This window comes from Homo sapiens, chromosome 5 (assembly GCF_000001405.40).
Source record: "Homo sapiens chromosome 5, GRCh38.p14 Primary Assembly".
Lineage (NCBI taxonomy): Eukaryota > Metazoa > Chordata > Mammalia > Primates > Hominidae > Homo > Homo sapiens.
The window spans coordinates 148234140-148801097 of NC_000005.10; the positions used below are offsets into that span (position 1 = coordinate 148234140).

The following is a 566958-nucleotide window of genomic DNA, read 5'->3' on the forward strand; positions in this document are numbered from 1 at the left end:
ACCAAAACCTGACAGAGACACAACCAAAAAAGAGAATTTTAGACCAATATCCTTGATGAACATTGATGCAAAAATCCTCAATAAAATACTGGCAAACCGAATCCAGCAGCACATCACAAAGCTTATCCACCATGATCAAGTGGGCTTCATCCCTGGGATGCAAGGCTGGTTCAATATACGCAAATCAATACGTGTAATTCAGCATATAAACAGAACCAAAGACAAAAACTACATGATTATCTCAATAGATGCAGAAAAGGCCTTTGACAAAATTAAACAATGCTTCATGCTAAAAACTCTCAATAAATTAGGTATTGATGGGACATATTTCAAAATAATAAGAGCTATCTATGACAAACCCACAGCCAATATCATTCTGAATGGGCAAAAACTGGAAGCATTCCCTTTGAAAACTGGCACAAGAGAGGGATGCCCTCTCTCACCACTCCTATTCAACATAGTGTTGGAAGTTCTGGCCAGGGCAATTAGGCAGGAGAAGGAAATAAAGGGTATTCAATTAGGAAAAGAGGAAGTCAAATTGTCCCTGTTTGCAGACGACATGATTGTATATTTAGAAAACCCCATTGTCTCAGCCCAAAATCTCCTTAAGCTGATCAGCAACTTCAGCAAAGTCTCAGGATACAAAATCAATGTACAAAAATCACAAGCATTCTTATACACCAATAACAGACAAACAGAGAGCCAAATCATGAGTGAACTCCCATTCACAATTGCTTCAAAGAGAATAAAATACCTAGGAATCCAACTTACAAGGGATAGGAAGGACCTCTTCAAGGAGAACTACAAACCACTGCTCAAGGAAATAAAAGAGGATACAAACAAATGGAAGAACATTCCATGTTCATGGGTAGAAAAAATCAATATCGTGAAAATGGCCATACTGCCCAAGGTAATTTACAGATTCAATGCCATCCCCATCAAGCTACCAATGACTTTCTTCACAGAATTGGAAAAAACTACTTTAAAGTTCATCTGGAACCAAAAAAGAGCCCGCATCACCAAGTCAATCCTAAGCCAAAAGAACAAAGCTGGAGGCATCACACTACCTGACTTCAAGCTATACTACAAGGCTACAGTAACCGAAACAGCATGCAGAGCCCTCAGAATTAATGCTGCATATCTACAACTATCTGATCTTTGACAAACCTGAGAAAAACAAGCAATGGGGAAAGGATTCCCTATTTAATAAATGGTGCTGGGAAAACTGGCTAGCCTTATGTAGAAAGCTGAAACTGGATCCCTTCCTTACACCTTATACAAAAATTAATTCAAGATGGATTAAAGACTTACATGTTAGACGTAAAACCATAAAAACCCTAGAAGAAAACCTAGGCATTACCATTCAGGACATAGGCATGGGCAAGGACTTTATGTCTAAAACACCAAAAGCAATGGCAACAAAAGCCAAAATTGACAAATGGGATCTAATTAAACTAAAGAGCTTCTGCACAGCAAAAGAAACTACCATCAGAGTGAACAGGCAACCTACAAAATGGGGGAAAATTTTCCCAACCTACTCATCTGACAAAGGGCTAATATCCAGAATCTACAATGAACTCAAACAAATTTACAAGAAAAAAACAACCCCATCAAAAAGTGGGCAAAGGACATGAACAGACACTTCTCAAAAGAAGACATTTATGCAGCCAAAAAACACATGAAAAAATGCTCACCATCACTGGCCATCAGAGAAATGCAAATCAAAACCACAATGAGATAACATCTCGCACCAGTTAGAATGGCAATCATTAAAAAGTCAGGAAACAACAGGTGCTGGAGAGGATGTGGAGAAATAGGAACACTTTTACACTGTTGGTAGGACTGTAAACTAGTTCAACCATTGTGGATGTCAGTGTGGTGATTCCTCCGGGATCTAGAACTAGAAATACCATTTGATGCAGCCATCCCATTACTGTGTATATACCCAAAGGGCTATAAATCATGCTGCTATAAAGACACATGCACACATATGTTTATTGCGGCATTATTCACAATAGCAAACACTTGGAACCAACCCAAATGTCCAACAATGATAGACTGGATTAAGAAAATATGGCACATATACACCATGGAATACTATGCAGTCATAAAAAATGATGCGTTCATGTCCTTTGTAGGGACATGGATGAAATTGGAAATCATCATTCTCAGTAAACTATCTCAAGGACAAAAAACCAAACACTGCATATTCTCACTCATAGGTGGGAATTGAACAATGAGAACACATGGACGCGGGAAGGGGAACATCACACTCTGGGGACTGTTGTGGAGTGGGGGGAAGGGGGAGGGAGAGCACTGGGAGATATACGTAATGCTAGATGACGAGTTAGTGGGTGCAGCGCACCAGCATGGCACATGTATACATATGTAACTAACCTGCACATTGTACACATGTCCCCTAAAACTTAAAGTATAATAATAATAAATAAATAAATAAGAAAATGAAAACATATTAATAAAGCAAGCATGAATAAACTTTTATAAAATAAAAATAAAATAAAATTTACCTATTTTGATAGAGATATAGTAGAACAAATATAGCAAAATGTTAGTTGATTAATCTTGTTGGTGTGTGTATTGGTGTATTAGTTCATTTTCACGCTGCTTATAAAGATATACCTGAGACTGGGTAATTTATCAAGAAAGAGGATTAATGGCCTCACAGTTTCATGTGACTGGGGAGGGCTCACAATCATGGCAGAAGGCAAAAGGAATGTCTTACATGGAGGCAGATAAGAGAGAATCAAGCAAAAGGGATTTCCCCTTATAAACCCACCAGATCTTGTGAGAATTATTCACTAAACAAGAACAGTATGAGAGAAACTGCCCTCATGATTTAATTGTCTCCCACTGGGTCCCTCCCACAACATGTGGGAATTATGAGGTTCAATATGAGATTTGGGTAGGGACACAGCCAAACCATATCAGTGGGTTTTCACTGCAGAATTCTTTAATTTTGTCTCTATATTGCAGCAGTTCATAATAAAATTTTTGAAAAATTAACCTGAGCTGTGTGTATATATATATGTGTGTGTATGTGTATATATATATGTAAACCATCCATATATGTGTGAGTATATATATGTGTGTGTGTGTGTATGTATGTGTGTTTGTGTGTTATATAAACAATCCAACTCTGTCTGGTTCCATAAGCTTCCTTTGATACTCATGTGAATTCCAGTCAGTTTAGAAGATAATTACGCAGGGAGAAAAAGTTGCTTTCTTACTATAGGAAACTTAAAGTTGGTCTCTTTTGATGCCATAAAATTGCTTGTTTGATTAAAAGAAATCATCTATTATTTTCAAACTTCTCCTTCTTCTAAGTAAGTTGAAGAGAAAATCAAACAATCCAGAACCACTAAATCTGAAAGTCTTAGAATCGGAAGTAATTGGAAAAATTATCTAGTTCATCTCTCCTCCCAAAGTTGAAATTTTCTTTAGAACTCTAAGATATTTATCCTGAACTTCCTTATATTATTTCTGCTCTCTGTAACTAAACAGTTCAAATAATATCTTTCTTCTCCATAGTGATGTCCTTGAGAAGATGAAGCCAATGACAGTAACACTCCCAAGTTCGTGCTTTTCTGAGCTTACATTTCCTACTGCCATAAATCTACTTCATGCTTTATGGTATCCAGACCTCACATTATCAAAGTTATCTTTTGGACATGCTCCAACTGATTCAAGTTTCTCTTATTTAGAGAAACCAGTCGTGAAGAAAATATTCCAATGTCTAATAACATTGAGCTTATGACCAACTAAAAATCCCAAGGTAATTTTCCCATGAGCTGCTGTTTGACGTAATAACTTGAAGCAACAATGCCAATTGTGTAATGTTATTTCTTAAACATGAGCTCTACTGTCTCCTGTTACCTCATAAAAATGCATTTCTTGTCATCATTCATCTTGATGAATACTGTATGCATTCATTACTACTAATGACGAATATTCAATGCATTTTTACTTGCTTTTAAAAGATAATTTGAAGTAAATAATTGACACATAAATCACTTGAAAGTTTCTCTTGTGGCCATAAAAACTTGGCGAACAAATAATAATATTAACTGAAGATAAGCCATCCCTTAGCAATAAAAAAGTGAAAACTGAATTTACCACTTTCCCAGATGGGTTTCATCATTTTAATTTTCTTCTGGGAGGAAGATATCTAATAGGCACATATTAAAGTTTGAATATTTATGGGAGTTGGGGCATGGAGCTAATTTTGAAAATGACAGTTTATTCAAGAAGCAATACCTTCCAGTTTGTGAAAATTACTCTGTAATTTATTAAAGACAGTGACAGTGTTTGGCAGTTAGGGTGAAGAATTTTTCCAATATATAACACGGTGGTAGTGAGCATGGTTTATTTGAAGAGCACCTACTGCAGAGTTAGGCTTAACTCCACCCAACAGCCAAGTCTGAAACCACTGACGGTACCATGAGGGCTTTCATTTTCTTTCTCTTCATGCTCCTGGCCATGTTCTCAGGTAAGAAAGTCACAGTCAATAGCTTTCCTTCCAAATCTCAAAGGAAAGAATGAGAAATGTTAAGTGATTTAGCAATACTTTATCAAAAGATTTAAAAATAGGCAATCCATCAGACAGAGAAATGGAAGAAGGTAAATTTCTGACAAAATAAATGTAGATCTGGAGTCATAAAAATAGTGACTGAATGAAATCAGAGTGAATAGTTTGGTGTGACTGAAGAGAAACAGATACAAGGGAGTAGGAAAGGCAAAACATTAGACTGGAAAGATGAATTTAGACTAAGAGGCTTATGAGTTTGTGAATATGCAAGTTCATAATTTATAAGAAAATGGTTTTGTGATATGATCCTGGACTACATGGTCAAATAATAATGTGTTCAAATCTTGATGTTTTTTTCCCATTCATGTGATTTGAGGAAACTTGTTTAACTTACTTGAATCTCAATTTTCTCATTTGCAAAACGGAAATTATTATTCTTTCCTATAGAGTTATTTCGGGAACTATACAGATAATAGCTTTAGTTACCATTACCTGTGTTTTTTTAGGTACTTGACTCTCAACTTACTTTTCTCTATTCCTTACCTCAGTACAGTTAGGTGATTTTCAGATATGTAAATTTCTAGCTTTGAGATGTAAATTTCTCAAGATAATAAATGATAGTTAATACATTTCTCAAGATAAAAATTATAATAATGAAACTGATTCTAATTTATCCCCAAATCATAAGCTCCCACTTGACCATCTTTCTTATACCTAGTGAAATGAAATAATAAAAGTAAAGTGCCTCAGACCCCCCACTTCTTATATTTGTAACATCAAAATAGTGTTTCTCTTTTCATTGGAAACACTGCAAAGCTGTTTCAGAGTTTTGAGTACAAGAGTGATAATATTCATCTTGTTAAGAAATATCAGTCTTGTGGTAATACTAAAAATGAATTAGATGTAAGAAAAGTTGTACAGTAATGCCACTGAGGAGCTGCTGAAGTAACAGAGTTAAGAAAAAAAAAGGGTGAGTTAAGAGATAGAATTAGAGAAAGGAGAACAATACGTGTATGTGTGTGTGTTTTAAAGGGGGAAAACAGATATTCAGATAAAATTCCTTTATAGAACATATATTTCGTATTTCATGATGGCAGGTACTGTAACTGTTGTGACCTTCAGTGCCTTGCTAAGTGCTAGAAGGTATTTTGTGATGGAAGAAAGTGTATTATATATGCAATGATTATATATATTGGAAGATGAAGAAGAGAGATGAATCAGAAAAGCAATACTAAGCGCATCCTAGAGTTTGTAAAATCAGAAGGGAAAAAATACAAAACAAAGCTGAAGATACTTATTTTCCAAGTTTTTAGCTTAAAAAATAGATGGTGAAACCACATTATAATATCTTAATTGTCTCTTATTACTCCAAAATTCACCCTTAGTTTTTATTTAATAAATTTACTTATCCATGTAAGAAATGATGTATTATTAGGATTTTCATTGATTCATTACTTACTTTAGCAAAAGAGGGAAATAAACTACCTGTTTATTACTAGAACACTGGCTAAATAAATTATGATAAACCCATAAAATGGGATACTATGCAACCAACGAGGGGAAACAAATAAATATGCTCTATATGTATTGAGGTAGTGAAATCTTCATTATATTGATTGTCCTTGGAGAAAACAAAGAGTAGAACTCTGTGTAGAGTGTGCCACCAATTGTGTGAATAATTATATTCATATATGTTTGTAAATACATAGGGTATCCATCAAATAATTCACAAAAACCTGTAAATGTGATGGTGTCTTAGGCACTTTACTTTTACCATTTCATAGGTAATAGGAAATAATTATGTCGTAGTTAGGAAATTATTTTTGTGGGGGGTTTGGAGTGGGGGTACAGACAGGAAAGAAAAGGAAAGTAATTTTAAACTGTTTACTCTTTGCACCTTTAGGATTTGGCCCCATTTACTCGTGTCACCTGTTAAAAAAACTGAAAGTCATTAATAAAAATATGTTACCAACTCTTTTTTCCTATTTCTTCCACATATCTACTTTAATTGATTTCTACTTGGTGTTAGCAACTGTTAATGAGCAATGTTTTATTCCTAGAACTGAAAGAATCCATACATGTACTCATCTCTCAGCTAAAAAAAAATATTTTTTCTCATTAATTTCTCTGGTTGAATCTTATGTTTCTTATGTACCTCCTCCTCCAGGAAGAAAAAAGGATTCCACACTCTCTGCTACCTTGATTAGGAGACTATTGTCTAGTTTACTCCTCACGTGATAGCATTGATCATTCTACTATAATATAAAGTCCTACTTATTTGCCCCACTACTAGACTTCTCAGCTTCATGTGAACAGGGCCGTGAATGTCTTGTTCATTCCTAGCTCTTTCTAAGCTTCTTTTATAATAACAAATTATTTAAATTTATATTTTTTTGTTAAATTGAATGAATGGCTAAGTTATACTCACAATCCATATCCACACTATACCACAGTTTAGTTAAGCAGGTTGCTAAGCTTCTGTGTCTTGACTAGGACCTTAATCACCTGCAGGAGTATACCATAGCATGCTCAGTGCATACCAATTGACTATCATTTGACTTTGCTTAAATTGACTTGAAGGTATAAATGTGTATATTTATGGAAATATAAAGCAGAGCAATTGAAAATTCAAGTGAGACCCTAAGTATACATCTGAAATAATCAACATTGGAATGATTTAAAATTGCGTATATTGAAAAAAATACCAAAAAAACCTATGCAGAAAACAAAATGTAAGCCTAATTAAAATCTTTAAGAGAACCCCACATTAGGAAAGTGAATAAAGAAAGAGGAATTATCAAGCAAGAAGGAAAGGATGAGAAAAATATACACTTCTACCAAAAAAAAAAAAAAAAAAGGAAAAGAAGCATAGCCCAATGCAATACTCTTATACTTAGCTCTACAGTGATTCCATTTGCTTATTTATTGTTTTTTAGATCCTGCTCATTATGGAATATAATCTGAAAAAACATAAAACATATACACATACACACAATTACATATATTTCATTAGGGCATAGGTGGGCTTCCAAAATAAGTTGGAGAAGCTATAAAACACAGGGTTTAAGAAATAATCGTGATATTTACCATTCTCTTGAGCAATTTGACCAAAATAGAAAGAAGAAATATAACCACCAGAGAGAGCATGATTGATCCTAAGGCCTTTTGTTGGAAATGGTGAACATAAAGCTGATTGAAAGACACATGTTCTGAAGGAGAAAGGAAACATCTGTTTTAGGGATGGAAATGGAAAGAAAGTTGGCTACAGATAATATGTATAGAGATGGAAGTGAGAAGAATAAAGTGGGGCTCACGTCTGCCAGCCTTTTCCTGTCTGGAAAGTTGATGGCGTTATCCGTAAAGTGAAGCTGGAAAATTAGGACTAAAGTACTTGGTGTGAAAAAATAAGTTTATAATGAGCATTGAGCAGAGCCAGTTTGATTCATCAGAAAACCATTTAAAGGAATTGGGGGTAGAATGAAGTCTCAATTCAAATAATTCAGACTTTATGATTTAGAAATGGGGCAAGTTGGATTGATCCTCTAATTTTTGAAAACCATGTAGTACAGTAAAGAAAACAAAGGAGGAACCCAAATATTCAGGATATGAGGAAGAATGAGAAGATTCTATCTTGGGGCTTGGTTAAAAAATCAAGAAAGCATTAAAAACATACTATATCTTGGACAAATGTTGTTGATTTAAAATTATTTAATGTATATAACTTTATTTTCATTTTTTTCTGGTTGTGTTATTATTCCAGCATCTTCAACCCAGATTTCAAATACCAGTGTTTTCAAACTAGAAGAGAATCCAAAACCTGCACTTATTCTGGAGGAAAAAAATGAAGCTAACCATCTAGGAGGACAAAGAGATTCTAATAAGCAAGGAGGTAGTTATACACAAGGAAATCCAGGAACGTTTAGGCTTCAAGGACAACCAGGCTATTTTAACAAGCTAGAGAAACCAAGACATTTTAAGCAAGGGAGAGCAGGAGTTTTAAACCAGCCTGGGATTTTAAAGAATTCAGGAAAATCTAACCAAAAAGGGAATCCAGAATCTTCTAATAAGCAGGAAAACTCAGGATCTTCTAGCCAACTAGGGAGACCAGGGATTTCTACCCAACAGGGAAATCCAGGGTCATCTGACCAACAAGAGAAACCAGGGTCATTTAGCCAGAAAGTGATGGTGGGGTCATCTAGCCAACAGGGGAAGCCAGGATCATCTAGCCAACACGGGAATCTAGGGTCATCAACCCAGAAAGGGAATTTAGGATCTTCTAGCCTACAAGGGCATCTGGGTTTATCTAGCCATCAAGGGAAGCCAGAGTCATCTGGCCAACAGGGGAAGCCAGGGTCATCTAGCCAACAAGGAAATCTAGGAACTTCTGGCCAACAGGAGAAGCCAGGATCTTCTAGCCAACAGGGGAAGCCAGGGTTGTCTAGCCATCAAGGGAAGCCAGGGTCATCTAGCCAACAAGGAAATCTACATTTATCTAGCCAGCAAGGGAATCAAGGACCTTCTAGCAAACAGAGGAAGCCAGGTTCATCCAGCCGTCAAGGAAATCTATGATTATCTAGCCAGCAAGGGAATATAGGATCTCCTAGCCAACAGGAGAAGCCAGAGTCTTCTAGCCAACAAGGGAATCTAGGGTCATCTAGCTATCAAGGGAAGCCAGTGTCATCTAGCCAACAAGGGAAGCCAGTGTCATCTAGCCAACAAGGGAAGCCAGGGGCATCTAACCAGCAAGGAGATCTAGGATCTTCTAAGCAGCAGGGGAAGCCAGGATCATCTAGCCAGCAAGGAAATATAGGGTCATCTGGCCAGGAATGGAAGCCAGAGCCATCTAGCCATCAGAGAAAATTAAGGTCATTTTACAACCAACGACAAAGAAAAAATATTGACAGCACTTTTGATGGCAATATAATGGACTTTGAGGTTAGTGCTAATAACTTCTTTTTCTCAGTCAACTTGACCCAGCAATTCTCTTTTCCAAGACTTAAAATGCTTTAAAAACCACAGTGTGTTAATGAAAAGTCACTTGCAATGACACTGATCAAACAAAATGAGAAGAACTTTGGAGCTGATTATTTTCATGCATAACACTTATGATTATTAATGAATGTACTGCCCTTCTATTCTTTCATTTCCCTCTATTATTTTCCACTCAAACCTCCCTACCTATACTAGAATAACTCAGATCCTCATCAACTGAGCCCACATCTTTGCCAGGTTTAACTTTCATGTCCATTTTTATCCCATCCGTAATCTATAAATCACTGAAGTAATATTCCTAAATCAAAAATCCTCTCTGATATTTTAGACCCCTGCTTGAAATTCCCCAGTGGCTTCATACTACCTAGAAGATGTAACTTAAACTCCTAAACATAGAATTTACAGATTTTCATGATTATACTGCATACTGTTTAGCCTCATTTCATGTCACTGTTGCTCACACACCACCCATGTCATACAGAGCCCTTTGATTTTCCACTCATGTATTCCTAATACTAATGATTTCCTCTATTATTAAACTCACCTTAACACTTTGTAATTGTCTATTATCAGCTAGATAATGAACTTCTTGAAGAAAGTACCATGTATCCCCAGAACCTAGAATAAGTGTGGCATGTAGTAAGTTCTCCTGAACTGCATGTTAGATGGATAGATTAATGCCTGCTACTTGGAAGCTACCATTTCAAATAGGTGAACATATCTGATCCACATGTCTCCTGTATTCCCTTTTGAATCCTGCTGCACTTTTACTTTCACTTGCCTGCCTCTCTTCCAACAATCGGCCTCCTGATTTATTTAACAATTGCTTTGAATACTCCGTTTGATACTCACATTCAAAACAGTTTTCTAGAACACTATCTTATCATCTTAATGGAAACCATTTTTTTACCTCATAAATTTTCATTCCTCACAAGCCTTCCAGATGAAAGTCATTTGTTCTCTTAGTCATTATCAGTTGGCTGGCATGAAGTAGTAATCTCTCAGAGAGACTCCCTACCATTCAGATCTTAATGCCATCACCAGCAGGTCTCTGAGTTTTTAGGATGTCACTTAAATTTTTGCAATTTTATATTTATTCTAGAATAGGAGAAATAACCATGTCCAATTAACACAGTATGTGTGAAATAAATTGATCGTTATGAAAGGGTTGTATGATTTGGAAAATATGAAGGTATTTTTTTTTTATCTCCCTACAACATCTCAGCTCTGAGAATTCCACATCCTCTATTAAAAATGTCTCATCATTCTCATTAATGACTCTGTTCTCACCTGCTAGTCAAAGGGTACTTATATTCACAGGCTTCTGCCATTTAGCTCACATCCAAAGAAAATGCATCAGGTATTATTTAAATAAATCCTGCATGATCCTACTTCCTGTATAATTTTTTTCATGGGCATACCAAAAAAAGGGAATCAACAAATTATGACTGTATGCGTTTTGCATTTGCTTGTATGACTTTTCCCTGACTATTGTTTGTCCAGGTAGAGGAAGAATTGCCTCCAGAAAATTAAAATGGAGGCAGTCTGACATATAGTAAGTGAGTAGTTTGCAAATATTTTCCTTGATTCTGTGGGTATCTTTTCACTTCATTGATTGCTTCCTTTCCTGCGCAGAAGTTTTTCAACCTGATGTGGTCCATTTTTGCTATGAATTTTCTGTGTTAGTTAGGTATTTCAACCTGATGTGGTCCATTTTTGCTATGGTTGTCTGTGTTAGTTAGGTATTACTCAAGAAATCTTTGCCAGTCCAATGTTCAAGAGAGTTTCAACACAGTTTTCTTGTAGTAGTTTCATTGTTTGAGGTCTTAGATTTAAGTCTTCAATCCATTTTGAGTTGATTTTTATGTATGGTGAGAGATAGGATTGTGGTTTCATTTTTCTGTATATGGATATCCAGTTTTCCCAGCATCATTTATTGAAGACTGTCCTTTTCCCAGTGTATGTTCTTGGCACCTTCACCAAAAATGGGTTCACTGTGGACATATGGATTTATTTCTGGGTTCTCTATTCTGTTCCACTGATTCATGTATCTGTTTTTATACCAGTACCATGCCATTTTGGTTACTATAGCTCTATAGCATAATTTGAACTCAGGTAATGCGATTCCTCAAGTTCTCTTTTTTGTTTTGTTTTCTTTTGCTTATGATAGCTTTGGTTATTCTGGGTATCTTTTGTCTCCATATAAATTTTAGCATTGTTTTTTCTATCTCTGTGAAGAATGTCATTGGCATTTTGATAGGGATTGCATTGAATCTGTAGATTGTTTTGGGTAGTATAGACATTTTCACATTGATTCTTCCAATCCATGAACATAAAATGCCTTTCCATTTTTTAGTGTCCTATTTAATTTCTTGCACCAATGTTTTATAGTTTTTATTGTAGAGATCTTTCACTTCTTTGGCTAAGTTAATACCTAGGTATTTAATTTGTAACTAAGGTAAATTGAATTACTTTCTTGATTTGTTTTTCAGATTGTTCACTATGGGTATACAAAATGCTACTGATTTTTCTGTGTTGATTTCCTTTCCTGCAACTTTACTGAATTTGTTTATCAGTTCAAATAGCTTTTTGGTGGAGTCTTTAGGTTTTTCCAAATATAAGATCAGATTATGTGCAAACAAGGATAATTTGGCCTCTTGTTTTCCAACTTGGATGCCCTTTATGTCTCTCTTGTTTAATTGCTTCAGGAGGACTTACATTACTGTGTTGAATAAAACTTGTGAAAGTGGGCATCCTTGTTGTGTTCCCAATCTTGGAGGAAAGGGTTTTGGTTTTCCCTCATTTAGTTTAATACTAGCTGTGAGTCTGTTGTACACTGCCTTTATTTTGTTGAGGTATAATCTTTCTATATCCAGATTTCTAAGGCTTTTTATCATAAAGGGATGTTGAATTTTATCAAATGCTTTTTCAGCATTAGTTGAAATGATCATATAGTTTTTGTTCTTTATTTTGTTGACATGACATATCACATTAATTAATTTGTGTATGTTGAAGCATCCTTGCACCCTAGGATAAACCCCAGTTGGTCATGATGAATGATCTTTCTAATGTGTTGTTGAATGTGGTTTGCTAGTATTTTGTTGAGAATTTTTGCATCAACATTTATCAGAGCCATTGGGCTATAGTTTTCTTTTTCTGATGTCTCTTTGTCTGGTTTTGGTATCAGGATAATACTGGCCTCATAGAATAGGATTGGAAGTATTCCCTTCTCTATTTTTCAGAATAGTTTGAGTAGAAATGGTATTAGATCATCATTAATTGTTTGGTAGAAATAAGCAGTGAAGCCATCAGATCCTGAGCTTTTCTTTACTGAGTGACTTTCTACTATGGCTTAATCTCGTTAGTTGTTATTTATCTGTTCAGGTTTTGGATATTGTCATGGTTCAAGTTTAGGTTGTTTATGTCTAGGAGTTTTGTCCATTTCTTCTAGATTTTCCAATTTATTTGCATATTGTTGCTTATAGTAGTCGCTAATGATCCTTTGAGTTTCTGCAGTATTGTTGTAATGTCTCCTTGTTCATCTCTGATTTTATTTATTTTTGAGCTTCTCTCTTTTTTTCTTAGTCTGGCTAACAGTTGGTCTATTTTGTTTAACTTTTCAAAAAACAACTTTATGTTTTATTCATCTTTTATGTTATTTTCTTCATTTCTAATTCATTTATTTCTGCTTTGATCTTTACTATTTCTTTTCTTCTACTAATTTTGGATTTGGTTTGCACTTGCTTTTCCAGTTCTTCAAGATGCATCATTTGGTTATTTACTTGAAGGCTTTCTTCTTTTTTGATGTAGGTCCTTATAGCTACAAACTTACCTCTTAGTAATGCTTTTACTGTATCCCATAGGTTTTGGTATGTTGTGTTTCCATTATCACTTGTTTCAAGAAAATTTTTAATTTTATTTTTAATTTTTTCATGGACTCACTCGTTACTCAGGTATATTTTGTTTAATTTCCATGTGTTTGAATAGTTTTCAAAATTCATCTTATTAATGATTTCTAGTTTTATTACACTGTGGTCAGAGAAGATGCTTAATATTGTTGCAATATTTTTTGAATATTTTAAGACTTTCTTTGTGAGCTAACATATGGTTTATCCTTGAGAATAATTTATCTGCTGAGGAGAACAGTGTGTATTCTGCAGCCATTGAATGAAATGTGTAAATATTTATTAGTTTTATCGGTTCTATAGTGTAGATTAAATACAATATTTCTTCTTGTGTCTTCTGTATGGAAGATCTGTCTAATGCTGAAAGCGTGGTGTTAAGTCTCCAGCTATTATTGTATTGGGATCTCTCTCTCTTTAGCTCTAATAATATTTTCTTTATATATCTGGGTTTTCCAGTGTTGAGTAAATATATACTTATAATTGTTATATGCCCTTACTGAATTGACACCTTTGTCATTATAGAGTGACCTTTTCTCTTTTTATAGTTTTTATCTGGAAATTTATTCTGTCTAGCTACTCCTGCTCTTTTGTGGTTTCCATTGGCATGGCATGGGGTATTATTTTTCATCCCTTTATTTTCTGTCTATGTGTATCTTTATAGGTGAAGTGTACTTTTCTTTTCTTCTTTTCTCCTTTCTTTTTTTGGGGGGGCGAGGGGACAAACTCTCGCTGTGTAGCACAGGCTGGAGTGCAGTGGCGAAATCTCAGATCACTGAAACCTCTGCCTTCCAGGTTCAAGTGATTCTCCTCTCTCAGCCTCCCGAGTAGTTGGGATTACAGGCGTGTGCCACCACGCCCAGCTAATTCTTGCAGTTTTAGTAGAGATGGGTTTCACCATGTTGGTCAGGCTGGTCTTGAACTCCTGACCTCAAGCGATCTGCCTGGCTTAGCCTCCCAAAGTCCTGGGATTACAGTCTTGAGTCACCATGCCCAGCCTGTGTATATCATGAAAAGTCATTGTAGTTATTATTTTTGATTGGTTCATCATTTAGTCTCTCTTCTTAAGAGTAGTCTATACACCACAATTATGATGTTATAATATTCTATGTTTTCCTGTGCATTTACTATTACCAGTGAGTTTTGTAACATGTGGCCTCTTGTGTCCAACTTCTTTCACTTAGAAAGATGTTTCTGAGGTTTATCCATGATGTAGCATGTGTCAGTAGTCCCATTCCGTCCCTGGACCCACTCTCTCTCACACTCCTCTCTGTAGTTCTAACCAACCAGGAATCTAATGTCTGTCTCTATAATTTTGCCACAAACTCTTGTATTCTTATCAAGATTTAGTAGAGTTTTAGGAATAAATATTTCTCCATTTGCTGTATGCCCTCAGGACTGTTTTCAGAAACAAAAATATTTAAACAGAATTTTCATCAATTAAATGCTTGTTTCACTGGGAAGAGAGTCCTCTGAATTGTTCACATTGCCATTCCACCCATTGTGGTTTTTATTTGCTCCTTCCAAATGACTAATGCTTCTGATTGTTGTCTCATGTGCACACAACCATTTCTAAATCTTCATAGTAAAATGCCTGTTCCTATCTTTTGCCAATTTTTTTTCATTTGTCTTCTTATTACCGAGTTATATGGGCTGTATTTCATTGTACTCTATTTTTGTTTACCAGATATGCTACTTGTTTTTATCACATCGAAAATAGAAATAGGAGTTTTTTTCCTAACTATTAATCTCTTTAATGAGATTAAGGTCTTAAAAGAAAAATACTTTTCTTGAAAGATTTACTTCTTTATTCCTCATCTTTTGATATTTTGCATAAATTTTTCACTAGAATCAGCTCTTCTTTTCTAATGCTTTTCTTGTGTTTGAATTTTTTTCAATTGAGGGTCAACCTTATAAAATTTTCCTAGCATGGGTGGTCTCTTTATTGATTCTGGCACCATTTTAAGCTAGAAATAGAGGCACTGGCAACTAATGGACAATTTGGGCTTATTTCTCATTATTGTCTCTTTTACAACTTTTTTTCTCTATACCGGAAAAAACATACAGGTATTCAATTTATATTATCAAGCTCAGTGATCATCTACCCCTCACCACCTGGGGTTCAATAAAGGTACTCATACGTGAGAAGAAGGAAAATGCCAAGATGGGCGTCACCAGGAAAGCTCTGGTCATTTCTGGGATTCAACTATTTGGCCACCATCCAGGGACCTGCTCCTTAAGGCCTGTAAGGTTGTTGGCAGTTATCACCTCACAACTCTATATTCAGACCATCTTTCCAAACACAATATTTCTGGGATTTCTTTCAGTCTTATCAGTCACTTGACCAAGGCAAAGAGGTGATATATGGAATGATATCAGAGGGAACTCAGCAGTCAGAGATGGAGAACAATATCTAGAGAACAATAGGGAATATTACACTGCCAATACTTTTGTTTTTCAATATCAAAAGAAAGTTGACCATATAACCACTACTCCATTAATCACAACAGAATTTAATAGCAAACAAGCAATCAAGATGTGTTTATCATGCAAATCTTGGAAGTGAAAAGACTTTTCATCTTTATTGTATAGACACGGAAAGAATTCTCTTAAAGCCTTTTGCTTTAAGGTATTTAATTTTTTCCAAAAAAAATGAATTAACCTATCAAGTTTAATAATTTAAATTAGTTTATGTAAATACATCAGGACAAATAAAAAGTACTATTAAATTCAAACAATTCAATATTCAAGATAAAACAGTAAACAGAAAAAGTATGTTTCAAAAAAATTTAGGAACTATCTCCTAGCTATGTAAGTTTAATCAATTAAAAAGGCAAAAACTTATCTAATGAGAACTATAAACAATATTATATATAATATATATACATGTGTATATATATGAAGTTATATATACATATATATTCATATACATGCATGCATAAGTATATATACATGTGAGTGTTACAAAACTCTTTACTTACAGCATTTTTTAAGTAAAAATTAAGTATAATAATTTTATGACCAATGTTTTAAAAATAAACCACTGAAATATCTAGCATATATTAAGCTATTAATATATGCTTTGATTTTTTTTAAGTTTAAATCTTTCAGTTAAATGCTAGTATTTTCAATTGTAATATATAATCCCTCTTTGAGCAATTAATTTACTATTTGTTCTAACTAAGGTTTCATAACTCCTAGATATATCTTACTCTTGCCCAGCTCATATAAAGGCTATAAGAAAGTTTCCTACTGGACATCAGATGAGATCAAACTGTCAACTTCACCAGAATGAACCAGAATATTTCTATTAAATCAATGTATGTCAATTTTATTTGATTATCCAAATAATTTCTGTCCTTAAACTTTTAAATTTTATTTGTTCTTATGATTATAGTCATTAAAATATTTGTCTTCTAGTGATACCATGAGTTCTTATTATTTAGCTTCAACCTGTAAGTGAGAAAATGTGGTATTTACTTTTCTGTTCCTGCATTAGTTGTCTAAGGATAATGCCCTCCAGCTCCATCCATGTTCTTGCAAAAGACATAATCTCATTCTTTTTTATGGCTGCATAGTATTCCATGGTGTATATGTACCACATTTTCTTTAATCTGTCATTGACAGGCATTTAGATTGATTCCATGTCTTTGTTATTGTAAATAGTGCTACAATGAATATACGCATGGCTGTGTCTTCATGATAGAATGATTCATATTTCTTTGGGTACATACCCAGTAATAGGATTATTGGGTTGAATGATAGTTCTGTTTTTGGCTCTTTGAGAAATCACCCACTGCTTTCCACAATGATTAAACTAATTTACACTCCCACCAATGGTGTATAAGTATTCCTTTTTCTCTGCAACCTCACCATCGTCTGTTATTTTTTGACTTTTACATAATAGCCATTCTGATTGGTGTGAGATGGTATCTCATTGTGGCTTTCATTAGCATTTCTCTAATGATAGGTGAGATTGAGTTCTTATGCTTGTTGGCTGCGTGTATAGGTCTTCTTTTGAAAAATGTCTATTCATATCCTTTGCCTACTTTTAATGGGGTTTTGGTTTGTTTGTTGTAAATTTGTTTAAATTCCGTATAGATACTGGCTATTAGTCCTTTGTCAGATGCATAGTTTGCAAATATTTTCTCCTATTCTGTAGGTTATGTTTACTCTGTTGATAGTTTTCTTTGCTCTGCAGAAGCTCTTAAGTTTAATTAGATCCCACTTGTCAATTTTTGCTTTTGTTGTGATTGCTTTTCTATTTGATGTTTTATTTTCAATAATGAATTGTTTGAATTTAATTGTACTTTTTATTTGTCCTGATATATTTGCATACTAATTAAAATTATTAAACTGGACAGGTTAATTCATTTCTCTGGAGAAAATTAAATACCTTAAAGCAAAAGACTTGTGATTGCTTTTGACGTCTTTGCCATGAAATCTTCGCCTGTACCTACGTCCAGAATAGTAGTGCCTAAACCCCAAGTCCTCTAGGGTTTTTATAGTTTGGGGTTTTACATTTTTTTTTTTATTATACTTTAAGTTTTAGGGTACATGTGCACATTGTGCAGGTTAGTTACATATGTATACATGTGCCATGCTGGTGCGCTGCACCCACTAACTCGTCATCTAGCATTAGGTATATCTCCCAATGCTATCCCTCCCCCCTCCCCCGACCCCACCACAGTCCCCAGAGTGTGATATTCCCCTTCCTGTGTCCATGTGATCTCATTGTTCAATTCCCACCTATGAGTGAGAATATGCCATGTTTGGTTTTTTGTTCTTGTGATAGTTTACTGAGAATGATGATTTCCAATTTCATCCATGTCCCTACAAAGGACACGAGCTCATCATTTTTTATGGCTGCATAGTATTCCATGGTGTATATGTGCCACATTTTCTTAATCCAGTCTATCATTGTTGGACATTTGGGTTGGTTCCAAGTCTTTGCTATTGTGAATAATGCCGCAATAAACATACGTGTGCATGTGTCTTTATAGCAGCATGATTTATAGTCCTTTGGGTATATACCCAGTAATGGGATGGCTGGGTCAAATGGTATTTCTAGTTCTAGATCCCTGAGGAATCGCCACACTGACTTCCACAATGGTTGAACTAGTTTACAGTCCCACCAACAGTGTAAAAGTGTTCCTATTTCTCCACATCCTCTCCAGCACCTGTTGTTTCCTGACTTTTAATGATTGCCATTTTAACTGGTGTGAGATGGTATCTCATTGTGGTTTTGATTTGCATTTCTCTGATGGCCAGTGATGGTGAGCATTTTTTCATGTGTTTCTTGGCTGCATAAATGTATTCTTTTGAGAAGTGTCTGTTCATGTCCTTCGCCCACTTTTTGATGGGGTTGTTTGTTTTTTTCTTGTAAATTTGTTTGAGTTCATTGTAGATTCTGGATATTAGCCCTTTGTCAGATGAGTAGGTTGCGAAAATTTTCTCCCATTTTGTAGGTTGCCTGTTCACTCTGATGGTAGTTTCTTTTGCTGTGCAGAAGCTCTTTAGTTTAATTAGATCCCATTTGTCAATTTTGGCTTTTGTTGCCATTGCTTTTGGTGTTTTGAACATGAAGTCCTTGCCCATGCCTATGTCCTGGATGGTAATGCCTAGGTTTTCTTCTAGGGTTTTTAAGGTTTTAGGTCTAACGTTTAAATCTTTAATCCATCTTGAATTGATTTTTGTATAAGGTGTAAGGAAGGGATCCAGTTTCAGCTTTCTACATATGGCTAGCCAGTTTTCCCAGCACCATTTATTAAATAGGGAATCCTTTCCCCATTGCTTGTTTTTCTCAGGTTTGTGAAAGATCAGATAGTTGTAGATATGCGGCGTTATTTCTGAGGGCTCTGTTCTGTTCCATTGATCTATATCTCTGTTTTGGTACCAGTACCATGCTGTTTTGGTTACTGTAGCCTTGTAGTATAGTTTGAAGTCAGGTAGTGTGATGCCTCCAGCTTTGTTCTTTTGGCTTAGGATTCACTTGGTGATGCGGGCTCTTTTTTGGTTCCAGATGAACTTTAAAGTAGTTTTTTCCAATTCTGTGAGGAAAGTCATTGGTAGCTTGATGGGGATGGCATTGAATCTGTAAATTACCTTGGGCAGTATGGCCATTTTCACGATATTGATTCTTCCTACCCATGAGCATGGAATGTTCTTCCATTTGTTTGTATCCTCTTTTATTTCCTTGAGCAGTGGTTTGTAGTTCTCCTTGAAGAGGTCCTTCCTATCCCTTGTAAGTTGGATTCCTAGGTATTTTATTCTCTTTGAAGCAATTGTGAATGGGAGTTCACTCATGATTTGGCTCTCTGTTTGTCTGTTGTTGGTGTATAAGAATGCTTGTGATTTTTGTACATTGATTTTGTATCCTGAGACTTTGCTGAAGTTGCTGATCAGCTTAAGGAGATTTTGGGCTGAAACAATGGGGTTTTCTAGATATACAATCATGTCGTCTGCAAACAGGGACAATTTGACTTCCTCTTTTCCTAATTGAATACCCTTTATTTCCTTCTCCTGTCTAATTGCCCTGGCCAGAACTTCCAACACTATGTTGAATAGGAGTGGTGAGAGAGGGCATCCCTGTCTTGTACCAGTTTTCAAAGGGAATGCTTCCAGTTTTTGCCCATTCAAATAGACACAATAAAAAATGATAAAGGGGATATCACCACTGATCCCACAGAAATACAAACTACCATCAGAGAATACTACAAACAGCTCTATGCAAATAAACTAGAAAATCTAGAAGAAATGGATAAATTCCTCAACACATACACTCTCCCAAGACTAAACCAGGAAGAAGTTGAATCTCTGAATAGACCAATAACAGGAGCTGAAATTGTGGCAATAATCAAAACTTACCAACCAAAAAGAGTCCAGGACCAGATGGATTCACAGCTGAATTCTACCAGAGGTACAAGGAGGAACTGGTACCATTCCTTCTGAAACTATTCCAATCAATAGAAAAAGAGGGAATCCTCCCTAACTCATTTTATGAGGCCAGCATCATTCTGATACCAAAGCCGGGCAGAGACACAACCAAAAAAGAGAATTTTAGACCAATATCCTTGATGAACATTGATGCAAAAATCCTCAATAAAATACTGGCAAAACGAATCCAGCATCACATCAAAAAGCTTATCCACCATGATCAAGTGGGCTTCATCCCTGGGATGCAAGGCTGGTTCAATATACACAAATCAATAAATGTAATCCAGCATATAAACAGAGCCAATGACAAAAACCACATGATTATCTCAATAGATGCAGAAAAAGCCTTTGACAAAATTCAACAACCCTTCATGCTAAAAACTCTCAATAAATTAGGTATTGATGGGACGTATTTCAAAATAATAAGAGCTATCTATGACAAACCCACAGCCAATATCATACTGAATGGGTTTTACATTTAAATCTTTACTCCATCTTGAGTTGATTTCTGTCTATAGTATAAAGAAGAGGTTCAGTTTCAATCTTCTCCATGTGGCCAACTAGTTATTCTAGCACTATTTATTGAATAGAGAGTCCTTTCCCCATTGCTCGTTTTCATTAGCTTTGTTGAAGATCAAATGGTTGTACATGTGTGGCCTTATTTTGGGGCTCTCTATTCTGTTCCATTGGTCTATGTGTCTGTTTTTGTACCAGAATCATCCTGGTTTGGTTACTGTAGCCCTGTCATACAGTTTGAAGTCAGGTAACATAATGCCTTCAGCTTTGTTTTTTTTTTTGCATGGGTTGCCTTGGCTATTTGGGCTCATTTATGGTTCCATGTGAATTTTAAAATCGTTTTTTCTAGTTTTGTGAAGAATGTCATTGGTAGTTTGATAGGAATAACTTTGAATCTATAAATTGCTTTAGATAGGACAGCCATTTTAACAATATTCACTCTTTTTATAAGTGATCATGGCATGTTTTTCCTTTTTTATGTGTGTATCATCTCTAATTTCTTTGAGAAGTGTTTTGTAATTCTCATTGTAGAGATCTTTCACTTCCATGGTTAGCTGTAGTCCTTGGTATTTTATTCTTTTTGTGGCAGTTGTGAATGGAATTGCATTCCTGATTTGTCACTCAGCATGACTGTTTTTCATTTATAGGAATGCTAGTGATTTTTTATGTTGATTTTGTATCCTGAAACTTGGCTGAAGTTGTTTATCAGCTGAAGGAACTTTTAGGCCAAGACTATGAGATTTTCTAGGTACAGAATCATGTCATCTGAAAACAGGGAGAGTTTGACTTTTTCTCTCTTCCCATTTGGATGCCCTTTATTTTTTTCTCTTGCCTGATTGCTCTGGCCAGGACTTCCAATACTGTGTTGGATATGAGTGGTGAGAAAGGGCATCCTTGTCTTGTGCCAGTCTTCAAGGGAAATACTTCCAGCTTTTGTTCATTCAGTATGAGTTTGGCTATGGGTTTGTCATACATCCTTCTTATTATTTTAAGGTATGCTCCTTCAAACTTAGCTTTTTGAGAGTTTTTAACATGAAGTGATGTTGAATTTTATCAAAAGCTTTTTTGCATCTATTGAGATAATTTGTGGGTTTTGTCTTTAGTTCTGTTTATGTGATAAATTATCTTTATTGATTTATGTACGTTGAATCAACCTTGCATCCCAGGATTAAGCCTACTTGATCATGGTGGACTTGCTTTTTGATATACTGCTGGGTTTTGTTTACAAGTATTTTGTTGAGGATTTTTACATCAATTTTCATCAAGGATATTGGCCTGAAGTTTTCTTTTTTTGTTGCCTTTCTGCCAGGTTTTGGTATTAGGATGATGCTGTCCTCATCGAATGAGTTGGGGAGAAGTCCCTTCTCCACAATTTTCTAGAATAGTTTCAGCAAGAGTGGTACCAGCTCTTTGTTGTACAACAGGTAAAATTCACCTGTGAATCCATCTAGTCCTGGGATTTTTTTGGTTTGTAGGCTATTTATTACTGATTCAATTTTGGAGCTCATTATTGGTCCTGGTTCAGTCTTGGGAGGGTGTATGTGTCCATTTCTTCTAGATGTTTAGTTTGTGTTTATAGAGTGAACACAGTACTATTATATTGACATTTTTCTTTCTGTGCGATCAGAGGTAACATGCCCTTCATCATTTTTAATTGTGTTTATTTTGATGTTCTCTCTTTCTTTCTTTATTAGTCTAGCTAACAGCCTATCTATCTTAGTGTTTAAAAAGAAACCCAACTCTCATATTTGTTGATCTTTTGAATGTTGTTTTGTATGTCAATTTCCTTCAGCACAGCTCTGATTTTGGTTATTTCTTGTCATCTGCTAGCTTCAGAACTGATTTGTTCTTGCTTCTCTAATTCTTTCAGCTGTGATATTAGGTTGCTAGTCTGAGCTCTTTCTAACTTTTCAATGTGAGCATTTAGTGCTAAGAATTTTCCTCTTATCACTGCCTTAGCTGTACCCCAGAGTTTCTGATACGTTGTATCTTTCTTCTCATTAGTTTCAAAGAGCTTCTTTATTTCTGCCTTAATTTTATTATTTACCCAAAAGTCATTTTGGGAGTATGTTGCTTAATTTCCATGTAATTGCATTGTTTTGAGTGATCTTCTTAGTCTTGACTTGTATTTTTATTGTGCAGTGGCCCTAGAGTGTGTTTGTTATGATTTTGGTTCTTTTGTATTTGCTGAAGATTCTTTTATGTCCAATTATGTGGTTGATTTTAGAGAATGTGCCATGTGGCAATGAGAAGAATGTATATTCTGTTGTTTTCAGGTGGAGAGTTCTGTAGAAGTATATCATATCCATTTGGTCCAAAGTGGAGTTCCAGTCCTGAATATCTTTGTTAATTTTCTGCCTTGATGATCTGCCTAAAAACTGTCAGCAGAGTGTTGAAGTCCCCACTATTATTGTGTGAGATTCTCTGTCTCTTTGTAGGCCTCTAAGAATTTGCTCTATGAATCTTTGTGTTCCTGTGTTGGGTGCATATATAGTTAGGCTAGTTAGGTCTTCTTGCTGAATTGAACCCTTTACCATTATGTAATCCCCTTTTTTTGTCTTAGTTAATCTTTATTGGTTTAAAGTCTGTTTTCTTTGAAATTAGGGTTAAAACCATTGCTTTTTTCTGGTTTCTTTCATTCCTTTATTTGGAGTCTGTGGGTGTCATTGCATGTGACATTGGTCTCTTGAAGACAGCATACCATTGGGTCTTGCTTTTTTATCCATCCTGGCCCTCTGTGCCTTTTAAATGAAGTATTTAGCACATTTACATTAAAGGTTAGTATCGATATGTGTGGATTTTATCCTGTCATTGTGTTGCTAGCTGGTTATTATGCTGACTTGTTTGTGTGGTTGGTTTGTAGTGGCAGTGGTCTGTGTGCTTAAAGGGTGTTTTTGTATAGACTGGTAACAGTCTTTTCTTTCCATATTCAGTGCTCCTTTCAAGATCTCCCGTAAGGCAGGTTTGATGGTTAAAACAAAACAAAAACAAAAACAAAGAACCTCCCTCAGCATTTGCTTATCTAAAAACAATCTCATTGCTCTTTGGCTAAGGAAGCTTAGTTTGCGTAGATATTAAATTCTTGGCTTAAGAATTTTTCTTTAAGAATGTTGAATATAAACTCCCAAACTCTTCTGGCTTATAGGGTTTCTGCTGAGCAGTTCACTGTTAGCCTAATGGGCTTCCCTTTGTAGGGAAATGGCGGCTTTTTCTTGCTAGCTGCCTTTAACATTCCTTTTTTCATTTCAACATTAGAAAATCTGGTGGTGATGTGTCTTGAGGATGACCTTTTTGTGTAGAATCTCACAGGGTTTTTCTCTGTTTCCTGAATTTGACTATTAGCTTCTCTAGTGGGGCTGGAGAAGTTTTCGTGATGATATCATGAAATATGTTTTCCAAGTTGTTTGCTTTCTTCCTGTCCCTTTCAGGGATGCAAATGATTCACAGACTTGTCTTCCTTACATAATCCCATATTTCTCAGAGTTTTTGTTTCTTATTTTTTATTCTTTTATCTTTATTTTTGTCTGACTGTCTTATTTCAGAAAACCACTCTTTAAGTTCTGATGTTCTTTCCTCAGTGTGGTCTATTCTGCTGTTAATATTTGTGATTGCCTTGTGAAATTCTCATCCTGTAGTGTGTTTTTTGCTCTATCACATGAGTTAGATTATTTTTTAAATCGGCTGTTTCATCTGTCAGCTCCTGTACACTTTTGTTGTGATTCTTAGTTTCCTTGGATTGAATTTTGGTCTTCTGCTGAATCTTGATGACCTTTTCTGTCCAGATTCTGAATTATATTTCTGTCATTTCTCCAGATTCTGGAGAGTTCACAAGGACCAGGGGCCTGGAGACAGCAAGGACAAGTGTTGTGAAACAGCAAAGACCACAACCCACCCCTCCTACTTGAAGCTCCAACCCAGGGAACTGCAAAGCTACTACTGGTTTGATACCCCTGGTTGGGGGAGTGGCTGGAGACTCAGCCCAGGAAGGATCCACCCAGTGAGAAGATATGGGATAGGGGACCCACATAACAAATAGTCTGGCTACCTTTGTGTAGGGCTGCTGCAGTATGCTGGGAGTCCACCACACTCCCTAGTCACCTCAGATTTTCCAGTATCTGAAGGTATCAACAGTGAAGGCTGTCAAACAGCAAAGATAGTGGCCTGCCCCTCCCTCTGAAAGCTCTGTCCCAGGGAGGTATGGACATGTTGTCAGCCCAAACACACCTGCAGGATGTGGCTGGAGACCCCAGTCAAGAGAGGCCACCCAGTGAGGAGAAACAGGATTGGGAAACTGCATAAACAGGATTGGGAATCTGGCTGCATTTTTTGTAGTGCATCTGTGCTGCACTGGAGGCCTACTCCAGCCTCCAGTCACCTCAGACTTTCCAAAGCCCAAAGGCAAGAACAACTAAGGCTGTCAAACATCACAGATGGTTATCTGTCCCTCCCTCTGGGAGCTTCATCCTAGGGAGGTATGCAATCACTGTCGGCTGGAGTTTGGATGACTGGAGACACCAGGTGGCGATTTTGGCCAGTGAAGACAAATGGGATCTGGGTTCCATGTGAATAAGCAGTCTAGCTGCCTCTCCATAGAGTTCCTGGGCTATGCCCTGGGACCACTCCAGTTCCTAATTGCCTTGGACTACCACTTCTTTGGGTTGGGGAAGCTCCCTTGGCTCTGGGTCACTCCTGGGAGGATTGTCATCCTGCCTTGCTTTTCTCCCTTCCCCATGGGTTATTTCTTTGATGAGTCCCAATGTGTGTACCTGGATCTTTCAACTGAAGGTGCTATATTTATTATTACTTGTCCCTTCCTTTTCCCTTCATGAGAGTGGCACACATTAGCTCCTTCTAGTTGGCCATCTTGGCCAACCTCCTTATAATTGTTTATAGTTTCATATTTTCTTTTTCTCTCTCAAACTCTACAAGTACTTGACCAAAGGATGAAATTTTTAATTTGGTTTTAACTTTATTAATTTGAATTTTAAATCAGCAGCAGAAAAAGCTGAGCCCTGGGGCAGAGTGCATGACATTTTTATGTGTGAGGATTATCTGGAAAGAGGGGGCTTATAGTGAAGAGAGAGTCAGAAGCTAAAGGTTCCTGTCTTGCCTCCCTATATGTTTAACATGTAATAGGTGAAATTTCCCTCCCTACTTTGAGCCTTCTGCTCCCCCCATGTCCAATGAAATTAACCTCGATTAGGGCTCTCAAATTTTTATTCAGCAAAACAATCCTTTCCTCAAATAAATCATCCTCAAAACACCTGTATATATAACAGATTAATATGCCTGAGAGATGAGGGTCAGGCTGACTTTGGATGAGATTGGAATCTTACAACTGGATACTTTTTTCACACCTAACACACACTCTACTCCACCCACAATGCTTTCACAGATTTTTTTGTAGTCATTTTTGTATTACTGTTTTAGATTTGGCAGACTAGCTCTAACCTTTTATATTTCCCCTCTTTCCTTTTTCCTTCCATTTGAAACATGGTATGTCTAAGAAACTTAACACTTTTTTTTAAATTGTATTAATTTAAATCTAAATTTAAATTGTCACAGGTCCTTTGACTAGTGACTACTGTGTTGGATGTGCAGGTCCTCAGTTCATCACATGAAACTGAGAAAGGGCACAAGCTTTATTTCTGAAAGCTTTTTTTCTGAAAGCTCTTTCCTGAGACACTCCTGCTCTACTGTGCCTCCTGTAGTCCTGGTAGGCTAACTCTCTTCTGCTTTTCCTCCTTTTACAACTGCTGCTCTCAGTTCCCAGAACCTGAGTTTATTCTACTCCATTATTTTATTTTATTTTATCTTATTTTATAATTTTTTGAGACGGAGTTCCGTTCTTGTTGCCCAGGCTGGAGTGCAATGGCGCTATCTTGGCTCACTGTAACCTCCACCTCCTGGGTTCAAGCGATTCTCATGCTTCAGCCTCCTGAGTAACTGAACCCCATCATTTTTCTGCTGTTTTTCAATCATAGGTTGCTTCCAGGTCCCATCTGCTCTTGCATATGGAGCCACTTCTAATTCTTGAATTTCTCAAATACCTCACCTGTTACAATTTCTTGTGTTTTCCTATCATTTCAATTCTCATTTCTTCATCTTCTCTTGTCTCCCATTGTATTCTTCTTCAAAAATGTTCTCACAGCTTTACTCTTTATACACCCTCAAAATCTTAAAATGGGGTCTTAAAATAGAAATCATAAGGCTAAAATAACAGATTCTTATGACAATAAGATCCAAATTCTAAACATGACCTAAGGCCATGCCAGACAAGGGTCAAATCATACACCCCTACAGGTCACTCTGACCCAGTGTATTGGTTAACAGACTTCCTGATTTTAACTTAAACATTCATTTCTGCTGACTCCATATATTTAGACTAAGCTTTATTCCTTTAGCCAATAGCAAATTAAATAATTTCTGAAACCACATATGACCTGTAAGCCATTTCAAGATATCCAATCTTTTAGGCCAAACCAATATATACAGTTCATGTATTAATTTATGACTTTGCCTGTAACTTCTACTTTCCTAAACTGTAAAAAACAGAGTTGTGACCTAACTGCCTCAAGACATCACACTCAAGGCTTCTTAGGTTTGTGTTGCCCTCTGGCTGTGGTCACTCATGTTGGCTCACAATAAACCTCTCTAAAATATTTTACATCGTTTGGGTTTTCCCTGAACAAGTCAAGTAATAAGAGTGCTCCCTACTGAATTAATAAATATATAAGTATTTTGCATCACTCAATTTATTTGAGAAAAGAAGATATTTTACACTGAATATTGCCTTAATCACTCTTCCATTCAGGAGTCCTAGTGACTTCTTCATTGTCTAAATTTCAATCTAGGGAACATGAGGATGGTAGCCTAAATTTATTGAACACTGATTATTCACCAGGCCTTGCAAAAAGTGTTTTAAATCTGTTATTACACTTACTTTTCTCAAAACTAGTTTGAAAAAATACAGTTCTCTTCTCTTCTTTCTATATGAGAAAACTGAGGTTTGAAGAGGCTAAAAATGTTTCTTAATTCCAGAAAATTGGTTAATGATGGTGCTGTTCCTGACCTCATTCTTCTGACTTTAGAGTCCATGTAATTACTTGCTGCAGTCTACAATATGGGTATGTGAAAACTCCTTTTCTCCTTGCAGCTGGATTGTGAGAAATATAATTCAAGGCACAGGAACATCTTGACATTCTGAGCTAATCCTCATCTCTGTGTGTGGTACAGATAGAACAAATCAGGATAATCCTAGCCAACTGTCCATGGAAATCAAGTGAGGATATTAATAGGAGTATGATGTACAGTATAGGCTAATTATGCATGTGTACTTAGAATTCTTGCTTTTTAGAGCAGGAAGAGAGCAAGTCAACCACCCCATTTTACAGATGGACACACTGAGCTCCAGAGAGGGAAATGATTCCTTACTCATATTCCTTACTCATAATGATTCCTTACTCATGTACATTAGAACTAGATCCCAGGTCTGCTGACTCCCAATCGAGGGCCCAAGTAGTATTGAGGTCTGCATCATGAGACAGTCAACTGTCAGGTTGTGGACCTGAGACACAAGGTGCATTATATTTCTACTGAATGTAATCTTAATCTCATCAGATTGTCTAAATATAAATTCTTTCCTTTTTCAGTGATTTTGTCATCTGTGGCAACTTAGTTTCCTTCTTTTTAGCTAACCTTGGGAGTGACTTTGGCTTATGATGACTGTATTTTCTAAGCCTTTGACAGAGACAGTTCGTGTGTCCATGATTAAGCCATAAAAAGGCTTATTGGTGTCAGTCACATTCAGCATGAGTATACTCTCTGACCTTCTTTGTTTGAGGAGTATTTTGGACTAGAAGTTCTTTCTGGTGTTTTCTTTTGAGGCCTCCCAGTTTCTCTGACCTATCCTGCTCCTACCTCGGAAATTTCTCAGTTGACTGGATCCTTTCTCTTCCTCTTCTCCAACCCCTGCTGACTGTATGCTCCACTACTATGACACCAATTCTGTCCACTTTCTTCCTTATTGATATGAATATACTAACTTTAAGCCCTCTGCCTCCAATGGGTTCAGTTTTTGAGAAATTCAGAAACCCCAAAAGCAACCACGTGTGGCCAAAGCCATTTTCTCCATCAAATTATATGTTAGAACAAAATATTATATTAAGAGTCCTCCATAATATTAGAGGAAAGTTTTCACCCTCATTTAAGCAGATAACCTTAATATGTCCAATCTTCCAGAGAAAGAATTCTAATAAAAATGTAAAGTGGGAATAGATGAGAACCAACTTTTATACAAATTAGTAAGTTTTATGCTTTTGTATTTGTACCTAACTCATTACTAAAATTTTTAAGTGAAATCTGTAAGGTTTCTATTTGTGTCAGTCTATATGTTTATACATGTTTGCTATGTATATCTGACATTTTTCTACCCCCAGATGGTATTGTCTTTTTTGTTTGTTTGAGACAGAGTCTTACTCTGTCGCCAGGCTGGAGTGCAGTGGTGTGATCTCGGCTCACTGCCAACCTCTGCCTCCTGGGTTCAAGCTATCCTCCTGCCTCAGCCTCCTGAGTAGCCGGGACTACAGGCACACACCACCATGCCCAGCTAATTTTCTGTATTTTTAGTAGAGATGGGGTTTCACCATGTTGGCCAGGATGGTCTCGATCTCTTGACCTCATGATCCACCTGCCTCGGCCTCCCAAACTTTTGGGATTACAGGTGTGAGCCACTATGCCCGGCCTGGTATTGTCATATTAATTTATAAAATATCTGTATTAGTCCATTTTCATACTGCTGATAAAGACTTACTCAAGACTGGGCAATTTACAAAAGAAAGGTTTAATGGACTCACAGTTCCACGTGGCTGGGGAGGCCTCACAATCATGGTGGAAGGTGAAAGGCATGTCTCACATGGATGGCAGCAGGCAAAGAGAAAGAGTGAGAGCCAAGTGAAAGGGATTTCCCCTTATAAAACCGTCAGATATCATGAGACTTATTCACTACCACGAAAACAGTTTTGGGGAAACCAACCCCACGATTCAATTATCTCCCACTGGTCCCTCCCACAACATGAGGAAATTATGGGAGCTACAATTCGAGATGAGATTTGGGTGGGAACACAGCCAAACTATATCAATCTCTTAAAAAGAATTCTATTCTAATAGGCTTAGAAAAAAATAAGCACTTCCTTAAAACTCCCAGAAATTTAGTAACTAATCCAAATGTTTTTCAAGGGTATGTAATTTGTATAAATCTTTGATAAGTAAGACATTTGATAGTATTGGCTAAATAAAATCAGATATGTGACTGAGTTGTCAGCATGAAGTATAATGGAGACATACATTTTATTCTACTTGGGTTTACTATCCAAATAAGCTAATATTATATTTGATAGGTGTTGAATATTATAAAACTTATAAATCTGATTTTAATCAAAGTGAGTAATTATGCTAACAACTTTTTTTAGTGATGATTATGTTTTCAGCTAACATTTACTCAATGGTGAAAACTGAAAGCTTTTCTTCTGAGATCAGGAACAAGACATGATACTCACTTTAACCATTTATTTTCAATGTAGTACTGGAAGTCCTAACTGGAAAATTAAGCAAGAAAAATAAATAAAAGTCACCCAAATAGGAGAGAAAAAAGTAATCCCTAAAGACTTCATCAAAAAAAAAATGTTAAAACTGATAAACAAATTTAGTAAAGTTGGGTGCAGGATAGAAAGTCAACATATAAAATCAGTAGTGTTTCTGTATACTAACAACAAACTGTTTAAAAAGTAAATCAAGAAAATAATCACTGCCATGGTCTGAATGTGTCCTCCAAACTGTGTGTAGAAAACTTAATCCCCAATGTAACCATGTTGAGAAGTGTGGCCTTTTGGGAGGTATTTAGGTTATGAGGGTTTTGTCCTCATGAATGGATTAATGCCATGATAAAATGGGCTTCAGGGAATAGGTTCATTCACTTTTATACATACATCTTCTGCCATGTGAGGATGTAGAAAGAGTAAGAAGGCCCACATTAGATGCTAGTACCTTGATCTTAGACTTCCCAGCCTCTAGTACCATTAGAGAATAAATTATTTTCTTTATAATTTATTTATAGCAGCACAAAATAAACTAAGATAATCTCACTTACAATAGCATAAAACAAATAATAAAATACCTAGGAGTAAGTTTAAACAAAGAAGTGTAAGATAAGTATACTGAAAACTATAAAACACTGATGAACGGAATTAAACACAAGTAAATGAAATATGTCCCATGCTCATAGATTCAAAGAATTAGTATTGTTGCAACATCCTTATTACCCAAATCAATCTACAGATGCAAAGCAATCCCTATCAACATTCCAATGTCATTCTTCACAGAAGTAGAAAAAAATTTCTGAAATTCATATAGAGTAACAGAAACCTCAAAGAGCCAAAGCAATCTTGATCAAAGAGAACAAAGCTAGAGGACCCATGCTATTAAATTTCAAAATATACTACAAAGCTATAGTAATCAAAACAGCATGGAACGACCATAAAAGTAGACACACTAAACAATGGATAGGATAGACAGCCCAGAAATAAACCCACACATATATGATTTTCAACAAAGGTGCCAAGAATCTACAATGGGGAAAGAACAGTATCTTCAATAAATGGTGCTGGGAAAACTGGATATTCACATGCACAGAAATGAAAGTGGATCCTTAGCTCATCCCCTATACAAGAGTCAACTCAAAATTCATTAAATACTTTAATGTAATACCCAAAACTAAAACTACTAGAAGAAAACAGAGGGGGAAGAAAGAGCTCCATAACATTGATCTGGACAATAATTTCTTGGGTATAACCCCAAAATCACAAGCAGCCAAAGCAAAAATAGACAAATGGGACAATACCAAACTAAAAAGCTTTGCACAGAAAAACAAAACAAAACAAAACAAACAAAAAAAACCAGAGTGAAGTGACATGGAAAGAGAGAAAATATTTGCAAATCATATATCTGATAAGGGACTAAAACTTGAAATATGCTAGGAACTCAAACACATCAATAGCAAGGAAACAATAAACCAACTAAACAGTGGGCAAAGGACTTGAATAAAGATTTCTTAAAAGAAGACACACAAATGGCCAATACATACATGAAAAAATGTTGAAAGTTATGTTAAGCAGTGGATATTTATTAAATACGTAGATCATTTCTAGCTAAGAAACTACTGAAACATTCATTGCTAAACCTAAATTTGAGCTCATATAATTTTGGCTTCTAATTTTTATAGAAATATTAATATTATTAATTACTAAACGTGGAATTTTTCAATTCCACATTGAAAAATTGCACTATTACAGCATATTTATAAAATTTGCTAATCTTCTATAAAATTCTTATATATGACAGATAAATCACAACAATCTACTTTCTCATTTTCTCTGTAAAAGAAAGGTTACTAATGATTGAACATTATAATCAATATATGTGCATAAAAACACTAGAAATAATGAGGGTGAAGGGAAGCAACATTGCATACATGAAAAGTATGCAAGGAATATTGTGTGTGTTTCTATTCAGGGGGAAAATAAAGGGTAACTTTATCCTTAAGTAAAATGAACAAGTTGATTTCAGTTACACAAAGTAAAATGTTACTTTTGTCATACCCGAGTATTATTACCATAAATAATAGTACCATAATATAAGCAATGAAGAGCCAATGGAGGACTTGAGTAGGGCAACAAGATCAGATTTGTATTTGGATTTGTGTCCACCATTCAGGTAATATCTGTACATAAATAAAATGGATAAACTACCCTGCAAGTCAAAAAGAAGGCCCATCATATTCATGTATAAAGGAACTATATTATAAAAATATTACTTTTCCAAAATTTATGTGACTCCTTCATCAAAATTAGGTGTTTTTTTTTTGGTGGACTAGATACAATGTCTCTAAATTACATCTGTGAAGACACATTTTTAAAAATATCCAAGAACACAGTAAACAACCGAATAAAAAAGGGATGGGTGGACTACTTTATTTCACCTTATATCTATTTATTTACTGAATACTTACCATGTGGCAAATTCAATGCTCTTCACTGTGATTACAAGGTAAAAATTATTAACAGATATAGGCAAGGCCTTTTCCTTAACAGAGCCTATATTCTAATAAATTAGAAGGCAGTATTTTGAAGAGATTAAAATCACTGGCTTTGGGAAAAGCAAGATTTAATGAAAGGAAGAGGGGTACTTTTTTTTTTTTTTTTTTTTTTTTTTTTTTACCAGAAAGGTGAAATGTGTTATACAAGGCATCCATGGTAAGGTTCTAAGAAGACTGTTGGAGGATAAATTGAAGGGATTTTTTTTTTCTAAACTTAGAGCAAATGTAGAGATAGCAAGTCAACATGGTCTTTGGCATGAATGTCATCTCTGTCCATTCTAGCATGGTTAGTAGCTAGTTGGTAGCTCCAGCAAATGAATTATCCCTTTGAGTTATCCCTATCTCAGTTTCTTTTTCTCTTATACAAGACTCAGAGTGGTATATACCTCACAGGATTATTATGAGGAGTAAATATGATGAGAAATGTAAACTCCATAGCCAGGTGCCGACAGAATGAAAAGAATGAATGAAGGTGTAGATCCCCAAGTAAGTTGATATGGAGTGAAGAATAAAAACAGAGGAAAAAAACGTAGATCATAAAAATTCCAGAATTTTAAAGTAAAAGGGAAAATAGTGGACAGGGCTTGTTCATCCTGAAGTTTGTTTACTCAGCAATGAAGAGATGAAGTTTTCCACTCAAAGTCATGTGGGTGGAATGGGATCAGATAGTGGAAATAAATTGCATAAAACAAAGAAAATGGTATGGGACATGTGGCATAAAGTAGGGACATGACATTAAATCAGAAGCTTTCACTGGAGTCTAAAGAGCTTAGGTAAATAATGATGTTAGCAGGATCACAGAGTCCCCTGTATGGAACTTTTTCTATCTTTCTCCACAACCAAGGTCTGGAGCAGGAAAATAAGAAGCTGAATTTATCCCAACTTGGAAGAAAGAAGGAAAAATAGAGAGCAGGACATCAAGAGAGGATGGACGTGTTAAGGAGCTAATTATTAACGTCAGACTGTGGAATTCAAGCTAGTACAGGAACACAAAGCCACAAAAGAGTGCTAACTACTCTAGGAGAGATTAAAGCCTGTGAAATAGAACTTTTCCAGATAATGGCGAGTTTTTAGGCTTGCTCATGCTGAAGCTTAATATAAGCTAATAAGTAGAGAAATTAGGAGGCTTGGATATTGCAAACTTTATTGGTTGGGGTGTTACCCAGGCTAATAGAAAAAAAATTATATCCTAGAAAGACAGAACAGGTGCGACTTCTGAGAAGAAAGGTTAGAGAAGACTAGAAAGGCTGGGACCACCTTGAATTTGGCACACACACACACACACCCACACGCACACACAAAATCACCAAATGATCTGGAATGTGGTAGGTCATTAATCTGCTTTGCAAATGTCAGAACTTTAGGATCCCAGTACTTCTTGTTCTCAGGATCCACAACCAGAAATCACAAGTACAGAACCTCCAGGTCTGTCTCTTCCTGCTGGAACAGGACACATCAGAGGGGTTGGTTCCGGAGAGGGATCAAACTCAGAAACAGCCATTAAAGTAAACTCATGCCAAGCAATTGGTCACTCAGCTATGCGATGAGTCAGCCTCCACTGCTGTACGTCCTTGGCTACAGACTCCTGGAACAGCAGCTCTTCTCAAGGCTAGTTGTGACAGACTCCTGGAACAGCAGCTCTTCTCAAGGCTAGTTGTGACATCCAAAGTGACAAGAGCAGGCCCATATTCAGCCACCTCATCCAGGTAACCACTCTTTGACTTCTCTCTCCTTAGTCCAAGTCAGCGGTGGGATCTCTTCAGCCTTCCTCTCTGTCAGTGGGTTTCCCTCTTTTTCCTCTAACACCCTCCTTTTGTTTCCTCTGCATATTAAAGTAGAGAAAATGTCACACTTATTTATGGTTCTCCTTCATTTCTCTTTATGCCCCTGCTACAATTTTGAAAGGAGACAGAATGGATAGAGTAGGGCGTGAGCAAGTTAAGGAAATGGACGGGGAAGGTATCTTCTCCCTGGGCCTAAATATTTCACTCCTAGCAAAGAAAAGTTGGGCTAAACAAATTGTCAATTTAATATGTTTAAACTCTACTTATATTAATATCAGTTGATTCTTTCAATATCCTATGAAGTTCATACTTTCTGAGGCCTACACTTCTCAGAGACATTAAACCAAGAATTTGAACTGCCATCTCTCTAACTCCAAACTCTGATTTCTAGCATCTCACTCAATTCAAGGTCATATGTCATATGTTTTTTGTTTTTTTTTCTGATTCTTGCATCAGGGAAGGTATACACAATTTTTATTAAGCATGACCAACAATTCTATGTTTAACCCATTCTTTATATTTGAGCCCATGTGACTGACCTGGCAAAGAGAAATTTAGCTGGGAAATAAAGGGCTTAAGTGTGGGAGAAACTGGTCCATCTCAGGGAATCACATGTTATAGGGTTATATGTCCAAGATTGTACAGGACAGCTCTCAGTTTACACCTGTTACCTCAGAATTCTTATGAATTCTTTACATGTCTGTATTCACTAACAAGAAGGCAGCAGCTTAGGTAATTAACAGCGAGATAATTAGATAATTGTAGGGTGAACCTATGTATAGGTAATAGACTTTGAGTCAGCCCTGATGAATATTGGGCCTAATTTTTCTTCCAGGCCAGAACTGTGATTGTCAGCTAGTTTTTGGCAGAAAAAAAAAAGTCATTTTTTTATGTTTTTCATCTTCCTCTTGAAAGCAAAAGGGCTCTCTCAGGCCTGAGTTCCTGGAGACCAGGTCAGTATAAATCACCAGGGCAAGTGTACAGGAATGGTATCACCTTAGGGTATTGTGTTCTCTCACATTGGAAAAGCTAGCTGTGGGGGAAACTAAAAACAATCTTGGGCATGTTCACAGGCCTTATCAAAGAAGAGTCTTATATGAGATCAAATGGCTGCCTTTCCCCACAAGATTATATTTTTCCTGGTATGCTCTACTTTGACACATGTGGCTTTCTCAGGTGAGTAACCTAAGAGGTTTTGGGAGATAAACTCTGATTTTCTTAAAGTTATAGGAAAGAAAACGAGTAATTTTTTACTTTTATGGGAAATATTTTGCTGAAATGTAAGCCAGTGCAGTCCAAACTGGGTATAATTAAAATGTATATTCTTAAATAGAAAAACCAGACTTGTTTTCTACATGGTGGAGTCACAACCTCGTGTCTATTCTGTCAATTCAAAAGAAATCCTCTAGAGCAGAGAAAATTGTGATTTTTTTATTGTAAGCAATATACAGTATAATTATTATTTTTCCTAGAAAAAATGATGCATTTTCTTATGGATTTCAAATATGATAAATGATATGATAAATATGATAATGAAAAATAAGCCAATGAAAAAAGCTATTTCTGTGATTGATGTTGGGTTGATATGTGTCTTTAGAGTTCAGTAGTAAAAATCATGAATGTATAAAAACAAAACCTATGTTACCTGCTAATTATAGATGGAATAATGCCTCCCCAAAATATCCAAGTCCTAATCACTGGAACCTGTGAATATGTTGACTTGCATGGCACAGGGGACTTTGCAGATGTAATTTAGTTAAGGATCCTAAGATTGAAAAATTATACTGGACTATTCAGGTGGAACAATATAATCACAAGGATTCTTATCAGAGGGAGGCAGGAGGGCCCAAGTCAGAGAAGATGTGACAATGGAAGCAGAAGTTAGAATGGTGCAGTAAAAGGGCCATGGGCCGAGGAACTCAGACAGCCTGTAGAAGCTGGAAAAGGTAAGGAAATTAATTCTTCCTTAGAAACTCCAGGAGGAATGCATCACTGCTGACATCTTGACTTTAGGACTTCTCACCTCCAGAATTGTAAGATAATAAATTTGTGTTTTGTTAAGTCACTAAGTTTGTGACAATTCATTACAACAGCAATAAGAAAATAGTACACCTGCAAATAAATTACAGATTAGTAAAGCAGACACTATAACCTCATGTTTGCATTTCCAGATCATCCTTAAATACATGGTACAAAGTAAATGCTCAGTAAATGAATGTTTAAAAATGTAGCTATTATCAATTGATTGCCTGCTATGTGTAGGTTCTCTGTGATATACTTTATTATTTTAAATATGCCTCAGTTGGATAGAATTGGATTAATCACAATACTTGGTTCAATAAATTTCATTGGGTTCAATCAAAAAGCACCATGAATATATCATTCTTGCAAAAATCTAGACTACTGACAAAAGTTCAAATCCAGTAATGTAGTATTCAATCAACCAATTCTCTTGTCTATCTTCATCCAAGAAAAACACAATTCTACATCTTTTTTTAAATTTATTTTTTCCCAAAATTCTTACTTCAGTTTCAGTCATTCTAAATCTTGTGTCCATTCTTCTCATGCTCTTATTTTTAATATAGTCTTTTATTTATACACATCATGGAAAATATATTTTTATAATTATTTTAACATTTATGTAACATTTATATAACTTGTCATAAAGGACTTTTTGTTTTGTTTTGTTCTGTTGGAGACGGAGTCTCACTCTGTCGCCCAGGCTGGAGTGCACTGCAAGCTCCGCCTCCCGGATTCACGCCGTTCTCCTGCCTCAGCCTCCCGAGTAGCTGGCACTACAGGCGCCCGCCACCACGCCTGGCTAATTTTTTGTATTTTTAGTAGAGACGAGGTTTCACCATGTTAGCCAGGATGGTCTCCATCTCCTGACCTCGTGATCCGCCCGCCTGGCCTCCCAAAGTGCTGGGATTACAGGCGTGAGCCACCACGCCTGGCCTATTATTAGGACTTTGTAGTTCAATACTATATGAAGAGAATATTTTCATCTTTTGAAATTTGCTTTTTCCTACATATTGTTTAAATTTATAAATATTCATGTGTGCAGTTGTTCATTTAGTTTCATTGATGAATAATATCACATCAATGAATAATATCCCAATGTGCGACCATACCCTAATTTCATTACTCTTTTGTTGATGGACATTTGGTTTGCTTACAAATTTATGATGTTAAGAGCAGAGCTGGTAGAAATATTCTTATACATGTTTTTTGATGCACGTGAACGAGAGTTTCTCTTAGGTATATATCTGGAGTATATAGCAAGAGTAGAGTTGCTATGCTACAATGTGTGTGAATTTTCTATAATAGAAGATAATGCCAGATGGTTCTCCAAAGTTACTGCATGAACTAATAACTTTTCATTAGAAAATTAAAATTTAAAAAATATTAGATAATAAAAAAGTTTCAGATGATGGTGCAATATATAAATTGAGATTCTTTTTTTGTTTTCCTTCCAGAAGCCCAATTGTTTTAGTATGGTTTGTGGAAAGGATGATTCTTTTTCCCCTAAATTGTTCTTTCCCCTTTGCCAAAGAGAACTTGTCCATAGAAGTGTATATTTTTGAACTTCTTAGATGCCTATATTTCTGGACTCTATCCTTTTCACTGATCTATTTGTTTATCTTTATGCCAATCTGTTATGAAAATGTCAGACCTTTAGGATGTCAATACTTCCTGTTCTCAGGATCCACACCAGAAATCACAAGTACAGAACCTTCAGGTCTGTCTTTAACAAATTAACTAAACCATATTTTAAAAGAAAAATATGTTTACACCAAAATGGGAGGAATGGAACTAACCCAACTTATCTTTGAATCTATTAGTTGAACTATATATTCTTATTCTAAAGACAAAAAAGTCATTTATACATTGAACTCTAATTTGTAGGCTTACATTTTGCAAAAGCATGGAATAAGAATTCTGTAAATGCAAATATAGTTTTGTTCAATATTGCCAAATTTTACTTCATAAACATTCTTCCAATTTGGATTCCCACCAGGAACCTCTTTCTCAACAGCTAATCTGATACGTGATAAATGGTATTTCCATATAGTTTTAATTAGCATTTTTCTTAGCATGAGTAAGGCTGAATTTCCTTTAGAGATTTAAGGGTCATTTCTGTATCTTTTTGAGTATGTATGCTTGCATAAATTATATTTGCATGCATATTGTCTGCTCTTCAGTTAGGTTTCTTATTTTTTTCTTCCCTCAATTTTAATGAGTTCTTTATAAATTATGCCCTTTATCAAAAATCTTTTTAGATTGTATATGTTTATTTTTTGCCAGGAAGTTGTTTTCATTTTTAAGTAAAAAAAAATGCATCTGTGTTTTCTGTTATTGTATTTAGATTAATGAATCTTTATGATGAAAAAGGAATTATGTCATTTTAATTATTGTATAGTTTTATTTTTTTATGTTTAAATCCTGATTCATTTGGAGTTAATTCTTATGTATGATGTGCAGTATATACATGTAATTTTGTTTCATTTTTACTAGATGAAGACCTTTATTTTTCTTTTCTTATAACTATATCCAGCTACTTTTGTCATAAAAATATTCTGACCTTTCAGAAGTAGATAAAAGCATTCTATCTTTTTTGTTCTCTGAAAGAGTGTACATGTAATCAGCAAGACCTATTCCTCGAAAGGTTAGTAGTCTTTTCTTTGTGGGAAGATTTCTAAATATCGTGCAGAATTTTTCTTTTACCTTCTGAAAATTCTAACTTTTGGAAAGTCAGAATATTCTATGATATTTTAAATATCACTTAACAGTGACAGATAAGTAAGAGCATAATACAATAAGTACTTTCTTATTTCATTTTCCCACAGGCAGCTAGTCACCCTCTGTCCCAGGCAACACCAGCACCCCTCATACAACCAACCCATAAAGTCAGTATCCTGAAAGCCAGGGAACTCCCTCAGTTTTCTTATCATAACTGTGCCCACTTTAATTCAGCATCTTGGTAGGAACTGGCCTGATACATTACTTACTATATCATATTTACTTTTTTAAATTTTAAAAATGCATGTAATTACCCCAATTGCAGTGAAGAGGAAGCTAAAGCCAATAAAAGTGAAAATAAATAAATACAATTATTTTAAGTTATATATACAACCTCAGTTTTTACTCTTTCCTCACTGATACAGCAAATTTATAAATAAAATCAATACTGTGAAAAAGAAAAAGTGGATAAAGTAATTTAAAAAGGAATGTTACTGCAAATTCTATTGCTATTAAAATTCTTTTGTATATATTTTCATTATTCAATTTTACATTATTCAATCAGTGACTTCAGTAGGTGATGTTATATCCCATGGAGAACTATTTCCTTTAACTTACTGTGTTTATTCTTTATTAGCAGGAATTTTCAATAAACGTGACTTCACTAGGTGGCCTAAGGTAAATTTAAATTTCTCAGTTCTAGGTTGTAATTCTAGTCTAATCACTCTCCAGACATGAGAGATCTAAAACTTCATGGAAAGTCAGGCACAGTGGCTCATGCCTGTAATTCCAGAACTTAGGGAAGCTGAGGCAGGAGGATCACCTGAGCCCAGGAGTTCAAGGTCGGCCTGAGCAACATAGGAAGATCCTGTGTCTAAAAAAATACAAAAATTAGCCAGGTGTGGTGGGGCAAGGCTGTAGCCAGCTACATGGGAGGTTGAGTTGGGAGGGTCACTTGAGGCCAGGAGTTGGAAACTGCAGTGAGCCATAATGGCACTACTGCACTCCAGCCTGGGCAACAGAGTGAAACCCTGTCTATAAATAAATAAATAAATCTTCATGGAGGTAAAGCAGAATAGAAGGATTCTATGTGACCTTGCACATAGACCTCTCCATACTTAGATTGTCTCCCATGTAGCACAAGCTTTAAAATATAATATTTTAGTAAAATAAATATCTTTATAGTCAAATAAGATATTGAGTAAATATATCTCTGATCATTAAGTAAAATAATACCTGCCATGTGTTCAAAGTCACAAAGCTAAACCGTGGTAAATCCAGGGTTTATTCTCAGTTTTAATAAGTTTTGGGATACATGTGCAGAACATACAGGCTTGCTACATAGGTATACATGTGCCATGGTGGTTTGCTGCACCCATCAACCTGTCATCTACATTAGGTATTTCTCCTAATGCTATTCCTCCCCTTGTCCCCGCTCCCCCAACAGGCTCCAGTGTGTAATGTTCCCTTCCCTGTGTTCATGTGTTCTCATTGTTCAACTCCCACTTATGAGTGAGAACATATGGTGTTTGGTTTTCTGTTCCTGTGTTAATTTGCTGAGAATGATGGTTTCCAGCTTCATACATGTCCCTGCAAAGGACATGAACTCATTCTTTTTCATGGCTGCATAGTATTCCATGGTATATATGTGCCACATTTTTTTATCCAGTCTATCATCGATGGGCATTTGGGTTGGTTCCAAGTCTTTGCTATTGTGAATAGTGCTACAATAAACATATGTGTGCATGTGTTTTTTATAATAGAATGATTTATAATCCTTTGGGTATATACCCAGTAAAGAGATTGCTGTGTCAAATGGTATTTCTAGTTCTAGATCCTTGCGGACTCACCACATTGTCCTCCACAATGGTTGAACTAATTTACACTCCCACCAACAGTGAAAAAGCATTCCTATTTCTCCACATCCTCTCCAGCATCTGTTGTTTCCTGACTTTTTTTCTTTTTTTTTTTTTTGACGGAGTCTCACTCTGTCACCCAGGCTGGAGTGCAATGGCGTGATCTTGGCTCACTGCAAGCTCCACCTCCTGGGTTCACACCATTCTCCTGCCTCAGCCTCCCGAGTAGCTGGGACTACAGGCACCCGCCACCAAGCCTGGCTAATTTTTTGTATTTTTTAGTAGAGACGGGGTTTCACCATGTTAGCCAGGATGGTCTCAATCTCCTGACCTCGTGGTCTGCCCGCCTCCGCCTCCCAAAGTGCTGGGATTACAGACGTGAGCCACTGCGCCCGACCTGTTTCCTGCCTTTTTAATGATCGCCATTCTAACTGGTGTGAGATGGTATCTCATTGTGGTTTTGATTTGCATTTCTCTGATGACCAGTGATGATGAGCGTTTTTTCATATGTTTGTTGGCTGCATAAATATCTTCTTTTGAAAAATGTCTGTTCATATCCTTCACCCACTTTTTGATGAGGTTGTTTTTTTCTTATAAATTTGTTTAAACTTCCTGTAGATTCTAGATATTAGCCGTTTGTCAGATGGGTAGATTGCAAAAATTCTCTCCCATTCTGTAGGTTGCCTGTTCACTCTGATGATAGTTTATTTTGCTGTGCAGAAGCTCTTTAGTTTAATCAGATCCCATTTGTCAATTTTGGCTTCTGTTGCCAATTGCTTTTGGTGTTTTTTAGTCATGAAGTATTTGCCCATGCCTGTGTCCTAAATAGTATTGCCTAGGTTTTCTTCTAGGGATTTTATGGTTTTAGGTCTTGCATTTAAATCTTTAATCCATCTTGAGTTAATTTTTGTGTGAATTGTAAGGAAGGGGTCCAGTTTCAGTTTTTGGCATGTGGCTAGCCAGTTTTCCCAACACCATTTATTAAATAGGGAATCCTTTCCCCATTGCTTATTTTTGTCAGGTTTGTCAAAGATCAGGTGGTTGTGGATGTGTGGTGTTATTTCTGAGGCCTCTGTTCTGTTCCATTGGTCTATACAGCTGTTTTGGTTACTGTTGCCTTGTAGTATAATTTGAAGTCAGGTAGCGTGATGCCTCTAGATTTGTTCTTTTTGCTTAAAATTGTCTTGGCTGTATGGGCTCTTTTTTGGTTCCATATGAAATTCAAAGTAGTTTTTTCTAATTATGTGAAGAAAGTCAATGATAGCTTGATGGGAATAGCATTGAATCTATAAATTACTTTGGGCAGTATCGCCATTTTCACAATATTGATTCTTCCTATCCATGAGTATGGGATGTTTTTCGATTTGTTTGTATCCTCTCTTATTTCCTTGAACAGTGGTTTGTAGTTCTCCTTGAAGAGGTCCTTCACATCCCTTGTAAGTTGTATTCCTAGGTATTTTATTCTCTTTTTAGCAATTGTGAATGGGAGTTCACTCATGATTTGGCTCTCTGTTTGCCTATTATTGGTGTATAGGAATGCTTGTGATTTTTGCACATTGATTTTGTATCCTGAGACTTTGCTGAAGTTGCTTATCAGCTTAAGGAATTTTTGGGCTGAGATGATGGAGTTTTCTAAATATATGATCACGTCATCTGCAAACAGAGATAATTTGACTTCCTCTTTTCCTATTTGAATACACTTTATTTCTTTCTCTTGCCTGAATACCCTGGTCAGAACTTCTAATACTATGTTGAATAGGAGTGGTGAGAGAGGACATCCTTGCCTTGTGCTGGCTTTCAAAGGGAATGCTTCCAGCTTTTGCCCATTCAGTATGATATTGGCTGTGGGTTTGTCATAAATAGCTCTTATTATTTTGAGATACATTCAATCAATACCTAGTTCATTGAGTGTTTTTAGCATGAAGGGGTGTTGAATTTTATTGAAGGTCTTTTCTGCACCTATTGAGATAATCAAGTGCTTTTTGTCATGGTTCTGTTTACGTGATGGATTGTGTTTATTGATTTGCATATGTTAAACGAACGTTGCATCGCAAGGATGAAGCCGACTTGATCATGGTGGATAAGCTTTTGTATGTGCTGCTGGATTCAGTTTGCCAGTATTTTATTGAGGATTTTCCCATCAATGTTCACCAGGGATCTTGGTGTGAAATTTTCTTTTCTTGTGTCTCTGCCAGGTTTTGGTATCAGGATGATGCTGGCCTCATAAAATGAGTTAGGGAGGAGTCCCTCTTTTTCTATTGCTTGGAATAGTTTCAGAAGGAATGGTACCAGCTCCTCTTTGTACCTCTGGTAGAATTCAGCTGTGAATCCATCTGGTCCTGGGCTTTTTTTGGTTGGTAGGCTATTAATTACTGCCTGTATTTCACAACTTGTTATTGGTCTATTTAGGGATTCGACTTCTTCCTGGTTTAGTCTTGGGAGGACGTATGTGTCCAGGAATTTATCCATTTCTTCTAGATTTTCTAGTTTATTTGCATAGAGATGTTTATAGTATTCTCTGATGGTAGTTTGTATTCTGGAGGGATTGCTCGTGATATCCCCTTTATCATTTTTTATTGTGTCTATTTGATTCTTCCCTCTTTTCTTCTTAGTCTGGCTAGCAGTCTATCTGTTCTGTTAATCTTTTCAAAAAACCAGCTCCTAGATTCATTGATTTTTTGAAGGGGTTTTTGAGTCTCTATCGCCTTCAGTTCTGCTCTGATCTTAGTTATTTCTTGCCTTCTGCCAGCTTTTGAATGTGTTTGCTCTTGCTTCTCTAGTTCTTTTAGTTTTGATGTTAAGGTGTCGATTTTAGATCTTTCCCACTTTCTCCTGTGGGCATTTAGTGCTATAAATTTCCCTCTGAACACTGCTTTAGCTGTGTCCCAGAGATTCTGTTATGTTGTGTCTTTGTTCTCATCAGTTTCAAAGAATATCTTTATTTTTGCCTTAATTTTGTTATTTACCCAGTAGCCATTCAGGAGCAGGTTGTTCTGTTTCCATGTAGTTGTGCAGTTTTGAGTGAGTTTCTTAATCCTGAGTTGTACTTTGATTGCACTGTGGTCTGAGAGACTGTTTGTTATGATTCCCGTTCTTTTGCATTTGCTGAGGAGTGTTTTACTTCCAATAATGTGTTCAATTTTAGAATAAGTGCGATGTGGTGCTGAGAAGAATGTATATTTTGTTGATTGGGGTGGAAAGTTCTGTAGATGTCTATTAGGTCCACTTGGTCCAGAGCTGACTTCAAGTCCTAAATATCCTTGTTAACTTTCTGTCTCATCAATCTATCTGACAGTGGGGTGTTAAAGTCTTCCACTATTATTGTGTGGGAGTGTAAGTCTCCTTGTAGGTCTCTAAGAACTTGCTTTATGAATCTGGGTGCTCCTGTATTGGGTGCATATATATTTAGGATAGTTAGCTCTTCTTGTTGTATTGATCCCTTTACCATTATGTAATGGCCTTCTTTGTCTCTTGTGATCTTTGTTGGTTTAAAGTCTGTTTTATCAGAGACTAGAATTGCAACCCCTGCTTTTTTTTTTTTTTTTTTTTTTTTTGCTTTCCATTTGCTTGGTAAATCTTCCTCCATCCCTTTATTTTGAGTCTATGTGTGTCTTTGCACATGAGATGGGTCTCCTGGATACAGCACACTGATGGGTCTTGACTCTATCCAATTTGCCAGTCTGTGTCTTTTAATTGGGGCATTTAGCCCATTTACATTTAAGGTTAATATTGTTATATGTAAATTTGATCCTGTCATTATTATGCTAGCTGGCTATTTTGCCCATTAGTTGATGCAGTTTCTTCATAGTGTTGATGGTCTTTACATTTTGGTATGTTTTTGCAGTGGCTGATACCGGTTTTTCCTTCCCATGTTTAGTGCTTCCCTCAGGAGCTCTTGTAAGGCAGGCCTGGTGGTGACAAAAATCCCTCAGCATTTGCTTGTCTGTGAAAGATTTTATTTCTCCTTCCCTTATGAAGCTTAGTTTGGTTGGATATGAAATTCTGGGTTGAAAATTCTTTTCTTTAAGAATGTTGAACATTGGCCCCCACTCTCTTCTGGCTTGTAGAGTTTCTGCAGAGAGATCCACTGTTAGTTTGATGGGCTTCTTTCCATGGGTAAACCGACCTTTCTCTCTGGTTGCCCTTAACATTTTTTCCTTCATTTCAACCTTGGTGAAGCTGACATTTATGTCTCTTGGGATTGCCCTCCTTCAGGAGTATCTTTGTGGTGTTCTCTGTTTATCCCAAATTTGAATGTTGGCCTGTCTTGCTAGGTTGGGGAAGTTCTCCTGGATAATATATCCTGAAGGGTGTTTTCCAACTTGGTTCCATTCTCCCCATCACTTTCAAGTATACCAGTAAAATGTAGGTTTGGTCTTTTCACATAGTCCCATATTTCTTGGAGGCTTTGTTCATTCCTTTTCATCCTTTTTTCTCTAATCTTGTCTTCACACTTTATTTCATTAAGTTGATCTTCAATCTCTGATATCCTTTCTTTTGCTTGATTGATTTGGCTATTGATACTCGTGTATGCTTCATGAAGTTCTCATGCTGTGTTTTTCATCTTCATCAAGTCATTTATGTTCTTCTCTCAACTGGTTATTCTAGTTAGCAGTTCCTGTAACCTTTTATCAAGGTTCTTAGCTTTCTTGCTTTGGGTTAGAACATGCTCCTTTGGCTCAGAGAAGCTTGTTATTACCCACCTTCTGAAGCCTACTTCTGTCAATTTGTCAAACTCATTCTCCATCTAGTTTTGTTTCCTTGCTGCCAAGGAGTTGTGATCCTTTGGAGGAGAAGAGGCTTTCTGAGCTTTGAAATTTTAAGCCTTTTTGGGCTGATTTTTCCTCATCTTTGTGGATTTATCTACCTTTGGTCTTTGATGTTGGAGACCTTCAGATCGAGTTTTTGCGTGGTCATCCTTTCTGTTGATGTTGATACTATTGCTTTCGTTTGTTAGTTTGCCTTCTAACAGTCAGGCCCCTCTTCTGCAGGTTGGCTGGAGTTTGCTGGAGGTCCACTCCAGCCCCTGTCTGGTTATCACCAGTAGAGGCTGCAGAACAGCAAAGATTGCTGCCTGCTCCTTCCTCTGGAAACTTTGTCCCAGAGCGGCACCTGCCAGATGCCAGCCAGAGCTCTCCTCTTTGAGGTGTCCGTAGACCCCTGCTGGGAGGCATCTCCCCCTCAGGAGGCACGGGGGTCAGGGACCCACTTGAGGAGGCAGTCTATCCCTTAGCTGAGCTCAAGCACTGTGCTGGAAGATCCACTGCTCTTTTTAGAGCCAGCAGGCAGGAACGTTTAAGTCTGCTGAAGACGCACCCACAGCTGCCCCTTCCCCCAGGTGCTCTGTCCTAGGGAGATGGAAGTTTTATCTATAAGCCCCTGACTGGGGCTGCTGCCTTTTTGTCAGTGATGCCCTGCCCAGAGAGGAGAAATCTAGAGAGGCAGTCTGGCTACAGCAGCTTTGCTGAGCTGCAGTGGGCTCCACCCAGTCGGAACTTCCCAGTGGCTTTGTTTACACTGTGAGGGGAAAACCACCTACTCAAGCCTCAGTAATGGCGGACGCCCCTCCCCCCACCAAGCTTGAGTGTCCCAGGTCGACCTCCGACTGCTGTGCTGGCAGCAAGAATTTCAAGCCAGTGGATCTTAGCTTGCTGGGCTCTGTGGGGATGGGACCTGCTGAGCAAGACCACTTGGCTCCCTGGCTTCAGCCCCCTTTCCAGGTGAGTGAACAGTTCTGTCTCCCTGGCATTCCAAGCACCCCTGGGGTATGAAAAAAAAAACTCCTGCAATTAGCTCAGTGTCTGCCCAAATGGGCACCCAGTTTTGTGCTTGAAACCCAGGGCCCTGGTGGTGTAGGGACCTGAGGGAATCTCCTGGTCTGCAGGTTGCGAAGACTGTGGGAAAAGCATAGTATCTGGGCTGGATAGCTCTGTCCTTCACAGCACAGTCTCTCATGGCTTCCCTTGGCTGGGGAGGGAGTTCCCTGACCCATTGCACTTCCCGGGTGAGGTGGCGCCCCACTCTGCTTCTGTTTACCCTCCGTGGGCTGTACCCACTGTCTAACCAGTTCCAGTGAGATAAGTCAGGTACCTCAGTTGGAAATGCAGAAATCACCCACCTTCTGCATTGGTCTCACTGGGAGCTGCAGACCAGAGCTGTTCCTATTCAGCTATCTTGCCTGCAGTTTTAATAAGTTTTAATACAAAATCCTTATTCTGACCAATGACACTTGAGGTCTGTCCTCTAGAAGTTCACAAACACATAAGTATCTCCACTCATAAACATCCTACTGGAACTGAAACATGAAGGTTAAACAGGGATATTAAAATGGTTATGACTTGAAGAGATGATAGGATGGGTGGGGACACTACAATCAGAAAAAGAAACTGGCCTGACAGAAGGCCACAGAACAGTGAATCCTTGATAAGATCAATTGACTGGTATGATTTAATATTATTTTTTAAGTGGGGCAGAAGTGACAGGAAGAAATAGATGGGAGAGAGTGTATTATTTGTCACTTTATGGTGTCATGTATTTGCAGCCCCGATGTAAAATGTATATCCCACTGGACCCTGATTACAATGCAGACTGCCCCAATGTGACAGCACCTGTTTGTGCCTCAAATGGCCACACTTTCCAGAATGAGTGTTTCTTTTGTGTTGAACAGAGGTAAGTTCAGAATAAAATGCCATTATTTTTTCCCTCTACTTCTTCACAGAAATTTCAAAGAAACATAGTCAAGGAATTGGGTTTTACTGATGCATACTTTTTTTAAAAAAATAGCCTCATTATTTACAAAAACTGGGGACAGACTACAGAGAGAGTGAAGAAAGTCTCCTAGAATTTAGTTAGTATTCAAAGTTGAATCATTTAAAAAAGAAAAAAGGCTTACATAATGTTCTGGGAGAACTGTACAGAGATTATATTTGTAGGTAATCTGTAGATTATATTCAAGCAATAAATGGAAATCTAGTTATTTAAAAAAAACACTGAACTTTTTTTATATGTCACATTGACAAACCTATGAATAGCACCTATCAGTGTTTGGTAGCTATTAAGAGATGTAGAAAAAGATGCAGATGCAGCTATAGCCATAGACAAACGTATAAACATAGATGCAGGTATAGATACACACACGAGTAGCAAAGGGTGGTCTTACATGCATAAAAATTGACAGTCAACTTTTCATATTGTTTTTGCCTTTCAAATAAATTCAGTAGGAAATTTAGACTAAAGAATTAATAATATTCCTTACAATGTATATTTAGCTCCATTCAAAATTGTTTTCACAAATCAGCCCTGTGTCTTGTCAGTTAACTTCTTCATGACCTGTGAGATCTTCTCTGTTGAGGTTCCCCAAGACTATCTTCAGGCTTGAGGATTCAGGAGGACTCATAAAACTCAGAAAAGCTGTTATATTCATGGTAACAGTTTATTATAATGAAAGGATACAAATTAAAATCAGCAAAGACCAAAGATGCATGAGGTGGAGTCCCCGAGAGAGCAGGCACAAGTTTCCAGCTGTCTTCTCCCAGTGGACTCACAGAAGCGATACTTAATTCTCCCTGCTACCATGACAACACACATGAAGTATTGCTTACCAGGGAAGCTCACCCAAGACTTGGTGTTCAGACTCTTTAATGGGGGTCAGTCAGGTAGGCACAGAATACCTACATGGCTGATCTTAAATACTTAATCTCCAGCTCCTCCCCAGCCAGAGATCAAACTGATATGGAGTGCTCCAGGACCCTAGGTAAACAACAACAGGTGTTCATTATAAATTTCATGGCTAGCATAAACTCTTTGGCAGACCCAGGTCCTGGATATACAAACATACCCTATTGCACAGACTATTCCAAGGGCTCGTAGGTTATCTCCCAGGAGCTGGTTTGAGCATGCCAAGCCTGCTGAGCCAACTCTTCTGCACAGCTTTCTTTGAAAATAATCCTCATGAGCTTCTAGTATCATGCTTTCAATGAGGATTATTCCATTTCAGAGGATAATTGAAATGTCCTTTAAAGAAAAAGAATGTAAATGTAAAAATGTAAGTTAACCAGGTCTCTACTGTTGGCTCTACTGTTCTCATTAAAAGATGAACGAGATACCAGACTATATAGAATAATTAAGTTACATTATCCTTCCTTCCTAATGCGGTTACTGTTGATTTCTTAGAAATGAGATAGTCAGAAAAGAGACTTGGAAATGTCTTTGTAGCTCTTCCATGTAATATTTCTGTTATACTCTGTGGTGTTTGTACACACACTACTAAAAAGAGCAGTGTAAGAGGGTCTTGCTGATAATGCCCTGGCCTCTGGAAAATCACATAGATTCAAACAGACACACAATGTGGGCCGTGATCTGCCGGACTATTACTTCACAACTTCCCACAAAGATCATTCTAAGATTCCTTTCAGGCTCATCTAGGAAATGTGAGGAGGCTGTAACCTCACGGAATGGTGTTAGCAGCTCAAAGATCAGGCCTCAGATCTCCTTGGCAAAAATGGGGATGAGGTTAAAGAAACAATCCCTTCTTTCCTTCCTTCCTCCCTCCCTCCCTTTCCTTCCTCTCTTCCTTCATCAATTCCTTCCTTCTTTCCTTCCTTCCTTCTTTCCTCCCTCCCTCCTTCCCTTCCTTTCCTTCCTTCCTTCCATTTTTCCTTCCTACCTTCTTTCTTCCTTCCTTGGGCTTCTAGGTCATCCTCCAGAAGCTGGTAATAATTCCTGGTGTAGTAATTCCTTCCTTCCTTCCTTCCTTCCTCCCTCTCTCCCTCTTTCCTTCTTTCCTTCCTTTCTACCTTGTAACTCTGAGAGATGTACTGTGACCACTCTAGTTTTTATTTCTCAGTCTAAGAATAAATGAAGAGCCCTGCTGGTTAAAATAGTTAAAAACCGTTCAGTAACATTGTAGCCAATAGGAGCACAGTTCATATCAAACATATCTTATTCTGGAACACAGAAAATTAATTCCAATGGCAGGAATGGTGCAGTGACATGCATATTTGCTTAATTCTCCATATGACCTGAATGTATAAACTTAATTTTCATGCCATTTCTATATCTCGGGGCAAGAAGAATAGTCCTAATGCTCTTTTGAACAATAGGAGGAGAAGGGTAATTCCTTGGTCTCTGCTCTTGGCAGTGTTTTGAGGAAAAAGCCCTGGCAAATTGGACTCACTGCTCTCAGAGATATCTGCCACTTGTGAACAACGTAAAATCTTTGAAAAACAATGATGAATCCAAGACTTGGCTAGAATTTATAGAGTCATATTCTCTGTCCTTAATGAATCCCTCAAGCCTACTCAGCCTAGCACTCTGGTAATATATGCTAGGAAAAGAGAACATTACATGAAACAGTCCATACTCTTAAAAAGCTTGTGGTCTTATTTGACAAAAAGAACATATGCATGCAAAGTTGATGAGAATAGAAAGCAACCTTGGTTTTGTTGGACAAAAATGATGTTTTAATACGTTTTGAAATCATTGATAGAATTTACCCACAAATGCAGATTTCAAACTTGCTTAGTGATACTAAGCAAGGATTTCTCAGGCAATAAATAAGCAACAGCTGCCTCCTAGTAGCTCCCTGTTCAAATGGAGATCATGTGTTCCAAACAACCATAGTTCTTCCTCTCTCTTTTGTGATGGAAGTGGCTCACATCACTTACTTATATTACCCACTAGGCTCCAAGCATTTATGTTTGCAATTCCTGAACCAAATAAGTGCATTAGATATATATCAAAGGTGAACCTGATTATAGGGGTTGGTGTGGGAAGTCTCTTGAAGAACGAGAGGGCTAAAGGAGTTTTAAAGAAATGGAACACAAAAAAGAAAATGGATTGTTCAATCTACACAGTGCCAACTGTTTGGGAAAACACTTGGAATCAAATAAGTGTGCAGTGTCTTTAGAGATGTAATACAAATATGATGCTGAAAGGAACATTATGTATTTAGAGAATAGTAATATGTAAAGATGGAAAATAATGCAGAGGCTAGTCTTTTGTGAAACATAAATACCCAAGTAAGGGGAATAGACTACAATCAATGGACAGTGTGAAAACAGTGAAAAATTTGAGCACAGAGCAAATTGCGTGAATTATGCATAGCATTATTGCTGTGGTTATCTTTTACCTCTTGGTAAAAAAAAATCTGGTATTTCTATGTTGAATGGAAAGGTATTGAGATGGGAATGGGTTAGGGGATGAAAAACTCTACATAAAAAATGTCATAGGACACCTTTTGAATAATCAAGACATGGAGAAAGAATGTACAAATTATAGTGGTAACAAACAAAAATGAAAAAAAAAAAGAAGGATGTAAAGGGAATTTAAAAGCAGCTCCCTTTTCAGGACCTCTTTTAGAAGATAAGGAAAAGTACATTCAATACCAATGTTCACTTTCCTTATGATACTAATCTTCTTTTTTTCTCTTCTCTTTAGGGAATTTCATTATCGTATAAAATTTGAAAAATATGGAAAATGTGATTAATGGGTACCAGAGTAACTACACTTGCTTATTCTTTTTCTACTTAATTCAGAATAGTATTTCTTTTAGAGTGTGAGAATGTAAATTAAATAACATCCCTATGCTGTACTTAAATGTCGAACAAAATGAGAGACAAAAATGAAGGAATCAAACTGACAAGAACCAAATATCACATTTGTTACAAATAAACAACAAAAGAGCTGATATTCATTTCTGTGTATTGATTGTTTTAAGTCATCTTACTCCCATTTTGGGTAGTTTAAATTCTCTTCACCAGTTGGGCTTAACACTACCTAAAATTATACTTACCACCAATTGCAGGCCTATCTGCAGAATTAAACCCTACCCCACTAATATAATTAAAAGACATGGAGCAAAAGAGAAAATATCCTTCCTACAAAAGACAGAGTCCAAAGGAAGGAATCACTGAGTTACTCAGGTCTAGTGCTACTTTTCACCGTTCACAAATGGATGTTATACTTTCTGTGGTTGGAGAAGTAAAATACCATGGAGAGAGGAAGAGTATTAGGCTACTGGATGATTCCTACTCAAAGAAAGAAAGGACACTGGTATGGAAATAAGGAGACATGAATTTTGCCCTCAATTTTGCCACTGATTAACTATAATTTTGGGTCACATTCACTATCAGTGTCTCTGGCCATAGTGGCTTTAAATTTTTCTTGGTTCCACTTACTGTTTTGTTTATACAAAATAGTAAGTCATCCACTTTACTGGTATCTAGCCTTATATATATTGAATATCCTGATGAAATACACTATGGCTCCTCCATTTGTTAGCAAGATTGGGATTTGAAAATCCACTATAGGTTTACATCAGATAGTAGAAATATTCTGGCAATAACAATGAGTGTTGTTAGTAGCTAGTATGGGAACTAATGATTAAAAAAGTCAAATAGAGTAGGCATGTTTTGCTGATGTCTCTATATCCAGTCATCTATATTCTAGAAACTAAAATTCAATTATCTTTTTGTGATTACCCCAACCCTCAAGGTTGTGTCTTCATTTGTGTTAACTTCATCATGATCTGGGGTGGAACACATAATCTGGGCCTATGCACATCTACCAATGGAAGTCCCTTGGTCACAGACATTAGTGCAGGCAACAGCACATGACGTAAAACAGATCCATTGATATTCTGGTCCTTACTTAGAAATCCTAAGAGAAAGATTATCAGTCTTTTTTCCTGTAATGTGTTTCCTCAGAGCCACAGGCAGCAATCTTGTAAGAACAAATGGGAGCCCGTTTAAGAATGAAGTTAAAGAGCAGAGCAAACAGAAACAAGAGATACAGGGAAAATATATTCTGATGGCATCGATTTTCTGTCTCCAGCCATGCCATGCCTAAATTAGATCTACTCTTTGACTTTTCTTTTATAGGTAATAATACATTTCCTCTTCTCTTACACGGTTGGCATCATGTTTTCTGTTCTCTGAGATAAGCCAAATGATAAATTAAAGAACAATGTATCAAAGGAAAACAGACTCCCTAGATTTTTCACTTTTGCAAAGATCCTTTCCTAAAGCCTATTTGTATTGGAAACCAGAGCCTTTTCCCTGGTTACAAAGGCAGTATAGGCATCCAAGCCCAGACATTTTTTAATATACATAAAATGTTAACATCTAACTTCAACATAATAAAAGTCATATATGAGAGACCCACCACTAGTATCATACTGAACAGGGAAAAACTAAAAGCCTTTCCTCTAAGTCTGGAACAAGACAAGGATGCCCACTTTCACCACTGTTATTGGACATAGTGCTGAAAGTCCTAGCTAGAGCAATCAGACAAGATAAAGAAATAAAGAACATCCAAATTTTTTAAAAAGTTAACTACTTACAAGTTGAATATATATTGCATGGTTACAGAAAGTCATCTTCTGCAAAAAGAAAGGTTCAAAATCTGTATACTCTATTAGAGAGCTCATAATCAGGACAACAGAGCCTTTTTTGTCCAAGGAGAATAGAAGACCAGCTCGACCGCTGCCTGTGTGGAGTTTTGGCAAGCAGCCTTGTCTTAATCATATCACATTCTCTTACAATTTTGTGCTTCTTCTCCCCAGTCCTTCTTTCCATGGCTGTCTTCCCTCATGAATATTTCCACTGCGTTCTACAGATATTTTGTGTTGTTTACCAAATGCTACTTGCACCTCCTTGCCCCTGCTGACTCGGGTGTTTCCCCCAAGGACACTCTTGACTTTGGAATAGTGAGAATAGGGGATGCCCATTCTCCTCCAGGGTTGTGGAGAAGACTGGAATCATCTTGATTTTCTGAGGCAGCTTTCAGGCCATCATTTATCTGCCCTGCTGGAAAAGCAATGTTAAGGCACATGCCAGGTGAATCGCTAACGATGCCTCATCTCTGCTGTCTAGACACTGGTCATACCCCCATAAGTAATTCAGGCCTTTTGGCCTCTAACAGACACAGCCTTTCTTGACAACATTCATGTCATTGTCCTAGGAAGCTTCTATGTCCACGTAGTTTATTCATCCAAACCTCTGGCCTCACATTTTCTTAGTCCAGACATTTTAAATGTCAGCCATGGTATGCTTGAGTATGTTTATATGTTTGTGATACACATTTGTGCCATTCTAATTTAAGATTCATTTCTAGTCTAAGAGTTCATGACACAGAGAGCTTTCAAGGCACTCAACACCTCTAGGATCAGTACTGGTGGATAAATTTTACTTATGAAGGAAATGCTCTCCCCCTAACAGAAAATAATGTCTGTTCTTGAAAACTGTAAAGGATGCTACCCCAGTGAGTGTCCGTGGGCAGAGGAGGTTTTCTCAGGGCTAAGTGTGGCACTGAGGTGCAGTGAGCTGAGGGATGGACATGGAGCACTGAGGCTTAGGTTCACTTCCTCCTGCCACATATGTGACTTCCATTCCTTGAGTAGCCCCTTCTCTAACTTTAATGCCACTTTTTACACCTAATGTATGGGATTCCTGCAAACACTAAAGAGAATGTTTGGGAAAATGCCTTTTATAGAGATGGGTGTGTAATATCACTCACTACATTTTACATTATTAATAATTGGTTTATTGCCATACATATAACCATATATATAACTATATATAAATATATATATATATGTACATGGCCATTCTTTTCATACACTCAACTCATTTCAAATGGATTCCAGGCTAAAGTAAAATATGTATCTAACAATGCCCTGAGATGCAGTAGAGACAGCTGCATTTACGGGCTTACCTGAGGTGGGAGAAGTTTTCTTCTCTTCTCTCATTTATATTAACAAATGCAAACAAACACTTCAAGGCACAACCTGAAGTGTACTAAAGGATGTTTTGGTGGTAAGGTGACTTTCCCTGGGTGTTAAAAATATCATATTCTTCCTTGTTATGAATTCACTTAAGAAACTATAGGATAAAAGACACAAGTTTAAAAATATCTTTTGTATCCTCTTCATTCATTGGTTGTGAAATTATGCATGTCAAGCATTTTACTGAATGTTTTTCATGTTATTTCATTTAATCCTCACAACAAAATTATGTTACACATGATGCATCTCCACTTTGCATGTTCAACATATATTTAATGAATATGTATCAATCAACTTATAAATTCTGATCTCTGATGAAGATCCAAGGGGAATTTAAAGATAGTATCATCATCAACATGGAAGAGAAACACAAATAACTAAGGATAAAACATAAGAAGAATAGCAACTTCTATTTTGACTGCTTTGTAGTTGAATGACTTATTAGACATCTAGGCCAAATTGCCCTCTAAATATCTAGATCTGGGAATCAGAATTAGGATGGTGCTGACAAAAAGTTTAGAAGTCATCAGTGGATAGGTATTGGAGCAGAAAAGGTAAACTAAGACCTCCAACCCCTCCCCCCTCCCCCAACACACATACACATATACACATAGCTGTGGCCTTTTAACTCATTTCCTGGGTAAAGCCCATATTCATTAGGATAGAATAGTGGCCACATGTTAATAAAAGGAAGAAGAAGAGCCAAGCATTTTTGGGGATTACGTATGTTTTTGAGCAGAAGAGAGTGAGTTGATATCATTTGATCCCCTAGTTCCAGCATACCTAATGCTCACTCCATCTCATCCTATTCCAATTATATCATTGTATTACTCCGTTCTTTCACTGCTATAAAAAAAATACCTGAGACTGCATAATTTATAAAGAAAAGAAGTTTAATTGGCTCACGGTTCTGCAGGCTGTGCAGGAAGCATAGGGGCTTCTGCTTCTGGGGAGGCCTCAGGAAGTTTCCAATCATGGCAAAAGGCAAAGGGGGAGAGAGGTGCCTCACGTGGTGGGAGCAGGAGAAGAGAGAGAGAGAGGTGAGGTGCCACACACCTTGAAACAACCAGATCTCATGAGGACTCACCATCGTGACGACAGCACCAAGGTGGATTGCGTTACACCATGAGAAACCACCCACATGATCCCATCACCTCCCACCAGGACCCACCTCCAACTGGCACTGGGGATTACAATTCTACATGAGATTTGGGCGGGGACACAAATCCAAACCATATCAATCAGTCAATAAATTATTTTACTTTTTGGTTTAATCTGGTTATAATTCGTCACTTATAATGGGAAGATCTTGACTAATATAGAGGAATGAGATCATTATTATGTATGAAGACTGCAGAGAATAAAAAGTGAAGAAACTCTCTTCCTTTGGCTCCCTTGTGCCCTGGAACATTACCTGTTACTACATCTAGATGGCAGCCTCATTCTTCTGTCTTGCCTTATTTAACTAGTTCTTTATTTCACTAGAAGGGTCCAGAGAGCTGTGCCTAACTACATTCTCCATCAGCTTTCCAGTTAAACACACAGTCCAGTTCTGCTGGCAATAGAGACCCTCACCTTCTTTCATCTCCTCCCTCTTTTCTTTTGTGTCCCCCTGGTCAGTAGGTTCCATCAGGATGGCTCTCTCTGGAGCTGGAAAGAAAGAGTTTCAGGTTTTTCCAGTTTCAAAAAGTAAAGCAGCTTCTAAAATACAGACATTTGTGTTAATATTGGCTGTCTATTATAGCCTAACACTATTTCATTATTTAGTCTATGTCTCTGCTTTACACAAAATAACAAAAACAAAAATGAAATCTTCTCCAAAGAGAGATGGAGAGGAACAATCCTGTATTACCACAGAACACAAAGAAAAATATCAAAGAAAATTGTATCCTTTCTTTTTCTCTCTTCAAAATATAGAGCTCACAATTATTCTATTGTAGTAGGAAAACAAACATGCAAAGTCTAGAAATCCCTGATTTATAAATGTCTTCACTATTGTGTGAAAATCCTGTGCTGGTTGAAAGACAAACATGAACACAAACGTAAAAGCAAGGACATTTAGAGGGGGCTCTGGGTGTGAGCTGATAATGGAAATAATCATGCGAGGTTCCAGATGAGAACACAAGTGTTCCATTACAGGAACGGGCAGTGTGACACTAAGGCACAGCACATGGGCAGAGATAGAGCTGTAACAATAATTAGCCCAGGTTCAGGGAACACATGTACCATGCCAAGTGCCATAGCATGTTTTATGTGCCTTGTTTCAATTGATCCTCTCCACAGTCTTATAAGCCTAATACCATTATCACCCCCATACTACAAATGAGGGAACTAAACTCACACAAGGTAAGTAAACTATGTAATCTTGTAGTTCATGAAGAAGGACTGAGATTCAAACCCAAATTATCCTGCTTCTAACCACAACCTTGTGTTGTCAAACCCAAATGGAACCAGAAAAAAAGAGGACAGGGAGCGGTGATTATAAGAGATTTTCAAAAAAGTACAGATGCATATCTTCTTAAAAATATTAGTCTCTTCTTTAAGAAAGTATTCTGCCTAGATGTAATAATGAATTAATAGTAGTTTCAACAATTTAAGGACATTGAGCAAGAGCCTGACTCCTCTAGATAAAAGTGCAGAACATAGTTTATCTCTAACCACTAGGACAGCTTCCTCATATCCTCATCTGCCCCCTGATTTTGCAGACCCTTGCTCTTCAGAGTGTGGGTAAGGGCCAGCATTGGGAGCTGTTACCAATGCAGAATTACAGATCTCACCTCAGACCTACTGGGTCGGATTCTGCATTGTAGCAAGATCTGCAGGGCACTTGATCTGCAGGGCGCATTGCAGTTTGAGAAGAATCGGTTTAGACCCCTTAGAGCAATTTTTCAGAAAAATGAGTGGATTATTAAAAAATGGCTTTGTTTTTTCCCTGAAAGACGCAGATACTTCCAAGATATTGTGTAGCTTGTTGTTAATGACTCTGAGAAAGATTTACTTCAGCATCTTTAATGGTTAGCAGTCAATGGTTAAAAAAACAAGCTCTAAATCCAAACAGTCTGAATTCAAACCTCAACTCCACCACATATTATTTAAGTGACCTCCAGCAAGTCATTAAACTTAACTCCTCTGTGCCTTAACTTTCTCGTGTGAAATAAACTGCCCTTGGTACATAGGGACTACATAAGGACTTGTTTTTATTATTACTATTGCTTTACAATGATATCATTATTATTTTATTATCCTTATTGTTATCATCACCATCATCATAATTATCATTGCTCTGTTACTTTCTCTTGCTACAGATAGGAAAATTTACATTACCTGGGAGAAAAACAACCTTGATAGGAGGTGTAAATCAATTTTATTTGAAGCCACTGAATGAAAAAATATAGCTGCTCAGATCTCATAAGACATCATTCTCTTCTTTGAATCTTACAATTACTATGATTCAACTATGACTTCAGGCAAATGATCCTGATCTTATCTTTTCTATGACCTCAGCTCCAGTTCTAGAGCTCCAGTCTCCTGCTAGACCCTGTATCTGAATTTTCTACCATCATCTTACAATATAGAGATCTAAAACTCAAACAAGCATCTCTCACCACAGGCCAGCTCCTCTTCCCTATTTCAGGCCATGGAGCTTCATTTTCCCAGTCATGAGGCTGAACAATTTTGCTCTTTCTTTGTCCCTCCATGGCTCCACCTATGACCATATAATCGTCAAACTCTCTATTGAAGTTCTTAAACCATTTGTGTTTGAGGATCATTTTTTCAAAAACTTTCAAGCCATCAAAGGCCAATATTTGTATAAAAGACAATAAAATGGATCACTAGAAAATGAAATAATAAAAAGTCAAAGAAAATATAAGACCAAAATTTTTTATCACATTCAGATATTAAAATCAATTTCAATAAATTCAGTAAGTACAAATACAGGGAAAGAAAAAAATGAGAAAACTGAACTCATTTATAGAAAGTATGCATACAGGTGATCAATATATCTAGTTATTACATTCATAATTTTTGCTTTTCTGCAATTATAAATAGAGTAAAATAGCAATTTTACATATGAAACACCTATATGAGTACTTTGAAAGAACATGCTCTTGTAACTGTTAAAAGATTTAGTGTACTTCTTAATTATTAACTCATCTAATTTATTGGTATCAATGCTGCCTCCAGAAGAGTCTATATATTTAAACTCTTTCTGTGTTGTTTTGCTTAAATAATGCTCATGTTTGAAAAGCAAATCTCACAGGAAATATGTATGTTAAATTTAGAAAATACATGTTAAAGCAATTTCAGCAAGCTCAGGATATTCTATTTTAACTGTTAGATGATATTAAGAAAGTGATACTGTATTTGCAAAATTAATCTTCAATCTCATTAGTATTCAGTTCTAAAAAAAGTGGTATAAAATTACAGTTAATAAATTACAACTGATGAAAGAAATAGATTCTGGTTCTGTAAAGTTTTTATTTATAAGTATTCTTTTGAGAGAAAATAAAATTTGAATTGGAAACAAATGTGTAAGGTTTTGCTGCTAACTTTTCACAGATGTTTAATATCAAAATTACCACTACCACTTATTGCTAATTGTTGAATCATTTACATATGTCATAAGAACTTGTAGAAACTGTTCATCCAAGCATCTAACTTTTATTTTTGTTGTTAGTTCATGAAAAACGTTCTACATTCTTTCCTTGAATGGAAGTATTAAAATCATTAAAAATACTGAAGATATCAGACAAGTAAATAAGCATGGCTCATTCATATCCTTAAAAGTCTGAGATCAAACTGGTTTCAAAACTTGCCATAACAGGACATTTGTGTGGTAGTTGAAATATTTAACAGAGCATTTCTACTTAAAAGCTATAAAAGACAGTAACTATTGTTCAGATCAGCATCCATAATATTACATAATAAAGATAATAGTATTCAAGAAGTAATGCTGTAACCTTATGTAATTCAGTTTTTAATGTCATTAAGAACACTTTAGTTCAACTGCTTTTCTTTTCCATAGTGAGACTTTCTCCATGAAGGTAATAGTGATTTATATTCTAGTACGAGTTCTTTCATCTAGGCAACCACTTTAGCATGTTTTCTTGTCATCATAGGTTCAGTATCAAAGTATATAACTATGCAAAACTTCAGTTTAAGACCATATTTGCTTACAATGTAATCTTTCAGAATTTTAGGTAGCTCAGAGTTAATCACATTTGTTGCCAAAGAGGAAAAAAATAAATCTTCCTTCATATTTACATCACCATGTGTAAATTACACAAGTGCTAGTCAAGTTACAGTGGAAGATGTTTCAGCAGCTTCACTTATTCTATGAATTAATATTTTATACCACATGTCAGCACGCTATGGTGTTACTAGAAACTGATAGTTGAGCAACCATCTTTGCCAAAAATTCACCCAATATTTCCAAGTAAACATCTTTGATCCAGTCTCTCACTGATGTCTCAGCAAATGTATATGCTTATACTGATCTGAGCAACCTGTAGTGACATTTAATAAGAAGCCCACAAAGCACTAATACACTTATGTGAAACTTTAAACTTTTTTTTTTTTTTTTTTTTGAGAGGGAGTCTCGCTGTCTCTCAGGCTGGAGTGCAGTGGCGCGACCTCGGCTCACTGCAAGCTCCGCCTCCTGGGTTCACGCCATTCTCCTGCCTCAGCCTCCCGAGTAGCTGGGACTACAGGTGCCCGCCACCACGCCCGGCTAATTTTTTTTTTTTTTTTTTTTTTGTATTTTTAGTAGAGACGGGGTTTCACCGTGTTAGCCAGGATGGTCTCGATCTCCTGACCTCGTGATCTGCTCGCCTCGGCCTCCCAAAGTGCTGGCATTACAGGAGTGAGCCACCGCGCCCGGCCAAACGCTAGTGTTTTCATTGCTTAATTTGCCAAAACATTTCCATAAGTGATGAAACACTATGGTTTAGCTGTTCATAATGGCTATGAAATTAAATTCAATTTTATAAGGTAACATACATTGGAGTAAAACCAATACAAACTCATTTCATCTTTATTTCTTCTGAGTCAATTTTATCATCATTTGTTTTACTACTTGTACTGTACTCAGAGTAGGTGTGTCTATTTCTTGTTAAAAAAAATCCAGTTAGGCTTATTTTTCTATATATAAATTATGGGTAAAATGAATACAAATTTGAGTTTCCTAATTTATCTAATAAGGTTAAATAAATAAATTTTTAAAACAGGTTTATCTAAAATTAAGATAATTCTAAAAATTAAAAAGATATAATATAAATTATTCTATTTTTTTGGACTGTTATACATTTTGAGGACAAGTAGTGCTGGAAGAAGGATGAGCAAAAGCCCTAATTTGTACCATTTGTTCATTTTCGCAGGGTAAATACTCTCAAGTGGTCAAATTCAAGCTGCCCTTAGCAATCAGTTTGCAAAATCCCTGAATACTTACTTGAAAACCAATTCTCAAGGGCTGATGTAAGGTGACTCCAGCACACTACCTTAAGTAAAAAAACTAAGCTTAAAATACTACATATTGTATCTTATCGAAATTTAAAGCTATTTAATTCTTTCGCTTTGTTAAATAGCCTATTAAAAAGATGGAAAGACAAACTCTAGACTGCAAGAAAACATTTGTAAACCACATATCCACTAATAACTAGTGTTTAGGATATATAAACTCAACAGTAAAGAACAAACAACCCAATAAAAAATGGACCAAAGTCTCTCTCAGGGTGTACTGTCTATTCTGCACCTAACTTCCAAATATTATTTTTCCTTTGTAATAAATTGCCCTATGCTGCACCTCATTTGCTGTGTGTCTCTTGTTTCAATTCATTTAAACTATGAAGACAAGAACCAGGGTCTCACAACAGCCATCAACATTGTTGGTGATAGGTTATGTTATTTAAACTTTTATATACTTAGCGACATTTTATCCCCTTTGACAAGCGAATGTCTAATACTAAGAGTGATGTGTTAAAGTTTTCTATTATTATTTTGTTTCTGAACACTTCTCCTTGATAGTTCTGCATCATAAAATTGGCTGTATTTATTGTAATTGGAGGCTTTAGCATTGTAAAGTGTTCATATTTGTCTTAATTTGATGACTTTTGGCCTAAATTCTACTTTGTCTGTTATTGACTAAGGATCAAGGGGCTAAGAATAGCAGAAATAAGCATCACTGGAGGATGGAGTTCATACATACATAATTTATCTTCCCATGTTTCTTCCCTTGCTGTATTACTACAGTTGCCAACAACAACAACAACAACAAAATCTGCCACCTACTACTATGTTGCTTAGGACAGATCCCTGATCCTCTCTGAGATCTACCTTCCACATGTGTAAAATGCAGGTATCACTTCTTAGTGTTGTTGTAAAGACTAACAGCACTGACAGCATTGGCAAGTTGTGAACTTTTTTTATGGTTATATTTGAAAATGAGAGTGATACAGGCTTCATTATCAATGATAAGGTAGAAATTTCTTCTAGAAAGGGTACTGTGTTGTCACAATATCCTGGATCAGCCTCCACTGGTAGAGGAACTCACAGGAAATCATCCACCCAGATTGGGCCTAGATTTACTTCCATGGCACTTTGATGTTCCCTTCATGTGCTCCAGAATTAAACAAAGATATCCCAGACAACCTGCAGGGAATTCATTGAACGTACAAAAGACACATGGATATATCAGTCACACTCACAGGAGAGTGAGGGAACACTTAGTTGTATTGACTATTTCTTTCCTGTCTCAGAGAAGAGACATGGGTAAGAAAAAGACTCAAATAATTGAACCAACCCTTTATTACATACTTTGCTACCAATAAGTCTATACATATCCCATGGATACAGATTCTATCTCTGTGACTTACCATGACACATGACACACAGAATTATTAAGTAGGTTGATAAAGTGTGTTATGGAAGCATGAATGTCACAAACCAAAAAGAATACAGAAAAGGACTGAACAACGTTTCTAACAAGCACAGTCATGGTTAAGAGAATGAAGACAAGACAGATTCCAGCCCTTTCCTCTTAATCCAGGAAGGCTTCTTAGAGTAGGCAGGGTTTCACAAGCCAATTGACTATATAAACAGTTGAGCTAGGTTGGTTCTTGCATTGCTATAAAGAAGTGCCTGAGGACGGGGTAATTTATAGAGAAAAGAGGTTTAATTGGCTCACGGGTCTGCAGACAGTGCATGAAGCCTTGTGCCAACACCTTCTCTTCATACCTTCTGAGCTCTGTTGCGCTCTCAGATGCAGCCCTTCATGCTCTCTGGTTCCAGTAGCCTTGACTGCCACTGTCTCTTTCACTTGCCCCTCTTGCTGTCATTTCTAAGTTTTTATTTCTGGAAGGCAGATATTCTTCTTTTACTGACTTGTATCTCCTAAGATCATTTGGTTTATTTTCCTTCTTGGCCTTCAGGGGCCAAACTGCCTAATTCTCACAGCTATACCATTTCCTGTAAGTCTCTTGCCTTAGGCTTTACCCCATTTTTCAATGACTCAAGCGTCTTCTAATTGGGCCAGTCCTGCCTCTTGGGCTCCTTTGATCATCTGGTTTTCCCTTCTGTAATACTAAATGTTCCCAGCTCCTCGGCTCCCTCTATCTTCTGTGGCCTCACCATTTGTTCTTTCGTCATTGCTCTGGCTTTATGTGTCACTTCCATCATTCTGTCTCTTGCACAGCTCTTATTCATTTAGCTACTCCCTCACTTCAACTGCTTTCATTTCCTCACTGCCCGAGTTGTCACCTCATGGAGAACTAGAGTAGAGATTCATAAGCACATTAGAATTCCTAGGAATTTTATAGACCATATCTGTCTCCAAGCTCCTCCATTCACTTTGTTTTTCTACTCTGTTTTCATATCAGTGAATGTCTGTTCTCTCTACTGTCCTTATGTCAACTTTCCCTCTTTCTAAATGCTATTCATCTTCCGTGAGCTGATTTGAAAAGTGCTACGCTCCCCCAGTGCCATTTCTTGCTTTGGTGATTTAGCTCTTCTCAGCTACACAGCTTGTCAGCTAATCTCACTGACCAGATCTCCATCCCTTCCTCAACACACACTTATTTTGCCCTTAGCTACTTTTTACTCCTCAGTTGCTCACCTATCCCAGATGCTCTGATAGTATGGAATCACATCCATTTCCTGAACTTTTCTCATCTTCTCCACTATATAATCCACCATTGTGCTGTCCACCATTTCCACTCTGCTCATTTCTTCAACTTTTCATATATCCTACTAAAATGTTCCTGCAGCTATAATCTCTTGCCCTTGCCAAGCCACTTGAGTTGTCCTGATGTTCCTGATCAATTGTCAGAAACTGTCCTCAAGGGCTTTTAAGAAATTTATTTCTTCATTGCTCATTATACTAATTGTCTCCTTGTTCCTTTAATTCTTTCAAATTTCTAGTTGATGCTAAACTTCAGCCTTTCTCAGACTCCTAAAACTGTTCCCAGCTGTTCCTGCTAACCTCAGTCACAAAGCATATTTACTATCTTGCTCTATGCCCTAAAAAGTGCACTTTCCTATTGTTTGCCTTTTATTGTATTTGTTTTGCTTCTAATTGATATTTAAATTATGCACATGTTCATTTCCTAAATTGTTCCCATATCCCACATTACTCCCGAATTCAGTAATTATCCCTATCTGGAGTTAGCCAAACTATGGAGATCAAGGGCATAGTCCTTCACAACAAGACTGCTCTCACTTCTGACACAAATTGCAAGTTCAGAAGTTCCTATAACCACTCACGGGTTCAACAATTTGCTTGAAGGACTCACAGAACTCCCTGAAAGCTATTATACTCATGCTTATATTTTATTATAGCAAGAAGATACAGATTAAAATTAGTCAAAGGAAGAGACACAGGGCAGGGGAAGGCAAAGCTTGCTTTGTCCTCTTTCTGTGGAGTCAGCACACATTACTTTCTGTGCAGCATCAATGCGTGACAATACATGTGGAGTAATACCAACCAGGGAGTTTCCATAAGCCTTGGTGTCCAGAGTTTTTATTAGGGCTTTATAGCAAAAGCATGATTGGTTGATTGCTTGATTGCCCACATGGTCGAACTCAGTCTCCAGGTCAATTGGAGCCCTCACCCTAAATTACATTGTTGGTCTTTCTGGTATGAACAGCCCTACCCTAAATTGTCAGGTGTGGCCAGCCACATCCTAAGATCTGTTGTGGCCAGATGCTGCTCTAAACAAGGACACTCTAACTTAAATTACATCTCAGAAGTCAAGAATAAAGGCCAAATCCTTTTTTGGAAAAGACCAATTTCTTCATGACACAATTCCGTATTCTCTTTACTACACAATTCCATATTCTCTGATGCTACCATGTCCTATACAGTTTTGGGGTTAATTTAGTACTCATTTCTTCAGCTCTTTCTTCTCTGTATTTGTGCTATTATTACTCTTTAGCTTTTTTCACTTTTCCTATTTCTCAGACATTGCCCAAATAATCTCACTTCTTTTTCATGGTTCCCATTTCATCATATATTTTAGTTTTTTTCATCTCCTACATAAAACTGGAATTGGAGTTTGTAAGGAGGTCCCATTTTTTAAATTGAAAAGCTACCACTACCTGGCTGGTCACGGTGGCTCACACCTGTAATCCCAGCACTTTGGGAGGCCGAGGTAGGTGGATCACGAGGTCAGGAGTTTTGAGACCTGCCTGGCCAATATGGTGCAACCCCGTCTCTACTAAAAACACAAAAATTAGCTGGGAGTGGTGGTGTGCGCCTGTAGTCCCAGCTACTCAGGAGGCTGAGGCAGAAGAATCGCTTGAACCCGGGAGGCGGAGCTTGCAGTGAGCCAAGATTGTGCCACTGCACTCCAGCCTGGGCAACAGAGCAAAACTCCATCTCAGAAAAAAAAAAAAAAAAAAAGAAAGAAAGAAAACTACCACTACCTTTACCTATATGTTTCTAATCCTCTTGCCATCATCAGGAATGCATTTTCTGTTGCAGTGCTTTTCCTTCAGTACTGTCCCAGGGTTCATAGAGCCTGATTCCTTTCTTTCATGCTTTCTTTTTCTCCCCTCAATCCATCTCCTGCATCAAGGCTTTTATCTCAGGGTCTGTCTCATTTCCCATTATCATTGTTTAAAAAAAATGTTTTCCAATGTGGAAAAAAAGCTTAAGGATGTTTTTCATAGTTTAAAATTTGGGTCAAATTATAACAAACCCATTAAACAACAATGTCATTAGTAACAAAGAACCAGCTGAGATGGGTGGTATAATAACACCCATCTCTGAAAGTTAACAAGACATTTCATTTTTATTGCATCAATGCATCATGGATTTTTCCAGCAAAGCATTTTGATTTATAATATTTATTTGTATTCAAAATGGAAGCATTACCTTGTCCTGTTTAATAATTTAAAATATCATGCATTATGTTAAGGCAAGTTAAAAAGTACTACTAAATTTTAGTAATTCTATTTGCCATTCTATTTGCCATTAAGAACATTTGTGATTCATGGGAGGAGCTCAAAAGAACATTAGCAAGGGTTTAGAAGGTGAATACAACTGTCATGGACAACTCTGAGGGGTTCAAGACCAGTAGAGGAAGTTGCTGCAGTGTGGTGGAAATAGCAAGAAAACTAGAATTAGATTGGAGTCTGAAGATGTGCCTGAATTGTTGTAACCTCATGATTAAACTTCAATGGATGATGAGTTTTTTCTTATTAATAAGTAAAGGAAGTGGTTTCTTGAGATAAAATCTACTGCTGATGAAGATATTGTAAACACTGTTGAAAACACAATAAAAAATTGAGAATATCACCTAAACTTAGTTGATAAAACAGTGGCAGTTTCAGAGGATTGACAATTTTGAAAGGTCTTTGGGTAAAGTTCTATCAAAAATCACTGCATGCTATAGAGAAATCTTTCTTGAAAGAAAGAGTCAATTGATGCAGCAAACTTTACTGTTGTCTTATTTTTAAAACTTTCCACAGCTACCCCAACCATCATCAATCACCACTCTGATCAGTAAGCAGCCATCAATATCAGATCCTCCACCAGCAAAAAAACAACAACTTGTTAAAGGTTCAAATAACTGTTAGCATTTTTTAGCAATAAAGATTTTTTAATTAAATTATGTCTATTGTTTTTAGACATAATACTATTGTATATTTAATAGACTAGAGTACAGTGTAAACATAATTTTTATATCTACTGGGAGACCAAAAAAAATCCGTGTGACTTGCTTTATTGCAATAATCACTTTATTTTTGTGCTCTGGTAATGATCCTGCAACATCTGCAAAGTATGCCTGTATATCAGACATGAGTAAAGGAAAGTCTTTTGAATCCACAATACATTGACTGAGTTTAACTTGGGTATAACCACAGGTTTTCAGAGTTGAATGAGGACTCAGAGACCATCTAAATCATCTCTGATTTCTTTCGCAGTATTCCTAGTGGACCAGCATCTACAGGATTTTCCACAAAAAGGAAATGCACCTCATGATGAAGCATGAACGTTGCTATAGAGATCTGATTGATAGGCAGCTCTGCTTACCTTAAATCCACAGCTACATTTGTGATGCTTTCAACCTTCAGAGCCTTTCATGACAGAACAGGTTTTTACTCTCTCTCCCAGTTAGTCATATAAAATGCATATTCCTACTTCTACTTAATGCATTCTCAAATTTTTCTTCTCCATTAAAAACAAAAACCCTCAAGTTACTAGAGTCATTTCTCATGACCTTTTTTTTTTTTTCTTTCTACCCTGGGCCATTTGATCTGGACATGCTACATTTAGGCAGTATCCATGTTTTAAGTAAGTAGATACAACCTTAATTAATAAAGCCTTTTGATTAGCTGATAAATCTTTTTATAGATTATGTCTGGGCACTCCTAGGACTGGTGTATTCCTTGTATTGATGCAGTGATGGTAGCAGCTAAGGGGGAGTAGGCAATGGTTCTCCTTCAGCCCTAAGGCATACATTTATCCTTTGGCCTTCTCTCCTAACAGCAGCTCTGCAAAGGGGTCTCTGCATGCTCAGATAATAATTATTTCGACTTAAACATTATTATGAGTCATTGGGGGGGAAGTGAAAGAAAATATGTTAAACATCTTAGTTTCCTCTTATTATTGAAATTAAATTCAATAAAAAATGGTTAAATTATTTTTAGTTCCAGTGAGGTAAGTTTACTTATTTTGTTTTAATCCACTAAAGGAAAAGATATGATTTCTCCCGAATGCTGGATGAATTGTGAGTTACTCTACAATTTGGCTAATGTTGTGGAATCTTAGGGCTATTTATTAATCTAGCAATTATTTATTGCCTAGTTCCTACTCTGGGCATTGCATTGTGTGAGGTGCTAGACAGGCAAATTAAAAACAGGCAAGAGCCTGGTCTTGTGGAAGCTGAATTCAAGCGGTGAAATACAAATAGTATACAAATAAATAAATAGGTGATGTCGTATAGTCAGTATGTCAGTAATGAATGCTGTCGTAAAAATGAATTAAAAGTCATATGATAAAAAGTGAGGCATATAATAGGAATTGAATAGATAGATGTTGAATGGAAGTTTGAGACTATAAACTCCTGGACAGAGACTCCAGCTGAAATCACTGGAAGGAACACTTGCAATAAAAAATAAGAAGAGAGAACCAACGAAAAAGAAAAGGTGATTTAAAAAAGAAACTAGATGGAAGAAGTTTTCAACTCAATGCCATGTAGAATTCAGTATAAGACATTTTGCCTAGTTACAGAAGATACAGGCTACAACTTGCTTGATTTCCAAATTGAATGTTTTAAGGAAAAAACAGCCATTTTATATAATGCTGGAACTGAAGAAAACAGAATCCTTTAATGTGTTACCACACCAGCTATTCCCTCTTCACTACCTGAGCTTTTTGCACTCCCAGACTGGCTCCTCATAATTAAGGTGTCCTTCAAATATCACCTTCTCTGAGAAGTATTCCCTAGTCACCCGATCCAATTCATCCCCCATTTCCATGTTACCTCCTATCTCAATATCATGATACATATTTTTAAGATACTTGTCAGGATCTGAAATCATCTTATTATATTTTCTTGATTTTTTTTTTTTCTTACTCTACAATAAAGTAAGCTTCATGAAGTAGGGATCCTGTGTGTCTTTTTCAACTCTGTATCTCTAGTGTGGGGAACACTGCCTGGAACAGAGAAGGGAAATAGTAAAATTGGTTATTACTTGGTATTTCATTTTTATTAAGCAAACTTGTATTAATATGTCAGCATAGGGAGGACTTATAATTATGACTATGTACTATAAGGGGAAATATTAAGAGATCTAATCATCTGGAGAAAAAAAGACCTTGACAGGGCACTCTAGAACTGCCTTTGCAGGTCTGAAGGGCTATACTTGAAAAGAGGGTGCAGACTTGTTATGTTGGGCTCCATTGTTGAGAACTAGAATGTTGGAGGCCACATCCCAGTGGAGCTCTGTTCAATGTGATAAAGAACTCCTGAGCAGTCGAAAAAGACCAAAAATTCAGTGACCTTCTTTGGTGATGAGTCTGGAAAATTGGAGTAAATCCTTATTTTTTTTTTATTGTTCAAGAAAACACTGGCACCTTTTAGATGTTAGTAAGTGTTCTATAACATGATAAATAAACTGTAGCCAGTTAAGTTTTGGAAAAATTGAGTTAAATAAAGTGAAAACTTTCCATATTGCAAAAAAATGTAATTGAACCTTTAATAAAATAAAATGTATTGTGAATTCCTCAAAAAGAAATGGAGTACCCAGAGTTTCCCATGTCTGGTTGATCAGGGAATCTTATTTTCAAGAAACACTTATTAACATTTTATGAAATACCAGGGTCTTGAAGATCAAAAGTCTATAGTTCTCCACATGTGAAAAGAATATGCATATTGAGGGTCTGGGGGTAGAACGTCATGGACTGAATTTTGTGTCCTCAAAATGTATATGTTGATCTCTGATTTAAAAAAAAAAGAAAAAAAGAAAAACTTCATCTGAATTACATTTAAAGAAGTTGAGTTTAACTGAGAAATGAATGATTTGCAAATTGGCAGCCTCCCTAGCAAGAGTAGGCTCTGAGACTCCGGCGCAGTCATGTGGTGGAAGAAAATTTATAGACAGAAAAAGTAAAGTGATGTACAGAAAATGACAGTGAGGTGCATAAACAGCTGGATTGGTGATGGCTCAGCCTTTGCCTTATTTGAACACAATTCGAACAGTTGGCTACATTTGATTGGCCAAAACTCAGTGATTGCCACAAGTGTAGGCTATGGTCTGTTTACACCTCCACTTGTAATAGTTCACGATGTACAGAGAAACCTTTAGACTGAACTTAAAATATGTAGGGAGGCAGCTTTAGACTAAACTTGATTTAACATCTCCAATGTGACTATATTTTGAAATATGGCTTTAGGATAGTAATTAAGGTTGAATGAGGTCATAAGAGAGGGACTCTAATCCAATAGAACTGGAGTCCTTATAAGAAAAGGAAGAGACATCAGGGGCATGTACACAGAGAAAATACCAGATGAACACACAGTGAGAAGACAGACTGTCTGCAAGCTACAGGGAGAGGCCTCGGGAGAAACCAGACCTGCTGGCATTTTGATTTTGGATTCTAGAAGTGAAAAAATTTCTGCTGTTTAAGCTCCTCAGTTTGTGACATTTTGTTACGGCATCCCTACAGACTAATACATTTCCTGCTGTTGGCTAACTCTGAGGTTACAGGTATCTTTTCAGCACTGAGCACAGGAAACATGATTATTTATTTATTTTTAAATGTTTTTTTAAATTGACAGATAACATTACATATTTTTATCTTGTACAATCTGATGTTTTGAAGTACATTTACACTGAAGAATGGTTAAACCTAGCTAACTAACAAATGCATTACCACTAATAGTTATCATTTTTGTGGCAAGAGCACATAACATCCACTTTCTTGACATTTTTTCAGAATAAAAATGAATATATCATCATTAACTCTAGTCACCCTGCTGTATAATAGTTCTGCTGAAATGTATTTCTCCTAACTGTAATTATGTCTCCTTTGACCAATGTCACCCCATCTCCACCTTCTTCCTAATAACTCTAGCCTCTGGTATAGGCAATGTCCTACACTTGCTTCCCTGGCCTTCTCCCAAGCAAGTATCTATCTCTCTCCAAGCTGTGCTGCCTGGGGTTAGAGGAGGGGGTTGTGGGTAATATAAAACTGTCTTTTCTACCCTCTTCAATGTATATTTTCTTCTTATTATTTTTAAACTAGGTACTCTTACCTGGTTTATTTAGCTCTTGTCAAGATTTTTCCTGTATGGGTAATTGTTACAAATCAATTTTTCTGTTCAGGGACAATCACTGGAGAATCCTACTCTGCCATCATGCTCTGCTCCTTCCTAGTAAACATGATTTTTACCAATTGGAGCTGGGAGCTGTGTGTGTGTGTGTGTGTGTCTGTGTGCATGTGCTCATGTGCACGTGTGCGTAAAGAGTCTTCATCCAGATACTGTGAGGTCCCCTAGGAACAACATAAATTAAGAAAAAAAAATAGTTGTTACTGTTCATCCAAATCACCTTGTTCCATGATTGGAGCTATTTAGTCTCAATGGCCCAAAAAGAAGTGAAGGTATTCAAAGCATAAGATCCCTGGATGTGCTAACTCCCTGCTCTCATGAGATGCAGGGAGCAAAGTCTTGCCAGACACAAAGTCAAAATGCAAATATCCAGATTCCTAGGTCACTGTGCCCTCAGTGGTCACAAGGACATGATCATAATCAGGGCTATCTTGAAAAATAAAAAAGAAAAGAGTTGGGATGTGAAGGGGCCATAAAGGGAAAGAAGAAGAGACAAATCTAAGCCAGTGATTTTTAAACTGTCAAAAGACCGCTTGAGAGTGTTCAGTGGTTTGTTTGCTGGATGTCAAGAAGAAAGGCACCCTGGTGGGGGTGGGTGAGAGGTGCTGGTGAAGCAATGAGGAGGGAAAACCAGAATCAATTAATAAAGTTCCACCCTCCCCTTCCCACCTAGCCTCACTCCTCAGCCTTATTTACTGTATAAATTAGTGTACCATGGATGGCTTTTTAACTCGAAAATGTGAACTACCAATCTAGGCTAATCTTACTAGATTTAGAGGAAGTAGAGAGCTCACATTGGAGAAGGGATTGTCACAGCGTTGCTCCCTAGATAGATGGGGATGGGGGACAGGATAGGAACCCTTGGATCCTGGCTCTCAGTCCTCCCCTCTCTCCACTGGAGTGAACCCTCTTTCCAGATGATCCTCACAGATGAAAATGTCACACACTCTGGCCCAGTGTTCAGCTCCCTCTGCTGCTCACTCAAAACTTAGCTGTCCTTCCTGACTACTCTGATTCTGCCAGTTACACTCCTATTATTTCAGTGTCCAATGAGTTTACAAATCTACCTTTTAGGTTTAGATTTAAAGGTAATACACAGGAGTGATTAAAAAGAATCTTTAAGCTCTTTACCTTAAACTAGTCATATCTCTTAAGTTCCCATTATTGCAGCTAAATAGCAGGGAGAATAGCCATTCCTATTTCCTAAGATTGTTTTAAGTATGAAATGAGATAATGCACACAGCAGGTGTAGTGCAGTTCTAGCACTTCATAAGTGCTGAATATATGGTTAATTTTCTTATTATAACAGTCCATCCTTAACGCCACTATTCTATACCTGGATTCCTGCACAGCTACAGTGCTGGCTTCCCTATTTCCCTCCAGCTAACTAACCCAAAAACTCTTCATACAGACCTTGCTCCAATTTAATTCCCTCACCCTTCTCTAACCCTCTAATGAGTTATCCCACTCTTCCTTGTGACACCCCAAATCTATAAGGGAATAAATCCCCAATACTCTCAATTTTTTATATTAATTTTTTATGCTTTTCTTCCAAACCTTTTCCCATTTGCCCTGAGAATACTCGCTGGTAGCACTTGTGGCTGCAGCATTTACCCCAAGAAGAAGGAGGTGACAATGCTGTCAACATTCCACAATTGTCTTAGTCCATTCTCACAATGCTATAAAGAACTACCTGATACTGGGTAATTTATGAAGAAAAGAGGTTTAATTGACCACAGTTATGCAGGCTTAACAGGAAGCATGACTGGGAGGCTTCAGAAAACTTACAATCATGGCGGAAGGCAAAGGGGAAGCAAGTACCTTCTTCTAATGGTGGCCAGAGAGAGGGGGAGGGGGGAAGTGCCATACACTTTTAAACCATCAGATCTCATGGGAACTCACTCACTATCATGAGAACAGCAAGGGGAAATCTGCCCCCATGATCCAATCACCTCCTACCAGGCCCCTCCTCCAACACATGGAAATTACAATTCGAGATGAAATTTGGGTGGGGACACAGAGCCAAACCATATCAACCATGATACTGTGATTGAAGTAGACAGCAGAAATGGAAAGAAAACTAAGGAGCCATGTGCCATTGTGGATTATAACAAGAATATGGGAGCGGTGGATTTGGCTGATCAGATGCTCACTTCTTAACCAACTGAGATCAAATGTTTGGTATAAGAAATTATTTCACTACCTTCTAAAAATTACAGTGCTGGACTCCTACATCCTGTTCAAGAAGGACAATCCTGAGCACACAATTAGCCATGTAAACTTCAGACTGACATCGATTGAAAGAATGCTGGAAAAATATCACAGACCATAGCTGGAATATCTTTGAGGTCGTCCATGCTCTGATGATGTCACTCTTCTTTGCCTGTCTGGAAGACATCTCCCCAAGAGCACACCACCAACATCAGGGGGGTGGAATCCAACTGGTCACTGCAAGTTTGCTGCTTACACAATGACAAGCATAGCAAGATCTGGAGAGAAACGGAATATTTTTGTGTATAATATGATGTTCTGCTTTGTGTTGTTCTGTGCTTTGAAATTTACCAAATTAAAAAAAAACTACTAAATACTGATCATCATTTACATTTCTGTTACATTAGGATTAGAGATAAGTTCTGTTTAGAAATAACTCCAAGAACAGTTTTTGTATTTTATTTTCACATTGAAAATTAGATTTACTTCAGCCTCAAAGAGCATGTTTATGTAAAAATAAATGAATGCCGGCAGCAAGCTGCACTTTTTTTTTCTAAATGGGAAAAGAGCTAATTTTATTCTGCCTTCTTCATGATGAAACCAGGACCATAGTTATTCTCTCTTACAAGGCCTCAAGATTTTCTCCTTGGAGAACTATAAGGATAAATGAAAAAACTATCCTGAAATGGACTGCTTTTATCTTCACAGGCTTTGACTCTCATTTTAAAAGCCTCCTCCATAATTTGTGCCTCAGTATCTGGCTGGAAAATTTCCTCTCTATGTAAATGGCTTCCAAAACCCAAACCAACCCCTCTCCTGATCCCTTGACCTCACCTTTCCTCATCCTTTTCAATCGAGAGACGTTTATCTCCACCCACTGGATACACCCTGAGGATCATTATCTCAGCCCCACCCCTGAGAAATAGTATCCGACAACTTGATTCCTAGCCCTGTCTCAATAAACAATTGTTCTTATTTCCTATACCTACCACATTTTGCCTAAACCTTGATCTCTAAACACTTAAATGCCTGTACCTTGTGTAGCCCATCAGAAACTTCTGGAACATTTAACTCTCTTTCAAGCTTTGCCACCTCCTAATGCAGTCTTTATGGTATCTTCAAGCCTCTGATGTATCCATTCCCTATCTATAAAATCACTGTTCCCCATTTCTCACTCTGTGTCGCACAAACTTTGGGAGAAATACGAGGAATAGTACTAATTGGGCCTTCTAAAATCTAGTTCTAACTTGTCCAGTGGCCATTAATCTTTAGATCCATTGCTGACTATCTGACATGCTGCCAAGTCTTCTATCATCTGTCTCAAGCTCCCAAACGAACCCAGTTCTCCCAGTGCAAAAAAGCAAACCAGCACTGAACAACTAGAGCCTACCTTACAGTGGGCTTCCCCCATCTCTCCTTCCTTACCCTTCAAAATATGCCTGTCTCTACATTTATCCACTCTTCTCTCTCTCATGTGTCAGAGAAAATGGTTTTTCATCTGTGCTCTTAACCTTATTTTCTATCTTTCTACATGCATCTAATTAGCCACTCTCTACCATGTATGTAAAATTTCTTCTTCTCTTTGGTTTTAAGACATGCTCAGTCTATCCTAGATCTTTCTGTAGCCTCAGCTTCTTCCATTCCTCCTTTGACTATCAAAAATTTAAAAAAAAATCTGTGATCCTATCTTTTACCACCATTTTGACCACCCTTTGACCCTATTCCCACTCCTCTTTGATAAAAGCACATTTTCAAACTGCAATAAAGATACCTCATCTTGAAACACAATGGCTTTTTCTTAGGATTCATTCTTTTCAAACATTCATGGCAAACAATGAAACCTACAATTACCTCTCCTTATTGGAACCTTCACTTTGCTTCTTTTCCTTGACTGAACTCAGCAGTTTCCTCCATTAATTGTATCATGATCCTTGGGAGATTACTTAAATCCTCTGAGTCTTAACTTACTCACTGGCAAAACTAGGGTAACAAAAACTCCTTCCTTAATGAGTTGTTATAAAGAGCACATTCCATATTATTAGCTACCATATATCAAGATCTAATTATGAGCTTGGTGCCCTAATACACAAATACATACAAACCACACAAGCATACCACACAGACACCTCACAGACATGCATCCATAAGAGATTATATGCACAGTTGACCCTTGAATAAAATTGGTCTGAACTGCACATGTTGACTTATACATAGATTTTCTTCTACCTCTGCCACTCCTGAGACAGTAAAATCAACTTTTCCTCTTTCTTCTTCTCCTTAGTCTACTCAAGATGAGGACAACAAAGATGAAAACTTTTATGATGATCCATTTCCACTTAATTAATGTAAATATATTTTATCTTCCTTACAATTTTCTTAATAACATTTTCTTTTTTCTAGCTTACTTTGTTGTAGGAATACAGTGTATAATACATGTAACATACAAAACGTGTAGATTAACTGTTTATGTTATTAATAAGGTCAACAGTAGGATATTAAGGATATTAATAGTTAAATTATTGAAAAATAAAAAAATTGTATGTTAATTTTTCAACTGTGGTGGTGTCAGCACCCCGGACGCCATGTTGTTCAAGAGTTGAATGTATAATGTGTGTGTGTGAGAGAGTGTGTGTCTGTAAAATCTAATTTAACACTCAAAACAACCTATGAGGTAAATATTATTTCTGTCATAAGGATGAAGACACTAAAGTATCAGATGTTAACCTAAATACTAAAAGACACACAGTCAACATTTTTTAGAAGAAAGATTCTAAATGGGATCTACTCAATGCCCATGCTCTTAACTACTAGATTACATTGCCTCCCAAACAGATATAGGAGTAAAATATTAGAGATTATGCAATATCATTTATTAGTCACTTAATATGTCTTGTAGATGCTAGTTTTAGAATGTACTAAAATAAACCTGCCAAGCAGTAAACTAGTGGGACAGTCTACTGCCTTCCCCCAGGTCTTCATACATATGTCCTTAAACTCAATAAGCAAACTGCAGCTATTTGGACAGTTGTGCATGGACAATACAGTTTACAATCTAATGTCAGCAACTCATAGCATTAACTCTTGGTTTGTAAATAATAATAACAATCACAATAATATTATTAAATGCACTGTGCTTTAGAGCAGACTTTTATGTATATGATTCCAATTATGTGAACTCTATTGTGGCTAACAACAGGCCCTATTGGACTGGGATGAAACTCAGTCTCTGGGATGGTCTCTGTTGTTTGCCAACTATTCTAGTTCTTCATCCAACCTTCAGGTCAGGGAACAGGTCAGGACAAGGTAAGACTGTGTATTAATCTGTTTTCAAGCTGCTGATAAAGACATACCCAAGATTGGGTAATTTATAAAGAAAAAGAAGTTTAATGGGCTCACAGTTCCACATGGCTGAAGAGGCCTCACAATCATGGCAGAAAGTGAATGGCATGTCTTACATGGCAGCAGGCAAGAGAGAATGAGAGCCAAGTGCAAGGGGAAACCCCTTATAAAACCATCAGATCTTGTGAGACTTATTCACTTCCATGAGAACAGTATGGGGGAAACTGCCTCCATGATTCAATTATCTCCCACCAGGTCCCTCCCACAACATATGGGAATTATGGGAGCTACAATTCAAGATGGGATTTGGGTGGAGACACAGCTAAACCACATCAGATTGATTGCACTCACTCCATACATAACAAAGCATGTGATGGCCACGAGACCATGAGGGGAAGTGACAGCAGTATTGCTCTGGGCTGGAAGTTTTAATTGCTAAAATGAGAACTCCTTGAGAACGAACTCAACTTCACTTCACCTTGACTACAGTGTTCCAAATAGTGATGACTCTGCCCACTTGGCATCCACAGTGAAGGCAATGTAGCATGAACAGCTGACTACCATACAAGTGTAGCTTGAGTAAGAAACAAAGTTTTGTTTTAATTCACAGAAATCTTGTGGTTACATGTTATCACGACATAACCAAGCCTTTTGGATTGATAAAGGCTCACAGCATATAACGACTTATCCAAGATTATACAGGTAGAAAATATCAGAAGTATTATGTTAGTGCTTTTCTCCATACCTCATAAATGCTAATGTCAGTGTTCCTTCCATTAGGTCCCAGTTTGCTTCATTGGTTCATTGCCTCAAAAATAAACAATATTTCCCCAGGTGCCAAGATATAAACGTAGGTGTAATCAGTCTAATCGGGGTTTAATAGATTCCAGTTTCGTAAAATAAAGGAGGTTTGAGATTTTCACTTATTTCATAACTAAGTCAAGAAGCTCATACTTAGTCTCTTCTAGTTCATGAAGTTTAGAATTCTTAACAGTCCCACCTTTGGGGAAGATAGAAAATACTTCTTACCTCAAATAATCAAATCATTGGTCAGATAAGAAGTGGCAGTTCAGTAACAAGGACTGTAACACAGCCCAGGGTGTGGCACCGTGCTTTGAGATCCTCTGGATGACCTCACAGGAAAGGCGGAGAAACCAAGCCTTGCATATATATAAACATGACCCCTTACCTGGGATATGGTCGATGCAGCTGTAGTGACAATCTCAGAGCAGCTTCTACACCACAGCCATTTCCAGCATGAAGATCACTGGGGGTCTCCTTCTGCTCTGTACAGTGGTCTATTTCTGTAGCAGCTCAGGTAAGTTAAGGTCAGACAGTGCCCTATATAGCCATTAAGATTGTTTTCATAAATAATCCCTCCTGCGATGTGAGCATCTCAGAAACATCTGGTTGTAAGAATTTAAAGTGTACTGGTTTGTAATAGGATCTTATGTTCCATCTGGAGTTTGAGAGACTTGAGTCCAATGTCTTCACTTTCAAGGATTCTTATTTGCATCCATAGAACAAAAAATGATCTAATTTCTCTGTAAGTCTTCCATTTCTATGTTCATATGGACACTGGAAGTTGTCAGTGTTATTAGATATACCATTTCTTAGTGCAAAGATACAGAAAAACTTGGATGTCTTCCCAAATCAGTTTGGGGGGATTAAAATAAAACACAAGTCTCAAAAAGCCAAGGGTCAACAATTAGACTTTTATACTGTGAAAAATTAATTAAAGTGTTTCCAACCACATAAAGACATTCAATTGCATTTCTTTATGTCAATTGGGAAGGAAAGGATATCAGAGATGATCCTTCAGGCTCTTAGGAGTGATGATTTTAATACTTCTTATTGCTACTTGACTTTGGCCATTATCAAAAACACTATGAGGTTCAGAAAACATTCCATGATCAATAAATAGAGGAAATTTTTATAATTCTCTTACCTAAACCAAGGGTTAACCTAACCCATTGGCCATTCAACTTCCTCAGCAAACAACTAGGATTTTGCATAAGGATGGAGAGTGTGCTGAATCTCATTGCTAAAGGAAATGTAGAGTAATTATATAGGATGAAACTTATATTAATTAATGAGATTTAAAGTTTGCTTTACTTTTAACATCTTCATCTGTATCTCTTTTTCAGAAGCTGCTAGTCTGTCTCCAAAAAAAGTAAGTATGTTGAATAACATTTTAATGTCAATAACTATTGACTGTCATTTAGTCAACATATATGTAGGATAAATTATGTTTAGGGGGATTCGAGAGGGAGGCAAACACACATGGAGAAATGGTACCTGTTCTCCAGAAGGCAACTAAACAAATATGACATACATATAAACAACCATATTTTAAAAATGTTTTTTAAAAATGCCAGAGTTAAAGAAGGGAGAACCGCCTTCCAGCTGAGAAGTTGGTGATGTTTTCATAAAAGGCATAACGTGTAAAAGGCAGAGCAAAAGTACCCTGATAAATTGCACAGGCTCTAGATTCAAATCCTAACTCTACTACTTACCAGCATTTATCTTCAACAAGTTATCTCTATTTCTAAGCTTTAATTTTCACATTTGTAAAGAGAGGTAATAGTAGAATTTACTCTAGTTGTTCTGAAGATTAAACAAGAAAATTCATGCAAGATTTAAGTTTAACGCCTAGCCCAGAAATGCCCAGCAATTGTTAACTGAGTGTAGCAGAAAAAAATAGAATACCAGTAGTGCTAGTATTTGTCATAGTGATAACACTAGTACTTAAAGAAGTGGCCAAGCAACATCTGAATATCTGAGCTGGGACTTCCAGCCCTTGTAGTATATCTAATAGTGGCCTAGCTTGGGGTCTGGGAGAAAAACAGGACATTTGCTTGTATATGACACAGGTGGACTGCAGCATTTACAAGAAGTATCCAGTGGTGGCCATCCCCTGCCCCATCACATACCTACCAGTTTGTGGTTCTGACTACATCACCTATGGGAATGAATGTCACTTGTGTACCGAGAGCTTGTGAGTACCTCATAAGAAGAAAATGAGATCTGGAGTCAGTGCTCTCTACTACAAACGCTTCTACTTTCCAGGATCCAGCTTAAATCTCTATAAGCTGTAATTTATAATTATTCCCACCCAGAACAGCAGGTGGGGATAGAAAACTGACTGTTGCACAATCAGACAGGGTAGAGTCACCTGCTCTGCCAGCTTGGACTAGTCCCATCCCATCACAGAACCTCCAGTTCCTGTCTGTCAATTGTGAGAATCCAGTAAGGCTGTGGATTCTCAAACTGCTGTCCCCAGAGCACAGAGGTTCTATAGAGGCAAGTCAGGAGTCACCATTAGGGTTAAAGGGACTATTTGGGGTAGTTGACAACATAAAGTTCAGCTTTGACTATTTTAAGTAGTGGAGTGCCATACAATATCATGCTTGAAGAAAGGGCCCTGAATCCCCACCCCCCATAAAATAATTGAAAACTACTACACTACCTGACTTAGATTCTAAGATAATTAACATCCTCACTGCAGCTTGATTCTTAGACAAAGTGTCCCTAGAGGTTCTTTATCTTCGAATTTCTAGAGGCTCTAAGTATCTGTAGCTTTAAGGGGGGAATAAGGCTACAAAAATGATTACTTTTCCTTTATCTAAAATAAGGGATGCAAGCTGTCAGTATTTGGACCAGAATACCACGGACATGTTTTGTTTAGGTATTTTCTTTGGCCCACAAAATGTTTTTGCAGAAATGTAGCTAGGCAGATGTCACTTCTTTGGTACAAGACATGCAAATTACACTTAACTGTCTCATAGCAAGTCTGCTGTGATCATCGTTAACTCTTTTAGGCCACTGGATTTTGGACACTTAGATCTTGCGTTTTCATCTTTGTGATTATCTTAACAAGTGAGAACAACAAGCCCTTAGCCCAAAAGGACATGTCTATGTATTTATTCCTATTTGGGAGGTTTTATTTCACAAAAGGGAAAATTCTGTAACATAGGCAGACTGGGAAACTAGCCCTTGGCCAGGAAACTAGCTGTTTTCAAGGGACACTGGAGAGAAACATGATGAAAGTCCTCCTCACTAATGCAGGATCCAGCTTCGTCAAAGGACTTGCTGACCAGGAAAAGCTGAGAGACAGGCCCTCTCAATTTTGTCAGAGTACTCTTTCTTTGTTGTGTTAAGACACTGGGTGGTCAGTGGGGCTCTGGAATCAGAGGAGGCAGCAGAGGGGTGGAATTATCACTGGACTAGGGAAATTCTGCTTCTTCCTCTGTCAGAATGTGCTTTGGCAAGGTCATTCATTTTCTGAGACTCAGTTTCCTTATCTGTAAAATGAGGTGCTGCCTCATAATCTCTATAGTTCCTTTCAGCTCTAACATTACATAAAATTTCCTCTTGTGCTAATGAATCTTGTGAACTGTGTCTTCCCTTAGGAAAAGTAATGGAAGAGTTCAGTTTCTTCACGATGGAAGTTGCTAAATTCTCCATGGACATAGAGAGAAAGGAATGATATTCTCATCATCATCTTCATCATCCCAGGCTCTGACTGAGTTTCTTTCAGTTTTACTGATGTTCTGGGTGGGGGACAGAGCCAGATTCAGAGTAATCTTGACTGAATGGAGAAAGTTTCTGTGCTACCCCTACAAACCCATGCCTCACTGACAGACCAGCATTTTTTTTTTAACACGTCAATAAAAAAATAATCTCCCAGAAAGTTTATCTTTGCTTCTGTTTGTGTTTGTTTCTTAGATCGGGGTATAAAATAACACAATTATAAAAGAAAATTGAAAAACACACAAGTCTTGATGTTTAGGAAATACTTTTATACAAAGAATCCCAATCAGCTTCCAAGAAACACATGCACACCACACACACAAACACACACACACGATACATAGACATACACACACACACAAATGCCAGTGAACACCACACCTTCTCCTGGAGTCTTTATCCACTAGCGACAAGTCTATGTACTATACTGTTGCTTTACATTGGTCTCTTTTTTTAAAAGACCCTTAAAAGAGAACCTCTCTTGTTCCAAGAAGTCATTTCTGGAAGGGAAGTTTTTCTTCCTATTCCTTTCCAGAAACATACCACAATTTCTCATAGGCCAGCTCTTCTAGAGTGCTGATGGGAAAGCCACTGCTTCAACAGGAAGCATGTCCATTGTTGTAGAGATCTGATTGTTGAGATGTTCTACTTGTCTAGAATTGAAGACTACATTCATGAGGCTATCAACCATCAGCGCCAGTGAGACTATATAACAAAGAAGTTCACCCTTTTTGCCAATTAACAGAATTTTCATTATTTAAAAATGAATATTCTGTCTCCATTGAAATTTATTTTCTCCAGGATAAAAATCTCTGGTTAATTCAACCCTTTTTTCTCAAGTGTTATTTCCCTTATAATATTTCTATCCTGGACCATACTCCTTGGATCTGTTACAATTAGGCATTGTCCATCTTAAAATATGTTAGTATGTTGTCCAAAAATAGACTAATCACCAAAATTTTTTTTTTCCGACAGATACAGAGAAATTAAAACTACCACCTCTCTACTAAACCTTCCCTTCTATTAATGCAGCTGAATACGCCAAGGATCATGTTTACAATATAGAAACATCATTAGAATAAAATCTGACGTGTTTGCAAATACCAGGCTTGCTGCATAAGAATAATGAGGAATGAACTAAAATAAAGATGCCAGGACTCCACCCTACAAATTATCATTCAATAGAACTGAAGAAAGCCCTAAACAATCTAATTTTTTTTAATTGGTATATATTCAGAATTAGAAAATTCAGAGATAGATGTCTGACCCAGCTCAATACAAGAGGGTCCCGGTTGAAAGCAATATCACTACTGCATGAGATTAACAGGAAATCTCTCTTAGAGAAGGTGAAATTTCATTTGAGCCCAGCATGGCAGAACTGTGGTTATTCACCAGAGTCCTTCCTGGCAAGTGAGAATGGAACCCAACCTCTACTTCTCTTACTAACTGGCTCATAACAACTCACCCTCTCCCAGCAGCCTCTGTGCAGATCCATGCAAATAGGTCTATTTGGACAAGAATTTAGCCGGAACATTCACTCAACACAGTATCCACAGCAAAGAAACAGTCTTCTCCAAGTTGTTGGTCACATCCTGCTTGTCCTCATTCTGGTATTTTGGTTTTCCTCTGGTAAGCATCTGGTTATTAATGAGCACTCCCTCTCTGTCATCCATAAAGTCTACGACCATACTTAGGGTAAAAAATGGTAAGTGCTAAATCACATCACAAAATTGTCTGATGGAAAATGGAAAATAGTTCTTAAATTGACTACGAATTTTAAAAACTTCTTGTCTGCAAATAATTTTAAAGAGCAAATTTTGATCCTTTTCACTGTTTTCTTCTTTTTTAGATATTCTTAGTGAGACCAAACATTAGTTTGAGTCTGTATATGATTTATCAAGTTTTGTAAAAGTTGTTTTAAAGCTATTGCATTCATTTAAATTTTTAAATCTTGTTTTCAAACAGAATTTTATCATTTTAAAACATTTATTTGTATTTTTTTAAATTTTATTATTATTATACTTTAAGTTTTAGGGTACATGTGCACAATGTGCAGGTTAGCTACATATGTATACATGTGGCATGCTGGTGTGCTGCACCCATTAACTCGTCATTTAGCATTAGGTATATCTCCTAACGCTATCCCTCCCCGCTCCCCCCACCCCACAACAGTCCCCAGAGTGTGATGTTCCCCTTCCTGTGTCCATGTGTCCTCATTGTTCAATTCCCACCTATGAGTGACAATATGCGGTGTTTGGTTTTTTGTTCTTGCAATAGTTTACTGAGAATGATGATTTCCAATTTCATCCACGTCCCTACAAAGGACATGAACTCATCATTTTTTATGGCTGCATAGTATTCCATGGTGTATATGTGCCACATTTTCTTAATCCAGTCTATCGTTGTTGGACATTTGGGTTGGTTCCAAGTCTTTGCTATTGTGAATAATGCCGCAATAAACATACGTGTGCATGTGTCTTTATAGCAACATGATTTATAGTCCTTTGGGTATATACCCAGTAATGGGATGGCTGGGTCAAATGGGATTTCTAGTTCTAGATCCCTGAGGAATCACCACACTGACTTCCACAATGGTTGAACTAGTTTACAGTCCCACCAACAGTGTAAAAGTGTTCCTATTTCTCCACATCCTCTCCAGCACCTGTTGTTTCCTGACTTTTTAATGATTGCCATTCTAACTGGTGTGAGATGGCATCTCATTGTGGTTTTGATTTGCATTTCTCTGATGGCCAGTGATGGTGAGCATTTTTTCATGTGTTTTTGGCTGCATAAATGTCTTCTTTTGAGAAGTGTCTGTTCATGTCCTTCGCCCACTTTTTGATGGGGTTGTTTTTTTCTTGTAAATTTGTTTGAGTTCATTGTAGATTCTGGATATTAGCCCTTTGTCAGATGAGTAGGTTGCAAAAATTTTCTCCCATTTTGTAGGTTTCCTGTTCACTCTGATGGTAGTTTCTTTTGCTGTGCAGAGGCTCTTTAGTTTAATTAGCTCCCATTTGTCAATTTTGGCTTTTGTTGCCATTGCTTTTGGTGTTTTAGACATGAAGTTCTTGCCCATGCCTATGTCCTGAATGGTAATGCCTAGGTTTTCTTCTAGGGTTTTTATGGTTTTAGGTCTAACATGTAAGTCTTTAATCCATCTTGAATTAATTTTTGTATAAGGTGTAAGGAAGGGATCCAGTTTCAGCTTTCTACATATGGCTAGCCAGTTTTCCCAGCACCATTTATTAAATAGGAAATCCTTTCCCCATTGCTTGTTTTTGTCGGGTTTTTCAAAGATCAGATAGTTGTAGATATGTGGCGTTATTTCTGAGGGCTGTGTTCTGTTCCATTGATCTATATCTCTGATTTGGTACCAGTACCATGCTTTTTTGGTTACTGTAGCCTTGTAGTATAGTTTGAAGTCAGGTAGCATGATGCCTCCAGCTTTGTTCTTTTGGCTTAGGATTGACTTGGTGATGCGGGCTCTTTTGTGGTTCCATATGAACTTTAAAGTAGTTTTTTCCAATTCTGTGAAGAAAGTCATTGGTAGCTTGATGGGGATGGCATTGAATCTGTAAATTACCTTGGGCAGTATGGCCATTTTCACGATATTGATTCTTCCTACCCATGAGCATGGAATGTTCTTCCATTTCTTTGTATCCTCTTTTATTTCATTGAGCAGTGGTTTGTAGTTCTCCTTGAAGAGGTCCTTCACATCCCTTGTAAGTTGGATTCCTAGGTATTTTATTCTCTTTGAAGCAATTGTGAATGGGAGTTCACTCATGATTTGGCTCTCTGTTTGTCTATTATTGGTGTGTAAGAATGCTTGTGATTTTTGTACATTGATTTTGTATCCTGAGACTTTGCTGAAGTTGCGTATCAGCTTAAGGAGATTTTGGGCTGAGACAATGGGGTTTCTTAGATATACAATCATGTCATCTGCAAACAGGGACAATTTGACTTCCTCTTTTCCTAATGGAATGCCCTTTATTTCCTTCTCCTGCCTAATTGCCCTGGCCAGAACTTCCAACACTACGTTGAATAGGAGTGGTGAGAGAAGGCATCCCTGTCTTGCCAGTTTTCAAAGGGAATACTTCCAGTTTTTGCCCATTCAGTATGATATTGGCTGTGGGTTTATCATAGATAGCTCTTATTATTTTGAGATACATCCCATCAGTACCTAATTTATTGAGAGTTTTTAGCATGAAGGGTTGTGGGGGCTGGAGCCAAGATGGCTGAATAGGAACAGCTCCGGTCTACAGCTCCCAGCGTGAGCGACGCAGAAGATGGGTGATTTCTGCATTTCCATCTGAGGTACCGGGTTCATCTCACTAGGGAGTGCCAGACAGTGGGCGCAGGACAGTAGGTGCAGGGCACCGTGCGCGAGCCGAAGCACGGAGAGGCATTGCCTCGCTCAGGAAGCGCAAGGGGTCAGGGAGTTCCCTTTCCTAGTCAAAGAAAGGGGTGACAGATGGCACCTGGAAAATCGGGTCACTCCCACCTGAATACTGCGCTTTTCCGATGGGCTTAAAAAACGGCGCACCACGAGATAATATCTCGCAGCTGGCTCGGAGGGTCCTACGGCCACGGAGTCTCGCTGATTGCTAGCACAGCAGTCTGAGATCAAACTGCAAGGCGGCAGCGAGGCTGGGGGAGGGGCGCCCGCCATTGCCCAGGCTTGCTTAGGTAAACAAAGCAGCTGGGAAGCTCTAACTGGGTGGAGCCCACCACAGCTCAAGGAGGCCTGCCTGCCTCTGTAGGCTCCACCTCTGGGGGCAGGGCACAGACAAACAAAAAGACAGCAGTAACCTCTGCAGACTTAAACGTCCCTGTCTGACAGCTTTGAAGAGAGCAGTGGTTCCCCCAGCACGCAGCTGGAGATCTGAGAACGGGCAGACTGCCTCCTCAAGTGGGTCCCTGACCCCTGACCCCAGAGCAGCCTAACTGGGAGGTACCCCCCAGTAGGGACAGACTGACACCTCACATGGCCGGGTACTCCTCTGAGACAAAACTTCCAGAGGAATGATCAGACAGCAGCATTCGCGGTTCACGTGATCATTCGCGGTTCACGTGATCATTCGCGGTTCACGAAAATCTGCTGTTCTGCAGCCACCGCTGCTGGTACCCAAGCCAACAGGGTCTGGAGTGGACCTCTAGCAAACTCCAACAGACCTGCAGCTGAAGGTCCTGTCTGTTAGAAGGAAAACTAACAAACAGAAAGGACATCCACACCAAAAACCCATCTGTACATCACCATCATCAAAGACCAAAAGTAGATAAAACCACAAAGATGGGGAAAAAACAGAGCAGAAAAACTGGAAACTTTAAAAAGCTGAGCGCTTCTCCTCCTCCAAAGGAACGCAGCTCTTCACCAGCAATGGAATAAAGCTGGATGGAGAATGACTTTGACGAGTTGAGAGAAGAAGGCTTCAGACAATCAAACTACTCCGAGCTACAGGAGGAAATTCAAACCAAAGGCAAAGAAGTTGAAAACTTTGAAAAAAATTTAGACGAATGTATAACTAGAATAACCAATACAGAGAAGTGCTTAAAGGAGCTGATGGAGCTGAAAGCCAAGGCTCAAGAACTACATGAAGAATGCAAAAGCCTCAGGAGCCGATGCGATCAACTGGAAGAAAGGGTATCAGTGATGGAAGATGAAATGAATTTTAAAACATTTTAATGAGAATTTCTTAATTTTATTCTCTGTGATAGGATGGACTGGTGCAATTTTTTTTTTTTTTTTTAACAAACGAGGGAAATTAAGCTAGAAAGCATAGGTGGGGACCTAGGATTAAATGCCATATATTCTAATTCCAAGTCCAAGTCCAATCCTCTTTTCATTATGCCACCCTGATTTTCAACATCAGTATGGTATCATTGACTTAAAATCTAGGGAAAATAAGTTATAACTAAAATATCTTTACATTATGTCTAACATATGACCTGTATGAGCAAAAATCAGTTTTGAGAAAGCATCAATGAAGCTGAGATCTCCCCAAGTCATTACTTACCCACAAAGAAAAGCATTGTTTCCCAATGAATAAATAATTGCAGGAAATAGTTTGCAGTAATCAATTTGTATGAGTAAAAATAAAGATATTTTATATTGAGTATTTCCTCACAATGACTGTATACTACTCAAAAGCCCTAGCAATTTTTTTTGTCTAACTTTCAAATAATCTAAGATAATGATGGCTAACAGTTGTTTTAGACTAGAACTTGTGAAATATGTTTTATGTTTGTTATTTCATTTATTTCTCTCAATTATACTATGAGAAATTTCCTGTTATCCACTGAGATTTGGCAAGAAGGTATTTATAGAAAACCACAAAGTTAGTTAGCATTTTTGCCTTGATGATTTGACTTTATACCCCATATGTTTAATCACTATAGTCTACAGCCTGTGTACATGAAAGCTTGCAGGTAAATTGTAATAGATATATTGATATGACACAGGTATACTCTGTAATAGATACATTGATCATAACACAAGTATACTCTGACACTGGGAGCTCATCTTTACCCCTGTGTGTGGTACACATAGAAAAACTTATGTCAATCCCTGCCAACTGTACATGAAGATCAGGTAAAGATATCAATGGAACAATGATATAGAATGTGCACAAAATATACGTCTTTACTTTAATAATTCCTCACTGTCAGGAATGGAAGAGAGCCAGTCAACAGCCTCATTTTATGGATGGAAACACTGAGCTCCAAAAGCTGAAAATGCTTCATTGCTTATGTGGAAGTCCAAGAGAAGAACCCAGGTCTGCTTAGTCCCAATCAATTCAGGGACCAAATACTATTTCCAGAGTTTTATCCACTATATCTTATGATACCTGGAAATCAAATTCCTTCTACTATGATATGACCTAGTACGTATATCTATAAAGAACTTTATAGTTTACAAAACACTTTCATAGCCCAGTTGTAGGGCTGTAAGTGGCAGACGGGTCTACTGGCTCAGGGTCTAAATAACGTTTGTTCTGCAGACTTACATAAGAAAGCTAAGGAAACATCTAGCTTCATAGGAGACCAGGGCAGGCTTAGTTCTGCAATCTATATGACATCCAAAGTAGACACCAGACTGTTGATAATGCTGACCTTTTTCTTCCAGCATTTATCAAAACTCACGACCTTAAAAGTATCCCCAATCTTTCTGAAATTGAAGTCTAGATTTGGTCTACAATGGATACATTCCCAGAATCCTTTTAATATTTATAAATGAATTTAAAAATAGTTATTGCTGTTCAAATTTTAAAACCCGCCTATAAGCAAAATATAGAAGATACAATTATGGAATACAGAACAGAACATGCATATTTTTAATGTATGAAATATAAAAGTAAAAATAGAGGTGAAAAATCGCTAGACAAAAATGCTGATTGAGGGAAGTGTATGGAGACAGATGAACTACTTATTGGGTTATGAGATACTGTCTAAAGATGATGACATAGAAATAGTGACTAAAGTACATTACTTTAGGTTACAAAGTTAACAAGCAGAATTTTAAAAAGTCATGATATGCCTATCAAAAACTGGGATGAATGAAAAGGAAATGTAAATTAATACTTTTTTCCTCCATAGGTGGGAGTCAACAAATAATTTTAGCTTGTAAGGCAATAGATGTATATTATTAAGAATTATGATGGCAATAATCTAAAAACAGAAATGGTTCAAATGAGTTCCCACTGAAGTGTGATGCTGATGATAAAAGACTGGTTTTTCATTATAAACTGTTTAATGTCAATGGAATTTATAAGTATTTCTTACAATGACATATATATTAACTTTATTAACTTTCTTTCCTTCTTTATTCTTAGGAAGAGTAAATCATTCCCACATGGGAAGCTGCTAACTTGCCGTCATATGAATGTGAAGTAAATTTGTTTTTAAAATTTTACCTTTTGAAGGTTAGGTATTGGAGAAGAAGTGATTTCATTGAGATTTGTCTCTCTGTGTGATCAATCAGCATTTGCATCTTTATGGTCTTTATGAATCCTTCTCATCATTGTTTTCATTATAAAACTCCACCAAGCAGCTCAGGAGAACACAATGAACCCAGGAGACTCATGGGCTTAACGCAACCTGAACATTTACAAGGTATGTAGCCCGCGAAAGTAATTTAATGTGTATCTAAAGTATTTCTTTCCTTACTTATAAAATAAAGAGAATAATCACCCCTAATTAGACATGTATATTGTGGGAGTCAGATGAGATAATGCATGCAAACATGCTTTATAAACTATAATGTCCTACAAAAATCTAAAGAAACAATTATGATCTGAATGCCCATCCTTCTCCAATATTTACTAAGGCCTAAAAACATAAATCACTTTCTTTGCAACATGCATGGCATATTAAAGAAATACAACCAGTAATTTTTCAAGTTTTTTTCCCCTTGCTTGAAAAATGAAAACATTTCTATTCGTTAGAAATTGATATTAGAAAGTGAAAAGGAGAATGTATAACTTGGAACATACAAAGATTATACACATTCGTTTACATAGTTTATCCCATTAAAACATGGCCTATTGAGCTCAATAGTATGGGTTTGCAACATAAAATGAGATATTTACATAATCTCAAAGAATCTCGTCATAAAGTTTATTAATTATGAAAGAAGAGTAACTTTATAGTAGAAAAATCATTCAGACACTGCCCTTACTCAAGTGATCAAAGTTGACATCATTAATGATAGGCAAATCAACATCATATATACTGGCTGAAAAGATACAATATGCAGAACACAGAATAACGTTTCGATTTCTCTAACAAAAATGCACAACCTGAATATAATCATTATGAGATATCAGACAAACTCAAATTCAGAAACATTCTACAAAATCACTGGTCTATAACTTCCAAAACCAAGAAAGCACTGTTTCAATGTTATGCCTTGAAGAAGACTGAAGAACATGATAATGCATGATCCTGAATGGGTCTTATTATTATTATTATTATTAATGGGAAATAATTTACAAAGCATAAAATTCATGGCTTTTTGTACCCTCAGAGAGAGAGAGAGAGTCAAAATTCATGTTTTTAAAATATAAATTTCAGTAGTTTCTGGTCTGTTAACAAAATTGTGCAATCATCACCGCTATCTAATGCCAGGACATTTCATTATACCAAAAAGAAACTATTCCCTTAGCAGTCACTCCTATCTACCCCCCTACTATCCTCCCAACCCCTGGGAATCACTAATCTAATTTCTGTCTGTGGACTTGCTATTCTTGACATTATATATAAATAAAATCATGCAATATGTGCTTTTTGTGTCTGGCTTCTTTTACTTAGCATTAAGTTTTCAAGGTTAATCCATGTTGTGGCATGTATCAGTATTTCATTCCTTTATACAGCTGAAATATATTCCATTGCATGGATATATGACATTCAATCATTCATAAATTGATGGATAGTTGGGTTGTTTCCAATTTGGGGTTTTATAAATAAGGCTGCTATGTACATTCATGTACAAGTTTTGTGTGGACATGTTTTCAATAATCTTGAATAAATACCTAAGAGTGGAATTGCTAGTAATTCTATGTTTAACTTTTTGAGGAGCTACCAAACTATTTTTCAAAGCAGCTTCACCATTTTACATTTTCATTTACATTTATACCAGCGATGTATAATGGTTCCAATTTCTCTACCTATTCACCAACACGTCACCTGTCTTTTTTATCTTAACCATCCTAATGGATGGGGAGTGATAACTGATGTTGATTTTCATGTCCCTAATAACTAATGGTGTTAGCGGTCTTTTCATGTGCTTATTGACCTTTTGCATTTCTTTGGAGAAATGTCCATTCAAATCCTTTGCTCATTTTTAATCAGATTTATTATTGAACTGTAATTTTTTATATATATTCTAGATACCAGTGTCTCATAAGATACATGATTTGCAAATATTTTCTCTCATTCTGTGAGCTGTCCTTTGAGGCACAAAATCTTTCAATTTTCATAATGTCCAATTTACCTATTATATCTTTTGTCTTGTACTTTTAATGTCATATCTAAGAAATCATTGCCTATTCAAAGGTTACTAAGATTTACACTTTGGGTTTTTTCTAAAAGTTATTTCATTTTTAGATTTTACATGTAACTCTCTGATCCATTTTCAGTTACTTTTTATATGTGGTATCTTATGTTATTTTGCATGTGGATATCCAGTTGTCCCAGCCTGAATTTTCGAAAAGATTATTCTCCGAAGAATTGTCTTGGCACCCTTGTCAAAAATCAATTCGCCATATATCCAAAATATACAAGGAACTCAAACAATTCAGTGACAAAAAAACTATTAAAATTGGGACAAGGACCTGAATAAACATTTCTTGAATGAAGACATACAAATGGTCAACAGATATATGAAAAAATGCTCAACATCTCTAATTACTAGAGAAATGTGAATTAAAACCACAATAGTATATCACTTTGCACCTGTTAGATTGGCTAGGATCAAAAAGATGAAAGATAACAAGTGTTGGTGAGAATGTGAGAAAAAGGAATATGTACACTGTTGGTGGGATTGTGAATTAGTACAGTCATTTTGGAAAATGACATAAAAGTTTCTCAAAAACTAAAAATTGAATTACCATGCTATCCAGCAATCCCACTTCTGGGTATACATCCAAAGAAACTGAAACTGGTAGTCAACGAGATGTCTGCATTTCCATGTTCATTGCAGCATTATTCACAATAGCCAAGATATAGAAATAACCAAAGTGCCCATCAACAGAGGAATGAATTTTTATTATTATTATACTTTAAATTTTAGGGTACACGTGCACAACCTGCAGGTTTGTTACCTATGTATACATGTGCCATGTTGGTGTGCTGCACCCATTAACTCGTCATTTAGCATTAGGTATATCTCCTAATGCTATCCCTCCCCCTGCCCCCACCCCACAACAGTCCCCGGTGTGTGATGTTCCCCTTCCTGTGTCCAAGTGTTCTCATTGTTCAATTCCCACCTATGAGTGAGAACATGCGGTGTTTGGTTTTTTGTCCTTGCGACAGTTTGCTGAGAATGATGGTTTCCAGCTTCATCCATGTCCCTACAAAGGACATGAACTCATCATTTTTTATGGCTGCATAGTATTCCATGGTGTATATGTGCCACATTTTCTTAATCCAGTCTATCATTGTTGGACATTTGGGTTGGTTCCAAGTCTTTGCTATTGTGAATAATGCCGCAATAAACATATGTGTGCATGTGTCTTTATAGCAGCATGATTTATAATCCTTTGGGTATATACCCAGTAATGGGATGGCTGGGTCAAATGGTATTTCTAGTTCTAGATCCCCGAGGAATCGCCACACTGTCTCCCACAATGGTTGAACTAGTTAACAGTCCCACCAACAGTGTAAGTTTACCTATTTCTCCACATCCTCTCCAGCACCTGTTGTTTCCTGACTTTTCAATGATCGCCATTCTAACTGGTGTGAGATGGTATCTCATTGTGGTTTTGATTTGCATTTCTCTGATGGCCAGTGATGATCATTTTTTCATGTGTTTTTTGGCCGCATAAATGTCTTCTTTTGAGAAGCCTATGTTCATATCCCTTGCCCACTTTTTGATGGGGTTGTTTTTTTCTTGTAAATTTGTTTGAGTTCATTGCAGATTCTGGATATTAGCCCTTTGTCAGATGAGTAGGTTGCAAAAATTTTCTCTCATTCTGTAGGTTGCCTGTTCACTCTGATGGTGGTTTCTTTTGCTGTGCAGAAGCTCTTTAGTTTAATTAGTTGCCATTTGTCAATTTTGGCTTTTGTTGCCATTGCTTTTGGTGTTTTAGACATGAAGTCCTTGCCCATGCCTATGTCCTGAATGGTATTGCCTAGGTTTTCTTCTAGGGTTTTTATGGTTTTAGGTCTAACATGTAAGTCTTTAATCCATCTTGAATTAATTTTTGTATAAGGTGTAAGGAAGGGATCCAGTTTCAGCTTTCTACATATGGCTAGCCAGTTTTCCCAGCACCATTTATTAAATAGGGAATCCTTTCCCCATTGCTTGTTTTTGTCAGGTTTGTCAAAGATCAGATAGTTGTAGATATGTGGCATTATTTCTGAGGGCTCTGTTCTGTCCCATTGGTCTATATCTTTGTTTTTGTACCAGTACCATGCTGTTTTGGTTACTGTAGCCTTGTAGTATAGTTTGAAGTCAGGTAGCATGATGCCTCCAGCTTTGTTCTTTTGGCTTAGGATTGACTTGGCAATGCGGGCTCTTTTTTGGTTCCATATGAACTTTAAAGTAGTTTTTTCCAATTCTGTGAAGAAAGTCATTGGTAGCTTGATGGGGATGGCATTGAATCTATAAATTACCTTGGGCAGTATGGCCATTTTCACAATATTGATTCTTCCTATCCATGAGCAAGGAATGTTCTTCCATTTGTTTGTATCCTCTTTTATTTCATTGAGCAGTGGTTTGTAGTTCTCCTTGAAGAGGTCCTTCACATCCCTTGTAAGTTGGATTCCTAGGTATTTTATTCTCTTTGAAGCAATTGTGAATGGGAGTTCACTCATGATTTGGCTCTCTGTTTGTTACTGGTGTATAAGAATGCTTGTGATTTTTGTATATTGATTTTGCATCCTGAGACTTTGCTGAAGTTGCGTATCAGCTTAAGGAGATTTTGGGCTGAGATGATGGGATTTTCTAGATATACAAGCATGTCATCTGCAGACAGGGACAATTTGACTTCCTCTTTTCCTAATGGAATGCCCTTTATTTCCTTATCCTGCCTGATTGCCCTGGCCAGAACTTCCAACACTATGTTGAATAGGAGTGGTGAGAGAGGGCATCCTTGTCTTGTGCCAGTTTTCAAAGGGAATGCTTCCAGTTTTTGCCCATTCAGTATGATATTGGCTGTGGGTTTGTCATAGATAGCCCTTATTATTTTGAAATACGTCCCATCAATACCTAATTTATTGAGAGTTTTTAGCATGAAGTGTTGTTGAATTTTGTCAAAGGCCTTTTCTGCATCTATTGAGATAATCATGTGGTTTTTGTCTTTGGTTCTGTTTATATGCTGGATTACATTTATTGACTTGTGTATGTTGAACCAGCCTTGCATCCCAGGGATGAAGCCCACTTGATCATGGTGGATAAGCTTTTTGATGTGTTGCTGGATTCGGTTTGCCAGTATTTTATTGAGGATTTTTGCATCAATGTTCATCAAGGATATTGGTCTAAAATTCTCTTTTTTCGTTGTGTCTCTTCCAGGCTTTGGTGTCAGGATGATGCTGGCCTCATAAAAATTAGTTAGGGAGGATTCCCTCATTTTCTATTGATTGGAATAGTTTCAGAAGGAATGGTACCAGCTCCTCCTTGTACCTCTGGTAGAATCTGGCTGTGAATCCATCTGGTCCTGGACTTTTTTTTGTTTGGTAAGCTATTAATTATTGCCTCAATTTCAGAGCCTGTTATTGGTCTATTCAGAGATTCAACTTCTTCCTGGTTTAGTCTTGGGAGAGTGTATGTGTTGAAGAATTTATCCCTGTCTTCTAGATTTTCTAGTTTATTTGCTTAGAGGTGTTTATAGTATTCTCTGATGGTAGTTTGTATTTCTGTGGGATTGGTGGTGATATCCCCTTTGTCATTTTTTATTGCATCTATTTGATTCTTCTCTCTTTTCTTCTTTATTAGTCTTGCTAGCCGTCTATCAATTTTGTTGATCTTTTCAAAAAACCAGCTCCCGGATTCACTGATTTTTTGAAGGGGTTTTTGTGTCTTTATCTCCTTCAGTTCCGCTCTGATCTTAGTTATTTCTTGCCTTCTGCTAGCTTTTGAATGTGTTTGCTCTTGCTTCTCTAGTTCTTTTAATTGTGATGTTAGGGTTTCAATTTTAGATCTTTCCTGCTTCTCTTGTGAGTATTTAGTGCTATAAATTTCCCTCTACACACTGCTTTGAATGTGTCCCAGAGATTCTGGTATGTTGTGTCTTTGTTCTCGTTGGTTTCAAAGAACATCTTTATTTCTGCCTTCATTTTGTTATGTACCCAGTAGTCATTCAGGAGCAGGTTGTTCAGTTTCCATGTAGTTGTGTGCTTTTGAGTGAGTTTCCTAATCATGAGTTCTAGTTTGATTGCACTGTGGTCTGAGAGACAGTTTGTTATAATTTCTGTTCTTTTACATTTGCTGAGGAGTGCTTTACTTCCAACTATGTGGTCAATTTTGGAATAGGTGTGGTGTGGTGCTGAGAAGAATGTATATTCTGTTGATTTCGGGTGGAGAGTTCTGTAGATGTCTATTAGGTCTGCTTGGTGCAGAGCTGAGTTCAATTCCTGGATATCTTTTTTAACTTTCTGTCTCGTTGATCTGTCTAATGTTGACAGTGGGGTGTTAAAGTCTCCCATTATTATTATGTGGGAGTCTAAGTCTCTTTGTAGGTCACTAAGGACTTGCTTTATGAATCTGGGTGCTCCTGTATTGGGTGCACATTTATTTAGGATAGTTAGTTCTTCTTGTTGAATTGATCCCTTTACCATTATGTAATGGCCTTCTTTGTCTCTTTTGATCTTTGTTGATTTAAAGTCTGTTTTATCCGAGACTAGGGTTGCAACCCCTGCCTTTTTTTGTTTTCCATTTGCTTGGTAGATCTTCCTCCATCCCTTTATTTTGAGCCTATGTGTTTGTCTGCACGTGAGATGGGTTTCCTGAATACAGCACACTGATGGGTCTTGACTCTTTATCCAATTTGCCAGTCTGTGTCTTTTAATTGGAGTATTTAGTCCATTTACATTTAGGGTTAGTATTGTTATGTGTGAATTTGATCCTGTCACTATGATGTTAGCTGGTTATTTTGCTCATTAGTTGATGCAGTTTCTTCCTAGCCTTGATGGTCTTTACAATTTGGCATGTTTTTGCAGTGGCTGGTACTGGTTGTTCCTTTCCATGTTTAGTGCTTCCTTCAGGAGTTCTTTTAGGGCAGGCCTGGTGGTGACAAAATCTCTCAGCATTTGCTTGTCTGTAAAGGATTTTATTTCTCCTTCACTTATGAAGCTTAGTTTGGCTGGATATGAAATTCTGGGTTGAAAATTCTTTTCTTTAAGAATGTTGAATATTGGCCCCCACTCTCTTCTGGCTTATAGAGTTTCTCCATGGGCGTAGGACCCTCCGAGCCATGTGCAGGATATAATCTCCTGTTGTGCTGTTTGCTAAGCCCGATGGAAAAGCGTAGTATTAGGGTGGGAGTGACCCGATTTTCCAGGTGCCATCTGTCACCCCTTTCTTTGACTAGGAAAGGGAATTCCCTGACCCCTTGCACTTCCTGGGTGAGGTGATGCCTCGCCCTGCTTCGGCTCACGCACGGTGCGCTGCACCCACTGTCCTGCACCCACTGTCCAGCACTCCCCAGTGAGACGAACCCAGTACCTCAGTTGGAAATGCAGAAATCACCCATCTTCTGTGTCACTCATGCTGGTAGATGTAGACTGGAGCTGTTCCTATTCGGCCATCTTGGCTCCACCCCTCTAGAGGAATGAATTTTTAAAATGTGATATACACAATGGAATATTATTCAGCCTTAAAAGAAGGATATTCTGTCATTTGTGACAACATAGATGAAACTAGAAGATATTATGCTAGGTGCAATAAACCAAGCACAGAAAGACAAATAAATACTACGTGATCTCACTTATATGTGGAATCTAAAAGAATCAAACTCATAGTAGGAGAGAGTAGAATGGTTGTTTCCAGAAGCTATGGGTCGGGAAGTGGAGAGGGAAAGGGAAGACACTGGCCAAAGGGTGCAAAGTTTCAGTTAGAAAAGAAGAATCTGTTTTGGTGATCTATTGCACAGCATGAGTACTGTTAATAATAACGTATTCTATATTTCAACATAGCTAAAAAAGTGGATTTTAAATGTTCTCCAAAAAAATGATAAGTATTTGAAGTGATTGATATGTTAACCAGATTTGATCATTCCACAATGTATACATCCATCAAAACATCACATTGTACTCCATAAATGTATACAATTATTATTTGTCAATTAAAAATAAAATAAAACTATATTTCAAAAAATCAATTCACCATAAAAGAATTTATTTTTGGACTATCCTTATGTCTCTATTATACTGTTTTGATTACTATAGCTTTGTAGTAAATTTTAATATTGGAAAATGTGAGTTTCTTTCTCAGATAGCCAACTGAGACTTTGATAGGGAATATGTTGAATCTGTAGATCAATTTGAGGAATATGACCATTATAACAATAGTGTATCTTGCTCTTTGGGGTCAGTTTTCTATAAAGGCATTGATGGCAAATGGCACAGATGGCAAAATTTGAATGTGGCCTTAAGGCAAAGAGTACATATGAAGTTCTTTGGTCTATTCTTGCAATAGAAAATTCAAAAGAAAAAGTTATAAACTTAAAAAGGTGTTCTTCCTGACTGTTGTGTAAAGTGGGTACTAGTAACGTGATAAATCTGTTCCTATGAAGGAGGTCAGCCTCCAAAAGAGCAACCTCAAAGCACAGCAGTTACTTCAGAATGTTAAATGCCATAGAGAATCTGAGGGGATTTGCCACACAGGCTGAGTTGTTCAGTAAATTCTCAAGTAAACCATAAGGCTGTGCTCACTTACCCCATTCCCAACACACACATATTACAAATTAAGTTGTTTAATCTGAAACCTTGGAAATGTGATTTAACCTGAGACTCATTTACCTTCTGTAAAATGGAAGTAAATAGCGATACCAATAGGTTTTTCTAGGATCTGTGCTAGATGAGCATTCACGACAGATAAAGTGGGGGACATCTGGAAGATTATAATTGGAAAAGTGGTGCAAAAGCAGTAGTACATAATGGGAACTCAAGTTCACCAGGCTTTTTGAAATATTTCTCAAGAACAAAATATCAATGTTAAACAGGCTTTCTCCCTCTTTTTCAGTAGCTGTAATTTTATTGGACTCTCCTCAGAAAATACCATGGACTATTCTAAAGTTCCACTAAAGTGAAGAGCTGGACTCATCATAGAGGGAAAAGTGGGACTGACAATGAGGCTGCTAAATAACTCACATTAACTTGGATTTTTCTACTTGCTCTCTGAGATGCTCCCTGACAAGTCAGTGAATAAAGGTCATCTTCACTCACTGTCAAGGAATTATACCCACTTCAAGTCAGAAATGGGACTCTAGAGATCATCTTTACCTCACCTGAGAAACTTATACAGTAATTTTTTTTTAATTTAAAGATGAGTCTTAAATAAGGTTCCCAAATAATAAGTTGGTAGCATTTAAAAATTTTTCATATTTTGCCTCATAATGACAAAAACTTTATCACAGTCCGGATTTTGAAATTTGGGAACTTCTCATCTGGACTAGTGATCTTCCCATTACTCCAAGTAGCCAAGAGGACTCCATGAGCATGATCCAGGGGTCATTGTGGAAAGAGGAGTACAAGGAAACCAGGCTGCCACATACCCACATTCCCACTTCATCTAACAGCACACTTCTTTTATCGGTTTAATATGTCATGTTTTTACATAGCATTTTCCAACTCTACTGATGCAGGACAGGCAAGCCCCAAAATTGCGGCTTAGCCAAGGAGGGTTCTTGGTTTCGTGCAGGAAAGAATTCAAGGGCGAGCTGATGGTGTTACACAGCATCTTTTACTGAAGTGGCAGTATACAGCAGCAGCACAGCTACTGCTCCTTGCTGAGTTAAACGGGGCTAGCCCATAGGCAGTGTGCCCAGAGTAGCAGCTCAGAGGCAGTTCTGCACTCATATTTTACCCACTTTTAATTATATGCAAATTCAGGGACAGCTTATGCAGAAATTTCTAGGATGAAGGTGGTAACTATGGGGTTGTCAGGTCATTGCCATGGAAAGGGGCAGTAATGTCTGGGTGTTGCCATGGCAATGGTAAACTGACATGGCATACTGTGAGGCATGTCTTATGGAGAAGTCCTTATGCTCTGGACCTGTTTTGGCTAGTTCCCAATTTGTTCCAGTGTCCAAGCTCTGCCTCAGGAGTCTAGTCCCACCTCTTCCCTGACTACTACTTACTCTTATGACCTTGAAAAACTTATTTCTCTGTACCTCACTTCATTCATTTTTAAATTCTTGATTGTAATAATACTTGTCTCATTAACTTGTTTTGAAATTTAAATGAGTTAGTATACTTATAGCAGTTACACTAGTACCCGAGGCATAGTATGTGCTCAGTAAGTATGCTTACTGTTATTGCTATTATCATCACCTTTGCAGGGTGATTCCTTTAATTCTAATATAATAGAATTATTATAATAGGAAAGAGAGATTGGGCTCAACTCTGGACACAACAGGGACAAGTGGGGATTTATAGCCAAGAAGAATAATGAGGGGGTCAGTGCATAGAAAACTTAATAGAAGACATTAAGGGTAGGGGGGATTCTTGATAAAAAGACCTAATAGGATTCTTACTAAAGGCAGGCTAAGCAATTATATGTCAGAGGTGGAGGATAAGGAACTTTATCAGATATCAAGGGTGATCAGATATTAAGAATTGGGGGGGATGATTATGATTTAGTAGGATTCTTTACTAAAACTAAATTTAGTAAGTTCTTTACTAAATTGGGAGCTGGGGAGGCCAAAGACAAAATGAGGGCCAATGCCAAGGCCTAGTCAAGAAAAGGGTCCAGAGGACCTTAAATAAGTTTGATCAAGAAGATAAGAGTCTTTCGGTTGGGCACAGAGGTTCATGCCTGTAATTGCAGCACTTTGGGAGGCCAAGGCAGGCAGATCACTTGAGGTCAGGAGTTCAAGACCAGCCTGGCCAATATGGTGAAATCCGGTCTGTACTAAAAATGCAAAAATTAGCCAGGTGTGGTGGCATGCTCCTGTAATCCCAGCTACTTGGGAGGCTGAGTCAGGAAAATCCCTTGAACACAGAAGGCAGAGGTTGCAGTGAGCTGAGATCACGCCACTGCACTCCAGCCTAGGTGATAAAGCAAGACTCTGTCTCCAAAAAAAAAAAGAAGACGGTCTTTCTCAAACTACATGAGAGCAGTCAGTTTTTCATGGACTGTGGCATATTCAAGATAAAATACAGTCTCTAAGACAGAGTAAATGCTCATTAATATTTATGAGATGATCAAATGAAGATTAAAAAAAGCCAAGGCTTATAGCGGATAAATAGCTTGTACAAGGTCACATGGAGAGTGGTGTAGCTGGCAATTAGTTCAGGTGTGCAAGATTCCCAAAGTTTCAGCTCTCAGAGATAGTATGATGATCTTGTCCCCAGATCATACCAGAATAAGTTTCAGCTATCTCTTTACTTTAGAAGGGAAATAAATGTGAAATTCAGCCTTAGATACTAATACTTCCATTAGTAGTATAAAGTGTCCTCCAATTCTACCTACAACACCTGCAAGAGCTTCTTCCAGAGTTTTCTCATAGTCACTCTATCTGAAACCTAGCCCATTCCAAAATCAGCACTTTTGTAGCCTTTATTAAAGAATTCAAATGACTCATGGTTTAATTAAGGAACAATTAAAACTTATTAAACCATGGCCAAAAGATTGCTGGCTTGTCTATTGCAAGTTATTGTATGAAATGAAAAATGCCACTGATTATGTACGTAATTGTAGTTCAAAGCAAAGCTACCATCTCATTCTTCATCCATCAGCCTGGGTTTGGGGACTAGCTATTAAAATGGCATGTGCAATTACCTGTCTTTCACAAGAAAAGAATCCCCATGGCTCGCAGACATTTCTGACCTCTTTCTGGAGTTGTACTACTTAGAAATTGCTATTTCACAATTGAGGCAGGAATTCTTGAAAATATATAAGGCAGGATCAAAGTGAGCTGGACGGACACCAGGTCACTTCTTTTCCCTACATCTGACTGCCTTGGCCACTTCAGTACTATGAGAGCAACAGCCATAGTCCTACTCTTGGCTCTGACACTTGCAACCATGTTCAGTGAGTATCTCTGATAATACTGCCCCTGCCCTTGTACTAATAGCTCATGCAGTCTTCTGCCTATGTAATTCTGGGATATATGTAATTCATCACATAAATAATAAGGGAAACTTTTTAAAATGAATCTTTTGCCTCAACCAACGAATTGCTAAATCACATCACCTCAGGGGTAGAGTGGATGTTAACAGTCATCTAAAGTCAAATGCTTATTCATGAGAATACTTTGTATAATTTTTTAGGGAGAGGATCATCCAGACTCTGCTTTGACTTGATGTCACCATTTACAGGGAACTCATTTATTCATAAAACATTACAATCAATTGTTTGGCACCATGGGCTATTCTTCTATTATTGAGTTAAAATTGGCCTCCCTAGAATTTTCAACCACTGTTCCAACATCTGTCATCTACACCTGTCCACAATAGCACATCTCCCTAAATATGACTCACTTATTTCTTCTGTCTCTACTGAGCTCTGGTTATGAAGTAAAAAAGATTAAGACAAAATTCTCATTCATCGTGGCATCTTTTCCATTTCTTTGACTAGATTCCACTCCCACTCCAAAAAAGAAAAAAAATTTAAAGATACGTGTGAAGAGCTTCAACCTTTGATACAATGCTGATACACAGTTGTGAAGAGAGACTTACATTTTTATGACAGGCTGAAAGCTAAAGCATAAATCAAAGATTCTTTTTCTAGTAAGATTAGGTTCTTCCAGAGTTTAATATTGCCTTGTCTTTGTTTTTCTTCCAGGTATAGAATGTGCCAAACAGACGAAACAGATGGTCAGTACACCCATCCTACTTTTATGTAATTTTAAAGTCAATATCAGTAAGGAAATATTTGATACTACACAGTAATTAAATTTCTATATGTTTGAATATTTACTTTATGTGTATGAAAACTGGTTTTATTTCAAAAATTGTAGGCAGATCTTTCTAAAATGGAGAGAGTAGAACAAGGTGGTGAGACACTAGCAACAAATTTAGAAAGGCCTGGTCTTTAATTCCACGTTTTTGATCACGTGGCCATGGGCAACATACTTATAACATTATTCCAAGACTTGAAGCCATAGTATTTGAAAAGAGCTTAGCACAGTGCCTGGCATAGAGTGAAACTCAATAAGGGCAAGTCATGATTCTTATAATTTTTAAATGGGTCACACATATCTTTGTTCTCTGTCTTAGAAAATAAGGACTTTAATTTAGCCTTCCATTCATGACTCAGGTTACAGTAATGAGTATTGTTGAAAAAATCTAGGTGTGGTAGCAAAAATCTTATTTGGTACTCAATTTGAGTTCCACTCTAAACTCTGTTGCTTATTAACTGTGTGACACTGGGGCCTGGGAAATTTATTTTATGTCTTTGAGGCTTCTGTTTTACCTATTAAAGAAAATAATAGGGTTAAGGATATAAATTTTGGAGTCAGATGGGCCTGAGTTCAAGCCATCCTTCATGATTTAGTAGCTGTGAGAGGATGTAAAGGATTACTGAAAGTTACGAGCTTGGTAGTTTCCCATCACATTGTTGAGTATCACATAAACTCTGTCTCCCTGGGATTTGAGCAGGCAAGAAGAGGAAGTGAAATCACGCTGGCATATACTTATCATCAGGCACTGCTGTTTCTATTCTGCTGCACTAGCCTCTAAGGTCCTCCTGCCATTATGCCATGCATACCTATCTTTGCATCAGCTCCACTAACCTTAGCCCGATAACAGGAGGTGTATGGAAGCTGATGAATGAATGAATGAATTAATTAATGAAGCACATCTGGAGGGAAGGAAGAATTCAACTTTAAGTTTGAGTATATTCCAAGCTATTCAAGTAGAGATAGTCCACAATTAATAAAATATCATGCCTAGACCTCTCAGACAAAACAAGCTGGAGATGCAGTCTTTTGTATACAGCTGGAGTTTGTGTAGACCTGAAAGAGAAATCAAAAGATAAAAAATTGTGCCTATTATTCATTCAATATTTTCCATGCAATGTAGTGCTAAGCATTGTACACATATCTTTTCATTTACATATTTTTTACTTCCACCCTACAATGTGGTTATTATCTTTATTTTACAGATAAAAAAACTAAAGTTTAGAGAGGTAAAAAAATTTTTACAGGGTCACATAGAATTTGCATTCAGATGTGTTTGACTTTACTCTATATGCTCTTCTATATGCTCATAGATTTTTTAAAAAATATGAAAAACTTTTCTTGGGAATTGCCTACCTACTTCCACAGGCTTTGCTCTAGGAATTTAGAACACTGGTTCCCAACTACAATATTAAGATATATTCATCTATGTGCTGGTGAAGTATATAACAAGTAAATTGTTACCAATAATTAGTAGTAAAAATCTGTCAGTAATGTACTAGTCATTAAAATGATAGTAGTTATCCCTACATTTCACACTTGCATTCATATTGAGCTTTTTCAGTGAAAGACAGAAATAGTAGGATAATTCCTACAGAAAATATATCACACTTCTGAGTACTCCCATGAGAATGGTTGCATTTGAGAATATGCCATGTATTTTAAGAACTGATACATCAACCAGTATTGTGAGAAAAAAATCTATTTTTACATTAAGGTATGATTTGGGAACCAACTATGGTAAAGATGTTTATCAGTCATGATTTTATATCTGACATAAAACATCTTTACATTTGAAATGTCTTGAAGGGGGTAGATGAGAACCAACAATTGTAATAAGAAACATGCATTGAGAGCCCTCTGAGCTTGCTTGAAAAATCCTAAATCCTGATAATAAAGATTTGGTTGAAAGAGTTGAAGGTTTTTAATATGTTTTTTCAGGTTGACTGCAGTCATTATAAAAAGTTACCACCAGGACAACAGAGATTTTGTCATCATATGTATGATCCAATTTGTGGATCTGATGGCAAAACTTATAAAAATGATTGCTTCTTCTGTTCTAAAGTTAAGTAAGTATTAAAATGTTTTCTTTTTCATATTTAAGGTAAAAGTATATATTAAGACAAATTAGAAGGTGTGATGTAGGGCCTAAGGAATATGTGAATCATATCATACTGTCTCTAACAAACAGAACCTTCCAGTTGGTAGAATTTGGGAGTCCCTGATATCACAATATCCCCACATATTCTGGAAGTAAGAGTGAATCAGAGAATTCTAAAATCTCCAAGTTGAAAGGAAATATATGGTCATCTAGTTCAACTTCCACTTGATAATCTATTGCTTAAACTTCCTCTACAGAAAAGTTACCAAGTAGTCTCACAGTCCACCTGGATTATTTCCAGGGTCAAGGAGTATCCTCCCTCCTAAGCATCCCATCCACATCTGGTAGAATGAGCCATGTTTTTGTTCAGCTTTAGCAACTAGGCTTGGATATGTTAGAGCCCCCTAATGCCTGGTACAAAGGGGATAATATCTGCAAAATCTGAAGAACTTTTTCTGTTTCAGAGTATTATATCTCAACAGAATATATGTTGGTGCTATAGTAAAAATTACACTTAAAAAATCAGGTAGCCAAAAGTAGTTTAAAGATTATAAACTAATCATCTCCAAGATATATTAACATTAGTTCAAAAATTATAAAATAATGAATGATATACTGGAATGTATAAAAACATATGGGTCATTTTAAATATTTTAAAAAATATAGATGAATTAGATGAAATACAAACGAGCATCTAACATATGTGGCATATTGTTCTGGTTCTTTTTTTAATAAAAGAAAAATAACAATTTTTATGAAAAGAGACTTCTAAATGTGTGTTTCCCTTAAATTAAAAAAAAATTAAAACATTTCTGTTTTCAGGGATATAAATTGTGATGTATTTGAGCATCATCCTTATATAATCAGCACCAGTTTCAAAAATATTTCTAAATTGCAGTCACTCCTTTTAAAAACATCAATAAGCGGGGAAACTTGAATACATTTTTGGGATTCATTAGTGAAGTTTGGATGCTAATGAAATGCCTATGGGCTCAGCATTTCTCATTTGTTGCTATATTCTCTCCACAGGAAAACTGACGGCACACTTAAATTTGTACATTTTGGAAAATGTTAAATCTATCTTGTGAGTCCAAAATATCTTTTAATGCATCTATTCACAAGAGTCACATTTCTGTTCCCATATTATCTATGCCACATTGCCTACTCATCACCATATGTAGATTTCTTTGTAGAATAAAGCAGATATAAGGGAAATAAATGTGCACCTGACTCTTTTTTTGGGGGGGAACTGAGTTGAATTTTCTAGATTTGTTTTTTACTTTTGGGTGCTGTCTAATAGATAATTTTAGGGAGAAAAAAAGGGCCAATTAAGACTAGTAATAGGAACTAGAAAATTAAAGGCCCTGAAGCTGATGCACTGTTCTTACCCAGGCTAGGAAAACACTCCATGTACATTACTCAGTTATTGAACATCCATGAAATGTGAACAGATAAAGAGAGACCCTTCAGGCACAAGAATCAGAAAACACTGCTTTGCTAGATGTCTCTTGGGTTTAAGACACTGAGAATTGCTCTGGATTGGGACTGCTCTCCAACTGTTTCCTACCAGAGAATATGTTTGTAAAATGCGGCTGGTAAAAAAAAATGGTTGGTAAAGTTGTGCAATTTCTCACATATTAGTTGACGTCTCTGATACTTTTCTTTCTTGAATGTTTGATCTCAGGTCTGAGACCTGAAATTTAGCTTATCCTACTATTATATCATAAGTTTCTTAAAGACCAGAGAATATGCCTTGTAAATCTTTGTAATCCATTTGTGCATATATTCAATCACAAGTATCTATTAAGGCCTACTTTGTCAGTGTCAGTGTTCTGCCTTGGAGAATACAATGTTGAGCAGAGTAGATATGGTCTCGCCACCTTGGAGTTTATATTCTGTGAAGAAATTTCCTATGCTTGGTACAGCATCTTGCATAAAACTGATATAGAAACATGCTCAATAAATTTAATTGAAATTAAGCAACATTTTCATTAGATTATAACAGAGTCACCCATGAATTTAACATATGAAAACCTACCTATATATTATCTATAAAGAGGGAGAAAAAGAAAATGTAGTCAATCCATTTTTGAGCTATGATCTGGTCTTGCAAATTCATCAGAGATTTAGGGAACAAGACTGTCTATCAGAATGACCCATGTTAACCTCCACAGAATTCAGGTACAATGGTGTTTGTTGTTTCTTTTCTTTTCTTTCTATTTTACATTTTTTTTAAACTTTCGGAATGATGCAAGACCATCACTAACATTACTTAAAAACACTCTCTTTAAAATTTGTTGATTGGAATTTAGGGAGGGAAAAAAAGTGCTCTTCAAAGAAACTCTTTAAAGGAATTAAAAATATTAACCTAGAATTTATTCATCCATCTTTTCACCAAATATTTATTAAATATTCACTCTGCCAGATGCTGCTAGAAATGAATCAGAGAGCAAATAAATATAAACATTAGTCTTTTCTTCATGGAGCTTTAAGTATAGAGGGGAAGAACTATGTTAACAATACATCAATCTTAAATATACATATTTGAAAAAACTAGACTTAGACTGGGTAATCAGGAAAGACTTCCCTGAGAAGGTAACTTATAAGCAGAAACCTGAAGGATGGATAGAAGTCAGCAAAAGAAAATGGTGGGCAAGAGCAGTGAGTTGGAGTTGGGGGAGGTTGGCCATGGGGTTGAGAAATGAGAAGCAGCCAGGCACAGTGGCTCATGCCTGTAATCCCAGCACTTTGGGAGGCCAAGGCAGGAGGATTGCTGGAGCCTAGAAGATAAAGACCAGCCTGGGCAACACAGTGAAATGCCATCTTTACAAAAAATAGAAAAAATTAGCTGGTGTGGTAGTATATGTCTGTAGTTTCAGCTACTTGGGTGGCCAAGGCAGAAGAATCAATTAAGCCTGGGAAGTCCACTTGAGCCCGGGAGGTTGAGGCTGGATGTCAAGGCTGCACTGAGCTGAGATTGCATCCCTGCACTCTGGTCTGGGTGACGAAGTCAGACTCTGTCTCAAAAATAATAATAATAATAAAAGGAAAAAGAAAAGAAAAAAAAAGAGAGAAGCATCATTCCAAGCAGAGTGAACACATGAGACTGCAATGTAGAAAACCAGCATAAAGAGTTGTTGGCCAATTCATGTTTTCCAACCACTCTTCCTTGTTATCCTCTCTACCACCCACTTCCCACAATCCATTTTCTAACAGCCTTCAGAGTGGTATTTCTAAACATAGACCTCATCATCCATTCCCCTGGTAAGGTTGCTTCAGTGAGTCTCACTGCTTACAGCCCCATCAATATCGGCCACCTCACTCTGCAAACTCATCTCTCTCCATTCCACACTTTGCCCCAGACTGGTCACCACTCTCAGAACCTCCCATGCACTCTGAAATTTTGCACATGCTCATCCCTCTTTCTACAATTCTCTTTCCCACTTTTCCATCTTACCAATTTCCACATCATCTTTCAGCCTTAATGTCATTATCTTTAAAAAGTATCTCTTATGTATTTGGTCCTCCTAAATTAGCATACTTTATATTATTTTCACTTTAGCTCTGTAACCATCTGTTTCCACTGGCATACTGCAGGCTTGCAGTTGGCATGCCATAGGTGTTCAATTAATACCTTATAAATTAACTAAGTTAAATTAAAATGAATTGAATTTGGCTTCTGTCAACAAGTAAGCAAGGAAACCATGATGTCTTTTCCCAGATAACTCTGAAGTCAAGTGTCTTCACTCCCGATCCAGCTCCAACATTAGAATATATATCTATTTGCATTCTGCATCAACCCAAACTCTGCTTCTTCAAGCTCCCTATAAAGAATCCACAAACATACAAACAATAGAGAGCAATAAATGCTTTTCTGGAGATTGTGGAAGAGTCATCAAAATGGCCATTACCTTGCACAGCCCACAGCCCAAGATTCCTTATTACATTGCTTTCATCTCTTGCAAAACCACCTCGTAAAATCCTTGTCATTTGTAACATGAAAAAAATTACCATAAATTTTTAAAGATATACAAATAAAATAAGATGAAAACAATTAAATAATTACCAAAACCTGTTGCTAGAACTGAAGCCTACACAAATTCTAAGAAATCTCATTTTGTTTCATTTTTAATTAGCTCTTCCTCACATTTAAGCAAACCACACATTACTATATCCAATAAACCAGTCCTTGTAAAACAGGTAACTCATGTCTGTCAGAGAACAATTTTAAGCTAAAGTATTGACTTTGGAATGTTGATTAACAATAAGGGTGCAGATCAAGGAGATGGAATCCAGAGTTATAAATATGTTCCTTAACAAAACACATCCACATGGACACATTCTGGAAATATTTCAGAACTTCCTTTAAAAATAACTCTAAATCCAAACACAGCAGTCAATAAAAAATTAAGCTTTTTAAGAGCACCTGCTTAAAAATAGGAAAAAGGTTACTGGAGTTCTGTGAGATGCTTCTGGAGAGTTCAGGAAACTGGTGCATCACTCCCAGTTGCCAGACTCGAAGTGCTCCTTTCTAGGACATGAGGCATTTCATGCTCACAAATAGGTGTGGAAGTTAAAACAACTGAGGCCCCACCCAGCCAAGCCCTGCATGACTAATCAAAGAGTAAGCCTGGCTTTGGGTTTCTTTCTATCCTTGTGCCCAGTTTCTGAATCTTATTCTGCCTGCCCGTGAAACCCCTGGTGACTGCTGCATCCCCAGCCTGAGCCCCTGACTCTGTAATGTGCCCAGGAGCCTAGTCCTCTGGTACTTTGCACCTCTAGGTTGTGCTCCTTGCTTCTCTCTTCTCCACTTTACTACTTCTAGAATGGCAGCCCAGTGGCAAACACTCTTAAAACACTGGCCACCCTACTTCTGTTTTGGCTGCCTGTCTGGGCTCCAGTTGTTTCTTATACATCTCTGAGGCCCACCAATTGCTTGAACTACCATCTGTTTGCTGCCACACCCTTTAGATATTAACTTGTCCTCCCTGTGAAACTAAAATTATTTGTGAAGCCTGTAGAATATAATGGTTAAGAACTAAGGGGTTTTGGGCAGAGAAAGTCCTGGGGTCAAATTTAGGTTTGCCACTTCCAAGTAGCCTTGAGTTAGTGGCTTAATCTCTTGAGTTTCGGTTCCTGCATTTCGAATGGAGACAATAACAGTTCCTTCCAGATTAGCATGAACTAATATGTATACAGCACATAATATTGTGCCTGGCATGTAATTAGCTAACAGGAAATGGTAGATTTAAAATATAATAACAAAAATCTGTAGTTGTAATAAGTTTGCCTCGTAAGCCTATGGGTGGTTCTAATTTAGGTTCTGGCACTTCCTAGTATTTTCTGCAACCCCACCCTATCGCAACCACCACTCCCACTTGACCCTATCCTGAGATACAGCACTGAGAGCCTCCTGTTAGAGTAGATACTCACAGGGACAGCCACAGAGGTCAGCAGAGAGGCTTGACTGCAATGAAATGAAGACACAAACCTCCATTAGGGCTTCTGGAAGGACATTTAAAAAATTATCCTAAGTGTTTTTTAGAAACAAAATAAAATTATATATATATCTTCTGGTTTTGAGCCCTTTAAGAGTAGGGAATTGGGTCTTGTTCATCCTTGTGTCTCAAATAAATATTCATCTCTTCTGCCTGACGCATAGTAGGCAACGCCTGACATATATATGTAATTTTTAAACTGTCAGGGTAAACGACATCAAAACAAACTCTACTGTGAGGGAAAACAACATCAAAACCAACTCTAGGATAAATATATTTAAAAACACATATGTAATATCCTAAGGGCACAAAGAGCCCCATAGTGAATTCTACATTGCCTGAAAATTACAAAAGAGACCAGTATTATTTAGCCAAGGCCAGAGAACACCACCAACTGAATACCTCCACAGATGAAGAAATGTTTCTAGAATCTGTGGTTGCGTGAGTGTCCTTCCTAAAAGAGAGGAAGATGGAAACAGAATTAGAGGAGAGCTGGTAGCCTGAGCAGCAGTAAAGAATGGCAGCTGGAGGGGAGGCATACAAACAGTTTAAAAGATAGAGCCCACGTGCTATTTCATAAACTGACTGATAAGACGTATGAGCATGTGTATTGTCATTATCATTATTATTTAAACTGTATATTTATTATATACATTGTGTATATACAATATATGACGAAACAGAGAAAAGATTAGAAGGACAAGGAGAAAATAAGTAGGTGTTCTCAGGAATAAATTGGCCATGAATTTGAAAACATTTGCTTTGTGAAAAGCATCAATATATTTGCATTTAAGGTATTTTCTTAAAGACACCTTCTCTAATATCTTCAGTCCTCTTTGATCACAAGGACTTTTTTCCCTCAAGGGAATTACTTTTCTACTAAAATAGTATTAAGTTGACCAGGAAATCCATCCACATAGGGGCCCACTTTACAAAGAATATAATGCAGACTGGAGTAGGGCATTACGTTGCTTAACTGTGGTGAATATTTCCACTTTCTCTGTGACAGCTTCCACGAAGAGCAAAGCAAAGCATCAAGAGCATTTTCTGACAGAAACTTTTGGTCAAAGAAGACACCTTAAATATTGAACCAGTGATTCCGAAATCTAAAGATTTCTGGATATCACAGACCAATTACATTTTTTATAATTATTTATTGTAAAATAAAGCAAAAACCAAAATAGAAATTCTATTTGTTGCAAGACAAAAATCACCCACAATTTTTAGGAAACTATGTCATCATTTTAGCCCTTATCTATATAAAGGCACAAAATTCACATATTGGCAATAATATAATAAATAAATGTTGTATTCCCTTTGGCTTAATGTTAAAATGCAAGAATACTTGCATTTTTGGGTCTGTTTTTCTTTCCTCCCAAACAGTAACCTCCTAAAATAACTGAAACAAGCAGTAAACATAATATTTATATAAAGTAACTACTGGAAGAGTAATAGTGGCATTTAACAACCACCGAGGAAGACCAGTGGTCCTCAAATGGCATTCTAAGGAAATTTAGGAATTCCCAAGTATGCTGCAGCAGCTCAGTAAAGAAAAAGCAGGACCAACAAACTAGACTTCTCTACTCCAACTTCAATTCAGAGATGCATCTCTTTTATATATTTTTTATACTGGGTTATGGTTAGATTCCCAGCTTCACTACTGGCTAGCTGTATGAACTTGTGCAAGTGTTTAATTTCCGGGATTCAGTTTCCTCTTCAGTTACATAGGGATCCTGTTTGTGCCCACTTCATAGAATTTGTGTAAGCATTAAACAACTTCATGAATGAAAGTGCTTAGAATATTTATGGTACATAATTAGCATTCAACAAGTATTAGTATTACTGTTAAAAAGTACAAAATACTGATGGCTACAATCCTCACACTCAATGCAGGAATTGTCTCCATGGGATTCTTAACAGATATTCATGTACCTTCATGGATCCCTGGAGTGAGCAGGAGCTCATCATTTCTGGAGGCAGTAATTAATGAGGAATTTTACTACCAAAAGGTCATCAAGTTAAATTGACCATGTATTATTTACCCCCTCATGTGTCCTAAATGTAGCTCTTGGGGCCACAGAGAAAAAGTCTAGTTGAGAACACTTTTGGTATTTTTAAGATAGTTCTCGCATGCCTCCTGAGTTTACTAACATTCATTGAAGAATATCTGATACCAGGTTCTTACTAAATGCTTTACATCATAATCTTATTTAAATCCCAAAACAACCTTATGAATACAGACCTTTTAATGTCACCAGCTTGGAAACTTCCTTGAAGACAGTGTTTATAACATTTACTAGGGTATATCTAACACCTAATATAGTAATGAACGTAGTAGGAGTTCAAAAAACCAAAAACCAAAAGTAATAAGTTAATGAATGAGTCCTCTTTTTTCTCACTTGTGAAAAATGAGATTCAGTGAAGACAGACTATGTTGTTCAACACAAATAGGAAATTATGGAATTGTGATTGGCAAGGGCATTTACTGGGTCCAGAACCCAAGCTTTTAAACACTGCTGTACTCTGTTCCCTAGGCAACATCATAATTCCTATCCCCACAGCAGCTCATCTGAACAGATTCTGGCTGTTTTATTGATTTACAGGGAAATAAATGTAAGTAAGCTCTCTGTAATCCAACCTTTTCAGGCTGTAGGTGCTACGTTCATTAGTGTCACAGAGTGCCTTCCTGCCCATGAACACAAAGGGCCAGAGGAACTGCCAGTGGTCTTATTGTAAAGCCATAGAATGGCTCTTTGAAAATGCCATTTTGCACAGTCAAAGCCAAAGGGCATAAATAAAGAATATTTTCTTGAAATCTTCATTCCTGGTAACTAAGTTATTTCCTAATGTTTGGCATAGTGAGAAGCGCAAATGTTGCCCTTCCTTTAGAAATGGCAATGCAGTTGATGATCACTAGCTAAGTATGCCCCTTGAGACTGAACACAATGGAGGTCTCTGGTTCTTGATGCATCAAAATATATGTGGCCTCTTAGAGTTAGCCATGTTTGGAGATATGGCAATCATGGTCAAAGCATCAGGGACAGTCCAGCTTCTGTACCATCTGATTCTTAAGATATACACATGGATCCTTATTCTAGTGCCTGAGAATGCTACTGATCTTCCCTCTAAGGAAACTTATATAAGAAACTTCCAACAGAGAACAGGTAGATTCATAGCAGGTGTTCAGTTAGCTCTCTCCCTATCTCCATTATTGCACCACCAAATTCTACACTCTTAACAAAGTCATTCTCTGTTAAGAAGATGGGTTACTAGTTGAGCCTTGTCAACCAAGATCAGTGAATGGATTCCTCTGCTTCATGACCAGTGTAGAACTTGACCTGACAGGGTTCCAGAAGAGGGATCTGGGTAGAGAACCAAGACAGCTGGTGATGAGAGCCTTACTGATCATTGCAGCAGACTCACATGAAAATGGTGCCATTGTAGAAAATGAGTTCTGAACCCAAGAATCTATTTTTAAGACTTATTTTAGAAATTTACTAGTTATGAGATTTTGAGCAAGTTATTTAGCTTCTCTAAGGGCCAATTTCCTCCTCTATAAAATGGAGATGATGGTAATATCCACCCCAGACTTATATGTGAGTCTAATAACATAACATAATATATGTGAACACAGTAAGAATTATTCATGTACCATTCAAATGTAACATAGCACTAATTTGGGTCATATTATGTAATAATATTCCACAGGAATTATTTCCAATGATTCATTATTTTAAACCTGTTCTAGTGCCATGATCGGGGAAACAGTCATTTCTTAATAGAGATGACACATCTAACTAGGACATAATTCAAGCCTTTAATGGGCTAGGTTAATAACAGCAGGTTACTTCTTTTGCCTCCACCTTTAGCCACTTTCAGCATCATAGAAGCAATAATCTCTCTTGATCCTACCACTTTGATTTATCTTCTGAACTGAGAACCTGAGTCCAAGAAATTCTAAGATTCTTTCATCTCAAAAATAAGCAAGTCTATTTTGTTTTTGTTTTTGTTATGCATTTTTCTCTCTCCATCAAGAAATCACTGAATCACACTGTCTCAGGAGTGGAGTGGAGCATAAAGCTCATCTAACCCAACTTCTTACTGTATAAGAAAGTTTCCTGTGGGATCCCTGAAGGTGATCACAATCCAATCTCTGCTTTGATGCAACAACTCTCTTGTCAAAACAACAACAACAACAAAAAAAAAAAAACCCAGCCCATTATTGACCCGTTTGTTTACAGAATATTCTTACTTTATTGAGTAGAAATCAACGTTGATTCAACTCATCATCTGTGACTGACACAAGATTTTAAAGGTTTAAAAATATATCATGCTTTTATCCATTCCATATTTATTGAGTACTAAATATGGTCTGGCATTATTTACTAAACTCATCTCTCATGATGATGATGGTCACTTTCCCAGGCCAAGGCCCTTTTTCCTGTGTTCTATTCTCCCCTCAACCTCTCTCAAAGAGCAACCATAGCATTCCCACACTTGCTGAGCGAATCAACCCTGATAATTATTTTAATTCAAAGCCTTGAAGAGAACCCTATTTCAGTGGCACAGACTAATAACTGAAGCAAATAACCATATTTTTTTCAAAAAATGGTTTTTATTTTATTCTAGATGTAAAACGTGTGTCCCAGAGAAAATGGTCATTCCACAACATGTAGTATATATTATTTTTATGTAATCTAAAAGTTGGGGTAAATTTTTCCATCTCAAAAATCAAAAGCCCTTTCATATATTTTTCAACATGTAAAATACATGATTTAGAGTCACCTATCAGAAATATATTTGATATGCCATATAATTTTGTTATGTAGCTAATATTTACCCATTTGAATATCAAAGCTGGTTTCACTGAAAGTATTTTAGATTCAAATCATTATTAAATGAAGTTAATAGAACATAGTAGCCATACATGTACTGGCTTTAGAGTCAGGCAAAATTCTGTTGATTCCCAGCTTTGTCACAATGTGGCTAGAATAAATGACTTTTTCTGGACTTCAGTCTCCTCATTTACAAAATGAAAATAATTATAATACCTGCCTCAATGGATTGCTAGGAGCTTAAATGCCATAAGTCTTACAAAGAGCTCAACATAGCCCTTTGCACATTGTAAAAATTCTAGGAGGGCTCCCATATTAGGCCATTCTTGCATTGCTATAAAGAAATACTTGAGACTGGGTAATTTGTAAACAAAAGAAGTTTAATTGGCTCATGATTCTACAGCCTATATAGGAAGCATGGTGCTGGCATCTGCCTGGCTTCTGGTGAAGCCTCAGGGAGATTTCAGTCATGGTGGAAGGCAAAGCGGGAGCAGAAACATCACATGGTGAAAGTAGAAGTAAAGGACTGGCGGTGCCACACACTTTTAAAGGACCAGAACTTGTGTCAACTCAGAGCAAGAGCTCACTTATCACTAAGAGCTCACTTATCACTAAGATGGCCCAAACCATTCATGGGAGATCTGCCCCCATGATCCAAACACATCCCAGCAGGCTTCACCTCCAAGACTGGGGATTACATTTCAACATGAGATTTGGGTGGGGACAAATACCCAAATTATAGCAACTACCTTGTATTATTACAAAATGGTCATATATGTCTTTACTTACCCATCAAGGGATGAAGAACATGATTTAGCCTTTCTATTTTGATTCATTGTGAAAATTGTTAATATATTTTAGACAATTCTCATATAAGGCAATAAAAACTTTCAATTAGTGGGCAAGCAACCTAAGCATCACACTTAGTTGTCTTTGAGGCTGAGACTTGTAAGTAAAACAGTATAAAATAAGCATACAAATCAAGATTATTGACTTTAAAGTCATAGGGTTGGGCTCAAGTAATAGGTTCATCAATTAACAGCTATATGATCCTGAAAATTTTACTTAACTTTTCTGTTTTGGTTTCCTTTTCTTTAGGAAAATGTATAGTATTTACCTCAAAGGATTACAAGAGTTAAGCAGTAACCACATGTAGGGTTTTCAGAGGGCTCCTGGTAGCTGGCCAGTGTTGGATAAATGTCAGCTATTGCCATTTTGTTTTCCCAAGATGCATGCGTTCTGTAAAAGAAGTGGCAGAGGAGTGTTTGTGAAATGATGAGTAAGTTGGTTTTGAACAATAAGTAGGAGTTTTTTTTCTAAGCAAGCAATGAGAGGCTGCAAATCGTAGGGATTAAAGTACTTTACCTTGAATTGGGAGCAGTGAGAATTTGACTGGAACTAAAATGAAGTATTTGTCTGAGGGTTGTGGGTACAGGTTTGGTAGTGGGACTCAAGAGCTCTCCTAGCGCTATGAAGAGCCCTGAGGTAGCTTGGGGTAGTGAAGACCACTCCACAGTGTTGGAAAAGTCAGCCTCCATCTTGCAGCCACAGCAGCATACATATTGTTAATAGGGAGTTTCTAGCAGGCCTGTGCTTGAGAAAAATTTCTTTCCAGACAGAAGTAGTAAAAATAATGATAGAAAATACATATAGTCCTTTTTTACATGACAACTACTATTCTAAGTGCTTAATTCATATAAATGCATTTAATGTTCAAAACAACTATATGAGGTAGGTACTATTCCCCCATTTTACCTAAGGAAAAGGTCACATAAAGGTTAAGCAATTTGCCCAAGTTTAGGTGAGATTTGAAACCAAAAATTTAGCAGCACAGTCTCTACTTTTAAACACTACACCATACTGCTTCTGCATAGTAGTGAGGTGAAGAGATGCTGAGAAATAAAAAAAGAAAGGAGAGGAGAGGGCAGCTCTCTGCTGAGTTATGGAGGATGGAGGATGGGTAGAATGAGGAGAGAGAGCAAAGGAGAAAAGTTAGGATATATTTGGAAATTATAATGTGGATCTAAATAAAATTAGTCAACAGGAGAAAAAAGCAGGGCATGGAAGATTGGAGATAAATTTCAGAAACAGAACTTAAAAAGAGTTGGCAAACTATTTATATGCATGATTAGGAGAACTTAAATATTTAGGATGGTGTTGATGTTTTTGGTTTGGACCATTGCTTACACGATAACGTTATTACTTCTCAGTCAGTTTTCTATAAAACTAGGTGCAGAATTTGTTGTCCTTAATGTGTTCCAACCCTTCCTACTTAATGTGCAATGCTGCCTTACATTGTGCAAGAGATTTTGTCATTCTTGTCTCCACTAGAGTCTGTGGTGGTATTTGGCCAGCATTGTGTCTTATATAATCTCAGAACCCTTCCCAGTGCCTTAAAAACAATAGGGTCACAACATGTAGAAGAATAAGTAAGTGGTAGGAGCAGGTTGAGAGGAGGAAGACGAATTAAATTTTGGACACCTTAAGTCTGCAGATACTGCAAGATACTCAAGTAGAGATGTTTGGCAATTGATTAGAAATTCAGAGTAGGTACTCTGGGATAGTAAAAAATACTGATGGAAATTTTGTAATCATCTGGGTGGATAACTTAAGACAAAACTAAATATAATGACTAAAATTTAGCCCTTACTGTTTGTAACACACTATACCAATCCTAAACATGTTTGATTTCTTTTATTATTCCTCACTACAAATACATGAGATAGATGTGATTAGATCCACATTTTATAAAGAACAAGAGCTTTGAGAAGGTTAGCAATTCACAGAGATTTGCCTCTTTCATTTATCTCATAGGAGGTAGATAAGACAGGATTTTTTGTACTTACAGTCTGACAGATTTAATTGAAAAATCCAAATCCCTGAAATTAATAATAGCTCAGAACAGTTAATATCCATCATTTAAAAATATAAAAATATCTTCTTAGAAGAAGCTGTCACTAACAGTGGTAATTTACAAAAGATGACAAACCTATAGGCAAAATCTATTCCAAAAATTAACATTTTTGCTCCAAAGTTAAATATATAAAGGGCTTATTTCCTATACTTAAGTTTTAAAGTAAACTTCATTTCAGAGATTTCTTTTAGAATTTAATGTGTCATATGGTCCCTCTAAGGAATAGTATTCTGCTGATGTACAGCAGGTTTAGAAAAATTATGTTGTTTTTCTCATAGCACACGCTGGTTACTAAGATGGGCCAGAGGATCATAAAATATCCTCTCATCAAATCTATTGCTTCAATTCTTTCCCCAGGAAGCCCACCAAGTTGTCTACCAGGCCACATTACATACTTCTAGTGACAGGAAACTCACTTTGTCTGTTTGCACAACACATTCCTGAACAGCTCTGACAGCTAGAAAGAGCTCAGATTTTTTGTTCTTATACGTTAAAAATTAGCAAATGGTTTAAATGTTTTGCTAAACCTAAGACACTTTCCTTGTGCTAGAAGCCTCAAAGGTGGATATGAAGGATTTATGATATAGACTGAAATTGTCTAATACTTTCAAAGTGATCATCTCAAAAGACACATTAATACTATATCAAAAAGTTAATAAAATTACAGTCAAATCTGAAGAAGTACATATCCTTCATTTTAATTATTTGCAAGACATAATATTTGTGAAGAAAAACAAGCATAAAATTTATCTGGCAGTTTATTCAGATCCTCTCACCCTCTACCTACCCCCTGAGAAAACACTAATAATCTAGAATAAAAGGAAGCTTCTAAGCTATTTTGATCACCTTGAAAATAAAAATTAATAAAAATGACAAAAGTTATTAATTAAAAGATATTTCTATTTAATACATTACATCAGTCGCTAAGATATTATTGGGCTGCAGTCCTTTCCATTAAAATTGACAAGTTGCAAGGAGTCTTCTGAGTCATAATGGTCAAGTGTAATGCTAAGAAAATGCTTACAGGCTTAGTATTCAGCATTTGTCTTTCTTTTCATGAAGCACATATTAATGCATGTAAGTGTTTACAAATGGGAAGGTAAAGAGGTTCTAAAATGTCTTACAGTGCATTCTGAGCACAAGAGGCAATTATTTTCCAGGAAAAGGATGCTTTTTTAAGTAAAAGGCTTAAAAATTATTTTTTAAGTAAGATGCTTTTTAAGTAATTGCACTTAAAGGAAATTCTTTTGAAGTAAAATGCTTAATTTTAAGCACTGCTTAATTTTATTTTTAAATAAAATGGAACTTAAGGAAATTCTTTCTAAAAATTTTGGTATGGAATTATATCTTTTGGATTTACTTTAGTCATAAATAATGGCTAATAGCCTCTTTCTGCCAGAAATTTCCCTCTTGGCGAATCATGGGAATCAGTAGCTCAAGAGCCCAAAACATGCTTTTTTCTAACCCAGGCCATGGAAATAAACCCTATGGTTTGCTTGCTTTGTGTAGATTCTTTACTGAAACCTGAAAAAAATAAAGGAAAATGTTTCATAAATAAGAAGATTGCAGCCTCAACTTCTGATAACCAGAAAATGTACTTTTACCAGCAGCAGCTGACATCCCCTGAAGTATGGCATAGAGAACTGCCCTAGATTAGGATTCTGACTCTTCCTAACCTCCCAAGTGGATTGGTCTGAAGTGTAGAGAAAGAGAATCAACATAAAGTCATGCATGTTCCATTGGGTCATTTTTTTTTTATCTTTCCACTACTTTTTAAAATTTTTGATCCCTAAGACCAGGTCTGAAATTTGTCTTACACCCCTAGTTGGATACATAATTTTTGGAGATCAATGAAGGTGCCTTGATCATCCTTAAAACTCTTTCATATATTAATCATCAAACAAAAAATCATTCAATTCCTAAATACATGGTATGGTGCTGACATCTGGGGATAAAACAATGAACAGCATCGACATTATTTCTGCCCTTACTGAGTTTTCTTTGTAGTTGAGAAGATATGATGTACTTGGAAGATATAACCTAAATACAATTCCTTACATTTAATTGCCAATCGATAAATACTTTTGAATGAACAATAACTGAGTTTGAGCAGCATTTTCATTGTGTTACTTCTTACTTGAAAATTTCCAATGGCTACTCTTTAGGAATTCAAAGAAACATAAAGTGTTCCTGACTTTATGGAACTTGCATTTGGGAGACAGGTCATTTGCAAAAAGAAAGAAATAATACCAAAATCCAGAGGATAAATACAAAATAACAGATTCTACATATCACAGGAGATCAGAGGATGAAACAATCACTAGCCAGGAACACTGGGAGAATGCTTTCGGAAGACATAGGCCTTACCCTGTAAATGTGACTGAAGACTGCTTCCCCATCCTTCAGCTAGAACCTCTTCTTTGATGACTTATTTGCTCACTCTCCTCCAACAATATTTGCTGTCTCAATTTTTGATACCACTACTATACTAAATGTTATATATTTTTCTGTTATTTGCCACATTGAAATGTAATTGTCTGCTGATAAGCAAAACTCCACTACTGGAGTATGGACCTCTTGAAAAGTGGAATTGCATCTAAATTATCTCCTGCTCCCGTGGCCTAACATAGAATGTAAACAAACTTAGAGGTCACATTTAATAAACACGTGTTGAACAAATGTTAAAGATTATTCTAGAAGACACACTCTGAAATCACCACAGGATATCACTGGACCCAGCCATGTATTCAATAGCCTGATAAAATAGTTCATCTTCCTTCCATAATGGGTTCCTAAACACTTGATGATGGGGTTAAAGAAATAAATGTTAGTGAGTTGCCAAAAAAAAAAAAAAACAAACACTGAGAGTGTAACTGTTACTTGATTACTCCACAGGCAAAAAAAATATTAGGGTCCTTAATGAGATGAGGTCTCCAGAAGTAAGGTAGGACTAATAAAAAATAAAAGCTAGGTAGTTTTCATATCTTGGCTATTGCAAATGATACTGTAATGAACATGGGAGTGTAGATATACCTCTGAGATCCAGATTTCAGTTTCTTTAGATACATATCCAGAAGTGGGATAGCTAGATCAAATAGTAGTCCTATTTTTAATTTTTTGAGAACTCTCCTACAGCAGATGCACCAATTTCCATTCCCACTAACAATATACAAAGGTTCCAACTTTTCCACATCCTTTCTAACACTTCTCTTTTCTTTTTGTTTTTTCACTGATAATAGCCATCCTAACAGGTGTGAGATGGTATCTCATTGTGGTTTTGATTTGCATTGCTCTGATAATTAGTTATGTTGAGTACCTTTTCACGTACCTGTGGTCCAGTTGTTCCTCTTTGGAAAAAAATGCCTATTCAGGTTATTTTTCCCATCTTTAAACAGGTTATTAGGTTTTTTGCTATTGAGTTACAGGAGTTTCTTATGTATTTTGGAATTTATTCCTTATTAGATATATGGTATGCAAATATTTTTTTCCTATCGTGTAGGTCACCTTTAAATTTGTTGTTTCCTTTGCCATGTAGCAGCCATTTAATTTTATTTAATTCCACTTGTCTATTTTCCTTTTTGTTATCTGTGCTTTTAGTACCATTTCCAATCAATTATTGCCTAGTCCAATGGCTATAAGCTATTTCCCTATGTTTTCTTCTAAGAGTTTTATTGTTTTGTCTAACATTTAACTTTTTAATGTATTTCAAGTTGACTTGTGTACATGGTGTGAGATAAGCGTCCAATTTTATTCTTTGCAAGTTGATATCTAATTTTCCCTACATCATTTATGAAGGGCATTATCTTTTCCCCATTGTGTATCCTTGTCATCCTTGTCAAAGATCAATTGACTATATATGTGTGGGTTTATTTCTGGGCTCTCTACTCTGTTCTATCAGACATCAATAAATGAATGAATTTTTAAAATGTGCTACATACCACATATATAATGAAATATCATTCAGCCTTTTAAAAAAGAAGGAAATGCTGCCATTTGCAATAACATGGATGACCTGGCAGACATTATGCTAGTTAAAATAAGCCAGACCCAGAAAGACAAAATATCACATGATCTCACTCACATGTATAAACTAAAATAGCCAAACTCATAGAAGCAGAGAGTATAATGGTTGTTGTCAGGGAATGGAAGGAGAAGGAAATGAGGAGATGTTGATCAAAGGGTACAAAGTTTCAGTTATGCAAAATAAGTAAGTTTTAAAGATCTACCTTACAACATAGGGCCTGTGGTTAACAATACTGTATTTTTATATTTAAAATTTTGCTAAGAGGATAGATTTTTATTTTAAGTGCTTTTATCAGAAAAGGAAAAACAAAAGAAAACAAAGCACACAGTAAAAGGAGGCAGAAGGAAACTTTTGGAGATACTGGATAAATGTATTGCATTAATTGTTATGATGATTTCAGAAGTATATACTTATTTATCTTCAAATACACTGTTCTATATTTTAAATATATACAGATATTTATGTCAATCATATTTCAATAAAGCAGTTTTAAAAATTTTAGTCTCACTTTATGATCATAAGAAAGTTACTTGGTATCGATCTCAGAATTTTTAACACACTTTTAGAGTTAGAGTAATATCCAGGCCCATTCCTAACATGTGTTGGGCTCCAGGCAAGAATTAAAATGGAAGCTCTTGCATTCTATATCTACAATGTATTTAGAAACTATTTAAAATTTATAGATAACACATTTAAATACAACTCTATTCTTATATCTTGGCAAATATGTCTTCATTGCAACATGAAAGCTCAGACTCAAATTTAAGATTCTCAAACTCCTTAAGTGTTTCTTGTGGGAATCTAGCAGCATGAGAGAAATTAGCTACAGAGCATCAGTCTCTCTCCTGGTCTGCCACTGGTCTCTATCCAACTCAGTTCTGTTATGCCTCATAAGAGCAGTGTGAACATGGGCCTGCATACCAAAGCCTGCATGTCCAATCTTCATCCAAACTACTGTAAATATTCACCCTTAGGTCATACTTTGGAGTAAAGAAGGTGCATATCAGAAACATAGTCTTCCTTGAGGGAGATGACCTGAAGAAGAAGTTTATATAGGCCCTGTAAGCAGGTTAAAGTTTGCTTAGGAAGCGAATTCAAAAGTTTAGGATTCCAAGTTATAAACAAGAAGGGGATTAAAGTCTTGTGCTGGGCAGATGTCCTTGACCTACAAGCTCCAAGCACTTTGGAGAGAGGCATGGATGGAGAAGACCTGGAGGGAGGCTCTTTAAAACAGGGCTCTAGGGCAAAGGAGACCCTCTTGCATAGATGTAAAAGTGGTATTGGTGATACCTACTTTTCAAAACTATTATGAAGATTAACAGATATGGAAGGAAAGTACCTAGAAAATATAACAATTTCAACTTATGTAAATGATGTTGTTTATGTTGTTGTTATTGTTGGCATTGTTATTAGAATATGCTTGCAAAACCATTAGGTGATACAGGAACACAGGTAGTATTTCAATAAAACTAATTACTATGGACCCTATAACACATTGAAAGACATTTTCATTAGTTATTATATGAAGGTGAATCTACATTTGTGATGGCTGTTGATTTGAAGAAGCTCTCCAGATCAGCAGCATAGGGGGTATTCCTGAGGGATTTGAGGTCATGTATACCCATATCTGTTTTCTGGTTCTAAGCATTCTTTTTCTAAATGAAGCCTTCTCATAGGTCCGCAAATATAGTTGGCCCTTTATATCCATGGGTTCCACATCCATGGACTCAACCAATTGCATATCAAAAATATTTGGAAAAATAAAAGATGATTATATCTGTACTAAACATGTATAGATTATTTTGTTTTTATTCCTTAAACAATATAGTATAATATTTACATTGCATTTACAATGTATTAGGTATTATAAGTAATCTAGAGATGTTTTAAAGTATATGGGAAGATGTGTGTAGATTATATGCAAATATTACACCATTTTATAGAAGGGACTTGGGCATCTGTGATTTGGGTATCTGTGGGGAATCCTGGAACCAATTCCCCATGGACACTGAGAGACAACAGTATTTCTAGCGTGTGTTTTACTACCTTGAATTACTAAAAGGTAATTTAATAATCGACATGGAATCTCTTGCTTGAATATAATGGGAGTATGGGGATTTGGCTGATATTACCAGGTCACCTCTTTTGAATCCACCTTACCACCATGGTCACCTCAACGCAAGAGAGTGGCATTTGCCTCCTGTCCCTTTCTCTTTGCCTTTGCCTCTGCCTCTGTCTTCAGTGTATATCTCCCTTCCACCATTGTCATTACCCTTCCCAAGGCAACAGCAGTCCCTTGAATACCTTCTGTCCACAGAGTTTAGAGATACTGTCGTCTCACAGATGGGTGAGTATACTTTTCAGCTGGAGGGAATTTTGGAAATTCATTTCTATGACTATTGAGAAATCTTGAATCATAGAATCACAGCGTCTGAAAAAAGACTATGTAAAGACCTTCTGCTTCAACTTTTCACTCATAAAGAAATCTTATTCCACATCTTTGAGAGATCATCATTCACCTTTTGCTTCTGTCGCAATAGCCCTGAAGACGAGGTATTAAGGCCTCCATAAGGCAGCTTGTTTTAATTGTTAGGCATCTTGAGTGTTCAGAAAATCATTCCTTCAAGACACCGTGGCTTGCGCCTATAATCTCAGCTACCTGAAAGAGTAGGTGGGAGGACTGCTTGAGGCCAGGAGTTTGAGAAAATTGCTTATTCACTTAATCTTTTAACCCATATAATGTGTCAGGCATTGGGCTAAGAGCCTAAGATGCAATGATAAATAGAATAGTCTGTATCTTCAATGAACTCTTTCTGTTGAACCAAAATGCTAAATAATATAGTAAAGTTGGCAAGCTCTGGAGTCAGATTTCCTAGGTTTGAATTCCACTGATAACATTTGTTATCACTGTGGCCTTGAGAGAACAATTTAACCATTTTTGCCTCAATCTTCTCATCTGTGTATTGGAGATACTTATATTAATAGTAACTACTAACAGAGTTTTTATGAGAAATAATGTAAATGTTAGCTATTTGTCCTAATCTGTGCCTGGAGACCAAAAATGAGCTTTTTATTCTACTTGAAGGCCCTAAGGAGCTGAAAGACACCTCATGTCTTCCTAAATATTTTCATCTCCATAGTAAATTATCCCAGTTCTTTTATCCATTCATGAGACTTAGTGCCCAGATCCATCAACATCTTGATCTCCCTAGAGCTTCACTCCAGGTGTAGCATTGGAACTACTCCAAATTTGGTCTGATTGGAGAGTATTTTCCTAACTGGTCTAGACATTATGCCTTAGAATTTTTTTTTTTGGTTTAGTAGTTGTTCTTTATTATTATTATTATTATTATTATTATTATTATACTTTAAGTTTTAGGGTACATGTGCACAATGTGCAGGTTTGTTACATATGTATACATGTGCCATGTTGGTGTGCTGCACCCATTAACTCGTCATTTAGCATTAGGAATATCTCCTAATGCTATCCCTCCCCCCTCCCCCCACCCCACAACAGTCCCCGGAGTGTGATGTTCCCCTTCCTGTGTCCATGTGTTCTCATTGTTCAATTCCCACCTATGAGTGAGAACATGCGGTGCTTGGTTTTTTGTTCTTGCGATAGTTTGCTGAGAATGATTGTTTCCAGTTTCATCCATGTCCCTACAAAGGACAAGAACTCATCATTTTTTATGGCTGCATAGTATTCCATGGTGTATATGTGCCACATTTTCTTAATCCAGTCTATCATTGTTGGACATTTGGGTTGGTTCCAAGTCTTTGCTATTGTGAATAGTGCCGCAATAAACATACATGTGCTTGTGTCTTTATAGCAGCATGATTTATAATCCTTTGGGTATATACCCAGTAATGGGATGGCTGGGTCAAATGGTATTTCTAGTTCTAGATCCCTGAGGAATCGCCACACTGACTTCCACAGTGGTTGAACTAGTTTACAGTCCCACCAACAGTGTAAAAGTGTTCCTATCACTCCACATCCTCTCCAGCACCTGTTGTTTCCTGACTTTTTAATGATTGCCATTCTAACTGGTGTGAGATGGTATCTCATTGTGGTTTTGATTTGCATTTCTCTGATGGCCAGTGATGATGAGCATCTTTTCATGTGTTTTTTGGCTGCATAAATGTCTTCTTTTGAGAAGTGTCTGTTCATATCCTTTGCCCACTTTTTGATGGGGTTGTTTGTTTTTTTCTTGTAAATTTGTTTGAGTTCATTGTAGATTCTGGACATTAGCCCTTTGTCAGATGAGTAGGTTGCGAAAATTTTCTCCCATTTTGTAGGTTGCCTGTTCACTCTGATGGTAGCTTCTTTTGCTGTGCAGAAGCTCTTTAGTTTAATTAGTTCCCATTTGTCAATTTTGGCTTTTGTTGCCATTGTCTTTGGTGTTTTAGATATGAAGTCCTTGCCCATGCCTATGTCCTGAATGGTATTGCCTAGGTTTTCTTCTAGGGTTTTTACGGTTTTAGGTCTAACATGTAAGTCTTTAATCCATCTTGAATTAATTTTTATATAAGGTGTAAGGAAGGGATCCAGTTTCAGCTTTCTACATATGGCCAGCAAGTTTTCCCAGCCCCATTGATTAAATAGGGAATCCTTTCCCCATTGCTTGTTTTTGTCAGGTTTGTCAAAGATCAGTTGGTTGTAGATATGCGGCATTATTTCTGAGGGCTCTGTTCTGTTCCATTGATCTATATCTCTGTTTTGGTACCAGTACCATGCTGTTTTGGTTACTGTAGCCTTGTGGTGTAGTTTGAAGTCAGGTAGCATGATGCCTCCAGCTTTGTTCTTTTGGCTTAGGATTGACTTGGCGATGTGAGCTCTTTTTTGGTTCCATATGAACTTTAAAGTAGTTTTTTCCAATTCTGTGAAGAAAGTCATTGGTAACTTGATGGGGATGGCGTTGAATCTATAAATTACCTTGGGCAGTATGGCCATTTTCATGATATTGATTCTTCCTACCCATGAGCATGGAATGTTCTTCCATTGCTTTGTATCCTCTTTTATTTCATTGAGCAGTGGTTTGTAGTTCTCCTTGAAGAGGTCCTTCACATCCCTTGTAAGTTGGATTCCTAGGTATTTTATTCTCTTTGAAGCAATTGTGAATGGGAGTTCACTCATGATTTGGCTCTCTGTTTGTCTGTTATTGGTGTATAAGAATGTTTGTGATTTTTGTACATTTATTTTGTATCCTGAGACTTTGCTGAAGTTGCTTATCAGCTTAAGGAGATTTTGGGCTGAGATGATGGGGTTTTCTAGATATACAATCATGTCATCTGCAAACAGGGACAATTTAACTTCCTCTTTTCCTAATTGAATGCCATTTATTTCCTTCTCCTGCCTAATTGCCCGGGCCAGAACTTCCAACATTATGTTGAATAGGAGTGGTGAGAGAAGGCATCCCAAATATTCTTTTAAAAGACCATAAAAACAACAATACAACAAAAAAAAATGGTACAAATAGAAAATACAACATGACAAATATTTACACAACATTTACATTGTATTATGTATAAGTACAGTCATCCCTCATTACTCTTCGGGATTCAAGGACCCCTGTATATACCAAAATCCACTCAAACTCAAGTTTTGCAGTCGGTCCTGTGGAACCTGCATATATCAAGTAGGACTTGTATACTCCACTTTCAGTTGAAGTTTGATTGCAGATGTGGAATCTGTAGAAATGGAGAGCTGATTGTATTGTTGGGAAAAAAACCCTGCATATAAGTGGACCCATGAAGTTCAAACCTAGCTTGTAGAGATGATTTAAAATATACAGGAGGATATGTGAAGGTTATACGCAAATACTATGCCACTTTATATAAAGGACTTGAGCATTCACAGATTTTGGTTATTTACAGGGTACTAGAACCAATTCCCTACAGATACTGAGGGAGGACTATATATATTATATATATGCAGTCTGAGTCATACTCAGAATCTACCAAATAAGAATCTTGAGATTGCTGGAGCAGAATTAGAAGGCAAACATGTAAATTTTGAAAACCTTTCCCAGAATTACTCATACTAAGTTAATCTTTTTCACATTTGTTTCTTGCAAGAAAAAGCAGAATGTACTTCCATAGAACTGAATAATAATCAAACCATCAAACAAAACAATGTTAAATCACGCTGTCATACCACAGCGCTACAGCCTGTTAAGGATGAAATATTTTCCCCTGGAAGCCTTCTTGGTCTTTGATGGCCTGATGCTATGGTATTGATGTGACTTGTCCCCACCAAAATTCACATTCAAATTTGACCCCCTTTGTGGTGGTATCGGGAGGTATGGCCTAATGGGAGATGTTTGGATCATTAGAGTGGATACCTTATTAATAGATGAATGCCCTCTCTCAGGAATGGATGAATTCTAGATCTCCTGGGAATGGATTAGTTCCCTCAAGCTAGTTATTAAAAAATCTGACTTCCGCAACTTCTCTCACTTGCTGTCTCCCTCAACATGTAATCTCTTTGCACAAGTTCACTCTCCTTCCATTTTCCACCATGAGTGAACACAGACTGAGGCTCTCCCCAGAAGTCAAGTAAATGCCAGCACATGCCTCTTGAACTTGCCAACCTGTAGAACTGTCAGCTAAATAAATCTCTTTCTTTAAAAATTTATAAACCCAACCTCAGGTATTCAGTTATAGCAACACAGAGCAGACTAAGACAACTGGTGACTTTGTCCTAAGTGCCACATGTAAATAGATCATTTGCCAAGTGACTTCATAATGGGGTCTGAGGTTCTCACAATAGAACCGTAGTCTTAGATTCAGCAAGAGAACTCAGCCTTTAGGAATTTGCTAGAAAACTCTGGACTAAAAAAACTCAGGTGGATGAATCACTTTGTTCCTTATGGAAAAGATGGAAACATTCGTCATGGTTATCTTGGCTACTGGCTATTTTTCATGTAAGGATTTGTTAAAGAAACTTGGGGAAAGAATAAACATTTGATATTCCAGGGGAAGTAACAAGCTAACAATAACTGCTTTCTAGATGTTGTAATTTTCGAAACTTTGAGACTTTTCTCAGAGATGAAAAATTCTCTATCTTAAATAGAGTAACTATCAGCGGTTTAATCCATTTTTAATATTCCAAGAATTCTGCCAAAGATAGCTTCAGAATTGAGATATCTTAAGGAATGATCTATGAAAGTTGTACTCAATATCTGACTAATAATTTGGCCTTCTAAATTCATAATCAATTTTGGTTCTGCTCCCTCTTTTTCCTAATTATTTGCCATCATACTCTCACACACACTGGTATTTTGTTGTTAGCCTGTACACAGAAATGCATTCTATGCAAACCAGTGTCAGTTTTTTACATGGCTTACTATTAGGACACCACCAGATGTTATCAAATTCCAAGACAGCACTCGACTTTTTCTAATTAACTCCAACAAAATGGCACCAATAAGGTAAGCCCATGTAAGACTCGATCTGCTAGCTGAATGGTGCAGGTTGAATGAGGAAGCAAGGAGAAAGCTCATCTGCAGTAGCTGAAAGAAGTCAGGGCTCTCAAGTAAAACATCAAATATGAAGGTTAAATACAGTGTTAATAGTTTGGGTAAACAGATTTTGACACAGAGGTCCCCAGCAAAAGAGGCTTCCTTGTATGCCAGTTGAATTTAGAGAAGGGGTACATTCAAGATGCAATAATCTGAAAACAAAAGCAGGTATCTAAGATTTCTGTCAGTAAATAACCAAGATGACTATGAAGAATGAAACCTTTCTCTAAAATGAGACTGCATGATGTTTGAACAGCTCAGCAATGGATGATACTGCTGAGCCCCAGAGGATAATGCTTGGGTTTAAATACCCCCTGCCTAAGGTCAACATTAAACCTAGGAACAGGATAAGGTTGAATTCCCAGGTAAGACATTAGATGTCTCAGTAGGACATTAAGAAGAAGGAGGAAACAGTGTTTGGGTAACAGAAGACATGGCCAGATATTTTTGTGTGTGAAGAAGCCACTTATTTTTTCATGACTTTCATGGTTATTAATTTATCTGTGATTACTTAATAGGGCTAGTTAGCTATACACATTTCAACACTGCATTGTTTAATATTTTATTCTAAACATTTTTATTTCAGATATTTTTGGTAACAATCCTTTTAAGATAAGTTTTCCACTTTCTGCCTAAGAATAATTTTTTTAATCTTAGCCTTATAGAATTTCTATTAGGTTGAACATACAAAACTGCGAATATCTGACCGTTTTCAGTCTACATAATGGCAATTTCATATGGCTCAATTTAAATACCTCTGTCAAAATAGGTCCTGAGAAAATCAGGACACATCTCTGACTCTTACTGCTTCTGCATTCCCTTAGATACCACTGGCAATTCAAGCTCCTAATTTTTGTTTTTTAATGTATTTTCTTTCCTCTTTGTAACTTCAATACTTTTGCCTAGGTTAAATCCTCCTTGTTACTTGCCCATAGTGTTGTGATATGCATCTAGTGCATCTAGATACCATCTAGTGGTTTCCTTGCATTTAGTCTGATTCAGGAGTTGGCAAACTATTGCCACCTGTTTTTGAAAATACAGTTTCTTGGAACACAGGCACACTTTGTTTATATGTTATCTATGGCCATTTTCAAGCTGGTACAGAGCTGGGTTGTTGCAACAGAGGCCAAATGACCTAAAAATTATAAAACATTTACTACCTGGCTCTTAACAGGAAAAGTTTGCTAACTCCTGCTCTAATCTCTATAACCTTGAGAATGGACTTTCTAAAATCCAAATCTCATTGAGACTTCTCCTTATTTAAAACAATGACTCTCAGTATTCTCAGGATACATTTTTTGTATGTTTTACAATACCCCCCAACTTAACCCAGCCTCTTTCTACCTAAAAGGATAACTTCCTTAATAGTTAAACTATTTTGGAGTTCATGCTATTCCAGTTTTGTGTCTTGGTGCATATAATTCCCTCTAATTAAATATCCTTCTTTCTATATACATATTCAATTTTCAAAGTCATGTGCATCTCTTAAAAGCCCAGTAAAGCATCTAGTCTTTGGTAAAGTCTTTCCAAGTCTATATCATGTAGGCTAAATCACTAAAACAGGAGATAAGAGACATACACTGTTTCTCCAAAGAATGATTTGAGTACCTTCTGATAGTATTAATAATAATTTTAGTTAATAGGCCAATGAATCTCTTTCATTTCAATAATTGCAGCTGTTCTTTCATCTGTTAGAAAAAATATGTTTACAACTTCAAACCCAAGATATCATGGACATTCACATTTAGGACAAATCTAAGATTGGTAGGCAAATTTAATAAGTGAGCCAATTTAAAGCAAAATATTTGTAAAGAAAAATGACACACGAATTTTGAAGGAATCATAAACCAAGTTACTGAAGTTTGGGAAACACTGCTGTGATGAGAGGCAGTGAAGTCTTACAGCCTGATATACTGGATAAATGGACACACTGTAATCTGAATCACTAGAGTAGGAGACTGTGGCAGCTCATTCCTAATCTCGTTATATAATAATTACAAACTTTCCAAGCCTCCTCCCATCCACAGAAAAATAATTCTAATATTCAAGGTCCTCTAACTCTGGTGATACTGAGAAAAGCAAAATAAAATGGGAAGATTTAGGAAAACATAAACCTGGTAGCTTATTATTCCAGAATCCTAATCCCCAGAGGACTAAAGTACACTCAAAGCTAGAGTGGGACCACAAAACACATCCTTTTCCAGGCACCACAGTTAAAAGGGGGAATTTGATGAACCAAAATGATTCCAGAGGAACATGGACAGTGCTTATAGTAATTCCCAGACAGTAGTTATAGTCATTTTTCTCATTTCTCAGAATGGTTTCTTTTTATTCTAACAAATTGTAGATATGCGTTACACAACCAAGGACCTGGGCTGTACAGCCTCAGTTACCCCACAAGATAGAAACCCCAGCAACCCCAAAGGCTCTGGTTGCTGAACTTAAGATAATATAGTTTTGATGCTTGAGGTTTAAAAGATATTTTATCATTATCTCCTCTCTACATAAAGTAAAACACCAGAACACTTATATTAGAAGCCATTAACAGATCATTGCAGGATACAAAGTTTGACCTGTGAGTTTCGTTTTAGGTCCGTCAGTGCAGTCATTATCAAAAGAAGTTTACACAACAGAAACATATATGCTCCATGAAAGTCAGCCCATTATGTGCATCTAATAACATTATTAATCCTAATTCCTGAGTGTACTGCTTCCTAATATGTAAATGAAAACATGAAACCAAAAATAGAACCCTCTTTTGAGAATTTAACATGTAACTGACTGCAATCAACTATTTACTGTTTTGGAAAATGTATGTGAATTCCTCAAAATGTGATTCTGTAAACTAAAAAGAAAAAAAAAGTCACTGAAATCTCAGTTCCACTCACTGAACCTGAGGGAATAGGGGGACAGGCAGTAAATAAACGGGACTTCGAATTCCATCTCCAACTTTAGAAGAGAAGCCTCCCTTTATCTGTTTTAAACATTAATTTCAACATGGGATTCCATGAAAAAAAAAAAAAAGGTTCTTTTCCTAAAATGTAAATCACAGCTGTAGGAAACATTACTTTTTTCAAGATAAGACTAAAATAATAGGTTTCAGCACTTGAGGTCAAAAGCCCTTGGGTTGAATCCTGCTCCTGTGTTTGAGTGATATTGGGAAGTCTCATAATGCTTCCAAACCTCAAGTTGTCATCTATAAATCTGGAATATTTGGAATGATATTTACTGCTTCACTTGCTACATATGCTCCATCCACATTATTGACTCTTCTTTTCCGATATTTTCAAACCTGGAAAGCTCTTTCCTGCTTCAGAAACTTTGGGCAATCTGTCTTCTCCTACAAGAATGTTTTCCCATCCACTTCACAGGGCTAATTCTTCTTCATCATTTGGATTTCAGTCTAAATATAACTTCCCACGGATGGATTCCCTGACCATTCTATCTAAAATATATTCACCTCTGATATTTTTTATGTTAATTTATTTCTATTTCCTTTGTAATACTTGTCATAATGACCATATATTTTAATTTTCTGTTTATTTTTGGTCTATCACCCAATGTAAGCTCCATGAAGTCAGAAGGCAGGTTTCTGATTAATTCCTAGCACTTAACACAGTATCTGCACCAAGTAAGACCTCAACAAGTACATTTTGAATGAATGAATAATTCAAAGGGTTCTTGGGCAGAATGAATGTGATAGTGGATATAAAACATATTTGTAAACCTAAATCACCCTTTATAGGTAATTTTTTTAAAAAAATTCACTACTTATTTTGGCTCAAACTCTCTGAATGGAATGTGGGTTTAAGAATGAAGACTCTGATCCTATAGAACTAGATTGGGACCTCAGCTCTTCTGCTTAAACTTATGTGACTTAGGGCAGAAAACATAATCTCAGTCATTATCTTAGAGGTTGGCTATGAGGATTGAAAAAGATAATGGATCAAGAGGGCTTAGCATAATCCCTGTCACATAGCAAGCCCTTAGTAAATAACAGATGACTGACCTTTGTTGCTACTAACTAGGGGACCAACCATTTCAGTTTTCCATGGACTAAGGGTTTTCCTAGACATGAGACTTTGCATATTAAAATAAGAAAGTCACAGACAAACCAGAATGGTTGGTCACTCTATCATAAACACGCCTTTGTACTCAGCCCCTAGTGCTCCTTCCATATTTCCCAACTCACTCAGACCAGATAACCTATACCATAGTCAGCCTTAGCCAGTACAGCAGTATCTTCCAAATGATCTCAAAACCTCATCTGATAGGCCTTCATGTTGTGGTCATAATTCGACGGCATACAAAGGGATTCCATAGAAGGGAGAGAAACTGCATGGATGATTGCTACTTCTTCTCCCAAATGTTTTATTAGCTAACCACATTTCATCCTTTCTCCAAATCTACTGTCTTACCCTTCTCTGCAATCCCAAGGATTCAGGGAAATAAAAAATAACTCTCAGTGCTAAAAATGTATTCTTAGGATTTAAATTTTAATAGGATAAATAATAAATGTACTCTCTTAAACTATACAATTCAGTGGTCCTTAATATATACAGAGAGTTGTACAACCATCACTGCTGTTTAACTTCAGAAAAATTTTCATTAAAAAGAAACCTCTACCCCTCTGTCATCTCCCCCACCCCAGTACCTGGAAACCACTAGTCTACTTTTTGTCTTTATAGATTTGTCTATTATGGACAATTCATATAAATGGAATCATATAACATGTGGCCTTTTTTGTCTTCTTTCACTTGGTATAGATTTTCAAAATTCATCCATGTTGTAGGATGCATCAGTTATTTGTGCCTTTTTATGGCTGAATAATACTTCACTGTTTAGATATATCACTTTTCATTTATCCATTCATCCATTAATGGACATTGGGTTGTTTCCACTTTTGGCTAGCATGAATAATGTTGCTATGAACATTCATTTACCTTGGGTATAAACCTAGGAGTTAAATTGCTGGGGTATATGAAAACTTTAACTGAGGAACTACCAAACTGTTTTTCAAATCAGCTGCAGCATTTTACAATCCCAGTAAAAGTATATGAGAGTTCTAATTTTTCCATATCTTTACCAACACTTGTTATTGCTCATCTTTTTAATGATAACCATCCTAATAGGTGTGAAGTGGTATCATAATCATGAAAACCATGGTTATGATTTTCATTTCCCAAAAGATTTAATGATGTTATATATCTTTTCATAGGCTTCATTGAAGAAATGTCTATTCAAATCCTTTGCTCACATTTTACTCAGATTATTTACCTTTTTATTGTTAAGTTGTAAGAGTTTTTTATATATTCTGGATACTAGTTCCTTAATGGATGTTGACTTACGGATATTTTCTCTCATTATGTGGGTTTCTTTTCACTTTATTAACAGTGTCCTTTGAAGTGCAGGAGATTTTAATTTTATAAAGTACAATTTATCTATTGCTGCTTGTGTTTTTGGCATCATATCTAAGAAAACATTGCTTAATCCAAGGTCACAAATATCTCCTCTGTTTTCTTCCAAACGTTTTAAGTTTTAACCGTTACATTCAGATCTTTGACTCATGTTGAGTTAGATTTGTATATGGTGTGAGGCAGGGAATTCAACTGTATTGTTTTGTATGTAAATACACAGCTATCCCAGCACTGTTCGTTGAAAATACTTATCTTTCCTCATTTAATTGTTTTATAACCTTCATTGAAAATCAATTGACCACAAATTTAAGGATTTATTTCTGAACTTTCAATTTTATTCTATTGGTCTATATGTCTATCTTTGTGCCAATACCACACTCTCTTGATTATTGTAGATTTTCATAGTAAGCTTTGAAGTCAAGAAGTATGGGTTCTTAAAATTTGCTCATTTTCAGACTGTTTGGCTATTCTGGGTACTATCCTCAGGAAGTATTAAACGTATTGTCAAAGAATAATGCATAGATATGTTCTGCACAGTAGTTCTAAGGGTAAAATACAAAAAAAGATCTAATAACATATAATTAGTTTCTAATAATATAATACATAATTATAGCACATCTATAATTAATACTTTCTGGAAAAGAGTTAGTAAATGGAATTGTGTCACTGTCTATGGTAATGCTACAAATATCAATGCTCTAATGCCCACTAACTTTATTTGCATGAAAGCCAATATTTTCCAAACTTTCCATTTTCCAAATAGTTCTTAGCATCTCCAGACACAATAGTGGAACTCGAGGGAAGTACAGTTTTCTTACGTAAGATCTTCTTTTCCCATTGTTGTGCTGCCACTTAAATATCCTTGTCCATGATTCTCTGATGTTTACTACACCTCCACCCTACTGCTCAGCTTCTTCTTATTCCAGGTCAGTTGTGAAATCCATTTTGCTTCCCATGCCCACTATTTCAGAGGGAGTTTATGCATAAGACTGATCTGGTTCCTCAACTTTTCTACTTATCTCTGTTAGCCTGAAGTTGCTTTCTTCTAAGATTATCAAGGCATTCCAAATGTGTGGCCAGGTCATGTTCATAACAAAGTGAGGGGGACAAGCGTATCTTTACACTAACTGTACATGTGCCTCCCTCCATCCTTCAAACCCCAGCTCGGGTTCTAACTGGTACTGTGTTTCTGCATCTTGGGGAAGTCAAAGGTTGATCCACTTTAGTGCACCAAATCTCTCTGGCTTTTTGCTTATAGGCTCATCCTTTTTTAGCGCTATATGATTTAAAAAAAAAAAAACTTCACTAGACATCACCTATTAACTTTTCAAAAAATAATCATGACCTAACATTAAGTTTACAAAATGTATCAAATGATGCATATTGTATGATTAAACTTTAAAAAATGTATTTATTGTATATACTCAGAAACATAAAATATTTAAGAGAATAAATAATGAGGAAACTTTTGAAAACCTACAAATAGGCCTGATTTCAATTTAGTGCTTATTACATACCAAGCTCTGTCCTTGGTACCACATAGAAATTATCTCATTCAGTATTCGAAACAATCCTACAAAGCTGAAATTGGCATTACCTTTCATTTTATAGATGATGAAACTGACACTTAGAGAGATTTAGGGACCCAAGATATAATTGCTTATAGGGAGAAAAACCAAGAAACAAATCTAGGAATTTGACTCCCAGAGCCTACAAGTTTAAATTCCTATTATCTTATCTTATGACTAGAAACTTTTATTTGGACAGAATTTTAGGAGTTTTCAAAACAGGTTCTTATATTTATCCCAAGAATGTTTAATAAACACCTAGAAAGTTCCAGACACTCTGCTAGGTGCTGAGAAAACAAAATAAAAAATAAGATACTATTATTCTCAAGCTACTACTACAAATAATATATGGTTATAAGCTTACGACAGTTAGAAAGTACTTTCCCAAACAGGACCCCTGTAAGTACATGGAAGGCAGGGGAGAGATATTTCCTTTTACATATAAAAATGAAGTACTCCAAAGTTGATTGCCTTGCCCAATGTCAAATAGGAAGTATGTACGGAAGATGAATAATATTCCTTATAACTTCACAGTAGCTCCTATGTGGCTATTGTTAAATTTTTTAAAAATGGGCCACTTTTTGAGAGGATCACTTGAGGCCAGGGGTTTGAGACCAGCCTGGTCAACATGGTGGAACCCCGTCTCTACTAAAAATGTATATAAAAAAAAAAAGCCAGGCATGGTGGCAGGTGCCTGTAATCCCAGCTGCTCGGGAGGCTGAGGCAGAAGAATTGCTTGAACCTGGGACGTGGAGGTTGCAGTGGGCTGAGATTGCGGCATTGCACTCCAGCCTGGGTGACAGAGTGAGACCTTGTTTAAAAAAAAAAATAGGCCACTTTTGCATGAAACACGCACACAAAATTTCATTGACTATAACTTAGTATAAAATTTAGTATTTTGCTTGGTATTGTTATTACATTTCTGCTGAAGAAGACAGATATTTTTCATTTATGTTTTCTACACTCCTGAGTTTATCCTGTTCTTAACCATTATGGTCTTTGCCCCAGTAATGCGTATGCTTCTTGTATTATGGTCTTTGTCTCAATAATAAGTATTCTTGAAGTTCATAGAGCATATCCAAAGTGATCCTCAAAACAGCCTATTTCCAAAGTGATCCTCAAAAGAGCCTATCTCAGTCGGTATCCATCATTATGGTCATTTTATCAACAAGGTAATTCTGATTCAGAGAAGTGAAAAGATTTTCCCAAGGTACCTTATCAATTTATTGATTTCCTCATGCTCTACTTTTTAACATACAGGTTTACACATTCGTTAAAAGCTCTAATAATGTTTTGCCATGATTACAAATCAGAAGCATCTCCAGGGTGAAAGTGCATAATGAGGGGAGAGGAAAATCTTTGTAGCTATGGGCTATTTGTAAGCCAGGAGTTTACAAATCAAGTTCTCTCTCCATTTATCTATCTATCTATCTATCTATCTATCTATCTATCTATCTATCTATCTATCGGGTCTCACTCTGTTACCCAGGCTGGAGTTCAGTGGCATGATCTTGGCTCACTGCAACCTCAACCTGTTGGGCTCATTCTCTCTCCTTTCAAAAAATTATTATATAATATAGAGATTATAATATGCAACTAGGCCGGTCAAGAAAGATTATATTTCATTTTAATGGTTTGTAAATATTTATATCAATTTCTCTTAGAGCTTTGAATCTCACTCTCAACATTCAATACCATGGAAAATGCAGAAAGTCCCCTGCATCTTGAATATGAAGTGATTTTTCTTTGTTTTTCATGAATGAAACCATTTGAAATAAGCATCATCTCTCATTCATAAAGTAGAATTCATTATATTACCTTATTTTTTAAAGAAAAGCAATAAATCTTATCTTATGGAGAGTTCCTCTTTGACTCGAGATATATTTAATTACATACATCAGAACTGTTTGGTTCTAGAAATACAGAGCTGAATAGGAAGTAACCCCTGACATTGGGCAATTCACAGTCTAATCAGCTAACTGGACAATTCAGTCACTTACTCACTAAATACTCTTTAAGTACTTATGAGATTGGGAGACTTGTCTAGACTCAGTCTTCAGTGGTCATCAAAACAGGTTTGTGCACTCATGCACTTTACAGTCCAGTGAGGGAGCAATAAAACAAAAGATTATTAAACAATATGATAAAATGTGAGAAGGAGTAAAACAACCCATGGCATGCAGAAGCTTGCCTTAGCATTGTAACACGTTGGTCTTCTACTTACATCTGGGCCTTCATGTTCTCCATTTGAGATAAACAATTTCATAGAATGTTTACATCTGACAAACTACTCTGTGACTATGAAGAAATCAAGACTAAGATAATACCACTTAATAATCATGACTAAACACAGGCAAAACATGAACATTATCAAAGTCACAAAATACCAAATATCGACTTATCTAGACTAATGTGACTGCTGCTTCTTCACCAATTACAACTTTAGCCTTAAGCTACTCTTCCCTCCTCCTAAATAATTACTCCCACTTTCTGAGGGCATTCAAACCAAAGCAAAGCCTCTTTTCCTTAAGCCTTCCACCAAATTAACCTAACAATCTCAAATCCTACAATAAGACCTTTCTAATACCCTTCTATTGACATGCCTTATGGCTCCCAGGGGTGTGTGTTCTCACAGGCTGCAGTTAATCATAAGCCCTGTTTGTACAACTATAGGTGTGTTCCTAGTAGTCTTTGGCTGGAAGAGTATGACAAAGGCAAAACTTGAAGGCAGCAATAATACCATTCTTGTTGCTCCTTTCCTCTCTTCTCCACAGGAATTCACAGGGGCATGAAGAAAATGAAAATAGATGGTCATGAACTCTTAAATTAAGGGGTAGGAAATATTTTACTCATGTATGTATTTATTCATTGAGTCATATGTTTTCTTCCAAAAATAACTTACAGTGGCTGATCTTATTCAGTGGATTCAAAGGTACAGAGTAGAGGGCAGCTCCCTGAGAACTGTTATATAAAGACAACATCCTGGCAAAAGAAACACCCAACAATAATGAAAATGGTAGGATAAGGGCACTCCAAATGACTCTGATGTTTAACAGGATACCCCTTTTTCCCACAGCTGAGGTTCCTCCTATGCTTTTCTTAACCAGGGATGATACATTAATCACCTACTGTCAGGTTCTACTTGGCTCCTGTCACCATAAGTATCTTCTCCCCTTCAACAGAAATTCTTCATTCCCCTCCCCATTCTCAGTCCCTATTCCCTACAGATAGCAAGCTCAGTCTGGTCTCGGGATCTAGAAAAAAAAATCCTCATTTTTTAGTCTTGAAGCATTTAAGAAGCTCTAGTTCAATCCTCAGGCAAATCTAAATCAATCAAGTCACTCTTGGCTTAACCTAATAATTTTCTAATAGAGCAGTACTATTCCCATAAAGGGTATTTAAAGTATGTGGGGACTTAATTTTTACTTGTCACAATGACTGTCCTGCATAGGGAAAAATTAACCCATCCAGGATCCTGATAGTGCTCCTATTGAGAAACATCTCACCATAGATGTCACATGTCTATCACATCCAACCATCCTGCTTCTCCCCACGCCCACATTAGATATCAGTAATCAAATAGTACATGCCACTGAGCTGTATGTGGCCTCAAAATGTTTATCAACATAGTAATCCAGGCATGCCTTGTCATCAGATTTGATATGGAACATAAAACCTATTTGCGATTCCTGCACATAACCTTTTAAAAAATGTGCTATTTTTTGTGGGTACATAGTGAGTGAGTATATATATTTGCGATTCCTGCACATAACCTTTTAAAAAATGTGCTATTTTTTGTGGGTACGTAGTGAGTGAGTATATATATTTATGAGGTACATTAGACATTTTGATACAGGCATACAATGCATAATAATAACATCAGGGTAAATGGGATATCCATCACCTCAAGCATTTATCCTTTCTTTGTGTTACAAACAACCCAATTATGTAGTTATTTTTAGATGTACAATAAATTATTGTTGACTGTAGTCACTCTGCTGTGCTATCAATACTAGAGCTTACTCATGCTATCTAATTATATTTTTGTACCCATTAACCATCCCCTCTTCCCTGCCCCCAATACTCTTCCCAACCTCTGGTAAACATTATTCTACTCTCTATCTCCATGAGTTCAATTGTTTTAAATGTTAGCTACCACAAATGAGTGAGAACGTGCATAATTTGTCTTTCCGTGCCTCGTGTATTCCACCTAACATAATGACCTTGAGTTCCATCCATGTTGTTACAAATGTCAAGATCTCATTCTTTCTTATGACTTTTTCTTTTTAAGACAAAAATAGCTTCATGGTTAAGATGAAGTCCTTCATCCTGCTCTATTTGCTATGCCTGTAGTCAGGCCTTGGTCATGTGACCACTCTTCAAGTCCTTCTGAGACAGGGCCCCTTTCAGGGATGTGAGCCCTGTGGCTGAGACCTTGCAACATTTCAACAGATCTCTGACAGTAAATGCCTCCCAGCATTACCTCTCTGAACATTCCTTGCTCCTAATGCACAGTGAGCTACACCCTCTAGTGGGCAAACCACATGCAGTACATTGAACTTTGGAAGAGTAACATCCTCTGTCTACTACCAACCACCTCCAGTAATGATCAGGCTCCCCAGATTTCACAAGAAAAAAAAAGCAGGGGATAGGGGGAAGAGGGGAACGGGAGATTTTATGGCTCTTCTGCCTGACAACTCCAGGTGAATCTGAATTTAGTAACAGCTGGATTCAGGGTCTCCAAAACTTCTGCTGGAAATTTCTTTCTCCAGCTCTTGGATCCATCCATTCTTTCTCCAGTGTGGTTTTTATTCATAGGCAGGCTTTCCCCACCCCACACCACCTCTATCTGCAGTGGTAGACCCTGGCAGCTTAGAGTTACGATGTCGTCAGTGGAAGAGAGCTTTCCTTTTCCAAGAAGTCTTCTAACAAAAGGTTTGAGTCTTATTACACTAGTTGGAATAAAAGGCTTATTCTTGAACCAGTCATAGCTACAAGCATGCTTAATTCTCATTGAAATGGACCAAATTATAAGGTCCTACAGGAGCCAGAGGTAAGTTGGCCTTACTGTATGAACTAGAAGATGATAAAGAATTGTTCCCCAAAGGAATATTGAAGAACTACTGCCAGAGGAGAAATAAACGCAGGTCAAGCAAACAACAGATGCTTCAACACTATACTTTCTATATGCTATCTTTGAGTCTAAGATTGTTCTCAGGCCTGGCCCAAGCTCAATCCCTTGCTATACTGCTGTCCTTATTGCAGTAAACTGTTTTGCCTGTTTTTGCTATAATAAGACTTGATACTGCCAGGATCAGAAACTTTTTATCTTGGTAGAAAGCATGAAAATGTCACCTAGAGATCTTAGCCTTCTGATGCCCACACTTTCATATCCAAATGACATGACTTGACCTTCCATTCCACAAATCACAGGAAGTCTGGTGTCCTCCCGATTGCAGAGGATCCCAGGACCTCTATGTCCTTATGGTAACTACTTGCTCTGTATCTCTAATTTTGCAAAGTTCTCCATCGGCACCTCATTTCATCTTTGGATGCTGCTGCCTCACTCCCCACCACTTTGGTGCAGATGACTCCACAGCCACTGCACACCCGCTATCTTCCTTCATTCCTCAAGCACTTTAAAGGCTATTTAGGGTAACAAATGTTTTCTGAAGGTTTGGAGTACTGGAGGAGGACAATGGCTAACACGGCCTATGAAATATGTCAGGATACTTTCAGTTAAGAGAGATGAAAATCTAAATGAAACAGCTTAGGTCAAGCAAGAAATGTGTAGGCTCATGCAATTAGGAGGATTCAGGGTGGGTCGTAATTCAGGCACAGCTTTATCCATGGACTCAGGTATTGTCAGAAGTCTCAGTCTCCATCTCTGCCCTCTGCTTGTCTCTGGATTTTATTAAATGCTGGTTTCATCATCTCCCATACAAACTCTATCTACCAGATAAGAAAAATGGCTGCAGCCACTCCAGTCTCATGTCCTTACAGCTCATGATTAGAAAAAAAAAGGCGGGGGTGGGGTTGGGAATGGGAAGAAGAGAATCCTGGAGCCCAGTCAAACATTCCCCGCAATCAGTATGCAACTGCGGTCCCCAGATAAGAGAAATAGAAGGTTTTCTTACAATGTCTATGCCAAAAGGTCAAATTTAAGCAAAGAAATGAGGATTAAATCATATCTATTATTATTATCTGGCACTAAGAAACAGTAAATGAATAATTAATACATAAAATGTCCTATTTTCAAAAACTATAGCATGTTAAGGAATTAGATAGATGAGCCTTATCATTGAAATTTTAAACTTTTAATCAAGTATTGGCTTAAACTTAGAATATTAAGTTGAAGAGATGAGAATTTTATTAAGACTAAAGATTATTGGCTGTTTGAGAAGTCGTCATTTGCCATATGTGTATGTTTAATAGAGTTATGAGTTTTATTTAAATATTTAGGAAGGTTTGGTTTATTAAACCATTGAAATGCTTAAAAGGAAAAATCGAGTGTATTATATTTATCCATTTATTCATTAATTCCTTTACTGGACAAAACTTAACTATGTATCTATCCCTATCTGTTTATTTTTGAAAAATTGGTCTATCAGTATGGTTATTTGATTTCTGTTCCCAAACTCCTCAACCAAACTGAACTGCAGGTAGAAACATATCTACTTCTCATCATAATTGTTTTATTGTACCTAACAGTGTCTGGCCCTAGAGCAAGCACTCAGAAAATACTTGCTGAATGAATGAATGAACCATGTGAGGCTCAAAATATAACCAACTTACATAAGAAGCACAACTGTTTTATCCCAGTTACTTGTGGAACACAAGGACCATCAGTTTCTGTCCCAGTATTATACTCACCTAGATGGGCCCAGCTCACCAGCATCTTCCTTCTCTTTCCTTGCAAGAGCTGAATAAGGTTGATCCACCTTCTGCCTACAGGGGAGCAAACTGTTCACTCGCCTAGGGCTACAGAGTCATCAGGTATATGAGGGGAAGCAGTGAGTCCTACGCTCAGCTGAAATATGCTATGTGTGAAGGGAAATAAGACTGAAAAGGCAGGCTGAAACCAATGCATATTGTACATGGGAACTCTGATAAGCAAGTTATATATATATTATTTAAGCCTCAGTTTAAGCAAAAAAGAGACATTGAAAGTTTTTTCTAAAAAAAAAACTACTTTATTGAAGTATGATTGACATACAAAAATTACATATATTTAATATATAAAACTTGATGCGTCTGAAGATATATACCTGTGAAACTATTACCACAATCTATGCCATGAACCTATTCATCACCTCCAAAAGTTTCTTCCTGTCTTTTCATTATGTTATGTGTGAGTAGAATACATAAGATGTATCCTCTTAACAAATTTTGTAAATACACTCTACAGTGTTGTTTGATCTCTAATCTTGTATAACCAAGTTTGTACCTTGTGACTAATACCTCCCCATTTCCCCTTCCCTCCAGTCTCTGGCAAATACCATTGCACTACCTTACTCTACGAATTTCATTATATTATGCCTCTCCTCTGTGCTACTTAGGCATCCTGGTATTCCACTGTGACAGAATTTCCTAAATTTTGCTGAAATGTTCCTTATAGATCGTGTCTCCCCACTAACTTGAGAGTAGAGACTGTTTCCTAGTCATCTCTGCAGCCCTGGTGCCTAACATATTCCCAGGTCTCAAACAGACGTTTAATAAATGTTGGCTGCCTGAAGAAATGATGGAATTCAGAATTTTTGGCATTTCAGTGTACTTTCTTTCCTAACATCTTTGCTGTCTTTCCTCTGGTAATCAAACTAAAACATCTGAACTAGAAGTAGTGACAGAGAAAATATGATTAGATTAGTCTTAGTCTGTTTTCTGCTGCTAAAACAGAATACCTGAGACTGGGTAATTTATAAAGAACAGAGATTTACTTCTTACAGTTCTTGAGTCCAGGAAGTAAAAGTTCAAGGGACCTGCATCTAGAGACTGCCTTCTTGTTGTGTCATCCCACAGCAGAAGGTAGATGGGCAAGAGAGCAAGAAAGAGAGAGAGAGTGTGCACGTGAGAGAGAGCATGAGAACGAGAGCAAGTGAGAGAGAAAGGGCCAAACTCCAAACTCCTTCTTTTATCAGGAACCTACTCCTCTGGTAACAGCATTGATCTATACATGAGGGAGGGCTCTCACGACCTAATCATCTTTTAAAAGTTCCACCTCTCAACACGATTGCATTAGACATTAAGTTTCTGTATTAGTCCATTCTCACACAGCCATAAAGACATACCTGAGACTGGGTAATTTATAAAGAAAAGAGATTTCATCAGGTCATGGTTCTGTGGGCTGTACAGGCTTCTGCTTCCTGGGAGGCCTCAGGAAACTTACAATCATGGCGGAAGGTGACAAGGAAGCAAGCACATCTTCACATGGCCTGCAGGAGAGAGCAAGCAAAGGAGGAAGTGATACATGCTTTAAAAGAATCAAATCGCATAAGAACCCACTCACTTTCGTAAGAACAGAAAGCAGGAAGTCTGCCCCCATGATCCAATCACCTCCCACCATGCCCCTCCTCCAACACTGAGAATTACAATTCAACATGAGATTTTGGTGGGGACACAGACCCCAACCATATGAGTTTGCAACACATGAACTTTGGGGAACACATTCAAACCATAACACTGAAGGGTAATTTTTTAAAAAGAAGTTTACTGAATTTGCTTTTTCACTCTTAACCTTTTCACTTCCTTGTCACATAAACATGATCTTGTGCAGTATAGCACAAATTAAAAATGAACTGCAGTGTCCTTAATTTTTAATATTGTTTAATGGTCACTCAGAGTTCATGCTTATGGAAGTGTAAAAGTCTTCAATGCAGGCTTTTGTTTTTGTTTTCTCTTAATCTACCACCATGTGTTGGTTTTGAAATTGCAATTCTCTATGTATACACCTACATACAACAGCCTTTCACAGAATTTTCTTATGTAACTTGGGAAAAATTAGGGCACTTTGAAAGTAAACTTCAGAAATATCATATGCTAAGAATTCAGCCCTTATCACTTCAACTATCTAGAAATAGCTGAGAAGCAGGAAGGAAAAGAGGTCTCTGAACAATCAAATAATAACAGCTAACATTTATAGAGTGTTTGCTGCCTGCCAAGCACTGTTCTATCTGGATTACAAACATTACCTCACAAGAAACAAATGAGGGTGAGGATGTGGAGAAATTGGAACCTTTGTACACTGTTGATGAGAATGTAAAACAGTGTAACTGCTATGGAAGAGTATGGTGGCTCCTCAAAAAATTAAAAATAGAATTATCCTATGATTCAACAATCCCACTTCTGCATCTATATGCCAAAAGATGAAAACAAGATCTCAATAAGATATTTACACTCTCATGTTTATTCCAGCATTATTCATAATAACCAAAATGTGGAAGTAACCCAAATGCCCATTGATGGATGAATAGAAAATGTGATATATACAGGCAATGGAATATTATTCAGCCTTAAAACCTTGAGGACTTCATACTAAGTGAAATAAGTCAGTCACAAAAAGACAAAGTGTGTGAAGCTACTTCTATGAGGTATTTAATGTAGTCAAACTCAGAAACAGGATGTAAAACTGTGGTTTCCAGAGCTAGGGTAGGAGAAAATGGAGAGCTCTTGTTCAATGGACATAGAGTATCAGTCTCGCAATGAAAAAGTTCTAGAGATCTGCTGAACAACGTGAATATGGTTGATACTACTGAACTGTACACTTAAAAATGGGCTCAAAAATTTTTTTAGCTCCCACATATGAGTGAAAACATACAGTGTTTATCTTTCTGTGCCTGAGTTATTTCACTTAACATAATGTCCTCCAGGTTCATCCATATTGCCTCCAATGACAGGATTTCATCCTTTTGTATACATATTTTGTGTATATGTTCCACATTTTCTTTATTCATTCATCTGTTAATGGTAGGGTGAATACAGTTAATGATAGTTTATTGTATATTTTCAAGAAGCTAAAAGAGAGGATTTTGAATGTTTGCAACACAAAGATGATAAATGTTTGCGGTGAATGGATATGCTAATTAGCCTGCTTTGATCATTATAGATTGTATACATGTATTGAAATATCACTCTGTATCCCATGAATATGTACAATTATTATGCATTAACTAAAAACTAAAAATGAATGGAAATACATAACTAAAATGGTAAATTTTATGTTATGTGTTTTTAATCACAATGAAAAATAAACAACAAATAAATAACATAAAGAATGAATTGATAAACAAAATGTGAAATATATATGCAGTGGAACATTATTCAGATTTAAAAAGGAATTAAATTCTAAATACATGCTACAACATGGATGAACCCTGAAGATATTATGCTAAGTGAAAAAATTCAGACATAAAATGACAAATATTGTTATGATTCCACTTATATGAGTACCTAGAGTGGTCAAAATCATAGAGTCAAAAAGTAGAATGGTGGCTGCCAGGGACTGGGGGAAGGAGAGCATAGGGAATTGTTGTTTAAAGAGTTTCAGTTTGGGAAGATAGAAAAGTTATGATGATTGGCGGCGGTGGTGTTTGCACAATAATGTGAATGTGCATAATTCCACTGAACTGTATACTTAAAGAGGTTAAAATGACAAATATATATATTTTGCCACAATTTTTCTTAAAAAATAATGTATGACATTATTCATGCACAAATGCAAGACTGGGCTGGAGGGACTACAAGCCTTACTTTTTGATGCTTGTGCTAATATTCATACATCCAAAAATCTAAAAATTAAAAACAATGAGGTAGTGTGGTAAATTACAGATGGCCACAAAGTCTTTGCTACATCTTCAATTAAGAGGTGGACTCTTATTCTTCTCTTGAATCTGGGCTGGCTTAGTGGCTTTTTTGACCTAACACGACGTGATGGAAGTCACTCCTGGGACTGCAGAGGCTACATTATATGAAGTTTTGTAGCTTCCTCCTGTTTTGCTTGGAACAGCTCCCTTTTTTCCCATTCTACCTCCAAGTGCTCCCTGTCAAAACCCAAACACCACGGTATAAGAAACCCAAATCAGAGGGAAAGCCCAAGTGTAGGCACTCTGATAAATAGCTCCAACTGAGCATCTAGAGATCAGCCAGCCTCAACTGCCATCAATATAACATCTATTAGAGGCTGACATTAACTACAGCCCCAGTTTGATATCTGACTGTAAATGCCAGAGACTGCAAGCTAGGACTGCCCAGCCTAACCCAGTTACCCTACAGAATCAGGGCAGATAAAATTTTTAGCCACTAAATTCTGGAGTGACTTGTTACGTAGGTACCATAATGTCTATTTTAAAGAAACCTGAACCTTAGAGCTGAAGTGATTGCCCATTGTCTCTCTGCCAGTAAGCAGAGGAACTCACAGTTAACCAAGTCTTTCTGGTTCTAAAGCCTGCATTGCTGACTACTAAATACACAACTTCTCAGTCAAAACAGCTACAATAGTTTTTTTTTTTCCTTTTTACCTTCAAAAAAAATCCTGTATTTGAATTCATAGTGGAGTTCTGCCATATACGCCAAGTCTAAGGGTAGTTAAGAATAGCCTTGATATGCATAGCACCTTCTGCAGTTGTGCACTGAACAGGCTCCATAGCCATATGAACCTGTCCTGAGCAAACTCCAACCACTATCCCTGACCAAAACTTCTCTTGAGTATTAGTCATCATTTTAACAAAGGGATTATCTGTTGTTTAGGTACCTAAGGAATTTCAAGGAAGAACACGGGCTGATACTAGAACTCATGGAAGAATGAAAAGAGATACTTTAGAATTTAATTAAAAAGTGGGGATTGAAAATTAAAACAACACAGCGGTTTAAGGTCATTTACTGTAGGGCAAACTTTCCTGCAGCGCTCAGGGACCCCATGATGGTGCCACTGTACAGGAGAAATACTAACTCAGGACCTTTTTAATGAAAACCTGTAACATCAAGGTACAAATAAATCCTAGAGATGAAGGGATACATATAACATGCTCTACCTGAAAATGTTAAAACTAGTTTTGATATCTTATTATATATAACACTCATAGCAGTGAGAAAATATCTTTAACATTTATTACAATGATTTGTGGTAGGAAATTTTCTAAACTTGAGGTAGGAAACCTTTCTTACTCATGAGTATTCATTTCAGGTCCCACTACAGTGCTTTTTACAAAAGGAGGAATGCTAATAAAATGAAAATCATATTCCATTGAATTAAAAATTCAGGCCAATTGTGCTGAAATAAATCTTACTGAATGCCTTCTAAATATGCCATGCCCTGCACTAGAAACTTTCGTAATTCCTATTTATTCTTCAGAATAACCTGGGAAACAGAAAAAGCTAAAGTCTGTTTCCTTTATTAAAGTTTGAATATGAAGAAACCGACAGAAGCAAATAGCATAAAAATTCATTTTTGTCTTCAATTACAGGAAGAATGTAACATGAAAGCTGAGATTACAATGAATAGTACATGAATATGATGAGGTTTTGTTTTGTTTGTCCTACCAGAGCTCCAAATAAAAACACAGATATATGGTTTGACATACGGAATGGGATAGCTAAAACTGTGACTGCCTAAGACAAGCTGAAACCTAAGGTGCCGAACCATATTGGGGAAAGAGGGGAAAAACCAGTAGGTCTGCTATCAATCAAGAAAAGAATAAGAAGAAATGGGATTCCCAAGCCTTCTTCAGCTTTTTCTTCTCCAGCAGAATAGCCTAGTCAATGCTACGTCTTGTCAAATTGTGTCTCACATGGCTTTAATGCACACTAACTTTCCTAAGAAGTATTTGTATCTATTTAAATCTAGGGATTTTAGCCCATATTAATTACATGTATATTAGGGCAAGAACACAGGATGTAAAAGGTAAAAATCTGAATTTCAGTCCATCTGCGAGACATTGTGAAAATCAATTACACTCTCTGAAGACAATTCCTTATCCATTAAACAACAGAAAAGGTGATTAAGTTGATCCTTGCCTACATGTCAGAGTCGTGTAGAGTTTTTAATGACACTCATGTGAAATTCCTTTGGACTGTAAAATACTATTACTTACGTGCAAAGATAATGTCCCGAAATCACAGAAGGGATGACTTAACATTAACATCTTTAACTGCGCCCCCGTCCTTCCTCTCAAAAAAAAAAAGTTCTCTATTTTTAGTTGAATGATTCTGGGAAAATCTCTATTGGAACCTATCGACTTCGCAAATGACAAAGGCGAGGTCCAGAGACTTATCCAAGACCCCAGAGTACCAGTGGAAATCAAGACCAAACCACACGGTGGAGACTGGTTCCGACGTATCAGACTCAGTGCTTCCGGCATGGCGCTTTAGTGTCAGGTGAAAGAACAGCAACCCGCCCCGCTTCTCCACCCCTGACAAGCCTTCCGAAATGCCACGCTGAACATGGCTGCCGCGCTTCGATGCTTCTTCACACACACAATATGGACACGGGTTTGAGGCTCCAGCCCCGGATGACAACACTCCGGAAATATGCGAGCGGCGGCGGAAGCGGAAGTGCCTCAGCGGTAGGGGCCGGGGAAGTGTCTGTAGCGTCCCTCCCTCTCAACCACAATAACAGGCGGAGGGTCGGCGTAGGTGAGGCGGCGGCTGAGTGGGCCTGGGGACCGGGAGCGGGGTGGCAAAGCCCGGAGTGCGTGCGGCAGGGCTGAGGTAGCTGGGTGGGGATTCTGGAACTTCCGACCGCTTAAGCTCGGCCTCTGGCCCCCTTGGGGCCTAGAGCTCCTTGAGAGATCAGGGGTTGAATTTGTAGTTCCTGGCCTTCTAGGCCGTGCTTGCGGGGGTTGCCTGCTTGTCTGAACCTGGCCCCAAAATCCAGCATAAAGAACTCTCTCTGGGCCCCAGTTTCCTCAATGAAATGGGTGAGGGTGTTGGACTGGACAGCTTCTGTGACTGTCTCCCACCCCGGGCGTCACGAATTTCATGATTTTAATGTTAAGTCGGTGTTTCGGCCAGTAAAGTGAAGGAGGTCTGTGTTCAGCGTAGTGAGGAGATGTCCCTGAGCAGGAAGCAGTGAACACATCTTTGGCTGCCACGCCTGAGTATCAGGAGCCCTGAATTCTAGTTTCACCCCTTCCACCTACACACCGTGTGACCTTGTCTAGGTCCATTAGCTTTTCTGTGCTGCAGTTTGCTTATCTGTGTTGGATGCCTTTGATGTCCGTGCCCTAGCTGTGGAAATCAGATTCTTAACTCCCTTTTCATGGAGTCTTTACAGACCTGAAAAGCATATTCTCCCTGCACTCTGCACACCCAGAATTTGACTAAGAGATGTCTACCGTGTTTCTTTGCAGACACCAAGCTGGCCAAGGGCAACTGGTCACTTAGGAAGGTTCCTGTGCAATGAGAAGCTCTGTCCAGAAAACTTTGTTTTATACACCTAAACCAGCAGTGTAAATCACTACAAAGTGAAAAACAGGAGACCTTGATTTTTGTTCCAAAGTTGCTATTAACTTGATGGTTTACTTTGGCCAAATCCCTTCCTCTCTCTGAACTTGAGATTTTTTTATCTGCTAAAGGAAGACGTTGGATTAGGTCACTGGTTTTTAATCCCCTTTCCCATTCCCCCAGCACAAGTGAAGGATAAAATAATAGTTCTATAAAGCCATGATTTTCCCAGGGAAGGAGGAGGTCCAGTCTGGAGGGTATGTATTACATAGGCATAGACTGAAAAAAATCCGCTTGTAATTTTTAACTTTCATTTTGAGAATTAACATTTTAGATTATCTGTAAGCCTTCTTTCCCCTCTTTAAAATATGTGATGCTGTAATTCTGATGTCCTCCTTGGGTAAAGAATGTAGAGTTTTGTGTGCCTCTTTGTTTAAATGGCTGTGTGCCCAGAGGTACACACTTTATATTTAGTCAAACAGATACTAATGCATAGCAGAGGAGAAAAAGGGACAACTAGATTCCAGTAAGATAGGGTGATATAGTGAAGTAAAATTGGTGGTATACTAAAATGAAATAAGGTGGTATAGTGAAATAAAATTAAAAAGGAGTTGAAGACCTGTATCCCTGCTTCACACTGGTACATCCTGCCTCTGTGACTTTGGACAAGCCATCTAACATCTCTAGGCCTCACTTTCCTTATCTGTAAAACGAAGGGTTGAGCTGGATGATTCCTAGGCCTTTTTCAGCACCATCATCCTGTTGGGGGGTTTTTGTTTTGTTTTGTTTGTGTGTGGTTTTTATCTGAGCAGTTTGGTTTATGTGGTGTGGTATTTCTTTAGACAAGAGAGGCTGTCCTGGTCAGTAGATACACAAGATAGTCTATGATGTCAATTAAGGTCTGTGAGGTCAAATTAAGTGATATGCAAGATTACTTTGATATGAGCAAGCTGAAACCAATAGAAACTAAAGAAAGGCATGAGAAACTTGAAGGGCAGGGAAGCCCTTGACCAGATAGGATCATTGAGAATATAGGGAAGTTTCAAGTGAGAGGGGGTATTTTTCACGAGGGTAAAGAAAAGTAATTTGAGTTTGGGATGGGAAGGAGATTTGAATTGACGAGATAGGAGAACACTTTTTGGAAACAACTCTGGTTTAAGAATGTGCTTGCAACACCAAGACAAAAGTAATGCTTCCTGTGGCTAAGGTCAGCTAAGCAGGCAGCCACAGAGTGACTGTAATATACCAAAGGTGGCCATAGACCACTGCATGGGAGCCTAAATTAAATGGACCATAAATCCTAATTGGTGAAGGTAGGGTGTGGTCAGATGCAGTTCTATCAGAGCATCTAGAAGCCTTTCTCCAAGCACTAGGGCATTGCTCTGGAATGCAGGAAGACAACCACAGTGACAGAGGACTGACTTGATGATAGAATGTTTACTGTAACCTGGGAAGTCTGTATCCCAGCCTGAACCTTGACACTATTTAATCTTGGGCAAGTGATTTGTCACCTTATCCTCTCTGGTTCTGTTTGTTCATCTTAAAAATTTGGGATCACTAGATGAGCTTCGATGTCTGTGAATATGAACCCCCTGAAATCGTGTATGTATTTCTGCTTGCATGAGTCTGGAAAACGGATGTGCCACTTTCATCGTATTCTCAGATGGGTTTGTGACCCACAAAAAATTGAGAACTGTGTGATTAGGTAGTGTCTCTGGTCCTCTTCAACTTTTAACATTCTGGGATTCTGTAATTCTGTCATTTCTGACATTTCCTTAAGGTTCAGAGTCTTAGGGTCTAGAAGTTGCTAAGCCTATAGGTAACACCTGGTACCGCAAAGTATAGTCTTTATATATAATACTCTCCTCCTTATTTATTCAGGCATAGCTCAGAGATACTGCAGGTTTGGTTCCAGACTACTGCAATAAAGCAAGTCACAAAGTTTTTGGTTTCCCTGTGTATATAGAAGTTATATTTTACAATGTAGTATAATCTATCAAGTGTGCAACAGCATTATATCTAAAGTAATGTATACGCCATAATTTTAAAGTACTTAATTTAAAAAAAATGCTAACAATTAATCTGAGCCTTCAGCGAGTCATAATATTTTTGTTAATGGAAGATCTTGTCTCTGTCTTGGTGGCTGCTGACTGATCAGGGTGGTGGTTGCAGAACATTGGGGTGGCTTGGCAGTTTCTTAGGACAACAGTGAAGTTTGCCTCATTGATTGGCTCTTCCTTCTAGGAAATATTTTGTTGTAACATGCGATGTATGATAGCATTTTACTCACAGTAGAACTTCTTTCAAAATTACATTCAGTTCTCTCAAACCCTGGTGCTGCCGTATCAACTGAGTTTATGTAGTATTCTAAATCCTTTGTTGTCATTTCAATAATGTTCACAGCATCTTCACCAGAAGTAGATTTCATCTCAACAAACCACTTTCTTTGTTCATCTATAAGAAGCAACTTCTCATCTGTTCAAGTTTTATCATGAGATTGCAGCAATTCAGTCACATCTTCAGGCTCTACATCCGATTGTAGTTCTCTTGCTATTTCCTCCACATCTGCAGCGACTTCCTCCACTGATGTCTTTTGTTGTTTATTATTTCAATCCTGCTCCTCCTATAACCACAGAAGTCTTGAATCCCTCAGAGTCATCCATGAGGACTGGATTCCAAACTCTTGTTAATGTTGATATTTTGACCTCCTCCCATGAATCACAGACGTTCTTAACAGCTTCTAGAATGTGTATCCTTTCCAGAAGGTTTTGAATTTAGTTTGCCCATATCCATCAGAGGAATCACAGTCTATGGCAGCTATAGCCTTAGGGAATTTATTTCTTTTTTTTTTTTTTTTTTTTGAGATGGAGTCTAGCTCTGTTACCAGGCTCGAGTGCAGTCGTACGATCTTGGCTCACTGCAACCTCTGACACCCTGGTTCAAGCAATTCTCCTGCCTCAGCCTCCCAGGTGGCTGGGATTACAGGCACATGCCACCACACCCAGCTAATTTTTGTATTTTCAGTAGAGATGGGGTTTCACTATGTTGGCCAGACTGGTCTCGAGCTCCTGACCTTGTGATCTGCCTGCCTCGGCCTCCCAAAGTGCTGGGATTACAGGTGTGAGCCACCGGGTCCAGCCAGGAAATTTGTTTCTTAAATAATATGACTTGAAAGTTGAAAGTTCTTGATCTAGTTGATCTATTAGCTGCAGAATGGATATTGTGTTAGCAGGCATGGAAACAATATTAATCTCCTTGTGTATCTAATGGACCTCTTGAATGACTAGGTCCATTGTCAATGAACAGTAATATTTTAAAAGGAAACTTTTCTGAGCAGTAGATCTTAGTAGAAGTCTTATTTAGTATACTATACTGTAAACAGATGTGCTGTCTTTCAGGCTTTGTTGTTCCTTTTATAGAGCACAGGCAGAGTAGATTTAGCATCATTCTGAAGGGCCCTAGGATTTTCAGAATGGTTAGTGAGCATTGGCTGCAACTTCATGTCACCAGCTGCATTCTCTAACAAGATAATCAGCCTGCCCTTTGAAGCTAGGCATTTACTTCTCCCTAGCAGTGAAAATCTGATATGGAATATTATTCCAATGGAAGGCTGTACGTACTGAAAATCTGTTGTGTAGTGTAGCTACTTTCAGCCGTTATCTAAGTTAGATCTTTTGGATAACTTGTTGCAGCTTCTCCATCAACATTTGCTGCTTCACCTTGTGCTTTTCCGCTATGGAGACAACGTCTTTCCATAAACTCATGAACCACCCTCTGCTAGCTTTCAACTTTTCTTCTAAAACTTCCTCACCTCTCTCGGCCTTCATAGAATTGCAGAGACTTAGGGCCTTGCTCTGGATTAGTCTTTGGCTTAGGGAATGTGGCTGGTTTGAACTTCTGTCCATAAAACTCAGACTTTGTGTATATCAGCAATAGGCTGTCTTGCTTTCTTATCATTTGTTTATTCACTGGAGTAACAATTTTCTCAAGAACTTTTTATTTGTGTTCACAACTTAGCTAATGTTTGGCACAAGAAGCCTAGCTTCTGGTCTGTCTTGGCTTTCAACATGACTTCCTCACTAAGGTTAGTCATTTCTTGGTTTTGATTTAAAGTGAGAGATGCTCAACTCTTCCTTTCACTTGAACACTTAGAGGCCGTTGTAGAGTTCTTAATTGGTCTAATTTAAATATCATTGTGTCTCAGGAAATAGGGAGGCCTAAGGAGAGGGACAGAGATAGGAAGAACAGCTAGCCAGTGGAGCAGTTAGAACGACACCATATTTATCAATCAAGTTTGCCATCTTATACAGCATGGTTTGTGGTACCTCCAAAACAATTAAAGTAGTAACATCAAAAATCACTGATCATAGATCACCGTAACACATATAATAATAATGAAAGGATATGAAATATTGTGAGAATTACCAAAATGTGACACACAGACATGAAGTGAGCATGTGCTGCTGGAAAAAGGGCACCAATAAACTTGCCTGACGCAGTGTTGCCACAGACCTTCAATTTGTGAAAGACACATTATCTTTGAAGCACAGTAAAGTGAATCACAATTAAGGTATACCTGTATTCACCTGTCCCTCATGCTCCATGACTTCTCAGCAAGACTTCCTCCAAGTCATCTTTCTCTAATGCCGATAACTGGACTTTCCCCTCCTTTACTCTTTCTTTTTTAACCTACTACTGCTTTGTACGTTCTCTGCATTACTGAGTTTCTCAAGTGAGTTGAAGGCAGGGTGTTTAGTGGCAAGTGGTATTTTGGAGGTAGGAGTGAGAAAAAAACACAAGGCTAGTGATGGCAGTTTTCTCCTCACTTTCTTTGGTTCCTCTTCCAACTAAAAAGAAAAGCAAATAAGAGAAAGGGTGCACATTAAAAAGGGATACCGGCCGGGCGTGGTGGCTCACGCCTGTAATCCCAGCACTTTGGGAGGCTGAGACGGGTGGGTCACTTGAGGTCAGGAGTTCGATAGCAGTCTGGCCAACATGGTGAAATGCCGTCTCTACTAAAAATACAAAAATTAGCCGGGTGTGGTGGCATACGCCTGTAGTCCCAGTTACTCGGGAGGCTGAGGTGGGAGAATTTCTTCAACCCAGGAGGCAGAAGTTGCAGTGAGCCAAGATCGCGCCATTGCACTCCAGCCTGGGCAACACAGCGAGACTCTGTCTTAAAGAAAAAAAAAAAAAAAGGTACCATCACCACTTACTTGGGACTTGTGGTGTGTGAATTTCAAGTGTTCTTTCTCATATAGGGAAACCAGGTCCCTATTCATCAGTACCTGAGATGAAATACTCAGCATAGCCCAGCTGGGTATTTCACTTAAATGAAGATGAAGCCAACTTTAGCTGAAGCAACTTTGTTGTCCTTTATCAAGACTGAGTAAGGGTGGGGGAAAATAAAATATTTTTTGACCGAGGAAGCTTTTTATCTCCTGAACATTTTCAGAGACATCTACTTGGACTTGAGAAGGCTGCTAGATTTCTCCAGGCTATAAGTCCTGTCAATCTCCTATATATAAGATAGAGATGTTTTCTTTTACCCTAGTGTTTATCTCCACAAGTTCCTTCCCCACGATAGGCTTAGGGTAGGGGCCTCACTATTCACCTGCCTGGTAAGAACTAAAAGACCCAAGTCTTCAATTCTAGCCGTGATGTAAGAAACAGGAATAGTTTTACCTAAAATTTTGTCAGTCCTGCTAATTTAAAATTTAGGCTTTTTGCTAGTTAGTGTTAAAGGATATTGTAGGTTAAGAAGGTTTTTGTCAGCTTCCTGGAGATCTAACCTCAGTATAATATTGTATAACATCATTTCTGTGAGTAAATATTTGTTAACTCTCAATAAGTGGAGTTTTATAAACTCAATGATATTTAAGGTGCAGGGTATTTAGTCTAAAAATTTACGTATAGTTTGTGCACTAGGGCTACTAAATCTAATTCACACAAAAGCACCACATTGCAGAATCCTAAGGAACAATCAAAGGTGGAATCAGTAGAGGAAGGTGTTATTAGGTGGTGTGAATTTGAGGAAGAAAAAGGAGGAAGAAGGGATTAAAAAAAAGCTTTTTATTAAAGGAATAAAGAATCGAGCATCATCTCGATGAAGGATTGTCAAGATTCTTAAAGCTGAACATGTGCTAAAGTATAACAACTGGTGGATTGGTCTGAGCATCTAGGTAATTTGTGGGTGGATTAGTCTTTGCTGGTTAATCGTCCTGTTGAGGCTTTTACATGCTACAGAGTAGCTGTTAGGTGTGTCACTGCAGTAAAATCTGATTGCATTATTGTCTAGGTTATAAGTTTGTTGCTGAGATCATTGAATGCTGTGGTAGCAAACGTCTCATAAGAGCATGAAATGGTTTTTAGCAGCAGCCTCGAAGCTACTGGATGTATATAGAATAATGGAAAGACTGGTGGATATTCATACATTAGATATTTGAGGATATATTGTGAGCAAGGACTTGTTGTCACCTAGAGGCAAGATTTTTTAGCAGAAACATGACTAATAAATCACTACACAAACTGCTGTGGAAGCATATGTTAAGTCCCACAGGGAGCTCAAATGAAGGAGTCAGTAGGGGAAGCTTTTACAGAGGACTTACATTTAAGCTAGATTTTTACAGGCAGTTTTCTAGGCAAAGTAGGGAAAAGAAGGACATTTCCAGTCAGAGTTAAAAGCATATTAGGAATGAAACACCAATGGTTGTTTGGGGGAACTAAGAAGATACTGGTCTGCTAGAGTGAGTATACTGAGAGCAAGTGGTAAGGATTGGAAGAAGATAAGATTGGAACATCTGGTGTTTTGAGATTAGATTGGAAATATTTTATCCTCTGAACCAGGATTCCTTGTAGGCCGATTGTTTTGTTTTGCTTGGCCATGTATATTGTACTTCTTAAAAACAATCTGAAAATTTCAAATGATGGAGAATAATATGAAGTGAAAAGTAAAAGTTTTTTTCTGCTTTCCTAAACCTCTGTTATCACTCCTCAAAGGTTACCGGTTAATATTTTGTTGTCTTCTTTCATAAAATGTTGTATGCAGACACAGTATATTTGTCTTTTTTATCATACTTTTTAAAAAAAGTTTTAGGGGGTAATCTTTTTAATTTTTAAAATTATGTTGTTGTTAGAATCATACTTTAGATGTAGTCTGTGTTTTGCTTTTTTCACTTAACACTATAAATCAGGAGACTGTTTTAAAAAGATAACTGGCTTCAGTATAGAGTATAGCATGGTAAGCATTTATTCAATAAATTACTTATGGCAGGCATAGTGTCTGCTAAGCTTTTCCTCGACCCTGAGGATACAGTGATGGGTATCATTTAGGAAGCCATTTCCGTAGTGCACGTGAATGTTAATGGAGTCCCAAAAGGTAATGGGAATGGATGTAAGAACTGTATTGAGATAAAATTGATAAAAATAGCCCATCAATTGTCTGTGGGAAATGAGAAATCAGAATATATTTAGGATGATTTCAAGGTTTACAATTCAGGAATTCAGTAAAACACATTAGGGAAATAGGTGTGTTTATTTGTATATATCTGTGTATCTTTGTTTTGGGGAGGGGGAGGGTTCGTGATATGAAGGAGTTCATTTTGAACATAGTGTTTTTGAAGGATGTTCAAGTTATTGAGGTGAAAATTTCTGATAGGCAGAGGAAATAAAGTTCAGAGCTCAGGAGAGGTAAGAAGTAGAGTTGGAAATTTTTTCTTTTTTTGCTTTTCTTTGTGTGTGTGTGTGTGTGTGTGTGTGTGTGTGTGTGTGTATTTGTAATAGCTAAATCCTTGGGAATGAGTACAATTGCCCAGGGAGAAGAGGGCTCGAGGATAAATTAGCAAAGGAGACTGAGCAGTGGTCATAGAGGAACGACAAGAATCGAGAATATCACTTTCGGAGCCAAAGGATGAGAGGGTTTCAAAGGAGTGGTCAGCGGTGTCCCATAATACAAATGGGTCAGATGGGGAAGCACTGGAAAGAGGCTATTGGATTTGTTGACTACATGTTCAATGTAACCTTAGAGGTTTCAGGAGCTATCATAAGATGGAAAGATTCATTTGGAGGAGGCAGGGCAGTAAACAAGAAAAGGTGGGCAGTGGTTAATCAGAAGCAGGTGAGTTTATTTATAGCTTTTCTTTTAGCTTGGGCAGTTCTGAGTATGAACTTTATTTTTCCGGAGGCCTCTTAGCCAAAATGTGATAGACAACATAGGAGTAAGCTTCTGAGAAGTTAAGACACATGTCACAAATTCAGGGTAGCATAGCCCATATACCAGTCCACACACATTGATTTCTCTGGTTTCTCAGGCCGTACTGGTTAGAAACAACAGAAGAGGGGTGTGTGTGTGTGTGTGTGTGTGTGTGTGTGTGTGTGTGTGTGTGTGATGAGAGGCAAGCATGCTGACAGCCTCAAGAAGTAAATAGCACATAACCTTTCAGTGAGGGAAGAAGAGACCAGAACACACACACACAGGCAGAAGAAATGATGAAGATTTACTTAGCCTAGTAGAGTGTCCATTTACTGCTGAGGCAAAAAAAACCTCAGGAACTGCATATACTTAAAGTACCCTCTGCCCACCAGGTGCCTTTCTCCTAGTGAGTTCTTTCCTACTTTTTGCAGTGTTAATTCCTGCTCTCCCTTCAGTTATGGGCTCAATTGTCTTTCCCTCAGGAGAACCATTAGTGACTCAGGCCCCTTTGTTATATGAGGCTTCACAACTGTGTTTACTGTCTTTGCAGCAGTTATCTCCGTGTGCAATTCTGAGCTCATTTGCGTGGTTATTTAATTGTGTATCTCCACTTAACTCTGGGCCGTTTGTTTACAATGGGCCCAGAGTACATAAGTGGTATTCAAAATAAATGTGCCAAGGCATATTTAAATGAATCTGAATGCACCTCTTTTCAGCTGTCATCCTGTGCCTCCTCCATCTACAAAGCCATTAATATAAAAGAGACCAATATTTCCTATAAACTTCCCTATATCTGTACCAACATTATTAAAATATTCCTAGACAATTTGACAATCAAGGTGTTAACTCCACATGCTGATCAATAGAACAGAAAACCATCTGGGTGCTCATGCAACCCATTTTCTCCCTGCTTTCCCTCTCCATTCCTCCTCTCTCCCCTCTTTTCTTTCTCTTTTCATCCTTCTCTAAAGCTTATTTTAAAAACAAAATATGCATGTGATGCAAAAGTGAAATACCATGTCAATATTCACAAGAGAGGGAGAAGGGATGTTTCATTCTTTCTCTGAAGTTGTATATAAGCTTGTGTTTATTTTTTAGGAGTTCTCTAGTTTTTATCAGATTCACAAAGGGGTCCATGACTAATCTAATCTCTGACTTTATAGGTGAGAGAATGAAGAATTTTAAAGATTGATGCAAGTTTATAGAAATAATTTGGGGCAGAATCAAGATTAGAACCCAAGAATCTCTTCTCCTTTCCACTATGTTAGGGTCAGTCCTAGAAAGAACCACAAGCTCCTGGAGCTGGAAGAGGTTTTGATTCCTCATTTAATGATCACACGTTACATATGAAGAAATTGATACTTGGAGAAATTGAGTGAATAAGCTAAGAAGCAACAGTACAAATTAAAGCACAATACTCATGATTCCTGGATTTTTGCTCTTTCTAAGTAATGCATATTTATATTATCTTCAGAAGTTGATTATCCACTCATCTTGAGAAAAAGATGTTCTGTGCTTTTTGCACAGAACAAATTAATATTTTTATTAATTTGAATGTGATGTGTACCATTATGATACCTCTGCTTGTGTGTGTTTGAAAATAAACATTGTTTAACCTGGGTTTTAGTAGGGGGTGTGTTTTTTTAGTCTACTTCGTTCTGTTTGCTTTTCAGGTACTTTGAACTCAAGTAAACAAAAGGGAAGATTTTCTCGTTGATACTGGAGACTGCACAACAATGGGGCCACGAAAGAAAAGTGTGAAAACATGTATCATGAATAATGAAATTCCAGAAGAAATGACAGCAGATGAAACAAAGGACTATATGAATCAACTTTCACATGAAGTACTTTGCCATATTTTTAGGTAAGATTGTGTTTGGTTGGCTTACCTGCCTGGAATGGATAAGAGCAAACCCTGAGGCAGTGCTGTCTAATGTGGTAGCTACCAGCTACATGCAGCATTTACATTTCAATTAAGTAAAAATGTAAAATTTAGTTCGTCAGTTGCACTGGCTACATTTCAAGTGCTTAGTAGCCATATGTGGCTAGTGGACACGGTGTATAGGACAACAGAGTATAGACAAAATATTTCTTTTGTCACATATAGTTCTGTTGGACAGCCTTTCTCTAGACTGTTAACATTTCTAGGCTTCTTGGGATTTTTATTGGCTAATAGATTTGTTGACTTTTGTTACTGCATTATAACAGTACTGTGTGTTTACACTGCACAATATAAGGCAGTGTTTCTGACTTTTTCTGACTACAACCCACAGTGAGAAACATAACATGTAAGTGATTGTAACTAAGTTTTCTGAGATAATACCCATCATAACTAAATGCAGTGCATACATTAAAGTTGTTTTATGATGAACACAACACAAAAAGACTTCTAAAAAAATTATATTTTTACCCAAACCGCATTATAACAACTGTTTTTTTTTTTTTAAAGGGAAAGCTGTCATTCTAGTTTCCACTGCTCTCTTCTTTCAATTATTGTCCTTATTTATATAATTCAAATAAGCAAATTCTAACATACTTTGTCTCTGAAATTAGAGACCTGAGTTTGAATCCTGGGTCTATTATTTGCTAGCTCTAGACTAATGATAGACATAATAGCAATATTATTAGGATTCAGTGAGATAATGCATTAAACACTTAGCAAACTGAAGCATAAATGCTTGGTAAATGTTAATGGTTATTCTGCTTTTTTTCATATTGCTACATGGTCTTCATAATTTTTTTTTTACTGCTTACTATTCTATGGAATGTATAAATAACATGGTACTTATCATTTCCCTTGTCTGACATCTAGATAGTTTTCAGTTTTTCTGTTTTCTGCAATTATGGTTGCAATAAACTTCTCTAAGCATCTGGATTTTCCATTATTTTAGGTAGTTTACCTATGAAAAATTTCCATATATGAAGTTCTTAGGAATGTTTTGAATTTCTACAAATGAATATTTGCAGATTATGAAGTTTTAAAATAGCAATAACAGTTATTTTAGGAGATCCTAAGCACTGTATTTTTTTTTCTAATATAAATGTGTATGTCATTATTTCCTGCAGTTCGTTATTCTGTGACACATTGTAGTTTTTGCTAGTTCAGTTCTGTCTGGGATTAGAAGACCAAATTAAAATGATAGATTTTTTTTTTACAGAACAAAATGATATTAACGTTCATCTGGCAGAAAAAAAGTCTGTCAGAATAGCCAAAAATTTTCAGAAAAAGAGTCTTGCAACTACCAGATGTTCAATTACATTCTAAAATGTTTTGGAAAAGAAAGCTGGACAGTTGGGTAAAGGAGACAAACATAGGCTCCATTCAAATACATGTGGAGATCTAGTTTATGACAAGGTTGTATTCACATCAGTGAGGAAAAGTTGGGTGGACTATTCAGCAATGATGTCTCAACCTACAAACCATTTGGAGAAAAAAATAAAAGCACATTTTTATCTCATGTCTTACAGCTAAATTCAAAATGGGTCAGTGAATTAAACAAATCCTTCAAAATTCTTTAAGAACACATAGGTAAAATTGCATCTAGGGATAAAGTTGGATAATGCTAGGATATATTGTGAAAAAATTGGACAATATATAATATGTATATATTTTTGAGACAGAGTCTCACTCTGGCTGGAGTGCAGGGTATGACCATGGCTCACTGCAACCTTGAACTCCTGGGCTTAAGCAATCCTTTTGCCTTAGGGGCGCACACCACTGCGCTTGGCTAATTTTTTCATTTTTTGGTAGAGGCAGGATCTTGATTTGTTGGCTAGATTGGTCTTAACTTCTGGCCTCAAGCAATCCTCCCATTTTGGCCTCCCAAAGTGCTGGAATTACATGCATACACCACCACACCTGGCCATTGGACCATAATCTAAATTGAAAATAGATCATATAACATTGTGCAGTTCAAACAGAATATTCAAATGGAAAGGGTAGAATCAAGTCAATATATAATGGTAGTTACAGTGGAGAAAACAGCATTTGACAGCACGTAGAAAGAACCATGAACTTAGTTCTTGAACTTCATGTGTTTATTCTAAAAACAAACAATTTTGTTTCATTTTTTAGTCTTCTAAAATTTTGATTTGAGGATTCATTGTGGTGGTGTAGTAACTACATAGCATGTCTTCATAAAACAAGAAAAACTATGGCCTTCCTTAAAAGAAACCTAATCTTTGCTGTCCCTGCTATGCTCTCTTTTCTAAAGTGTTATATTTGATCTGTCTTCTGAACTCTAGTCCTTTGACTATATAACTATGAAGAAAAAATATGCTACTTCTTAGGGAAAATATGATGTAAAATAATCTTGATTTTGTGATTATTGGTCTGTTTGTATTTAAAGGGAGTAGAATTTTAACCTAGGCAAATACATTGGATAACAATATTTAGGAGAAAAATATTACAGTGGCAAAATTTATTTAGAAAGCAAATTTAATGTTTTTCATTGTTTATAAAATGTGTTGTCATGTTTCTGAAAAATTCTGCTTATAATCTAAGTTATAGAGTAAATTAAGTTATGGCTAGCAGTGATGATTTATTTTGTATAATATTTGATTTAAATCATTTTAAAGGGGTAAGAAGAGGGACGAGAAGTAGAAAAAATAAATGGATCTGCTAAATATTCAACAGGTATATGTGGACTTTTCTTTTAGAATTAGCAGTGTTGTTAAGAGTTAGTGTCAGACAAAACTGTGTTTGCCATTCCTGACCCTTTCTCCCTCTTACCTAGCCATGTGACATTTTGCAGGTTTAATTCTTCTGAGCTAATTTCAGCACTTATAAAATGGAGTAATAATAGTGTATACTATGTCAGTGAAGTGCCAGCAGATAACAGAAAATACACTTACCTGGAATTTGAAGATAATTTAATGAAGGGACTATTTACAGAGATGTAGATGGAGTTTAGGGAACAAGTAAGGGATGATGAAGAATTTGTCTAGGGGATTAGCAGCAGTAGAAAGGCAGCATTGCCACCTGGAGCCCTCCAGCTGGTGCATCTCATTGGCTAAAGTTAACAGCCAGAGAGGGGTAGGGAACACAGCAGGTCAGAGAGGGGGAGATAAAGGACTGGGAGAGAGTTGTATGCCAAACAGGAACCAGCTAGTTACCTCTTAAGGTTGTTGTGAAACAATGAGTAGAATGTGACGCAATACAGGTTCAGTAGGTAAAGGTAGCTTTAACTTTTCAAAACATTTAATTAATCTAGGCATGTGTGGAGGGGTCTTAAGAGAAAAATAGACCTTTCAGAATATATAACAGAACAAAAGTCAGGATTAATTGAAAGTTTCAGGAAAAGATAATAAAGAAGAATGGAAAAGAGGAAGTTGTAATTCACATGAGGTGTCTTAATACTTTACGCAATACTTTTATCAGTGTATGTGACCTTAAAGGTTAAAAAAAAAAAAAAAATGGGAAAAGAAATTGTGTACTATATGACTAGTATACATATTTGTTGATGGAGAAGATAGTAGAGTTTGCAGGAGCAGGATGGTGGAGTTGAGAGGGAGCAGAATGTCCCTGCAGGAGTAGATTCTGTAAAAGATACGAAATAATATTGTGCATGTTCAAATTGAGTAATTCTCTCTGATCTTTCTCAGGTTCCTTTCTCATCACATCTTGAAAAGCACTGTTTTTTTTTTTTTCTTCTTTTCTTTGTTTTTCTGGTTTGTTTTTAGATTTTCTTTGTCCATGAAAACTCAAAAGAAGAAAGGCAGGTTTTATCAAATGACCTGTGGAGGGAGCTCAATACCTTATTTGGATACTCAACTATTTGCTGACTTACCTTTGTAGTAAAAAGCTGTATGACCGTATGTGTGGTAGCTTTAAATCTCTGTCTTAAGATCTTATTTCATTTGAGTGGTAGGAGATTGGAAGAAGGAAAAAAAAATAACTTACTGGTGAGAAGTAATACTTATCCACTTGATAAATACGAGTTTCTTTCTCTCACAAAGGTACCTCCCTCTGCAGGATATCATGTGTATGGAATGTCTTTCCCGGAAGCTAAAGGAAGCAGTGACCCTATATCTGCGAGTTGTGAGAGTTGTAGATCTCTGTGCAGGGCGGTGGTGGGAATACATGCCAAGTGGTAAGTGGATTTAGTCTGTGAAGTACAGTAGTGTCCTACTGGAAAGTAGTAACAATGGTTTCATAAAAAGTTACTTGTTGTCTTGAGAAAGGCAATCTAAGTCACCTTGTAGGCTGGCAAGATTTTGTCTAAATTATTTATGTTGGGTTTTAGGTTGTAAAATGCGTTTTACCTGAGGCTTTATTGTTTTAATAGTCTGCTCTTTTCATTTCCTGTCCTTAAGTAACTATATCAGCCTGTTCCACACATCTGTGATTGGAGAACATGAGCCTTTGGTTAATTGAGTATATGTGTATCACATTAGACACTGTGTGTCCTTTACTGTCTGATGCATGTTTTCCGGTGAATGGTAACAGTTTTCATCATAGATTTCCTCTGCAACTAAACTGCACCCTTTAGTTAAATAAATACTTGCCATTTTTGTAGAATAGGCCACAGAACTCCAATTTCTTTAGAAGACCTATAGTAGGTCTTGGAGATTCTCGAATAAGCCACTGACTGACCTTACAGGTGAAGAACTCAGTAGCTTCCTAACCACAGCAAATTGTTCCCAGTTGAAGAGACCACCTGAAAAGAAAGTTAATGGCTTTAGCTAAGCAAAGCATACTTGAAAGAGTTAAAATAAAAGGCAATTAAGGCTTCTTTTCACTTAACGCCAATCCATTAATTGGTAAAATTTAGTTACTATTGTTTTGCAATTATGAATCTGTCTTTTAAAGTCATCCTTTTTCTATGATGTCCAGATTATGAGACTTCGAAAATGGGATAAGGCTGAGAGGGGAACCAAAAAATAAAAATAAAAAAAAAAGCCTTAATAGAAGTGAAGGGCTGGAGGAGATAATTGTCTTGTTCTGTTCTATAGAACAGAACAGATTAGCTCTGGAATACTGGAATTGTGCAGGTGGATGCTGCATCCTTTCAAGAGAGTCATCAAATCAGTTGGTAACTCTTATCAGCTGGCCATAGTAGTTATCAATATATACTTTCTTATAAAGAACATTGCAAACACCTGAGGCTGGAGCTTATTAATAGGTTTGTGGGAGGCAAACCACGGTTACTTTCAGATATTTAATAAAAGCCATTCTAAGGGCAAAAGCCTCATCTCATCTTGTTTCAGAATGATCCTGTATGTCAGGAAAGAAAAAAAATTAGGGCAGTGTGAAAATGATTGTCTTATTCCTTATATTAGATTTACTTTTGCAAAGGTTAGGCCAGCTGGAATTCTGAAGACGGGATTAACACAGTATATAAAGACAGGATGGCAGAACTCCCATGTGATATAGTCTTACCATTAACATCACTACCACTTACCAATTAGAGAAGAATTTGACTGCATGTTGCTGACTTTTAGGCTATGATAAATAACCTGTGAGCCCAAGGCTTCCCATCTTTGCAATGAATGTAAAAGAGAGTTGAAGCAAACAGTCTCTAGCCTAGGATAAGATCACACTAACCTTGCTCACTAATGCCACCTTGGCCTATTATCTGGCATTTAACTCAGATCCTTTATATAATAGTACTTTATGGTTTACGTATATGATCTCTTTGGATTCTCACTCCATCTCTGTAAAGAAGATAGAACTTTCCCCATTTCTCTCGTGGGAGGCAACATGTATGACAAAAGAGGATAAACATTGCAGGGGTTACACTTGGTTTTAGATTCCAGCACTGCCATTTGGAAGCTCTTAAACTCTCTCAACTTCATTTTTTATGCTTGTATATGGGGTGATAACCTTTCTGATTTGGTTGTGAGAATAAATGAAAAAAAATGATTAACACATTGAATCGTTCAGTCATTAAAAGTTACTATACAAGAAAGTAATAAGAACTGTTATTATAATTAGAGACCAAGTAATCTCTGGTCTCTCCTTACTCTTCACTAAAGTTAGCATGTCTGGACTTTACATGTTAAATGAGATAACTTAAAAATAAAACAACTTTCAAAAAAGTATGTAAGACTTAAATATTTGGGGCCTACTTTTTGTTCTTGACAGTTAATGTTTTTCTTTGTCATTAATAAGCAGACAGTTGGCTTTCTGACCACTTTCATTAAAAATAAAAAAGCCCTTGTAACAGATTAAAATAGGATCTATATGAGACTTGTCTCCCCACTTACTTAACCAACAGCTCCTGCTGTGGAAGTAACCTGCCTCTCTCTGTTCCCATCTTGTTGATTCCTACTATGGTCTCCTGGATAGATAGCTTCCTATCAACAGCATACCCTGAGATTGGATCACTCTGGTTCTCTTAGCTAACTTGCATCTGTCTTTTTCAAAAGAATTAATTGTCTAAAATGGCGGGGGAGTAATAGTTAAACATATGACAGAGTATCAGAGTAATTATTAGAAAATGGATAGAATAATTTGAGATAGGAATTAGGTCAGAACTGTGAGCTTCCTAACGATGAGGATCATATCTTATTTATATTTTTAGTTATGTGTTCTATAGAGTCCTGAAGGTTTTACAGACGAGAGTACCCATGGGGGAGGAGGAGGGTGGTGGTGATCAGGTGGGTGGTCCCACTCCATCCACCAAATAGGTCCAAGTTATCTGGGTTAAAAGTGTGTTCTTTGTTGAAGATTTCTATGCCTTAAAAGCAACAAAAACCAAAAAGTCAATAATAAAAGCCTCCTCCATAAAGTATTAACTTAGATTAAGTGGAGTTTCTGACTCATTTCCTCTGTTACTAAAGGAGTATATTTTCTGTTATGTTTATTCAGCTTTAGTGTTAGCTTTACGGAAATTTGAAGAGGAAGTCTTTTTTAACTTTTGGTAAAAATCACGAGTGCCTAGTAAATGTTAATGAACAGAAAGATGAACCTGGCTCTAAATACTTCTGAACTTCTCAGGCTTTACAGATGCCAGTTTTCTAACACTATTAAAGAAGATGCCAGATGTTGAACAGCTATATGGCCTTCACCCTCGATACCTTGAGAGGCGAAGAGTAAGGGGCCATGAGGCTTTTAGCATTCCAGGAGTCCTAGAAGCTTTGCAGGCATGCCCAAACTTAGTGGTGAGTGCACCTGGTTGAACATTTTGGCATCAACTGTTTATGAAATAATAGACCAAAGAATGATAGACGTGTTCACTCACATGCAAATCTCATCTGTCACAAACTTTTAAGTTCCATTGTGTACTTAGCATCTTGTGGTACATAAAGCTTTGGATGCTAAACTAAAGTCTTTTCTTATGCTTGCTTTGGCATTATTTTCTAGGGTGTGGAAACTTCTCATTTGGAGTTGGTAGAATCCATTTGGACATATATGCCCCATGTTCATATTTTGGGGAAATTTCGTAATCGTAATGGAGCTTTTCCAATTCCTCCTGAAAATAAACTGAAAATTCCTATAGGAGCCAAAATTCAAACTTTACATTTAGTTGGTGAGTACATGTTTCTTGGGTCACTTGTAACTCCTTGAAATGCCATAAAATGTGAATATTCACTGAAAAAGAATAATGAGAATTTTAGAGATGGCTTTGTTGATTGATGATTGCAAAATAAATGTTTGCAAGATCTGTATAAAAATTCCGATTTCCCATTAAAGATCCACTGGTGTGAGGGAAATACTGCTTCACAAGTGTACATTCTCCATCTGAATATTCTTTGAAATTATATACCAGTAACTTCAACTTAAGTAAAAAGTGTAAATATTTTCTCAAATTTGTCACCTTTGGCTTAGGCCACTGAAAGGAATTCGGGGGTCCCTGTTAATATAGCTGGCCTTTAATATTTGTTTACTACTTTATTCTGTATATATACACACACATACACAGAGAGAGAGAGAGTATATGTGTTTTAAGCATTATTCTAGGTATTGGGGATGGTCTAAAGAAGTGGAAATTTCTGAAACTCAGGTGGTACAGGGAGAGCATCAGGAATGATAAGGAGTAGGTCTTAAATAAGACTTAGATACACAATTATGGGAGAAGAGTAAAGATTTCTAGCAACCCTTCATTTATAAGATCAGGGAGTGATATCTAGTTTGAAATTGGATTTTTAGATGTAAAAGGATTCTGTAATATCTGGAATTTATAATATAAGCTCCTTAAGGTCAAAGACTTATTTCCATATCTTTATATTTTCTACAATGCCTGTCACAGTTCATTGCAAATATAAGTACAGGGTAAGTTTTATTAAAATGCATTAATTTATGGGAATCATTTAACAGTTTAACACTGTATTATGGTGATGCAGAGGTGTGGTAAATTAATAAAAATAAACATTACCAGGAGAATGGGCAGTTATGTCCTTTGTTTATAGAGTTTGTTTGAGACAGAAAGTGGTTTGGGCCTGGGGTATACTGTCTTCTCTGCATCTGTCTCACCCTTCTTCCTTGGGTTTCCTAATCAGTACAATCAGTACTACCATCTTCATAGTATTACAATATATGCTAAATTTAACCTTTGTGACTTCTGCATCTTACATCTCAATCTGTACCTCACTTCTGCTTTTTGTCCTTTTGTCTCATCCTTAATTTTACTTCCCATTTGTTGCTATACAATGTGTGTGCATAGTTCAAACTAAATTTAACTCTGCTATTTTGAGAGGAACAAGTTAAGGGGTAATCCTTGTAGGTTACAATAAGAACATTTGGTAGAATTTAGCCTTTATAAACAACTGACCATTCAAGTACTGCAATTTTACATTCTCTAGTTATTCTTGCTAGCAGAGCTCCTATTGTCTCAAATTTAAAAATTGCATTAAACAGTTTTGCCAACTACTGTTTGTTAAATGCCATCATCCTGGATCCTTGGATTTCTTTAATAAATTTGTGTCCCTTCCTTGGCTTTTATCTTCTTTCATCCATATTTCCTGTATTTTTTCACCTCACGCTACACCTCCCTTCTTCTGGTCATGGTCCTCTGTGGATATGATTCCTAGTATTAAGCCACTCCTGGATCCCATGCATCAAATTACCTTTACCAATTTGAAATTCTAAAATAAATGACTGGCAGGTTTCTGCTTTTCTCAGAGCCATGCTGGCTGGCTTCTCCCACACATTTACAAATTCTTAAGATTCATATATTTATAGAAAACAGCTTTTAAAGTTCTGTGTTTGGCTATCTTCCAGATATCTATTTGCATATTTAAACCCATCTAGCTGACTTTGCTCTGAGAAATATAGTTCTCCTACTAGGGGGCAGTGGATGTTGGTAGTCAAATAGTAAATTTGTGTGTTCCATCTCCATCGTTATAGTTTTGCTTTCAGTAATCCATTTTCACTTTACCTCTTCTGGGAAAACGTATCCTAGAAGAGTTGTAAGATTATGAGAAAGACTTACATGTCTAAGACATAGAAATACTTTTTAAACTCTATCTTCCCATTGGCCTTTCCTAAAAAAGTTAAGTCAGTTTATGGTTTACGTAAACTGTTCTTTGTAAGCCTGTTTTAAATAAGGCAAACTTGATAGATTTTGTATAATTTGTTCGGATAAAAATCCTTGAAGGTTAAGCTGTTAATATGAAAAATAGACTCTTGAACTTATAAGCAAAATATAGTATATTTTTGTGATTTTTTTCTTGTTTGTTCTTTTTTATATTTGTGTTTTAGGGGTGAATGTTCCTGAAATTCCTTGTATCCCAATGCTAAGGCACCTTTATATGAAGTGGGTAAGACTCACTAAACCACAGCCATTTAAAGACTTCCTTTGTATCAGCTTAAGAACTTTCGTCATGAGGAACTGTGCAGGTAATGGTACACAATTATGGTGGAATTAAACATAAGTTATTCTAAAAATATCCTGAAGCAAACTCTAGCTACATTTGTAAATACAATTATATTATGCTATTACTATTTATGTCTTATAACATATTCATCTTGTGAAGATAAATGTACTTTTTGTTTTAAAGACATTAGAAAGATGATTTGTGTTTGACCTCAGCAAAAAAAAAAAAACAAAACTCAGAATATCTCTATTTTTTACGGGTACTTTTTACTTTTCCTAGGATTGTTTTATTAAATTTCAGTCTTCTTACTTTGTTTCTGGTCTCCGAATCATTCTGCATGTAAATAGTTGGCTTCCTTAATCTCCCTTAAACATAGCTTTTATGGTATTATCCTTCTAAACAGAAATCTTTAGTGTCCCTGTTGCCCTAGAGCAAGCTTGTTCAACCCACGGTCCACTGGCCACAGCCCACATGATGCCCAATACAAATTCTTAAACTTTCTTAAAACATTATGAGATTTATGCATAGGCTTTTTCTTCTTCTTCTTCTTTTTCTTTCCTGCTCATCAGCTATCTTTAATATCAAGACAATTTTTCCTCTTCCAATGTGGCCCAAGGCAATTTTTCCTCTTCCAGTGTGGCCCAGTGATGTCAAAATATTGGACACCGCTGCACTAGAGCATTAAGTGGGAACTACTCTGCTTAAGGTCATGATAACCAGGACCCCTCTTGATAACCTTATTCTGACACCTTTCCAAGATATATCTTCTTTTATCATCACATTTGACTATTCATTGTTCCCTGGTCAGCCATACAGCTTTCCATCTCAATGTCTTCTCTTATGCTGTATTATTGTTTCGTTATCCTGAGATGTGCACTTTCTTCCTCTGTTTTTGTATGCGTTCTTCAGGTTCTGCCTTTTCCAACTTACTTTTCTCCTCTTTCTTTTTCTTTTTCATGGAGTATGGCAGATCTTATTTTTACACTTGATGCAGTCTGCCTTCTTATCCTTCTATAATTACTTATGTTAGTTCTAGCTCCATGTCAACTGCAGGTTTTTTGATGGACAGGACCATATCTTTTGTGATCTTCTATAGTAGCTAATGCAACACTGGTCATAGAGATGATTAAATGATTGAGCTGTTTACTTGAGTGAAGGATCAAATTTTTATCTTGACTTTTTCCCATTAGTTAGTTTGAGTTCAAAACTATTGAGCCTTTAGAGAATTTACGGAATACTACATATCTCTACAGTGTTACTGAAAAACCTTTATGCTGAGTAAGTGTATGGTTAATAGGCTAACACTTTCATTTGTAACAAGAACCTGATTTCAGAGAGCCAATTTGGCTGTCATTTTAAGACTTAGAGTTTATAAGTTATACATGTCTTTCACTGATTTGAAATTCATTTTAAGGCACTTTACATTGTTCTATCAAAGATTTTTTTTTTTTTCCAGGACCCACAAATTCCTTGAAATATGTCCCTTTAGTAACAGGCTTAGCCTCTGCCCGAAACTTGGAACACTTAGAAATGGTTCGAGTTCCTTTCCTTGGAGGTCTTATCCAACATGTTGTTGAAGACAGTTGGAGATCAGGTATTCATTTTCTTTAATTACTAAATATTTTTTAAAAATCAACTTAAAATAATCATTAAGCTTTTATTTAACTTCCCTGGCAAGTCTTTAAAAAGAAAATGCTCGTCAGTAACTGCTTTCTTTGTTGTATTTGATGGACAGTAAGTAACCATGAGCATAGCTAGTATTCATTTTCTTTTGGTGCACATTAAACTTTCTTAAAATAGACAGTAGAGTGATAAGACATGTTTTCTGGCTTGTTTTGACTTTTATGTAGCTAATAATACCTCCTCTTATGTATGGAATCTTTCTTAGAAATGTTAACAGGGATTTCTAGCGTTCTTTGGTGATGTTTTACAACTTGTACAGCCGAGGCTTCCAAAAAAAATTTAGGCATTAATAATGTTAATCTCTATCACATAATACTTTATAATATAAAAAATACTTTTATACATATTACTTGGATATTGATTTACCCATCAGATGATGATATTTAAAAGAAAAAAGTTGTTCTGTGTATACTTAACTATAGATAAATAATACGTAACAGAATGTGCTTTGTGTTAAACATCTCATTGCAGAAAAAAAATAGTGGTTTAGCAAAATGGATGATTAATAGTTGGAAACCAAAAACTTAACTTTGGCTCTCTAAAATAAAATGGAAAGTCATCAAGTACCATTGTTAACAAACAGACATTATAGTTAATACTGTTGAAATATAATGAAGAGTAAACACTACATTTCTAGACATTTTGTCAGTCAAGTGTGGTATAAGTGTACTTTATTACATTTAGCCAGTGGGATGAAACAACCCCTTAAAACCAACAGTATTTTGATTGATGGCGATAGTTAACAAGATAAAAGTCAAAAACGAAAAGAAGGCTACTGGTGTATTCACTAGAGAGAAGACCTGTAGAGAGGTGCTAAAAGCTGAGTTTGTATAAAGGTCCTAAAAGAAAAACAGAGACTTTTCTTCTCTAATCAGTTTTTAAGGGTGACCCTGCCTTGTATTTTACTCAAGAAGTCAACATACCTCACACAAAAATTTATTCTAGATGGGTCATAGATTCAGATGAGAACAATTTTGAAATGAAATTTAAAAAAATAACTTAGAAGAATGTCTTGTTGACCTTGAGTACACAAAGACATCTTAAACAGGACACCAAAAAGCATTTACCATAAAGAAAATATTGATAAATTGTACCAAATTAAAATTAAAATTTTTTTTTTTTTGTCCATCAAAAGGCATGATTGAGAGAGTGAAAAACCGGCCGGGCGCAGTGGCCCACGCCTGTAATCCCAGCACTTTGGGAGGCCGAGGCGGGCGGATCATGAGGTCAGCAGATCGAGACCATCCTGGCTAACGTGGTGAAACCCCGTCTCTACTTAAAAATACAAAAAATTAGCCCGTCGTGGTGGCGGGCACCTGTAGTCCCAGCTACTCGGGAGGCTGAGGCAGGAGAATGGCGTGAACCTGGGAGGCAGAGCATGCAGTGAGCCTAGATCGCACCACTGCACTCCAGCCTGGGTGAGAGAGTGAGACTCTGTCTCAAAAAAAAAAGAGAGAGAGAGAGTGAAAAACCAAGCTACAGAATGGGAGAAGCTGTTTGCAATACAGATACTGGGTATTGGGAAGATATAAAGGACTCCTGGAATGAATAAGAAAAAGGCAGGCAACTCAATAGAAAAAATGGGAGAAGACTTGAATAGAAAAGTTTGCACACAAGAAGCCAATAAACATGAAAAAACGATAAAAGTTTACTAATCGTTAGGGAAATGCAAATTGAAACTACAGTGTGATATTCAAGCACTAAAATGACTATGCCTACTCGTGACTAATATGAAAAAGATAAAAACAGTAATGTTGGCTAGGATGTGAAGCAACAGGACCTTTCATACACTGATGGTCAGAATATAAATTCATACAACCACTTTGAAATACTGTTTGGTAGTATCTACTAAAGTTGGTCATACACATAGCAACAGTTGCATTCCTGGCTTTAAACCCAACAGAAATGTTTACATATGTTCACCAAAAGACATTTTTAAGATTGTTCATAGAAGCACTGTTTCTAATCATCCCAAAATGGAAAGATGCCTATTGGCAATAGAATGGATAATTAAATTGTGGCATATTCATATAGCAAAATACTGTACAGTAATAAGTGAACAGACTACAGCTACACAGCGATATGGATGAATCTCATAAACAGAGTGTTTAGTAAAAGAAGCCAGACACAAAAGTATACAAACTTTGTGATTTTATTTATACAAATTTAAAACAGATAAATCAGTCATTTCTTTAAGCTATATATTAGTAATTTATGTTCTTTTTTGTAGGTAAATACAAGTTTCAGAAACATTAAAAAAATCAGTTAAAGTGGTTCTGGTCTTGTTCCATATGATATTTGGAGGTTCGAAATTTGGCCAGAAATGGCAGGGTTTCTTTTTTTACAATTCTCTCATCAGCTTCTGACTTTCTAAAAATCCTTACTTAACAATGTAAATCTTTTAGAGTAGTTTTCAGATGCCATCAGTGTCTTTGCAAAATGAGGGTCTGCTTTCATTTCCTTTTAGGTCACCAGTAGTTATAATTCATCTTAAGATATTAATTTCAATGCAAAAACAAAGCTTAGATTTACTTTTAAATCAGTAATTATCATCTCAGATAATACTTTATAATGTATAGTATATAAATACTTCACTAAAAATGCTATGGTCAAACACTTGTTTTTGTTCCTCGTCTTTAGGTGGTTTTAGAAATTTGCACACTATTGTTCTGGGAGCTTGCAAAAATGCTCTTGAAGTAGATCTTGGTTACCTCATCATTACTGCTGCCCGTAGGTATGTTTCCTCTTTGTATTGTGTCTCTCACTTTAGAAGTAATTATGTTTTTCCCTATTTTACAAAAAATTGTGGAATGTGTGTGTATATATGTGTGTACATTTGATCAAGCCTTGTTCAAATTTAAAATACGAAGAAGTCCAAATAACAGATAAGTATAACATCATGGTAGTCTTAATGTTATAACTGGTAACCAGTTGAGCTGCATACTAGCAAGCTCCAGAGTGGCATGGTCTCATATCAGAGAAAAGCAGTGGAATTTCTGGAAATGGCTGAGAGTCCAATAGAAGTTAGCATTGAAGCTCTGGTGTCTGTAGCCCTCTCAGGACCATTGTCTCCATCTCTGGATGATTTTCTGAATTGTTCTAGTTACTTGGTGATAATATTTGCTATTCAGAAATCAGTGTTTTAAATCAGCTTTTCCAAAGTCTGACCTTGTAACACCTCTATATTTTTTAACCAAGTGGTTATATCACTTTATGCCACATTTACTATTTCTTACATATCAATGGTCTACCTCCACTTTTATTTTATAATATTTTCTTTAAGCATTTTTAAAATTTATTCAGAAACAAAGCTTTTTCCATCAAGAGACTTGATTAGGATTATAAATAAAAGTGTTTCTAAGTTTAGGTAGGTATTGTTACCTACTACAGAATTATACTCTTTGTTAAAATGCAACATTAATAGCTAGCCTAAGCAAAATGTCAAATACCAGCACCAGATGCAGATTCTCACATTGACTCTTCAGGTTTAGTAAAGCACTTGAAAGGATATAAGATTCTTACCTGTAATTAATTGTTATTTAATGTATAGCTTCAGTGTACTGCTTAAGATTTCCTTACACTTTGCAGATACTCCTTTGAAGAAAATATTTTTTTTTTCAATGGAGGAAGTGGGAGGGAAGTTGTTGACATCTGTGACACTTCACTAAAGTCATGAACTTCTTTCAGAGTCTTACTGATATGGTTTGGCTCTGTTTCTCCTCAGATCTCATCTTGCAGCTCCCATAATTCCCATGTGTTGTGAGAGGGACCCAGTGGGAGATGACTGAATCATGGGGGTGGTCTTTCCCATGCTGTCCTCATGATAGTGAATAAGTCTCACTAGATCCAATGGTTTTAAAAATGGGAGTGTCCCTGCACAGCCTCTCTTTTTTTGCCTGCTGCCATCAGGCAAAAATGTGACTTGCTGCCATCAGTCAAGATGTGACTTGCTCCTTTTTGCCTTCAGCCATGTTCGTGAGGCCTCCCCAGCCATGTGGAACTGTGAGTCCATTAAAACCTCTTTTTCTTCCCAGTCTCAGGTACGTCTTTGTCAGCAGCATAGAAACGGACTAATACACTTATATTAGGAGGAATCTTTGATTCTGATGGTTTTTGTTTTACTCTGATATGTTCTCTGTCTTTATTCACAGGTTACATGAAGTTCGGATCCAGCCTTCCCTAACCAAAGATGGTGTCTTTTCTGCCCTAAAGATGGCAGAGTTGGAGTTTCCCCAGTTTGAAACCCTTCATCTAGGATATGTAGATGAGTTTTTGCTACAGAGTAAGATTTATCCCATTTTAATTCCTAGAATTACTGTAAGAAATTTACTTGACAAACTGAAATCTGAATTGGGTTGTGCCATGTCTTTTTGAACATAAGACAACTTAAAATCTTAGGTGCTCTCACGTCTTGAAAAATAAACTTTTAAATTAGAAATGTCAGTGATTTTTTTTTCCATATTGCCTCTGATTTTAGCATATTATAGAAAATATAGTTACTAACAATACACCAGAAAAAGAACCTTATCTACATTTGATATTGTCTCCACTTTACTGCCCAAGTTTCTTTCCCATTCTGCTTCATTTTTTTCACAGAATGTCATCCTTGGTTCCATTGTTGAATTTGATCTGCCACACTTCTTGAAGCTTTTGATGGTCCTCTCAGATGAGGTCCCATTCCCTGCCCATGCTCTTCATTTCCATAATAAGCCCGCTGGGGGTTCTGGATTTTCCAGATAGTGTGAGCACATAATGGTCAGTATTCATTTAATGATGATTGCTGTTGGAAAGCTTGTTCACAGCATTTTCTTACCCATTTACAATTGAGAACTCATTTCTTTGGGTTTGAATGCATGTCAATTCATTACTCAAACTATTTTTCCATATGGCATCAATAAGATATGAAAGAAAATTTTCATCACCAACATGCTTTTATTTATTCAAGAATTCATTTTCTTCCCACCTGATTTGCAACAAGTCTTTCTTGAACTCTCATCCTCATAGCAGATAACATTTTTTCTTTGGATCTAGTTTGTATTATAGAAGAACATAAGAAGGCTTAATTCTTCCATTCAGGACAATCCAGCTCAAAAAACATGACTGTTTTTCATTTCTAATATATATTACAATAATAGTTGTGGGTTTTTTGTTTGTTTACTTTTTTGTTTTTCACAGTACTCATTAATATAGGTGATTACTTTAAAAAGTCAAGCCATCCTTTTCTAGACAGTTTACTATTAGAATCATGTTAAATCTGTATAGCTTTGAAAAAGATCAGCTTTTCTCCAAAATAGCTTTAAAATGCTAATGAGTACAATGATTTTATATAAAATTAATACATTTGATATCAAGCTTTTCTGGTTTTGAATGAAGTATCTAACATTCCCTATGTTTCTGCAATGTCTGTATAGTAACAAAATTATTAGCTTTGAAATTGATATTCTTTCTATAATTTTGTTTTCTATTTTTCCCAAAAGCTCAGAACTTGACAAATTGTGTACCTTCAGGATGGCCAAATTTAGGTCTACTGAAGAATTGTCTTCAAGTGTTAACTTCATAACCAATTATTTTCCTGTAGTGTTTCTTTCTCCTCAACATATGTTTTCAATAGCATAAAAATACCTTCTTGACTACCATTATCTCGTAGTTTTCAACACAACTTGTTTCATGTTCTGTTTCATACTTAATAGTCTGTTATGTTGAACTTTGTACATTCATTTTCTTATTTGCCACAGTTTAACCATTTCTTCCATATGCATACTATCTTCTGTCCCTCCAAAGATGACCTAGGATTCTCTGTTTCAGAATAGGTGCCTGGTACTTGTTATGGACGATATCATGAGGTCACTGCTCACTCACACTCTCTCACTTAGTTTCTCTCTTCTCAGTAATTTAGATTTGAAGCATCTCTCCAAGAAGTGGTGGCTGGCCTCTGGTAAAACTTGAGTCACTTTCTTGTTATAAAAGGTCTGGCAGAATAAATAAATAGAAACATCACCTTTGTCTTCTGACAGTGACCCAAAGATGAATCTTTAGAGAGTTCTTTGTTCATGTGGATTTATGATCTGTAAGCTTTATATAATACTGATAGAGACGTATAACTCAGTGAAAATTTCAGAAACAATATAGTCCTAGCCCTAGAGTTCTAGCAATTTAGTCCTAGAGCTTGAGGGAGAGAGAGAATTGAGGCCTGTCTGCTACTAATCATGAGACCTAAGCAAGTTAATTCTCATTTTTTAAATGAAGATAAGGTGGTATCCTGCTTTTCTCTTGGGTAGCTCTGAGGAACCAAGGGAAAAGTGATGTATACATTTACAGTAATCTCTGACACTTAGGAAGTATTCAATAAATGATAACTTTTACCTTTAGCTCACCTGTGGGCTGAAAAGAAAAACAAAAATGAATCTCAAGTAATATCATCAGGATTTTGAAAGGAGTGTGTCAAGCAGGAAGCCCCAAGAGTAGAAACATGGTGTTCATCTCAAAAAACTAAATGCAAGACATCGATTTGTCATGTTAGGTTACAGCATTTATTCAGATAGTGCCCAGGAAACAGGGTCAGTTCAAGGTTTACCCTATCTTAAGGAAAATGGTAAGTTTCATCTGAAGTCCTAAGAGCAGGGAAATGATCCTTACCAGGAGCTAAAGAAAATAGTTCAGCTAAATTGTAAAGGATGGATTAAGGTGAAATTTGTAAGATGTGCCAGGAGATACCAAATATAGGAACTATAGGAGAAAGACTGTCAACTATATGGAAAGTAAAATTGGAAGTTTGGAGAAGATGGATTGTTTTTAACATGTTGTAGCTAAAGTTGTAAATCCCTGTGATATTCAGGGCAGCTTCACCAGAGTGGCAGTGTTTTTTTTTTGTCCTGCATATTGGTTGATTGCAGACTGTGAGAGACGTATTCCCATGAGCTCTTGTATCCCCAGCACTATGCTAGACACTAAAGATGTAACTATGAACTAACAGAATCTTGGAGCGTGAGGGGGCAGGCAGATGGGAGAAATGATAAGAGGCAAGGGATGAGGTGTGATTCTTAGTGACATGATCTAGAATAAAGGATCCTCCTTTACTTATTCCCAAACCCCTAGTTTGTGACCAGAGAGTAGGCACTAAAGCCCAGTGGCATGTGTTTGAGTTAGAAGTGCACTTTTAGGGTATAGATAGATGTTACTAACCAGTGCCATGGGTTCTAACAATGAATCTTAAATTCTCAGAGTTTACCTTTCTCTACACATGTCCACACTGGGCTCCAAGAACATCATTTTATTGTAAGGGAGTTGAGTTTTTAAGATTTTGTTTTCCTTTTAAATGATAAAGCTAAAACTTTACCATGGTATGAACCAGTATGATAGATCCTTCACTTATGCTTTAAGAATTTTTGCCTTTTCTCTTCTCTAAACAATTGGAAATAATTTTTCCTACTAGCTGTCCCTTGACTTTTAATATAATTTATTATTTTGTACAAGAAGTGCTACCATATGTACGGAATACCTAACCTAAAATTATACCTGAACCCAATGATAAGCAGATGATACAGAATGATGGTAGAGACTTTTTATACTGACTGGTAAGATACAAAGTTGGTAACACTCCCTAACACTTAAGAATTTGACTTTTTTTTTTTTTAATTGATTGCTCTTTTTAGGCAGAATGGCTAATGCGGATCTGGTGAAGTATGGTTTGGCTGATGTGGTAGAAAATCCTGGTATCATCACTGATATAGGGATGAAAGCAGTCAATGAAGTTTTTTCCTGTATCAAATATCTGGCAATTTACAATTGCCCTCATCTACACAACCCATACAATTGGATCTCAGGTATTACAGACTTAAAAATACAGCTATGTTTTATTGATACTGAAATAATACAACTTTCCATGTTTTCTATGTGTGATATGATTGCATTCCTAATGTAAAATGTAGGTATTTCATTTGGATTGTTCATACAAGTTCTGGTAACCTTTGATAACCAAGTTGGAAGTATATTCAATGCCTCTTTAAACTTCTGACGTTCTCTGCCTAGAAGTGTATACTCTCCAGGTTGTGGATTCAAGTGCCCTGATTTTTATATGTACTTCTTTGGGCTAGGAACATAAAATTAAGGTTAGTTCATTGTTACCTAGGACTTAGGATATTGTAGTTATTTTCTCAGAATTATCTTCACAATAGCACATCATCTGAAAGGACAAAGTAGGTATGTATGTTGAACTTTAATTAAGTGACATTAACCTGAGATAAAAATTTCTATTGACTAGAAATCCCAGTCTATTTCAGATCTCCCCCTCCAATCTCCTATATGTAGAAGTGTGACTTTTGCACTTGATATTTTTCCCTTATGGTGGGAGTTCATTTTCCTCTCAGAGTAATGTCATCTGTTTTCTTAAAGGCCCTTCTTAGATACCGAAATTTACAAACCATTAAATAAATTGAGAGCCTGAAAAAGTTGTACTTGTGACAAAGCCTCTCACTGACACCTACAGAACAGCCTCCTCTGCTATTGAGTCACTTGACCGGGATCTGTATCTCCTCACAAAGCTACTATCCAGGCCTATTTTAGGGCTCTGGGACCTCTGCTGAGATCACTCGTTAATATAGTCATGTCTCATGTGCCAGCAGCAGTTAAATTCTATCCCTGGCCCTGCTGAACCAAGAAGTTATTGGGAAATATGAACTTTAGGATGTAGCAGGCGTAGATGACTTTAAAAAAATAACATTTATTGGGTTTTTGGTTTGTTTGTTTTCTTAAATACAGAAGAGTATAAAGAAGAAAACAAAAAATGGCCTATAATCCCATCACTCAGAATTCCTGTTAACACTTAAAAAAATAAGTAATACATGCACTTGATAAATTTCAAACAGTACAGAAAGGTACAAAATGAAAACTCTCCTCTTCTCAAAGGTAACCATCATCAACAGTTTTTTGTATATTTTTCTGGACAAATTATGCATATTGCAGCATATATATGTGTAGCATTTAAAAATGATTTATATTATACCAAAGGATCTTACTCTGTATACACTGTCCTGTAGCTTGTTTTTTGTACTAAGTATAATTTGGAGAGTTTTCCATGTCAGCAAGCATATTAAGCTCTCCTTAATTCTTTTGAAATAGCTACATAATGTTCTATTAAATAAATATGCCATAATTTTTTAATTCAGTGTCCTATTGTTGAAAAGCCATGTAGGTTGTTGAGTGGATCACATTTAAATCAGGGCTGATTGGATTCAAATTAATGTTCCCCAGGCCATTTAGTTCTCACAATGGAATTAGGTATGTAAACATCATAATTTAGAATCATCGGGTTTTAGAAGTCATGAAAAAAAGGAAAAGTTATTTTAAAAAAAAGGATTTGAAAGTCTTTGTGACCTGTATCAAAATTCATCAGTAATGGGGAAAATGTTACTTAGATTTTCTCTGGTCATGTCATTTCTTTAACAGACCACTCAAGATGGACTCGATTGGTTGATATCAACCTAGTACGGTGCCATGCTTTGAAGCTGGACTCTTTTGGCCAGTTTATTGAATTATTACCCAGCCTAGAGTTTATTTCACTGGATCAGATGTTTCGTGAACCACCCAAGGTAAGATACATTTGAGGGAGTTTTTGTTTATTTTGATAGGAAAGAAAATAAAAACAGCCTGTGATTTTTTTTTTTTTTTCTTTTCAATGATATGCCTTTACGGTGTTACAGTCGGACTTTTTACTGCCAGCCTCAGTGAAGGCATAAAGGTTGTAATAATGCATAGCCTCTCATTCTTCTAAATGAGAATTAAGGGTTCTCTGGGGAAGGGTAAGGAAAAAATAAGTGGAAGCTGTCTGTTAGTATATAAACAAAAGGTAAGGTAAGGGTGAGGCTGGAAATTTAAGACAGAAATTATTACGTGGGATAATTCATTGGTGGATTAAATATAATTAGGTTGGTAGATTAAATCTAATTAGGAATCCAAAGTATAAACAAGAATTAAGGATTTATTTGGGGAATGTTTTACTTTGCTGCTATCTTTCTGTTAAGTTGTATAGCCTGGGAAATCTGAGGTAGCCCAGTTGTACAAAATGTTATTTTAAAACTGCTTAACATATAGAACTTTGTACTCTTAAGGCAATTAAAAACTTAATCCTTCAACCATTTATGTTCTCTCTTGTCAGTTATTAATGGTTACATTCCCACTGTTGAAGCAGTACAATATAATGGGGAAAGCTCAGGATTTAAGGTCAGAATCCTGGTTTCAAATTGCGGCTCTACCACTTACTGGCCATGTGCTGTTGGGCAGATCTCTTCTCCTTGCATGACTCCTCATCTGTAAATCAAGCCAGTAACCCTTTATCTATCTTGAAGTGTTGCAGGCCTTAAATGGGATTTTCTATGTGTATGTGAAAGCATTTCATAAATAAGTACTATATAAATATTAGTTATAATGTAAAGGTGAAATGAAGGGATATTAAAAATGAAGGGATATATACTAACCCAAATTAATAAACGTATGTGTTTTGGTTTTGCCTTAGGGTTGTGCTCGAGTTGGTCTGAGTGCAGGCACAGGAATTGGTGTTTCATCAGCTCTTGTTAGCAACCAGAACTCCAACAATGACGATAATAATGCCCAGAATAACAATGCCAACATCCACGACAACAATCACCATCATCCAGATGACTCAGACGAGGAGAATGACTTTCGGCAAGATCTGCAGCCAGGAGAGCAGCAGTTTGCAGCTGACGGTAACCCAGATCTTTTATGAGCTCCAGATAGAAATGATTTTCACTTTGTATTGTATTTCTGGCTTTATCCTGTTCCCTTTTTCCCCTGTTTCAACTTGTCACTTTCCACATTGAGGAAAGCTAGTTGATAAGGAACATGAGGGAGTAGGTGAAATTTTTCTCTTTTCTTGCTTGTTTCAAAACTGCTTTTATCCACAGACCCTATAAGAATACCTACAGAATGGGAAAGATTACAGATGCCAGGGGAATTAGGGTAGAGTGGTAACTCTTGAGGTCTGAGACTTAACTTTCAGGATTTAGACAAAGGAGTATCTTTTATTGTCTCCTAGACCAATGGATAGCATGAACATTAAGACCATTTCTGGATATTTGAAGAACTGAAAGATTAATACCAACCATGGGCTAGACATTGGCACCTTTCATGTACCTTTAATCATTAGGTCTTCACTTCCACCCTGCAGATTAAGTACATTAGCTAAGAAGGACCTATTCTATTTCATTTATGTAATTATCTGTCCAGTTCATTAATATATATTGAATACTTACGGTGTGCCAACCCATGTGTGAAGGTGCTCCATCCATCCTTCTGTTGATGAGTGAAGTGATGTGAGATTGTTTTGTTACCAAATTTTCCAGTTTCCCAGTTGACGCTTAGGAACTGGAAAAGGAATCTTTTCTAGCCATCCTTTTGTTGTTCCCCATTTGCCTACTCTTGCACACAGTAATTAATGAGAAATAGGGTGCCCTGATATGTACCTGCTTTTACAATGAAATGTACTGTGTACAGGGCATGATTTCCTTTAGGGGCACTCTGAGTATACAGTTCCTGACAAAAGAATCATCTGTAGGCAATGTCTTCACTTTCTCATCTCACTTGGTCCCTATAGAACTCTCCACTTTGGCTCTTGGCAAAGTCACTAGTGATTGTCTTACTGAATCTGGAGGTCATTTCGCCACTTTCATCTAATTTGACATCTCAGCAGCATTAGACATTGTTGCCTAGACTTGTACACTCTTGAGACACTTTATTCTCTTGGCATCTCTGAAACGATTTTGCTGGTTTTTCTCCTACCTCATTTTCCTTTGCTTGTAGCACCTCCTGTATTCCACTTTTGTCCATGATATCTTTCTCTACACATTTTCACTCAAGCTCAAGGTTTTAGTACCAACTATATGGTATTAAATCCAAATCTTTGTTTCCAGCCTTAACTTGTATACTTTTCTGAAGTAAATGCAGCTATATCTAGCTCTGTACTTTATGTCCATGGTATACTCTTAAGCATTTCAAACCTAGGTAAAATCTTTCCCCAACCAGTCTCCCTTAAAAATGCAAAAATGAAAGTGCAGAGCCAACAGGTGTTAAGGGAAAGAGAGGGCGAGACAGTCACGTATTGTCTCTTTGCTTTGTTGTCCTGAGTGCTATGGTACATAGTACAGGTTACTACCACTATAAAGATCTGCACTTCAGAGGACATGGACTGTACGTGGGAAACTTACAGCAGCTGCCATTCAGAACTACCCAAATCCTGTGAACTCATTTGTGGTTTGAGTTGACACACAGATTGTAGACTTCACTGGAAGATTACTTTGCCATGGACTTCTCAGTACAGTGGAGAATGCCTGCCATTGTGAAATCATATATTGTTGCAACAAGGACCAAAAAGATATTCAAGAACATGTTTGATTTAATTTGTATCTGTATTTGATTTAAGAGAGGAAAATGGAACTTACATCTTAATTTGATTTATAAATACGGTTTCAGAAGATGAGAGATTTGGCATAAAAACCAAATACACAAGACATAGGATAAGCTATTTTGATTTAAGAAGCCATAATTACTATGGAAGGATTCAGCTTCAGCAGTTACCTAGGACTGTTGTCAAGTATAGTATCTTCAAATACTGTTAAATGCTGAGAAGCAAAGAATAAATACATAATGTATAAAGCATAATTGTATAAAGCAATACGTAAATGCCAGAATTGAAGGATTAAACAGCTTCAACAAGAGGAAGCCTAAGAAAACCAGAGGCAATGGCTGCATTTGTAGAGAAATGAAGATTGGTAGAAAACATTAGATTCCACAGGTCACTCCCACATGGTAGTGTGTTTAGTTGTATCTGTTATTAAACATGTATACACACACACACAACACACACACACATATAAGTTAGATTTTTTTTTCCCGCAAACTAAGGAACTAGAAAAAGACTGATTTTTGGTTGAAACAAAGAAATACAGGGCTTCATAATAAAAGGGGTAATGGGGAATTATGTTAAACAGTTGACTAATATTGATGGTTCAAATCTTCAAGTGAAAATAATAATTTTAAAATTTCTTTGAAACTGGTATTAACATGTTGACTCTCCTTGATGTACAATTTGAAAACTTTTCACGTCTGGGCCAGGTGCAATGCACATGCCTGTAACCTCAGGAGGTTGAGGCGGGAGGATGGCTTGAGTGGGGAGTTTTCAAGGATGTAGTGAGTTATGATCACACCACTACGCTCCAGCCTGGGTGACAGAGGGAGACCCGGAGTCTTAAAAACAAATCTTTACATGCATGGGCCTTTACTTGGTTTTGGACCAGCCCCAGAATGAAGTAACACCAGTCTTTATTGCTGTATTGTATTTAACTTCTTCAGCTTGCATGAGGTAATTTACTGTAAAAGAGGGGCATTGTATAATTTTAAAAGCTATTTAATTTGTATAAATTAACTCCAACAAAACTATGATTTTTTGTTTCACAGTTACTATATTTATCAAAATTTTATAATTTGGCAGGATATTATCTTAAGTTTGTATTTTGAGAAGTCTTAGAACTTAGAGTACTTAATTGTGAGCTAGTTAGCTGAAAATATAACTTGATTACCTGAATTTTGCAACATTCTAAAATAAGAATAAATGATTACAGTTTTTTTGTGGGGTTTTTTTTTTTTTTTGAGACAGAGTCTCACTGTCACTCAGGCTGGAGGGTAGTGGCATGATCATAGCTCACTGTAGCCTCAAACTCCTGGGTTCAAGTGATCCTTCCACCTCAGCCTCCCGAGTAGCTGGGACTACAAACGCGTGACACCACTCTCAGCTGATTTTTCAAAAAATTTTGTGTAGAGATAGGGTCTTACTGTGTCGCCCAGTCTGGTCTCAAACTCTTGGCCTTAAGTGATCCTCATGCCTCAGCCTCCCAAAATGCTGTGATTACAGGCATGAGTCAGTCACTGTGCCCCACAATGTTGCTGTTTTTTTAACAATTTACATTTGCCTATAAGTGTCACAATTATGCTTCTGTAATTGCTAAAGCATAGTGTCTATTTTTATGTAACTACTTTCTAAGGAATTACAACTTTAAAGCATAGTTTTACCTGTACATCATTTAACTAATTTTCTATTTTGATTTAACATACATTCCAGTTACTTAATGCTTTTAAATACAGCGTCATTCCCTCATCCCTCCACCCCATTAGCCTGAATTAACTACCAAGTGAAATTGCTCTGCAGCTTTATTTATGGCAGTGGTTTTCAGACTTGAGTGTGCATCACAATCACCTGGAGGAATCAGCACATTGCTGATTTTTGCCCTCAGAGTTCCAGTTATTCGGCTGTGTGAGGCCAGATAATTTGCTGTTTTTTGTTTTTTTAAATAGAGTTGGGATCTCATATGTTGCCCAGGCGGTCTCAACTCCTGGGCTCAAGCAATCCAACCAACTCAGCCTCCCAAAATGCTGGGATTACAGGTGTGAGCCACTGCACCAAGCCAAGAATTTTAATTTTTTTTTTTTTTCTTGAGACAGAGTCTCACTCTGTCACCCAGACTGGAGTGCAGTGGCATGATCTTGGCTCACTACAACCTCCGCCTCCTGGGTTCAAGCGATTCTCCTGCCTCAGCCTCCCGATTAGCTGGGACTATAGGCGCGTGCCATCACACCCAGCTAATATTTTGTATTTTTAGCAGAGATGGGGTTTCACTGTGTTAGCCAGGATGGTCTCCATCTCAACCTCACGATCCGCCCACCCTGGCCTCCCAAAGTACTGGGATTATAGGCATGAGCCACCACGCCCGGCCAAGAATTTGAATTTTTGAAAAGTACCCAGGTGGAGCTGATACTGCTGGTCTGGGACTATACTTTGAAAACCACTGATTTTGTAAAATTTTTATTTTTGAAGCCTAAGGGCAAACTACAGTCTGAAAAAAAATCCCAGTAAATGTATTTTGTTTTACACTTTGGGGCAGGTAGTTGTCAACCACTAAATATTATATCTGATAATAAATTTCTATTAATTTATGCAACAATTTCACTGCATAAAAATTATTTTGTTAAGAGGCAATGAATTCTTTATAAGACTTTTTTACAGCTGAAATAACATTTCAGCTAAACAAAACATTTGGTGAATATTGATATTTGATTCTAAGTTAGCATACATATATATGTATACATATACATATATATATAACTTTCTGTAAGTTAAAACTGTTCTGAAAAAGATGTACTACCTTAATGATAAAATATTTTCCAACAAAGGAAAAAAGTCAAAACCATGAATCATTTGTATCTTCACTAGCCCAGGGGCATCACCATCCAATTTAATTACCAGAGACTAAAATCAAGACATTATGCTTTTTGTCAAAACCAAGAATCACTTGTATCTTCACTAGCCCAAAGGCACCATCATCCGATTTAATTACCAGAGACTAAAATCAAGCCATTATGCTTTTTTTCTTTACTTCCTACCTGCTCTCCAAGACGTTGAGTCATTTACCAACTCTTGTTGAATGTCTCTGAAACATCTCTCCAGTATGCCTACATCTCTCCTTTCCCATTGTACTACCACTACATCAGACCTTTCTCTTTTTTTTTTTTTTACCTAAATGTTTTAATAGCTTTCAAACTGGCCTATTTTCTTGCCCAGCTAAAATTAGTTCTTATAGCAACCAGGGCAGTCTTTTAACAACAAACCAAACAATATTGATACCTTACTCAAAACTTTTTAATAGCTTCCCATTGCCTTAGAATAAGATCCAGCTTCTTAAATTGGACCACCAAATGCTGTACGATCTGGCCTGCCCTCATCTTGTACTACTTCCACCACTACATCATTCTTGAACATGACAGCTGGTGCCTAGCATTGCACTAACTACTGCCTCCTAGAATTCCCTCCTTCCATGTTTTCATGGCTGGCTCCTTCTTGACTTTTAGTTCTTAGCTGAAATGTTAATCTCAGAGATGTCTTTCCTTGCCATCTGATCTTAAGCAGCCACCAGTTTATTCTCTGTCACATCACACTTTTTGTTACATAAGGCATTACTATCTGATGTTTTTATTTTTATTTTTAAAATTTTTTCTCCCCCAACTAGAGTAAGCCATGAGACTAGGGATCTTGAATTTCACCACTGTTTCTCAGCTCCAAGGAATACTAACAAATTGTAGTAAGATGCTCAGTAAGTATTCAAATGAATGCAATGAAAGAAATCGTTTAAACAACTTTTGGGTATCATATTAAATGTTTGCACAGGCTATTCTGGCAACCTAAAAGCAGTTGATCAGCAACTTTGGAAAACCTTATCACATTGATGTTTGAATGTACTTCTTTTCATGCCATTCCCTGCATAAAAACCTAGTGGTTTCCCTCTGCCTACTGCAAACAATTCTAAGCTTTTTAGCAAGGCTTTCCAAGCTTTTAACAATCTGGGGCCCAGGCTACCTTTTCAGCCTTGTTTTTTCTTTCGCATCTCTATCACAACACAGATAACTGGTTTGTTTGTTTGTTTGTTTGTTTGTTTGTTTGTTTTAACCACTGGACTACTATTCTTCCAAAAAATGTAGCATTCTTGTATGGTGGTATATGAAATGTCACCTTATTTCAGTGAACCCTTCCTTGACCCAATGAGAGAATTAGTTGTTTCTTGTCTGTGTTCCCTTTGAACTTTTGAACTGTTATAGCTCTTAGCAAGTATATTCTGACCTTATTCTATGTGTCTAACATCTTTGCCAGAATGTGTGCATCCTCTTTAAGAGCAAGGAGTATAAATTTCCCACTTGCTCATAGTTCCTGTAGTGCAGTAGGCTCTAGAAACTCCTCAGGTTAAATCCTAGCAAACTGTTAAAACCTCTAGACCTCCATTTCCTCAACTGCAAAAATCAGGCTAGTAATAATGCCCTCACACAAGATTGCTACGAGAAATAAATAAGAAAATGTTTCTATAAACATTTAGCATAGAGCCTGCCATAGAGTATGTACACATTAATTACTGCTACTCATAATTGTTAGTCAATTGAATGAAAGAAGAAAATTGATTGGCTTTTATCATGAAAGGTTTCTAGGCAAGGTCATTTCTCATTTTGGCAATAACCAAAATATAGATATTGCAGGCTAGAGCTGGGCAATTATTCAGGGGGAGGTGTGCTGTTGTGCTTGTTTAAAACCAAAGCAATTCCCACTGTCCCTGTGAAATTTCAAACCTCTCCCATATAATTCAGTGACATTAATCTGAATGGCATCTTTTTGGCTTAATCATATTTTGCCTTGTTTCTTTGTTAACTGTTTGAGTTTGTATGAGTTTGATGGGCTTTCTCCAACAAATGATCCTTTCCCATCTGTGATTTTCTCTCCTGTAGACTGATTAAATACTTCTTAATATCTGCAGTAACAAGCACAGTGTATGCAGTATATGCTGTTCTTTCAGGGCAGGCCTAGTAATCAGCGGGACTGTTCAGTTCTTAGGGCGGCCACAGTTTTGCCTGCCATTGTAGTTCTTTATACTTCTTTTGGTTTTTACTTTGTGTATATTTTCGTTGAAGCATTAAATGAGATGGAAGACATCGTCCAAGAAGATGGAGAGGTGGTGGCCGAGAGTGGAAATAATACTCCAGCTCACAGCCAGGCAATTATTCCTGTGGATGTTGATGAGGAACAAGCAGGTAATCATGTGATCCATCCCACATTCATCATTCTGAAACTACGGCCTAACTGTAATGAAGTACATGAGACAGCGAGAATGATTGTTTTCTGACCTTTCAGCTAATGATACGTTTTATGCTATTGATTACTGAGAACTGTAATACATTGCTGGTATTCTTGTTGCATGTATCTTACTAAAGTTTGTCTTTTATTATTTGTGACTGCAGCAACAACTGCTTTTTCTTTATAGCCACGTGTGCATGAGTTTGTCCATGTATGTGTAGAAAAAGAAAACACTCAAATTGTTGATGGGAAAATAAATGACCTGATTAAATATTCTGCTATTGCCCTCCCCTCAATTCAGTTAGAGAGGAGGAGCAGTTGAGAAGTTGACCTGGTTTAGTAAACAAACCAAAACCTAGCGTCTGTTTGCCATTGGCTGACTTAAGACAGGATATAGAGTCTTAGGCCCTTAAAGATTAACTCGCATAGCCTTTCATTTTGTAGATGGGGAAATTAATTTTCTTTCAAAAGTTTAAATGATGTGCTCAACACCACTCAGCCAATAATCAAGGGACAGAATTGAAATTGAGAAAACTGAAGTTTTCTCATTCTCTGCCTGTTAGAATGCTACCTTGTCTTTGAATCGAAAATATGCTACCCTGTTTTAAGAGTGTTAGAGATGCAGTCACTCATTCAACAAATATTTATTGAGTGCCTACTCTGTGTCAGGCATTGTACAATGTGACAGGAAAAAAGCTAGGTTCCTTGGAGCATACGTTTATTGATGGAGCTAATATTGGTCACTTGTCAGAGAGAATTAGGTTATAAGAACTAGGTTTAAAAGCTATACTGCCAAGCAGATAAAACATTTTTTACATAAATACACATATTCAACCAAAATGTAACATGCGTCTAGCCTTCAAAAATGTATCTGCTACATCTAATGAGATAGATCTATACTCAAAGAATATGGAGTCTTATTTACCAGTCCCATATGTTTCTGAGTTCATCTTCATTTACTAGCCTTGGCTCATATGTTTGAAAAATTGAGAAAATATATAGCTTAGTTTTAAAATTATTATCACTGTTATTTAGATTATTTTTAGGATGATTTTATGATACTCTTTGAAATAGTGAAGGTCCTGCAAGGGGATGCTGTATCATTTTCTATTTTAATTTGCCTTTGGAAATGCATCAAGTTGGTTGGCATATTAATCATATTTAATGTTGACATAATGGTTTAGAGTTGAGTTGCTTTCACAGTATCTTATCCAAGTGCATTATCAGTTAAAATGTGTGCCAGGGGAGGCTGTATAGAGCCACAAAGCATCTCTGTTGATTCCAGATCCCTGGAAACAGTACTTTGCATTAGATCCTTTCTTGCGCAAAAAGTAACTGTTAGGCCTGTGCTTTTTTTTAAGGACCCAGTGGTCTTCAGCGTGTAGTAAAACCAACCTCAATTACTGTTCATGATTCAGAGAGTGATGATGAAGAAGATAGTCTAGAACTCCAAGAAGTCTGGATTCCTAAGAACGGTACTCGGCGTTACTCTGAACGTGAAGAAAAAACTGGAGAGTCAGTGCAGTCCAGAGAATTGTCAGGTGAGAAATTGTCTTTCTCTGAACTATTAATGAGAGTCACTATCAGAACTGACACACTTGGCCTTAATATGACAACTTGGGTGCAGTTAACATATATTACGGAATGTGACAGGAAGCAAGAAATGCACTTGCCCAAGTAAGGGAAATCTGGGTGGTGCTCTTGTAGGCAATACAACACAACAGTGTTGTGGAATGAGGGCTCAGGGAAGAAGAGAAGTAAGGATTATAAGTCTACAGTGGAGGCTTCAGTTGTGGCATCAGGGTGTCAGAGATTAGTGAGCGAAAAGCCTGTGCCTTATGTAAGGGATGACTGCTGAGTCATCCAGAGCAATGAAAAGCAACCATTCCCCAGTTGATAATCTGTCCAGTTGTGCTTAATGAATATTGGTGGCTAGTTTGGTGCTGGAAGGAGTCCTAAAGCATATTTTTATAATCCCTCACATCCCTTTAAATCTAGGCAACAACCCTCTGCAGTGCCTCACCAAGAAACTGTACTTCTCTCTTAACTTTGAAGTTCATACTTCTTCCTTGTCTTTCCTTCCCTTTGGTTTCGCAGAACCACGTGCTTACCACTTTTAGCAAAAGATGGATATTTTGCAAATTGTGCAGTCATTTTTCCTTGGGTACCCTTACTCCTTAATATTTTTGAATGTTCAAAACACATTTAACACTGACCCTGGAACATTTATGTAGTACTATTATCTGGAAAGTTTAGTTCTTTGGACTTGAAATAATTTGCTAATCATTGACTCATTATTCAATTTTTATTTCTTTTAAGAAATTCAGATAACTTTATAATGTGGTTGAAAGAAGGTTTTATGGAAACTGAAATTTAGGAAAAGTAATATGACCAGCTGACTAACCTACCTTCCCAGACAGTGCAGTTTCTAAATTTAGCAACTAAATCCTCTGTTGGCCAGACAAAACCTATTTATTCCTTTATATCTTCATTGAGCCTTACTATGCCCCAGGTACTGTGTTAGGCACTGTGAGGGATACAGAGATGAGTAAGTCATGGTCTGTCTTTACAGAAGTTCTAGTCTAGTTGAAGAGTCATGTCAAAAACAATAGGTAGTAATATTACAGGGCATATACTACAACTACAGTTGCTTTGGGGTGGGGGTGCAGAAGAGATGGAGTAGAGGACCAGGGAGGACCACAGCTGACAAATTGGTGAGAACAAAGCCCCTGAGGTAGTAAAGCAGGGGTATTTTGAGAGAAAAGCTGGAGCTGGAATGTAGAATGTATATGGAGGGTACGACATGGAAAGATGGTTTGGAATCAGATCATAGTGAGGTTTGAAGGCATAGCTAAGGAGTATAAACCAGATAGACACTAGGGAGCCATAGAGAATTTTATAGCAGCTCAGTGATGTGATCACAGTTATACTTTAGGAAAATTAGTGTTTAGTATACATTATTTCCTGTTCCAAATTTACTCTTGCGTTTTGTCCAGAATTTATACTGAAATCTTTTCTTTTCCTCGGGCCGTTCTTCTTTTTCTATAAGCAGTAAGTGGAAAAGGCAAGACTCCACTTCGAAAGAGGTACAACTCCCATCAGATGGGCCAGTCGAAGCAGTTTCCCCTCGAGGAAAGCAGCTGTGAGAAAGGCTGTCAGGTCACCAGTGAGCAGATCAAAGCCGATATGAAAGCAGCTAGGGATATTCCTGAAAAGAAAAAAAACAAGGATGTTTATCCCAGCTGCAGCAGCACCACCGCCAGCACAGTGGGAAACTCCAGCTCACACAACACTGCTTCTCAAAGCCCCGACTTTGTAAGGACGGTGAACAGCGGCGGCTCTTCCGAGCCTAGCCCTACAGAAGTGGATGTGTCCAGGCAGTGTGCCTGCTCCCCCGGTGGGTCAGAGGACTCTGAGGCCATGGAGGAGGGAGATGCAGAGAGTTCTGTCTGCCCCAGATGCTGCTGTCACAGGCCCCAGGAATCCCAAAGGAGAACTAGCAGGTGTTCTGATGAGGAACGTCCTTCAACCAGCCGAGCCTGTGTTGTGAATGGCCCGGATGGTACGAGATCCGCCTTTTCCTTTAGGACTCTGCCACAAGGGGGGTCTTCAGGCCCAGCACATGATGAGAGGACTAATGGGAGTGGCTCTGGGGCTACAGGTGAGGACAGGAGGGGGAGCTCCCAGCCTGAGAGTTGTGACGTGCAGTCTAATGAAGACTACCCTCGGAGGCCCCTAACCAGGGCCAGGAGCAGACTGTCCCATGTACTGCTGGTATCTGAGTCAGGTATGACAATGCTCCTAGGATTAGCAACTGCAGGGTAGGGCTGCAGAAAGGCATGAACTTGTTTCATGAGTTTTCTTACAAAAAGCCAGTTTGGCAAATTAAATTCTATTTTGGGGTTTTGTGGGTCATGTGAATTTTGAACTAATTTCAGCAATGGTTTGGAGGGTGGGTGTGTAAAACAGTTTATAAAATGTCCAACCTGGAAAGCTCAAAATAGTTCAGCTTTTAAGGAAAATGTCATTGTGTATATTTACCCTAAATATAACACTGACTGACACCTAAGCCCCAGTAGATGAACTCTGCTGCCATCACACACTTAGAGAAGTCTTAACTTAGGAAAGTTTTAAACTCAGCCAAAAGGCAAGGACTTGACGTTGCTGGGGCTGGGGGAACACATCTCAGTGCAGCTTCCTGTGTATACCCCTCTTTCTGTCTCTGCAGTACTTAGTAATTTTTTCAGAAATCTAGTTTTGCTTCAAGTAAGATTTGCCAGGAGATAAGCAGGTAAGTAAATGGTTTGGCTGAGAATTATTTTGGTGAAAATACTCAAAACATATATGTGTATTTAATTTCATTAATGTTTATAATGTGTAGCCATGGATTGGGTGTAAGCATATTTATTAATCATAAGTCTGTTACTGTTTCTGACCTTATTTTTAAGTACTCTTTCCTGCCTTTATTATATCATTACTGCCTGACAGTGATAATAATGTATTTTAATTTTCTTCAAGTAGCCCTCAGTTTTAAAATCTTAAAATCAGTCCCAGAACATAGGCAGTCAGTGCTTTTTGTATATTCAAAATAGAACTAATGGATTCATACAGAGCTAAACAGAACAAAAGTAAGCTTTCATGAGATACATTTGAGACCTTAGTTATGTGCTAGTTACCATAGTTGCATAAACTCATTGAAATATATGAGTTTTATTTGAAGACTTTTTTATGCTTTGCAAACAGTGGTTCTGCCATATGGTGAAAGTACTTTTCCCAGCTTAAATTGTAAATGTTTGATAATATCTTTTTTTTAATTGGTGGTAAAATATAACTTTACCATTCAGTGTACAGTGTATAATTCAGTGGCACTAAATACATTCATCTTGTTAGGCAGCTGTCACCACCAACCATCTGAACTTTTTCATCATCCTGAACTGAAACTCTGTGTCCATTAAACAGTATCTGCCTCCTATGACACCTTTTGTTGTGTGGTTTTTCGTATTTGCAAAGTCAGATATGCATGTTTTCCTTTATGAGTTTATTTTTATGCTGCGAAAGGCCTTTCCTACACTTGGTTCAGATAAATGTGCGCATCTTCTTATTCCTTTATTCATTGATTTCAGTTTAGTTCCTTAGTTCAGTTGGAATTTTATTTCAATATGTGGGAGCTAATTTTTTTTTTTTTATTCCAAACTATCACCATCTTGTTTCAATATTGGTTATGGATGTCCATTCTCGTGCTATGATTTTGAAATGCTCTTTTATCATCTACTAAATTCTTTGACATACTTAGGTTGATCTCTGGTCATTCTATTCTGTTCTGGTGCTCTGTCTTCTTTCATTATTCTTTTTCAAAATTTCCTTGACTAGCCATGCATTTGCCATTTATTTTTATAGATGTGTTTTGTAATATTTTTATCAAGTTCCAAAAACTAAGCTTGGTTTTTGTTTGAAATTGCATTCAATTGATAACTGAAACATAATTGTCATTTTAACAGCACTGTGTCTTCCTGTTTAGGGACTGTTATGTTTGTCGTTTTACTTATGTCTCTTGATAAAATTTTACCGTTTTTTGTTGTTTTGTTTTTAATACAGAGCCTTCATATTAGCCATTGAAGTTTTGATGTTATTTTTTGCCTTGTGTTCTGCTTATCCCTTAACTATTTTATTCTTTTTTCATGTCTAGAACTTTTTCTTAAGTTAAATCATTCTCTGGATTTAAAATAAAGAAAATATCATTTATGTAGTGCTTTTTATTGCTTTTATTATGTGATTTTTTTCAATTTGAGAAGACTTCTAATGTCTGTAACATGGTCATAGTAGGTAAATTATTTGCTAATGTATTTTAGATTTATAAAAATGTCTGTTTACTTTCAATAGTATTTTTTTGGGGGAGATATCAAAGTACTGATTTTAATATTATTAAAGTCCCTTTTGGAAAAAACAAGAAGTTATTTGGGTAGCTTACAAATTATAATTATAATTATTATTATTATTATTTTTTTTTTTTTTGAGACGAATTCTCGCTGTGTCAGCCAGGCTGGAGTGCAGTGACACCATCTTGGCTCACTGCAGCCTCCGCCTCCCGGGTTCAAGTGATTCTCCTGCCTCAGCCTCCCCAGTAGCTGGGATTACAAGCACCTGCCACCATGCCTAGCTAATTTTTTATTTTTTTTTTATTTTTTTTTGAGACGGAGTCTTGCTTTGTTGCCCAGGCTGGAGTGCAGTGGCGCGATCTCGGCTCACTGCAAGCTCCGCCTCCCGGGTTGACACCATTCTCCTGCCTTAGCCTCCCGAGTAGCTGGGACTACAGGCGCCTATCACCATGCCTGGCTAATTTTTGTATTTTTAGTAGAGACAGGGTTTCACCATGTTGGTCAGGCTGGTCTCAAACTCCTGACCTGAGGTGATCCACCCGCCTCAGCCTCCCAAAGTGCTGGCATTACAGGCATGAGCCACCACACTCGGCCCAAATTATTTTTAATCCGGCATGTTTTTTAAAGAGAAAAATCCAAACTAATAAAGGAAGAAACTTGAATGTTAAAGATTTTTAAAAATCAGTTCAAAAAATGTAACGTTTGAGTTCTTTGGTTTTTAATTTATGGCCCTGTGGAGTGTTAAAGCCATTTTAGAAGCTAATATAATTGTTTTGTGAATTTATATTTTGGGAATAAATAACTAAGTTGCTTTTAATCCTCACTGTATAACAATTTATAAATATTAGAGAAATATATAATTGGATTGTCAAAGAATAACATTTAAGATTAGTTGCTATAAATATTAAACACTTTCCCTGACACCCCAAGACTGGATTGATCTGCCTTTCTCTGTTTCTGTAGCATCTTCAACATTAATGTGAACCACACTCTGTTGTAATTTCTTGTTTTACTGTCTTCCTTTCCAGTAGACTGTGAGCTCCATGAGGACAAGGACAGTCTCTGCTTTTTCACCAGTATATTTCTATCCTTTAGCACCATGTCTTACACATGGAATGGGGCTTAGATAATAACTATGAACATAATAAGTATAGAAACCATCATATGAGGTATTGTTGATACTAGCGGATGTTTTGAGTTACTAAAAAATGTTCCTAAACAAAATTAATTGTCTCTAAACAGGGAGGGAGGCATAAGAGAATAATAACAAACACACAAACTTTCTTCCTCATGCATCAGAAATGTTTGTTTTTCAAGCTCATGTATGTATGAAGTGTGACTTCATTTTATAACTTTGCCTAGAAAATGTAAACTACCAGTTTGGGTACCCTGGAGAGCAGGAAACTTTACCTAATTTTGAACCCCATGCTCTGATAAATTAAAGGGGAAGGGAGAGAGCAATCCAGGAAGGTGAGATACTTGAAAATCAGATCATAAAAGTATTTTACTGAGAGATCTTTATTAGAACACTGTCATGTAGTGGAAACAGGCTTGCTTTTTGTTTGTTCATTTTCATTTTTGTGGTACTGGGAGAGGGAACCAGGACTTACTAATGAGGTTTTAAAAGGATTGTGAATTTTGGCTATCAGGTGAAATGTGCTGCCTTTAGAAGGTTTCATGTCAATGAAGATTGTTTGATTTTGGATGAAGTTCCTTCAGGATACTGTGGGAGAAGGCCTACGTTGTGTTGTGTGGTCAATAGTCTTCATGTTTTGTTGGAACTCCAGAATTTTGCTTAGTTTCAAGGTCCTTGGAGGAAGTTTGATGGGTAGAGCTCTTGGGCTCCTTTTCTGCCTTCAGCCAAAGCAGCTGCTTTGAATTGTTTTACAGGGTAGAATTTCACAAAGACTTCACATGGTGGAGAAAGGATTTGGTGTGTAAAAAAATCACTTAGGCTAAATCTCTGAAGTTCCCATCTGACCCCAAGCCTTTAGGAATTTGCAGTATTTGTTCAATTTCCTTGTCTTTTTTTGTGATCTTTCATGTTTGAGATTACAGAATTACTGATAGTACAGAATTACCAATAGAATGTTTATAACTAGCAGTACTATCTAAAAAAGCAGTATAGTGGTGATTTAATTCATGAAAGTCAGTTGTATTCAATATATGCTCTGCTACAATATGATTAAGTATCAAAAACAAGGACAATGACTAATGTATTTTCTTAGAATATATATGTGCTTAAGTTTTAGCTATTAGCACTTGTTTTTAAATTAAATAAGGACAATATTTGCTTATTTTGAAGTGTATTGCTTCAGAACAATACTAGTAAATAAGTTAGGGCATTATTAACCAGGGTTTGACAGACGAAAGATTGCAGGTTTTCTAGCTTAGTGACTGGTGCTAGATTTCCTGGGTTTGACTCCTGGTTCCCATTTAACACTGTGGCAAGTTCTTGTACCATCCCATGCTTCAGTTTCCTAATATGTAAAACAGGGAGAACAATAAATCCATCTCAGAGCTATTATAAGGATTAAATGAGTTAATACGAGTAAAACCCTTAGAACAGTGCCTGACACACAGTAAGCGCTCAGTAAATATTTGTTATTCTGTTTTACCTGTGATGCATTCATTCATTCTGTAAGTGTTGAGTGCCAGTTCATTCAATAAACATTCATTTTATCCCTTTGCTAGTGACTGACATTGAAACAAAGATGAATTAAGAGAGTGTTGTTGCCTTTAACGAGCTGTTATGTGAATGGACCAACAAAACAAGTATAAAAGGAACTATAGGACAGTATGTAATGTTTGAGGATCCAGGGTGCTTTGTTAAAACTAAGTGCTTGAGTTGGACCTTTCATAGATGGGTCGTATTTCAAAAAGTAAGGTCAGAAAACGTGTTCTGGGCAGAAGGAGCTAGAGCAATTGATGACTTCAGAGACATTGGCAGTGGGAGATGACTAGAGTATGGTATGGAGAGTGGACAGAGCTGAAGCATAGCTCCAAATGTGAAGCATTGAAACATTCACTAAGCTGCAGTCAATAATTTAAAAGTTTTTTAGTAGGAAAGATAGGAGTTCAATTCACCAATAGTATTTAGGATGGGATGAGTCAGAGAGCCTAGAAGTAGGAATGTTTATTAGATTATTAGGATGACCTAGGCATGAGAAGGGTTGTTATGTTTGATGTAGATATGTTTGAAGTAATGGAGGGTGATCCTGTTTTGAAACAATCCACTGGAAATACCAATGTAACTGTATTCCACTGGGAACCAAATTGTAGATTTGGGAATTACCTTGATTATGTTCATACGTATGTGATTGAATGTGCTTGAGGGAAAGAAAGCAAGGCTAAAATTTGGATTTTCTTTTTTTTTGCCTTTTTTAGAAGTAGCCAAAACAAAGCCACGTCACGCCATGAAACGGAAGCGGACAGCAGATAAATCCACTAGTACAAGTGATCCTGTGATCGAGGATGACCATGTGCAGGTAGAGAAAAAACCCTCACTTACCTTTATCACAGTCTAGCCCAGTTCCTAAATAATGCACATAAACTAAAGTTTGTATCTTTATATAGTTTCTAATTTTTCTGCTTGTAGGTTCTTGTATTAAAATCCAAGAATCTTGTTGGAGTCACTATGACCAATTGTGGAATCACAGATCTAGTGCTAAAAGACTGTCCAAAGATGATGTTCATCCATGGTATGTATTTGGGCCCATATTATACAAGAGTATCATGAATGAGTTAAAAGAATTAGGAACTCATAAATACTGTAATAGCATTACTGTCTTATTTTCTTAAAGGAAATATTGTGTTGGGTTATCTTTAGTTCCGCCTTTGTTCTAGTTCTCAAATTATTACTCCATAGTATTTCTGAGCATCATATATAGAAACTTCGTTCATCTTTTAAAATAGCCTGTCTCCAAAAGATAATTACTGCCTGATCTGGCAGAGTAAATAACAGCCTGCACAGGCTTTGGAGTCAGATAGACCTCAGCTTGATTGCTGGCTTGGTCATTTACTAGCTGTGTGACTTGGGCATGGTTTTTGAGGGAAGCAGCGGTTGGGCCTCAAGTGTATAACTGCTCTGTATTTGATTGAGATGATTAATTGTATCTTTACTTTGTGGCCCATTATCATTAATCCAAGCCCCTTTTTCTTTTTAGTCTCATGTCCCTCATTGTTAATCTCATCTGCTCCCACCATCTACACTCGTGTATTAAATATATTAAATATATATCTTTCCAGTGCACCTTTTATGTCTTTCTTTATATATGTGTCTGTCTCAAACATAGGGCATTAGTTTTGTGCTTTCTTAAAATTTAGGTACATAGTGTATCCTATAATTGATCTATTAATTTTACCTTTTTTATTCAAAATTATATTTTAGATATCCATCCATGTAAAATTATGAAGATCTGACTTATTTACTTGCCTTGGGCAAGTTATATAATTTTCTGTCTTCATTTTTTTCAATCTGTAAGCCGTGCATAATTTTGCTTAACTCATAAAGCATTTGTGAAAGTTAAATGCAGTGATGGATTTAAATGTTAAATGTTTGTGTATGTGTATGTATACAGGCACACCTCAGAGACACTGCAGGTTTGGTTCTAGACCACCATAATAAAAGGAATATCACAAAGTGAATCATAAGAATTTTTTTTATTTTCCAGCACATATAAAAGTTACGTTTATACTATAGTCTATTATATGTGAAGTAGCATTGTATTTTTTTAAAAAACTTTACGTGCCTTAATTTAAAAACACTTCATTGGCCAGGCACGGTGGCTCACGCCTGTAATCCCAGCACTTTGGGAGGCTCTGGCAGGCAGATCACCTGAGACCAGGAGTTTGAGACCAGCCTGGCCAACATGGTGAAACTCCGTCTCTACTAAAAATACAAAAATTAGCCAGGCGTGGTGGCTCATGCCTGTAACCCCAGCTACTTGGGAGGCTGAGGCAGGAGAATCACTTGAACACAGGAGGCGGAGGTTGCAGTGAGCCAAGATCACGCCACTGCACTCCAGCCTGGGCAACAAAGCAAGACTCTCTCTCAAAAAAAAATAAAATAAAATAAAAACATTTTATTATTCAGAGATGCTAACAATCACCTGAACCTTTAGTGAGTCATAATCTTTTTGCTGGTGGAGAGTATTGCCTGAATGTTGAGGGCCTTGCCCTGGGTTAGGCTTTGGCTTAGGGAATGTTGTGGCTGGTTTGATTTGTCTAGACCACTCAAACTTTCTCCATATCATCAATAAGGCTGTTTTGCTTTCTTATCATTTGTGGGTTCACTGGAATAGCACTTTTAATTTCTTTTGAGAATTCTTCCTTGGTGTTCACAACTTGGCTAACTGGCGCAAGAGACCTAGCTTTTGACCTATCTCAGCTTTCAACGTGACTTCCTCACCAAGCTTAATCATTGCTATATTTTTATTTAAAGTGAGATTTGTGGCCGGGCGCAGTGCTTTACGCCTGTAATCCCAGCACTTTGGGAGGCCAAGGCGGGCGGATCACGAGGTCAGGAGATCAAGACCATCCTCGCTAACATGGTGAAACCCCGTCTCACTAAAAATACAAAAAATTAGCCGGGCATGGTGGCGGGTGCCTGTAGTCCCAGCTACTAGGGAGGCTGAGGCAGGAGAATGGCATGAACCCGGTAGGCGGGGCTTGCAGTGAGCCGAGACTGCGCAGCTGCACTCCAGTCTGGGCGACAGAGCAAGACTCCATCTCAAAAAAATAAATAAAAAAATACAGTGAGATTTGTGACTCTTCCTTTTACTTGAACACTTAGAGGCCATTGTAGTGTTATTAATTGGCCTAATTTCGACATCATTGTATCTCAGGGAGTAGGGAGACCTGAGGAAAGGGAGAGAGACAGGGGAACAGCCTGTTGGGAGAGCAGTCAGGACACACACAACATTTATTAAGTTCACTTATATTGGTGCAGTTTGTGGCACCCCACAATTAAAACAGTAACATCAGAGATCATTGATCATAGACCACCATAATGGATAAAATAATAATGAAAAAGTTTGAAATACTGCAAGAATTATTAAAGTGTAACCCAAAGACTCAAAGGGAGCACGTGCTTACTAAAAAAATGGCACCAGTAGATGCTCAATTCATGGTTGCCACAGACCTTGTGTAAACAGTGTAATGTCTGCGAAGCACAATAAAGTGCAATAAAATGAGAAATGCCTGTATATGTATATATATACATGACATATGCACACACCCACACACACAGTACAGGGTCTGACCTCTAGTAATGCCTAGTGATGTTAATTTGTATTATGTTAGTGCACGTTGAGCATCTCTAATCTAAAAATCAGAAAGCCCAAGTGCTTAAAAATTCAAAACTTTCTGAGCACTAACATGATGCTCAAAGGAAATATTCATTGGAGCAGCATTTCAGATTTCAGATTTTTTTGATTAGGGTAAGTATATAATGCAAATACTCCAAAATTTGAAGAAAAATCTGAAATCTAAAACACTTCTGGTCCCAAGCATTTCAGATAAAGGTTCGTCAACCTGTATTGCCAAAAAATATTGAGGTCTATTTTGTTTTATATCTCCTACCATATTAGTAGTAAACAAAGAAATCCCATTAAAAGGTATTTACCAAACATATTGTCATAAACTGAGGAGAACCCAAGAAAGGAGAGATGAAACTGAGATTCAAGCACTACTTCTCCTCTGAATTCTACAAAAGTTCAGACCTTGGGGACCCCAGACTCTATTGTTTACTCTGAAGTAGTAGTACTTTTCTCTATCCCAGCCAATGTGGTCTTTGGTCCTAAAACATCTTAAATTACTATCTCCTATTGGAGTTTCCTTTTACAGTGGAGAACACAGGCTCTTCAAAAGCTCAGAGATTGTAACAGTAGGGGTACTCACCCTAGCCTTACAGTAGCACTGGAAGAACTTTCATTCTGTCAGTACCTACACCCTTTGAGCTCTGAGAATGTAAAACTCAATCTTCAGACTCTGCCAGTCGGCATCTCGTTCCATTCCTTTCTCTACTCTGAGCTCTCCGAGAATCTGACTAGTTTTCTTCTTTTTACTTTGATGATTTCTCCTGTACCTTCTCTAACCTAATGATGGATCACACGGCCTCAGGCCCAACCTTCTCCCCTTTAAACCAAATTGTTTGGCTCAGCTTATCGTGGTGAGAGGATCTTAGCTTAGTCTGTAGGTAGTGGCTAAGTTAATGACAGCGGAGATGATTAAATGAGATTAGAACTGACCTTAGTCATGTCGGATTTTATAGCTAAGAACCACTGGATCCTTACTGTCATCTAGCGCTCTCCTTTCCTCTGTTGCTGTCCTCAACAACAGTTCCCCTTCTTTCCACCAAGTCACAAAAGGAGAAAATGAACGTGAGAGGCGGGAGTCTCTCTCAGTGTTTAAATGTCAAGTTAGTTACATTAGATTGCACAAGACGATGATGACATTTGGGTCAAGGATGTTACAGATGTCTGTGAAATGTTAAGATCAGACAAATGAGCCTGTGGTTTTATAATCTTTTCCATTTGATCTCTCTCAAGTTGGACCTGGTTGAAATCTGCAGTGAAAATTGGACCAGGTTGAAATTGGAGATTAAAAAAAGAGAAGGAAATATTTTTCTGAAGTTGATATACTAGTTCAGTTAAATGTGTTTATTATATCAAAATTACTTTTTTCTGACTTCATGTTTTATATGTCAAACAGAAAAACTAATCATGTTTTAGATGAGCATTTCAATAGAACTTTAATGTTCTGTGTCTACACTGTTCAGTATTATGGTAACCACTAACCACATGGCTACTAGATTGGACTGAATAGCTTTAGACCAAAGTATCCAAATGTGTTTCTGGGTCTTTTTTTTCAAGGTTCTACTTTTACGTTTGTGACAGGAATTAAAATCCAACTCTGCTCATTCCTGAGAGTGAATGTAAGGTAACATAGGTGAATTATTTCAGGTCTGACTATTGACTATAAAAATGTATAATAGTTACTCATTTTTTAAATAAATATTTCCTAAACAGTTTCTGTCTGGGCAAGTCATTTTCTGAGACTTGGTTTTCTTAACAGTAAAATCTTAGAAAAAGGCACTTTAATGCCCCTTCTACCTTCTTTTGAATTGAACAGAACCACATTTTCAAATTTTTTTGTTAACTGTGATTTGTACTCTATGATATTATTTGACCTCTGTTAAAGATGTTTGTTACTGCAGTATTTTGTGCCAACAAAAATTAGGCCATCTCTCCAAAGATGATATGTACGGAGCTTACCATTGTTTTCATTTTGTAGCTACCAGGTGCAGGGTACTAAAACATTTAAAGGTAGAAAATGCACCAATTGTAAACCGATTTGACTATGCACAGTGCAAGAAACTGAACATGGATCAGGTACTAGACCAGATACTAAGAATGCCACCCGAGAGAAACCGCATCATATACCTACGCCCAATGCAGCAGGTAACGAGCTTTGCTTCTTTCCGATGATACACATATTGTGGTGTTTTTCTTTTTCTTTTTCTTGTTAGTCTTTAGCCTTTTGGATTTGGCATTCATTCACTTGCCCAACCTACAGTAATGATATTTTAGTTTTTACAGGTTATGTATGATATAGGGAGTTGTTATTCAACAGGTTTTTATACTTATTAAAAGTTACCTGTGGTTTAAGAGCACAGTCTCTGGTTCAGACTGCCTGATTAAATTTCTGGCTGTCTGACCTGTAGCAGATTATTTGACTTCGATGTCTTAGTTTCTTCATCTGTAAAATTAGAATAATAATGATATACCCAGGATTATTGTGATATTTAATATATGTGAAACTCTAAAACATGTGCTAGTATATAGTAAGCCATCATATAACTACTGTTAGTGTCATTATCATTATTAAGAGTATATTGTATATAAGGTTCTGTGCTTAATGCCAAAAGAGGGTTTAAAGGAAATTTTAAATGCCTCTTTGTAATCAGTGTGTAAGCCTGGCCTCAAAAGAGTCAGTTCATCATATTGTCAAGTGTCTCAAAACTTAAAATATGCTGGGTGCAAATAAAAACACAACACATGATCCTTCCCTCAAGGAGTTTGCCTTCCCAAAAAGGAGACAAACACTTATGCCACGCAGATGGCCGAGTGAGATTTCATAACTAGAGATGGGGGAGGGTATGCCATGAGAAAAAAGCAATGTTATCAAAGGCTCCTAGAAGACAAGAAAATGCATTCTCTCTTAAAGACTGGGCAGCAGTCTCATTTGAATAGGGTATATGTTACTACACATTCACAGTTCTATAATGCAGTCAGTACTTAATAAAGGACATACACAGAAGTGGATTCTGAGTTGACTGACGTCATTTATCTCAATCAGGATTCTCTGGTTTAGTAGGCATTTAAATATAACAGTGAGATATAAATTGCCAAGTTCCCTAGACAGAAGAATTTGCAAAATTATTCCCAGCATGACAGACTGTTTTCAGGTCTGAATGTGACTATTTGATTTTCAAATCAGCCAGAGATTTCAAAACTGAAGGTCCATGGAAAGATTGTTCAAGCTCTCGGAGAGAGATTTCTAAGGCATTCTCTTTGTTGAAGACATCTCTTTATGATGTCTTCCACAGGTGGACACTCTAACTTTGGAGCAGAAGCTATTTAGTGGTCCCTACCCCTATCACATCTGTATTATCCATGAATTCAGTAACCCTCCCAATGTCCGGAATAAGGTGCGCATTCGCAGCTGGATGGACACTATAGCAAACATCAATCAGTAAGTAACTTTGTGGCCCTTAAAGGCCTTTTGAGTCATTTCTCATAGCAGGGACTCCCAGAAGCAAATCCCAATTTTTCTTTATTTTAAATGATTCCATCTAAGCTTTTCAAACAAGCTTATCCTGAAGTTAACGTAAGTAAGAAACTGAGGGAAATGAGGACTTAAAACTAAAAAGCATGTGTATATATTTATGATCTTTAAAACTCAGGTAAAAATTACAAGAACAGATTGCACATGTACTTGTAACATTATTTAGCCTTGGGGCATGAAAAAGAGATCAACTTGAAGAAGATCTTAAGACTATGATATTCTATATCATCAGAAAATTTGACTTTTATAAATTTGTTATATAAATGTTGCATTAAGCACCTTTTGTGTAGAAGACATATGCTTAGAAAGTGACTTTCTTTCCCTGATATGATTTTGAAGATAGTGAAGAAAGTAGTTTTGACCTGACTACACTTGGATTCTCTAGTTTGAGTGTATCCTACTTCCGTTAGGTATTTGATGTTTTGTTTGAGATGTTCGGTAGAATCTGTGTCCGAAACAGTTTTGATGGTTCCTTCCTACCCGACACTAATTATTTCCAGTTTTGTAATTTTTACTTAATTTTTCCTGTTGCTTCCAGAGAGCTCATTAAATATGAATTCTTCCCTGAAGCCACTCGAAGTGAAGAAGACTTAAAGAAATACCCCAAGTACCCCTGGGGGAGAGAAATCTATACTTTAGAAGGTGAGTATTTACAAATGTTTAGAAAGTTAAATAGCCTGTGCAGTACTTACCTCTGTAATCCCAGCGACTCAGGAGGCTGAGGTGGGAGGATCACTTGAGCCCAAGAGTTCAAGACCGGCCTGGGAAACAAAACCTGGCCCTTTCTCATTCACGGATGAATGAATGATCCATCAATCAATTAGTCAAACTGGTTTGGGCTTACAGCAAGCAGTAACCCAAATGTAGAGAATTACACTTTTTAAAAAAAGAAAGTTGAATAGCTATTAACTAGATGACCGAACATGCCTTAGGGAAGATATGAATGGGGGTCCTACAGTTCTTCAAAATATGGATGATTTTAATACCTGCAAGAAGTGGGAGCCAGATGAAGATTGCTTTGCCTGTATGAGTCTTTACTATTTCTAGGACAATCAGAACCAGTGATGAAACATAAAACGTAAACAGAAATTACAAATTAGTTTGATAGCTGGAAATGATTTGAGGACACCTGACTCACTCTCTTTATTTTATATTTTACATTCTGCTTACAAAATACTGCAGAATTTGGCTCTGTCAGCACTCCCACGCCAGTTAGCAATGTTACATTTGTCTTTTAGGTGTTGTGGATGGAGCTCCATATTCCATGATTTCTGACTTCCCTTGGCTGAGGTCATTACGAGCTGCAGAGCCCAACAGCTTCGCTCGATACGACTTTGAAGACGATGAAGAAAGTAATTATGACCTGACTTGACATCTATTCTCTAGTTTAAGTATAGCCTACTGTGTTACATACTTAATATCTTTTTGTGAGTTAGGAGCAGTGCAGTGTTAAATGGTTTCCCATAGAAATAATTTGTATTTACTCACTTCAAAACAGTTCTTTATTTGTGCAGTAGATGTTCAGTGGACTTACTAGGGATATATAAAGGCTGGTAGAAAGGATTCCTTTAGACAGATTTTCCTACAAGATTTTTATATTACCTAAATATTTATAATCTTATTTATTAAATAACTTCAACTATATTGTTTCAAAATTGTTCCAATTGTATTATTCTCCTGCTAGTTATGAGCTGCTTATTGTGTGGAAACTTATAATTTAGGTGTAGAAATTAGGGGAGAAATTTTTGAATGTAGTTTCTCTAAGTGGTAGCATACTTGAATATTTATTGTTAACCAAAGGTTTTTTAAAAATACTTTATAAGGAAATGGATTTTATGAACTACATGTGCATGTGTCTGACTTGCCTTTGGTGCAGTATTTTTACCTTGAGACTTTAAGCATGTATTCTGTCTTAGGCATCAAACATAAGAACAAACTGGTGGTGACCCATTCCTTGACCTATTCATGCATCAGTTACATTATAGTGCAGTATATGGGACTGTCCTATGGACCAGCTTATCAGTGATTTTCCAAATGATTCTGATTATCATATGTATCTCTCCTTTTATTTCTAATTTCAAAGGCACTATCTATGCTCCTAGAAGGAAAGGACAGCTGTCTGCAGACATCTGTATGGAAACAATAGGAGAGGAAATTTCAGAGATGCGTCAGATGAAGAAGGGTGTATTTCAGCGAGTAGTGGCAATTTTTATCCACTATTGTGATGTCAATGGAGAGCCAGTTGAAGATGACTACATTTAATTGGTCCCTCCTCCTTTCCAGCTATTTTGTCAGAAAGCAAGTAGGGCCATCCAGCTGCCAGAGTGCTCCACAGGGACTTGAGGCATGCAGTTGGGAGGTCCTGGCTCGGTTTGCTATATAGGGAATATATAAGGAACATCGAAATTGTATACAAAGATTTGTACATAAAAAATATACAAAGACGCTTCCTAAAGTACCAACTTTATATCATATGTTTATACAATTTAATTTAAAAATTCATTTTAAGGAAGACAGATAATTTGAAAGACTTTTGTTTTTCTTGACTTAATTCATGAAGTATCATTTTTTGACTGAGTCTCCATTTACTTCATTCTTAATGATTATTGTCATCCCTTTAAATCTGTGCCTTTTTCTTCTTGAGCGAAGCTGTTTGAGTAAACCTGTTGAAGAGTGTTTGTGTCTTTTGTGCTTTTTTGTTGTTATTAAAACACCAACTAAACCTTATAGTCAAGACAAGGCTCTATGTTTCTGTACAAAGCTGTAGTTCTTTCTTAGTATTATAGTTGCCATGTTTCTTAAAATCAAGTAAAAAGACTTATGAGCTTAAAAAAAAGTGAGTTTGAGAGGGAAATGGAAAAGTTTCCAGAGTATTTCTAGTAATTTATTTCCACATTGAATTGTGTATATGCTTTATCTTGAATATAAAATAAAAGTTTATTAAAAACTTTTCTCTTGCCTTGGACCTGAATCCCTCTTTTTAAAGAAGAGTAGCAAATACTGCACAGAAAAGCAGTGTATATATAGAGTTGTATCTAAGGTAAGATTCCAGTGTAATCCAATTTCTGATCTCTGAAAGTTTTTAGCTACAAGATGTTCAACTCACATAACTTTTTTTGTTTGTTTTTTTTGGTTTGGTTTTTTTTTTGAGATGGAGTTTCACTCTTGTTGCCCAGGCTGGAGTGCAATGGCATGATCTCGGCTCACTGCAACCTCTGCCTCCCAGGTTCGAGTGATGCTCCTGTCTCAGCCTCCGGAGTAGCTGGGATTATAGGCACCCGCCACTATGCCTAGCTAATTTTTGGTATTTTTTAGTAAAGGCAGGGTTTCACCATGTTGGCCAGGCTGGTCTGGAACTCCTGATCTCAGGTGATCTGCCTGCCTCAGCCTCCCAAAGTACTAGGATTACAGGCAGAGCTCTTTAAGGCAATACTGGGAACAGCAGAATTTTCCAAACTTCTTGTCATCAGGAGATGGCCTTTCTCCCCTTTCAAGGTGAGGAATTAATTGCCCTGATAAGGCAGTGATATACATAGTATTACAGTGTCAAGGGTCGTCAGCAAAAGCTTTAACACCTGCAGAGTCATGGCTTTGTCACTTGCCAGCCAAGTGACCTCAGCAAATTACTTAAACTGAAGGCCTGTGGAACATTTTTATAAATTTTCTCTAGACATGAAATTATGGTCAAAGGTGTAAAGTTTCTTTGAGATTTGTTCAGCCCCTTCATTTACAAGGGCTTAATTGAAGCCCAAGGGGGAAAATTGCTCACTCATAATTAGGACCTGTTTTTAGGCTAGGTAGGACAATAATCCCAATTTCTGATTCCCACTAGGCTGCCTCTGTTTTTCGTGACAGAAATACAAGGATGCCAGCAAGTTTTTCTAACACAAAATATTCCGCGTTAATCAGTGTCTTTCCTTAACGTTCTCTTTTTTTCCCAGGCTCTAAAAATTCTCATTACATTAGGAAGAGTGATTCAATTGGGTACTTCATTCTATTGTCTCCTTATTACATTATTTTTAACTCAGCTAACTTATAATTAGACAAGTGTGTTTCACTATACAGATTACAAGTGTGGTAAGAGGCAGGAAATACAGAATATCCTAGATATTTCAAAGTAATCTGGGATTCCCAACCCTGAGCGAAGACAATCTAACTCTAGGTTTTCACTGTAACCTGTTAACCAAATTATCTAAGTAATGCTTACATTAGCCACAAGAGGCCGCTGCTTTGTAATTTTTGGCTTAGTCATGTCTTTGTCTAACCTAACCTAAACTGTTAGATCAGTGGAAGTACAGCTGGCAGCGCTAAAATCATTCAAAAGTTGCTAAGACTGGAATAGCTGAAAAAAAATCTGGAAGATGCCAACTACGATAGTCACTCTGAATATATATATAATACGAAGGGCTGGAGAGTGATTGCTCTACAGCAAGGGTCAGCAAACTATATAGGTCCAAATGGTAAATATTTTAGGCTCAATGGGCCACATTCTCTGTGGCAACTGCACAACTATTGTGAAAGTCATAGACGATATAAACGAATGGGCATGGCTGTGTTGCAATAAAACTTTATGGACACAAATTTCAATTTCATGTAATTTTCACGTCACAAAATAAAACTTTTTCCACAGCCATTTACTAAAGTAAAACACCATCCTGAAGGCTCATAGACCAGATTTGGCCTCCAGGCCACGGTTTGGCCACACCTGCCATAGAGAACTGAGATATCCTATTCATTCATTTAATTATATCACCAGCTGTTGGTGCAGTGCAGTGCCTGGCACATTTTTTAAAGGCCTTAAAAATACTGCATGGATGATATATAACTTAATATCAGTGAGAGAATTGTGTCTCATTGCCAGGTGTGTAGGTCTAACAGTCTCCCTAAATAATAGCTAGTACCACAATTCTTACAGGGACTTCATATGTAGAATCTGAAGACCTGAGTTCAGTTTTTGACTTCCTCAAACAACTGATGGGAGAGCTGGAGATGGTTGGAACCCCTACCCTTCAGCCTCAGTTTTCTTTTCTGTCAAATGGTAACAACTAATAATATAACCACCCACCCCATAGGGCAGTGGTTAGTTTCCAATAGGAGCCGCCAGTAAACTGGACAGTGTGATGCCAGTGGAGGTAGTATTGCTTCCAGTATAATTTCTTTTATTATCAAAAGAAGTTTGGGTGTTGCCCAGGCTGGAGTGCAGTGGCACGATCTCAGCTTACTGCAACCTCTGCCTCCTGGTTCAAGCGATTCTCCTGCCTCAGCCTCTCAAGTAGTTGGGATTATAGGCACCCGCCACCATGCCAGGCTAATTTTTGTATTGTTAGTAGAGACGGGGTTTTGCCATGTTGACCAGTCTGGTCTTAGACTCCTGACCTCAGGTGATCCACCCGCTCGGCTTCCCAAAGTGATGGGATTACAAGCGTGAGCCACCGCGCCCAGCCAAGTTTGGTTTTGTTTGTTTTTTGTGGCGGGGGGGGCGGGGGGCGGGTGCTGTGTGGGGTTTTTTTGGACTCATCTTTCCATAACCTGTTCCTCATACCATATTCCAGGATAGTAGGAAACAGAACTGGTGAGGCTGTTGAGAAAGAGGAAATCATGACAGTATGAAAGCTAGCATTTTTAAAAGTGATCATTACTAAGTGCTTTCCATACCTCCTGCAATAACACTTTAAATGTATGATCAATATGTTCCTACTTTACTGGTGAGAAAACTCGGTTTTAGAAGGTTACATAACTTGCTCAAAAGCACACATCTAGGAATTGATGGGAGCAGGATGCTGTCAAAGGATGACATCCTGCAGGATGAGTCCAAAGCCTGTGCAACTTGGGCAGTTTCTTGGTCCTTCATAATGAGAGGAGGCCCATATAAGGGTGGGCCTGCCCTAATAGGGAACCTGCCAAGTCAACTTACTGCTGCCACTTAAATTGAAACCACTCCAGCTATGTTTAGCACAGTCCCAGAAAAACAGAGGCTGATTTTCTGATGCGGGAGATGTCCCATTTACACATGGGAGGCAGGTAGAATGCAAAAGAACACTGCAATCCATACAATGTCTATAGCAAGAAATGGATACGCAGCAGCTAAAAAAAACTATATGTGTTAATGTGAAATGATGTTTAGAGTACACTGTTGAAAACGCAAGTAGCAGATTATTATATACCAACATCATTTTATTTACATATAAGAAAAAAAGCCATATGTTATACATGTACATTTATACATATGTAAATGCATAGAAAATTACATTTGAATTACATAAGCCAAGTGAAAAAAGCATTTACTTCTGGGGAGGGGGGTAGCATTGAGTTGGAGTCAAGGGGTATTTTCTTGTATGTATTAATATATATAACAAATTTTTACAGTGGAAATGGATTGCATAAATACATCATTTATGTAACCTATTATTTATATAGTCTAAAAATGTATAATTTATATATTTAGAAATAAAATAAACTTAAGAAGGAAGCACTTTGTTAGAATTGAGAAATCTGAATGTTTTCAGTCCTCTGACTTCAGCCTCATATCAGCTCTTGTTCTTGGACAAATCACTTTCCCTGACAAAGTCTTTCCTCTTCTGTAAAATGAAGTCAACAATCCCTCTTTATATACTGTTATGAGAGACTTAGAGATCTTATAAAAGTGCAGAGAAACTGCACAAAGCTTGCAATGGTAGGCTGATGCTTAATGAGACCAATGGGAGCATATCCAAATAGTGTTCCAGGTTCCGACCAAGAAATATGGGGAAGGCAAACTGCCTTTTTCAGGGGCCACTCCTACTATGAGCAGCCTCTCTGATGGCCTGGAATATAAAGGACCAATGCTTTCTTTGACTCACATCTTGTTCTCACAGTCTATTGCTGGTTATTCAGTAATCCCAGGTTGCTGAATACTAGACAGACTATAAAAGATCAGTGCAGAGGGCCTTTCCTGTTGATCAATAATTTACCAGAGTCTTCCATGGTTTAAAGATGGAAGTTGAGGCTCAGGGAGAGGAAGCAAGAGCAAAGGAAAACAAGAAAGCAAATGAGTGGCAGAGTTCAAACTGGAATAGGCATTCCAGAGTTCCTCTTCGGGTCCCAGGCTGATGTGGAAAGGAAAATTCTTAAGCAACATTGTTCATTGCTCTCTCCTAGCAGTGTCTAACAGGTGAAGGTGGAATACATACATCCCCATAATGACCACAGTTGCACATGCTTAGGACTGTGGGCCTCATTTAGAATAAGACTGCCTGGGTTTGCATTTCAAATCCACACTTCCCAGGTCTGCTACCTTGAGCTAGTCGCCAGATGTCTTAGCTGAGGTTTGCTCAGCTGTAAAGTGGGGGTAATTTTCATTCTAATCTTGTAAGGATTTCATAAGGATTAAATGAAATAGTTCATATAAAGCACTGACCACAATGCCTAGCAGAAAAAAAAAACTCATTAAATGTCAGTTTCTCTTATTGCTATTTTATTATTATTTTTATTAACAAAGATATAGATCTGGGGCAAACTGAAAGAAAAGGTAAAGAAGGAGAAACCTAATCTGAATCCACTGTAACAGTAGTTAAAAATGTATGCAGTTTCTTATCCCTTCTCTCCATGTTTCCAAAAGTGTAGAATGCAGCTTGTAGCTAAATCACAATAACTCCTAAAGCTTGGAAGCTTCTCTTTTGTAAATTCTCTTTTGACCCTCCCAATTAACTGAAAGAGCCCCAAGCAAGAGGTAGGGCATTTCTAACAACTCTCCAACATTCACTTGTCTCCCTTTTAAACACAGAAACAGAGGTTGCACTTTGATCACTGGCATCTAGTTAAAACTCATTAGCCTTTTTTTCTATTTTGAGTACTGATATAATGTTCCCTTCAAAAATAAATTTAGGTAAGTGAAAACTTGAATGGACTTAAATAAGGATATTAAATAGGTAACAGAACAGGCAGAACACATTTGATAAAAATCCTAACAGTGGCCCTCAGATGACCCATGTTGGAGCACTTACAACAATCGTACAAACTCAGAAATTATCTCTATTTTGTAGATGAGACAGGTGAAGTTAAGTGTTGGGTAAGGCCCAAAGCAATGCGTTGTTCATACTTAGGACTTCAAATCCATTCCTGAATTGTTTGACTTCAAACCAAATATTCAGCCTCAGTTTTCTAAATTAGATGGAAAAGAGATTACAAATTTTGGCCAGAAGAGGTAAATGCATTAGTCTTTTTTTCCTTCCTAGACTAGATGTTACAAGATTTTGACCACAGCAAAGTGAAGAGACAAAAAGAGAGGAGTGACAACGTTTTCTCACCAGAGAGATCCAATACCAAAGAGATAAGTGGGTAGACAGCACAGCACCAAGAAGACATTATTTTTGTTCTTGCTTGAAGACAATATTAAAGGCAGTGTAGTTATATCCACTCCCCAGCCCCTCCCTAGGTCCCCTCCCTCATCCACCCCATGCCCACCCCCGCCCCCCCACCACTCTCCAGCTAGACAGCAATTTGCATCAGGACAGAGCAAGTTAGCAGCACGAAGTGGAAATGTTGGCAAGACAAGAGGGTGGGGCCTCAGAAGGAAAAGGTTTTTTTACAAGCATATACTTGGGTATCAGTTTAAGAAGTTGGTTTTTATTTCTTTTGCTTTCTAGCAGTTAATGGTGAAGGCTAGAATGGTGCATCCCTCTCTGGTTTCAGAGCTGAAGAGTCTTGCAGCCTGGAGAGTCAAGTGGAGAGGAGGCACAGTGAACTTCCTTTGTCCCAGACATGGGGATAGTCTGCTTGTAGCATTTATCAACTCCAGTGATTGTCAAGGCCAATCTGTTAGATATGTCTGCAGCACATCATCCTCTTCCTCAGATGCTTCTCTTCTTGACACGGCAGGCTTCCTGGAAGAGGGTGGCCTTCTTAGAGAAGAGGGCAAGGTATACGTCTCCTCCTTCCTTGGATAAGCTATAAGTCTTCTCTTTCTGAGTCTTTCATACACATGCTAAATTACCTGGATTCCTAGACAAGGCTAGTAGCTGCTCACACAGAACAAGTCTGACCCTGTCCTGTAAATCACCAATGTTGGCATTTGAGGAATCACTCACAGCATCCCAGCCCTAGTCCAAAGTGGTAGCAAAGCAAGCTTGTAAGGCTCTCCTCTGCAAAGGAGACCAGTTTCTTGACAATGACAAGGAGTACTATTCTTGCAATTGCTGTCTTTCCCTGGTCCAGGGTGCCTGTGACCTCTACAGACACCAATCATGGGCTGGCTCACAAGCACATCTAGAGAGTTAAGAAGAGTCCTGTGATGTAGTGAGATCTCATTTTCCTCCCTATGTTGTAATCTTTGTGTCTCTATTGAATCCAAGTTCCCATTTAATATGGAAGACCTGCCACTGAGAAATAATATTTTACATAAGCAGATATGCTTACTAAGCTCCTGGGAAAGAAATATTTCATAAGGGAGAAATCCTACTGTAGTTATGTATATGTGTATGCATGTATGTATTAAGTAGTAGATCCTGCCAACAATGGTGGCATTAAACAAAAGTTTACCAGCTACCTCAAAGCACTATTATCTGGTTCTTATTATCCCTGTTTTAGTCCTTCCCTAAGAAATGCTTTGTTGTTGGAGGGGAAGAGAGCCATTTTCAGAAAGGAGAACTGTGGACTTCCAAATTCACTAATCTTTGCTTTTTCCATGAAAAAGAGAAGAAAGAGAATCCACTCTGAGGAGGGATGGGTATTAATCCTCAACACAGAGAGGTCCCATCAGTGTGGTGACCAACGTTCCTTAGTTTGCCCGGGACCATGGAATTTCCTGGGATAAGGGACTTGAATGTTAAAACCAGAAGGATGATCACCCTAGTCTCCTCTGTGGTGTCTGACTATCCCTTCTCACCATACCTGGGCACAGAAAGAAAAGAGAGGGCTGGCTAATGGGTTCTACCTTCATGGAAGAAATAAGGGTTAAGGAGGCAATTGTGGCATCTGATATCAGTTAGGAAGAAGAAGGATCAATAGACCAAGTAGAAGGGCAAAGAAAACTTGTGAGGTTTAAACTCCTGGCACATCTTTATCTTGCTGTTAAACTCCTGGCACGTCCTCAATCAGAAGTGTGTTACATATCAACCTCAACATCGCCCACATGCCCTGTTCCCTTTGTCTCACTAAGGGAGGACCAGTAATAAATCCTTTCAATAGGGTTTTAAAAAATCAGCTCAGCAGCCGAAAGAAAGGCAGTTTTAAAAATTTGCCCTCAGACCCTCAAGCTGAGTATATAATTTACCCCAAGATGAAGGAAGATGGTGATTGCTTTGACTGAGAAAAAGAAGCATCTCCATAGGTATTTCGAGAGGATAAGATGCTGATAAATGTGAAGAAAAGTCAGTTTCCCTCCCAGACTCTGGGTTGTAAGGTCATTCTCAATCAACATTCTCAGGAAAGAAGTAAGATCCTTTTCCCATTGCCATAGAAATGAAATGAATTCCTAATGACCTCAACATAAATATGCCAATAAGAAAATGCCAACTTTAAACACACATATGTGCATGCACGCACACACATCAGACAAGCTGCAAAGATGCCTTTTAGTAATGGCTCTGAAGCCAAAACCTAGGCAGAATCTCCAAAACCTATTCCCAAGTAGGAAAAGGAGGAAAATATTCATGGCTATAAGCCAAAAATCTTGACACTTCACTTGTCACTATGTCAATGCTTCTAGATAGACATATTGGCATTGATATCAACCTAACTTTATTAGAAGAACCATGATTAATTCACCCACCAAAGCATGTCCAGAAGAAGATGGCCACAATGGAGAGGAAACTTGAGATGTTTCAGTTTATAAAAAAAACTGAAAGGCATGGTGACAGATTACTCTCTTCCAGTATTTAAGGGCTGTCACGGGAAAGTGGGGCCTAACTGCATGGAAGTTGGAGCAGCAACAGGTTTGTGTTCCAAGAAAGGAAAGAAATTCCTTATAATGAGAGCTTCTCCAAAATAAAAGGGCCTGAATTAGGAGGTAGTGAGCTCCTGTCCCTGGAGGTGTATAAGCAGAGAATGACCAACTTTCAGGGATGCAATAGAAGATGCTACTCCTGCTTTGCGTGGGAGGCTGAATCTGACAATGCCTGAAGTTTCTTCACAACTCTGAGACCCTCAAGGCTCTGGCCTCAGCTACCCCCCAACACTGTCCTCCATGTACCTCCTCTGGGCTCTCAGCCCCTACTACCTGATGCCTCACTGGTGGTGATGAGGTTCAGAAGTGATGCCAGGGTGACCTGTTCATGCAAACATGAATGCGAATGAATGGCTAAGTTGTGAGCCATGTCCTCAATCAGAAGCATGATTCCAGGGATTCTGGGTCATTGTGTATGGGCAGTTTCTCGAGTTCCTGATGATGTCCCCTGTGCAGAACGGTGTACCTAGAAAGGAAGGAAAGAAGGCATGAGAATTCAACAGGCATGCTCCAACTGCACCGAAGTCAAGAGCACTCCTTCTACTCTTGACTTCCTTTCTTTGCATACTTCTGAGGGTATGGTGAAGTGGGAGTGGGGATGGGGTGATACTTCATAGAGATAGAAAACCAAATGAACTGCACCCAGATTACTCATATTAAATGTGGAGAAACAGTCCTGGAGGAAACGACAGGCCTAGGAGTGCATAGGGGGTAAGTGGCAGAGCTGGGACAAGAACCCAGATTTCTTACTGCCAACAAAGCCTGGGGTTCTTGTGTCACTCATCAGAATGAACCCTATGTACCACCTCAAGCTGTACCTGAATATGCTATGTCCTATCTACCAGGGATAGTTTTGGGTTCTGACTGCTGATTGAGATGAATAAACCACTCAGAGCCTGAAATACAATGTAACTGTATTTGTTACTTTCATTCCTTTTGGTGCCATTTGGAACAGTAAATCAATTAGATGAATCAAACAGCAAGTTGACACTAAGCATCACAGTGAAATTTACTACTTGACAAGTGTTTATTATTTTTCTGCCGTATCATACAATTGCACTCAATATCTTAATTGCCTTTAAATGCATCTCAATTGCAGGCGAGTCTCATCATCAGTTACCCAGATTCCAGCATCTGGCAGCCATTCCTATGAAATTTCTACAGATTTTAGAAGCATGTTCACCACTCATTTCTCTGAGGCCAGTGTCAAGCACTTTCAGTGAGACAAACAAACAAATACCATTCAGCTATTTGGCATCATATGTTGACAAAACAACTTGGTGGTAGTTTCTCATGACTTACATTGATGCTTTGCTTTGAATTACAATAATTTATTGTTGATTTGTATTGACAAATTGGTTTGTACTAAGCCCTCTCCATAAATTACTTTATTTAATCCCCATAATTGCCTATTAGATAGTATCATTTTCATTTTACATGTGAGCAAAATAACGCATAGTCAAGTTTAGTGATGCCCATGGGAATATAGGTCATACATGAAGACACATCCAATCAAACCCACTCTAGCTCATGCCAATACCCATGTGTTTAACTGGTTCTCACAAAGCCCATGGACTAGGTATAAGTCTAGAAAAGTGGTTCTCAGCAGAGAGCATTTTGTGCCCCAGGGGCCATTTTGGAAGCATTTTTGGTTGTCACTGAAGAGGTAGCTCTACTGGCACCTAGCGGGTAGGGACCGGGGATGCTGATCAGTGTTGTACGATACATAGCACAGCCTCCCACAACAAAGAATTATCTGGCCCAAAATGTCAACAGTGCCAGGATTGAGAAACCCTAATCTAGAATAACTAGTCCCTTTAGCTGGCTAGAAGCAGGTGTTGATTGAAGAACAGGGCCTCAGTGAAGGGCATGAGTCCGAGTTCTCACAGAACCGTCCACCGCAGCTGTTGTTGAGAGAGAGCTAAGCCAAGGGGATGTGACATACAGAACCAAAGCATCTGCTACTACTTGCCAGATAGGTCAGTGTTAAGAAGAATAAAATGGGAAAAGAGATAGAAAGGGCCAGATCAGCCACTATTAACTAGGGTGGCCAGGAAATGTCCCAGTGAGATATGCAAGACCTTAGGGAAGCTAGAGTCCCAGCTAGTGAGTCGTAGATGCTCAGCCTCCAAACCATGCCTTGCGTACTTGGCTTTGCCATTCTGCAAACCAAATGTCTGCTTTGTTGGCTGGCTTCTTGTGCAGCTCCATGAACACAGGGTGTCACAGGGGAGTGGAAGCTGGAGGAAGGAAAGGGGCTCGCTCCTGTGAGCTTTCTGTCTGCTGTGGTTCCTATATACGTCATTCCTGGAATGCTTCTTTACCCCTCAGAGGCAGTGCTTTTCCGGAGCAGCAGCTGAGTCCAGGTTAGTCTTTCTAACTCTTGCAGAACCAGCCTTACAGCAGCCCCTCAGAAACATCAGGTTCATCTGGACAGTCCCTCTTTCTCAAAGGTCTAAATTTCTGCTCAGTAGGGTCCCTATTCTAAGTGTCTAAGTTTTTGTGATTATTTTATCTATTTTCTCAGCCCTAGAGCTAGTAGTTGCTCCCTGCAGTTGCTAACTCCATAATACTGCAGAGCATTCTTTCAGTGTTAACGACTATATGCCTAGTTAGCAATATTTTATGTTAAAATGGTGTTTAAATACTCAGGCCGTTTCTGTCTCCTGACTGAGCCCTGTGAGATATAGTGAGAAACTGAGGCATGTGCCTATCTGGGAAAATAACATTCTAGGTAGAGGGAACAGCAGATGCAAAGGTCCTGAGGTTCGATCCTGCCTGGCATATCTGAAGAACCTCAAGGATGCAGCTGGTTGAGGCAGAAAGAGTAAGGGGAGGAATGAAAGGAGTTGACGTCAGCAAGGCAGCCAGGGCCAAGTGGGCGGGGGTGGGCTTGAAAATCCCTATAAGGCTCTGGCTTTTACTACATGTGAGGGGTCTGAGCAGAGCACCAACATGGTCTGAATGGCCTCTCAGCAGACTCCCTCTGGATGCTCTATTGTGAATATATGGGATGGAGGTAAGGTGTGGACAGTGAGACCAATTAGGAGTTTACAGCAATAATCCAGGTGAGAGAAGACAGTGACTTGGTCCAGGAAGTAGCTGTAAAGGTGGTGAGGAATGGTCAGACTCTGGATATAGAAATATAACTCCCAGTAGCCATTGTCTGATGTATTTAATTCTGCAAAAGGTTTAGCCTTCACAACTTTTCTCAGGCCCTGTCATGTGTGGTTATTTCCCTTTGCCTTGTCTTGTCAGCTAGAGGGCTGCGTTATGCAGAATAGTAACCATGACCCTCACTTGAGTCAAGCAAACCTAGTTCCCATTCAGGCTCTACCACTTGCCAGCTTTGTGACATTTGACAACTTATTTAATCTCTCTATGCATCACTTTCTATACCTCTGTAACTGAGGTTAATGATACCTACCACATAGCTTTGCTCTGTGGATTAAATAACATAATGTAAGAAAAACATTAACACAGAGTCTGCCACATAGTAGAAGCTCAATATGTTGAAGCTAAAATTATTTTTTTTACTTTTTAATCTTAATTTTACTATTTTATTGAGATTAAAAAGTACCACTTACCAACTTTGTGACATTTGGCAAGTTATTTAATCTCTCTATACCTCACTTTGCTCCTCTGCATTGAATGAAGAGTATGTAATGATAATGATGATAATGATAATGATGATGATGATGTACACATAGCCTTAATGGCTTAGAAATATTTTTCTCTTTTATTTCCTTTTTGGATGAAACTTAACTGGCCTCAAGATATAGAAGCCTCCCTGACTTTGCCTTTCCCTTCTCCCTTATCAGAATCACAAAGCCCTCTTTTGGCAAATATGCGTACTAAAGCAACACCAATTGATTTCCCTATCAACAGACTCCTTTTATAATCACAGTTGCTCTGCAGGCCAGGCAAGGCAGGTGATAAGACTGGTATTATACAGAGGCGAGAAGTGAGGCTCATAGCAGCTGAGTGAGTCTCCTGAGTGTCATGACGGGTGAGCGCAGGCCTGGCCAGGACCAAGGTCAGGAACCCCTTCCCCATTGCTCTTGCCCCTGAGCAGCATTGCTTAATGACTTATGTATGAGTCTTCAAACAAGGGCTCAGGACCAAACAGCCCTAGGAAATGGGGCTACGCTTTAGTATCTGAGGTGCAGGGATATCCCTGAAGTGGATGTTTGTGCAGGAGAAAACTGAATGACAATACTAAGAAATCATACACAGCTCAATTTATTAAGACATTAGGATGTGTGCCAGGTACCATTTTTGGAAGTTACATACCTTATTTCATGTATACAATTTACTTTTTATACTCACTAAGTGGCAGGTGCTCTACTTAGACTGTTCTTACAGATTAGAAAACTGAGGCTCAGAGCAGTTACGCAGTTTATCTAAGGTTACAACATGCATGGTGCCCGTACCCTTAACCTCAGAACACACTCCTGAACCTTTGCCCTGTTCTATGGCTAATAGATCACTTTCACTGGCAAGCAATGACACCTTCTCCTACACTGAGTTCGCATGAAAAAGGTATCCTAGTTGAGAAGGCAACCAGACATCTGTGACCACGTAAAAAGATGTACTGCCGTGGAATGCAGGCAACCTCTACAGCAGCCTGCTTTTCACACGTCTCTCCTCATAAGCATCTGTTTCTCATGTGCTAATGAGTCACTTGTCAGGAATAACTAGAAAAGAAGTGTGGGAATGGAGTGGATATTCCAAATGGAGTTTCCCTTTCTCCAGAGGGCAGTTGAAAGGCAACAGCTCTCTGTGGATATGAGAGTAAGCAGATGGGCACGTTTTCCAGTTACAGTTGATCGTTGAACAGTGTAGGAGTTAGGGTTGCTGATCCCCTGTGCAGTTGAAAAATCTGCATATAAGTTTTGATTCCCCCAAAACTTAAATACTGGTAGTTTACTGTTGACTGAAAGCCTTACTGATAACATAGTCAGTTAATGCATATTTTGTACTTATAATAAAGTAAGCTACAGAAAATGTTATTAAGAAAATCATAAATAAGAGAGCATATATTTACTATTTGTAATGTGGAAGTGGACCATCATAAAAGTCGTCATCCTCAGCATCTTCACACTGAGGAGGCTGAGGAGGAGGAGGATGAAGAGGGGGGTTGGTCTTCCTGTCTCAGGGGTGGCAGAGGCTGAAGAAAATCCATGCGTAAGTGGACCCAGACGGTTCAAACCCACGTTGTTCAAGGCTCAACTGTACAACATTTGAGTGGTTCCTCTCACCATGGTATGGTGACTGATAGACACAGGAAGGAGGAACTAGTCCAAGCTTTCCTTGGCAGGAGTCTAGCAGAGGACAGCACATCCCAACTGGAGTCTGGCTTATAAAGACATACCCTGGGTTTGAGTATTCCCAAGTCTGCATGATTCAAGCATATATTTTTAAGTTGGTATTTTCACTTTGGTAATAAATAAATAATAGGAGCAGATCTGGGGTCATCTGGTTGGCCACCTTATAAACTTACATTGCCTTGTGAATTCAGAGCTCACAGTTGCGTTCATGTACACACCGCTGTTGCTGGCTAACTTTATGCACTGTCTCTAACTGGAGGGTGCAAACCTCCAGCAGTCTGTAGGCCCATTCATGGGGATCTAAACATCCTCAATTTGGGAAATATTGAGAGAAAAGAAAGCACAGGGTACTGCAGGCAAACCGAATAGCATTCAAATCCCAAATTACCATCTACTAGTTATGAGGCATGGTCAAATAAGTTACTCCCACCTCCTTGACACCTTTGTTGTGAAAGTGAACATCTACAAATGCCTTAACAGAAGGGCTGGGCACACAATGGATGCAGTAATCTTCACTGGTAAGTAAGACGAGATTCAGAAAATGTGAGTTTCCTAGGCTCAAAGAAATAAATAAATCCGGAATCATTAAGAATACAGGTTCTTGAGGCAGAATGCCTTGGTTCAAATCCTGGCTCTGCCATTTACTAATTCTGTGAATTATCACAAATGTTCTGGCTTGTTGTAGACATTAAATGAGATAATGCACATATAATGTTTATTGGAATAGTGCCAGCCAAAAAGTATTGCTCTTATCTGATGATTGAGGTAGAACTTGAACTCAGTACAAAATTCCCAATTCAGTGCAGAAATCCTTTCCTCAGTAACTGAACAAACGTTTATTCACTTGTTAATTGATCACAGAGCTAAGGAAACCTTAACCCTGTGATCAATTAAGGTCACTTAGAGCAGCTTGGATTTGGGAACTAGTAGTACAATAATAGCCCCCCTCTGCCTGCCTAGCCTGGCATTATCTGTAAATGGCTTTACAAATTAACAGCTCTGGAAAGAGACAATCATCTGTCAGAGTGGCAAAAGTCTCCCTGTTCCATTTGGTGCGAGATCTTACTTGCCTTCTCACAGCTGCTTTGGTGGTAAGACAACTCTAGATGAGTGGGTATACCTGGGCAGTTTCACATCTAATTAAAAAACACTGCTGTTTCTCAAGCAACAGCAATGCAAGCGACAACTCCCTTCAAGCTGGGTTGCTTCCCCCATTTGCATTAATTTACTCAAACATGACGGGAGCCACATTAGATTTGGTAATTACCTGAGTCTACAATTCATTCACTGAGCAATTAGCATCGCACTTAGAGCAGCCTGGATGTGGTAATTAGTAGCGTAATAATAGCCCCCTCTGCCTGCCCAGGCTGGTATTATCAGGAAATGATTAGACTTTATTATACATCACCCCAGCCTTCTCCTGCAAGGCAGTGTTCACAAAGACTGGGTGAGGAGGGAGGTTTGCTAGATGTTTTAATCATCAAAATATATTATATATTAATATATATTTAATATATCATTAAAATATATTTTAATATATCATTAAAATATATTTTGATATATCATTAAAATATATTTTGATATATCATTAAAATATATTTTGGTATATCATTAAAATATATTTTGGTATATCATTAAAATATATTTTGACATATCATTAAAATATCATATATTTTGATATATCATTAAAATATATATTTTGTTATATCATTAAAATATCATATATTTTGATATATCATTAAAATATTAAAATATATTATATTTTAATATATATTTAATATATCATTAAAATATATTATATTTTAAGATATATTAAATATATATTAAAATATAATATATTTTAATGATATATTTAATATATCTTAAGATATATTAAATATTAAATTAAGATATATTTAATATATATTAAAATATATTATATTTTAAGATCTATTTAATAGATCTTAAAATATATTATATTTTAATATCTATTAAATAGATCTTAAAATATAATATATTTTAATATCTATTTAATATATCATTAAAATATATTATATTTTAATATCTATTTAATATATCATTAAAATATAAAGTGCCTTGGTTTAAAGAGATTCAACCCTAAGGCAGTTTCACAAAAGCCAGAGCTCTGTTAGCTGGAAACAAAGATTTTACAGTTGGTATTTTTTCCATGAACACAAATCCTAGACATTTATTCATCCAGCCACTTATTTACTAAAATTTTTTTTTTTGATTGCTTACAACAGTCCAGGCACAGTGCCATGCCTTGGACATATCAGAGTGGAGACACAGTCCCTGTCCTCATGGAGCTAGCAGTGTAGTGTGAGAGACCACAGCCAGCTATAAGATTATAGCTACAAGTAGTGTCAGGAGTGAGAGGTATTTGGTGATGCTATGAGAGCATGTCAGAGGGGGGATGAGATCTCGGTTAGTGTGTCAGGGTTCTGTCACTGAGGAAGCGACAGGAGATGAGAACTGAAAATTGAGTAGGGGCTCACCAAGCCAGGGTGGGGAGGATGCAGGCAAAAGGACCAGCAAGAGCAAAGGCCCACAGTCCTGGGGGCAGGCCCATGTGGTGAGAGGGGAACAAAGTAGGCATCAGCCTAAGATGAGGGCACAAAGTCAGCAGGGACCCACCACACTAAGGACTGTTGTCCTCGTCCTAAAAGCAATAGGATGGCAGCCAAGTTCATGAGCAGGGGAGGTTCCTGAAGATTTTATGTTTTTAATGAACATTCTGGCTGTGGTGTGTTGAATGGACTAGAGTGAGGTTGGAGTGAAAACCCAGGGGTAAATTAGGAGGTGTATTAGCTTCCTGTTGCTACTGCAACAAATTACCACAAACTTAGTAGCTTCAGGTAACACAAATTTATTATCTCGCATTTCTGGAGCTTAGAAGTCCTGTATGTTGGTATCAGTGGAGGTATTGAGATGTAGTTGGATTCAGGATATAGCTTCAAGGTAGAGCTGACAGGATCTGCTGATGCATTGACTGTAGGGGCAGTGAGGACATTCCAGGCATGGGCATGGAGTTGGCATGACTGTAATTGATAGACTGTTAGAGACTCTGAGTGGACAAGTATATGAGAGATAAGAACTCGAGGGGGGAGGGCAATAATAGGGGACCTCTCAATTTTGTGAGTTTCACCTTCAGGAACTCAACCAGATTTCACTGTAAATATCTGAGAAGAATCCCCTCATGCTTCTGACAGGGAGGAGGGAAGTAATTATTTTGAAATATTCCAGAGCATTCTGTTCTTAATGAGGTCTGCCTTCAGGAGAAATATGTAGCAAGCCTAACCTATGAGAATTTTATCTAGCCCAGCTGACCTTGGGGGAAGGGAAATATCCAACTCCAGCCCCCTTAAGCCACCCAAGAACCAAAGGGGGTGACAAACTAAGAAGCACGTGTGAAGTTCACTCACAGCCCAGAAGCACAGGATCTCTAGAAGACAGAGAACTAATCACAGGACTACAAACCATTCCCCTCCCCGCATACCTTAACACCATATGGGTAAATAGTGTGCCTGTTTACTAAAGTGTCTTTACCAAAGACATCATGTGTAGCTATCAAGAAAAAATTACAAGGCATAGTAAATGGCAAAAAACAAAACCAAACCAAAACAAACAAACAAAAAAAACCACACAGTTGGAGAGGCCAGCTTAAGCATCAGAACCAGAATCAGATATGGAAGGGACATTGGAATTATCAGACTGGGAACTTAAAACAACTGTGATTAATATGCTAAGGGTCTAATGGAAAAAGTAGATGACATGCAAGAACAGATGAGTAACGTAAGCAATGAGATGGAAATTCTGAGAAAGAACCAAGTAGAAATGTTAAAGGTCAAAAACACTGCTGCAAAAATGAAGACTGCCTTTGATGGACTTATTAGTAGACTAGACATGGTTGAGAAAAGAATCTGTGAGCTTTAGGATATCTCAATAGAAACCTCCAAAATTGAAAATAAAAAAAAGACAGAAAAAAAATACAGAGCACAGTTTCCAAGAACTATGGGACAACTAAAAAAAAAAGTGCACCACAAGTATACAAGAAAAAGAAAATAGAAAGAAACAGAAGAAATATTTCATGGAGAATAAATAATCATGGAGAATTTCCCTGCAAATGAATGTCAGATGCCAAACTATAGATCCAGGAAGCTCAGAGAATACCAAGCAGGATAAATGCCAACAAAATTACAACCAGGCATTTCATTTTCCAACTAAAGAAAATCAAAGATAAAAAATTCTGACAAAAAGCCAGAGTGGAAAAATACTTATAGAGGAGCAAAGATAAAAATTACATCCAACTTCTCAGAAACCGTGCAAGAAAGAAAAGAGTAGAGTGAAATGTTTAAAGTGTTGAGAGGAAAAAAAAATGGCAACCTGGAATTCCAACCCTGTGAAATTATCCTCCAAAAGTAAAGGAGAAATAAGAACTTTCTGGGACAAAAAGAAATTGAGGGAATTTGTTGCCAGTATACCTGCCTTGCAAAAGGAAAAAATCTTCACAGACATTATTTAGATGGAAGGAAAATAAATAGGCCAGATTCTCAGTTTTACATAGAAAAAGGAAGAGCATCAGAGAAGGAATAAGTGAAGTAAAATAATAGCTTTTATTTTTCTTATTCTTAATTGCTCAGGTAGATAACAGATTGTTCAAAATAATAATAGCAATAATGTATTAATTATGCATGCTTTTATGCTCCTCAATGGAGTTACATCCTGATAAATCCATCATAAAGTTGAAAAATTGTTAAGTTGGACCATCATAAGTTGGTGACTATCTGTACATATGTTTATGTGTAAATGAAATGAATGACAGCAATGAAATAAGGGATGAGAAGAGGAATTATGATTATTTTGTCATTATAAGGTATTTGTACTACCAAAAAGTTGTATAGTATCATTTGAAAGTGGACTTGGATTAGTTATTAAATATGTTTTCCCAACTCTAGGGCAACCACTAAAAAAAGTAAAAATAGAAGTTAAACTGATATGATAGAAAAGATAGAAAATAGAATAATATAAAATGCTTATTTAAAACCACAAAAGGTAGAAAAAGGGTAGAAGGCAAAAATAAGAACAAAGAACGAGGGCAACAAATAGAAGACAAAAAATTAATTTAGCTTTTTTAAGAATCACTTTGAATGATAATTGGCCTAAATACACCAATTAAAGGACAGAGATTGTCAAAATCGATCAGAAGTAAGACCAAACTATATGTTGTCTACAAGAAACCCACTTTAAATTTAAAGACATATAGATTAAGAGTAAATGGATGGAGAAATATATACCAAGGTAATATTAATCAAAAGAAAATGAGAGCAGTTATATTAATTTTAAACAGAACACACTTCAGAGCAAGAAAAGTTATCAGAGATAAAGAGGTGCATTACGTAATAATAAAGGTGTCAGTTCTCCAAGAAGACATAATAATCCTTAACACTGCATACACATAAGAACAGAACACCAAAATACAGGAGGCAAAAACTAAGAAGTGCAAGGAGAAATAGATAAATTCACGATTATAGCTGCAGACTTCAACACTTCTCTATCATAAATGAACAGATACAGAAGGCAGAAAATTAGTTAAGGGCATAATTGAACTCAACAGTACTATGAATCAGTAAAATTTATATCAATAGACTACTTTACCTAACGATGCCAGGATAGACATTCTTCTTAAGTTCATATGGAACATTTACCAATATATTACACATTCTACATAAAACTTACCTTAACAAATGTAAAAGAATAGAAATTACACAATGTCTGCTCTCAGGCCACAGTGGAATTAAAGTAGAAATCTATAACAGAAAGATAGGTGGAAAATTCTGAAATACTTGGAGATTCAGCAACACACTTCTAAATAACATATGGATCAAAAAAGAAATCTCAAAATAAGTTATAAAATATTTTGGACTAAATGAAGAAAGATCTAAAATCAGTGATTTAAGTTTCTAATTTAGGAAGTTAGAAAAAGAAGAGGAAACTAAATTCAAAGTAAGTAGAATGAAATAATAAAAATTAAGGGAGAATTCAGTGAAATTGAAAATAAGAAATTCATAGAGAAAATCAATAAAACAAAAAGCTAGTTCTTTGAAAACAATAAAATTGATACATCTCTAGCCAGTCTAAACAGAAATGAAGAGAGAGAGAAAGAACAAAAATTATTAACATAAGAAATGAAAGAAGCGACATCACTATAGACACCATGGGCATTAAAGGGATAGTCAAGAATAATCAAGTACTACAAAATATGCCCACAAATTTGATAACCTTGATGAAATTGACCAATTCCTTGAAAGACACATTCTGCTAATACACAAGAAGAAATAGACAATATGAATAAGCTTATATATATATTAAAGAAATTGAATAAAAATTAATAACCTTTCAAAACAGAAAGTACCAGGCTGAGATGGGTTCACTGGTGAATTCTGCCAAACATAGAAGGAAGAAATTATACCAATTCTCTAAATCTGTTTTAGAAGATACAAGCAGAGAGAATACTTTCTGACTCATTCTATGAGCATTATCCTGTACCAAAACCAAAGACATTACAAAAAAACAAAAAACCCTATAAATCAATACCTCTTGTGAACATAGATGCAAAAATCATCAACAAGATATTAGCAAATCAAGTCTAACAATGTATACACAGAATTGCCCACCCAACTAAGTGGAATTTATCTCAGGTATGTAGGGCAAATACAACTTTTGAAAATCAATTAAGTAATCCATCATATCAATAGGCTAAAAAAGAAAAATCACATGATTATATTAATAAATGCATAAAAAACATTTGACAAAGTGTAACCTCAATTCATGATTTAAAAAGCTCTCGGTAAACTAAGACTAGAGGAGAACTTTATTAATTTGATATCGAAAATCTACACAAAACCCACAGCTAAAACCAGGCTTAATGGTGAGAAACTCAATTATTTCCCCTAAGATCAGAAAGAAGTCAAGGATGTCCGCTGTCACCACTGCTTTTGCTTTGCTTTGCTTTTCATTTCTTTTTTTTTCTTTTTTTTTTTTTTTTTTTTTTTTTGAGACGGAGTCTCACTCTGTTGTCCAGGTTAGAGTGCAGTGGTACAATCTTGGCTCACTGCAACTTCCATCTCCCGGGTTCAAGCAATTCTCTTGCCTCAGCCTCCCAAGTAGATGGGACTACAGGCATGCACCACCATGCCCAGCTATTTTTGTTTTTTTTTGTATTTTTAGTAGAGATGGGGTTTCACCACGTTGGCCAGGATGGTCTCCATCTCCTGACCTCGTGATCCACCCAGCTCGACCTCCCAAGGTGATGGGATTACAGGCATGAGCCACCACACCTGGCCTGCTTTTCAAGTTTGTACTGGAATGTTGTAAAATTGTAAAATATGTACAAGATTTATATGAAGAAAAGTACAAAACTCTGATGAAAAATATCAAATACGAACATAAATGGAGATATATTCCATGCTCATGGATAGAAAGGCTAAATATTGTCAAGATGTCAAGGCTTATAATTGATTTATAGATCTAATGCATTTCCAATCAAAATCTCAGTGAGGTTTTTTTTTTTTGTTTGTTTTTTAACAAAGAATAACTAATTCTAAAGTTTATATGAAGAGACAAAGACCCAGAACAGCCAACACAATATTGAAGGAGGAGAATAAAGTCAGAGGACTGATACTACCCAACTTCAAGACTTAATATAAAACTGCAGTAAATGAAGCAGTATAGTTTGGCCAAAGAATAGACAAAGAGATCAGTGAAACAGTATAGAGAGCCCAGAAGCAGACCAAGGTAGATATAGTCAACTTATCTTTGACAAAGAAGCACAGGCAATACAAGGAAGAAAAGATAGTCTTGTCAACACATAGTGGTAGAACAACTGGACATTGACATGCAAAAAAAAAAAAAAAAAAGAATCTAGACACAGACCTTATATCTTGCAGAAAAATTAACTCAAAATGCATCATAGAGCTAAATATAAAATAAAAACCATGACAATTCTAGAAGATAGCTTAGGAAAAAATCTAGACAACTGTTGGTTTGGTGACAACTTTTCAGATATAACACCAAACGTACAATTCATGAAAGAAATAATTGATGAGGTAGACTTTATTAAAATTAAAAATTTTGCTCTTTGAGGTTAAGAGAATGATAAAGCAAGACATAGACTGGGAAAAAATATTTGCAAAAGACATACCTGATACCAAAGGCATACTATTATCCAAAATATACAAAGAACTCTTAAATTTCAATAATGACAAAATGAACAACCTAATTTTAAAAATGGGCCAAAGACCTTAACAGACATCTCATCAAAGAAGATATTTAGATGGCAAATAAGCAAATGAAAAGATGCTGCACATATATCATCAGGGAATTGCAGATGGAGATGAGACACCACTACAAACCTATAAAAATAATCAAAATTCATCATACTGATAGCATCAAATGCTAGCAAGAATGAGGAGCAACAGTAATTCATACAAAATTGGTTGGAATGCAAAATGGTTTAGCCACTTTGGAACACAGTTTGTCTGTCTTTTTACAAAACTAAACATATTGTTATCATACAATCCAGCAATTGAGCTTCTTGGTATTTACACCAAGGAGTTGAAAATGTTGATGCAAAAACCTGCACACATGTATACAGGAGCTTTATTTGTAATTGCTAAAACTGGAAAGCAACCGAGAAATTTTTAGTAGGTGAATGGATAAATTGTAGTGCTTCTGACAACGGAATATTATACTGTGCCAAATCGAAATGAGCTATCAAACCATGAACAGACATGGAGGAATCTTAAATGCATATACTAAGTGAAAGAAGCCAATCTGAAAAGTTTATGCACTGTATTATTTCAAAAATATGACATTCTGGAAAAGGTAAAACTATGGAGAAAATAAAAAGATCAATTGTTGCCAGAGGTTGGGGTGGGGGAGGAGGAGGAAGAGATAAACACGCAGAGCACAGAGGATTTTTAGGGCAATAAAATTATTCTGTAAAATACCACAATGGCAGATACATGTCATTATGTGTTTGTCCAAGCCCACAGAATGTACAGTACTAAGAATGAACTCTAATGTAAACTATGGACTCAGGGTGATAATAATGTGTCAATATAGGTTCATCAGTTGTAACTAATTTACCACTCTGGAAGAGGATATTGACAATGGGGGAGGCTGTGCCTGGGGTAAGGAGGCATATAGGAGATCTCTGTACCTTCCCCTCAGTTATGCTGTGAACCTAAAACTGCTCTAAAAAGTAGTCTCTTTAGAAAACTTTTTTAAAAAGTACCTTATTTAGTCACGATCAATTGTTTAAGAAGTATGAAGGAGTCCACCACTTACAGCCAAGGAGATAAAGAAATGAATTGGAGCACTGGGGGTAATCCAGATGAGAGGACTTCTAAGAATCACAGTTATACTGGGTGATTTCAGCTCCATCGCAGTGCTCATCTCCCACAGGGCTTGTGAAGGCCGTGCTCCCAGAACAGGGAAGAAGCCAAACCCATCATTAAAACATTTAAAAATAGAAAATTAAATAAACCACTGAAACTATATTAATATGGGCTCTGCAGTTCTGTGCCAACAATTGTGCACCCTTAACTTTGTCCTGTGAGGACAGAAGTATAAACAGACACTTAAGGATATTTTGTATAAAGAAATAAATAGGCAGACACAGACAGACTCACAACAGACAGTGACAGACTTACAGAGCACTTTCAGAGTTAGACAGGAACTGGTCTATTGCAGAAGAGCAGGAGGAAGCTGGAGACAGGGGAACAGCCACTTTTAGTTGAAACAGAAAACAGCCACAGATGAGGGAGAGCCAAGCAGAATTTGGGAAAGAAAAAAGAAAAAAAAAACATAGAGATTAGTAGACACATGATCTCAGCCTAAATAAGCTTGCCAATATTCTTAAAGTGCTTTTAGAGGAGGATAAGGAGGGGAGCATAATTATTGCACAACATGGTTATGCCACAGTGTACGTCTAAAAAGCACACTTAAGTTAGTGTTTCATCTGAGTCTTGCAACAACTTGGGATGTTCACAGGACACATTACTACCTTAATTTACCAAGTAAGGAAACTCAGCCTCTTCTTCCCTCCTGTAGCTAATCTCCATGATATGTCTATGTTGAAGGATCTTTGAAAATATAGTTGAATATATATGGCCACTTCCTCCATATAGTCATCTCTGACCGTCTCAATGTGATACTCCCTTTCCTTCTTTTAAACAAACAGCACTTTCTGCTTCTGCAATTCATTTAACAATACAAACCGCTGTGGCTTGTTAAATGCAACTGCAAGTGAATTGAAATAGCACGTTTTCAGATAAATTACAGACCTTTTGGGGAAAGGAGCCATGACGTACTCATTCAGCACAGTTAGATATGTCACTGACCATTAACTGAGCAATGGTGGCTGAGAGTTAAATGTCCAGAATTCTAATCCCAGCTCCATTACTAAGTAGCCTTGCAACCTCAGTCCTCCCTACGGTTCAGTTTCCACATCTACACATAGAGACATTACCAGTACCCTCTGTCAGAGTGTTACAGTGAATAGCAAATGAAGTAAGTCATGTTCATCATATATAAATAATTCCTGGTATAACATTTATAAATATCAGCTAGCATCATTTTAATGCAACTTTAAGTTAAATACATGATTAAGTGGTCATTTAGACCTCCAATTTTTTCTTCCTTCAACTTGATTTGTCTTGTATTTCATTAGCCTGATGATATGCCTTGGTATCCTGAACTAACAAAGCTCTCTTAGTGTTACCATCTGAAAACTACGTCTATTTTATGAAAATTTCCAATTTCATAATTCATAAGCCAGTGTGAAAATTTAAGAAAGAAACTCAAACATTTTCAATGGGCTCTAGATAATCATTTGAAAATTTAAATATCTGGGTATCTGCATGTCATGCTTCTCTGAAAATTAAACTTCAAGGCAATAAGGATCCATTCACTCAAATAGCAGGATTGTTGAATTTTAGTGCACAAAGGGTAGCCAAAACCATTCCTTCACTCTTGATCTCCCACAATTAAGCGGTGTTGAATGTTCCTGCGTGGAGCTAGAATTACACATGAGATAATATTATAAAATTATTACACATCACCAATATCTGGCATATATATGTTATTTTATTAGACCTTAATAATTATTTAATTATGATCCTAACAACTTTTACATGCCTATTTAATATTTCTTCCTAAATTCAGGTAACAATGGTGGGTTTTTTTGGATGCAACCCTTAAGGAGTTAAATGACTGAACTTTTGAGTGTGCACCATGTAGATAATATAGACATGTCTGAAATTACTGAGCAAATTCTGGCAAAAAATAACCACAGCCCTTTCCTTGTGAAAATTTCAGAAGAGGATATAATGCTTATGAACACTTGTTTCCACCACAACATGCTTAAAAATGATAAATGTGATTAATGTCACACAATAATGTTAAGATGAAATCTAAGGTATTACTATAAAATAAAAATTTAGATTTTCAGAAACTGTATAATTTGTATAACATGCCTTATCCACAGTCTCCTATTCATGTCAGCCTTGCTGGATTAACAGTATAGTTTTCCTGAGACCTCTGGCTGTTTGCATTTTTCACTGGCTCGAATGACCATGTAAAACCACACCAACTTTAACATATGTTTTTACATACAGAGATTGTCACTTACATTTGTATTGCAAACCATAATTGTACAAAGCCCTTGGACATCCATTATTTTGTTTTCTACTCACCACAAACCCTTGAGGTTGGTATGGTGAAAAGGAGTGTTACACATTTCCCCCAAACCCCACTTCCCAGACAATGTAGAAAACTTTAAATGACCATGGCACAGCCTATTCTAGAAGGTCAGTCTTCCCATTCTTAAGTTTGGATATGTTTGGTACAGGTAGGGCCTTAGCCTGTCAGCCTGGGATAGAGCTGAGGTAGGTCACAGGCCTAGGAAGCAGCGCAGGTGGCTGTTGTGTTAGCTGTTGTGTGAATGGTGATGTGACAGGCCAGGGATTGGTTGGTGGTTAGCCAACTGCCTGGCAGCAGGTGTTAGGAAAACTCAAAACCAGGAAGAGAGGGCTTATGTAGCCAACAAAGAGAAGAGGTCAGTAGAGACATGGGATCCCAGAACATTGGCTCAGAGTGCTTCAAACACCTGGATAGCTCCCAGACCTGCTTTGAGTTTCTAAGAACCCCAGCTTTCCTCATTACTTCTATCTCCTGTACTCTGGCAGGAACTCTTGGCTACTTAAAATGGTCTTATTTACAAATATTGAGTTATAAGACCTTACACTTGTTTGCCTTTGCCTTAGAAGGAAGAACTGAATCTATCCCACCATAGGGATCCATAGGGGTGTCTTTCTAGGAAGGGAGGTCTTCTTGTCCCCTTCCTCAGACTGAGAGCTCTGTGTCACAACAGTTGGGGAACAAGTCTCAGAACTGCTTCTAAGCACAGCTTACTTCCATCGTTGGAAGCAGATGTCATTTGCTTATCCTAGCATGGCAAAACCCTGTCTACAAAGTGTATTTTATTTATTCTGCCCTATACATCAAGGACAATGCTGAAGAGTCTTGATATGGCTGGCTGTGTCCCCTCCCAAATCTCATCTTGAATTGCAGTTCCCATAATCCCCATGTGTCGTGGGAGGGACCCAGTGGAAGGTAATTGAATCATAGAAGCAGTTACCCCCATGCTGCTTTTCTCATGATAATGTGTGAGTTCTCATGAGATCTGATAGTTTTATAAGAGACTTTTTCCCCTTTTGCTAGGGACTTCTGCTTGCTGCTGCCAAGTGAAAAATCATGTATTTACTTCCCGTTCCGCCGTGATTGTAAGTTTCCTGAGGCCTCCCCAGCCCTGCAGAACTGTGAGTCAATTAAACCTGTTTCCTTTATAAATTACCCAGTCCTGGGTATGTCTTTATTAGCAGTGTGAAATGGACGAATACACTTCTTAAACATAATTTTTATTATTTTTGCAGCAACAATACCAGGAAACACAAATTTACATACTGCTCCACAGTAAAGTCTATTTGAATCTCCTGACTTAAAAAAAATCTGAGCTAAAGCTGGTTTAAGTACTATAGAAACAACGGGGTGATATGAAGATATGATGACTCCTTTTATAAACTAACTTCAAAATGTTAGCTTTTTTTATAGTCATCAGCTCACTCTAACGCTGTACCACTGTGATCTTAACTTTGTTTAAACATCAATCCTTGTGCACACTGTGCTTAAATGAGTCTTGCCATAGCCTTTGGCCTACACCAAATAATAAAACGGTTCTGATCTGACTACACAAGATCTGCTGTCAAAAATGTCTTGCCTCCTCACCTGAACATTTCCCCAGTCCAAAAGCTCTGCTTGTCGTAGTGGCAGTCTGAGTCCTGGCACATTCTGAAGCCAGCTCTGCAGCATAAACAATAAGTTCCTACACGGGGGTTGTGTTTGTTTGGTCAGAGCTTTATCCACTAGGCTTGGTCATCAGCAGTTGGCTGGTTACAAATGCAGTCCTGAGACCAAATGGCTGGAATCCAATTATCCCAGCTTCCTGTCTGCATAACCATGCCAGGGAGGAACATAGTCATGTTTGCCTGCCTTGTCAGGCTCCTAGGATGCAAAGTATATCATTTGGAGAAAACTAACAAACAACAGATCCTCAGATATTTTGATGGAGAGGCAGTATGATGTGGAAAGAGGACACATTGGTCCAGAATGCAAAATCTCTGGCGCTAGTCCACATTCCGCCTCTTCCTGGCTCAGTATCTAACTCTTCATTTCTCCAAGCTTCATTTTCTCATGTATCAGAGGGAGATCACAACAGCAACAACAGGGTGGTTGGGAGCTTCTAGTGAGATGATGTACGTGAAAGAGCTTTGAAAATTATAATGATGATAATGGTGATGGTGATGGTGATGACAACAGCAATGATAGCTGACAGTTATTGAGAACCTATTGTGAGAAGGGCACTGTCCTATTTGTTTGATGGTCACTATCTTATTTAATATTCACAAGTATTTTTGAATAACTGATGACAGTGGTAACGGTGCTATTAATAAAGATAGCTAACATTTCTTAAATATTTACTATATATAAGCCTCCTTTTTCAGCATTTTAAGCATATTAACATATGCAGCTTCCCATCATGTAAAATAAGTGCTATTATCATCTCTACTTGACATATGAGGAAAATTAGATACAGAAGTTTGGCAATTTGCTCAAGATCATACTGACGGTAAGAGGCCATAAGGATTCAAATGCAGGCATTCTGACTATAGAATAGGAGTTGCCAACTTTTTTAGAGTTAGCAAACTTTTTCTGTGAAGGGCTAGATGTAAGTATTTTAGGCCTTGAAGCCACATAGAGTCTTTGTTGCATATTCTTTTTTGCTTTCCTTGTTTTCCTGTTTGATTGTTGTTATTTGTTTTTATACCCCTTTACAAATGCAGAAAACATTTTTAGCTCAAGGATCACACAAAAAAACACACATATGGCTGAACTTGGCCCACAGAGCTGTAGTTTGCTAACTCTTGCTCTAGAAGTAATTTCTTTTTTTTGAGATGGAGTCTCGTTCTGCTGCCCAGGCTAGAGTGCAGTGGCAAAATCTCAGCTCACTGCAACATCCACCTCCCAGATTCAAGCGATTTTCCTGCCTCAGCCTCCCAAGTAGCTGGGATTACAGGCACCCACCACCATGACCAGCTAATTTTTGTATTTTTAGTAGAGACGGGGTTTCACCATGTTGACCAGGCTGGTCTTGAACTCCTGACCTCAAATGATCTGCTCCTTTCAGCATCCCAAAGTGCTGGGATTACAGGCATGAGCCACTGTGGGCCCAGCCTCTAAAAGTAATTTCTATTTTACAGATAAGAAAACTAAAGATCAAAAGCTTCAGGAATTTAACTAAGGCCATTCAATAAGTGCTGAAATCAGGATCTGAATCCAGTTTTGCTTACTTTCAAAAATTGTGTCAACCCACACTACACTGTCTCCGTGTATGCTGTTAAAATGTAGGATATTATTACTGAGTTAGGGATACTGTACTTTCTCCAGTCAATTTTCAAATTGAATATAGTTTCTCCTCTTGGAACAGACTTGGGGGCTAGATAGCAGGCTGAGAGCTAGCCGACCCCATGCCTAGTACAATGCCTGACACATAGCAGGCATATAATACATAACTCCCTGTTGAGTGAAATAATTCTGATTTCTGATTGAATTCAATCATTCCCCAATATCTCAGCCATTTTCCCAGACTCTTCTGTATTTTGCATTTGAATCATGCCTTCCTTGTAAAGGAAGGCAATAATATATTCCTTAATCCAGTTTCTAGGGAACCTGGAACAATTTATGAGATAATTTCCATAGAACTATGTGGAGGAAAGAAAGATGTTATACGTAGAAATATTATTTTTACAATGAGTCATTGTGCTCACAAAAATGGCACTAGAAGACTGTACTTATGACTTCTAAATAAATACATCACTAACCACAGGCAGGAAAATAGGGAGAACCTAGTGACTTTATTATAAATCACTATTGTTGTATCCACCAATACAGATTCACATTAAAGCAGGGATTTTAATTGTTATTTAACGTTGGATTTTTATTTCAGGGAATAAATGAACTTCTTAGAAATGTGGCAAAAATTGTGTGCATATGTCCAGATTTTTAGGGAAAAGATCATGGATTTCATCAGACTCTCAAAAGGATTTTTTATGCCCTAAATGTTAGCACTACAGTAGAATTGTTTCAGTGTAGTTTACCTTTGATGAGAAAAAGGGAAACACAAAAAGTTGCTGGTGTGTGGTGATCAGTACTAGGTTTTCCAGGTGTCCCTGTCCGTGTGATGCTTTCTTATACTCTCAGGATACTCACATAGGGTTCCACTCACCAGTTTCCCACTGGCATAGGTGTCTGGGTCTGCAAACCGGTCTGGAAGATTAATCACAGTCCAGGCTGGCCACAGTGACCAGCATTCAGAGCACCCAACAGGGTATATGCAACCACAGAAGGTGGCAATACAGAGTCTCTTCCATTTTATCTTCAGCCCCAAGATCAGGCCCATAGAGACTGGCATAACAAGCCCTGAGTCTATTATTTTGCATTACTAGCACTTAGCACAATGCCTGGCACACAGTGGGTGTCTCCTTAAAGTTTGTTTAAATGAAAACAAGCAAAATGGTGAAATTGATAGCATTTTTTCCTTACATTCCTGAGATGGTTAATTAGGTTGTTTCATTTCTGTTATCTCCTGAGATACTCTATCTATATGGACCCACGTGTCTTTGCCAATTAGAGAATGACTTTTACCTTGTCCTGTTTTTTGCTGGTGGTGCTGGTGATGTTGGTGTTGGTATTGTTGTTTAGTTTTATGTGGAGATAGCTAATTTGGATGCTTCTCTTTGGTATGTAGGCCTGAGAACACCCAGGGAGATTATGGTTGTTGCCCCAGGGAACTATGTCCTGTGGAAAAATGTATTAAACAGGTCAGGGTAGGCTCCATTAGGTTTCATAGACAAGGTAGTCAATGAACTTGGCCTTGGTTTTAACTGGCAGGCGATGGAAGAAAAGCATGGTTAGCAGGGAGAAGTTGCACACAGCCTGAGAGCTGAAATAGGAAGTGGGAGTTGGCCCAGTTTTACTTATTGTACTCTGAATTGGGCACTGTGTTGTAGGAGTGGATGACATATTGATGAGAAACTGGGCACTACTACATAAAGTTTTTGAGTAGAGTTGCTGAATATAGAAAATTTTAGGAGGGCATAACTTTATTTTTTCTTTTTGTATTTATTGTTGTGTGTGTATGTGTGATTTTAAAAACATCAGCCTGATGGAATGTCCAGATGTAGAGGGAAAAAAGGTAGAAGAGGCTGGGCGCGGTGGCTTGTGCCTGTTATCCTAGCACTTTGGGAGGCCGAGGCGGGTGGATCACAAGGCCAGGAGATTGAGACCATCCTGACTAACATGGTGAAACCCCGTCTCTACTAAAAATACAAAAAATTAGCTGGGTGTGGTTGTGGGCGCCTGTAGTCCCAGCTACTCGGGAGGCTGAGGCAGGGGATGGCGTGAACGCAGAAGGCAGAGGTTGCATGCAGTGAGCCGAGATCGCGCCACTGCATTCCAGCCTGGGCAACAGAGCGAGACTCCATCTCAAAAAAAAAAAAAAAAAAGAGGTAGAAGATAGCCGTAGTTGTCCTCATATGAAGTGGTGAGTAGTGAAAGACTAGATAAGTTGTATCAAAGTAAGAGAATTTGAAGAATAAATGTAAGAGACTTGGAAGATTGGAAAATAAAAAATGACTTCCTACCTGGAATATTAGACAATCAGTAATAATAACAGTAATATCTTGAATTTGTTGCCCAGTCCTACATATTTTAGAATATAGTATCTTAGTGAATCTCACTGGTCTTACTACTTTTTGCCTGGCTTTCTGTTTTTTGTGACTAGATATTTCTCACCTATTAACATAATCACTATCGGTGTTTGTTCAGTGGCCATTGAACAAAATTGATTTATGTATCTCTCCTCTAACAGCGCAAAAACACTTGTCAAGTGAATGAATAAAATTTGGTGAGGTAGTCTAGGGCATCTGTTTCATGAGAAAGCTGAGACCCAGAAGGTAAGTGGCTTACCAGAATTTACCCAGCTAGTGAGCGGCAAAATGCAAGGTGGAATCACAATCCATGTCTTTTTTTTCCCATTATTCAGTAAAATCATCAGCTGTAATAGGAAGGTCTGAATAGCAAAGAAATGCCAGGAAATTAGAGAATAAATAGAGAATGCTCTCCACCGAGACGGCTACTATTAGATGAGACAGAATTCAAGAATGATTTTGGCCTTTTAGTCTTACAAGTTCAGTGTTTCCAGATGGTTCTGTGCTGAGGAGAGGAGATGCAATAATAAGAGTGACCCTGATAAGAGTACCCTTTCCTAGTTCCTTCCACTGACTCATATCCCTTGACCAACTGCCCACTCTCTAGCTGGCTGGGACAAGAGGTCCCACCAGAAATGGTGCCTCTGCTCAGCGAGCCAAGGCCTTTTCACTTGAAGTTACAGAACCCTGGCTTGGGTTCTCTTTCACAAAGCCTTAGTAGCTGATGACTCACGACCTTCCCAGCGGCAAGTTACTGAGAATGATAAAAAGCGATCGCTATAAGGCTTTGGAGAAAGAATGTGGGGGTGGTGTGGGGGGGCTGATCTTTATCCTGGCCAAGAATTTCATCATTAAGCAGTGGCATATGGGTCCCTATTTGTACCCTATTGACAGGAAGGCCATATACTGATGATTGCCATGCTAATTCAGGGAATGAAATGACGTAACCCCCCTAATGACATTCAATACGGAGAAAGACTAAATCGAAATTAAATTATCTGATCTCGACCAAGTTTTTAAAAGTACAGATAATGTCTGCCCTTTCATTCAGGACTCCAGACCAATTTAAATGACTATTCATCCAGGCTACTAGACTACCCTCACGTATTGTAAAATATCTTCTAATTTCAGAGGGAGTGTCTCTTTAAAGTTTGGTGGCATTACTTCTGTCTCTCACCTTCTAGGCAGCCAGAAAATTAGAGCATGGATTCTCAACATAGACAGATCTAGGTTTGTAGCCTGGCTCTGCTGTTTATAACTTGCATGACCTTCGGTTAGAAACGTAGTCTCGGCGGGTGGATTACCTAAGGTCAGGAGTTCAAGACCAGCCTGGGCAACACGGTGAAACCCCATCTCTATCAAAATACAAAAAATTAGCCGGGTGTGGAGGCGTGTGCCTGTAATCCCAGCTACTCGGGAGGCTGAGGCGGAGAATTGCTGGAACCCGGGAGGCAGAGGTTGCAGTGAGCCGAGATGGCGCCACTGCACTCCAGCCTGGATGACAGAGTGAGACTCCTTCTCCAAAAAAAAAAGTAGTCTCCTTAGGCCTCATTTTACTTACCCATAAAATGGGCATTATATACAATAATAATAAAAACAATAATAGAAACTACCAATTATCTCCCTGGCAGTGTGTTAATTGCTATCATAATTTTATTTAAATTATACAACCTCATGAGTTAGGTAGTGTTAATACCTCTATTTTTAGCAATACAGAAACTGAAGCTCAGAGAAATTAATTAAGGTGTCTGAAGAAGCAAATTTGCAAATTGGGAAGCAGGGATTCAATCCAGTCAAAATTTTTTTACGAGAATTAAATGTTACCAAATATGTGAAGTGTTTAGGTAGTCCTGACTATCTTATATGCTCAATAAAGTTGCATCCTTTTACTGTCTTAGAAGGTGAAGTGAGACTCTTGCTTGGGAGACACATTAATTGGAGAGGATTAAGAGGCATATTAGGAGTGTCATAAGAAGACACTGAATGACAAGTAGATACCATTTTCCATGCGTGCAGATTATGTTTCTTCTGTGACTCCACAGCCAAATCCTTTACCATCTCCATCTTCTCCTGAATAGTCCTCTTAGCCTTTGCCTTCTCAGATTAGACAACTGGCACAGAAACAATCACTGCCTGCCACTTCCACCACTTCCCCGCTCCTGGTTTCTCAACAACCCTTTCCATATGACTCCACATACTGCTTCTGAATTTCAAATGTCATGAAATTCAGAGTAATAATAGTAACAGCTACACTTCAGTGAGAGCTTACTGTATGCCAGAGACTGTGTGCCACTATTTATATGCTTTAACCCACTGACGCCTCATCACACTGGGTGGGGAATGTGCTATCATTATCCCCTTGCAAAGAAGAAACTGAAGCTCCAAGAGTTGAGGAACTTGCTTGTGTCACACATTCAGTAACTGGTAGACTCTAGATCTCAACTTATGTCCATGTAATGTCAAAGCCCAAGTTCCTAACCAAAGACAGTTTCTCAATTTACAAATGGCAAAACTTTAGGCAGAAAGGTGCAGAGACATTCCCAGCCACACAGCAAATTAGAAAGGATGCTGCTGAAAAATCTGACATTTTATGACATCTTTCAAAGATGCTTTGTTACACTCTAGCCTGAATAACTCTCACTGGGTCCATTCTACATCTCTGGCTCAGTTCATGCTTCATTTGCTCTATGTTGTCTCAATAGATGCCATTATTGGTGAAATGGAGGCCAATGTCCTCTAAGATTACACAATGTCAAGTAACTCACAAAACTTCAGTCCGCTTCATCACAACTTTCTATAAATACAAAACTTTAAGCTTAAGCCCTTTTTCAATAGACAGGACCAAAAGAGAAAATAAACTTGCCATAACTCGGTGATATAACGGTATTTTAAAACTCTAATCTTTCTGCCACTTGAAAGAGGTGTGATAAACATCTTGATTTTATTCAAAACTGTCACAGAAAGAGTTTTCTCTTATCAGAAGGCTGCAGCTTTTGAAGTGGGTGGAGTACTAATGGCAGAGCAGCACTGAGATTTGGGACTGAAGGGGCAAAGTGGGCTGGTACAGTGGAGATGCCGTAACAATGAAAAGCTTCACATTCTTCCAAACAAATACATCCAATGAATTTATTTGATAACTTCAGTGTACAAAAACCTGTGTTGGGCACTAAGAAAAAAAAATGAGCAATAAGAATTGGCCACAGTCCTCAAGGAGCTCAAAATCTGGTAGGAGAGATCAAAAAGAACGTAATTAATGAACCACACTGAAAAGCATATCAAAATGTCACAGGAGAAGAACAAATAAAATGTTTGGGGATTGGAATAGGTCAAAAACCTCATGCAGTCCTGGAGGCTGGAAAAGACTTCAGGTAGGAGGTGGTATTTGAAATACACTATGTAAGAGGTGCCAGGGGAATCATGCCCAGTGGAAAGAACGGCAGGAGTAGTAGCTGAATGTGCAAATCCGAAGAGTTGAGCATATTCTGGAAGAAAAACTCTAACAGTGGACTTACAGAAAGTATTGGTAGGCTATGAGGAGTCCTTGAGGGATTTTGATTGGGGAAATGGCATGCTGAAACTTATGTTTTAGAGCCTAATTCCCCAATCCAGATGAAAGATAATGTCAGTTGTAGAAAGGATGATGTCAGTAAGGATAGAGATAAGGAAATGCATGAGAAAGTCTACTGATTACATAGCCAGATTGATTTCCACTCATTTCTGATAAAATAATTTTTATCAAGAATCACTTTCTGGCTGGCCAATAATTGGCTTTTCCTTCCAATTAGATGCTATTTGGAACTAGCTAAATTGAAATCAATGAAGACCTACTGTATAAATGCATCTTTGTTTGCAGACAGCCAAAACTCCACGGAGAAACAAAGGGGCAAAGGGGAAAAGTGCACAAGAAGAGAATCCATCCATTTCAAGGATTGTTCTTGCTGCTAACAAGAACGGGCCTCAGGTGGATCAAGTCCCCTTAGATTTGGTGGAACCTGGGCTCCATTTCCAGCTGCAGGTAATTTCTGCATCCTTGGAAAAATTCCACATTAACTTCTCTGACGTACAGCCTGGTTTTCTGATCCCTGTGATAGGAAAATGATACTTACCTTAACAGGGTTAAATGAGGTGTCTCATGTAAAATGCTTTCACCAAGGCTGACATGTAGTAACTGGTAAATGGCACCAAAGCTACTGAATTATGATCAGCCTTTACTTATTTCTCTGATCCCATCTCCTACCACTTTTTTTTCGCATTAATTAGGCTGTACTGGCTATGTCAAGCACATTCCTGCCCTAGTGCATTTGTATTTGCTTTTCCCTTCGCCTGACTTGATATTCCCTCAGATCAAATATATGCCTGACTCCTTAGAATGCTTGTCCCCTGTCACAGAGCTCACCTCCTCCATCTAACCTTCCCTAACTACTTCATCTAAAACACCCCCTTGCCCATCTCTATTTTTTATTCTCTTTATAGCACATATCAGTATCTAAACTTGCCTTATTCATGTACATGTGTCTCCTTGTTTATTTTCTAGTTTCTGACAAGAGAGAGTAGAGACCTTGTCCGGTTTCTTTATTAGTAGACTTCTGGCAAGAGACCCTGCCTCATAGTCGGTGTTCAGAAAATCTCTTTTTCTCTGAATGCCATAGTGCTGTTGAGAGAATTAAACTATAGCAAATAGAAATCACCTAGCGCACAGTAAGTGCTAAATCAATACTAGTCTCTTCCCCTTAAATGAATCTAGAGATGCTCCAACATGGAACTAGGCGATTTGTAAAGAAATCAAGAAAGAGGACATTCTCCCAAGGGTAGGTTAGTTTGGAGGTGGATTCTGCAGGAGGTTCTGGGGTCTGGTAGCAGGTACTTCACAGCCGGTGAAGGCTTAGGTCTTCATTCTAGGAAGGAAGTTTCAGGAGACAGTGTGCTTTCTGAATGGAGGAAGAGATTTTCTAACGGGGAGGTGTGATTCTGAGGAAATGATTGTCACCTGGAAAAAATAGTTCATGGCAGTATTATGAACACCGCCTCAGAAAAGCTAAGGACAGGAGGTAAACAAGCACCAGCACAGAGGGTATTCCCTGGTCCAGCGATTGGGCTTTAGGCTCCCAAGAACATTCCATCCAGGGCATAGATTATAATAACCAGAGATGGGAGATCCAGACCTACCTATTCCCCGTCCTGCTTGAATCTTTTATGTGATGGAATTCCAGGTAGATTTGTGTATGAAGAAAGGATTCTGATGTGTAAACCTAATTCTTGTCCACCCCTGGCATTTTATATGTGAGAAGATAGGTCCCAAGAGGTAAACAAAAGAGCTAAGTCTATTTTACTCTGGACATTACTCTGTCTCCTGACTGCTGACAGGGTTCATTCCATTGTTCCACACTCAGAAGAGATGGGACCTAGATTTCATCACACATAACCTGGGCCTAAAGGAGATGAACTCCAGGCTCTTGGATGGCTCGTGACATGCCCCCTCCAGTTTTTTTTTTCTAAAGGCTTCAGCAGGGATGCACATGCTTAACCTCAATCCAAGACCTCCAGATATACATTGTCACACTGCCTTAAATGCCTCCTCGTGGTTTGTGCTCTGAGAGTAGCTGGACAGGATCCCCATCCTCTGCTCATTAGGTGACCATGTCATAGAGGTTTGTCTTATTGCTGGAGGCCTTGATGAAGGTGACAGACAGGCAGACAGGTAGAATCTGGTAAAATCACATTATCTAGGGGCCCGGGGCTACTAGCTTTCCTTTGAGAGGAACCTGGTACTGGAGTCAGAAAATTCTCTAGCTTCAAACGACATAGCTACTGGAGAATGCCCTGGGATCTTGGAGGTTACCGAGAAGCTCCACAAGACTGAGGCATGGGAGTTGACTTTGGCATTTTATTGCATATTCAAAATTCAGTTATTAGTTTTCAGACGCATTTTTCCTTGAATATATAATTTATATAAACATGTACAGAATGCACTCATATAAACATATGTATAATTTATCAATAAATATAATTTATCAATTAAAAAATCTATGTAGGCTCCAATTTTTTCCATAACACATTTCTGGGAACTGCATCAAAAAGTAGATGATCATAAAGCCAAAGATGCTTTCCATGTAAACAAAGTTAGAATCAAGGATTCTAGGACCTTCAAAGCCTTAGCTTCAAATAAATCATAGCTATAACTAACAATCTCATAAACCAAAAACACAACCATCATTACAATTTGTAATCCTTTGAAATTAGAGAATTAAGTTTCATGTTCTATGTGGTGGGCACACATGTACTTTATATGTTGATCACACAAGGGATCTCAGTGCATTATAAACTGTATAAGTGGCCCCTTTGTAATTCTACTTTATTAAAAATGTAAATAAAATTAAGTTGTTAGCTAAAATAGCATTAAACCACAATTAACAATCATATACATAGACTATCAGATCAGGAAAATTTTCAAAAGTTATCAGGTTCAATATCTTAGTTGACTCTTTATGTAGTATTCATGCTATCTGGTCATAGTCTGGTCCACGTTTGATTTTTTTCATAGGATTTGTATATATATAATTTATAGCATGGGGATGATTTTGATGGTCCAAGTATTTTCTTCTTCAAATACATTTTTTCATAGTGAACAAACATTTGAATCTTATTCCATGTTACTTTGAAGTTATATGAGAAGTTACGCTCATTATTATCAAAATTAGCCTGTAGTCCCTTACTTTGTGAATAACCAAATCCTTTTAAATGAGTTTCTGTGATTCATAAATTCGTGTGTTGGGCAACCTGAAATGACCAAATTAGGATGGGTGGATTTGGAAGAATTAATATCCAAAGGGTGCTTCTACAATTCCTAGAATTTTATTTATTTGTTTATTTAGTGAGATGGAGTCTCACTCTATTGCCCAGGCTGAAGTGCAGTGGTGCAATCTCAGCTTAATGCAGCCTCTGCCTCATGGATTTAAGCAATTCTCCTGCCTCAGTCTCCCAAGTAGTTGGGACTACAGGCAGATGCCACCATACTCGGCTAATTTTTGTAGCTTTAGTAGAGATCAAATTTCACCATGTTGGCCAGGCTCGAACTCCTGACCTCAAGTGATTCTCCCACCTGGGCCTCCCAAAGTGCTGGGAATACAGGAAGAATTAATACCCAAGGGGTGCTCCTAGAATATTATTTTTTTAACAAGGCTCTGGTTTGGCATTTACCTTCCTGCGAACTTTGCCCTGGGCATTTCTTTCTCTGTTTCTTTATCAACATAGAAACTTACTCTCTTAAGTTGGTTTACCTCCCGGTAAATAAATTCATAGTCCTCGAGTGCTCAGGCACATCCACAGTAATCCAAAACGCCCAAAGTAATGATAAATATGTGGAATGGCATTTTATGATTTACAGAATGTTTTCACAAAAAAATTATCTTATATCTCCACAACAACTTTGTGAAGTAGGCAAGAGAGATTCTCTCTGAGGTCTGAGACATTCAGGAATTAGTTCAATTTGCTTAATAAGTCAGCAATGGACCCAGTGCACGTGCTGCCTCTGTGCTGTACTCCTCCCACCAATGTGCTCATGCAGGCAATGGGTGGGTGTGTGGGCAGCCACAGCAGATTGGTTGGGTCTCATCATCAGGTCCAGAGCCATGGAGCCCAGAAGCTGGCTGCTCCCTTCTTCATATTAGAAAAGCACCTCAAAATGGTGCTTGCCTCCTAATGGTGGTTGCTGAGCCTAGTGATGGCAGGGGAACAATGACTTGAAAAATCAAAGGGGATTGGTCCAGCCACAGAGTCAGAGTCAGGGTGTAAGTTAGAATTTAAATAAACTTTCTTCATATGTGACAAGAATGGTTCCCTGGTTCAATCTGCTTCATTGATCAGGGAGAATCCCAGTCTACACAAAGAGCATTTCAGCATGGAGAGATATTTCTCACGAATTCTGAATAGCATTTCTCTTTCAGAGGCTATTTTCCTTCCCTAAAACATGACTTTCTCCCCAACAGAATTAAGTCTTCATAGGACAGAGAGGCTTTTTTTTTTCTTTTTCTTTTTGGCATTTGGATGGTTTGGTCAATCTTCTCTTCCTTATTCCAAAGTTTCTTCCTGTCGGTTTCAGTTCCAGAACTAAAGTAAACAACAATGGAAACAATAACTGACACCTTATAAGCAATAAGAAAAAAAGAGAATATGATAAATAATCCTGAGATGCTATTAAACCACAGCCAAGATCAAAGTCAGAATCTCACATGGCTCTGGGTTTGGCATTTACCTTCCCGGGACTTCTGCTATGGGGCATTCGCAAGAGCCACTGACTCAGCTTTGAATAAAAGACATCCAGATTAATCTGAAGGACAAAGCTGGAAAGGTCAGGGGTCTAAAAGGCCCAAATGAGGAGGGTCGTTCCTTTGAAACAAAGCCAAAAGGCAGGCAGGCCATGGCTTCTCGAGGTAGCAGACGGCTATAGCAGCATACTGTTGTCTTAGAAACAGAAAGAAAACTTAAAGGTCCTCTAGTCCAAGCTTGAGTGCACAGATGTGGAAAGTGGGGTCCAGAGATGAAAGAACACTATTCAAGATCTCACAGCTTGTTTGCAGCACAGCCAGGGCGGCAATTTGGGTCCTCTGGCTTCAAGTACAGCATTGCCTCGGCATCCCCAGTGCTGCTGGATCCTGCCCTCCTGCACCTTGGGGGAGCTGCAGGGGAAAATGAGTTTCCCCAGTGTGAACTTCCAACAGTTATCTCCTTTGGCAGCAACAAAGCCAGATTGAAGGGTTTCAAAATGATATCACAAGTTCATGGGAAAGATCCTGAAGCCTAATAAACACCTACGATGTTGCTAGCCCTGCCCAAGGCTTTTTAGAAGACGTCCCGTTCTAGCCCAGCAGGAGAGCGAGCATCTCAGGGCAGACACGCCAGCGGCCAGGACACCAGGAGGAAGCTATCTGTCTTCAGCTTCCCTCCAGAGTTGCTGTGGAGACCATTTTCCTCTGACAGATCTCTGACCCTGTGTCTTCCATGGAAAATAAATGGAGCATGTCCTGAAGAGGAGGACAGACATTGGACATAAGGAAGAGCAAGTGGACGTCTGGGACTGACAAGGGGGCCAACCAAGAGGATGCACGTTTGGACCCAGACACAGGGAGAAAAGTGTGTTAGCGTCTGGCACAGAACAGGGCGAAGAAGAGGCAGGGGATAGCTTGAACATGGCTGTGACGGACGTGACCAAGCAAGTAAGCAAGACAGGAGCGACGCCTCTGGCTAAGACAGGAACAGAGAGGGAGTATTTTGTTGATATCTGGAAGCCCACACAGCAAAGAAGGCGTATTTGGAGACATCAGTGACCGAGATAGGACGCAGCAAGCTATCGTGCTTAGAACGTGAGTGAGACAGATCAGACACAGTGAGTGACGGGAACATGTCAGAGACACCAGAGACCACGCGGCAAAAGCAGAGAATCTGGGAAGAGGGAGTGTTGGGAAATAAAAAGTGAACAAGGAGGCCATTATGTCCCCTGACTCCCTCCAGCGCCACCTGCTGGAATCTCAGAGGAAAAGCCCAGCGAGCACCGGGTTCCTGCACTGGCGGACGGAAAGCCTCAGGTGAAGAGAATACCGGGTGCAGTCGCGCACAAGCAGCAGCTTAGGACCTGGCCCTCTTTCGGAGGCATGGCTGTCTTCTGGGTCATTGTCCCAGGGGCCTAAGTGTCACTGGGCTGAGCAGCCACCAAAGGAGAAGTTGCTGGCGGGTGACACTGACTCTCCCACTGGCCACCACACTCCACTGCATCCCTAGAGAGAGGAGAAGATTACAGAACCTCAGAATTGGAAAGGATGTTGCAGATCATCTCCTGAAAGAGCCCACCTGCATGGCAGGAACACTCTGTGCCATGCAGATGAGTAGCTATTTGGCTTCTACTTAGGAATTTCCATTGACAGGCCAGTCCATATTAATTTTTGGCAATAATAACTATTAGAAATAGCCCATTAATGTTCAGCCAAAATCGGTGTCCATATGGCTTCTACCTGATGGACCTATTACGCCTATCAGGCCCCCTCAACATTGTGCCCTCTACCGATTATATCCTCCAAGTTTTCTCTACTCCAAGCTACACATTCCGATTTTCTTTAATAGTTCATTATATATTATAGTTTCCAGATTATTCCCCATAATGGGCACTGTCCTTTGAACACCTCTCTTGAATTATGGTACTAGGAAAGTGCACAAATTTTCGCAGGGAGCCTGACTTACATCATGTGCTTTTCATCATCAATTGGGTTTATTTCTATTAATGTAGTCAAATTCAGTTCATTTCTAAAAATGGTAATAAGTTATTGGCGTATATTGAGCTTGCTGCCAACTTTGATCGTTTTTGATACAACAACTGTCAATTCCTGAGGTTCTTTATTACATTGCTGCCTAGTTGATTTTATTATTTATTTATTTATTTATTTATTTATTTATTTATTTATTTATTTGAGCCAAAATATAAACCATCACATTTTACTCAGTTAAACTTTGTTATATCGGTTTGGTATCACTTTAGTCAGCTGAGATCATTCTAAATCATAGCAATTTTAACATTCAAGATATGATTATTTAGCACCCACTCAAACTAGACCTTAAGTTTTTTGCAAGCACATAGGAAGATCAAATAATCTACAATGGTAGATATTTCAGTTTAGTGTCATCTGCCTTTTAGTTTTTCAGGCAAGGTAAAAAATGTTGAGCAAGATAAAACAGAGAATCATAGTTACCCCAAGACAGGCTTCCTTGCAGTCAAACATCTAATGCTCAATGTGCCTGAGAATGGACCCGCTCTGGCAGGCTTTGTCCAATACCTTGCTAAAATGTCTCTGTCAAACAGAAAATCTGTCCTAGCAGATAAAGAAATTATTTGGCATGAATTATTATACAACAGTGAATCTTACTTACACAAGCTATGAGTCTATGGTTTCTGGAGATTAGCTTTAGTGTTTCTTGAAAAATTGGGGCAATATTTACTATCTCCAGGCTTCCACCTATTCCCCAGTCCTAGAAGAAGTTCATTCGGACTTGTTAGCAACAAGTTTTTTTTAAGCCCCTGAGATATGACACATCTTGGCTCAGAGAGAGTTAAATGCTTTCCATCAATCCTGGACAGCAACTTTCTCCCTAAAATGTTCTCTTCTTTCCAGTTGGAAGTCTATTCTTATTATAGCAGAATATGCAAGATTTCTTCCCTAAATAATGAAATCTAACTATTTCTGGGTTAGATCTGAACATAGCTCTGAACATAGCTTTTGTTCATCCTTGATTCATCCTTGGTTATATGTTCCTTCCTCCAGATTTTCCACATGCCATTTTAAAGTGTAAACTCTCTAGATAACTCAAGATGTGCCCTCAGGCCTTTACATACTCCCTTACATTTTTATCTGTCTGATTCATTGAATATATCTATTTAGAGAAAAAACAATGAATGAAAAAGAAGGAATGAAGGTTAAAAAGGAAGGAAGGAGAGAAGGAAGAAAGGGAAGGAGGAAGGAAGGAAGAAGGAAAGGAAGGAAAGAAGGAAGGGAAAGAGGGAGAGAGGGAAGAAAGAAAATAAGAATTTCTCATCTCTCATTGGCCAAATCCCCTTTGTATCATATTTGTTATTATTGTCATTATTAGCAACGATAAAAACAACCACCTATTAGTGCAGCACTGGTGTGCCAGGCATTGGGCTGAATGCAGTATGTGCCTTAATTCATGTATTACACCCATTTAACAGGCAAGGAAACTGAGCTTCAGGGAGCATAAGTAATTTGCCCAAGTATACACAGTTAATAAATGACAGGGTCAGACCTTACATTTAAGTCATTTTTGACACCAGCACCTGTGCTAGTAACTGTTCTACTGTATTGTCATTCATCATTTTGACAACTACCACTATGGATACAGTATTTAGGTCTCGCTGTCTCTAGCATTTCTTTGTCCCACTATGGCAGACTCCTGGGTGAAATGAATATGTAGAGGGGTGCATGTTATAAATGTTCCACCTGTGAGAAACCTGCAGTGTGATGTGGCATTTCCATTTATTGCAACACAATATGACTGTGACACTAACATGAGACTCTTTCCTGCTAACTCCATCTGACCATTAAAGAAGAGTCATTGCCAAGTGGAACCCCATGTTTTCTGTGACGTAGAACTAGGGAGACTAGGTGTAAAGGGGGAAAAAATCCTGTGAAGGTAGGAGGAAAGTCCGGAAGACAAAGAGAGGGGCCACATGAATAAACATAATAAAGAATGAGGGGTGAGGATAAAAGACAAGGCGAAAAGATCAGAGCTAAAGAAAGCCATGTGGTTGGGCATGTGGAAGGCTCCAGAGCAATTGGAGAGAGGAAGAGGTTCTTTGAGAAATGTTTCCGAAGGGCTACATTGGCTCTCTCTTTCTCTCCCTCTCTATCTATCTTTGACATTGGCAAACTCAGCTTCAATATATTGGCTCTCTTGTACAATTCTTTTAGAGATTTAAATAAAGATTGAAAATACTCTAGTATTGCTATTTGATGTCTAATGCCAGGTTACATCAATATAGCTCTGGCCATGGAGAAAGGACAATGGCCCAGCATCTAACTCCATGAAGGACTCACAACGTCTCTCTCTCAGCAGGACGAATGGGAATGTGAGAATAATGACAGAGTGATCTTATGGTCAGTTGGCTCATAGCCGCAGTTCTCATTGTTATATTTACATAATTGTTCACAGTTAGCAGTTTAGTGTCATCTGCCTTTTAGGCCTTCATGCATGATAAAAAAAAATGTGGTACATTATACTGCACCATAAGAGACCTCCTTCCTGTGCAATAAGATCATCCTCAGTGCACATGGCTTTAACACTCAGGAAGCCCCTTTCACTCCCAGCTAGAAGGTCACCTTACTAATTCAGAGAAGAAAGCAGCAGAGTGTAGCAACCAGAAGACAGGGACCTGGGTTCTAATGCCTTTGGAGCCTCCAGTTGAGTGACTGGATGACTTTGTCCCTTTCCTGTGCCTCACTTTTCCCATTTGTTAAATGAAGGGGAGGATAATCTGTAAGATCATTTGCAGCTCTGACATTCTGATTCTATGAGTAGCAGGGATGGTGGGTGACAGAGACAGGCCTTCTGATTGGGCACCAGCTGTGTGTGGGACTGTTCTCCAAAGCTGTGGGTAATTGCTTCAAATCTGGCTTTTAATATTCTATTGTTAGTATCTGATACTTTATATTCCATGTGGAGGGAAGAGGTTTCGCTGGAAACACAGGGAGGGTAATTTTGGATTTGTATTAAAGAATCTGAAAGACCTCAATTTCGGAATCTGTGAAATTACATTGCAAAGCTGTTAAACGTATTTGGGTAGGATAGGATAGGGTGGGGCTGAGATGCCACAACTTAAAATGCAGCGAGATCACAACTGTCTCTCCTCAAACATATGTTTGATCAAAAACATTGGCAGAGCCACTCAAAATCCCTGATGCAAAACATCATTTAAAAAGAATCTTTCTCCAATATTTTAACGGATGAGTTTTTAAAATGCAGTTTCTTGTTGTAATCATTTTGGTAAAATCCCTGACAATTTACAAAGCATTGTCATATCTTTTTTTCACATTTAATCTTCAATGCAAATCTGTAAGGCAAGAAGGTACAGAGTCTTGTTTCCATGTTAGAGGAAGAGGAAAGTGTAATGTAGAGGCATGGATTGATCGATGGGTAATGGTGGATCTAGTGCTATAACTTGGGTATTCTGCCCTCCAAATCAAGAATTCTGCCCATTTGGAAACATGGAAATCATTTATGTGGTGGGAAGTTTTATAACAAAGTTATTAGCAGTTAATGAAACAGACTTACAATTACTTGTTCTGTGGAAGAAAGAATAGGAGGAGGAAGAAGGAGAAGAGGAGGAAGAAGAAAAGGAGGAGGAGGAGGAGGAGGAGAATCACTTGCTAAGTCATCTTTCTCAAAGGTCCAGAGGCTATGTGCATGAGAACTATATTGGGTACTTTTATAAAATACAGATTCCCAGGATCCATACCAGACCTTTGACAGCGAGGGTAGGAGGGCAGGAGTGAGCCAGAGAGAGCAGCAATCTGCATTTTAAAAAACTGCTCTCAGCTGATTCTTACGCACACAGGTGTATGAGATTTCCCTCCAGCCATTCTATTCATACCAGAGAGCGAGCTTAGAGATAGAGACAGTAGAGAGAGCGAGCTTAGAGATAGAGACAGTAGAGAGAGCGAGCTTAGAGATAGAGACAGTAGAGAGAGCGAGCTTAGAGATAGGCAGTAGAGAGAAATCACAGGCAGGTCAGAGGGGCCAGAGATAGAAGTCCCTGCTCCCAAAGGGAAAGGAATGGAAACAATAAAATAAAACATACATTTCAGCAAAGTGGACAAGGAAGTATTTATTGGTTGTCATCACATTGAAGATAAACAGATGAGAAAAGACTTGGTGATTATGAAAATGAGAAAGCAAAAAATGTAAAGAGATGCACAGAGCAATGTTTTTTTAGGTGCTTTTCATGTGATGAGAAATAGAATTCTTGGGTATTGTTAGCTGATAAAAACCGAGTTGTCTATAAACCGTGAGGCACATAGATTTGTAATAAGTTATCAGCAAGTTTGCTTATTAAAAGTCCATTTCTTAAATTGTCTGTAGATACACTATCAACCAGAATTCTACTAAGGCTAGAAGATCAAGTGTTTCCCAAACATAGGATGTGTTCTGTGAGTGACATCTCAGAGAATGGGCACAGCATTAAATAATCTGAATGACAGCAAGGGGATTCAAATTATTCATTCAGTCATTCTGACTCAGTGTGGTCCTGCTCTGGTTTAACAAGTCTCTAATACCTAACAAACACAGTGCAGGCGTCAGGCTCAAAGCCTTTGGCAAAAAAACAGGATAAAGCTAAATTTTAATAACTTTGTTTTACTTTCATTGCATTTGTATTAAAAATCATCTTCTCTATATAGTTTTGCATTTAAGGTCACAATACAGAGTTTCCTTTACAAATATGTTTATTTAGATTTAAAACGTATTTAAAGAAAAATAGTAAATAAATAATAGCATGGCATGGGTAGAGTGGTGATATGATAAAAAAAAATCATGAAAGTAGCATGCAAGTTACAAAAGCCCCTATCAGACAGATGAGAAAACTAAATTGCAGAAAGCATAGTGTCTTGGCAAGGACATAAAGCAATGCATCTGCAGGGCATGACATCTAGGATCTTTCTTTCTACTGTCTTTTGAAGCTTGCAGAAAGCTGAGCTTTCATAGTTTGGGATGTTAACATTGTGGCCTCTGGACAAAATGTATTCCCAAGGGCCCTTTAATCTCATCACCAGTCTCAGATATGTCCATGTTTCAATACACCAAAGTGCGAGATCAAATCAGGTGTGGCTGATTCTAATCCCTATGTACTTCTTTCCCTATTTCCCAATATGTGCATAGAACTAAGAGGTCAAATCAATATCCTTTCATGACTTTTTTCCATTGTTTACCACAGTTCCTAAATGGCAAATAAAAGGATTGAAACTCTGAATCTTTGGGAGTCAGACTATCTACCTGCTTTTTCTATAGTATTCCAATATAAAAGGACCTAAAATATCTAGGAGAAAATACCTTAAAAGTACGTTTTAAACACAGCCAATATTTACTGAATGTTTATTATGTGTCAACTACTGTGCTAAGAAATTCATGGATTATTTCATATAAACTTCACAATAATCCTATCACATGGGTTTTATTATTTGCAGGCTCTGGCTGAGTGGAATGAATCCTAGTAACTTTCCCCAGGTAGAGTATCTAGAGAGTGGTGGGGTCAGGATCTGAACTCAGAGCCTGATTGAAACAACATCACTAAATTTGCACCTTCATGGAACAGGCATTCTCAACCCCTAAACAGTGCTCTTGAGAAGCTGCCCATAGGAGTGACAGTGAGTCAGGTACATAAAGAATACTTAAGATACTGAGGGATAAGCTGAGCTTCCTAAAGAAGGGCAAGTGGGTGGTAAGATAGCCCAGAGACTGAGGAGAAAGTGGGGCAGGAAAGTTTAGAGAACTCCTATTGGAACTGTGCCTAGAAGAATGAGTAGTCTTGTGCCAGGCTGGAAAGTGAGACAGCATTCAAGGCAGCAGAGATGATCCAGAGACAATATAATTCGCTATTTGTTTGGGAAAAGCTGACCAATCTTGTATGTTTATTGCACGAAGAGTTAGGTCAGGGGAGCTGGGCTGCAGCGGGGAGAGTTGAGGGAAATGAGCTGGAACACCAGATTGGATCAGGCCAAGAAGGGTTTCATATACCCTTCCCTCTCTGCCCACTGCAAGTCCTACTGTACTGCTCAAGGTTATCCTATTACAACCCAATCCAGCTGGCATTTGCAGTTTAAAATCCCACATGTCTGAATGGCCTTTCCATCTTCCTGAGTGATAAACACGAAGCAGCTTCTCCCTTTATGGCTATATTATATACATAGTCCCAAAAGAAAACCAGAGGCAGAGAAAATAATTTATAATTTGCAACTCTGTCAAGGAAAGAGCATCCTAAAATCACCAAAATGTGTGAATAGCCTTTCAGTTCAATTCTAGAACTCACCCTTTTGGAAAGTCATGCAAATGTATATATACATATACATGTATATATATAATATATAATATACATATACATATATATGTATGTGTGTGTGTATATATATACATATATATATGTATATATATCCTGATCAGTAAATATATCCAATATTTTTTCCAAATGCAATCTCAGGCATCAAATTAGCTGTTTACCACTAAGCATCTATGGAGATATTTCTCCTTTGGAAATGTCTACATTTTCTACCAACCCCAGATTGCCAAAGATTCAGTAAAGGAAAGCAGAATGGCCCCCTAAAATTGACAGTATCATTTCTGACATATGTCTTCTCATTAGTAATATTTCCAGAAATTCTCCAGCTTCAACCAAACAAAATGTTACACTGGCTGAAATAGAGTTTGCTGTCCCCTACACTTAACTGCACTGTGGGACGATGCTTATGATTTTGTAACTCACAGAATCACAAAAAAAGGGGCTGAGAACGTGTTATTCAATCTACTCACCTCTTCCCCAGAAATGTTGACTAATGAACATTCAGTTCTTCCAGTTACTGATATTCGGTCAATCAACACTTTTAATTGACTGATGGTCATCCAATTGTCTCCTTCAACTTTACTAGGAACTCCCTAGTAAGGCAATCCATTCCATTTTGTGCTGAAATACATGTTCTTATAACCTCAATCCTTTGTTTCTTACCTCTCTCCCTCACATTATGCAGAAGAAGTCGAATTCCTGTTTCCTCTAACAGCCCTTTAAATATATAAAAACAATAATTATGACCTAAAACCTCTTTGCTCTAAGCTCAGCATCCCCAGTTCCTTCTACTGTTATTTATATGTCATAAATTCTGTAGAGAAAATCATGGCATTTACCCTCTTCTGAACATACTCCGGCTTGTCAATTCCCGGTATAAGATGAAGCTTTTATCATTTCCATGGACCAGGTACCTGCACATTGCACCATGGACTAAACACACATTTACATGGGAATATGGTTTTCCAATGGGTATCTCAGTGTGCTTTGGAGGAGATTTCTTCCTGAACAGCTGCTCTGACTAAATTGGAAGGTCTGTGTCCTCGCCAAGTACATGCTGTAAGAGAACAAGCTCCTAGAGCCTGCCTAGTGGAAAGGGCTTATCTGCAAGGTTACTGCCGGTACTCTAACCACAGAAGTTCAGGACCCTTCCTCCTAGAAACCGTATCAGTCGCCTTCTACGGCGCTATATATTTTTTTTTTTTTGGTCTTGCCTTAAGAATGTATGAGGATTAAAAGGAGCCAAATGGTGCAGGGGCTGAACCTCCTGGTACTGTTGAAAGACCTCTCCTGCTGTCCTTGGCAGTGGCAAGGAAGTTCTCTGTTGTAAAGCTCAGAGGACTAGTTTGAAGCAGGGTTTCTTAACCTCGGCACTATCTGGAAATCTGGGGCCAGGAAATTCTTTGCTCTGGGGTGTTCCATGCATTGTCGGATGATTAGCAGCGTCCCTGGCCTCCACCCACTATATACCAATAGTATTCCCACGTTGTGACAACCAAAAATGCCACCAGATATTGCCAAATGTTCTCTGGTAAACAAGATCATTCCTGATAAAGAACTACTGGTTTAAACCCACACAATCTCAGTGATCTAAGACATGCAGCTAGATCTAAACTTAAAGCATTATCTAATTCAACTTCCTCATTTTATTGGTGTTGGGAGAGGTAATGACTTCCTGATGATCACTAAGGGATTAGAAGACAGGCCTCCTGCTCTTTCCAGGACACCAGCGGTTGTTAACCCTGCTGCGCACTCAAGCTCCTAAAATAAATGGATTTCTGCTTCCCAACCAGACCCAATTAAAATGGAATCTCTACAAGCAGAGCTCAGGCTCAGGTATTGCTTAAGAGGCCCCAGGTGGCTGTAATGTGCAGCCAGGGTTGAAGGCCAGGGCACCACATCACACTGCCTCTATCTTTGACCTCAAATAAACCACGTTGGGCATTTCTGGAGCTGAGTGTTGTTTGGGGGCTTGCCCTGCAGGGTGGCATGCATAATCCCTTTTTACTGCGAGCGCTGATCTCTGAGGGCTGGTACACAGAACCTCGACACCCTGACAGTGGGTGCACCTACGGAGCAAAAGGGGGAAAACAAACACACACGGAATGTGCTCAACTTGTTTGACATGGCTAGTATATTTTATGTTGGGTCAAAGAAATGCCTACAGGTAATTTAAAATCCAGAAGGCATATTCAAAATAACAGCCCCAACTGTTCAGCACAGGGTATGATGTACCCAGGAAACAAGTCTTGTCTCATGTTGCTTAAACAATTGTTTATAAACAGTGTGATTAATTTATTTCTGGCTTTTCTTCTAGTAGAGGAGCCCTGCATCCCTTGTTTCAGGAGAAGTGTTTAGAACATGGAGATTTCTATTGACTCATTTCTTAAGAAATTCTTATCAGGAAGCTGAGAAAATAACTGGAGACCTGGAGGAAGATGTTTTACCAAGATATGAATGATGCTATGCAAATACTTATGATAACAATGTAGCAGTTTCCATTGATTGAGTGCTTTCTGTGTAATAGGAACTGGCATATCCCTGAACGGATGTTATCAATTTAACCTTAACAAAAGCCCCATGAAATGGGTTCTAATATTATGTCCATTTTACAGATGAAGAAAAAAGCTTGGAGATGTTTGGTCAAACACTTAAGGTCATATTGACACTAAATGGTAGATCTCAGACAGGACTGAAACCCAGGTGGGCCAGATTCCAGCACCTGCAGCCATGGCACTGTGCTGGGTGGGATGGCCCTTTGATTACATACCAGTGGTCGCCTTCCACCAAGCCAGAAGCTGGAACTTTTCCTGAACAGTAAGTCTCAATGGAAGGGATAATGTTTCAGCCTCAACACATTAGCCTAGAAGTGGGCATCCTGGAAAGAAGCTTAGGCCACCCGATTAACACATTTCTGAAAAGCAGGTACATTTTGCAAAAAGCACTAACTTTTCTAATCCTGAGTATTTGATGAGACCATTGGTGTTCTTTTAAAGTTTTTATTCTTGCTATTTTCCTGGTGTGATCTCAACAAGAACAGTGTTTTCTGAAAGATTACTTCACGTTGTGATGGGGACCAAGGCCGGCTTTGTGGGTATGTGACCAGTGCATATACAGGAATCCAGACCTAGGTTTAATGCTCTGCTGTTGCCATCTTGAAATTCTTAATAACTTTATTCTTGAATTTGTGAATATTAGTAGAATGTGTATGTATCAAAAAGTGAAATAAAAGCAGTTGAGTTAGTTTTCTGCACTACTCTGGTAAAAACAAAATACTTAAGTGTGTATGAACTACCTACCATGATCTGTATAATTTTGATAATTCCACATACAAGTTAAATGCTCTTTTATTTACATTCGAAGTTGGCATTGCACAATGTAAAAGTGAATGATAAATTGATTCATGTATCAACGATAAATGAATGATAAATTTATTCATGTATCAATGATGAATGATAAATTGGTGCTAATAATTTTAAAAATTTCTTAACTAAAACAAAGGTAATTAGCAAGTAAAAAAACACCAAGACAAGTTGGGAGGGAGTGAATGAAAAAAAAAGAAAGGCTTTAAATTTTAATACCTTTAAGAACACTTTTTCCTGCCATTCGAACAAGTTGCTTGTATTTTTATTTTGCATTTGGCCAGCAAATTATGTAGTCTGCCCTGGTAGGGGTTAATGGAGACAAAGGAAGGTCATCCTCATTCATCTTTGATTTACCCAGATTAAGTCTGTTTTGGCTCAAAACAATGAGGTAAACGTTGAATACAATTGTAACCTCTAAAGTTCAAGGTAAAGGCCATAAGATGGCTTTTAAATGTCAAACAACTTTCCGACATTAGCAGAAACCTCTGAGGATCCAAAGTAAGTCAACTCTAAATCATTTCCTCATCCATGGGTAAAAATCTTCCAATTCACAGTGTGAAAACCTTTATTTAAAAGGGGAATTCTGATGTGCTGAAGTCAAAATTTAACAAGTGGTTTCACTGTGAACAAACAACTGTTTCAGCTGTGGAATTAATACATATTTTTTAAAGTGGTGGAAGCTTATTCTGGCATGCACAGTCCAGATGAACAGTGAAGTATAAGAACATGTGTTTATTTAACAAATATATTAATTGAGCAATTTCTGCACCATGGGGAAATTTTAGGGAATAAAATTGACATGGTACCTGCCCTCATAGACTGGCAGTCTGGCTGGACAGACAGATAATAAACAAGTTAACAACAACAAAAAATATATGGTAAGTTATCATAGTTGTTATTTATAAAGGAAATAACAAGGGGCTGTAACCCGGATTATTTTTTCTTCTGCTGTGTTTTGCCTCTCACTCATTCTCTTTGCCTCTTACTCATTTTCACTTTTTTTCTATGTTTACATTTTCTCCGCTATTGATTTCATATAGAAATCTGAATACACTAATGTCGTACATGGAAATGTTAAAGATTTGTATAGCACATCCAATAGAATTGGTTGATTAGTTTTTGAGCGTTGCTGATAACAAGAGTTAGTGAGTCTGAGAGAAAGTTGTATTGCCTCCTTCCAGAGAGAAGGCACATATAGCTCTGGAGATGCTTGGTCAAACAAACTTTTTACAATCATGAGAATTTTCTACATTTATATCTAAGCCAAGAGCCACTCACCACATGTGGCTAATGAACACTTGGAATATAACTAGTGTGATTAAAAAACTGAGTTTTTAGTTGTGTTTCATTTTGGTTAAATTAAAATTTAAATAGTCATGTGTGGCTAGTGGTTACCCTATTGGACAACACAGATCTAGAGATCTCAAGTCAATGGACAGCCTGTTTATCACAGGGATTAACAGTGGATGATGGAGGATGATAGCCAAGAACCAAGTTAGATAGGCAATAAGTTCTTTGGAAAGTGCTTGCAAAAGTTCTCAGACTTCTCAGGAATTGGGTAAGTGTCCTAGGTTTGAGTAAGATCTGAACCTGGAAACTGGGGAAGAATCTAAGCCTGGTGAGAGAGCAGGGAAACCCATCTCCAAAGCTAAAGTTTGCATACAATCTCTGCTGTGTTGCCTAATTTATAAATAGTCTGTTCTTAAAATTATCACTCTCATGTGGACAGAGCTTTGCAGTTAGCAAAGCAAATTCACATCAATTATTTTGTTATTTTGACAATGAAGGAGTGAAATAGGAGGATGGGGATTATCTACCAAAGAAGTCAAAACTGGAATCTTTAGCAGATTTTGTACAGGGAAATTCTCTGCTCTAAGGTTACAGTCAGCACCGCTAGTCCCTTTTCTGCCCTCAGTTATCTGAACTAATAATCATGGAGACAGTTAAACAGAAGAGAGGGTAAGCCAGTAGACTAGAGACAGAGCATTTTTTCATCCTCTTGTCAAGTCCTACAATGTTCCAGGCACTTTACTAGGCTCTGAGGATACAACAGGCTGCAAGACTGGCAAGGTCCTTGGTATTTGTCCAATGGACAAAGAACCCCATTAGCAAGTCCCCAAAGAACCTCAAATCAAATTAATATGACTTGTTCCTACCACCTGCCACCTTGTTGTGGTCACAAGACTATGTAGTCATACCATGTCTTCCAAGTGGGGAGAGAGGCTTAAAGCATGACTGAACTGAAGCAGGCTTCCAAAAGGAATTTTCTGATAATTATATTTTACCAGTTAAGTTAGATAAAGTTATTATCTTTTAAGAGATTCTGGCCTGGGTGCGGTGGCTCAAGCCTGTAATCCCAGCACCTTGGGAGGCTGAGGCGGGTGAATCACGAGGTCAGGAGTTCGAGACCAGGCTGGCCAACATGGGGAAACCCTGTCTCTATTAAAAATACAAAAAATTAGCCGGGTTTGGTGGCTGGCGCCTGTAACCAGCTACTTGGGAGGCTGAGGCAAGGGAATCGCTTGAACTCAGGAGGCGGAGGTTGCAGTAAGCCGAAATCGCGCCACTGCACTCCAGCCTGGGTGACAGTGTGAGACTCCGCCTCAAAAAAAATTTTATAAGAACCTAATAATTCTAATATGTGTCATAACTTGAAGCCCTGAATCACAATCAATGCTAGCACACCTTGGACAATTCTGATCCACAAAAGTCTAGGACCATGGCTCTAAACCGTTAATATGCATAACAGTCATGTTAGTAAAAATGTCATTTACAAGCCCTGCACTGATTCAATGAGTGGGACCCAGGAATCTGTGTTTTTACTAAGCTGCCAGATGATTCTAATGTGAGTGATCTGCAGATCATGCTTTGATGGAAAAACGATCAAGAAAAATAAAAATAAAAGTTGCAAATAAGGGAATATATTTGCACTCCCCAAATTTCCAACAATAATATATACACAGAGAGCGCTAAAAGAAATTGGGATATTTATTAAGAAAAACAAAAGCCTCAGAAAGAACCTATGGCCAAATATGCCTAAAGTGCTGTCCTAACGTAAAAGATGTAACCTGTTTTTCTCTTTCTCAAGGCAGAACGAGGGTTAGTGAGTAGAAGCCACAGGGATGGAAACGTCAACTCAATATCAGGAAAACCTTTCAAGCTCTAGAGCTGCCCAAACTTTGAGCAGACTGCTCAGATGGGAAGCTTCTCTCATTGCAGGAGTTCAAGCAGAGATGGGATGCCCATCACCAGTGATGACAAGGAAACTGTTGATTTGTTAGCAATTCCCTCAGCTCCTGATAAACCTTGTGTACACCTGCAGTGATGTTCACCGTACTGTAATATCTTGCTAGTGTATCCCTTGCTTCAGTGGTTCATGTTTATATCTGCTGCATGCTGCCTTCTGCATTAAATGCTCAATACATAGTTCCCGTGAATCAAACTTCAGAACCTAATAAATTGAGTTCCAGAATCTGCAAACCTGGAGTTCTGATGGGCTTCCTATAACCTCAAAAGGAAAATCTGGGTTTTACAGCCACCTCTTCTACTATCCACAATGAACCTTTAGCAATTTATCTGCTCTTCTTCAGTAAAGTTTTAAAGTTTCCTTCAATAAAGGTCTTATACTTTTCAAAAAAAACCATTTTTTTTAAGGAACTTTAGTTATTGCTTCTGTGGATGGTGTTTTATTTTTATTTTTATTTTTATTTTGAGACAGGGTCTGGCTCTGTCACCCAAGCTGGAGTGGAGTGCAGTGGCACAGTAGTATTTTTCTTAATTCACATACTAATTGGTTTTTTCTCATGTGTAGGAAAGTCACTGAGGATTGAGTGTTATCTCATATCGTCCATCCTTATGAAATATCTTATTACTTTTCACAGTTTACAGTGGATTTTCCTGGAAGATGATTATAATAGATCATACAGATGGTTAATAAATAATGGAAGCTTTGCTCTCTTTTTCCAGTTTTTTTATATTTCTTCTTTCTGTTCTTTGGATTTTGTATGTACAATGTTGACCACAAGAGATGATAAGACATCATTGTCTTATTCCTCACTTTAGTGGGAATGCAGCTAATGTTTTATCATTAGGTTATTTCTTTTCTTCTCTGCCACTATGTGCACTATGGGTTTCCTAGAGTGGGAAAAGTGATTTCTATAAAACCAAGACAGATATTGGTGGGTGGGGAAAACACAGCTGCAGAACAAGATTAAGGATGAGACAAGGACAAAGAGGCTGGCTCCAAATTCACTGAGAATCTGAGTTTGCACATTTGATGAACCTCTTAGAATTCCACACACTGGCATTATGCCTCTTTCTAATACATGCATGCAGACAAATTAAAATTGCCCTCAAAATATTTATATGAAAATAATTCATGTTTAGAAGCTATATTTAGAAGACTATGTAACCTATATGTCTAGACAAATGGTGTCATCATTCAACCAAATGCTGTCTTCACTTCTATTTTGATCACGGGTTGCATATTTCCAAAGACACTTCTTGTCCAACAGAAAATAGTCAAACACAATTGCAGACATCTCTGCTACTGTGTACACTAGTTAGTACAATTTTAGCAATCAAAACCCTCTAAGAATGTCTTTCAAAAGCATATTTTATTTCATTGGCTACCCATTTGCTTATTTAATAATAAAATTTCATGTAAGTAAAAGGGCCATAAGGATAGGACCAAGCTTGGGAGACCTATGATTCTAAACCATTGAGGCCAGGCTTGGCTGTTTCTAATTCAACTTGGAAAAGTAAAATTCCATTTTGTCAAAAAGACTTTAAAGGAAGGAGGCCCCACAATATCAGAGTGTTGTCATGAACTGGGTCTTCTCAATGTGAATCTTGTAGACTAAGTTCTCTATACCTTTTAGGATCTCAGGGAAGATTTAACAAACAAAACCTAATTTTCAATTTTGAGTATTTTAATCCTTCATAAATCTGAAGAGAATCAGGAACACCTTTCATCAGCAAAAATGATCAATCAATTGATCATCTACTGTTATACAGATACTATGTTAGAGACTATACAGTTCCTAGAGAAGAGGAAGCCATAGTTTCTCCCCTCAAGGAATACTTGATATAACAGGAATTAAATAAGGAATTGTATACTCTAAAGCAGTATGAATGTCATGAGAAATAGTGCTGTAAACAGGCCACTGCTATCCAGCAGAAATAGAGAACAAATGCCCAAGTTGAAGAAATGTGAAAAAGGTATGTTCTGAAAACCATAGGAAGAAGAGTTTGATCCCAATCCTGAGATGAACTTCTTTTAAATTGATTCTTTGTTTGAATAATCAACGGGTACCCAAAGATAGAAGTCAACAGGTGGTTAATAAGAATAGGTCCATCTGATCTAAACTTACTTCCTTTAAAAAAAATGAGTATGAAAATGCCTTCATTTGAAGAAGGAATGTTTTCCATGGTTTGTAGGCAAACTAGAGAAATATGAACAAAATGGTAGAGTTGATAGATTAAAAAATGACTCATCAACTTTATCCAAAAAGTCAAGGTGATCATGGAAAGTTGTAATCTTAACTCTGACTCTAAGTGGCTGGACAAGGCTGAGTTTTGAAGTCAGAAACAGTTGGGTCTGAATTCCAGCTTTGTTGTTTACTACTTGTGTGACTTTGGGCATGTTACTTACCCTAACACTCAATTTTCTCATCTTTAAAATGACAATGATCATAATACCTTACTTCTTTGAGTTATAAAAATTAGATGCAAATGATGGACTTAGGGCTCTCAAATATAGTAACAAACATTCTTTTCTGGAATAATGTTAGGTTTCATAATCATAATCATTATTATTAATAAAATGGAAGGAGGTCTCTAGTGACCTGTCCAGTACTTTTTAAATGTTTGCCTTGGGTGAGGAAAATGAAGGTATGCCTATAAAATTGTAAATTTTATACATGCAGCTAGAAATTTATCTTACATTTTTATGATTTATATTTTGCCCCCATGGTTGAATTTTACAGTTATTTTTATTTAGCTCCATCTCTTCAATACCAGCTGATTGGTTTCTTTTTAAATCCTTAAGCCTGCCCTCTAATATGTTAGTTCTCCCTCAGAGCCACAGAAAAAGTGTCTTGATTTAGTAACATGATACAAGATTATTCCATTTATGGAGATAGGGATGACTCAGAAAACTTGTGGTTGGAGGGTGAGATAGTTTGGATGTTCATCCCCTTCAAATCCCATGTTGAAGTGTAATCTCCAGAGTTGGAGGTTGGGCCTAGTGTGAGGTGTCTGGGTTATGGGGGTGGAGGCCACATGAATGGCTTGGTGCCCTCCTTGCAGTAACAAGCGAATTGTCACTCTACTAGTTATTGTGAGATCTGGTTGTTAAAAAGAGTCTAGCATCTCCCTCCTCTCTTTCTCTCTCTTGCTCCCCTTCTTGCCTTGAGACATGTATGAACCCCCCTTCATCTTCTGCCATGAGTAAAAGCTTCCTGAGGCCTCACCAGAAGCTGAGCCAATGCTGATGCCATGCTCGTACAGCCTGTAGAGCCATTAGACAAATAAACCTCTTTTCCTTGTAAATTACCCAGCCTCAAGTATTCATTTATAGCAACACAAAATGGGCCAATACAGGGGGTAAGTGTATAGAGCTAAGAATTCTGTTTTGGTTGCATCACATTTCATTTAAGATTTCCAAGAGACACCTATATGGGGTTGTCAAGGAAGCAAATTGGATCTTCTCTCTGGATCTCAGAGGAGTGTTATGCCCTGGAGATATTGATCAAAGAGTGAGGTGACAGCATGAAGACTGTATTTAAAGTTATAGATGGTGAATGTATAAAGTAAGAGCATAGTCTGAGAAGAGTATCAAGAGCCAAGTCCTGAAGAACTCCAACAGTTTGAGGCCAGAGAGAGGGGAAGAGCCTCTAAAAGAGACTGGGAAAAAGTTGCTGGTGAGTTAGCAAGAAAACCAGGAAAGTATGGTGTTAAGGAAAATTAAGGTAGGAAGTATTTTAAGAAGGAAGCTAGGCCAACTCTAAGAGGTCAAGTAAGGATACCTTTTCAAAATTTGAAACTTCTGTAAGTCAAAAGTTAACCAAAGTTAAAAAGCAAGCAGGAGATGGGGAGGTGTATTTGCCAATTCTATGACACCAGATGAATATACAGAATATAACAAAGAACACCCAGAAATTAATAAGAAAAATACAACAAAGTTGTCACAAAAAGGGCCAAACACATAAAGATGCACTTTATATAAGAATAAATATAAATAGTATATAACTAATTTAAAAGAGGTTCAATCTGACAAACCGCTAAGTAATGCAAATTAAATGATACAGCAATTACTTTTACACTAACCTAATATTTTTTAATTAAGAAAATATGAAAGATTGATAATATTCAATGTTGGTGAGGAGAACTCACACTCACAGATGAGAATGCAAATTGTTACAGTGTGTTAGGATGCCAATATTATAGTAAACATAAACATTTTAAATGAGCATACCTGTCAATACAGCAATTTCATTTTTGGTAGCTATCTGAAAGAAATACTAGCACATGCACCAAGAAATGTGTTCAAGGGCATTACAAACAGTACAGTTTGCAATGACAAATAATTGGAAATACTTACATGCCCACTAACAGCAAATAATTAAATAAATTTTAATATGTATTTTTAGTACAGAAGATTATGGAACAGCTGAAACAAGTGAGTTAGAGCTATATTTTCCCCAGTGAAAAGATCTTCAAAATGTATTGTTAAAGGATAAAAAAACAAGATGTAGAAAAGTACATATAAAATGATCCCATTTACATAGAGTGAGAAAAAGTTATATTTCTATGGTTTTTATGAATGTCTGTAAATACATTGAAATGATCAGCAGACTAATGTTAACTATTGCCTCTGGGAACAGGGGTAGGATTAGCAGGATAAAAGCTGATACTGATTTTCATTGTTTTGGTTTTATATTTCTTCAATTCATCTGAATTTGCTAATGATCTACTTGTGGGATTTTTAAGAAAAATGCAAAAATTGTCTTAGTTGTGTTAAGTTAAAACAATTGATCAGAAGAATTAATTTTAGAATTTGTTAATTCATCAAGAGTTTAAGTTCCTATTACATATCAGACAATATGTAGAGTATTTGGTATACGGCAGTGAATAAAATAGGCAGAATTCCTGTCCTTTGTAAGATTTAACCTCTAGCAGATGCAGGTTTCAACTATTCTGTATAGGCTACCCTTACTCTTATAAGATTCTCCACTCCCACAGTAAAACATCACAGACCAACTTCCTGCACTTTTCATGAACTCATGAAGAAACTTATGGAAGACTGTAATCCCAGCACTTTGGGAGGCTGAGGTGGGTGGATCACAGGGTCAGGAGATCGAGACCATCCTGGCTAACATGGTGAAACCCTGTCTCTACTAAAAATACAAAAAAATTAGCCAGGCATGGTGGCAGGTGCCTGTAGTCCCAGCTACTGGGGAGGATGAGGAAAGAGAATGGCGTGAACCTGGGAGGCAGAGCTTGCAGTGAGCCCAGATCACACCATTGCACTCCAGCCTGGGCGACAGAGCGAAACTCTGTCTCAAAAAGAAAAAAAAAAAAAAGACTGAACAAAAAGCAGCAGAAAACTCTGCAGACTTAAATGTCCCTGTCTGACAACTTTGAAGAGAGTAGTGGTTCTCCTAGCACAGAGTTTGAGATCTGAGAATGGACAGACTGCCTCCTCAAGTGGGTCCCTGACCCCCAAGTAGCCTAACTGGGAGGCACCTCCAAGTGGGGGCAGACTGATACCTCACACAGCCAGTTACCTCTCAGAGATGAAGCTTCCAGAGGAACGATCAGGCAGCAACATTTGCTGTTCAGCAATACTCGCTATTCTGCAGCCTCTGCTGCTGATACCCAGGCTAACAGGTTCTGGAGTGTTAACTCCAGCAAACTCCAACAGACCAGCATCTGAAGGTCCTGACTGTTAGAAGGAAAACTGAAAAACAGAAAGGACATCCACACCAAAACCCCATCTGTACGTCACTATGATCAAAGACAAAGGTAGATAAAACCACAAAGATGGGGAAAAAACAGAGCAGAAAAGCCGAAAGTTCTAAAAATCAGAGCACCTCTCCCCCTACAAAGGAGTGCAGCTCCTCACCAGAAATGGAACAAAACTGGATGGAGAATGACTTTGACAAGTTGAGAGAAGGCCTCAGATGATCAAACTTCTCTGAGCTAAAGGAGAAGTTTAAACCCATCGCAAAGAAGCTAAAAACCTTGCAGAAAGATTAGACCAATGGCTAACTAGAATAACCAGTGTGGAGTAGTCCTTAAATGACCTAATGGAGCTGAAAACCAAGGCACGAGAACTACGTGACAAATGCACAAGCCTCAGTAGCCGATTCGATCAACTGGAAGAAAGGGTATCAGTGATTGAAGATCAAATGAATGAAATGAAGTGAGAAGAGAAGTTTAGAGACAAAGAGTAAAAACAAACAAACAAAGCCTCCAAGGAATATGGGACTATGGGAAAAGACCAAATCTACGTCTGATTGGTGTACCTGAAAGTGACGGGGAGAATGGAACCAAGTTGGAAAACACTCTGCAGGATATTATCCAGGAGAACTTCCCCAACCTAGCAAGGCAGGCCAACATTTGAATTCAGGAAATACAGAGAATGCCACAAAGATACTCCTCGAGAAGAGCAACTCCAAGACACATAATTGTCAGATTCACCAAAGTTGAAATGAAGGAAAAAATGTTAAGGGCAGCCAGAGAGAAAGGTCAGGTTACCCACAAAGGGAAGCCCATCAGACTAACAATGGATCTCTCCGCAGAAACTCTACAAGCCAGAAGAGGGTGGGGGCCAATATTCAACATTCTTAGAGAAAAGAATTTTCAACCCAGAATTTCATATCCAGCCAAACTAAGCTTCATAAGTGAAGGAGAAATAAAATACTTTACAGACAAGCAAATGCTGAGAGATTTTGTCACCACCAGGCCAGCCCTAAAAGAGCTCCTTAAGGAAGCACTAAACATGGAAAGGAACAATCAGTACCAGCCACTGCAAAAACATGCCAAATTGTAAAGACTATCAAGGCTAGGAAGAAACTGCATCAACTAACGAGCAAAATAACCAGCTAACATCATAATGACAGGATCAAATTCACACATAACAATATTAACCTTAAATGTAAATCGGCTAAATGCGCCAATTAAAAGACACAGACTGGCAAATTGGATAAAGAGTCAAGACCCATCAGTGTGCGGTGTTCAGGAGACCCATCTCACATGCAGAGACACACATAGGCTCAAAATAAAGGGATGGAGGAAGATCTACCAAGCAACTGGAAAACAAAAAAAAGGCAGGGCTTGCAATCCTAGTCTCTGATAAAACAAACTTTAAACCAACAAAGATCAAAAGAGACAAAGAAGGCCATTAAATAATGGTAAAGGGATCAATTCAACAAGGAGAGCTAACTATCCTAAATAGATATGCACCCAATACAGGCGGACCCAGATTCAAAAAGCAAGTCCTTAGAGACCTACAAAGAGACTTAGATTCCCACACAATAATAATGGGAGACTTTAACACCCCACTGTCAACATTAGACAGATCAATGAGACAGAAAGTTAACAAGGATATCCAAGAATTAAACTCAGCTCTGCATCAAGCAGACCTAATAGACGTCTACAGAACTCTCCACCCCAAATCAACAGAATATACATTCGTCTCAGCACCACATCACACTTATTCCAAAATTGTCCACATAGTTGGAAGTAAAACACTCTTCAGCAAACGTAAAAGAAAGAAATTATAACAAACTGTCTCTCAGACCACAGTGCAATCAAACTAGAACTCAGGATTAAGAAACCCACTCAAAACTGCTCAACTGCATGGAAACAGAACAACCTGCTCCTGAATGACTACTGGGTACATAACGAAATGAAGGCAGAAATAAAGATATTCTTTGAAACCAGTGAGAACAAAGACATGACATACCAGAATCTCTGGGACACATTTAAAGCAGTGTGTAGAGGGAAATTTATAGCACTAAATGCCCACAAGAGAAAGCAGGAAAGATCTAAAATTGACACCCTAACATCACAATTAAAAGAACTAGAGCAGCAAGAGCAAACACATTCAAAAGCTAGCAGAAGGCAAGAAATAACTAAGATCAGAGCAGAACTGAAGGAAATAGAGACACAAAAAACCCTTCAAAAAATCAATGAATCCAGGAGCTGGTTTTTTGAAAAGATCAACAAAATTGATAGACCGCTAGCAAGACTAATAAAGAAGAAAAGAGAGAAGAATCAAATAGACGCAATAAAAAATGATTAAGGGGATATCACTACCGATCCCACAGAAATACAAACTACCATCAGAGAATACTATAAACACCTCTACGCAAATAAACTAGAAAACCTACAAGAAATGGATAAATTCCTGGACACATACACCCTCCCAAGACTAAACCAGGAAGAAGTTGAATCCCTGGATAGACCAATAACAGGTTCTGAAATTGAGGCAGTAATTAATAGCCTACCAACCAAAAAAATCCAGGATCAGATGGATTCACAGTCGAATTCTACCAGAGGTACAAGGAGGAGCTGGTACCATTCCAATATCCCTGATGAACACTGATGCAAAAATCCTCAATAAAATACTGGCAAACCAAATCCAGCAGCACATCAAAAAGCTTATCCACCATAATCAAGTGGGCTTCATCCCTGGGATGCAAGGCTGGTTCAACATATGCAAATCAATAAACGTAATCCAGCATATAAACAGAACCAAAGACAAAAACCACATGATTATCTCAATAGATGCAGAAAAGGCCTTTGACAAAATTCAACAGCCCTTCATGGTAAAAACTCTCAATAAGTTAGGTATTGATGGGACATATATCAAAATAATAAGAGCTATTTATGACAAACCCACAGCCAATATCACACTGAATGGGCAAAAACTGGAAGCATTCCCTTTGAAAACTGGCACAAGACAGGAATGCCCTCTCTCACCACTCCTATTCAACATAGTGTTGGAAGTTCTGGCCAGGGCAATCAGGCAGGAGAAAGAAATAAAGGGTATTCAATTAGGAAAAGAGGAAGTCAAATTGTCCCTGTTTGCAGATGACATGACTGTATATTTAGAAAACCCCATCGTCTCAGCCCAAAATCTCCTTAAGCTGATAGGCAACTTCAGCAAAGTCTCAGGATACAAAATCAATGTGCAAAAATCACAAGCATTCTTATACACCAATAACAGACAAACAGAGGGCCAAATCATGAGTGAACTCCCAATCACAATTGCTTCAAAGAGAATAAAATACCTAGGAATCCAACTCACAAGGGATGTGAAGGACCTCTTCAAGGAGAACTACAAACCACTGCTCAACGAAATAAAAGAGGACACAAACAAATGGAAGGACATTCCATGCTCATGGATAGGAAGAATCAATATCGCGAAAATGGCCATACTGCCCAAGGTAATTTATAAATTCAATGCCATCCCCATCAAGCTACCAATGACTTTCTCCAGAGAATTGGAAAAAACTACTTTAAAATTCATATGGAACCAAAAAAGAGCCCGCATTGCCAAGTCAACCCTAAGCCAAAAGAACAAAGCTGGAGGCATCATGCTACCTGACTTCAAACTATACTACAAGGCTACAGTCAGCAAAACAGCATGGTACTGGGACTAAAACAGAGATATAGACTAATGGAATACAACAGAGCCCTCAGAAATAATACCACACATCTACAACCATCTGATCTTTGACAAACCTGACAAAAACAAGAAATGCGGAAAGGATTCCCTATATAATAAATGGTGCTGGGAAAACTGGCTAGCCATAGGTAGAAAGCTGAAACTGGATCCCTTTCTTACACCTTATAAAAAATTAATTCAAGATGGATTAAAGACTTAAATGTCAGACCTAAAACCATAAAAACCCTAGAAGAAAACCTGGGCAATACCATTCGGGACATAGGAATGGGCAAGGACTACATGTCTAAAACACCAAAAACAACGGCAACAGAAGCTAAAATTGACAAATGGGATCTAATTAAACTAAAGAGCTTCTGCACAGCAAAAGAAACTACCATCAGAGTGAACAGGCAACCTACAGAATGGGAGAAAATTTTTGCAATCTACCCATCTGACAAAGGGCTAATATCCAGAATCTACAAAGAACTCAAACAAATTTACAAGAAAAAAACAAACAACCCCATCAACAAGTGGGTGAAGGATATGAACAGACACTTCTCAAAAGAAGACATTTATGCAGCAAACAGGCACATGAAAAAATGCTCATCATCACTGGCCGTCAGAGAAATGCAAATCAAAACCACAATGAGATACCATCTCACACCAGTTAGAATGGCAATCATTAAAAAGTCAGGAAACAACAGGTGCTGGAGAGGATGTGGAGAAATAGGAACACTTTTACACTGTTGGTGGGACTGTAAACTAGTTCAACTATTGTGGAAGACAGTGTGGCGATTCCTCAAGGATCTAGAACTAGAAATACCATTTGACCCAGCCATCCTGTTACTGGGTATATACCCAAAGGACTATAAATCATGCTGCTATAAAGACACATGCACACGTATGTTTATTGCGGCACTATTCACAATAGCAAACACTTGGAACCAACCCAAATGTCCATCAATGATAGACAGGATTAAGAAAATGTGGCACATATGCACCATGGAATACTATGCAGCCATAAAAAAGGATGAGTTCACGTCCTTTGTAGGGACATGGATGAAGCTGGAAACCATCATTCTCAGCAAACTATCGCAAGGAGAAAAAACCAAACGCCGCATATTCTCTCTCATAGGTGGGAATTGAACAATAAGAACATTTGGACACAGGAAGGGGAACATCACACTCTGGGGCCTGTCGTGGGGTGGGGGGAGGGGGGAGGGATAACATTAGGAGATATACCTAATGTAAATGACGAGTTAATGGGTGCAGCACACCAACATGGCACATGTATACATATGTAAGAAACCTGCACGTTGTGGACATGTACCCTAGAACTTAAAGTATAATAAAAAAATAAATAAAATAAAATGGTAATTGTACTCATACCATATAAGTTTCTTCAAAAAAAAAAAAGAAATTTATGGAAGAAAATATGGAGTGTACATCCATATGCCATCTCTAAATTGTCTCTTTGCTTTACAATGATCCTGCAGATTACCAGACGCAGCAGGATTTTAACAATACATCTTATTTAGTAAAATAGGCTTTCTTGGGCTGCCCTGGAAACTCCCAAACTCTCTATGAAAAAAACCATCAACTGCTAAACAACTGACTTAGCAAATGTATTACCAGAGCATACGCTGTTTGTAAGTTGTCAACAGCCTGTACTTAGGCAACTGCTAGATTAAATAGCTAAAAACTATTTGGCACCCACACAGAAGTTCTTGTACACACACTTTATGGTTGAATTCTTTCTATGACACTCCTGAAGGCATAATAATTAAGAGAGAATGTCGGTTTCTAGGAGTATCCTTTGGGGTCTTTCCACCAGCTGAAACCACAACACCATGCTAGGCTTTAGCTACAAATCTGCCTACACTTGTAGCAAAAAATGGAATTCATGCTCTGAGCAGCCTCTGAGGCACAGGATTTATATTTTATAGCAATTCTTATTTTTCTTTTCTTCTTTTCTTACACATGCAAATGAAAATATCCCCCAATTTTCAGCCGCCAGAACAGCTGAATACTAATCATCATCAGAAAAATTAAATGCTTGTTTCAAAGAAGGAACTACTCCTTAGAAATTCCTGCGCATCTCAGGGCAAAGAAAAAAATGTCACTGGCAATCCTGTTTTGCTACAGGATGAATGTATTTATCACACATAGCTTTGCATAGCTGAGAACAATTCTAGCCCAGGGTGACCAGAAAAGTCTCAGGGTTTGGAAAGAGGTACCATAACTAGACACTGAACATTTAACTCCAAAGTCACTTCCACCTCCATCCACTTATGTGACCTTGGGGAAAAAAAATCGCTGGACCTGTCGGTATTCTCTTATATTTCATTTCCTTCCTTGTACTGTTCTATCTGCCTGAAATGGCTTCCCTGCCTTCTCCTCCATGTCTCAAATTCTTAGGAAATACTGTTCTGTGTTCTGTAAAGCCTTCCCTGAGCTTCTTAAGCCAAATCAGCTTCCTTTCCTTTCTACCCCAATTCTAGATTGCCCATACATCCATTATATCACATGGTATTACTGTTGTATATTTATTATGGTATTTATTTTAGTTTATCATGTTATTTATGGCCATATTAGGTTCTCAGGCACTACGTTATTACTATTGGTCCTAATATTAAATAAAACTTCTAGTACCATTGTGAGTGCTTACTGTATGTCATGCCCTATATGAATATATTATCTCTACTCATCAGAAAACACACATGAGATGAGAATTAACATTCTCATCTGTTTTAAAGGTGAGGAAAGTAAAACCAAGAGAGAGTATGCAGATGGCTAGTAGGAGCACCGAGAATCAAGACAAAACCTATTTTACTTTAAAATCCATGCTTTTAACCACTACTCTAAAGTAACACCTTTAAATAATAATAGATAACATTTACTAAATACTTGTTAAGTGTCAGGCTCTGTACCGTGCACTCCACATATACTAGCTAATTTGATTCTCATAAAAACTCTGTGATGTAGATATAGTGATTATTATCTTAAGTTTTTAAAAAATGAAATTGAGGTTAATAATGTTTAAACGACCTGCCCAAGGTCACAGAACTATGGGGACTTGATTAGAATTCAAGTCAATCTCCCTCCAGAGCCTGAGTTCTTAACCATTGCTGTATTCCATGACCAGATAGTAGAATCTTTTATAATCTTTGCAAACTCTATGCAGGTTTCAGGGATAACCCCTTTGGAAACAGAAAACTGGAGCATTACCCCTTCTGAGTAATACAAATCAACCAAATCAATGAACTCCCTTAGTATACTCACCTTAGTACATGTGTGGATCCATTAATGGTTGTGGTTGAACAAGGGACAGTCTGGCCCAGAATGGAAGGTCTTCGGTAGCGCTCATCATCACAGCAGAGGATGATGAGGAAGGCACGTCTAAAAGACTTATTCAAGAAGGCGTAGAGAAAAGGGTTCAACCCGGAATTGATATAGCCGAGCCAGAGGAAAGCAGTCCACACCTGCCCAGGGACAGTGTAGTCTATGAAAGGATCCACAATATTGGTGACAAAGAATGGTGCCCAGCAGAGGCAGAAGCAACCCATGATGATGCACAGGGTCTTGGCTGCTTTGGTCTCTGTCCTCATGCGATGAGTGCTATGCTGGTCTGCCGACTGAGGCCTGCTCTCGGAGGAGGCTCCTGCCCGTTGTAACATCTGGATCTGATGGGCATGCTCCTTAGCTGTGACATAGATGCGGTAATAGGCCAGCACCATGAGGAGAAATGGGATGTAGAAGGCCACCACAGAGCAGGTGATGGCGTAGGGCTTGTTGACCATGAAGACACAGTACGTAGAGTTAGAGTTCTGGTTGAACTTCCTCTTTTCTATCTGAGAGTTGGAGGGAGAGAGGAAATGAGGAAAGGAGGTAAAAAGGAAAGAAAAAGTGAAAAAGAAGTGGGAAAAATGGGGAAGAGTGTGAGAAAAGAAAAAGGGAAAAGGAAGAAAGTGGAGGATTGGAAGATAAAAAGAAGGGGAAGAGAACAAGGAAAGAAAATGGGAGAATAAAAGAGTAAAGGGGAAAGGAAAGAAAAGAAAGTTTATCAGCAAAGCTTTGGTTTTCTTATAAGCCTACAATACAAAGAACCTTGATGACAGAAAAGGAACATGATCATATCCCAGGGCCCAGAGAACTTATCTGTACAAGAGGAACTGAAGGCTCCAGGACAGAAGAGAAATAAAATAGAGACAGAATCATTTATTACATTTACCCAACCAGAAGTGAAATTCTGCCTCTGTTCTCCCTTCCCTGTCTGCTTGCACATAACAGATCAGTCTCTTAACAGAATGTCTGCAGATCAGTAACATTAGAGTCACCTGCAGTACATATTATAAGTGCAGATTCCTGCCCACTCCCTGCTGCCACCCCTCCACTCTCATCCCTGAAAGATCTACTAATTCTAAATCTCTGGGCAATGAAGCTCAGATATATGCATTTTAAGCAAGTTTTTTCCAATAACTCTAAAGCTCATTAATATTTGAGAACCATTGCTCTATACTGTGCTAAACTTAGCTCTTTGGGGGATGCCATGGGGCACTTTTCTAGAGTCATTTCTCTACGTATTGAGTTCCCTGATGAAGGTTTGTCTCATTTAGATAACACAGAGTAACACAGAGTAACAGCCTGTGTTATAGTGTAACAGCTTGTGTTTTAGTGTAACAGCCAAGAGGGGCCTTAGGGCTTGGGGGAAAGAAAGGGTAGATATTTTAATGGAAGAAAAGAATATAAAGATTGGGTAGGGCAAGGTCATGAGGGACTTTGGAACCCAACCAGAGTTAGAACCTAGACAACACTCAATGCTTCAACTTACTCTCCTCCCAGTCTCTCCTGAACCCACTCCATTTAGGTGTTCACCCTAATCACTCCATTGAAAATGCTCTGGTCAAGGCTATCAATGACCTCTGTGTTGCCATTCCTCCTTTTAAATGAGCCATCTACACCTTTGACATAGCTGAACCTTCCATCCTTCTTCTTTTTTCGAATATTTTATTGAACCAAAATACGTATAAAGTACATAAAGTGTATATACAGATGAATCAATTATTACATAGTAAATATGCCTGTGTAATTATTATTCAAATCAAACTATAGAATATTATCAACAACCCAGCAGCCTCCCAAATGCCTTCTCCTAGTCATTAATATGCCCAAACATAGCCACTCATCTACATCATCATAATGTAATTTTATTTGTTTTCCAACTAAGTATCAATATAATAATAAAACACACAATCTGTATCTTCTTTAATATTGTATCACTCACATTATTGCATGTACAGGCAGTTTATTCTTTTTCATTGTAGTATAATATTGCATTATAGGAATAAACTACAATATTACATATTCCAATATTGACAGACATTTGAGTCATTTTTGGGTTTGTGCTATTTTGCATAAAACTGTTATGAATATTCTTGTGGAAGTTTGTGTGTGTGTGTGTGTGTGTGTGTGTGTGTGTGTGTGTATTTTCATCTCTCTTAGGTATATACCCAGGACTGAAATTGCTGTATCATAGCTTGGGTATATACAGCCAAACAGTTCCCAAAGGGACTGTATCAATTTATATTTCCACCACGAGAGCAGGAGAGTTCCAGTTACTCCACATGCTCGCCAACATTTGGAATTTATTGTCAGTATGTAGTGGTATCTCATTGTGGATTTGTTGATGATGTTGGTAAAGTTTATTTGATTACATAAGTAAAATACTCCATGTGTTTTTGACTCTTTCCATTGGTTTAGATTAGGATTTGTCTTATGTTTTGTTACTGAAAAGTGTCCTGGGCATCCATATCCACATAATTATAGTACATTGACATCACTCCTTTTGGAAAGCATGTGAGACTGAGTTTCTGCATCTGTTTCCTGATTAGCACTCTGGTTCCTTCAATGGGACGAGAGCATTGCCTTCAGAATGGTAAAATATTGCCTAGATCTTGTCAGTCCCAATTCTTGCAGCTGTATCTTCAGTTTCAATCTGAGTAAGTCACCTCAAACTCTCAGTGTGCCCTGGTTTCTGCATCTTTGTTCCCTGTTTACTATGTCCTGGCTATTTCATTGTAATTTTGAATTAAATCCAATAAACTTGAATCAAATCTAAGTTTATTACAACCCTTCAGTTTCTTATTGCAGTTTTACTGTGCATCTCCTGAGAACTAATAATGTTAATCACTGTTTTGCCCTTTCGATATCCTGTCTTTTGAATTGATTATTCAGGTATTTTCCCATTTTAAAAATTAAGTTGTAACTCTCTTTCTTATTGATTTTTAATATAATAGTTCTTTTATATTCTAGATGTCTTTTGTCAGATTTATGTGTTGCACATATATCACTCTGTGGCATGGCTTTTCACTCTAGTATCTTGTGATAGAAAGAAGCTCTGAAAGAACCTATACTTTTGGTTAGTACTTGTATCTTGTTTATGAAATCTTTGTTTACTCCTAAGTATAAAGATACTGGCCGGGCGCGGTGACTTACATCTGTAATCCCAGCACCTTGTGAGGCCGAGGTAGGCAAATCACTTGAGGCCAGGAGTTTAAGACCAGCCTGGCCAACACGGCAAAACACTGTCTCTATAAAAAAATACAAAAATTAGCCAGGCGTGGTGGCAGGCACCTGAATTCTAGCTCCTAGGGTGGCTGAGGCACTAGAATCGCTTGAACCCGGGAGGCAGAGGTTGCAGTGAGCTAAGATCACGCCACTGCACTCCAGCCTGGGTGACAGAGTGAGACTCAGTCTCAAAGATATTGTCAAGAGATGTAAAGACATTCTTTTACATGATCAGTTAGCATATCTTTATTGTGTTAATTTTTATGTCTTTTTTTTTTACAGGGTCATGCTCTGTCACCCAGGCTGGAGTGCAGTTGTGCTCACTACAACCTCTGACTCCCAGGCTCTAGCAATTCTCCCACCTCAGCCTCCCTAGTAGCTGGGACTACAGGTGTGAGCCACCACCCCTAGTTAATTTTTAAATATTTTTTGTAAAGACAGGGTTTCATTGTGTGGCTCAGACTGGTCTCAAACTCTAGGCTCAAGCTATCAGCCCATCTCAGCTTCCCAAAGTGCTGGGATTACAGGCCTGAGCCACTGTGCCTGACCAGTTTTTACATTTAATGCTTCTACCCACCAGAAATTAGTTTTTCTGTATGGTATGATGTACAAGATATGGATATTGAATTGACCCCTGCAGCATGTATTGAAAGGATTATCTTTTCCTAGTTGCACTGCAGTGTAAACTTGGTCATAAATCAGGGGACTGTATATGCATATGGCTCCACGTTTGGATTTCCTATTTGTTCTCTTGAGTTGTCTCTCTCTGCATGTACTGCTTTAACTTCTATAACTTCATACATCTTAGACATCTAGTTATAAAAGTCTTTGAATTGTGGTTTCTTTTCTTGAAGACTCTTGGATAATGTTTTATCTCAGTATTTCCATATAAAATTTAAATTAATATCTCAATTTCTATAAAAATCTTCTAGGATTTTGATTGGAATGAGAGTAAAATGATTAAGGGAAACTGACATCTTTACAATGTTAAGTCTTTGAATTAATTAACATGGTAATTCCTTCCCTTTGTCTTTTTAAGTATATTTCAATAATACTTTTTAATTTTATAATTTTCTTTGTGTCTTGCACATCTTTTGTTAGATTTGTTTCTAAGTATTTTATGCTTTTACTCTGTTGTAAATGGTACCATGTTAAAATCCTGATTCCTAATTGTTGCTAATATGTAGAACTTGGTGAGGATTTTTATTGTAAGCTGGCTATGTATTCAGCAACTTTGCTAAGTTAGATATCAACTAAAATTCATCTTTACATTCTTTTGAATTTTCTCCAGGAAATACTCATATGATCTGCAAATAATGGCAGTTACATTTTTTTCTCTTTCCAATCCTAATATCACTTTCTCTTGCTTTATTGAGCTTGATAGGGCCTCCCATCTAATTTTGAATAAAAATGAGAGTAGTTGACACCTTGTTTCACTCCCAGTTTTAGGGGATGAGCCTTCAATAATTTACTAAGTATGATATTTGCTATAAATTGTATGTCAATGCCCTCTACTTGGTTAAGGAAACTACATTCTATTCTTGGTTTGATGAGATTTTTAAAAAATCGTGAATGGGTATTGAATTTTGTCAAAGCATTTTTGGCAGTAACAAAATGAACATGTGGGTTTTCTCCCCTTTTTTTATTGATGCAATGAATTACATTGATTGCATTACAATTCCTGGAATGTCTTATTTGTACTGGACCCTGTGACACACTAGTATTTTTCTTAAGGATTGAAGGACATTTCCACCAACTATAAACACTGCCTGCTGACAGGTCTTAGTCATCAACCTTCTCTAGAAATAGCTCTTGACTGAAGAGAACTGCTTAACCCAATGTCACTTACCCTTCTTGGGATCAATCTGCATCCAGTGTGAATATACACATGCATGAAGATATGAAGAATAGACACCTATATGATATACTCACAAACATGCTATTTTATTCCTGTACATATTCAGTATCTTGTTTTATAGACTATTATAAGGTTATCATGTATCATCCTCTTGAATTGATATTTTTATCATTATGAAATATTTCTACCTCAAGAAATATTATTTTCCTTAAATTTTATTCTATCACTAATAATAGTAGAGTAACACCAACTTTCCTTGACTTATCACTTGCATAGTGTATGTATTTCTATTTTTTTATTTTCAATTTTTCTGCCACTTTATATTTAATGGTCCTCTCTTACAAGCAGCATATATTTGTATTTTGTTTTGATGCAGTCTGACAACTTTGTCTTTTAGCATCTATTCTTTAAATAATTTAATATTTACTAAAATTGCAAATTGATTTACATTTGTCTATAATCTTACTGTTATCTATTAATCTTTTCTGTTTCTTGGTTCCTTGTTTCCATATTTATTGCTTATTTTCAGAATAATACCTGTTTGTATTAACACATTACCTCTCTCCCTATTAGCTTATTGGATATATATTCTTTTATTATCTTTATTTTAGGGGCTACAACTCATTACAGTCTTTTTCATACATTTGCCATTTCCTTGGCAATGCAAAGATCCCAAACAGCCCATGCCCCACGCCTGCCTTTTATGCTATTGTTTTCATGCATTTTAATCCTACATATATTTGAAAACCCACAAGACATTAATATTATTGTTATTTTAATAGTCAACGTTCTCTTACACTATCCACATATTTATCATTTCCAGTGCTCTGCACTCTGTCCTGCATTATGGTGTTTCAATCTGGGATTATTTTCTTTTTGACTGAAAAATTCCCATAAAAGTCACAATACAAAAACCTGATGTGGAAAAATTCCCTTCGTTTTTGTTTGCCTGAAAACGTCTTAATATCATCTTAATGTTTAAAGCATATTTTCATTGGGTATAGAATTCTAAGTTGTAGATTTTCAACATGTCATTCCATTGTCTTCTCACTTCTTTCATTTTATTGCATGGTCAGCTGTAAGTCTTATTTTCCCTGTTAAGTTTAATTTGTCATTTTTCTCTAATTACTTTTGAGATTTATCAACTTGTCTTTGATTTTCAGCAATTTTTTAAATGAATTTTCTAGATATAGTTTTCTTCTTTATTTAACCTGCTGGGGTTTTGTAGAGTTTCTTGAATCTCTGACTGATGGCTTTTATCTTTTTGGAAAATTCTTAGGCACTATTTCTACAAATATTACATCTGCCCCATTCTCTCTCTCTGAATTCAAATAGAATACTGATTACATGGATGTTAGAACTTTTTTGTATTATATATATATGTAACATATATATATATACACATATACATATATGTATGGACACACACACATATATTCTGATATGATACATATATATACATATATATCAGAATGGTCTGTAATAAAATTTTATCCATTTATCTCTATGTGCTTCAATCAATATTTTATTACAAGGTTATGGTATAACATCCTCTTGAATTGATATTGTTATCATTATGAAAAAATGATATTACCTAAATTCCAGTTTACTACAGGTGTTCTCAGATATGTCAAATCTACTATTAAATTTATCATTATACTTATTTATTTCAGTGTATTTATTAGTTGCAGTATTTCCATTCAATTCCCCCCTCTTTTTTTTTTTTTTTTTTTTTTTTTGAGACTAGGTCTTGCTGTGTCACCCAGGCTGGAGTGCAATGGCACAATCTCGGCTCACTGCAACCTCCACCTCATGGGTTCAAGCGATTCTTCTGCCTCGGTCTCCTGAGTAGCTGGGATTAAAGGCACATTCCACCATGCCTGGCTAATTTTTGTATTATTAGTAGAGATGGGGTTTTACCATATTGGCCAGGCTGGTCTTGAACTCCTGACCTCATGATCTGCCCGCCTTGGCCTCCCAAAGTGCTGGGATTACAGGCGTGAGCCACCGCACCTGGCCAAAAATTCCCTTTTTTTTTTTGTAGATGCTCCTTATCTAATTACTCCATTATCTAGATTGCCTATGAGACTGTTTCTCTTGTCTTTCTGTGTTCATGGTTTTTGGCCATTTAGTCTTGCTTCCTACAGGGTCTGGTGACTTAATTAAAGGACACACATTGTGTATAAAAAAGTACAGTTGCTCTGGATGGTAGTAGCCTATTCCAGAAATAATTTAATTTTCTTCTGGCAAGCAGATAGAATATGAAAAGAACACCTCAATCATGTTTAGGTTATGTTTAATGCATTACTTTCAATGGCAAAAACCACAATTACTTTTACACAGACCTTATATGACTCAGTAAAGGCCCCAAAGGAAATAGTAGAGGTCTTCTTTTTCTTTTTGAGAGTGTAGCTACTAAGTCTTATTTGTCTTGGTTACTTTCCAATCTTTCAAAGAATATTTTACTTAATCTTCATATTTTGTATTTAATTCAGTATGTTTTATTTAGCTTTGATAGTCATGCTTATGACAGTTCCCGCCTTATCTAGAACCCAATTCTCTCTCCTTCCTTATAATATGTTTTAAGGCATATTTGCTTCCAAGACAATTTTCTCTTTCTTTGTTTTCTTCCTCACTGGCTGTTCCTTCCAACTGTCCTTTACTGCCCTTCGTTCCTTAGACCTCTTCTATTCTGTATCTACCTGCATTCCTCAGGTGATTTCATCTAGTCATATGGATTTAAATGGCATCTAATCTTTGAGAATGGTCCACTTTTTTTTTTCTTTCTGATCGGGACCTCCTAGGAACTGCAGAATTTGATATCAAGCTCCTTACTGGACATCTCCAATTGCATATCTAATAGGTATCTCAAATAAGTAAAAAAGCCAAGTGTTTGACTCTCCACACCCTATAAACTTACACACAGTATTCTCATCTCGATTGATGGTTACTCACTCTAATCTTCTAGTTGCTCTGTCCAAAATTTTGGGTCATGTTTGGCTTAGGTTTTCCTTTCACATTCCTCTTCTAATTTTTCAAAAAAAAAAAAAAATCCTGTTGGTTAAATCCTCAAAATAGATCCAGATTCTAAATTACAATCTCGATTGTTATCACTGAGGTTGGAGTACCATTGTCTCTCACCTGTCAGATTACTTCAATAGACTCCCTTACAGTCTGCTTTTTAACAGAAAAACCAGAAAGATTCTTTAACAATATAATTCAGGTCATGTTACTCATTTGCTCAATACTCTGCAATGGCTTCCCATTTTCCTCATAGTAAAAGTCAATGGTCTTAAAATAACCTGAAAAGTCCTACACGATCTTTCTCCTATATATTTTTTTTTACTTCCTCTCCTACATTTCCCTCCCTCATTTACTCTGCAACAGCCACCCTAACCTTGATATGTTAGGAATATTCTACCATAGCACTTTGCACTTGCTATTTTTCTGGCCTGGTATATTCTCCAAGATATCCACAAGTACAACTCCCCAACCTCCTTAAAGTTGTAACTGAAACATCACCTTCTCAATAAAGCCTAGTTTAACACCCTATTTAATATTACAATCTGCTATCCGGTTCACCTGCTTTTTCATAGTACTTACCATCTCCTAACATCCTAGATATCTGCTTATTTTTAATCTCCTCTACTTATTTTCATCTCATCACTTATTGTCTGCCTCTCTTTGTTAGAATATAAACTTTACAAGGATGTGGGTCATTGTCTATACTGTTCAATAATGTACCCTAAGCGCCTGAATTAGATTCTCAAATATGGTTGGGGCTCGATAAATAATTAATTATAGAGCAAAAGAATATGTAAAATCTGACAATTTCTCACCACCTCAAATTGCTATCATCCTAGTCCAAGTTAGCGTTAGCATCATCACTTGCCAGGATAATTGTAATTCCTTCCCAAAAGTTTTCACTATTTTCTGCCATTCCACAGTCATTCTCTATAGAGTAGCCAGAATGATTCTTTTAAAACATAGGGCAAATAATGTCATTCCTCTCACCCAAACCCTCAAAAGCTTCTTCTATCACTCTGAGTAGCCACAGTCTGACTCCAGGCTACCTCTCTGACCTCTACTTTTCTTACCAATTTCCTCCTTGCTCACTGCTGTCTGTAATCTTCTAGGCCATTCCTTGAACTACCCAAGCATGCTCCCACTCCAGGGCCTTTATGATTATTGCAATTTTGTTCCAAAACACTTTTTTTCTTAGTGCTTACATGACTTACTTTTCCTCTTCCTGCAGGACTCTGCTCCAGCAATATTTTATTAAGGAAGGTGAATGTCATGTGTAAATCACTCACTTTTTACTTGTTTTTGTGTGTGTTTTTTTAAATAAAATGTAACACCTGAAATATATCGTACTTTCTCCTCACTAGATTTTAAATGCCATATGAACTGAAATTTTTTTTACCATTAATTTCTCAATTGCCTATGGAACATAGTGGGCATTCAATTATTTCTTGAATGAATAAATAAATAAATAGTGCAGCCATTACGAGCTTAGACTTTGAAGTCGTATAATTCCCTTTATAAAATGAATATTAAACATAGTAATATTGTGTTGGTTAGATGATATTGAAACATGTGAAGAATTTAGTATATTGTCTATAAATATTTAATAAATGGTAGTGATGATGGAAAGAGAAAGCAGGGTCTAGGTTTGGGAACATAAATGAGAAAATTATTATGTGAACCCTTTGAATTTTTAGGTGGTTTCTTTCCCATTATGTTAACAACCCTGCATTGGGTTGGTGTGGTTACCAATTTGTAAAATTTGGGGATGGATTAGGACATTTCTAGCAAGCTTAGCTTTAAAAGCACAGCTGATTCCATTGAGCAAAGGAAGAAAGTCCCTGGAGTAGGTTTCTGCCTTGGGCATCTGTACTTGCATGTATGTGTAGGTTTATATGTGTGGGTATATAGCTGGTCATCATTAGGCATAGATTCCATATTTGTGAGTTAATCTACTCATTAGAATTTATTTGTAACCTCCTAAATCCCCCAAATCAATACTTGAGTTGCTTTCACAGTGTTTTTATGGTCATTTGTAGACATGCATGTGCACAAAGCAGTGGAAGCATTGTTTCCTGATAGGTGTGTTTCCAGCTGAAGTCAAACAAGGCAATGCTCTATCATCTTGTTTCACTTCAACAAGTGTCCTTTTTGCTATTTGCCGGCACATATTTTGCATTGTGTGCTTTTTGATGGTGATTTCATGGTTTAAAATGGACCCTAAGTGTACTGCTGAAGTGCTGTCTGGTGTTTGTAATTGCAAGAAGGCTGTGATGTGCTTTACAGAGAAAATACATGTTTTAGATAAGCTTCATTCAGGCATGAGTTATAGTGTCTTGTCCATGACTGCAATGCTAACGAGTCAACATATAAATTAAATAGGTGTTTTTAAGCACAAACACACATCAAACAAGGTTATGCATTGATTGGCTGATGAAAATGTTGTGACCAGAGACTCACAGGAACCTAATCCTGTGTTTTCCCTGGAAGCAAAGATTCAGTATTTACCAATTCAGTGTTTGCAATGACTTTATAGAATTTAATTGCCGCCAACAACATGACCATGTGGATTGTGCTAGCTTCTCTCTAGGCAGGTTCAGTGTGCAAATGAGTGGACAGATATGAATATTAGCCATGTTAACAATAAACAGATGCTCCATTTCCCATTTAGGTGAATTAGGGTCCATTTTAAACCGTGATTAAAATTAAATAGGCAATCCCTTTGGCTCATTCTAAGTGAACAAAAACTTTCTGGGTTGTTTTCTTTAGAAATTCTACTCAGGAGGTAGAAGTGCTGATCCCTCATCAGAAGTTCCCAATGCACAGAAGCATACACTTCCAAAGATCTTCTCCATTAGGGAATAAGTTTAGCATATAAATTAAGAGCACAGACTCTGGAATCCAAAGCCCGGGCTCAGATACAGTCCCCACTACTTCCTACCAATGACTTTAGTGAATAATCTCCCTGATCCTCTGTTCGCTGATCTATAAAATGAGGATAATGATAGGATCTACTTCATAATGTTGTTGTGAAGCCTAAGTGAGGTTCCCAGGAATAATGATTAACAGGGGGCTTCATACATACATAGTAAGTGTTCAACATTCACTGGCCATTATTATTCTTGGAGTAATAATAATGGTTGAAAATTTGGATTTCATTTCCTCCAGGAATGGTGAAACTGACAGTTTAAAATAAATTGGATAGGATTCAAAAAATGTCCATGCAGTTACACTTCTAATTCACTCTTCTGCCTCCGGCATTTCTTTCAGAATCCTAAGGAATACTTGTTCTGACATACCGCATGAAAATCCTGGCCCAGGCCTTGGTTTAGACTCCTTTCCTTGAAAAAGAACAAGGCAGGACTAAGGGCTAAGAATGCGGTGAAAAGAGGAAAGGGCAGCTCCCTGTCTTGAGGGTCCTGTTGCTCTTAATCTCTCCTCTCCACTCCACTTCCCACATCTCGATGTATCCGGGGACCACTTCTACAGCAAGTGCCTGACAACTTCCTTATGGAATATATATCCCTGCTAAAGAATCCAGATCATAGATTTTGATCTTCATTGTAAGTTTAGTATGTCAAAGCTGGAGGACTCTTAAAGGTTAGTATCTAGACAGAATGAGATGGTTAATTTTATGTGTTAACTTGACCAGGCATGGGGTACCTACACATTTAGTCAAGCATTATTCTGGGTGTGTCTTCGAGGAAATTTTTGGATGAGATTAACATTTGAATCAGTAGACTGCCTTTCCCAATGCAGGTGAACCTCATGCAATCCATTGAAGGCTTGAATAGGAGGGAACTCATGCTGCCTTACTGCCTTCAAGCTGTGATATCAGTTTTTCCTGCCTTTGGACTCAAACTAAAACATTGACTCTCCTGGGCTCTAGTGTGCCGGCATTTGGACAGGAACTACACTATTGGCTCTCCTGGGAGTCTAGCTTGCTGACTGTAGATCTTGTTACTGGTAAACATCCATAATCACATGAACCAATTCCTTACAGTATCCCTTTCTCTCTCTCTACACAAACACACACACCCATTAGTTATGTTTATCTGGAGAACCAATACACAGGGATCGGAATAATGCCTGGCATATGTTGCATGCCCTCCTAGATCCCTGGTAGACCTTCTTCTCCATTGAGAACCAATGGATCTTCTCATCACAGTGCTTCAGGAAATGAGACAGTTCAGAGCTGGGCTCAGGGCTTAGTTCTCTCAACTTCTAGCCTGGAGCTGTCTTCATTCCCCAGCAGCCTCTACCCACATGACATATTTTCTTCAGCTCCATGTCAGCTGATACAGTTTGGCTGTGTCCCCACCCAAATCTCATCTTGAACTGTAGCTCCTCCCATAATTCTCACTTGTTATAGGAGGGACCTGGTGGGAGATAACTGAATTATGGGGGTGGTTTCCCCCATACTTTTCTCGTGGTAGTGAATATGTCTCATGAGATCTGATGGTTTTATAAAGGGGAAACCCCCTTCGCTTGGCTCCCATTCTCTCTTGCCTGCAGCCACGTAAGATGTGCCTTTTGCCTCCTGCCATGATTGTGAGGCCTCCCCAGGCATGTGGAACTGTGAGTCCATTAAGCCTCCTTTTCTTTATAAATTACCCAATCTGGGGTTTGTCTTTATCAGCAGTGTAAAAATGGACTAGTACATCAGCCTTATAGACTCTCCACATAAAATGGAATAAAGACCTTTTGGGGCAAATGACATGCCTCAGGCATGTCTAAGCAAAGTCTAAGCTTTGAATATTTGTTCGCTTATCTACAAGCTGTGTGACATTGGGCATGTTACTTAACCTTAACCTACATAAGCTTGTGAGCCTGGGTTTTCTCATCTGAGAAATGGGGGAAATAACTATACTTTCCCCATAATGAGGTTTTCAAGATTATATATAAAGTATTTAGCATACTCTCTGGCATACAGGCATGTTAAAGAAAAAAATTATTCATGACATTTGTTAAAGCAGTAAAGCAGACTTTATTCAGGACTATCAACATAGGTTATAGGGACTACTGTGATGGGGTTTTGTAGTAGAAGAGAGAGATTGAAATGCAACAAGGGAAAGTGGAAATTTATAGCCAAACAGCATGGTGAGTGGGGGTTAGTGGATGGAAAATTACCAATAGAAAACATCAGGAGTAAGAGAGGATTCTGGCTAAACAAACCTAGCAGGGCTCTTGCTGAAGACAGGCCAAGGTGATCATACATCACCTGGGAGATGGTGGAGGGTGAAGAACCTAATCAAATATCAAGGGTGGGGGATTCTGGCTATACCAACTTAGCAAGATTCTTGCTAAAATTGGGTGATGCAAAAACAGACATAGAAGTCCAAAAGTCAAGACCTAGATGGGACAAGGATTCAGAAAAGTCTAACTAAAGTTGGGTTAAGGAGAGGAGTTTTGTCAGTAAGCATTCAAAAGTGTTAGCTTTAAAAAAAAAAATTATCACCCAGACCACTATCAGATTCTTAGAATACTCAATCTAATATTATTTATTCATTTAGGAACCCCATGCAAAGTTGATCAGACAGTAAACCAGTGAGGTCTGTGTGGATACTCACCAAATCAATTATGCCAATGTTATTCCAGCCTTGCATTATAGGGAGAAAAGAAATAAACGTGGGGATGACCCAGCAGCCTCCCAGCATTAATGCGATGCGCAGAGGGGTCATCTTGTTCCTATAGACCAAAGGCTGGCAGCAGATGGCGTAATACCTGGAGAGAGAATAGAGGGCAGAGCATAGGCATGGGCAAGGAGGAATGGGAGGGAGAGAAAAGAGAATATATGAGAGAGAAAAGGGGAGGAAGAGGGGATGGAGCAAGGGATAGAGAACAGCAAACATTGAGGAGAAGAGTCGGAGGGGAAGCAGAGAATAAAAATAAGGAAATAAAAGAAAGAATACAGGGTAAAAAGAGGAGAGCAAGTGGCAGAGGAAGGGAAAAAGAAGGAAGAGAGAGAAAAGAACAGAGGAAAGGAAAAGTGATTATATAATACAACATGATATACTGGCCTGTGAGTTTCTGTTAATATAAATATTAATATATACTTTGGATCACATCTGAGAATCATTGCCTGCAGTTGGCCCCACAGTCCTCTCCATCTCCCAATATCTGGAGGAGCTCCACACACACCAGAAGGTCTTTTCTATTTCTGGCACTGTTCCAACACTATCCCGATGCCTGTGCATTGAGGAGCCTCTGCCCAGCCCTCTGGGCCTCAGTATCCAGGCAACTGTAATCTATTTGATTACAACTTGAGGTGACCCAGGCATAGCTCTACATCTGGGCTCTAACCACTGTGTCTCAGATTTGTCCCCTTACCCTTGATCACCTGCCTACATGGAAGTGGAGCTCTAAGTCCGTGTTTTTTTTTTTGAATTGTGGTTCAAGGATTCCCCTCCATCCCCCCATCCCTGCCATGCTGAATCAAACTCACCTGAGGAAGCCTTTTTAAAATGCAGATCCCAAGGATCTCCTGAATCAGAGCCTGTTGGTGAACAACCTGGAGCTTGCATGTTGACAAGTGTGAGTTATTACTAAGTGTGAGTTATTGTTAAGGATACTCAGTTTCCTCCTTCCAAACACGTACACTTCTTGGCATCCTTACGGCTGGATAGGACCAAGGGACTAGTCCTGACCAATGAATCATGAACAGAATTGACATGCATCACTTCTGGGACAAACCATTTAACTGTTTCTGGGATACTAAGAATGTAAAATTTTGAATATTTCCTGCTCCATCATTTCCTGTCTACTGGATGAGACCACCCCACTTCCATTTATTAGAGTCTGACCTCTCTCATGGGACACAGTGCTCACTATCTTTTGATTCCATGTTCTGCCTATGATACTAACTTTCTTCCTGCCTCCAGAAAGAGGTACAATCTGCCCATTCAACAGTCTGGCCTCTAACTTCTAGACCGTTCCTGCATGTTACTCTGGCCTTGGAGATCACCTCTTCCATGCCCAGGCATGGCATGGAATTTCACAACAGGCAGAATGCTACAGTAGATCTATCATTCATTTCTCTTTGGGAGAGTACAAAATAGAAATGCAAAAAGAGCCTGGAGGCTGTCTATTCTTTAAGGTTTTATACCATTTAATGATGAACCACCCTCATACACCCCTCATTTTATGCAGTTCACTTTGTTAATTTTTCCCACCTCTTCTTTTCTTTTCTTAATTCAAAGCCTAACTAACAAAACAATGGCTATATTCTTTGAAGAGGTGGTAGTAGGATGGGTTGAGAGAGAGGGTGGAATGAGGAGAGCCCCGTGTTGGAGCACGAGGAGCAGGTGCCTCAGGAGCAGGGAGAGGAGAAATACCCGCTTTCCTACAAGGCACTGAGGAGCAGCTGACGACATTGTGCCAAAAGCTCCTTGTAGCTGGCAAGCTTGGTGGGGTGTCCTGATCTGGGCCAGAGTGCAAGAAACAACAAATCAAAGAATGGGAGACTGTCTTGCTCCGAAAAACCATTGTCTCCATTATAATTCTGACATGGCTGCAAAATCAAACTAAAGATAACTCAGTCATTGAAAGAATCATGATTAGCTGGATTCCCTCCACACTGTTGGCTTACAAGAAAGACAAATTATATCTGAGTAGCAAATTTTTCTGAATGGTGATATTCATAATCATCAGAGGTTTATTATTAACATAGAATTAATGATGAATTTGAAGTGGATGAAATATACTCTTTTTTTTTCAAATTTTGTTTCCTTCTTGATTTCCTGTTAGGGGGCAAGTTTCTTTCCATTTAGCATCCTTCTTCCTTTCTCTTGTTAATAGCACTTCAAATCCTTCGGGAGTTATCTCTTTGCTGTTGCTATAGTGCTGTTGGGAAAACAAATGATGGGGCTTTGACTTTTCTAGCCTAGGGGTGACCCGATCAGACTTTCTCCTAGGACTCAATGTCCTGCAGAGGGATGCAAGGTGGGCAAGTCAGCAGAGGGCTTTTTATCTCAGCAGCAGCCCCCTGGTAGGGCTGGGGATTCATTCCTGCTCCTTGGATCTTTTGCAGCATGCTCTTACCCATCAAGTCCTCACTCCTTAGCTCTCTCTTTAAATAAACCACCTCATATATTTCCAATAAATTCTCTTTTTGCTTAAGCTGGTGTCATGGGTTGAATTGTGTCCTTCCTCTTCCAAAAGATATGTTGAATTCCCAACTCTCAGTAACCTTGGAATGTGACCTTATTTAGACATAGGATTTTAAAAGAGGCAATCAAATTAAAATGAGGTCTTCAGGGTGATCCTGAATCCAATGTGACTGATGTCTTTATGAAAAGAAAAATTTTGACACAGAAACTGATATGCACAGTACGAAGGTGGCCATGAGAAGATGGAAGATTGGAGTGATGCGTCCATAAGCCAAGGAACACTTAAAGTTGCCAGCAACCAGCAGAAGCCAGGAAGAGGCAAGAAAGAATCCTTCCCCTACAAGTTCCAGAGGGATAATCGCCCTATTGATACCTTTATTTCAGACTTCTAGCCTTTAGAGCAGTGAGACAACAAGTGTGTATTGTTCTAAGCCATCCAGTGTGTGGTACCTGTTATGACAGCTTTAGCAAACTAATACAGTTGGCTAATAACAATCTCTTGCTTGCAAGAAAAGTATACCACTTCACACAGAGCAGTAAAACTGGCTTGAATGCCAGATATATCTTTCATAGTATACTTAAGTAAGAATATCTTTTGTTTCATTCAATATACTTTCAGATCATAGCTCAAGTTTTGGCATCCTTTCTTCTATTATCCCAAAAAGGCAATAGAGGGATAAATGAAGAATGAATTCTGCCCTATCTTTGTTGTGTAATCAATATAATTTTTGAGGTTTAGAATGAGGTGCCGAGATGTTGCCAAGTAAAGAGCAGATTTCAGAAATTTTGGTTGGATCTCTAACGTCACAAAAATCCAAAAGTTCAAAAACACAAGGCCAAATTAAGTATCCTATAGGACACTGTTCACCACAACCAAGGTATGGAACCTACCTAAGCATTTATTAGTGGATAAATGAGTATAGAAAATGTGGTATATATATACATGATGGGATATTATTCCATCATAAAAAAAATAAAATCCTGTCATTTCCAGCAGCATGGATGGAACTGGAGGACATTATGTTAAGTGAATAAGCCAGGCACAGAAGGACAAATATTGCATGTTGTCCCTCATGTGAGGGAGCTAAGAAAATTGATCTCATGGAGGTAAAGCATAAAATGATGGTTACCACAGGCTGGGAGGGGTAGTATGTAGGGGGAGTATGAAGAGGGGTCAGCGAATGCATACAAAAATACAATTAGATAGTGGGAATAAGATCTAGTGTTTGGGCAGCACAAGTGGGTAACTTGTTAACAATCACTTATTGTATCTTTCAAAATAGCTAGAATAATAGATTTGGAATGCTCTCAACACAAAGAAATGATAAATGTTTGAGGTGATGGATATCCCAACTACCCTGATTTGATCACTACACATTGTATGCTTGTATCAAAATATCACATGTACCCCATAAGTATGTACAACTATTATGTACCCATAAAATTTAAAATATTTTACATAAATAAATAATATCTTGCAGGACAAAAAGTACGTTTCAGAAAGCAGGATGTCTTACCTGAGAAGATTCTTTGATTTCCATAAATGGATGTGGATGTTTAGAGGGTTATGTTGGGAAAATAATAGAATTTACAAGAGGGCTTTAGAATGTATGGTTATATTGGTGCTCATAACATTTTTATGAAAGCCTTTCTTTCTAAATCTAGCTTGCCCAGGGCTATTGCCAGTTTCCCTTGACATAATGATCATCCCATGAACAATAATATTGCCCTACATTCTGTTGTCCAAATGTTCTATGCTTTAATTTGCCTTACCCTAGATTTCTAGGAGCTGCTGCTATATAGAATTAAATAGTGGTAACAGGTTTCCTTTTAAAATTCAACTTAAAGGAGGATACTGTGAATGTAGTACACATTTTACCAATCCCTTACACATTTTTTAATTTGAAACAGAATCCTGTTCTGTTGCCCGGGCTGAGGTGCTTATGTGATCTTGGCTCACTGCAACCTCCGCCTCCCAGGCTCAATTGATTCAGCTGCCTAGCTTCCTGAGTAGCTGGGAATACAGGCGTGCACCACCACACCCAGCTAATTTTTATATTTTTAGCAGGGACAGGGTTTCGCTATGTTGGCTAGGCTTGTCTCAAATTCCTGGCCTCAAGTGATTCACCCGCCTTAGTCTCCCAAAGTGCTGTCATTACAAACATGAGCCACCACACCTGGCCCCCTTACACATTTTACATATACAGTCAGTTCCCTGGAAAATGCTTGCCAGAAGTAAAGTGCTTGGGCAATAAGCCCAACTCGAAGGGTGCTAAGGTGGAATACATCCAAACATGCCCAAACACAGATGTAGAAATTTGCTCTTGCAGGATCTAGGGTGGTTAGGCAAGGGTGGGAAGAATCCTTTATCTCCTTTTTTAAAATTATCAATAAGTAAAGGGGGAAAAAGGATTTTATTTTACTTAAATTTAAATTAGGTTAGGTAGATTGTTAGTGACAGGTAAGGATATGAATAAGAAAAATACTGAATTATGTCTAGGTATATGTTTTACTTGCATTTTGACCTCTGCAGCTTCTTCAATGTGGTCCTCTGTCTTACAGTAAACATAATTTGATTTTTGAGTGGGATTGAGTATAGAACATAAGGTTCTTATTTGGAGCTCGAATTCTAGCATCTACTTAACTTTATGTGCTGAAGATTCACACCAAGACCTGGCACCTTTGAGGCAGCAGCCCTAAATAAGTCACCTCATATCCTTCCAATGTCTTTCTGATCTTTGCTTTCGAGCAAAAAATCTAGAAAAGTAAACATCCTCTGAAGGCTGGACTCAAGAATGCAAATTAAGTAGGTGAAAAAAAAATCACTGAATAAAGGGATTAATAAAAATTGAGTTCTAGTGTTAACCGATGGTGCTTCCTTAAAATTTTAATATTTGTCTGTAGATAAGACTAGATAGAAATCTGATAACTTGACTTTTATATATTGCAGTTGATTTTCAGTTCCTATATTTGGATTATAATGTCCCCGTTAATAACAAAAAGGAAACTGACCTATCATGAACTATTCCTGCAACACATAAACACCACCACTAGACAGAATTAGCTAATTAAATTTGCAAGTTCTTTGGAGGGAGGTAAGGCAAAATGCACTGGCTGGTTTGATAATAATAGCTAGTATTTATTTACTGACCAAGGGCTCTGCTCATTTGATCTCATTTAATCCGCACAACTATTAGATTGGTGCAAAATAATCGTGGTTTTTGCCATCAAGAATAATGGCAAAAACCACGATTATTTTGCACCAACCTAACACTTTTGAGACAGGAACTGTAAATATATCCATTTCACAGATGAGGAAAGGGAAGCACAGGAGTGTTCGAAATTTGCCCAGTCTCACAGGTGGTAAGAACTGAGCTGGCATCTAGCCCAGGCAGACTCACTCAAGAGCCAGGACATAAACCTCCTATCATTTCACTCAGCTGCCTCTCCCATTGAAAAGCCACTTTGGAAACAATCAAAACATGAACATACTGAATCTCAGAACTTGAAGGATGCTAAGAATCATGAAATCCTCAAGTCCTCTGATATGGTTTGGCTGTGTACCCACCCAAATCTCATCTTGGATTGTGGCTCCCACAATTCCCGTGTGTTGTGGGAGGGACCAAGTGGGAGGTGATTGAATCACGGGAGTGCGTCTTTCCCATGTTGTTCTCATGATGGTGACTGGGTCTCACAAGATCTGATGGTTTTATAAAGGGGAATTTCCCTGCACAATCTCTCTTCTCTAGTCTGCTGCCATGTGAGACATGGCTTTCGCCTTCTGCCATGATTGTGAGGCTTCCCCATCCACATTGAACTGTGAGTCCATTGAATCTCTTTCTTTTGTAAATTGCCCAGTCTTGGGTATGTCTTTATCAGCAGCATGAAAATGGACTAATACAGTAAATTGGTACCAGGAGTGGGGTGCTGATGAAAAGATAACCGAAAATGTGGAAGTGACTTTGGAACTGAGTAACAGGCAGAGGTTGGAATAGTATGGAGGACTCAGAAGAAGACAGGAAGATGTGAGAAAGTTTGGAACTTTCTTAAGACTTGTTGAATGGCTTTGGCCAAAATGCTGATAATGATATACACAGTAAAATCCAGGCTGAGGTGGTCTCAGATAGAGATGAGAAACTTGCTGGGAACTGGAGCAAAGGTGGCTCTTGTTATGATTTAGCAAAGAGATTGGTGGCATTTTACCCCTGCCTTAGAGATTTGTGGAACTTTCAACTGGAGAGAGATGATTTCGGGTATCTGATGGAAGAAATTTCCACCAGGAAGAAATTTCCACCATCAGGAAGAAATGTTAAGCAGCAAAGCATTCAAGAGGTGACTTTGGTGCTGTTAAAAGCATTTAGTTTTATAAGGAAAGCAGAGCATAAAAGTTTGGAAAATTTGCAGCCTGACAATAAAATAGAAAAGAAAATCCCATTTTCTGAGGAGAAATTCAAGCTGGCTGCAGAAACTTCCATAAGTAACAAGAAGCTGAATGTTAATCCCCAAGACAATGGAGAAAATGTCTCCAGGCCATGTTAGAGGTCTACGTGGCAGCTCCTTCTATCACAGGCCTGGAAGCCTAGGAGAAAAAATGGTTTTGTGAGCCAGACCCAGGGTCCCTGTACTATGTGCATCCTAGGGAATTGGTGCCGTGTGTCCCAGCTACTCCAGGCATGGCTGAAAGGAGCCAACATAGAGCTCAGGCCATAGCTTCAGAGGGTGCTTCCATGTGGTGTTAAGCCTGCGAGTACACAGAAGTCAAGAATTAAGGTTTGGGAACCTCCACCTAGATTACAGAGGATGTATGGAAATGCCTGGATGCCCAGGCAGAAGTTTGCTGCAAAGGCAGGGCCCTCATGGAGAACCTCTGCTAGAGCACTGCAGATGGGAAAAGTGGGGTTGGAGCCCCTGTGCAGAGTCCCTACTGGGGCACCAACTAGTAGAGCTGCGAGAAGAGGGCCAGCATCCCCAGACCCCAGAACCAGAGATCCACCAACAGCTTGCACTGTGCACCTTGAAAAGCTGCAGACACTCAATGCCAGCCTGTGAAAGCAGATGGGAGGGAATCTGTACTTAGCAAAGCCACAGCAGTGGAGCTTCCCAAGACCATGGGAACCTACCTCTTGCACCAGCATGACCTGGATGTGAGACATGGATTCAAAGGAGATCATTTTGGAGCTTTAAGATTTTAGTGCCCCACTGTATTTCAGACTTGCATGGGGCCTGTAGCCCCTTTGTTTTGCTCAATTTCTTCCATTTGGAATGGCCATATTTACCCAATGCCTATACCCTCATTTTATCTAGAAACTAATTAACTTGCTTTTGATTTTACAGGCTCATAGGCAGAAGGGACTTGCCTTGTCTCAGATGAGATGTTGGACTGTGGACTTTTGATTTAATACCAAAAGGAGTTAAGACTTTTGAGGGACTGTTGGGAAGGTATTATTGGTTTTAAAATGTGAGGACGTGAGATTTGGGAGAAGCCAGAGGTGGAAGGATATGGTTTGGCTGTGTCCCCACCCAAACCTCGTATTGCGGCTCCCACAGTTCCCATGTGTTGTGGGAGAAACCCGGTTGGAGGTGGTTTAATCATGGGGTGGGTGTTCCCCATGCTATTCTCATGATGGTGAATGGGTCTCAAAAGATCTGATGGTTTTATAAAGGGGAGTTTCCCTGTACAAGCTCTCTTCTCTTGTCTGCCACCATGTGAGATGTGCCTTTCCCCTTCTGCCATGATTGTGAGTCCTCCCTAGTCACGTAGAATTGTGAGTCCATTAAACCTCTTTCTTTTGCAAATTGCCAAGTCTTCAGTATGTATTTACCAGCAGTGTGAAAATGGGCTAATACATCCCCTCTAAAATGAAGTGTGTATCCAAACCCACTTAATTTTTCTAGGGATTTGGAATTCACCAGGTCCTACTGCAGTACATTCTAAACTTAAGGGCATCCTAAAGTTAAGAAAGTTTCCTCTAAAAATCAATTTTCGGTAACTTGTAGTTTTTCCCTCTGGCTTAATTTAAATTTCTATCTAATTCTTTTTCTGCATAGTGGTTCTAGTGATATCTGAAGAGAGCTTTTACATCCCTCTGAAGTCTTATTTTCTGCAGGTAAAAAATTCCCTGTTGCTCTCAACCAGGGGTGACTTTGCTCACCAGGGGACATTTGACAATGTCTGGAGACTTTGTTGTTGTTGTCACAATTGGGAAGGAAATGCTACTGGCATCCAGTGGGTAGAGGTCAGGAATGCTGCTCAACGTTCTACAGTGCCCCAATAACAATACTGGTCTATGTCAGTAGTGCTGAGATTGAGGACCCCTGGTTTAGATGAGAGGATTTTCACCAATAGCAGGAGTGGAGCTCCTTGTCCTCTGTATGTGCTATAACATGTCGTTATCTCTTAAGAGTGGGGTGCCACAAGGACAGCACTATGTTCTGGTGCATCCTATATGGACCAAAAACCACTGCATTGCCTTCCACTTTGCTCACCATAACTTAATATAGCTTAGGGGATACCCAGAAGCACAGGACACCTGTGCCCCTAAAAAAGAAAATGATCTAGGACAAGAGGTGGGAAAACCGTCCCCCAACTGATGTATAAGTTCCATGAGGACAGCAATGTTTGCCTTGTTCTGCTTTGTGTCCATGATGGCTAGTACAATGCCAGATATATTGTGGATACTGACAAACTGGATTTTTAAAATGTAATAAACTCTCAATCACTACCAAGTACAATAAATTCCATTAAAATATGTTACCAGGTTTTGGAGATGTGAACAGGCATATCTAGCAGAGGGATGGGGAAAGGCTTTCTTCAATAGCGGTTTTTTAAGTCAAATGTTAGAGACTGGATCAGGATGGTGGAGGAGAAAGTGTAATCTAGGTGCTGTAGACAGCATGGCCAAGGCCTGAAGAGAGAAATTATATATATGAAATACATACCCATAAATGTATATTCCTATATCTATATAGCCCTATAAACATAAGAGTAAAGTTAATGAAATTGTAGGGTGTTCACAAGGAAGTAGACAAAAATAAGCCTAAAAAGGCTGACTGGGGCACGTCTCAGAGCAGTGGTTCTCAAATTGTATCATCTGTCAGAATCACTTAAAGGATTTGTTGAAACACAGATTGCTGGTAGGTCTGGAGTGAGGCCCAATAATTTGCATTTTTGATATGTTCCCAGGTGATGCTGTTGCTAGTGGATTGGAGAACACACTTTGAGAACCATTGTCTTAGAGGTTTTGAATGTTAGGCTAGGAGGAGTTACCAAAAGATTTTTAAGCTGGAAAACGTCCATCGTAATCAATATTGCTGTGTGCTTTTCTAAAGAAGCTGAATTAAAACGAAGTCAAGAGAAAGAGTTGTTGATTCATATGCTAGGTAGACAGTGTTTAACAGGAAAAGTAATTGTCTCATCTCAGGAATACATGAATCAGCAAAATTTGTTCTCCAGCCTTCCATTGGGTATCTCCCATTCTTCCTTAACCAGAAAACTTTTACAAAGTAGTTAAATGAATGTTCAAATGATGAGTGAGGTTCCAGATGGCCAGGATTAACTAAAATGAAGCAAGGATATTTACAAAGTAATTTCTTATGCAAAACATTTCAAAAGTATTGCTCATAAAACTCCATTAAAATCTGCTTTTGTAGACCCAGCCACCAGCTTCTCCCACTGCAGCCATGTGCAAATGTGTGATCAAATTGCTTTTAAATGTCTCTGGGGACACAATTTACTTTGACAACTCTTAGTAGGCAGCCATGTATTTTAAGCTCCATGCTAATCCCTTCCGTGCTCCTTCTGCAATTAAGGAAAATTCTACTTCCTCACTTCCTGCCCTCCCAACCACAGAAAAGGCACAAGAAGCAATGATAATAAGTTGGAATTCTAGACTGTCAGAATTGGAGGAGATAGTAGCAGTCAACTTTACGTCTTCACCATTGGGTACCAACTTTCCCTGCCTTAACTCCTTAGTAGCTCTGTGGTCTTAGAATCAGTTACTAACCTCAAGAAGATCCAGTTTCTTCATCTTTAAAGTTAGAATAATTATGTCAACCTCCAATTATGCCTCTCCTTCACTGTGAGAATTGATGAAATAATATGTTTAAAACATAGGAAGTTCTTGGCACATAAATATCTGTTTAATACATATTATTATAAACAGACTCAAATATATTTTGGAATTATGAGCTCTACATTATTTAACAAATAATAAAAAGCCACTTGGTTCAACATCTTTCCCTAACAGTTGATTCTAAGAAATATAAAGGTGAATGAATTGGTCTCTAAAGGCAAATGAAAGCATTAAGACCATATTTGTTATGTGCAATGGAGGTGGTTACATGTAAGATCTAGTAATCATACATTGTCGCTTAAGCTGCTGAGTTTTGATGTAGATGTTACATGCCAATAGATAACAACAGGGTAAACAGGTCATGTATAGCTTGGCAAAACCTTCCAACTGGGTTCCCTGGCCACCTCTTAATAGGTGCATTTGGGCTGGTAACAGGTATGTACCTTCCTGGGATGAAGCTCCCAGAGTGAGGGGCAGGCTGCCATCTTTGCTGTTTTGCACTTTTCACTCTTGATACCTCCATGTAGTGGGAGATCCAAGGTGACTAGCAACTGGAGCAGGCCCCCAGCATACTGCAGTAGCCATATGTTAAAGTAGCCAGACTTAAGTGGGTACCTGTTCCCATATCTCCTCACCAGGCAGGTCCTCCAGGCCTGGGCCTCCAGCCATCCCCTGCCAGAGGTATTGAGCCAGTAGCAACTCAGGACCTCCCGGGACAGAGACTCCAGGGGCAACTGAAAGCCTCTCTGCCACTGCTTCTGCAGTGGAACTGCCCTTGCTACCCTTGGACTAATGAAGGAGTAAAGACCCTAAGTGCCTTCTCTACACCTCCAACAAGCTGCACTTGACCCAAGGAGAGGAGGCCAGACCATCTCTCATGGGTCCCACCTACTCCTTCTGCTTGCACCAGACAGGTAACCCCTAACTTGGGCCCCAGCACATACCCTTCAGTCTGGGCTGACTGCACTGAGCAATTCCTGACCTCAATCTCTCTGGGGTGGAGCCTCCAAGAGATAAGCAAAAGACCCTTGTCCACAACCACTACTAAGGTCCCTTCCTCTGCTGCCTCCAAGTGGAGGAAGGAATATGAATACTGAGATTGCCCCAGAGCTACAGTCAGCAGCCCAGGAGTTCCAAGCCATGATCTGCAGCCAGCATGCAAGTGGGAGAGGAACCCACACCTTCAGAGCATTTAGAGGGAACACAGCTGCAACTGTGAGGAAACAGGGGAGCCACACAACTGAGCAAGAGTCTACCAATTGACCATATGTCTAAGTGCCACCCACAGGACCACACCTCGAAGCTTAAGCATCAAAAATACCTCATTTATATACCCACCTCTGAAACCAAAGACAAGAAGTCAGCTTCAAATAAAGACTGTACACAATGCCTTGGCCCTGTGAAAGCAGGCAGGAAAGGAGTCTATTGACTGTATTCAATCTACACTGCAGTTAAAGGAATACCCACATACAGAGATGAGAAACAACCAATGCAAAAACTCTGGTAATTCAAATGACCAGAGCATTGTTATGTTTCCAAATGACTGCACCAGTTCTCCAACGAGAGTTCTTAACCAGGCTGAGCTGGCTGAAATGACAGAAATATAATTCAGAATATGAATAGGAATGAAGAGTATCAAGATTCAGCAAAATGGCAAAACCCAATCCAAGGAAACCAAGACACACAATAAAATGATACAGAAGCTGAAGGATGAAATAGCCAGTATAAAAAAAGAACATAATGGATCTGACAGAGCTGACTAACACAACACAAGAATTTCTCAATGCATTCAGAAATTTAACAGCAGAATAAATCAAGCTGAGGAAACTTTCTCAGAACTTGAAGATTGTCTCTCTAAAATAAGACAGTTAGACAAAAATAAAGACAAAATAATTAAAAGGAATAAGGAAAACCTCTGAGAAGTATAGGATTATGAAAAGAGGCCAAATCTACAAATCACTGGCATCCCTGAAAGGGATGGGGAGAAAGCAAACAACTTGGAAAACATATTTCAGAAAATGATTTATGGAAACTCCCCCAACCTTGCTAGAGGCCAACAGTCAAATTCAGGAAATATAGAGAACTCCTGCAAGATTCTACACAAGAAGACCATCCCCAAGACACATAATCATCAGATATTTTAAGATAAAAATGAAAGAAAGAATGTTAAACACAGCTAGAGAGAGAGAGAGGAGGTCACCTACAAAGGGAACACCATTAGTCTGAAAGCAGACTTCTCACCTGAAACCCTACAGACCAGAAAGAATCGTAGTCCTATAATCAACATTCTTAAAGAAATATCTTCAACCAAGAATTTCATATCCAGCCAAACTAAGCTTCCTAAGTGAAGGAGAAATAAGATTCTTTTCAGATAAGCAAATATTGAGGGAGTTTGTTACCACCAGACCTGCTTTACAAGAGATCTTGAAAGGAGCACTAAATATAGAAAGGAAAGACTGCTACCAGATTATACAAAAACACACTTAAATACACAGACCAATGATATATAAAGCAACTACACAAACAAGCCAGCATAATAACCAGCTAACAACACAATGACAGAATCAAATCCACACATATCAACATTAACCATGAATGTAAATGGATTAAATGCCTCACTTAAAAGTCACAGAGTGGCAAGCTGGATTAAAAAAAAAAAGTGTGACCCAATGGTATGCTGTCTTAAAGACACTCATCTCACACGTAATGATACCCATAGACTTAAAATAAAGGAATGGAGGAAAGTCTACCAAGCAAATGGAAAACAGAAAAAAACAGGGATTGCAATCCTAATTTCAGGCAAAATAGACTTCAAACTAACAAAGATCAAAAAGCACAAAGAAGGGCATTACATAATTGCAAAGAGTTCAATTCAACAAGACCTAGCTATCCTAAATATATATGCACTCAACACAGAAGCACCCAGATTCATAAAGCAAGTTCTTAGAGACCTACAAAGAGACAACAATGCCCACACAATAATAGTGGAAGGCTTCAGCACTTCATTGACAGCACTAGACAGATCACTGAGGCAGAAAATTAACAAAGATACTCAGGACCTGAACTCAACATTGACCAAATGGACCTGATAGACTTCTACAGAACTCTCCACCCCAAAACAACAGAATATACATTCTTCTCATCACCACATGGCACATACTCTTAAATCAATCACGTAATTGGACATAAAACAATCCTCAACAAATGCAAAAGAACTAAAATCATATCAAACACACTTTCAGACCACGATGCAATAAAAACAGAAGTCAAGGCTAAGAAAATTACTCAAAGTCATGCAATTACATGGAAATTAAAAAATATGCTCCTGAATGATGTGTGGGTAAGTAATAAGATTAAGGCAGAAATCAAGAAGTTCTTTGAAACTAATGAGAAGAAAGATATAACATACCAGGATCTATGGAACACAGCAAAGGCAGTATTGAGAGGAAATTCATAGCACTAAATGCTCACATCAAAAAGTTATAAAGATCTCAAATGAACAACCTGACATCACAACTGAAAGAATTAGAGAAGCAAGAAAAAAATCAACCCCAAAAATAGCAGAGGACAAGAAATAACCAAAATCAGAACTGAATTGAAGGAAATCAAGACACAAAAAAACATTCAAAAGATCAATGAACCCAGAAGTTAGGTTTTTGAAAACATGAAGAAGATAGATAGGATACTAGCTAAAGTAATAAAGAAGAAAAGAGAGAGATCTGAATAAACACAATTAGAAATGACAAAGAGGATGCTACCACTGATCCCACAGAAACAAAACTAATCAGAAACTACTATAAAGACCTCTATGCACACTAACTAGAAAACCTAGAAGAGATGGATAAATTCCCGGACACATACACCCTCCCAACACTGAACCAGGAAGAAACTGATTCCCTGAACAGACCAATGATTAGCTCTGAAATTAAATCAGTAATAGACAGCCTACCAACCAAGAAAAGCCCACACCTGATGGATTCACAGCCTAATTCCACCAGATGTACAAAGAATACCTGGTACCATTCCTACTGAAACTATTCCAAAAAATTGAGGAGGAGAGACTCCTCCCCAACCCATCGTATGAGACCAGCATCGTCTTGATACCAACACCTGGCAGAGAAACAACAACAAGAAGTCAGGCCAGTATCCTTACATGAATATCAATGCAAAAATCCCTAACAAATTACTTGCAAACTGAATCCAGCAGCACATCATATAGCTAATCCACCACAATCAAGTAAGCTTCAGCCTCAGGATTCAAGGTTGGTTCAACATACACAAACCAACAAATGTGATTCATCACATAAACAGAACTAAAGACAAAAACCACATGATAATCTCAATAGAAGCAGAAAAAGGCTTTCAATAAAATTCAATAGCTCTTTATGTTAAAAATTCTCAAAAAAAACTAGGTATTGAGGGAACATATCTCAAAATAATAAGAGCCATCTATGACAAACTCGCAGCCAACATCATAATGAAATGGCAAAAGCTGGAAGCATTCCCCTTTACAAATGGCACAAGACAAGAATGCCCTCCCTCTTCTAATAGTATTGGAAGTCCTAGCCAGAGCAATCAGGCAAGAGAAAGAAATAAGGAGCACCCAAATAGGAAGAAAGGAAGTTCAACTATGCTTTTTTTTGAAGATAACATGATTCTATATCTAGAAAACCCCATAGTATTGCCCCAAAAGCTCCTTCAGCTGATAAACAACTTCAGCAAAGTTTCAGGATACAAAATCAATGTACAAAAATCACTAGCATTCCTATATACCTACGACAGCCAAGCTAAGAGCCAAATCAGGAAGGCAATCCCATTCACAACTGCCGCAAAAAGAATAAAATGCCAGGAATCCACCTAACCAGGGAGGCGAAAGAGCTCTACAATGAGAATTACAAAACACTGATCAAAGAAATCAGAGATGACACAAAGAAATGGAAAAACATTGCATGTTCATAGCTGGGAAGAATGAATATTGTTAAAATGGATGTACTGTCCAAAGTAATTTGCAGATTCAATGCTATTTCTATCAAACTACCAAAAACATTCTTTGCAGAAGTAGAAGAAAAACTATTTTAAAATTAATATGGAACCAAAAAAAAGCCCAAATAACGAAGTCAATCCTAAGCAAAAAGAACAAAGCTGGAGGCGTCACCTCACCTGACTTCAACCTATACTACAGGGCTACAGTAACCAAAACAGCATGGTACTGGTATGAAAACAGAAACATAGACCAGTGGAGCAGAATAGAGGGTCAGAGATAAGACCACACACCTACAGCTATCTAATCTTTGACAAAGCTGACAAAAACAGGCAATTGGGAAAAGATTCCCTATTCAATAAATGGTGCTGGGTAACTGGCTAGCCATATGCAGATGATTGAAGCTGGACCCCTTTCTTACACCATATACAAAAGCCAACTGAAGATGGATTAAAGACTTAAATGTAAAACCCAAAACTATAAAAACTCTGGAAGAGAAACTAGGTAATACCATCCTGGACATAGGAACAGGCAAAGATTTCATTACGAAGACACCAAAAGCAATCACAACAAAAGCAAAAATTAACAAGTGGGATCTAAACTTAAGAACCTCTACACAGCAAAAGAAACTATCAACAGAGCAAACAGACCCTACAGAATAGGAGAAAGTATCTTCAAACTATGCATCTGACAAAGGTCTAATATCCAGCATTTATAAGGAACTTAAACAAATTTACAATAAAAAAGTCAAACAACCCCATTAAAAAATGGTCAAAGGACATGAACAGACACTTTTCAAAAGAGGACATATATGCAGCCAACAAGCATATAAAAAAGAGCTCAATATCACTGATCGTTAAAGAAATGCAAATCAAAACCACAATGGGATACCATCTCATACCAGTCACAATGGCTATTATTGAAAAGTCAAAAAATGACACATGCTGGCGAAGTTGAGGAAAAAAGGGAACATTTATACACTGTTGGAGGGAATGTAAATTAGTTCAACCATTGTGGAAACACTATGGCGATTCCTCAAAGAGCTAAAAGCAGAACTATCATTCAACCCAGCAATCCCATTACTCGGTATATACTCAGAGGAGTATAAATCGTTCTACCATAAAGACACATGCACCCAAATGTTTTTTGCAGCACCCTTCACAATGGTGAAGACATAGAATCAACCTAAATGCCCATGAATGACCGATTAGATAACAAAAATGTGGTACATATACACTATGGAATACTATGCAGCCATGAAAAATAACAAAATCATGTCTTTTGCAGGAACATGGATGGAGCTATAGGCCATTATCCTCAGGAAACTAATGCAGAAGGAGAAAACCAAATACTGCATGTTCTCGTTTATAAATGGGAGCTAAATGACGAGAACTCATGAACACAAAAAAGGGAACAAAAGACATTGCGTCTACTTAAGAGTGGAGGCTGGGAGGAGGGAGAGGAGTAGAAAATCATATTAGGTACTGGGCTTATTAATACTTGGGTGATGAAATAATGTATACAACGAACCCCTGTGACACAGTTCAACTATATAACAAATCTTCAAATATACACCCAAACCTAAAATAAAATTTTAGGTTTTATTTTATGTGTGTGTATATATATATATATATATATATATATATATATATATATATATATATAATCTTATATATAATTTTTATAAAATAAAAATTTTAGAAAAGATATTTATAAAAAATAGGTGTGATTTGGCATCCAGCTGATCATGGGAGATAAGTAAAAGATGACTTCAAAAAGTTGTGTTTCGATGTCTGAAAGATAACTAATAGATTCACCTTCAATATACAATGTGGAAGAGGATATAGTATTAGTTTACAATAAAAATGTCTACTTGAGCACACTGAGGTTTGAGAAAACAGAAAGATGTTTAAGGCAAGATGCTGAGCAGACAGAGATAGAACCCCAGAGCCCAGTGTGTGAAAGGGGTGAGGGAGAGACAAGAGCAGAGGTGCAAGTGAAGCCATGGGATAAATGAGGTTTCCAAAGGAAAGAGGGGACATACTCAGGGCTGGAAGGCTAAGGATCTAACCTTCAAGGGCACTCAGCTATGAGTCAGAAAGAACAAGATGACTATCAGTGTCTGGGAAGGCCCTCGCTACAGCCACTAGGAATTTGCATTTAGAGAGGAAAACAATAATGGAATAGTCCTTGTGGCTAACATTAATTGAACACTTACCAAGTACCATGCACTGGTCTATGCATTATTCAGTTTATTAACTGAACAATAAACACTCAGTTATTTATTCCTCACAAGTCCTAAAAGAGAAGGGAAGGGATTTTCTATTAATAACACAATTTTTACAGATAAGACAAAGTCCAGAAAACCTTTGTCACTTCTCCAAGATCACACACTTGACAACCAGTCAAGCTGTGACTGAATCTAAGCAGCCTAGCACCTCAGGTCTCATTCTTAACCACTTTCTATATTAAGAGTTCTGAGGACAGAGAAACCAACCCCAGCGTCATACAAACAACCACAAGTCACATCTCAGCATTCAGTGCTCAGCCAAACATGCATGGAACAGCTATTATGTTCCAGAAAGAAAAACACACGAATAGATAAGATAAGGCCTACTCTCAAGAATTTTATATTCTGGAGCAAGGCAGACAAATCAAACAATTATTGAGACGCACATAATAAGAAACTTCTATTAACCACGATGCTTTGATTCAATACTCCATGGGAGCTCAGAGGAAGAAATGACAAATTTTTATGAATGAAGCCCAACAGTCATTGGAGAAGGCGACACATGTTATCTGAGTATTGAAGAAAGGTGGATGTTTGCCAGAAAAATAAAAGAAACCCAAGGCACAGGTAGCAACATGCAGTTATGAGGAAACATATATTCAGGGAATGATAACAGATCACTCATGGGTAGGAGTTGAGGTAGGAAAATCAGACTGAGAACACATTGGAAAAGCAGTGAAAGCTGAGCTAAGAATTTAGCTTTTAGTTAACAAGGGCTTTCCTATGGGTTTTCACATGCGTTTTCAGGAGCAGCCACTCCCCAGGCCTCACCAACTTCCCTATCCCCTACTGATACCCACAGCCCCTGCAGATCCCGGCATCAGCATCACTTGCTCAGGAGCCTACCCTGCTTTGGAGATTGCAACTTAGCAGACTCCAATAGCTTTTTTTTTTTCCTTCTCCTTATAGTATTCAATGGTCACCAATTTTACTGTAATTATCTGTTTACTGTCTGTATTCCCAACTAGACAAAAAGTTCCATGATTCAGAGTTTTTCTGATCATTCACCACTGTATTTACAATGTCCAGAACAACTCATAGTAATTAGTAAGCACTCCATAAATGTTTGATGAAATGAATATAAAAATAACAGTTCAAACCCTCTGGCATGAAATTCAACTCAACAAATATTATGTACAAAGCCTGAACCTGCCCTAAAAGAGTATGTGAGAAGGAGAAACTTTTAATATACTTTCCTTGTGAAATGCATTTCAATCCTATTGGGAAAACAAATGTAATTGTGTGACACAGTTCACAATGACAGACACTTTTCATTTATACATTACAAAATCGAATTATACTCCAGGGAGATCATTAAGAAAATGCAGATACATTTATCTCCAGCACAAGATTAAACATGCAACCTTGAAGTAAGAATTGTATGTTTTACAAGTAAACCTGTTTAAAAGAGGATCGGAGACTAAGAAACTGTTGGAGAATTTTGCCGATAAAACACATCAAATTTTTGAGCTGTGCAGAGGAAGGGTGACAATTCAGCTGGGTGTATCCAAAAAAGAATCTTGCAGTACTATAGAGAATACTATCTTCAAGGAAGTGAAATTGACTTTTTTTTTAAAAAGGGAATTACATTTAATGCTAAGTAAAGGACAAAGTACAGCATGTTCAGAGAAAGGGGATAAAAATGGTTAAAAGTCTGAAAAGTATGGCTTATGAGGCCAGCAGAAGGATCTAGAAATATTTGGCCTAATATAGGGAAGACTTGGGGATGATATACCTCTGTTTTGTTGTGGAGGCTCCATAAAGATACCTGTAGGGTCTGGCCAGCCTAAGGGGAACTGGTATCTCCTCTTCTTGTCTGCCTAACACCCATCTTTCCAGTGAGAACTGCTATTTCTTCACACCATATGTTTTTGGTAAAGCTGGGAGTCATGGTGCCTGACCTCTGCCCAGTAACCAGGATGTGTCATCTCCACACCACAGTGACTGGTTAAGTGAAGAGTGTTTGACACAAGCAAAGCCAACGGAAATTCTTCCATGAGAAACAGCACTTAGGTTTCTCTTCCTATGGACTCATGTGTTAAGGATGGTTTAAGATTTGTTGACTGTGACTATTTTTCTTTCCTGGTGGAAGAACCCAGCCTAAGAAAAAAATCTAACAAGAAACCAGAGCTGATGGACAGCATAGGGACAAAGAGGGACAGATAGAAAGAGAGGAATAGACATAGGGAAACAGAGAGGGAAGTAAACAGGGAGAACAAGAAGGCAAGATGGAGACAAAGAGGAGAGGGAAACAGAGTTAGAGAGGGGCAAAGTTAGACTAAATGACATTGTTCAAATCCTTGTAGAGAGCCATGTCTGAAGCCAGACTTTTCAGTTATTTGAACGATCAATTTATTATCTGCCGCATGCTGCTGAAAGAAACCTTGCTAATAGATCATCCAATAAGCAAGTTGGTAAAAACATTACATTCAGGCAACTCACTGGCATATATCATAAACTCAAAATATATTCAAATAAGTCTGCTTATTACATATGAAATCACTGGCATTTACAGGCAGTTGCTATTTACAGTGGTTACCTCAGGTTATGCAGCTGTGGAAGTGGATATTGAAAGAATTGGGGACATTATGTTCTACTTGTGAACTGATGGCATTTTCTACAATGCTCAGGTATTATTAATATTGTGACTTAAAAAATCTGTGAGGATTAGAAAAGGGACTGTTAGAAAAAAATCAAATACAAGCTTGTGAACAGGGAGGAGGTTAACCAAGACCAATGTAGGAGTGATGCACCCCGTAAGAGATGGTGAGGGCTCCCTTAGAGGGAGATGTGAGGGTGTTTGATGAGAAAGCAGAGAGAACACACTGGTCAGGAAGATTTCCATGCTCCCTGGCTTGTTCTGACCTCAGAGGGAACTCCCAGCACTGAAGCAGAATGTTCTCAGAGAACTGAGGAATGTGCCATTCTAGCAACATTTTCAGTTAAAAGGCTATTGTGGATGGACTTGCATTTGAGAAGGTTACGTTCTAGCAAAGGGAAAATTGAAGTTTAAAATGTGTATTACAGAAATTAGTAAAACTGAAGGCCCCCAACCCCAATTTAACTGACCATCCACTCTGGCCAGCACTACACCGTATGCCCTACCCCTCAAATAACCACCTGTTAACGATTTGGTGAAAATTCATTCATGATCTTTCTTTTTCATTCTCAATCTCTCTCTCTTTCTTTCTCTCTCTCTCTCTTTCTCTCTTTCTCTCTCTCTCCACCTCTCTTTCTCTCTCTCTCCACCTCTCTTTCTCTCTCTCTCCACACACACTCATGTAAACCCAGATACATGCATCTCTATATTTATTTTACAAAAATGGAACTATGCTAAACATTAGAGTCTGCCAGTTGCTTTTTTTCCCCCAACATAATACACCAGTGATATATTTCTAGGACAACACACGTCATTATTTCTCATGGTTTTCAATGGCTGCCTTATATTTCACTTTTAAAACTAGTACTCTATCATGACTACTTGGTTAGCTTTTATTCACCACAGTACTTTAGATCTTAAAAAAATCAACTGTACTCTAAAGCTTTTAAAGCAGTTTTTGATCTCCTATGACCCATACTATATGGTGCATTTATTTTAATTATGCTTTGGAAATTATTTTTAAGGAGGCAATAAATTCTTATTAACAGAATTCAATTCTGAAAGCACCAGGAAGCACAGTGAGCTGAGAATGGGAGTTGGGAAAATGCATTTTGTAGTACTAAAGGAGTCCTACATTTTGCTTTGATCCAGGAGTCTGCCATCTGAGAAGAGTTACAAATTAAAGTGAGCCCTCTTGCTCAAAGGAACTACCCCTTATGATTGATCCCAGAAGACTTGTAGCAGCTCTAGAGAGAAGGACATGGCATACTGCCGGGAATAACATGGCTAACAAGGACATCACACCTCATTGAGACATTCACTCTGTGCTTTGGCCCAGCCCAGCTGAACCAAACTGTTAGGACGGGAAGGACACAGCAAAAACAGAGCTAGATGATAAATAAAACCATCCTCTTCCAGGCTAAAACATTGCCCTGTAATGTTCAGGATGGACCCTCCAGCACTATGAGGGAACGCTCTTGGGACAGGGAAAGCTGGAGACAAGCTGGAGGCAAGATCCCCAAGCTCCCCAAGGAAAATAAAACAAAAGAAACCCCATCTGATATCTTACTTATGGTATTGGAGTTTTTGACATACACTGTCAGAGAATGAAATGGAATTATTGGCATGACTCTCACAAAGAGAACGTGCTGACCACTCCATTTGTTCAATCGTGTTTGTCAAATACCTAAATAAGTATTTATGCAATGACTGTTTAATTGTCAACCTCCCCATAACAATGCAAGTTCTATGAGGGCAGGGATCTTGCCCTTGTTCGTAGCCTTGGGCTTCCTCCCATTGGAATAGAAAGACATTTAAGAAGAAAGTATAGACTTGATTTTAACTATAATTACACTGAGTTCTACAAAGGAGAAAAATGGTTTTGATGGAGTCAGCGAAGACTTCTGCAAAGAAGAGAAGATTTAGCTAAAATCTGAAAGACATGCAGGAGAGGAGGGGCAGAGGAAGTTTTCAGGCAGAGGGAAAAGCCAAGGCCTCAGGTGGCTGAGCAGAGAGCCCTGGAGAACTAGAAAGAAGGCCAAAGCAACTCGGGCCTGGAGGTGAGGTTAGGAAGGGGGTGAAGGGAAGCTGGGGACATGGACAGGAAACAGAGGGTGAAAAACCTTGTATGAGTCTGGTCTTGATCTTCAATGCAATGAATAGCCACTGAAGGGTTTTAAGCAAAGGAGCAACAGTATTAGAGCAGCATTTTAAAAGGATGGCTTTTGATCTTGTGAGCGACAAGTGGATGGGGAGGGAATAAAACATATTTGGAGGGAATAATTAGGAAAGTGTTGAGTGATTTCTTCAAGAAATGATATTACTTTGGATGAATGATAGAGAGAAATAGACTAGGATCTCTTTAGGAAAGAAAATGAGCAGGACTTGTCATTATTTAAATGTAGGAGGCAAGGAAAGACTGCTATCAGAATAACTACCTGGTTTCTAGATGATGCAAGCTGTTGGAGCAGCTATTCACTGAGGAGGTGCAAGTTTGATGAGAAAGATCATGAGTTGTATGGCTAGTTACAAGAAACTGACATGAACAACAACATCCACTAACATGGAATATTGTGACAAGCTGGGCCAAAGTGATGCCTTAAATGGATTATCCAATTTATACCTAACTGTAGTCATATAAAATAGGTGCTATCTCCCTAAGTTTTAGAGACAAGAAAGGCTTAGACTCAGAAAGGCTTAATCACTTATTCCCATTCCCAGAACTAAACATTTTAAAAGCTGGGATTTGAACCCAAATCTCTTCAATTCTAAAGCAGATGGTTCTTAATGACCAATTCATCCTGTTTCATGACAACTCATACCTACTCAGGAAAAGTTTCCTGATTTGAAAAGTACGTAGGCATAAATCTGAAGCCAAACCTGTCAAGGAAACCTCTAGACCTTCTCTCAGGGCTGCCCACAGCAAACTCTCCACAATGGACAGTTGATTCTACACTTTCTCCCATTTTTTTTCCTGGCTGACTGGCTCTTTTTCTTACTCCTGCTTTTACACAGGCCTTGAGGTTACCTCAGCTGCCCCTATCACCCCTGCCTGGTCTTCTCCAAATTCCTGTAGTACTTTCAGTCTCACTACTCATTTTAACAATGATCATATGCAGGTTACCCAGCAGGATTTCCATAGATTTTCTACTTCCTTACATTGTATTTCCTATAATACAAACTTTCATTCAGTGTATCCTGACTGTCTTTAAAAGTCTTTCATGTACTAAAGTCAGATTGTTGTAAACAAGCTAATAAACACAAATTTCCAACTATGCCATGCCATGGGTCTGGTTGCTTGCCATGAGTTCAATTTTACCAGAGTCATTATCTCTAGCTATAGAGTGGAGTCTCATTATACATGCATTTAACTTAAGCATATTCAACTATATGTTCTTGGCAGAGGAAAAGAGAAAGCAATTTAAATACAGCAGGCCATTATGACTACCATTCCAATCAATGCACATATGTCCCATGAAATAGGAGATGAACCTGCTGTCCCCTCAGCTGGTTTCAGTCTCTAAGTACCTCCCCCAGTGTGATTAATTCTCTGGGAAGACTATGATGTTAGTGTTTAAAAGTGTGTATGTTAGATATACCACAATCTCTAGTTTCAGTCAACTACTTTTCCTAGTCCTCAATTTAAAAAAAACAGTGATTGTCGGTGAAACCCCGTCTCTACTAAAAATACAAAAAATTAGCTGGGCCTGGTGGCGGGCGCTTGTAGTCCCAGCTACTCAGGAGGCTGAGGCAGGAGAATGGCGAGAACCCGGGAGGTGGAGCTTGCAGTGAGCCGAGATTGCGGCACTGCACTTCAGCCTGGGTGACAGAGCAAGACTTGGTCTCAAAAAATAAAAATAAAATAAAATAAAATAAAATAAAATAAAATAAAATAAATAAATAAAAATAAATGAAAATAAAAATAAAAAACAGTGATTGTCTGAGCACGATGGCTCACATCTGTAGTCCCAGCACTCTGGGAGGCTGAAGGCTGAGGATAACTTGAGCACAGTAGCTCGAGACCAGCCTGGGTAACATAGTGAGACTTGTCCCTATAAAAAATAAATAAGAATAAATAAAACTAAATTTTAAAAAAGTGATCTATCCCAAGACTGGAGGAAAACTTGGGTTTGTTGGGTTGCTCAAGACACAGTAAGAAATCATTGTCCCTGGCAATTCTGATTACATGTGATTTGCACCCCACATTTTTCTGAGAGCTAACCCCTAAGATACTACTACATTGATAACAGCATGTTTGTGTAGTCATCTGACTTTAGATTGCATTCTACCTTTATGATGAAATGTAAATTAGCAGGAATTGGAAAATGAATAGTGATGGTACAAGTGATAAATACATAAATCTGCAACAAATGAGGCAAAGATGAAAATCATTAGGTCCCCTGAAGTCAAATATGAAGAAAGAAAATAAAATTATGCCACAAGAATGAAATGCTAGATCTGGGTCCAAAAATCATAAAATTATTGGGAAGTTTACTGTAACTTTCTGGAAAAGAGTCTCCACAATTATATGCACATACATAAATATGTATATCAAATTATTACAGAAACATATTTTCAAGAAAAGGTTATGTTCAAACATAGGGCATTTTCATTCTGAACCACCCCTGCTGCCCTCTGGGAAGATGTACTCATTCTTGATGCTTAGCTTCTTCAGAATTTTGTTCATGCCATCAGTATAAAATTTACAGCTCTATAGTAAACTTGATTGCTGACATCTATTGCTATTTAGATTGCAATCTCCTTGCAGACAAGTTATAGGTCTTACTAATCTGTGCATCTACAGTGCCTCAGAGAGGGCCTGACTAAAAAGGGGGCCTCTGCAAAGGCTGGAGAATGACTGTATAACTGAATTATCAAATTTACCTCTCTGAGATTCATTTCTTCTAATGAATAAGAAAAGGCAGACACTGCCCAATATCCATCAAGTCATGTCTCCAGCATGGAGCTCCGCTATGCACATTGTTCTGTCCTTACCTATCCAGAGAAATGCAGCACAGGTGAAAAATCGATGCCGTTGTGAGCAGGACGTCCAGAGATGTCCGAACAAGACAAAACACCTCCCCATAAATCCAGATGTCTTGAACCAGCTCAATGGCACCAAAGGGCATCACCAGCACCGAAACCAGCAGATCCGCAAAAGCAAGAGATACAATGAAATAATTTGTTTTTATTTTCCTGTGAGTGAAAAAGTGTAAGAGAGGAGGCAGGGGGAGGGATGAAGGGAAAAAGGGGAGGGAGAAGAGATCAAGAGAAAAAACAGGGAAAAGGGAAACAAAGAAAGAAGAAAAGAAGGGAGGGGGAAAGAGGAAAGAAAAAGTCACATGCTTAGTGTATTCCGTGAGATTCAATTTCCCCTTCTGTAACATGGCTGAGAAGACCCAGCGTGGTCCAGCCTCTCCTGACTTCTCCAGACCTACCTTATACCAAAACCTCTTTTTTCCTCCCCCTTCTGGCCACCCTGCCCTAATCTGAGTTTCCCTGCACATATAGGTCCCTTTTGAGGGCCAATGCAGATGTTCTTTCTTCCAACGGTTGCCTGGTTAATCCCACCCACCCGTCAGTCCTTGGTCGGGCATTCTCAGGAAACTCTCCCAAGGTATGCCCTGTGACTGTAGTCACAGTCCACCATTTTACACTAGCAGACTGGCTACTGTGTACTCACATTTATAACACTGGTCAGAATTGCGCTTTTGCACTTTATTTGCATCATCATTAGATGTGTGGATGTCTTACTTAGAGAGGAACTGCTTCGTTATACCCTCTTATGGCCCAGAGGCTCTCATCCCAGGCTGTACACTAGAATCACCTGATGCATTTTAATAAGTATTGATGCTGAGGTCTCACCCCAGATCAGTTAGTTCAGGCACCCTGGGGAGTTAACGCCTCTCCCCTCAAAGATTACCAGATACAATACAGGATGCCTGATTAGATTTGAACTTTAGCAATAAATCACTTTTTAAATATAACTATGTCCAAAATACTACATGAGACATACTAATACCACACGATGATAGTTTTTCAAAGTGCTTCAGGTGGTTCTAATTGCAGCCAGGGTTGAGACTGATGAAGTAGAAGTGCAAAAAACACAGGTTTAATTTCTAGATCTGTCCCTTGTCAGCCACATCTTCCCTAAACCATTAATAAAATGGGGAGGTTAGATTATATGTGCTCTCAACAATTGTATATATAGTGATCACAACTATAAACACATTTGACAAAGAAAAAAATGACAGGATGGAAATACACTGAAATGTTTACACTGGTTGTATTAGAGTTGTAGGATTAATTGCAATCCCTTTTTCTCCCCTTTTATTTTTAAAATGTTGTTCCCATGAATGTTTTCTTTCTTAATTACAAATTCTAATAGAAATGTTCACACCCAACTCTCTAGGGACAGCTCAGAACTCCCATGTTTCCTCAAAAGGTTCCCTCCTGCTGCTCACCTGAGCTGCCTGTCCCAGCACACAGCCACCATCACCAGCAGGTTCCCCAAGATGGCCATCAGGATAACCGTCGAGAGAAACGTGAGCAGCACCACCTTCTCCACTGACCCGAAACCCTCCTCAGAACTGAAAGACACACACAAGCACAAAGAATTGAATGAAACTCTGGGACACAAGAAGGAAAATTCGTCTTTTCATCATTGACCTTCAGAAAGGTAACTTCACCATCAGCTGATGACACATATATTTATCATGCGTTTAATGTACACCAAAATCTGAACCGGTCGCTTGACATTTTATCCTGGTTAGCTCCTACATAAGAGGAGTATGAGGCTTAGAGAGCTGAATTAACAGGTTATTTTCCATCCAAGCACTTGTGGCTTTCCTTCAGGGCATTTAGTTCAACTAGCATTCAGACATATGTAGTTGATGCCTGTTTTGTGCACCTACTCAACTAGATTGCAAAAGCTGAGTGAATGAATGATAGTAACTTTGCAACTGCAGGAGCAGCCCAATTTGGTCCAACTTTGTGTATAAAATGGTGAGTTGTGTTTTAGTTGCCATGGACCCCCAGGTTGCAAGTTAAACTGACCAGGCCCAGATGAACCAAGCATGCAACCACAGGGTGGAACCTAAGTGCTTGGACCAAGGCATGGGGACCAAATAAAGAAGTGGACGTCTCATGGCATGATCCACGATCCAATCATATAGAGCCCTAGCATCACCTTGTGGCATAATCCAGTCAGATCATACCTCTTGGCATTAACTTATCACAAGATCCAATCAGATCACACCTTATTACCCTCTACCTATAAAACCTGCCACAGCCCCCAGCTCAGGGGGACAGATTTGAGCTTTGCCTCCTGCTTCCTTGCCGATCAACTTACAATGAAGCCTTTTTTTTTTTCCTCAAAAGCCAGGGCCATAGTATTGGCTTCTATAAACATCAGCAAGGAGCCCACTGCTTGCTCAGTAGCAACTTGAACTGGTTGTTACTGAGCAAGTTACTTTGCATTCATACAGTTACTTGGCCTGAATGCAAAGCCATCTTGTTACAGTGTCCCATTCCAGCCCATGCAGAAGCTTCTGCTTACAGGTAGGTTCTCCCAGAGAGAAAAGATTGTGGTGTGATGGTTGTTCTTACATCAGTTCACCTGGACAAATTGAATTCAGATTCTGTGAAGTCTGTTGGAGAGATAGTAGCCAATAAATAAGCTCAGTGGCTCCTTTCACCACCCTGATCATTTCTTTTAGTGCCCACAATATGTCATTGTTTTCCCAGTTCAAATTTGTGTTCTTGTCAAGTTCAGCATCTGATTTAGTCTACAAATGTTGCCTTCCCCATGTAAACTCAGCATTTTGTTTTATTAACTTGAAAATGAAGATCCCTTTTCAATGAAAGCATGATATCTGCAGATTAATATTCAGAAGCTATAGGGATTTTAAAAACTTTTATAGTATAATAAAATGTTCTTTTTAATGAAGTTTCAAAGAATCTTAAAACTCTTAGACCAGCGGTGTCCAATCTTTTGGCTTCCCTGGTCCACATTGGAAGAAGAATTGTCGTGGGTCACACATAACATACACTAACACTAACAATGGCTGATGAGCTAAAAAACAAATTGCAAAAAAATCTCATAATGTGTTAAGAAAGTTTATAAATTGGGTTGGGCTGCATTAAAAGCTGTCCTGGGCTGCCTGTGCCCCGACAGGCCATGGGTTAGACAAGTTTGTCCTAGACCCAAACCCCACATTTGAATATGGGAAAACCAGGGCCCAGAAAAGAAGAGCTGACTTGTCAGAGCGTGCTAGTGGCTGGTCTGGGAGAGGCTGCTTGTCCTGTGAGCCCACCACTGAGAACACACAGTTCCAAAAATCAAGAATTCTCTGTCTTTCCTGAGCTCTTTTGACTGAAAATTAAGGTGCATGCCCTCTCCAGATGGAAGCAGCCTGCAAAGTCATGGCTTTGGCCTTGTCCAGAACTTCTGTTAAGCTGGCACAGAAGACAAGGGGCCAAAGGGAATGAGGAACCAGTCTGGCAGCAGTTGGAGAATGAGAAAGTCCCTCCATTCAGCTGAGAAGTATTTTTATAGGCAGATTGATAGATTGTTTATGACTGAAGTTCAGATGAAAAGAAATTCCAGATATGCTTATTTAAATCACCCTTCTACACTTAAGTTCTAACTATCAACAGTACAAATATCAGATAGGGAAGATTTAATTCAATGAGGAAAACTGTACACTTAGAAAAAAGACCTTAATAGGCTGATGTGGCCACCAAAAATTCATTTGATCTTAGGTCATGTTAGTTGAGTTAAAGCACTAACAAAGGAGGTGATGGTGGTTCTCTTCCCTGTCCTTCTTAGAGACTAACGGCCCCCCTGAAACTCATCTCTTCCACCCCCAGGGCCTCTGTATTTGAGGTGCCTTCTTCCTGGAATGATTCTTCAGTGACAGACTTCTTGTCATTCAGGCCTCAGATTAAATTTAACCCCCAGTTAGTGTACCACAGCCAACAAACATTTTTCATTTTCTTTACAGCATTTACTGTTATCTGAAATGACTTCTGTTATTGTTTTCTGTGCCCCAATTCCACAGATTGACTTTTGTTATCTTTTTCACTACAATCTCCAGTGTCTGGCACAATATCTAGTCTAGAGTATGTATTAATGTACATGAAATGCTATGTATTAATATTACATATGTAGATGATGCATTACATAGTAAGTGCTCAATTACTTGCTGATTCAGTGAAAGAGAGATATATTGTGCTCATAATGGTTATATTTATTATTCAATGTCTTTGAAGCCTGGTTGAAAGTATAGAGATTTCACCTAGAGAAAAGAAGGCCCAGAGATGAAATGCAAAAGCTACTTGCAGCTATCTGAGCGCTGTCATTTGAAATAAGAGTAGATTCACATATTCATTCATTTAACAATTTCTGAGCACCTACTCTGTGTTAGGCATTGTTGTATGTCCTAGGGAAACAGCAATAAGCAAAACAGAGAGAAAAACAGACAATAAACAGATGCATGAGACAGTATGTAAGGTGTCAGCTGATAGTACAGTCCATGGCAAAAAAAAATATCTAGGAGGGTAAGGAGGACTGGATGGCCTGTGGCGGATTGCAGACTGGCTATTTAATAAAGGATGTCAGGGAAGGTTCAATGATAAGGTTATCACAGGTTGTGAGGCTAACTAAGACCAGTGGGTGAACTTTAAGCAGTGGTTCCCAGCCTTACCTGCATATTTAAGTTACCTGAGGAGCCTTAAAAAATGCTGATTCTGGGAATCCACCCTCAGAGGTGCTGATTTAATTGGTCTGAGTTGCAGCTTGGATAGAGAAATTTTTAAAATCTCCCAAGTGACTCTGATGTGTAATGAATTAGAGTCACTGACAGGGAGGCAAGATTTAGTACCAGATAATAAGAGCCTTCTAACAATTAAAGATGATCTGCAATAGCTTCCCGGTGTTGTTTTGTGTTCCCTGGCACAGAAAGTGTTTAAGAATACCAGAATGGCAATGAGATACTAATTTGCACTCATTAGGATGGCAATTATAAAAAATAAAACAACGAATAAAAAATAACAAGTGTTGGTGTGAATGTGGGGAAATGGAAACACTTGTGCATTGCTGGCGGGAATGTAAAATGCTACAGCCACTGTGAAAAACAAGTTTGATGGTTTCTCTAAAGGTTAAATATAGAATGCCTATGTGATCCCCCAATTCAATCCCAGGGGTACACCCGAAAGAATTGAAAGCAGGGATACAAACAGACACTTGTATACCAACAGTCTATAGCAGCATTATTCACAAGAGCCCAAAGGTGAACACAGCCCAAGTTTCCATTAATAGATAAGTGAATAAATAGAATGTGGTATATACATACTACAAAATTTTATTTCTCTATAAAAAGGAATAAAGTTTGTTGTTGTTGTTGTTGTTGTTGTTTTTGAGATGGAGTTTTGCTCTTGTTGCCCAGGCTGGAGTGCAATGGCGCGATCTTGGCTCACTGCAACCTCTGCCTCCCGGGTTCAAGTTATTCTTCTGCCTCGGGCTTCCAAGTAGCTGGGATTACAGGAATATGCCACCATGCCTGGCTAATTTTGTATTTTTAGTAGAGACGGGGTTTCTCCATGTTGGTCAGGCTGGTCTCGAACTTCTGACCTCAGGTGATCCGCCCGCCTCGGCCTCCCAAAGTGCTGGGATTACAGGCATGAGCCACCGCGCCCGGCCAGGAATGAAGTTTTGATACATGCTACCACATGGATGAACCTTAAAAATAAATGAAACAAATAAATAAGTGAAATAAATCACACACAAAAGGAGAAGTATTGTGATTCCACTTACATGAGGATTCTAGACTCAGAAAATTCATAGGGAAATTAAATAGAAAAGTAGTTATCAGGGACTGGGAGCACAGGTGAATGCGGAGTTATTATTTAAGAATTATAGAGTGTTTGGAATGATGAAAAAATTCTGGAAGTGGATAGTTGTAATGGTTGCACACCACTGTGAATGTTCTTTTTTTAGCTTTTTATTTTAGGTCCAGAGGTACATGTGCAGGTTTGTTATACAGGGGGTTTGGTGTACAGATTATTTCATCATCCATATAATAAGCATTGTTTGATAGGTAGTTTCTTGATCCTCACCCTCCTCCCACCTTCCACCCTCACGTAGGTCCCAGTGTCTGTTGTTCCCTTCTTTGTGTCTGTAATGTACTCAGTGTTCAGCCCCCACTTGTAAGTAAGAACATGCTGAATTTGATTTTCTGTTCCTCTGTTAGTTTTCTTAGGATAATGGCCTCCAGCTCCATCGATGTTGCTGCAAAGGACATGACCTCATTCTCTTTTGGGGCTTAATATCACTAAATTATATGCTTAAAATGCTTATTTTATATATTAATAATAAATTTTATTATTTATATTTTAGCATTATATAAAAAAAGAATTCCTGGATGACCACATATCAAGGTACTGTACAGGGCTCCTATATTGGGGGCAGGCTGGCCTGGCTGTTTTAGGTCGCTTTTTTGTCTATGGACTGTGATTTAAACATATCCTTATAACATGAATTCTCCATCAACACCACCACCACCATAAGAATAATCTTTCTTATACTGTCTTTACTCTTGTAAAAGAAGAAAACAGATTCAGAGCGTCTGTGATGAACATCTCTGGCTCCAGAGAAGGTACATTTTGAACCAAGTGGGAATGTCAGGGTTAGAGAGCACCAAGTTCAATGTAATGGTTCATTTGTGGCATGCCAATTAGGAGTTAGAAATAGCTTAACTTTAAACTAGGAGTGACGAGCAAAATTTAAGCATAGAAGAAGCTTTTTAAATTAGGCAGAACTGTCCATTGAACTAAAAGTAAGTCCAGTAATGACAATTAAAATAAATTCCAAACCACTTCTGCAAAATTCATGTTAGGTCCTTGGGTTGCCTCTGACACCCTCAAGCAATCCTGTCAACCACAACTGGACAGCTTTCATCTGGCTGAAGAGCTGTCCACTCCACTAAATTGGTTCGTTGACAGCTATTCTTATGAGAAATTTTACTTTCTCTTCTTTTTTGCTTTCTCCGTGATCTTTTGATCCATTAATAAACTCCACAAACTTGTGGGCTGGTTTTGCCATTTTCTCTGCTCTTCATGAAAGAAAATATAAAGACACAAATTCTGGGTAAATTTCCACATAGGTTAGTATATGTGAAAATGGACTGTGAATGATAAAGTATGATAAATAAGTGATTATTGTTATTAATAATGATAGAGACAATAGCAAAGGAAATCTTAGGTTATACTTTGTCACACACACACACACACACACACACTCTCTCTCTCTCTCTCATACTTTCTGGAGAGTCAAGAACATTTTTTGTTGTTATTTATTTATTTATTTTTGAGACAGAGTCTTGCCCTGTCCCCCAAGCTGGAGTGCAGTGGCACAATCTCAGCTCACTGCAACCTCTGCCTCCTGGGTTCAAGTGATTCTCCTGCCTCAGCCTCCCAAGTAGCTGGGATTACAGGCACCTGCCACCACACCCAGCTAATTTTTGTATTTTTAGTAGGGACAGGGTTTCGCCATGTGGGTCAGGCTGGTCTTAAACTCCTGACCTCAGGTGATCTGCCCGCCTCGGCCTCCCAACTTGCTGGGATTACAGGCATGAGCCACCACGCCCAGACTTTATTGTTATTTTTTGTGGGCTTTTGCACTGGTTTTGTTCATAAACAGCTGTATGACTTCAAAAAATTCACTTGACTTTTCTGAGCCTCAGTTTCTTCATGGATCAATTGAGAAAGTTAGATTAAATTTCTTATTCATCAAATATGTATTGAGTGCCAACTATATACCAAGGACTGTGCTGAGTACTAGATTCAATAGTAAAGAAAATGGACAAATTTCCTGACCTCATGGGGTTCATAGTATGGATGGAAACAGACATAAGCAAATGCACAATTAAATAAATAAATACAGTTTGTGATCAGTTCTTCCCAGTTCCATTTCCCAAATGTTAATATTTATATTAATCCACTGAGGATCTTGATAAAACGCAGATTCTGATTTTTTTTAGGCTGAGGCAGGGTCTGGGATTCTGCAGTTCTCACAGACCCCTAGGCATTGCTGATGCTGCTGGTTCCTGAGTCACAGGTGGAGTAGCAAAGTATAAAAGGTGTAAACATGACATTATGATAGAAAACACGCTGGCTTAGAGAGAAGTGTGAGGTGGTTGGGAAACACTGGAGGTGACAGTCAACTGAGTTCTGATGTATGCAGAGAATTTGGAAGTCAGAGGAACCAGGATAAGTGCATTGCATTCAAAGGGAAGAGCAACTGCAAAAGCCCTGAGACAGAAAAGATTTTTCATGTTCACTATCACAGGGGAAATGAGCAAGGGACTGAGCATCTGAGATGAGCTCAGACAAGTAGTCGGAAGCCAGACCCTGAGGGCTTTTTTGTGCTCTAGGGAGAAGTTTATGTTCTATTGGAAGATCAATGAGAAGACACAGAAGTGATGTAAGCAGAGTAATGACATGGGGGCAGGGGTGATAATATGCCAGGGGTTTCTGCAGGAGTCCAGGTAAAAGAAGATGGTAGTTAAAAGTAGCATGGTGGCTGGGGAGATGGAGAGAAGTGGGTGGAATAAAGGTTTTTTGGGGAGTAAAGAGATAGATAACAAAAATAGATTCCATGAGTGAGTGGGAAGAAGCACAAATAAACGCCATATTTTAGAATTGCATATCTGAATAAATGTTGGTACAATTTAATGAGATGGGTGAAACACATTAAGTGTGAGATACCTATAGGACATTCGAGTGAAGACGTCAAGTAGGCAATTGGATGTATGTGTGTCTGGAGCTCAGAGGGATGACTGGGCAGGAGATACATGCTTGGAATTGCCAGCACTTCTATGGGATTTAGAGAACTGAGGAAGGATGTGATCACCCAAGAAGAGGGTCAGGGTCTTGATGAACAGCAGTACTGAGATGTGCAGTAGAGAAGGTAGAACCAGCAGAGGAGACTGTGAAAGACTATCCAGGATGTTCTGGGGACATCAGATGAGAGCGGTATTTTGGAAGCCAAGAGGAACATTTCAAGTGAATATATGTATGTATAATACATATATATAATATATTATATAATATATATATTAGGAATATATAAATATATATATTCTTGATACTTCCCTGGAACTACTTCAAGATCACTCCTAAGAATGACAGGAAGCAAGGAGGCAGGGAAACTAGAGTACTTTTTCTCTTTATATTTTTATGTATCGAACTTTGCAATAAAATTATGTTAGACCAGAGGGCTCCACCATTGCACCAATGATCTCCGCAGTAAGTGTCTCCTCTCCCACCTGTTAGGAGTGTCATGTACACAAGAAATATTCTTGAAAATATACACAGCACATCCACAAAAGATCCCATACTCCCTATCTAAGTATTTTTTTCACCCTTCCTGCCCAGCCCTGCACAGTCTTTTGCAAAGGAATTACATTTAAATTAAAGAAAATAATGTTTCATTTTCTTACCAATCAACAGTTAGGAGAAGAGTACAAGGGCATTCTGACTTACAAGAGAGCCTGTCTAAAATTGAATTATTTTTTTCTAGTGAGAATTTTATTAACCTTAAATATAAGGTCCCTGTTGGTTTCTATACTGATAAGAGAATGAATATTAACCAAGAGGGCCTTAACGTTCCACTCAGCTTGATTAAACTTTAGACAGCCTTCTTCCTGACTCCAGGCTCTGAACTCCCTTTTCTTAGAGCATTTACTTTAGAAAATTTGTAATTGCAAATTCTTTCTCTAACACTTTGAGATGTAAATGAAAGATACTCACCAGTTTTACAAGCTAGGACTGCCATTCTCAAGAACTTTTCCTTTCCCTTTGAAAGGAAATCATCAAGAAATATAGTGCTCCTATCTCTCAGTCTGTAGGATCGAACAGCCTAACTTAGGTGGACACCTTGCTCCAAGTTGTAAAACCGTCCCTTGTCGTGAAGATATGAGAAAGTTTACTTATCCTTTGGGTAAGGCTAATTAGGTAGCACATTAGGTAATCCCTTCCCCCCACTCTATTTCTTAAAAACCCTCCTGTCCTTTGTTGTAGTGAAGTTGAAGTCAGATTGCATTCTGGTCTCTCTCCCTATTGCCATAGCCTTGGAAAAGAAAAAAGTCATCTTTACCTGCTTAACTTCATCCAGTGCAATTTTTGTTTTGACAGTATACATCATTTATTACAAGTACAGATGTTCCTAGACTTATGATGGGGTTACCTCCCAGTAAACCCATTGTAAGTTGAACACATTGTAAATGGAAAATGCATTTAATGCACCTAACCTATAGAACATTGTAACAGCCTAGCCTACCTTAAATGTGCTCAGAAAGCTTACATGGGCCTAGAGTTGGGCAAAGTCATCTGGCAGCAGACTACTCTGTAGAGCGTAGGTTGTTTACCTTCGTGATCACCTGACTGATTGAGAGTTGGAGCTCACTGCTGCTGCCAGGCTAGGTAAGATGGTATCATACAGCATATTGCTATCCTGGGAAAAGATCAAAATTCAATATTGGAAATACAGTTTCCACTGAATGCATATTGCTTTTACACCATGGTAAAGTAAAAAATTCTTAAGTCAAACCATCATGTCGGGGACCATCTGTAATTGTATGTGTGTGGCTTCTTCATTACCTTTATTACTGGCCATGAACAAAATCTGAGTTTAACATATAGGAGCGATAAACTCAGATAATAATCACATTGCTAATATGACTTATGTAAATTGATTTTTCAAATACTTCTTTATTTAAAATAGAAATAACAGAATCCATGAGTATGTTGTTTTTCCTTATAACAAATAACCTGAGCAATACTATGTAATTGTTTTAAAGTATATATCATTTCCTTTAAATATATGCACTCTTTCCCCCTAGGTTTCTTGAGAGACTAAACATACAAATGGACAATGGCCAGACCATGTGTAACAATAAAACTCCGATGGACAATCTCTGGCAGCCAGCCCAGAACGATCAGGACTTGTTCAATGACTGCGAGCTAGCTTCCCCCTTTTTTAACCCTCTTACCTGCTTCCAACTCAAGACTAACAACAGAATGCCAAAGACACTGCTCCCCAAAGCAATTACGTAAGATGCCTCACTGCTTGTTAGTGCACCTCCTGCTTCAATGTGCCAACAACCTCCAATCAGAAGATAGCAGAAGCCTTCTTTTCCCCGCTTATAAAGCTTTTTTACTCCCCTGCCTGTCTTTGAGACTTTGCTAAATTCCAAGGATGGTGGCTGATCCTCTTGCTTTATCATGCTCTGAATAAATTGCTTGTTTGTTCTCATCTGTGTGGTCTTCATTTGTTTCCATATTCTAGGTGTGTTCTAGATGTTACACTTATTTGAAATCCTATATTTTGACTTAAGTGGAAATCCTTTCTGAGGAAGAAAATATTTCTTATGATTTGGCTTATATTACTTTGGGTTCTTGTACTAAGTTCTCAGGTCTCCCAGTTAACGTTTTTTCTTTTCTTTTTTCTTTTTTACGGAAAGCTTTTTTTTTAAAAAAAAAAAAAAAAAAAAGAGGAGGATTAAATAAGATAGTTTGCATAGCCTTATTCCATAATATGAAGCATCAGAGCAGTGGTGCTTCAAAATCACCAGCAAACACTAGGATCATCTGGAGGGCTGGGTTAAAACACAGACTGCTGAACCCACCCACACTTTCTAACTTAGTGCATCTTGGGTGAAGACCAAAATTTTACATTTTTAGCAAGTTCCCAGGTAATGCTGATGTCGATGCTGGTCTTGGGACCATACTTTGAGGACCACTGACCTAGAACCTTACAAGGGATGCCCTTAATCTTAACCTCCATTCTGCCTTTGCAAATTATTTTCTTCTGCTTCTCACTTTGAAATGTCTTCCTTGGAAGTGGGTTGATTTTGACATTGATGTACTGAACACCTACCATATGGCAAACAATGCACCTGGAAGATTTTTCATGTTGGCGAATTCAATCTTCATAATTATCATTATCATGTGATGTAATATCATGATGCCCCCTTTTCAGAAGAGGCTGGAGCTCAGCATGGTTAAGAGACGTAATATTTTGTAACTATTAAGTGGTGAAGCTGGGATTTAAACCCACATATTTTTATTGCAAGTCCAGTATTTCTCCTACTAAATTTTAAACATGCTTACTTAGAAGTGAATATATTTCCTTTAAAAAAACACATGCTAAAATTTTGCTTTTTGTCTAGAAACTTAAGACTCAAAATACTGATGATGACAGCTTAATATGTGTTGTAAAATGTGCTGGCTATAGAAAATGGTAGGAGAAAAAAGGAATAAACCTTGTAGGATGGAAATTATATATAATGGAGTTTTTATGTAATTCTAAAATAATTTTATTTGATTTTTTTTGAAAACCCTATAGACAAGGACACGAGGGCAGGGAGGTGGTTGGTGCACAGCTGGTGAAGGTTAGGTAGTTTTGAACTGCAAACATGCAGAGTAAAATTCTTGAGGCAAAATCTTAATAGACTTTTCAAGAACCTCAAATATCACACATACTGGGCATGAAACAAACTTCAAAGCCCAAAGAGGATCTCTCTGTACAGAGTATAATGGAGTTAAAAGCTGTAAGGAATACAAAGGATTTCAGGATGAAAGACACTGTTTTCTGAGGCCATGCCTGAATGTAAAGCCAAGGCAGGATAGATAGGCAAGGTGAGATCTACATCTGGAGAGATACCCACTGCTGCACAGCATGTTAATCATTAAGGATTCAATTCTTCTTGGAAATGAAATGCCAAATAATAGTGCTAGTCAATTAGACCTCAGAGGTGGTCTCTCTTTAAGAAAACCCATTTTCCAAAAGTGGAACTGAGTCAACAGCTACAGAGATAGATTTCTTTTCTTTACAAGATCATTTTTTCTTTATATGTGCACAGTCTAGCGTCTCTGGTTTGTGTTGAAAACATTTTTTTTTTTTTTACACACACTTGTTAAGGAATACACTCACCAGGCACAGAAATGTCTTCCTTTGGGGTAAAACACATGACATGTTTTCAATATTCGGCTGATCATTTCCTCAAAATTATTCCTGTGATTATGAGAAATTCAGCACAGGGAAAAAATGTGGACCACATATGCCCTCTCCACTTTGGTAAATCATTTACCCTAAGCATAAGCACTCAAGGAAAAGTGGACTTTCCCATACTCTGATAGTAACCTGCTCTCCATTCCTTTGCAACAGATGGCCTCTGTCACTAGGCCCAATTGCCAGTGGATACAGCTCTCCATATTTTGCCAGGATCTTGGTTTGCTGTTGCCAAGTACTATGGTTTCTCTTCTTACTTCTGCCTCTGATAATGCAAAAAATCCTTTGCCCAAAGGAGAGATGAAACAGCTCAATTTTATGCTGTTGCAGGAGTAGTCAAACAATGGCCATTGGGCCGAATCCAGCCTGCTGTCTGTTTTTGTAAATAAAGTCCTAGTGGAACACAGCCACACTCAATCATTTATGTAGTTCCTCTAGCTGAGTTTACACTACAAAAGTAGAGCTGAGTAATTACGAGAGAGATTTCATGGCCCGAAGAGAAACTTTACTCCCTTTATGACCCTTTATGAAAAAGTGTCATGACCCCTGCTCTTTTGTAACCAGAGATGTTTGGTCTAAAGAAGAACATGGCATTAAGACACAAAGACCTATAAGAGCCTAAAAGGAGCCTATTTACTGGGAGTCATTCATTCCTCTGGATTCTTTCACTAAGTGGAAAGCAACACCCTTCCGGTTGACCACGCCAGAAACTGAGCATCTTGCTCATTTTTTTCTTCTCCTTTACCTAGGTCATTATCTACTCTGAGGATCTCTTAAATCCCTTCACTTCTCTCCAATCTGCTGTCAATACCCTAGGAGAGGGCTTCCTTTCATCTTCTCCTAGACTATCACAACCACTTTTATCCCACTAACTACTTTGTCTTTGTCTTCAAATTCTTAGTATATGAGACAGCTTAAATTTAACATGTTCAAAATTGAACTCCTGATTTCCCTAACCTCAAACCTGCTTCCCATATGAATACATAGCAAATCTATTTCTCCAGTTGCTCAGGTTAAAAATTTGGAAGCCACTTTTACCAGGTCTCTACCTCTTCTACCTCCAGTACATCAGCAAATCCTGATAGCTCTAACTTCATAACGTTTCCTGATCCCAACCCTTTACCAGCCATTCAATGTCATACCATTCTAGTTCCTACTACATCATGCTTCACTTGGTGACTGCAAAGTCCTCTCAACTGGCATCCCTGCTTCCATCATTTCTCACATACAATCCACTCTTCACCCACTAGACAGAATGAGCTTTGAAAAATATTGAGATTGGAACATATCACTTCCATACTCACTGCCCTTAAGATGGCTTGTCATCTCACTAGGAGTAAACCCAGAACCCTCACCATGACCTATGTAAATTTACAAAGCTGGCCACTGGCTGCTTCCATCATCTCAACTCTCACCACTCTCTCTTTCCCAGGCTGCTCCCGCTAAGGAGACTTCCTGACTTCCACACTGTTCCCAGATGGTGCCAATCATGCATCCACCTCCACCATCCACCTCTCACCTGATGCTACCACCATCTGGATCTCTCCATTCAAGTGACCAGAGAAGCTCACCCTTCACTTCATTCAGGTGTCTGCTCAGATTCATCTCTGCAGAGAGGACTTATTTAAAAAAGAACCTCCCCTCACTCTCTATTCTCTTGACTTGCATTATTGATTTTCACAGCTGTTACCTTTTACGCTCCCACACACACTAGAATAACTTGAATGTAAAATCACTGAAAGCAAGAACTTGGGCTGTTATATTCACTGAAGTATTTTCCAGCACCTTTTTGGTACTGTTTTACAGTACCTAGCACATAGTAGTGCTGTGAAAGTACAGTTGGTTCTCTGTATCTGTGGGTTCCACATCCGTAGATTCAACCAACTGTGAATCATAAATATTCTTTAAAAAATAGTGCCTGTATTGAGCATGTACAGACTTTTTCTTGTCATTATTACGTAAACAATAGATATAACAACTATTTGCATAGTATTTACCATTGCATTAGGTATTGTTAAGTAACCTTGTTGAAGTATATGAGAGGATATGCTTAAGTTAAATGCAAATACTACATCATTCTATATCAGGTACTTGAACATCCTTAGACTTTGGTACCCCAAAGAGGTCCTGGGACAAATCCCCTATGGATACCAAGGGACAAATGTATCTGTGGAATGAATGACTGACTGAATGAATGAATGAATGAGCTACTTCTTAATTAGTTATTCTGCCTTGGCAATTACTCTTTCCCAACACTCTCAACACTGAAGTCAAGATATGTTCTTCCCCCAAAAGAAATTAGCTAATTTCTCCCTCTTGTTCAAAATCTTATAATGTCTTCCCATTGCAATTTTGATACAATAGCACATCTTGACCTGGTTTAAACTGGTCCCTACTTACCTCTCTAGCTTTATTTCTGACACTGTTCCATAACCAACACTAAATGAAGTGCCCAAATTCTCACTCAGTGAGATGAGGCACGCTTGTTAAACTCCTTCCTCTCCTTCCCATTCTTTACCTGGCAAGCTCTCGCATGTCCTTCAGCACTCAGCTTAAACATCTTATTGTCTGGGAAGCCATCCTGACCTCAATATTGTCCCTGTCGTATATGCTTCCATTGTACCCTATAATTATATATCATAGCTTTTATCACCCTATATTTAATTGTTATTTAAAGATCTGTGCCTCCCAACCACACTAACTTACTGATTTTGGTATCAACAGTGCCTAGTATAACAAATATATGTTAGACAAGTAAACTGATATACAAGGTAGCCCTTGCTTGAAAGAAGTTTAAAGTAGTGATCAACACAAAGGGATTTCCCCCTTCATTCAGCTCAATAGTTCTGTTAATCCTGTCTCTAAACCACTCCCCCAGACAAGTGCATTTGGGCCACCAATCCTCGCTTTGAATTACAAGTTATAGCTGTTAACATCACATACAAACCACTAAAGAGTTAACAAGTTTCTCCAGAGAATATCAGAAGCCTTTCCCACATTGTACTCTTTAGGCTAATAATACTTTTAAGTCTATTTTCTAGTCATGTCCTGGGCACCGAAGTTGTTATAAAGATTAATAAATTTGGCCCGATGTGGTGGCTCACGCCTGTAATCCCAGCACTTTGGGAGGCCGAGGTGGGTGGATCATAAGGTCAGGAGTTCGAGACCAGCCTGGCCAGTATGGTGAAACCCTGTCTCTGCTAAAAATACAAAAATTAGCCAGGCATGGTGGCAGGCACCTATAATACCAGCTACTCGGGAGGTTGAGGCAGGAGAATCACTTGAACCCAGGAGGCAGAGGTTGCAGTAAGCCAATATCACACCACTGCACTCCAGCCTGGGCAACAGAGTGAGACTCCATCTAAAAAAAAAAAAAAAAAAGATTAATAAATCTAAATCTAAAACACTTACAATGTTGTTTGGCATGTAGTGTCTGTTATCTTAATCCTAGCTATTAATATTCATCTTTTCTGTTCATTTCAAATAGACACAAATGACATTAACACTGGTCCTGGTCTTCTAGCTCACAATGTAGCAAGAAACTAAGCCTGATCAATGACTGATCATTATGAGAGCATGTTGTAATTTCAACAGCTGGGGGCTGTTGAAACGACAACTATAAATAGCGGCCAGAGAAAAGAGATAATGAGTAAGAATACACTGGAGTTTTTCCAGACACAACTGGTAGAAAACACAATTTAATATAGCAGAGAAGAAATAAAGGTGCTGAAACTCATAGGAGTGGAGATGGGGTTTAGAAGGTGGTAAACGAATGTGAGGGGCAAGAATTTGGGAGGATTTGAGGCTGGCATAATCATAAGAGAAGCAGGGAGTATCCAGTATCTTGATGGGCATAAGGATTTTGAAAAGAAAGGCTCTGCATTCTATTCCACAACCAACATGTATACACTCACACCTACACGCCCTGCCATGCACCCAACATATAAGAGAAGATGAGGGAGTGAAGGTGATGGGAGAGGCAGGTGGAGAATAATGGTGGGGTTGCCCAAAGATAGACAGACTGAAGTTCAGATTCTCTACCTGGATTAGACCCTCTATCCACTACTTCTCCTCCTGCACCTGGTTACTAGTCATCTCTAGAGCCAAAGACAGAATCATGTAAAGGAGGCTCATTTGGAAAAGCTGGCTGTGGCATTCCAACCTGGCAAATCTAAGAACTGTATTGCAGTACTTGTCAATGCATATCCAGATGATGCTTGTGACAAATGTTAAAAAAGCCTTAAAAACATTCATGCTCCAAAAATTCCAAAAGAAATAAATCCTTATAGCTGTTCATAAAGATTTCTGTACATTATTACTCACAACCATGTTGTTCATAACTGGAGAACATGAAACATCTAAATGTCTATATTTGGGTATTGGTTACATAAACAATTTATTAATACACAGCCATTGAAATTCAGGTTTAAAATATTTAATGACAAGGGACATTTCTCCTAAATACCATCCAAAGTTAAAAGCAGGTATAAAACAGTAAAGCACAAGCTCAACCTTTGTAAAAATATGTATTTATATATGGGTCCAGATACTATAGTGAAAGATTAATTTGTGACCTTTTTTAAAAAATTACAAAAATACTAGAAGAAATGAGTGGTTACCTTCTTCCTCCATCTCAAGAAAATAACTAAGATTTGTATAACTACAAGCTTTGAAGACTCCAGTGTCAAGCTTGACAGGGAAGCAACAGAGCCTCTTGCCTTCAAGGGATCTGTGGACGTGGTGGTGACCAGGACAAAGTGAAAAGCAAAAGGTCCAGCTTAACGGAGAAAGAGGAAGAGGTCCACAAAATGTCTGAGATTGAATTTACCATTGAGACCCAGCTTGAGGAGCTCACAGAAAAGTTAACTAATTTAGAGATTAAAAGAAATTTGGCATTTCGTACATCTGAATGTTGTAGAGTAACACTGAAATGCAAATCTGGTATATGTATGTGATACACATACACATACATGCTTACATATACAAACATATATATGTACAGGTAAATGATACATACATGGTACCTAATATTTATACGTATGACATACCTGTATTTATTACATATGACTCCATATATTAATATTATCTATATCCAAAATGGTTATCTCTAGGTGATATTAATCTAAAAAAATTTGAATTATTTCTTCATTTTTTTTTTTACTTTTTCCCAGTATTTCCCATCAAATGTGTATTACATTGCTAATCCACAAAAAATTGTGTTTTTTTTCAAAATGCATTGCCTATGTCTGGTTTTGCTCATAACAGTGCCTTAATAATTATATGAAATCCGCACGTATTGTTCCTCTCACCAGTTATTAAACTTACTAATTGGCGTACTTCATTTTAAGAAGTTTTTAATTGCAAATGTAGCTATAAACTGTGGTGTGGTGCTTAATAGATGAAATTTTCTTAGTTTTTGCCCATCCACCTGAAGCTGCTACAAAGAAAGAATAACTTCAATAATTTTTTTTAAACAAAGTTCTCTCCCCTTCTGTGGATGTTTTGGAGCTTACAACTTTGTCCTGAATCTAACCACTTCTCATCAGTGGTGCCACTAATATTAGTGCAAGCCACTATTATCTCTAACTTACTTCTTACAAGTTTATTTCTTGCAATAAAATCTTGTCTTCAATTTCCTGCCCTTATAGTCTATGTGCTACACAAAATCTAGAGTTATACCTCTGAAATCAAAGGCAGACAATGTATGTTTTCCACTCAAAATTATTCAATGGCTTCCCAGCTCATGCAGAATATCCCAAGTTTCTACCGAGACTTGGTAGAATATACCAGGATATAAGGAACCTGGTACCAGCTGCCCCTTTGATCTCGATTTCCACCAGTTCTTCTCCTCCCTCTGCTCCAGGCACAAACACCTCCTCTGTATTTCTCCAATATGTCAAGTGCGCTCTGACCTGTGCGCCTGTTGTGTTTTCTTCCTAGAATATTCACTTCCAAATATCCACTAGGTTCCCTTTTTGTCTTCACTTAGGTCTCTGCTCAAAGGTGTCCCCATCAAAGAGCATTTTCCTGACTATTCTAATGAATGTAGCATACTTTGTCATTCTCAGATTCACTATGCTGCTGTATTTTTCCTGATGGTATGTATCTAACATATTGTATATTTCTTTGTTTTCTAGTGTCTATTAACTGTCTCCCACCAATAGATAAGTGCCACGAAAGCAGAGGCTTTGTCAGTTTTCTTGGCCCATAATAGGTACTTAACAGATACAAGTTAAGCACTGAATGGTGCCACTGAAGACTATGTTGGAAATACGGTTGTATCACCTACTACTACAACATGTGATTATTTATCCACTTTATCCAAAGTCCTGCCTTCAGATACTTCAATCTTCTACTGCAAATGAAATACTCTATCTTTTCCTCAAGACGTTATATATGTTACATCCAATAGAGACCATAAGTCTGTCCTCTCCAGTTCCATTATTTGTTTGTTTTGTTTTCAGAACTCAGTTGAATTGTTTCTATTTTAAAGTTTAGGGTTTTTGGCCACACTAATCCCCATTTTTTGTTCTTACATAAGCATTGCAATTTTCATTTTTTACACTGATTATTTCTAGTTTAGATTACCTTATCCCTTTAGAGAATTTTTTTAAAGTATACATAGGGTCTGATAATTAATTAACCTATAAATCAATCAACTAACGAACCAATCAATATTTATTACTTATTTACCATGCTTGGCCATGGAGCTATAGTTGACAGGGAGACAGATAAGGTCCCTGTCCTCATAGAGCAAGTGGTAATGAATTACATATTGTAGAATCACTCTTCTTTTTACAAATTGTCCATGAGCTTAACTAAAGACACACACATTTATAAGTAGCCAGGAAATTGTAACTTCAAACAATAAGATACAATTTCCACCAGTCAGACTCAAAAAACACCAAATTGCCAATCTTTTGAATTGACAAGGGTGTGCTGAAAGCATACTCTCAGGACTGGTTATGGGAGGACACATTAGTAAAGCTTTTTGGATGCTAATTTGGCAGTATGTTCGAAATTTTTGAATGCACATTTTTAACATATCTATTCTAGGGAAATGCCCCAACACTTGCTTAGGTGTCCAGAGATGCATGTAGAAGGTTGTGTGTTGCTATAGTTTTTTGTAAAACTGAACACTTGGAAATGGTACAAAACTTCACAAATCTATTAGTGATTAATTACATCATGGCACACTGATACCCTTAAAAAATACTATGCAGGTGTTAAAAAGAATGAGAAGGGATCCATATACATATAATAAAAAGTATACAGCCATGCATAAACAATGAAACCAGGGAAGTAGTTGTAGGGTCAAGACAGACAGAAGAGTTTTTTTTTTTTATCAGAAGGAGATCTGATTTTCATCAGGAATATATCTGATCAGCAGAGAGTTCAGTCATATTTGTAATATTTTATATCTTAAGCTGGGTCATGGACACACAGGTGTTCTTTTATGTTTTTTCTCAGTACCTTTTGTTATATCTAAAATAGAGCCATTAACACAGGAACAGAAAACCAAATACGGCATGTTCTCACTTATAAGTGGGAACTGAACAATGAGAACACATGGAGACAGGGAGAGGAGCAACACAGACTGGAGCCTGTTTGGGGGACGGGGAGAAGGGGAGTATCAGGAAAAATAGCCAATGCATGTGAGGCTTAATGCCTATGTGATGAGTTGATAGGTGCAGCAAACCACCATGGCACATGTTTACCTATGTAACAAATCTGCATGTCCTGTGCATGTATCCTGGAACTTAAAATAATTTTTTAAATGACTTTTTAAATTAAAAAAATCTTATTTTAAATACATTTTATTATTTTATTGTATGTATATTATATTTATCTTATTTATTATTTTATTGTACAGAAGTTGTGCTATACTTACAATAAAATAATATAATGTATCCAAAACATGAGTAGATTAAAAAATTATACATCAATATACATTATATGATATCATAGGAGTTTGAATAAAATAAAAACTGAGAAGAAGAGGGAGACAGAAATGCATATGTATGCATACATATACACATATTTAATATAAGTAGATCCAGAGGTCATGGCCATAAGAATGCACACCCAATTGTTAATCATAAATATTTTGGGCAGGGTATTGAAGATGATGGGAGACTTCTTCATTCAGAATATTACTAGAACTTTAAACTACATGAATTTGTATGCTTATGGGTTACTTGTTTAACTGAAGAATAAGGAAAGACTTTTCCCTCACCTGTGAATCCCATCTTTTGCACTCTGGCCAACACCTAAGTCTTCTCACTTTGCACTAGAAGGATAATGTACTGCTCTTGCCAAATAGGTCATACACAAGAGTATTAATTTCTCCAAGCAGCTGGGTGTGAGCCCAGCTCCAAGCAGAAAACAAACAAACTCTCTGACTCAAAAAGAGGCTTGGCCAAGGAATGTCAGGTTAGATATAGGCATATGTTTGTCCATTTGTTCATTCAACCATTCCTTCACCAACTTAATCATATCTAGATGCACTCAACAGAGTATTTGATAGTCCACTCTATTTCAGGCACTGAGAAGAGGAAGCAGGCAGTCCCTTCCCTCAGGGAGCTCAGAGGCTACTGAAGGAGACAGACATGAATCCAATAACTGCATATACATAAAATTACAGCTATGGTGGATATTATAAAGGGAGGTACACAAGGTAACATTGACCCTGATGGGAGAACAGAAAACACTTTCTTGAGGAGATGATAATTGAGCTGCAACTTAAAGAGGAATAGAAGTTGACAGAAAAAAGGCAGAAAACACTGGGGACTGAGGCTGGAAAGTGCAGCCGTGAGAGCTACATAACTTCGTCCAGCAACTGAAAGGAGACAAAGATCACTGGAGTGCAGAGAATGAGGGGATGCCTCATGTCAGATGCGGCCAGCAAGGGTCACACATCAGGAGGGGGTTGGAAGTTGTACTAAGTATTTATGTATTATCATTAATTCGGTGATTGTTTTAAGAAGGTTGGCACTGGGGGTGACATGATTAGATTTGCATTTTGACCTATCTGGTGTATAAAAGAGAAGGGACAAGAGTATTTTTTGTGTTGTTTATGTGTGTGTGGGTTTTTGTTTTTGTTTTTGTTTTATTTTGTTTAGGGTGGTCTTAGTAATTTAAAAATATTTTCCTTGTATCGATACCAGTCAACCTATCTAGAACCTAGTTATTGGTGGAAGTGGCACCATCTCCTAGGGGATGTTTGAGATATCTTTGGGATACTGGGTTGTAGTTATGATTGGGGAGCACAACACAAATCTAGAGGAAGGACAGGTTTCACATTACAACATGAGGGACAATCCCTCATAAGAAAATTATCATTCTACAGGCCACATTCTCCATGATTCTAGAACATCCTACCAGCCACTTGTGTAAGTGAAAAATTTGTTTGTAATTATCTAATCTAGAACATAACTCCTTTTACTTATAAATAAAAAGAATCTTGCATGGTAATTTCCATACACTGAATAAAGGGAAGGGTATGCTTTCATTTGGTTCAGAACAAATATTCACCCTGTCACCTACATACAACATGTCTGCGTTAGACTTTGTTGGTAGTTGTCGTGTCCATGGTGGTGACTTAATGTACAAATGCACATATCTGACTGCTTTATTATGTTCTGTTGTAGATGAGCCTAGCATTTATACAATGAAATGTATGTTATTTTACCAAAATTACTCTCCTTTTATTGCTTCTTTGTATTTCAGTTAAGACATTATATTGATAATTGTTCATTGTGTATAGATACGTTAGATTACTCGTGGATTTCATTTCAGTATTGTAAAGGGGTATTACAAGCTATTTGTTTTTAAAAAGAGAGTAGCAGTTGATCTGGGGTGATTGAGAATTACTGGCCTAGAAAAATATGACTTTCAAGAGCTAGGCTGTTTCGATAGACAAGACACACTTCAGGTGTCTTGTCTAAATGAATGCACTGGAGTGTTCCTGATTTATCAGTACTGGATGCATGCAGTTAAAGAAGCTCAGAGAATGTCAAAGGTTGGAGAGAGCAGCACAGGGGCAGAGGTGGCACACTAGTTCCCTATCAAGAAAATTAGAAAGATCTGCTCCAGCTTCAAGCTTTTCTCAAAGTCCTGAAGGATTTTTAACACATCTTCCATAAAAAGCTGTAATTTATTATCTCATGAATATCTAATTTGACAATATTTGCAAATCAAGTTTGTGGAATTTTGGTGTGTTCATTTGAGTGTGTGTTTTGTTCTTTCTCAAAATAATTCTTAAGGTAGAAATGTTTCTATGTGCTAGAAATGCTGAGATAAAAAAATTAATTTTGTGGTTAGCTTGAAAATAAATGGTGGGCTCTAATATGCAACGTAATGTAATATAATATAATAAGGGTATCCCCTTAGGGTTGACTGTGGCAGCTTTCCAAGATTTTAGGCCTTGTCAGTTTCTCTGCTTTGATAATAATGGAATAAAGAACAGTTATTCTCATTATCTGAGTGCTACTATATGCCAGAAAGAGTCATATCTGTTTTTTATGCATTGGCTGATTTTTATCGTCACAACAGCCTATGGTTATAGATATTATGACTATATCCAATTTACAGATGAAGCAACTGAGGCTCAGAGACTTGAACTGATGTGCCCAAGGTCACATGGCTGGTAGATAGTCCAGAACAGGATATCTTAATCCCTATGATAGACAAATGTAATAATATTTTAATTTAATCACCAGTGGCATAATTATGAAGATAATCTAACAGTAAAATACATAATATGGAATACAGATGAATAGAAATGTTTGCCTCTTAAAAAAAGTCTGATAACTCCTTTGAGAACCAAGCCTGCTCTCCTTCAATGAGCTTGTGCTCTGTACTTCCTCAGTTACTCACTCCAATGTTCAGTCCATGAGTTCGTCATTACCAATAGTTGTAACTCCCAACAATTTCAGTTTAAAATATCTCATTCTTAAACCATCATTTCCTGTCTCTAGAACCCTTTTCTTTAGTACTCTTGACTCCAGTAATTCTTTGACCATCTCAGGATATTCAACCTATTGATTCTAACATGTTTTCACTGTCCCTCACCCTCCTCATGTCAGAACATGACAGGCCACAGGCAGGCTATGGATTCTAAAAGATATCGTGAATGCTAAAAGTGCTGGAAGATTAAGGATACCCTGAGAATTGTCATGGATAATGATAATCCAGTGATACTAAAACATATCTAGACAATTAACCAGAATAATGAAGGTTTAGAATTATTCCCTGTGGCACAGGTAGAGCAGCTGAGGAAATGGAGATCTCATTCGAGAGACCAAACAGCTCAGAGGTTCTGGAGCAGCTAATTCCAATCTCTGAACACTGTCATGCAGTTCTAAAGAGTGTGGCTGGATCCTAGTCAGGGAAGATACTGGAAGGTAGAGTTCAGCTCAAACTAAGAGAAAATGAAAGGTACTTTTCTTCTCATACTACAACTACAATTCAATTGTATAGCTGAAATGCTGTATTGAGAAGGTTTCTGAGAATGGGTTCTCAGTCACCATTGTCTCAGTCAGATTGGGTTAGATTATACTCTGGGAACAAAGAACTCTTAATCCTCAGTAATGTAAAACAGCAAAGGTTTATTTTTCACTCACTGTACATGTCTGTGTGCATTGTCAGGAGGCTCTGCTCATCTCATTCCCTCTGTGATCCAGAAAGATGGAGTGGTCACCATCTCAAATGTTCCCATTTTACATGCTAGAGGGAAATAGAACGTGGGGGGTTAAAGTGTGTGTGTCACAAACTGATAATGAAATGTTCCAGCCTGGAAGTGACTTATATTATATCTACTCAAAAACTCATTGGCCAGAACTAGTCAGAAAGACTCACCCAACTATAAGGAGGATGGGGAGTGCAAATCTACAATGAACAACATAATGAGCACCAGAAGCAGTGGCATGAGCAGTGGTTGACCTCCTGGGTCTAGACAAGGCATTCTAGCATTTGTCTTGCTACTCCTCATCCCTGCCCTAATCACCAGAGCTGCCCTGCAAAGCCTTACAATGTAGTGAGCTCCCTAACACCAGAGTGTTGCAAGCAAAAGTTAAAGGAGTGCAGGTTAATGACACCATAGAGGCTATTCCTTTATCTAGTAGACTAATGGTCTACCTGGATCTACACGAGTCTCTTACCACTCTGAAATAAACAGAACTAGGAATTATGGAATACTTTGCTAAGTGTACCAGATATTTGGAGAAAAATTACCAGTTCTCAGGCCAGCTAAACAACCAAGCAATGGGGTGAATTTTGCTCATTTAAAACGGAGAGAAACATAGGCTGACCATTATAGTCCCATCATTGCTCCTTTTCCCGCAGGAGGGCAAAGCACATTAACTCTCTCCCCAGCAAGAGACAATGATCAGAAGAATCAACATAAAGTGAGGGAAAGGATTTTTATTGAAAAAGCTGCTATAGCAAAGTTTGTGGTGCTAAATATTTCTTTATAAAAACCAGCACTTGACTATCAGCCTCCCTATTCAGCTACAGACAGGACAGCAAATGGTTGGGTGAGAAAATGCACTGCTATTCACCCAAGACTGTTAGGCTAATCAGCAATGGAAAAAACATCTGAAAACACCTGATAAAAGGGCAAATATGCTGTAAGGCTCTCGCGCGCTCTCTCTCTCTCTCTCTCACTCACACACACACGTGACAGATTTTAAAAATCAACATCTGAATGCAGCCTTCAGTTGTCAAAAGCTTTCTTTATGATTCCTATTTAATCCACAAAATTCAGGGAGGTTAGAATTACTATTATAAATGATATTTTCAGATAAATAAATTCAGATTCAAAAAGATTAATTTGATTCACTTTGTGTCCAAGTGGGTCTACATCTGTAGTACACAGGAAAGCACCTTGAATGGATGTGTGACAAAAACTGACTTCTTAATCTTTCAAAGCTGACCTCATCACACCACCACTACTTGCTGGGGCTGGTGACAGAACGTCGGGCTTGAGGGACCACAGTTCCTGTAATATACGGTGCTTCTTACATGCTCAGGGAAATCATTTATCATTGACATTCTACAGTAAGTGAAATTTCCACCCACCACAGAATTCATTTTATTTTTCATATTGTCAAATGACATAAAATAATTTTCTCTGGTTTCTGCTGCTAAAATGTCCTTATAGTGGAGCTTATAATAACCCAAGAGGAAGCAAGCATGATAGGATAACTAATGAGTTTTCCACATAAGAGTCAACCTCTAAACACACTAGAAAATCAGCCAAACCAGCTGGAGATAAAATGGCTGAATGGCTGATTGAATCATGTATTCCTCACTGGTCCAGTTGAGAAGGGCTTCTGGGTACATCTCCTTTTTACTTTCTGCCTGCCTTTACCTCTTTTCTCCCCAAGTTAAAATCATTAGAGGCTCTTCTCAACCTCCAATTTTGAGGCTAGTGTAATCCTTAATAGAAGGAGAGGTAAGCATCCCCTGATCAATTACAAGAGGTCTATACCTCAACACGGCCTTCCTGTGACGCCAGTTACCCTGTCCAAACACTGAAGTTGCACATTGGCTCAGAAACTGGATTCCTTTCTTTTTCTGTTCCTTATTTCTTTCTGCTCACCCCCTCCCTTCTCCCTTTCTTTCTTTTTAATTAAATGAGTAAAACATGAACACATTCTTATTGTTAACAAAATTGGATTAGGAATAATTACTGTCTGGCATGGCCATGTGTTGACAGAGATCTGGAACCATTATGAACTGCTGTGGGAGCATCACCACATTGACAGAATTTTGGTACTACCTAGTAAAGTAGAGATGTATACACCTGCTACCCACTCCTAGGCACAGAACCTAAAGAAACTCACACATGTACCCAAGATGACATTATTATTTATGGACTCATTTTCTATAATTGCAAAACACTGGAAATTATCTAAATATTCATTAATAGAATAATCAAAAAATAAACTATAGTCATAAAATTGACTGCTACATAGGAGTAAAAAAGTTTAAATAAACTAAACATATCAATATTGATACATTTCGCACATATAATGAGTTTCTGAAAAGCAAGCATTCTCCTTGAAAACCGGCCCAAGACAAGGATGCCTTGTCTCACCACTCCCATGCAACATAATATTGGAAGTCCTAGCCAGAGCAATCAGGCAAGACAAAGAAATAAAGAACATCCAAATAGGAAGAGAGAAAGTCAAACTATCTCTATTTGTAGACAACATGATTCTATATCTAGAAAACCCCACAGTCTCAGCCCAACAGCTCCTTCAGCTGATCAACAACTTCAGCAAAGTTTCAGGATACAAAATCAATGTAAAAAATCGCGCCACTGCACTCCAGCCTGGGCGACAGAGCGAGACTCCGTCTCAAAAAAAAAAAAAAAAAAAAAAACAAAATCAATGTAAAAAATCATTAACATTCCTATATACCAACAACAGCCACGCCGAGAGCCAAATCAGAAAGGCTATTTCATTCACAATTGCCACAAAAAGAATAAAATACCAGGAATATTACTTACCATGGAAGTGAAAGATCTCTGCAATGAGAATTACAAAACACTTCTCAAAGAAATCAGAGAAGGCGTAACAAATGAAAAAACATCCCATGTGCGTGGATAGAAAAAAATCAATATAAAAATGGCTATACTGTCCAAAGCAGTTTACAGATTCAATGCTCTTTCTATCAAACTCCCAATGATATTCTTCACAGAACTAGAAAAAAACTATTTTAAAATTTATATGGAACCAATAAAGAGCTCTAATAGCCAAGGCAATCCTAAGCAAAAAACAACGAAGCTGAAGGCATCATGTTACCTGACTTCAAACTCCACTACAGGGCTACAGTAACCAAAACAGCATGATACTGGTACAAAAACAGGCACCTAGACCAATGGAATAGAATAGAGAGCCCTGAAATAAGGCTGCACATCTGTGACCATCTGATCTTTGACAAAGCTGACAAAAATAAGCAATGGGGAAAAGACTCCCTATTCAATAAAGGGTGCTGGGATCACTAGCTAGCCATATGCAGAAGATTGAAGCTGGACTGCTTTCTTGTACCACATACAAAAATCAGCTCAAGATGGATTAGAGGCTTAAATGTAAAACCCAAAACTATAACAAACATGGAAGACAAGCTAGGCAATACCATCCTGGACAAAGGAATGGGCAAAGATTTCATGACAAAGACCAAAAGCAAACACAACAAAAGCAAAAATTGACAACTGGGATCTAATTAAACTTAAGAGCTTCTGCACAACAATGACAAAAAACTATCAACAGAGTAAACAGACAACCTACAGAATGGGAGAAAATAATTTGCAAACTATGTATCTGACAGAGGTCCAATATCCAACATTTAAAAGGAACTTAAATTTACAAGAGAAAAACAACCCTATTAAAAAGTGGGCAAAGGACAGGGCCATCCATTTTCCAAAAAAAGACATACATGTTGCCAACATGCATATGGAAAAGAAGCTCAATATCACTGACCATTAGGGAAATGCAAATTAAAACCACAATGATATACTATCTCACATCAGTCACAATGGCTATTAGTAAAAAATCAAAAAATAACAGAGGCTGGTGAGGTTGCAGAGAAAGGGGAACACTTGTGCACTGTTGGTGGGAGTGTAAATTAGTTCAACCATTGTGGAAAGCAGTATAGTGATTCCGCAAAGAGCTAAAAGCAGAACTACCATTCGACCCAGCAATCCCATTACTGAGTATATGCCCAGGCGAATATAAATCATTCTACCATAAAGACACATGCACACGAATGTTCATTGCAGCACCATTCATAATAGCAAAGACATGGAATCAACCTAAATGCCCATCAATGACAGACTGGATAAAGAAAATGTGGTACATATACACCATAGAATACTATGCAGCCTATATAAATAATAAGATCACGTCTTTTGCAGGAAAATGGATGGAGCTGGAGGCTATTATACTCAGCAAACTAACCCAGCAACAGAAAACCAAATACTGCCTGTTCTTACTTACAAGTGAGAGCTAAATGATGAGAACTTATGAACACAAAGAAGGAAACAAAAGACACTGGGGTCTACTTGAGGGTGGAGGGTGAGAGGAGGGAGGAGAGCAGAAAAGATAACTATTGGGTGCTGGGTTTAATTTCTGGGTGATGAAATAATCTGTACAACAAACTCCCATGACATGAGTTTACCTATGTAACAAACCTTCACATGTACCCCTGAACCTAAAATAAAAGTTAAAAAAAGTAAATACGTAAAATAAAAAGGCAAGTTGTCAAATGATATATGAAGTATGTTATTTATATAAAATATGAAATATAAAATATACTAAATATCATTTTGTAATACATGCTTAATGTACTAAAAAGTATTAAGCAAATGCAACAGAATGATAAGACTACAAATTCTGGGAGACAATTACCTCTGTGAGGCGAAGTGAGGGGATGCACACAAGGAGGGGTAAACTGTATTTGTCGTGCTTTGTTTCCTAAACTGGATGATGCAGATTTGTTCTGTTGTGCAGTGTTATTTTCTTAGTCTGAACTATTTTGCAATAAATTATAAACACTCTAGGAAAAAAAATTCAAATATTTCAGTAAACTTAAACCTCATTTTGACCACCACCCAGCACCTAGTCCTAGGCATCCTGAAGAGTTATCTACTGTTAGTTATTAGTTCTTTTCCACTCAATATAAATAGCATTGTTTGAACAAAGGTATCTCTTTCCTTTTTATATAAACGATAATCTAACATGCATACTTTCAATGAACATCATGTCTTAACCATATAAATGCACTTCCCTCTTCAACAATAACGAATTTTCCTGGAACTTAAGCATTTTCTTTTTGAGGCAGACGGTATAATCGCTAAAAGCACAGTCTTTAGAGACAAACTGCCTGAATTCTTCAAATCCTGGAGTCAATACAATATTTACCCAGGGCAAGTTATTTTCTGTGCTTCGGGTGTCTTATCTATAAAACTGATAATCACAATACCTACGTCTTAGGATTGTTTGAGGATTCCATGAGTAAAGTCATGTAAAACACTCAGAGAAGTGGCTGGAACATAGTAAGGCCTTGATAAATATTATTTGTAGCTACAGTCTTTGCTATAACATATTGGAAAGGGCCCTTACAATGGTGTCCTTACACCAAGTCCAACTTATGGCTACTCTAGAAAAATCAGGATGTTCTTTTGCCCACTTCTCCTAATTATGCTGAGCTTTGGAAATCAGTCATCCTTCAGAAACTCTATAGAACCTGTAGCAATGCCCAGTCTTTTGATTTCTGCACACTAAGTTCTATTTGTCCAAATTCCAGGCATTGTTTTCTTATAGGAGAATTTCTTCAAGTCACTCATAGCTGTCAGTTTCTGCCAATTTAATTTGGCAATTAAGGAACTGTACATAAGTGTTTATATGTCACCGTTCTTTCTTTAAGTTGAGCCTGGGGGCACAGCCAATGTTTCTTTTTTCACATTCATGCTAATAATACGTTGGTTGAGTTGCACATAGCATATGTAAATTTTTGGCAATTTATTTTTCTCATAGTTCTCAGAGTTTGCTTCAAATTTATCACATCATCTACGTTATACTTGCAGTTAGTCTACTTCTCACCTAATATCAAATTTTGGATTTGCGTAATTCCCTACGTTAAGAGAGATTAAAAACAAAAATTTTAGAGTCAGCCAGACCTGAGTTCAAATCCTAGCTCTGCCATGGGTTAGGCATGTGGCCCAAGTAAACATATTAGTTTTCTATAGATAGATAACAATTTACTGCAAAGTTAGCAGTTTAATATAACACCCATTCATTATCTCACAGTCTGGGCATGGTGACTGGATTCTCTGCTCAACTCTAAAATTAAGATGTAGGTAGGGATCACTGCTGATCTCATCTGGAGCTCAGGATTCCCTTTTCAGCTCACATGATTGTGGGCATAATTCACTGTCTTGCAGTTGTAGGACTAAAGACCCCATTCTCTTGCTGCTGTCAGCTGAGGTAACTTGCAGCTCCAGCAGCAGCCCACATTCCTTGACACATGGTCTCCTCCATCTTCAAAGCCAGCAAGAGATTTTTCCCACATATCAAATCACTCTCAAATTCACATCGCTGATTTCTGCATCTCTTTCCTCTGGACTCAGATTTAAAGGGCTCATCTGATTGGGTCTGGCCTACCTGGATAATTTTCCTATTTTAAGGTCAGCTGATTTTGGAACCTTAATATTACAAGCCAAATTCCTTTACATCAGTACCTAGGTGAGTGTTTTATTGAATACCAAGGAGAAGGAGTATGTATGTACTCCAGGGAGCAGGATATCTTGGGGGACAGCTTACATTTTTGCCACTCACAACAAGACATATTGGCTTTGCAATCCTCAGCTATAAAATGGGAACAATGGTGCTCACTGCAGAGAAAAAGTCAATTAGATACAGTGAAACAAAAAAAGCTTCCAAGTACTGATTATGCTCAGGATTAGGCTGCCTGTTTTCATTACTTCATTGTCCCAGTAATCTTTTTCCCCCAGTTTTACTGAGATACAACTGATATGCAAAATCTCTACATAATTAATGTATACTTGGTGAGTTTGAACATGTTTACACTCATGTCGCCATCACTATAATCCAGGAAATAAATGTATCCATCATGCCAAAATTCCCCCTTTTTACTCTAATGAGAGCTATCCTATTAACCAATGAGTAAGTGCACTGTATCTTATTGTTAACTGCAGGCACTATTTTGTACAGACCTCTAGAACTTACTCATCTTGTATAACTAACATTATATCTATTGAATAACAACTCCCTTGGTAACCATCATTTTATTATCTACTTCTATACCTTTGACTGTTTTAGATGCCTCATTTAAAACGAAACATACAATATTTGTCTTTCCGTGACCGACTTATGTCGCTTAACATAATGTCTTCCAGGTTTATACATGTTGCCACAAATGTTAGGTTTTTCTTCTTTTTCAAGGCTAAATAATATTCAACTTTATGTGTTTAACACATTTTCTTTGCCTATTCATTCATCTGTTGATAGACATTTGGGTTATTTTGGCTACTCTGAATATTGTTGCCATGAACATGGGAGTGCGGATATCTCTTTGAGACCCTGATTTCAATTCTTTGGGTTATATAGCCAGAATTGAGATTGCTAGATCATGTGGTAATTCTATTTTTGATTTTTTGAGGACCCTCCATACTGTTTTCCATGGCAGCAGTACCGTTTTACATTTTAAAGGGTTCCTGTTTCTCCACAACCTCACCAACATTTGCTGTCTTTTTTTTTTTAATAATAGCCATCCTATCAGGTGTGAGGTGATATCTCAATGTTTTTGATTTGCATTGCCCTGATGATTAGTGATAGTAAGCATCTCTTTTGTTTGTCATTTGTATGTTTTCTTTGGAGAAGTGTCTATTCAGATCTTTTCTCCATTTTTAAATCAGGTTATTTGATTTTTTTGCTATTGAGTTGTAGGAGTTCTTTATATGTTTTGGAAATTAATGCATTATCAGAAATATGGCTAGCAACTATTTTCTCTCATTTCATAGGTCGCCTTTTCACTCTGATGTTTCCTTTGCTGTTCAGAAGTGTTTTCGTTTAATGTAGCTCTACTTATAATTTTTGCTTCTGTTGCCAGTTTTTGGGTGCCATATCCAAGAAATTATTACTGAGATCAATGACAAGAAGCTTTTCCCCTCTGTTTTCTTCCAGGCATTTTATGGATTTAGATCTTATGTTCAAATCTGTAATTCATTTTCAGTTAATTTTTGTGTATGATGAATGACACAATTTTATTACTTTGGATGTGGATATACAGTTTTCCCCCCAAAAAATTATTGAAGAGACTGTCCTTCCCTTATTATGTATTATCAGCATCCTTATTGAAGATTAATTGACCGTATATGTGTGGGTTTACTTATGAGCCTACTATTCTGTTCCATTGATCTATATGTCTATTTTTATGCCAGTCTCAAACTGTGTAAATTACTGTAGCTTTGTAATATATTCTCAAATCAGAAATTTTGGTAGCTCCAGCTTTGTTCTTACTATTCAAAATTGTCTTGACTATTTAAGGTCTTTTGCAGTTGCATGAAAATTTAAGAATTGTTTTATTTATAATTATAAAAATGTTTTTAAGATTTAGCTAGGGATTACATTGAATCTGTAAGTTACTGTGGGTAGTGTAGACATTTTCACATAGAATGTATTTTTGGGAAAAGCACACAAAATCCACATTTTTATCTAATTTCTTTCATCAGTATTTTATAATTTTAAGCATTCAAATGAGTCTTTCACCTCCTTAGTTAGGTTTATTCCTAGGTATTTTATTCTTTTTGATCCTATTGTAAATGAGACTGTTTTCTTGACTTTTTTTTGGATAGTACATTGTTAAAGAATAGATATGCAACTCACTTTCGTGTGTTGGTTTTGTATTCTTCAGCTATACTTTGTAGCCTGAATTAGTTTATTAGTTCTAACCTTTTTTATATTTTTAGAGTCTTTAGGGTTTTATACATATAAGATCATGTCATTCCAGAGTCTTTTTTTATAATTTCAAATTTGATTTAAGATGCAAGGGGTACATGTGTGGGTTTGTTACGTGGGTATATTGTGTGATGCTGAGGTTTGGGGTAGGATTGATCTCATTACCCTGATATTGAGCATATTACCCAATAGTTAGTTTTTCAACCTTGTCCTCCTTCATCCCCCCTTCATCCCTCCCTCCTCTAGTGGTCCCCAGTGTCTATTGCCATCTTCATGTCCACAAGTACCCAGTGTTTAACTGCCACTTAGATGTGAGAACATGCAGTTTTCTGTTCCTCTGTTAATTTGCTTTGGATTATGGCCTCTAGCCCAGCAGCCCTTTTAAAATGAGCCCAATACAGAGTCTCCTTTGGTGACTGATGCTGATTAGGTCTCCAATAATTATTCTTTATATAAAAGAATGGTGCAATTGTGAATGGGAGTTCACTCATGATTTGGCTCTCTGTCTGTTGTTGGTGTATAAGAATACTTGTGATTTTTGTACGTTGATTTTGTATCCTGAGACTTTGCTGAAGTTGCTTATCAGCTTAAGGAGATTTTGGGCTGAGACAACGGGGTTTTATAGATATACAATCATGTCGTCTGCAAACAGGGACAATTTGACTTCCTCTTTTCCTAATTGAATACCCTTTATTTCCTTCTCCTGCCTAATTGCCCTGGCCAGAACTTCCAACACTATGTTGAATAGCAGTGGTGAGAGAGGGCATCCCTGTCTTGTGCCAGTTTTCAAAGGGAATGCTTCCAGTTTTTGCCCATTCAGTATGATATTGGCTGTGGGTTTGTCATAGATAGCTCTTATTATTTTGAGATACGTCCCATCAATACCTAATTTATTGAGAGTTTTTAGCATGAAGGGTTGTTGAATTTTGTCAAAGGCCTTTTCTGCATCTGTTGAGATAATCATGTGGTTTTTGTCTTTGGTTCTGTTTATATGCTGGATTACATTTATTGATTTGCATATATTGAACCAGCCTTGCATCCCAGGGATGAAGCCCACTTGGGGGAGGGGGGAGGGATAGCATTGGGAGATATACCTAATGCTAGATGATGAGTTAGTGGGTGCAGCGCACTAGCATGGCACATGTATACATATGTAACTAACCTGCACATTGTGCACATGTACCCTAAAACTTAAAGTATAATAATAATAATAATAAATAAAGTTAATTTGATATTTTGCAGAAAAAAAAAGAATGATGCAAAGGCTAATAATACTCATATTTTACAGATGAAGAAACTGGGACTTAAAGATAATATCTAAAAGCAGTTATCATAGTTACAGCCTCTGGCAAATAGAAAACACTCATTAATACTAATTGCCATCATCATCATCATCATCATCATCATCATCATCATCATTATTATCATCATTTTATATTAAAAAGAAGAAACACAAAAGTGTCCAGTAGCACCTACCACACACCCACTCCTAATCTGGGCCATGTAAAAACTGTGGAGATGATGAGTCCTTTGCAAGGCATTTCCGGGGAGCTCCTGTTCCCTGGGAAGCTGCCTGGTCATTTTTCGGCTGCTTTTTTAATACCCCAAGGAGGGCTGTGGTTGAAGCTCTAGTCCTGGAACTGACAACACCAGAATCCAGAATCTCCCAGTTTCTTAATACCAACTTGATGGTGGAATTTGCATTGTCTAGTGCAAAATGCAGCCCTTTTAACATTTACATTTGATCTTTATCTTCTGGTTATACAGATTACTTCATCTAATTTTACCTGTTATTTGTTTTAAAGCTTTTCACCCCATCTTACCCAACTTTTAGTGGAGAAAGGTAATACTCAAAAGCTCTCTCAATTCTTATAACAGCATATAAAACATTTCATGCTCATTAAACTAACACCCTTCATTCTCTCATTCTTTTCAAATGTCAATCCTTAAGTGACATAAATAAGGTTAGCAAAACCTTCTAAGAGATTTTAGACTTTATCTAGTACAAACACCTTATTTTACTATGGAGAAACTGGAGCTTTCCCCCAAAAAAGGATTTTCTTAAGGTAATCAGCTGGTGGCAGAGCCAGGACTAGACAGATGGACATCAGGAGTCCAGTCACCCAGTGCCACACACCTTCCAATTACATGACTCCACTTGGTGCCTAGTTTATGACCTCCAAAGCTCTGCTTAGTGACTACTTTCATTTTCTCTGTGTATTTATATATAAAAAAACTCAAAGGAGAAATTACAAAGTAAAAATAGCTCATTATAACTTAACAGTACCCCTAAGCAATCAGACATTCTGTAACAATTCAATGGCCAGGCTGTCCTATTAGGTACTGCAGACACTGATAACTACCTTCCCAATAGCCATTCTCTCCTACTTCCTAGGTGACAGACCCCAGTTTTGTTTGGGGGCACCAATATGCCCAACTCCATCAAGCTACTCTCTTTTTCAACCTCCCTGGCTGCCAGGAGCAACAAGATATAGTTTGGGCCAAGGAGTTACAGGCAGAAGCTGAGTAAGCATTTGGGGAAGACTTGTTTTTCTGAGTAAATGAATAAAGATTGCTGGCATCACATCTTCCCTTTTCTTCTCTTTGAACCAAAATTGATATCTAGAGCAACAGTAGCCACCTGGAAGCCATACACAGAGACAACAAAATGGAAGGCTAGAGGTACGGGTCATTGATATCACTGGCTGGCTGCACCAGACCTGAACTATTAATTACTGAGTATCTTTTCAGTAAAAGAAACAATAACTCAGAAAGCAACATGGTATAGAACCTAAAAGCACTGCCTGGGAGTGACAGACTTGGGTGTGAGTCCTGGCTAGCTGCCTGACCTTGAAAAAGTTACCTAACTTCACTGAATGCCAGTTTTCCCAATTCACAGGATTGATTTAAACATTAAATAAAAGAATGCATATAAAATGCTTAAAATGGCACATTGCAAGCCCTCAGTATATGGTAGCCTGGTTCAATGTAGGAATCTCTCTCTGCAATTATCTGATTATTATCCATTGTTTATCCAGGGAATGTATGCAGAATTGATCTCATTGGTCAGCAAACAACATGTATTACACTCACAACTTTATATGTAGATTGGTCATGGAAGGCACAAATTACCAAAATAAAACTAATGAATATTCATCAAAGATTGCCTTAGAATCCTAGAACGCTAAAGCTAGAAAGATAGCTTAACCTTCATCCAATAAATATTTGCTGAGTGCCAAATATATGTTCAGAACCATGCTAGTCACTGTTGATATATGAATATATCATTGAAGTAAGATTCCTGTTCTCACGGGATTTATCTTATAGTGGGGGCATTTCCTAATGTATATCTAATATGACCATCTCAATCACAGCTGAAGAAACTGAAGCCCAGAGATGTTAAATGACTTGCAGGCATACCTAGGTCACACAGCAGTTAATGGCAGATGTTGGAGTAAAATTCAAGCCTCTTGACTCCTATTGGGTTGGTCTTTTGTCTATATCCTGAAATTCCTGATTTACATTTTTGTATACCGTCAGAAAGTATTCCTTGCTGTCCACCAGGATGACTGAGATAGAAAATCTGATCCCTGAGTTTCCTTCATTTCCTACCACTCTCTCATTTCCCTATGCTCCACGAAGTATAGTCTTGGTGTGATTTCCTCAAACATGTCAAACTTGCTCCTTTTACAAGACTCTTACTTCTGGTTGGCCTTCATCCCTAGTTTTATTTGTATGGCATTCATTCACCATTTCAGCCTCAGCTTGAGGGCCATTTGTTTTGACTGTCCCTTAAAATGTATCATTATCATTCTCTACCTCACTCACCATTTCTTTCAGCTCATATATATAACCAGCTGAAATTAACTTACTAACTTTTTTTCCACATGTTTGTTGTTGGGCTGCATGAGGGCAGACACCTTATCTGCCTTGCTCACTGCTGCATTCCAGAGGCCAGAACAATGCCTGCAACCAGAGCTGGTACCCAATAACTACTTGTCAAAAGAACATTGGGTGATGCTGTTAGCTCTAGAATTCTAGGCTCCTGAGACAATCTTTGTCTGATAAATATTTGTGAGCTATACTTGGCAATCTATGTTGAACAAATGAATGAATAAATCCTGGAGCCATTTTGTATTTAGCTTTATAAGATACTAGATCCTGAAAAGATCCTGAAGCAAAGTTACTCGAACCCTTTAATGTAAAACAGGAGTATATTAGTCCATTTTCACACAAGGCACTTCTTACATGGCGGCAGGAGACAGAGAGAGAGCGAAGGGGAAACTGCCACTTTTAAACCATCAGATCTTGTGAGAATTCCCTCACTATCACAAGAACAGCATAGGGGAAACCACTTCCAGGATCGCATCACCTCCCATCAGGTCCCTCCCTCGACATGTGGGGGTTACAATTAGAGATGAGATTTGGGTGGGGATAGAGCCAAACCATATCAAGGAGGAAAGTGAAGTTGAGTACTTGCCTTGAGATCTAATTGACTGAATTAACTGATGTGTAGACAGGGCGAAGTTGGGGGTAAAATCTATCCATGGCTACCTCTCTAAAAATCTAGAATAATAGTGAATGAGATAGCAACTGATGATTTGACTATGAGATGGTCCAACTTCTCTCACCCACTCCTTTACTCTCTGCTGCCCTAATCCTCTTAAACCTCATAGGATGCATGCCTGAAATTCCATCACAGATTTTCTTTTTCTTTTATCTGGGGCTGCACTCTGATGGCCCTGGGCAGCACAGTGTTTCTGAAACACTTGCATGTGGATGCCTCTAGGTGAGGCAGACACTCTCCAGCTCCCCTGAACCCCCACTGCTCCCTATTGTCTCACCTCTGGCTGCTTTAGAAACTTATCGTACCTGCTGGACCTCTGGAACCACGTTTGTTTTAGGGCTAAAGTGCAATTTCTTCAGCTGCTATCAATAGATTACATTTGACCATGAGTAAATGACCCAGGGCTAATTTTGTTGCATGGAGGACAATATCTTGAAGATATTTATAGTCGCATAGGGTATCAGAGGTAAAAGAAATTTAGACATAGTCTTTTCTCACCTTTTTCACTTGAGAATGAAGAAACAGGCTTAGGAAAGGTAGATGACTTGCTTAAGGTCACACAGCAAGTTAGTGGCAGATCTGGTACTGAAATTTAGACTTGGTGACCAAAGTGGTCTGGCACAGAGCAAGGATGCTTTGAAGTACTTGGGCGGAGGGTTGGGGGGGTGGTGAAAGAAAGCTGGGATGGCTGGTGGTGGAATTTAGAACATCTTCAAGATTCTGCCTGGGCTGAGCCCACCTTTCTCAGGCTTTTCCTCCCAGTAGAACTCTGGAAGGTAGGATACTTGCTCCTCCCATGTAATGATACACTTGTGCCTTCATCCTCCTTCACTAATTTGTGTCTGTATCTTTTCTGTCACTTTATATAACTAATTACTGTTTACTCTTTCCAAGCAGGGTGTGTGGGGATCCAAACTGTGGGAGAGAATGGTGTTACTTTGGGGAAGCCTTTGCAGAAACAAGACAGTCTGGAAGAAAGGGAAACTCCAGCTGCAGAATTTTCTTCTCTTTTCTTGCTGTGGCCCCATCCTCCCACCTGGCTCTAGGGGAAAGTCCTATTTAAAAGTGAGAGTTAGTAACTTAGCATCTTTCAGCAGATATCACAGTTGCCTCTGGCACAGCCTCTTGCACCCTCGTACTTCCTCTCCTGGCTGTGCCTGCCTCAGCATGGGGATAACTGACTGCCCTCAGTTTTCCTCACCCTGCTACTAGATTTGTAGCTGGATTTGGGGACCTCTGAAGGAATTTTAACCACATAGGGAAGCGGTATGATCAAGTGGAAGAAATGAAAACACCAAGGCTCGTAAGATTGAGATCTAATCCTGCTCTGCCACCAACCAGCTGAGTCTCCCCTGCTGAACCATCAGTCAGCTCTGTGGTTGCAAGACCGATAGACTTTTCTCAGCACTGGTCTCATTTAATCTCTGCAACACTTGCATTGTTGACCAACCTCTTTAACAATTTTTAAAACAATTTCTAATTCTGAAATGTTCCAAAAAGTACAGAAAATATTACATAATGTTGAGCAAACAAACCGTACAATCAGACCTGAGCAATGATTATGAGAAAAAGCTCAGGTGGCCAAAGGTTAAATTCTGGGAGGGTCTTAGACTTGGGGAATGGAGAAGAACCAGGGGGAAGAAAAAGCCTTTACTGCTTTGCTCCCTCTCCCCAGAAGTTATCACTACACTAAAAGTCAGTGTATATCATTCACAGTAGGTTTTAATTCTTTTTTTTTTTTTTTTTTTTTTTTGAGATGGAGTCTCGCTCTGTCGCCCAGGCCGGACTGCGGACTGCAGTGGCGCAATCTCGGCTCACTGCAAGCTCCGCTTCCCGGGTTCACGCCATTCTCCTGCCTCAGCCTCCCGAGTAGCTGGGACTACAGGCGCCCGCCACCGCGCCCGGCTAATTTTTTGTATTTTTAGTAGAGACGGGGTTTCACCTTGTTAGCCAGGATGGTCTTGATCTCCTGACCTCATGATCCACCCGCCTCGGCCTCCCAAAGTGCTGGGATTACAGGCGTGAGGGTTTTAATTCTTTTATTATAAATGTATAATAAATATACAAATATGTGTAATATATATAAATAATACACAAATATTATGGTCAAAATATACTATTTTAAATGTTTTTATGTTTTCTGTATGTTTACGTTTATGTGAATGATGGTATCCTTTTGAAAGCTGCTTTTTTATTCAATGCCATTCTTTTGAGATTGTCTATAGTATATGTATACACTGAGTCCATCTTAATCGATACTCCACTATATGAATAACCCACAATCTATTTTTTTCTCCTATAAGAGATAGATAATTTGCTTCTACTATTTTGCTACCACAAGCAATCTGCAATAAACATACCTGTGCACAAGTTCGAGTTTTTCTAGGTCAAAAATCTAGAAGGGGGCTTGCTAAGTTATTAGGTATGTATTCATTTTAAGGTTCTTCAGAATAGTTATACCAAAATTCTGCTAAATACTTAGATGAAAATTCTGCCGAATTGCTCTTCAAAATAATTATACCATTGAACTCTCCCTTGAATAAGAGTTTCTGTTTCCTGACATTCTGCCAGCCCTTGTTGTCTTTGATTTATAAAGTTTTGCCAATATGATGAGTATCAAATGGCATCTCATTGTGCTAGCATTTCCCTATTTTCTTGTGAGATCACATAGCTTTTCATTTATTGTATTGACCACTCAGTTTTCTTCCTCTAGGAATTGTCTTGTTTCTCATTTTCTGGTTGGGTTGTTTGGTGTTTTCTCTTAGTGTTTTGTAAGAAATTTTATATCTTGGCTTGTAATACTTTATCTGTTACATGGTTTACAAATAATTTCTGTAGTTGGCTTTTTTCACTTTGTTTTGGGCATATTTTGCCATACAGAAGATTTAATTTTATTTTCCCCCAGCTTTATGGAGATATACTTTACAAAAATATATAATATATATGTATTTATGGCATACAATATGTGATATTTTAATATACATACACATTTTTAAAAAATTAAATCAATCTAATTAATATGCCACCTCACAAACATCATCTTTTTGGTGTTGGGAACATATGAGATCTACTCTTTCAGCAATTTTTAAGTATACAATCCACTATTATTAATCGTAGTCACCATGCTGTCTAGTAGAACTCCAGAAGTATTTATTTATCCTGTCTAACAAACTTTGTACCCTTTGCCCAACATCTCTCCTTTCCCCAGCACTCCCTAATCCTTGGCAACCACCATTTCACTCTCTGCTTCTATGAGTTTAACTTTCAGAAGCTTTAATTTTAATATAGTCAAAGAAAACAATATTTCATTGTTGGATTACAATTTTTGTGTTTTGTTGAAGATGTTCTGCCTACCATAATGCCATACGAGAAACTTCTAACACCCCTGTAATTGAAAATGGTATTCTTCCTCCCTCAACCCAGGATTTTAGTTCTACCTTGTTTTTATTATTCTAAATGACTGGTATTATTATTTTCTTTTTTCTTTTCTTTTTTTTTTTTTTTTTTTTTTTTTTTTGAGACAGAGTTTTGCTCTTGTTGCCCAGGCTGGAGTGCAATGGCGTGATCTTGGCTCACCACAACCTCCACCTCCCGGTTTCAAGGATTCCCTGCCTCAGCCTCCCATATAGCTGGGATTATAGGCATGCGCCACCATGCTTGGCTAATTTTGGATTTTTAATAGAGACGGGGTTGGTATTATTTTTATTTTATTTTTACAGAACAGCAGAGCAAATACTTTCTCAGCGCTACCCACATGTTCATTAAATTTTTGGGGTATATCACTTCTTGAATTATATTTCTACTTTCTGGTTTAATTTCCTTTTTCCTAAACTCCATCCTTCATACTTAAGTGAGAGACTCTATGTAAATGCTCTTAGTCTTGTTTAAAAACGTATTTGTTTCAACATTGATGTTGAAATATTTTTCTTTATAGATGATACGTAGTGTACAAATATTTTCTCCCATTCTCCCAAAAGGTTATCTGTTTATTCTGTGTATAGTTTTTTTTTTTCCTGTGAAGAAACTCAAGTTTAATTACATACCACTTGTCAATTTTTGCTTTTGTTGCATTTGCTTTTGGGGTCTTTGTCATGAAATCTTTGCCTGTTCCTATGTCCAGGACGTATTGCCTGGCTTGGCTTCCAGGGTTTTTACAGTTTTGGGTTTTACATTTAAGTCTTTAATCCATATTGAGTTGATTTTTGTATATGGTGTAAGGAAGGGGTCCAGCTTCAATCTTCTGCGTATGGCTAGCCAGTTATTCCAGCACCATTTGTTGAATGGGGAGTCTTTTACCCATTGCTTGTTTTTGTCAGCTTTGTCAAATATCATATGGTCATAGATGTGCAGCCTTATTTCTGGGCTCTCTATTATGTTCCATTGGTCCATGTGCATGTTTTTGTATCAGTACTATTTTGTTTTGGTTACTGTAGCCTTGTAGCATAGTTTGAAGTGAGTAACATTACGCCTCCATCTTTGTTCTTTTTGCTAAGAATTTCCTTGGCTATTAGGGCTCTTTTTTGGTTCCATATGAATTTTAAAATAGGTTTTTTTAATACTTCTATAAAGAATTGTCATTAGTAATTTGACAGAAATAACATTGAATCTGTAAATGGCTTTGGGCAGTATAGTCATTTTAGTGATACTGATTCTTCCTATCCATGAGCATGAGATGTTTTTCCATTTGTTTGTGTCATCTCTGATTTCTTTCAGAAGTGTTTTGTAATTCTTATTGCAGAGATCTTTCACCTCCATGGTTATGTGTATTTCTAGGTATTTTATTCTTTTTGTGGCAGTTGTAAATGGGATTGCCTTTATCGCCTCATTAAAAAGTGGGCAAAGAATGTGAACAGACACTTTACAAAAGGAGACAAACATGCTGCCAACAAGCATATGAACAATACTCAGTATCACTGATAATTAGAGAAATGCAAATCAAAACCACAATAAGATATCATCTCACACCAGTCACAATAGCTATTACTAAAAAGTAAAAAATAACAGATGCTGCAAGGTTGCAGAGAAAAGGGAACACTTATACACTGCTGGAGGGAGTGTAAATTAGTTTTGCCATTGTGGAAAGCAGTATGGTGATTCTTCAAAGAGCTAAAAGCAGAACTACCATTTGACCCAGCAATCCCATTACTGCAGCACTATTCACAATAGCAGAAGACATGGAAACAACTGAAATGTCATCAATGGCAGATTAGATAAAGAAAATGTGGTACAGATACTCCATGGAATACTGTGCAGCCACGTAAAAGAATGAGATCGTGTCTTCTGTGGGAACATGGATAAAGCTGGAGGCCATTATCCTTAGTAAACTAACATAGGAACAAAAAATCAAATAACATGTTCTCACTGACAAGTGGGAGCTAAATGATAACTACTTATGAATACAAAGAAGGAAACAACAAACACTGGAATCTACTTGAGGGTGGAGGGTGAGAGGAGGGAGAGGACAAGAAAAGATTACTATTGGGTACTGGGCTTAATTACTAGGTGATGAAATAATCTGTACAACAAACTCCCATGCCCCATATGTTTACCTATGTAACAAAACTTCACATGTACCCCTGAACCTAAAATAAGAGTTAAAAAAAGAAATTTTTTTTTACTGAGAATAGATGCCTAAACTAATAATTATATCCTCTCAGCTCTCTAAGGATAAAAGCCCCATGTCTTCTAGTCTGTACTGTTGCTGAAAATTTGCTGTTGCTCTGCAAATAAGCAGACTCTTCCCTCTAATAATATTTTGTCTTCTATGTCTTTGATATCATGCAGCTTCACCAATATTTTTATATATGAATTTACTTTCATTTTTTCTACTTAGGACTCATTGTTATTATTATATATTAATATTCATGTACTTCATTTATTCTGAAAAAATTCCAGCCATCATTTTTTGAATATTGCCTTTCCCCAATTCATCCTATTTGATTTTTGTGTCTCATACGAAATATAAACTAATTTATTTTCCTCTGTGCCCTATGTCCTTTAAAATTTCAGATATTATTTATCTCTGTACTACCACTTTGCTAATTTCCTCACTTCAGTCTTTTAGTTCATTAATTCTGCCTTCAACTATTGTTTACGTAATGTTTTATTTTCCTTTGACAATTTTAAATTTTGATTACTATGTTTTTCTCTTTAGAAGCTGTATTTGGCTACATTGGTTTATTCTTCATCATAATGTCTCATGGCTGTCTTATGGTTTCAATTTATTCTATTGTTTATTAATTTTAAACAATTATGTTGTAATCTCTCAAACTGGTATGCAATCTGAAGTACTTATAGTTAAAATTTTTCTGCTTTTGGGTCCTCTGATTCTGACTCAAAGCAGCTTTTACTCCCATATAGTTTTCCATTTTTGGTTGTGAGTTCCTCTTTCATGGGACTTTTCCTGTGAGAATTCTGGACAACTTTGGTTCAGTGTGTGTCCCTTCAGAGGAGTATCAAGTTTTCTTCCGGCAGGAGACCTGCCAGGGCAAATTTCATGATATTTTCTTGGCTTGTGAGTTCTCAGATCAATGACAGTAGTATAAATTTGAACCACACATATTCATTACAAAATGGAACTTTTCATCATTTGTTCTCAAAGCTACTCTTTCTCTGATTTTGTTCCAGTCAGCTAACCAAGAAGGAAACACAGCATCATCATTAATGTCTCATATTTTCTTACTCCCTAATCCAAATATGTGACTCCTGTGGCTTCTATCTCATTACTTTTTCTGAAATGCCTCAATTTCTCTCCACCTTTAATGTAATTAACTTAATTCTTTGATCTCATACCTGAAATAAACCTTCTAATTACTGCTTCTGCCACAAGACTTAACCTTCCCTGATTCATTACACCACAGCTGAATTGATATTTTAAAAATTCAAATCTAATCCTGTCATTCTATGGCTTAAAAATTATTACTGCACCTCCATCACTTTCAAAATAAAAATAAAACCTTGAATTCTAAGATGAAATTCAAGTTTATTGGCAATCTGAGCTCTGTTTTTGGCTTTTATCTCTTGCAAATTTCTCTTGAATGCCTTTATACAAATGACCAATGCTTCAACCATACTAAATTTTCAATGTGTTCAAATTCCCAGAATATTTTTATATGCTAGAGAAATCAATGTGTTGATCCATAAAATCCAGATGAAAGCTTCTCAGCATGAATTATTGTCACATCTTTTCTGATGACAAAAATTGTTATTCTTTATTATACGTCATTATACTAAGCATATTTACTATGCTTCGTAGTGAAAGTATATTAAATTGTAGTCAGCAACAATATTCTTCTTTTTAGGAATTGCATTCATTTGTTTATATTTCAGTAGCAGTATAACATATATTCCTAATAATATGACAGTGTATGCGTTTAAACATATTGTCAATGACAAATATAATAATAGAATTCTCACAGACAGGTAAATGCTTGTCTTAAGTGAGTTCTTAAAGGCGAACTGAGTTGTTAGATAATACGGTTAGAAATTATAAGAATAAAAAGTTGAGATCAATAAGTTCTTTTCTGGCTCATAATTTTACAATTCTGGGTTTCGTGTGTGTGTGTGTGTGTGTGTGTGTGTAAAGTTACCTAATTGACATTACAGTAAGTGTAATTCATTGGGAAAAGCAATAAAATAATAAAATATTATAGCTGAAAGTGACCTTAAAGATAATTTAGTTCAATAGTTTCTGAAATATGTTACTAGCCAGAACATTGCTTCCAAAGAAAAATTTTGAAATCCAACATGTGAGACAGGTACATGTGGGCCTCCCCTGACTTCATTTAGAGACTTTAATACTGCAGCCCTATGCACAAGTAATCCTTCCTTCTCCTATCTACCCGCAACACCGAGGTTACACAGAACTAAGTTTAAAAATCACTGATCTACCGCAACCCAGTCACTGTTCAAATGAAAAACTGGAAGCCCAGAGACCCAATGATGTATTCAAGGTCAATTAGCCATGGACAAGGCTGGCTTTAACCCTAATCTTGTAAGTCTCCATGAAGTTCTATGGCTATGACTCTTATTTTTTACAATAAGTTCAACCCAATCTCAGAAAGCCAATAGAATTTCTCATTTCTCATATCCCATAAATAGATTAATGTTTTAATGTAACAAGTTTTCCCATGTATTTACTCCCTAGAAGCTTTGACATAAGAAATAGTTGCTCATTGCAGAAAATTTCAAAAATAAAGAAAAACAAACACATAAAAGATAGAAATCTTCAGAAATCTCTGCTGGAAGAAATAACCATTGTTATACTTTTTTCTCTGAAAACAGTTTTTTTTTTTTTAACCAAATGGGATTATACAAGGTGTATCAGTGAGCATTTCTAACTGCAAATAGCAAAATCCTCTTTAGCTAATACAGACAGAAAAGACATGTATTAAAGGATATTAGGCAGTTCTAGAATCTCTAGCAAGATCAGAGAGTCAGTGTTGAAGTCAATCCAACCAGAAAATAATACTCAAACATTACAGGACTTCTCCAGAGAAAATTCTAGCACCACCACGACCAATGGACACAGATGCCCCAGCTCACACTCTAGAATGTGGTGTAGGCCCAAGATCCAACACCAGCCCAAAGTGAGATTCTCCACTGCCTCCCAAAAATTACAAAAGAAATTTTCCCATGTCATCTGCTTCATCCCATTTTCCTCTCTTCTTGACGAGACTGATAGCACCCAGGACACAGGACACATCTACCCACCAGGAGCAAATCATGCCCCAAACATGAGAAGGGTGTGCAAAGATCCCACAATGCAATGACATAACATTTGTAACAGGAAAAGTCTTCATATATTTGTGTTCTTTTAATTTATATATTATATTAATTATTGGCCTGACAAGATTGATACATTGACCATTATATGCAAATCATCTTGCCGTAAGCAATTTGTATTGATTCCAAATATAATGAATAATTCAATTTATCCTTTCCTTTTTCTTGTCCTCCAAAAAAGTATTTTAAAAATCTTTTCCAATTTAAATGATATAAATTATAAAAATGATGCAACCCATTTATAAGGACAAAAATCCATAAAATTTTGGGCCGCATGAGGAGTTAGTGTAGTGACACACTTATTTACTCCAATGACTAATAATTATTGCAACATCATGTTTTTATCTCTCCAACTTAGTTAAAAGTATCGTACAGATGATCAGTTGCTTCAGACACCAATCAGCATCCCACGGACTTCCGATCAAAGACTGTGGCTGCAAATCAATTGCAGCATATGGCGTTTGTGCTTCTATTACCCAGAGCAGTAGCTGAGGACATAGTAATTAAGCAAATGCTAATGAGAAGTCTAAAATATTCACAAATGTATGAATGTATGGATTATAGTTATTTGGCACCAATTTTAAGTAACAAGCACAATCTGTGTCAAAATGCACTTGTGAAAGTCTTAGTATGTGCCGATAATATCTTACTACTAGTCTCTGAATGTGTCCAGGAAATCTATTTTTACAAATTTAAATGTTGCAATTATCACTACCTCACTAATAAATAATCCTGATTCATCTTCCAGAAGCAAACCTCAAATTTGGTTACTCTCCAACTTCAACTCTGGATAGGCTCTCATTGTTTATTCTTTAAAGTTCACAGTTCTTACCCAAGCATTCAAAGCTCTCTATTAACTCACCTCAAGCAACTTTTTCATGTATTATCCCCCCATTCCCGTTGTCTCTAGCTCAGCGTTTCCCAATGCTGGCATTTTGGGGGCTGGGGCTGGCTTTTTTTGGAGAGCTGATCAGTGCATATTAGAATGTTTCACAGCATCCTGACCTCTAACCATTAAATGTCAGAAGCATCACCACCCCCTTCTGCTGCGACAACCAAAAACATCTCTAGACATTGCCAAATGTCCCCTGGTGGTGGAGGGAGGGGGGTGGGAGGTGCCCCAGTTGAGAAGTACTGCTCTAGCAAAACTGAATTACTCATTCTTCCTACACAAACTCTGATTTTTCCTGCCTCCATGTCCATCTTTCATTCATTCTGCATATATTTTACTGAACATTGACTCTATGAAAAGCACTCTACCAGGTGCTAAAAGTTCAGTAGTGAACAAGATGGCTATGGCCCTGACTTTGTGTAGCTAATAGCCTTATGAAATAAGCCAGATCAAGTGTAATAAGCCAAGAAGGCAGAGAGTTGAGTAAGCAGCCCCTGAAGAGGTAGAGTGAAAAGTGCTGAGAGCAGAAGCCTCCACTCACCTGAGTAGGACATCCTTTCCAGAACTCAGTGTATACAAATTCTACCCACCCCCTGAAGCCCAGCTCAGATGCTGGCTTTATTCAGCCTTCTCTGATAGCTTCATATAGAAGTAATCTCCTATCCTCTGCATAGCCAGAGCAGACATTCTCTATGGTACTTGGCACCCTGCTCTGTATTGGTTATTATTCATGGCCCCATTATTGCATACATCTCTGACTACATGAACCTCTTATGTATAGGATGCATGTCATATTCATTTCTGATTTATCCACAAGAAACTCAGTTCTTTACACAAAAAGAAAAGCTAAATTCACATCTACTACAGGCTCCAACCAGGGTCTTTTCCAAAGGGCAGTGAGGGTAATGTGTTTAAAATGCCATACATCACCTTAGAACCCAAGTTGAAACAGTTTCTCATCACTCTTGGGATTAAGAACAAAGCCTTGAATGTAGCTACCAAAGTCCCTAATGCCTGTCTCATTCTTCTTCTTACTCCTTACCTCTTACCACTGTGCCCTTTACTGTCTGTGTTCCAGCCATATTCACTCCTTTTCAATTGCTTCAAGGTGCCATGATCTCTCCTAAAGCAGGGCCTTTGCACTGCTCTTTTCACTGCCTAGAATGCTCCCCAACCACTGTCTAGCCTCTGCATCGCACCTTTCAACTGTCACTTTCCTACATAGCCTTATCTGACCCTCCAGCCAACATGTGGTTTTTTGGAAACATGTTAAAGAATCAATTTCTTTTCCTGCATAAGTTATTTAGCCTATATTATATCCTTGCCTCTATGATTGATAAAGGCTTATCGCCTTCACTATATCACCAGATCAGTGAGAACAAGTACCTCCTACACTCATAACAGTGACTGACACATAGAAAGCATTCCATAAAAGATTTTGTTAAGTTGATGAGCAAATGGATTTTTAAAAGTAGTTAAAGTTTTGATGAAGATGTCCATAATTGAACAATCAACATTCTGAGCACGTTTATGAAAAGGGAGGCAAAATACCTTCATTCCAGAATGTTGGAGGAAGAAAAGGTTTATCTGGGATTACTTAAGTAGCCATCAGTGAACTCTGAGGGAAGATTCTGGGATTAAGAGGAAAGAGTAGGACCATAAAAAGGGTATGTGCACAGGAGAGTCAGAAGAAATGAGGAGGAGCTGAGGGAAGGACAGACTGATTTGGGGGAGGTTGGTGGTAAAGAAATGAGACAGAAAAGTGATGCTCAGAAGGCCAGTAGTTGAGGCCAGGCACAGTGGCTCATGCCTGTAATCACAGTACTTCAGGAGGCTGAGGCAGGCAGATCACCTGAGGTCAGGAGTTTGAGACCAGCCTTGTCAACATGGTCAAACCCCATCTCTACTAAAAATACAAAAATTAGCCAGGTGTGATGGCACACGCCTGAGTCCCAGGTACTAAGGAGTCTAAGGTACTAAGGCAAGAGAAACACTTGAACCCGGGAGATGGAGGTTGCAGTGAGCCAAGATCTTACCACTGCACTCCAGCCTGGGTGACAGAGTGAGACTCTGTCTAAAAAAAAAATAAAAAAAGCCAGTAGTTGAGATCAGAAAAAGTAAAATCAGTGAAGGTTAGTGGTCAGTAAGAAAGACCTTCAAGCCATGAAGTCTAGCACTTTAAAAAGTGTCTTGGAACACAGTAGGTACTAAATAAATATTTATTGAGTAAATTCTGACCAAATAATCTTCTACTTAAAGTAAATCTACTTTTTAGTATTGTGTCAGACTTATTTGTAATTGCCTGACTACTAGCCTTCCTTCCGCTAACAAAATTCATGTTGAAAGAATGGCTGGTGAGCTATCTGGAGTTGTAAGACACAGACTTTAAAATAACTAGTTAACATGTTCAAGAAAATAGACGATAAGATGGACAGAATTTCACAAGTAGATTTTAAAATATTTTAAAATCAATGTAAATTCTAGAATTTTAAAATACAATTATTGAAATTAAGTAAGTTAATTGATTAATGTAACAGCAGGATATGAATTACAGGACATAGATAAAGAGAACATTAAAAAACAGGAAGATAGTCAAGTAGAAAAACACACTGACTAGATAATAGAGATAAAAAAGAATGGAATACAACAAAAGGAAAGTATAGCCGATAGATGAGATACATTGAAATGGTGCAAGGTATATGCAATTGGTAGTCCACAAGATGCAGAGAAGGAAAGGGCAAAAGCAGAGTTTGAAGAAATTTCTGAAATTGCTGAAACACATCAAATCACAAATCAAGAAATATTATGACCGCAACCAAGATCAATACAAAGTAAAAGTAAGCCTAGGCACAAAATAAAAAGAAAAATCTGCTTAAAACTCCAATGTAAATAGAAAATTTTAAAAGCAGCTTGGGAGGTGGGGAGGAAATAGACACATTTCTTCAAAGAAAAGACATCTGACTTTTCAGCAGTAAGTATGGAAGTCAAACACAATGGAATGAACAATTCACAATACTGAAAGAAAACAATACTGTCAACCTGGACATTTTATATCCATTGAAATTATCCTTCAAAAGTGAAAAAAAATGAAAACACTTTAAGGCAAATAAAAACAGAATTTGTCATCATATCTAGTACTGGTAAATTTTAAGAGTTCTCTTTACGAAGAAAAATGATCCCAGAGAAAAACATGGGAATGCAAACAGAAATGAAAAACAATGGAAAGGGAAAATATATAAGTAAATTCAAATTATTTATTACTATACAAACAATATATTATGTTTTTTGCAGTTTAAAACATACCTAGATTTAATATGCAAAACATCTAAGAAAGGAAGGAGATAAATGGAGTCAGAGTGTTTCCTTAGCATTGTCTGAGAAATGGTAAAAGTAAAAAGTTATATTAAGCTAATAACATAAGCATATTTTAATCTCTATAATAACCATTAAGGAATATACTTCTAACAAATCAATAAAGGAGAAAAAGCAATAATAAAAGACAAATTGGAATGTACTTCTAACAAATCAATAAAGGAGAAAAAGCAATAATAAAAGACAAATTTTTAGTCCAAAATATGGTGGGAAGGCTTATAAAATAATTATAAAAAAGGACAACTAGAAAATAAAAATTACCATACTAGACATACATTCAAATATATTTGAATGTAAATATTTTAAATAAACTCATGAAAAAGAAAGCATTGTTAACTGGGTTCCAAAAGTGTGTGCTGCTTTAATAAAGTTAGTTTAAATATAAGGACAAATAAAATATGAATATATCTTCATATATATACATATATAACATATATACATATATAAACACATATATATTATATTATATATTTTAATATATGTATATTATTTATATATATATATTTTTTTTTCACACATGACTGGGGGCCTAATCAGCACCAGTCACTAAAGGAAGCTCTTAACTAGGCTTATTTCAACAGGACTGATAGGGATGACATATTCCTATATGTAGAAAACCCTAAATACTCCAGAAAAAAAATGTTGGAGCTAAGAAAGGAATTCAGGATACAAAGTAAAGTTTCAAAATACAAGATCAACACACAAAAAGCAGTTGCAGTTTTATACACTAGTAAGAAACTATCCAGAAAAAACAAATTAAGAAAACAATCCCATTTACAATAATTTCAAAAGAATAAAATATTTAGAAATAAATTTAACCAGTGAGGCAAAAGATCCGTACGCTGACAACAAAAACCAGTAATGGAAGAAATTCGAGAAGGAGAAATGGAAAAGATCTTTGACTTTAGTTCTGGCAATAATTTTTTTTAGGTATGACACCAAAAGCAGAGGCGACAAAAGCAAAAATGAACAAGTGGCATTGTATGAAACTAAAAAGCTCCTCCATAGCAAAATAAATAGCCAAATAAATGAAAATGCAACCCACAGAATAAGAGAAAATACATGCAAACCACATATTTGATAAACGGTTAATATTCAAAATATATGAGGAACTCCCACAACTCAATAGCAAAAAAAAAAAAAAAAAAAAAAAAAAACAAATAATGCAATTAAACATTGGCTAAAGGATTTAAAGAGACATTTTTCCAAAGAAGACATAAGAATGGCCAAGAAGCATATGAAAAGGTGTTCAGCATCAGTAATCATCAGGAACATGCAAATCAAAACCACAATGAGATAACACCTCACATCACAGAATTGCTATTATTAAAAAAAATAAAGATAAGTATTAGCAAGAATATGGAGAAAAGGAACCCCTACTACACTGGTGATGGAACTGTAAATTGGCACAAGCATTATGGAAGACAGTGTAGAGGTTCCTCGAAATAGTAAAAATATAACTACCATATGAGACAGCAATCCTACTTCTGTGTATTTATCCAAGGAATTGAAATCAGAGTCTCGAAGAAATACCTGCACTGTCATGTTCACCGCAGCATTTTTCATAATAGCCAAGATGGAAAAAGCTGCCTAAATGTCTATTAATGGATGGATAAATAAAGAAAATGTGATAAATATATGCAGTGGAATAACATTTAGCCTTTAAAAAGAGGGCCAGGTGTGGTGGCTCACTCCTGTAATCCCAGCACTTTGGGAGGCTGAGAGGGGTGGATATCTTGAGCTCAGGAGTTAGAGACCAGCCTGGGCAACACAGTGAAACCTTCTCTTTGCTAAAAACACAAAAATTAGCTGGGCACAGTGGCATGCATCTGTAGTCCCAGCTACCTGGGAGGCTGAGGTGGGAGGATCATTGGAGCTTGGAAGGCGGAGGTTGCAGTGAACTAAGGTGGTGCGGCCACACTCCGGCCTGGGAGACACAGCAAGACCCTATCTCAATAAATAAATAAATAGGAATTCTACCATTTGTGACAAGATAGGTGGACTCACAGGATGTTATGCTAAGTGAAATAAGCCAGACACAGAAATACAAACACTGTGTGATCTCACTTCTATATGGGATCTAAATCAATCAAACTCAGATGTAGAAAGATAATTTTTCAGAAGCTGGGGGTTGGAAAGATGAGGAGATAATAGTCAAATGGTGCAAAGTTTCAATTATACAAGGTAAGTAAGTTCTGGAAATCTACACACAGCATAGTGCCTACAGCTAGAAATACTCCATTATATACTTAAAATTTGCTAAGAGAGTAGCTCTTATGTTAAGTGTTCTTACCACAAAATAATAATAATAATAAATCGGGTTGGGGAAAAGTTTGGGAGGTAAAGGTCGTGTCTATGGCCTTGAGTGTGGTGATGGTTTCACGGGTGTATACTTACTCCCACACTCATCAAGTTATGGACCATAAACATATACAGCTTTTTACATGTCAATGATACCTCAATAAAGTAGTTTAAAAAATAACTGGGGAATTTTTTAATATTTGGAAATTATGCAATATCCTTCTAAATAAACCATGGGTCACAGAAGAAATCAAAATGGGAATTTTAAAATGTTTCAAACTAGGTGATAATTAAATTATGATGTGTTAATATTTATGGGATGCAGATAAGGCAAGGCTTAGTGGGAAATTTATAACCTTAAATGTATACGTTATAAGAAAAATTGTTAAGAATATAATTTTTTCAAAACAGCTTAAATTACATAAATAATCAACTAAGAAGCTAGAAATTGAAAAGCAAATTAATCCCAAAAAATAGAATGAAGGAAATAGAAAAGGCTAAGCAGATGTTAATTAAATTAAAACCAACAACACAGAAAATAAGCAATGCCAATACTTGATTCCTTGAAAAGAGTAATTCAATTGACCCTAGACAGGCTTATTAAAAAATGTTTAAAGAGAGAAATAAGGCACAAGTTATCAGTATCTGGAATGACAAATGGCACATACCAGAGATTCTACAAACATCACAAAAGTAATAAACATGTAAGCAACTGAATATCCATAAATTTAAAATTTAGATGAAATGGAGAAATTCCCAGAAAATCATAATTTACCAAATGTACTCAATAAGAAAAACAAAATCTGTAAGTAAAAGCCTTTCTACAAAATCTTCAGGCCCAGATAACTTACTGGTGAATTCTTCCAAACACTTAAGAAATAAATAACACCAACTTACACAAAAACTTTTAAAGAAAAAAGGGCAGAATGACCTTGATACCAAAATCCAAAAGGGCATTACAAGAAGGATAAATATATGCATATTTATCTCATAAATATTGATCTAAAAATTGTAAGCAAAACATGAACAAATTGAATAAAACCGCATCTAAAGCAACAAATAATAGTTATTTCATCATTGTGAGGTTAGTTTAACAAATATAAATCAATGCAATTCTCCATGTTAATAAAGGAGAATATTCATACCACCACCTCAAAAAAAGCATTTGAAAAAATGTTATAATTACGATTTACAAAGAAAAAACTCAGCAAACTAAGGATAGAGGGAAATTTTTGTAATCCCAAAGAACACCTTATAAAGATATTTTACACAAAATACTATACTTAATAGGGAAATGCTAAAAGCTTTTTCATAATATCAAAAATGGGCAAAGATGTCCACTTTCACTACTTCTATTCAACAGTGTGCTGGAGGTCCTAGCCAGTATGATGAGGTAAGAAAACAAAGTACAAAGTTTGAAATGAAAGAAGCAAAACTGCCATTATTTACAAAACGCATGGCTCTATACATGAAAAATTTCAAATAATCTGAAAACAAAGTGTTAGCATTAATAAACTAATTTAGAAAATATACTAGATACAAGGTTAATTTCCAAATTAATTTTATTTTGACATAACATCAACAAATAATTAGTAAGTTAAATTGAAAGTGATGCCATTTATAGACATACAGTAACACATGAAATGTCCTAAACTACAGGAAATAAGATAGGGTGATATTGGTATAAGAGTTGACTAACAAACCAAAGGGACAAATAGGATTTGGAAATAGCCCCACCCGTAATCATCACGGACTTAAGATACAGAGTGCAGTGGAGAAAAAAGACTTTTCAATGAATGGCCCTAGGTCAATCTGATATCTATATATATATTTAAAAACTCATCATAACCCTTACCATATACCATGTAAAAACTCAAATTCAAATGAATCATAAATCTAAATGTGAAAGATAAAGTAATATAGTTTCTAGAGAAAAACTTATGGGTTTTCTCTTCACGACCTTGAGGTAACCAAAGATTTCTTAAATAAGATGCAAAAAGGCACTAACCATAATAGAAACCATTGATAAATTAGACTACATTTTGAAGAGCTTCTGTTAATCAAAAGTCACCTTCAAAAGAGTGGGAGAATATATTTGCAACATGCGTATCTGAAAAATAAATGGCTTTATTCAGAATACAGAAAGAGGTCATAACAATATGAAGAGAAGCAATCAATTCAACAGTAAAATGAACAAAAGACTTGAACAAAATCTTCATAAAAAAAAAGATATCAATACCAGCATTTGCCAGGATGGGGAGAATTTAGATCTCTTATACTGTTGCTGGAAAACTGAGAGTATCTTGCAAAGCTGAATATACACATAGCCTGTGATCTAAGCAAACCTGCTACTAACTCAATGTACAGTAGAAATGGGTACACATATGCAAGAAAAATAAAAAGCAAAAAAACTTGTATAGCACTCAGTGTAAGAGTGTAAAAATCAAAACAATTCAAAGGTCCACTATTAAAATGAACTTTAAAACTGTGTTGCATTCATCCAATGGAATAGTTAGCCATGAAAATGAATTAATCACTTTTGCAAGCAATGAAATGGATAAATCTCAAAGATATAATGATGAATGAAAGAGGCCAGACACTAAACAATATAGAATGTATGATTCAATGTATATGAAATTCAGAACTGATATATGGTAATTACCTTTGCAGGGTAGAGGTAGGGACTAAGCACTTCAGGTATTGGAAATGTTATTATTTCTTGACACAGTTGTTCCAATAAAAACATTTTTTTCACCACCTACCTGGACCAGTGGGGTAGGAACACAGTGGAGAAGATGGCTGGCTACCTATATACTAAATGAGATAATAAAGGGAAAACATTTTGTACACTGTAAGCCACTACGTAAAATAAGGTATCTCTGTATACCTATTGCATTTGATGGCTCAGACAGTATAGGAACTGACTGCTATATCTCACATAAGCACAGTACAGCTCGTGTTGGCTCAGCTGGTACCAGGGTCAACTGGAAGCAGGGATGCTACTGTGGCCGGGACATTCCCCTGCTTGGTCTCTTGGGTCTCTGCTTTTTTCAGTATGTTCAATTCTTTCTATGTTACCACAGATTGCATTTTCTTTTCTTTTCTTTTCTTTTTTTTTTTTTTTTTTTGAGATGGAGTCTCACTCTTGTCGCCCAGGCTAGAGTGCAATGGCGTGATCTCGGCTCACTGCAACCTCCGCCTCCCAGGTTCAAGCGATTCTCCTGCCTCAGTCTCCCAAGTAGCTGGGATTACAGGTGTCTGCCACCACACCCGGCTAATTTTTGTATTTTTGTAGAGATGGGGTTTCACCATGTTGGCCAGGCTGGTCTCGAACTCCTGACCTCAGGTGATCCACCCGCCTCGGCCTCTGAAACTGCTGGGATTACAGGTGTCAGCCACCATGCCCGGCCTCACAGATTGCATTTTCATGAGGAAAGCATGCTCTAGATCTTCACGTTCCGCAGTTACTACCTATATTGAAGGACAGAGCGGGCCAGGGATCCCCTTCAGGACAAATTATCTATGGCCCTGAAGTCAGGATCATGTAACAGATTTTTATCACCATTGTATAGATGAAGAAACTAAATGTTTCTGTGATTTAAAAAAAAAAAAAATCGGAAAACAAATCAACCCAGACTGTTACAGCTGAGATCTTTAAACCTACAGAGTGTAGCAGTCTCTTCTTTCTGAATGGCCTGTACAACACTTGGTATATTAACTGCTACCAAGAAGCATGCAAAATCTTTGATGCGGATTAATTAACACAACTCAATTCTACAGATCCTACTATATGTCAGGATCTGTGCTATGCTTAGTGGGGGATAATTTGATAAATAAGGCATGGCCATTGCCCTCTGGGTCTCAGAATCTGGTAGAAGAGAAGTTCAACAGATAAATGATTTTAATATATATGGAATTTTAAAAAATATTCAAAATACAAACAGAAAGAAACTAACAGATTAATTTGGAATTGCAGAGACTGGAGGGAAAAAGGAGTGTAGAGCAGGTGTCCTTTCAAATGAATTTGAAATATGAGAAGTACTTTGAAAGGCAGTGATAGGGAATGAGGACATTATTGGGAAAGGGTAGAAAATGAGCAAAATTAGAGCTGAGAGAATGCAGGAAGGATTTGAGGAACTGTAGTTTACATGATACAGCTAGGACACCTGGCATACAGGCAGGTGTAAATATGAGGTATAACAAGACTGCAGATAGGCTGACACACTTGGAATGTCAATGTGAGAAATCTGAATTTTCATGTGAACACAGTTGAAGGTGTTAATGCAACATCACATTGGTTTCAAAAAAAAATGGAGCTATGTACATATTTAAATTGTATTTACTAGCTCTCTGACCTTAGGCAAGTGGCTTAACTCCACCAAAACTGACTCCTTAGATGAGGTAATAGTGCATGTAGAACATTTAGCACTATTATATATTCAGTATATAATATGTGCTTTGTAAATGTTAGCTGCCATTATTATTGTTTCTATGAAGGAGAGAGAATCATACATATTCAACTCTGTATGATGGTTAAAAACCAGCTTCTGAGTTATTTTAAATTTTATTTAGATTTACGTTTGTGATGCTGTGGCTTAAATCCATACAAAATATTTGGTGATAGGTCCCATTGTTCTTTGATATATAAAATAGGTCTATAACTGATTTGTCACTTCTATGAATTAGCCTCCTGTCAAAAATAACACTTTATTGGAAGTTGTCTGCAACATTTAAAAGATTTGGATTCTTTACCGTGAAACAGCAATGTTTCAAATCACTATAGGTACAAGGTTTAATTGGTAATTGTTTTATGTCCCTCTAACTTAAGCAATATTACTGTAGATTATTTCTGGAGATAAAGGCAATCCTTTTTTCAGTTAAACCTTAATCATAATGGTGGAAGTAAAAAGGTATTGTGGGGAAGCACTGGCTTTGGCATTGGCTTGATCTAGGTAAGAGTCTTAATTCTATTCCTTCCTCTTTGTCTTCAGAGAAATTGTTTAACTTCCCAGGAACCCAATTCCTCACTTGTAAAATGAGATAAAGATATTTATGTTCTTAACACAATGCTTAGACACATGATAATTCCTTCTTTTCCATGCTCCCAGATCACAGCACAAGTACTGCTTAGGGGGGAAAAATGTAGTGGGCACAGACTGGACCAGAGTTCAGATACTTCGGTCAAAAAGTTGAGATACTTTTCAAGCTTCAATGTTGGCCTAGCCTGCCCATGCTGTGATTCGGGCAGCAGTGATGCATGCTGTACAGGGCTCATGAATTGACTGAAGATACTTGAAGGAAATAAAATTAGTCATTTTTTATGGGTCTTTGTTGTTTTTATACCCATCCTCCCAACATCATTTCCACTTTCTTTTCCTAAGAAGGCCCCAACTCAACTTTGATGAGCCTCTCCATTCCCACTTGCAGTTCAAGTGCCCTGGGTGGGCACCATGTGCCTCCAGAGATGGAGCATGTGACCCAGTCCCAGCCAATTGGAGCACTAAGTTTCTCTGACCACAGTAATTAGTTCATCACAGGAAACATGATCCAAGTTGGTCCAATCATAAGAATAAAGAGATATGTGTAGTAGCTATCAGAATATTCTATTTTTCTGTCTGTCCCACTGGATTTCAATAGTTGGAGCCTAAAACATAAATGTCCCATGGACTAAGCCCCACAATACTCACTGGCTAGAGTTTTTAGGGAAGTCAACTTTAGGGAAGTCAAAATGGAGAAACCATGAAAGTTATTTATTTATACTTTCAAATTTAATTTGGCAATGTCGTATACTGCCAAATCATTGATCCCTAGAGAATCCCAATCAGAATACTGGAGGGCGACGGCTAAGATGAGGAATGGTGCAGGAGCTTAGAACCTTGCTCTGGACTATCTAACTGCAACTGTAAACTTAGGCGGAATGAACTATACCCCAAATCTATCCAAAAATACATTCTTGTCTGGATGAAGAGCTGGTTTATCAAGCGATAACTAAGGCTACTTTGGAGCCAACAGTGTAAACCGTGCTTACTTTCACATTCACTCAACAAATATTTATTGAGTGTATACCGTTCTAAGAAACTGGGTAAAATAAGCAGTGCCTGCCTTCATGTATCTTAAAGTCTTGCAGGGGAAACAAACAAACAGGCAATTATCATATAATATCATAAATATTATAATGAGAAGAGTATATAAAATATTAAGGGGACATTTTAGAGAAGCAGCTAATCTAGGCTTTGGTGGTCCACAAAAGCTTCTGAGAGATTGTGCCATAACTAGCCAAATGAAGTGGTGAAGAAGAATGCTCTCAGTAGCAAGAGAATGCCATTTATGGAAAAATGGAAGTAATGCATTAGAACTGGAATACGGGCCGTAAAGTAGAAAGTGGTATGATACAATATAGATGGAACAGGGGCCAAATCACAAAAGCCTTTAACAGCCATGTTAAAAAGTCTGGATTTTAATCAATTGAAAGCAATGGGGAACTACTGAAGGCTTTTAAGCAGAAAAGCAGCATAACAAGATTGACATTTTAGAAGCATCACTCCAAATGCAGCATGCAGAATGGATTGGAGGGAGACAAGAGAAGAACATTTCTATTAGCCCCTTAGTGTGACCAACAAGGAGGATATTGCAGTAACCCAGGTGAGAGATGATACTGTTCTAAATCAAGCCATTGTCAGAGAGATGTAAAAGAATTTCAGAGGGATTAAGGAGGTCGAAGCAGTAGGGTTTATTATTTTATTGGTTCTGAAGCTTGCCTGATCTTCGGCCATCAACTCCCAGATGGCCAGTCAGGATGCTACATATTCTATCAGGAGTGTTAATAGAAGAGATTCTTACAACAGACAAGGGACTGGTTCATCTCACTTAGGATCCTTTTCAAGTTTGCAGTACTTTGATTCTGTGCTGAAGATAGGGAATAAGAATGAATAATTACTTAATTAATGATTTATTGAATGATAGGAGTGGGGACCCCCTCGTTGCCTAAAAATTGGTAAGATATTGGAAATAAAAAGAAAGCACTACTTATAATGGCATTGCATTGCACACACAGCTAACCTATTCTGAGAGAGAAAGAGAGGACCCAATTGAATATTACCGGCAATTTTGTTCAGTGTTCCACTGATTGATCACATGCCCCCAAATAAACATGAGACAAGAGCTGGGTATCTTCTCTTCCTTCAGTCAACTCAGTTCCCACTGTCCTTCACTGGGGACAAACTCTGGCATTCTTCTTCTAATTCTGGTGATCAAGGATATGAATTTTTGAATTTTCAAACATCATGGCTCCCCAAAATATAAGGCAAATACTTATTACAGTTCTCAAGATAATGTGTTCCAATACTAGAAAAATGGTGATGTGGATTTATTGAGAAAGGGCATATTAGGCCCCACTTTTGTATAATGTGCTTGTGTATAAGGAATTTTTAAGGGTTTTTTTTTTTTTTTGAGACTCCGCCCAGGCTGGAGTGCAGTGGCGCGATCTAGGCTCACTGCACGCTCTGCCTCCAGGGTTCATGCCATTCTCCTGCCTCAGCCTCCCGAGTAGCTGGGACTACAGGCGCCCACCACCATGCCCGGCTAATTTTTTGCATTTTTTAGTAGAGACGGGGTTTCACCGTGTTAGCCAGGATGTTCGCAATCTCCTGAACTCGTGATCCACCCACCTCAGCCTCCCAAAGTACTGGGATTACAGGCGTGAGCCACCACGCCCGGCCCATGAGCCACTGTGCCCAGCTGGTATTTTTTTTTAACTGTGAAAATTCACCTTAAATATTAATCTTAGAAACTTTTGAGTGAGATTTGACTCCAGAGAAGAATAAATTAATGGAAATTACACTATCCCAGAAGTTGCAGAACTTGAAAATACAAATTTTATAAGTTCCAGAAGGATCATTGGAAGCCAGGGCATTTCAGAACAATTCTAATATGATGTTGTCCTTCCAATAAAACATTGCTCATCACAACTATCTGAGAAAAAGAGTGAGTGGAGGCCTTCTTCAGCCCTCATAGTCTTGTGGATAGAAAGCTCCTAAAGGTGGTGGAGGAGCCAAGATGGCCAAATAGGAACAGCTCCGGTCTACAGCTCCCAGCCTGAGCGACACAGAAGATGCGTGATTTCTGCATTTCCATCTGAGCTTTGAAGAGAGCAGTGGTTCTCCCAGTACGCAGCTGGAGATCTGAGAACGGGCAGACTGCCTCCTCAAGTGGGTCCCTGACCCGTGACCCCCGAGCAGCCTAACTGGGAGGCACCCTCCAGCAGGGGCACACTGACACCTCACACTGCAGGGTACTCCAACAGACCTGCAGCTGAGGGTCCTGTCTGCTACAAGGAAAACTAACAAACAGAAAGGACATCCACACCAAAAACCCATCTGTACATCACCATCATCAAAGACCAAAAGTAGATAAAACCACAAAGATGGGGAAAAAACAGAACAGAAAAACTGGAAACTCTAAAAATCAGAGTGCCTCTCCTCCTCCAAAGGAACGCAGCTCCTCACCAGCAACGGAACAAAGCTGGACGGAGAATGACTTTGATGAGCTGAGAGAAGAAGGCTTTAGACGATCAAATTACTCTGAGCTACGGGAGGACATTCAAACCAAAGGCAAAGAAGTTGAAAACTTTGAAAAAAATTTAGAAGAATGTATAACTAGAATAACCAATACAGAGAAGTGCTTAAAGGAGCTGATGGAGCTGAAAACCAAGGCTCCAGAACTATGTGAAGAATGCAGAAGCCTCAGGAGCCGATGCGATCAACTGGAAGAAAGGGTATCAGCAATGGAAGATGAAATGAATGAAATGAAGCAAGAAGGAAAGTTTAGAGAAAAAAGAATAAAAAGAAATGAGCAAAGCCTCCAAGAAATATGGGACTATGTGAAAAGACCAAATCTACGTCTGATTGGTGTACCTGAAAGTGATGGGGAGAATGGAACCAAGTTGGAAAACACTCTGCAGGATATTATCCAGGAGAATTTCCCCAATCTAGCAAGGCAGGCCAACGTTCAGATTCAGGAAATACAGAGAACGCCACAAAGATACTCCTCGAGAAGAGCAACTCCAAGACACATAATTGTCAGATTCACCAAAGTTGAAATGAAGGAAAAAATGTTAAGGGCAGCCAGAGAGAAAGGTCGGGTTACTCTCAAAGGGAAGCCCATCAGACTAACAGCGGATCTGTCGGCAGAAACTCTACAAGCCAGAAGAGAGTGGGGGCCAATATTCAACATTCTTAAAGAAAAGAATTTTCAACCCAGAATTTCATATCCAGCCAAACTAAGCTTCATAAGTGAAGGAGAAATAAAATACTTTACAGACAAGCAAATGCTGAGAGATTTTGTCACCACCAGGCCTGCCCTAAAAGAGCTCCTGAAGGAAGCGCTAAACATGTAAAGGAACAACCGGTACCAGCCACTGCAAAATCATGCCAAAATGTAAAGACCATCGAGACTAGGAAGAAACTGCATCAACTAACGAGCAAAATCACCAGCTAACATCATAATGACAGGATCAAATTCACACATAACACTATTAACTTTAAATGTAAATGGACTAAATGCTCCAATTAAAAGACACAGACTGGCAAATTGGGTAAAGAGTCAAGACCCATCAGTGTGCTGTATTCAGGAAACCCATCTCACGTGCAGAGACACACATAGGCTCAAAATAAAAGGATGGAGGAAGATCTACCAAGCAAATGGAAAACAAAAAAAGGCAGGGGTTGCAATCCTAGTCTCAGATAAAACAGACTTTAAACCAACAAAGATCAAAAGAGACAAAGAAGGCCATTACATAATGGTAAAGGGATCAATTCAACAAGAAGAGCTAACTATTCTAAATATATATGCACCCAATACAGGAGCACCCAGATTCATAAAGCAAGTCCTGAGTGACCTACAAAGAGACTTAGACTCCCACGCATTAATAATGGGAGAATTTAACACCCCACTGTCAACATTAGACAGATCAACGAGACAGAAAGTCAACAAGGATACCCAGGAATTAAACTCAGCTCTGCACCAAGCGGACCTAATAGACATCTACAGAACTCTCCACCACAAATCAACAGAATATACATTTTTTTCAGCACCACACCACACCTATTCCAAAATTGACCACATACTTGGAAGTAAAGCTCTCCTCAGCAAATGTAAAAGAACAGAAATTATAACAAACTGTCTCTCAGACCACAGTGCAATCAAACTAGAACTCAGGATTAAGAATCTCACTCAAAACCACTCAACTACATGGAAACTGAACAACCTGCTCCTGAATGACTACTGGGTACATAACGAAATGAAGGCAGAAATAAAGATGTTCTTTGAAACCAACAAGAACAAAGACACAACATACCAGAATCTCTGGGACGCATTCAAAGCAGTGTGTAGAGGGAAATTTATAGCACTAAATGCCCACAAGAGAAAGCAGGAAAGATCCAAAATTGACACCCTAACATCACAATTAAAAGAACTAGAAAAGCAAGAGCAAACACATTCAAAAGCTAGCAGAAGGCAAGAAATAACTAAAATCAGAGCAGAACTGAAGGAAATAGAGACACAAAAAAACCCTTCAAAAAATTAATGAATCCAGGAGCTGGTTTTTTGAAAGGATCAACAAAATTGATAGACCGCTAGCAAGACTAATAAAGAAAAAAAGAGAGAAGAATCAAATAGACGCAATAAAAAATGATAAAGGGGATATCACCACCGATCCCACAGAAATACAAACTACCATCAGAGAATACTACAAACACCTCTACGCAAATAAACGAGAAAATCTAGAAGAAATGGATAAATTCCTTGACACATACACTCTCCCAAGACTAAACCAGGAAGAAGTTGAATCTCTGAATAGACCAATAACAGGATCTGAAATTGTGGCAATAATCAATAGCTTACCAACCAAAAAGAGTCCAGGACCAGATGGATTCACAGCCGAATTCTACCAGAGGTACAAGGAGGAACTGGTACCATTCCTTCTGAAACTATTCCAATCAATAGAAAAAGAAGGAATCCTCCCTAACTCATTTTATGAGGCCAGCATCATTCTGATATCAAAGCCGGGCAGAGACACAACCAAAAAAGAGAATTTTAGACCAATATCCTTGATGAACATTGATGCAAAAATCCTCAATAAAATACTGGCAAACCAAATCCAGCAGCACATCAAAAAGCTTATCCACCATGATCAAGTGGGCTTCATCCCTGGGATGCAAGGCTGGTTCAATATACGCAAATTAATAAATGTAATCCAGCATATAAACAGAGCCAAAGACAAAAACCACATGATTATCTCAATAGATGCAGGAAAGGCCTTTGACAAAATTCAACAACCCTTCATGCTAAAAACTCTCAATAAATTAGGTATTGATGGGATGTATCTCAAAATAATAAGAGCTATCTATGACAAACCCACAGCCAATATCATACTGAATGGGCAAAAACTGGAAGCATTCCCTTTGAAAACTGGCACAAGACAGGGTTGCCCTCTCTCACCACTCCTATTCAACATAGTGTTGGAAGTTCTGGCCAGGGCAATTAGGCAGGAGAAGGAAATAAAGGGTATTCAATTAGGAAAAGAGGAAGTCAAATTGTCCCTGTTTGCAGATGACATGATTGTATATCTAGAAAACCCCATTGTCTCAGCCCAAAATCTCCTTAAGCTGATAAGCAACTTCAGCAAAGTCTCAGGATACAAAATCAATGTGCAAAAATCACAAGCATTCCTATATACCAACAACAGACAAACAGAGAGCCAAACCATGAGTGAACTCCCATTCACAATTGCTTCAAAGAGAATAAAATACCTAGGAATCCAACTTACAAGGGATGTGAAGGACCTCTTCAAGGAGAACTACAAACCGCTGCTCAAGGAAATAAAAGAGGATACAAACAAATGGAAGAACATTCTATGCTCATGGGTAGGAAGAATCAATATCGTGAAAATGGCCATACTGCCCAAGGTAATTTACAGATTCAATGCCATCCCCATCAAGCTACCAATGCCTTTCTTCACAGAATTGGAAAAAACTACTTTCAAGTTCATATGGAACCAAAAAAGAGCCTGCATTGCCAAGTCAATCCTAAGCCAAAAGAACAAAGCTGGAGGCATCACACTACCTGACTTCAAACTATACTACAAGGCTACAGTAACCAAAACAGCATGGTACTGGTACCAAAACAGAGATATAGATCAATGGAACAGAACAGAGCCCTCAGAAATAATGCCGCATATCTACAACTATCTGATCTTTGACAAACTTGAGAAAAACAAGCAATGGGGAAGGATTCCCTATTTAATAAATGGTGCTGGGAAAACTGGCTAGCCATATGTAGAAAGCTGAAACTGGATCCCTTCCTTACACCTTATACAAAAATTAATTCAAGGTGGATTAAAGACTTAAACGTTAGACCTAAAACCATAAAAACCCTAGAAGAAAACCTAGGCATTACCATTCAGGACATAGGCATGTGCAAGGACTTCATGTCTAAGACACCAAAAGCAATGGCAACAAAAGACAAAATTGACAAATGGGATCTAATTAAACTAAAGAGCTTCTGCACAGCAAAAGAAACTACCATCAGAGTGAACAGGCAACCTACAAAATGGGAGAAAATTTTCACAACCTACTCATCTGACAAAGGGCTAATATCCAGAATCTACAATGAATTCAAACAAATTTACAAGAAAAAGCAAACAACCCCATCAAAAAGTGGGCAAAGGACATGAACAGACACTTCTCAAAAGAAGACATTTATGTAGCCAAAAAACACATGAAAAAATGCTCACCATCACTGGCCATCAGAGAAATGCAAATCAAAACCACAATGAGATACCATCTCACACCAGTTAGAATGGCAATCATTAAAAGTCAGGAAACAACAGGTGCTGGAGAGGATGTGGAGAAATAGGAACACTTTTACACTGTTGGTGGGACTGTAAACTAGTTCAACCATTGTGGAAGTCAGTGTGGCGATTCCTCAGGGATCTAGAACTAGAAATACCATTTGACCCAGCCATCCCATTACTGGGTATATACCCAAAGGACTATAAATCATGTTGCTATAAAGACACATGCACACGTATGTTTATTGCAGCATTATTCACAATAGCAAAGACTTGGAACCAACCCAAATGTCCAACATTGATAGACTGGATTAAGCAAATGTGGCACATATACACCATGGAATACTATGCAGCCATAAAAAATGATGAGTTCATGTCCTTTGTAGGGACATGGATGAAATTGGAAATCATCATTCTCAGTAAACTATCACAAGAACAAAAAACCAAACACTGCATATTCTCACTCATAGGTGGGAATTGAACAATGAGATCACATGGACACAGGAAGGGGAACATCACACTCTGGGGACTGTTGTGGGGTGGGGGGAGGGGGGAGGGATAGCATTGGGAGATATACCTAATGCTAGATGACGAGTTAGTGGGTGTAGCACACCAGCATGGCACATGTATACGTATGTAACTAACCTGCACAATGTGCACATGTACCCTAAAACTTAAAGTATAATAATTAAAAAAATAAAGAAAGAAAGAAAGAAATAAAATAAAATAAAATAAAATAAAATAAAATAAAGCTCCTAAAGGTATGTTAAGTGGTTAAGTTTCTGGATCCTCTTCTTGCAGACTGCTCAGGTAAAATGCTGATTCAGGACTTTCACTTGTCAATCAATTTCTCCAGCGGGAGCCAAAATACTTTTTTGAAAAATGTTGTCCTGTCTAAATTGACCCAGATGCTGTGATTTAATCTGCAACTGGAAGATACAGTTCGGGCAGTCTCTTTTTCCCTTTGGTTTCCATAAGCTTTCTCTCCTTTTCTATTTTTCAATATAAAATAAAGGACAAGACTTTACAGTGATTAAGAAGCACACATAGTAATTCCACAAATGTTGCTAGGCAACAAGGGCCACGTATTAGCTCAATGAATGGATTCTGGGCATCTGCACGAAGGAGAAATATGAGGAGCTTGTGAGTGAACTGTCTTGATAACCACAAGGGTTAGTGCTTTTTGACACACATGCTGTTGGATATGCCTGAGAAAGGGAAAAGGCACACTTATTTTAAACCTTTCTGATGGTTTATTTTTCCAAAATGTGTTTAGAATTCTCTTTGATGGAAATTTGACACAGTGTGTTATAATGATCATTATCTCAAGCGGGAAAGTAGGTAAAAATGGCCTGTTTCTATTTCTCTAGTTCAGGGCTGCACCTATAGCCTGAGTTATTTTAACATCTTCCCTCCTGATCCTAATAGGCATGCTTTTTCCCCCTCCCATACCAGTCCATTCACTCAGCTGATAAATTACAAGGGCATGTTCTATCTGCTAGTGAGCAACTCCTCTCCCTTGTGATCAGTATTTACCCTCTTCAGTTGCTGTGATAATATAATATTATTGACTCTAAGAAGTCTGCTTTATTTTGTTCCTATTACAAAGCAATACATGATCATTAACAAAAAAGCAGAAAAATATAGACACATGAATGAACATTAGTATCTGTGTTCATCTTCACCAGAAAGAATAATATAATATAAATTAAGGCAATGTAAATACCTTGGTGCATATCATTCTAGATTTTTTTCTGTACATACACAGACAGATTTTTTTCTTCTATCACCCATATAAAAAAGTTATAACTTACCTTATAAACTCCACAATAGCCAACATAGTTTTTAATGACTTCTGCACTACACCAGGATCATTTAAGTATTTTAATGAAACTTGGAAGAGTAATTAACAGGGTAAATGATCAGCTATTAGATAACTCTACTAATCTTATTGCATTTTCCTGTTAATCACCTAAACCCAACCATAGTTAGCTTTATTAATTACAGAATCTTATATCATTATTTCCTTTCCATTTTGATATGGTTTGGATATTTGTCCCCTCTAAATCTTATGTTGAACTATAATCCTCATTGTCGGAGGTAGGACCTGGTAGGAGGTGGCTGGATCATGAGGATAGATTTCTCATAAATGGTTTAATGCCATGTTTGTGCTGTTCTCACAATAGTGAGTGATTTCTCACGAGATCTGGTTGTTTACAAGTGTGTGGTCCTTCCCACTTCCCTCTCTCTTGCTCCTGCTTTGGTGCCTGCTTCTGCTTCACCTTCTGCCATGAGTAAAGGCACCCTGGGGTGCCAGGCAGATGCTAGTGCCTTGCTTGTACAGACTACCCAACCATGAGCCAACTAAACCTCTTTTGTTTATAAATTACCCAATCTCAGGTATTTACAGCAATGCAAGCACAGCCTAACACACACTTCTTATAATATTACCCTAGTCAAGTCTCTCTCTTTTGTTTTTTTTTGTTTTTTTTGAGATGGAGTCTTGCCCTGTCACACAGGCTAGAATGCAGTGGCGCGATCCTGGCTCACTGCAACCCCCACCTCCCAGGTTCAAGTGATTCTCCTGCCTCAACCTCCTGAGTAGCTGGGATTACAGGTGCACGCCACCACACCCAGCTAATTTTTGTATTTTTAGTAAAGAGAGGGTTTCACCATGTTGGCCAGGCTGGTCTCAAACTCCTGACTTTGTGATCTGCCTGTCTCGGCCTCTCAAAGTGCTGGGATTACAGGCATGAGCCACGGCGCCCAGCCTAACCTAGTCAAGTCTCTTACCTGGTTCTTACAGTAATGAATTAATCAGGACTCTGGTTTCAAATTTCAGAAACTTCAACTCAAAGGGACTCAAGCAAAAGGCAAAGTATGGCTGCGATGCTAAAAGTTGCAGTAGGAGAGGCTAGCTGAATGCATAGTGGAAGTCACAGACTCAAGTAAGTCAGCAAGGCTTAGCTTCACTCCCACTGTCTCTCAGCAATTCCCTCTTCGGCAACAGCTTCATTCCTGGGCCAGCTCTCTCCAAAACGTGAGGAGATGGCCATCAGCATCTCTAGGCTTCTATGTTCTCAAGAACTCTAGGGGAAAAACAGTCCTCTGATTTAGTCCCAGGAGTCACTCTGATTGTACCCTTCTGAACCAATCACTGTAGCCAGGGGTCAGGTGCTCTGAGTGGGGCCAGACCTGGAGAACATGCCCACTCTGAAGCCTGATGACACAGTTCACCCCACCCAAAACTCAAGAACCCAAGAGTCAAGGAGCAGTCATTCCCCAAAAGCAAAATCAGGGTTCTATCCGCAAGGATACTGTGCAGTCAAAAGCAGCAACCAACTTTTCCTGTGTGTTCCATCTACTCTTTCTGATCCATTCTACACTCTTCTCCAACCAGGCTCAGCTTATGGACCGTATCAACCAGCTTCTTTCCCTCTGGCTTCAATTGGGCTTACTCAACAGGATGCATTAGCAGGAGAGTGAAATCACCATATTTCTTCATCTCCTGCCTTGGTGGGTTACAGGTTGGCAGCAGCTGTGTTCCTGATCTCTTTGTGGGATCTGATAATAACTCTCTCCCCTCGGCCCTTCAGGCACAAGGATGATAACAGCTCACTGCTGTGCTAAGCTCCAAGGTATTCCACCATCCTTTGTTGATTTTAACCTTGCACACACCTTTAACTCATTTGTGCCTGCTTTCCCTTTCCTATGGGACCTCCTATCAGGCTGCTCAACCTATCACTGTTCCTTCATGTCAACCACAAATTTGGTTAGCCGTTAAAGTCTTCATTCAAGAAATGGATGTGAATATTTAAAGTTCAAAGCTAAGGGCCACTGTCAATTTAATCCAAATTGCCTGTTATTATGACCTAGGCTTTGGTGACCACAGAAGTATACTGAGGATTGTGACACATACAGCCGATTCCAATCACTTTCATTTTGGGTTGATTTAGTAGGGTATATCTGGAATATATTCTGTGAAGGTTATATTTTAGTGGAGATGATCTTGATTCTCTAGGAGGATTGAAAAGAAAGTGAATGAAGAAAGGAAAGAAGAAAGTAAGAAAAGAATTGAGGGAGGAAAGAAGGAAGAGAGAGAAAAAAGAAAAAGGACCTAGGAATAAGGAGTTTTGATCTTGGAGTAAAGAAACCTTAGAATTCAGTCCAGCTTTGTTTTTGACCATTGTAGGTGGCCTTGGGACATCTTTCCTTTTCACCGGACCTCTCTCTCCTGGCTTGTAAACACTAGGATTGGGCCAGACCATTTTTAAGGTCCCTTCCAGTTTTAATAATCTATGAAGTTCTAATGAACTACAATTAATGATGCTTGCAAGAAAAAAATGCCCTTACAAACACTGCCTGTTCAAAGAAAATTAAGATACTTTATTAAATTAGATAAATATATTTTTTTCTGACCAAGAAAGCAAAATCTTTTTGAAAACTAGGCAATCATTTAAGTTAATTATGGAATGAAAACCCAAGGTAGTGCCTGCCCTCAATTCAAAACAAACTTGTTTTTGTTCAGATTCTTGCTACAGACCAAATTTTATGTACAGACAACGTGGGGCTATCAATAGGGATCTGCAGTGAAGCCCAAGGAAAACACTAATGAAGCCAGCAGGAGCCCACACAGCCTAGCCATCGACACAATGCAAAATTGAAAACACGACTGAAAATCCACAGAGGAGGATGTCCCCACACTTCTTTGTGTGTGATTTGCCTGGTCCAGCCAAGATTGTAGAAGCTGTAGGAGGAAGATAAAAAAATTTTTAAAAAAGAAAGGGCCAAAGCAGGAAATGAGCTGTAACTTGACAGAGTCACAAAAGAAAACAGAAAAGCATGAAACATATCAGGTCCAAAGAAGGAATTTGGAAAATATAGCCTGTTTATTTTGAAATGAGGCAATTGATAATATAAAAAAGGATACCAAAATAAATTAAAAGCTCTGAGGTATTTTATGCTAAAAATACTCATTATAAATAGCCAGGGTACAAGAACAGACAATAGACAAGCCGAGTTTGAGAAACTAAATGTGTTGATATTTTAGGGGAAAAGAGGTAATGTAAGCAAAAGAGAGACTCCATCCTTGAGGGCTGGATGTTCACCTGGGGCAAGGTCAGACAAGGGCAGAGCACCTGCACCAGACCCAGTGAGAGCTTCACAGCCTCGACAAAGAAGGTAGGAGAAAAGGGAAGAAAAGTCAGAGGTTGAACCATCTGTGCTGACAAAATGGTTTTAAGTTGCTTGCCAAGAAACTGATCAGTCTGTAATGGCAGCCTTAAACATTGTGTTGAAAAGGAAGGTGAAGTCATAGCAGAACCAGGCACAGGAATAAAGAATGATAGATTGGCAGTGTTTCCAGTGGGGATGGCAGTAGGAAGGGAAGGTGGTGACCCACTTGAGTAATTTGCTGACCTTGGAATGTATGTTCTAGAACTATACTGTCCGATATGGTAGCCACTAGCCACGTTTAGTTATTTAACACCTGTAATGTGGCTGGACAGAATTCAGCTGGGCTGTAAGTGGAAAATGCACAATGGATTTTGAAAACTAAGTACAAAAATATATACTACTTTAATAATTTGCATATTGATTATAGGCAGAAATAATACTTTAGATATGTTAAGTTAAATTGAATAAATTATTAAAATTGGCTTCACCCATCTCTTTTTGCTTATTTTTAACATAGTTGTTACAAAATTTAAAATCACATATGTGGCTAGCATCTGTGGTCTGCATTATATTTCTATTGGACAACCTGCTCTGTAAAGTCCCTTTTCTGTCTCTCCAGGCTTCTGTGATATGATGATATTCAGGAAGCCTTGACTTAGCCCTCACTATCTTCTCCATCTCAAGCAGAGCCTTGTCTCAGACTAACCAAAAGGAAACCACATTGAGACTCAACAGATGCTGTAACCACACAACTCACACCCACGTGAGAATATACACTTACTTAGAAGAACAGTCACTGCCACCTCCTCACGTGTACACCCCATTCATCACATATGTACACAAGCATATTTGTATGTGTCAGAAAAATATCCATAAATAGGAAAGGAATATTAGCAGAATCATTGTCACAGTGAAAATTACATTTCAACTGTAATTATTTGTTTGAGTTAGGGAGACTCATTAGTGCTTGTTAATAAGAAAAGGTTCTTTGAAATTCAAGAATATTTAACTTCATGTCTTCCAATTCCTAACAAGAAATCAATTTACTGAGAGGGGATTCCAGAATCATGCTTCTATGTATAACCAAGACATCAGGGCTGCCCACGCATGACAGAGAGTCAAAAGTAAGCTTTGGCCTTGACATAAAAACCTCCAGTGTGATCGCCAACCAGCACAATTGGATTCTACTCTCTTAGCTGTCTTCTCTGGACTTCTGCTCTTTTCCAACCCTATGAGCCACCTGGTCTTCCAGTCCTGTCTTCCACTAGAATCTACCACCTAGCACACCTAGCAGTACCTGCCAGTTGCATCAAACTCCTGGTCCAGACTCTGCTAGTCAGTCCATGGTAGCATAGAGAGACCAATTCTAACGACTGTTTTGAGGCTGTGGTCCAGCAAGTTTGTGTTCTTGAACTTTTCAATTAGGTGAGCTAGTAAATTCTCACTGTTGCTGAAGCCACTTTGAATTTAGTTTATCTTGCTTAAAACTGTAAAAATCCTAACAGCACTCTTCAAATATTTGAAGAGCGATTCCATGGATAATCTATTTTTTCTGTACTTCAAGGGGTGGCTTCTAGTGAAGTCTCTCCTGATGATGTACTTTCACCCTGAAATTTCCTTTTCATTTATCCTTTTCAAAAAATGGTCTACAGGTCATGATTATCATTTTTAGAACTTGCCTTGGTGATCTGGTCCATCCATAATAAAGGGAATTCAAAGGTCATTTCAATACTTCATTCTGAGTTACTGACAATACTCAACATCAAGTCATTCTTGCTGCTTATTTGGATCCCAGCTCTGGGCTCTTGGCTTCTGTGTGGATCCTGAGACCCAGATGCCAATTTGCATTCCAGCTTTGACCGGTATCCAAATGCATCCTGATGTTTCTGACTGCCTCTTGTAATAATTGCTCCAAACCCCAGTGGCTTCAGGATCAGGAGTCTGTCTACCTGATCATTCCTCCCAATCTAAGAACTGCAAATGGGTCCCTAGTACATTTTGAGAAACTTCTGTAAGTAAACTAAGCATCTTCTCTGTGGTTTAAAATTGTCAACTTCCAGATTACTCATTGCTATGGTCTAAATATTACCATTTACTGGATTTGCCTGATGCTAACTGTGTGTTATAAAACTGCTTTGTGGACTAATCTTTCCTCATGTACCTGTTATGTTTCTCTGTAACCAGCCCTATCCTGATGGGTAACTTTGTCTTCAAATCCCAGCCACATCTCACCAAACTTTACTTAACCTTTCCACATGTCCCAACCTACAAGAAACACTGTATAAAACCACCATGCCTCTCTACCAATAGTTTATCATATTGTGATGTCATTCTTGTCAGGCTGATATCCTTCTGATACTCCTGTGTTTACTTACTGACACATGGATAGTAAGAAAACATTGAACTTAAGCAAAACTTACAGATTCAAAACTTGGTTCTGTTATTTACTAGCGGTGTGTCTTTAAGTGCAAAAGAAAATATCTTTTATACCTCTCAAATTTTCATTTTCCTTATCTATAAGTTGGGTTAATGATACTTGCCCTTATTTTGCTAGATATTGTGAGACTTAGATAACAATGTATGTGAAAGCACGTTGTAAATTTTTTGAAGGACTATATAAATAAATCATTAATATAAGGTTTTATTACTAGCCAGAATTGTTATCTCACACTCCTTTTTAACCACAAACAGCCATACATATTATTAATAGTTGGTGAATATTTGTCATTTCATAAATATGTACGCAAGTACCCCTAAAAACCTATTTGTAAAGCAAAATGGAAATGTATGTCCAATGAACTAAGTGAGGGAGGGACTAGGGGGATAAAGCTGTTGAGGAAAAAGAAGGGGTAGAAAATATGAGTTGTAAATGTGAATGAGAAAAAGAGTGTTGGGCAGAGTGCAAATGCAAGAGAGAAAGAGAAACAGGGAAGACAAGGCAAGTAGAATGCAATACAGGAGAGGAAGAGGAGGAAAAGACAGCAGGGAATGAGAAAAGACAACAGAACAGAAAAGGCACCAGACATTCCTAAACCACAATTACCTGCTTGGAAAATGTTCAGAGACTGCAATGGAAGCAAGCTCCTTGCCCCCAGGTCCTTCAGGAAAAATGGGCCTTTGAACTTATCTTAAGGAAATCTTAGGCAGCCCAGTGAGGAAAACCGGTAGCCAAGGCCTCTCCACAGAGACAGACAATGCCTGCTCTGTGGGAAGAGACAAGAGATGGGGACAAAAATTGGACAAATGAAATACTCGGATGTTTAACAACAGCACAGAAAATGAGGGGAGTAAAGGGGCAGAGGATGAGCTTAACATCCTGTAAAACAAAACCTGTTGTCAGACCTATTAAAATATTGCATAATTTGACACGATCTCACTGTTGTTGCTTTTCTTCACTGATATATGTAATAATCTGGGTTTAGTTGACTGCTAAGTCAAATTTAACCAATTATCTGGACATACTTAAAAACAGGACAGGAATTTTCAAGCCCAAGCAGAGTTGCTGCTTTCTAGGATCCTGAAGTGGGAATGGAATTCTGATACACAGGAGGGACTTCAACCCTCTTTTGGAGTGTTCCCGTGCTAACGTTCTAGGTCCTCAGCTGATGTCAGTCACCTCTGAGGATGGCAAAAATAAATAAATAAATAAATAAAGAGGTAACAGCAACTGCAGATTTCTGATTAGAGATGAGAAAGAATTCCTAGAGAATGAGTCAGTCAAAGAGAAACAGAAAGGTTATTAAAAGGGCGTTCCCCCTCCCGGATTTTCTTGGAGGGTTCCTGAATCACAGAGCACATGGCCTCACCTATCTGGGATGATATAGACGTTCCTTCTTAGAGTGGGCTATTTGTATTGCTGACTCAGTGACCTAAGGTACGGTCAGCTTTAGCACAGCACCTGGAACAAAGAAAGTCTTAGGGGTTTATGGTTATCGTAGTAGAGACAGTAGAAATAAAATGAATAGTAACAGCTGCAGTAGTAGTAGCAGCACTTGTAGAAGAGGAGTAATGCTGATCTTAGGAATTGGTGTAATAATACCAGTATCTGTAAATTCTACAAATAGCTGTAATGTGGTAGTCAGGGATCTGAGCACTGCAATAAGACCTCCTAGGTTTGGCTGGTTGGTTCCATCCCTTACTATTAGTTGTATAAATTTGGGCAAGCTAATTAACTTTTCTGCACCTCAATATGAAATGCAGATAATAAGAGCACCCCTTCATAGAGTGGTCATATGGAGCGCATGAGAAAATACTTGTGAAGAGTTGAGCTCAGCACTTACACTCATTGAGCATTCAGTGCCTGTTAGCTAGTAGTAGCAGGGATGGTGGTGAGGGTGGCAGCCTGAGCAAGGGAATAGATCCCACCTAAGGGATACAAAATAAAAGGCATGTTGTCCCTGTCATTAGCAATCACATGCCAGGAAATCTGCAAACAGCACCACAGGAGAAGCCTTTTCAACCTCAAATAGAGAACTTGTGTTCTTTTCACTCTCCCGTCTCTTCTCCAAATCCCGTAGCCTCAGATTCCAGGCTGCAAGTGAAATTCAGTGTGTTGTGGGTGAAGTTTCAGGGGCATAGAGTGGAGATGGGTAATGGTTATTAATATCCACTGGGCACAAAACTTTCTATGATGGGCCTTCAATGATGTGGAGATATTGCCTAAAGAGTTAAAAAATAAAATAAAGGCTTTATCAATGTTTTTTAAATTCTTCCAACATTATAAGATGTCAGACTAAATACCAGGCATACGAAGTCCAGCAGAGGAGGCAGGCATGTTAAACCACTAATTACAAACAACAATGACAATTATAAATAATTGATAACAGCAATTTGTATAGAGAGGTCTGGGAGCATAGAGGGGAGGTCAGGAGGCTTGGGGGTCAGGAGATGATAAATGACTTCATACTTTGAGGTGCAAGTAGGAAATTGGTGAAAGAAAGAGGGGACATGAAGGCTGGGATTAGGCTATAGAAAGATGGCCAGTCGTCTGGCTGAAAAATGAATTGGAGTTAGGGAGTCAAAAAGGTGTTTGGAGATGATGCCAATCATGCAGAAAAGAGGTGAAGCCTTAAGACAGCAATGACAGGAAGGGTAGAGAGAGGGTGGCAGAGTCAAGGTTACATAATTCTAAATAAAACACTGCTAAAATTAAGCTGGTATAAAAAGGGTACTAGTTATTATTTTCAGAGTAAAACCTCATCAGTTCAACATAATTGGATAGAAGCATGTCAAAATTAATCAAATATGATTTGTAGCTTTAAAAAATACATGACTAATAGCTTAGGAATTTTTGACTAGATGAGATATTTTAAATACTTTTCAACTTCCCCACTCTTAATTAGAAGCATCAATGTTCCTGCAAACAAAATGAGGTTCTTAGAAGTAAAGTTCTTTTTGTTTGTTTGTTTGGGGTTTTTTTGTTTGTTTTTTTAGACAGAGTCTTGCCTTGTCGCCAGGCTGGAGTGCAGCGGCATGATCTCTGCTCACTGCAACCTCTGCCTCCCGGGTTCAAGCGATTCGCCTGCCCCAGCCTCCTGAGTAGCTGGGACCACAGGTGCACGCCATAACACCCAGCTAATTTTTGTATTTTTAGTAGAGATGGGGTTTCACCATGTTGGCCAGGATGGTCTTGATCTCTTGACCTCGTGATCCACCCACCTTGGCCTCCCAAAGTGCTGGGATTACAGGTGTGAGCCACCGCGCCTGGCTGCAAAGCCTTTTTTTTTTTTTGAAGTGGATCGAACCCTTTTGTTTTTTCATTTTGTTCACACAGATGCACTTCATGAATTCCAAGGCTGGTCTCTACTCATAGCCTATTCCCCTCTTACTAGTGTAGAAAGTCACAACCCTCAGGCTTGACTGTCCAGAGAACTGGTCTGAGTCTCTCAGTCATAGAAGACTGGTTGGCTGATATGCCCCACCCTCAGTTAGGGGTGTCATCTGGGTGATTCTAGGCCATCAGTAATGCAACCAAAGAAAATAACATTTGAAGTTACAAATAGAAATCAGACACAATTTTTCTGATTCTCAGGACTCTGTGGCGTGACTCAATTTGTTTTGCAAAACTTCTGTCAGTGGTGCGATGATAAAATTCAGTTCAATTCAAGGACAAGCCATCAGAACATTCCCTTTCAGGGAGGGGATTTTATCTTATCCTCTACTAAAGTACTAAATTAGTTGAAACTCTTAATTATCATAGCTTGTCTAAAAGTCACACTAACTCAATGCACTATTTATTTTCCAAATACCTGCACATTTCTTACATCATAACCCTAATGAGTCATAAAGAATGTATTTACTATGAAAAATATTAGACTCGATTCTCACATGTTGACTAGAAATGAAAATACAAAGAAAATAAGTCAGTATGTCCCACTTTACCAATGAATACACAACAGGTGATTTGCTCTCATAAGCTTCCTGAGTTCAGATCAGAAAGGTGACAGTTTTAACCTTTGGATACTTCCTAATTATGCAAAATGCTTGTAGTCCTTGCAAATGAGAGAATAAAATGATCCCTTTGGTCAGAAGAAGGCAGAGCTTCCACAAAAAGGTAGTTTTCTGGATGTTAATATTTGGAGAGAGGTTTACCTTTTGGTGGTCTAGAAATTGGGAGTCAATTTATTTTATATTTAATTGACCATAGAGCAGATATGATTAGAATCCTCCCCAAAATATTTCCCAACTGAGATTCACACTAAGTTAGCCAGCTTTCTATAGACATTTTTTTACCTGAATGTTCCACAGTTATCTCCATCTCAATCAACATCAAACTAAGTCCTCATTCCCTATGCACCACACTTCTTCTCCAAGGTCACTTTAAAAACATCTTCCTCTTCCTCCTCATGCAATTCATCATGATCTACCGGAAATGCTACTTCATAAATTTCTCTAGGATCTGTGTTTTTTCCTTTACTCTCACTCTGTTCTTCCTCCTGGTCCTTATCCTGCCTCCCCTGGACTACTGTCACCGTTTCCTCAGGCCCCTCCTCTTGTCAACCCTGTAACCCTATTTGCATTCAGTGTCAGTCATGCTTCCTACATGCCTAACAGAACTTTTCTGTCTTCCGTGCAGACTGATAGATCGTATTTCTGAACTTCCATATTTAGTTGTCTACAGTGCCTCTGTATTTTCTATTACCAACATTTTTTGAATGCTAAGAAGTTTGTCGATTTTTTTAACATTTAAAAAATGACTCTAATGTATCCATTTCCACATACGCTTTTTCTGGCATTCATCTTTTGAGGATTTGAACTGCAGTAATTACATACAATGAACAGTGGTGGCATTTGAGATAAGGTGAGGCTAGAAACGTCAGTTACACTGTTGATAGAGAAAGTTGAGAATAAATACGCATCTATATTTGATATGCACAAAGGTATGATTAGTATTGAACATTCAAAGATGAGTATGTTGTATAAAACCTTTTGAAATTAAATGAAGTCATTACAAGCTAAGGAGTAAGTGAGTGGGCAGAGAAGGGGGAAAAAAGATTCTTCTTACATTCTTTAAAAATGCAAATAAGAACATTGCCTGAACATTATTACCTGACTGATAAAATGGTAATCACTTAGCAGATATTTATTTAGAAATCTGTTCCAATTGAAAAAATGTCTGAAATTTAACACAACCCTATTTGCTAAATGGTAATAAAACAGAATTCCTGGGAGAAAATAGCAGGTACTAAAAGTCATAATATGGTTCTACAAAGTTGAGGATAATTTTTACCACTGTTTTCAAAATGTAAGTGATAAGGTGGAAAGCCCTCCAGGGCCAGGCAGGCAGATTGCACACTGAACAACTGTACGCTGTGGCTATGAAAGGTAATGTGATAGTTCAAGATGGCTTCCTTTCAGACAACAGGGACTCACAGTTACGACTCTGGTAAATTCCAGAGTGCCCAGCTTCCCTAAAAGGATTTTAATCCATTTTTAAAACCCTGGACAGGCCAAATGAACATATCTGCTAGGCCTTCAGTTTGAGAACCCAAGTCTAAAATATCAAATGATAGACCTTTTGCCACATAGAAATCTTTAGAAAAGCAAACCATTGAAGTTCAAAGGATAGGCTCTGATATCACAAAAATTTGGGTGAAAATACTAGCTTCACCTCTTTCTAGAAATGTGCCTTTGGGCAAAATAATGATTCTTCTCTGCCTCGGTTACTTCATATGTAATGCTGGGGCCACTATCAGTGAGATCAGATAGGTCACATGTTTGGAGAAATGTCTGAACCATAGCAAGTCCTTCTTATCAAATGTTCAAGGCATCAAACAACAGTGATTTGATATTTTCCTTTTATTGTCGAAATCCATTTTCATAGATATTGTCATGGTTGAGTGACATTTTAATCTAAATTATATATACCTTAGGAGATAGTTTGTCTTTGGAGAGTTGGGAGATAATTTGAAAAAATCAGTGATTCCGGAAGCAAAGACTTGGATTTTAGTCTCAGGTTAATCACTTATTAGCTGTGTAGGCTGAGGAAAAATCACTTAATCCTCTGAAACTCTTTTTATTTCTTTTGTAAATAAAGATATTTATTTCTTTATTTACAAAAATTGTGCTTTGTAGGACTGCAAGAAGCTACAAGTCATAGGCAAGGCTCCAAATTATAGAAAGGAGCTTCTAAGAAATTGTAAATAATTCACAGCTTCAATCACGTTTCTTGAATCTCATCACAGCCTGTGCTTGCAAAGTGAGACAAAAAGACACAGTCTTACAGGAATCCAAGTGACCCTTCCATCTAGACCATGCTGTAATCCTATTAGGTACAGAGGTAATTCTGACTGGGCTTGAGCTGAGAGTCATAAAGATCTTGCAATTTTTTTTTTAATTAGGCAATATCTCTACCCTTGCCAAGCTATTTGCATCCGCTGATTTGCACAAGTCCTAATAAACTATGTAAAAAATCTCATTAAAATGTGACATTTAAATAAAGATTGGTAATAAAAGAAGCAAACTGCAGGGAGGAATAACAAGGTGTCATAAGAAAAGAAGCCAGATACACCAGGGTTGACTGAGCAACAGACCCAGAACGATGCAGGTCAATAATAATTCTGAGAACATGTAACTGTTGATACTAAAATTCATCATAACACTACCCTCTGTGTGTTCCAGGGAACAAGATTAGGTCTGAGAATTTGAAATGCTACAATGCTTGCTTCTGAAATACTTCTATCTCAAGCAATTTTAGTATGGGGCCCACTTTGATCAAGCATGACATGGAAGGCATACTCTTCTCACTTCACAGGTGAAATGATGTGGATTTTCATTATCAAGGAGCTTCTGCTTTACTAAAGTCCAGGGGGAAGCTTTGAGGCCTACAGACTGCTCATTTAGCAGGCTGTAATTCAAAGTATGCCTCAGTGGAACTGATAGAGCTGGAGGCTGCAGAGGTTCAGCTTGGCAAGCAAAACAAAGTCAGGACACTTGGGAGCACCCCTTTCAGTAATAACCAAATTCTCTAAAACAGGTGGACAAGGTAAACTGCACAAAAGACTGAGCTTCCTGCAGTCAAGCAGATTGAGACTCAGATGCTTATATTAATGCCGTCACATCTGCACCCTCAGGTTTCTGAAGCCGGGTGAAGCAGCCTCCACAGCAGTAAGTTCCAGAAGAAACCAAGCTTATATAGTGGGGAAGCTGTATCTGTTATTTGCCACAGTTTTTATGCACTTATATCAATCAATGAGAGCCAGAAGCCTGAAAACTATATTTTTCAGACTTTCTTGCCCACTGGCTTCAGGTTATGTTTTCCAAATGAGAGATTCAACATGGAAATTTGGGCGATGAGGTGAGAAAGAGGAGTATATTTCTTCTCTATTTGGAGGTGCTTTAAGCAGTAAGAGCAACAGCAAATGGTTCCAGAAATGTGGCAATGGTTGTGCCTCCAGCAGACCCATAACAGCAAGGAGGATCATGAGGCTTCTTGACCTCTTTAACATCTCCTTCTCCCTGCTCTGCCATGGAGCTCTGTGACCTGCACTAAATCTCCGTTTGCTTAAAATATATACAACAGTTTCCATTTTCCTGCCTGGACACTGACAAATACAATAGCAGAAAGAAATAAGTCAGGGGTATTTTCTTGTAAACAGGGGTCACCAATCAAGGGAATGATTGCATATAAAGGAGAGCTGGCTGTATGGAATCCAGCACAAGACCAGGAGTCAAAGAGACACAAGATCTTAACCCAGATGCTCCAATTCCCAAACAGAACTGTGTCCAAGTCCATGGAAGCTGCAGAGAAAAGAGAAAATGGTGCTAAATAGGTATAGAAGACCAGTGGTTTCATTCCAACTAAGCCACTTATTAGCTCCAATATTGAAGGTTTTCTGTCATCTTTGGGAGCCTTTGTTTCCTCACCAGAGAATGGGTACAGTCAGGGATAAATATTCAAACAATTTAATAACTGATCATTAAGGTCAACCAGGTAAGTAGATGGATACTAAATTGAAACAATCAAGAAACTTATAGCTTATAGTAATTAATTATCAGTTTTTGGGTAATAAATATCTACCTCTCATGATACTCGTGATGACTAAAGACACATTTATCATTTACTCTATGCATACTATGTGCAAAATACTATGTTAAGAATTTTACCTATGTTTTTCTGAAGATTACCTGTAATCTTAAGAAAAATCCCATTTTCAGACACCAAAACTGAAGGCTCAGAGAGATTACATAAATTCTTCAAAGTAATACAGCCAGTAAATGGGAAAGTCAAGACTTGAACTTATATTATTCTGTTTCCATAAACCCTACTTTTCCAGCATCCCATGGTGTTGGTAGTTGAAGTTCTGTTAGGAACGCTTCAGAAGATGTATAGGATCACGTATATGTAGAAGATTACTAGCTTAATTCCATAACCAGAAAATTTCACACATTGCAAGAGGCCATTGCTTTCAAAATATAAATGTATCTTCTTCCTTCTAGTAGTTTGTGATGCCTCTAGCTTGAGGTTCCCCATAACCCCAAGTGGCACAGGGGTTTTCAACACAAGATGAGTCCCAGCTCATATTCACTGTATTCCTGATCTAATCAAAGTACTAACTGAATAGTCACCATTTTGTCAGTCAAGCAGTGAAGTTGAGTATTATTCTCATTTACATTTCTAAAGCAACATAAAAATAACCCCTTTTAAATGGTACCCACTCACTTTCTCCTTATATGCTAACGAATGTCACAATTTCCGAGCCTGAAGAGAGATTTCCTGCAAAACACCTAAATGCCTTAAAGTTGCACATGTTCACAATTCTGACTGCCAGGTTACAAACATGAATTGACTCCAGTTCCAAATCAATTCCACATCGATAAGTCTTTAGGGCAAACAACTAACACACATTGATTTTTTAAATTCTATAAATTATTTCAAGGCTTTAGAATATTCAGCATTAAAAATTACCATTTCATTTCAGGCTTTAGTGAAGCATAATGTGTATTTTTACCAGTATTAATCAACCCCAAAATCAACTTTTCTGTTTAAAAAATTTCTATCTTTTTCTGTTTGCTAAGATTGGAAAATTTCAATTCATTCTTGTAGTTACATTGATATCCAATACATTTAATTTCTTGATCTAAAGTAATGAATTGTGACTTGGTGTCATGACAGAATTAAGGCAACTAGGTAATTAATTTGAAGCCAACTACTCACTTTGTTATGGTTTTTAATTAATGTTGTTGCATGTGTATAGCAGGAGACTGCTTTTATATAAATATTATGTATTTTATATTTAAATTATTCAACTTTTGGTATTTACTCAGATTTTCTGTGTTGTGTATAAAAGCTTGCCAGTTTGATCTTCAGTTAAAAAATATTTAGTGGCTCCCTAGTACCGTCATCAAGCCTACCAAAGGAATCAAAAAGAAAGATTCTTTCCCTGGAAAATTCTTCTTTCTTGGATTTCTTTCTCACTTTCCTCCTTCTTCCTTTACATCCTTAAAGTGGCTTACAAAAATGATCAATACATTATTTAAAAAGCAAAGGAAACAAGACGAAGCGATTAAAAGGGTTGGAAAATATAGTAAAGGCTTGTTAGAGCCATTGTACACACCTAGAGATCTTCTACACTTATTAGTGGTGATTATAAATTTGTCTCTCAGTTTCCTAGAAACCCTAGCAAAGGGCGGAAAATGCTACCATTTATATGATTCATAATCCTATAAGATGCTTTTCTGGTTGCTAATGAGAAACATTAATAAGAAAGCACAACAGTCATTTCGTGGAGAAGAAGCCGATCCTTAAATGAGGTTGTTCTTATTAAAGAAGGAAGAAGCCCCAGGGACTGCAGGGTCAGTGAAGCAAGAGGATAGAGAGCTCATGGGGCAGGGAGGTGAGTCAAGGGTAGGCAGAAGCTACCGTTAAAAAGAACCAAGACATAAAATAAACTTTTTCTCTGCTCAAAGCCTGGAGGCATTGTCTTGAGAAACCTCCAAGTGCAAGTTTATATACAAATGGACTTTCCTTCACCTGTTTATCTCCTGTCTGAACATTGTACTCTCTGGAACTTAAAAAGAAATTGATTGAAAAAATTTCTTAGAAAGCAGAAACTTTCAAATTATAATAAACAGCCAGAAAAAAGAGACAGAAACCTGAACTGCATTTAGCGATCACACTTGAACTGAGGAAAACCACGTGTCAGCCGGGAGAATCTGGTAGTTAAACAACATCAAAAGCATAGCTGTTTCTGAAGTCAGGCATTAAGTGTTTTAGGGCTGAATTAAGTAGGGTGAGGCACCAGCAAGGCTCATTCCCCAAATACAAGCCAAAGATGTTCTACAGGGTATCTGCTGCAAAATCATCAAAGCCAGTGTTTCCATTTTTCTTTCTTCAACCCTTCAAAAAAAAATGCAGCTGCCTCCTCCGGAGCCTTGAGGAGGAAAAAACAGACCAATAAAACAGATCAGGTGGGTGTCAGATTGTCTGGAAAGAGCTGCCTGTTGACTGCTAAGTTGGCTGACACTATTTACCAAGGGACAGGACTCATCAGGAACTTGCCTCCCCAACCAGGGCCTGATTCACTGCCAGCTTTTCATCATGATTCAATCCATCCTGCATCAACTGCTTTCTCTGCTATGGAGACTCTTAAGAGGAAAATGCTTATAATGCTTCTCATATTGCTAAAATCAAGACCTAGTATGACTTTTCTTAATTTTACCTTATAGTTCACAGAGAACATAGCGCATTGTATGTATCTTACTATTAGAATTCTTTTTTTTTTATTATACTTTAAGTTTTAGGGTACATGTGCACAATGTGCAGGTTAGTTACATATGTATACATGTGCCATGCTGGTGTGCGCACCCATTAACTCATCATCTAGCATTAGGTATATCTCCTAATGCTATCCCTCCCCCCTCCCCCAACCCCACAACAGTCCCCAGACTGTGATGTTCCCCTTCCTGTGTCCATGTGTTCTCATTGTTCAATTCCCATCTATGAGTGAGAACATGCGGTGTTTGGTTTTCTTTTATCACCGTATTAAATACTTTAGTTCAGTGATTGTCATCTAGCTACACAGTGAGATCCTTAAGCCCAGGAAATTGTCTCCCTCTTTCTGACACAAAGTGTAGGTGCTTAATTATTTTATAGTAAAGAAATAAAGGCAATCTACTGACAATTTCTTCCTGTGGTTGGCCATGATTGCATTTTCTAACTTTCCTGGAACTCCCAAAGTTCTTTTTTATGTCTAATCCTGGTCCTCCAGCATTTTTCATAGTAATTCTTTGAGCTTGTACACTGTAACTACTCCCAAATTACCTTTGATTATGTTAGCCAGAGTTAGTTTCTGATGTTTTTAGTCAAGGATGCTGACAGACACATTGTAGCAAGGACCAAGCTGAATTAGAAAACTCAATTAAATGACGCCAAACAAACAAAAATGAAGTGAGCAGTATGGCCGGACAAAACACTTAACTGTAAGACATTTTATTTAATAGAAAATGTCAACTAGGACCACTCTGTCTCTTGACATCTGGGGAAAATTGACTGGAGCCCCTCAATTCTAGAGCTTGTGGAAGTCTAAAGCCTTCTCTGAGATTTCTGAAATCTCTCTAGGGCATTTGCAGTCTCCTGCCATCCTGTTCCTTTTGGGTGTCCATTCTCACATAGGCATCCTCTCTTCCAAACCCCATTTACCAACACAGGAATGTCAGACATCTCAGCAATGTATACATAGACCCACACACAAACATTCACATGCACATATGTATTGAAATAAAATATCATATAAAAGAAGGCAATGCAGTTTTATGACCTTGAACAAGTTATTCAACCTCCTTATGTCTCAGTTGACACACATGGTAAAATAGGGATAATAATGATATGGAGCTTGTAGGACTGCTTTAAAAATTAAATGGGATAATACTAGTTTATAGCCCATGCTGAGCTCACACATTCAACAAAAGAAACATTCAACATGAATTCATAGCCAAGCTAGAAAATTTTCCTGAAGGACTGAGTCCTCGGAGAAGTCAGCACACACATTAAAGAAAAAAAACAAAAAGATATGCAACTGTACTCTCAAAGTCCCTTACAACTAATGTTTTGCCCCTTCCCAAACAGAGCCCAGATTCTCCTTCTCTGAATCATGTCTCCTCCAAACTCCTCCCTTTTCCATTCATTTTCTTCTATCTTCAGAGCAAGTAAAAGGATTCTTTTCCTGGGCTAGAAACCCAGGCTTTTCAATTCTCACCTTATGTAGGCACTTTTCCAAGTGGGGACATCCCTTATCAAAGAAGAATTTCTGGTTCATGCTTTTAAAATAATAAAATTTCTTCTTGCTAATTACACCTAGAAAAAGGGTGTCTAGACTTTAGTCATTTGCATAATACCCTTGTGATTTTTTTAACATTCCCTTATTAATTAATATAAAAATGCATAATATTTTTAAAAATAAACCTACATTTACATTTTAAATAAATTAATCATATAAGGAAATATTTTTCACTATTATAAGTGGCAAAATATTATTACTCATCCTAAGGAGGTAACCTCAAAATAAACATTTGATTTTAAAATAAAAATATTGTTGGCATACCACCTAAATTCATTATGTATTCCTAACAATTCATGCATCACAATTTGGTAAATGTGAGCCTAAAAACATCTTTTATTATGGACATTCAAAGGCTGTACTGAGAGGACATGAGGGAAAGTCTGTGGCATTTGCCTGTTATTAATATTGTGGATAGAGAGGGGGAGTGGGTGAGGAGAAACATATGTTGATGGGATCTGGTTAGAAAACTGACAGAGAAGATGGTCCAGAGACAAGATTCTGGGGCGTGATATCATCTTGTATCCTGCACTATTGTTCCACAGCACCCAGGAGAATGGCTAATGTCCATTTAATCAAATTGTATTCTGCTGTTAGAATCTAATGCTGCTATAAATAAATGTTTAAAAGCTAGAAATGTTACAGCTCATAATATCTGAATTATTCCCCCAAAAGTACATTTTAACCAACTGATCCAGTTTGATACAGTGTCTGAAATTTAAAACAATATTATAATGTGTCACCATTGATATTGCTCACTCTGGCCTTTTAATTAACAAAAATAAAATTGAGATTCTCTGCATTTCACTCTGCTTTCTCTGGGCAAATAATTTCACAAACTTTAGAGGAAAATTAAAGACCTGGCACCAGGTCTGGCACCAGCCTAAATAATCTATGTTAATGTCCTAAGACTCTGAACCAAGTCAGTACATCTGGGAAATAACAAAGTCCACACACTTTTATTGAGAGTGTAAAATGTTTTATTGCTAAAAATACAGTCTCTTTGTATATCTATATGTATTAGAACACAACCTTATTTGAAATATATATATTACAACAATGACAAACTGATCAACATCTCTTTATTAAATACCCACCATGTACCAGGGATTTTGCCAGGGATCATGAAACACATTCTACCCTCAAGAAATTCCCTGGTTGGGGTGACAGTACATCTTGGCAACTCAAGTCATATTACACTAGAGTTTCTGTCAAGATATTTGACAGCTCCTTTTGTGATAGTTTTCTACTATGTCAAATGCAGAGGCACAAGGCCCCTGATCTATACCTGAAATATACTTTTCTAGAGGTCTCAAGTGAATGAAAAACAGTTCTTGTGATTACAGCAAGAATGTATTTTTTAGGATGTATTCCAGCTACTGATATCTATGGATAATTCTCAGCCTCAAATGCCAATTCATAACATTGAGGCCTTATTGAATACACTTTTCTTTGTACTATTTGATTGTGCCAAATAAAGCAATCTTTTCGAAAAGAAAATCTTCCCTAGGAGTCAGACTACTATTTCATCTCCAAGGCTTGCAGAAAATTACAGGAAAACAAATCAAAACGAAACAAAAACCATTTAGCTTTATGTAACTATACCATGCAACCATTATGTCACATAATATAATAACCTAGTTGAGAAAAGAAGTGGACAAACTAGAACCTGCTATAAAAAGCAACGTGAATTTGTCTCAAGTTTAGATATACAGATAGATATTCTTAAGCTATTTTTACCCCTACTTAAATACATCTTTCTTCCTATTACAGAGATGAATATCTATTTTCAAACATCATCTCCATAATGCAGACTTTTAGTATAGGAAGCTGGAAATGTTTACAGTCATATTACGTTTTTCATTTAAACAGAAATGACAAAACACTAATAATCAAACAGTACTGTGAACATGATTATATATGAAACATCAAAGAAAATCCACATCCATTAACTTTATAACTCTACAACAACAGATTTTTAGAGTCTTCATAGCAGAAATGTTCTCAGTTTACAACACAATATGTACAGAAAGGTAACATACCTCACATTAGCATCAAGTTTGTCCATTACAGGAAATAAGCATGAGTGAGTTGGATTTCAATGCCCACAGGGTCCTAAAATGGGGGAAGTAAAAAGATGTTATAAAAGAAAGCAGCATTGAAAAATACAAGTCCTTGTTTTAAAAAACTCAAATAACTATTGCTTCCTATTATGACTTGTTTTGTGGAAATATTTAATAAACAATACTAAAGCAAAAAGCTTTTGGCATATTGACGTATGGTACAGCCGAGTGTCACAAAAGGTTTATTTACACCCTACTGATCGCTTTGTGATTAAAACATATGGGTGCTTCTTTTTGCTCCATTTATTGTTATTTATGTTCTTTCCAGAAACATGGCTTATTTTTATGATCTGCATTAGGACAGTAATTAGTGAAGATAGGTAGCTACATTCTTATGCTTAAAATAGTATATTGCCCAAAATGGCCATTTTGTTCCTATGAGGATTTTAAAAAAATGTTTAAATCATTTTAAGGGTAGGAAATCACAGATTCTTTTGAGAATCTAGTAAACTCTTGAGAACTGTCTGCCCAGAAAAAAATAGATACGCATGCACACACATGCACACTTTCCAGAGAGTCCATGATTCCTTGAACTCAGGAATCCAGGAATCCCAGGCCCATCCAGGAACCCCAGGCTAAGAATTCCCAATCGAAGGAGAGTTAACTTCAAATTACCAAAGTTCCTCTATCACAGACCCTCAGAAGACCTCACACTCTTTAATGGATGGGCATTCACTGATCTCCACAAAATCAACCCTCTTTACTAATTGTTCAGTTCCATTTTTGCATTTTTATATCTTCATCACATCTGTTCCACAGCATGATGAATCAGTAAGTGTAGGGGCAGGGTCCGGCTGTCTCTTCTAGGGTCACCATGAGCAAGTCCCTTTTCCTTCTGAACATCATCATTCACTTCTCAGTAAAGAGAAGAGATTGGAAAAAAATAATCTCTGAGTTCACTCCTAGCTCTGATATTCTATAGTTCTGTTTGCTAGTTTTCTAGTTGAATCTTACCAAGAAGAACCTGGAAATCTGTTATCTACATAAAAGAACCATGAAACTCAGCCTGGGCCCTTGGACACCTTGGCCAGGGTGAGCTAAACAGATGTGGCTGGCAGCCACGAAGAGAATGGCAGATCACTAGATATGGAAAGGACCTCGACTCTCTGTGTTTTTCGATGTTTGTTTCTTAGATCCTCTAAACTTAACAGGAGCTCCCATGGGCATTTCTGGGCCTGGGGCAGGCATGGGAAAGGCTCCACCTGCAGAACTCTGAGCCCCCTCCCCTAATCTGAAGGAAAGTAGCTCTGTCCACATCTGTCTGTTTTATATTTTGAATGTAGAATAATATTTTGCTGGAAATATACAAGTACAAAGCCCTAACTATCGAAGTGACAGGTCTCAATCCTCTTTCCTTGTCTATCTAAAATTTTTCCTGAGAGGATCACATCCATCTGGTGGCTGAAAATACAGTACAATTACAATACTATTCACTGTAGACTCCCAAAATTTTATCCCTACGTTGAGACTTTCCCAGGTGTAGACAGTGCCCATCCAGCATCTCAAGATGGATGATTAAAAAGCATTTCAAACTAAACTCTTCCTTTCTCATCTCCGACACAAAAACCTGCTCTTCCCCAGTGTTCTCTATCTCAGTAAATGGCCCACCATTTACCCAGTGGTTCAGACCAGAAAAACTTCTTCTCATACCCTAAGACCAAACCATCAGCAAACTCATTCTCTCTACTTTGAAAATGATTCCTGGCCGGGGGCAGTAGCTCATGCCTATAATCCCAACACTTTGGGGGGCCTAGGTGAGTGGATCGCTTGAGCCCAGGAGTTTGAGACCAGCCTGGGCAACGTGGCAAAACCCCATCTCCACAAAAAATTAGATGGGCGTGGTGATATATGCCTGTAGTTCCAGCTACCTGGGGGGCTGAGGTGGGAGGATCACCTGAGCCCAGGAGGTTGAGGCTGCTGTGAGCCAAGATCACGCTACTGTACTCCAGCCTGGGTGACAAAGTGAGACCCTGTCTCAAGAAAAAGAAAGAAAGAAAAAAAGTAAAAGAAAGGAAGAAAATTATTCCTACTCCTGACCCTTCTCATCACCTCTGGACCCAGCATCTGGGTCCAAGCCACCAATTTCTTTCTCTGAATTACTCACCCACACCCCCAATCTGTCTCCTGCCAGAATGATATTTTTTAAATGTAAGTCAGGTCATTTCTTGCTTGCATAAAATTCTAGTGGCTTCCTATCACACTTAGCATACAATCCAAATTCCTTATCATAGCTAACCAGACCTTACATGATCTGGCCCCCACTCTTCTCCAAACTCAACTGTAGCCATGCCCCTCCCCTTTCCCACCCACCAGCTCACTGGTTTTGCTGCTTTCCTGGGCCGTAACCGTAGGTTCCCATCTCAGGGCCTTTTCACTTTGTCTCTTTTCCCTGGAATGTGACCATGTAGATTACTCTCTCACTTCCTTAGGGGTGCCGCTCAAATATCACTTCCTCAGACAGGTCTTCTCTCAACACCTAACTACAATTTCACACCCCATTTTCTAAAAATGTCTATCCTCTTTCTCTGTTCTATTTTTTTCTTCCCAGTATATATATATATATATATATATATATAGTCAATTGCTTCTTTATTTGTGATCTGTCTTGCTCACTAGAATATAAATTTCAAGAGGGCGTAGGACACTGTCTTGATCACTGTGACATCTTCAGTGCCCTCGAGAAATGCCTGGTATATTGTGTCCTCATCATAGATATTTATTGAGTCAACTAAGTAGTTCATTAGTTTTGCAAATGAGAAAACTGAGGCTTAGGAGTTTTTGACTTTCACACTGGGAGGAAGGGGACCATCTCAGAATAGAATATTGTAATTTAAAGAATAGCAAAAGTATTATATCTTAATTAGTTGCCCTTTACTACGTGTTAATAAGTACCAGACATTGCCCTTTTTCTCCTCCTCCAACCTTTGAGTCCAACCTCCGAGTCCAACCTCCATCCTATAGATGAAGAGACTGAGGGTCAGAGAGGGTAATTGAATTGCCAAAGTCATACACAGCAGCACTTGACCAATCTGGGAATAGAATTCACGGCTATGAATTCCAAAACTCGAGCTTTAGCTTACATCATTCTTGTCATCTTATTATACGTCCTCCCACTGGAGCAACAGAGTATCCTGATGAAAGTGAACATCCACTATAATTTTCTGCTGTCCATCCATCTATTTCATCTTTCTCTGAGAATAATGTCTGGATTTTCCTTACTGGAACCACCTCTTCCCTTCTCCAATCCCTAGCTCCAGTGATGAACACATAAGCAGGGCTGGTCGATCAGAATAGTCCATTCCTGGCAACAAGAATCCCTTAGCTTACTGGCTGGACCAGGGAAAGCCAGTCCTAGAATTTTTGCTAGAAAGACTCTGTATTTCCTCTGGTGTTGTCAGACAGTTTGAAGCTGCTAGTGGCCATCATTGCCACCCCATGGGAGGAGCTTGTCTGAGAAGAAAACTAACCCAAAGGAAGGCAGAGCCACAACACAGGGAATGCCAGTGTCCTGACTACATAATTTGAGGCTTAAGATCCAGCAGTGTCTTAAGATAATTTTACACTTGAATGTCCTAATTACTAGAGCCAACAAATTCTTTTTGCCTCCTTAAGCCAGTTTGAGTTGTGTTCCAGTCAGCAAGCAAATGAATGCTGAGTAATATACAATAAAATCAATATTGTATTGTTTTGCAGATTAAAAGGAAGAAAAGCTGGGCAGTTTCAGCTTTAAAAGCCATTAAAACCTAAAGTTTGTATCATTAAAACTGCATGTGAAAATGTTACAACACAAGGAAAATCTTGTATATTCATAGCATATAGATTGTTACATTTTTTGCACTGAAACCCAATGAGCAAATTTAAAATGATTGCCTTTCAACAAACCAGTGAGATAGCATGCATTTTATCAGAGAGAAAGGAACAGAGGAAGGAGGAGTTGATGATTAGTACCTATCCTAATTTGATTAATTGATTATGCCTGACTATTTTCTGCAGGACTCACCAGGGAGAACTAATCAGAGCCATGATTATAGGAACATCTCTTGCTGGGAAGATTGCATAGGGTGAGGGGGATGTGGAAGGAACCAGTGCTTTTATCTTGAATACTTATATTTCTGGCTTCTTCACAAAACACTGCCTAGCTAATTAAAAACACAATCAACTCAGAGCATCTCCTATGCTCAGGTACAAGTTGTGTCACTTCTAAAAATTCTGCCAATTCAAATCCATTAAGACCTGGTGTGTATGTGTTTGGGGGTGTGAGTGTGTTTTAATGACAGTCACGCTGTACTCTACCATCTGGACTAAGGTACAAGAAATTATACCCTCCATACTAATCCCCTTCGGAGAAACAGTCCTAGATCATCGGAAAAAGATCATGGCAAGTTCTGGAAAAGGGATGGGCGAGGAGTTAAGCAAACTCTTCTACCAATGTGAGGTACAAATGCATGTCTCAATAGTCTCTCATGACCATGCATGACAAGCTCAAACCACTGGAATTACTCAAAACATTTTATCCATCATAAAAGTAAAATTGCAGCAACATATAGCTCTATCAGATTCCCTTGAGCTTCTTTTTCTTCACGGATATATTCAGAATCTGATTTTTCCTTATAAGACTAGGAGGAGGAAGAGCTTATCTTATTTATGCCACTCAACACCATTCCAACCCTTGGTTTTCTGGCTTCACAAGTTTTAAGTGCAAACCCCAAAGGTAAGTGCATCCCATCTTTACCCTCGTTTCTGATTCAGAATTATCTGAAATATTGCTGTGGAACAGTCATTAATGGTTAACAGAAGGTGTGTAGTTGCATCTCTATTATAAGAAGTGTGAGCACAGGGTTCACATGTGAATAGTCCCCACCTACTGGAATGAAATATCGATGTAGTCTGGTACAGTGCCAACATCTGCAAACCTGGAGCTATGTCATAACCTCGGCTTGCTTTGCTCCACTTTGTTTTGTTTTCTCTGGTTTTGGTTGCATGGATGGATATTCATGCATAACTATGCTTGGATTGACCGTGTTTCTTTATAGACTATGCCTACATGGGTTAAATCAAAAGACATATCCCAATACCTTTCTTTTGGGACAAGTGTCAGGAGTAAGTAAAACATTATTATGTTAATAGCCAAATCAAGGGTGGGAGCCTGACATAATGGAATAATTGATTATGGCCCAGTGGAGGGGGAGTCACTGGACCTAGGCCCTCCACCTGACCCTGCTACTGTCTTATTCTTAAGCAAGTCTATTCACTATTCATGATCTCAGTTTTCCCAACTGCAGAATGGAATGGGGCAGAGGATGAACCCAAGGGAGAAATGTCAAGTAATTAGAACTTCTCTAAAGTTACAGGAAACTTGTAGAATGTCTCAAATAGGTTCCATAGGTAGAATAAAAGTTAGAGAAATGTGTAAGGCCAGATATTGGATAAGAATTACCTATCCAAAGGCTTGTTGTTGACTTTGTCACCTCACTGCTATAACCTACTACCCGCCATATGCACTAAAACACACAATCCCATCAGGATCACACAAGCAAACAACCCACAAGCAGTCTTACAAATTCCATGATGATCGTGATTTCCTAGTACTCCAAACTCTCTTGACCTTCAGTATGAAAAAAATTATCGAATCATCTGAAAACTTGCAACAAAGAAAATACTCTCACTAAATGGAAGAAAAGAATCCTCTCCTTGGCTATTTACTTGGATTTTGTTTTCTGGGAAACATTCAGAATTTATAGGATGCTGTCCTAGCAATTTTTTTTAACCTTAATCAGCTGATACATTCTCTTTAAAAGAATTTCTGCCTATAAATTAGTCCCTCACCAAAAAAACCATATTGTTTACCTAGAGCTCTAAATTGCAGTGTACAGGTGAAAATGTGTACAAACGATTTAAAAAAAAAGAAGCCTTTTCACATGCTGGATCTTATTAGCACTGGTAGTAAAAATGTCATTTGAACTAAGTCATTTAGAAAGATTTAGTCCTAAATAAAAAGTTTATAGCCATTTCATTTGCATAACTGAATATCCAATACGGACGCCAATTCCATTATAATTGAAATACACCTATACTGATACGTACAATTAGGATGCAAAATGTTTTTAACTTTTTTAAAAGTAAATACACTTTTCTCAGCTGGGTAAATAAACATATTACAGCTGGTAAGTTTAGCATCTTTGTCAAAAAACTATTATATAAAACAGCCCTTAACCAACTAAAGGATATTTAAAAGGCATACCCAAGCAACCTTTTGTTAAAAGGAATGGATTACAGGAAAAATAAAGGGGTAACATACACTTCCATTTCATGTTGTGCTGAATGGGATATATCTAGTGTTTCTAGAAATCAGGTTTTTTTTCCCAAAGGCAGAGATTTTTTTCCCCCAAAGAATACAATGAGATCCCAAGAAAACAGGACCAATTAAGTGTGAATCTGGGAATTTTGTGGGGAAAAAAAAGAGAAGATTCAGTCATTAATTTATGTGCTTTTGCAATCACTTGATTAACATTTCACTTGATATTTGACCACAAATTCTATGAGAAAAGAGATATAGTACATGATCAGCAAGCACCTGAGAATAAATGGCATGGCATAATCTGAAAGTTCTCCTTGATAATTAGAGAAGGAATAATTAGCTTTGTCTTTGTGGCTCCAGAGGAGAAATGGGTGCAAGGCTCAGGAGGAGTTTGAGACTAACTGTGAGGTAGATCATTTCAATCATCAGTGCTGTTCAATTATTGATCTATGTGCCTTGGCAAGTGAAAGGATCCACCTCAGTAGGAGGCTTAGAGGCCAGAAAGCCATCAGATAGTCACGTTTGAGGGAAAGAAACAAATCTTGGATGATTCTGAATTCTGAGGAAATCCAGGAATGCAATGAGAACAGAACTAACTAAGGGGCTGTTTATTGCAGAGCAATGGTTCTCAAGTTTAGGCATGCATAAGAATCACCCGGAGGCTTGTAAAAATGAAAAGCCTGGACCCTACCCCAAGTTTCTGATGTAGTAGATTTAGAATGGAGAATCTACATTTTAACAAATTCACAGATATTACTGTTGCTGGTGGTTCAGGGACCACTCTTTGAGAACCACCACGGCAAAACAGCAATTCTCCAAAAGTGTGGTTCACATCCCCCGGGGAAAGAATATGTTCTTATGCAGTAGGTATCTAGAGCATTAAGTACTCATCAGGTCGTATGTTAAAAAATGTGCTCCCTTTTCATTTTCTGTTTTAGTTATTGTTGTTTATGTTGACTAAAAGGATTCAAATAGGTGCTAGTTTTTCTATGAAAACCCTCCTGTTATTTCCTAATCTCTCTTTTTAAAAGATGAATAGGTCTCAAGCTCACAAGTTTTTTTTTTTTTTTTTTTTTTTTTTTTTTTTTGCTGGAAACACTATTGTCTTAGTTGGGACCCCAAGAAGCAGATCTCATGATAAGGACTAAATGCACATTGTTAATTTGGCAGGTGCCAGTACACTGATAGGGGAATAATAATATAAAAAATGGAATAAGACACAGTCAATAAGATGTGTGTTATTAAGACACTGAAGCTTAATCTCACAGGGAAGCTTTGGGAAATGGTGTAAAACATATGCCTCAGAATTCTTCCAGACAAGGGGATAGGAAGGTGGGATGTGGATACTCCCGCACCCACAATTTGTTGGTTAGAGCTATCCACAGTGGAACTTGGATTCTCAGGCACCCCCAATTTATTGTGCTTGTGTGCAAAGGGGATTCCAGTAGACTGAGAGCAGCCCTCCAAAAATGTTTCAGGTCCATCATTGGAAGTCTGATGGCTTACAGAGAAATGGTCAGGGGATCTGCAGGGAAATGAAGCAACACCAACATTGTCTGTTCCAGCTATTTAGCTGAAATCTAATATGAATACACTGTTCTTGGTATATTGTATTTGTTTTTACAGTTTTCTTCTATTTCTTGCAATTGGTACTGGTTTTCGCTTTCATTTTTGTTTCTTTATAAAATAAATTTATTTAAGGAAAATTAATTGATCTAAAGAAAAATGTCACACAGTTAATGTTCCAGATGGTATGAAAAGGTGGCAAGAATCATGAAGGAGTAGAATTCAAATGGCTGAAGTTTGAGAAATGCAGGCATAATGGTTCAAGTGGGAGGTGGCACTTTTTTCTGTAAATGGCTATTTACCAAATATTTTAGGCTTTCAAGAGCATAAGGTCACTGTCACAACTACTCAACTCTGCTGTGTAGTATGAAAACAGCCATTAACAATACATAAATGATGGACATGGCTGTGTTCCAATAAAACTAAATACATGGACATAGAAATTTGAATTTTATGTAATTTACACTTGTCACAAAATATTATTCTCCTTTTGATTTTCTTGAACAATTAAAAAATGTAAACATCTTTTTTTTTGCTTGCAAGCCACACAAAAACAGGCAGTGGGCCAGATAGTTTGCCAACCCCTGATTCAAACCACAACCCTGGAATCTGTCCTAGTTCTATTAACTACCAATATGACCTTGGGCAAATTACTTGACTTCTCTTAGCCTCAGCAGCCTCATCTGTATAATGGAGATAAACATACCAAAAACCTCACAAGGTTGATGCAAAATTTAAAAATAGAAAATGAATACTCACAAAGCAGGTGCTCAATGAGTTCACAGTATGACATTAACCAGCTGTTGTAATAAGGTGGATTCCAGCTTTCCTGTGCCCCAATCATTGCAGGGTAGATATTTCCTACTCTGCTTCTTCACAAAGGCAGCTGTGTACCTAGTGGCCCATCTCCCCTACTTTGGGATGTGGCTACAGAAATTATTCCTCTTCTCTATAGGATAAGCCTCTGAAGACTGAGCCTGAAAATGCCCAAAGGTTCTTGTCATTACTGATTTCAGAGGTCTGGAATTGGGAGCAGGTCAAATCAAAATTTGCATTTCAGCTAAATTAACTCTTTACAACTAGTATTTTGAATCTTACAGAATTATGCTGTTGACAGCAGTGGTTCTCAAACATTAGTATATCTAAAAATCACATGGAAAACTGTAGATTCAGGCACTGCCACATTCAAAGCATTTTTGAATCATAAATGCCCCAGTGATTCTGATGAAAATGATTCCTGGAGAGCAGTTCAGGAGACACTGGAAGGATGGAGTGCAATCTGTCCAGGTGAGCATACCCTTCTGAAATCCTCTTTAATGATTTTTCTGTATCTGTTTAAATGCCTCATTGGCTGAGACACCTGGATTATAGTATTTGCTCTGCATGCCAAGAGAAAGGTTTCTGCAGGCATGTTTACCTCTGCTGTCCTCACTCTGTGCTATTTCTTCTGAACCTCCTGGATTAGGAAACCATTTATACAGAATTCTCCATTTCAGATATCATGTGCTAATGATCATATCCAATTAAACATGCCAGTGCAATCTCAAAAGACATAGGCTATTTACAGCCTCTTAGGTGAAAATTCTTAAGCAAAATCTACATTTTTCCTAGACTAATAAAATGTCACCTCCCCAAAGGCTGCTGTCTACAATCTCCTACCAAAAGTTTCTAAACCAACCCCTGGAGCAAAAAATAAAACTATACCCATAGATTTTAGAGGGGCCCATTTAACACAGAAGAAAGGGATCCTGGGGAAGAAGCAGAAGGAAAGCAATGGCACATTTTTATAACAGACCAAGAACCTAACCCTTCACGTGCATTACTTCATTCACCTTCACATCACGCTATCAGGAGGTTCTGCAATTATTCTCATTTCACAGATGAAGAAACTGAGGCATAGGAAAGAGGAGCTGCCCAAAGCAATTCCAGACCAGAGTCTAGAGTTTTAACTACTAAGTTATCCCACAAACAACAACAACAACAAAAAACCCAGATCTCAATGATCCCCTATCTCAGCTCTCCCAGCTTAATTTACTATTACTTATTTAGCTTCTCAAAGCTTCCAGAATGTCTACCAGCACTTGAAAGACAATATGTTTTTAACTAAGGCTCAATTTTGCTCTTGGCATCATGTGACTTTGAGCTCCTCCCTTTGCCCCAGGTTTATCGCTGTTCAGTGTGGTTAAGACATCCAGCCCACCTGTCTTATAGACCTGCTACCACTCATGAAGTTCAAATAAGATAACTTATGTGAAAGTCCTCTGAACAATGCAAAAAGTTATCCAAAATGGTAATTTCTCAGTCTGTCATTTTCATAAATTATTTTGAAATGTTGAGAAGGAAGAAAGAGTGCATTCATTTTATGAAATCATCTGTGTCAAAAATCAGATTTTCCAGAGATCTAAGGTAGATTGTAAAATACCAAAACTGCCGATCTTTGGGGGAGCAAAGAAACTCTACTACTTGGAAGGTGGACTATTTTTTGTGGCTCAATGTAATGGAAATTACCAGAGCTTGAGAATCAGATGACCTGGGCACTGGACATTGCCCTGCCACTACCTGAACTTTAGTGAGTCTTTCCCTCTCCCCTTACAGGGGAGACAAAGCTGCTTAGTGGTTAATAAGGTGGTTAGGGCCGGGGGTGGTGGCTCACGCCTGTAATCCCAGCACTTTGGGAGGCCGAGACTGGCAGATCACCTGAGCTCGGGAGTTCGAGACCAGCCTGGCCAACACGGTGAAATCCTGTCTCTACTAAAAGTACAAAAATTAGCTGGGCGTGGTGTTGCATGCCTGTAGTCCCAGCTACTCGGGCGGCTGAAGCAGAAGAATCGCTTGAACCCCGGAGGCGAAGGTTTCAGTGAGCTGAGATTGCACCACTGCACTCCAGCCTCGCTGACAGAGCGAGACTCCATCTCAGAAACAAAACAAAACAAAAGAAGAAGGTGGTTTGGGGATTCAGACTGCCAGTGTTAAGTCCCAGCCCAATTACCACCTCATGAGTGACCTTGGACTGGTCAGGTCACCTGTCTTGGTTTGTTTCCTCAGCATAAAAATAAGAATAAGAAACAACAACTTTGCAATTGTCCAAAGAATGGATTGGTGAATAGATAGACAGAAATATGACAAAGCAACTGTGGTAAAATGATAATTATAGAATCTTTTTGGTGACTATACGAGTGTTCACTATATAGTTCTTTCAACTTTTCCCTTAAGTATCTATTTTCATAATAAAATACTGGAAAATAAGCCTCAAAAAGGGCAACAACAGAGTTTTTAGAAAAGTTAAATGAGACACAGAGCTCTCAGCAATGCTCATGGAAGGTGCTTGGCAATAGCAATGATGATCTACTGTGCAGGTAGAAGATGGGATACAATCTGTGAGTTAGAGTCGTGCTAGGTGAACAGATGTGACAAACATGAGCAGAATGAGAAGCCAGGCCACATGACACAGAAACCAGGTGGACAAAGAGGAGCCAGGATGTGCCCACTGAAGCATCAGAGTCCAAGAGAGGTGCACGAATGGAAGGATCAGGATGTTGTGTCTGGGTTGCCCAATGTGCAGGAACCTCAAAAAGAAAGGCAGATTGTCTCTATTACAAGCCACAGTATGTGATTCTCCATCCAACATCCCTTTCAGAGCAGAAAAATACTGGTCTTGAAGTCAAATCTGAGTTTAAATCCTGTCTTTGCCATACTAGTTGTGTGATAGGAGGGGACATTTATTCAGGCATCCACTACACCACTTGCCATTGGAAAAATTTACCGCAACCACAAGGATGAGCCCGTGGCAACTATGCTTCTGCTATGACTTCTTGGTCATAAACAATTGAGCCAATCAGATTCTCTTTCTTGAGAGTCTGAACTAAGAGAACAGACTCCTGGGAATGTGTCAAACTAATGGCAGAGCAATGTGGAAAGGGTCATGGACTCCAGGAGCTGAGTTTTCTAGAATTGACTGTTTTCCCATCCTTCCTGGAGCCAAGTTCCTTAACTCCACTATAAAAGCACTATTGTTTTTTCAATAAATCCTAATTTTTTGTTTAAGTAGCCAGTGTTGGCTTTTATTATGTATAACCAATAAATACATTTACTAATACACCTAGCCTTCTAACTAATACAAAAGTTTTCTTAAAGTGTCTAGGCCTTAGTTTTCTCATCTGTAGATGAGAGAGACAATACTTCTCTCAGGAGTTGATAGAAAAATCAAAGACTAGGTGTGCAAAACATACATATGATAAATATTCAATAAACATTATTTAAATTAAATCTGAGTTTCAGAACAGATCTTTCTGAGTAAGTGCTTAGAGATACCTTGCTTGGATGGGGAATGTGTGATCATGAAAAAAAAAAAAGAAGCTAATATTCAAGAAGAAGGAAGGAGTTCATTGAATTTGAAATTTGGTTTTAAAAGAAACTTTCTGATTGAGATATCAAAAATTAAATTAATTCTACATAAATATGCAGACTTAAATTTCTGTTGGGTTTCTCCATAGTGCTAATGTGGATTTGAAAGGGGAAGAAATACAAACTCGATGGACAGATAATATATTTTTCTTAACTTAGACTCTTCAGAATTTATCTGGCAGTAGACAAGATATTAAAGGACTTTTGATTTGGATTACTCTGTAAGTAATGAGGAATTTTATCATCCAAATTAAGGTAGCAGTGGGGGTAGGTGGAGACAAGGAACATGACAAGATCTAAGACCAGAATTAATTCAACCTAGAAGTACAATTGCTGAGAAAAAGCAAAGGTTTTTCTGAAACTCAAAATAAGAGGCAAAGCTTAGATGCTTAGTAAGAATGTCAATTCATCCCTAGTAATTATTGACCTTTCAGTCTTGTTCCACTCATTGATTCTCATTAATCCAAATGTTTAGTTATCTTAAAATCAGATATATTTTCATTCTAAAAATCCAGGTGGCTGCATTGTGAGTTTCATTTTCGTTCTTTAGGTCTTAACCCAATAGTTCTCAAATAGTGGTCTCAAGACCAGGAACAACATCATCACCTGCGAACCTATTAGAAATGTAAATTCTCAGATCTCAACCTAGGTGAATCAGAAACTTTGGGAGTGAGGACCAGCAATTTGTGTTTTTTTTTTAAGTTTTAATTTGTAATTTTTGTGGGTACATAGTAGGGTACATGAGATGTTTTCATACAGGTATGCAATGTGTAATAATCACATCATGATCATGTAAAATGGGGTATTCATCCCCTCAGCCATTTATCCTTTGTGTTACAAACAATCCAATTATTCTGTTGCTCATGAAAGTTTGAGAAGCACTCTCTTAACCAATCATGAGGCTGGTGAAGCCAGTGCTCTATCATTTATTCACTGGCAGTTACCAAACCTGTGAACTTGTTGACATAGCACTTAAAAAAAAATAGTCAACCTTCTCAGACGTGCCTTAGATTTGCAAGCATATTAGTAATTGGTAAATGGTAAGGCAGTCATTCTTACTCAGACTATACTTAAGGCTAGCCCTATGAATAAGTCTATTTGGTAGCCATTTACATTGTATTTCCCTCTGTGCAAATCTGTACTACTTTCTACTGTCTCAATAGCATAAAAAAGTCAACAGCATGCAGAATGGAGGAATCAAAGGGCAAACCAAGAAGAATAAAGACAGAGTTTTTTTTAAAAAAAATGGTGACTTTAATTTTGACAAGAGAAGAAATTTTAGATTGATGGTAAGGAGAAGTTAATGGAAAAATAAAGGTATAATTCACTGTTCCTTCCTCCATCCTTCCTCTCCCCTGCACCTCCCCACTTTTCCATTACCCAACACTGCCACCACCCCTTTCACTCTGCATATGCCTTTGAGCTATTTCTGAATAACAGAGAGGGGGCAAAGTCATAAAAATGAGAGAAATCACATTTCAGCTGAACACAACTCACAACCTTATAGTATCTAGCCTGTTTTCTAGAGGCAGACTTGGATATACAACTGGGCTTGAGGATATCTAAGCTCTTTTCTACCCTGTAACACCAAGATCCCATTCATGCAAGGCACTATAATATGGAGGTTCAGAGCATGAACTCTGGAATCAGACAACACACAATTTCATCCTAGCTTCACTACTCCACAGCTGAGAGAACTTGGGCACATTACTTTACCTCTCTAAGGTTGAGTTACCGCATTGCTAAAATGAGAGTAACAGAAGTATCTCTTTCATAGGATTCTTAATGAAGATTAAATAAGATCATTCTCATTAAGCATTTAGAACAGTGTCTGGCACATATCAAGGTCTAGATTAATGTGGGCTATTAAGATTATTATTATATTGCCTTCCAAATGCTTCTCAACCTTCAGCAGCATGTTGAGCATTCCCAGGCATAGCAACAAGGCAGTGAAAAGCAAGAGGGATAAAGGTAAATGTGTGAGGATGGTAAAGTTGGAAGGGGGTGGGAAGGCAGCTAGCACCACAGCAATTCATCTATTTATTTAAAAACTTTGTTGTCAGATGTTGCTGTACAAGGTTACAGGACTCGTGCTTGAATTACAGCAGTGGTTTTCAACTGGAGTGGTAGGAGGAGGGGTACTTTGCCCACCCACCCCCCGGACATTTAGCAATGCCTAGAGAAATTTCTGGTTGTCCCAAGTAGGGGTTGCTGCTGGCATCTAATGAGTGCCAGAGATGCTGCTGAACATTCTATGATGCAGAGCACAGTCCTCACAACAACGAACCATCTAGCTCAAAATTCCAATAGTGCCAAGAAATCCTGAACTACTGCATGCTGTGAAGTTACCTTAATAATATTATTGAATATTATTGAATAATATTATTGAATAAAAATATTCAATAATAATATTGAATATTTTTCAATATTCAAAAAGGCAGTGATATGGAAGACTGAATTTTCATATCAACAAATTGATCAGTTAAATATCAGAAGGTAATCATAAGAAATTAGGTGAAATGTTTCTTGCTACAACCAAGAACATCAGTGGCAATCAGAGAATTCTAGCATTGAAAGAACCCTTGGAAATGATCTAGTGGCTAGATTCTAGCTGAAATCATTCATCACATTTCACAGGTGAAGAAACTAAGACTTAGAAAGGCAAAGAAACTTGATCTATGTCACTCAATGATGCTATAGTCATTATCCAGATTCTTCTAAAAAACTAATTTAACTTGTCAGACAGTGATAATATCAAAGGTGTTCAATTCATGTATTTGCTTTGCATTTTTTCAGTGATCATAGTCTATATCTATTCCTATCTCCAGAAATTCCCAAGTAAGGGTCTTACCTGATAACGTGGTAGCAGTGGGAATAAAAAGAAAAACAAAATAGATTTAAGAGGTATTGAGGGAAAAACAGATAAAACCTGCCTATAGATGAAAACTATGGCAGCTACTGATGAAGGAAGAGGAGGAATAAAAAGGTGACTTCAGTTCCCAGCCTGGGTGATGTAGAGGATGGTGGTGTTCAATAACAGGTGGAAAAATCAGGAAGCGTCTTGGGGTAGCAGGATGCTTATGTTGGGTTTCAGGTGCTGTCCTTTAGTCTGTGAAGTTGGGGAAGGAGATGAGGAGATGAACAGAATCAGGGAGGTCCAGAAGAGCAGGGTGAAAGAATATACATTTGATTTGTTGGCTTCAAGGATGCTTTTGCCCCTACAGGGAACAGCATCAGAACTGAAATCCAGATAACTCAGAGGAACCAGAGACACTACTGTCCTCTGGGCCCTGGGGCCTCCTTCTGCTCGATATGAACTGAACTAAATGCTCCCTGAAGCTCCTGCTAGCTTCAGTGAGCTACAGTTCTCCTGGCATTTAAATGATGACTGTGGCTCTCCTCTATAATAATAATTATAATAAGGATATTTCCCACAGGAGGGAATGATGCAAACGTAAGAGAGATTTTAAGATGAGAATGCAGGAGGAAAATAAACATGATTAAGAAATGACTTGCTAATGCTGCAAAACCTGTTTACTTTTTACTAATTTTTTTCCTGACACTTGTATATTTCCTAGGTGAGAGCTGCTCTTCAGAACTCTGCAGGTCTCATCCCTTCCCTGACTCTTTCCTTGTTTTCAGGGCACCGCATCCACCACCCACGTCCTTTTCCTTCAAAACCTGTGCTCACCAGGAGCACGCAGCAACATCTCCCTTGGTCACTGATGCTCAAGTTCCATTCCAGGGACAGGGTAAATATCCACTACTGCTCACCACAGTCACCCACAGCTTTAAGGGCCAGAGAATCCATCCCAGCGATGGAAGACAGGGAGGGCAAACTTGAACCAGTGTCCTTCCATCAAAAGCCTCCTTTGGTTCATGCCAAACCTATACCCTAAGAAACATTCTGTTTCTTCATTTGATTGGACCAAATGGAAATCAAGCCAAGATTTTCTCTTAACATTGAACTCTAGGAAGACAAGCTCATGCCTACCACTTTTTGACCTCTGCCAGCTGCCACTTCCTTGTACCAACATCCACTTCTTTCAAAGACAACTAACAGCACAGTGCCGCACAGGGTAGCAAGCTGTGAGGAAATGCATCTGAAATCGGGATTGGGATTCTGTGAAAGGCAACTGCAGGATGGTTGCGAGTACCGGCAGTGACCGCCAAGGCTTTATGCAGCACATCGTACCCACACACTCATGGCTACGTATACACACACATCAAAGTGGACGCTCAAGACACACTATCTTGTCTCTCTCTCTCTAACACACACACACACACACACACAGCACACTCTGGGCTGCACATCAAGGACCAGCCATAGAGTCCACACACACATCCAGTTACACACTTGGCTATGGATGCACAGCCTGTGCGCGCTCTCTCTTACACACACGCACACACACAAATCTTTACATACACAACCTCCCTTGTATAGTCAGTGAGCACACATGCAGTTTCACAAGTACTTACATACACAAGTGGAAAGCACCAGCCCCAAGCCTACAGTGATCCCACGCTGGAAACACGTTGTATACAACCAGCCAGCCCACCTACACCCTGAGCCGCCCCGAAGCCCACCCTGCCGCAAAGCCGGGTGTCCTGAGTCCAGAACCCCCAAGCCCCCGACCCCGTCGTGCTGCCCCGCCCCCGCCGCGTCCCCACCGGCACCCGTGGGCTCCTGGGGTCCCGACCCCCGGCGCACTTGCCGCACATACCCGCTGCCAGAGGCGAGGGAGCGAGGTGCCCTGGCAGATTCGAGCGGCCACCCCCAGCCGCTGAGCCGAGCTTCTGCTGCCGCCGCTGCCGCTGCGCTCCCAGCCGCTGCCTGCGCCCTCCCTGCCGCCCCCTCGGGTGCGGGCTCCAGCCCCCGCGCTGGGGAGCCGGCGAGCGTGAGGCGCGGGCCAGGGGCTGCGGGCGCAGGACCCCAGCCCCGGATCACCTGGGCTCGCCGCGCATCGTCCTTCTCCCCAACCGAGCCGGACTCCACGGGCTCAACAGCCCCCAGCCCCGGTGGTCCCCGCTGCCCTGCCCGCTGCCGCCCCCACTGGGCGCCAGGGACAGCGGGGGTGCCGCTCTGCCGGCAGGGCGCACAGGGGAGTGGGCACAGAGGCGGGCTGGAGCGATCTCACCCGTTCCGGGCTGGCCAGCACGCGCCCTCCCTGGCCGGAGCGCTGCTCATCTGATGGAGGGCAGGAAGGAGCCCTGGGCTGACTGCAGGCTCCTGGGTGACCTTGGACAAGTTGGTTAGCCTCTCTGAGTGCCCACTTCCTCTATTCAAATATAATAAACATGAAAGCGTTTGTGGCGTCTGTGCCAGGGAAATCCTATCCCTGTATAGTTTACTTCCTTCTTATGCCTCTGCCTCTGCCAGAGCAGGGAGAGTTTGGGTGCAGGGTTCAGAGTGAGCTTCGTAGCACCTTGGATATAAGACTCAAGTTTTCCAGAGACAATGATTCCATTTGCCTGAAGTCTTCCTAAATGATCCTGTCCATATTGATAGTCCACTATTTGCTGTCTTAGCCTGTCCTCCCAGCTTTGACCACCTGTGACCTTGAGCATGTAATTAAACAAGAGTCAAGCCTCAACGCTCCCGTCTGTAACACGGGCATAAACTCACAGTTGTGTGGTGCAGGTGTGCCACTTAGTGAGTTGCAGTACCTGTGAGGGACGGTGACAGAGTGAAAAATATTTTTCCTCAACACATGTGACAAAAGCCTCAAATTCCAAGGATAAAATAATTCAAGAGTTAGCCTAAGCATGTTGGGAAGGGCAGGAGCGAGCAGAGCCTTCCTTCACGGAGGCAGGCAGGGAGCAAAGGGGTAATGGGTGAATAATTCACCCCCTCAAGGGCCACTGAGGCCTCCTGGAACCTAAACAAAACAGAGAAGCTGTGGACAGTGATTAACTTCTGAAAGTAAATAAATCTGCAAAGACAATCTTAAAAATTATTAACTTAACGATTGTAAGCACATCTCAAGTGAACTGGAAATTTAAATTGACCAACTTATCCATGCTAGAAACCTTTGAGTTGGTCCCTTTTTTAGTTTCTCTCTGTTGACATGCCTTGTCTCTCATTTTCCCTCTATTTTGTTAGGTCCTTCCTTCTTCCTCATGGTCTATATTTCTTCCCCATCTTACTCTTACACTTTTTTCTCTCTTCTTTCCTTCTCCTCCCATCTGAGTCCCCATTCTGTGTATGTCTTCTTCACCATCTTTGTGCCAAGTTTTTGTCTCAACATCTCTCAGCCATTTCCACCTGTTAGTTCTTTCCTTGGTGTGTATGTCTTGAATATGTATTTATCTCATATCCCCTATGAAAAATTTAAAAGGAGAGGAGCTGTAGATTGTTTCTTTAATGACAATAAGATCTAAACTTGAATTTGCCACTACTCCCCTTCCCTAAACCAAACACCTCACTTAAATAAAGCCATTATCCTCACTCATGGATGCTCAGAGCCTGAATCATCTTTGACACCTCCACCTCTGTTCCCCTTCTCCCCACTTTCTACTCAAACATTTGCCAGTTCCTGGGGACTCTATTTCCACTCTGTCATTTGCATCTGTCCCTTCCTTCTTATTTCCACTGGGCCTAATTTTATATATATGTATGTATGTATGTGTATATATATATATATATATATATATATAGAGAGAGAGAGAGAGAGAGAGAGAGAGAGAGAGAGGTAATCATCAAAGATTGTCTAACTGGTCTTCTCTCCCTCCAGTCCATCCTCTTCATTGAGCTCAGCATGGTCTTCCTCAGGCAGATAGATCCCCAACAGCATCACTCTTTGCTCTAAAACCCTAATACCCATGAAAGGTAGAAAGCAGCTCCCCAAAGATATCCATGTCCTAATCCCAAGGACCTGTGGTTATGTTACCTTGCATGGCAAAAGGGACTTTGCAGATGTGATTAAGGATTCTGAGATGGGAAGATTATTGTGGATTATACAAATGGGTCCTTAAAATATTATTAAAAGTAAAAGAGAGAGGTAAAAGAGGAGGTCAAAGTGAGAGGACATAAGGACTCAACCAGCTGTCACTGGCTTTGAAGACAGAAGAAGGGGCCATAAGTCAAAGAATGCTGATGGTCTCTGGGAGCTGGGGAAGACAAAGAAACAGATTCTCCCCTAAAGCCTCCAGAAAGGAAGGCAGCTCCACAGACACCATGATATTAGCACAGTGAGATCTATGTTAGATTTCCAATCTAGAGAACTGTAAGATAATGAATTTGTGTTGTTTTAAGCCACCAAGTGGTAATTCGTTGCAGCAATGACAGTTAACTAATGCAATGCTTCTCTTTCACATATGGAGTTACACACAAATGCTTTATCTTGTTATTAACATCAATTTAGGTAGCCCAGACTTTCAGCCATCTTACTGTACCCAAACCTTCTATTTCAAGCAGTCTGTTCTTCAAACGCTTTCTTTTCTTTCCTGCTCTGTACCAGTGCTCACGATGCCCTCTCTTCCGGAATGACCCTCCACATGATGCCAGTCCTACCACTTGCCAATGCCCACGGACTCCCTGGAGTTGTTCCTGATCTCTCCCTTCTTTACTTCTGCAGAACCCTCTGTTTGTATTTCTCAAGGTGTATCTCATATTCTCATTTTAAATAGTGCTTTCTAGTGAGAGAGAAGGGAACAAGAAGACTTTACACACAGGTTGAAACTGCTTCTGGCTTGCTGCTCTCAGAATGCTGTGTTTATGCCTCTCCTGTGGCAGTGGCCACCACACTGTGTTGTTTGTGAGTTATTTATGGGTCTGCATGGCTCACTGGATTGTGAATGCCTCAAAGCTGGAAACTAGATCTTGCCTCCTTTCATATGCCCCCAGCCCCTAGAACCATGCCAGGCACACAGTAGGGACTCTATAAATGAGTTTTAAATATATGAATGAAGACAGCAGGTGCAATGTCTTGTTGTATTGAATAGACAAGGATATTAATTCATTTTTCTTGCACCATCTGTTTCTATTTAGTTGGGCTGACCAGTTGAAGCACCTCAGTTAATGCAATGTGGTTTTAAATGGGGCTGCCTTGATGCATACCTTGAAATGTAGACCATTTTTTTGTTTTTGTTTGTCTTGTTTTTTTGCTGAAGAAGAGCTACAATAAAAGGGCTCTTCATTTTTTTAATCAACTTTTTAAAGGGCTACTATTGTGAGTAAAATCATTATAAACGTGCAAAGTCTTTGGCCCAGCAATTCTATTTCTTGAAATGTATCCTAAGGGTAATAAGCTTATGCATTCAAGGATTTGCCTAAAAGAATGTTCACTGCCGGGCCTTTTATAAGAGTGGGTACTTGGAGGGAACTCAAATGTTTAATCATGAGAGATTCACCACTTAAACTATATTATCCCTCCCATGAGATATGCTCAGGTATTGAGCATGATTTTGTCAATTGATATTCATTGTATAAAAAGATGTTTGTGGATATGCTTATATTCTTTTTATGCTTGTCTGAACTTTCTAACTACCATACAATAGCCATATATTTAAAAGTTTCAATTATTTTTACAAAACTGTTTTGCCTCCAAAAGGCATCATATAAAACTTTCATATTTATCCAACTTTCAAGAAAACTCATCTACAGATGGGGTTCAGTTTTCTGATTATGATGAAAGAAGGGAAAAGTCACAAAACACTTGAAATTTAATCTGGGCATACTTTATTCTGTTAATTTATTCACTCTAGGAACATTTATTGTACCATCTTAATTAAGGCGTTTGAGAGCAAACAACAGAAACAGATTCTAGCTACCTTAAACAAAAGAAAATGATTGAAATAATATGAGAAACTCACAGAACCACTGAGATACCAGGAAGCAAGCTTGGAGAAGCAGGCACCAGGAGAGCTCTGGAGAACCATAAAGCAGAAAGCACAGCAACCGGTTCACAGACAAACTCAACCAAGATGCCACAGCATCACTCCTGACATGGTGAATGGCTTCCACAAGTTTTCCATCCTTGGGTGGGTCACTCTCCCAAATTCAGAGTCCCTGGAGAATACACTGGGTGGCCAAGGTTTGCTATGTGTCTTTTTTCTCCTTGTTCTGAGTCAGAGGATTGGAGGGAGAGGCCCTGGTCCCACCACTATGACTACACACAATGGGCAATATATTTTTCCAGTAAATTGATGATGCTGTTTGGAAGGTAACATGGAAGCTGGCAGCCTAAATGCCCCCTACATGTCCCTGTCCCTGCGATGTGCCAGAAACCTGTGCTGTTCCGGCCACAGGCTCAGTTTCCCTGCCAGGGACCCTGTACAACCAGCTCAGTGGAGCTACCAGGCCAGAAACACCACTCAAAGAGATGATGTTCTTTGATTCTATTATTTCACTTATAAACTTGAATGGTTGTCCACACCATACTTTGCTCAACTGGTACAAATATTCTGCTATGTACTTACTACGTTGCAGTCTGTCAAATGGCCTGGAGTGTGTCATCAGCACCACACCATGGAGATTATCTTAAAAGTCTCAAAGCTTGTTTTAAAACTATTGTATTTAGGGTGCCTTAGCTACAGAAAAGCGCTGTGTGGGGTGTGTGTGTGTGTGTGTGTGTGTGTGTGTGTGAGAGAGAGAGAGAGAGAGAGAGACAGTGAGTGAGAAAGAGAGAGAGAGAAAATAGAGAACAAAGAGAAAGGAACAAGGAAGATGGAAATTAAATTCCAAATTTAAATTGCTAAAATAAATCAATGCTTCTCTTGAATTCACAAACTTGAAGCCTGCATACCTTCCATCCACTTAAGAGCTGCTAAAAATTTAAACAGTTATACAAAGAGTTTTAATGCAGCTGCAAAGGCATGGAAACCAAACTGTGAATACCTTTCCCATAATAAAGCCAGGGTGACTGGCTTTATTTTAATAAACACCACAGAGTAAATAAGATCCTAGAGCAAGACACTGTGTCATATATGGGCACATGGGTCATTCACAGGCATCTCAGTTTACCTTATAGACAATCACTCTATCTCAGGAAGGAACTTCTAATAAAACCTCCTCCAAATAAAGTTGGAAATGGAGAAACATTTGCAATTTGTTGTTTGTAAGAGTCAAATCTACAGCAGAGGGCCATGTTTATCCTTATTTTGCTCTATGTTCTGAAGTGTATGATTATCTCCCAGTCTCCCAAACCCATATCAGATTAATGAGTGGGTCTTGTGCCTCAGACCTTTCTACTCAGCCTCTGGGGTGCTCAGGTTCTGGAACTTGCTTCCTCTCCCATCCCATCTCACAGCACTCTCCTCACCTGCTGTGCTGAAGCTATGCTGGGCTTTAGGTTTCTAGTCTTACACACAGCTCTTTCTTGTCTCAGGACCTTTGCATTTACAGTTTCCCAGACCTGAAATGCTTTCTCTTCTGTTTCAGCATAAATATCTCTTTTTTACAGGTCCAGGTTTCCCTGCTCCACTTATCCCTCACTCTGTTATTTTCAGTCTCAAGCCTCTGTTGATGTCACTCATAGCCCTTATCTCACTCTGTAAATAACTTATTGATGTGTTTTTCACTCACCCTGCCTCCTTCACTAAAATGTAAGCTGCTGGAAGTAAGAGATAATGCACTTCATAAGAACCTGGCTTAGGGTGGACACTCACTTGGTAAGAGGTGAATGGGTGGAAACATGAACACAGGGACAGTTGGATTTTCCCTTGAGCATCTGTCCTCTCCAGAGGGGTCACAGTTGCCCAGGAACCAAGGGTCCTTGGATGTCAAAGGAAACCGCTTCCATGTGAACTAAACGATGATCACTCATTTTTATGAGAGGAGATGGCTTGGGAAGAAGTAGACTCACATGCAGGAGGGGTTGTAAAGCAGAACAGGTGTTCAGACACAGTGACATCATATGTCTGTAACTAAAAAATGAATGTGGAGCCAGAGAAGGAGGAGAGAGGCTTCAGACTGTATCTAACTGGGAAACAGCTGCCCAGAAGTCAGCCTAGTTCAAAAGGAATTAACAGAATTGAGCAAGGGAACATAAGACCACATCAATTCAAAATAGGGCGTTCTTAATCACTTACTATCCGGCAAACTCCATATTAACCTGCTGTTTGAACACTGAAAAGCCGACCGTGTGAAGCAGCAGAGAACAGAGGCAGATAAAGGGTGGCAAAGCAGAGTTATCACAGTCCAGATAAGAGCCTCCTGGCCCCTTTCTGTGTTAGCTGGTCTTTGTCCTCCAGTCTTCCCGGTATTGTTTGGTTTAATCTATTTATGTTTGAGACTGCAGTTAACTAATTCATATTTTATTATCAATAAAAATCAAATAGATGAACATTCAGGGTACTGGAAAGGAAATCTAGAAAACAGTGTCCCGAGTCAGCTCTTTCGGGCAAGGGCAGCCAAAACAATGAAACAGACATCAAGAGTATGAAGGACTGGGAAAATCCTGACAACACTAAAATTTTATAATTTGTTTTTAGATTTATATGTAGTAAAATTTGCTGGTTTGGGTGTACAGATCTGTGAGTTTCGACCAAGCTATAGAGTTGTGAAACCACTGCCATGTTCAGGATACTGCAAAAGTGAAATTTAACATGGACAACTATACTTAGAGACACATTTTAAATAATATATTAATGGGGCATCTTTGAATGAGTTCCTACTCCATACTGTCCATCACCCCTTCCCCTTACAGGTTGATCCCATTCATACACCTAGAGGCTCTTGTCATGTAAGTAGGAAAGGAAGCCCTGAGGAGGAAGGGGCTACAGTGGGAAGAAAAGTAGGAGACAAGGAATGGCCTCTGGCCCCTGAAGATCCCTTAAACTGGTTTGAGCTCTACAGAGAAGGGGTTAGCAGCAAAAATCAATAGGAGTGTTCAAGAGGGGTTTAAGCACAAGACAAGATGCTGTGTTCTGGGCCTAATTAATAAAGCAGGGCTAGACTCAGGGAGGAGGACCTTTCCTTGACCCTGGAGAGGCAGGTCTTCATGTCATTTCCAGCTAGCCTCCTTGGCACAGACACTGGTGCTTTCATGATTGGCAGGGGCAACAGGATTCATCTCCAGGCAGCACTGCAGGCAGTGGAGATGGTCAGAGAAAAGAGGGACAAGGTGAGTGTGGCTGACATATTTGCATTTGTGGTGCATGTGGATCCCTTTGGGGTCTCCAACAGATAATAATAAGATGATTAGTGGATGATTAGAGCTATCACTTAATGTTTAAAAAAGGGCAACCAGGCTATCTAGGAGGTTGGCAAGTATTTGTTCCACAAACATTTTACTCATTTTCTATGTGGTGGCCCCTGTACTTAACCCTGCAGGATATGATGAATAAAAAGATAGGACTCCACTTTTCAAAGCACTCCAAGCCAAGTAAAGGAGATGGAGTTGGACCCAGATAATTTCAACTCACTGAGATCATTAATAAGGTAAGCATAGGCAGCAAGTGGAGTTCATTATTATTGTTATTATTACTGTCATTATTTTATTATTACATAAACATTTATGGAGCACATACTATTTGCTAGTCACTGTGATAAGCGTTTTATATGCATTATCTCAGTCGAGCCTCATAGCAAGTGTATGAAGGAGATTCTATTACTATTGCAATTTTACAAAGGAAAAGAAACAAAGCACAGAAAGACTAAGAAACTTGATATTGAGAAAACATGGCTAGAAAGGAGCAGAGCCAAGGTTGGAATTCAAGCTGTCTGACATTAAAGCTTTTGCCATGAGCAACTATGAAATAAAATGTCGTTAATAGTAACAACAATGTAAAAACAACATTAATGGTTGATTGCATTACACGTATTGAGCACTTAACTATCTCAGATTATTTGGACCACTATTATGCAGAGAGAAACAATACAATCAGGCTGGATTTCTGATGCATGAGAAGGTGGAATAGGGGCCAGAATATTACAGAGAAATAATTCAGTTTAGTATAAGACTGTTTCAACATTTGGGGCTGTCTAGCACTGCAGGTATCAAAGCACAGGCTAGATGCCATCTGCCAGGAATGCTGAAGCAAAAACCCCTGTTCCAGGTGTGAGATTCAACATCACTTTCTGCTGCTCCTCCAGCTTGTTGATTATCTGATGCTAAGATTTGAAAAGCTCAGTCTCTTTTGCCAACTCCTTCTCTGGCTAGCACTTAAATGTCAAAGCCCTCCCTCTTCTCCTCTCACTCCTTTCACTACAGTCCCCCTACCCCCATACTATTTCATCCACAAGCCTTGCTTAATTACCAATTGTATCCTAATAAGTCTCAAATTTTGCACTCCAGCCCAGAATTATTTTCTAAGCCCCAGATCTACCTTTTGGATATACAACATCCACGCTGCTGGTCTCAGGAGGACCTGGTCTAATTCACCCTGGATGATCATGGAAGAGAGGTCTCTAGAGGAAAGAAATAAATAAAAGGGGTAAATCAGTTTAACTGAGATCCTGAAAAACTTACAGAAATGGTAAAGGTATTTTGTGCTGGTTAGAAACAGAGAAACCATTTAAACTTCAGTGGCACAAGCTTGTGTCTTTGATGACCTAGAAGAAAAGTGTAACCACCTGGACCACCAAGGAACAGTATTTATAATGTCATAAAAATTTACATGTTGTTTTCTAATTTTAAACTTTTAGAATGAACCTGGATATTTGAAAAGACCTAACGAATGTAGCAGGACAGAATATATATTTCTCCATCTCAACATTATAAAAACAATGATACAACCGACATAATAATTGGGAAGTAGAGGTGAGAAAGTGTGATGAGTGGATAAAGAAACTTTGATGTCCTCATCATACAAAATAGGAGTCAAGAGATGTCTGTCTCCTGTGGTTAATGGAATGTACATTAAAATCAAAGTATAATTGTGCTATTTAAAGTTGCAGAGGTGACTAGAAGAGGAAATAATATGGGGAGTTCACTAAACAACAAATGAAGAAATATCTATGTAAGCATACTACATAGAAAGAGGGAGGTAATTTCCAGAAAAGTTGTAGTGAACACTGGTTTCATGTTCATGTTCATGTTCATGTTCATGTGCAGTAATCACATCTCCCCATCCAGACAATCTGTGTTGTAGGGAAGTTAAACTCATTGCCAGTGCTAGGGATCATCTTAATTGGCCTAAACCAATCAGTATATCCCATCCGCCTGGTCATAATGACTGAATCAGGCATAAGCAAGTGATCCAGCTGGGCTAATGATACACAAAGAGCCTTTGCTTAGGATTCTGGGAAGAAAACATTTTTGCCTTCCGTGAGAGTCCTCAGAAATAATGTTTCTCTCTTTCTTTGGACAGTGAGGTAGAAGGATTATATATCATGAAATGTTACAGCCATCTCTGCCATCCAAGAGACAGCCAGTAAAAACAACATGAGGAGAATGAGCCAGAGACTGTCTGAGAAAATGAAATCAAAGTCCTGATTATGTTGTCATAAATCAGATCAAACTGTACCTGAAGCTATAAACAACCCTTGAACTATTCAGTTATGTGAGGCAATATATTGTCTAATTGCCTACCCAATATTCTTCATGTCTTTCCATGAATAGTAAAACCTCGATTTTATTCAGTGGTAAATGACTACATTTGTAACTTCTCAGCCTTTGGCTGAGATCTGGCCAGTGAAATTTAAGCAGATGGGCGGTATGGAACTTTCAGGAAGACTCCTTCAAAGTTCCTGATATGGCTAGAGCATGCCATATTTATTCTGATTCCTTACTCATTCCTGTTCTGTAGAATGATGAGCTCCAACAGCAGGCATATTGAAAATTTGAAAATGGAAGTCATAAGGAAGAAGAAAACTATCAGCGCCTTTGTCCCTGATAGAGCTTAAATAGTAAAGATCGACTACATATCTTCAGGCTTCTGCTACCTGAGAAAACTAATGATGAAGTGTTCAAGCTACTATTAATTTGTATTTTCCATTATATACAATAAACCTACTTCTAACCAATACAGCTTTTTTTTTTTTTTTTTTTTGAGACGGAGTCTCGCTCCGTCACCCAGGCTGGAGTGCAGTGGCGCGATCTCGGCTCACTGCAAGCTACGCCTCCCGGGTTCACACCATTCTCCTGCCTCAGCCTCCCCAGCAGCTGGGACTACAGGTGCCTGCCACCACGCCCGGCTAATTTTTGTATTTTTAGTAGAGACAGGGTTTCACTGCGTTAGCCAGTATGGTCTGGATCTCCTGACCTTGTGATCCGCCCACCTCGGCCTCCCAAAGTGCTGGAATTACAGGCGTGAGCCACCGCATACGACCAGCTAATTTTTTATACTTTTCAAAATTAAACAGTCCTGATAGACAAACTCAAACAAAAAGATCTCTCTTCTAGAGATGGCTGATTCTTAGGTGGTAAACAGACATATGCCTTTTTGTCTTTTCTTATAAGCACTGTATTACTAGATTTTTTTAAAAATTGATGTAAAGAATAAAAAATGAAGAAAATACAATTAGGCATGGAGTAAGGAGTAAAACATCAAAACACATGGTTTGTGGATGGGTCCTTGCCTAACGGCAATGCTAAATTATGAAAGACATCACTGGAAAGCATTCTGTATAGTATACACACACATAAGCATATCTAAATGTGGTTGCATAGACTACTTAAATAAAATGAGGAAACTTTCACAAAATGTTACCAAGAGAAAAAGTGGAATGCCTAACAGCACATTTAATAGTATCCTATAGTAGAAATTCCTGTGGTTCTAGATTAAAAATCTATGAGAAATTTCACAAAACGTTAACAGTGGTTGTCTCTGAGGGGCAGAATCAGAGTTCATGCTTGCTTTTTAAAATTTATATTTTTCAGTATTTGCCAAATTCTCTACAGTGAATATGTCTTACTTTGTAATAAGAAAAAGTAAAATATGGGTTCTTTAAAATGTTTGCAAAAATATTTTCTAATTGAAAAAAGAATCCTGGGCCTTGACAACACAGCTACTTGGGAATAATAGTTGGCATCAGCTGTGTTGAGGAGAGACCAAAGTAGAGGATGTGACCACATCGGGGCTCAAAGCAAAGGAAAATGGAGCAGCCTGTTTCCAAGAGCAAATTGGGCTGGCCTCACAGTCCTTCCACGGCCACACTCTCAGAGCTCAGAGCAGTAGGTGTGGCCCAAGACCAAATCTTTTAAAGCAGAGAGTGTCTCCCACATACTCTAAACTTATGTGTCCATAGGTTCAGAACAACTCACCTCCAGGCACGACAGCTGGACTGCAGGCACACAAGTTTAGCTCTGGTTTCTTCCATTCTCCGTCTTGGAATGAACCCAGGAAAGTGAAGTAGGGAAAACGGAGAAGCATGTGAGAGGCGTACGAGGTGGCACATACTCAGGGCTAGTGCCCTTCTGCACACTCCGGTGATAACAAAGCCTGGCTTTGTGTGAACTTTATAGCTTTGAGTATCTTTCTGATCCAGAAGGCAGCCCGGGGCATAAAGTACCTTGAAGAGAGAAAATGGAAGAAGGTACAAGTTGATGTAGATAGTGTCATTTTGGTAACAGTAAATATAATAAATTCCAGATTAAGAATATAAGGTCAAGGAGATGCCTTTGAAATGAGTTAGCCAATCAGCTTTTAAAAACAGAGGAAAACAAAGTAGTGAACTTAGGGGGAAAAAACAAAGCAAAAATTAATCAGAAAGGTACATATTTACATTGCAAATTAATGGGAAATTTGATGCTCCTGAGCTTTTAGCCTTAAAAAATGAGGTTTAAGATTAATGATTTTAAACCTTTGGAGAGATATACACTGAAATTTCCAAAAGGGCAGAATTGCAGTAACAGATTCACACTAGTACATTAACAGACTAGATCTTTTTGTCTGCATTTGTTCCATGCAGTTTAAAATAGAGATGCTCTATGAGAAAAAAACTAATAATTGCCATTCTAGCCTCCAACTCTTTTTCCACTTAAGTACCTAAAGTATCTATTTCACACCATCTCCAAAGCTCAGACTTATTCCACTCTGCCATATTGTCTACTGCAGTAGGACCCATCAGATCAAGAGGTTCTGAAATCTTTTTTCAACATTCTGTTTCCTGCAAGCCTATTTCTCCTTCTTTTTCTAATAATAGTAGGAATAATTATAACGATAAGATAAAATGTAAAATATTTATCTGACTCATTGGGACAATACTCATATGCTCCTGGACATTTATTTTTTTTTTTTTTAATGAGTAAACCATCTAGCATTTCTGAGTAGCTTAAAGACAGCGTTGATCTCTTAATTTCTCTCAAATTTCTCAGCACCTGGGACAGCGTCTGACACATAGATGATACCCCTGTTACTATTCTAAGAGTAAGTGAATGAATTCATAAATTCTTCAAGCTCATTAAAGACAAATACACCCTGCTATCACTAATACGCCTTTCTCAAGAACCCTCATAAGTGATAGATCTATAAGAACCTAATATTGTTTATCAGAGGGACTGGAAGTTTGAGTATATAGAGGAGTAACACGCATTTTCACTTAACTTGCACAAGTTCAATTTCACATGTTTGTCAAAATATAGAGAAAATAATTCAAATACTAGGAGAAATTCTATCATCCATTTCATTCAGTAACCATATACCCTAGAGTTAGCATATGGGAGGCATAAATTTTATTTCCCAGTTTTCTTGTACTCCTCCCAAAGAAAGCCTCTCACTGTGCTAAGTGTGATTTTAGTGTCTCAGGTAATACACTTTTTATATGGCATTCTTCATAAATACAAACAAGCAATATCATGTGACAATCAACTAAAGAAGCAACAATCCATTCTAAGCTGTAAAAGAAATTGGCTGGGTTGGATTTATTCCGAAATGGCATAACGGTTTCCAATGCTGTCCTTATAAGGAAATGTGTTAATGCTATCATTTTTGTCCATGTTATTTTAACCTTTCAACTAATTTTTAAAATCAAGTCTAAGATGTAGCTACACTGTAAATATCTGAAGAGTTTGGGAGGAGGGATTTGCTCTGTATGGGGTGTGTCTGTCTGTGTCTGTGTGTGTGTGTGTGTGTGTATGTATGTACTGCATGTGTTGCCATGACAGGAATACAGCTCTAGGTGGAATGAAAACTTACCTTCAATCATAAAGCTTCACATTTGGCCACTTTCCTCTCCCTCTGTAGTTGAAAAAAAAATAGATTTTGCTATAATTTTAGAGGCCCCTGCTCCAGGGAAATCACTTTTCCGTTAAACGGTACACACATTTATTTCAAAGAGAAAATGAAATCTGAATTGAGGGCAAGGATAATTGAGGAGTAGGTCCATGATACTGTGGCTACCAGAGATAGGTGGATTCAGTGAGAGACAACCAGGGAGCCATACACAGGTATCTAAGTCTCAGGAAGTACTTGTGTATTCCATTATTCACAGGAATTGATGCTGTGCCAAGCATCTGAGTTATAAGCTACGTAACACTGGACAAACTACTTCCCCTCTACAGACTTCATCTCTAAAGTGGGCAGAACCATGATACCTACCTTGTAGAATTGTAGTAAAGATTAAATGAGATAGTAGAGGTAAGGTGCTAGGGCACATGATTAGACATGAACCCTCACTTAATAAACACTATTTATTAACACTTAGTCACTCATAAAATAAGGTGTGGGATTAGACAGTTCCTCCCAGTTTTGATATTCTAGCTCAGCAGTATTCAATAGAAATATGCATGCCATATATGCAATTGTAATTTTCTAATAAACACATCTTATAAAGTGAAAAGAAACAAGTGAGATTCATTTGAATAATGTATGTTATTTAATTCTATACAGAGAAAATATCATTTTAGCACATAATCAATAAAAATCATTAATGAGGTATTTTGTGCTCTTTTTCTTGCACTAAGTCTTTGCGGTTGAGTGTGGCCACACATACAGTACATTTCAAATTCAGACTAGCTGCTTTTCTTTATTTTATTTTATTTTATTTTATTATTATTATACTTTAAGTTTTAGGGTACATGTGCACAACATGCAGGTTTGTTACATATATATACATGTGCCATATTGGTGTGCTGCACCCATTAACTCTTCATTTAGCATTAGGTATATCTCCTAATGCTATCCCTCCCCACTCCCCCTACCCCACAACCGTCCCCAGTGTGTGATGTTCCCTTTCCTGTGTCCATGTGTTCTCATTGTTCAATTCCCACCTATGAGTGAGAACATGCGGTGTTTGGTTTTTTGTCCTTGCGATAGTTTGCTGAGAATGATGGTTTCCAGTTTCATCCATGTCCCTACAAAGGACATGAACTCATCATTTTTTATGGCCGCATAGTATTCCATGGTGTATATGTGCCACATTTTCTTAATCCAGTCTATCATTGGTGGACATTTGGGTTGGTTCCAAGTCTTTGCTATTGTGAATAGTGCCGCAAAAAACATACGTGTGCATGTGTCTTTATAGCAGCATGATTTATAATCCTTTGGGTATATACCCAGTAATGGGATGGCTGGGTCAAATGGTATTTCTAGTTCTAGATCCTGAGGAATCGCCACACCAACTTCCATAATGGTTGAACTAGTTTACACTCCCACCAACAGTGTAAAAGTGTTCCTAATTCTCCACCTCCTCTCCAGCACCTGTTGTTTCCTGACTTTTTAATGATTGCCATTCTAACTGGTGTGAGATGGTATCTCACTGTGGTTTTGATTTGCATTTCTCTGATGGCCGGTGATGATGAGCATTTTTTCATGTGTCTCTTGGCTGCATAAATGTCTTCTTTTGAGAAGTGTCTGTTCATATCCTTCACCCACTTTTTGATGGGTTTTTTTTTCTTGCAAATTTGTTTGCGTTCATTGTAGATTCTGGATATTAGCCCTTTGTCAGATGAGTAGGTTGCAAAAATTTTCTCCCATTCTGTAGGTTGCCTGCTCACTCTGATGGTAGTTTCTTTTGCTGTGCAGAAGCTCTTCAGTTTAATTAGATCCCATTTGTCAATTTTGGCTTTTCTTGCCATTGCTTTTCGTGTTTTAGAAATGAAGTCCTTGCCCATGCCTATGTCCTGAATGGTAATGCCTAGGTTTTCTTCTAGGGTTTTTATGATTTTAGGTCTAACATGTAAGTCTTTAATCCATCTTGAATTAATTTTTGTATAAGGTATAAGGAAGGGATCCAATTTCAGCTTTCTACATATGGCTAGCCAGTTTTCCCAGCACCATTTATTAAATAGGGAATCCTTTCCCATTGCTTGTTTTTGACAGGTTTGTCAAACATCAGATAGTTGTAGATATGCGGCATTATTTCTGAGGGCTCTGTTCTGTTCCATTGATCTATATCTCTGTTTTGGTACCAGTACCATGCTGTTTTGTTACTGTAGCCTTGTAGTATAGTTTGAAGTCAGGTAGCGTGATGCCTCCAGCTTTGTTCTTTTGGCTTAGGATTGACTTGGCAATGCGGGCTCTTTTTTGGTTCCATATGAACTTGAAAGTAGTTTTTTCCAATTCTGTGAAGAAAGTCATTGGCAGCTTGATGGGGATGGCATTGAATCTATAAATTACCTTGGGCAGTATGGCCATTTTCACGATATTGATTCTTCCTACCCATGAGCATAGAATGTTCTTCCATTTGTTTGTATCCTCTTTTATTTCATTGAGCAGTGGTTTGTAGTTCTCCTTGAAGAGGTCCTTCACATCCCTTGTAAGTTGGATTCCTAGGTATTTTATACTCTTTGAAGCAATTGTGAATGGGAGTTCACTCATGATTTGGCTCTCTGTTTGTCTGTTATTGGTGTATAAGAATGCTTGTGATTTTTGCACATTGATTTTGTATCCTGAGACATTGCTGAAGTTGCTTATCAGCTTAAGGAGATTTTGGGCGGAGACGATGGGATTTTCTAGATCTACAATCATGTCGTCTGCAAACAAGGACAATTTGACTTCCTCTTTTCCTAATTGAATGCCCTTTATTTCCTTCTCCTGCCTGATTGCCCTGGCCAGAACTTCCAACACTATGTTGAATAGGGGTGGTGAGAGAGGGCATCCCTGTCTTGTGCCAGTTTCCAAAGGGAATGCTTCCAGTTTTTGTCCATTCAGTATGATATTGGCTGTGGGTTTGTCATAGATAGCTCTTATTATTTTGAGATACGTCCCATCAATACCTAATTTATTGAGAGTTTTTAGCATGAAGCGCTGTTGAATTTTGTCAAAGGCCTTTTCTGCATTTATTGAGATAATCATGTGGTTTTTGTATTTGGTTCTGTTTATATGCTGGATTACATTTATTGATTTTCATATGTTGAACCAGCCTTGCATCCCAGGGATGAAGCCCACTTGATCATGGTGGATAAGCTTTTTGATGAGTTGTTGGATTCGGTTTGCCAGTATTTTATTAAGGATTTTTGCATCAATGTTCATCAAGGATATTGGTCTAAAATTCTCTTTTTTTGTAGTGCCTCTGCCAGGCTTTGGTATCAGGATGATGCAGACCTCATAAAATGAGTTAGGGAGGATTCCCTCTTTTTCTATTGATTGGAATAGTTTCAGAAGGAATGGTACCAGCTCCTCCTTGTACCTCTGGTAGAATTTGGCTGTTAATCCATCTGGTCCTGGACTTTTTTTGGTTGGTAAGCTATTAATTATTGCCTCAATTTCAGAGCCTGTTATTGGTCTATTCAGAGATTCAACTTCTTCCTGGTTTAGTCTTGGGAGGGTGTATGTGTCGAGGAATTTATCCATTTCTTCTAGATTTTCTAGTTTATTTGCGTAGAGGTGTTTATAGTGTTCTCTGATGGTAGTTTGTATTTCTGTGGGATCAGTGGTGATATCCCGTTTGTCATTTTTTATTGCGTCTATTTGATTCTTCTCTCTTTTCTTCTTTATTAGTCTTGCTAGCCGTCTATCAATTTTGTTGAACTTTTCAAAAAACCAGCTCCTGGATTCATTGATTTTTTGAAGGGTTTTTTGTGTCTCTATTTCCTTCAGTTCTGCTCTGATCTTAGTTATTTCTTGCCTTCTGCTAACTTTTGAATGTGTTTGCTCTTGCTTCTCTAGTTCTTTTAATTGTGATGTTAGGGTGTCAATTTTAGATCCTTCCTGCTTTCTCTTGTGGGCATTTAGTGCTATAAATTTCCCTCTACACACTCCTTTGAATGTGTCCCAGAGATTCTGGTATGTTGTGTCTTTGTTCCCATTGGTTTCAAAGAACATCTTTATTTCTGCCTTCATTTTGTTATGTACCCAGTAGTCATTCAGGAGCAGGTTGTTCAGTTTCCATGTAGTTGAGCGGTTTTGAGTGAGTTTTTTAATCCTGAGTTCTAGTTTGATTGCACTGTGGTCTGAGAGACAGTTTGTTATAATTTCCATTCTTTTACATTTGCTGAGGAGTGCTTTACTTCCAACTATGTGGTCAATTTTGGAATAGGTGTGGTGTGGTGCTGAAAAGAATGTATATTCTGTTGATTTGGGGTGGAGAGTTCTGTAGATGTCTATTAGGTCTGCTTGCTGCAGAGCTGACTTCAATTCCTGGATATCCTTGTTAACTTTCTGTCTCATTGATCTGTCTAATGTTGATATTGGGGTGTTAAAGTCTCCCATTATTATTATGTGGGAGTCTAAGTCTCTTTGTAGGTCACTAAGGACTTGTTTTATGAATCTTGGTGCTTCTGTATTGGGTGCATATATATTTAGGATAGTTAGTTCTTCCTGTTGAATTGATCCCTTTACCATGATGTAATGGCCTTCTTTGTCTCTTTTGATCTTTGTTGGTTTAAAGTCTGTTTTATCAGAGACTAGGATTGCAACCCCTGCCTTTTTTTGTTTTCCATTTGCTTGGTAGATCTTCCTCCATCCCTTTACTTTGAGCCTATGTGTGTCTCTGCACATGAGATGGGTCTCCTGAATACAGCACACTGATGGGTCTTGACTCTTTATCCAATTTGCCAGTCTGTGCCTTTTAATTGGAGCATTTAGCCCATTTACATTTAAGGTTAGTATTGTTATGTGTGAATTTGATCCTGTCATTATGATGTTAGCTGGTTATTTTGCTCGTTATTTGATGGAGTTTCTTCCTAGCCTTGATAGTCTTTACAATTTAGCATGTTTTTGCAGTGGCTAGTACTGATCGTTCCTTTCCATGTTTAGTGCTTCCTTCAGGAGCTCTTTCAGGGCAGGCCTGGTGGTGACAAAATCTCTCAGCATTTGCTTGTCTGTAAAGTATTTTATTTCTCCTTCACTTATGAAGCTTAGTTTGGCTGGATATGAAATTCTGGGTTGAAAATTCTTTTCTTTAAGAATGTTGAATATTGGCCCCCACTCTCTTCTGGCTTGTAGAGTTCCTGCTGAGATATCAGCTGTTAGTCTGATGGGCTTCCCTTTGTGGGTAACCTGACCTTTCTCTCTGGCTGCCTTTAACATTTTTTCCTTCATTTCAACTTTGGTGAATCTGACAATTAAGTGTCTTGGAGTTGCTCTTCTCGAGGAGTATCTTTGTGGCGTTCTCTGTATTTCCTGAATTTGAATGTTGGCCTGCCTTGCTAGATTGGGGAAGTTCTCCTGGATAATATCCTGCAGAGTGTTTTCCAACTTGTTCCATTCTCCCTGTCACTTTTAGGTACACCAATCAGACGTAGATTGGGGCTTTTCACATAGTCCCATATTTCTTGGAGGCTTTGTTCATTTCTTTTTATTCTTTTTTCTCTAAACTTCTCTTCATGCTTCATTTCATTCATTTCATCTTCCATCGCTGATACCCTTTCTTCCAGTTGATCGCATCGATTACTGAGGCTTGTGCATTCGTCACATAGTTCTTGTGCCATGGTTTTCAGCTCCATCAGGTCCTTTAAGGACTTCTCTGCATCACTTATTCTAGTTAGCCATTTGTCTAATTTTTTTTAAAGTTTTTAACTTCTTTGCCGTTGGTTCAAACTTCCTCCTTTAGTTTGGAGTAGTTTGATCTTCTGAAGCGTTCTTCTCTCAACTTGTCAAAGTCATTCTCCATCCAGCTTTGTTCTGTTGCTGTTAAGGGGATGTGTTCCTTTGGAGGAGGAGAGGCATTCTGATTTTTAGAGTTTCTGGTTTTTCTGCTGTTTTTTTCCCCATCTTACTGGTTTTATCTACCTTTGGTCTTTGATGATGGTGACATACAGATGGGTTTTTGGTGTGGATGTCCTTTCTGTTTGTTAGTTTTCCTTCTAACAGTCAGGACCCTCAGCTGCAGGTTTGTTGGAGTTTGCTGGAGGTCCACTCCAGACCCTGTTTGCCTGGGAATCAGCAGCGGTGGCTGCAGAACAGCGGATATTGGTGAACCGCAGATGCTGCTGCCTGATCGTTCCTCTGGAAGTTTTGTCTCAGAGGAGTATCTGGCCGTGTGAGGTGTCAGTCTGCCCCTACTGGGGGGTGCCTCCTAGTTAGGCTACTCGGGGGTCAGGGACCCACTTGAGGAGGCAGTCTGCTCGCTCTCAGATCTCAAGCTGCATGCTGGGAGAACCACTACTCTCTTCAAAACTGTCAGACAGGGACATTTAGGTCTGCAGAGGTTATTGCTGTCTTTTGTCTGTCTGTGCCCTGCCCCCAGAGGTGGAGCCTACAGAGGCAGGCAGGCCTCCTTGATCTGTGGTGGGCTCCACCCAGTTCAAGCTTCCTGGCTGCTTTGTTTACCTACTCAATCCTGGGCAATGGCGGGCGCCCCTCCCCCAGCCTCGCTGCTGCCTTGCAGCTTGATCTCAGACTGCTGTGCTAGCAATGAGTGAGGCTCCATGGGCATAGGACCCGCTGAGCCAGGTGCAGGATATAATCTCCTGGTGTGCTCTTTGTTAAGCCTGTTGGAAAAGCGCAGTATTAGGGTGGGAGTGACCCGATTTTCCAGGTGCTGTCTGTCAACCCTTTCTTTGACTAGGAAAGGGAATTCCCTGACCCCTTGCACTTCCCAGGTGAGGCAATGCCTCGCCCTGCTTTGGCTCATGCACGGTGCACTGCACCCACTGTCCTGCACCCACTGTCTGGCACTCCCCAGTGAGATGAACCCAGTACCTCAGTTGGAAATGCAGAAATCACCCATCTTCTGCGTCGCTCACACTGGGAGCTGTAGACTGGAGCTGTTCCTATTCGGCCATCTTGGCTCCACCCCCAGACTAGCTGCTTTTCTTGTGTTCAATAGCAGCCACACATGGTTGTTGGCTACCACATTGAACAGCACAGTTCTAGAATAATCAGTTTAGTTTTAAAGATTCAATTTGCTTTAGCTGAATAACTTTAAAAAATAATGCCAAAAGGCACTTGAAAGTTCAGCACTGAGATCTTGGGTGAGATATTTGGGCTAGAAATGGAGATGATGGAGCTATTTTTATTGTTAAGGACATGAGAATGGGTGGCCACCATCAAGCGTGATATCTTCCCTAGGGAGGCATCTTTGGGTTAAGCCTTTATTGTCCACCAAGGAGTTGTAGAAATATGTTACCTTGAATGGTTGGTTGCTATCATCACTTGGGTCTCTCTATGGACCTATGAGACAGTGAGAGAAATTACATTATACTTGTGTTCCTGACTACATCCCAGTTAATTAATAGTGACTCTAGTCTTATTTATAACAGTAACTTAAAGTTAATGGGCAATCAGAGTTGTAACAATCATTAAAATAAGGAATGTAAAGACAGTTTTATGCTAGTAGTTAAATCTGAAAGACACTAGAAATGAAGTGTGAAGCAAAGGAGGTGAATTGTATGTGTGTGTCTGTGTGTGTAACCAGTGACGCATGTAACCTGATAAGGAAGGAGTAGTTTAACTGTTGTTCCAAGAACCCAAAAAGATTCTGAGCATACACACCCTGTAGGAAAGGGAGATGAGAAGATAGAATTGCAGGGCAAGAATCTATAAGATATTAAAACTGTCACAGGTGGTACTTTAGGTTGATCTACCCCAGACCTGCTTTCCAAAAAACTTCCTCACAGCCTTGCAATAGTTCACCAAAACTAAATCCTTTTCGAGGCTGAACACAACAGTGAAAACTGTTCCTTCTCATTGTGTTCATCTATGACACCTAGTCTGTGGAAATGAGGATGACTGCACCTTTGAATCAATGTATTTCATGAGTGTAATGCAGAGATTAAGAGCTCAGACTTTAGTTCTGCCATACCTGGGCTTGGACACTGGCTCCCCCACTTACCGTGTGACCTGGAGCCCAACCTCTCCCAACCTCCACTTTCCTGTGAAGTGGAAACAGTTACCTCATTCACAGGAATGTTGCAAGGCTTAAGTGAGATGATGCATGCAAACCACCAGGCTCAGTGGCAGGCACCTCATTATTATGAGCATTTGTTGTAAACTCTCCCCCTGCAGATTTAGTTATGCAAAAGCAAGTTTTTAATGCGGTAGAAAATAATCAAGAGCAAGCATTTGGATGATTCCATACATTTTGCTCCTTATTATGCATTTAATTATTTTGGGTAGTTGGTGGAAAGAATCAATAAAAACGCCAACAAGAAAGGCAATTTTTAAAAATGTTAACATGTTTCAAACATAAAAATAGAAGGCGAAAATTCTATTCCAGTTTCACGAGGAAAATCTTTAAGGTAGCATTGTGATCCCACTGTGACACACTAGAATCTTCTGAGGCGGGAATTACATCGTCGGAAATTAAGTTCTGAGCCTCATTGAAGGGAGTGTAGCTATGAAAATAAGAACATACTGCCTTAATTATCAGATGGTCCTGGCACTGAGAAGCTGCTCCTGGGCTCCTTTCTCTAGACCATAGACCTCTAATTTGTAAAGGGAGAACGTTGTACTAAGATATCCGATTTCCTTCTGCTTCTCACACTATCAGATTCTATGTCTGTAGCAGAATTAGGTCCCAGTGATTCAATTAATGAGAATGTGACTTAATTAAAATAATTAGCTGTTGAGGCTCCTCCCCCATCCAAATGGGGAGGTCCTCCTTATAATTCTTGAGATAGCAGGATTTGAGGTCAAGAGGAAATGATGGGGTAATAAAAAGGACATGAGGATTTGAGGAGAGAGTTAAAGAGCAGAGAAACTGAAGGCAGCACCTGAAGTTGGAGAGGCAGGTGGGAAAAAAGCAGGAAAAGAGGGAATTTGAATGTTCCTGGAAATTATGTTGCACCTTCCTGTTGCTGAGACATACTTACGAAAGATTTGGGTTATTTTGAAATAGCTGTAGATTGCTAGACTGTGTTCTTTTGATGAAAACACCATTTCTGGACCAACCATGTGGACTACAGCATTATCATTATCCCTATTGGTTTCAGAGATGCCACTAAGCCACGTGGTCAAGCTTACTCCCTTTCAGACTGGTACATCTCTTCCCCCATAATCCTCACCCCGCACCCTAAGAAAATCTCTTACATGGGACTATTGGATGCATCCCAAAGGTGGCTATTTGACCCCTTTTACTTGGGAAAACCCAGGATGACAAATGTGTGGGAATTTTTTCTTCCACAGTTCACAGTTTTCTTTAGCTGGGCCCATATCCATCCTTCCCACATGGACATAAGCAGTGGACGACTGTGTATTTTACTTTTCTGAAGTTTAATTCCTCTCATTTTTTTTCTTTTGTGTTTTAAATCTCCTTTATGCTTTTGAATTGAAATAGGAAGATAATTGACCTAGATTGCTTTCCACTCTTCCCTCCCCTCTCTCATCTGCTGACTCGGGACAAACTTCAAACACAATTTAGGCACTGTCTCTACAGTTTCTAAAAGCTTTCCTGACCTCTTTCCTTAATTCCATAAAATCTGCGCAAAGCTCATCACCTCACTTATTGCACTGTATTAAAACGATGCATTCATGTGGCCACCTCTCCTTCATGGTAAGCACCGTATCTCCTTCACCTCCTTCTCCATAACACAGCACAGCCTCTGAAATGAAGCCAGTCTTCAGCAAGTGCTTTGATGAACAGTAAATTTTGAAGCAGCTCTTGAAGACTCCCTTGAGGTCCATTTTCTTTTGCTGAAGCCCAAAGAGGTGGGGAATATAGGGAAAGTCCTTCTCTAGGTTCCCATGGGAACTGAAATAAATGCAGCAACAATTAGAGGAGAAATGAATGCACTAAAAATATCATTTTACAAAGTAAAGGAATGTTACTATTTCAAGTGCTCAATTATACCTGCTGCCCTTTCTTTGCCATAGGAGAATGTTTAAAACAGCTTACAAAATTATGGTTCTTTGTTAATTAAAAAGCTTATTCACCAATCCTAATAATACTATATATATATAGATGTATGTGTATGTATATATACAGATATAAAATATCGTCTAGATCTATGATTTTCTTTCTTCCTTTTATTTATTCATTCAGCCAATCTTTACTGCATGCCAACAATAATGTGCTAGACACCATGCTAAGCTTCAGGGACACAACAGTGACTAAAAGAGCCAAGATAGTCTTTCTTCATGGAGTACACAGTCTAACAGGGTAAATAGACAACTTGAAAAGCAAGCAAACAAATAAATATAGTCTTACAAATTGTTCAAGTGACATGCAGGAACTAGCAAGGTGCTATTATGGAGACTAACGGAGGGGTCGTTGGGTTGGGCATCACTCAGTAAGAGGCACCTAATGTTAGACCCAGAGGAAGAGAAGGGACTGGTCTACAAAGAGCTGGAGGTAAACTGTTCCAGCCCAAAGGAAGTGCAGGTGCAACGACTTCAAGAAAAAGGGAATCAGGAGCTTGAAGAATGGAAAGAAGGCTCGTGTGGCTGCAGCAGAGCTGAACAGGAGGAGATTGACTATGTATGACAGAGAAAATTTAGATTTTGCTCAAAGGGCAATGGGAAGTCACTGAAGCATTTTAAGGAGGGATGTGCTATAATCCCATTTCAAAAGATCACTGCAGTTACTCCAAGATAACAGTTTTGGAAGGTGAATAAAAAACGTGAAAGCTAACTATGAGATTTTCAAGCAGTGAAGCAAGAGATGATAATGGTTTAAATAAGGATGGTGGTAGTAGAGACTGGACAATATGAATGTGGCTGAGAAATATTTTGAAAGCAGACACACCAAAATTTATTTGAAAATTTGAATTCTAGAATTCTATGACAGAATAAAAGCAAGCTCAACCCTATTTTATTCTGTGATAAAGTCAGTGTTTCAAATAAAGTTGAACTTGCTTTTTCAAGAAGGTAAAAAATATTGATTTTGAGGAAACTCTGAGAGACCTAAGCAGAACAACTAAAGAGATAGCTGGATGTTCACTTGCTCTCTCCCCTCTCCTTTCCTTTCTCCTTCTTTCCTCCCTCCACCACTTGCTTTCTCTTCTGCACACATCCTTGGGCCCTCCTCATTCTCAGGCAACCTCCACCTTGCTCTGTGGTGGGCTCTGTCTTCATCCTGTCTCTTTCCCATGTTGCCTACCCTTTGCTTATAACTGTCACTATGTATCTGGCTTCTGCCTCTCCTGCAAGCAAAAACAATGACTTTATCATAAAATAATGTCCTTCTATGGATTTCCTTCAACCCACCCTTCCAAACTACTCATGTGTTTATAACTACATGAACCATCCCCTGGGCTAATAAGTTGGGGTCAAACACATACCCTTCTCCACATACTTGCTAAGTCCTTACCAACCTTAGTTGGCCTTTCCCATCTCATTCTTCTCCACTATCTTTTATAATTAAACATAGGATTTCAGCTGCAGTGACATGGAATAGTGAGTGGCTTATTTTTGGACTAGGAAGGCTGCTGGAAAGTCTTTGGTGAATAAAATAAACAACAGCATTTCATTGCATAGTCATGAACTAATAAGAATGCATTTTTTTCTTCTTTTGAGACCCAGTCTCACTCTGTCACCCAGGCTGGAGTTCAGTGGTGTGATCTTGGCTCACTGCAACCTCCACCTCCTGAGTTGAAGCGATTCTTCTACCTCAGCCTCCAAAGTAGCTGAGACTACAGGCACGAGCCACCAGGCCCAGCTAATTTTTGTATTTTTAGTAGAGATGGGGTTTTGCTATATTGGCCAGGGTGGTCTCAAACTCCTGACCTCAAGTGATCTGCCTGCCTCGGCCTCCCAAAGTGCTGAGATTACAGGCATGAGCCACCGTGCCAGGCCAAGAATGCATTCTTAATTACTCCCTTCACACTTTCATCCTGATGCTAAGCATCATCCTGCTCTGTGTTGGCCTGTTAGAAGCAAACTCTTAGTTTTTTGTTTGAATAAGATACTGTTGTAGAGAGGATTAAATGGGGTGATACATATGAAGCATCTAATAGATGCTATTGCCTAGCATCTAATAGTTGCTCAATAAATAGTAGCTGTCCTGAATTAAAAAGTCCTCTCCCTCTATCTGTTATCTGATTGGAGCTAACTCAAGGAAAAATATCCCCAAAAAGGATTCTTCCCCTTTAAAATAATATCATTGACATTTCACACCTTAGAACCTCTTAATCTTCAGCTGTTTTCAGTCAGAGACTCTTTAAAGGAGGCCGATCTTGTTTAAATATTGAAAAGCTAAGTTTCACAAAAACAGAATGATCATTAAACTAAGAATTATGAGTTGTAGTGTTCATTATGGTTTCCCAACTACAGGCATACAGTGATAAGTTGAATGTGAGAATGTGAGCCCTCAGAAAAATCTTAGAGATAATTTTTCTAGCTTTTTTTTTTCATTTTTTTAAATAGGAAATTAAGATCCAGAGAGAGAAAAGCAACTTGCCTAGGACTACGTAGAGAGTTTGTGGCTGAGCTGGGAAGGAACCAGGGTTTCCAACTTCCAGCACAGTGCTCTTCGGATTTCTTTCCCTTACTAGCAGGAGATTCCTTGTACAGGCTTGGAGCCAAATCTTCTTGCTTAGGTCTCTTTCCACATAAGACAGAGAAGGGAGATCCTCAGGGTGTAGAAAAATGCAAGGCACAGACAATACCTCCGTGATGGTTAATGTTGAGTGCCAACTTGACTGGATTGAAGGATGCAAAGTATTGTTCCTGCGTGTATCTGTGAGGGTGTTGCCAAAGGAGATTAACATTTGAGTCAGTGGACTGGGAGAGGCAAACCCACCCTGAATCTGGGTGGGAACCCTCTAATCTTAATTTTAGTCGGCTTTAATCAGCTGCCACTGTGGCTAGAATAAAGCAGGCAGAAGTTGCAAAGAGCAGACTTGCTGAGTCTTCCAGCCTTCAACTTTCTCCTTTGCAGGATGCTTCCTGCCCTCAAATATCAGACTCCAAGTTCTTTAGCTTTTGTGCTCTTGGACTTACACCAGTGGTTGGCCAGGAGCTCTCAGGCCTTTGACCACAGACTGAAGGCTACACAGTTGGCTTCCCTACTTTTGAGGCTTTGGGACTCAGACTGGCTTTCTTGCTCCTCAGCTTGTAGACAGCCTATTGTGAGACTTCATCTTGTGATTGTGTGAGTCAATACTCCTTAATAAACTCCCCTTTAAATACACATCTACCCTATTAGTTCTGTCCTTCTAGAGAACCCTGACGAATACAACCCCTCACTCATGCTAACTTCTCAGGTCTCAGAGAGAGGGCTAGAAACCAGTGCAAATGTGCTCATTGGTTACTGGCTTCCTGAATTAGTCCAGATCTGACATAAACCAAACGCCAATTTGCAGAATCAAGAGCAAGCAAAGGATGAGATAGGAATGGAGAAGGGAAGTCATACGAGTTTCCCATATTTGGCTTCTTTCAGGCAAGGATTGTATTTTTGTAATCTTGCATTTCCTAATACATATTTGTTGAATAAATGAATACATTCTCAGCCTTTCTCTGGCATTGCCCTTAAACAATATGTTAAATATATAGAGAGATTCTAAAGCCTGTCAGAGCATCAGATACAGTTAGATTAACCTGAATAATGCAAGACTAAAATTAAGAACTGAAAAATTAACCTGACCAAAAACTGTGCTTCAAATAAGTGAACCTAACGGACTTATGTTCCAGTTTATTTATCTTATCTAATGTAGTTTTCAAGTTCTGTATCTGTCTTAAAAGTCTTCTTATTTTGACAGTTTTTAAACAAAATATACATAACCACTCCAGTCATGAAGGGAAGACAGAGAGTAATCAAATGATTACACAAATAAATCTATACTTATAACTGTGGTGAGTAGAATGAAATACGTGAATTGTGAGCAAAAATGACATAATTAATAGAGGTCTAGCTTTCAGAACATGGGAGGTGATGGTCTCTCACAACTCACACTCTTCTCCAGATTTGAGTTTGGAGTTCAGTTCTAGTGCCTCCATTTTAAGACCCTAGCAAGAAATTCTCCTACTGCCTCCAGAGTTAGTCTGATTTTTAAAATGCCATTTTCTCACATGCTCTGCTTCTCTTCAGCACAAGAACAAAAACAAACAAGAGAAAACTAGATTTCTTTCATTCATTAAAGATTTTTGAGGTCTCTGCTATGTGTCAGGGATTTCGCTAGAGCTAGGGATACAGTCGATGAGAAATCAACCCATTTTCTGCTCTCCTGGGGTTAACAGTCTTGCAGGAGAGACAGACAGTAATCCCATGAGTGAACAAATTAAAGGTATAAACACAAATAATAAGTACCAAAACGTACAGAAAACTATGAAGAAATATAATGTAATTCCAATTAAAACTCTTAACGAGCTTTTCTGAGGACTGAAATTCACACTGATATTTAAAGAATATGTAATAATTAACAAAGCAGAGAGGGTGATGTCCCAGTACAAATACTAGAAAACCACTACCACTGGCCAGGTTGTTCCTGGCAAATTGTGTGACCTTTAAACTGTGAATTGGAGGGAATTGAGTATTCCAGAGTAATGAATTAAATTGCTAGGGCCAGCGAGCCAAATCCAGCCCTGCTGCCTGTTTTTGTACAGCTCATGAGATAAGATTGGTTTTTACTTTTTAAATGGCTTAAAGAAAGATCAAAAGCAGAATAATATTTCGTGACATATGAAAATTATGTGAAATATGAGAAAATTTCAGTGCCCATAAATAAAGTTTCATTGCAACACAGACGCAGCCACTTCTTTACATACTATAGCTCCCTTTGTGCTACAGCTGCAGAATTGAATTGCTGCAACACGGCTCTGCAAAGCCTAAAATATTTGCTATCTGCCCCTTTGCAGAAAAAGTTTACCAACCTCTGGATTATAAGAACGTGTTTCTTTTCAGAAGATAAAATTGTCAGTGTTGAGGTTGCTGCTTGAGGTAAGGGTTTAAATGTTTACAGTAGTGGAATTATATTGGTTCCAGGAAACATGCTTTCAGTGTTTGTAAAAGTGATTGGCCTGCTCTTTGGCCCCAGGTGTCCCTAAGAGATAACTGAGACTTGAGTACATGGCTTCTTTTCCATAGAATACAGCCATTTCCTGCGCCCCAACCCCCCCACAAGATGAGGCAGTCACTTTCAAGGGTGGGAGGATTTGAGTTTCAGTTGCAGTGGCCCATTTATTTAAAAAAAGAGAGAGGAAACAAAAAAAAAAAAAACAAAAACAGCCTATGGGACCTGTCATCTCCTGAGTTAGCAGCAGACACCTAGCATCTGATGACACCAAGGCTGCCAAGGCTTGTGATCCTCATTTCTCTTCTCCTGCTGCACAGACATAGGAAGGTTAAAAAAAGAGGTTGTATGGTTTGGCCTGCTAAAATTCTCTATACACCTCTCTTAGGGTCAGTGACTCAGAGAGACAGGGTGTAAGCAAATAAAAGCGTTTGTGCTTCGTTGCCTGCTTTCTCCATACTAACATGACAGCTTGTGGAAACAAGGTCAAGGAATTTAAAACAAAAGATACACCTACTGTATTCGTCTGTTTTACACTGTTATAAGGAGCTACCTGAGACTGGGTAATTTATAAAGGAAAGAGGCTGAATTGACTCACAGTTCCACATGGCTGGGGAGGCCTTAGAAAACTTACAATCATGGCAGAAGGCAAAGGGGAAGCAAGGCACTTCTTACATGGCAGCAGGAGAGAGGGGGAGAATGAGGGGGGATCTGCCAAACACTTTTAAACCATCAGATCTCATGAGAACTCACTCACTATCATAAGAACAGCAAGGAGGAAATCTGCCCCCATGATCCAATTACCTCCCACCAGGTCCCTCCCTTGACATGTGGGGATTACAATCTGTGATGAGATTTGGTGGGGACACAGAGCCAAACCATACAGCCTGCTTTGATCTTCCTTTTGGGAGGAACAATACAAAGAGGGGAACGGTATTCCAGGCAGAGAAACCAGTATGCTTGAACGTTCCAAAGAGAGAAAAATGTTGATATGTTCAAGAGCAGAATGAAGACTGGTGTGGCTGAAGCTCAGAGAGCAAAGGAGAGTGGTGGGGTCAGAGAGAGGCTGGAGTCAGATCATGCTGGGCCATGGTAGGATATTGAACATGTTAGGATGTTACCATCAGAAATTGCAGAAAAGTTTTAAGTTCTGGATTGATGCTGTTGGGAGGTGTGGCCCATCATGTTTTCCAAAACTAGCCACACCAAATATCCCATGCCATGTGCTCTTCTTTCAATGTGAACTAGATACTTCTTTGGGATACGGTGTCTTTTTCCCTCCCCTTCAATCTGGAAGGAGCATGATGACAAGTGACACTCATGACTTCCTAAGCTAGGTCATAAGAAGAGATGCAGCTTCTACCCTGTCCTTTTAAGATGCTTATTCTTGGAACTCAATCATCATACTGGGAAGAAGCAGAGAGATTATGTGGAAAGGCCACATGAGAGGTTCCAGCCAACAGCCCTCACTGAGGCCCCACTGGACAGAGGGCATTAACCCCCAGATGTATAAATGAGCAAGTGTTGAGATAATTCTAGCCCCCATCTGTTGAGTCGCCCCAAGAATTCCAGTGTTCCCAGCTAAAGTACCAAGCACTGAAGCAGAGGCAAGCTTCCACTGGTTTCCCAACCCACAGAGTCCATGAGTATAATAAAATTATTGGTAGTGTTTTATGCCACTAGTTTGCAAAGGCCAGAGAATTAGGGGGCACAGAAACAGATAACCAGAACAAGAGGCTCACAGCTCCAAAATTTAGGTTTACTGAAACCCATTCTTGTCTATTCACTTCCTTTAAAAAAAATTTTTTTTAGAATACCTACTGGTAATAGTTCCCTTTGTTATTTAACCTAACTCCACATAGGACTCTTTCAAGACCTTACCAGTGCCCCACTCCGGCACCCAGCTCCTCAACCAATTCTGCTGCAATGGTCTCAGCTCACATGTTCAATTCTTTTACAGAACCTATAAACTCAGAATGTTATCTGAGAAGGCATTTGAATAAGGCATTTTAAACAGAATTTGTAATTTTATCTTCCTTCTCTTCAGAGGTATAGGTCCTTTAAGGGAAGGGGCAAAACCCTGGCAAGCCAAAGTCACTGTTAGTATCTAGAGAAGATTAAAAAAGAAAGGAATATCACATGCAAATCTAGTTTTACTTGGTTGCAGAAAAACTTGGGAGAAATGAAAACCTGTTCACAAATTGTCACCTTTCTCACAAACTCCAGCATGATTCACAATTCAATCTGCATGCAAATTTGATCAGAACACTGCTTTCTTACTCATCATAACCTGTTTTCTTGGAAACAGATCCCTCCTGGGAGAGCAGGAAGTTTGACGTCAATTTTAAGGTTTCCCCAAGTACTGGCAGGGAATTGCTCTGTGGGTGCCTCCTACGAGTCACAGATTTCCTTGCCCACCACCTTATCAATACTTCTTGCCCTCAGACCATAAGGAGGAGGTTAAGAGAAGGCAAGAGGAAGGCAACAAATTGTCTCCATGCTTTGATTCTTGGCCTCCAGGTTTGAAGATTCTTCATTTGCAAAGAGGAACAAGTAGAGAGTGTGAGCCCTGGTGACTATCTTTTCCCACTGGAAGGGAATGATTACCCTCAAAGGGGAAATCACCTTACTCTGCTTTCAACAGGGTCCTCTGCTGCTCTTTTAAGCACTGTTTGATTTAAATGTAATAGCAAGCCTTCCAGATTGAATACTTTTCATTTCTAAGAGCAGATCAATTCCAGTTTACTTCTGAAATTCTGCTTTCATGAAATAACTTATTTTGTGTCTTATGGGATTGTAGCAGGCCTTATTGAGCTGTTGTCGATTGGTGAGGGATATATGTGAAAGGGTTTTGGAAAGCCTAAAAACCACGTTAAGGGAAGAAGAACCTAGCTGACTCTGTACCACTACTAACATTTTCGAGGACTCATCAGGGCCAGGCTACTATGCTACACTGTTCACAAAGGACTGTTGCTTGTTTAATTCTCCCAATTTTATAAGTTTATAATTTTATAACTAAAGTTTATAAGTTTATAATTAAACAGTTGCTTGTTTAATTCTCCCAATTTTAAAAGGGGAAACTTGTTCCCCTTTTAAAGATGAAGAAACTGAGGCTTGGAGACCTTCAGCAATCTTCAGAGAGTCATACAGCTGGGCAGTGGCAAAGCTGGGATCCAGTCCATGTTAAACAGCTCCAGAGCCAGCACTTAATAGAACCCACATTTGACTCTGATGTGAAGCCAAGCTTGAGAACTGATGGGTAAAGCCTTCCAGGCTTCATTCAGTTCTAATCAGGCAGCAGATCAGCCACACACAATACAGTTTTAAAGGATATCTTATCTTTGTTAATGAATGATAAGCACTGCCCACAATATTTGCAATTTCTCTTTTTGACTGTCTGGATATTGTTGTTTTAAAAAACCCTTGAAAAGTGCTTAGCAGCTAAAAATACTCGAGGGAGCTATGTAATGTAGTTTCTAATTTGAATTTGCTTAGAATGGAATGCACAGTGATCATGCTATCAAAAGTAGGGGCTGCCCAGGACTAAAGCTGGAAGGACAAGGTCATGATTATTACTCTGCCTGGATTTGTTGGGCAGCTTTGGGCAAAGCTCCTTTCCACTCTGGACGCTGCTTTCCCCATTTGTGAAATGAGTGAATGGTAGTCGGATAACAGCTTTTAAGCTTTATACCTCATAGATGGTTTTAGGGCCACCTCTAGGAGGTAGACAGAGGAGGAATAAGCCAAATTCAGGTTTACCTGTTCCCACAGAAAACAGAACACATCCACAGTTATTTTATATACTTGGGCTCTAATTACATTGTCAATTAAAAAAATAGCCAAATGTTGCTTTTGCCTAGCCACCATCCATTCACTCCTCTACATAGTCTTCTTTCTTCTTATAATGTTCCTCAATTTTTCTTTAAGAAACTACCTTCATTCCCACTTTCCATAGACCAGTGGGGATGTCAGTCAAGGGGCCCTAAATACTCTGGACCTAGCGGTGGTTCCATGACTCAAGTCAGAGCAAACAGATCCTCTGAGAACACAAGTTTAAAGTGTGGAAACCAAAAACAGAACAAAATTGGAGCAGATTCATCCCCCCAAAGGCACTTAAGAAGATTGGTGTGAAAGACTGAATTGTATCCCTGCCCAGCCCTAATTCATATGTTGAAATCCTAACTCCTAATGTAACTATATTTGGTGATAGGGCCTTTAAGTGGGTAATTAATGCCCAACAAGGCCATAAATGGGGGCCCTAATCCAATAGGACTAGTGTCCTTATAGGAAGAGAAAGGGACACTAGAAGTGAGCACACAGAGAAAAGGCCATGTGAGGATACAATGAGAAAGTGGCTGTCTACAATGCAAGAAAAGAGGCCTCACCACAAATCAACCCTGCCAGCTCCATGATCTTAGACTTCTAGCCTCCAGACTCTGAGAAAATAAATTTCTGTTGTTTCAGCCTCCCAGTGTGTGATATTCTGTTATGTCAGCCCAAGATGACTCAAAAATTGCCTAGTTTTGCTCCCCATATGTCCAGGCCAGCCTTCTCTAAGGCCTGGTATGTTAATTTTCTTTGGGATCTGTGAGTTACCCCAGATCTTCTCAAAAAATTCCTCATTGGCATACATTATGAAGAGTGGGTTTCTGTTGCTTAAAACCAAATAACCCAGCACAGTGCTTTTCCGGAGAAAAAAAAACAAAAACAAAAAACTGCAAAGTGGACAGATGCTAAAATCTCCTCCATCCTTTAAATCCAAGGATTTAAAGATGTTTGTCTACCATAGCAAACCTTCATATTTAGGCTGAAAGGAAAGAAAAAAATTCAAGCAATTTGTCATTTATTCTCAAGTTTTTAAATACTAAGTAGCTGAAAATCTGGGGAAGTTTGACTGAATTTTTCAGTCTTTATAGTTACTATAACAATGTGATTGTAAGGGGCCCTCCTGCCACTCTGGGTTGAATTCTGTGTCCCTGAAGCTCTAATATGTAGAGTGTATAGAGCAGGAGAATCTCAGACTAAGTCATGCCAGTATTCTCGAGATTCCACTCCATTCACCTTCTCTCTCAGCTGTGCTTCCAGGGTCCTCTATATGTTTCCAAATGCAACAAAATAAATGAATAAATCACACCGCCTACTGGCTGGGGGTCAACCTGCATGGCCCATTATAACTTCTGCTGACACCAACGTATAGTGCTTAAACAGCTCTTACCCACAAGCACCACATACTGGACTGTAGGGTGAACTGCACAACCCAACATAATTTCTGCAGACAGAAGTATACAGCACTAGTGCTTGGGAATAAGGTAAGGCTTCCAAGATCACCTCCAATCTCTGCAGGAGACAGTAAGCCTGCTCATACAAACAGTACACCACTATAATCCAGAAACAACTAGCATTTGAGAAAACCACTACACTAAGGCTGTCTATACCAAGGAGTTCATACAGGGCCTTGGCTCCTAAAAGCATATAGAAGTAAATCCAAAGGACCCTAACCAATATACACAACAGTCACACCCTCAAGGAGGAAAAAAATGCCATTCCAATGAAATTAAATTCAAAAATAAGAAGTGGCAGCTTCTCCAGATGAGAAATAATCAGCACAAGGACCCTGACACTATAAAAAACAGTGTCGCAATACTCCTCAAACGATCACACTAGCCCTCTAGCAATGGATCCTAATCAAATAGAAAACTCTGAAATTACAGATAAAGAATTCAAAATATAAATTGTAAATAAGCTCAGTGAGATCCAAGAGAAAGCTGAAAACCAACACAAAGAAATCAGAAAAACATTTCAGTATAGGAAAGACATAGACATCTAAAACAAACAAAAACAAAGAAACAGAACTTCTGAAAATGAAAATTTCACTGAAGGAGTTACAACATACAGTTGAAAGCTTTAAAGATAGAGTAGAACAGACAGAAAAAAATAATTTCAGAGGCTGAAGATAGGTCTTTTAAATTAACCCAGTCAGACAAAAGTAAAGAAAAAAAACAATAAAAAAAAAAGAAACAAGCCTCTGAGGAAAAAATGGAATTGTGTAAAGTTACCAAATCTATGAGATGCAGACATTCCTGAAGGAGAAGAAGACAAAGTAAAGAGCCTGGAAAACCTATCTGAGAAAATAATTCAGGAAAATTTCACTGGTCTTGCTAGAAATGTGGACATCCAGCTACAAGATCAGAGACCACCTGAGGAATCATTTGCTAGATAAACACCACCAAGGCATACAGTCTTCAGACTATCCAAAGTCAATACCAAGGAAAAAATCCTAAAAGCAGCAAAAGATAAGCATCTCATTACCTATAAAGGAAATTCCATCAGACTAACAATGGCCTTCTCAGCAGAAACCTTATAAGCCAGGAGAGATTTGGGGTCTATTTTTAGCATTCTTAAAAAAAAGTGCCAGCCAAGAATCTTATATCCTGCCAAACTAAGCTTTATATATGAAGAAGAAATAAAACCCTTCTCATACAAGCATGTACTACAGGAATTTCTCACCACTAGACCAGTTCTACAAGAAATGCACAAAAGAATTCTAAAATGAAAGCAAAAGAAAAATACTCATGATCCTAAAAGCACATGGAAGTACAAAGCTCATAAATCCTATAAAGCAATTACACAACTGAAACTACAAAGAAACTAGGTAACAACATTATGACAGGAACAAAAACATCACATATCAGTATAACTTTGAATGTAAATGGCCTAAATGCCCCATTTAAAGTATATAGACTGGCAAATTAAATTTAAAAACAAGACCCAACCATTTTCTGAGTACAAGAAATCCACCTAACCAGTAAAGATATTCACAGACTCAAAGTAAAAGGGTAGAAATAGATATGCCACACAAACAGAAAACACAAACAAGCAGGAGTAACTATATGTATATCAAATAAAACAGATTTTAAATCCATAGCAATATAAAAAAACACGAAAAGGTCATTGTATAATAATAAAGGGTTCAACTGAACAAAAAGACATAACTATTCTAAATATGTATGCACCCATCTCTGGAGCACACAGATTCATTTTAAAAAATATTACTAAACCTAAGAAAAGAGATCAACAGCAACACAATAATAGTGAGGGTCTTCAACACCCCACTGACAGAATTAGACAGATCACTGAGAAAGAAAATCGACAAAGAAACTCTGAACTTAAACTGGACTCCAGACCAAATGGACCTAGTAGACATTTACAGAATATTCTACCCACCAACTACAGAATATACATTTGTCTCATCTGAGTATGGAACCTTCTCCAAAATAGACCATTTGCTTGGCCACAAAGCAAATCTCAATAAATTTTAAAAAATCAAAATTATATCAGGTATCTTCTTGAACCACAGTGAAATAAAATTAGAAATCCATACCAAATGGAATTCTCAAAACCATACAAATACATGGAAATTAAACAACTTGCTCCTGAATGATCTTTTGGTAAACAATGAAATTAAGGTAGAAATAAAAATATTTTCTGAAGTAAATTAATATAGAGATACAATATACCAAAACCTCTGTAATACAACAAAAAGAGTGCTAAGAAGGAAGTTTATAGTGTTAAATGCCTACATCAAAAAGATAGGTCACAAATTAACATCCTATTGTCACACTTCAAAAAACTAGAAAATCAAGAATAAACCAAACCCAAAGGTAGCAGAAGAAAAGAAATAACAAAGACCAGAAAAGCAACAAATGATATTGAGACCCAAACAATAATACAAAGGATTAACGAAACAAAAAAATGCTTACTTCAAAAGATAAAATAAAATTTATACACACTACATAGATTAATCAAGGAATAAAGAGGAGACTCGAATAAGTACAATCAGAAATGATAAAGGTAAAATTACAACTGATACCACAGAAATGCAAAATATCATCAGAGTCTACTTTGGGTATCTCTACACACACAAACTAGAAAACCTACAGGAAATGGATGAATTCCTGGAAATGCACAATTTCCCAAGATTAAATCACGAAGAAGTAGAAATCTTGAACAAACCAATAATGAGTAGTGAAATTGAATAAGTAATATAAACCCCCTTTAAAAAAGCCCAGGACCAGATAGATTCACAGTGAAATTTTACTAGCATACAAAAAAGAGCTGGTACCAAAATTATTCCCAAAAAATTGAGGAGGAGAGATTCCTCCTTAACTCATTCTGTGAAACCAGTATCTCCCTGATACCAGAATCAGGTGAGGATACAGGCCAATATCCATGATGAATATAGATGCAAAAATCTTCAACAAAATACTAGCAAATTGAATCCAACAGCACATAAAAATGTGACCCATGATCAAATGGGTTTTATTCCAGGGATGCAAGGATGATTCAACACACATAAATCAATAAATAAATGTGATTCACCACAAAACAAAATTAAAAACAAAAGCTGTACAATTGTCACAATAGAAATGCAGAAAAAGCGTTCAATAAAATCCAACGTCCCTTCATGATAAAACTCCTCAGCAAACTAGACACTGAAGGAACTTACCTCAAAATAATAAAAGCCATATACAACAAACCCATAGCCAACATTATACTCAATGAAGAAACACTGAATGCATTTCCTTTAAGAACCAGAACAAGATAAAGATTCCCACTCTCATCACTCCTATTCAACATAATACTGGAAGTCCTAGCCAGAGCAATCAGGCAAGAAAAAGAAATAAAAGGCAATCAAATTGGAAAAAGAGGAAGTCAAATTACCTCTGTTCACTAACGACATAATCCTATACTTAGAAAACCCTAAAGACTCCTCCAAGACTCTGAGATTTGATAAATGACTTCAGTAAGGTTTTAGAATAAAAAGTCAACAGACAAAAATCAGTAGCATTTCTATGCACCAATAATGTTTAATCTGAGAACCAAATCAAGAACCACTTACAAAAGCCACACAAAAAATAAATTACCTAGGAAGACATTTAACCAAAGAGGTACAAGATCTCTACAAGAAGAACTACAAAACACTAATTAAATAAATCAGAGATGACACAAACAAATGGAAAAACATCACGCTTATGGAATTAAAAGAATCAAACTCATTAAAATGACCATATTGCCTAAAGCCATATACAGATTCAATGCAATTCCTATCAAATTACTAATGTTATTTTTCACAGAATTAAAAAAAAACTTAAAATGTATATAGAACCAAGAAAACATACTGAATAGCTAAAGCATTTCTGAACAAAACAAACAAAGCTAGAGGAATTATATTGCCTGACTTCAAATTATACTACAAGGCTATAGCAAGAAAAGAATATGGTACTTGTACAAAAAATAGACACATACAGCAATAGAACAGGATAGAGATCCCAGAAATAAAGCCATAGGCCTACCAGCAACTATCTTCAACAAAGTTGACAGAAACACGAAATTGGGAAAGGACCCTCTATTCAATAAATGGCTCTGGAAAAATTGGATAGCCATATGCTACAGAATGAAACTGGACCCCTATCTCTCATCACATACAAAAATTAACTCAACATGGATTAAAGCCTTAAATATAAGACCCGAAACAATAAATATCCTAGAAGACAACCTAGGGAAACTCTTCTGGATGTTAGCCTAGGCAAGGAATTTATGACAAAGGGCTCAAAAGCTAATGCAACAAAAAAATAGACAAATGGTACTTAATTAAACTAAAAAGCTTTTGCACAGCAAAATAAATAATCAACAAAGTAAAAAGACAACCTACAGAATGGGAGAAAATATTTGCAAACTATGCATCCAACAAAGGACTAATATCCTGAATCTGCAAGGAACTCAACTCAAGAAGAAAATAAACAGTAACTCCATTAAAAAGTGGGCAAGGACATGAACAGAAATTTTTCAAAAGAAGACATACAAATGACCAAGAAACATAAATTTCTCAACATCATTAATCAGAGAAATGCAAGGTAAAAATCACAGTGAGATACCATCTTACACCAGTCAAAATGGCTATTATTAAAAAGTAAAAAAAAAAAAAAACAGATGTTGGTAAGGATGTGAAGAAAAGAGAATGCTTATAAACTCTTGGTAGGAATGTAAATTAGTACAACCTTTATGCAAAATAGAATGGAGATTTCTCAATGAACTAAAAATAAAACTACCATTTTGCTGGGTACAGTGGCTCATGCCTGTAATCCCAACACTTTGGGAGGCCAAGGCGGTAGAATTGTTTAAGCTAAAGAGTTCAAGACCAGCCCGGGCAACATAGTGAGACCTCATCCCTATTAAAATTGTTTTAAAAATAACCAGGCATGGTGGCACATGCTTGTAGTCCTAGTTTCTCAGGGGGATGAAGTGGAAGGATCACTTCAGCTCAAGAGGTTGAGGCTGCAGTGAGCCCTGACCATGCTACTGCACTCCAGCCTGGGCGACAGAGCAAGACACTGTCTCAATAAATAAATAAATAAATAAATAAATAAATAAATAAATAAATCAAACTACCATTCAACCCAGCAGTCCCACTATTGGGTATCTACCCAAGGGAAAAGAAATAATCATATCAAAAAGATACTAGAACTTGTATGTTCATCACAGCACTATTCACAATAGCAGTCATGGCCTAAAGCTAAGTGTCCATCAACAGATGATTGGATAAAGAAAACGTGCTACAGGCCTGGCATAGTGGCTCATGCCTGTAATCCCATTGCTTTGGGAGGCCAAGGTAGGGGGATCACTTGAGGTCAGGAATTTGAGACCAGCCTGGCCAACATGGTCTCTACTAAAAATGCAAAAATTAGCCAGGCATGGTGGTGCACACCTGTAGTCCCAGCTACTCGGGAGGCTGAGGCAGGAGAATTGTTTGAACCTGGGAGGCAGAGGTTGCAGTGAGCCAAGATCACACCACTGCACTTCAGCCTGAGTAACAGAGGGAGACTGTATCTCAAAAAAAAAAAAAAGAAAGAAAATGTGGTACATATACATAATGGAATACTATGCAGACATAAAAATAATAAAATCATGTCTTTTGCAGCAATATGGATAAAGCTGGTGGCAATTATCCTATGTGAAATAGCTCAGAAACAGAAAATAAAATACCAAATGTTATTTATCAGATCTAGGAGCCTTGGAGCAGAGACTATGGTGTTTACTAGGTATAGAATCATGTCATATGCAAACGGAGATAGTTTGACTTCCCTTCTTCCTATTTGGATCCCTTTTATGTCTTTCTTTTGCCTGACTGTTTTGGTTAGGACTTCCAGTACTATGTGGAACAGGAGTGGTGACAGTGGGCATGTTTGTCTTCTTGCCCATTCAGTATAATGTTGACTGTGGGTTTGTCATAGATGGTTCTTATTATTTTCAGGTATGTTCCTTCAATTCCTAGTTTGTTGAGGGTTTTTAACACAAAGGATGTTGAATTTTATTGAAAGCCTTTTCTGCATCTATTGAGATGATTCTGTGGTTTTTCTTTTCAGTTCTGTTTACGCACACACAGATTTTGAAAACATAGCCAGGCCTTTTTGCATCTTTAACTTAGGGCCAAAAGGAGATGCCCTGAAGATGAAACCTTGTTTTCTCACACTCTGAGCTCCTGGAGTCATTTGTGCTGGGAAGGGTGATACTAAAAGGAGAGTTCTCAATATGGGCAAGAGAGGATTGGTTTGTGGGTTCCACAGACAGTAATAGGAACGTGAGCTCTAATTCCCAGAGCCACCCCTAAGGAAGAGCCAGGACCTTGGAGGGATGTCTTGGAGGGAAAGTTTAGTCTCGATAAAGATTCTCCCTTTAGGCTGAACATGTTAGGTACCTTGCTGCCCAACTAAGGAACCAGGCAAGTGTGGACAGAATGAGTATCAGTGGCCACTATGGAAGACTGAGGTAAGAGAATTTGTTATGTAGAGAAGGGAAAAGCTCCCCCAAAATGATGATTTGTTCTAGAGAAGGAAAAAGCTCCCCAAAAACAATGAGAATTAAATTTGCTGTCCTCCTGTCAGGATGACGACTTGGAGCCAGATTTCATTTCATTCACAGAAATAAACTGACATCTCTTTTACACTCAGGTGTGTGGAATGAGATTCATATGGACTAGCTACATGAGACAGATAATTCATATTTCTCATATTTTGCAAGTTTCAAGTGAAATTATTTGAGGCTAAAAACATACTACTTCCATATAAGTGGAAAACGTTAGTGAGCTGGGAAAGTGTAGATTGATATCATATTTGCTGGTTATCTCCCAAGGTGGAGCCTTGGCCATTGTTTCCTGTGGAAAATGTTGGGAAAAGAACAGGCTTTGCCTTCAGGATGCATTTTGGATCCTCCCTGCAGTACTGCCTTGTGCAAAGATCCTTTAGGGCCATTTTACTATCCTCATCACCATCATTGTTGTCATTGTCTCTGTTATCAACATGGTCATCATCATCATTGTTGTTATCATCATAACAGTTAGTGATTTATTGCAGACACTGTTCTAAGCACTTAAATGTATTATCCTATTTATTCCACACAACAACCCTCTGAACAAGCTCCTTTTATTATCCCCATTCTACAGATGGAAAACCAAATGCACTGAGATTAAGTAATTTGCAAAGTTAAGTGGCAAAGCAGCTTTCACTGATGTGGTAGGATCACTGGACCTCATAAAAATGCCATCATCACATATTTAAATATATTCTTACGAAAAATATGTTTAACTCCGAACAAAATGTAACACACCAATTTACATGTAATAAGACCTTAAAACTAATGTGAAAAACAAACAATTAAGTTCTAAATGGTAGGATTATAGCACATATGCCACTAACCAGTGATTACCTAATCCATAGGGTCAACATAGGCCATGGCCAAGTTTTTTATAAGTCCCTATTTTTGTATGTCATCTTATGGAATTAAACCTTTCCATGGTACTTTTCTGCCTTCTTTTTTAATAGTATTTTTAAAAAAATTTATTATAATAGACCATATCAAATGTGGAGTGTTACTTGGAAGTTGATAAGAAATATACTTTATTATTTTTTCTGATTATATAAGTAAGATTAGATCATTGTTTAAAATTAAAACATAATAGGCCTACATTTCCCAAAAATTTAATGTGTCTGACATCTCTCACACTGGAAAGACAAATATAACTAACAATTTAGTGCACCTACTCCTCAATATACTTTTTTCTCCATACATATACTCCTGCTAACAAATTTATAATAGCAATACATGTACCTGAATATACGTAAACATTTCCTTGCAAGGTGAAATTATGCAATATATAACATTTATCACTTTTCTTCAATTAACAATATAGTTAGGATTCTTTCCATGGCAGTACATATAAACCTGTCTGATTACTTTTTAATAAAAATAGTATATCCTTATGGTTAAACAAATTTCATATATAAAGATATATGATTAAAAGTAAAAATGTCTCATACTGTTGCAGAAGTATATTCCCAGAACTAACTACTGTATCCCTTTGAATATTTGAAGCATATGAGAGCATATCTTATTTCTACTTTTTATTAGTCTTAACCAAGATTAGTTATTGTGCTCTCAATTTCTTCTCTTTCCTCTCCCCATGTGGTTATCTCAACTATCAACCACAGATCATCTAGTTTGATTTCTAAGGCATCCCCTGTGTAAAAGAGTGGCTAGAAATAGAGAGTCTGGCAAAAGATTTCTATTTCTTAAAGAGCCAGACTTTTTGTCTTTTAAATCTTTTTTAAAGCTACAAATAACAGACAGTGCTTAAAAGAATATACAGGCTACTAAGCAAAACACAAATATTTTTTAGTGTGATACAGTTTTAAAAATAGGCCATAAACAACTTTCTTCAACAAACCCCACCTACTTATTCTCAATGATGATCCCAATTCCAATTTTCATGCTCACAAACCAGCAAGGGAACAGACTTTCTAAGCCTGTTTATTTAACACATCTCTCATTTATCACATGGCATCTCTGCTAGTCCCAGTTATCCAAGCCAAAAGTAATTCAGAAACCTAAATAGCTGCTAATGACCAATGGAATTATGAGACAAATATTTTAAACACAACTTTGATTACATATCTAGTCTTCTCTGTATTCTCTACAACCACTCCTTGTCTGTTGAGGAATCTTGATCATGTCAAGAGCTTAGCTCAAAACCACACTGCAATAAGCCCCATTTAACACTACAGTTATTTGTTTGGTCATGCAGTATTTCCCCTAAAAGGAACTCACTCAAATGCCACAGAGGAGTATGCACTTCTGTAGGTAACGGGGAGTTAGAAACTTTCAAGCAAGGAAATGGCACACATTGGTCTGCCCTTTGGAAAGATGTTTTTAGCTGGTTTAGGAAGAGGTAATAAAGTGACTGAAAGCTAGAGGTGATGCCCAAACCCATGGTTCAAGCAATACATAATAGAAGTTCAAACCAGGGAAGTCCCAGTGGGACGAAGAGGGCTGGGTAGATCCAGGGAGATAAAATCAATAGGATTTACTGACATTACGGTAGGTAAGAGAAAGAGAAGGGTCAAAAACAACCTCCATGTTTGTGGCTTTTTGTAATAGCAGAGAGATAATATAAATACAGACACCTGGGAATGAAGTTCTAATGCAGGGGGAGGAGTACTCTTGAGGGTGAGAATGGGCAATAAGGAGTTCCATTCAGCAAAGTTGAGGCTGGCATGTTTACTTGGTATCCACCATTTCAAGTATAAAGGGAACAAAAAGAATAACCCCTCACAGCAGTCAGGACTATGGTAGGAAAAGCATTAATGTCAAAGCATGAGCTTATATGAGAGATGTTGCTGAGATATAAAGAAACATAGGGAACTCTCCACAATTTTAGTCCCCAGGGTCACAAAACTCATTTTTACCCCAACTTGTTTCTTATACTCAGCAAAGAAGCTGACAGTGAAATCCATTAGCTTAGTCCAGAGGGACTCCCAGGGCTACTAAACTTCATCTCCTTACAGATATTCCAACGATGCCAGGGACAAAGGCTTCCCCTTCTGAAAGGAAACCTAAGAGCCAGCTTTCTCCCTCTGCCTTCCAGATGGCATTACACATGTCGATTAGAAATGTTCAGGAAGTGCTTTCTCTTTGCAACCAAGAGAAACATTTTCCTTCTTTGGAGCTTGCTCCCACTTTCTTTCCTTCCTTAAATGGAATCTGATGTGTTTTTTCCCAAATTATCCATGACTGATCCCTTGCACTGTTTGTGCTCTTGGTAGATACTCTGCAGTAGGAAGATAAGGATGGGGCTGAGTGACGTATATTTCTCTACTGGTTTCCTTAGCAATGCCTCAGCAAGCCTCCAGCTCCCCTACAAACCTCCTTCTGAGTCAGCCTGTTTCGGCTATAGTCCAGGCTCTGCCAGCACATCACTGTTAAAACAGTAATAACTTTTTTTCCTCCACGGCACTTTACAATGTATGACAATCTTTCGCAGTCTTTATTTCATTTTATTTTTATAGCATGATCTCACAGAGAAGATATTATCAATATCAGCATTTTATAGGTAAATAAATTGAAACTCACAAACGTTTAATAACTTGCCTAAATTTCATAGCAATAAGTCAATGGTCAGAAAAAGGAGCTCATGGAGTTTGTTCCTCTGGCAATAGTGGCCACTGAGTCACAACGAGACTTTCCCATATGCTCTGAAGACTTCAGTTAGGGGTTACTCCATCCAATGATGAAATAGGGGGAAGATCTTCCTGGTAAATTAAGATATGCTTAAGATTTATTGACATAAAGTTCAGTTCATGAACAGTGATAATAAAAATATTCTTAATTCAGCCACTAGCTTCTCCCAGGGAGCATTAGTGGTTAAAATACAATAGTTTTTATAGTGTCTATCATATAATAGTTGTACTATGAATTCATCACAGGTGTGCCCTACGATCGACCAATGTATAAAATTCATTTTGTCTTAACCGTTGATACATACAACTGTTCCACGGTGTTCACTATAAAACACTTATGGCAAAGTTTGTTAGGTATAGCACTGAGTTGAGTGGATCATCAAAATGCTGTAGAGTTGGTATAATTTATTTTGAATAATTGATATAGATTAATATCAAGCTGGCATCTAAGAAAGAGTACACATCTCCTGCACATGGCCATATGTATGTATGTATAACAGGGGTTGCACAGGGCAGTCAGAGCTTTCCTCAAGGAGCCCCACAGTGCTGATGGATTATACATTTTTATAGCATACAACTATAGATGTTTCTATAGAATCTTCAAGATACCTGTGTATGAGATTAGTATTTGCATTGTAATTATCTTTTCCTGTTCTTGAATCTCTTACTGTCTTGAGGGGAACTCTAAATTTCTAGTGTATGAATGTGAACTACGCACAGAAAGAACCTGAGATATCTTGTTCTAATTTCTATTTCTGACAAAATAAAAATTAATATTTAAGATATTTGATTTCAAAAAGTTTTTTAAAGGCTACTGAAAAAGAATTAAAAGGGCATAGAGTTAGACTGTCCATCTAAATTTAAGACTCTATCTGTAAGAAGATATTTCATCTACCCCACTTGACCCATTGACACAAGGCAGTCTGACTTTTCTATCGCACACTACTCTATTTCTAAAAATATTATTCTAGAGTCTTATTTAGGATTAGTATAAGTGGACTTCAGTTCACAGAGTCCCCCTTTCTTTTGTGGGCAGAAGATCACAAGCTTCTACGTGTATCAGTCCATCCAATACCTCCTGAAGCTCCACATTCTTAGTATTTTCCTTTATATTAATTAATAGTCTGCCTTATTATAGCTTTCAGAAGACACAATTAAGCAAAAATGATTGAGAGAATCTTGGGTTTTGAAGCTAGATAGCTTAATTTAAATACCAGCTGTGCCACTTCCTGTTTCTGCAACTTTAGATGAATTACTTAACGCTTTGGGGTGTCAGCATCCCAATCAATAAACAAGGGAGAAAAATAATAATAATACCCACCTCGTCTGACTGTGATAAGGATTCCTTGAAATAACACATATAATGTTCTTATGGCACAGTGTTTGTCACATAGCAGTTATATCATTAACTGTAACTACTATTGATATTCTATACACTAGTCTTATCAGACATGGTCTTATGGAGAAATGTGAAATAGATGAGTGAGCTCTTTCACATGTGAGCCTTTTCCTGTATTGGGAAACTGCTCTCAATGACATCCATGTGTTCTCTTAAGTTAACTAAGCACAAGTAATATTTTAAAGACGAGTGTATTAGTCTGTTTTCACGCTGCTGATAAAGACATACCCGAGACTGGGAAGAAAGAGGTTTAACTGGACTTACAGTTCCACATGGCTGGAGAGGCCTCAGAAAGGCATTTCTTACATCGTGGCAGCAAGAGAAAAATGAGGAGAAAGCAAAAGCGGAAACCCCTGATAAACCCAACAGATTTCATGAGACTTATTCACTACCGTGAAAATAGCATGGGAAAGACTGGCCCCTATGACTCAATTACCTCCCCCTGGGTCCCTCCCACAATACATGGGAATTCTGGGAGATACAATTCAAGTTGAGATTGGGTGGGGACACAGCCAAACCATATCAACAAGACAATCCACTCCTGTCCCCACAAAGTTAATTAAAAGGTAACAATGCCCACCGCTTATACAAGTGATAAGATTTGGGCTCTAAATAAGTCTGTAAGAGACTTACAAAAGGTGGCATAGCATAGCAGTGGAGCAAATAGCCAGCTAGGATTCCTAAGAAATAGATTTTACTTGTTCTGTGCTCTTGGGTAAGTCATTTGACTACTACAATATCTTCAATTGCAGAAAGGAGGAAATGGGACAAATGTCACAACACTATTGTGACAATTAAGGAGATACACAAAAAATACTATGAGGAGGACAGTGTTCAGCACATATAGGCATTCGATTAGTATGGGTTGATTTTATTTCTAGGCCCCAGACATTCTGACACCCAATTAGTATTTTCACTTGAGATAGTTAGCTATAGCCTTTCAGATGATGGTTATGATGGCTTCTTCGACTAGTCCCTCTGCTTCCAGTCCATCCCTGAAGATCACATGCTCAGAAGTTAAGAGAAGGATATTAAAAGAATAATAATTATATGTCAAAATCTATAGGAAATGGTTAAAACAATATTTGGAAAAAAATTTAGAGCTTTACTTGTCTTTATTCTTAATAAAATAAAAGAACATTCACTATGTTCCCACATCATATAAGATAAGAAAATTAGTTTTTGAAAAACTACAGAAGAATTGGAAACTATAAACATGATAAAATAAACAAGGTGATTACATAACAGAGAAAACTAAAACAAGTAATTAATATAACCAAAGATTACTACTTGAAAAAGACTAAGAAATGTCCAAAAAACAGCAAAATCTAATTTAAAAAACTAATAAAAATATAAATAAGACAGAAAATAGAGCAACAGGATAATAGAAAAATTGTACGAAGAAACATTTGGCACAGTTAAATGCTAATATATTTTAAATTCTGTGTGAAATATATTATTTTCTCAAAGCAAGGGAATTAACATTTACTAGCTACTGACTTTGTCTCAGTGCTGAGTGCTTTATACACATCCTTTTTTTGTTGGTATAATAAGCCATTTTATAAATATTTTTCCTCCTTTTATAGCAGAAACTGAAGCTTACAGAGATGAAGGTGTATGTCCAAGGTCACCCAGCTACTAAGAGGTGCAGCTGGAATTTAAATTCAGATCTACAAGGCCTATGCTATTTTTATTTTTCCAAGTGAAAACCCTAAAAATATAAAACATCAGAATGGTCATAAAAGGAAGAGGAAATTTGAATATACAGCACTAAAAAGTGTTCATACACCATTATTAAAATAAGACTTGAACATTCTTGTTTAGATCAAAATTTCTCCAAACTTTCAAATAGCAAAAAGTAACCTAACTACCCATTTCATTTCTTGAAAGAGAAAATAATAGCAAATTTCCTACTACGAAAGAAAAAAGTGGTCTTAATCCTAATTGTTATTAAAGTATGAACACACACACAACTATAGTGAGCTTTCCTCTTATAGATACAAAGATTTTAATAAAAATAAAAAATTGAATAAAGCAATCAAATAAAACTTATTCCATGCTACAAGAATACGGCATGCTGTAAGAATACAATATATTCTATTTCTTTCTAAAAGGAAAACATACTCTGTTTAATCTTTCTATTTCGAAAGCTTATTCATGACAAAATCACATCAACAAAAGCAATAAGTCACTTGAAAGAATCTGGGGCCCATTTCTAATGTTTTGAAGGTTTAAAAATAGGAAGGCAACATGACAGCATGAGGAGCTTCACAGATCTGCAACATCAGAAGCTAAGCACTGTGGGGAAGAGAAATAGACTTCACTAAAATAATCCAGCTAGTCACTAAGCAAATAGTAATAAAAAGCCACAAGGGAGGAAGATTAGAATCCATAGTTTCTACAATATATTATCTAAAATATTTAGTTTCCAACCCAACTGCAAAAACATACAAAGAAACATGAAAATAAAACATATACTGGAGGAAGAAAGAGGGCAGAAGAAACTGCCTGTGATAGCAACCAGATATCAGATTTAACAAAGTATTCAAAGTAGCCATTAGAAATATGTCCAAAAAAACCTAAAGAAAATTATAATTATAGAAATAAAGAAGGATATAATGACAACTGCTCATCAAATAGAAAAATATCAGTATTGATAAGGTCATAGAAATTTTTAAAAAAGAAACCAATGGAAATTCTGAAGCTGAAGGTACAACAATGGAAATAAAAGATTCACTAGAGGAGCTCAACAGTAGATTTGAACTGGCAGAATAAAGACTTAGCCTACATGAAGATAAACCTATAGAGATGATACAATCCAAAGAACAGAAAGCAAAAAGAATAAAGAAAGAACAGAGCCTCAGAGAAATTTAGGCATTATTAAGTACACAAACCTACATGTAGAATGAGTAGGATAAATGTGAGATCTACAGATACAGCACTGTCAAAATAGTGAAAGTCATAGACAAGGAGAAAATCTTGAGAGCATTAAGAAAAGAATGACTCATCACTTAAAAGGAACCCAAATACAATTTGCAGATCACTTCTCACCAGAAACAAAGGAGACTAGAAGACAGTAGAATAACATATTCAAAGTGCTCAAAAAAAGGCTGCTGACCAACCAAGAATCCTATTTCATAAAAGCTATATTTCAAAATTCTAAGTACAATGAAGAATTTTCCAAATAATCAAAAACAGAGAAAAATTGCTGCTTGCAGCCATTTTACATGCAATAATAAAAGAAGTTCTCAGGCTGAAAGCAAGCAACCCTGGACAGTAATTCAAATCCACACAAAAAGAGATCATCAGTAAAGGTAATTATATAAGAGATAGTATAAATTCATATTTCTTCTTCTTCTCTTAACTGATTTAAAAGCAATTGACTGTGTTGTCTATGATTTCTTTCAGCAGAGTTTTATAGTTTTCCTTGTAGAGACCTTTCACATCCTTGGTTAGGTATATTCCTAAGTATTTTATTTTATTTTTATTTTTTGGCAGCTATAGTGAAAGAGGTTGTTTTTTATTTGATTCTCAGCTTGGTTGCTGTTGGTGTATAGCAGAGCTACTGATTTGTGTACATTAATTTTGTATCCTGAAATTTTGCTGAATTCATTTATCAGTTCTAGTAGCTTTTTGGGTGAGCCTTTAGGATTTTCTAGGTATACAATCATATCATCAGCAAACAGTGACAGTCTGACTTCTCTTTACCAATTTGGATGCCTTTTATTTCTTTCTCTTTTCTGATTGTCCTGACTAGGACTTCCAGTAGTATGTTGAATAGCAGTGGTAATAGTGGGCATCTTTGTCTTATTCCAGTTCTCAGGGGGAATGCTTTCCACTTTTCCCCATTCAGTATAGTGTTGACTGTGGGTTTGTTGTAGACAGCTTTTATTACCTTGAAGTTTGTCCCTTCTGTGCCGATTTTGCTGAGGGTTTTAATCATAAAGCGATGCTGGATTTCATCAAATGCTTTTTCTGCATCTGTTGAGATGATCATGTGATTTTTTGTTTTTAAATTCTATTTATGTGGTGTATTACATTTACTGAGCTACATACGTTAAACCATCCCTACATTCCTGGTATGCAACACACTTGATCATGGTGTATTATCTTTTTGATATGCTGTTGGATTCAGTTTACTAGTATTTTGTTGAGGATTTTTGCATCTGTGTTCATCAGGGACATTGGTCTGTAGTTTTCTTTTTTTGTTATGTCCTTCCCTGATTTTGGTATTAAGGTGATACTGGTTTCATTGACTGATTTAGGGAGGATTCCCTCTTTATCTTTTGGAATAGTGTCAATAAGATTAGTACCAATTATTTGAATGTCTGATAGAATTCAGCAGTGAATCCATCTAGTCCTGGAGTTTTTTTTTTTGTTGGCAATTTTTTTTATTACCATTTCAATCTTGCTGCTTGTTATTGGTCTGTTTGAAGATTCTAGATCTTCCTGGTTTAAGCTAGGAAGGTTGCATATTGTCAGGAATGTATCTATCTCCTCTAGGTTTTCTAGTTTATGCACATAAAGGTGTTCAGAGTAGCCTTGAATAATCTTCTGTATTTCTGTGGTATCAGTTGTAATATCTCCCATTTAATTTCTAATTGAGCCTATTTGGATCGTCTCTCTTATTTTATTGATTAACCTATCAATTTTATTTATATTTTCAAAGAACCAACTTTTTGTTTCATTATTCTTGTATTTTTTTTGTTTCCATTTAATTTAGTTCTGCTCTGATCTTTGTTATTTCTTTCCTTCTGCTGGGTTTGGTTTGGATTGTTCTTGTTTCTCCAGTTCTGTGAGGTGTGACTTTAGTTTGTCTATTTGTGCCCTTTCAGACTTTTTGATGTAGGCATTTAATGCTATGAATTTTCCTCTTGAATGGGTAGAATCAATATTGTGAAAATGGCCATAGAGTCAAAAGCAATCTGCAAATTCAATGCAATTTTCATCAAAATACTACCATCATTCTTCATAGATCTAGAAAAAGCAATCCTAAAATTCATATGGAACCAAAAAAAAAGGGCCCACATAGCCAAAGGGAGACTAAGTAAAAAGAATAAATCTGGAGGCATCACATTACTCGACTTCAAACAATACTATAAGGCCATTGTCACCAAAATAGCATGGTGCTGGCATGAAAATAGGCACATAGACCAATGGAACAGAATGTAGAAACCAGAAATAAACCCAGATACTTAAAGCCAACTGATCTCCAACAAAGCAAACAAAAACATAAAGTGTGGAAAGGACACCCTATTTAACACATGGTGCTGGGATAATTGGCAAGCCACATGTAGAAGAATAAAACTGGATCCTCATCTGTCACCTTACACAAAAAGCAACTCAAGATGAATCAAAGACTTAACTCTGAGACCTGAAACCATAAAGATTGTAGAAGATAACATCAAAAAAAACCCCTTCTAGACATTGGCTTAGGCTAAGACTTCATGACCAATACCCCAAAAGCAAATACAACAAAAACAAAGGTAAATAGATAGGACTTAATTAAACTAAAAAGCTTTTGCACAGCAAAAGAAACAGCAAAGTTAACAGAAAATCCACAGAGTGGGAGAAAATCTTCACAATCTATACATCTGACAAATGACTAATATCCAGAAAGGACTCAAACAAATCAGCAAGAAAAAAAAACAAACAATCCCATAAAAAAGTGGGCTAAGGACATGAATAGGCAATCCTCAAAAGAAGATACACAAATGACCAACAAGCATGTGGAAAAATTCTCAGCATCTCTAATAATCAGGGAATTGCAAATCAAAACCACAATGCAATACTCCTCACTCCTGCAAGAATGGCAATAATAATAATGATAATAATAATAAAAGAGGTTAGCATGGATGTGGTGAAAAGGGAACACTTTTACACTGTTGGTGGGACTGTAAACTAGTACAACCACTATGGAATACAGTGTGGAGATACCTTAAAAAACTAAAAATAGATCTACCACTTGATCCAGCAATCCCACTAAGTTATCTACCCAGAAAAAAAAGAAGTCATTATACAACAAAGATACTTGCACATGCACGTTTATAGCAGCACAATTTGCAACTCCAAAAATACGGAACCAGCCCAAATGCCCATCAGTCAACAAATGGATAAATAAAATTGGTTATATATATATATAAATTGTTATATATATATATATAACATGTTATATATATATATAAATTGTTATATATATATATATAACATGTTATATATATATACATACACACACACACACCATGGACTACTACTCAGCCATAAAAAGGAATGAAACAATGGTGGTTGCAGCAACCTGGATGGAATTGGAAACTATTATTCTAAATGAAGTAACTCAGGAATGGAAAACCAAACGTTATATGTTCTCACTCATAAGTGGGAGCTAAGCTATGAGGATCCAAAGGCATAAGAATGACACATTGAGCTTTGGGGACACAGGGGAAAGGTTGGGGTGCAGCAAGGGATAAAAGACTGCACATTGGCTACAGTGTACACTGCTTGGGTGATGGGTGCACCAAAATCTCAGAAATCACCACTAACAAACTTATTCATGTAACTAAACACCACCTGTTCCCCAAAAACTTATTGAAATAAAAAAATTAAAAATGTGAAAAAAAGCAATTGTATAAAACAATGTGGGTAGCATGTATAAGTTTGGCCTATAACTTATAGAAATATGATACATTTACCTATAAAGACCACAAAGGAAGTAGATGGAATCAAAGTTGTATCGAGTTAAGGGAATGACTGCACATGTTAACTTGAATCCATAAGAACAGTTGAAGAGAAGCAGAAATGATAAATAAGAAGGTTAATATAAGAAAAGTTATAAATCAGGGGTGTCCAATCTTTTTGCTTCCCTGGGCCACACTGGAATAAGAAGAATTGTCTCAGGCCACACATACAATACATTAACACTAATGATAACTGATGAGCTTTAAAAAATTGCAAAAAAAAAATCTCATAATGTTTAAAGAAAGTTTACTAATTTGTTGGGCGTAATTCAAAGCCATCCTGGGCCACATGTGTCTTGCGAGCTGCAGGTTGGACAAACTTGCTACAAATATACACCTCTCTCTTTTCAGCTTCTTTAAAACACACAAAGTTATATAAATTAATAATTATAAAAATATACTGTTGGGCTTGTTACATTTATAGATGTAATATCTATAACAATAATACCACAAGGAGAAGGAAAGGTAAATAGAACTATATAGAAGTAACATTTCTATATCTCACTGGAATTAAACTACTTATAAATCTGAAGTTGTTTCTGATAAGATGTATATGATAAGCTCTAAAGCAACCACCAAGGAAATAATAAAATGCATGTAGAGTCATTAAAGCTATTTAAATGGTACATTAGAAAATATTCACTCAATGTAAAATAAACCTGTGAAGAAAATATAGAAGAACAAAAACAACATGAGTCATACAGAGGACAAAATTTAAAATGGCAGACATAATCCAAGTATATTAATGATAGCATTAAATGTGGATGCATTAAACAATCCAACCAAATCAAAAGGAAGATGTTGTCAGACTGGGTTTTAAAAATAAGACCTATAATACACTGTCTACAGAAGACACACTTTAGATTTAATGATATAAATAGATTGAAAGTAAAAGGATGAAAAAAAGATATATCATGCAAACAGAAATCACCAGAAAGCTAAAGTGGCTATATTGATATCAGACTAAATAAACTTGAAAACATAAAAATGTGTTTTTTTTGTAATTGGAAGTAATGAGAGATGTTTTATAAAAATAAAAGAATCAACCCATCAGGAAGAATTGTAAATCTATATATTTACAAGTATAAATGAATGCAACTAATAATAGCACCCAAATACATGAAGCAAAAGCTGACAAGAATGAAGAGAGAAATACACAACTCAACTATAATAGTTGTAGACTTTAATATCCCGTTTTAAAAATTGACTATAACAACTAGGCTGAAGATCAACAAAGAAACAGACTTGAAATACACTATTAACTAGCTAGACCTAATAGCTATTTATAGGACACCCAACAAATTAGGAGTATATATTCTTCTTGAGTGCACATGTAACATTCTCCATGATAGATTATATGCCAGGACATAAAATAGACCTCAATAAATTTAAAGAATATAAATAATACAGAATATGTTCTCTGACTATAATTGGGAAAAATGTAGAAATTAATAGCATGGTCCTAAATCAGTAATGGACCAATGAATAAACCAAAAGGGAAATCATAAAATACTTTAAGATGAATGACAATTAAGATACAATATACCAAAGCTTACAAGATGTAGCTAAAGTAGTTTTAAAAGGGAAAAATAGCTGTTAATCCTTACATTAAAGCAAAAGAATAATCTCAATTCAGTAACCCAACCTTCCATCTTATGGCACTGGAAAAAGAAGAGCAAACTAAACCTATAGCCAGCAGAAGTAAGGAAATAATAAACATTAGAGTAGAAATTAATGAAATTGAGACTATATAAACAATAGAGAAAATCGATGAAACCAAAAGCTCGTTCTGTGAAGTGACTGACAAAATTGATAAACCTTTAGCATTTATTGGCCAAGAAAAAGAAGAGAGAAGGCTCGAAGTACTAGAATCAGAAATGAAAGAAGGGACATTACTACCTCCCTTACAGAAATAAAAAGGGTTATAGAGAAATACTATGATTACTTGCGTGCCAATAAAATAATTTAGATGAAATAGACAAATTTCTGGAAAGACACAAACTACCAAAACTGACTCACAAATAAATAGGCAATAAACCTCACCAAAATCTCACCTAACTTCTTTGTAGAAATTAAGCTGATTCCAAAATTCATATAAAATTGTGATGAATCCAGGATATTAAAACAATATTGAAACATAACAAAGTAAGAGGATGTATACTACCTTATTTAAACGCTTAGTAGAAAACAGTAATAATCAAGGAAGTATGATACTGGCATAAGGATAAACATACAGATCAGTAGAATAGAATTGAACACAGGAAATAAGCTCTTGTCTGTGATTTTAGACATGGGTGCCAAAGCCATTCAGTGCAGGAAGGAATAGTCTTTCAACAAATAGTATTGGGACAACTGGATAGCCAAATGCAAAGAAATAAAGCTGGACTCCTACCTCCTACCATATACAAAAATTAACTCAAAATGGATTAAAGGCCTACATTTAAGAACTTAAATTATCATAAAACTCTTAGAAGAAAAAATAAGGGTAAATCTTTATGACCTCAGATTTGATAATAGATTTTTTAAAGATGACACTAAAATTACAAGCAGCAGAAGAAAACGTAGATAAGTTGGACTTCATCAAAATTCAAACTTTTGTGGTGCAAAGTACAGTATCAAGAAAGCAAAAAGGCAACACACAAAATTGGAGACAATATTTGCAAGTCAGTATCTGATTAGAAACTTGTATTCAAAATACATAAAGAAGTCTTACAACTCAATAAAGAAGACAAATAGAGCAATTTAAAAGTGAACAAAGGACCTGAACAGACACTTCTTAAAGGAAGATTTATAAATGTTTCATAAGCACACAAAAAGATAATTGACATTAGTCATCAAGGAAATGTGAATCAAAACCACAGTGAAATCGCATTTCACACTCACTAAGATGGCTACAATCAAAATGTCAGATCATAACAAGTGTGGGTGAAGATGTGGAGAAATGGAACCTTGATACACTGTCAGTGGTGCAGCCACTGTGAAAAATAGTGTGGGAGTTGCTAAGACAATTTATCATAGAGTTACCTTATGACCCAGTAATTCCACTCTTAGGTGTACAGTCATATGCCACATAATAATGTTTTGGTCAATGATGGACCACTTATACAGGGGTTCCCCCATAAGATTATAATGCCATATTTTTACTATACCATTTCTATGTTTAGATACATTTATTATTAAGATACAGAAACGCTTACCATGGTGTTAAATTGCATAGAGTACTCAGTATTATAACATGCTGCACAGCTTTGTAGCCTAGGAGCAATAGGCTATATCACAGAGCCTAGGGGTGTGTCGGCTATACCATCTAGGTTTCTGTAAGTGTCCTCTATGATGTTCCCACAATAACAAAATTGCCCAAAGATGCATTTCTCAGAACACATCCCCATCATTAAGAGATGCATGACTGAATAGGAGAATGCAAACATATGTCCACACAAAAGTTTGTACAGTTGGTAGCTGAATGATTCATAATAGCCAAAAGGTGGAAACAGTTCAAATATCCATCAACTGATGAATGGATAAACAAAATGTGTTATCTTCATACACAGGATATTATTAGGCCATGAAAAAGAATGAAGTACTATACATGCTACATGAATGAATCTTGAAAACATGCGAAGGTAAAAGAAGTCAGTCAAAAAATACCACATTCTATAAGTACATGAAATGTCCAGAATAGGCAAATTCATGGATACAGAAAGTAGAGTAGTGGAGGTTCAGGGTTGAAGTAGATACGGAGGATGGGAGGTGGTGATAGCTTAAGGGTTGGGGCTTCTTTTTGAGGTAATAAAATTGTTCTAAAATCAACTTTAATGATGGTAACATGTATCTATAAACACACTAAAAACCATCTGTATTACTGTGTTAAGCCTGCTGTAACAAAATACCACAGACCGTATGGCTTAATCAACAGAAATTTATCTTTCACAGTTCTGAAGGCTGGAAGTCCAAAATCAAGGTGCTGGCAAGGTTGGGGCTCCTCTGAGGCCTCTCTTCTGGACTTGCAGCTGGCCACCTTCTTGACACTTTGTTTTCATATAGTCATCCCTTTGTGCACATGGGTAACTGGTGTCACTTTCTCTTATTAGAAGGACAACAGTCATATTAGATCAGGGTCCCACCCTACTGACCTTACTTTAACCTAATCACCTCTTGATAGACTTTATCTCCAAATATGGTTACATTCTGAGGTACTAGGGGTTGGAACTGCAACACAAGAATTTGGGAGGGGGGGGTCATGATTCAACTAATAACACCATTGAATTGTACACTTTAAATGGGAGAATTGTATGATCTGTGAGTTATATCTCAATAAAGCTGTTTAAGAATAGTTTCAGAATATTCTCTTAACACAATAACAAACTTTTACTAAAAACCGAAATTAAACTTAGAGATGCATCAGTCATTCTCCTTAAAAACAAAACCCTGATATTATAAAACATTTGTAATGAAGAATATATGGATAGCAGACAGATACAGGAGAAGAAAGAGATAATCACAAACTCTTGGAGAAAAAGTAAACTGCAAGAAAGATGAAATTGACATAATATTACAGTTGGCCCTACAGACTGTCACATTAAGTCATCATATAGATCCATTCATGTATCCAGTTTTTTGAGCAGCTACTATATGCTAGGCTGATGTGTGGCATACTTTGGTAAACAAAACGAAGATTCTGCTTTCATACAGCTTGTATTCCGCTAAGAGTAGGGATACGGACAATAAACTGAAGACATATTTAAGTAAATTCAGTAGGTTAGAAGGTGGTATGGTTTGGCTCTGTGTCCCCACCCAAATCTCATCTCAAATTGTAATCCTCAAGTGTCAAGGGAGGAAGATGATTGGATTATGGTGGTGGTTTCCCCATGCTTTTTTCATGATAGTGAATGAGTTCTCCTGAGATTTGATGGTTTTATATGTGTTTGGAAGTTCTTCCTTCCTTTTTTTGAAGGTGCCTGCTTCACCTTTCCCCATGAGGAACTCTGAGTCAAATAAACCTCCTTTGCTCATAAATTACCCAGTCTTGGATAGTATAGTATCTTCGTAGCAGTGTGAAAATAAACTAATACAAAAGGCAGCAAGTGCTATTGGAAAAAAAAAAAAAAAGGCTTAACAGACTGAGAGACAGGAGGACTGTCTGAGAGTCCACCTGAGAGAGAGTAAGGGTGTTGGCCTTATAGATATCTGGGAGAAGAGTATTTCATTCTGATGCTACAGCTTCTGTAGAGGCCCTAAGGGAAGAGTATGACTGAACTCCTTAACAAATAGCAAGAAAACAAACAGGACTGAAAGGATGTGGGCAAAGGGGAGAGTGGGAGAAGAGACTATATTAGATTGCAATGAGAGCCAGAGCATGCAGGCCCTGAATGACGTTGTAAGGACTTGGCCTTTTCCTATGGGTGAGATGAAGAGCCATTGCAAGGTTATGATTAGAGAAGTACAAGATCTTCCTTGCATTTTATAAGAAGCCCTGTGGCTACTGTGTTGAGACTAGAATGTTGAGAGACAAGGGTAGAAGCAGGGAGACTTTTAGGGGCTATTGTATGCAAAAGTGAAAAAGACTGGAATCAAATTTTATTTTAAAAATAGTGAAAAATACTGTAAATATTGAGAAGGTGAGGGAAGGAAGGGAAGTAAGGATGGTATAAGAGAGTTGAACCAACATTTATCATAATAATGAGTCAAGTAGGTAATATTTAAAATTAATAAGTAAAGAAAAAGCAGTAAAAACATAGCATTTAGAAATATTTTTAATTAAAAGAACAGATGGCTAAAATGGTTTGAAACAATTGCCATAAGAGGGAGAAACTGGGGAAGAAGGACAAGAGACAGCTGTTTTCTATTACAAGCCTTTCACTTCATTTTATTAATGATATGAATTAATTGCTTTCATAATTATTTTATAAAGGACATGACAAAAAAGGGCAGCATTTAACTTGATAATCAATTTTGAGTTGGTGAATTGTGCAATTGCAAGAAGTTAAAAAGGAAGAAAAATGTCTAACTGTTGTGAAAGTGTATGTAAAATATCATTATTTGCGGATGGCAGAATGCCTAGTTAAAACAAGAGTCACTGAAAATATTTTAGATAAAGAGACATTTTTTAACTTACTGGTTAGTGTAATGTCTTGTTTAATAAATGTTTCTCTTCAGTGCAATAAAATTGTCGTCACTACTAGAAGTTCAGTGCTAAATTTGGCACTCAACTGTACTTCGTGATTAATATCCTAGAGCTTGCTCTTTTTAATTCTGAAAAACTAAATGACCATCCAGCTGTATCTGTTTTTTAATATCCTTTTAATATTAAATTATCATAATATTATTGCTTTGAGATCCTTTGGTAAGGAAAACAAATGTTGTATCCTTTCATCCTGGATATTTTTTTTGTTTAGAAACACTTGCTGAGTAGACCAACAACAGTTCAGGCATACGCTATGCTCTGGTCAAAAGTCAAGGGCAGGTCACTAGAAATAGCTTTTAATATTCACTTCCTTCTATTCTGGAAAGGGAGAGTAGAAAGTGGTTTCCACCTGAGTTCAAGTCAACAAATCATACATTTGCCCATTCATCCATCCATGCATTTACTCATCCATTCATTCGAATTCTTACTGAGCTACAGTAAGCAGAGCAATGGAGATGCTATCAGTAGGCTGTGTGAATAATAAATTTAGGGGACAGTTAGAGTACACTGCAGGAAGGACTAAGAGAGAGGTTTGCTAGTAGAGGCAGACCCAGAGTTAGCAGGGGTGGAAAGTGTTGGAGAGAGGGAGTGATAGTGATAGACAGGCAGGAAACAAGATGGATTGTATTGGTTGAATATAAATAATAGAATGGAGAGTTGAGCGACTGAGAAGGGGGGAAATGGCAAAGTATAGTGCTTTGGAGGAACTACAGAGAGAGAGAGAGAGAGAGAGAGAGAGAGAGAGAGAGAAACAGACAGAGAGTTACTCAGCCTTCTTAACTTCAAATGGCCACAGGAGCCAGGCAGGTTATATGAATGAGTGAAGTAGGCTGAATCCTGGGAAAGACAAGAGAGAGTAACTTAGACTATGGTTAACCTAGTAGAACATGCCCCACTGGAAAGGGCAACCTCTCCATAGCTTCTGTGATCGATGGTGGGCAGGACCTTGTGTCCCATATTTTCTGATTTTTCAAAGGAAATCCAGATTTGTATTGAGGTTTATACATATGAAATTATTGGTTAATTCAAATATTTTAAAATTATAAAAATTAAATCTACTGCATTCTTCCCCCAAACAACAACGATAAATCCATGACTAGTTTCAAAGCCAAAGCTATCAGTTTTGTATTCCTGATATAGCGGTTGAGTTCCTCGACCATATATTACCTTAAATAAATCACTTAAGTAATCTTAAGCCTCACTTTCCTTATGTACAATAGTAACATTATTTAATTTCATTTATTTAAATCCCAAGATTTTTGTGAGAACTAAATTAGAAAATGTATGTACAGCTATACCCTATTTAAAGTTGCTGCTTTGCTATAAGGTTTGTGAGATATTTTTATTAAAATACTGCATATACATATAAATCATTATGGTATGCTACATATAATGAATTCATTGCAGCATTCTTTATACACATATGTATTTGTTCTTAGCCAATGAAAGCTCAAAAACAGACTGCATAGAGGTTATCCATCCAGATGTGTAATTTAGTGAGCTATTAGTTTCCCTTCTGTCATTTATTTTTGCATTCTAGCAAGCAGCATTGACCCATAAGATTGGGTAGGTGACAGTGATGGACCTCCCTAATCATGACTAGGGAAAAGTGTCAATCTGCAAGTGTCAATCTGAAATGCAAGTGTCACAGCAGCTCCAGAGACTCCAAGGAAATGACTGCAGCTCAGAGGTTACAAATGGGAGCTTCAACCACAGGTTGATTGCAGACCTGGGACAGGATGAAGGACATTGCTGCAACACAAGAGGATCAACCAGAAATTGAATTAAGAAAAATTGGTAGAAACTGTGATTAAAGACACATGATAGGCTCAAGGAATTTGAAAAGAATGGAACCACACTCAAAAATGAACAATGTTCAGAAGTATCTATGCCCCACAGATCTTTCTTTATGAATTACTCAGCAATTCCATTTCCAGGAATTCTCACTTTGAGCTAAATGGGGTTTATGGTGAAGTTTTTGTATAGCAGCTGGCTGAAAATGTGACTTTTATTATGATTGGCTTGGTCTGACTAGATTATAAGGTACATGGTGGTAAAATATGAGGCTGAAAAGGTGAGTGACCAGAGGCCAGGTCACAAAAGGTCTTGGAGGGTATGCTAGAGAATTTGGAATTTCTCCAAAGAGTTGGAGATGCACTGAAGGATTTTAAGCAAATATTAATCCCTCATGTTAAATACAGTATAGAGCAAACAGTTTACTACTTACCCTCACACATGCAATGATTGACATAAAGCTGGAATATATTTAGTGGATTTTTCTGTTTTCTCCAGTGTGACAATGCATACACTGAGTACAATCTTTAGACTCTGCCTTTAATTAACAGCATATGTCTCTGGGAAGAAATAAAGTTTCAGTTCTATATGCTCTCCCCAGACAATGACACTGTTTCTGAACTTTGTACACTGACGGCTGCTCTAAGATAGCATAAGCAGAAGACAGGAATGGTAATATGGTTTGGATTTGTGTCCCTGCCCAAATTTCATGTTGAATTGGAGGAGGAGCCTGGTGGGAGGTGATTGGATCATGGGGGCATTTTCGCCCTTGGTGTTCTTATGGTAGTGAGTGAGTTCTCTTGATATCTGATGGTTTAAAAGTGTGTGGCACTTGCCCCTTCACCCTCTCTCTCCTGCTCTGCAATGTGAAGAAGGTGCTTGCTCCCCCTTTGCCTTCTGCCATGACAGTAAGTTTCCTGATGTCCCCCCAGTCATGTTTCCTGTTAAGCCTGTGAAACTGTGAGTCAATTAAACGTCTTTTATTCATAAATTACCCAGTCTCAGGTAGTTCCTTATAGCAGTGTGAGAACGGAATAATATAGAAAATTGGTATCAGGAGTGGGATATTGCTATAAAGATACCTACAAATGTGGAAGTGACTTTGGAACTGGATAATGGGCAGAGATTGGAACAATTTGGAAGGCTCAGAAGAAAATAGGAAGATGTGGGAAAGTTTGGAACTTCCTAGGGACTTGTTAAGTGGTCTAGACCAAAATGCTAATAGTGAGAGATATGGACAATGAAGTCCAGGTTGAGGTGGTCTCAGATGGAGGTGAGGAACTTGTAGGGAACTGAAGTAAAGGTCATACTTGCTATCCTTTAGGAAATAGACTGGCAGCAATGTACCCCTGCCCTAGAGATTTGTGGAACTTTGAACTTGAGATAGATGATTTAGGACATCTGGCGGGAGAAATTTCTAAGCAGCAAAGCCTTCAAGGTGTGACCTGGCTGTTTGTAAAAGTGTACACTCAAATGCATGAGCAAAGAGATTATCTGAAACTGGAACTTACATTTAAAAGGGAAGCAGAGGGCCAGGCATGGTATCTCATGCCTGCAGTCCCAGCACTTTGGGAGGCCAAGGTGGGCAGATCACTTGAGGCCAGGAGTTTGAGAACAGCCTGGGCAAAATGGTGAAACTCTGTCTCTACTAAAAATTCAAAAATTAGCCAGGTATGGTGGTGTGTGCCTGTAGTCCCAGCTACTAGGGAGTCTGAGGCATGAGAATCACTTGAACCTGGGAGGCGGAAGTTGCAGTGAGCCAAGATTGTGCCACTGCCCTCCAACCTGTGTGACAGAGCAAGACTCCATCTCAAAAATAAAAAGGTGTGTGTGGTAGGGGCACGGTGGGAGCACATCATAAAAGTTTGAAAAATTGGCAGCCCAGGCCGGTTGCAGTAGCTTAAACCTATAATCCCAGCACTTCGGGAGGCTGACGTGGTCGGATCATGAGGTCGGGAGTTTGAGACCAGCCTGGCCAACATGGTGAAACCCTGTCTCTACTAAAGATACAAAAAATTAGCTGAGTGTGGTGGCACACACCCATAATCCCAGTTCCTCAGGAGGCTGGGGCAGGAGAATCCCTTGAATCCAGGAGGTGGAGGTTGCAGTGAGCCAAGATTGTGCCACTGCACTCCAGCCTGGGTGACAAGGCAAGTCTCAAAAAAAAAAAAAAAAAAAAAAAAATAGAAGAAGAAAAGAAAAAGAAAAAGAAAAATTTGCAACCTGGCCATGCTGTAGAAAGGAAAAACCCATTAGAGCCCATTTTGGGGGGAGAAATTCAAGCCTGTTGCAGAAATTTGTATAAGTAAAGAGGAGCCAAATATTAATAGCCAAGATAATGGGAAAAATGTCTCCAGGGCCTTTCAAAGACCTTCAAGGCAACCCCTCCCATCACAGGCCCAGAGGCATAGGAAGATGTGGGAAAGTTTGGAACTTCCTAGAGACTTGTTAAATGGTTTTGACTAAAACACTGATAGTTACATGGACAATGAAATCCAGGCTGAGGTGGTCTCAGATGGAGATAAGGAACTTATTGGGAATTGGAGTAAAGGTCACTCTTGCTATGCTTTAGCAAAGAGACTGGCAGGTGGGAGTCCCCACTGGGTCACTGCCTAGTGGAGCTGTGAGAAGAGGGCCATCACCTTCCAGACCCCAGAATGGTAGATCCACTGACAACTTGCACCATGCACCTGGAAAAGCCACAAGCACTCAATACTAACCTGTGAAAACAGCCGCCCTGGGCTGTACCCTGCAGAGCCACAGGGGTGGAGCCGTCCAAGGCCTTGGGAGCCCATCCCTTGCATCTGTGTGCCCTGAATACGACACATGGAGTCAAAGGGGATTTTTATGGAGCTTTAAAATTTAGTGACTTGCCTGCTGGATTTCAGACTTGCATGGGGCCTGTAGCTCCTTTGTTTTGGCCAATTTCTTTCATTTGAAATGGGAGCATTTACCCAACGCCTGTACCCCTATTGTATTTTGGAAGAAACTAACTTACTTTTGATTTTACAGGCTCATAGGTGGGAGGGACTTACTTTGTCTCAGATGAGACTTTGGACTGTGGACTTCTGAGTTAATGCTGAAATTAGTTAAGACTGGCAACTGTTGAAAAGGGTTAATTGTATTTTGCAACGTGAGAAGGACATGAGATTTGGGAGAAGCAAGGGGTAGAATTATATTGTTTGGATTTGTGTCCCTGCACAAATCTCATGTCATACTGAAGGAAGGACCTGGTAAGAGGTAACGGGATCATGAGGGCGATTTCCCCCTTGCTGTTCTTGTGATAGTGAGTTCTCAGGAGATCTGATGGTTTAAAAGTATGTGACACTTCCTCCTTCACTCTCTGTCTCTCCTGCTCTGCCATGTGAAGAAGGTGCTTGCTTTCCCTTCACCTTCTGCCTCTCCTGCTCTGCCATGTGAAGAAGGTGCTTGCTTCCCCTTCACCTTCTGCCATGATTGTAAATTTCCCAAGGCCTCCCAGTCATGCTTCCTGTTAAGCCTGCAGAACTATGAGTCAATTAAACCTCTTTTTTTCATAAATTACCCAATCTTAGGTAGTTCTTTATAGCAGTGTGAGAACAGACTAAAACAAATGAAGAGACCTTACTGGAAAAATGGCATCTCCGCAAACTTGAACCGCAATCTTAAGTGAATCAAAGGATACATTGGTTCTGTTTCTGGCTCCCTGAAAACAACATCTGTTAGAGCCAAGAGAAGGCAAAAAGTAGGTGACAGGATCGCAGGATGCTGTATTTTGCTGATGGAAGTAGTTTCTGGGTAAGATCTAAGCCACAAATGCTACATAGTAAGCCACTAAAGGATGGCAGAGAAAAGGTTTTCTAATCCCTGGTGTGAAAAGGATCTCAGCAATTTTGCTTCATTACTTCTGGATGATGGTACAAAATTTAGTGGAGATGAAATGCTTTCATGAACTTAACTCCCTGGTAGTTTCTAAACTTCTTAGCTCCAGAATCACAAAGGGTACAGGAAACGAGCATTGACTGAATACCTGCTAAGCTTCTATCTACTGGGCATTTTTCTTACACTAAACTCAGAAAATTGCCTAGTCTTCTCCTATCCATCTCTTCCCTACACTGCCTCCAACCCCAAATAATCTGTCATTATCTCCCTAAGGCAGAAAGATTTTGAAAATGGCCAATGGCTAGATAGTTGCACAACAAGTATCATTTGTTTTGTTATTGTTGTTGTTGTTGACACAAATTTAGAATCCCACTGTGGCCTTCTGCTTCCCCTGTTGGGGTGCTGTCCTATTTATATTTAACTCATGAAGCAACCCACCTTTAATATGGTACAGAACATATAGTAGCTAACAAAAATCCAACTAGAAGAATAATAGATTAGACAGGGCTCTTGGACAAGGAACACCAGTCCCTTTTGCTTCAGAGTAATTGCAGGTGAACCTGCAGGAAGAAGCCTAGGAAAGTTAGTATTTCCGCTACGCTAATAAAGATTTTAAAAAGTTTTCTCCCTTTGCATCTACTTTTTGTCATTGCTGGGTACCATGTGGCAAATAACGATTTATTAATATTCTTCCAGATAAAATGATCTCTGTACTCTATTAAGTCATCTAGCACCCCAAAAGGCCCATGACCACTGGGGTAGGTGTGTATTTCACTTATTTTTGTAACTTATTATTGACTTAAGGATTATTAAGACATACTGTCAAAAAGTGCTGTGTGGCAAAAGCTGATAATTACCAATTTCATGCCCATTTTCCCTTCCTCCTTCAGAATAGAAACCTAGTTTTGTCAGGGATATCGGTGTGCACTGATACAAAATTACTTTTTTCAGCCTCATTTTAAGATAGCAGTGGCCAGGTAACTAAGTTCTGGATAAGGCTTTCAGGAAGGGTAAGAGGCTCTTTTTTGTTTTTCCATATTTCCTCCCTCTTCCTGCCCGGAATAAAGACTTGATATCTGGAGCTACTTTGTCTGTCTTGCTCCTTGAAGTTGGAAGTCACATGTTAATGACGACAGAATAAAAAGATAGCAGTCTAGGACATAGGTGGTATCCTAGAACCACTTCTACAACTATAGAAAGTCAACCTACAGACTACCTGTATATGAGAAAAAACAAACCTTCATCTTGTTAAACCGTATTGGTTCAAGCTTTCCTTATTAGCCCCCAAATGTATTTCCTAATTGCATCATTCTCTGTGTGGCTAAATAAGAACAGAACAAAAAATATTCAATCAAGGTATGAAAAAAAGAACAAAACATTTAAATTCTATGACTGTCAAGGAAGCGTTCATTAAGTGTGAGGAAGGGATTACTAGGTGGCGGTCATGGGAGAGCTATGATGTCCAAGTTGGCTACAGGAGAAGGGTTTTTATAAAAGAAAACTCTAAGAATCCAAGATATTTTATCTGTGGTTTCAAACACTTCACCCTTTGTGCAATTATAAAACTGCATTATTCATTAACATTGAATTTGTTTAGTCTGTAGGAGAAATGACTGATCATTGTAAAGTGTTTCTGGGATACTTTGGAATCTATTTAATGAAAAATCAAATGAGACAGGATAACAAGTTTAAGTTCATTTGAGTCAACATCAATGCCAGTTACTCCAGAAGCAGGAAAAGAGACCAGCAGAGAGGAAGGTAATAGAAAGCTCTTGGCGCTGCTTTCCAAATTACCTCTAATCCACTAACGGGCTGGAGACATCTTACAAATGCTAATTAATTAAGCCCCCTACCAGTCAAATGATGACTGTAGGAAGACGCCTCTGTGATACAGGTCTGGACTTTAAGAGAACACAGGGGGCTAGTAATGGACATGTAGTTAAGCAGGCAGTTGTTGAAGTCCTGTAAGGTCAGTTAAGGCAGTGAGAAGCACTAACCAAAGAAGAGTACAGAATTGAGAACTTGGAGCAACGTGTGTAATCAGCAATGACCTCTTTGCCCTCTTCTCCACGCAGTTTTCCACTTCTACTTCAAGCTAAAATAAGCACATTGCACCCTAATCTGAGAATTCTTTGTCTTCAGAAACTCTTCTAAGTTTCACCTTTGTGTTCTTTCAATTGCTCATTAATAACACACACATTTGCTAGAAATTATCATCTCATGGTATTGTCCTGTTTTCATGCTTCCTAAATTGTGTTCTGCTGAATCACGTTACAGAGGACATTTGAATCAGCCACAATACTTTTGGCTGCAAATAAAAGAAAGTTCAACTCAAAGTGGCTTAAACTATAAAGGGAATTTATTTTTTCTGGTTCACTTAACTGATGAGTTCAAAGGTATGTCAGCTTCAGGCACTGATTTAAGATTAGGGTACTCTGTTTCCCTGCATTTCTCTTGGTGCTATTCTCATCTGTTTGCTCTTTCCTCTGGCTGATTTCTATCAGTAACAAAATGCTACTTCATTTGGTGAGGTGTCTGGTGACACTGTTATATATCAGAGCATTCAAAGAGTTTCTTTGCTCAGATACCAAACAAATGCTTTGAGCTTCATCACTAATAGACAAAATTAGATTATGCACCCACTCTGGAAAAACATTTACTGACCCAAAGAATGGTGAATGAGTCAGTTTAGGCTAAGTGGTACTGGGATAGCAAATGACCCCAAACTGTCAGTGGCTTGCAAAGTAACAAAGGTTTATTCTCATTCAACTTGCATGTTGGCAGCTGCAGATCAGCTGAGACTTGAGCCATCTCCTCTTCATTTTGAAACCCAAATTGAAGATGAAGTCACTGTCTAGGACATATTAATCTTGTAGCAGAAATAAACGAGTAATAGCAGAATTATATGGTGACTCTTAAAACTTCTGCTTGAAACTGGCACAGATAACTTCCACTCACATTTTGTAGGGCAAAGAAAATCATTGCCTAAGCTTTTGTCAATGGGATGAAAAGTAAAATCTTTCTGGAAGAAAATCCAGATAGGATGAGTTTGAAATATTTTGAACATAATGCAATCTACTGCAAATGCTATATGTTGATTGGCTTAAACTGGGTTGCTCATCCCTAAATCAGTTACCAGGTGAGGGAGATGGGATTATTCCTTTGGGTTTATATCAATCAAGGTCTACTCCTCTAAGTGAGAATGAGATGAATCATACCTAAACCACCTGGTCTAATTTACCTACCAATAGATAGGGCATATTGGATACACCTTTTAAACATAAGAAACCTGGAACTTATAGGATTGAGACTTCAATCCTTGAGACATCAATGCTTGAGACTTCAGAGCCAGAATTTAAAGCCAGGTCACTTAAATTTATAGCTAATTATTTCCATCGTACTAAAGACTTTGAAATTGGTACTACTATATCTAAAAACAATCTCCTTACCTGACTCATTTGACCAACAAATTTAACATAGGTAAAGATCATATTGGAAATTTACTATTACTTTTGGACAATCACCATCTTTAAAATAATTAATAGGTCTCAAATTTGAAAAGCCACATCAATTGGAGAAAAAAAATTAGAAAATGGCATATTTCATCTAGAAAAACAGGCATTCTCATACAATGCAGTATGGAATATATATTGTACAAACTTCCTTAAGGTCAGTTTGGCAGTACTGTATCACTCAAAGCAAAAGCCTTTAAATGTGCTCATAGATTCACCCAGTAATTCCACATCTAGGAATTTATCTCATGCAAATAACCATGGATGAGTGGGAAAAAATAATAAAAATAAAAATAAACCACAAGGGTGTTCAATGAAACAAAAATTTAAACAATCTAAATATTCAAAACAATGGGATTTGTCAAGTAAACCAAGAAATATGCATTCAACAAAGTACTATATGCTATTAAAAAAGAACTTTACGCCTGGATAGTTAATTACATAGAAAGATTTTTAAAAATTGTTCTGGCAAATGTGAGTTAGTAAATGGTATATGCAATATGTTTCCTTTTATATATATGCAATAATAGAAGATTTGGGTTTTTTAAATTTTTGTTTATGTTTATACTCAAATTTTCTACATCAAATGTATATGACTTTAGATGTGTATGAATTTCATACTAAGAAAATAAACAATAAAATTTTCTTTTTTAATGAGTCACCCTCCTAAAGCCAAGTGAAACAGATGAGATTACCAACTGCAGAAGTAATTAGCTCTAAGAATATGTTGCTGATTAGACTAGGATGTCTCTCACATATGATAGAAGAGATTAAAATACAACCTAAGCAATCTATGATATGTAGTTTTGTGATAGCCCAACAAAACTGGTCTAGAAAAGTGGAAAATTCTGATTTAAAATGATCAGTATGACTTTCACCCTTGTCAGAGAGTGAGGCAGAATTTTACTTAGGCAAAAGATGGCCAAATATCCAAATGTTCCACTTTGGTGTTTAACAATACCAGGTTCCTTTTATTTTAATCCTGTACTGACCAAGCTATCTTCTGTCTGGATTTTTCTCTTTCATCAATAAGCAAAACCTCACGTCATGACACATGTTATTTGTCCTGACTGGTAGAATTCCTACTGAACCTGTCAAGGAAAGAATTCTGGTCTACAAGCCAGTTTTTGGGGAAATGTAATCAGTGTCATTATGTTTGTCAAGCTCATTTTCAATTAAGAATGAGGTAATCTCATCAAGTAGGGGACAGCCAACTGGCTTCTTTCTCTTTATTAACATTTCCACTTTCTTCTATACTTATAAAATTTCCAGTGAAACTAGATATGTTGGCCAACGGTTGTAAAATTTCATTCTTGAGATCTTTAAAACCCATGGGTAGGTATTGCCTCTACTCAGTAATTTCATTAAAATGTTTGATTTAGTACTACAGAAAGGAAAATTAGACATGTGACTTTTCCATATTCTAACCATACTTCTACCTAGTATTTCAGTGATAAATCTCCTTTACTAATGCCACAGTGCCTGGGCACATATTGCACAGCCACATTATTGTGCCTTTATTCAGACTCTTCCTTAAGTCTTGAACCCTTCTCCTACCACATGTTAAAATCCTTCTCAACTACCAACTCCCAGATGGAAAAATAAGTTCTCTGGCCCATACCACTAAACCCTAGAACTCTGGATCATATTAAGTAAGAATGTAAACTCAATACAAGCCTGTAGTTTATTTTGTTTATTTCTGTACATATATTGCTTATTTAAAAGTGTTTTTGTGTTAGTAGGAAATGCAAATTGCAAGAATTAGTGTAATTGTCTTATTTCTAGTTTCTCTCCTCACTAGACTGAATGCTTATTGGAAACAGACAAGAACAGTGTTCATCAGAATCTCTGATGGTATTGCACAACATGCATGTTTAGCTTTTTATGCTGATAGTTTTCAAACATATAACTAGTAGAGATAATGGCTGCAGCTCAAATAACTCAGTTTCTATTTTAACTGGCTTTTTCATATTCAACAACAAAAATTTTGAGCAATTCAAAAATGCACTTATGCATGAACCAAAGATAGAGTGATCTCATGATATAAAATCAAATTTCTATCCTGAGTGTTACATCCCTCACTTAAAAGCTAAAAACTTTCAATGTTTTCAAGTCCAGGTCCTAATTTAATAGATAGAGTCAATTAAACCTCTCAAAATGTCACTTGGAGAATGGAATTCGCAAGATAACACTTCTTGCTGAAGCATAATACATCAGTATCAGAAATATAACTTGCACTAGTATTCAACATTTGTTTAAAAAATGCCATATTCTGAGGCTTTTCATTATGATAGCTGAGCTCGCTGCATTTTTTCCCCAAGAAAAGTAAAAAACGTGACAGAGAGAAGCACCCAGACTGTGCCAGGACATACTTACTCAAGAATGTCTTCTAAAAGAAAAGTGAAATGAATAGAAAAGTAAGTCTATGCCTCCAGATACCCCTACATCATGAAACCACAAAGCAATTCTGGCTCAAGACCACTCGTGAAGTATTTTGACATTTGCTCCTTCTCCGGAAAACAGAAAAGTATTTTTGAAGTTATAATACACTTCTGCAGTTCAACAAGGAATAACAGAATCTCATAGTTGAAAATATCATGAACAATTTGACCTGGGGCCAGGAAGATAGGAAATGTAAGGCAGGAATGGCCAATAAAGAGAAGCATCCTAGGCCCGGTGAGGAGTTGGTCCCCCAGAATTGGGCAGAAGGCTTGCAGCTAATTCAATCCAGCCTTGGCAGGCTCAGATAGCCAAGGACAGCATGAGCGTGTGCACAGCAGCTATTCTGCGTCATGAGAATGGTAGCATCACAGTCTCAAGTTGCTCTATTAAGTTTGAAGCACAACTCCAGTAGGATCAAATAAGCCAAATGTATGAGGAATCAGGGTCACAGACAGATTAGAACTCACTGCCAGGCTCCGTATCTGGTAGAGTTGCAGTAACAAGCTCAGAAAAGCAAGGCACAAATGAAGTCCTGATGACTTGAAATTCATGACCCACGTGAACAAGAAATGCCCATTGACATTATTCACTTTGGCACAAGGTAGCAAAACCACTTACAGCCCACACAGCTGGTGAGGATGGAGTTCCTGTTACACTGAGAGGCTAGAACTGAGGCAGGTATTGGGAATAGATGTAGTTGTGAGCAAGTCCTAAAATCAGGGAAACCCAGAGTAATAATAGCTAACATCTACTGAGGGTCTACTATGTGCCAGACTTTGCACTGGATCTTTATATGAATTATCTTTTACTATTATCATTACCACCACTAACTATGAAGCATTTACTGAACATATGTTATGTGCCAAGTATTTTTCTATGTATTTTATCTGCATTATCTAATTTAGTCCTTACAACAACTGTATGTGCTAAATATTTCGTATTTCAATTCTTACATAAAGAAATTCTGAAAAATAACTGACTAACTTGTCCCTGATTCAATACCTTGCTCCCAGGTCACACAGATGAACAAGTGACAGAGCTGGGATTTTAATCCAGGCATCCTGAATCTGGAGTCCCAATCACTGCCTCATGATCTCATTGAACCCCTAGGAGTAGCTCTTGCTATATGCAATTTACAGTTGATGAAATAGACTCATTGAGGCTGCATGATTTGCCAAGGACATCAAGAACCTTCTGGTGTCCTCATTTAATCAACCCAGAAGGATCTTGCCTTGGATCACCCATTAAGAAAGTGCCAAGGGCACAGTGAATTTGTGTGTTCCCATCTCAAAGGTAAGGATGGGCTACTTACACTAAACGGTTTCCTCATCTGCTGCACAAGTCTCTCAGTTTTTGCCTCTGGTTACCTCTTTCATTTTCTGGCCATCTCATAAAATCTAGAATACAACTTTTTTCTGTCATTCTTCCTTTCTTCTCTCTCTTCATTCCTAGCAAGTGAATCTCACCACATATAAATCTTAATCCAGAGAGATACTCCCTGAAACTCAGTGAAGTCAGCCTGGGAGGTTTCAGGAAGACAGTAAGGGCAAATGAATCTCTAAATTACTTGTATTAATCAAATTCCTCCTAAATTTCCTCACTTCATTGTTTTCCCACATGACCACACCGGCTTAGAGCCAGATCCTTTCCTTAGCACAATTCGTGACACCTGATAGTCTTAAGAGTTGCTTGATCTAAGACAATAAGTTACTGCTCTGCTGTAGAAAACCGGGTAGCATTTAACTGGTGGAAAGAAAAAGGGGTGGGCAGTAGTGAGCCGGAACTATTTATGAAGCTCCAAATTGGACTTGACATGGCTGGAAGAAGGCAGGAAGAAAAGAGGGCAGAAAGCACAGGAAGAAGAGTCACCATAGTTTTCATGTGAATAAATATTAGAGCAGCTCGCTAAGGACACAGGTGATTACTTCCGTCATTTCTCAGCATATAGACCAGCAGGTGCAGATAAGGAGCATGTCCCTGTGGGAGGCTCAAGGTGCTGCAGTGGAAGTACTAGCATTTTGCAAATAGCCCGGAGTATGCAGGATGCTGGGCATGCATCACCTCATGTCGTTCTCACAAGAGCACTGCCAAAGTGGCTCCTAAATAAAAATGACACAAACGGCTATACACTGAGAAGTAACTTTCCTGTCTTTGTCCCTGTCTAACGCCATTCCCGTGCTTAACCTTTAATGGGAGCCATTTGATTTGTCCCTCATTTATCCCTCTGATTTTTTTTTTTTTTTTTGAGACAGAGTTTCACTCTTGTTGCCCAGGTTAGAGTGCGATGGCATGATCTTGGCTCACCACAACCTCCGCCCCCGAGGTTCAAGTGATTCTCCTGCCTCAGCCTCCCGAGTAGCTGGGACTACAGGCATAAGCCACCACGCCCAGCTAATTTTTGTATTTTTAGTAGGGATGGGGTTTCTTCATGCTGATCAGGCTGGTCTCGAACTCCTGACCTCAGGGAATCCGCCCGCCTCGGCCTTCCAGAGTGCTGGGATTGCAGGCGTGAGCCACTGCACCCAGCTGATTTTTTTTTTAAATTTTGTTTGTTTTGTTTTTGTAGATACAAACAAATGAAATTATATAGTCTTATTTTTACCCAGGAGCAGTAGTATTATCCATGCTCTGTACTCACAGGGAAACCAAAGTTCAGATAAATTAACTGTTTCTTCCTCTGGGCTGGTCTGTGGCTGATGCAGAATCCTCCTGCTCCTGGAGTTGCTGCTGGCAACAGGATCCAGCCTGAAGATCAAGGATCAAGGGACACAGCTGAGAGTCACTGTAGATTCTGAATTCAGAGTTGCTGCTTGAGTTAGCAAATTGGAAGCCCTGAAAAATGCCATTCCCCTTTCCTGTGGTGCTAAGAAATCAAAGATCTAAGCTTTTGCACCACTAATGCCTGAAGCTGGAGGTTTTCATGAACCATTCAATGGGTGTCTTTATGAAAGCTTCCTAGAAAGAAAGGCTGAGGTATGTGTGCTTGGGGTAAGGTTGTCAGATAAAATACAGGGTGCCCAGTTAAATTTGAATGTCAGATAAGCAGTGAGTAATTTTTTATTATAAGTGTGCTTTGCAACACATTTGAATGTGTTTGAGGATGATGATGATGATAATGATGATGAGCTAAATCTGACGGCCCCAGCATAGGGAGGTGTTGAACATTGGCCTTTAGTCCTCTAAGGAACAGCTGGCCTCAGATCTGAGGGGCTGATGGGTTCCTAAAGTTTTGGGTAAATTGGGATCTAACCCTTTATATTAATAAGTCCTAAAATAGAAGTCTTGACTTCTAGGTTTCATAAACCTTAAGAATAGAGAAGACGGAGAACCTTCATTATTTCTGGAAATACGGCTTTTTGAGAGTTTTCTCAACCTCAATTAAACTGCCACAAAAGGGCCTGAGTATAGCAACTGTAGCCTAACCTAGCTAGTGCTGTGTTGGCATTTCTCGGAATTGTTTGTTGTTATTAATTTAGCAGGTGTAAAATGATTTATTTTACTTTGGTTTCACTTTCTTGATTATTTCATGAGCTAATATAAAATCATTGCATGATTGATTTCTGTTTCTTTACTATTCGTGTTTCTTCACCATTTGCACTCTTCTGTGTTTCTATTTGTGCTCCCCTTCATATAGAAAATAAACCCTTTTATCCATTTATGTCTAATTTTAAATGAGCTCATCACAGATTATTATAGATATTAGACTGTCATATTTGATGAAAAACATTTTCTGTCTTGCTTCTTATCCCTTAATTTTAATTTTTAATTTACAGATGTTTAATGTTTATTCACATGAGTATATCAATATTATTTCCTTTGTAGTTGTTTCTATTTACTTCAAAGCAATAGAAATTTGTCATCCCTGTATTCATCTTATAAAAGTTTTACTTTCTACTTGTCTTTCTATGCTTAAGAAAAATCAATTAACTCTTTAATCTAGTGATTCTCAAAGAGTGGTTTGAGCATCACCTGCACCAGATTACCTGTTTTGTTTGTTTGTTTGTTTGTTTTAACGCCCATCCCCATTACCCTTGGAAGACCTTAGTAATCAAAGTTATTCCAAAGGACCATGAAAACATGTATTTTTAACCACCTTCTAGGTGATTCTTCTGCATCTGAAGCTTGCAAATCACTTCTTTAAGCCATATGAAATTACTAGACATCTTTGTTTTCAAGCAATAAGTTGACTCGAGATAAGCAAAAATAATATTTGTTGGAAAAATTGGGAGAGTGGATGTAATTGAAGTAAAACCTGAGGAGCTTGGCTTGGAGATGGAAAGATCACGCAGCTCCGGCAGACCTGAAAAGAATACAGGAGTGAAATGAAGGAACACTCACTGTCCTCGACCCATCTCCACCCCCACTCCTCAGGATGTAAGCTCCATGGGAACAGGGATCTCTGCCAGAGCAGGTGCTCAATGAGTGTTTTTTCTTGTTGTTGCTCCATTCACAGCCCCTTGAAACTGTCTCCAATTGTCCTGACTTCGGCGACAGCCACCTTGTGACCAGAAAAGGGCAGAGAATTTATAGTCCCACCCACACTGCATATACAGAAGAGGTTATCTCCCAAAGGAAATTAAATTTATCACCACAGGAAGGAAGCAACATCTTCAGTGGGTTAAAAACAATTATCTAGTGTATCATCATATAAAATATGGCTCTAAGATAATTTTTTCCCAAATGGTTTGCCAATTATTCCCCAAATCGCTTATTCATTCATCAGTTTTTCAATATTTCTTATACTGAGTACTTTACTTAACATGGGTCACACGGCAACAGCCAGTTACATCTATATTGAGATTTGTATTTTTATTCCATACACCTGGAACTGGAGGTTAATAACATTAAATTCACTTCATTTAAGATACCAGGTTTTCCCATTACCTTTTAGAAACCATTAAAAGATTAAATAGGCTGTTCCTTGTGCTACCTACTTGGTTTCATTTTCTCCAAATATGCTTCTAGTTTTAATAACCTTATTCTTTGAATTGCAGGCATCTTGCATTTCCCTCTAGGACTAAAAGTATGTTTGTTTAGCAATGGAACTCACTCTGCTTTTTTTCTCTGTCTTTAGGTATAATCCACACAGAAATCAATCATGCAATTAAAAATTTTCTTCTTTGAACTTCTCAATAACAGTGATCTCAATCTTTTTCATGTGAGTTTATTTTAGGAGATATAAAGCCACAGAAAACCAAAGAGGAAAGCTCTAGCAATATGTACCCATAATTTCTCAAGGTTCTTTAGCATTCAAGGGAGGCTTTCTGCTTAATAGCCAAATAATTCTATCTAAACCCCCATTCAATATTTTATCAATTTATTGTATAATAGCTATATTTTATCCTCCTTCTTACTCCTGAGAATTCTCAGGAAATAGTTCACACAATAACAAATCCACCTTGATTATCATTGGCCATCTCTTACTCTGAACCACTGCTGTAGGCCCCTCTGCTGGTCACCTCTCACAACTGTTTCTCAGGATCTTTTTGCAAGATGTTCTCAAAGAACACAGCCCAAGGGACACAGCCCCTGTCTTGGTATAGCCCATGCCAGAAGAACACAGACCTTTTCCTAATTCTCCTTAACCCAGCACATGCTAAGCTGTGAGGTCTGATGTCTACTGAAATATTGATAATAATGCAAGGAAAATGAAAATTTGTAACTGATACGAGATAGAACCACTCCTATGATCCATAGGTCTGAGAGTGTTTTTCCTCCTTCCTTCCTTTCAAGAACTGGCTCATCTCCCCCATGAGAATTTTATTGTCTTTTTTGCCCATTGAGTCCAAACTCTTACCTGCTTCAGCCCCAGAGGAATGAAAAAGCAAACCTACCCCCTTCCCTAATTTAAGGCCCAATTTATTTCTTTGATAGAATAAATCACAATAAAAACATATCCTTTCCACTATTCTGGGCTCCAGACAAGGCCACTAGAAAGTATAGTTCTCTACATATGTTCATCTGACTGGGGGACACAGAACACTTTAATCCACAGTGAACTAAACCACACCAGCTGCAGATCATGTTTACAGCTCAGCTGAAACAAAACATCAGATCTGCCTGCTGCCTGTTGGGAGGAATCAGGTCTTAGGAAGATCTATCAATATTTAAGCCAACATATTTCCCAAGAGAAAACAGTGATTTTTCTGGGATAGCCCAAACTAAATCTACATGAAGAAAATAAAACATCTCTTCTTGTAAGGACACAGTCATATCAAGGATACTCCCAATTTGTATTACTAACAGAGCACATAACTTACATCCTGATCTGAAAACTTTAGCAGGATTTTACTGACATCGTGGGTTCAGAGCTTCCCTGAGTGGAGGGAAAAGCAGGCATCTGTCTTACATGTATGTGATGTAATGTGTCGCCAAAGACTTAAGGCTAGGAAAGCAGTCCAGGAGGGCAAAATAAGCCTTGAATTCCCTGGTGAAGCATGATGAGTGATGTACAGAGGAATTTGGTAAACAGCAGGCTGAAAGTTTATGCTGGCAAATGTTACCTCCAGCAGCAAGACCCAGTATGAGAGACAAATGAAACATCCTTGGCAGCAAAGGCAGGTTTCTATTATCTTTGTTGTAAGGAGGCTTATCCTTGGGTCACAAAAGTCTGTCCAGGGTAATGATTCAGAATGCCATAGGGAGCTGCCAACAGCAAGGGCTGAAGGGAGGATTTGATTCATCTCTTGCTGGTATTGCTTCTCTTGCGGTTTCAATGCTAGAAGTGAAGTATCAGTGACAAGAGCTTGCTCTCCTGGAGAGGTGTTCAGAAGGCACAGGAGCCAGCAAGGTGGGCTCCATTTCAGGTCTTCACCATTTATGAGCTGGGCGGCTGTAACTCTGGGCGAGGTGTTTCAAATTTCTACCTGCCAGCTGGAAAATAGCACAGCGAATGGAGGATCTGGGCATGCTTTACTAGTTTTCAAGCTTGGATGACGGGGGGATTGGCAAAAGTGAACACCTAAGGGGAGATGGATACAGATGGCAAGACAGAGAATCACGGGACCCCTTTTACAAATGAGTAGCCCCCAACTGTCAGATAATTTGAGCTCGGTTTCCCTGCAGTTTGTCCTTTTCAGATTTTTTTGTAAAAGTTTAAAGGAGCTCCAGCACAATTCATTTGACAATAGTAACTATTTACTGTGACTACTTCCAATTGTGGCCAAGATCTGCCCTCTAGTGGTCTGACAATTGCAATGCCTCTTACTATTACATTGTTGAACTTGGTAATTTTCAACGGTCGGGCGACCCCTGTTGTCATAATAGTCGTATCTCAGTATGTTGAGCTAAAAGAAACTTCAAAAATCATCTGGTCTGTTTCTTTTCATAACTAATTCCTCCCAAAAATGCACCTGGCTCTTGCTTTAACACCCAACTCCACGTAAAGATAGCAGAGCAAAACAGGATCACAGAAACTTCTTTCCCCACCTGATGAAATGGTTATTTTTTAAGCCAAATAATACATTAGCGGCTAGAGAGGAAAGGGTACTGCTTGAATCATAAGGTTTGGCATCCATGAAAAGAAAGATTCTGATATGACTGGTACAACTTCTAAGGCCAGCCCTTCTCCCAAAAGCAAAGGTAGTCAACGAAATACTGAGAATTCAAAAGAATATGCTTTAATTAAAAAATAAATAGAAAGCCACACCCACCTCTGAAACTGATTCTTTGGTGAGGAGAAGACACGATAGTTCCAGATAAAGTGAGAAAGACATCAAGGAGAATCCATCCGCGTCATTTTACAGAAACTACAAACAAAACTGCTCCCTGTTAAGCATGAGCAAAATGAAAAGAAACAGTACAAAATTATGCAAATCTGCTACTACAAAATAAGTAGTAAGCAAGAAAAAGGCAAAACAAAACCAAAACCAAAAACCCTCAGGAAGAAAATAAAACTCAAAGGTGAAGTGCAAGTTCTTTTTGAACGCTTAATTACAGAGAAGAGTTCATTAAGAATATCAATTCAGTAAAACAGTACCTCTAAGATAAATTATAAAATAAAGAAGATGGAAGAAGACATTGTGGAGCTAAGAAAAATTGAAAAACAAAACAATGAGTTATAAATGTAATAAGTTATAAATTGCAAAGGAGAGAAAAATGTAGCTGCAAATGTCATGGAGAGATGGCTGGGGACAGTCATAGAAAATGCAGGATGAAAAGACAAAGCAATTAAAATAAAGGTAGATACAGAGAGAAAAAATTATCCAACGTGAAGACAACTGACATCCTTAGAGTACAAGGAAAGAAAAAAGAGAATTCAAAGATATAACCTAAAAAGTTTTCTGAAAAGAAGAACGGTATTAATGGATAAAAAAGAGGACAATTATGTCAAGAGAAATTGATACAGAATGGTCTAAATTGGGAAATTTCCTGGTTAAACTGTTAAGTGTTAAGAATCCAGAAAAAAATTTGACATTTAGGCAGAAAACGGCAAGTCAGCCCCTATAGGGGGAAAAAGTCAAGTGGTTTCAAGGCTTTGCCATGGCAACTCCAGTACCAAGGGACATGGAGTAATGACCACCAACTTCTGAGAGAAACAACATGATTCAAAAATATTGTACCAAGCTAGGGTGTCACCAAGCATGGAGATAAAGGGCAGATATTTTTTGACACGCAAGAGCTCGGGAAATATAATACTCATGAACTCTTTTTGAAACAAAACCAAACTACACACAACTGGCAAGTAATCCCATCGAACAAGAGATGAAAAATAATAAAGAACTCGAGTGAAAAAGCTGTGATGAAAAGAACTCATGTGGAACACCATGTTTATTTAATTTCACAGCTAAGGCTAATCCTGTGTGGCCTTGAAGGTAGTATAAGGGAATGTATCATTAAGTCCTAACAAAGTGAAAATAATATAAGCAAAACCTGGAAAAGAGTGAGATGAAAGGAAGAGTAAACAGTAATTATCTTATCTTTTGTAACAGGGGTCAGCAAATGACAGCCTGTGGGCCAAATGTGGCCCACTTCCTGTTTTTGTAAATAAACATTTATTGAAACACAACTACATTCATTCATTTACGTATTGTCTCTGGCTGCTTTCACGCTGTAATAGCAGAGCTGAACAGTTGTGACCAAGTTCTTTTAGCCCACAAAGCCTAAAATATTTACTACCTGACCCTTTGCAGGAAACATTTGCCGAGAGAGAAAAGCTCATTAAGAATATGAATTCCGTAAAACAATACCTCTAAGATAAATTATAAAATAAAGAAGATGAAAGAAGGCATTGCAGAGCTAAGAAAAATGGAAAAACGAAACAATGAGTTATGTTTTGTAACACTATTTTACAACACTGAGACAATCTATAATAACTAAAATTGAAATGTGTGGCTCAAAAAATGAGTCCGTTTTTAAAAATGCTTCAGTAATGTCTTTAACTTTAGAGGGATCTCTACTGAGGACGTTTTTATCCAACAGGATGTGTACATATACAGGCACAGAGAGATGTCTAAAGTAATATTCATCAAAAGTACTTGTTACTCCCACATGGTAAAATATGGAGTAATGTGTTGCTTTTGTGTTGGTGTAGTGTCTGATTTTTTTGTAATGAGCATGTATAATTCTTTAGAAAACAGTAAGAGTAATTCAAGTGATTAATTACTCTTAAAAATAAAAAGGCCAGTCGATTTCATCTTCAACCCAGCTTTCCTAAGAACAGTCAACCTGTTATTTGGGAGCTTCCTCAGGCCCCCTTCTCTTCACCTCAAAATTTTGGTATGAATTTTGGAAATGTGATTGGAGGATTCCTGTATATTCCATAATTAAGCGTCGGGGAGTTTTCTTTCTTCATTTCCTAGATTTGCCATCAATGTGGATTAAGAATTACTTGGAACAGCAGAGGGCGCCCTGCTCCATGTTTATAGGAATGTAATGTAAGTACCTGACCAGTACTGCCGTTTGGAACTTGTGTGAATGAAAGCCAGTAAGTGATCGCCTGTAGGACTCAGTTTCCCCATCTCCCACACCTTTCTTCTGCCAACCCATCCCCCACACTGCAGAACAGATCATGCCGCCCTTCTGACAGCAACCCTTCTGTGACTTCCCTTTGCACTCAGAATAAATTCTCAACTCCTTAACTAAGGCAGAAGAGGCCCCCACACGATCCCGCTCCTGCCATCTCACTCCATGCTCCACATTACACTTGATACCTCCACTACGCTGGCATTTAGTCAGTGTCTAGACCATATTGAGCTCTTTCCCATCTCTGGGCCTTTGCATTTGCTGTTTCCTCTGCTGAGCAATTTCCTCTCCCGAGCTCTTTGCATTTTTAAGGAATCTTTCTCAATGTTTGTCACCTCCTCAGAGAGGCCCTCCGTGATGACCCTACCAAAAATCTCACCCACTTTATTTTCTATCACAGCACTATTTATATTATCTTACTTCTACTTCTCACAGTCTGTGATTGTTTTATTTGTTACTATGTTTTGTCTGTCTCTCCCACTAGAACCTAACTTCCACAAGAGCAGGAAGCTGCCTGTTTTCTTCATTGTTACATCTTCAGCATCAAGCGCTTAGTAAGTACTCATAAATATTTGTTGAATGAATGAATAGACTTGCAAGATGTGTGTCCTGGCTGCTCTCTCAAGGCTACTATAAAAAGAAAAAGTGAGAAAGTTCTTGTGGTGGGTCAAATTGTATTTCTCTCTAAATTTATGTGCTGCAGACCTAACCCCCAGTACTTCAGAATATGATTGTATTTGGAGATGGGGCCTTTAATGTGGCACTTAAGGTAAAATGAGGTCATATTGGTGCACCCTAATCCAATTTAACTGGTGTTTTTATAAGAAGAGCAAATGCAGACACACAGAGAGACACCAGGGGTGCACAAGCACAGAGAAAAGACCACATGAGGCTGCTGACTTCAAGCCAAGGAAATAATTCTCAAAAAAGCCAAACCTGCCCACACCTTGCTCTTGACTTCCAGCCCCCACAGCTGTGTGAAAATAAATTTCTGTTGTTTAAGCCACCCACTCTGTGGTACTTTGTTATGGCAGCCCAAGCAAACTAATACACACCTTTATAAATCAAATAGTAGTAAGCAAAAGTGACAACTTAATATTTGAAAGAGCAATGATTAGGCATTAATGGTGGATTGAAATGGCAAGTTATGTTACAGCTATTCCATTGACGGAACAGAACTTGAGAAGGTAAATACTGAAGCTGGAGAGGCAGGGATGACTACATATTTTGCAGAGTACAGGGCAAAATCAAAATGTGGAGTTCCTTGTTCAAAAGGCAGGAAAAAAGTGCTGTTAAAGATACAAAATATAAAACTTTCTCTTTATTCCATGGCTTCTTTCTCCACTCATCATAGTGTTTTTACTTTGCTATTTATGTAGCTCTAAGAACAATTTAAAATTATCAGCATCAATTTTACCACTTGTCTTTATATTGTAGAATATTAGTTTTAAAATATAACATTTAAATATTAGTTTAAATGTCACAGCATTTAGCTTGATGTAGAAGCACTGAAATTACATTTTCTGTATCTGGTAGCTCACACATGCATAGGTATTGCCTCCTCATCAGAACTGTGGAAATGCTGCCAAGAAAAACAAACTCAACTGTGTTTATTTTACTTCTTGACATGTGCATATTCTACCAACACTATCTTCAGCTTACTGGCGAGGAAGGAAGGAGTAAAATGAGAAGACACTATAGGCCATCCACATTTCCCTTTCCTTCTGTGTCACCATTTTCAGCCTCAGTGGGTGGCTAACACAGGGAAGTAACATGAGTAAGAAAGGATATGAAAGGGATCCTTGGTCATTTGTGTTTCTCAGAATGCCACTGAACAGAAAGCATGGCCCCTGGGGGCTGTCAGTGTCCCCATTTACCCAGTAGATGTAACACACTCTGTATTCGCTGTGATTCTCACTGCACTCCATGTGTCCTGGGTACAGTTGACTTCTCTGTCCAGGGCATCCTAAATGTTATATGTGAGTGGGGAGGCAAGGAATGGCAGTGGACCCATAGATTACACGTGTTTCCTCTGATCCCATGCATGCTCCACTGTCTCATTGGACTTTACCTATAGAACACAAGTTCAAAGAAAAAATTATTCAGGATTTCAGGACGGCTACAGCAGAGCATTAAACCACATGCATGGCCCTCTGAGTGTGGGTCCCTGTGCAACGCGCACAAATCATGAGCTCTTGGAGCCAGCCCTGGAGAAAAGTGAAGCCATCCTTCAAAGAGCAAAGAAAGTAAATGGGTCCCAGACTGCTTGCAAGCTAATTCCCAAAGAATAAATATCCTGCGGAGGTCCCTAAAGCCTTTCTATAGAGAAGTGCCAAAGTGTGGTTCAGTACCCCACCCTTAGCAGGAGACACAGGAATTAACAGTCATGTGCTATTGATTTTCACGTTGGCACGTATTATCTCAGGTTCTATGGGATTTGCAAGTGAGACTGAGAACCTATAAACATATAAAACCATCTTCCTAGGGAAATTGTGTTTCTGAGTTTCCAAAGACCAACTTGCAAATCTTCTTTGGGAACCCACTCTATTTCTAGGTAAAAGCTATTCACACCTGGGAGTCCTGGGAGGCCATTTAGCTCTTAACAAGGCAGAGGCCAGTCAGGCACTTTACTGAGATCATTAAGAGACAGGTGGAGGCAACCAAGTACAGTGGGATCCCTGGGCTGGAAGTCGGGAGACATGGGTGGGAGGATGACTCTGATAGTAAAGTGTGTGAACTTAATCAACTTGCTTTCAAACACAGAGTCTCATTTCTCTCTTTTGTGAAACAAGAAAGTTGGATTTGATGGTCCCCAAGGGCCCACACTGGGCTAAAAATAACCAAAACCAGGAAAACTTTCTGACAGAGAAGGCAGAGAGAAAAAAAAAATGCCAAAGTCACATGGAAGAACTTGGCAGTGAAAAATGAACTGAAGACGCTTTTAGAAACCTCTGTGGGCTGGTTCCCTTTGCAGGTCTTCTAAGTCCCCTGGATGTTGAGGTCTGACTTCTGCCAGACCAGAAGAGTATGACCTGGGCAGGGTCTCCAGCAGCTTCTCCAGCTCACCTGTCCTCCTGCCCACTAGCCTGGGCAGTGCCTTTCCCCTGTCACTCTCTAGTCCAACTTTGGCCAACTGGTGACCCTGGGCCAGAGAAAGATCCTGAATGACTTGGGACCTCTTGAATGTTTTTATCACTACCCTTATTGCTGTTAACACATTCCTGACCTCTGACCACCTTAAGTCTCTGGGAACTTTGGTGGAAACAAATCAAACAAGTAGCAATAGAGTGTGGAAGAAAGTAAGTGGGGTGAACTCCTGAGATCTAGCTTTGGCCTGATATTAACAAGTTGAGTGACCTCAAACAGATCCTTTTCTTCCTGGATCACTGGATTTTGTCTTTTTCCTTCACTTGAGTGAAGTGAATTCTCAGGTGATAGCACCCTGTTTTTCACTTGTGGATATACCTCTCCTCTATTGTGAAATCATAATGTTTAGGTGGGACTGACCCTTCCCCCAGTTGGCAGATCCCATCCCTCTGGCCACAGTGATGGGCCACGGCTGAGAACAGGACCCAGTTAGAGCCAGTGAAAAGACTTGAGAACTGTAACTGGACTTCTGAGGGAGAAAGGTTATCTGTTCAATAGATTTGAGGTCATGAGCATGTGAGGCTTGGAGCTGCTCTAACCATCTTGCTGTCACGAAACAGCCAGCTATGAAGTAAAGCCAATACATGAATGGAGAAAAGCAGAGCAAATATAAAAGTAGACACACTGTGTCTCAATGACATTCTCTGAACTCCTAGATCAAACTGTGCCCCAAACCAAAAGCCACCCCTGGATTTAAGCCAATGAATTCCTTTGCTCATTTAAACTGGTTTAAACAGGACTTTTGGTCACTTGCAAGGGTAATAATCCTAGCTACTATACTCACATCTCTGAACCTTAATTCCCTCTACTGCAAAACAGCTGTTTTGTGGGTAGTAATTACCATAAGAGAGCATAACGGTATTATCTCTTTCAGGAGTGGCCATAATTCCAAGGTAGCAAAGACAATTTTTCAAAATGCCAAGAGCTGCTTTCTTCATTCACTAAGCATCATATTTTCAGCATCTTGGACATCTTACATGACAGCCTTTAATACATGTAATTATTATTGTTCACATGTAATTCTGCATCCCCAGCTGATGTCTCTCTTCTGAGCCTCAGATGCCATATCCATCTGAATGCTGGACACCTCCACCTAGATGTTTTCATCTCAACCTGGCAGGTCCAAAATTGAGTGGATCTTCCCACCCAACCCCAAACCCCTATCATGTTCCCAAGCAAAACCCAGCTTCCCAAGCCTGAAACCTACAAGTTGCCCTTTTCTCCTCTCTTTCTTTTTAATTCATTCCATCCACAAGGCTTGATAAGTCTGTTTTCAAAATAGCTCTCATACTTTCACCTTTTTCTCCAACTGTCCTGACAGTTCTATATTAGGGCCACCATTATCTCTTGCCTGACCACTGGAAAATATTTCTAAAAGATTTGAAGATGGCTCTCTCCTTCTGGTTCTTAATGCAGTTCCCTCCTTTCGTCCCTTTGGGCTTAGAATTAGAAACACCTCTGCTGCCACTACCCCTGGGTGACTGCATCAGCCTTTGTGCCTCCTCCTTACAAGCAAACCGTCTCTGAATTGTTCTAATTTGAGGATCCCATCTCTTTCCCATTGGGATTTTAAACCCTATAGATCCTTCCATGAACACTTTCCTCCCTACAGTCTGACTCCTGTAATGACTCCTTCTCCCTCCCTTTCCTCCTTTCCTAGACGTCTGCTTACATAGCCTAGAAAGAAGGAGGGAGGAGAAAGCGGAAAGGCTCATGGTAGCAGGGCCAGTTTTGACTTTTAAGAAGCCCTGGGGATTTGTGGGGGGAACAGTGTTCTGGCTCCAGCTATTGCTGGCAATCTTTAGAATGTGGCACTAGATCCTCTTTGTCCATTGTTTGGGGTTCTACTTGTCAATACTGGAATAATAGGAAAAGTGTGATATACCATCCTATCACATATGGCCGTCTGCAGCGGGACTTAATGAAGCTTTCAAATACACAGAGGCCTTGTCACCATAGCTCTTTCTAATGCTAGTCAATACTTTCTATGTATTAGGTTTCTTGCTAAAGCTTTGCCTTGAATGTTTACATGCGGGCAATACCCAAGAACCTAACTGGAGGCAAGACAGGTGAGGGAAGCAGGACAAACACACCCAGTCTGACCCAGTCGATAATGAGTTTTCTACATCTGAGAATGTGATATTTGTGTAACACGTTACAGTTTAACAGGAGCTTTCATCCCCCTTTAGCTGGCACATGGCTGAGTAATCAATATATGTTTTCGTAAATGATTGAATGCAACTATAGAGTCATTTTCTCCTCCTCAAAATAACCCTGTGAAGTAGGCAGTGCAGGGATTATTATTCTCACTTTACAGAAAAGGAAACCAGGGCCCAAAGAAGTGAAATAGTTTCCTGAGTCCACGTAGTCAGTGACTGTATGTGCTCAAACCAGAACCAGCAGTGTCAGGCACCCATACTAGCTCATTTCAAAAGTCAGGAAGTCAGGAAGCAGGACGGTATTCTTGATAAAATAGGGAATTGGATTGGATCAAGTGCTTAAGTGTCTTCTCAGTATTAAGTCTCTATTCCTAGCCTCCCTCAATAATCTTACAGCACAGTTGGGAGCTGCCATGGAAGGGGATGGTAGGCAGAAGTTCAGGCTGCTAACCAGCTGGGAATTGAGTAAAAGGAACAAGAGAAAGGCCTTCTGGTGCCAAGACTCTGGAGAAATGTTTGTTGACTTTTGGCTTTGCATTGACTACTTCCAACTAGGCTTTGAAGCTGACTTTTTGATCCCAGGGCTCCCTGGGATGGGTGGGGGAGCTCATGACATTGTTGCTGTGGTTCTCCAGGCAACCACAAACCCTCAGTAGCTCCAGGAAGATGCCTTAATTACGTGGAAAGCGATGAGGGAACTACAGAGAAAACAAGAGATATCTACAAGGAAAGTGGGGCAAAAACAACAAGAATCTAAAGGGCAAAACAAGAGAGGCCCCAGGGGCGAAGCAACAGCCAGCACAGCAGCACTGTGAGGATGTTGATGGTGCCTCTCCTGGAGTCCTTCAGAATAAACTTGTCCCTTATAAAACTGAACTAGAAAGTGTCTAAAGGAATGAGAGCCCTAGCTCTCAGCCAAGTCTCCTAAAATAAGTTTTAAGAGATGGAGTGATGTTCTAAAAACACAGACCTAAATATTCACTCCCTTGCTCATAAGCTCTCTTTGCTCCTTGTTACCCTCCAGATAAAGTCTGTGCTCCTCGGCAGAGCTCAAGGACACTATTCAGTTCCTCTCCATGCCCCATGACTCTCTCGAATCTGGTCTGGGCATTTGTGCAAGGTTCTCCCTCCTTGGCAAATCACTACTTATCTCAAGGTCTAAGCTTCAACATTAATTTTTCTAGGAACATCCCCTCGATCCTATTCCCATCCCCATATTAGGCACAGTGTTCCTTCTGTATGTTCCTACAACATCACGATCTTTCATAATGGCCACATCGCTGGCACCGTTAGGTGCATGTCCGTCCCCTTCTCAGATACATCTCTCACATGAAGCAGAGGTCCGGGCACTTAGGAAGTGCTCATTAAGTATCTGTTGGATAAATAATAATGAGAAACAGTCAAAATCTCTAAAAGAGCCTTCTGTTTCACCAAGCAAAGAGGAAGGAAAATAACCAAGTGTGGGACATTGAGCAAAGAGATTATTTTTAACAGGAACAGAAACCCAGACAAATAAATGGCCCTTAATTTATGTCAGGGTTATCAAGAAATATATTATGCCCTTGATAATTGTGCAGTTATAATTACTTCTTCTGGAAACTGGGCTTTGTTGGAAGAAAGATTGGAGAGATTTGGAGATAAGTTTCCTTAGGAATAAACATGGAGAATCAAAATCCACCAAATGCCTGGATATCTCGGAAAAGAGATCAAACTGAAATAAGTGAGTGGACAGAACAGCCAATGTGGGTCTGACAGAGTAGCTGCGTCTAAAGGGGCAGCTGCTTCTCAGCTCCAGCCAATTGTTGAAATGCAAGAATACCAGCAGCAGCAGCCAAATCTCGTGACTGTCCCAGAGAGGACTCAAGTCCTTGTGGGGTGTGTACGTCTGCATGTGTGAAATCCTCTGGGTTCTAAATCTCCCCAGCTTGTTTACATTTTTAATAGTTACTAATCAGTCCAAAACAGCAAGTTGTATGAGTCCCAGAGATGCCAGGGTTTGACCTTCGCACCAAAAAACCTGACCTCCCATGGCTCTGTTTACCGAAAACTGTCAACACCAAACTGCAAGCGCCAAAGCTCCAAACAACATGATCCACCTGCAGAAAGTGATCAATACATGAGGGACTAAAGAAGAACAGAGGTTTGTCTGGGTCAGTTATTGGCACATAGTAAGTGGGTGCTCAGTCAATAAATAGCTGTTAAATGGGATAAAGAATAAGGAAATGGTGGATGTATGTCTGCAGTTCAAGGTTTGTACCACTAGATGGTGAAGTTTGTTTTTTTTCTGCAGATGTAAGCATAGAGAAATAAAATACTAGGATAGTTTTATGGATACATCTACAAGCCATGAGTACATAGCTCGGACATCCCACAAATGCTAACAGCTGTTTTCACATCGTCTTCGCTATTCCTCCTCACTTCCAACTCCAGTCAGCTCCGGATAAAAATAAAGTCATTAAAAGTAGCTGGCTTTCCTTGATATGAGAAGGACCATGTTAGAAATAGAGGATTACTAGAATTATACAACCTCCCAAGACTGAGCCAGGAAAAAGTTCAAACTCTGAACAAATTACGAGTTCCTAAATTGAATCAGTAATAAAAATCCTACCAACAAGTAAAAACCCAGGACCAGACAGATTCACAGCCGAATTCTACCAGACATATAAAGAAGAGCCAGTATTATTCCTATCGAAACTTTGCAAAAAATGGAGGAGAAGGACTCCTCTCTAACTCATTCTATGATGTCAGCATCATCCTGATTCCAAAACCTGGCAAAGACTCAACAACAACAACAAAAAAGGAAACTTCAAGCCAATATTCTTGATGGATATCTATGCAAAAATCCTCAACAAAATACTAGCAAACCAAATTCAGCAGCATATCAAAAAGCTAATCCACCATGATCAAGTAGGCTTTATCCCTGGGATGCAAGGTTGGTTCAACATATACAAATTAATAAATGTGATTCATCACATAAACAGAACTAAAAACAAAAACCATATATAATCTCAATAGATGCAGAAAGGGCTTTTGATAAAATTCAGCATCCTTTCATGTTAAAAACCCTCAACAAACTAAGCATTGGAGGAACATACCTCAAAATAATAAGAGCCATCTATTACAAACCCACAGCCAACATCACACTGAATGGGCAAAAGCTGGGAGCATTTCCCTTGAGAACCAGAACAAGACAAGGATACCCTCTCTCACCACTCCTATTCAATATAACACTAGAAGTCTCAGCCAGCATAATCAGGCAAGAGAAGGAAATAAAAGGGTTCCAAATAGGAAGACAGAAAGTCAAATGATCTCTGTTTGCAGACAATATTATTTTATCCTTAGAAAACCCCATAGTCTCGCCCCAAAAGCTCCTAGCTCTGATAACCAACTTCAGCAAATTTTCAAGATAAAAAATCTATGTACAAAAATTAGTCACATTTTTATACACCAATAATTCCCAAGCTGAGTGCCAAATCAAGAACGCAATTGAGGCTGGGCGCGGTGGCTCAGGCCTGTAATCCCAGCACTTTGGGAGGCTGAGGCGGGTGGATCTCGAGGTTAAGAAATTGAGACCATCCTGGCTAACATGGTGAAACCCTGTCTCTACTAAAAAATACAAAAAATTAGCTAGGCGTGGTGGCGGGCGCCTGTAGTCCCAGCTACTCGGGAGGCTGAGGCAGGAGAATGGTGTGAACCCAGGAGGTGGAGCTTGCAGCGAGCCGAGATTGCACCGCTGCACTCCAGCCTGGGTGAGAGAGCGAGACTCCATCTCAAAAAAAAAGAAAAAAAAAAGAATGCAATTGAATTCACAATAGCTACAAAAAGATAAAATACCTAAGAATACAGCTAACCAGGGAGGTGGAAAGACTTCTGCAACAAGAATTACAAAACGCTGCTGAAAGAAATCAGAGATGACATAAACAAATGGAAAAGCATTACATGCTCATGGATAGGAAGACTCAATATTGCTAATATGGCCATACTACCCAAAGCAATGTACAGATTCAATGCTATTCCTATCAAATTACCAATGACATTCTTAGCACAACTAGAAAAAATTATTCTAAAATTTATATGGAAACAAAGAATAGCCCAAATAGCCAAACACTCCTAAGGCAAAAGAACAAAGTTGGAGGTATCACATTACCTGACTTTATAGTATACTACAAGGCTCCAGTAAACAAAACAGCATGACACTGATACAAATACAGACACATAGACTAATGGAACAGAATAGACAGCCCAGAAGTAAATCCACAAACCTACAGTTATCTGATCTTTGATAAAGTTGACAAAAACAACCAATGGAGAAAGGACTCGCTATTCAATAAATGGTGCTGGGATAATTAGCTAGCCATGTGCAGAAGATTAAAACTGGACCCCTTCCTTGCACCATATAAAAATTAACTCAAGACAGATTAAATACTTACATATAAAACCTAAAACTATAAAAACTCTTGAAGAAAACATAGAAAATACCATTCTAGACATAGGCCCTGGCAAAGATTTTATGATGAAGATGCCAAAAGCAATTACAAGAAAAACAAAAATTGACAAATGGAACCTAATTAAACTAAGAGCTTCTGCACAGCAAAAGAAACTGTCAAAGAGTTAACAGCCCACAGAATGTCAGAAAATATTTGCAAACTATGCATCTGCAAAGGTCTAATATCCAGTATCTGTAAGAAACTCAAATTAACAAGCAAAAAATTACCCCATTAATAAGGGTGAAGGACATTAGCAGACATTTTTCAAAAAAAGACATATACATGACTAACAAGCATATGAAAAAATGCTCTACATCACTAATCATTAGAGAAATGCAAATCAAAACTGCAATGAGCTATACTGTCTAACACCCACCAGAATGGCTATCATTAAAAAATAGAAAAAAAAATAATGCTGGTGAGACTGCAAAGAGAAGGGAACGCTTACGCACTGCTGGTGGGAGTGTAAATCGTTTCAGCCATTGTGGAAAGCAGTGTGGCCATTCCTCAAAGAACTATTAAATAAAATCAGAATTACCATTAGACCCAGCAATCCTATTATTGTATATATACCCAAAGAAATATAAATTATTCCACCATAAAGACATGCATGCATTATGTTCATTGCAGCACTATTCACAATAGCAAAGACATGGAACAACCTAAATGCCCATCAACGGTAGACTAGATAAAGAAAATGTGGTACATATACACCATGGACTACTATGCAGCCATAAAAAAGAATGAACTCATGTCCTTTGTAGCAACATGGATAGAACTAGAGACCATTTATCCTTAGCAAACTAATGCAGGAACAGAAAACCAAACACCGCATGTTCTCACTTATAAGTGGGAGCTAAATAACAAGAGCACATGGACACAAAAAGAGGAACAACAGACACTGGGACCTACTTGAGGGTAGAGGGTGGGAGGAAGGAGAGGATCAGAAAAAATGCCTAACAGATACTATGCTTACTACATGGGTGATAAAATAACCAGTACACCAGAGCCCCATGACATGAGCTTACCTATAAAACAAACCTGCACATGTACACCTAAACCTAAAATAAAAGTTAAAAGAAAATTTGGAAAATGTGGTGCATATACACCATGGAATAATATGCAGCCATACAAAGGAGATCATGTTCTTTGCAGCAACATGGTTGAAGCTGGAGGCCTTTATCCTCAACAAAATAACACGGGAACAGAAAACCAAACACCACACATTCTCACTTATAAGTGGGAGCTAAACATTGAGTACACATGGACACAAAGAAGGGAACAATAGGCACCCGAGACTACTTGAGGGTGGAGAGTGGGAGGAGGGTGAGGATTGAAAAACAGCCTATTGGATACTATGCTTATTACCTGGGTGATGAAATAATATTCTGCAACCAAACTCCTGCAACATGCAATTTATCCATAGAACCAACCTCCACATGTACCCCTAAAAGTTAAAAAAATAGAGGATGAATACCAGATGATGTCTGTATGGGGCAGAGTGGGAAGGGCTGGGTATTCAAGGAGCTCATGGTCTTGTGGGGGCAAAGAGACCTTTAACCCAGTTACAATTTATTGTATTTGATACTATAATGGTGGTGTGTAGATGATGCTTTGTGAACCCAAAAGAGAGTGACTACCTATGTTGGTTGAGGAAGGGGCAGGAAGTCTTCTCAGAGGAGCACCTCAAGCACTGGATGAGCCTTGAATGATGAGAGGAAACCCACCAAGGTACAAGGGCAGGAAGAACATTCACTCATCCATCAGATATCTACTGAGCACCCATGTTGCCCAGCACTCTGCTGGCCGTTGGAAATATGGCAGTGAACAGGACACAAGGGCTCTGTTCTCAAGGAACTCACAATGCAGTGAGAGATACATAAAATAATCAAGAGAATAAGTACTTTTTTTTTTTGAGACGAAGTCTCGCTCTGTTGCCCAGGCTGGAGTGCAGTGGCACGATCTCCGCTCACTGCAAGCTCTGCCTCCCGGGTTCACACCATTCTCCTGCCTCAGCCTCCCCAGTAGCCGGGATTATAGGCACCCGCCACCACGCCCGGCTAATTTTTGTATTTTTAGTAGAGACAGGGTTTCACCATGTTAGCCAGGATGGTCTCGATCTCCTGACCTTCTGATCCGCCCATCTCGGCCTCCCAAAGTGCTGGGATTACAGGTGTGAGCCACCGCACCTGGCTGAGAATAAATACATTTTTTAAAAACTTTATTTTAAGTTCCAAGGTACGTGTGCAGGATGTGCAGGTTTGTTACATAGGTAAGCATGTACCATGGTGGTTTGCTGCACCTATCAACCCATCACCTAGGCATAATATCAAGCCCATCATGCATTAGCTATTTTTCCTGATGCGTTCCCTCCCCCCCGCACCCCATCCGACTGGCCCCAGTTTGTAGTTCCCCTCCCTGTGTCTGTGTGTTCACATTGTTCAGCTCCCACTTGTATGTGAGAACAAGGGGTGTTTGGTTTTCTGTTCCTGAGTTAGTTTGCTGAGGATAATGGCTCCAGCTCCATTCATGTCCCTGCAAAGGACATGATCTTGTTCCTTTTTATGGCTGCATGGTGAGAATAAATATATTTTAAAAGATTAACAGATTGTGGTAACAACACAGTCTTGTGGAAGGAAAGAGGCAGGATGCTGTAATAGGAAAATGGGAGACAAGACCCATCTCCTATAGGATGGTCCAGGTGATCCTCTCTGAAGAGGCAGCATTACTGAAGGATGAGAGGGAGCCAGTCATTCTATCAAGGCTATTATTTCCTTATTTTTCTTACAATGAATTTAATGTTATACTTAAAATATTTTTAAGGGAAATATTATCACTGTACTATATAGACAAAAAAAATTGTAATATTTACCATTAATAGCAGGTAACCACAAAATATAAATCCAAGACTAATAAAATTTTAAAATGTCTCACATGTCTCCTAAAATTTTCGTGACTGGTTCCATCCTAGACTTGAGGGTATGGGGATGGAGAGCATTGAGGGACTTTAATTAGATGACTGAGGACATGAGTTTATCAGAAATCAGTGTTGAAAGCACTCTCCTATTTAGATCTCCTACTAAAAAGTGATGATTATCCTGGCAGTCAAAAAAAAAAAAAAAGTATTTCCAGAAAAAAACTTTTTCCCTAAGGGACTTTCCAGAGGAGAGTTACATGAAGCCAACTTTGAAAGCCCTGATGAATAGCAAGCTACAACACAAAAATTCAGAGAGACTGGTTAAGGACAACCTGCTCACTGAAATTCCCAAGTTTAGTATCATTTCCTCCAGCTTGAGAAGGATGGCTTAGCTACTTGGCAGCTGGGGAGTAAAGAGATTTAGATAAAGCTCTTGAAAATGAGGAACTAGCTCATAATTCTTAACTGGGGAAAGCCACAATACAAAATCTAATAGACTTTTTTTGGTTCTTCTTATGAACTCATATCTGGCAGCTTAGAGAAAGACATGAACTTAAGTACCCATCCCCTGGAGCATTTAGACTTTGGTTTTGCCATTTGAAAAATATTTATGAAGCCCCTATAAAAAGTCAGATACTGTGTAGAAATCAAAATTACTTAATGGGGTTACAAATTCAAATGTCCAACAAGTGCCAGGAGGGAAATGTGAATGACACAGCAGCCCAGTAAGACAATAGAGAGTGGTGGAGGCTACCGAGAACTGAAGACTACCACCCCCAGTTGAAGGGGGAAACTGCTGCTCAGCTCCACTCAACGGTAGCAATCCCAGGAATGTGGGGCCTGTGTTGACAGGTCTTCAAATATTTTAACCAAAAAATCATTGTACAATGGTCACTATGTTTAGGGGAGAATTGGAGAGTAGGGGGAATATCTCTTGATTTTTAAAAGCTGTCAAGTATCAGAAAAGTTTTAAACATGCTGCAAAGCCAAGTAAAATATGCCTGCAGTCGCAGGCAGAAAGCAATCCAAGGGCCCCAGTGGGTGACCTCTGGATGTCGCAGAGTCTCAGCCTTTTTGGGGCTTATGTGTTGGAAGATAAGACATGTTCATAAATAACTACAATACAGAACATGGTGATAAGTGTTGTGTGAGCAAGATAAAGTGCTAAAAGAATTAAGAGGAGGGAGAGATTACTGAACAGTGGGTTCCTAAGGAGAGAGAAGGGGTGTCTCAGAAAGCTATTTCTGACTGCATGTTGAGGAACCCAATAAACTCAAGGAGGGAGGAAAAAAAGAGATATCCAATGATCTCAGTAAGCCGGCCAGGAAATAATTGATGCAGCCGGGACTGGGCATCAGCATATCACAGGGAGCATTTCCAAGATGCACATCTAGCTCTTACCCCTGACATCCTACATAGAAATTCCTTGGGTTGAAGATCATGCACCCAAGTTTTAAAATGTCTTTTTAGTTAATTCTTTTTCAGGCCCTTCATTAACTTCTGCTCTAAGGAGCTGTCCCCTAAAACACTGTCTAAAACAACAGGTATGTCTCTTTTGTCCTTTCTGTATCCCCAAATTCAAATAAACTAGGATGCACAGGTTGTCAAGTTTTTATTTTGTGAGTGTATCATCTGTGCCTGTACCTGGGATTCCATCCTGAGCCAGGCAAGAGCCTTAGTAAGGCACTGCCTTAGCCTGGAGGAGAACACACCTTCTTGTACTTATCCATTTGGAGCAGGTGCCATTTTGTTATTCCCAAAAAGGCACTCTATGCTACAGTGGCCTGCAGATTACCAAGGAATTGATAGATTTCCAAGCCATCTTTCTCCAAAGATTACCTTAAAAAAATATAATCCTTATGTTGACACGAGTTGTATATAAAAAGTTGGCACAAGTATATATTGAATTTGCTTAGAACTAAGGATGGGATTGATATCCAATACAGTTATAAAAATCCAGAAGTTCACGTATGCTTTTCCAATTTATAACTCAAAATTCTCATCAGAACCTTTCCATACGTGCCTTAGTTTTCAGCTTCTTTCAGGAATACCCAGGCTCAGTTTTCCATCAAAGACACCCAGAAAGCAGGCCCCATTGTTTCACTATTATTGTTGCCAAATCTGCCACCTCTCTCATCACTGGCCATCCCCCCTGAAGGGTTGCTTACCTAAACACCAATCTAACCTAACAAATCTTACTTCAAATTGTGCACTGTCCTAAAGAAGACATGCGAGGAATGCAGTGTTCTCTGGTTGTTGAAACATATGCATTTCAAAATCAAGGAAGCCTTCAGTATGCAGAAGTTGTTAGCTTTCTTGGCCCCTTCCTCTTTTGAGCTACAACCATTCTCTTCCATTCTACATTCCGGTAAAAATGCAAGTTGTCCATGCCTTCTAAGCTTGTGAAGTAAAAGAAGATGTGGATAATGGGAAAGCCTTAGTATCACGAAAATGAATGACTCCATAAAGTTCCAGTGGAGGTAATTAAAATGAGAAATGTTTGCATTTTGTGAACTACATGTGCTGCCCAAAATAAAATTAGGGGTACACTCTTGAATCCTGCAAGAGGAACTGATCCCAGGAAACTTCTTACAGTCAGTAGGGTGGAAACTGCCCATTCAGCTTGGTTATGGGCTTGTGCACTCGAAAAGGGGAGATAGTGAGCCCTTTAAGCAATAATACCTTATGTTGTGTGCATTTTGTAGTTCAGAAACATTTTTACATCCACTTCATCATTTGATTCTCACAGCAGTCTTAAGAGAGAGGCAGAGAAGGATTATTATTATAACCAATCTACAAAGAAACTGGGACCTACAGGGATGTGTAGTGGATATGTGATGCTGTTGCTGCCAAATGCCCCTTTACCCAGCTGCCAAATGCCCCTTTACCCTTCTCCAAGTTCACGTCTGGGGAACATCTGCTCTTGTTTTGAGTCCATGTGCTTATAGAAGATGTAACAACATAATTGATTACTCTAAGGATGGGGCATGTGAATCAGAGCCTTAAACTCTTTAGGTCTCACAAATTTCTTTAGGGATGGGCCCATAGACTTGGTTAGAGCTAACGAGATGCAAGACTTTTATTTATTGGTAGAGTGATGTGCCCACTTTCCTTCTTACCCTCACGTGATGTCTTGGAATAAAGTAAACATATAGGATAATAGAACTAGTAGAAAGAGAAAGGCTTGGTTCAGATGAAATCATTGATTTTCCCATCTTGGAGCAATTACATTTCCTTTTTTATTTTTATTTATTTATATATTTTTCGAGACGGAGTTTCACTCTTGTTGCCCAGGCTGGAGTACAATGGCATGAACTTGGCTCACTGCAACCTCTGCCTCCCCAGTTCAAGCAATTTGCCTGCCTCAGCCTCCCGAGTAGCTGGGATTACAGGCATGCACCACCATATCTGGCTAATTTTGTATTATTAGTAGAGATGGAGTTTCACCATGTTGGCCAGGCTGGTCTTGAACTCCCAACCTCAGGTGATCCACTCACCTCAGCCTCCCAAAGTGCTGAGATTACAGGCGTGAGCCACGGCACTGGGCCTACATTTCCTTTTTTTTTTTTTTTTTTTTTTTTGAGATGGAGTCTTCCTCTGTCGCCCAGGCTGGAGTGCAGTGGTGCAATCTTGGCTCACTGCAAGCTCCGCCTCCCGGGTTCACACCATTCTCCTGCCTCAGCCTCCCGAGTAGCTGGGACTACAGACGCCCACCACCATGCCTGGCTAATTTTTTGTATTTTCAGTAGAGAAGGGGTTTCACCGTGTTAGCCAGGATGGTCTCGATCTCCTGACCTCATGATCCGCCCACCTCGGCCTCCCAAACTGCTGTGATTACAGGCATGAGCCACCGCGCCCAGCCTTTTTTTTTTTTTTTTTTCTGACATTAACTTGAGCTGGGTTTATAGGCGTCTAAAACCGAAGAGTGATTCAAAATGGTTACGGTGTCCATGGCCCCATAACTTCACTTTACTTATGAGTGACATAGCTCTCTAGCTGTTATTTGGCATCACCTTTCTGCATTCGTGTGTGTTGTCGATTGGTAACTTTCCTCCATATTTTGGGGAGAAAAGTGAGAGGGTGGAAATGTTTCCAACTTCTTTTTTTGCCTCTAAAAATTTCTGGCCACTAGCCAGCCAGTGGATTCCACGCTCATGGTTCAAGTGCACACCCCCTTCCTGCCCCAACCCACAGTGGCCAGAATGCGAGGCCAGAGTGCAGAGATGGGGAAAGGCCAATGGGTGATAAGGCACAGGATATAGCCACTTGAGCAGCAGAAGCTTAGAAACGTCAGCTCCCTTAGAAAGAGGCTGTAGGCACAGTAAATCTTTCTATAGCACTAGTGCTTCTCAGTGCAGCCTCAGATATCCACAAATTCTTAGGCATCCTATGATAATGCTACAATTTTGCATTTGAATTTATCATTCAAATGTTTCTCATGCTTGGGTTACCTGCATGACTACCTTATGAGATTTCAGTGTTTGTATTTGTTGTATTTGCAAACAAATTGTATCCAAGTAATAGTACTCAGTTGTCATGAGTTAATGAAGAAAAAGGAGGCAATCTTAATGAAAAAGTGATACACTTGCATCATGTGAAAGTCAGATGACATCATGGATCTTCGTGGGACTAAAGCTTTGCAACAATGCCCACAGAGAAAGTGTGATGAAAGAACTGAGGCTCAAGAGTGAATAGACAAGTCAAACTCCAAAGAACCTCGCTAGACTAGATGTGAGCAGAGAATTCCTTTTAGCCATGTGAGATTATCCATCACAATTAATTTGGCCACTTAAATTTTAGTTGTTTTATAATTTTATTCATAGTACATTTAACTAAAAAGTTATTTTGCTACTTTGGTTATATACAACTATAAAATGAATGATTTATTCCTACTTTTATGTTTGTGTATGTGTAAATAACATTATAATAAAAGGGACATATCAATGATGGGGACTATGAGAAATTTCTTTTTTCTTAAAGGGGCTGGTCAGTGTCTCAGACTTGAAAACCACAGTGGTATAGTGTCTCTCCCAGGACTACCTGCTTTCTTCTGGCTTTCTTCTTGTGGTTTGAACCTTATAATACTCTTCCTCTTTTAAGCCACTTTATTAAGGTAGGATTGACATGCAAAAAGCTACACATATTTAATATGTACAACTTGACGAGTTTGGAGATAAATATAAAGCAAAATTTTTCCCCTCTCCTCTTATATATTATTTGTATGTATGTGTGTGTGTATGTGATAAGCTCACTTCATATAACATCTACCCATTCAGCAAATTTTTAAGTATACTATACAGTATTGTTAACTATAAGCACTATGTCGTGCAGTAAACCTTTAGAACTTATTCATTATGTATCACCAAACCTTTGAAACTTTCAACTAACACCTTCTAATATGTCCTCTCCTCAGTCCCTGGCAACCACCATTCATTGTCTGCTTCTAAGAGTTTGACTATTTTATATTTGTTGTATAAATAGTGTCATGTTGTGTTTGTCATTCTGTGTCTGGCTTATAATACTTAGCATAATATCCTCCAAGTACATCCATATGTTTGCAAATGGCAGGATTTCCTTTCCATTTTAAGGCTGAATAATATCCCATTGTATACATACATCACATTTTCTTTTTTTTACATACATTTTTTATTATACTTTAAGTTCTGGGGTTCATGTGCAGAACGTGCAGGTTTGTTACATAAGTATACATGTGCCATGGTGGTTTGCTGCACCCATCAACCCGTCATCTACATTAGGTATTTCTCCTAATGCTATCCCTCTCCTAGCCCCCCACCCCCCAACAGGCCCCAGTGTGTGATGTTCCCCTCTCTGTGTCCATGTATTCTCACTGATCAGCTCCTGCTTATGAGTGAGAACATGTGGTATTTGGTTTTCTGCTCCTGTGTTAATTTAATGAGAATGATGGCTTCCAGCATCATCCATGTCCCTGCAAAGGACATGAACTCCTCCTTTTTTATGGCTGCATAGTATTCCATGGTGTATATGTGCCACATTTTCTTTATCCAGTCTATCATTAAGGGGCATTTGGGTTGGTTCCAAGTCTTTGCTATTGTGAACAGTGCCACAATAAACATATGTGTGCATGTGTCTTTATAGTAGAATGATTTATAATCCTATGGGTATACACCCAGTAATGGGATTGCTGGGTAAAATGGTATTTCTGGTTCTAGATCCTTGAGGAATCACCACACTGTCTTCCACAATGGTTGAACTAATTTACACTCCCACCAACAGTGTAAAAGCATTCCTATTTCTCCACATCCTCTCCAGCATCTGTTGTTTCCTGACTTTTTAATGATGGCCATTCTAACTGGCATGAGATGGTATCTCACTGTGGTTTTGATTTGCATTTCTCTAATGACCAAGTGATGATGAGCTTTTTTTCATATGTTTGTTGGCTGTATAAATGTCTTTTTTTGAGAAGTGTCTGTTCACATCCTTCACCCACTTTTTGATGGGATTGTTTGTGTGTGTGTGTATGTGTGTGTGTGTGTGTGTGTGTGTGTAAATTTGTTTAAGTTCTTTGTAGATTCTGGATATTAGCCCTTTGTCAGATGGGTAGATTGCAAAAATGTTCTCCCATTCTGTAGGTTGCCTGTTCGCTCTGATAATAGTTTATTTTGCTGTGCAGAAGCTCTTTAGTTTAACCGGATCCCATTTGTCAATCTTGGCTTTTGTTGCCATTGCTTTTGGTTTTTTAGTCATGAAGTCTTTGCCCATTCCTATGTCCTGAATGCTATTGCCTAGATTTTCTTCTAGGGTTTTTATGATTTTAGGTCTTATGTTTAAGTATTTAATCCATCTTGAGTTAATTTTTGTATAAGGTGTAAGGAAGGGATCCAGTTTCAGCCTTCTGCATATGGCTAGCCAGTTTTCCCAACACCATTTATTAAATATGGAATCCTTTCCCCATTTCTTGTTTTTGTCAGGTTTGTCAAAAAATCAGATGGTTGTAGATGTGTGGTATTATTTCTGAGGCTCTGTTCTGTTCCATTGGTCTATATATCTGTTTTGGTACCAGTACCATGCTGTTTTGGTTACTGTAGGCTTGTAGTATAGTTTGAAGTCATGTAGCGTGATGCCTCCAGCTTTGTTCTTTTTGCTTAGGATTGTCTTGGCTATGTGGGCTCTTTTTTGGTTCCATATGAAATTTAAAGTAGTTTTTTCCACTTCTTTGAAGAAAGTCAGTGGTAGCTTGATGGGGATAGTATTGAATCTATAAATTACTTTGGGCAGTGTGGCCATTTTCACGATATTGATTCTTCCTATCCATGAGCATGGAATGTCACATTTTCTTTATTCATACATTTGTTGATGGACTCTTAGGTTGCTTTCATGTGTTGGCTGTTGTGAATAATAATGGAATGAACATGGGAGTGCAGATATCTCTTCAAGATCTTGATTTCAAATCCTTTGGATGCATACCCTAAAGTGGGATTGCTAGATAATAATGGTATTTTCATTTTTCATTTTTAAAGAAAAGTTTATACTGTTTTACATAGTGGCTTTGAGAACATTGTACAAGGTTCTTTATTGTCTATTACACATCCTCACCAACATTTGTTATCTGTTGGTTTTCTGAAAATAGTTGTCCTAACTAGTTTGAGGTGATATCTTATTGTGGCTTTGATTTACATGTCCCTGATTAGCAATGTTGGAAATATTTTCATATACCTGTTGGCAATTTGTATGCCTTCTCTGGAGAAATGTCTATTCAGGCCCTTTGTCCAATTTTTAAATGAGTTATTTTTATTATTTTTTTGTTTGTTGCTATTGAGTTGCAGGAGTTCCTTATATATTTTTGACATTAACTCTTTATCAGATATATGGCTTGCAAATATTTTCTCCCATCTGTAGGCTACATTTAACAATTCGTTAACAATTTGTTAATTGTTTCCTTTGCTGCACATAAGCTTTTCAGGGTGATGTAATCCCAATTGTCTAATACTGCTTTTGTTCCCTGTGTATTTGGTGTCATATTCAAGAAATTATTGCCAAGATTGATATCTAGAAGTTTTTCCTCTGTGTTTTCTTCTAGAAGTTTTATGTTTTTAGGTGTTACATTTAAGTAGTTAACCCATTTTGAATTGATTTTTGTGTATGGTATAAGATAAAGGTCCAATTTTATTCTTTTTCAGGTGGATATTCAATTTTCCCAGCACAATTTGTTGAAGAGACTATCCTTTCCCATTGTGTATTCTTGACTTCCTTGTCAAAGATCAACTGATCAAATATACATGGGTTTATTCTGGGGTCTCCATTCTATCCCACTGGTCTATATGTTTTTGGTTTTTGTTTTTTATGCCACAGTACCATACTATTTTGATTGCTGTAGCTTTGTAACATATTTTGAAATCAGGAACTTCCAGCTTTGTTCTTACTCAAAATTGCTTTGACTCTTCAGGTCTTTCCTGGTTTCATATGAATGTCAGGATTACTTTTTCTATTTCTCTAAAAAATGTCATTGGAATGGTAATAGAGCTTGCACTGAATCTATAGATTGCTTTGAGTAGTGTAGACATTTTAACAAGATTGATTCTTCTAATACATAAACATAGGATGCCTTTACATTTATTTGTATCTCCTTTAATTTCTTTCATTGGTGTTTAATGGCTTTCAGTATATAAGCCTTTCACCTCCTTGGTTAAGTTTATTTCAGAGTATTACATTATTTTTGATGTTATTGTAAATGAGATTGTTTTCTTAATTTTCTTTTTGAATAATTCATTGTTTATCTATAGAAATGCAGTTGATTTTTGTTAGTGTATAGAAATATGTGTTGATTTTGTATTCTACAACTGTGCCAAATTGTTTATCGATTCTAATAGGTTGTGTGTGTGTATGTGTTTGTCTGTGTAATCTTTAGGTTTTTCTACATATAAGATTATGTCATCTGCAAACAGTTAATTTTATGCTGTCTTTTTCAATTAGGGTATGTTTTATTTCTGTTTCTTGCTTAATTTCTCTGGCTAGAACTTCTAATACTATGGTAAATAGAAGTGGTGAGAGTGAGCATCCTTGTCTTGTTCCTGATCTTAGAGGAAAATCTTTCAGTTTTTCACCATTCACTATAATGTTAGCTGTGTATATGGAGTTTGTATATATGGACTTTATTGTGTTAAGGTAAGTTCCTTTTATACCTAACTTTTTGAGAGTTTTCATCATAAAAGGATGTTGAATTTCACCAAATGCTTTTTCTGCATCTAATGGAATAATCATGTTATTTTTATCCTTTATTCTGTTAATGTGATGTATCATATTGTTTGATTTGCATATGTGAACCATCTTTGCATTCCAGGGATAATTTCTTCTTGGTCACAATGTATGGTCCTTTTAATATGCTGAAAAATTTGGTTTGTTATTATTTATTTGAGGATTTTTGCACTCATGTTCTTTGAGGATATTGCCCTGTAGTTTCCTTTTTATCTGATATTTTTGTCAGCTTTGGTATTAGGGTGATGCTGACATCACAAAGAATTTGGAAGTGTTCCTTCTACTTCTGTTTTTTAAAGAGTGTAATAAAAATTCGTGTCAATTTTTTTAATGTTTGGTAGAATTTATTTGTGAAGCCATCTGGTCCTGGGCTTTTCTTTGCTGGAAGATTTTGATTACTGATTCAGTCTCCTTATATTGAATGAACAGTTAAATAGAAACAGTTATTGGTCTGTTTAAGCTTTTTATTTCTTCTTGATTTAGTCTTGGTAGGTTGTATGTTTCTAGAAATTTATCCATTTCTCCTATGTTGTCCAATTTGTTGGCATATAATTCTCACTAATAGTTCTCTATGAGCTTTCTTATTTCTTTATCTTTTTCATTTCATTACTGGTTGTAGTTGTCTCCTCTTCCATTTCTGGAACATGTTATTTTGGTAAGCCTTATCTCTTTTTCTCTTAGCCTAATTAAGCTTTTGTTGATTTTGCTTATCTTTTTAAATAACCAACTCTTTTATTAATGTTTTCCAATGCTTTTTTATGCTATATTTCACTTATTTTTTCTCTAATCTCCATTCTCTTCCTCCTGTTAACTTTGGGCTTAGTTTGTTATTTTTCTAATTTGTTGAGGTATAATGTTAGTTATTTATTTCAGGTCTTTATTTTTATGTAGGTGTTTATTATTATAAATCTTCCCTCTTAGTACTGCTTTTGCTGCACTCCATAAGTTTGGATATGTTGTATTATCATTTTCATTTGTCTCAAAATATTGTCTAATTTCCCTTTAATTTATTCTTTGACCCAATGATTGTAAAAGAATGTGTTTTTTGAATTTTCATGTACCTATAAATTTTTCAGTGTTGTTTTTGTTATTAATTTCTCATTTCATCCTATTGTGGCTGAAAAAATATTTCGAATGACTTGAATCTTAAATTTTTTAAGGATTGTCTTATGGTCTAGCTTGTGATCTATGGTGGATAATTTTCCACGCTCACTTGAAAAGAATGTGTTTTCTGATGCTGTTGGATAGAATGTTCTGTATATTGCCATTAGGTCCATTTGGTCTACAGTATTGTTCAATTCCACTGTTTCCTTATTGATTTTCTGTCTGAATGATTTGTCCATTACTGTAAGTGGGGTATTGGAGTCCCCTGCTATTGTTGTATTGCTGTCTATTTCTCCATTCAGGTCTGTCAATGTTTGCTTTATATGTTTAGATATTCTGATATAGTGTGCATATATATTTATAATTGTTATATCTTCCTGTCAAGTTGATTTTATCATTATGTAATAACTTTCTTTGTCTCTTGTGACAGTTTGTCTTAAAGTAATATATTTTTCATCCTTTCACTTTCAGCTTATGTGTGCCATTACATCTAAAGTTGGTCTCTTGTAGACAACATATAGTTGAATCTTAAAAAAATTTCATTTAGCCACTCTATCTTTTGGATGGTGAGTCTATTTACATTTAAAGTAATTGTTTATAGGTAAGAGCTTACTATTGCCATTTTGTTGGTAATGTTCTGTCTGTTTTGTAGTGTTTTTGTTCATTTCTTCTTCTCCTACTATTTTCCTTTGTTTGATGATTTTTTTTATAGTGATAAACTTTGATTGTTTTCTCTATCTTTTCTGAATCTGCTACAGGATTTTTTTGTGTGGTTACCATGTGGCATGTATAAAACTTATTGTTATAACAGGATTTTTTGAGGTGATAACAACTTCAGCTGCATATGAAAGCTATAATTTTACTTCCTCCTCCCACACACTTTATGTTATTAATGTCAGAATTTACTTTTTATATTTTGTATTAATTAACTATTTTTTGTGGTTATAGCCATTCTTAATACTTTTGTCTCTTAATGTTTACTCCAAGGTTAAAAGTGATTTTTGCACTACCATTATGACATTACATTATTCTGTATTTGTCCATATATTTACATTTACCAGTGAGATTTATACTTTCATATGCTTTTGTGTTGTTTAGTGTTCTCTCATTTCAACTTGAAGGACTCTATTTAGCACTTCTTGTAAGGCAGATTCTAATGGTGATAAACTGCTTCAAGTGTTTGTTTGTCTGGGAAAGTCTTTCTCGCCTTCATTTTTAAATAATAGTTTTGCCAGGGTTGGCAGAGTTTTTTTTTTCTTTCAGCATTTTGAATATATTACCCACCTTCTTCCTCACTTTCAGGAAGGTTTCTAATGAGAAATATACTGATCATCTTCTAAGGGTTCTCTTGTATGTGACCAGTCATTCTTTCTTTGCTGCTTTCAAAAGTCTCTTTTTATCTTCGAATTTCAACAATTTAATTATAATGTGTCTCAAGTGTAGACATCTTTAGGTTCAAACTACTTAAGATCCTTTAAGCTTAATGAATTTGAAAGTTCATTTTCATCCTTAGAAATGTGAAGTTTTCAGCCATTATTTCTTGAAATAAACTTTCTTCTTCGTTTTCTCCTTCTTCTCTTTTTTAAACTACTGTAATGCATATATAGTTTTGTTTGATGGTGTCCCATAAGTCCTATAGGCTTTTTTCACTCATTTTCTTTGTTTGTTTATTTTATTCTTCTAACTGTGTTATTTCAAGTAAACTGTCTTTGAGCTCACTGATTCTTCTCCTTGATTGAGTCTGATGTTGAAGCTGTCTATTGAATTTTTTTAGTGTGTCACTGTGTCCTTCATTTACAAAATTTCTGTTTGATGCTTTTTTATTGTTTCTATCCCTTTGTTGAACTTCTTATTTTGTTCATGTATTGCTTTGTGATTTTATTTAGTTGTCTATCATGTTCTCCTGTAGCTCACCGAACTTCTTTAAGATAATTATTTTAAATTATTTGTCAGGTAATTCATAGATATCCATTTCTTTAGGTTCATTTACTGAAGTTTTTTTTTTTTTCCTTTGGCAGCGTCATAGTTTCCTGATTCTTTATGATCCCTGTAGCCCTGCATTGGTGTCTATGCATTTGAAGAAGTGGTCATCTCTTCCAGTCTTTACAGATTCGTTGCTTCAGCAACGAAAGCCTTTCACCACCATGGTCGGAGACTCTAAGCAGACCAACTGGCAGGGTCCGTGGGTGGGCAGACCTAGTGGCAGAGTCCATGGATGGGCCTACTGCTAGAGTCTACAGATTGATAGGTGTGATGCCTGAGTCCATGGGCAGGTGGGCCTAATGTCTTGGTCTAAGGCAAGCCTGCTGCCAGGATACATGGCAAAGTCAGATACTTACATCACTCTCCCTTTCCCTTATGAAATAACCCACAGGCTGATGGAATCTTCCTCAGTGCTGTGCTGTGTTGGCTTGCAAGAGAAGTGGCGTGGGTAAAGTGTAACTATTCTTACTCTCTGAAACGTGTCCTTTCTTTTTCTGTTCTTCACTTGAGTGCTGTAATGTCTTACCTGAAATCTAGAGATCTCAGGAAGGTATTCTTGACTATGGGTGGATGTTAAGTCCACGTTTCTGTAAATGAATAAGGGCTGGAACCTTCTATTCCATCATCTTGCTAACATCACTCTGTAATACCTTTCCAATGGGGCTTCCTGTTTGGGGTCTCTCTACCTCTTAATCATTCGAGGTAAGAACTAATCTTACTTACATACTTTCTTCATGTCAGTCCTAGACTCAAGAACTTCTGATAGCTTTAATATGACTATCAAATATAAGTTCAAACCTCTCTTTCTGACATTCCAGGTCCTGCCACTGGGCTATCACACCTGCTCTGCTTTCCTCACCTATGGTTTGTACCCCAGTCATTTGGATTCTCTTATTGAGACCCAGAGAAAACCCTGTGCCTTCCTGTTCTTTCATCTTTGCCCTTGCTCTTGACATTGCCTCTCTATTGTCATTCATCTCTTTAAATTATTCTCAACTACTTCAAGTTCTACTTACATTACCAAATAATCTACAAAAAGCCACTCCATAATAATTTCAGCCCATAGCAACCTATATTCTATTTTTCTTTTCATAATACTTAGTAGGAGTTCTCCATATTTCTATATTTGATTTTCTTCAATGTGTATGTTGTCTGCTAATATTATCTAATGTTTCAACTGCAAGTTCTGTTCTAAAAAGTCTCAGGATTTCCTCCTGTGCATTTTAACTCTGAGTAAGGTAGGCAGGATGCCTTGCATTCAGCTTTATTGTCCAGAGAGATGAAGACAGTTCCTGAAGGTACAGGTAAGCAAAAATAAGATAACACATTTTATTGAGTGGGTACGTGTGTGTATTTTCAAAAATGTCATAACCATTATAAAAAGAAAACTGTCTTAAGCCACAAAATATTTAATGGAGTAAATATGTGAATTATACTTTTTGTTTATCTCTGGTCTTAACTGCCATCTCTGCTAAGAAAAAAAAACAAAAACAAAACATGATTTTCTTTGTATTACATGATTTGATAAGAGTCTCAACTGAATTTTCATCTTAGAGTCAAAGCTTTTCTTTGGCATACTTATATCTGGTGCCTTAAGGATCTAAAAGTATGAGGCTAAACAAACTCCCTGCCTCCCTCCCTCCCTCCCTCCTTTCCTTCCTTCCCTCCCTCCCTTCCTCCCTCCCTTCCTTCCTTCCTTCTTTCCTTCTCTCAACAAATATTTATTGAGCCATCACCATATTTCAGGCTATGTACTAGGTGTTGCTGATATAACAGCAAGCCTATTGGACATAATCCCTGTCCTAATAAATTCATAGTCAAATAAGCACTCCTGTTGAAAAACTCAGCTGTATACGCTGACCAATCAAAACCTCAATGTCTTTAATTTTCAGCTAATATAAGAAAAATACTGTTGAGAGAGAGAGAAAAACAATGTATCCTATTTTATCTCTCAACTCATAGTAATTCCTGTTTCTTTAATTCTTGGTCTTCAAAAAAAGAAAGAATTGTGGGTCAGCATTTATCATGCATCTATAAGAAGTGGGCAGCACCCTCATCAGCAGTGCTAAAAGATGTGCAGTGATTCCCTCTCAAATGGAGCCACTGTAAGAAAGTAATTATGTTATGTGAATCACCTGATTCTGGCTGACCTACAAGTCACAGTAGTCCTCCCAACTTCTTCAATGCTAGCACAAAGATCAGTGGGTAAGCCTGGCCCTAACCACACATAGTGTTCTTGACCACAGTGTTGGTTTCACAGGAGTGCATGTAACCTCTTCTGGGCCAATCAGAGCTCTTCTTTGAGATTTTCTGCTTGGGAGCAGAATGAGAGTTTTTACTTCACCCTCTAGGTTCAAGGAACAGAAAAAATGCAAGCCTAAATTTGCCTGCTACCTCATTGTCCAAGAGATGAAAGATATCCACTACATTTGTAAAGAATGAAATCAACCCTCAGGGGGGAAAAAGAGACCTGAAAGAAGAGGAGAAAAGAAATGTCTCTAGGACATCATCTGAGCCCCTCAATATGGCTGTGCTTAAAGCCAAACCTAATAAATGCCATATTTTGCATAAGCTAGTTTGGGTTTAACCTCATGTCATTTGCAATTAACAAACGTTAGCAGCTTCTTTGGATTATTAATTGTTGCTTGTGAACGTTTATTAAAGGATATGTTTCCTAATGCTTACTTATTATTTAAAAGAAAACATGTGTGTCTATGTGTATGTATATATGTACAGGTATATGTATGTGCTTTCTTCTGAGCACATTAGAAGCAGGCAAAGAGGGATTCTAAGGGGAGCTTTAAGCCTTGAAAAGTATAGCTTCATCATAGATAAACAGGGCCTATCATGTCATTCAATGAAGCAGGTGAGTTAATCCACTTGAAGAATATTTATTGAGCAGTTATCTTTTCAATTTTTTGAGTCTACTAGAACAAACATGCCACATTTTTTTTACATAAAAGGCACATACCATATATAATATTTAGGATTTTTTTCTAGTCACTTAACAATATATTTTAGAGCTACAATAAAACTCTACTTCATTCTTCCTTTATGGCTTTTTACTTTACTACTAAATAAATGTTTTATATTTTAATAGTTGTCTATGAATGGAAAACTATTATTTTTAGTTTCTTGCTGCTACACAAAAGTAATTATGATAAATGGTCATGTAGGTATATCTTTGCTCTCCAAAAAGTTGGGCATTTAGAAGTTGAGCAGATTTTGCCCAATTCTTGCTCAAAGACCTTTTACCAAATTGTACTCACACCCACGGTGTATGAAAGTGAATCTCTGCACCCTTGGCTATGCTATATTGTCGTTTTTTAAATCTTCATCCATCTTATGGATGAAAAAAAGATATTTCAATGTTCTCATTTACATTTTTAAAATTATTCATGAACCTGATTATTTTTACAAATTTGGAAGCCATTTTATTTATTTTTCTGTGAATTGCCTGTTCATATTATTTATGTAATTTCATTGTTTTTCTTCCAAATTTGTCATAGCTCTTTAATATTGAAAACAAGTTCCCTCTGTTCATTTTTATGTGTTGCAATATGCTCTTGCTTTATTTGTTTATTTATTTATTTACTATGTGTATGGTATAATTTTCTACATAGCAGTTTTTGTTTTTATTTTTGAGACAGGGTCTCACTCTGGTCGCCCAGGCTGGAGTGCAGTGGTGTGACCTCCCAGGCTCAGATGAACCTCCCACCTCAGCCTCCTGGGTAGCTGTGACTACAGGTGCATGTCACCACATGCAGATAATTTTTTGCATTTTTAGTAGAGTTGGATTTTGCCATGTTGCCCAGGCTTGTCTCGAACTCTTGGGCTCAAGTGATTTGCCTGCCTCAGCCTCCCAAAGTGCTGGGATTACAGATATGAGCCATCCACCTGGCTAGTTCTTAATTTTTGTATCTGTAAATGTATCACTCTTTTTATAGCTGCAGTTTTGTGCCTTGTTTTGAAAGAATTTTCTCACTCCAAGCAAGACTTAAAATAAACACAGTATATCCACATTTTCTTTTAGTACTTTTATTAGTTCATTTGTATATTTAAAATTTTTATCATGATGGAATTTATGTGAATAAGAAAAGAATTGAATTTTATGTCTCCTCAAACTGTTCATGGTATAATTCTTCCTTTTCCATTGATTGTAAATACTATTTTATTGTATATTTAATTACTAATATATTTGGGTGTATTATTTAGTGGTTTACTATTTAATATGGTCCTGTCATTAATAAAGGCAGGTAGAAAACATCAAAGTAAAATGTACAAGCAAGTCAACATTGCTTCAAGTGCCATAAAAGTAGAAAGGCAAACAAATTTTCAAATATATGTTTTTTTCTTTACATATTTCTTCTTGGTTCTGATTACTCTCTTACTTATCCAACACTACAATGTTTCACATCTATTTTCTCATTTCATCTTAGGAAAGTGCTGCTATTTCTCTATCTTACAGATGAGGGAAACAGGTCTCAGAGAGGCCTTGTGGTTTGTTTCAGGAAACCTGATGGTAAGTAGCAGAGCTAGGAGTTAAAATGAGACTTTCTGATTTTAGGTTTCTTGTTGAATTCCAAGATTTCTTTTAGAAATCAGCCATCGCATAAATTACTCATGAATGACAGTCTCCCAATCTATTCCACTTTCTAGTATACCTGGCTTCTATTACAGTGAGTTTCCTTACAAGATCCTCAATTAGGCATCATTTTTCACCTGAGAAAAAATAAATCTTAAGTTGTGACAGTCAATATTCAATAAATAGCTGCTAAATGAATTAGTCCTTCAGTCCACCTCCCACTTTTTACGGAAAAACTGTATCTTCAGTGGGAACTTATCAATTAGAATTTGTCTTCAAAAGAAGAGTCTCTTGGGTTACTATATTGGTCCACAAACATTAATATTTAAATATTATCTCAAAAAATAGAGAATTTTGATTTTCAAAAGGATCTCCTACTCTCATTCTTATACCTTCAAACTTTTCAATGTGGTTGGAGATTTTTTTGTACTTTTTCTTACAGTTGAAATCCCCTGAGATTCAAAATTGATTATATGATCAAAAGTATTTCTTATTAGTTTTTCAACAGCCATATCTCACAGCAAAAGCCAAAGTAAGTCACCAAATCCTGTGAGACCTCCTGAGGCAACTCTCAGGTTTTGCCTTGGTGCATTGGCTGATATGTGAAGAAGCAGAGCTTATTTTCTTGACAAGTGGATTTGTACAATTTCAACATGAAGAATTATTCAATTCAACTTTTGACCTAGGTCTTTCCACACATTTCAGGGAGTTAGTTACAGAAAAAATTACACAAAAGAATGTTGAAAACTTTCTAGCAAGTAGAATAACAGCAATGTAAAATATAGTCATATTTACCAGAAGAAGTCAAGAAGACACCCAAGACCTTCAGGAGTTAGTGTGCAATAAGCGTTCTTTTAATCACTCATTCATTCATTTATTCATTCATTTGACATTTCAGATAAACCATGAACAAAAATGAATATGATATCTGCCTATATGCAGCCTACATTCTGATGGAGATTTAGGATTACCATGTTACAATTAATTTTCTGTTTGTTCCATTAATTTTTTGTCCTTCTGTTTTTCCTTTCCTGCTTTTGAGTTAGTTTAATATTTTTTAGAGTTTCATTTTAATTTTTCTATTACCTTTTCAGCTGTCCCTTTTGTGTTATTATTGTTGCTCTCCTTGTTGTTGTTATTCAAGTGGTAGCTATAGGGAATTTCAACATACATTTTTAATGTTTCAATCTCCTTAAAGTTATTGGTGTGCCACTTAATGTTAAATGAACAAAACTTGCAATCATATAAGTTCATTTACCTCCCAACACTGGTCTTTATGCTATAGTTGTTATTTTTTATGTATAGAAATGTTATAAGCCCCACAATTCAATCTTACAACATTTGCTTTACATAGCCATATGTCTTTTAAGAAAATTAAGAAAAAAATTGTTTTAAAAAATATTTACCTACACATTTATCATTTCTGATATTCTTCATTTCTTACAGAAGAAACATGTTTCAATCTGGTGTGATTTATCTTCAGCCTGGAGAACTTTTGAATTTCTTATGGTATTGTCTGCTGGTGATGAATTCTCTAGTTTTATTTTATCCGAAAATATCTCTGTTTCATCTTAATTCTTAAAGGATGATTTTACGGGATACAGAATTTTAAATTTAAAAGTTTAATTTTTCTTTTTTTCTTTCTTTCCCCTTTTTTTCTCTTTCTTCCTTTCTTTCTCTCTCCCTTCCTTCCTTCCTTTCTCTCTCCCTTCCTTCCTTCCTTTCTCTCTCTTTTTCCTTTCTTTTTCTCTTTCTTTCTTCCTTTCTTTCTTTCTCTTTCTTTCTCTCTTTCTCCCTCTTTCTCTCTTTCTCTCTTTCTTTCTCTCCCCTTCCCTCCCCTTCCCCTCTTCCCTCTCCTTTCTCATTTTACTTTTAGCACTTTCAAGATATAGTTCCATTCTCTTCTGGCACCTATTAGTTCTAATGAGATGTCAGAGAAAATTTATAATGTTCTGCCATGAAATCTGCCATTTTTCTCAGGCTAAATGCAAGATTTTTGAATCTGTAAATTTATTTCTTCAAAGATTTTTTTCCCTTCCAAGCTATCAGTCCCTTTTTCCTGGGATTCCAGTTTGGCACAATCATGGCTCATTGCAGCCTTGACCTCCCAGATTCAAGCAATCCTCCCGTCTCAGCCTCCCAAGTTGGGACTGCAGGTGCATACCAACACATCTGGCTAACAAAAAAAAAAAAAATTGTAGCAAAGGAGTCTCGCTATGTTGGTCAGGCTGGTCTTGGTCTTGACTTCCTAGCCTCAAGCAACCTTCCTACCTTGGTCTCTCAAAGTGCTGGGATTACAGGCATGAGCCACCATGCCTAGCCATATTTGCTTATCTTTTTTATGTGGTCCCACAAGTCACAAAGGTTGTATTTAATTATGTTTAGTCTTTTCTGCTCTCTTTTCTTCAGGGTGTATTATTTCTTTTGCTCTGTCTTCAAGTTTTCACTGGCTGCTCCTTCTGTCATCTCCCAACTGCTGTTAAGTTCATCCAACAATATTTTATTTACAATATTGTAATTTTCTCCTCTAGAATTTCCAGTTTTTCATAATTCATTTTTCTTTTGTGAGATTGTTTATTAAGATAATTTCCTTTCTTTCTTTTTTTTTTTTTTTTTGGTGGCAGCATCTCACTCTGTCACCCAGGCTTAAGTGCACTGGCATGATCTCTGGCTCACTGCAACCACCTCCACCTCCCAGGTTCAAGGGATTCTCCTGCCTCAGCCTCCCGAGTAGCTGAGATTACACTCATGTGCCACCACACCAGGCTAATTTTGTAATTTTTGGTAGAGATGGGGTTTCATTATGTTGCCCAGGCTGATCTCGAATTCCTGACCTCAAGTGATCCGCCTGCCTCGGCCTCCCAAAGTGCTGGGATTACAGGTCTGAGCCACTGTGCCTGGCAGAGACCATTATTTTTCCTTATATCCCTGAGCATGGTTATAATAGTAGCTTGAAATTTTTGTCTACTAATTCTAACATTTGAGTCATCTCAGAGTCAGTCTGCTTTTCTTTCAAGTGTAGGTAACAGTTTCCTGTTTCTTCATATGTCTAGAAATTTGTATTGAATCTAGAATATTATGAATGACATATTAGTGAATCTGGATTCTGTTATGAACCTCTGTTAGTATTGATTTTTAATTTTAATAGGCAGTAAACTTGTTTAAACTCAGACTCTAAATTCTGTTCTTCTAGTAGTAGGCAGCAGTTTCAATTTCCAATCTGTTAACTTAGGTTCAGTCTTGCATAGGCATATTTCAGGCTCAACCAGAGATTAAGACAATGTTTTTATGCAGAACGTAGCATTCTCTGTGGCTCTCTCATTTCCACATTTCCTCTTTCCCTTCTTACTCCTGTGGTAACACCAGTCTGTGTCCTCTAGTTCTGAAACCATCAAGATTAAAAAGTTTTTCTGAGTTTTAGCATCCAGTCTCTGCCTGTTGGGGTCTGCCCTCAGGAAAAAGCCTTAAAAAGTAGGTAGCTCATCCAGTGCCCTTCGCTCTCCTGGTATGAACTGCTGCTCAGTTTCTGCTGGCTTTTGTTCGCTTTCCAGTGTTTTCAGGTTCATACCATGTATATTTTGTCCAGAGTTTGGAAATGTTATCTGCAGGAGGGTTGGGCTGATGGAAATTACTTCTCAATTATTCAAAACTAGTTGAAACTTCATTCTAGTGGATGAGACAAGCATAAATCAAATCGCTACTCAGATAAAGATAAAAATAGCAATTATGCGAAAGTGCTCAGAAAGAGAGGTACATGGTGTTGATAAGAGTTTATATTTTGATTCACTGATAGAGTTAGTCAATTCTTCATTGAGTTACTTTGATGATAAAATGAATACATACATGTACAATCCTTTAATGTACCTGGGACACAGTTAGCACTCAATAAATGTTAGCTATTATATTATTTGTATTTTCATTAGGATGATCAGGGAAGTCTTCTCTGGGAAAGGGGTATCTGACTTAGCTCTAAAGAGGAGTAGGAATCAATGTGGTCAAAGAAGGAGAAAAGGGTTTTCTTGGTGTAGAGAAAAGCACATGCAGAAACCTTGCAGTAGCTGAGAACAGACAGAAAGGAGGCAGTAAAGGCCAGCATGGTTGGCATGGAGTGGGTGAGGGGAGCATAGTAAAGAAGACTGGAGTGGGTGGAGGTCAGGAGGTCAGACCTTTTGGAGATTGTAGGCCATGTTAAATAGTTTAGTTTTCATCTCAGGAGTAATGAGGAGCCACAGATGTGCTTTAAGGAAAGAGGTAAAATGATGATATTTTTGTTTCAGAAAAAAAAGTTTCTGGCCACTGTGTGAAGAATGAAGTGGATGTGGGTGGAACGATGGAAGACTGCTGTAGGAGTCTAGGCAAGGGGTGAAAGGGTGGCAAGGCAAAGATGGAATTACATAGAACAGGTTGGAATGAGAGACCCAGAAGGGACCTAGATACAGGGCCACATTCTCTAAGATGATCCATAGACATCTTTAACTCAACAGGCCAAAACAGAATACCATTTGCCAACTTTCAATGACAGAAATTTCAGTAATTCCTGCTGCTTCTTGCTTTGTTACTCCCCAAAGTGAACTGTCCCCCAAGTCATAGAAATTCTTCCCCCAAGCCCTCCTGCATTTATCTACTGCCACTCATTGCAGAGCCTTGCTCTTACTCACCAAAGCGAGTGAAACAGCTTCCTAACAGATATCCCTATTTCCAGTCTCAACATTTTCTTATTTGTCCTCCAACCAGATCCAATACCATCTTTTCTAAAGACCCAATCTCATATGTTATCTGTGCTTAACAATCTTTCAGGACCCCTATTTGGTATAGGAGAAAGTTCAAATTCCCTAGCATGACATATGATGCTCATGACACATGGATCTTTCCTTTCCCTCTTTCAGCAAATATTTTTATGCGCCTTTATTTGCTGGAGAAAAAGGAGAAAATGTTGACAGACATCCTTGTGCTCATACTGCCATTAGTCTAATGGGAGAGACAGAGGCCAGTTTCAAATTCATCTTCCTCTACTTCTTTCTCTACCTACACTGGTCTTCTTAAATTTTCTTCAGCACATAGAATTTTTGTCACCATTAATCACTTTGTCTATTCCTTGGTATCTCTGAGCCTTTGCACATGCTGTTTACTCTTCTTTCCTCCTTCTCTTCTTAAGAAGACACAATTTTAATACCAATTTTTCTAACCCCCATACACATGGTACATCTTTTTTTTTTTTTTTACTTATTATTTCAAATTTCTATCAAGAATCTACTGCTTGGTGAGCAGATACTTTTGTAACTGTACTTAATACTTCATATTTCACCATTTCTCCTCTTGTCTCTTGCAGTAAACAATAAAATATTTGAGAGTTGGAAGCTGATCTGTTCGTTTTTGTTGTTGTTCTGTCATCTACAACATGGCCCAGCCCCAGTCAACAATCAATTGTTTATCGACTCTTTTAAAGCCATCTCATTCTACAGATGGGAAAATAAAAATGCCAAGAGGGGAAGTGACAAGCCTTGCGAAAGGTCTTGGAGTTATTTTAAGACTACTGTTTCTAAGTAGGGGGTTGTCAATATTTCTCTAAGTAATGTACTGGAAGGTTTCATGGAAGTGACAGGACTTAGGATGAGCTGACAAGTTTGACTAGGATTTGGGATTGTGGATATACAACTGGAAGCTGGTGGAAGTTGACCTGGGACTGAGGAATTTGGTCAGTAGTTTAATGACCTCTGTCAGCTGAATCTATGAGCACAGGTTACTAAATAGAAAGCAAAGGGGCTGTGGTGAACGAGTACTAACATGCAAGAGCAAAACTCTGAATTCTATTCCTAGTGCACACCTCACTGCGTGGTCTTGGAATAGTCCTGTCTTTTTTCTGGGTAGCAATTCTAATAAAAAGATACACAGCATTATCAATAATAACCACTTATATTTATTAAATCATTAATATTTTCTAAGTACTATTCTAAAACCTTTATGTTTTACAGATGAGGATACCTACTTTCAAAGAGTTGAAGTAACTTGGCCAAGGTTACATAACTAGTTAGTGATGAAGCTAGGAATCTTGCCCCAGGATGTTGGACTAGACAATCCAAATTCCAATTTAACTATAAAGACTTTAAAGGAGTTTCTGCCACAACAACCCTTGGACATCCTAGGGCTTATTACAAGAGTAACCGTCTCTCTTTTAAAGTAACCTATGCACCCAGCTTCCTCCCAGCGGGGTAGAATTTCTCACCTGGGAAGCCTAGCGATTATCTCTGGTTTGCACACACAAAAAACACATGGATCATTTGAGATTCTCAATTGGCTGTGATGGTAAATCATTATTTTTAAAAATAGATTCAGTACACAGAGGTCTTATCTGCATGGTTCTATATTTCACTGCTATTTTTTATCTTTAAATATTATTAATCATATGAGCAAGTTAGCAAAGCACTTTCACATATATTTCTTTCACAGTCAATACAATTGCCTGTTTTGGATGAAAAGACAGACTTATTCTGTGATTTTCTCAAAAGCACACAGATAATAAGTGGTTACATTGGTGTTTGAACTTCAAAATCTCTTCTTTGCAATCTTCCCATCTCCAACATGTGGTTGGCCACAGATACAGGTAAATTTATGTGAATCATCAAGTAATAAGAATCCCGACTTCCTTTGGCTGACTGCTTTGCTGCACTTTAGAAGCTCAGGTTGCAAAGTTTAGATCATTGAATTCACCATTCCTCCTCTTACTTCACCAGTTTCATCCTCCACTGTTTGGAGTACCTTTTTTTTTGTTTTTTTGTTTGTTTTTGTTTTGAGACGGAGTTTCGCTCTTGTTGCCCAGGCTGGAGTGCAATGGCCGACGACTCACCGCAACCTCCACCTCCCAGGTTCAAGCGATTCTCCTGCCTCAGCCTCCTGCGTAGCTAGAATTACAGGCATGCGCCACCACACCCAGCTAATTTTGTATTTTTAGTAGAGACAGGGTTTCTCCATATTGGTCAGGCTGGTTTTGAACTCCCGACCTCAGGTGATCTGCCCACATTGGTCTCCCAAAGTACTGGGATTACAGGTGTGAGCCACCATGCCCGGCCTTGGAGTACCTTTAATAGGTGGTAGTCCAGCCTCCAAAGGTAGCTGTGATGGTCAATTTTACGTGTCAACTTGTCTGGGCCACAGCATGCCCAAGTAGCTGGCTAAACATTATTTCTGGATGTATCTGTGGTGTTTCTGGAAGAAATTAGCATTTGGATTAGTGCACTGGCAAAGCAGATGGCGTTCCCCAATGTACAATGTGCGTGGGCATCACCCAATCCATGGAGGGCCTGAATAGAACAAAAAGGCAAGAGAAGGTGAATTTTCTCTGTCTGATTGCCTGAACTGGGATATCAATCTTCTATTGCCTTTGGTGATCCTGCCTCTCAGGACTTCAGACCCGACTAGAGCCTATATCATTGGCTCTCTGGCTCTCAGGCCTATGAACTACACCTTTGGGTTTCCTGGGTCTCCAGCTTACAGGCAGGAGAACATGGGACTTACCAGCCTCCAGAGTCATGTGGGCCACTATGTTATAATAAGTATCTTATAATATTTATAATATATATTATAATATCTTGTAACATACTATATTATAATTCAATTATACCTATATTATATTATAATAGAAATCATATAATCAGCCTCATCATGTATGCATACATGTATACATGTATATAGATATAGATACAGATACACACACACACACACACACACATATATATATATATTCTATTGATTCTGTTTCTCTGGAGAACCTTGACTAATACAGTAGCCCACCTTATCCCTGAGCAGCTTTGAAGTTAATATGAAGATTAATAACCTTCTTTTATTGAGTGAAATTTCCCTCCTGATATTACCACTCATTGATCCTAGCTCAGCCTTTTGCCTCTTCTCTCTAACAACCTCTCAGATAATTTATTTTGGTTCTCAACTTTGATTCTTTTCTCATTTTTGTGTGTGTGGATTTGCCTTGGTCTCAGCTTCCTCATTTACAAAATGGATAGATAGACTGGTCTCATGTGACCTCCATAAAGCTTTGATCCTATGATCCTATGGTATTATATTAATAAATGTCCAAATAATTGTACCCCAAAACAGAAAAGCTTGCTTGCTGCCAGGAATACTAAAAGGCAAATGTTCCCTAACATTTCGTTCATTGTATCTTTTCCTTTCTTTCATTTTGTTTGTGTTTTTCTGGAGATGGAGAAGATAGTCCAGAGAAGGTGGGTGGATGCCTGCTTCATTGTTGATGCTGCCATGCCCTCAGGCTAGGAAAAGATTTGAAGTGGTTAGAGATGCTGAAGGCCCAAAGCAGTCCCACCCTTTCCCACCTTGGCTTCCAGCTGCATTTCCAAATTACAGGGTGTTTTCCAGATAAAAATCCTGATTGACTGGCATTCACCCCAAGTCTCACACAGCCTCCTCTCTGGCACCTTCTCATAGATGCCTCACATACCCAAGTGTGTCTGTGACCTCTCCTCCACAATATTCTCTGATGAAGGGGTACAGCTTTTCTGCAATCTATGAAAATATAGAGAGGACCAAATGTTTAGAAAGCTTGTATAGACCCACACACACTGACTGGTGTGTGAAACAGTAACAACAATAAAAAATAATAACAAATAGCTACTTAATAATAAATACGTTCTAGCACTAGACTAAGAGCTGTATGTACTTTATCCTATTTATATCTCACAATAACCCTAAGAGATTGGTATTATTTTTCACCTTTTTGTAGTTAATGAAACTAAACTTGGATACATAGATCACTGACCCAGTGTCACACATGATCAATGGAGAGCCCAAATCCCAGCCCAAAGTTGTAAAACGATAATGCCTGAGCTCATCACACTATACAATACTGCCTTATTTTTAAAATTATGTTTTTAAATTTTTCCATCTGTTAATCACTGCTTCCCTGAAGCCTTCTAGGATGTCCTCTACAACTGATTTAGGGCTCTCCACTGTGTTTCATTGTATCCAGTGCATGGTTTTATGCTAATGCTTAGCACACTGTTTAAAATCTTCCATTTGTCTTTTTTTCACTCGTTTGTAGGCTACTTGAAGACAAAGACTGTGTCTCTTTGTGTTCACCTGCCTTTCTCCTACCACACCTTTCTTCTCAAATATGAGTGTTTAGGACACTCTTGCTCCAGAGGATTGTCAATAGCTCTTGGTTTTATGACCAAAATCAGAAATTACTGGGTGAGGAGATGGCAAACCCCACCCATCCCTTTCTAGGAATTGAGAGAATTAATTCCTCCGGGTGTTCCCAGAAGGGATAGGAGCTCAGATGCTGCATTAAGGAGAAGAAATGGTATGACTTAAGAGGTAGCTCCCCCGATATGAAGTAGTGTTGTGGTGTTTCAGGATTTTTATAGAAAACTTTCTGGAGTACTGACTGCTAAATGTCACTGGACCATGGACCTAAAACCATGTATTCTTAAGAAAAGCATGGGGAGTCTCTGTAACTGAGCTTAGGTTCAGTGCAGAGGAAGAGTATGGGGACCATCTCCGAGCCCATCTGGAGGACCAATGATGCCCAGCAGTATCACGTTCTGGGAACAACAGAAATGACAGTGATGAGCATCTTCAGCTTTCATCAGGACCCTAGCCTTCCCCATCGTCCATACCCTTTAAGCTCCAAAGAAGTGAATGCTTCAAGCATGACAGATTTCACTTACTATCAACTTTCATATATGGAGGCTGAGAACTTTAGTATGCCAAAATCATGGAGCAGATCTGTACCTGTTGTGTTTACATATGTATATCAGTGTATGGGCATGAAAACTTTCTGGGAGAACATGCAAGAAACTGCTGAAGGTGGTTGCCTCAAGGTAGAAGAATTAAGGATCTATGGGGAAGGGGAGGTGTGTTTTTCACTGGAAATGTTTTTATAATGTCTAAATGTTACATCAAGTGTATGTATTATTTGTATAACAATATAAAAAAGCTAATTTATATAATAAATGTAATGAAAGTTTATTTTTAAATATTTGGCACAAATTTTAAAGGATTGGAATTTGCATCAATTCTATGTAGAGACCCAGCCTGAGCTCCAGATGTGTTTTCTTTAGGATTCTAGAGGAGAAATTGTGGGGCAGTTCTACCAGAAGTTTATTTACACGGAACGCTAAAAAGTCTCCTGATAAGTGGATAAGAGAAGGGTGGAGGGAGTGATTCAGAATAATAGTGGCAATCAGAGAAATAAGTAACATTTAATGAAGGCAAAATACTAGATTCTTTACATGGATCATCTCATTTAAACAGTCCAGTGAAGCAGGTGCCATTATTATTCCTGTGGAAATTGAGGCTCTGAGAGTTTGAATAACTAGCAAATGGCAAAGTTGAGATTTAATTCCAAGCAACCTAAAGCCAGAGCCCAAATTATTTACTTGTGTGTTCTAACTCCATGTGAGTGGGGCACCCTATCTGATATGCAGATTCTCTTTCCACCCCAGCTGTCTTGATAGCATAACTACCTCCAGCAGGGACAGAGACAATCTGACAACTACCCATCAGGAAAAATGGCAGATCCCACTTGGCCACCTGGAGAGCCAGTTTTTGGATTACATGTGACATACTTTGGGAACTCTCAAAACTATCTGGAAAGAATTGAGAGTAACTGAGAGAACAGAGGGGCAGAGCCAGAGAAATGCTGTATTGTGGTTATTACCATGATACTATTTTTATTCCCAGTGGCCCAGGAAACAGTTTTACATAATAATGTTTAAAGGAAATAAGAAATGTCAAAGCAGGGGCTCCCTTCCCCCAAATCATAAGAATAGGATTATCTCAATTCCTACAAAGCAGAATTACCTGAAGTTTAACTATGAAAGAAGAAAAACTCATTTCCTGCAGAAGTTCTCAGCCTATTGGTGCTGGTGACACCTAGAATCAGAAGGAGTGGGGTTAAGAGAGGAGAGTCTACATCCTAATGCTCTATGACATCTCCTTGATGGTGGAATGGAAAGTTAGCTCCCTGTGCCCTGAGGCTTTGCATGTAGCTATGTAAATGGCTGCACTTTCATTCACTTATGTGTCTTAAGACTGATTCCCACAGAGAGTGAATACATTGAACGTCAAACTATCTAAACTGGAGCTAGAAAGGAATTTGAAGTTTATCTAGTTCAGAGGTTTTCTTTCTCTCTTTTTCTTATCTTTAAAAGGATCAGAATTCCCCTTCTTTTCTTTTTCCAAATGAGATCTTATGTAGAATTTTATCATATAAAGCAGATAAAGGATAACTGCTCTGGATGAAATGGGGGTCTCCTAGGCAGTGCCTGCTCATGTTCCCTAATGCCCAACCCCTACATCTGTGCCTTGTTGTGTTTTGAGATGGCTTAAAATAAAGGAGTCATATAATCTATTGTTAAAACTGAGACAGTTTTGAGCATATAAGGAGACCCTGTTAATAATTATGCTGCAACAACGGGTGTAAACTGGGACTATCATAAATAAATTAGAAAGCATGGAACCCTAGTTTTAAGGAATATAGTATGAAAACTGTTGGCTCAGTCCAAACTCTGCATGTAAGGGATGAGGACTCTAGGGGAAAGAACTTGCCCAAAGTCACATAGTGACTCAGTGCCAAAGCTAGGGCCAGAATTCAGGACTCCTGAGCTGGAGGACAACAGTTCATCATGCCTCTCTACTAACTTGACAGCTGGATGAGCCCCCATGACTTGCTCCAGTAGGGAAAATCAAGGCCTGATGAGAGCAAGGAAACTCCACAGCAGATGATCCATCACCTCTGTCTAATCCACTGGATCTGGATCCAGATGTTCCACCCCAAAATAAACAAACCAGTAAAAGAGTAAATATTTTTTCTAAAAATTGAGTTGGTGTTGGGTTCCCTAACCTCAGTTATCCCAGTATTACCTTTGTTTTTCCATGACACTGTACTATCTGTACTATTATTTATCTCAGTGTTCTTCAAGTCAATTCATTTTTTACTCTCAGATATCTCTACTTTAGCCTTACCCAAAGCAGTAAGATTTGTGATGTCACGGAGCCTGTATGTTAGTTATATTCTCTCTAAAATTTATTAAAATACACAAATAACCATTAAGATATATATCTATGTACCTCTAAAACTATCAATATTCTACCTACAATATGCCTATTATATTTTGGAAAGCATTCATTTAGTGAACAGAGCTTACTGAATATTAAGAATCAATTAATTTAAACTGTCAGCTCCTACAATTCTAGTCTCTACTAGAATTGGGTATAAGTTGATACATGATTCAGCACAGCTTGCTTTTTTAAAATTTAACAGTAATATGCAATTCTGTTTTATGAAGTACACTATGATTTCTAGGAACTTCATTGCCTAAGCAAGGTGGTCACTTTGCCTCATTCAATTCAGCCTTCCTAATATGGGCATCTGCTCTATTTTAACGCTATTATCTCTCTTTTATCTATTTGTTGATAGATGCCTTTGTGTACCATTTGGTTGTGCAAAAAAAAATTTCCCAGTTATTTTTGAAAAGGTACGTCTCATGTGTCAGAAATAAAGTCACTGGCATTAAATGTTCTTATAAATATTTATTGAGCACCTACCACATGCCAAATTCTATCTAAGCTAAGGAAAGTAAGAGGCATACAGTCTTGGCCTCATGTTCCTTAGTTTTAGTGGGGGAAAAAGACAAGTAAACAGACACAATACAAGGTGCTAAGTGTCACATGAAGGATGGGTTTAGCATGTCTCTTTTTGCTGATCAGCTTAGGGGAAGGAAAGCCTGTGTTAGGAGCAGGTATAAACATTATACAGTAAGTTCTCACTCAACATCCTCAATAGATTCTTGGAAACTGCAACTATAAGCAAAATGAGATGGTATAAGAAAACCAGTTTTACCATAGGCTATTTTTTTTTTTTTTGAGACAATGTCTTGCTCTGTCACCCAGGTTGGAATGCAGTGGCATGATCATGGCTCATTGCAGCATCAACCTCCTGGGCTCAAGTGGATTCTCTCTCCTCAGCCTCCCAAGTAGCTGGTACCAGAGGAATGTGCTACCATGCCCCACTAATCTTTTATTTTTTGTAGATACAGCATCTTACTATGTTGCCCAGGTTGCTCTGGAACTCCAGACCTCAAGCAATCCTCCCTCTTCAGCCTCCCAAAGTGTTGAGATTACAGGTGTGAGATGCTGCGCCTGGCCTACCATAAGCTAATTGATATAAATAAAAGTTAAGTTCCTATAGCATATTTCTGGTGACAAAAGATCACCAAACTTCTAAATAAGACTAAAGCACTTTAATATTAAACACTGAAGAAATTATGAGCCATACACACATTTAAGAAAGATTAATAAAGACAAATAAGAAAATTACTTACTCACTTACTCCAGTTCAGGATTTGGGTGGCCAGAGCCTGTCCTGCAGCTCAGGGAACCAGGCAGGAGCCAGCCCTGTACTGGATGCCATCCCATTGCAGGGTGACTCACATACACCCACAGTGACTCACACCAGGGCCATGTAGACCCACCAGTTCACTTAATATGCACATGTTTGAGATGTGGGAGGAAACCAGAATACCTAGAGAAAACCCAGGCAGACATGGGTAGGATATTCTAACTCCACACGTGCAGACAGTCTGGCTGGGAAGCTACTTTTTTCTCATCAATGGAATAACAAAACAACATTGAATAAAATGACATTATTCAAGGACCTGTTGTACTCAACAAATCAGATGGGCAGAAATGGCCATTTCTTTATTTTTCTAACAGAACTCCCATTTTTCCTTTCTGAGTGCTCCTCTTCCCACTCTCCCGAAAGAATAGTTACGGAAATGCAGCTAATTTTGGTTAAAACTTAGGCTCCTCCCTCCAGTGTATAAGCTGAAACAATGTATAATTCAAACTCCATAGCAGGGCCCTTCTGTCCCACTCAGCGTTCTCCACTCCAATCCTGCCCTGCAGTGGCATCTGGGCAGGAGACAACAAGCATAGTGTCACAGAGTTGGGAATGAGGAGTATCAAATCCATGGGCTGGACTTCAGAACCTCACTGACCTTCAGGCTCCACACAGTCTGGGCACCCTCCATGGGTATCAGCTGGATGTGACTTCCCTGCCCTGGGCTTTGGAGCATGACACTGGAATCCACTATTGAAGCCCATTGACTGGGGCCAAGTTGACAACAATCTAGGACCTTCCTGGTCCAACCACATCTTTTTGGGCCCAGGGAATTCTCACCATGCTGGGGTCATTAGGGTCCTCCAACTTCTACTCCAACCCACTCAGGCATCCCCCTCAGTCAGGCATTACTCTTCCACTGCTCTCCTGTCCTGTTGGCATGAGCCACACCAAATATGAAGCTTACAACTTGCTGGTGCTGTTTCCTGGGATTTACTCCCTGCTCTGGAGTATCTCTAAACCTTTGGAGGTGCTGCCACATGCCCCACCCTCACCCCAGGTTTTGATGACCACCCCATCTTTTAGGAGTTCCCCTTATTTTTATATCCTCATCCTTTCTCTATCCATGCTCAGTCATGGTCAATGTGAAATCTGTGCTGTGGCTTTCCTGGCTTGGCTCTTCATAGATAAACCTATAAAGCCAAGATTTGAGAAATCTTTCTCTCTCTCTCTCTCTCTCTCTCTCTCAATAAAGTTGGTGTTCTTTTTTTTTTCTTTAGCAAATTGGCAACATTTCCTATCAGATTATGTATTGTTCACAGGCTATACAAACTCTAGGAACTATCAGGGGTTATTTGGAAGAAAAACAACTGGTGTACTATTTTTCTAAATACTACACCTACAAAACATCCAATATTACCAAGGTAGCTTTACTAAGAGAGCTGAGTCATTCAAACCATCTTCCAGCCTGTCTATATTTGATAAATTAAAGGAAAAGGCAGAGATAGGTGAGTTACCATTTATTGAGTGTCAACAATACCAAGCAGAGTAATAGGTGTTTCTTCACTTTCTTTCACCCTCATAACATATCCTTTATGTAGATATCACTCCCATCTGACAGAGGAGGAAACTAAGTCTCAGAAGAGATTATTTAACTTTCCAACTTTCCCAAATGATCTGTCTAGAAGTGATGAAGCCAAAATTCACACCCAGATGTACCTGGTCCCAAAACTCATTTGCTTTCTCCTTTCCACAGTCAGCAAAACATAAGTCATCAAATGTCAGCCCAACAACATAATTAAGTTTCATGTCCTGTACGTTATTTACAGCATATGATGTCCTTTACAAAAAAAAAAAAAAACAACGGATCTATTTATTTATAACTGTTTTTCTAGTTTTTGAGTAAGCTTGATGTACTAACCTTGAGCGTTAGTGGTGGTTGATAATTGAACCTTTGGTTTTCATACCTACTGTTGGTACTATCTTGACTGGTTTAATGTGGAATCCTTGGTTACCAACAAAGAACCAGTGATAACATTACTGGGAAAATTAAACCTGCTGTTTGATAGTCTGCTTCTTAACACAGTTTCCAGGAGAGCATTCTAGTAAAAAGAGGAATTTATGCACAAATACAGATTTCCTGAGTGGCCCCAACTCAGAAGAGAGGCTGCTAAGTCCCATAAAGAGCAGAGCTTGTGGTTGAGCATGAGGCAGCCTCAATGTTGCATGCTGAAAAGAGTCATCACTGGGATCCTGGCAATTGAGCCATGACAGTCCCCAGGTTGTGCAAGTAAATATAGCTTTCCCACCATGAAAATTTTCTCAGGCTCTTCAGGGAAGACTGTGACACAGATTTCCCAAAAAAGGTAACAGCATCAGTGAAGCATTTCCTAAAGATTCAGGAGCTGAGACTCCCCAGATTGTAGGTGAAATAATCAATACAGAATTGATGTACAATTTCTTCATTTCCAAAAAAGAATTTGTGTGAGCCATGATAATAAAAGTAAAAAAACAGATTATATACAATGTGTTCTTAATACATAGATGCAACATCAAATTTAAATTGATTCATATTTTATAAAACGTCCTTTTTAATAATTTGTTATATATTATATATGTATAGATATTCATAAAGATAAATGTGTGTGCATATCGGCCTTCTATATTCACAAGTTCCATATTTGTGGATTCATTCACAGCAGATCAGAAATATTTAAAAAAACATCCAGTAGGGAGGTGGTCAAGATGGCTGACTAGAAGAAGCTAGCGTGAGTGGCTCTTACCAAGAAAAACAGAAGGGGTGAGTAAATATAGCATCCAGGTACTTGCACTGGGACTAATCCAGCAAACAGCCTAACCTATGGAGAATGGGAAAAGCAAGGAAGAACTACGGCCCACCTGGGAGCCACAGAGAGCCAAGGGAACCTCTCCCGCCCAGAGAAGCAGTGAGTGAATGTGCAATCCTGGGAACCTACGCTTTTCCCATGGATCTTTGCCAACCTCAGGTCAGGAGTTCCCCTCAGGAGCCCACTCCACCAAGGCCTTCAGAGCTGCATAGAGTCTCAGCAGAGTAACTACTCAGGCACATGTGGCAATCTGGGAACCTTAGATACTCAGGCCCTCTGGGTTTCCCAGCAAAAGCAGCTGCGACTCTGGCAAAGCAGGAGGTCAGACCCCGGAACATACCCCTAGGAAAGAGGCTGAATCCAGGGGGCTGAACAGCGACAGTCTCTATGTCCCACTTCCACAGCACCTCACAGAATAAGACCCACTGATTTGGAAATCCAGCCAGCCACTGGTAGCAGCATTGCACCTCCCTGGGAAAGAGCTCCCAGGAGGAGGGGCAGGCCACCATCTTTGCTGTTTGGACTATTTAGCCATTGCAGCCTTCAAGCTTTGTAGGGTCCAAGCCTACTGGGGGTGGAAAGGATCCCCCAGCACAGCACAGCTTCTCTACAAAAGCATGGCCAGACTGCTTAAGTGGGTCCCTGATCCTGTTCCTCCTCACTGGGTGGGACCTCCCAGCTGGGGCCTCCAGCCACCCCTGCCATGTTCTCTGGCTGACAGAGATTTGAAACCTGCCTGGGACGGAGCTCCTAAGGAGAAGGGCAGCCGCCATCGTTGGTGTTTGGGCTGCTTAGCCACTGCAGTCTTTGGGCTTTTGAGAGTCGGAGCTAACCGGGGGCAAAGGTGGTTGCCCAGCACAGCACAGCTGTTTTAAAGTGGGTCCCCGATCCCATTCCTCCTCACTGGATGGGACCTTCCAATGAGGGTCTCCAGCCACCTCTGCCAGTGCTCTATGGTGAACAAGATTTAAAACTACTCTAGGATGGAGCTCCTAGAGGGAGGAGTAGGCTGCCATCTTTGTTGTTTGGGTGAATTAGCTATTGTGGACTTCGAACTTTGGAGAGTCCAAGGCGACCAGGGACTGAAGTGGGCCCCCAGCACAGCACAGCTGCCCTACGAAAATGTCACCAGACTGCTTTTTAAAGTTGGTCCCTGATCCCATCCCTCACCACCAGGGGGGACCTCCCAACTGGGGTCTCCAGCTACCCCAGACAGTGTTCTCTGGCTGACACAGGTTTCAAACCTCGCTGAGTTGGAGCTCCCAGAGGGAGGGGCAGGCTGCCATCTTTGCTGCTTTTGTGACTTAGCTATTCTGTCCTTTGGGCTGAGGAGTGTCCAAGGAGAGCAGAGGCTTGAGCGGGCCTCCAGCACAGCACACCTGCTCTGCAAAAACATGGCCAGACTGCTTCTTAAAGTAGGTTCTTGTTTTCATTCCTCTTCAATGGGCAGGAGCTCCCAACCAAGGTCTTCAGCCACCTCCCACAGATGCATTTGGGCTGGCCACAAAGTCTGTATCTACCTGGGATGGAGGTCTCAGAGGAGAGAGCAGGCTGCTATCTTTGCTGTTTTGCAGCTTTCACTGGTGATACCTCCATGTACTAGAAAATCTGAGGTGACTAGAGACTGGAGCGGGCCTTCAGCATACCACAGCAGCCTTATGGAAAAGTGGCCAACCTGTTACATGGGGGCCCTTTCCCATATCTCCTCACCAGACAAGTCCTCCAGGCCTGGGCCTCCAGCCACGCCCTGCCAAAGCTATTGAGTCAGTAGCAACTTGGCAACTCCCTGGAAAGAGCCTCCATAGGCAACTGAAAGTCTCTCTGCCACTGCCTCTGCATTGGAACTGCCCTTGCTACCCTCAGGCTAACAAATGAGCAAAGACCCTGAGAGCTTTATCCACACCTCCAACAAGCTGCAGTCAACCCAAGGATAGGAAGCCAGTCCATCTCCCACAGGTCAAAAACACACCCCAGTGCTCATCACCAGACAGGGAGCCCCTGGTTTGGGACCACAACACAGACCCTCCCTCCTGGGATGATTGCACTGAGTGATTGCTGACCTGCATCTGTCTGGGGTGGAGCCCCCAGGAGACAAGCAAAAGATCCTTGGCCACAACCACTACTAAGGTCCGTTCCTCTGCTCCCTTCAAGATGGGGAAGAAACATAAACACTGAGATACCCCAGAGCAGCCGTTGGCAGCCAAGGAGTGCCAAGCCACAATCTACAGCCAGAACTCAAGGGGAGAGGAACCCACACTTTCAGAGCATTGAGAGGGAACACAGCTGCAACTGTTAGGAAACAGAGGGGAGCCATACAACTGAGCAAGAGTCTACTGTCTGACCAGTGAGCCTAAGTGCCACTTACTGGATCATACCCCAAAGCTTCTCACTTATAAGTGTGAGCTGAATGGTGAGAACTTGTGAACACAAAGAAGGAAACAACAGACACCGGGATCTACTTGAGAGAGAAGGGTGGGAGGAGGGAGAGGAGCAGAAAAGGTAACTACTGGGTACTGAGCTTAATTAAAAATAACCTGTACAACAAACCCCCGAAACATGAGTTTGCCTGTGTGACAAACCTTCACGTGTAACCCTGAAACTAAAATAAAAGTTTTTTTTAAACCAACAAAAAAAAAAATACAAAATAATATGATTAAATTAAAAGACAATATTCCCAACATAAAGAGATAATAAATGTTGGAGATGATGGATACGCTGATTTTCCCGATCTAATCACTATTCATTACATGTATCAAAACCTCACCGTGTACCCCATGAATATGTACAATGTTTTCTGTCAATTTTTAAAAATTAAATTAAATTTTTAAATGCTGTGTAACAACTATTTATATAGTATTTACACTGTAGCAGATATTATAAGTAATGTAGAAATGATTTAAAGTATATGGGAGGATGTGCATAGGTTATATATAAATATTAAATAATAAATCATTCTATAGCAGGGACTTGAGCATCTGTGGATTTTGATATCCACGGGAGTCCTGGAATTTCTCCCTCAAGAATATCAAGGGATGACTATACAAATATGTGTGTGTGTGCATGTGTGTGTGCATGTGTGTGTGCATGTGTGTGCATGTGTTATGATAGCATAGTTGAGAAAAGAGCACCAACATAGGATTTGGAATTAGAGTATAATCCTGGCTTTTCTAATAGTATACTGCACATCATCGAACTTTTTGAACTTCAGTTTGCTCAGCTTTAAGGCAAAAAATGTTAGACTTCCTTTAGTGTCAGCTGTTAACTTGTAAGTATATAATTCAACTCTCCCTGAAAACGATGTTAGATTGGTCTTTCAAATGTTAGTTCTACTTCTTCCTTCATGAAGGCAGGTAGAATGAAATAATATTTTCTATCTTTTTGTTGGTTAATATTTGTTTCTTTCAAAACATTTTAAGCTCCAAGAGGATAGGAACTGTGCCTTTCCTGTTCCTCATTGTACCTCTGCACTTGGCTTGGTACTAGCTAAAGTTAATGCTTTTTGAATAAAGAATAGATAATAAAAGCAATAACTTGTGAGGAAGATGGAGTATTAGTTCTGAGATTTTGCCAAATGACACTTTAACATGGTTACCATAATTTGCAGTGCTCTCACCATTCTTGCATGTCATCTATGACTTCAATAGGCTAATTCAAAAGGCTTCCAAACTCAAATGTCAGGCTTGATTCTTTTTGTCCCCTCTGCAGTTTCCACTGCTGACCCACCCCCTCCCCCCAACTTTCCTGTGGGACTTTCTCCTCTTGGCCTTGGTGATAATGCCCTTTCTTAATCCTTTCCTTGCAACCCCAACCACTTCTCTGTTTTCCTCCTCAACTCTTCCTCAGGCTTCCCCTATATATAATATTCCCTAGGACTCATCTTTTTGCCCTTTTCAAGCTAGGCATCCTAGACCATGAGTATATTTCAACAAATACATCTACTTCATCCCAATGGGAGTTCAAATGTTTAGCAGGTAAATATTTGTTGAATGGGTGATCCTATAAATATCTGTGGCTTCAACCATTACCTCTTAATACTCCCATCTATACTGCCAGTCTCTACCTCTTCTGTACTTCAAATTGGTAAATTTATTAGTTTCCTAGAGCTACTATGATAAAGTATCACAAATTAGGTGGCTTAAAATAACAGAAATTTATTCTCTCAACGTTCAGGAGGCCAGAAGTCCAAAATAAAGATCTTAGCAGAGTTGGTTTCTTTCAGAGGGTCTAGGGACAGAAACAATCCCACACCCCTTTCCTTCTGGTGGTTGCCAACAATCTTTCATGTTTCTTGGCTTGCAGATGCATCACCCGAATCTCTGCTTACATCTTCAGTTTAACTCGTCTGTGTCTCTGTCTCCTTTTCTGTCTTCTATAACTCTCATTGGATTTAGGGCTGACCTTAATCCAGTATAATTTCATCTCAGTCCTCATCTTAATTATATCTGCAAAACTCCTTATTCCAAATAAAGTCATATTCTGAGCTTCTAGACAGAAATAAATTTGGAGGGGGCACTATTCAACCCACTACAGTCTACATGTTGGCCCCTCAATATTCACATGCATCCCACATGCAAAATATATTCACCCCATCCCAACATTTCCTAAAGTCTCAATTCATTCCAGCATTAACTGTAAGTCTCCAATCTCATCTAAATATCATCAACCCAAAAAGTCTCAAATCTCATCACCTAAATCATCTAAACCAGGTATGTGTGACACTCTAGGTTTTCTCCATTCTGGGGCAAAATTCCTTTCCATCTGTGGCCCTGTGACACTAAAAAACAAATTATCTGCTTCCATAATGCAGGCAAAGGTATAGGAGAGACATTCTCATTCCCATAGTGAGAAATAGAAAGAAATAAAGGGATCTCTGGTCCAAGTAAGCCTGAAACCCCGGCAAAATTCTATTGCGTTTCAAGGCCTGGGAATAATCTTCGGTGGCTTAAAGTTTGAGAAATTTGACTACATAAAAATAAGAACGCATAGATAACCATAAGCAAAATTAAAAGACAAATGACATATTAGGAAAAATGCAACTCATAGAATAAACTGCATGTTGTTTCCTTAAAATATAAAGAGCCTCTGAAGCATGATCAAATAAGACCAACATCCATTTGAAAAATGGGCAAGATGTAGATGAAATATTTTTAGAAAAAAAAAGATGGCTTTTAAATATATGAAAATATGATCAACAGCACTCACAATGAGAGAAATATATATTAAAACGTTCCAAAAGGAACAATGTACATTGGACTACTTCTTAGGAGGGCATTTGATAGTATCTAACAAAATTAGACATTCGTGTACTCTTTGACCCAGCAATTGCACTTCTGTGAATTTATCCTACAAGTCAATTAATAGACATAAAAAATGGCAAAGGAAAAGCTTAATTACAAAATATTAGAAAATATATGAGTGGTCATTTACACAGAAATGTTTAAATAAACCATGCTGTATTATACAAGCACTAAAAAATTAAATTAAAAAGCTTTGTATATAAAGATAAGTAACATTCTCCAAGATACATTATTATGTGAGGGTGGAAAAGGTATACAGAACTCAATGTATATGAATTTGTACATACATTCCTAATATATATCTAGAAGACTGCTAAGAAACTGTTGGCATTGGTTGCAGAGAACTGATTGGCCAGGCACCATGGTAGAAGAGAATGTTTTTACTTTAAAACATTGTGTACCTTTTGGATTTTGAACACTGAAAATATTTACCTATCATGATTCATGTATTCATTTTTTGAATTCTTTGAAAGGTTATTAGAGACTACCAGTTAATCATGGCAGGTTGTAAATATGATTTATCTCTATTTATTTCTGAAACCCACCAAACAGACAGTAAAGAATATTTTTGCAAAAACATCATAAGTCAACAAGGACTAAAGAAAGGAAAGATAAGACAGTCTCAGACCTGATACCAACAAAATCTTTGAAAGGGGGAAGATATAGAATCCCTTACCCAGAAACTGGGGCTCCAGGATTTCCGAGAGTGGGATAAAGAGCATAGCCAAAACACGGGAGTATACTACTTTAAAAAGTAATGACGGTATAGACAGGTTGTTCAGAATTACTGAGATAAATAATAGAGGATACAGTTTAAAAAGTTGACAGTGGTTGCCTCGGGATTGAAGCTAAAAGAGAGAGAAGTGGATAGAGGATTGCCATTTTTTATTGTGTACTATAGTTCAACATCTTTAACTATATACATTATTAATTTGAAAAATGCCTTTTAAAGTTATTATTATTCAACGTCATGCTAATATACTTGAATTTTCAGTGACATAGCTTAGCCTTTGCAGCAATATAAATGACCAAAATTGACCCCCAAAGAAAAAGAGATGTAAACTCACTAATGAACCAAGAAAGAAATTGGAAAAAAATTTTAAATAAGTCTTATTACTACCACAACAAATATAATTGGTATTACAGGTAATTTTTTTTGAATATTTACTTCCAAAATCTGTGTTTTAAAATAAAAAGAAAATTTTTATATGGTAAGTAATTTATTTTATTATGAGACTTTCTAAACAGAATCTAAGCAAATAGAATTTATCCATATGCTAAGATATATTCTTTGTGACTAATCACAGTTTATACTATTATTGCAAAACTAGAAAAAATAAAAGAAATTACTTAATAATTCTAAGCAAAAACCATTAAATAGACTTGAATAAAATTATAAATCTTTGACATAAACCAGACTAATACTAGAAATACAATAAAAGATAAAATATGTGTTATGTCCTCCAGGAATTCATGGTGTAATATTTTCATAATAAAAAAAAGTAGAAGAAATTCTTATTTAAAGTGCAAAAGAACACTTGACAAAAATAATGACTTAAAATCATCCACTGTTTGAGCAAATATCTTTGTAAGATCTGTGAGCCAGACACTCTTGGGTAAGGGTTGGATAAGATGAGTAAGAGACTGACATGAATTTAAGAATAATCATATCCTGATCTCAGTTGTTATCATAATAGATGACATTTCTTGAGCACTTATGTGATAAAGCTGGAAACTTTACACAGTAATAGTGACCAGTAGCTCCTTAGCTGGAATAGAAAAAGCAGTAGGGGGGTTGAGCCAGACTGGCAGGCCATTGGATCACATATGAGGGAACTGAGGAAACTGAGAGAGAAGCTTGTAGTCAGGGAAAGGAATTTTGGCACTGGGGATTCTGGAAGTACAGTTACAGGCAAGGATAGGTACCAAACCACAATGCAATGCTTAATAGCAAAATGGAAATCACCCAAATGCCCCAGCTTAGAGTGAGATAAAGCCGACGATGGTATCCTTAAAGCAATCAACTATTGTGTAGCCATAAAATTGTAAAACTACAAAGGCCATAAGGATACATAAAGATGTACATATAAATTATGCTAAGTGGAAAAAATTAACCCAAGTATTAGAGCTGAGCAAAATCTCTGCTTGCACATTGACAGAAATAAAAAGAAATTATAGGCATGGTTAATAGCTTCAAAAAAGTTCTATTTTTGTGTCTTTGGCAGTGTTCTTGTCTTAGTTCATTCCTGCTGCTATAACGAAAATATCTGAGACTGGGTAATTTATAAGGAACAGAAATTTATTTCTCACAGTTCTGGAGGCTGGAAAGTCTAAGATTAAAGCTCCGGCTTCTGATGACCATTGAGGGCCTTCTTGCTGAGTCTTCACAGGGCAGAAGCTAGCCGGCTAAACGCCTATGCAAAGCCTCTACTTTTAAAAGGGTCTTCATCCCATTAGTGAGGGAGCAGCCCCAGGGCCTAATTATTTCATGAAGTCTCCACCTCTTAATTGCAACACTGGCAGCACCTGAACTTTGCAGGGGACATGTTCAAAACATGGCAGTTCTATAAGCATGTACTTTCTTTAAAAGGAAGACCATCTTCAGTTACTCCCAAATTATCTCCTTTGCTGAATCAGAAAACACCTGTCAGGACTCCAGAGATTCCACAGTTAACTTACTTCTCTTTCTTTACTCTTGGACCCACAATAAGTTATGTCCCTATGCTGAACTGAGAAAGCATTTATAAATAAAAGACAAGTTTAATAAACCTCTTCTTTTCACCAAATAAATCCCAGTTCAGAAATGCCAGCAGATGTCTGAAACAGCAAAGAATAATGCATAAATTTATTGCTTTATTTTACCTGGAATATCCACGGTATCAATAAGTTTTTGTAGTTGAAAGATAATCTGGAAATCTAGACTAGTAATCTTCAATTCTGTTCTACAGAGATGACTCAGGGATCACCTTTGGGATAAGGGGTGACAAGGTGGGAAAGTAAGCACAATTCCTTTGTCTCTCCTCCCACACTCCCCCTGGAGCTCCAAATGCATGAGCAATTCAAGCAGAGCAGCTTTGGTAAAATATTGGCTCCATAGGCTAGTGTTTCCAAACATAACAGCATATAAAAGTCAAATGAGGAGTCTTTAAAACATTGAGTCCTGGGCCGCACACCAGACCTATCGAATCGGCATCTCTAGTAATGGAGCCCAATGATCGGTATCAGTTTAAAGCTTCTCATTTAATTCTGATGTAATCCAAATAAGGGAAACTTTTCTAAAGAAGACTGGAAAGAAGGAAACATATGACCTCTGCTGAAATGTTTCTTATTATGGGAGCTTCTCCCCAACAGAAGGCATTTGTAATTACTAAGAGAGAACACCCTGTCCATGGAGCTGAGCTAGCTCTTTCTGCCCTCTTATGCTACTTAGTCCCAGTGACCTCCCTCATTCCCAGGACAGATGAGGGCGTTTACACCTGGGTGGCTGCCCCCTCACCATAGAGCTTCACCTCTTTTCTGTTACCCAGCTTCATCCACCTTGCCATAAGAGTCAACAAGATTCAAAGTCATTCAATCATAATTCCTTAACTTCTGGCTAGAGTTTTTGACCCAAGCTGATTCAATCAGAGCACTCCTCCACGACTTTTAAAGATTAAAGCTGGAATATAGAATCTTTTCTTTTTGAAGTAATAGAGCTAGACAAATGTAAATCTACGGCCACTAGTGGTCATATCTTCATCGTAGTGGGTCCCATGATGGGCCTCTAGATATGCCACCAGATCAGGACTGATGCATTGACACTGACTACCGCAAATGCCACTAGTACGACTCACAGCTGAATCTTTCTCTGCACAAGGAAGCTGCCTTTCCCTTGGTTTCCCAGCCAGCCACATCCAATAATTGGTTAATATAGAGGTATAAAGACCTGATACCTCTGTTTAAATTTGGGAAAATCTTGAAGAGCTATCGCAGCTCCAGAGATCCCCATGGGATTGGATGAGGCAATTGTTGTGAAGGCACTGTAGCCCAACTTCTCCCTCTTTCCCCTCTTGCTTCCTTCATTCTCTCAGAGCTGGTGTCCACACAGATCTCCATCGGAGAGTTTGTTTTCCCAGGGAACCTAACCTATGTCATTATGGAAGAAACCCATCTGCTGAAGGAGGAAACAGGGCTGAACAGAGACAATAGAAATGAGAGACACCCATATGGAATCCTGACTCTCTTAAATCTTCCAATTGTGCATAACTATACATAGTTCTAAATAGCTCACCATCCTGATAATGTGATGCTCAGGCCTGAATATAATTGTCCAAGGCTGGACCCGCTAGACTAGAGTATGGGGGGATTTTACACTCATGGAACTTCTTAATTTAGCTGAACATTAGATGAGCTTTTTAGAAGCCCCAAAATCCTGTTGGTTTATTGGAGACTGTGTTCAACAAAGACTCCTACATTTCCTTCTGTTGAGCCAGCTACCTCTCCCTGCATCCAAACATCATTTACTCTCCTTGAAGAACTGCCTACACTTTATGGCTGGCAGTATTTCTTAGCCTTTTAAACACATGCACCAAATATGAGCACAGATCTGGAAGAAGCTGAAGGGACGAGGAGGTGGGAGGTTGTTTTTGCAGTTTATAGTATAAAAACAGTAAGTTACATGGAACACAATTTTTCCAAAACTGCACAAACTGTTCAACCATCCTATGTTCAGCCCCCTAACAATTGTAGAAGACATCTCTTTTATGACGACTTGGAGTTCTTATAGTTCTTACTTAGAACTTTTAAGCAGCGCTAATATCTGTGGTGCACATAACAAAAGTTCCAGAGATATTCCCTTTGCCAGTAATGAAGCTAGGTCTGAAAATTATATGCTCTGGTAACAAAGTTCCAACGAGAAAAATTGAAGTGGTAACAAATTTGAGCAAGTTTATTTTCTTTAATTTCTAACCATGAAATGTTTGGATCTGTATGGGACTTTGAAGATCATCTAGTGCCAGAATGGCAAACACTCCCCACTCCCTTTATGTCTCTCCTCCGCCAGAGTCCTTGGCAGACATTACTATGGGACTCAAGATTCTTCTCACAGAGCTTCAATGCTGCTCATTTTCCAAGGATCTTCTTCCCAAGGATCCAAATGATGTTCCATAATTCTCAGCACACCGCATCAGACAGCTACTACCAATTAATTGGTCTGGAAAACTAGACAAACTTTATTTCCTTTTTTTGCCCCAATCACCCTACTCTCCTAAAGGGGTAAAATCATTGACCCAAATTTATGTAATGCTTACTAATCAAGCTTAAACTCCTGATTCCCAAATCAGTGCTCTCTCTCTTTTTCTTCCCCCTCTTCATTGAAATTTCTCCAGTAATTTTAACCATTATATGCCCACAGGCTAGTCAGGTATGAAGAATTCTGGACCCAACTTCAACTGGCATGTCCTCCATTATCGAATGAGTGTGTAGCTGTTGCTCACGCTGCTTATGACATATGTAGGAACATAGAGGCCATCTGAAGGAAGAGAGGTGGTCAAGCTGGGCTCCAGTTCCCACGCGGTTATAGATGCTTCAATAATAATAATAAAATGCTACGACAAATAGAAACATGCCCTGCACCCAATGACTCATGGCTCTAAGCTAATCCCACAATGGCCCCACCTCAGTATTAAAAACACGAGAGAGAGAGAGAAATATAATTCCATGTATGTCCGTCTGTTTGGTAACCAAAACAACCAGCCATAAATGGGAAGTGACTCCCTGATAAATGGTTTTGTGTGAAGTTAAGACCATCTCACTTGCTCTTGAACTGTCACCTGGGGCCTTGAAGAAACAAGTGGCCCTAAGGCTATTTGGGCTCCTTTAAAAATGCTAACCCTCTCCAGTGCCAGCACCATTTTTCTTGTGCTTAGAGGATGGCAGCACTATAGGTGGGATGGAAAATAACCAGCTGGCATGAGGTGCCCTAGGAGCCAGTCTGAAATTACAGGATGATGTGTCAGGATCCAGGAAATGATGGGTGCAATGAGTGGGTCATTCTTTCTCCTTGGCACACGAGAACACACCTAGAACTCTAACCTCCATCCTAGGAGGTCTGAACGCCAAAGTGAAATGAACTTTAGAGACACCAGACACAATCCCACCACTTAGTAGATTATTAGAATGAGGACCAGAGAGGGAAGAGACCTGGCTAAGGTCACACAGCAAGTATGACTGGTGTTTCCAAAAGTAGATTCTTGGAGTAGTAAAAAGAAACTGGAAACATGTAAACATCAGGAGCAATGATAAACTGAAATAATTCATCCAGTGAAACGCCACCTGGTCTTGAAGGAAGAGAGGTGGTCAAGCCAGACTCCAGAGCTGCTCACCACAGGAAGGAGGGGTCCCATCCCCCACCCACATCCACAGCCCTACCCCACCAATGTGTCCCCCTTTTTCCATCTCTGACTCTTACTAAAGCAAAATGCTAGCTACAAAGTGACTCATTTTGGGAAATAGACTTTGTGACTCAGTTCTGCTCTCTAACCACTAGACTAAGCTCCTCATGACTTAAGGAGGTTTCACTACATCTATCAACAAGCTGAATGAGAGGGGATCCCCTTGCATAAAAGACAAATAGGTGGTTTATCCATCAGTGGTAGGTACTATGAAATAAAAGGCAATGTAATATGTAATTAATTCAGTATACATTAAACTAGGATCAATGCCAGACATACTATCCTCTTATATCCTCATAACAACCCCACTGGTAAAGACAATTATTCAATGTATCTAGAAGCTAAGAATCAGAGATGGTAAGTGACTGGAAATGAAGTTTGGGAGAGGTTAGGTGACTTGTCTGAGTTGGCAGAGCCGGGATTCAAGCCAAGTTGTCTTGGTTTCCTCTGCTCCATACCCTTGGTTCCCAAACCCACACCCCACTGTGGCATTTTTCACATGGCCAAGGTGATACAGCAGAGGCAAGCTTCCAGTCTCCTACCTCAAAGGCACAGCGACCTCTGTGATTTAATCACCACAACAGTTCTGTGGAGGGTTGGCAGGGGATTTGTCAGATAAACAACAACAACAAAAACCAACAGATTTCAGAAGCATAAATCCCACGTGGCCTGGAGGCAACCATTTTCTGTGTAGTAGCCTCGGTCTTCTTCATTTGTAATATGGGGATAATTAGAGCATCTACCTGATAGGTTTGCTCTAAGGACGAAGTGAGATAATATAAGTGAAAAGCACTTTGTGTAAACTGCTAAGTGTCATTCAGTGAAAAAAGAATCAGAGACATGCCGAAAGGACAAGCAAAATGCTAACCCAATGAACTGGGTCTAGTATAAAACCATTACTTGCCTCATAACAAGAAATAATAGTGATATATATCTACTTAATGCCTACAGCTTTATAGTTTATATAGAGTTTTTTAGAACACAATTCTTTTCAAATCAATAACCAATAGCCATGATTTGAGTCTTTTCTAAAAATGTATTTGGTATAGCCATTTACATGGTGAAGCTATAATATATATGCTAGGTAAGTTGTGGCAGCCTATGTTAGAAATCGTATATAATTCTAACAAATTTCTTCTGAAGTAGGTGCTGCTCCACAGCTAATGAGAGGAGAAGCTGAGCTTTGAACCTAGGCCTGGCCTGACTTTCAGGAACCTACGGTGCACACTTTTCCAGAACACCACAACTCACTGCACCCTCAGCAGGCCCCAAAGCAGAGTGTTATCCACCCAGGAAACAGCCATGTGCAGCCGAAGAAACAGCCACATGCATCCTGAGGTATGAGACATGAAACCTCCTTCCTAGAACTTGAAAGAGCTGCCACGGCGAGGAGGACATGAGCCTTACTGTGGGTCTCCAGGGTTCACCTCACACGACTTTCTCTGGCCCCTGTGAGCAGCTCCCCATCCTGCTCTGAGTCAGGCTTCTTGTTTCTCATTTTTCTTCCTAACATATTTTCCCACAGTGCTTTTTCTGAACTTCTTCTTTCCTGAAATCCCCAGCTCACCCTGAAGGACCCTACCACCACCTTTCTCCCTAACCCCACTTCCCAATTTTCCTCTATGCCTGTGATTCATTCTGTGAGTTAACTGGGGAGGGTGGCCCTAACCTCTCTCTTGCATGTGTGGTTGCCATCCCCAGCCTTTGACAAGGGAGCAGCATAAAGGCCTAGGGAGTGGGCCCTCTAGACCGACTCTCTGGGTCCAAATCCAGGCTCTGCTCTTAGGGCCATGTGGGCCTAAGCAAGCAAGTTGGCCTTTATGTAAGCTTCAGAGAGACCTGTCTCAAGGAACCACTGTGGGGGTTAGAGGAGATTATGCTTTTGACAAGGGCATGTTACAGAGCAGCCATTATCAGTGGATTTGCATGCATGACTGGTTCCATCATTGGTGTTACCCTCCTACCACCCCATCTCCAATCTCTGAAAAAACATCTTTTCTTAAGCCAAATTTTCCTCTTACTCATCCATTTCAACCTCCCCCAGGAATATAGTCCCAGGACTCTTCTTCCTGTCTATGACATAATCTAATTCCTCTTCCACCCTACCCACCTCCTTGTAGACCCCCCCATCTCTGTTACAGACACCTCCACCCCTGGCATCCAAGGCAGGACATCTAGCAGTCTGTCTTTTCCTATGCCTCTATGCCATCCCATCATAGTGACCATGGCCTTTGGACTCTTCCTAAGCTGCCTCCCTGGCTTCACCTTTCCTTGCCACATGTCATTGTCCTCCCTATTGCTCACCCCACAGCCTTCCTCACCACAACACTCCCTTCCCAACCTTGCCCCTTGGTTCTTCTGTTCCCCATTCTTGGAGAGCCCTTTTCTCTCCCTGCAGGGAAGGAAGTGCTTATCCTTCAAAGCACAACTTATCCAGGTGCTTCTCATCATTTCCAGTTAGGTTTCAATTTTCATAGTCTGCCCAGTTTTCAAATTATATTATTATATGTTTATGCTTTGCCCCTAACTAAATTACAAGCATCTCAAGGGCATATCTCACATGTCTGTGTATCTCCTTACAAGTCCTAATAGAATGCCAGATACAGAAAATGCCTCTGAAAACATGCATTGACCAATTGATTTAAAAATCAGTCTACAAGCTTTAGAAAAAAGAAGACATCTGAGTTAAGAATTATATTAGCTAACAGTTGCTCAGTTCTTGCTATGTCCTAGATAATGGACTCAGTAATGAGAAAATAAAATGAAAGAATAGTATCTACCATTGTATCAAATATCTTACATGCATTGTTCATTTAATCTTCACCATAGCTATATGCAGGAAGTACTATTATTATGCCCATTTTGCAGTGTCACTTATTAAAGCAATTAGCTCTGTGGGAGAAGAACATAAACAGAGGCTCAGCTATTCCACCAAGTCATGCAAACAACCAGAATTTGAACCTTGATGAAACATCTTTTTTTCACTTATGCAATAAATATTTCTTGAATTCCTACCATGTGCCAGGCATTCTTCCAAGCTCCAGAGATAGAATTGTGAAAAAGACAAGCACATTCCCTTCCCTCTTGGGTCTTACATTCTGGTGAGAAAGGAAAACAAGAAATAAGTAATCTAATGAATATATAACTCAATGTGGGTAGTGCAAAGACTATGAAATAAAGGCAGCAGCATGTGGGATCAGAAAGTATTTAGCGGAAGACATGGGAGCTTCAGGTCCAGAGGTCCAGGAAGACCTCACTGGGCAGGTGACAAGTGAGATACCTGAGTGAGAAGAAGTGTGAGCACGGGAGGATGTGGGCTATGAGCATCCCCTGTGAAAGAGAGAGCACATGAAAAGACCCTGCAGCAGGAATTAGCTTGGCATCTGTGAGAAAGGCAGAAAGGTTACCAAGAGCTGGAGTGGCAGAAAATTATGTTGAGGAAGTAGAAGGGGGCAGATCACTGGACCATAAGAGTCTGTCTTCTTTTTGCATATTTTGGGAGAGCCCCTGAAGAGTTCTGAGCGGAGGAATGATATATATGATTTGTGCTTTTAAAATATTGCTGTCTAACCGATTGTTGCACAGAGCTGTTTATGAGAGACCAAGTGGTTTCTGAAATAACTGAAGTTTTGTGGCTAGACATGGTTCATCTGGGATGATTTCATTAAGGGGCAAATGTGGTTCTGAGGGAAAAGAAGACAGTTTGGCTCCCAGGAAGGGGGAAGCCATTCTTGATGATGGTAAATACATGTGTGATAATGAATGGAGAAGTCAGAAAGTTGTGAAAGGTAGTATTTCCCAAAGTTTATTCTATTAACATTTATTTCAAGGTTTGTGAATAAATGTTACACAATGAAACATTGACTCAGCATGGGAAATGCTCTGTTCAACAAAGGTAACCAGACCTCTTTACTGGAGGACTTCTCAGAGTCTTCAGGATGATTATTTGCGTCTAGTCTCCTTAAGACAAGACTGAAGTTGGCAGAGTTCCCCAACCTTATTTGACCACAAGACTCTTTTCACATAAAACACACATCGGGAAATCCCAGTGTAAGGATTTCATCCTAAAACCAGCTAAGACTGTTCAGAGATGAAAATAGGGACATAATGAGTAATAGACCGTGAAGGCAGGAATGGGGCATTTTTGGTTATTATGAGGCCAATGTAAGCTTACCAGTTTGATAAAATTCATAACAGATAATTACATGAGAAGGTCACTTTTGCTGTCCTGTTTGGAACTGATAAAGTAGAGGTAGAATCCAAACATTCTAGGGATTCTGTAAGATGATTTATCTACAGTGTGGGAAGGAAAAATTATGTTGTCTATTTATATTTATATTGTTTCAAAAATCATAAAGAAATTAATATTCTAATATTTACATGTATTACATGGGTTAAAAGTGACACATTAGTATGATTTATAAATATATATACTTGGCTTGGATGTTCAAAAATGTTATAAGAAGGGATACATGGTAAAGAAAAGCCTGGAGATTGCTAGATTAGGTGACCTGTAGAACGAAATGTCTAGTGCATGCACCAAGGCTGTGGTTGTGGAAATGTAGAGGAAGGAATAAAATCAAAGAACCGATGGGGTGGGAGTTAGAGAAAAGAGTTTTGGGGAGGTGGAGGTGTCATCAGCAGCAACTATGAAAAATGTCTGTGGAGTGGCTATGAAAAATGAATGATGACTGCAAGGCCAGGAGCTCTGGAGATAGGTTTAAGTTTGCTGCAGAAATTGAGAATGAATAGGGGGCCCAAGCACTTATAATGCATTCACATTGCAGCATTAATTGTAGTCCGGTATCTGGGACATAATATCTGTTCAACAGATGTTCTTAAGAAGAACAAATGAGTAAGTGAATGAATTAATGAATGAATAAATTCACAGGGCTTAGCAAAGCAACGTGGAGTAAGAAAATTTGGGCAAAATGAAAATGACCTGACCAAGATTCCACAAAATGTTATTTCCTAAAAACAAACAAAAAAAAGTATAACAGCCCCTGATATTAGTTTGTTTTTGACATTAGACCAAAGTATTTTCAAAAGAGAATTTGTTGGATATATCCATACATATTTTTATGATAGACTTTTTAAAAATGTTATGTTGGCCGGGCATGGTGACTCACGTCTGTAATCCCAGCACTTCGGAAGGCTGAGGCAGGTGGATTGTTTGAGCCCAGAAGTTTGAGACTAGCCTGGGCAACATGGTGAAACCCCATCTCTACAAAAATACAAAAATTAGCCAGGTGTGGTGGTGCACACCTGTAGTCCCAGCTTCTTGGGAGGCTGAGGTGGGAGCATGGCTTGAGCCCGGGAGGCAGATGTTGCAGTGAGTGGAGATTGCACTGCTGCACTCCGGCCTGCATGACAGAGTAAGACTCTGTCTCAAAAAAAAAAAAAAAAAAAAAAAAAAAGAAAAGAAAATGTGTCATACATGTACGTTGTAGAAAAATCAGAAAATACAAAGAAGCAAATAAAAGGGGGGGCGTGTGCAAAATTTATCATACCACTATCCAGAGATAACACAGGTATATATTTATAAAAATGAGCTTATATTTTAAATACTATTTTGTAATTACTACTCAGTCACATTCAGTTTTTTAGTTGCTATTCCTCCATGGCCTCAGGACCCAGCTGGAGGACTCTTGTGTCCATGTGATCAGCCCCATTAGTCATAAGCACTGCCAGGTCTCTTGCCTGTAGCTCCTTGTGAGCAATCTGCCCATCCCTGGCACCTTACTGATAAGTTCTCCCCAGGCCTGGACACTGGAGGCCCCAGTCAAGGCTGGAGTTAGGGTGAGGTAAGTAACATACCTGCCTTGGGGACAAAAATTAATGCAAAAATATCCATGATGAGCAAAATGTCAAAGTTTTAAATAAATATAGGACCTGACAGGGCCAAGATTAGGGTGAGGAGAGGGAGTAGGTCACACGATAAGTGCAGAGTTGGATCCTGTCTTTATTAAAATGTTATTCATTATGGAGGTTATGTATTGGTTTTGGTTTTTAAAATATTACATTAAGATATTATTTATCTTCGCCACCCCTTAGATTTTGCACTTGGCTACAAACTAACCCCACCCTATTCCTGGCCTTTTAGTGTGGATTCTGGTGGGGCAGAGTAGAGTATGGGATCAGCTTCATGGCTGAGAGTAACGACACCTGAGCCCTCGTCTAAGCTGTACTATTAATTACCTATACATTTTTCAGTTATTTCCCCTTTCTGGACCTCCGTTTCCCCAAATGTAAAAATATGTGGGTGAACTCTATGATTTGGAAGCACAAATTAATTGCACAAATTCCATGATGCTAATTAGAATTGTAGCTAGAGATCAGGAGATTTCCTTCCTGATACTACCTCTGCCATTTACTAACTATGTAACCTTGGGTAAATCACTTCCCAATTAGACACAGACAGGCTTCCTAATCTCCACTAGCTGGGGTGAAATCAAAATAGTCTACAAGGTTCTTTTGAGCTTTATATGTTTCTGATTATTTTCCTACTTGAAGCCAAAGAATATCCCAATACCATAAACAGTAGAAGCCAAGTGTCTTGTTATAAGCAACCAGATTTTAACAAACGGACTTAAGAGCAAAGTTAATGATTTGGCAAGATGTTAGGAAGTCTTCTTTCTGAGGAAAGAGAATTCAGTGTCAAGCAGGCAATATCTAACTATTGTTTAGTTTTGAGACACCCTCATTAGAAGCTTGTGCTTATGTATTTCTGTTGAAAAAAGTGTGGATCAAGGGACTGGTGTTTTTCATTAACACGTTGGCAATCCATCTAGTGACCTGGAAAGAGGGCTCATGGTAGCTTAGTGTTAGTGTACTATAAACTTGAAAAAGGCTTATAACTACTTTGGATTCCTTTTCACCTGTGAAATAGGGAAAAGGAGGGCTGCTCATGGGGTTGGTTACTGTGGAAATCAAGTAAGATATAAGTGAAAGTGCAATTTAAACTAAAGAGTTCTCATGTCATGAAATCCAACTCTGCACTTACTCTATGACTTTACTCACTCTCCTCACCCTGATCCTGGCCCTGTCAGATTCTATACTTATTTAAGATTTTGATGTGTTGTTCATAATGGATATTTTTGTATTAATTTTTACATCCTTGAGGCAGGTGCTTTACTTACATTACCCTAACTCCAGCCTTGTCCAGGGGCCTCCAGTGTCGGGGCCTGGCAAGAGAACTGGCCATGCTTAGGTGCCAGGGATGGGACAGATTGCTCACAAAGAGCTACAGACAAGAGACCTGGCCATGCTTACGACTAATGAGGCTGACCACTTGGACAGAAGAGTCCTCCAACTGGGTCCTCAGGCCATGGAGAAGTGGCAACGAAATAAATGGTGTATGGACCTAAAGTTGTTAATAACTCAAGTTCTCATGATACTAGCTTGAGCCATTCAAAGATTAATCATTTAGGAATTTGTATAATGTTCAGTACTTAGTTTCATAAGATCAGATACTTAAGCACTGGATGGATGAACTGGTTTGTCAATTAAAGGGAAAAAATCTGGTCCTTTAACTGAAAACAAACTCAAAATGAGCCCATTATGGAAGGTGACTCAGAAACACAAATGGAATCTTGGGCTGTACCCATGGGCTTGTAGTATTTAGAAGCTGTGAGCCTAATTCCATGGAAAGCCAAGGCCAAACAAATATAGTCTGTCCTGTCTGTAGGGAGAGCTCAAGGTTGTTATTTGAGGCTGGAAGGATGCTTGCTGGAAGGATAGGTTGAATTGTGTCCTCCAAAACGATGTTGAAGTTCAAAACCCCAGTACCTGTAAATAGAACCTTATTTGGAAACTAGGTCTTTGCAGATATTTAAGTTGAGGTGAAGTCATTTGTATCCAATATCACTGGTGCCCTTATAAAAGGTGGAAATGTAGACATAGGGACAGCCACACACAGAGGTAGGATGCCGTGTGAAGATAAAGGAAGAGATCATGGTGATGCATCTGAAAGCCAAGAAACACTAAAGATTGCCAGCCAACCACCAGTAGCTAGGAGAAAGGCATAGAACAGATGGTCTGTTACAGCCCTCAGAAGGAACCAACTCTGCTGACACCTTGATTTTAGATCTAATACAGTAGTGCAGAGAGCATTTGGCCCAGCATTTGTGCCTAAAAGAAGCACAGACTACCCATCTAATATTGAGATTCTCAGACAAAACCATCTCCATTCCTATCATGTGCCTGGCAAATAGCAGATATGCAGTGACTACTTTTTTTTTTTTTTTTTTTTGAGACGGAGTCTCGCTCTGCTGCCCAGTCTGGAGTGCAGTGGTGCTATGTCGTCTCACTGCTACCTCCACCTGCTAGGTTCAAGCAATTCTCTTGCCCCAGCCTCCCGAGTAGCCAGAATTACAGGCGCCCGCCACCACACCCGGCTAATTTTTGTATTTTTAGTAGAGACTGGGTTTCACCATTTTGGCCAGGCTGGTCTCAAACTCCTGACCTCAAGTACTCTGTCTGCCTCGACCTCCCAGAGTGCTGGGATTACAGGCATGAGCCACCACACCCGGCTGACTACTCATTTAAGAAAGAAATGAATTTCAAAACAATCCACTACTGTTAGAGAAACAAAAAAGAAGTTGATAAGCTAGATTATGTTCTTTCAACTTCTCCGTTATACTAAGCATGAGCCATTTTAACCTCATTCTATTTTCAGAGAATGAATCATAAGATGTCAGGCATAGGCAGCATCATAGAGATTATAAATTCAATCATCCAATCTGCAGATAAAAAAATGGGACTTAATGAGGAACAGGACAGGTTTTTTCATATATGTGTTTCCCTGTCATACGGGGGAACCCCTTCCTCTTTTTTTCCATCATACATTAACATACCCCTTATATTTTGCTGTCACCCACAGCTTAAAATGCAATTGAGAAATTATTCAAGCCTACCAGAAGTCAGAAAAGATATGAAACCCACTGATGGTTCTCACAGAGGAACAGCAATATCTAGTATTAGGGAAAATTTTATTTTTTCCTGGGCCCCCCACACAAAGCACTTCAAATGAACTATCTCATTTATGACTCACAGAAATGCTACTATGTAGGTTTTATCTTTGTTTTATAAATTAACAAAACAGACTTTGAGAAGTAGAGCAACCTGCCCAAGTAGTGGAGTTCAGATTTAAACCCAGGTATGACGGTTTCTGAAGTCCATGTTCTTAATCCACTCTGCTGTGCTGGGATTGGACAAGTTTGAGAGGCCACATGAAGCAGGGGAAAGAAGTCTGTCTCAGCTATAAACCAGGGAACTTGGGTACCATCTGGCCTTAGCCACCAACCAGCTCTGGGACTTTAAGCATATTTCTTCATCTACATTGACCTTTCCTTATCTGCAAATTGAAGTGGCTGGATTAGAGATTAGATCATGGATACTGAAGTTTTATAATGGTGGACCATAGCTTCATTCATCCATTCATTCCACAAATATTTATTGAGTGCCCATTATGTGCCAGGTACCATTCCAGACACTGATAACAGAGCAATAACCAATACAAACAAAGTCCCTGCACTCATGGAGCTTGTATTTTAGGAGTGGTGGAAGTAAAGGACACAGAATACACAGGTTAAAAGTTTCAAAATCAGAAAACCTCATGAAGAAAATAAAGCAAGATAAAAGATTGAA

The 566958-nt window shown here is 38.1% G+C and overlaps 6 protein-coding genes, 2 long non-coding RNA genes and 2 pseudogenes across 27 annotated transcripts, besides 4 other annotated features; 8 read left to right on the plus strand and 2 right to left on the minus strand.

Moving 5' to 3' along the window:
* The first annotated feature begins 4385 nt into the window (after positions 1 to 4385).
* Positions 4386 to 9441, plus strand: MARCOL (MARCO like). Its single transcript, NM_001363511.2, has 2 exons — positions 4386 to 4507; positions 8307 to 9441. Exons 1-2 carry the CDS (start codon positions 4459 to 4461, stop codon positions 9113 to 9115), a joined length of 858 nt encoding a protein of 285 aa, NP_001350440.1. The 5' UTR covers positions 4386 to 4458; the 3' UTR covers positions 9116 to 9441.
* A 24726-nt stretch (positions 9442 to 34167) lies between these two features.
* FBXO38-DT (FBXO38 divergent transcript) lies at positions 34168 to 149711 on the minus strand. Its single transcript, NR_105057.1, has 5 exons — positions 149360 to 149711; positions 144563 to 144706; positions 73865 to 74026; positions 56113 to 56856; positions 34168 to 34865 (listed from the first exon to the last, which is right to left on the minus strand). It is a non-coding gene; the product is annotated as an FBXO38 divergent transcript (long non-coding RNA).
* SPINK13 (serine peptidase inhibitor Kazal type 13) lies at positions 34655 to 52116 on the plus strand. 3 transcript variants are annotated; one of them, NR_138538.2, is made up of 6 exons: positions 34655 to 34749; positions 35901 to 36003; positions 36625 to 36773; positions 40205 to 40245; positions 47965 to 48092; positions 51861 to 52116. NR_138538.2 is itself a non-coding variant. In NM_001040129.3 (5 exons), the coding sequence occupies exons 2-5, from the start codon at positions 35934 to 35936 to the stop codon at positions 51907 to 51909; spliced, it is 285 nt and encodes a 94-aa protein (NP_001035218.1). In that variant the 5' UTR covers positions 34655 to 34749; positions 35901 to 35933; the 3' UTR covers positions 51910 to 52116. The 3 variants fall into 3 exon arrangements, 2 of the variants coding, with proteins under 2 accessions (NP_001035218.1, XP_047272756.1); NM_001040129.3 differs by lacking the exon at positions 36625 to 36773 and having other exon boundaries at positions 40208 to 40245; XM_047416800.1 differs by lacking the exons at positions 34655 to 34749; positions 35901 to 36003; positions 36625 to 36773; positions 40205 to 40245 and adding an exon at positions 44956 to 47143.
* On the plus strand, positions 73572 to 74111 carry PGBD4P3 (piggyBac transposable element derived 4 pseudogene 3; annotated as a pseudogene).
* SPINK7 (serine peptidase inhibitor Kazal type 7) lies at positions 78284 to 81780 on the plus strand. Its single transcript, NM_032566.3, has 4 exons — positions 78284 to 78405; positions 79235 to 79260; positions 79961 to 80085; positions 81500 to 81780. Exons 1-4 carry the CDS (start codon positions 78345 to 78347, stop codon positions 81543 to 81545), a joined length of 258 nt encoding a protein of 85 aa, NP_115955.1. The 5' UTR covers positions 78284 to 78344; the 3' UTR covers positions 81546 to 81780.
* Positions 87166 to 105713, plus strand: SPINK9 (serine peptidase inhibitor Kazal type 9). Of its 2 annotated transcripts, none has more exons than XM_017009709.2 (4): positions 87166 to 89729; positions 102283 to 102314; positions 104339 to 104466; positions 105528 to 105713. In XM_017009709.2, the coding sequence occupies exons 1-4, from the start codon at positions 89612 to 89614 to the stop codon at positions 105571 to 105573; spliced, it is 324 nt and encodes a 107-aa protein (XP_016865198.1). In that variant the 5' UTR covers positions 87166 to 89611; the 3' UTR covers positions 105574 to 105713. The 2 variants fall into 2 exon arrangements, with proteins under 2 accessions (XP_016865198.1, NP_001035523.1); NM_001040433.2 differs by lacking the exon at positions 87166 to 89729 and adding an exon at positions 101420 to 101529.
* Positions 149596 to 149795: an enhancer, noted in NCBI's record as "active region_23363". NCBI's record gives its function as "activates an Ori minimal core promoter by ATAC-STARR-seq in GM12878 lymphoblastoid cells {active_cell/tissue: GM12878}" and the evidence as "EXISTENCE:reporter gene assay evidence [ECO:0000049][PMID:35858748]".
* FBXO38 (F-box protein 38) lies at positions 149819 to 208697 on the plus strand. Of its 11 annotated transcripts, none has more exons than XM_024446223.2 (22): positions 149819 to 150967; positions 160575 to 160765; positions 164860 to 164993; positions 167843 to 168006; positions 168209 to 168374; positions 170546 to 170683; positions 172118 to 172255; positions 174985 to 175078; positions 176496 to 176626; positions 179997 to 180167; positions 181789 to 181931; positions 182855 to 183065; positions 189859 to 189978; positions 191383 to 191562; positions 193074 to 193808; positions 199285 to 199385; positions 199496 to 199598; positions 204193 to 204359; positions 205508 to 205653; positions 206285 to 206388; positions 206985 to 207098; positions 207830 to 208697. In XM_024446223.2, exons 2-22 carry the CDS (start codon positions 160638 to 160640, stop codon positions 208006 to 208008), a joined length of 3567 nt encoding a protein of 1188 aa, XP_024301991.1. In that variant the 5' UTR covers positions 149819 to 150967; positions 160575 to 160637; the 3' UTR covers positions 208009 to 208697. The 11 variants fall into 11 exon arrangements, with proteins under 11 accessions (XP_024301991.1, XP_047273740.1, NP_995308.1 ...); XM_047417784.1 differs by having other exon boundaries at positions 193074 to 193583; NM_205836.3 differs by having other exon boundaries at positions 149819 to 149900.
* On the plus strand, positions 184515 to 185117 carry PRELID3BP9 (PRELI domain containing 3B pseudogene 9; annotated as a pseudogene).
* Positions 203234 to 203434: a silencer, noted in NCBI's record as "peak5528 fragment used in MPRA reporter construct". NCBI's record gives its function as "represses an SCP1 promoter by STARR-seq MPRAs in K562 erythroleukemia cells {active_cell/tissue: K562}" and the evidence as "EXISTENCE:reporter gene assay evidence [ECO:0000049][PMID:32103011]".
* HTR4 (5-hydroxytryptamine receptor 4) lies at positions 216893 to 420388 on the minus strand. 7 transcript variants are annotated; one of them, NR_104445.2, is made up of 8 exons: positions 419923 to 420388; positions 402850 to 402922; positions 315998 to 316123; positions 314529 to 314729; positions 289054 to 289207; positions 275317 to 275885; positions 256461 to 256707; positions 247408 to 249154 (listed from the first exon to the last, which is right to left on the minus strand). NR_104445.2 is itself a non-coding variant. In NM_199453.3 (7 exons), exons 1-6 carry the CDS (start codon positions 402873 to 402875, stop codon positions 231726 to 231728), a joined length of 1137 nt encoding a protein of 378 aa, NP_955525.1. In that variant the 5' UTR covers positions 402876 to 402922; the 3' UTR covers positions 216893 to 217133; positions 231711 to 231725. The 7 variants fall into 7 exon arrangements, 6 of the variants coding, with proteins under 6 accessions (NP_955525.1, NP_001035259.1, NP_001035262.2 ...); NM_199453.3 differs by lacking the exons at positions 247408 to 249154; positions 256461 to 256707; positions 419923 to 420388 and adding exons at positions 216893 to 217133; positions 231711 to 231786; NM_000870.7 differs by lacking the exon at positions 256461 to 256707.
* LOC107986462 (uncharacterized) lies at positions 218691 to 325848 on the plus strand. Its single transcript, XR_001742935.2, has 4 exons — positions 218691 to 219033; positions 234781 to 234878; positions 315946 to 316212; positions 325436 to 325848. It is a non-coding gene; the product is annotated as an uncharacterized LOC107986462 (long non-coding RNA).
* Positions 485384 to 485955: an enhancer, noted in NCBI's record as "NANOG hESC enhancer chr5:148099086-148099657 (GRCh37/hg19 assembly coordinates)". NCBI's record gives its function as "activates a minimal SCP1, AML or CMV promoter by ChIP-STARR-seq in naive H9 embryonic stem cells {active_cell/tissue: H9 hESC(naive)}" and the evidence as "EXISTENCE:reporter gene assay evidence [ECO:0000049][PMID:30033119]".
* Positions 526836 to 526915: an enhancer, noted in NCBI's record as "active region_23364". NCBI's record gives its function as "activates an Ori minimal core promoter by ATAC-STARR-seq in GM12878 lymphoblastoid cells {active_cell/tissue: GM12878}" and the evidence as "EXISTENCE:reporter gene assay evidence [ECO:0000049][PMID:35858748]".

Excerpts from the sequence above, each read along its gene's own strand:
- HTR4 (NM_001040173.2), bottom strand. The coding sequence starts at position 402,875 with ATGGACAAACTTGATGCTAATGTGAG. Across the intron at positions 314,730-315,997 it reads TGCTGGGACAGGCAGCTCAG|GAAAATAAAAACAAATTATT; the intron begins GTGAGCAGCAGG and ends TTTCACTCACAG. Across the intron at positions 249,155-250,120 it reads GCAAGGAAGCCTGTCTTGGG|GGATGCAGTGGAGTGTGGTG; the intron begins GTAACTATGATT and ends TCCTCTCTCTAG.
- SPINK9 (XM_017009709.2), top strand. The coding sequence starts at position 89,612 with ATGGTCTTTATGAATCCTTCTCATCATTGTTTTCATTATAAAACTCCA. Across the intron at positions 89,730-102,282 it reads GCAACCTGAACATTTACAAG|GTATAGAATGTGCCAAACAG; the intron begins GTATGTAGCCCG and ends TTTTTCTTCCAG. Across the intron at positions 102,315-104,338 it reads CCAAACAGACGAAACAGATG|GTTGACTGCAGTCATTATAA; the intron begins GTCAGTACACCC and ends ATGTTTTTTCAG.
- SPINK13 (XM_047416800.1), top strand. The coding sequence starts at position 46,976 with ATGGCGGACGCCCCTCCCCCCACCAAGCTTGAGTGTCCCAGGTCGACC. Across the intron at positions 47,144-47,964 it reads GGCTTCAGCCCCCTTTCCAG|CCCCGATGTAAAATGTATAT; the intron begins GTGAGTGAACAG and ends ATGTATTTGCAG. Across the intron at positions 48,093-51,860 it reads TTCTTTTGTGTTGAACAGAG|GGAATTTCATTATCGTATAA; the intron begins GTAAGTTCAGAA and ends TCTTCTCTTTAG.
- MARCOL (NM_001363511.2), top strand. The coding sequence starts at position 4,459 with ATGAGGGCTTTCATTTTCTTTCTCTTCATGCTCCTGGCCATGTTCTCA. Across the intron at positions 4,508-8,306 it reads GCTCCTGGCCATGTTCTCAG|CATCTTCAACCCAGATTTCA; the intron begins GTAAGAAAGTCA and ends TTATTATTCCAG.
- SPINK7 (NM_032566.3), top strand. The coding sequence starts at position 78,345 with ATGAAGATCACTGGGGGTCTCCTTCTGCTCTGTACAGTGGTCTATTTC. Across the intron at positions 78,406-79,234 it reads CTATTTCTGTAGCAGCTCAG|AAGCTGCTAGTCTGTCTCCA; the intron begins GTAAGTTAAGGT and ends TCTCTTTTTCAG. Across the intron at positions 79,261-79,960 it reads CTAGTCTGTCTCCAAAAAAA|GTGGACTGCAGCATTTACAA; the intron begins GTAAGTATGTTG and ends TATATGACACAG.
- FBXO38 (XM_024446223.2), top strand. The coding sequence starts at position 160,638 with ATGGGGCCACGAAAGAAAAGTGTGAAAACATGTATCATGAATAATGAA. Across the intron at positions 164,994-167,842 it reads GTGGGAATACATGCCAAGTG|GCTTTACAGATGCCAGTTTT; the intron begins GTAAGTGGATTT and ends TGAACTTCTCAG. Across the intron at positions 205,654-206,284 it reads ACTATAGCAAACATCAATCA|AGAGCTCATTAAATATGAAT; the intron begins GTAAGTAACTTT and ends TGTTGCTTCCAG.